A 501,507-nucleotide genomic window follows, 5' to 3' on the forward strand; every position below is an offset into this window, starting at 1 on the left:
CGCTCTAATGCACGTGGATCTTTCAGCCAACGGGTGGCCTGGTTTAAAAAAAAAAATAAAAAGATTCCCTTGCCCCGGAATGCTTTGCAGTTTATTGATCCAGAGAAATCATTCCAGTCTGTTTCGCTTGTAGGTTTCAAAATGCGAAGGGAGGGGAAGAGGGAGAAAACTGTCGCGGTCATTAGAGACAAAAGCACAAGAAGGTCAGAGACATGGTTGGCCCGGAAAGTGTCAAAAGCAAAACGTCCTCGTTTTCTGCTGGAGGTGTCCTTATGCCGACCGTTGCGTTCCACAAGAAAGAAGAGCCCCCCCCCCATTTTAAATAGGGTTGAATGGACTTGGAGAGCTCCTAGTGTCCCGCCCCCCCTCTTGCATGGCTTGGGGTCCCATAACAAATTGGACGTCAGTATGTTGCAAGGGCAGGTGACTGAGGAGTGGAATGCATACCGGCAGTCCTCGTTTAGCGACTGCCTCATGTAGTCGTCCATTTTCAGGCCCAGTGGTGATGGAAAAAAAAAAAAAAAGCTTTGCAAGCAGTTCTGGCATTTACAGCCTTCGCAGGATCTGTCAAGCCAAGGAAAGCTGAAGTCGGATCGCAAAATGGTGATGTTCTGTTTACAGAGTGCTTTGCTTAATGGCCAAGTTGCCGGTCCCAATTTTGGTTGCTCAATGAATACTACTGCTAGGTCTTCTATTGTCCATTTCAGCTGATTTTCTCTGAAATTATCTGAAGGGAGGGAGGGAGGAGGGAGGAAAAATGAAAGAGAGGAAAAAATGAAAGAGAGGGAGGGAAAGAGGGAGGAAGGAAGGAAGGAAGGAAGGAAGGAAGGAAGGAAGGGAGGGAGGAAGGAAGAAAGGGAGGAAGGAAAAATGAAAGGGAGGAAAAATGAAAGAGAGGGGGGAGGGAAGGAGGGAGGAAGGAAAAATGAAAGGGAAGAAGAGAGGGAGGAAAAATGAAAAGCAGGAAGGAAAAATGGAAGGGAGAAAAAATGAAAAGGAAGGAAGGAAAGGAAAGGAAGGAAGGAAGGAAGGAAAAATGAAGGAAAAATGAAAGGGAGGAAAGAAAAATGGAAGGGGGAAGAATAGAAGGGAGGGAGGGAGGTATTGTAATTAATGTTGCTATTTATAATTTTAAAACTGAGGTAATAGCAGTGAGAACAAGTGGTTTGCAATAAAATACCATTTACAATCAAGAGATGTCAAACAAATAAACTGAATATCACCATCTCCTCCATGTTTTATCTTGAAAGGCATCTAAACTGCTGAATAAACAGAAGCATAAAATGCCCGTGTTGACTTTCAGGCATGAGGGAATGTTTACAGGCATTAATTCTGGGTCTCTCAAACTGTAGAAATGTGTCAGAATGATCCTCCTCTCTGTTATCTGTAACGTCGGGCCAAAATCTCCACAGTACCGTCTTAGTCGAACTTAATTGTCATTATCTCTCCCAGAGGAAAAGGGTAGCATTGCCAGATGGAAACTAAGAACACAGAACAGGGTTTAAGCAGCCACAAACTATAATACCCAGAATTCTTGATAAAAAATTAAGCTTATACACAATGGGAATTAATAGCTTAGTTGGAAAAGCAAAGCCTCTTCTCTTATCACCCTACCCCACAAAATCTGGTCTCACGATGAGAAGCTCAGCCGCTTCTCACAAAAATCTCAGCAGCTCCGTCATTCCCCGAATTCCCACACCTTGGTTTTCCATCTGCAAGGCAGGTGAGAGACAACCCTAATTTTGCCCCAATTCTCCCTCTTCCCCGCCCCCATCCCTGAAGTGAGAGTCACATCTTCACAAAAACACACACTCCTTCACACGCCTAAGGTATGGGAATTATGAACTTCTAACACCCAGAGAGGCCCAACTTAGAGGCGTGGGAGGAGAGAGAGGAGTTGTAAATTATTCATATGCTAGCGTGTTGTTTTTTGCTCCCTTTCTCTCCTTTTCCGGCTGACTTGGAAAAAAACCACAATTTGCTGCTTTGTTATTTGCAAGCAATCTGAAAGAATGTTGGGCAACCTAAAATCTCCCTGATACGAGTGGGGTCTTTTGCCTGTGGACCAACCAGCATAGCATGGCCCCTTAAGTACCACGTAAATCTAGACTGGGTGAAACCAGGCTCAATAGCAGGAACTGTGAGAGGGATCTTGGAGTCTTAGTGGACAACCAGCTAAATAGGAGCCAGCAGTGTGCAGCAGCAGCCAAAAAAGCTAATGCAATTCTAAGTTGCATTAACAGAGGGATACAATCGAGATCAAGTGAGGTACTAATACCACTCTATAAAGCCTTAGTAAGACCACACCTACATTCAGTTTTGGTGACCACACTATAAAAAAAGATGTTGAGACTCTAGAAAAAGACAGCGACATAGATAGAGACTTTCTCTTGAGCAACATAATTTCATTCTTAATGTGGGCTGATGTGTTCGCAGTTAAAAAAAATGACAATCAAGTTATCTTATCTTCTTAGATTCAGGGCTAGATGACAAAGGAGAAATCAAGTGATTGAATGCCCTTCTCATGAAAGGGCATCATGAAAACAGAAGCATGCAACTAAAGGCGAACTCTTGTAACAAACAACATCAGTTCTTCTTAAGTTCATTCAAAACGTTTCAGATACTCTGATCAATGTGGATAATATTGCCTTAATGGAATAATTGGTGGGAAAAGGGCAGTATAAGCCAGCAGAAAATGAAATACACTCATTAGTTTGCACTCGATAAAGTGATTTTTCTGAACATTAACAGAGCACTGAATACTCTTCCCTTGCATAGACCACATTTGCTGGAGGCTTGCTGGGGAACGGAAGAATCTCACATTTTTCAGGCAAGTTGTTTAATTTTAACCCCAAACACAACGGTGCCGTGGGCCAAAGAAGCATATTTGCATTTTTTTTCAAAAAAAACCTGAGTTGTTTTGCTTCTATTTTTTTTTCTCTGCCCCCATAAAGGTCAGAAGTGAATAATTCAAAAGATGTGGTGATATTATTCACTGAAGGAGAAACAGCAATGAGTTACACACCAGCAAAAATAAGCGTAGCCATGTTGGTGCGTAGCCCTAGATGCATTGGCCTCTTTTGGAAAAGGGTTGATGGCAAAAGCTGTATGCAAACAGCTTCTTGCTTCTCAAACATTATTCCTGTAGAACTTGGCTTGCTTCAACAAATCTTACTTTATCAACCATTTGACGGGCTGGTATCGAACTGATGAGTTGCCAATCATCAAAAATGTAAGCAAACGATTCCGAAAGAGATCTTGGCCATGAAAAAGTGTGCAAATGTGACATGTTGTGGTTCAAACTCTTAACAACAGCTGATGTCTGCCTGTTAAAGACTACATTCAGACATGACTCTTCTCATAGAACTTTGCTCCAAATGGTGGAGCATCCTTGATCTGGGAGAGTATCTCTCTCGCGCTGCATTAAGGTAATCTTCTATTTGAGGAGAAAGAGTCAAAGTTAAGCAAATCAACAGACACATCAAGCCCTCTTTGGTTTGATTTATGCCCTACTTTTCCTCTGTGAGCTGTGTGATGGATGCAACATTCTATTTTCCAATTCAGGCACAACCTTGTGTGGTAGACTTGGCTGAGAATAGTGGTGGGATTCAAAAAATTTTACTACTGGTTCTGTGGTCGTGGCTTGGTGGGTGTGGCTTGGTGGGCATGGATATTGCAAAAATCTCCATTCCCTCCCCACTCCTGGGGGAAGGTTGCTGCAAAATCCCCATTCTATCCTCACCCCACTAACCTGCTTTCCAGCTCCGTTCTCCTGTGCAGGGCAACAAAAGAAGACCCAGCCGATCAACTGGGACTCAATGGGAGGTGGAGAATAGATGGGGTTGGCGGGGCCAGTCAGAGGTGGGATTTGCTGGTTCTCCAAACTATTCAAAATATCCGTTACCGGTTCTCCAGAACCAGTCAGAACCTGCTAAATACTACCTCTGGCTGAGAAGGAATTAGAGGCCGACTCTATTTTCATGGTTATAGGTAAACTTTGGCATTCTAAAAGCAACACCATAACCGCGATGAGGTGTTTGTCCATAAAGTAAGCAGTGTTGGGATACAACATCCCATAAGGATCCTTTCCATATAGGACTGGAAGTTGGTTCCATTGCATTAAGCCAAGGAAGAAAAGATTTCTGGCAGAAGGAAGGGAGAACAACGCTCAACCTTTAACGGACACTGTGTTAAAGAGACAGAAGAATCCAAGTTAGAAGGCCACTTTAGTAGGCTAATTTAATGGGCATTCCCACAGAAGCCTTTTAAAAAGGCACATTATTGTCGCTTTCCTTCAGAATAGATGTATCGTGTCTCCAATTATTGGAGGCAAGTTGTCCTTTTTTTTTTTTGAGGGAACACAAAAGAAATTATCTTAGATTTAAAATAACAGAGTTGGAAGGGACCTTGTTGGCCATCATTGAAACCCTTGCTCAAGTAAGAGACCCTATGCCATTTCTGACAAGTGGCTGTTGCTTCTTTTTCTTCTTCCTCTTCTTCCTCTTCTTCTTCTTCCTCCTCTTCTTTTCTTCTTCCTCTTCCTCTTATCTCTTCTTCCTCTTCTTCCTCTTCTTCTTCCTCTTCCTCTTCTTCCTCTTCTTATCTTCTTCCTCTTCCTCTTCCTCTTCTTCTTCCTCTTCTTCCTCTTCTTCCTCTTCTCCTCTTCTTCCTCTTCTTCTTCCTCTCCTCTTCTTCCTCTTCTTCTTCTTCTTCTTCCTCTTCTTCTCCCTCTTCTACTTCTTCCTCTTCTTCCTCTTTCTCCTCTTCTTTTCTCTTCTTCTTCCTCTTCCTCTTCTTCCTCTTCTTCTTATCTCCTTCCTCTTCCTCTTCCTCTCCTCCTCCTCTTCCTTTTCGTCTTCTTCCTCTTCTCCTCCTCCTCTTCCTCCTCCATTTCAGCTTCTGTTTGGCCTCGGTGGAAAGAGCACGGTGAACCTTTGGCTTGATGCAGCTTCTAGTTTTCTTTTTGCAAAATATTCTTTAAAAGGGAACCTCCGGAGACCACCTTCCTAGCTGCAGTGCCAGAAGCTGTGCCTTTCAGCCATGGCTGAAGGTGAGGGTAATTAAAAGTACTTTTATGCTGGGATGTTACAAGCGTAACAGAGAGGAGTCACGTGGTTATCACTTTACAACCTGTTCCTGGGGAGTCTTGTGAATTCTCACAGTAACACGTTGTCACGACCTGTTTAAAGATCACTAAAATATTTTAAACCAAAAGGGGAAGAAGGGAAACATTTAACTAAGCAGGGGTAGGGTATATTGGATCAAAGGGGGAAGGGAGGGAGGGAGGGAGGAAAGTTGGAAGGAAGGAAGGAAGGAAGGAAGGAAGGAAGGAAGGAAGGAAGGAAGGAAGGAAGGAAGGAAGGAAGGAAGGAAGGAAGGAAGGAAGGAAGGAAGGAAGGTTGCAAGGAAAGAAGGTTGTAAGGAAGGAAAGAAGGTTGCAATGAAGGAAGGAAGGGGAGAGGAAAGGAAGGAGGGAGGGAGGGAGAGAAGTAGGGAAAGAAGGAAGGGGAGAGGGAAGGAAGGAAGGAGGGGAGGAGGGAAAGAAGGAAGGAAGGGGAGAGGGAAGGGAAGAAGGAAGGAAGTTTGGAAGGAAGGAAGGGAAGAGGAAGGAAGGAGGGAGGATGGGAAGGAGGGAAGGATGGGAAGAAGGATGGGAGGAAAGGAAGATCACATTTGAAATCTACAGTTTCAAGTCCAAATGTGGAAAAGACTTGGGAATAAACATGGTTTGAGTATTGCTATTTCAGTACAGTTAAAATCTTTCTGCCCCCTCATTGGTTCTGAACATCAGGGTACCAATGGATCCTGCATTAGTAGCGTTTATATTTTATGCAAGCCAAAGGAAAGTACATTCCATGCCTTTAAATTATTCCTAGTCCCCAAGCATGCATTTAGGGGGGTCTCCTGCATAATAAATCGTCTCTACACTTCCCTAAAGAGAAAATACTGGTTTTCTCTTTTCATAACAGAAGAAGGTGTGTGATTATCTGATATAAATTCTCTAGATCCTTCCTGACTTTTCAGCAAGCTGATTTCATTAAGGGCATTCAAACTGAATAAATTTTATTAAAACTCAAAAATATATAGATGAACAAAAATGAACTGATTCAGAATGTTTCTTTTCAATACACTTTTTTTTTAAGAAGAAAGGAAATGAAACATTGAAGCTGTGAGACGTAATTTATTTTAAATACATTAATTTGCTCTGAGTAGATACAGTACATAAAACTCTGGGTTTCTCTCCAGGTACAATCCAAGACAGAACCACTGTGATATTCCACATACCCCAGCAATATTAATTCTAAAATAGAGACAACAGTTTGTTATTATTAATAATATTTCCTTGAAAACTAGCTCAAAACTAATTTCAGTCTACAATGCTTATAGGCGATGAACTCTCACTGACTCGAGTATTTATTCCAAGAATAAAATCCATGTAGTTCTCATTTAGCAACTGCAACTGGAACTTGTTCTGTCCTAGGCCTCCCCAAAAAGCACTAAGTCAATTCTGAGACCCAGCAAAAACTTCTTTTATTACATTAATGTGAATTTATTTCATTCACGGTCAGCCAACGGCTTGGCAAACAGTCTTGCAAAGGTATTCTAATTAGCTCAGACCTTTATCAATTCTGGAACACTGCCCGGTAAATAGTTCCACACTCAGTGCTGACAGGGAAGGGCTGGGTTATACAGACAAAACTCCATGAGGCTGGAATGAATGGACGACTGAATGAGCGAGTTGTTTCCTGCAAAAGCCCCCTCCCCTTTGGCTTCTCTTTTAATCCTGATGGGATGGGCCATTCATCATCCACCTATGGCCTTACTCCCACATCGACCCTGAGTTCTGAATTGTGCCTTTCTTTTGGCAGTTCTGCGCATGTGCAGGCTGGGAACCGGTTCCAGAAGCTCCTCTGCCTCACTGCTGTCTGAGCCCAAAGGCAGCTGATGACTGCCAGCCTGCCCTGGCCCCACCTCTGCCTCTGATGCAGAGCCCTCATCCGAGCCTTCCTCAGCTTCCATGACTGGCCCAGGTTCCTCCCCAACCTCCTCACTACTGTCCGAATCTGCTGCCAGCTCCGCCTGCCGCCGGTGGGCCACAACAGAACTGGCAACTTGGTTGTTAAGTGAAGCAGTAGCTAAGTGAAACAGCTACTGTGTTTACAATTTGACTTCAGTTTTCCTTTGCTTTACAGATCTCCAAGGGTCCTATATGCAAGAACTGTTGAAAAGATTACTTTTTTATTCCCATCGTAACTACAAACGGTCGATGTATGAGGTAGTCACTAAATAAGGACTACTTGTATTAGCATTTGATGGGTGAAAGTTTACATCTCCCAGGTCCAGCATAGTATTGTCCAAGAACAAAGAACCTTCTCCTTTAAAACATATGTGACTTCTCCTCCTAAGTAGATTTTTTTATTATTGTTTTCTTGGATGTAGGCAACACTTCAATCATTTGATGTAATGATAAGGAGGTGTAGAGGTTACTCTACAGTAAGAATATCATTTCCTACATGAGTAGCCGCTAAGCGAACACTGTCTCTAATGTTTTTTCCAATAAGACGTATTTGTAATGTCTCTTCTCCTACCGTGTGTCAAGCAATATAAAAGGTTATTAAATATTTGTTTTGAAAAGAGGAATTAAGTTTTGGGACCAGCTTAAGGGGTAACCTAATGAAAATATAACAAACCATAACTCTTTGTCTGACAGATTCAAAATAAAGCTTTCGTTGTCTATCACATCTGACTGACCTGCCGTTTTGGAATAATATGACTTGCTCAGTTGTGGCCATGTGGCTTGGCTTCCTTTTGAGTAGAAGACTTCGTGTCCCTGTCAACCGAAGTTTAGAGAAGCATTTAGAAAAGTTGAAGAAGTCTGACACTCGCCACTTGTACTCTGCTTGGGATGCAGAACCTCCCCAGTGTCTTCCATTTTTAATATCAAAGTCAACCTAGTGGAAGAGATCAGCTTCAAGTCAAGTCACTTGGAACTAGAACTCACAAAGGCTCTGTCTCTCCTGTAGGGCTAAAGCAAAAAACGATCCACGATCCAGTGGGTTTCCAAATTTTTTCCTACCGGTTCTATGAGCAGTTCTATGCGTGCATGCTTCACGCTCGTGCGCAGGGTTCAAAGACCGAATGTTGATGAGTGAGCTGAGCTGGTTTTTTTAGCTCAGCTGAGGCACAGCAATCCGTTCTGCCATGCAAATCAGCTGAACTAAAAACCAAGGGAATATAGGAAAGCCAGGGGTGGGATTCTACCAGTTCACACCTATTCGCTAGAACCGGTTGTTAACATTCTAAGCAGTTCGGAGAACTGGTTGTTAGAAGAAATTATTGGCCCAATCCTATAAGGAAGGCAGGAAGGAAACATTCTGGTGTTGCTTACAGAAACTGCCTCTCCATTAACCCTTATTACATTCTTGGCAGGACTAGACTTCCTGTCTCTGGAACGTCTCTGGAGTTTTTTTCCCTCCTTTGCTGGTACTTTGCTTGTGTGGAGTGACCATTCAAAGTTACAATGGCACTGAAAAAAGTGACTTATGACCGTTTTTCACACTTACGACTGTTGCAGCATCCCCACAGTCATGAGAGGCCAGGCGAGGAGATACGTGCCTCGATGTGAGTGATGTTGAGTTGGCCACGCCCAGCCAATAACATGACCACCAAGTCATGTCCACCCAGTCACATGACCACCAAGCCACGCCCACCACCTAAGCCACGCCCACAGAACCAGTTGTTAAAATTTTTGAATCCCACCCCTGAGGAGAGCTAATGGCAGGGGTGGGTGGGCAGGCCCAATCAGAGGTGATATTTGCCAGTTCTCCCAACTAGTCAAACTTTCCACTACCAGTACACCAGAATTAGTCCAAACCGGCTGAATACCACCTCTGCTTACAATAGACCAGTGGTGGCTAACCTTTTTGGGCTCCTGTGCCAAAAATTATTCACGTGCTTGCACGCTCATGCTCACGTGCAAGTACCCAGAAGGCAATGCACCCCTCACATGCCCACTACACTTGCGCACGCAATCCCTCCACCCGCCCATGCACCCCCTGCTGCCCCCTTTACCTGCACTGCACCTCACAGCTGATTTTCGGCCAGTTTGAGGCCTTTTTCAGCCTCCCAAAGGCTTGAGGAAGGCTTCTGCAGGCTTCTGCAAATTTTGCAGGCCAAAAACCAGTCCCGTTTCGTCACTTCCTGTTTTTCCGAAAAAAACGGAAGTGATGAAACGGGGGCTAGATTTTGGCCTGCTAAGCCTGCAGAAGCCTTCCTCAAGCCTTTGGGAGGCCAAAAAAGGCCTCAAACCAGCCAAAAATCAGCTGTGAGGCACACACATGCACAGTGAGGTAACTTTGCCTGCAGCTCGCGTGCCGGCACAAATGTCTCTGCATGCCACCTGTGACACACATGCCATAGGTTTGCCATCATGGCAATAGACAAATGGAGACACCGTTTGATTACACTGTGATGAAAGATGCATCTTACAGATTAACAGAGTTGGAAGGGACATTGTAGGTGAAGGAGTGAGGGCAATATTGGCAGGACCACCATAGCTGTGCAGTCCTGAAGTAGATTAGTACCTCTTTGTAAAGCCTTAGTAAGACCACGCCTGGATTATTGCATCCAGTTTTGGTCACCACATTCCCAAAAAGATGTTGAGACTTTGGAGGGGAAAGTGCAAAGAAGAGCAACTAAAATGATTAAAGGCCTGGAGGCTAAAACATATGAAGAACGGTTGCAGGATTTGGGTTTGGCTAGTCTAGAGAAAAAGAAGGACTGTGGGGGGGGGGACATGATAGCAGTATTCCAGTGTTTGAGGGGCTGGCACAAAGAAGGGAGGGCATCAAATTATTCTCCAAAGTACCAGAAGGAAGGACAAGAAACAATGGATGGAAACTAATCAAAGGGAGAAGCAATCTGGAATTAAGGAGAAACTTCCTAACAGTGAGGACAATTAACCAGTGGAACTGCTTGCCACCAGAAATCATGGGCGCTCCACCACTGGATGTTTTTAAGAAGAGATTGGACAGTCACTTCTCTGAAATGGTATAGGATCCCCTACTTCAGCAAGGGACTGGACTAGAAGACCTCCAAGGTCCCTTCCAGCTCTATTCTGATTCTAGATGACGAAAAGAAGGACAAGGTTCAGGGTAGCCACATCCCAGAGTAGAGCTCTTTAACTTTGGCCAATTAAAAGCCTGTGGACTTCAGCTCCCAGAATTCCCCAGCTAGCCATATTGTATTTAAAGTGGCCAAGGTTGGACAGCCCTACCTTAAGATCTTTCATGGTATATCTATTAGGTTAGAAGTTTATAGCTTTAATCTGGCAAGATTCTGTCTACTGGGGGAAAACAAATAAAGAACTGAATTTGATTGGATCTCACTGTGTCATCTTTGAGTTTAGGCCTGACATTCTGTTCCTAATATGCCAAATATTAATTTCAACTCATGTTGTCCAAGGTACTCATGTTTGGACCCTATGTATCAACTGCTAATATGAAGTCAAGATATATGTGGTACAACCAGCCACCATAGCCTCTTGCTTTGCAGAACATATCTTCAACAGCTCTTCATGTTCTTGACTTATCATATAATAATATTTGGCATATACCAGATAGGAAAACTAGAATAATAGCATACAATTCTATCCATGGAGTGTATGTAGCATTTGTCTATACTGAAGTCCATCTTGAATTGACCCAAAGTAAAGGTGGGGTTAAAATTTAATGAAATAATTATACATAAAATAAACTTGACGTAACAAACATGCAACCATTTATGCATTTATGTTTAATTTATTTTTTTCTTTGCCTTTCAGGGTTACACACAGATTTTTTTCTCCACACTCACATCTATCTATCTATCTATCTATCTATCTATCTATCTATCTATCTATCTATCTATCTACTTACCTACCTACCTACCTATATCTATATCTATCACTATCTATCAACTCTCTCTCTCTCTCTGTATATGTGTGTGTGTGTGTGTGTGTGTGTGTATGGTATTCAGCTTTGTTTGGGTATTTTCCCACATCATCACAGTTGTGCTTTTAAAGTTGTAGCAATGTTTTGGCAGAATCTGATCTGCCATCATCAGGCTTCTGTATTGTGTTCGTCTGTGAGTCAGACTTTCACAGCTGTTTCTGTGAAAGTCTGTGAAAGTCTGACTCACAGACGAACACAATACAGAAGCCTGATGATGGCAGATGAGATTCTGCCGAAACGTTGCTACAACTTTAAAAGCACAACTATAATAACGTGGGAAAATGCCGAACAAAGCTGAATACCATACATGTAGTACATGTATTGCGAAAACTTAAGAAAACATATATACGGTATATGTATATGTATATGTATATAGGTATTTGTTTTCTTAAGTTTATAGGTATGTATATAGGTATATAGGTATGGTATTCAGCTTTGTTCGGGTATTTTCATACATACACAGAGAGAGAGAAAGAAAGAGAGAGCACACATATTTCAAAGAAAATAAATGAGACTATATCACATTGCATGATCAGGGAAAGTAATCAGAATAAACAGAAACAAGATTTTCTGCAGGTCCTTCTTCTTTCCTGGTCTCAGCTAACTTTCAATATACAAAAGAGATGGCTGGGCTGAAAACCTCATTTCTCTCTTAAAACAGGAGATTTATTCAAAATATCAGGAAGGGAAAGTTTCCAAGCTGTAATGGAAAACTTGTAAGCCTCCGGCTGTTGCTGAATTACAACTGCCATCTGCTTCAGGCAGCCTGACTAATGTTGGATGGAGATGCTCAGCATTTTGAGGAAGGAACTCAATTTCACAAACCTTCAAAGTGCTTTCTTCTTTTTTTTCTTCTTCTTCTTGTTTGGCAGGTTGCAGCGTGAGTGATATAATTCAGAACACCTCATTAATGGAGAACCTTTGCATTTGGCTGCTGTCACAAGGCAGCACTTCAAATTAATCTGTCTTCCCACGGCAGCACTTACCTCTTTTGGAGAATAAAAGGCTATCTGTGTCATGGCCCTGAGCTAAAACTCAAGAGACGCTGCTTCTTTCCTACCTCGACTGCAAAATATTCTCACTTCTCAAACCCTTTCATTAAATTTCCTGGCCTGTTGCTAGAGCCATTATTCAGCCAAGATATCTTGTGCTTGAGCGTGGAAATAAATCCTTACCCCAACGCCGGATGAGCTGCTATCACTTTGGAAGACGGGGAATATAGTTCTGACTTCAGTGTTTGTGCTAAATAAAAAATAGAATAGAATAACAGAGTTGGAAGGGACTCTGAAGGTCTTCTAGTCCACCCCACTGCTCAGGCAGGAAACCCTATGCCATTTCAGACAAATGATTGTTCAATCTCTTCTTAAAAACTTCCAGTGTTAAAGCATTTACAACTTCTGGAGGCAAGGTGTTCCACTGATTAATTGTTCTAATTTTCAGGAAATTTCTCCTTAGATTGCTTCTCTCCTTGATAAGTTTCTACCCATTGCTTCTTGTTCTGTCTTCAGGTACTTTGGAGAATAGCTTGACTCCCTCTTCTTTGGGGCAGCTCCTGAGATATTGGAACGCTGCTGTCATGCCATCCCTAGTCCTTCTTGGAAATATGGAAATAAATGAAACATGGAAATAACCCTTACCGCAATGACGGATCAACTTCCATTACGTTGGAAGGCTGAGAATATATTTCCCGACTTCAACGTTTGTGCTCACTAAAGGATCCATTTTATACAAAATCTAACTTTTCCTGGGCAGCTTTGAATGCTTAATATGGACACTCATTAGACAATATTCTTATTGCTTTCCGCAACAGTGGGGTCTAACCTTGGAAACTTTAAAGACCTGTAGAACCTCAATTCCCAGATTTGTGGACTTCAACTCCCAAAATTTCCCAGCCAGCCACGCTGGGTGGAGAATTCTGGAAGTTGAAGTCCACAAATCTTAAAAAGTTACCAAGGTTTGGATATCTCTGCTCTACAACATATGGACAGTGGTTGCCTCTTGAAAATGAAGAGTCACTCCAACAAGATCTTCTTTACAAATCTTTTTTTTTTTCCAAGACAGTATTTTGGAAGGAGGTTTTTTCCCTGTAAATTGGAGGGAAGGGATGGTTTCACAATCAGCTAAGAATAGAAGATGCTGTTGAGAAGGAAGGAATTAACATGAGGTGTAAAGACTGCTTGTTGGTGTGAAACTCATCCAAGCTTCTTCTTTCATTTCCTTCTTTCTTAAAGTGAACAGGAAGCTTAAAAGGAAGCGGGGTGGGGAGAGAAACTCTTCAAAACACTACATTTTGCTTTTGTGGAAGCCATTGGCTGTCAGTACTTTAGTCAGGGTGCTGACAGTAGTCAGTACTGACAGCCAACGGCTTCCACAAAAGCAAAATCACCGGCTTGATCCACAAAAACACACTGAGACATAATGGAGACCCAGAAGATGAACAGACCTATGGAACAGCTGTCCTGCCCTACATAAGAGGTACTACAGACAAAATCAGTAAGATACTACATAGACATCACATCAAGACTGCCTTCAAAACAGACAGAAAAATAGCAGCCATCCTTAGAAACCCCAAAGATAAAATTGACCTGGAAAACCAAGGCATATACGAAGTCCCCTGTGCATCATGCCCGACCACATACATTGGACAGACCAATAGAAGAATAAGTACCCGCCTGGGTGAACACAAAAATGCAGTCAAAAAGCTGGAACACACTTCCTCACTAGTCCAACACATGGAAGCCACAGGTCATAGCATCAACTTCAATGGCACCAAAACCCTAGCCACTATAGAAAACTCCAGCCACAGAATCATCAGAGAAGCCATAGAGATTGAAAAAAGACCTGAAAGCATGAACAGAAGAGATGATTCCATCAGATTGTCAATCATTTGGAAGCCTGCACTCACAAACAAAAAAATCTCCACACCACTAGCCAAACAAGCACCTGGGCACAAACAGATCCCCCCTGATACCTCCAGCTCAAACACACCCCAACCAGGCACCCAGATGAAACCTAGCTTCCTAATAAATGATAGCTGTCCATTTACTCGGAGCCAAGCTGCACAAAAGGCCTCCAATAAAGGAACACAATGTTGCCAGCCAATCAAGATACAAAAAGAGCCACAAAACAGACAGAAGATATTAGAAACACCAATCTAGCAGAACACAGCAAACTCCAAGACCAATAAACACAGACCAAGATTCCCAACCAATCAGGATGAAGAAAAAACCATTCTGGCACAGCAATAGGCTGCCCCAAATTTAAAACTGAAACAACTGTGGGGGCCTGACTCACAGATGGACACAATACAGAAGCCTGATGATGGCAGATGAGATTCTGCCGAAACGTTGCTACAACTTTAAAAGCACAACTACAATGACGTGGGAAAATACCCGAACAAAGCTGAATACCATACATGTAAGTAACGTTTCGGCAGAATCTCATCTGCCATCATCAGGCTTCTGTATTGTGTCCGTCTGTGAGTTAGACTTATATATCTATATATATATCATCCATCCCGCCATATTCCTCACTTGAAGACTGCAGCATGGGACAGTGGCATATACGTGAGCAGAAACTTCACCAAGCAAAGCAAACCACCCAGGTTTTAACTTTCACACCACCTCATTCCCCATTAATTCTGTCGGTCTAAGCAGGCCTCAGGGGGAATAACCGCATTCTGAAACCTAATTTACTGAATCGAAACGTACAAAATTAACAAGACGCTAATTGCTCATTACTGCTAATAACAGCCGGTTCTGCTACTTCAAGAAGTTCTCCATGGCATTTTGCTCTCTGAATGTTGTCCTCTCCATCCTGGGAGGGTCTCCTCAAGTGACCTTCACAATTTGACCTCTTATCTGGCCCTGTTCACTGCTTGCATCTAACCCTGACACAGATGTGTTCTGTCACTGTCACTTTTTTTCTCTCTCCAGTATTCACTTACGGTTTATGCCCAGCAAAGAATGAGGCAGGCTCAAGACTCTCTTAGCAATACTAAGGGTGGGGGAATGGGACAATTCGCCACAGCCAACTCATTGCAACCAACTCATCATGGCCAACTCACTGCAGGAGAACTCGCCGCGGGACAATTTAATAATTCTATTTAATTATTTAAAATAAATAAAAAATTAATTTTTGCCATTCACATTGCATTCCTTTTGCACCCTTTCTTTAATGATTCTATCCCACCATTTCTTTGTCCAGCAGTGAATTGTCCTTTGGCAAGTTGGCCATGGGAAGTTGGCCATGGCCAGTTAGAAGTTGGCTGTGGCAAGTTGGCCATGGTGAGTTGGCTGTGGCAAGTTAGCCACGATGAGTTGGCTGTGGCAAGTTAGCTATGGTGAGTTGGCTGTGGCAAGTTGGCCATGGTAAGTTGGCTGTGGCAAGTTGGCCATGGTAAGTTGGCTGTGGCAAGTTAGCTATGGTAAGTTGGCTGTGGCAAGTAGGCAACGGTGAGTTGGCCATGGCAAGTTAGCTATGGTGATCTGGCTGAAGCAAATTGTCATAGAGCTGAGGGTGAAGTATGTTTTCCCCCTATTCAAACACCATACAAGGACAGCGAAGAAGTGTGTATGAATGTATTCCTTTTCTTTTACCTTGGAATTAGGCAAGGACAATGATTCAGAAGAAGAACAGAGGCAAGAGAGGACCGATGGGGACAACAAATTTCATGACAGGTAGTGCTCTACTTACCACAGTTCATCTAGCGACCGTTCAAAGTTACAACGGCACTGAGAAAAAATGATTTATGACTGTTTTTCACACTTACAACACACTTTGCAAGCTCCCTGTGTTCACACGATCAAAATTCAGGCATTGACTCATATTTATGATGGTTCCAATGCCCTGGGATTACACGATCCCCTTTTGTGACCTTCTGACAAATCCATGGGGAAGCCAAACTCACTCAACAACCCTGCAACTAACTTACGAACCGTGATGACTGACTTAACAACGGTGGCAAGAAAAATGGGATAAAATTCACCCAACAAATGTCTCACTGAGCAACAGGAATTTGGGGCTTAATTGTGTTCATGCATGGAGGACTCTCTGTACATGGTAGAGTTGAAACAGGTGTGGAGTTTCCCTACGGAGCACTGTAACTCAATCATGGGGAATAGGGACTCACAATCTCGTGCTCACATAGACTCCCCCACACTTAATTTATAGAAGGTCTTTCATGAACCGTAGCGCTTCTGCAGCTGCCAAGCCTTTATACATATTTCATCTTTAGCCCTGAAGTCCTTGGTGGATGCAGATATTTAAAGGAATTCCCCACCCACTCACCCCCATCTCTCTTCTTGGGGGTCCTTTGATGCTTCCAAAAGCTTCCCTTAGCTGAAAGCAAAGCACAACCTTTTAAAAGCACCAGATCTCCTCCATTTCATCAATCATTTGGCACAAGGGAAGGAATAAGGCTCCCAGTGTTAATTTCATCAAACCAGAAGCTCACTTCCTTTGGGGTTACTGCAATATATATGACAGGCTAACTGTAAATTGCCTACAACGGAGTTTTCTGGAAAAAAAGAAAAGGCGAGGGAAACAAGGGAAGCTGGTAGACAGCTGAAGCTGACATCTCTAGGTGTTTGATTATATGTTAATGCCTTTGGAAGAAAGAAGAAAGAGTCCAGAGATATGGGTAGATTTGGAACAGAAGGTTTATAACGCTGCTGAAGGAGATGCACCACAAGGCATTACTATTGTGGTCTGTTCGCAACCATGTGAAGTTCTGCAGCCAGGGTTAGCCTTCCTACATGTTGGGTTCTTCCCAAGAAACATGGATGATGTAATTTATTGCTTGAGTTTAGTGTTATGCCCCTGTTGGAGTCTCACTCCGAGGGAGAGGAGGAACAGCCAACAGGGAGTGGAAGTGTGGCTCTGGAGGTTGTGGAGGAAGTTGGGGAAGGACACAGGCAAGCTAGGTAGTCAGAGAAAGACCCAGGCCCATCCCCTCTCCATCCTAGGGCACACAGGGAGGAGAGGATAAGGGAGAAATATGAATGGTGTGGTCTACGTGGAGGAAAGGGCCTTGATCCTCTTCATGGGCTGCAGCTGTGAGGACTGTTTAAAAGGACGGACTGCGTATGGGCCAGTGCTGGAAACAAAGAGTGAGAATATTTCTAGTTTGTCCGTTTTTATTTGAGTTTGTCATCCTTCCCAGTGTGTATTCCGATATCTGTGGGTGTCTTCAAGCCCTTATCTGGTCTCCTTCATTGCTTCAGTGTGGTTTCTGTTGTTTTTTCTACTGATGATTTATAGGTATTTGTAGTTTAAATGGCATTTCCTCCTTTTTGCAACTGTTTGTGGGAGAGGGTTTTTTTTGTCTCCAGTCAAAGATATTTGGAGCTTTGAAGCCAAGCTGAAGGAATTAAAGGGGCTTCACCTGTTTTTGTGACTGTTGATTTTGTATCCCACCCTGGGTCATCGCAATTTAGTATATGTGAAGATCCAAGCAAGTGTGGCTTTTTTGCAGTTTGACAGATGGAAATTTTTGTCAATGTGCAGATTTGCAAAGGGTGGTGCCAGATTTCTTGGTGTGGAAAGCAGGATGCAGATAACTACAGTGACCAGTTGATGCCATAATCTTGCAATTTCAAATTTCACATCTTTTTTTATTTATTTGTTTATTTTCTCTTTACATACAATATGTGCTTAATGAATAGCGTACAGTCTGCGTCAATTCGTTTACATAATAATACTCCTTCTTAATTTCTCCCCCTTTTTCTCCAACTATTGATAAAGCAAGTCCCAAGTTCGAAAACATTCTGTTTCTTCTTTTTCTTTTATCTTCAGTGTTAATCTGTCCATTTCTGCACAGTCCAATCTTTTTTTAATTATAACTTCTTCCATACTTGTTTCCTCGCTTTCCCAATGTTGTGCAAATACAATTCTTGCTGCTGTTAAAACATGCAAAATCAAATACAACATTTCCTTTATCGTATTTTTCTGATATTATGCCTGACAAAAATATTTCTGGCTTAAAATCTAAATTTCACATCTTGATAGTTTGTGATGTTCTTCAACTCCTTGCCTACTATCTACTGCTATCTGCTATTCTACTATCTCCTGGTATCGCAACACCAATTCTCCGCCCTTCCTTTTTTTCCAACCACAGTTATACCTGGTGGGTTATATCTCAGTTATATCTCATGGTGTTGAGAGCCAAGACTTTACAGTAGAAGAAGAAGGAAATAGAATCTGGAAGGGACCTTTAAAGGTCTTCTAGTCCAGCTCCCTGCTCAAGCAGGAGAACCTCTACTATTTCAAATAAGTGACTGTCCAGTCTCTTCTTAAAAGCCTCCAGTGATGAAGCAACCACGATTTCTGGAGGCCAGCTGTTCCACTGGTTAATTGTCCTCACTGTTAGAAAGTTTCTCCTTAATTCCAGGTTCCTTCTCTCCAGCCATTGTTTCTTATCCTGCCCTCTGGTGCTTTGGAGAATAATTTGACCCCCTCTTCTTTGTGGAGTTGAGTTCCATTCCAAAACTTTTAATTTTTTGTCACTCTGAATAATGCAAGCAATGGGTTTATATGTTTGTCACTACTGTGCAAATACTGCACAAACATTTCAAGAGAAGACTATTGATGTAGTGGCCTTTGACCACAAAAAATTGAAAGGGTAGCTTTCTGATGCCATTGCCAGCAAGCCCACACAATCTACTAACTAGACCAAGACTAATCGATCAAGCAACGGGGCAATTAGCAAGAAGAAACTTTAGGGATGGATTCCTTCTGTAACTAATGGATGAGAAAATGTTGAGTAAAGACAAAATACATTCTTTGCAAGGACTTCTTTCCTTGTATCTCACGGAGGACATTATTTTCTACATAATGGGGAAAATTTGGGAAATCCCCCCCCCCCAAAGCCTTTTACTCACTTTCTTAAGCAATATTAGACCCACAATGAAACTCTTTGGATGTTGCAAGTCAGTTACAAGCACTCCCCCAAAAATTGCCTAGGGCAAAAGTTGAAAAGGAAATATGATACATGGATGCATTTGGTGTGGCTTGGCAGGATACATCTAGTTGGAACGCTTTTAGCCCTATTCATGCAAGGACTGAATCACAACATTCTTAATAAAAGAAAAATATAAAGGATATCTCAAAAGCAAACAGCCCAATGCCATTCAAAATTAACTGAATGAAACTTGCTGATGGAGACAGCACGTCATTTTCTCTTCAAATCCCAATTATTGCTAAATTTAGTCAGGGAGAGGTTTGTTAGGCACTTGCAAGGAAAGAGGAATCTCCACAATCATTTTGGTTTCTCTCTCTTTCTCTCATCGAGGAAGTGATGGGAAGAGACCCTTCTTGGTACATGCTCTGCATCAATTCCAATGACTCTTCCATAGAAATTACTTTTCCTTAAATGTGTGACTAGTTTCCCACCCCCCACCCCCAATTACTTGTATAAAGATTATTTTCTATACTATTCATGTTGTCTTGTATTTCTGTTATGGATTGCACCAGTAGAGGCTAAACCAATTTTGTTGTATATACCATGTACAATGACAATAAAGGCTAGTATTCATTCGTATTAGTATTATGGTTAGTCTTTGGTGAGATTCACAGCCTTTGGGGCTGGTTGGTAACTCAACAGCTCGAGTACTAACCAAGGACCTAGGAACTGTTCAGGTAGCGTTGGAGGATATAAGCTGCTATTATTATTATTATTATTATTATTATTATTATTATTATTATTATTATTATTATTATTATTATTATTATTATTATTATTATTATTATCTGCTTGTAGTCCTGCTTAAAACAGATTTAAAGGAAAGACAGAAGAAACCCCACCACTAACGCACATAGTCAACTCTTCTAAGCAATAACAAATGTTTTAATAGAATAGGAAAAAATATTTCCAAGGCCAGGGGGAAGAGAAGCCAAATGACTCAAAAAGATGCAAGGAATAAACCCAGCATTTAAATCTTGGGACTAACAGAGAGGTACACAAACACACAACATGGTTCTGCTTTGAATGCAGAACTTGAAATCTGAGCTATGAAAGAGTGTCATCTAGCAGAACCCAAGAAAAATACCCACCTGGTTGCTATGCCTGCCCTTTGCGACACCATCCTAACCCAAATTAGATTGGCCAGACTCTACCAGCTATTCACAAGACCTTTAAGCCCTATCCCTTCTCCCAGGTTTGGGGCTCAAGAGGTCAGTCAAGCTGCTAAAGTATTATGTCAGGATTCCAGCGATCGCCCCTAATTAAATCATGAGCCTCAAGCCAAACTTCAAAAAAAGGATTTATTAGGAGCAACATGCTGGCATGACCTGTATGAAGGCAACTCTGAGATACGTAATTTACAATCACCTATGACCCTGTTTCCCCCCCCCCCACCCCTCTGGGTGTATCATAATTCAGATTGTCCAATGAAACACGTTCATGGGCTGGGTGTCATCAATCATGCTCTCCAATAGAGGATTTTCACACCCAGAATGCCCGGTTGCCTCAGCTACAATCTTTGTGAGATAAGCTTGGAATGTGCTTCTGAGTTCATGTGCTGTATGCTCCTTCAGGGTCCACCCCTCTCTTTCTTATGCCAACTTGGAAACAGGTGTAGGAATGTTTTATAATTTGACATATTATTAATTCAGTGTGGATGGGTTAGCTTCATTTTTTTCCCTCTTCTCCTTTCAGCTTGTGTTATTTATTGTTATACTGATGTTTTAATTATCTCACCATCCAGAGTTGCTTTAGTGAGATGGATGGTAATATAAATAGCAATAGCACTTATATGTCTACGGAGATTCTTGGTCACCCAGGTCATGGTTGTCTCAAAGGTGCTTTTTCAAGAGGCGACTGGACTTTCTGCTTTTTCTCTGAAGACCTTTCCGCTGAAAAGGAAGCTTCTTGGATGAGAAAAGAAACGTCTTCAAAGAAAAACCAGAAAGTCCAGTTGCCTCTTGAAAAAGCACCTTTGAGACAATAGAGCTTATATACCATTTCACGGTGCTTTACAGCCCTATCTAAGCAGTTTACAGAGTCAGCATAAATATAAATAAAATGAATGATTTAATAAACTGCTTCCTATAATTCTTTCCGATACATTAATGTAGTCAACTTTCTTGGAAATAGTGATAGCACTGAGATTTATATACTGCCCCATAAGTGCTTTACAGCATCTCTGAACAGTTTACAATGTTTTGCATATTGTCCCTAACAATCTGGGTTCTCATTTGACCGACGTTGGAAGGATGGAAGGCTGAGTCAACCTTGAGCCACTCAGGATCAAACTGCTGGCGGTTGGCAGAATTAGTTTGCAATACTGCATTCTAGCCACTGTGCCTATATGGAAGGAAGGAAGGAAGGAAGGAAGGAAGGAAGGAAGGAAGGAAGGAAGGAAGGAAGGAAGGAAGGAAGGAAGGAAGCAGAGGGAGGGAGGGAGGACTAGCAACAGCATTTAGACTTATATACTGCTTCACAGTGCTTTTACAGCCCTCTCTAAGTGGTTTACAGAGTCAGCATATTGCCCCCAACAATCTGGGTCCTCATTTTACCCACTTCAGAAGGATGGAAAGCTGAGTCAACCTTGAGCCTGGTGAGATTCAAACTGCAGGCAGCTGGCAGGCAGCAGAAGTAGCCTGCAGTACTGTACTCTGACCACTGCGCCACCGCAACTCAGAAGGATGGAAGGCTGAGCTAACCTTGAGCCGGTCAGGATCAAACTCCAGGCTGAATGCAGAGCATTCCATGCCGGTTTCATAGCTTTGACTTCTAGCTACGTCCACTGAAAAGCAAGCTGCATTAAATTCAGCAAAGCTAAAGTCAGCCCAGGCCAATAAGCAGGGAGTTGATTCTCTGTCTTATATGAACCTCTTGGGATTTCAAGGGACACTGGAGGGAGCCGGCTTCCCTCGGCTCCTGACACATTGATTCTATTAAAGCCATGAAGCATTTGGGGAGCGTTTGATGACAGCGCTTGAGACTTCATCTGTCAAAGCCGTAATGCGGCACGACACACTTGGTGTTTCTAGAATCCGAGGAAGGGGGAGGAATGCAATGCATTTTTTGTTTCCTCCATGGATTTGTCGCATACCTGGAAAAATCCAGCCAGAGTCCTTTTTTGCACATTTGAACTGTTCAACGAAGCGAATGTAAAAGTTGGAAATTAAAGCAAAGCTCATTTGCTAAATCGGCATGCCAAGATGCCTTTTTTCTTTTCTTTTCTTTTCTTTTTAGCAAGAGTTAAGATTTCCTACTGGACTCTGCTGACTTTGGGTGGGTTCCTTTTTAATAAATGATTTAACCAAGATAGAGTTTTAGAATCATCCTTTTCTAGAACCTTCAAAAACATCTCGTATCAAAGAATTATGTAAGTCTAGTTTAATTAAAAGGACTGGTGTGATGGTATAGCAATGTTTCAATATTTGAGGGGCTGCCACAAAGAAGAGAGGGTTAAATTATTCTCCAAAGCACCTGAAGGCAGCACAAGAAGCAACAAATGGAAACTAATCAAGGAGAGAAGCAACCTAAAATAAGGAGAAATTTCCCGACAGTCAGAAAAATCAACCAGTGGAACAGCCTGCCTCCAGGAGTTGTGGGTGCTTCAATATTGGAAAATTTAAAGAAGAAATTGGACAGCCGTTTGTCTGAAATGGTATAGGGTTTCCTGTTTGAGCAGTGGGTTGGACTAGAAGACCTCCAAGGTCCCTTCCAGCTCCATTTTTCTGTTAATTCCAGTTCACATCTACTTATGCCAAAGGTAACGTTGAAGGAAATGCTGAGGTTTGACATTTGCTAAGGAAATACTTACCCTTAACTGACTGTGACCTGCTTAACGCTTACAGCTGAAACATTTAATATATTGGCTTCTGACTTTTTCTTTCTTTCATCCCAGTCCATTTTCTTTCTGCTTATCCAGAGATAATTAAAAGAAAGCTAAAACCACAGAAAAGGCTGGGTTAATCCAGGAAGGTATGAGCAACTTCCTGCCTTAAAATAAATATTTTTTTTTTAATAAGGTAACAAGACAGTTGAAAATTAGATTACAAATCTGGTGGATTAAGATTGCATTTTTTTTTTGTCCTCTCCTTCTATTTTCAGGGGTGCCAACTGATAGCCCGACAGCTCTGGAAATCAAAATTCTCTTTTCCAAAACAGGTAGGCTAGCAGAGAGAAAAAAGCATGCTTCTTTCTGCCTTGAAAGACCGCTTTGATTCACAGTCCAATGGGTTCATCTAATAAGAACCCATTCCTATTGATTTATTTATGGGGTGCCAACTCACCCTGCCCCCAACCTTAGAGGAACATAAAACACTTCATACGATCAAGCAAAATGAATTATCCTGCTAGGATTTTTCCCCAGATTTTTTTTTGGTCCTATACAAAAGGAATATCTTATAATCTTTTGGTTTTAGTTTGCATTTAGGAAAATAAAATAGATTATTGCCTTGTTAGGTGCTGGAGTTGCTCTGGGAAGTGGGTAACCATAGAAATGAATTGATTGGTTGATTGATCAACTGACTGATGGACAGCCAGACAGAATGACAGATGGATGGATAGATGGACTAATGAACAAACAGAAGGACGGACGAATGGATGGATGGATGGATGGATGATGGGGCAATACAGTACTATAAAGTGAATATAGCTGTGTGTCATATTATACACAGATTTTGGAAAGGGAAAAGGAATTTTGAAACATGTGAAGTTAAAGCAGACTTACTATCCCAAGTTTATTAACTCTAAAAATGCTAATATTTCCAAGATTAAAAAGCATCCGTTAATCAAACTTGAAAGAAGAAAAAAATGCACATTTTTCATCTTCTCTTGTAGAACATCCTTAATAAAATATTTTGACTTTTTTTTAAAAAAACAACCTCATCCTCTGCTCTCTGTAAAAACTGCGTTAGAGATCTGAAGTACAGTAGTTCTAGAAAGAAGGCAAAATCAGAGGAGCCCTTATGAAAACAGAATGAAATACGTGCACATGAGTTCAGTCCAGTGGTTCTGGTTCGCACCGGTTCTCATGAACCGGTTGCGCCGGTGAGCAGTTGGCCCCGCCCACCCGGTCTCATCCTTTCCTGTGTTTTATTTCCTTTTACTTCCACGCCTCAGCTGTTTTACTCACCAGCCCTGAATACATGGTCAGTTTTGAAGCTTAAAATCGATGGTTTGTGGACTCATACAACCGGTAGTTTAAAAAAAGGGTGAATCCCACCATTGGTTCAGTCCCCCCGTGTGATTAACATGCCCTGTTTTCCAACACAAGAACAAAGAAATAGGAATCAGATGATCTGTACTTTTCTTCCCTCAAAGAATTCTCATCTTCAGGTCTTTGTGTCAGGGCTCCGGCAGTTACCCCCATTTAAATGATGAGTCTTGAGCCAAACTTCCAAAACTTTAAAATGATTTATTGGGAGTTAACATGTCTGGCACTGCCTGGGTGTAGCCGACTCTGAGACACATTATTTATTGTCACCCTTGACCCTGGTTTCCCCCCACCCGCTAAGTGTACCATAATTCATATTCCCCAATAGGACACATCCATAGCCAAGAGTCATTAATCATGCTCTCCAGTTAGAATTTTGTATGGCAGAAACTTCAGTCACCTAGTTACTATCTTTGAAAACATTCATGGAATGCACTTTCGGTTTGCAAGCTGCTGCACTGCTCCCCCCTCACTTTCTGTTGACAACTCTAAAAAGACCAGAGAAATATTTTATGAGTTGACACTTTGTTCTTCTCATCGATTGAGTTTGGCAGTTCTTATCAACAAGCAGAAAATCCCACCAATAATAGGGGCAGAGAGGTTGGTTATCAATTCAAGATGAAGACTCAGCGTGACTGATTTTTGAAGGTCAGTCACAGACGGTGGCAGAGATTGGAATAGAAGGCATTGAGAATTAAACCCACTTGGGCTACCCTGCTGGGGGTGACCCTCGCAAAACCTCCCTGACTCCCTTGAATTAATGCCACCAGCTCCAGAAACCTTTTCAAGATTGCCATGTTGGAATGCATGGTAGGTAGTTCTCAACGTACGACCCACACAATTGAGCCAAAAAATTTCTGTTGTTAAGTGAAACAGTTGTTAAGTGAGTTTTGTCCCATTTTACAACCTTTCTTACCTCCGTTGTTAAGTGGATTAAGCTGCAGTTGTTAAGTTAGTAACTCAGCTGTTAAGTGAATCTGGCTTCGCCGTTGGCTTTGCTTGACAGGAAGTCGCAAAAGGAGATCACATCAGGAGTGGGCCGCTACCGGTTCACACCGGTTTGGGTGAACTGGGTGTTGATTTTACATCTGGTTTACTGAACCGGTAGTTGCAACAACTGACTGCCCCGCCCTTCCTCTCCCAGGAGTCTCCACACAGCCTGTTTCGGAACCCAGGTAAGTGCAGGGCCTGTGTAGAGGCTCAAGGAGGGTGAAAAAAGGGCCAGCTGGAGGCTTCAGAAGGCCAGAAGTGGGCCTGTTTCTGGCCCCCAGAGAGCCTCTGGAGCCCAGGGAGGCCATTTTCACCCTCCTGGAGGCTCAAGGCAAGCCTCAGGAGCCTGGGTAGGGCAAAGAATGCCCCCCCCTGCTGTGGTGCAGGAGGCCAACTAGGCCACGCCCACCCAGCAACCAGGCAGAGAACCGGTTGCCCTAATTTTTTTGAAGCCCATCCCTGGATCACTTGACCCCGGAACACAGCAATGGTTATAAATATGAACCAGTTGCCAAGCATCTGATTTTTAATCACATGATCGTGGGATGCTACAAAGGCCGTATCTGGGGAAAAACTGTCGTAAGTCATTTTTTTTTCAGTGGCGTAGCTTTGAATGGGCGCTAAATGAACTGTTGTAAGTCAAGGACTTACCTGCATTGTTAAAGGCTATAGCTGCAAGCCTACTTCAGAGTTATGATAGGAATTTAGAACCAGCCATCTGCCACTCTCCCAGCTTCTCTTTCCGTGCACGTCGAGCCGACTCGAAAAGAGCCTCTGGTTATATCCTTTATTGACAGAAAGAATAAACCTTTAATCCTGGGACGGAAACAATTTGATGAGCGAATATTGGCAGGAGGTGAAGTCTAGAACTGGAGATGACCTGATACAAAGAGAGCCAGCTCCATCCATGACAGACAGTCGGTGAATGCAACTGGCCTCCTTTAATTCAATGGTCACCAACTGGTGGTTCGTGGAACACTGGTGGACCACGAGAAAATTTTGGTGGTCCACAGAAAAAAAAATATTTGAATGATTTATATTGCTCTAAATCAGGGGTCCTCAAACTATGCCCCCCTGGGCTGGATATGTGCAATGAAATGTTGGGTTGCTGCAGAGTCTCCCCCTTCGGGGTCTTTTTGTGTGGGTTGGAGGGGGGCAGGAATTCCGACTTGGGGTCTGCTTCAGCCTCCTGGGGCAGGGCTTTGGGCGAAGGCTGGAGGGAAGGACCACTGGTGGCGAAGAGCCTGAGAGGGCCTCGTTCCAGTGGGACTGCATCGTGGCCTGGAACTGGCTGACCATCTCAGCCCGCTGACCCTCCAGGTGCTGATACCTGGCCTTGCACTCCCCAGGTCTTCCCTCTGCTTGGAAAGCCTATGCTCGTAGTCCTCAGTGAGGTGCTTCTGCCGAGCCTCCTTCTTGGTCAGATCCCATTTGAACTCAGCCAGCTGTTTTACCAACTCTTTCTTGGGGTGGCTGCTTAGCTCCAACAACTGCTTCCTGTTGGGCCCTAAGGAGCCGTGGTGGGATTCTACCAGTTTCCCTACTGGTTCAGTGATCACGTGAACGTAACACATGCACACACAGCTTTCCAATCACCAGCTGAGGTTCCGCAGCGCCATTCAGCCGAAAGGATAAAGAACAGAAAAGCTACGGGTGGGTGGGAGGGCCAATCCTGATCGTCGGAGCTTTTTAATTTTTTTACCACGGGTTCGGCTGAACCAGTAGCATTTTACCACTGCTATGGAGCTGGGCGGGCAGGCAAGGAGTGGCCGGGAGGGGAGGGGCGAGTAGAAGCCAACAAAGCGCCCCTTGATGTAAGTGACATCAAGTTGGCCGCGCCCATCCAGCCGGATCATTAGGCAGATCCTATTAGCGGTCCGCGGGATTTAAAATAATGAATCGAGGGGTCCCCGAGGTGACCTCTGCTTTAGTTCGTGACGTCAGTATTTTCGGCCCTGCTAGATGGCAGCACTGAGCAGTTTGGCTGATCTTTAAAACCTAAGGAGGTTGGGACTTGGTTCATGTGAGGATGGGAGACCACCAAGTGGTGGGCTATAATGGGGAAGCTTTAAAAAAAACAATATCGTAGGAGGAGGCAACCGTAAATCCTCTGTATTGCTACCAGGAAAACCACCTAGGGCATGCTCTGGTTCCTTCGCGTCCTTCCAAACGAAGGGAAACCACGCCTGCCCTTCATTTTTTGGCAACTGTGCCATCACAATTCAATCCGACTGCTCCAGGGGCTGCGTGGAAGAGCAGGCAGGGGAGGAGGGGGGGGTGTTGCAGGGAGGTTGAATTCGCTATCTCTTGTGAGTCATCTCTGCAGACAACACTTTTATCTTTGAAGGCCGTATTTCTCGCTTGGTTTTTTATTTTTTAAAGAAGAAGGGGGAAGCTTCGTTTCTTCTTTGCGGGCGAAATGAAGATGCTTCTCCATGTTTAATCTCTTTAACCGTTTTTGACAAAAGGAAAGCATATTTACTTCCCCCCACACACACACACACAACCAACCACCCAACCAGAAGGTTGGGCTGTCCAATGGCCAGAAGTAAGGAGCAGCTCGCTTGCATATGCCCAACCTTTCCCCCACAACCCCCCTTAATCCTGGTGGTTGGTAGGGAGGGACCTTTATTCCCACACACACACACACACACACACACACACATACACACACAGCCATGTGATAAAACTTGCAGGCTGAAATTTCTCTCTCTGCTTCTCACCCACTTCTCTCCTCTCCTCTCTTCTTTCCAGACATGCCAAATTACTCTGGCAGTCCTAGATGTGTCTCTCGGCTGTGCTGCTGCTGCTGCTGCCTCCGCCTCTGATTCTCCCCTTCCAGATGTTGACAGGCTCCAAACTGAATCGGTGGCTCCAGAGGCACAACAGCTCTTCTCCCCTCTGCGTGGAATCTGAAGGGGGAATGCACGGCAGAAGGGCAAAGTTGCATATTTTCCCGGCAGCGCACGGAAGCAATTACCCAGAGCGCATTCCAGAGGTTTGAATTGTGAGCAGGTCCTGGTTGTCATTTTTTTTTTTTTTACTGAGTGGGAAGAAGTGTGGAGGAAAGAAGAAGAAAAAAAGGGAGAGAAAAGGAAAGGAAGAAAGCTCTCTGTCTCACATACACACAGAGGCGGAATGTCTGTGCTTTCCATCCTCCTGCTAGGTAAGTTGGAGAATTTGGTTTTGTCCCTTAATTTTTAATTCGGGGAAGGCAGCCTAAAGTTGCAACCCTAAGATGCAAAGGGAGGGGGAAAAAAACTGTTGGCATTAAAGTTTTCAAGAAGCTCATCTGCTTTCAATTGCTTGTTCTTTTACAAGTTAATGCGAGCATTCAAAAGTTAAAGCTCAGTTTTCTTATCCAACCCATTCCAGACTTAAAACTCTATTCTCCAAAAAGGTTTTTTGGATAGGTTTTTCTTTTTTTTTTTGGGGGGTTACACCATCATCTGTTAACCAGGTGAACTATTTTGTAAGGGCTCTTTCTTTGCCTCTCTCAAAGGCATGTTTAACATGGAAAGGTGTTTTGGGGGGGGCTAAAAAAAAAAGAAACATATTGGACTCATTTGTCTTTTTTGCAAACCTGAACAAAGAAAACTTGTTTCAGGGCTCGGGGTCAATTTATTTAACTTTTTGGAGACGGGTGATTTTTGCGCAGGAGTTCATTTGTCCTGTTTTAAAGGAGTGCATTGTTTCCAACTGATACTGGTTGGTTTTTTTTTAAGTCTAAATTAGAAACAGATGTGTCAACCTACCACTTGGAAAGAGGTCCTGGGGAGGTGGGGGCAGAAAATGATTGAAGGAAAGGGGCTGAGAGGCAAAAGAGAGAAACTGAAGAATGAAAAAGTCAATACCAAAGAGAAAGAGAGGAAAGTACAGAGGAGAGATTATAGATAAAGAGAGTGATATTGTTTTAAAAAAGATCAATGGTTTCATGGAGGGGAAAACAAAGGTTGCTCTAGAATCCAAAGGGGGAAAAAATGGCTTCTTATTCTGTAAAATCCATTCAGTTATGAAAGTGTGGCTGCTGCATTCACATGTTCTATTTTAGGCACGGTAGGGTCATCTAGTCCACCCTTCATCCCCCTGAAGTACTGAACTTATTTTATGGAATGTTGCACATTTGCTTACATTAATGGGGTTTTGAAGGTGTTCCACTTTGGCTAGAAAGGGCCAGGATGGTTCATGAAGAAATAAAAGAGAGAATGGCCAGATATGAGCAACCAAAAAATGTGATTTATCAAAATTACGTGATAAACTATGTGAACCCAAATAAGAAACGGATGCATTGCAGAGAACACCTTCTGCCAAATAATGCAAGAGAGTTCATCATTTAACACAGCCAGCAATAAATAAAATAGTTTTTTCTGGTGCTCTTCTGATAAAACGAATTACATCCACCAGTTATCCATGGCTCTTGCCTTAAAGAAGATTATACAAAATGGAGGGGAGAGAGAGAAAAAGATGGAGACGATTATTAAGGAAAGTAGACTGGAGTAAAAGCCAACTGCTCCTCTCTTGTGTGAGACAATTAGATGCTGTCTCTTTCAGCCTCTTTTCTAGCATATTGTACTTTCTCCTGAGGTGGAGAATGAGCTTCTCCTTCCGTTCTTCTTACTACCTTGGGCTGACAAGCAGGCAGCTACACACACACAAACACACACACACAGAGACAAAATAAAAACCATGGATTAGGGCCACGCAAGGGTTGCCAAATCCTGCTGTCCTTACCTCAGACACATTAGAATTGACTCAAGGACAGCCTCGCCATCTCCCTTAGGAAAGCTAAGGAAAGAGCATGTACAATAAAAAGTCCTTGGAGCTTTTTGGGGGGGGGGGGGGATATGCACGAAAAAATGATTGCAGAGGTTTTGCATCACGTTGATGCTCTACAAAGGATGGAATAGATGGATACCAGATCGTTGTCAGAAAAGATAGCAAAAGAGAGAATTAAGCTGGAAGCTAAAACATGTAAACAACATTTGCCGAAATTCGGTGTATCTAGTTTAACGAAAAGGAGAACTAGGGTGACAAGATAGCCGTGTTCCAATATCTCAGGGGTTGCCCCAAAGAAGAGGGAGTCAAGCTATTCTCCAAAGCACCTGAGGGCAGGACAATGGGTGGGAACTGATCAAGGAGAGAAGCAACTTAGAACTAAGGAGAAATTTCCTAATAGTGAAAACAATTGATCAGTGTAACAACTTGCCTCCAGAAGTTGTGAATACTCCAACACTGGAAGTTTTGAAGAAGAGATTGGACTGCCATTTGTCTGACATGGAGTAGGGTTTCCTGCCTAAGCAGGGGGTTGGACTAGAAGACCTCCAAAGTTCCTTTCAACTCTGTTATTCTGTTAAGCATGCAGGACAGTCTAATTCATTAGCCTTTCCTAGTTCTTCCAATCATCTGGTGACATTGTCTTTCATCTCTGCCAGTTCCAAGTTTGGGATCTCATCTATAAGGAAAGAATCCTGAATGCAAAAAAAAACAACGATATCGGAACAAATCTAGGGTGGAAACGCAAATTTCCTTATGACAAAACTAAATATAGCACCACAAAGAAAGCAGCCATAACTTTTCTTGCAGAAAAGGTAAGGCAGGTGGATGAAGTAAACAGAATTAGGAAAAAAGAACCAAACATCTTTATGAGGTACCCAAAGGTCTTCAAGTTCTGTTCTTAGGATTTTGGGAAGTGTTTGGATGGCCACTGAAGGAAGGAAGATGCCAGGGGAACCAGAACTAGAATCTGATCTTTTGAAGTTTATCTTGCATTGACAGTTCTTCCAAAAATAGCTTTCTCATCTTGTGATAATTTCAATCATGAGATGATTTCTTCTTCTCCTTCTCCTTCTTTTTCTTCTCCTCCTCCTCCTTTCTCCTCCTCCTCCTCCTCCTCCTCCTCCTCCTCCTCCTCCTCCTCCTCCTCCTCCTCCTCCTCCTCCTCCTCCTCCTCCTCCTCCTCCTCCTCCTCCTCTTCTTCTTCTTCTTCTTCTTCTTCTTCTTCTTCTTCTTCTTCTTCTTCTTCTTCTTCTTCCTCCTCCTCCTCCTCCTCCTCCTCCTCCTCCTCCTCCTTCCTCCTTCCTCCTTCCTCCTTCCTCCTCCTTCTTCTCCTCAGACAAGACCAAGCAATTTGTTGTCATCTTGTTCCCCTAAACAAGAATGGAGAAATGAAGCAATGCCCAAAGAATCACATTCTTCTGACATAGCAGGAAGTCAGTCCATTAACATCTGGGTATACAAATCAGATATATTAATATAAAGATATATAATATGACAATTGACCATATTTTATCTCTTTCTCCTATCTCTTCTTTTAAATTGGTAGAATACTTCAATAGATACGTTCCATCATACGTATGTAAGTCTCAATACCAGAGACTAACATAGCCAGAATGGCATGGCACCATCTTAACCCAGACAAATGCCCTCTTCTTTGAGACTTAGAAAAAAACCTTACATTTGCAAAAGAACAAAAAGGGTTTTAAGGGGCAGAGGGAAATCCATAGCAGATTGAACATGCCCAGAGGCCAGAAAACATTGATAAACGTTGGAGGAGATAGAAAACTGGTTGAGAAGAACTTGATTCTTAATACTCCACATGCAATATTTTAGTACGTAATCATTTTAAGACTCTTTTAAAATCACCCCTGGCTATTGCCTAATGAAATGTTCCCAATTGATAAAAAAAGGGGAAAAAAATAAAATAAAACCCAGCTGTATAAGAAACTATGGCAGTCTAGATGTTTCCATTAGTCATGACATTTTGGAAGAAAATCCGTAATCTGCACTTTTAAAATAATAATCTTGGGGTGTCAAATCAAAAAGCCCAGTTGAGCCACCATACTTGGCAAGAGAAACCAAAAGGGTAAAAAAAAATTGTATAGCCTCCCAAAGATCTCATTCAGAAGTTACTTCAAAAGATTGTTTTACTGTTCTTATTTCTCAATTCTGTCAAGGGCCAGAAACTATGCATTCATAAGCAAGCGTTGTTTTGGAAACAATTATCTTATATTTTTTTATGAGAGCCATTCATAACAAAACTAAAACTAAACTAAATCCAGTGACATTAAAACACATATTTATAAAAGTGTCCCTCATTTCCATCTTTCCTTCAAAATTATACAAGCTAGTAATTTATCATATCCTAGACATGGCATATTGCAGTACTAATGGTCTGTGGAAAGGTATCACAACTGGATTTCAACTTGGCACGTAAACAAACTCCAACTTGAGAAAAAGTAAACAGAGAGATTTCTTTCCTTGGCTGTTTCTTCTTCGTAGGGATATACTCCATGGGTGGGGAGGCATTCTTTCACCCTAGCCAAAATGTATGAGACATATTCTGCTGCTGTAATATAACCCATCCTCCCAAGGACGTGGATTTTTTTTTTTTAAAGCTGTCTTGAAAGAATGTTAATAGCTATAGAAAAGTTTGAAGCAGAACAAAATTCTACATTAGAGCAAGGAAGCAGAGCACTGAAATGATATTTGTCCCACCAAAGAAAATACTGGCAGTGGAGTTGAAATGTTGAGTCAAATATTCCTTCTTTCTTCCCAACCCGTTTCTGGCCCAAAATCTTTTTTAAAAAGATATATTTTCAGCCTTGAAGGCAGATTGCTTTGTGATCTAGAGGGTGGGGAAATGGGGAAGGGATTGGGATGGGTTGGGGGAAATGTTAATTAAGCTGCACGCTAAAGCTGCAAAGGCCAGGGACTGTCATCCTGAATGACTTCCAGTGCCTTTCCAATTATTTCCTATCACTATTCCAGAGATGAGAAGGATCAAGAGGTTCGGAACTTCTCTAACACGAGGCTGTAGATGTCGGAATATTTTTTCTCCCTGGAGCAAAACGTAAAGGGAGATAATCAGAAGTAAATCTTGTCATTGAGTGTATCTAGGATGACTGATTCCGAGGAAGGTCAATCAAGGGAGAGTAAACTAGAAGGATATAATGATCCAAGTGCTGGGCCTGGACTCTGGTGTGTGAAGCCATCCCTCTTAGTCAAATCTTTAGCTGGCAGCCCTCAATTTTGCAATTCGGAATGGAATGGAATGGAATAGAATAGGGAATAGAATAGGAAACAGAACAGGAAACGGAATAGAATGGGAAACAGAACAGAAAATGGAATACAACGGGAAACAGAACAGAACAGGAAACGAACGGAACAGGAAATAGAATAGAACAGGCAATGGAATGGAATAAAATAGGGAATAGAATAAGAAACAGATCAGTAAACGGAATAGAATGGGAAACAGAACAGAAAATGGAATACAATGGGAAACAGAACAGAACAGGAAACGAACGGAACAGGAAATAGAATAGAACAGGCAATGGAATGGAATAAAATAGGGAATAGAATAGGAAACAGATCGGTAAACGGAATAGAATGGGAAACAGAACAGAAAATGGAATACAACGGGAAACAGAACAGAACAGGAAACGAACGGAACAGGAAATAGAATAGAACAGGCAATGGAATGGAATAAAATAGGGAATAGAATAGGAAACAGATCAGTAAACGGAATAGAATGGGAAACAGAACAGAAAATGGAATACAACGGGAAACAGAACAGAACAGGAAACGAACGGAACAGGAAATAGAATAGAACAGGCAATGGAATGGAATAAAATAGGGAATAGAATAGGAAACAGATCAGTAAACGGAATGGAACAGGAAGCAGAACAGAACAGGAAATGGAATAGAACGGAATGGAATGGAATGGAATAGAATTCTTTATTGGCCAAGTGTGATTGGACACACAAGGAATTTGTCTTCGGTGCATAAGCTCTCATTGTATATAAAAGTTATAAGTGATAAATCATTATCATAGGCATAAAAATACATTATAAATATATATTATAAATATATAAGTTCATTTATAAGTTTGTAAATCTTGCAATTCAGAGTATTAGAAATGGCAGCATCACCCTGTTCCTTTAATCATGGGTTCGTGATTTCAATATCTTACATTAATTAAAACTTCCATAACACAGGAAGATAATTAATATGCAGAAATGAAGTACGGTTTATACTTGGGAACAGGCCAAAGACAGCCCTCCCTTCCTCAGATGAGCCAAATTCTTATATATAAAACTCTAGAGAAAATGAGCCTAATGAGGTTTGAAAGATAAAAGTCTTTTTCAGATGTTCTTTCTTGCACAACTGCTGTTTCCCAAAACTTGCACGTAGCAATTTTGGGGTGATTTGTTGTCACTCTAAACCACATAACTCTTTCAGCAAAACTAGCTTGAGTAATAGATCACAGCTTCTGCTTACACAATTTCTTGAATCTGGTCAAATGTACAGAGAAGAGCGAGACTAGCTCGGCTCTTAAAACTCTGGGGTGCTATATCAGAGCTTTTCAAAACAAGCTAAACTCTGCCAGAATTGGGACAGATTAGAATGGGGAAATTCAGACTGAATGAAGAAGGCCAGAACTTAATTTTGACATCTCTTCAGAGAAAAGATGGGCTAGGGGTGACATGATAGCAGTCTTCCAATATTCGAGGGGCTGCCCCAAAGAAGAGGGATTCAAGCTATTCTCCAAAGCACCTGAAGGCAGGACAAGGAGCAACAGATGGAAACTCATCAAGGAGAGAAGCAACTAAGAACTAAGGATAAATTTCCTGATGGTGAGAACAATCAATCAATGGAATTGCTTCCCTCCAGAAGTTGTGGGTGCCTCCATCACTAGAGATTGGACAGCTACTTGTCTGAAATGGTACAGGGTCTCCTGCTTGAGCAGGGGTTGGACTAGAAGACCTCCAAGGTCCCTTCCGGCTCTATTCTGATTGGATTGGAAACCCTTTCTCCTTGTTTCTCTAAAACTAGATTCACAAGCTATTTGGGAGCATCCTGATTAGATACAGAATTCTTTATTGGCCAAGTGTGATTGGACACACAAGGAATTTGTCTTTGGTGCAAATGCTCTCAGTGTACATAAAAGAAAAGATACATTCGTCAAGAGTCAAGAATCATCAGGTACAACACTTAATAATAGCCATAGGGTACAATAAGCAATCAAATCATACTAGGAAACAGTCAATATAGATCGTAAGGATACAAGCGACAAAGTTACAGTCATACAGTCACAAGTGGGAGGGGAGGGGTGATAAGGAGTGGTGAGAAAATTAATAGCAATAGTAGTGCAGACTTTGTAAATAGTTGGACAGTGTTGAGGGAATTATCTTTTTAGCAGAGTGATGGCGTTCGGGAGAAAACCTGTCCTTGTGTCTAGTTATTCTGGTGTGCAGTGCTCTACAGCATCGTTTTGAGGGAAGGAGTTGAAACAATTATTATTATTAGCCACCTATCCCTGATATCCCCCATCAACCTGCTGGTAAGTTGGGTCCTAGAGAGAGCATGAAAATAGCCCTTGTGGAAATAAGGGAGCAAGCCTTTATCTCAAGGATCTTTCTCAAGTGTTTTTATTGCCAAATCAAAGCAGGAATCTCACATTTTGAAATTGGGTTATGAAGAAGACAGAAACAGTGTTGAGATTCCCAGAAGGAACAGTTTGCTGGGAAAAAAAAGGCAAGAGAGGTGTATTTGAATGGACACGTATTGGCATGTATAAAATTGCCCTTCTTGGGAATGAGTTTCATCATCGGTCTGTCCAGCACAGCTATGAAAGCTTGGGATACCAAAAACAGAAGATGGCGAAATGTTTCTCATCACACTCTTTCCAGAATTTTAAGTCTGAGTCTGCATCCTATGGGTTTGGGTTTTTTGTTTTTTTGTTTTTTTTGATAAAGATACAAAATAAATTCTTTTGTTTGGTGATATGATGTGCTAACAAGCCCATAAGGACTGCTGATTGGATGATGACTGATAGTCCCAAAGGTGCTTTTTCAAGAGGCAACTGGACTTTCTGTTTTTTCTTCTTCTTCTCTGAAGACATTTCCTTCTCATCCAAGAAGCTTCTTCAGTTCTGACTGGATGGTGGGGAATGGAAGGATTTATACTCCTTGCAGACAGCTGGTCATTTGCATCCTTTGAGAGGGTCACTGAGGCCACCTGGAGGTTTGTCTGTGTCCTCAGGGTCACCTGAGTGGTGCAAATGGGTGTAGAGCCTTCTTGAAACTGTTGAAAGGACTGTGTTGTGGACTGGAGATAGATGATGTCGTATCATTCAGTTTTATCTGTTCAGTTTTGACATAGATGGTCTCTTTGACCCCTCTTTCAAACCAGCAGTCCTCCCTGTCCAAAATGTGGACTTTTCTGTCTTCAAAAGAGTGGACTTTGTCTTTTAAATGCAGATGGACCACTGAATCTAGTCCTGATGGGTTTGTTCTCCTATGTTGTGCCAGGCATTTAGGAAGTGCTAATTTTGTTTCCCCAATCTACAAAACTGCACATGGCTTGTTGCATTGCACTGCAAATACCACATTGCTCAGTTTATGTCTGGGTGTTTTATCCTTGAGGTGGACAAGCTCCATAGACATGATGACTGACAGGTTAAGTAAAGTTCAATCTTGTTTTTTGCTCAGAAAAGTTTCTATTTACTTTCCCCCATTGTCTGCCATTGCTTCCTGCTTCATAAACCCCATAAGCCACAAATCCCATAAATGGAACTACCAAAGCTTAGCCGTTTTGTTCCCAAAGGGTCATTTGGAAACCACTTTCTCTACTTGTCCTCTTCTGTTGTGAGAAGTGACTGCTTCAGGAATTCTTCTGAAATTTAAAAGACCTCTCTTGACTATCATCCATCAAGGCTCCTAAATAAATAGATTTTTAAAAAAAGGATTTGTCAATCTCCCAAAGAAAGACCTAAGAACTTTGAAGAGGAAATGAACTACATAGAAAGAGAATCCAGTTCCAAATTCAACTTTTAATCAGTTACCTAGATTTTATTTACATATAAAGAAAAGTGTCCTTACTGTATAATAGCAATAGCACTTAGACTTATATACCACTTTACGGTGCTTTTACAGCCCTCTCAAAGTGGTTTACAGAGTCGGCCTCTTGCCCCCAACAATCTGGGTCCTCATTTTACCCACCTCAGAAGGACAGAAGGCTGAGTCAACCTTGAGCCTGGTGAGATTTGAACTGCCCAAATTGCAGGCAGCGGCAGGCAGCAGAAGTAGCCTGCAGTACTGCACTCTAACCACTGCACCATAAGATCTGTATAATAGCAGCACAGTCTACTCATGGAGAGACACAACCTAGAAGTAACGAGAAATTTCTTGACTGTGAGGACAATCAACCAGTGGAACAGCTTGCCACCAGAAGTTGTGGTTGACTCCGTCACTGGAGGTTTTTAAGAAGAGATTGGACAGCCATTTGTCCAGAGTGGTCTAGGGTTTCCTGCTTGAGCAAGGCATTGGACTAGAAGACCTCCTATTCTGGAGCAGGAGGTTCTGGAGATTTTTAAGAAGAAGCTGGAGAACCACATCTTGTCTACGGTTTAATGATGGCTGGGGAATTCTGGGAGTTGAAGTCCATACATCTTCAAGCTGCCAAGCTTTAGAAACAATGGACTGGGTGGTCCTTCTGGTCCCCTCTAATTTTACAGTCTTATGATTCTATTAACTGTCTAAAATAAGTAAGACAAAGTCCAGTTAAGGCTCTGATCTTGTGACTTTCCACCGTCTTTCCAGAGAGCCCAAGGCAAGGAATGCTCATCTAAATGCATAGAGGTCCTTTCAAAAGTGACAGAAAGAATACATTTTCACCTCTGATGTTGTTAATGAAATATGGAAAGCAATCAAAAACTTTTTCAAAAAAACAACAACATCTATTTCCATTACTGCAGTCTTAAATATCTGAGCAGTGCGGAGGATTAGTTTCATCAAACCATTATTTTGACTGGAATTGTTGAGTCAATTTGATGCATTCATCAAGTCAAGAGCTTTTCAGTGGATTCCAAAGGTCAGAATCCTTTCGATATGCACAGTTGGACCTTTGCAAACTAACTTTTTTTTTTCAAATTTAATCTTAATCAACATGGCACTATGATTTAGCTGCAGACCCACATTGGACTGATTGGATACTTGTGCTGAATCAATAATTAGGACTGCTTTTTTAAAAAAAATCAGATCAAAAATCCCCTTGAGTCCTTCAGTTGAAATGACTTTCAAAATCTTATTGGACGTTAATTTTAGAGCAGTTGGTAGAAATAGGTCAAGAACTCTACCCAACATCAACATCAACATCCTTCTTGCATTTAGCGTTGTAGTTGGCGTGCATAAGCGCACCAACGTGCCTACCGTCCCTGTCCTATTGTTTCTCTTATTCTTTTATTTTTCTTATATGTACCCATTTCATGTATTCATAACTATGTATACACTTATACTTATTATCTTGTAAACAATTGGCAAATCAAATAAATAAAATAAATAAATAAATAAAATTTAGCATAAGTATGGTTTCAGATAAAGGGAATAATTTCAGCCTGGCAAACCCACATACAAGGTATATACCCCTTATTCAGTCTAGGTTAGTGTAATTTGCATCTTATTAGGAGGAATTGATTCTTATATACCCTGTTTTCCCCCAAAATACGACCTACCCTGAAAATAAGTCCTAGCTTGATTTTTACATGTGCACCCAATATAAGCCCTACCCCCAAATAAGTGCTAATTAAGATCCCGCCCACTCCAGAGTGGATGGGTAAAAATTAAGCTAGGGTGAGGGTGGTGGAGCTGCCCTCCTACTTACCTTTGGACAGTTGTAGCCAGGCCTGGCATACCCCGAGACCTGCCTTGCCGGCCCATTTCTTCTGCAGCTGGCAAGGCTGGTAAGGCTTTCCTGAAGGCCTCTGTAGCTGAGAACAAAGCTCTGGATCGATCCTGAGCTCTGTTATCCTCTGCAGAGGCCTTCAGGAAAGCCTTGCCAGCCACAGAAGAAGTTCCTGAAGGCCTCTGACAGCAAAAAGGAGGCCGAGGGCGACGCACGCAAGTGAGGTTAGTCAGTGGATGACCTCCCCTGAAAATAAGACCTGGTGCCTTTTTTGGTGGCAAAAATATATAAGACAGGTTCTTATTTTGGGGGAAAACAGGGTATATACAATATTTCCATCTGCCCCACCCCTGGGATATTCTACATTGATGAGAAGGCTGGATCACGACCTTTGGTCCTTGGCTACATCTTTTCTTCTTCTCTTGTGGCCTTCAGCCTCAGCAGATCTTACGGGCAAAGTATTTTTAGATTCTGGTGGCATCCTGGCCCTAAGAGAAGAGACCTTCTCTATTTTGGGAACATGTCATTTCTCTGGAATATTACTGTACTGTCAGTGGGAGGTTGCAGAATTGCTATAGGGTGGCTTGAAAAATTAGCAAGTCTGTTTCCCAGATATTTGCATGTACAGCCAAAAAGTAAACTCGAAAATGCAAAAAGAGGCAGAGATCTAACAGACCTTCCCCCTTCTAGCCTCTGGACTCTTCCCCCAAATACTGGAATTGGGTAGGGTTACAGCCAGCGATGGTTGTTGTTTTGGAGTGTCTTTAGGACAGAGGGTGCTGTTTGTTTGGAAGTTGAGTTTTTTATACTGGTTTTTTTATGATTGTTGTTGCGGCTGTGAACAGTCCAGAGTTACGGCATAAAAGATGGGTAAAAGATGGATGGCTATGTAAGTTTCCTAACTAAATAGCCAAGTTATAAAAGACTGTTTTAAGTATTACAGCCCAGGACAAAGCTGTAAAAGGTTCATAGTTAGAAGGGACCTTGGAGGTCTTCTAGTCCAACCCCTTCTTCTTAAAGATCTCTTCTTAAAGAGATTGAACAAGCATTTGTCTGAAATGGTACAGGGTCTCCTGCCAGAGCAGGTGGCTGGACTAGACAACCTCCAAGGTCCCTTCCAACTCTGTTATTCTATTCTGTTCTATTCTATTCTATTCTATTCTATTCTATTCTATTCTATTCTATTCTATTCTATTCTATTTTCTATTCTTTTCTATTCTATTCTATTCTATTCTATTCTATCTTCTATTCTATTCTATTCTATTTTCTATTCTATTTTCTATTCTATTCTATTCTATCCTATCCTATCCTATCCTATCCCATCCTATCCTATCCTATTCTATTCTGTTTTCTATTCTGTTCTGTCCTGTTCTAATCTAATCTAATCTAATCTAATCCAATTAATATTCCTATCTATATTTGTAGAAGGGAAAAAAACAGTGCACTACCTAATTTCTTTTGCATAATATTCCATTTACAAGGTGTAGATGACTTATATTGCTCCATATTCGTTATAAAGCATATAAGGAACACATAACAAATTAACGCAATGTAACAAGGTTACACCTCCAAGGGCTCCTAAATTATCTCCTCATATTAACACATTTTATGCATATGAGCTTTGAAGGTAAAGAAATTAACAATTCCACCACACAACTCAACATTGTTATAGCAGTGTCACATAAAGAAATTCAGATGACACGATTATTTTTGAGAAGACATATTAAAAGTGTTTATAATAGAGATACATCTCTCATAAATGCTCTTGAGAGATACTGTTGAGGAGGTTGGGAGTTGCATTTTGTTCTTTCAATTCTTCCCATATTCCTATTTCTCCCATACTCCTATTCCTGATTTTCATTATTTGTAGAGCAATGCATTTTTTTTAATGTACCAAATTGCATGAAAAAATTGTCCTTGTTGCTTTAAATTGTCCTTTTTATTTTTCTGTGCTGTCATTGCCTGTAGAGATAAACATCAATCCAGAGAGGTCATATTGTCCTACAAGCTATAGGTACCTGTAACTGTTACATGAATATATATATATAATTTATATATAATATATATATTTTATATTTATTTATATTTATATTTATATTTATATTTATATTTATTTATTTATATTTATATTTATATTTATATTTATATTATATATATATATATATATATATATATATATATATATATATATATATATATATATATATATATAATATAATATAATATAATATAATATAATATAGTATATCATTCAGCTTTGTTAGGGTATTTTCCCACTTTGTAGTTGTGCTTTTAAAGTTGTAGGCGCAGAATCTCATCTGCCATCATCAGGCTTCTGTATTGTGTTCGGCGAACACAATTCACTACAACGAACACAGACGAACACAATACAGAAGCCTGATGATGGCAGATGAGATTCTGCCAAACGTTGCTACAACTTTAAAAGCACAACTACAATGCGTGGGAAAATACCCGAACAAAGCTGAATGCCATACATGTAAGTACCGCGAAAACTTAAGAAAACTAATATAATATAATATAATATAATATAATATAATATAATATAATATAATATAATATAATATAATATAATATAATATAATATAATATAATAATATAATATAATATAATAATATAATATAATATAATATAATATAATATAATATAATATAATATAATATAATATAATATAATATAATATAATATAATATAATATAATATTTTATTTATATATATATATATATATATATATATATATATATATATTATCATATTTACTCTGAGAAGCACAGAGCTAAAGACACAAGCCTGAAGATGATGAATGAGACTTCATCGACGTTGCCTCACGCATCATCACAAAATCTCCAGAACCATAAAGCCTACAAACTTGAAATTTGGCACATATCTTCCTCTGGCCTTCTAGGTGCTCACTAAGAAATGGTTTTTCAAAATGACCATCAGAGCATTAGTATTTTGTATATTGACCCTCCAGGACACAATAGGATTAACCCATCTAGCAGCAGAGCTCACTCCATCGCACAATCTCCTAGGACATTGCATCAGAGTCCAAGCTTCAACCAAACTAGCTCAGACAAATATGATCCCTACATGGCCCCATGGAAGTCAATAGAATACATGTTCTTGCACAGGAACAGGAAGATTGATCATTAAAACCATCTTTCCAACCAAGCCTCCATGTTTCCAGTCTTTATCCCAGTTTGGAACTGAACCAAATGGATATTTCTTCCAACAGTAGGATTATCATGAGGAGAAAATCGAGACAGAACATAAATGTAATAATAACAAGGAAGAGGAGATGATGGTTAATCCTTGGACCAGGATAGTAAATCTTGTATCCTGTCTGTTATTCTACCAAAGAAGACAATCTAATGATGTGATTTTAGTGAGTATAAACTCTTATTTAGGGAAAAGAAATATTTAAAAAGTAAAATGAAATCCTAACGCCACTTCTGTTTCCAAAATGTACCCAGGGAATAATAATTTCAATCCAGCCATGCATGTAACTGTTGTACATGAATAATACCCCTTGTCTATTAATAATGTTCATATTTGTTGCTCTGAAAAGCGAAAGGCCCGGTAATATGAAAAGCAATGTTATTTTTAATATATTATTAAAGATCTCTTGCCAATTATACAGATTAAGTATTTGTGCTCTACAATGCACCACTGCATTAAATTGTCTTTAGTGCAAATAAAATATAGAAAAAAAATCAATAACTCAATAACAAAAGATAAAACATTTTCAAAAGCCTCAATTTGAAGTAGCAAAATACTTTTCTGAAACTAAATTATCCCTCCATTCTTGCCCAAACAATATTTTTATTTGCTTCATTGGAGATTATTTATCCATCCCTTCCGTTTTGACAATCTGTTTTCAAATTCTCAAGAAACAGAATCCAGATGTTTCAGTCTGGGGTAAATATGTTGGTTTTATTATCCTGGCACTGAGTCAAGTCTATAGAGGCATGTAAAGGTGTGTGCCTTCAAAAACAACCACATCACACACAAGGCAAGATTCTTAACCATCAGGTCTTGTCTATCTACAGTAGAGGTCTCCAAACTTGTGGACTTAAGACTTGTGGACTTCAACTCCCAGAATTCTCCAACCAGCTATGATGGATCTTTGAGAATATTTTGAACTTTCATCAGGCAATGAGAGCTATAAAGCTCTTCCAAAAAGGGGAGAGGGCAACCCATGATCCTCTGGGCAATGACATTAACCCTCTGGAGTGCTTTCCTATCTGCCGCTGTGCAATTGGCAAACCATACAGAGGTGCAGTACGTTAAAATGCTCTCTATGGTACAGCAGTAGAAGATCACCAGCAGTTTTCCATTCAGTTGTTTCCTGAGAAGTCTCAGGTAGTATAATCTCTGCTGGGCCCTTTTGACCAGGGCTGCAATGTGGGCACCCCAGATCAGGTCCTCTTTGATAGCAACACCCAGAAACTTTATATTGACTGTTTCCTAGTATGATTTGATTGCTTATTGTACCTTATGACTATTATTAAGTGTTGTACCTTATGATTCTTGACTCTTGATGAATGTATCTTTTCTTTTATGTACACTGAGAGCATTTGCACCAAAGACAAATTCCTTGTGTGTCCAATCACACTTGCCCAATAAAGAATTCTAATTCTAATTAAAACTGGCCACTTGCTCCACTTGGTCTCCATTGATAAGCAAGGGCTGGATGTCTGATCTATTCCTTCCCCTATAAGCTCCTTGGCCTTTTTGGTGTTAAGGACCAATTTATTGTCTCCACTCCACGAAAGTAACCGGTCCACCTCATCTCGATAGGCAGACTCGTCCTCATTGGTAGCCATCTTCTGAGCATACTCTAAATGTCTTTTTTTTTAATTGTGATGCCCAAAACCAGACAGACTTTTTTTTTTCAAGTGGAGTCTCACCAGGGCAGATTAAAGTAGAATTATTTCCCATCAGCTAACTCTGTACTTCTATTAATGCACCCCAAGGCAGAATTTGCCATTTTTCACAGATGTGTCACATTGCTGTCTCATCTTGCTTTTGGGATCACTCAGATCCTTTCCTGCCCGTGGCTGCCCAAACCAGATTTCTTTTTTATCCTATATTCAAACTCATTAAATACATAAAAACTTTATGCTTATACCTAGTGCTCAGAACAGATTTCTTCCCCCCCTCAAACATTAAACAAGCTGCATGCACACATCATCACAGGGTAGATGGAATGTTTTTAAACATAATTGTTTTATTGCCCGCAGGGTAAATGGAATGCGAAGGACATGCAGGCCCTGGGCCTGTTTTCCTCTTCATCTGATCTCTAGATTGCACACCGATTCTGCTGAAATACGGTTGATTTAAGGGTGTTTTTCTGCCGGTGTCTCATAATAGAAAAATGCATAAACAAGCACAGTTTGGCAAGGGGTGATCAGCTGGGAAGGCTTCAGCTGGGATTGTGCACAGATCCCTCAGTTAAAATCCTGAGCTGGGTTTCTTTTTCGTGTTGTTGGAACAAACCCTGCTGTGAAGTTTAGTTTGGAGAGGTGGACGGTGTGATCATCCTGAGATATTTTTTTAACTAGGTTAAAACTACAACAGGTTATATCCGGGTTTGTTTCTTTCAGCGGTTGTGCATATTTTTATCCCTTTACCATTGACACCAGGTGTGTTTAAGCGTGAGTGACAATGTGTCTGAACTTGTGCAGTTGTGTTGGCAAGAACGGAGCTGGAGTTGGAAGTGGTTGGACCGGATTCTGACTCCACGGAGCATCAAACCAGCAAATGAAGCAGAAAAGGGGCCCCCTAATGCTCGCCATCTTGAATGAGCCCTAGAAATCTTGACATCTATGAAAAGGAGAGGCTTAGTGTGAGATGTGGCTTGCTCCCTTCCACAGGAAGCCAACAGCTGCATATGACTTGCCAACAGCAGAGAGACCCCATGTCAGCTTTGGAAGCCATTTTTTTACTTGGAAGCTTCGAGGCTGCCACATTCAGTGCCCGGGAATTTGGGAGGGGGAATTTCATAGTGAGGTAGAAGATTAGACACAACAACATCCTTTCTCAGAGAGTCAAGGACATGTTGCTCTGCACCTGGAGGAGAGCACCTGGGGGGGGGGATGTCTCCAGTTGGGATGAAGATTTGATTGGGCCATGTGATGGACTGATGGATGCAGGGGATGGATCTTTGATTTTTCTTTTGAGAAGGAAAAACCCGGAACTCTCAGATTCGGGTTTTCCCAGATGTGACAATATAGAATAGAATAGAATAGAATAGAATAGAATAGAATAGAATAGAATAGAATAGAATAGAATAGAATAGAATAGAATAGAATTCTTTATTGACCAAGTGTGATTGGACACACAAGGAATTTGTTTTGGTGCAAATGATCTCAGTCTACATAAAAAGAAAAGAAAAAAATACATTTGTCAAGAATCATAGGTATAACACTTAATAGTAGTCAAAGGGTACAAATGAGCAGTCAAATCATACTAGGAACCATAATAATAAGCGATCAAATCATACTAGGAAACAGTCAATAAAAATTGTAAGGATACAAGCAACAAAGTTACAGTCATACAGTCACAAGTGGGAGGGGATGGGTGATAATGAATGATGAGAAGATTAATAGTAATAGTAATAGTAATGCAGACTTAGTAAACAGTTTGACAGTGTTGAGGGAATTAGTTGTTTAACAGAGTGATGGCGTTCGGGAAAAAACTGTCCTTGTGTCCAGTTGTTCTGGTGTGCAGGGCTCTATAGCGTCGTTTTGAGGGTAGGAGTTGAAACAGTTTGTGTCCAGGATGTGACAATATGAGAAGTCTAATAAAATGGAATTTTGAGGAATTGATTGTCTCAGAGTTTAACGGTTTGGAGTTGGTTAGTTGGAATGCTGACACCCCAAAAGTTGCTTAAAGAAATGGACAGAAGTTGTTAAGGTTATCTGCAGCGCAAGATTGTCCCAGTGGACGTGTTCACCACTGCTCTACAAAGCAGAAGCAGAACCAGTGGGTTCAGATGTTAAGGAAGGAGATGCAGGCTAGACATTAGAACAGGAGAAGTTGGGAGCCAGTGGAACAGAACTGGCCCGTGAAGTGTGAATTCTCTTCTAGTGGAGGCTGGATGATTGTGGTGGCTCAGTGGCTAAGATGTGGAGATTGTTGATCAGAAAGGTTGGCAGTTCGAATCCCTAGCGCCGCATAATGGAGTGAGCTCCCGTTACTTGTCCCAGCTTCTGCCAACCTAGCAGTTCGAAAGCATGTAAAAATGCAAGTAGAAAAATAGGTACCCTTTGGTGGGAAGGTAACAGTGTTCCGTGTGCCTTCAAAGGCATTTAGTCCTGCCAGCCACACATGACCACAGAGACGTTTTCGGGCAGCGCTGGCTCTTCGGCTTTGTAACGGAGATGAGCACTGCCCCCTACAGCCGGAAAATGACTAGCAAATATGTGCCAGGGGAACCTTTACCTTTATAATATAATTTATAATAATATTTGGAATAAATAAGTTGTGGGATCCTCATCCCTGGAAGCTTTCAAGAAGAGACTGGGCTGTCATCTGTCAGAAATGATGTAGAGTCTCCTGCTTGGGCAGGGGAGGGGGTGGACTAGATGACCCGCCAGGTCCCTTCCAACTCGGTTAATCTGTACCTGTATCATGTATTCGAGAATCCTTTTACGTCTTCAGCTGAAGTCAGTTGGTTCTCTGATCCTGGCTTTAATTGCCAACATGTCTGGAAACTTAATTAAATGCTAGGCTCAAGAAACCATCAGAGAACATTATTAAACATAATTGACATCAAGATGACTTTGAGGTTTAAATGAGTATTTCTGAGACGAAACTAAAGGGCTCCAGATTCAAGAGCAGGGAGGAGCAGCTATGGCAATTTTATGATCCGAGGACTTCCAACTCCTAGAATTCCAAAGCCAGCATAGTTGGCTTAGGCATTCTGGGAGTTGAAATCCAAAAATCGTTAGCGCTAACGAGATTGGCCAAAATATATCCAAATACAAATTCAGAATGTTGGAACTGTAAACAAAAGACGGAACGTTTTTTCACATGTGGTGGCAATGCCCCAAAGCTAGAAAATATTGGATAAAGATACAAAGATGGTTACAGAGATTATGTAACACCAAATAGAATTTAAACCTAAAATATTCTTATTGGGAATAATTAAAGGGAAATATAGCAAACAAATCCAATACACCCTTTTACATATAATAACAGTGGCGAGGATAGTTTTTGCATAGGGCTGCAAAACAGAAAAGATACCATCTGAAGAGAAGTTGATACAAAAAATACTAGACTGTGCTGAGACGGATAAACTTAAAGCAGAATTAAAAGGCAAGGATGAATCGGAATATTATGTGGTTTGGGTTAGGTGGTATAAATGGGTAGAACACAGAAATAAGAATTAATGTATAGGAGTAAATGTAAATATCTGTATTATTGATGACACAATACTGTTAACAATGTAAATAGAGATGTGCAATTTTTTTAAAAAATAAATAATACAAAAAGTCAAGATACAAAAGAGGAAACTTGTAAAAAAAAAATCCAAAAGTCATAAAATTGCTATAGTTGCCCGTCCCTGTTGAAGAGTGAACACTTTCCTTACTTTTGCCCACAATACAAGTTGTTTTCCGTCTTGAGTCTCCCACTCACTGCAGGGTTGAATTGTGGACCAAGGGAATAGACGCTTGGAAGGGGATTGAGCCATTGTCAGGATGAAAAGTGGAGAAATTTAAGCGGATGTTGATGAAAACCAGGTTGAATTAAGCAAAGCAGAGATTTATTTTATTTATTTATTTATTTGATTTGTCAATTGTTTCCAAGATAATAAGTATAAGTGTATACATAGTTGTGAATACATGAAATGGGTATATATAAGAAAAATAAAAGAATAGAAAAACAATAGGACAGGGACGGTAGGCACGTTGGTGCGCTTATGCACGCCCCTACGGACCTCTTAGGAAAGGGGTGAGGTCAATGGTAGACAGTCTAAGGTTAAAGTTTTTGGGGTTTGGGGAAGAAACCACAGAGTCGGGTAGAGTATTCCAGACATTGACCACTCTGTGGCTGAAGTCGTATTTCCTGCAATCAAGTTTGGTGCGGTTTACTTTGAGTTTGTATCTGTTGTGTGCTCTTGTGTTGTTATGGTTGAAGCTGAAGTATTCATTGACAGGTAGGACATTGCAATGTATGATTTTATATACCATGCTTAAGTCAGACCGAAGACGGCGTAATTCAAGGTTTTCTAGTTCTAGAATTTCAAGTCTGGTGGCATAAGGTATTCTACAACGAGTAGAGAGTGGAGAACTCTTCTTGTGAAATATTTCTGGACTTTCTCAATTGTGCTAATTGAGATACCCCGTTCGACAAATATTTAGCCACTGTAAGTGCAAAACTGTGTATAGATGGTGGGTGAATATACCTGACTCAGCCAACTCTTTGTTTATTCTGGACTGTTTTGACTGTCTGAGGAATGTGTGGATTTGGTGAAGGGAAATGATGCATTTGATAAAAATGTAGAGCCACCTACACACTTCAGTCTGAAGTGGTTCGACTTTTGGGGTAGTTTGAATGCCACATTTAAAAAAAAAACAAACCCTCAAGGATTGTTTTCCTCCAAATATATTTTAAACCAGCAACTAATTTTATTTTGCGGTATTCTCTTTCATTCATTCTAGCCATGTCTTTGGAAGGAAGTCTGCCCAAAACTTCAGTTTGTTCTCATAATAAAAGGGAAATGTAATCAAAATATATTTACTTGTATACAGTAACCAAACCCAAGACGTTCCACACATGGAGTTTTCTAAACAGCTCATGGGACCATCAGTTTGTTGTAGCAGTGAGGGTACCAGGCAAAAATTGGGAGACTGAGTTATAGTCCTGCCTTAGGCATGAAAGCTGTCTGGGTGACTTTGGGTCAATCCCCAGGAGATGGTGAGTTCTAGTTCCGCCTTAGACTTGAAAGCTGTCTGGGTGACTTTGGGCCAATCACCAGGAGACTGTGAGTCTGCCACTAGAGTTCTGCCTTAGACATGAAAGCTGTCTGGGTGACTTTGGGCCAATCACCAGGAGACTGTGAGTCTGCCACTAGAGTTCTGCCTTAGACATGAAAGCTGTCTGGGTGACTTTGGGCCAATCACCAGGAGACTGTGAGTTCTAGTTCCGCCTTAGACTTGAAAGCTGTCTGGGTGACTTTGGGCCAATCACCAGGAGACTGTGAGTCTGCCACTAGAGTTCTGCCTTAGACATGAAAGCTGTCTGGGTGACTTTGGGCCAATCACCAGGAGATGGTGAGTTCTAGTTCCGCCTTAGACTTGAAAGCTGTCTGGGTGACTTTGGGCCAATCACCAGGAGACTGTGAGTCTGCCACTAGAGTTCTGCCTTAGACATGAAAGCTGTCTGGGTGACTTTGGGCCAATCACCAGGAGACTGTGAGTTCTAGTTCTGCCTTAGACATGAAAGCTGTCTGGATGACTTTGGGCCAATCACCAGAAGACTGTGAGTTCTAGTTCTGCCTTAGACATGAAAGCTGTCTGGGTGACTTTGGGCCAATCACCAGGAGATGGTGAGTTCTAGTTCCGCCTTAGACTTGAAAGCTGTCTGGGTGACTTTGGGCCAATCACCAGGAGACTGTGAGTCTGCCACTAGAGTTCTGCCTTAGACATGAAAGCTGTCTGGGTGACTTTGGGCCAATCACCAGGAGATGGTGAGTTCTAGTTCCGCCTTAGACTTGAAAGCTGTCTGGGTGACTTTGGGCCAATCACCAGGAGACTGTGAGTTCTAGTTCTGCCTTAGACATGAAAGCTGTCTGGGTGACTTTGGGCCAATCACCAGGAGGCGGTGAGTTCTAGTTCCACATTAGGCAGAAAAGGTGCTGTCTGGGTGACTTTGTGCACAAAGGCAGCTAGGTGATCTTGGCTCTCTCTCTCTCTCTCTCTCTCTCTCTCTCTCTCTCTCTCTCTCTCTCTCTCTCTGAAGATAAGCACTAATTACTTCTGAAAACTTTTCCAGGAAAACTGCAGGCCAAGCACTCACTGGAAGTCAAAACTGACTCAAAGGCGCACATAGGGGGAGAGAGAGAGAGTAAAAAAAAAAAGAAAGATAGTTTATCAGGAAAATCTGGTGGTGACAAAATTTGTTGAAAGTCATTAGTCAAAAGTAAGGGCTTTTTACAATGAACCAAGATAAACAATTCACAAAATTTGTCTTTTTAGCTCAAAGATTAGTCAACAGTGAGATTAAAATCATTCAAAAGAGGAGAAGACAAATGAACAACCTAGGGAAAATAACAACCAGAAAGGAGATAGAAATAGAGATGCAGGCAGTAAGAGGAAAAACATGCTCCCAAGAAAGAAAAGAGCGGAAATACATAACACACCCTTCTCAAGTGTTAATCTGGCACCAAATATGCTTTTCCAAAATTTCAAACAGCCCCTAAATTTATGTTAAGTCAACTGAACAGCACAATGAAAAACGTTCATATATAACTGCTATTGCAGACCATCAGTTTACAATATAGTAAGCCCATATGTTTAACAGACATTGGTATAAAGAACTTTGGACCCGAAAGAACAACTTATTCTTTTGGCCTCCACTCCCATTTAACAGATACTACTAAATTAAGAGGCCTTCCATTAAGCCATTAATTAAATCTAGGTTTTACTTCAAAGGCTATCTCAACTCTTTAATTTTGTCAAATGACATAAATTCAAATTGGACAGGCATGCCCCTTCTTCACTAGGAAAACATCCCAGTAAAAAAAAAAAAAAAGATTGACCATTTCAACATGAAACTGTTTGGTGTTGGTCAACCTGTCACAAAGGTTTTTGGATCAATCAAGCAGTCAAGAATGGCAAAAAACATCCAATGGAACCAATGGAACAGAAGTTGCCTTCAGAAGTTGTGGGAGCTTCATCACTGGAGGCTTTCAAGAAGAGACTGGACTGCCCTCTGTCAGAAATGGTGTCAGGTCTCCTGCTTTGGCAGGGGGTTGGACTAGATGACCTACAAGGTCCCTTCCAACTCTGTTGATCTGTTAACTAGATATACCCTGGTACAGCTGATATTGAATAAAGACATGTCTATTTCTAAACTAATCACTAGAATAAATAGAACACATCCTTTTCCAGTTGGAAGTTTCTCCCAGTATTTTACAAGTGATTTTGATCGTCTGTGGAGAACAGATTCAAAGGGAATATAGTGAAATCAGGGAAAGCAAAATATCTTTGGAAGCTATATGAATTTTTAGTCAAGAATGTAGGGGTGCCCTTGAGACTAAAGAGACAATAATCATCAGAGAATCATGCCAACATTCAAGAAAATAACCTAGTTTGCACTGTGTGAACTTTGAACTCTTTGGGGATTTGGCATGGCATTGCACAAATATCTCTGATTCTTGTGTAAGTACAAATTTACCAAGGCAAAACCATTTTTGATTTATTCATTCTTCCAATTTCCCAGAGCCGCTTCCCTCTCTCGGGTTCGCATCTGCAAAAAAAAAAAAAAAATGTTTTTTCTTTTCCTTCTGAATTATGATTATTATGTTAACTGAAGATGCCTTTTCGCTCTCTGGAAAAGCTTTTCAATGAAAAAACTCTGCTAGAAGACAAATAAAACCCTCTAGTGTAAAGGAAGTAAGACATGCCACAATTTTTCAAAATGATTCAACTTGTCTATGATATGGAGGGGGGGTTGGACTAGATGACCTACAAGGTCCCTTCCAACTCTTTTAATCTGTCTCTGATCCTTCCCTTTGCCTCTGTCAGTTTAACAAATGATACAGTCAAGATTTCAACCGATTTCTTTCTTGGGTAGTACTGGTATATCTTGGAAATAATTCAGAGCCAACTTGTCACGCTGAGTTATGTTGTTGTTATGCATACAGATTTCATCTGTTGGACCCCCACCCCCAAATAGATTCTTATCCAGACCCAAAACCATCAATAACAAAATTATGATAGCGATGACTTCTACTCCAAATGTTCAGTTTCCAAGACCCACAAGGAGCAATTCAGATAAAAAAAATTTAGGCGCAATATAAACTTCCTCTTAGGCTAACTCTCATGCACATTCCCTGCAGTCTTTATGGTCAGTGCCCCTTTATAAAATAGCTGGCCTTTTCACATCTAATTAGCAGTTGATGGTATTTATTAGGCCACATGCAATAACATTCATTTTGACTTAGCATGTTTGAAACGTTGCGTTCATTGACTAGATAGCTTCATAGATCTCAGCCAGTGCATCTTTTTGTTCAAGTTGTCTATTGATCTCAAGTCGTTTATTAATCTCAAGATGGCGTCAAAGATCTCTTCAACAGCAGGTAGACTTAAGCTATGGTAAATGGGAATTCAAGCACTCTCTGATGTGCAGGAAAAGATCCTTACAGTTTGCTACAACTACTTGACTTCCCACCATAGATATGGAACAGGAGAAGTTCTACTTCTTCACAGAGAAAAATTAGCAGAGGGATACAATAGAGATCAAGTGAGGTACTAATACCACTCTATAAAGCCTTACTAAGACCACACCTAGAGTATTGCATCAAGTTTTGGTCACCACACTATAAAAAAGATGTTGAGACTCTAGAAAAAGTGCAGAGAAGAGCAACCAGGATGATTAGGGGACTGGAGACTAAAACATATGAAGAATGGTTACAGGAACTGGGCATGGCTAGTCTAGGGAAGAGAAGGACCAGGGGAGACATGAAAGCTGTCTTCCAATATTTGAGGGGCTGCCCCAGAGAGGAGGAAGGGGTCAAGCTATTCTCCAAAGCACCTGAAGGCCAGGTAAGGAATAATGGATGGAAACTGATCAAGGAGAGACTCAACCTAGAAATAAGGAGAAATTTCCTGAATCAACTCATGGAACAGAAGTGGCCTTCGGAAGTTGTGAGAGCTTCATCACTGAAGGCTTTTAAGAAGAGTTTGGACTGCCATTTGTCAGAAATGGTGTAGGGTCTCCTGCTTGGCGGGGTTGGAGTAGATGACCTACAGTACAAGATCCCTTCCAACTCTGTTAATCTGTTACTTTCAAGGGAAGCAATAAGATTGTGCAATAATCAGTTGAGTAAAAGAAACACAAAATGACCTAGGACCTTGGCCATTTCCACATGTGGTTCTAGATCTCCTTGGAAAAAGATCTCCTGAGAGGTAGCTCAAGATCTCCTTAGGATCCCATAAGTTCCAGCTGAAGATGTTGCTGAGTGCTTTTTGGCTAGATCCTGCCTTCTTCCAACAGCATCTCCTTGCCCCAAAACCACACGCACACAAAACCCCACCCCAAAAGGTTGCTGACCGCATTGTCTGGGGGATGCAATTCACATCCCAATCAGATTTCAAGAAACATCCGGTCCTATCCCTTGTTTCAAAACATTCCTTTAAATTAAGAAATCAGTTTGCAGCATCTATCCCTAAAAGCAGTTGCTGATCATCCAGAAAATGAATAGTTCTCCAAAATGGGATAGAGGTATTTGATTCCTCTAGGTTGGGCCTTGCCGAGAGCAGATTCAATTAGCAGAATCCTAGAAACACTGACATTAACTCCAAAGGTGCTTTTTCAGGAGGTAACTGGACTTTCTTGTTTATTCTTTTGAAGACATTTCACTTCTCATCCAAGAAGCTTCTTCATTCTATCAGAATGGTGGGGAACGGAAGGATTTATACTCCTTGCAGACAGCTGGTCATTTGCATCCTTTTAGAGGGTCGTTGAGGCTCCTGGTTCCTATAGTAGAGGAAAAATTGCAGAGTAATAAAATTGGTTCCCAGGGGAAAGTATTTTATTTTGACTACACAACCCCAGCTATCTCTAGTCTTCCCCCTTCCTTATCCCTCGCTCCAGTGTGGCAACACTGAAGCTCCAAAATGGCTTCAGCCAGACCAGCTTCAGGGTTGACAGTCTTCTTGTTCTCTTCTACTCCCACCAAAAGCTTCCACTGGTCCATCCCTTTCTCTTCTATCTCTCCTGGAAGCTTCATCTGATCCCATAGTGAAATTTAGTGCATCTTACACTCTTTTTAGATGACATTCAGATACATAAATAATGTGGAAGATGAGCCAACCGTAACAACTGACATTCTTGGACAGCTCTTGTTGCACCAAAGTTCTCAAAATAGTAGAACTGTGATGACCCAAAGGGGTGTGGCACAAAAGCAACAGAGTCACAAAAGTAGGTAAAGTCCCTTTAATTCCTCCAACTTGGCCCCCCAATGTCCAGTTATCATCGGCTGGAGAAAAAACTCTCCCAAGAACAGTTTTTAAAGGGAAGAAATTCAGTCCGACCCCAAAGTACATATAAATTATAAATAAAAACCAACTCAAACCATGCTGCAGCAATTAATGAGACAAGGCAGGATAAGGAATTGCAGACTTCAAAAAATAACGAAACACACATGGTTGGGAGGATGCCAGAACCCAGATAGGACTTAACAAACAAAGATAATGCACACTTTGCTTCCAGCAAGGTGCTGTGTGCAAACACCCTTTATATCCTGTTTTCCCAGCTGCAGCTAATGAAGGGAATCAGGACCTTTTTCTCCCCCGTAACCCACGTTGCTCCGTTCTCGGTTCCTCCCTGCGTGCCCTAGGATGAAGAGGGGGTGGGCCTGGGTCTTCCTCTGAATGCCTAGCCGGACTATGCCCTTCCCCAGTTTTCTCCACAGCCACCGGAGCCACACTCCCACTCCCTCTCAGCTGTTCCACCTACTCCTTGGAATCAGATTCCAACAGGGGCATGACAAGAACTGAGTTTTGTTTCTTTGGTGGTGGTTGGGTTTTGGGTTGTTGTTGTTGTTTTTTAGTTTTTTTTTCCTGCAGTACCAAATTCCTTGTGCCGATTTGAAGAGCGGAGGCCTTAATTGCCAACTGAATTATTCAGCATGTTACAACAACACTGGAGAGATTTTCCTGCCAGGCGACAACAGGAAAGGAGGACATGACAACATTTGAAAGATGAACATTCAGTGAAGCGTTAAAAGGCGAAGGCAGAGTAGGCTGAGAAGTTATCGTCTAGCTTTTAGTCTCCGGATTCCTGCCATCTGCCATCTTTCACTAGCGATACACCCTGATGTAACTAATAAAGAGACACGGCACTCACTCCCACTTTGTGGTCATCGTCGCTGTAAGAAAAAAACCTTCAATTTTCCCTTCATCTAAACCTCATCGAATACTCTCCACCATTTCAGTCCAAAAACAGCTTGAATTATGACGCTCATTGACCACAACTGGAGACAGGGGTTCCTTCTCTAAGACACTACCTACACCAGGGGTGGCAAACTCAAGGCCCAGGGGCTGGATTCGGGCCACAAGCTGCCTAGATATGGCCCTCAGAGCTGTCCTGGAAATAGCAAAGGGCTGGCCCGGGGTCCCTCTGCCAGTGAAAATGGGCCTCGTGATGGCCTTCCTGGGCTCCGTTTCCACTGGCAGAGGGTTGCAGGCAGTGGTGGGATTCAATTTTTTTTACTACCGGTTCTGTGCGCGTGGCTTGGTGGGCGTGATGTGGCTTGGTGGGTGTGGCAGGGGAAAGGATACTGCAAAATATGTTACATACAACATCTTACCAGTTAATGAATATTTCAGCTTCAACCGCAACAACACAAGAGCACACAACAGATATAAATTAATTGTAAACCACTCCAAACTTGATTGTACAAAGTACGATTTCAGCAACAGAGTGGTCAATGCCTGAAACTCACTACCTGACTCTGTTGTCCCCTGCTCAAACCCCCACTCCTTTACCCTCAAACTAACATCCACCGACCTCGCCCCATTCCTAAGAGGTCTGTAAGGGGCGTGCATAAGCACACAATCATGCCTACCATCCCTGTCCAATTGTCCCCAGTTATTCATACCTATTTCATGTATTTATACTTACGTTTATTTTTATTTCTATGGTATTGTAAGCATTTGACTAAATAAATAAATAAATCAAATAAATAAAATCCCCATTCCCTCCCCACCCCACTAACCTGCTTTCCAGCTCCGTTCTCCTGCGCAGGGCAACAAAAGAAAACCCAGCCAATCAGCTGGGACTCAATGGGAGGCAAGAGAATAAATGGGGTTGGCAAGGCCAGTCAGAGGTGGTATTGGCCGGTTCTCTGAACTACTCAAAATTTCCGCTACCGATTCTCCAGAACTGGTCCGAACCGGCTGAATACCATCTCAGAATGTCTGGTTTTGCTGGCAGAGCGTTCGAGCTGCTACAGGCGCCCCCAACACAAGTGACTTTGAGCTGACCACACCCACCCTGGCCATGAGGTCAAACACAAACCTGTTGTGGCCCTCAGTGAAATCGAGTCTGACACCCCTGACCTACACAAAACATTACTTTCCATCTGGAGGAGGCAGGGTAGCATTGTGTGAATGCCTGCGAATCACAATTATCTCTTCAGCTCCCAGAAAATCATAGGAGGTGATGATCTTTTTCATCAGAAGGGACCGGCTTTCACTTTTCAAACTTTTGGAAGAGTTTGTAAGAAATTTCAGGGAAGAAAGCCATTTCTGTTCCTATTGTAAAAGGCCTTCAGAAATGATTAAAGACATACGTATGCGAAGCAGAACTTCCAGATTCCTAGTTTTGTTCCATATAGCATCAACCTTGTGAAGTCTCAAGTTTCCTTTTTCCGTTGTGTATTCAAAATGGACAGTGATTAATGTGTGTGTGTGTGTGTGTGTGTGTGTGTGTGTGTGTGTGTAGGCATATATTTATGTATGTATATAGCGTGTATATATGTGTGTTTGGGAAGATGTATACTTTCTCTTGAGTGCAGGCAACAGAATTTCATTTTTAATGTGGGCCTCACAGTAAAAAAAATGACAATAAAATTATTTCCTCTTATCCTGTCCTATCTCTTATCTTATCCCATCCCATCCTATCTTATCTTATGTAAAAAGCCCAACATTCTGCAGCCAATTTCTTCCTGTTAAAATGACTGCATTTTAGTAACACAGTTTCAGGCAACTTTTCAGACAGAGATAAGGGTAGCAGTTCATAGAATAGAATAGAATAGAATAGAATAGAATAGAATAGAATAGAATAGAATAGAATAGAATAGAATAGAATAGAATAGAATAGAATAGGAATGGAATGGAATGGAATGGAATGGAATGGAGCGGAGCGGAGCGGTGTGGAGTGGAGTGGAATGGAATGGAATGGAATGGAATGGAATGGAATGGAATGGAATAGAATAGAATAGAATAGAATAGAATAGAATAGAATAGAATAGAAAAGAATAATAGAATAGAATTCTTTATTGGCCAAGTGTGATTGGACACACAAGGAATTTTGTCTTGGTGCAAATGCTCTACGGTTTTGAGTGTGTTCAGTGCCAGATTGTTCCGGTTACACCACGAGGCAAGTTGTATAACTTCCTGTCTGTATGCAGGTTCGTCGTTGTCTAGAGACCAGTCACTGTTGTGTCATCTGCAAACTTCAGGATTTTAACAGATGGATCATTTGAGATGCAGTCATTGGTATATAGGGAGAAGTGGAGAAAGCACACAGCCTTGCGGGGGGGAGGAACGGACTGTGTTGATTGTACAGGTATCGGATGTGATTCTGCTTAGCTTCACCTGCTGCTTCCTGTCTGTTAGACAGCTTATGATCTACTTACAAGTGTGTTCAGGTGCTGCTAGCTGATTTAGTTTAGTTAGAAGAATGTCTGGAATGATGGTATTGAATGCTGAACTGAAGTCTACCTACCTTGCGTAGGTATTTGGAGATTCGAGATGCTGTAAGATGTAGTGCAGAGCCATATTAACAGCATGTACTTTATCTTCCAGAGCTCTTGTTTTAATTTTTTAAAAAATGGCAAATTTGCCACCAGATATCAAGATGCAATGATATCCTATGCATGGGACGATAATACCAGAGTAAAAAAAAAAAAAAAAATGAACGTCACACATTTTCTTGTATATTTTCTTGGCTTTCTACAGCAAATATCCAGGATATAATTCACAATTTTTTCCACCTACTCACCTTCTGACGATCATTTATATTTCCGGCACAGCTCAGCAATTATCAGATTCTTAAAGGGCTGGCACGGTGTTCTGATGATGTGGCATTTCTGTGTAAATCCTTCATTCAGCTTTATTTTATTTTTTTTGCCTTCTGCAGTTTGACTCGCCTTTTATTCATGCTTTCAACTTACAGATTCCAGCTGCTTCTTATCCTGTAAAAGAGCAAAACGGAGGGGGGGGAGGAAATCCACCCCCTTTTCCCCCAGGCACAGAGAGAGAGAGAGAGAGAAAGAGGGAGGGAGGGAGAGAGAGAGAGAGAGAGAAAGAGAGAGAGAGACTCCTAAAAGCTTTATTTCAATCACGAAAAAGAGTCAAATCAGGCTAGGCCTCCAAAACACTAGATTTCTACAGCTTGACTTGACCAACCTCTTTGCTATGAGCCCTGTTAGCTGGTCCCACCGGGATCTGACAGCCATGAACTATTTTTCAGGCCAGACACTTCTGCCTCTCCACCAAATTCCTGAAACGGAAGAGCGGCTAAGAGCAAATGGCTCCAGGCATCATGCTTGTGGGACCGAGCCTGCCTGGGGGAACCCTTGAGACAAGATGAACCTCTGGCCTCTCTTCTGCTCCGAGCCAAAGACAACACAAAGCAGATGTGTGCAGAATCGGGAACAGGACGGATAGATGAGATGACAGGGCAGTCTAGCCAATTCTTTCTGTGCGAATATGGCGCAAAATTCACCCCCGCGTCCTTACGGGCTCCATTGATGAAGCTGCGGTCACAGGGGTGGGCTTCAAAAATTTTAGCAAGGCGTTCTCTGCCCGGGTGCTGGGTGGGCGTGGCCATGGTGGGCATGGCCTAGTTGCCTTCCTTCCTGGGGGGGAACGGGGGCGTTTTCACCTCTCCGGGCTCCGGAGGCTTTTCTCAAGCCTCTGGGAGAGCAAAAACAGCCTCCTCAGACTCCGGAGGCTCTCTGGAAGTTGGAAACAGGCCCATTTCCGGCCTTCCTGGACTTCCGGGAGGCCCGATTTTTGCCTTCCCCGAGCCACCGTGCGTGCCCTGCACTTGCCTGCACCCAAAACAGGCCGCGTGGAGACTTCTGGGAGAGGGGAGGCAGGGCAGGGTTGTGGGTGCTACAACGTGGGAGGTTGGGCAACATGACCACCAAGCCACGCCCACCACCCAAACCACGCCCACAGAACCGGTAGTTAAAAAATTTGAATCCCACCCCTGGTTGGAAGGGACCCTCGTCCAGCTCCCTGCTTAGGCAGGAAACCCTATACCATTTCAGAAAAATGGTTGTCCAATGTCTTCTTTAAAATCTGCAGTGTTGGAACATCCACAACTTCTAGAGGTAAGCAGTTCCCCTGATTAATTCTTCTCCCTGTCAGGAAATTTCTCCTTAGTTCTAGGTTGCTTCTCCCCTTGATTAGTTTCCACCCATTGTTTTTTGTCCTGCCTTCAGGGGCTCTAGAATGTGTGAAACCTGGCTTGGTAGTAGAACTTGTGATAAGAAGAGAATAGAATAATAGAGTTGGAAAGAACCTTGGAGGTCTTCTATTCCAACTTCCAGCTCTGGCAGGAAACCTGATACCATTTCAGACCAATGGTTGCCCAACAGGGGTGGGATTCAAATTTTTAACAACTGGTTCTGTGGGCGTGGCTTAGGTGGTGGGCGTGGCTTGGTGGTCATGTGACTGGGTGGACACAGCTTGGTGGTCATGTTATTGGCTGGGCGTGGCCAACTCAATATCACTCACATCGAGGCACGCATCTCCTCGCCTGGCCTCTCATGACTGTGGAGATGCTGCAACAGTCGTAAGTGTGAAAAAGGGTCATAAGTCACTTTTTCCAGTGCCATTGTAACTTTGAATGGTCACTCCACACAAGCAAAGTACCAGCAAAGGAGTGGAAAAAAACTGCAGAGATGTTCCTGAGACAGGAAGTCTAGTCCTACCAAGAATGCAATAAGGGTTAACAGAGAGGCAGTTTCTGTAAGCAACACCAGAATGTTTCCTTCCTGTCTTCCTTACAGGATTAGCCCAGTAATTTCTTCTAACAACTGGTTCTCCAAACTGCTTAGAATGTTAACAACCGGTTCTAGCGAATAGGTGCGAACTGGTAGAATCCCACCCCTGCTTCCAACTCTATTATTCTAAATTTGAACCCCATAAGGGGAGAAAGGAAACAGAACTAGGCAAAGCACATTCTTTCGTGCATTTTATTCATTTTATTTATATTTCATATACTTCTTAACCGCCCTCCTCCCTCATTATTTTCTGATGTATAAGAGAGTTATCTATTGGTGATAAAGGTGATTCTTTTTACCAATTCATCTTCAGGTGAACCTAGGTCAGGAAGGGAAAACTTTGACTCAACTCCCATCTCTCCATAAAGCCTGAGGTGGACCAGAGCTCAAATCTTATACAGTCCCAAAATAACATTCTCCACTTTAATTGATAGCTGTCCCATTTCTCATGACTATTGAGAAAGCATTTGACCTGCACTGAATAAACCAAAAACCAATGGCATGGCAAGGCTCTCTTTACAACAACAAAAATTCTGAGATTTTTTTCCCCCAATATCTATGAAAGGATTATTCCATACACAGCGCAGACCATGAAACTCAATCTGCCAATACCATTAAAAGGATGAAGTAAATAGATACAATTAGTAGAATGTGGTAGGTTATAAATTTGAGGGAGAAAACCTAGTAACTCTAATGCACTTTCTAAAAATGGAAATGACAGTTTGAAGTTGCTGAGTGGATAAGTAGTGTATGCTTCTCAATTAATCTCAGTTTTTTTAATGGGATGTAGTAAAATGCTACAATCCGGGAAAGACCTGCTTCAAATATTAATTTAAGTCGTTCTCTTCTTCTTTGCTAATAACGACATGCAGCTCTGTAGCTACACCCACCAAATTTGAAGCTTTGTTCATTTTTGAGTTTTAATTATTATTTTTCATAGAGACATGGAAAAACGTTTTTTTTCCTTAAAAAAAATGTTTCTGCTTCTTAGATTTAAGAATTTCCAGCCAAGTACAACTAACTCTAAAATAAAAATAATCTTCAAAAGTTATCAGTTCAAACACTTGGCATGGCATTGTTCTTTGAGTCAATTCTGCCCTCTTGCGGTGCAACTCACCAATTGCGTTCGTCTCTTTTAAAAAAAAACAGGTTGCTGTTGATTTCCATTTTCATAGAGGGAGGTAACTATGTAAACAGTGCTTTGTTTTCAACGGCAAGCAATCCCAGTGGGAAAAGTAAGGCTCAAATCAGTGGAGAATATGGACAGCAATTGCTTAGCTACCAACACTTAGCCAATTAAAAAATGCTTTTTTTATGCATATATTTGCAATCCCAAATATAAACCAAAAAAAGTGCACACTGGGTAAGGACTACTTCTTTGATACTATGCATCTTAGAGAAGCTTCTCTTTTGGTGAATAGAGATTAAGAGCAGCCGTGTTTACTTCAAGTAATTTATTCTGAAGGTATCCCCAAGATCAAGGGAGGTACTAATACCATTCTATAAAGCCTTAGTAAGACCACACCTAGAATACTGCAGGGGTGGGCTTCATAAGTTTTAGCAGCCAGTTCTCTGCCCGGTTGCTGGGTGGGCGTGGCCATGGTGGGCGTGACCTAGTCGGCCTCCTGCACCATGATATGGGGGGTGTGTGTTTTCATCCTTCCTGGGCTCCGGAGGCTTTCCTCAAGCTCCCTGGAGGGCGAAAATGGCCTTCCTGGGCTCTGCAGGTCCTCTGGAGGCCAGAAATAGGCCTGTTTTTGGCCTTCCAAAGCCTCCATAAGGCCGATTTTTTGCCCTCCCCAAGCCTTCCCTTCCCTGGCATCCAAAATGGGCTGCGGGATGACTACTCGGAGGAGCAGGGTGTGGTGGGAGGGGCCAGCCAGGGGTGGGATTTGCTGGTTCGCTGAACCAGTCATTAAAAATGATAAAATTAGCTACCGGTTTGCCTGAACCGGGCCAAACCGGTAGCAGCCCATCATCCATCAATGTCTGACCTGTGTTCTATCTCCCTCTATTCCCCTACCGCCAATAGTTCGTTGACAAGATGAAATGCGATAATAGAAGCAACAGCAAGAAATGAGTAGATTGACATTTGAAATTAGAGAACAAGAAGATAAACAATTTTATGAAGTTTGCGATCTTTTTTATCAATGGTTAGATAATACAATATAATAATAAAATATTTAGAAACCTAGGAAATAATGAATATACTTTTTTTTTGGTTTTGATAATATTTTGATAATATTTTATTAAGATAGACTTGGTATGATTTTATGATTTGTTAGAAAATAAATTAAACTATAGTTATCTCGCTTAAGTATGAATTAGTAAAATTATAGTCAAATGATTGTTTAATAATGATATTAGGATATATAATTGTTGATTGATAATATGAGTTATTATGTAATATAATTATTATGATGACTATGAAATGGATGCACAAAAAGGAGTGGTAAACCAACTGATACACTGTCTGTATATTTATGAAGGATGATGATGTTTTTATGTTATGTTTTATGTTTTATGTGTTTTTGTTTGTTGTTAAAATCAATAAAACTTTTACTTAAAAAAAATAGAAGCAACAGCAAGAAGTTTGAGAGATGTACTCACACTTGAGAAGTTATTTAGCCCTTCTCCGGGAGTGGGTGTTGTACAGGAAAAAAAAAAGAGAGAGAGGGAGGGAGATAAATATTGCTGGGATCAAGACAGAAACATTCCAAAGTGACTCAACATTCAAAGGTAATTTCCAAGTACAGGTGTTTTTTTTCCTTTCTCATTCCTCCAGAATACTTGACTCTAAAGACTAAAATGCTGATCTTCCCCATTGATGTCATGTCTGTTTGCTTTTTTTCTTTTTTCTTTAAAAAAAAGCAATCCTTTTACGTCTTTGGAAATGCAAACAAACTTGAGACAGAGCTGCACCCTAAATGTTGTATATCTGAATACTAATCTACTAACACATAACTACATGAATGCATTCAAAAGACGTACTATTTATTTGTGTAAACAAAATACACATGCATTATTAATCATTCAGCACCAGGTAAAGAAGTTTATACATTGTTGTTTTTGTTAACGCTCCTCCCAAAGGAGAGATTTCCTTCTAAGCTAGGATTTACATCTGTTTCTCGCTTCACATTTTCAAAAGAAAAGAACCAAGAGTGAAACCATCCATTTAAAAAAAAAAAAAATACAAGTACAAACAATTAGATCCCAATCACACCTTTGGAAGAAAAATTCAGTCTGATTCCAAGCTGGGAGAAAGGCGCTGGAAATAAAATGGAGGTTGACTGCAAGGAAAGAAGATTTGTTCAATTTCTAGAAACTTCAGTGATAGTAGCAATGTTTCTGGGGTGGCTGACAAAATGGCTGAGTGAATGGATGGATCTTTATAGGTTTCTGGGGTGTGTGTGTGTGTGTGTTTGAGATGCTCCAGGGGGGTTGTGCAATGTAGTGAGCCTTGTGTCTTTTGTTATTCTAATGGTGGTGGGTAAATCCTATTATGTCCTAAAGGTCATGTCCTGTCCTTAGAATTTGGGTGGGGGGAATGTGGATTTTAATCCCATCAGCTCCAACCTCCTGTGAGTTTTGTTGATGAGTAGATTGGCCCATTCCCCTGAACGAATACAAAATCTCCATCTTTAAAGATGTGTGGCTTCTGCTTGAGGCTATTAAGAAAGACTGGGGTTGCTTTCTGCGTTTAAGAACACATTTCTCCATTTCTCCTTTGAGGAAATAATCTATACCACCTCACATAATATTAAAAATAAAGAAAATTTAAATCTGGGGAGGGGGCTTCCTATAACACTAACTAAACACAACAAAATGAAAGAGTACTGATTAATTTCTGGTTCTTTACAACTTTTCCACATTCCTGGCTATGACCAAATTAAGTCAATTAAAAACTAAAATAAGCCAACAATGAATAAACTATCATTCTTAAAAGTTATCTTGTTTTTAAAAAATGACTGCTTACCCCCACCCACCCACTGCCAAAGCAAGGTCCTTGATATATTATTGTCCCATATTGCAACCAGAAAGGAAACTAGAAAAACAATATCGATGAGATCAGAAATCAGTTAAATGGCTTAGTTCTTCTTTTTCAGCCTCCTGTTGTACTTGGATGTCACAAGCTCAGACCGAATTTAAAAGGGTGGCCGAAGCAAACGTAACTTTGCCCTGCCTTCATCGCCTGCACCTTCTGGAGCCAGCGAGTCTGGATATAGAGTGGCTGCTAAAGAATTCTGAAGCTGAACCGAAAGTGGTAGGTCTAAACCTAGTGTTCCAACTTTAAAACACGAGGACTTCAGCTCCCAGAATTCCACGTGCTGGCTGAGGAATTCTGGGAGTTGAAGTCCACACATTTTAAGGTTGCAAAGTTTAAGGAACATCAGTCTAACCGCTAAAATACATTAGCCCTAGTCTAGAACATTGTTGTATGGCCCATTTGCTAGGATTGTCAATATTTATAGAATGAATATTTATAGGTATGAGAATGTGGATTTATAGGACTATGGATCAGGCTTTCTTGCAAATGCACATTGCAAATAGCTTCTTTGTACACGCTGATGTATCCGGAGTAATTAACACAGGACCAAGCAGAAGGCAAAAAGGTGTTTAAACACTGTCTCTCTCTAATTCTTTAAAACAAGTAAGTCTTGTTATGCCCCTGTTTACTACAAATCTCCCTTTTGCACAGCCCTATATTATTGTGATTTGCCTTCATTGTGATTTTTAGCTCAAAAGGAAAGAATCTGCTTATAAAAATGTGGTTCATCCACTGGTTTCCCGACAAGGCTTACCAAAGATTTCACAGCAGTCATCCGAGCATTGAAAACATTTCTTTTTTCAACTGGACTCAAGAATGGCTGATAGACAGTCAAAATTATGAGTCATGACAAGTCATCAAATATACCATTTAGTGGTTACAGCAGGAATTCCAGTACCCAACAGCCATCTTAAAAATCATCTCTTTTCCGATCTTTGCAATTAAGAGGACTGAATTTCATTTTTTTTTTCACACAGTGCAAAGATAGCAGAAGATACATAGATGTCTGCTGAGCTTTTTGAAAGGATCAGAAAAGATCAGCCAAGTATTTTCTCTTTCACAATTGCTTTGCAAAAGCAGCAGTTAAACTTAACTTCCTCCAAATATTCAGCTCTTCTGATGAAATGAAGTATGAGATAATCCTTTAAGCAAGCAAACAAAAACCATTATCAGGTTATGATCAGCTCCAGATTACAGCTTGGAGGCTTAAAGTGCTATTCACTAAACACAGAGACATATATCAGGCACTAAGAATTGAGTTCCCTACTCTCCAAAAAAAAATCCTTTCCCTCTTCCTTAAATAGTGAAAGAAAGTGTTAGATTTTCAAAATAAACCCTTCTACCAATTCCAGTTATCAACAGTCATTTGGAGAGGATTAGTCTGGCTTGTAGAGATTGAAGAGAACTCCATATTTCATCACGTTAAACTCATTTGCAATATGCATGTTTTCCTTCTCTAAATTGGAAGTACCTTAAAATTTGGCTTTATAGTGAATCCCAGTTAGAGTGTGTGGCCAACAGATCCATTAAGAAATACAGTAATTATGAAACTGAACTGGTGCATGCTGTTATTAATAATTTTGAAAGCTTGCCTTGTTACTGGTTGTGTGAAGTGAGTAATCATAGCTGGGGAGGTTATCTGGTGAACAAATAAATGCTGCCATAAGTTTAACTAAGTTTGCAAAAGACCCTTAGCTGATGAGCAACTTTGTCTCCCAGGTGATCACTTATGCAGGAGGCAACATCTATCATGATATGATCGAAGAACAGAAGGGCCGTGTTTCATTTGCCTCCAATTTCCTGAGTGGAGATGCGTCTTTGGAGATTTCTCTCCTGCAGCCAAGCGACTCCGGGCAATATACATGCAAAGTTAAAAATGCTGGACAGTATGAATGGACACACATCACTCTGAAGGTTCTAGGTAAGATGGTCACCACATTTCCAAAACAAGTATTTAGCTTTTCAGTTGATTATCCTGGGTTTTTTTTTTTTTCTGACCCACAGGAAAAATCTCACTGATTGTCCCAACGATGCTTTTTCAGGATGTTCTTGTTTTTTTCATTTGAAGACGTTTTGCTTCTTACCCAAGAATCTTCTTGGATGGTCAGAGCTGAAGAAGCTCCTTGGACGAGAAGCAAAATATCTTCAAAAGGAAAAAAACAGGAATGTCCAGTTGCCTCCTGAAAAAGCACCTTTGGGACAACCATGACCTGGATGACGGAGAATCTCTACAGACTTTTTAGCTATGCGACTTGCATTTCATTTATGTTTATTTATAAATACAATATGCAATTTGGGATGAACACCCTTGGAATGGTGTGGGAGTAGGAATGCATTGCCCGAGGAAAAAAACTGCAGACTACAGGAACCGGGAGCAACACTCAGGTGACCCTGAGGACACAGATAAACCTCCAAGTGGCCTCAAAGACCTGCTAAAAGGATGCAAATGACCAGCTGTCTGCAAGAAATATAAATCCTTCCGTTCCTCTCCATCCAGTCAGAGCCGAAGAAGCTTCTTGGATGAGAAGCGAAATGTCTTAAAAAAAAAGGTCCAGTTGCCTCCTGAAAAAAGCACCTTTGGGACAACCATGACCTGGATGACGGAGAATCTCTACAGAATCTCACTGAGTGTTTCTTCTTCCTTTCCAGAAAAACCTTCGAAACCCAAATGCTGGAAGGAAGGGGTGGCATCTGAAGGAAAAGAAATCACTTTACAATGTAACTCCGTCTCTGGCACAGCCCCTATCATGTACACGTGGCAGCGTGTAGACGCAAAGGGGAAAGTCGCGTTTCTGCCGCCCTCCACACGTCACAGTGAGTTTGGCCGGTTCAAACCATCCCGCCACTTCCCCCGGGGAATTATCCTATTTCTTATTTAAAAGCATCACTGTTTACACCAGGCAAATTGTACAATGGAATGATACCATTATGCTCCACACGTCATTGAATCCCTTCATTTATTTTAGATCTGTCTAATCCTGCCCAAATTATTGTGAAGAATCTCACATGGACGTTCACAGGATCTTACCAGTGTATTGCCTCCAATGAAGCGGGAGAGGAGAGCTGTGTCATACAGGTGACAGTGCAGCGTAAGTACGGAAGACCCCTGGAAACATTTGAACTGAGTTTGGGAAAACTACGGATAACCAGGGCGGGAATCAGAGTATATGTATTCTGCTACAGACTTGTAAGATTCTGTTAATATAGTCCTCCATTTACAACCGTAATTGAGCCCAAATTTTCTGTTAAGTGAGACAGTTATTGAGTTTTGCCCCATTTTACGACTTTCTTTCCACAGTTGCTAAGTGAATCACTTCTTTGTCTTTTTAATGACCCCCGTAATCCCTTACGGTGGGGTGGAGTCTGGGCAACTGAATGGAGCTGACAGTGTGCTGGCCGGATGCCCTTCCTGTCGCCAATGCAGAGTTTGTAGCAGATATTTACGGTACTCATGGTGCAGAGAGATCTGCCGCTACCTAGGATCGAACTCACAGCCTCCTGATTGTGAGGTGAGAGCTCCACCTCTAGGCCACCTCACCCCTCATGCTAAGTGAATCACTGCAGTTGATAAGATTAGGAACATGGTTGTTAAGCGAATCTGGCTTCCCCATTGACTTTGCCTGTCAGGTCACAAAAGGGGATTGCGTATCTTGGGACACAGCAATGGTCGTAAATATGAACCAGTTGCCAAGCATCTGAATTTTGATCAGGTGATCACAGGGATCCTACAAAGGTCGTAAGTATGAAAAATGGCCGCAAGTCGCATTTTTCACTGCCGTTGTAATTTTGAACGGTCACTAAATGTTTTAAGTCAAGGACTACCTGTATAGTTCCAGTCCCAATAAAGGAGAATATCTGTAGCTCAGGGTTGAAATGAGGGCTCCTTGGTGGTTTTCTTGCAGGTGTTTCAATACCCAATTAGGGAACACCATCCATGCTAGTCACTAGCATGGATGATGTTACCTAGTTAGGGTAATGAAACGTCTGCAAGAAAACAAAAGCAAGCTCAGAGAACACCGAGGATCTCTCGTAGTTCTAGTCTTCCAAGGGAATTGGTTTCCTTTTCTACCTTGTGGGACTGACCCAGTTCTCAGTAGAACATGATTGAATAATCAAAACGGGTAGTGATGTAACATGAGTCATTGTCACCAGGGCTCCTTCTTCTAGAAAGGGCAGCAACTGGTGCACCAGTTTGAGCTGGGAAAAGGCACGCCCAACCCCAGCATTCATCAGAGCTGTGGGCTGAATAGAGCTCTTAAAATGAAGGAGATGTGGTTGTGAAGAGAAAGTGACCTCGTGGAAAGCAGTTACTACAAACAAATTGCAGCAAAACATTCCTGTGAAATCGATAAAAAACCACCTTTGCAAGGATTCCATTTGAGCTTCTTTCACCCCATCCAGGACTCAAAATGCTGGATTGAGACCTGTGGTGCATCTCTGGCTGTGCTCGAAGTAGGGATGTATACCTGAGCGTCCTCAGAATATTCATCAAAGTTCACCACCCCACCTTATTCAAAACTTCTCCGGAAAATTTCATGTAGATGTTAAATAACACAGAGGCGGTAGCTGGTCCTGTGGGACGTCAGAGCTTTTTTCCCACGAGTATCTGCTCATTTAAAAAAAGAGTGACACAATCTTAAAAACAGCCTCCTACTCTGAATCCCAATATGCAGTCCAGAAGGATGCCATGTTTGTCAGGCATCTAAAAGGACTGGGAAGGGTGTGCTTCCTTCATCCGGAACATTTTAACATTTTAAATCTAAGCTCAGGAGTCAGCTATGTGAAATATGCAACGCAAAAGCTGAGGCAACACTGAGTACATTTAGGGCAACTAATGGTGTTTATGCAACAAGGTGGATTACAACACTATTGAATATCTGAAGTGATAAACTACTAGCATTTGCATAATCTGAGATGCATTGGCTGAGGAAAAATTGAGAAGAAAACAACCAGCCCACTTACTCTAGGGCAGAGTTAATTCAGTTTAACCTGTGCTATAATTTTATTCACAGTTTAGACATGGAAAATGAAGTCTCCCTTGAATCGAGCTCGTTTCCTGGGGACAACGCAAACATGTCCATGTTGTTTTCTTGCTACTTGTACAAGAAGTGATTTGTCTTCAACTTCTTCCAGAGTAATTCTGCAACTTTCCAAAAATAGTGTAGAAACCCTGGGACTTCCTGTTGATCTCTGTCTCAATTACAAATCAGGTGCAATTTGTTTTATCTTTTTCAAGGTCATCCAAAGTTGCCCAGGGCTATACCCCCTGTGGCATAAAACAATGAGAATATTCTATCCATTCTGAGAAAGGAATTGAAAATGTCTATGCAACAGACGCCAGAATTACAAAAGCAGTATTTGGCTGTAAAATAAATAAAACTTAGCATTTGTTTCTAAACCAACAGGTCCCCCAAATGTCGGCATCATTGCCGGAGCAATCTGTGGAGTGATGGGAGTATCCTTGCTCATTGTCTTGGCTGTGTGGCGAACTATCAAAAGGAAAGAAAAAAATAAATATGAAGAAGAGACTCCAAATGAAATCAGGTAATTGCTTCTGTAATAACACTCTAACCCAGGGGTCTTCAACCTTGGCCCCTTTAAGACGTGTGGACTTCAACTCCCAGAATTCCTCAGCCAGCGAAGCTGATCAATGGCTCCAGCAAAGCTGGCTGAGGAATTCTGGGAGTTGAAGTCCACACGCCTTAAAGGGGCCAAGGTTGGAGACACCTGACCATCCAAGTTTCAAAGCCTCTTAATTTTATTACAGAACAGCCTCAGAACTGGAGGGAGAATGTAAATCAGTAATAAAGGGAATGTTTTATGTGCAATTCCAAAATCAATCAGCAAATTCAGTTTTAAAGACCACGTAGTAGGGTTCCAAAACATCTCTGAAACCACGTGAAGTGTATCCAAGTTGTGAGAAATCCTAGAGTGCTCTATGAACTTAAGAGTCTGTCAAAAATATGTTCTATTTTCAAAGATTTAACTCGTTTACTATACCATTTCTTTTCCTGGATTACAACTGCAATGTCCTCTGGAGAAAATAAGGCTAATTTCCTCCCTCTGATACAGGTCTTGATCTTCTATGTAAAACAAATTTACATTTTCAAAGATGGAACGAGGACTTCCTTTCGTGTTTTGAACTATTTAGTCATCAGCATACATGGGAGGGTGCACATATTTCATAACTTGTTTTCTGTTAAGATGACAATATTCTGTGTTGAATCTACTCTATCATAGCACATCACCTCTTACTAGATGTTTCTCGAACTTTCTTTGTGGGGCATTTATGGAAAATTTTCGAAAGTGACTCAACTGGCAACACCCTTATGACTCAAAGGAATCCTGCAGTTTAGTTCTATTTGAATTACATTCCTCCTTTATATTCCTTTAGGTGTTGCAATCTAATCATGCTGACCTCTGCAATTTTTAGAGCCATCATTAAAGATCCTCAATAAATCCTTGATTCGCCTAAACTGATTTTCCTAAAAACATCTCCAAAGGTTGTTTTTTTTAATTGCATGGAACTTCCCTGTCCCGCCTGCTCGCCTACTTTTTTTTTTTTTTTGCTCATCCTTTGCACAGCTTCAATATCTGGATTTTTGTTCATTTCACTGCCAATTCCTGAAAGCCACATAAAAGGGTTATAAATTAATTGGCATAGGAAGTAGAGAATGCCACAAAACAGCACAATTGGTTTTTTCATATTTAACACAGGAAAACACAAGGAAAAAAACCCTATCATACTTGAGGGAAGTCCAAGAATCAGGGGAAAAGCAATGAATTCTGAATTTGGATTAAAAACTGATTCAAACTGCACTCTGAAGTAGATGAATCTTGGACAAGCTTTTAAAAATTAGACAAATCCATGGAAGATTAAAGTATCTACGCACTTTTCGGTAGCATCCATCCTGATCACTTCTGCCGACACCAATTTTAGGTGAACTTGCAGCTCTTTATGGAAATAGAATTCTAAACAATATTTGAACCTTTAGTCTGATACAACAACCCATTATCTTGTAAAAGGTAGATGATGTTCTCTGTAGGTGTGAACTTCAGTTGAGCCAGAAACAGGGCAATTATGTAGGTCACATACAGCAGCCATCCATCTGAAATTCAATCCCAGAATTCAGACACAAGGACTTGGAAATAGAATCAATTTCTAAAGGCAGGGCTTAAAATCTGAGAGTCAAAGGTTCTATTTGTACATTGGCTCAGGACTGACTAAATTATGATTTGGTAAATTAACCCAACTGCCAGATTCACACAAACCAAAAAGTCATAAAGTAACTTCTGTGTCTAGGTTCCTAAAACTCAATGAACTATGAATTAGTCAAATGATTTTAGCCTAGCATGTTTGGGAAAATCAAGCTAAGCCAGTGATCAATCATAAGGAGAGAACTAGGACTACAGAAAAAGGAAGGCAAGACATTCCTGGAAACAATCAGGAAATTGAAATAAATGTCTTTTCAGACTCTTGGAGCTCTGACTAAAGGTGGAGCTCTGACTAAAGGTGGAGCTCTGACTAAAGCATTCCTATTCAAATGCAAGCAGCTTAATTTTTAGTATAATTTATTCACAAGATTTCTACATCTCAGTCTAATGTGCCTTTACCAGGTAATTAATCATGATTTTATATATAAAAGAATATTATGATTCAGTTGAGGGAGAGCTTTTTATATCGGGAAGGAGTGGTTAGGAAGAGATCTCTCCCAACTACTTAGAACAGGGTTTCTCAAACTGTGAGGTAGACTCCCTTGGGCAGATACAAAGTCCAGGAGAGGAATGAATAACTTTTCAGGTACATTGTTATAATTAACCCACCTTTCCAAAGTTTCATTGTACTGTTTTCATTGTTCATTTCCGTTCATTTTGGTGTTTCGTTTTTAAGGGAGGTATGCACACGTTAAGATCACAAAATTAACAATTTTAATTAACACTTGCCAGAGAATGCTTTATTTTCAGTCAATGCCTCTAGAGTATTCTTTTTTGTTCCTTGGTCATGAATTAAAAAAGAGGTTCAAATGCTTTGCCTCCCTGAAGCTTAAATAATGCTACCACTATTACAAGTTGCTTTTACCATACATCAAATAGTTCTGTTCAACAGTTTAACAATAACAATTAAAAAAACAATGCCAATCTGACTCCAAACATCTGGCTTGTGCAACCAACAAAAATAATGTAACAGCACTGCAGAGAAAATTATTTTTAAAAATGCTACTTCTTTTAACAATGATGGGTGAAAAGTATTTTGTCAACAGGAACAGCTGAGAAAATGTAATTTTCACCGGTCTTGGCTTTAAAAAGCTGCCTATAAATATGTCTAGACTCTTGGGCAGGTAACCCAGAAGATTTGCTAAATCTCGAACACACCAGGGAATCTGTGTTGTATGACTGTTACTGGTCTTTTATTACTTGGATTTTCAATCATTTTTGCTTTTGTTTAATCCCAGGGAAGATGCAGAGGCACCCAAGGCCCGATTAGTCAAGCCTGGCTCTTCCTCTTTGGGCTCCAGAAGTTCACATTCTGGTTCTTCTTCAACAAGATCCACAGAAAACAGTGCCTCCCGCAGCCAGCAAACCCTGTCAACAGAAGCTACTCCACACTTAACACCAACGCAGCACAGCCCCCTTGAAATGAATGGCAGGAAAATTGAGCCAAAGAGAAGTAACTACACCAGTTTGATCAAAACGGAAGTGACCTCTACAATGGTGCCTGCTCAAAGTCGAGCTTTCCAAACCGTTTGATTACTGTTCCATCCAGCTCTATCTATATCCATAAATTACATGCACTGCCAACATTATGCAATTATTTTATTTTCCAATGCAACATTGGTTTTCTATAGTCATGCACATACACACAAAGAACAAAAACCCTCAGTATTTTTTTATCCTTGTTTTTGAGGTACAAGCAGACTTGGGAAAGAGAACTCATGTTGACCTTGTAAAAACAATTATTTCTATTTTTTTAATATTTTAATTTTTGAGATTAAAGCTTGGAAGGAGAAAAGGGAATGCTAACACATCAGGAATAGCATTTTGCAGTTTTGGACCATTTTTTTTAAAAAAAGAATACTGTGGAATAGAGATGTTCCAGTAGAATTCTTAAGGGAAAATGAAATGCATATGTATACAATTGTCTTCTCAATTGTGACCTGTTTTTCACTGCTAATGTTAAGTCTGATCAGCTTCAAGAGAAAATTGACAGGACTTTGCATGTGCCCTTTTCTTGAATTATCAATATTTGGACACATCACCAACAAAGCAAAAAACAGTAACTTTGGGGAAAAGCGAAAAGCAATATTAGATTTTAATTGGTCTTCTTTACTGGAGGGACTTTCTGTGAACATGGAAGTGCATTAATTTAAAAAGGTACGTATGACTGAATACGGCTAAAGAATATAGACATTAGCCCACTGTGACCAAGCTAATGTATTTGTATGTATGTATATATTCATAAATAATAAGCAATTCCACTAAAGGGAATTTATATCCTAATGGATCATTAGAATGTGAGATCAGCATCAAATCCTGAATTCCATTTACAAGTTTTTAAAAATGTTTTTTTTTTAAATACTGTTCTCTATGCTGGACATAGTGACATTCATTTTTAGGATGAGTAGTGCCAAAGGGTTTTTTGGGGGGGAGAATTTTTGGTCAGAATACAATGTCATGATTAGTAAACATTTTGAGGTAATAATCTAGAAAATGTGATCATTTGGATGGATATAGCATACTCAAACTTATAAAACTAACAGCAAAATTTAAAGGAGATATAAAGAATGGAAATGAGCTGGAAATGTAGATTCCAGCACTGGTGTTAAAAATGCTTTCATCTCTCCAAAGTGGAAAGACTCATCTATGGACAGAACTAGTATCACCCAGCTTTAACGATAAGAAAATGCAAGTTGTTTGACTTCAAGTGCCAACTAGATTGCAAAGCTGATGAGTTTTAAACTGATATTATTCCGGGGGGATTATTTCCATCACATTCTTAAACACAGTCAGCAAGAAGGAAATAAAAGTACCACTAGACTCATATATTATAAGAGTAATTTATAAATGGTGACTTAGGATTCAAAAGTAGGATGTGCATGTGCTAATACAAGGCAGTCAGTATTACAGATCTTATAAGGCTGTGACAGAAAGCTATTTTCACAAGAAATAAGAAGCAGGTTTCCAGCTATACAACAGACACACTTAATTTAGAAGTCTCCATAACAAAATTTCTGGAGTATCTTGAAGCACATTCAACTATGATTAAAGTCAGCATTGCATGAATTCCTCAGCCGAGTCTTATATATGCTCACTCAGAAGTTAAGAACCAGACATGGCAGGCTTCCTGTCTGCTTGTTTAGAATGTTAGGATTATTTCATCCCTCTCAACCAAGCTAGTTTATCCCTTCACAGACCTTAAACTGAATATTAAAAAAGCAATTTGGCTTACAACCTATCATCAAGTCCCATAACACAGAACTCAACAGGAAGACAGTAAAATCCAAGGCAGACAAACTATTTCATCACTTTACTTATACCAAAGCCCAGCATAATGCAGGTTATCAAATAATGATGAATTATCCCAAGCTGTTTCCACCACCTTTTGAATTAAAAAGCTATTTAAATCTTATTTTAAAGTTGATGCTTAGTGAATGAGGTATAGAAATCAAATAGGATGATCTGCTACAAAATAGAGCGGACCTGTCTTAATTCTTGGGGGGCGGGGTATAGACTGTTATTTCTGAAAAAGTGGCTGACACCTTGACAAAATCCCCATTGGAAAGAATGGGGAATCACAAAATTTAGTATATGGAGACATGTTTCTTGAAAGATACATTGGCAATACACACACTATTAGCTTTCAACTTTAATAAACATCCACTGCACAGGAAGTGAAAAATGTTTCCCTAAATTACATGCAAATATATACCAAATCCAAACATGAATTATTCCCAATGCCACCTCAATCATTAGCACAAAAACTATGCTTAAATGTTAGTAAAATGCAACAAAACTCAGACACCCCATTCTATAAATTCATACACACAAAAATGTTTTTAAAAATCCTGAAAGTTCTGCCTTTTAAATCAGCAAAAAGTATGCATGCACCCCATCTGCCAATTAAGCACCTCTCTACCCCATCAGTGTTCTTTATGCTTATTTTTTTAACTCCCTGGTTTGTGTTCATTCTTCTAAAACCACCTACTCCAGCTATCTAAAACCAACTCCCTTAAATTATCCACATTTCATTTACTTTTCTAACCTACTCCCTTCCTCTTGTCACTCAGTTTTGAAAGTTTACCCTGCAGCAGCCTCTGTTTCCGTTTTCTTGATAAACCTGTGGCCATCTACCTATCCAATCTTTTCTTTCCTGAAGCTGTATTTTATCCATGGGGATACAGAAGTACGTTGAAAGAAAATGGAACAGTAGCAGCAAGGCCTACCAAATGCCCAAGTGTTGATTTTGTTGTTTTACAAGTCTTTGAACCATTTTCTACTTCAAAAAAAGCAATCCATGGGAAGCGTGAAGAGGGACCTGTCTTATAGGGGGCACAGTGGCAATCCCTCTAAAACTTGATAATCAAGTTACACATACAGATATTTTGAACCTGTTTATTTCCACCAACCAAACTCTGCAAACAATCTGAATTCTATCACTGAAGAGAATAAACGAGATTCTAAATTAAATCTAATGTAAGGGAATGAATTTATCAGATATTGAGGGAAGAAATTACTGTGCAAGAAAAAAACAGTTAAGTCACATCACTAGGATTTCACTGTAAAAGGGAATATTTAAAGCACAATGGCTTCAAATTCATGACCTTAAATAGTATCTCACAAAATCGAACAGCCAATTGTTGTTTGTAAAATATTCTTTAAACATTGTTATCTTGTATGCAATTTACTATGTAGTACTATGTATTACTGTTGTACAAATTCCTCCTTTTGTTTTTATTTTTTGAACTGGTAAACTGAGAACACCTTCTTCTTGTCTGCCGTCATCTATAATTTGTGCTCAGCACAAGCAAAGCAAAAGGGAGTAAATATTTATGTTAAACTATCCTGATTCCACCATTTTGTTTTTAAATAAAGGCTGCCAAACTGCAGTTTGGCTAAACCCAAAGATTAAACTCCTCCGACCATTTTTTTTTTTTTTAAATTTCACAGCAAGGTGAACACGTTCAACGATATTTAATGTTGATATTAAAATTTAAAGATCAGCATCTTGGATAAATCCAGACAGGGAGCTGTCTGAACAATATTTCTGAATGACCAACTATGGATCTCTGCTTTTTGGGTTGAAAGCCAGTCTTTCACTGCTCATTTGGAGGGGGGAAGCAGGGCCCCCTCCCAATTTGTCCATGTCTCTGCAAATCCTTGGCTCTAAAAAAAGAAAAAAAAATCTGCCTTTGCTTCTTGGAATAGGTTGGCCAATCACCTCCTATTCGGATTAAGGAGGAAGAAAATCCTTTCAGGGTCAGGAGAGGCCACGTGGCGCCTGTCAGTTCGGCAGATTTGACTGAAGGAAATCGATTGCGCAGCAGCTCTTTCCATGCAGTCAAGCTCTCGCGGCCTGCATTAAAACGCCTCTAGGGCAAGAGTGTCCCTGAGCATGAGCAGAGCGCCGCCCTCTCCTTGCTTCACAGCTGAGGGGGCTTTGAGAACGCAAGATGCTTTTTCAAGAGGCAACTGGACTTTCTGGGTTAACTCCCCCACATCTCTTCTCCTTTGCTGCCGGGGAATATGGGGAGGGGTGTAGTGCAATATCAGGCGAGCGGGGGTTGGGGGAGGGGAGTTCAAACGGCGTGAACCGGGAAAGAGGCGTCCGCGGCTTCGCTCCAAAAAGGGATTCTTTCGTCGAGCGCGTCCTCGTCTAACCCCGGTCGTGGCCCTTCGCCAACGCCCTGCAGCAACCCCACCTCGCTCGGGCGCCATTTTGTCCCAACGGTTTCTCCTCGGCTTTTTCCTTCAAGGAGACGACTCGGCTGGCCACGCCCACCGCCTTCCCGCGCACCGATTCAACCCGCGCCCTGATTGGCCAAGCGGCCTCTCGGTCGACCCACGCTGCGTTGGAATTGGCTCCTTTTGTCTCTTCGTCGTTTCCCAAGCACGGAACGTTCGGTTCCCTCTTACCACCCGCGCCTTTCCTTTCTCTAAAGGGGGCTCCCCCCCCCCCGCCCAACCGCCCTTCGGGCAAAGTATGCAAATCGTGGAACGCCACTCTGGGAAGCCATTGGCTCCCTCTCAGAACACCAAGGGAAGAGCAAGCCTTCTCTCGTTCCCTTTGTCTCGCCTGTTCATGCAAATAAAAGCGCGCCGTGAGGGAAAGCCATTGGCTCCCGGAGACGTCATCCAGTTCGAGACCCGCCTCGCGCTCTTGGGAGGGATGAACGTTCTAGAAAAAAAGGAAAGAGGAAGAAAGAAGGGAGGGGGAAAAAAGCCGGCCGGCACCCCTTGACTCATGCGCCTCCCTGACCCCGCCCTCTTCTTCCCCCGGCTTTATTACGTCACGGGCTGCTGCGGCAGCCATTGGCGGGAGGCCGGCCTGCGGGCCTATGGGATTGGCTCGCTGGCCGGAAAGAGGCGTAACTCTTCTGGAAGGTTCTCCAGAGGTATATAAGGTCCGCGGCCGGCCCGGGAAAGCCGCTTTCTACTCTTGGCCGGTCTCGTGGCGTCTTTTGTATAGATTGGTCCGCGCGGGCGAAACAGGTAATTATGATTTTTTTAAAAAAATTTCTTGGCTAGAAGGAAGCAGCAATGGCTGGAAAGCTGCTTTTGCATTCTTAAATAATTAAAAATATATATTTTTGCTGGGTTTTACTTTATTTTTTCCCCCCTTTTGTGTGCTAATAAGAAACGAATAGGGCTGCTGGCTTCTACGGAGTGCAAATGCAGATAGGGATGCATTCATGGGGGAGGGAGGCGACTTTTTTTCCTCTTCCTCCTGCTCTGTTTCTCAAGGTGACCTGCATTTGGTCCGGCCTGGATCCTCTCCCTCCCTTCCTTCCTGGCCGAGCCTTTGTCTGAAACCTCCACGCAGTAAAAAGAAGGAAGGTTGCTGCGAAAGGGAGGAGGCGTGCAAAAAAGGTGGGGGGGGGGGGGTTGCATTGCGTTATATTGCAGCAGGGCTGCTTTTCAAACCCCCCCCCCTTTTAAAAAAGGCTGGCTTACAAACCCCCCCCCTTTTGAAAAGCATTTGGCGTTGCAAATCTCTACTCCCACAAACCTGGGATCGAGGCTGATGGCGGTTAAGGCGATTAACCTCTCCTTTTCGCCTGGATGGGGGAGAGAAGGAACCTTCCTGTCTGAAAGCTTCTTGGGGGTTTCGTGACCCAATTACGGTAACATGAGAAGGGAAAAGGGAGGCATTTCGTAAGGATATTTCATAGGGAAATAGCCTTATGAAATCCTCCCCTTTTCCCTGTGTAATGCGGAGCAAGGCTGGTTCCTTTTAGCACTGATGAGGCTACGTAGTTGGGTCAGGAAACGCCTGCGAGAAAGACACACACACACTCACTCAGGAAGCACCCCATAATCCTCACTCCACAGTCCTTATTCTCTCTTCCACCCCCAATAATTTTTTCCCTAGAAATTCCACCCCCCTCTTTCTAGCCTTGATGAGGTCACCGAGTTGGGTAACGAACCGCTCGCGAGAAAACTCCCCAAGTTCAGTCGAGTACAAAGGACCCCCATCCTTCTTTCGCTGCCTCCTCTTTCTCTCCGCGAACTCCCACCTCCTTCAACTGATGAGGTCACCGAGTTGGGTCCTGAAACGTCTGCGAGGAAAAAAAAAACAACCCAAATTAAGAGACCACCCCCATAATCTCCCCCTTCCCAAATTCCCACGTGCCTTGATATCACCGAGCTGGGTCTTGAGACGTCTGGCAAGCAAACCCGCCAAACTGCTTTCTCTTTCCTCCCTTTCTTCCGCAGTTGGATCCCTGCTACAAATTCTCTGGGGGGGGGGACGCTTCTCCCCGGCTTAAGCCGAGCGAGGGACGCAGGAAAAAAAAAAGCCCTGCTTCTCTCTCCCCCCCCCTTTAATGCTTTCAATAAGGCGTTCAGCGAGGCAGCTGTAAGGGAGAAAAGCGGACGAAGTCGGGGGCGGCTATTCTCAACGAAACCCGGGTCCTTTTTGGCTTGCAAGACCGGGAAAAGGGAGGACGAGGAGAAGCAGCAGCTCCCGGGCCTCCTTTCCTCCGAGCGCGGGGGCGCAAAAAATACAACCCCCCCTTCCAAAAAAAAAAAACCGGGTCTGCCAGTTACTTGCTCTTGCTGGCACGTGCTCGCCTGCGCGCTCTTCCGGGCCCGAGCAGCGCAGCACGTGGTGCGGCCGAAGCCCCGCCCTTTCCCCCTCCGACGTTCCACACGGGGCTTCCCCCCAGGGGCGTCGCCACGTGGTCGCTCCAGTGAATGATGGAATTCTCCAAGGTTATGCAATTGCTCCCCGGTTTGGATATGGCAAAGGTGGTTTTAAGTTTTTTAAATTAATTTTTAAGTGTTTTCAACTCATCTATTTTTCTTCATAAACATTTTGAATACAGTGTATTGTCAGGGCGTATAGTTTACAGAAAAGCAAAGAAAACAAAAATTAAAACATACTAATATAAATATATGCTAATATTAAAGCATGTATATTAATAACAGTAATAGTGTAACCCAATATTTGTAACTAGATTTCTCTTTATATTAGCTTATTTACAGTTGCATTGGGTTACATTGGCACATTTTATAATTATAATAAATCATCTTTATATATTTAGTTCATACATAGCAATAATCATCTAATTTCTACCTCTTATCTCTCAGCTTCATTCAAAGAGTGACTAGTTGAGATGGTTTCAAGCCAAACTTTGCACCTTTTTTAGGGGTCTTGGACTGCAACACTGCAGAATTTCCCAATCAGCCCCAATGATGTTTATTAGAATTTGTCAAACAAGAATAAAAATAAAAATACAATGACAGGGACAATAGGCATGTTAGTGCACTTAAAGTCTAGACACCATAAAAGGTGCAAAATTTGGTTTAAGGGGTTAGACCTCTTCTACATGCCCAGGTTGAACAACAAACACTTGCTTTAGGTGAGAAGCAAGAGGGCCTGGTTCTCTCTAGGTGACAAAATATTTTGTTTTTTATCTTTGCAGTTCACCATGTCTAAGGGACCATCTGTCGGGATTGATCTGGGCACCACCTATTCCTGCGTTGGGGTCTTCCAACATGGAAAGGTGGAAATCATCGCCAATGACCAGGGGAACAGGACTACGCCAAGCTATGTGGCGTTCACAGATACGGAGAGGCTGATTGGCGATGCTGCAAAGAACCAAGTGGCAATGAATCCCACAAACACAGTTTTTGGTACGGAGACATGCCTCAAAAGGCTTAGTGTAGAAAAGCATAACATTTTGAGGTGGGGGTTAATACCTATAAATATGCTGCTTTAAAAGCCTTCAGCTTTTAATGTAGACCAGGGGTTCCCACTCTTCTATACCCCATACCCCTAGAAGCTTCTGATATATTCTTGCACCTCTTATAAAAATAATTATAGGTATATAATTATGCATATACACTAATTTAGAAACTTCTAAACCCACGTTTTCGCACCCCCTGGAACAGGGGTCTCCAGCCTTGGCTACTTTAAGACTTGTGGACTTCCAACTCCCAGAATTCCTCAGCCAGCATCATTCTTCTGCTCCTCATCTCGATTCCCCAGTTGGGAATCTCTGATATAGATAATTCCAGTGACCAACGTTCACAGCTCTGACACCATTCTAACACTCGATTGCCAAAAGTGGATTTCTGTTTACTGAAGCAGTGGGAACTTAATTTATAATTCTCCAGGGCCTCTGTGAACATAATAGGTTTTGAAAATGGAACCTTTCAAATTTTGTTTTGTTTGCAGCAGCCTTTGTTAATTATAAAACCGCAAAATTGCAACCTTGGCTTAATTTGAAGAGTTGGCGTTTTAAACTTGTACAACATGTGTTTTAATGTGCACCTTTTAAATAAGGAGTGGTTTAAATTAAGCAGCGTGTAACATCTAACACTTCTCTCTCTCCAAAAAAAAAAAATAGATGCCAAGCGTCTGATTGGCCGCAGGTTTGATGATGCTGTAGTCCAGTCGGACATGAAGCATTGGCCCTTCACAGTCGTGAACGATGCCGGCAGGCCCAAAGTCCAAGTGGAATACAAAGCAGAATCCAAAAGCTTTTATCCCGAAGAAATTTCTTCCATGGTGCTAACAAAAATGAAGGAGATTGCAGAGGCCTATCTAGGAAAGGTGAGCTGCTCCAACAGGGAAAAAAGTCAGTGTAATCTAAGCTCCTATAGCAGTGCTTCTCTTACCAACTTTTAAGGTGTGTGGACTTCAACTCCCAGAATTCCTTGGGGAGTTTCAAGTCTACACAACTTAAAAAATGTTGAGGTTGAGATCCACTATTCTAGGCACTTTCCATGCTTATAACTTTTTCTTTAAAAAAATATATCTCTTTTTCCCCCCTCTCTCCAGACTGTTACAAATGCCGTGGTCACAGTCCCTGCTTACTTCAACGATTCCCAGCGCCAGGCCACGAAAGATGCCGGAACCATTGCTGGCCTCAATGTGCTCCGAATTATCAATGAACCAACCGCAGCTGCTATTGCTTACGGCTTGGACAAAAAAGTGAGTGGTTGAATGTGAAGGTTGGGGAATCTTACATGCATAGGATATGGGGGGAATCCTAAATCTTTGGGGAGAGGGCAGGAGTCTGGCTTAGGTTTTTCCATTGGTAATGTTCCTGTCAGTGTTCCAAGTAATGCGCCCATTGAAAGCAGGTAGATTCCTCAAAGCAGAAGTCTCCAACCTTGGCAACTTTAAGGCTTGTGGACTTCAACTCCCAGAATTCTCCAGCCAGCAGAGCAGAGCTGGCTGGAGAATTCTGGGAGTTGAAGTCCACAAGTCTTAACGTTGCCAAGGTTGGAGACCTCTGCCTCAAAGAACAGGTTTATTGGATACGTATTGGGACAACTGGTGAAAACCAACTGAAAGTTCCTGTGGTATTCACCTAATTTAAATGAAAGTTCCCCCCCCCCCCTTCCCTCTGAGGTCATTGGTCACATTGTCCAATAGCTGTGCTGGCCGGTTGCTTGGTTATTCCACTCCTCCTTTCCCAGCCACCTGCTGGGATGACCTTGGTTCCCACAAGAAAACTTTTTGTTTCAACCGCCAAGCCAAACTATCGACTTCCCCCACTCCCATTTGGCAGCCATGAAGAAGCCGCCAAGAGGGCCTCAGCCTGGTTTGCTTCAGGGTTTGACTATTCCCCTTTTCCTCCCCTCCTCCCCCAGGTCGGTGCCGAGAGGAATGTGCTCATCTTCGATCTGGGTGGCGGCACGTTTGATGTCTCCATCCTGACCATCGAAGACGGCATCTTTGAAGTCAAATCGACGGCAGGAGACACCCACCTGGGAGGCGAAGACTTCGACAACCGCATGGTCAACCATTTCATCACCGAGTTCAAGCGCAAGCACAAGAAGGACATTAGCGAGAACAAGCGGGCTGTCCGGCGCCTGCGCACCGCCTGCGAGCGGGCCAAGCGCACCCTGTCCTCCAGCACTCAGGCCAGCATTGAGATCGACTCCCTCTATGAGGGCATTGACTTCTACACGTCCATCACCCGGGCGCGCTTCGAAGAGCTGAATGCCGACCTGTTCCGTGGCACGCTGGACCCCGTGGAGAAGGCACTGCGGGACGCCAAGCTGGATAAATCCCAGGTGCACGACATCGTGCTGGTTGGTGGCTCCACCCGGATTCCCAAGATCCAGAAACTCCTTCAGGATTTTTTCAACGGCAAAGAACTCAACAAGAGCATCAACCCCGATGAGGCCGTAGCCTATGGTGCAGGTAATGGGGGTGCAACTCCATCTTGCCAATTCAGAAACAAGTGTTTTATAGCAGAGGTCTCCAAACATTGGCAACTTTTAAGACTTGTGGACTTCAACTCCCAGAATTCCTCAGCCAGCCAGCTGGCTGAGGAATTCTGGGAGTTGAAGTCCACAAGTCCTAAAAGTTGCCAATGTTGGGTACCCCTGTTTTATAGAGTTGGTGGCTGCTGCATTAACACTTTACATAGGATTCTCTTAGATGCCATATTTTTCTGTGTATAAAGACACCTTTTCTTTAAAATACTTGAAAATTAAGGTGCATCTTGTACACAGGCAATGGAGAAGGCCACACATATGACAGTTGAGCCTCTATCTCAAGGGTCTTCAAACTTTTAAGACTTTGTGGAGTTCAACTCCCGGAATTCCTGAGCTAACATGACTGGAGGAGGAATTCTGGGAATTGAAGTTCACAGGTCTTAAAGCTGTCGAGTTTGGAGACCCCTGCTCTTATCTTATATGCAGCTCTGTCATTCCCCTCTATTGTGGTGGTTTCCTGTATCACATTGCCCCTCTAGGTTTCGTCTCTATTGTTCCTGTGATGCGTTTCCTGTTCTTGTATTACTCTTAACGAAGGGTTTCTGCACAATGATGGCTACAAGATACACAGAAAAATACAGTAAATCTTGTAACGATTATGAATGTAATTTCTATTATCCAAATGAATCCTTAAAATCCTCCATGACTTTAACCAGGATTTAATAACCAACAAAGCCTATGTGAGCAAGAAAAGTTGTCTCTGACATTTTGGATAGGATGCTGAATCTCTTGAATTTTTATTTCCTTAGCTGTTCAAGCTGCCATTCTCTCTGGGGACAAATCTGAAAACGTGCAGGACCTGTTGTTGCTGGATGTGACCCCCCTCTCCCTGGGTATCGAGACAGCTGGCGGTGTCATGACCGTCCTGATCAAGCGCAACACCACAATCCCTACCAAGCAAACTCAGACGTTCACCACGTATTCGGATAACCAGCCAGGGGTGCTGATTCAGGTAGGCGAAACCCACAGGAAGGAGGGGGGGTCTTTGTGGAGGAGGAGGATTGGTTGTCACAATTGCTGAAGTGTGCTTTAAGACAGGGGTCTCCAACCTTGGCCACTTTTTAAGACTTGTGGACTTCAACTCCCAGAATTCCTCAGCCCCCCATGGCAACTGTAAGACTTATGGACTAAAGCTTTGAAGTCCACAAGTCTTAAAAGTTGCCACGGTTGGAGACACCCCTGCTTTAAGAAGCTGGATCATTCATTCCCTCTTGGAGCTTCACCAAGCAAGGATGCACAGACCATGGTTTGGTTGCAATGATGAAGGTTCCAAAACCATTCGTAGTTTCCACCAGAGGTTGAAAAAAAACCAATGTTGGCTTAAATTACCTTCCTTGGATGTCTGAGCGACCAACTCCCTGGATCAAAAGGTCCCTGATTTGTCTTCAGGGCTGCATCTTTTAAGCACCTAAGAACTGGGAAATTGGAGTCACCTTATTAATAATTCTAGTAGCTGGACTTACAACTTCCATCTTCTTCCACCAGTCATCTAGACATCTGGGGACACAAAGACTTTTCTCATAAGTGGGGAAATTTTCCCACAGTTGGAATTCTGCTTAGCTTTAGCTCGGGCCTACCTAAACCTCATCTTTTTTCTGCTTGCCTTCTCAGGTGTATGAGGGGGAGAGAGCAATGACCAAGGACAACAACTTGCTGGGCAAGTTTGAACTCACCGGCATTCCTCCGGCTCCCCGGGGCGTCCCTCAGATTGAAGTCACCTTTGATATTGATGCCAATGGCATCCTCAACGTTTCCGCCGTTGATAAGAGCACAGGCAAGGAGAACAAGATCACCATCACCAATGACAAAGGTGAGCATTCCATTAAGAGACTACTGGGCATGGCCTCCAGAAATCGTGGGCCACTACTAGAGGTTTTTAAGAAGAGTTGCTAAAGGGGATGCGGTGATCAACAAGCTCAGTGGCTAAGACGCTGAGCTTGTTGATCAGAAAGGTCGGCCGTTCAAATCCCTAGCTCCGTGTAATGGAGTGAGCACCCATTACTTGTCCCAGCTTCTGCCAACTTAGCAGTTCAAAAGCATGTTTTTTTAAAAAATGCAAGTAGAAAAATAGGGACCCCTTTGGTGGGAAGTGTTCCGTGCGTCTTCAAAGGCATTTAGTCATGACCACATGACTACGGAGACGTCCACATGACCATGGAGACGTCTTCGGACCGCGCTGGCTCTTCGGCTTTGTAACAGATGAGCAGTATGTATGTGTGAGGGGGAACCTTTACCTTTTACACAAGTCACTTGTCTGAAATAGTATTTCCTTCCTCCAGATTCTCCTGCTTTTGAGCAGAGGGCTGTACTAGGAGACCTCCAAGGTCTCCAGCTCATTCACTCATTGCTTGGAGGTCATCAGCCATTTTTCAATCACCATTGAAAAATGGCCATAGGTCAATTTTCTGTGCCATTGTAACTTTGGTCGCTCAGCGAACTGTTGTGAGTCAAGAATGACTTGTATTTTATTTGCCTTTGACGTATTCGGTGGGCCTTAAAAATTTTATCCTTTAACATCACTCGGCCAAAATTGAGTATGAATAACTTGATTAACAAGTTGGCTCTTCTCTGCCATATCTTCAAATACTCTGGAACGGCTTTGCTTCAAACAGTAGTAACGCATTTTGGGACTTATAAGGAGTTTTGGTGTGGAAGGAAATAAATTTACCGAGGATCCCCCATCTTTCCATAGGTCGTCTCAGCAAGGAAGACATTGAGCGTATGGTCCAAGAGGCTGAGAGGTACAAGGCTGAAGATGAGAAGCAGAGAGACAAGGTGTCGTCCAAGAACTCCCTAGAATCCTACGCTTTCAACATGAAGGCAACTGTGGAGGATGAGAAGCTGCAGGGGAAGATCAACGATGACGACAAGCAGAAGATCTTGGACAAATGCAACGAAATCATCAACTGGCTGGATAAAAATCAGGTTTGTGGCAAAGTGTGGGGTATTCTTTGCAGAGGTTTAGCGCCATTGCCAATGACGCAGCTTTGGAGGAATCCCTTACAAGGGATAATTTTAGGGGGTCGCAAGGATGAAGGTTCCACAACCATTCGTAGTTTCCACCAGAAGGTTTGAAAGACCTATGTTGGCCAGAACACCTTCCTTGGATGTCTGAGCGACCCTATCACAGTTGCATCACATAATTTCCAATTCTGTTGAAAATGGCTTGACTTTTGGACCCGGCCCCTCCCTCTTCTCTCAAGAAAACTCTAACTTTTTTCTTTTTCTGAGCCATTTCTGAGACACCACAACAAGCGGGCATCTCTATAAGAGATCAATAGCATGCTGGTTGCTGTTACTTAAGAGAGACCTTCTTGGGTTTTTAAAATATTTTCCAGAATTTGCAAATTTGTCAGTGTTTGCAGCGTGACTATTATGAGACAAACCCAGGAGCAAAACAGGGACTGAGACGTTCACCAGTGGTTTATGTACCAGAGTTAAATATAAAAAATACATGTGGTAGGCAAAATACCTTACAAGCAAGCAAATCTTTTTAACCATAAGAACTCTGCAATGAATACTGAATACAAGGAGAGAGAACACTCCCTCTGATGGCTGCCTTATATAAACACCTCTTAAAGGGATAAACACCTCTTAAAGGGGTAAAACCCATCCCCAGTCTTAAAGGGAAAACCCATGCTATGCTGATTTATATTTCATCAGCCTATATTGCATCAGACTCACTGCTGCTGGTCACCTTAATACTTAATAGATCTTAATAAATAAATACTTAATCTTAATACCTCAACAAAATTCACACAAGGTTATTCTAGGCCTGCCAAGACTTCCTTGAAGGGTTTAACACATTTCTCCTTCCCTGTATTTTTTAGACGGCTGAGAAGGAAGAATTCGAGCACCAGCAGAAAGAACTGGAGAAGGTCTGCAATCCCATCATAACCAAGCTATACCAGAGTGCTGGAGGGATGCCTGGTGGGATGCCCGGCAGCTTCCCTGGGGGCGGCGCACCCCCCTCCGGAGGAGCATCTTCTGGACCAACCATTGAGGAGGTTGACTGAAGTGTCCCAGGACATTGCACTCTGTGGGCCACCTTCAGAACTTGAAGGACTGAAGACAAGGGCATTCTTGATACTTTGAATATGTGCACAGGGAAGGGGAGCAAACACTGCACTTTACCAGTATCAGTACTGTATAAGGAACAAGTGAACATGTAACTCCAATCCCAATAAAACTTATTTAATTGGCAATGTGGAACTTCTTGTGCTTTTTCTTAAAACCTTCCTTTGGGCACTTTTTAAGGAAAGTTGAACGAATGGTAGCCAACCCTTGAGTTGTGCAGCAATCTAGATGCATGCTTCTCAAAGGTTGCTTTTTCAACAGGCCACTGGACTTCCTGGTTCTTCTTTTGAAGATGTTTCGCTCCTCATCCAAGAAGTTTCTTCAGCTCTCTGGATGGTGGGGAATGGAAGGATTTATATTCCTTGCAGACAACTGGTCATTTGCATCCTTTTAGAGGGTCATTGAGGCCAACTGAAGGTTTATCTGTCTAGCTAAAATAATGCAAATGACCAGCTGTCTGCAAGGAGGATAAATCCTTCCATTCCCATCTCATCCAGTCAGAGCTGAAGAAGTTTCTTGGATGAGAAGCGAAACATCTTCAAAGAAATCCAGTTGCCTCTTGAAAAAGCACCTTTAGGACAACCAAATGACCTTGGGTGTGACTGAGAATTTCCATAAACCTAGATCTGCCTTTCTCAAAGCTTGACAGCTGTATGGATTTCACTCAGAATCCCCCAGCTGTGAATCCATACTGTCAGAAGAATTCTGGAAGTTAAAGTCTGCATGGGTTCAAACTCAATATTTAAGAAACCTAGATTTTCGTGTCAAATTGGAGGAGGTGTTTGGCTGTTAACCTATAATCAGAAGAGGCCAGAATACTAAGATGTCCAGTTGCAGATAAACCTCCATGATTTGGGTAGAATTGCCAAACAGATAAGGTGATAGTAAAAAGCATAAAAGTATGTGCCAATGCTGGGTTAGATTCACCTGAAATTGGGCAAAAGGGATCAGCCTGTCTGGTTTTTGAACAGGAAATAACTTGGTTTCACCTATGAGCAGTGGGAGAATAAATAAAAGTGCACATTTTGTTGAGAAAAGGAAGAAAGCTTTGCTAGTCTGAAATAAGCATTGACTAGGTGTATAATACACAGTGTAAAGCAGGTTAATCAACTGGATTTCCAGTGAAAGCTGCTGAAAAGCATTGAATGTGGGATTTACAAGAACTGGAATTGGAATACAGAATATCCAAAATGAGATGAACATGTGAATGAGAAATTCATGGCATGCCCCAAACTAGAGAATAAATACAGAGACGTAGATAGTTAACTGTCCAAGCCCCTAAGAAAACATTAATCCTGACAAAGGGAAAATAAATTTAATTCTACATGTATTAATGGCAGCAAGAATTGTGTTCACACGATAGAAAAATGAAGAGATCTCTACAGATGAAAATGTTACAAAAATATTAGAATGTGGTGAGATGGAGTTTTACGGATGGTTAACTAACAGAATCGGAGTAGAATCTATTGAAATTTTTGTAAGCTGTTTTGCAATTATTACTGATACATTTATTCTTATCATGATTAATATTGATTAATATTGCATTTCTACTTAAAGCTAATTGTGTCCAGACAACATGCTGTTCAGATAGATATGGAATTTTTATGTGATATATAAAAATTATTAATTTTTTATATATACATAGCGGTAAAAAAAGAAAAAAATCTTCTTGCTTTGATATTCAAATTTCACAGCAAGAGACATTCAGCATGTATGTCTGCTTTTGGTTTGAAATGGGATTTTTTTCACATTATGGGGTCCAAGGAAGTTCGAAGTGGGAACAAACAGAAAATGGTGTGCTAATGAAAGTCACTGCATCATCTCTTGTACTCTGAGCTGGGTCATTTCTACCCACATAGAATTTAATGTTAGATCAATACTTGAAATGCATGAATAAACAAGATGATTAAATAGAATCAAAGGTTTGGGGATTTTAGAAATTTGCTACTTAATTCCATATAGGGAACAACCTTGTGGAGCTTCAAAATGCTCCATAAAATACAGTAATTTAGGAAGGGTGGAGGGTGAAACAAAACGTTTGGTGGAATTGATTTATGTCTTAAAGAAGGACCAGGGGTGACATGATAGTGTTAAAATATCTCAGGGGCTGCCCCAAAGAAGAGACAGTCAAGCTATTCTCCAAAGCACCAGAAGGAAGGACAAGAAGCAACGGATGGAAACTAATCAAGAAGAGAAGCAACCTAGAACTAAGGAGGAATTTCCTGACAGTGAGGACAATTAATCAGGGGAACAACTTGCCTCCAGAAGTTGTAAATGCTCCAACACTGGAGGTTTTTAAGAAGAGTTTGGACAAACATTTGTCTGGAATATGGTATAGGTTGGACTAGAAGACCTCCCAAGATTCCTTCCAACTCTAGTTATTCTTTGTCTGGAATTTGTTTCCTTTTCGCAGTCTAGCTTCTAAGCCCAAACCAGGTGCTGTCCATGCTGGGACATATAGACCTCAACTTACAACCATTCATTTAGCAATGGCTTGAAGGTGCAGCCACACTGAAAAGAAGTGACTTCCAAGTGGTCCTCACCCTTGTGACCATCACAGCATCCCCCACGGTCCCATCATCAAAATTCAGGTGCTTGGCAACTGGTATGTATTTGTGGACAGTTGTAGCATCCTGAAATCACATCATCACATCTGCTCACCTTCCCAGCCGGCTTCCAACAAGCAAAATCGATGGGAAAACAACCATGGCAAAAAAAAAAAAAAAGTAGCAAAATCAGATGCGACTCAATTATTTTGCTTAACGACTGAAATTCTGTCCCTAATTGTGGGTGGTCCTAAGCTGAGGACTACCTATATTGTTACAGGCCCACTTAAGTTGCTCCACAATCGAAGGTGTCCAGCTGGTTTAATCTGGCTGCAACCGTTCAGGCCAAAATGTTGCTTTTGTCCACCAGAGGTCAGACGTCGTTAATTTATGGAAGTATTTATTTTTTGAAAGACAATCTGAGCTAAGCCTTTTTCCCTTTTTGTAGAGAAATAAAAAAAAAAAAAAGATCCGAGTCAATGAATCTGTGGGCATCATCTATGGAGGAGCTGAACGTCAGCAGGAGTGGAAGAGACATGAAGCATTTCTTTTTCACTTTTTTTAAACATAAAAGTTCTTTAACTCAGAAAATTAGGAGGCTGCAGAAAAGCCTAAACTACTGTAGATTTCACCCCATCTCCAGATACTGGCTGTTTCTACCCAGATTACACAGAAACCCGTTGGATCATAGGGTGTTGCGATTCGCCGGCAGCCGGTGCAGACACCGGTGGAGCTGGACAGTGAGGACGAAAGGGAGCCAGTCCAGGAGTCTGGAGAGGACTCGGACGAGGGTCCTGCGTCCGATGCAGAGATGGGGCCAGGACCATCTGGGAGTGGGGTGCTGACTCTGGAGCCTTTGGAGTCTGGCAGCAGCGAGGCAGAGAAACCAGGGGACCCTGTTCCCAGTGCACATATGTACAAAGCTGCTAGAAGGCGACAGCAGCTGAGACAAAAGGGGCGATTCGGGAGTAAGGCTGGGAGGTGATTGCCCCTCCCATAAGGGATAAAAGTCAGACCTCAATGACGAAGAGCTTTGCAGGAAGCAAAGCAGTTCAATAGATTCTGAGTCCTCCTCGAAGCTCTGTGTACTCTTGGTTGTTTTTTTCTGCTACTTGGGGTAGTTTGTGTTATAATTAATTTGGATACTTCTGTTTTTGGCAGCATTCCACAGGTGTGTGCTTATCTTGGGGAACTGTTTAAGATTGGTTCTGGCTGTGAATGAAAGCAATTCCCAGCGTGGCATGAAAACAGGTTTTGCTTTTAAAATAAGTTTTGGGTTTAATTACGTTTGACGAAGCCTGGGTCAGAACATAGGGACGTGCCATTCCATGTGTCTTCAGATCAAAATAATCAAACCCACACACCTAGTTCAGGGGTGTCAAACTCAAGGCCCCACAGGTTGCTTAGATCTGGCCCACAGGTACACACACACACACACACACACACCAGAAATAGCGAAGGACTAACTTGCAGAGCCTCTGCCAGGGAAAACAGAGCTCGGGAAAGTCACATGTGGGTTATAGGAGGCCCTCTCAAGCACTAGTGGGATTCAAAAAAAATTACTACAGGTTCTTTGGGCGTGGTGTGGCTTGGTAGGCGTGGCTTGGTGGGAGTGGCAGGAGAAGGTTACTGCAAAATCCCCATTCCCTCCCCCACCTCTCTAACCACCTCCTTTACCCTCAAACTAACCTCTATCGACCTCATCCCATTCCTAAGAGAGTCTGTAAGGGGCGTGCCTAAGTGCACCATCGTGCCTACCGCCCCTGTCCTATTGTCCCCAATTATAAGTTCCCATTTCTTGTATTTAAACTTACGTTTATTCTTGTTTCTGTTATATTGTAAGCTCTTGACAAATAAATAAAATAAATATAATCCCATTCCCTCCCCACTCCTGGGGGAAGAATACTGCAAAATCCCCATTCCCTCCCCACCCCAATGACCTGCTTTCCAGCTCCGTTCTCCTGTGCAGGGCAACCAAGGAAGAGTCCCAGCCAATCAGCTGGGACTCAATGGGAGGCAGAGAAGAGATGGGGTTGGCGGGGCCAGTCAGAGGTGGGATTTGCTGGTTCTCCAAACCACTCAAAATTTCCACTACTGGTTCTCCAGAACTGGTTAGAACCTGGCTGAATGCCACCTCTGCTCTGGAACCATTTCATCTCCTTTACTTGTACCCCAACTTTCAGCCACGGGATTTAAAAGAAGCGTTTTCTTTCTTGGCTCTTTTGTGATTCTACAACCGCCGAGGTTGAGCTGCCCCTCCACCCTGTTATTCAGCCTTCCCACCTAACCTAGCCACATTAGGACCAGAGCCATTCATTTTAGATTACAGGCAAAGCAGCCTCTCAAAGCAAAGCTCAGCTGGGGACAAAAGAAAGCTGCAAGAAAATTGCATCTTAAATTAGGAGTTGACTGGGAAGTAAATAATTCTCCCCAACATTAGATGCTATTAGCAAAATCCTTCTCATTATCAGACCCTAGCCTCTGCCTATCCTAGGTCCGTGGGAAGGATTCAATAGATGGACAAAAATACCAAATTGATCCTGAACATCTGGCTGACTGTGAAATGAAGTACATTCTTCTTCTTCTCCTCCTCCTCCTCCTTCTCCTCCTCCTCCTTCTCTCTTCTTCTTCTTCTTCTTTCTTCTTCTTCTTCTTCTTCTTCTTCTTCTTCTTCTTCTTCTTCTTCTTCTTCTTCTTCTTCTTTCTTCTTTCTCCTCTTCTCTTTCCTTCTTTCTTCTTCTTCTTCCTTCTTCCTCCTCCTCCTTCTTTCTTTCTTTCTTCTTCTTCTTCTTCTTCTTCTTCTTCTTCTTCTTCTTCTTCTTCTTCTTCCTTCTTCTCCTTCTTCCTTCTTCCTTCTTCCTTCTTCCTTCTTCTTCTTCTTCTTCTTCTTCTTCTTCTTCTTCTTCTTCTTCTTCTTCTCTTCTTCTTCTTCTTCTTCTTCTTCTTCTTCTTCTTCTTCTTCTTCTTCTTCTTCTTCTTCTTCTTCTTCTTCTTCTTCTTCTTCTCATCTTCATCATCATTCTTCTTCTTCTTCATCTAATAGTACTAATAGTAACAAGTGCCTTGGGTGCAATCCCAAAACAACCAGAGCATCACAAACACCATCGGCATTGACAAATTTCCTATTGGTCAATTGCAAAAGACAGCTTTACTCAGAATAGCTTACATCCTGCAACAATTTTGCATGCAAAAAAAGCCAAAAGGCGAGGGAAAATTCTACATCTTCCATTTCTTCTCAGTTTAACTATTAAGACTGTATTAATATTATTCTTCTCGTCTTTCCTATCTTCTTTCTACTCATGACTATAACTTTGTTGCTTGTATCTTTATGATTGATATTGTTTATTTAGTTTCCTAGTATTATTTATGTTGATTCTATCACTATGTGTTGTATCTTATTAATTGCTAGCTCGATACCCATGGTTTGCTACGAAACTATGTGGTTGATGACTATGGCATAGCTTTTGTGTACAATGAGAGCTTATGTACTGAAGACAAATTCATTGTGTGTCTAATCACACTTGGCCAATAAAAAATTCTATTCTATTCTACTCTACTCTACTCTACTCTACTCTACTCTACTCTACTCTACTCTACTCTACTCTATTCTATTCTACTCTATATTCTATTCTATTCTACTCTACTCTACTCTATTCTATTCTACTCTACTCTATAGTCTATTCTATTCTATTCTAATCACGGTAATTTCTAATTTCTGCTATTTACTTTGATTTATTAATAATCAGCCCTTTAATTAACCCATAAAAGGGGGCCTGCGAAGGTGATGGGGGAAAAATAATAATATTTTTTTAAAAACACTCCGTGCTTTTCTGGTGCCTCTACTTGCTTTGGATTGATTTCCCAACAATCGCTAATTCTATTATTCAGAGTGATTTCCCCACGGGTGGCCAGTTTATTTCTGTCATCAACCATCCGATGAAATCTTTAAACATGAAATATGAAGCTCGGGAGGGACAAATCGCAGCTCAGGCTAACAAGCCACCAAGCTTCCAGAGTTGGCTTGCGGAGTGTAATTTTGAAAGCGAGTGAAGTGAGCATGTCACGTGGCAGGCTTTTGTGAGCGTGCATTAATGTCACTTTGACTCGGGTTGCCCATTGACAGTAAATTGACTTGTGCTAATAAGTGTGCAAAAGGAGAGAAGGGAGCTGGGAGGAAGGAAAAGAGAGGGAGGGAAGGAGGGCGGCAGCCCGGGAAGGATTGATGGAGCCAATAAAGGAATATTGACTGGCAAACCGTGGTGTCTTGCTTGCCTTTAATTACACTGGCCCTCAATGGGAGTGTTTTAATGCAACTTTAGCATCAATTGCATTTCAAGGCCGAGGGCTGGGCTTTGCAGCCCGCGGTGCAAACGGCAAAGCCCAGGGTGCGTGGGCGGTTTGGAGCTCATGGCTATTGATTGCTTGGGACTCAGGCACCTGGCTTATAATTATTTCATTAAGGTGCTTAATGGTTATCAAATATGAGCCCTTGGATTGCTCTGTTGAGGACATATAATCAGTTGAAGTTGGGGGACTACTGCAGACTGGAGCTTTCACATAGACCAAGTTATCCCAACCTTAGTCGTATTTTTAAAAACTTGGGTGGACTACAGCTCCCAGAATACTCCAACCAGCAACTCTGGGGTGTTCTGGGAGTTGAAATCCACCTATCTTTAGATGAGCATCTGATCCAGTTCTATTATTGAGTCTGTCAGCTGCACCTCTATAACTGTCTGGTTTGGTTCTGCAACCCAACAGGACAGACACAGACTAAAAAAAAAAAAAAACACAAAAAAAACCCTCCCCCCCCCCCCCCCCCGCCAACCAGGGAAAAACCCCAAAAAAAAAAAACAGCGCAAACCCCCCCCCCCCCCCCCCCCCCCCCCCCCCCCCCCCCCCCCAGAACTAGACACAAGGAGAGTTTTTTCTCCAACACCATCACTCTGCTAAACAAATAATTCCCTCAACACTGTCCAACTATTTACAAAGTCTGCACTACTATTACTATTAATCTTCTCATCATTCCTAATCACCCATCCCCTCCCAGTTGTGACTGTATGACTGTAACCTTGTCACTTGTATCCTTACGATCTATATTGACTGTTTCCTAGTATGATTTGATTGCTTTTTGTACCCTATGACTATCATTAAGGGTCGAACCTTATGATTCTCGACTCTTGACAAATGTATCTTTTCCTTTATGCACACTGAGAGCATTTGCACCAAGACAAATTCCTTGTGTGTCCAATCACACTTGGCCAATAAAAGAATTCTATCTATCTATCTATCTGTCTGTCTGTCTGTCTGTCTGTCTATCTATCTATCATCTATCTATCTATCTATCTATCATCTATCTATCTATCTATCTATCTATCTATCTATCTATCTATCTATCTATCTATCTATCTCTATGGTTAAGGTTGGGAAAAACTGCAAAGAGACAACCAGATATTTGATATGAGGCCTTTATGGAGTCCTTCCTCCAAAGGTGTTCATTTGTTGTTGGTTTGGAAAAGTTATGTACAGGTAGTTCTCGACTTACATCATTTTTTGTCTGTTCAGAGTTACAATGGAACTAGAGGCGGTATTCAGCCGTTTCTGACCAGTTCTGGAGAACCAGTAGCAGTAACCAGTAATTTTGAGTAGTTCAGAGAACCGGCAAATCTCTTCTCTGCCTCCCAAGTCCCAGCTGATCAGCTGGATCTTCTTTTGTTGCCCTGCACAGGAGAATGGAGCTGGAAAGCAGGTTAGTGGGGTGGGGAGGGAAGGGGGATTTTTCAGTATCCTTCCCCTGCCACGCCCACCAAGCCACGCCCACAGAACCGGTAGTAAAAATGTTTGAATCCCACCATTGAATGACACTGAAAAAGGAGACTTATGACCATTTTTCACACTTATGACCATACCAGCACCCCCATGGTCACAGAGTCAAAATCCAGACACGTATTTAGTCATATTTATGACAGTTCCGGTAGTGTCCCCTTTTGCGACCTTCTAACAAGCACATTCAATGGGGAAGCAAGATTCCCTTAACAGCCCTGTTACTAATGTAACAGCTGCAGTTTTGTTTAACAACCATGGCAAGGAAAGTCATAAAGTGGGGGTGGGGGGAAAAGCTCATTTAACAACTGTCTGGCTTAGCAATAGAAATGTTGGGCTCAAGGAAGTTGGCTACCTGGGCAAACTTTGATTGCAGAAACAATCATGAGTACAGCTCCAAGATGTAAAGGGGAACATCAATCATAAGTGGCCCCAAGGGTATAAAACAGGGGTGGGGAACCGTGGCCCTTTAATGATTTGCTGGCTCAGGAATTCTGGGAGTTGAAGTCCACAAGTCATAAAAAGGTCCATCATTCCCCACCCTTGGAGTATGGTGTTCGGCTTGGTTCGGGTATTTTCCCACGTCATTGTAGTTCTTTTAAAGTTGTAGCAACGTTTCATCAGAATCTCATCTGCCATCATGATGGCAGATGAGATTCTGCTGAAACGTTGCTACAACTTTAAAAGAACTACAATGACGTGGGAAAATACCCGAACCAAGCCGAACACCATACATGTAAGTACCCGCGAAAACTTAAGAAAACATATATATATATATATATATATATATATATATATATATATATATATATATATATATATATATATATATATATATATATATAAAATCTATCTACCTATCGATTATTGATCAATGATAGATAAATAGATAGATAGACAGACAGACAGATACAAAGATAGATAGACAGACAGACAGACAGACAGATAGATAGACATATTCAAAGATAGATAGACAGACAGATAGACAGATAGATAGATGATTGATAGCTGATAGATAGATAGCTGATTGATAGTTGATAGAGGATAGATAGATAGATAGAATCCTTTATTGGCCAAGTGTGATTGGACACACAAGGAATTTGTCTTCAGTGCATAAGAGTGTACACGAAAGCTACAAGTGATAAATCATGATAATCCCTAATCATCATAAAAAGACATTCATCACAAATCATAAGAGGCAACATTTTCAAGCAATGAATGCCATTCCCCCGGCCTACCATCCCTGCAAACCCTTGTTCTAACTGTTGGGAAGTCTTCTTCCACCCAACCTCTTGTTCTTCAGATCTTTGAGGTGGCCCTCGCCTCAGCCAAACTGTTGTCCAGTTCTTGGCCTCACGAAGCAACTGGCCTACCTGTTTCCTCCACCCAGGCCCCCCTCCAAAAAGGGCATTTGTATTCAGGTTCTGCTCAAGAGCCAACGTCTTCATTTCCACCTTGATGATTTTAAAAACACTGGGCACTTGGGAAAGGCACCGCTTTAATTTGAACAAGCTGGTTTCTCTCTTTCGTTCTTCTTCTACGACGCCCGTCATGCAGCCGAATAGACTTTGTGATCAGTATTCTGGATCGCCTTCTGACAGACGCTCATTTTCTGTTGCCTCAACCTGCGCTGACCTCATTTTTCAGCCTTGAGCAGGCAAGGAGTTGGTCAAAATTAGCTGTATTAGCAGGTCCCAATACGCTCCATTTATTTGTGAGGCAACAAATATTTCAGCCATTAAGATCCATTCCCTCTCTTATCAGCTTAAATGCACTCACTTACATGCCAAATCACTTCCTAATTTAAAAGCCTGTTTCCTCGGAGTTTGTCGGAACGAAGGACGAGGAAAAAATAGAATAAATAAACAAAAAAACCAAACACTTTACTCGCTCTACTCGTACGGGCAAGGCCCTAATCATTTAGTCATAGCCGTGGCCCACAGTAGCTTTCCGTGCTGAATAATGCAACAAGGAAAGGAAGGCAATCTATGCCTCAGTTTCCCCTCTGAGTAATGCAACCGAAGGGCAAAGTTGCCTGTACTTTTAGTTCGATGCTTCAGCATTGATCCAGAAGAGAGGGAAATGTAAGTTTCGAAGGAGGATATGGTAACTCAGAATGTCTCCTGGGCTCAATCCCTTATAGATAAGTTTCCACTGAGAACCAGTTTGGCCTAGTGGTTAGAAAATGGGAAACTGAGTTCTAGTCTTGCCTTAGGCATGAAAGCTGGCTGGGTAACTTTGGGCCAATCTCACAAACCTGCAGACATTTCTGACTACAGCACCCATCGTTCTCAGCCATTGGTAGATCTGAATATTCGTGCATGTTTGCTTATCTACAGATAAGTCTCAATTCAAGGAGAGAACTGACTACAGCACCCATCGTTCTCAGCCATTGGTAGATCTGAATATTCGTGCATGTTTGCTTATCTACAGATAAGTCTCAATTCAAGGAGAGAACTGACTACAGCACCCATCATTCTCAGCCATTGGTAGATATGAATATTCGTGCATGTTTGCTTATCTACAGATAAGTCTCAATTCAAGGAGAGAACTGACTACAGCACCCATCGTTCTCAGCCATTGGTAGATATGAATATTCGTGCATGTTTGCTTATCTACAGATAAGTCTCAATTCAAGGAGAGAACTGACTACAGCACCCATCATTCTCAGCCATTGGTAGATATGAATATTCGTGCATGTTTGCTTATCTACAGATAAGTCTCAATTCAAGGAGAGAACTGACTACAGCACCCATCGTTCTCAGCCATTGGTAGATATGAATATTCACGTATGTTTGCCAATCTACAGATAAATCTCAATTCAAGAAAAGAACTTGGTTGGGAAGCTGAGCATAAGCTATAAGCTTGGAAGGGTATAATCAATTTGACCATGAATAGAAAAAACTTTGATTTCAAACATTGTACTATATTAAGCCAATTTGTTTTAAAAATGTGGTTAAAATAGCTGTGTAGCTGGGAAGCAGGATGAGATTGACCTATCCTGAAAAAGATAGATAGATAGATAGATAGATAGATAGATAGATAGATAGATAGATAGATAGATAGATAGATAGATAGATAGATAGATAGATAGATACTGTGTTTCTCATATAATAAGGCCGGGTCTTATTTTTTTTTGAGCCCCCAAAAATGGCTAGGCCGTCTTTTCGGGGTGACTTAATTCCCCCCCTGCATCTTTGGGCGGGCCGGTGGCGATGGCTTGGATGTTGACCTTGGCGTTGGTGGAGCACTTCGTATCAGGGTCAATGCAGGCAGCACCATATCCAGGTGTGCAACAAAAGTACTTCCTAACGGCAAGCCCCCGCCATTCCCCCATTTCGCATGTTTTAATATAGGCCTTAATTTGGGGGGAGGGGGTTAATTTCATTTCATGCCTATAAAACATGCTGGGACTTCCTATTGGGGGAGGCCATATTGTTGGAGAAACAGGGTAGATAGACAGACAGACCGACAGACAGACAAGATAGATGAGATAGACAGATGAGAGAGAGGGAGGAGATCAGCCAAGGTCAATCTATATATACAGATTATATCCATCTATCTATCAATATTTTATATATCTTTATCTCTATAAAGATACAGGGTGTGGCCTAGAAAAAAATATATACCCTTGAGATAGATGTAGAGATAGAGACAGAGACAGAAACAAAGATGGATATATATTAGAAAAGGACAAGGGAAAACCAGTTCTGCGTTTTGCTAAGAAATTTACATGGAGATGTCAGTCCCAACTTAAAGAAGATTGTATCTTCTTAAAATAAGTGGCCGATATGTAATGTTTCTCAACCCTTCGTTATTGCAAGCAACCAATTTAGATATAGCAAATACATTTCTTTTGCAATCATTCTTTAATCCAAGCCTTAAAAGGTGCTTTTTTCAATAGTATTTTGTATCTGGCAGCAACTATCCACTGCATACTTACATGTTCACATCTGTTGCATTAGGCTGAAAAATAAGTACGAGTAAAGCTGGAGTACCAATTAGAAAGGAGGAAAAAAAAAAACCTCTTTGTAGCAGGAATAAAAAACAACAACAATAGCTTCAGGAGTAAACGGATTGAACTGGAATCTTAGTACAGTTTTCTTTAGCACTTACTTATATATTTTCTCTTTATTCTTCCTTCTCTCCTTTTGAGACCGCTTAATGTCCATTTCTATAATCTACAGCTCTTGTGCTATTTATCTTTACTTTCTCATTCTATCACCAAAAGAGGGTAATTTAAAACACACACACACACACACCAAACTACATTGTATTTGTTAAGTTTCAGTATTTGGCTTACAAAAACACTAGGAGAGCAACCGTTGATGGAAATGTATTGATTTTTGTTCCCTTTCTGAATGCTTCAGAGAGAACAGAGAAAAAGAAAGATGCATCGCCTCTGGTTCCAATTAAAATCACCTGTTAACTTTAAAAAGTCCTTTTTAAAAAGGGTTTAAAAGATTTTCATTTAATTGATTCCCATGTAAAATGCTCTTTACAATTACCAATATAAACTAGGAGTTACCTGCTGGGTAAAATCCTATTTGTGATGTTGATCAAGACCTCTTACACTTGCCACTTTTCATACTGAGTTTTTAAATTTCTTATTGATAGCTTGCATCTGTCAGCAATGGATATTTTTTTTTTTTTTTTGAGGGCTGGTGGGGCAGGAAAGAAAGAAGGGAAAAAAGGAAAGCTTTTAAAAGATTTGAAGAGTCTCTTCTGATTATGATTGCAAGCCTCCACTAAACCATGAGTGCCCGGTAAACATGAGCAACTAGATAGAGATAGATAGATAGATAGATAGATAGATAGATAGATAGATAGATAGAGATAGAGATAGAGATAGAGATAGAGATAGAGATAGATAGAGATAGAGATAGAGATAGAGATAGATAGAGGGGGGGATATAGATATAGATATATCCCTGGACAATCTCTGAAAAAGAGTTTAATTCATTCTTACTCAGTTATCAAAAATCCCATATTGTATCATATATCAGCCTGTTTTTTTAAAAATAAATACTGGTACTATTAAATTATAGCGTATTTTATAAAAGAAGGAGCCAGTTTGGTCTAGTAGTTAAAGGCAAGAAGCTGGGAGATTGGAAGTTGTAATCCTGTCTTATGCATGAAAGCCAGCCAAGTGACTTTGGGCCACTCATCAGGAGTTGGTGAATTATAAATTTATCCCATTTTAGGCATGAAAGCTGTCTGGGTCATTCAGCAGGAGGCGGTGAGTTCTAGTCCTGCCTTAGGCATGAAAGTTAGCTGGGTGACTTTGGGTCCATCAGCAAGAGATTGGGAGTTCTAATTTCGCCTTAGGCACGAAGGCCAATTAGATGACTTTGGCATAGTTAAGTTACCTACAGAATGTAGTTAGATATTTTAAAATATTGTTATTCTTTCCTTCCTACTCATATTTAAGTTTAGTCATTAAGAAAAAATAATACCTTATGTCTCTACTTCTTCATGCACCACACTCAACAAGCTACAGACCTCCAAAGCTTGAAAATGGAAGCTTATCATAGCATAAACATATAAACAGAATTATAATATAACCTTGCAGAAATCAAAGGAGTGACTTTGGTTTTATGAGACTTCCAAACTTGATTACTCTAAGTCTCAGATATAATTTAGTGCCAAGTTTCTTATATCATTATCATCAAAGATAATAATGGTAAAATAGTCAAATCGAGGCTTCAGAATGCAAAAAACCCACAACGGTCTATTTTTAATTTACTAATTCATAACACATTCATAACTAAATTGATAGTATCATCCATAAACCAAAGAGATGGAGAGCTCATGTGTTTTGTGGGTTAGAGCAAAAATTAGAAAATCATCTAGCTTCTAACTGGGGAGAATTCAATGCCACACCAAGAGGAGATGAATTTGCTTTCCCCATACTTTCTGGCCTCTGACTTAAAAACTTTTGATTTATCTCCTAAGGCTAAAACCAATGAGATATCTATTTCTGGGGATTCTGGGAGTTGATGATCATACATTGAGGGAGGAAAGGACAGGAAAGGAAAGCAGAATGAAAGAAGGAAGAGAGGGAGAAAGGAAGGGAAGAAAGAAAGGAAGGATGGATGGAAGGAAGGAAGGAAAGGAAAGGAAAGGAAAGGAAAGGAAAGGAAAGGAAAGGAAAGGAAAGGAAAGGGAAAGGAAAGGAAAGGAGGGGAAAGGAAGAAGAAGGAAGAAGGAGAAAGAGAGGGGAGGAAGGAAGGAAAGGAAGGAAGGAAGGAAAGGAGGGAGAGAGGGAAGAAGGAAGGAAGAAAGGAGGAAAAGGAAGGGAAAGGAAGGAAGAACGGAAGAAAGGATGGATGGAAGGAAGGAAAGGAGGGAGAGAGGGAAGAAGGAAGGAAAAAAGGAGGGAAAGAAAGGAAGAAGGGAAGAAAGGAAGAACAAAAGGAAGAGGGGGAGGAAGAAAGGGAGGGAAGTGAGGGAGGAAGGAAGGATGGAGGGGAAGAAAGGAAGGAAAGGAAGGGAAAGGAAGGAAAGAAGGAAGGAAGGAAGAAAGGAAGGAAGGAATTCACATAGCCCATCTCAACAAGAGTTCCAATAATTTCTGAGGAGGCTACATCGTGCCCAAACCTTGAAGGACAGACAGTATCCAACCCAAGTCACCAAGTGTCACCGTGTTGCACAAAGATGGCCGCTGCCTTAGAACCTCCATTTTTTTCCTATTATTCAAAAGCCATCTGGTTCAGCAGGGTGGAAAAACAACCTATCCTAAAGTGCCCCCAAGTTGGATGTAAATAAATAAAATAAAATAAATATAAAAAGTGGAAGGCGGTGGGATGGAGGGAGAGAGGGCAGGTGAACCGAAGAAACATCTCGGGGAAAGATGCTGAAGGCCATGGTAAACGCCATAAAAGATGCACTTGAATCATGTGGTCCATTATGGGCAGGGAGTAAATATTGATGCTCGGTTTTCAATGACTCTGAAGCATTTGTACGTTTTGCCCAGAGTCGGTCCCCGGGAAGCGTGATTAGAAAGTTGTTAACCTAATTGGAAGAAATATTGAAATACAAAACAAATAAAAACAATCAAGGCTTAATGGATAGATTAGGTGGAAGAAAATAGCTCCTAAACCAGAGGTTTTTCTCTCTCTCTCTCTTTTTCCTCTCTCTCTGCCTTTTCTACAGCACTACCTACCACTCACCCACCCACCCACCCACTTCTCCATCCTGCTGGCTAAATTAGGCGAGGCGGGTTGTCTTAATTCCTCCAAACAATCATTTAATGAGAGCTATATTATCCAGCAAATAGGCGGATGGCGAAGGGAACCGTTTGATAGGCCACCGATAAATGAAAGCTTAGCTGCTTTTAAGATTAAGCCCCAAAGAAACCTCCTTTGCGAAGTAGAAATGGAAAGAGAGAGAGGAGGGGGGCACCGAAAGCGTGAGCCACGCGTGCGTTGAGTGGAAGACGGTTGTTTGTCCTTGCACCAAAAATCTGCGCTCGCCCACCGAAAGTGCAGGCAGTGAGAAGAATTTCAATTATTTCATCAGCAAGAAAAATGGAAGCACCTTTAAGTGATTGGGAGCCGCAGAAATCTAATGTGGGCTGCCATGCAATATGAAGGGACCGGGAAGGAAATTAAGCCCGCTCCTACTTAAATCATGTGGTTGCAAATGATAAATTAGTGTCTCGATTGCTTTCGTTCAAGTATTTAAGTGGAAAAGTTTTTATTCTGAACGTTGTGTGGTTTGCCCAAAACAAGGCCTGTCTCCGCCGAGGTGTTTTTCCTCCTCCTTTTTTCAGTTGTGTTTGGATTAGAAGTAAATTGTGTGTGTGTGGGGGGAATATATTGGCTAGCCTCTGTAGCATTTAATATTCTTTTATGAATGCCGTCCAGCAAAATGCTCTCCAAAAACAAAAATACTCATTATGGTGAGGAATAATGTTTGTTAATGTACGCGAAGCTAAACAAATGCGGTGTGTTATTGGCAAGGATAAACAATTATTTGAAAAGATAGGGGATAAAGACTGAATGCGTATTTGGTCCTTCTATTTGTTTGTAATCCAAACAGTAATTTGGGGAGGTGTTCAGACTGAGAAAAGATGATGTAATTTAACATCAAGGATGGTTTGATTTTGCCTGCAGCTCAAAGGCTGTGCCGGCCTAGCTTAGATTATGAAAAATTAAACAGCGTATTCAAAGTCTGCTCTAGTCCTGTTGTTTGGCAGAAAACTCGCTTTTTATACAAATTAAAACTGCTATCCTTCAAACTTGGCCACTATAAGATGAGTGGACTTCAATTCCCAGAAATCCCTAGCCAGCTATCGTGGTTTAAACCATCTTGACTTCTGTTGCTGCTTTAACCATCATTGTCAATCCAAGAGGCAGATTGGCTGGAAACCCTTTATGGACTTTTTGCCAAAAAAGGGGGAAAAAACAAATTTGTGATTTCTGGGATTAATTATTAAACAGAGTGTCTTGTATAATGTAGGGAACTATGATGTAATCTTAGAGAGAGCGTTACTAAATGAATTTATAACTGCAGTAAAGAAGTTTGGAAGCCAGTTCTTTAATCCTATTTTCATTTTTTTTTTCTCGGTTTCTGCTTTTTTCTTTTTTATTCACTCCTCTTCTTTTTATTTTTCTTTAAATACACATTGCTTTTATTCTGTTCAAGGAGTTTGAAACAGAAATCAGTTGACAAAGAACACCCAAACAAACAGCAGAATAAACCTAGAGTGGCAAACCGGGAGAAATTATGTGGGCTAACGTTTCCAGATTCTAATTTGCTGTTGGTGTCTCTGTTCCCAGAGCTTTTATTCCAGGTTTCTGGTATTTCCATTTATCTTGTCCATCACCTACAAACATCTCAGGAAAAGCCGAAGTTTCTACAGCGCCCCTATTACAAGGAAGGCTCTGAATAACACAGCAATCATATTATTTGTTGAGCGAGCAACATATCAATTTAACTTCTGGAGTATTTTGAAGCATTGTCAGTGAAGATCAGAGGCTGTTCCTTTTCAAATGTCAAGGAAAATAAGCCTCCATGTGTGAAGGCCCCCCTCTTTTTTTTTAGAAATGGACAAAAGTAGCATTTGCCAAATGTAATCTCCAGTTTAAAAGCAGTAGCTGGGTTTCCTTTGTCCTGATGTGGAAATCCTTCTTACTGACTCTAAAACATATCATCCACTTCTGGGTGATATGTTTTAGAGTGAGTGCCCACATATGAGAAAGCTGAAATGGTGAAGGAGCCATTCCCATTAAAAGGGAATGGCAACAAACTTTAAAAAAAATAAAGTAAAAAAAAAATGCAGTGTGTAAATGTGTGCTACTCGGATCTTTCTCAAACATGCCCCGTCCTTCTCACTGAATCTCCAAGGTACAGGAAAGTTGAGGTGATAAATAAAAAAACTCGTTTCCCTTTGATCCTGGAACAAAGCTTGATTTCATTTTGGGAAATGACATAAGACAAGTGATTAGTGTTGATGCCTAGGTGTAGCACTGCATGGATCAAACTGATAGCAAAGCAGTTTCATAGTAGGGCAGGCAGAAAGTGGATTGAGGTTATTGGGTGACTCTACGACTAATTTTGCAGAGTTAAATAAGCCATTAATCTAGAGTCGATATGTTCCCACAAATGGCCTAACTCTCTTGAATCCATTGACCCTTATCATGGTAGAAGTATAGGGTTTCTTGGAAATGGCATAGGGGCTTCTTGCCTGAGAACAGGTTTGGACTAGAAGACTTCCAACTTTGTTACTTATTCCGTTATCTGGTGCTAATTGAGTGTTGAACTTTAGTTGCCCATATTCTTGTGTCTAGGCAAGCACAATAAACGTTCTCAACTGTAACTTAGCATGGTCCTGATTCTTTGCATATTTGACTTCTAGGGAAATGGGTAGTTCATATCATGGGCTGAATGAAGAATTCTTGCTCTTTCCCCAGCCCTGAAAATCAGTTTCTAATCAAATGCATAAGAAAGAATAAGTTTGGTTTATTTTCTCTGCAGGTAATACTTCTTTATGCATCTGTCCAGCTTTCCTCCTGTAGATTGAGATGGCAAAGGCCAAATGAATTGTCAGCTGACATAGAGTAGTGTAGAGTAATAAAGAGTAGAGTAGGGTTGTATTGGGTTGGGTTGGGTTGGATAGAATAGAATAGAATAGAATAGGTAGGGTAGGGTAGAAACATAGAATAGAGTAGAATTGGAATGTAGAATAGAATAGAGTAGAGTAGAATAGGAATATAGAATAGAATGGAATGGAATGGAATGGAATGGAATAGAATAGAATAGAATAGAATAGAATAGAATAGAATAGAATAGAATAGAATAGAATAGAATAGAATAGAATAGAATAGAATAATGTGATTAGACAGCCAAGGAATTTGTCTCCACCCAAGGAATTTGTCTCCACTGCAGAAGCTCTCAGTGTACATTCAAAGCAACAAGGATACCAGGTTTCTTGTGTGTGTGTTACACCACATGTGAAGACTGGCCAGGATTCTGCAAAAACCAACCTTGAACATGCATTCCAAATCTGAATTCACCTGGGACCTATAAAGCTGGGTGTGTCTTTAAAAAAATATTGGGGTCTCTTTTGATACAGGAAATATTGGCCCATTTCTGAGTTCTAACCAGACACTAGAAACTTGAGCTGACCAACAAGCACTTGGTTCTCAGAGAAGTCAGTCAAACCACTTGAACTCTCGCTGTGCCTATATTTCCTTCATCATGCGAGAAAGGAGGATAATTCAATTTCTTCCTCTCGTTTAAAAAGCATTTGAAGATCTTGAGTGCATTGATTTATTACAGCTCCCTCTTTGCGGAGACCATTTGATGTTTCATATAGTTAAAGTGCAAATGGCTCGGAAGGAAAATGCAGAAATGAAGAAGCAACTGAATCACTAGGTATGCCCTAAAGGTAATACCAAAATCCTTCCCTTGACTTACAACCACTTGTTTAGTCAAGTGACTGTTGTGGTGGCTCAGTGGTTAGAATGCAGTATTGCAGGCTAATTCTGCTGATTGCCAGTAGTTCGATTCTCATAAGGTTGACTCAGCCTTCCATCCTTCCAGGATTGGTAAAATGAGGACCCCAAAATGTTGGGGGCAATATGCTGACTCTGTAAACTGCTTAGAGAGGGCTGTAAAGCACTGTAAAGCAGTATATAAGTGCTCTTGCTAAGTGGGAAGGGAGGGAGGGAGGGAGGGAGGGAGGGAGGGAGGAAGGAAGGAAGGAAGGAAGGAAGGAAGGAAGGAAGGAAGGAAGGAAGGAAGGAAGGAAGAGCCATGATGACACAGTGGTTAGAATGCAGTATTGCAGGCTAACTCTGTCCATAGACAGGAGTTCGATCCTGATTAGCTCAAGGTCGACTCAGCCTTCCATCCTTTCGAGGTTGGTAAAATGAGGACCCAGATTTTGGGGGCAAATATGCTGAGTCTGTAAACCACTTAGAGAGGACTGGAAAGCACTGTGAAGCGGTATATAAATCTAAGTGCTATTGCCAAGTGCTGAAAAAGGAAGGGAGAAAGAGAAGGAAGGAAGGAAGGAAGGAAGGAAGGAAGGAAGGAAGGAAGGAAGGAAGGAAGGAAGGAAGGAAGGAAGGAAGGAAGGAAGGAAGGAAGGAAGGAAGGAAGGAAGGAAGGAAGGAAGGAAGGGCCATGTTGACACAATGGTTAGAATGCAGTATTGTGGGTACAGAGTACTGTGGGTAACTCTGTCCACAGCCAGGAGTTCAATCCTGATCAGCTCAAAGTTGACTCAGCCTTCCATCCTTTCGAGGTTGGTAAAATGAGGACCCAGATGGTTGAGGGCAAATATGCTGAGTCTGTAAACTACTTAGAGAGGACTGGAAAGCACTATGAAGCAGTACATAAGTCTAAGTGCCATTGCTATTGCCTGAAGTTATAACAGCACTGGAAAAAGTGATTTATGACTGGTCCTCATACCTACGACCATTGCAGCATTCCCCACAGTCACACGATCAAAATGTAGGCACTTAGGAACTGGCATGCATTTAGGTAGCTAGATCTACTAGGAATCCACAAGAAAGGTTTATATGATGTCCTCCAGATAGGTCTAGAAACGAAGAGTGAGTGAACATGTCAGTGCACAGAAGGGGTTAGTATCCAACTTCATGGAATGAATTGTCGAGGATCCATGCCTTGCTGCATCCAAATAATCAATATGTGACTAAATGAAGACAGATTTTAATTGGACCATGGATCCTTCCAATAATCCTTTGGAGCTTCTGAAGTCTTTCTCAGGAACCTGTCATATCCTACGATGTCCAACCTTCAATGGCAGCCTCTCTTCATCTCCTTCTTCACCCTCGTCACTTTCCCACTACCCAATAAGCTAAAATGGATTAATTTAATGAACCTTGGCTTTGTTTATCATGAGCTGGTGTGTTGTGTGAACATGGCTATTAGGGGCGGCCACAGAAACGAACCGGGTTGGTAACAAACTGTCTACAGATAAGGTTGTGCGTTTACATCAACTCCTCTTGCTGTGTTCAGTTTATGGTGGCACAGTGGTTAGAATGCAGTACTGCAGGCTACTTCTGCTGCCAGCAGTTTGGCAGTTCAATCCTGACTGGCCCAAGGATGACTGAGCCTTTCATCCTTTCAAGGTCAGTAAAGTGAGGACCCAGATTGTTGGGGCAAGAGGCTGATTCTACTTAGATAAGGCTGTAAAGCATTGTGAAGCGATGTATAAGTGCTATCGCTATTGCCTTCAACACCAGACGTAGCTTTTTCCTTCCTCTCTTTCTGCCCTTCCCATTTTTGTGGTATTAAAGTGAGCTTTGTGCCTTTTTCCTTGTTTCTTTTAACATTAATACTTGTTTTGCTCTGTCTCTCTCTCTCTCTCTCTTTTCCTCTCTTCCTCTTCCTCTCCCTCTCTCCCTTCCTCCCTTTCTATTCCTCTTTCTCTCTTCCTCTCTCCTCTTTCTCTCTTCCTCTCTCTCTCTCCTCTTCCTCCTCCTCCTCTTCCTCCTCCTCCTCTTCCTCCTCCTTACTGTAGGGTTTCTAAAGTCCCCTTTCTTTAACCTTTCCATGTTCTTTGAAAAAGAAATCTCTCCTATGGCTAAAGAAAAGTCATGTCCTGCCAAAGGAAGCAATTGCATGAGATGACATGGTGAAGCGATCTGCTTATAGCTGCACTTACTCCCTAAACCGGCTGCATTAATAAGTTGCTTTTTTAAAGCCTGTTTGCTCACAATTAATTAATCCATTTGCTTTCCCCATTTGCTTTAAGGAGAAAACTTTTTAACCCCCTCGGCTTTTCGAAGCCTCAAATCCCAAGCCTAAAAGAAGACAAGGACACATTTTTCCAAGGAAGAGAAATTTTGCTTCATTGCAAGATGTACCTGTATATGGCTGCATGAATATGATAAATGGATCAATGAATCATCAATAAATAAGGGATTTCCCCCCCCCCCATAGACACCTATCTAAATCCTCTTTGCACATAAGGATCCAAAAGAACCTTTTGTAAAGAAGAAATCTATGCCCATATTTATTTATTTTAGCTTGTGGTTTGAAAAAAGCTAGTCTCCTCTTCAAATGCTTACGTATCATTTAGTGTAACTAACAACTATTAAACCAGAGGAAGAATGATAGAATAAAAGCAGGGGCAGATAAAGAGGCAGATAAAAGAGGGGTGAATGAGTCGTGATGCCTAGCCATTAGTGATAATGGTGTCCTGTTATAGCTACATTTTCTAAATTATATGTTTTAGGGCTCATATATATCACTAACCGTGACCTGCTAATTGCAGCCAAAAATTCCCCGCTGAGAAAGCTGCTGCATCTCAACAGGATGCTGTATATTCTCCTTCAGCATGCACTTTCTACAAAAAAAGCATGCCTTATGACCTAAACAAGGTTAGAGTTGGACAATTTGCTATTCATTGGCCAACAATGTCAGCTAGATACTCGGCACTGGAAAACTAAGGAACAAGCCAGAATGGTACAAGGAATTGAAATGTAAGCCAGATCGTGATGTCCTCAAAGTCCAACTGAAGCCAAAGACACCATCAAATCAATCCTGATTTTGTTCTGACTGTAGCCATAGAGTTTTTGGAAGTTGAACCACATTGTCTTCTTCTAGGATATTTGTTCAATTTCCCAGTCATCTACAGCCCTGGATTTTTTTAGGCTGGCAAGACAGTGAGCCGGATGCCTGCTGTATGTAGTCCAGAAATATGCCAGCTCAGGCAGAATTTTCACCATCAGGGTCCTTTTTAATCTATAGCTAATGGAGACTCGAACAGAGTCGTGGCTTGGCATGGGTCAAAGTCAGGAATCCAATAAGCAAATGGCAGAACCTGTTCTGACCTAGGCTTCCCCAATAGCACGAATAAACCTCTTTTATTTAGTTTACTGAATTCCTCTCCAGCAAAGTTCCAGCCAACAGTCTTTCAAGATATTTCACTATTACAGATCTTTATCAGGCTTGGAGAACTGCCAGGCCGATATCTTTCAAACACCGCTCTGTGGGAGACAATACTTGGCAAGAAGTCACAAAGAGATCTTCACCTTAATGAATTGAACTGATCTCTTGCAAACCCCGCTCCCCTTTCGCTCCACTTTTATTCCCTATGGGAGGGACCATTCACTGTCCACCGGTGGCTTTACTCCCAAGTCAATCCTTGTTCCTTAGCTGTTCCCTTCTTCTGGAAACTCTGTGCATGTGCACACTGGGAACAGGCTCCAGCTGTTCTTCTGCCCTCCGACTCCAAAGGCTGATAACTGTCAGACGGCCCTGGCCCCATCTCTGCCTCCAACACAGAGCCCTCATCAGTGCCTTCTCCAGACTCCAGGACTGGCCCATGTCCCCAACCTCCTCACTGTTCAAATCTGCTGCCAGTTCTGCTGGCCGCTAGTGGGCCACACAAAACCAAGGAAGAAGGGAAGAGGCTTGGTGAGGTTCAAAGAATGGTCAACTCAGCACAAGTCTGCAAGTTGTCTTCATCATTTTCTGTTCGATAGGGAAGCCAAGAAATAAGCCAGCTGAGCTTCCAGCCAAATGTACAACTGAGGCCTGTGACTCATGGGAGTCAACTTTCTTGCCAGCCTGCATCTATCTCCCTGGTGCAGGCAGGGAGTCTTGCGTGCTTGATGGCTCTTCCTCAGGCAGAGTGAAGAGACTGGGTTCAACACTGTTGGAACCAACTCTTCCAGGACTATCATCAACTTCTTGCTTTACTTCCTCCTCCTTAGAAGACAAATCTAGGCCATAATATTGAAGTTCTCCAAAGGTCTTCCATTCCAGCCCTAGCCAGACTTAACCCCACTTAGCTTCTAACCCCAGCCAAGGTCCACCAGCTGTTGCCCCCTGGTATGGATTCCATTTAGACCCAAGTTCCGCAGAAGGTCCTCTTCTCTTTGTCCTTCCCAACAGAAGTCCTGAATGAATAGAGTTGGTTCATTGAAAAGTTAGTGGCTGCACTCTAATGACAGCACAACTAATCCATCACATCAAACTTCCCTGATCTGGTTCCTTCTGTCTGAACTTCCAGTCATCCAAACTAACACCTTAGCTTAGAATATTGCAAGTTAACCCCAAAGGTGCCAGTTTGAGGAAAGCCGTCATAGCTTTGTTCCCTGTAACCTAACACTTGATTTGTTTCGCTGTTTTATCCGTGCATCAAACATCAGATTTACTCCAGTGCAAATGTCACCATTGTGGAAAGATGGCCTCACCAGCTCAGTGCCATCACTGGAGGTTGGGAGCCCAGGAGATCATTAAACCCACATCAATTCTGCAAAAGGAACCACAGGCTGCTACCACAAAGGACTCTCATTTGTAAGTTCGACCAAGCTCACGGTCTGCTTCTGTTTTGTTTTAAACAATAGTTTCATGACAATGAGCTGCTTTAATAATAATCCAATAAGACAGAGCAATGAAGCAATGTCTGGAACACTGCAGTGGGCAGGCTGCAGCCTTTTCCATTATCCTACAGACGAGCATGAGGGAGTTAGAGTAACATTAACTCATGCTCTCCAAGTTGCCTGTTCATTAAACTATCATGATTGCCGTTTCTATTATTTCCAGGGTTTTGCCATTTATTTACCATTTACCAGCTCATACATATGGAAGGCATGGTTTACAGTTCCTGGAGAACTGCACTTTTCATCCTAATTGATTCTGGTAATTAATTTGTTCTACCTGCTGGATTAGATGGAACTGCTGTCCATGTGCCCAAGGATTACCACTTGTCTTTCTAACATCTCTCCTAATTATCTAATAGCATGGGTTGCGAGAATTCTGGCTCTATTAAAACATTTTGACTATTAACAGCCCCTGACTGGAATTGTGATGACAACTCGATTTTGACAAATTAGAGCTTAAAATTGGGAGATGAAGGAGAAGTGCCTTCTTTTAATTTCCCTGAATTTAACATCAATAATTAGAGCAATTTTCCAAGATGCGAGCTGAAATTATCTCGGCTGTGATGTGGAGTATCACCCTAATTTTAGCAAATTGACTCTGGGGAAATGAGTATTACAGATTAGAAGGGGATAAAAAAAAAAACCCAGAGAAACAAGAGAAGGGGGGAGGGAGGGAGGGAGAGAGAAGAGAGAAAATAAGAAAGGGTGAATCATAAGATTTTAAAGGAGTGAATGTAAATAAAATGAAAAGCAAAATCATGGATTAGCCATGTTTAATGTTGACCCGGTGAAATCAATGGGCATCAGACGTCAGTGCCTGTCCTATAATTGACTATGCATTTCTCCAATTCAATATTAGGGTGTATTAAAATAAATTTGAAAGAAAGTAGCGCGTTATTTTTGGTGGATCATTTTCATAGCAAAAAGTTATGTGGGTTGGTTTGTTTGGCTTTTTAAAATCCCATTTTTGGGGCTAACTTGAAAGTGGTAGCTCACAAACCTTGTAAAAAAATCAGACTTTTAGGAATAATATTTTTTTAAAAAGTAGCTTTGAGGTTTTTAATGAGATTTGGGGTAACTTCTTGGGAATCTTTCCTAACTCAGTACCCTCCAAGTGTGCTGGATATGCAGCTCTGGAATTTCACCCATCGGGATGAAAGTCAGTCCTAAAATATCTTTGGGGTGCCAACTTGGAGAAAACTGGTGTAAAGCACAATCACTTTAGTATCAAAACCCCACTCCGGCATGGTATTCTCTGCAAAAGGATTCACGCCCAGTAATATTTGCAGTCTTCTTTCTTGTGTTTCAATATACCCTTCTTCTAATTGTTTGGAAACCATGATTTATTAGCTGAGCCAAATGATTACAGGCAAAGAGGTGTTGAATTGTCCCTGGGCAGGTTTTCAGGGTGAGTAGCCCATCTTCCTAAATGATAACTTAGTCCTAATTGCAACTTTTGTCCATTGTGGTCCTTCACACCTGCAAACAGGAACGGCGAACGTTTGCACCAGGGACAGGCTTAAGTTGGTTACCGGATGGATCCATTTGTGGGGCTCATGCAATCCAATGAACTAATAGCTAGCCAAGCTAACTGGCTTCCCCTCATCCAATGGACCACCCAAAAAGCTTACTTCACCTTGCTAAGCTCAGCACCTGCAGCCATCGTTGAGCTCTTGAACATAGGATTGTTTCTCTTCTGGTTTACAGGTACCCAAATAGCAAGGCGGTTTTGCCCCATTGAGTTGCAAGCGTCTTGTCTTTGCCAGTGAGCTTACCTGTAGAGAAGAGAAGAAGTGAGAGGGGAGGAAGGGACGTCGAACCTGCCCCATAGTCGCCCCCCAACCCACCCGCCCACTTCTCGGGGGTCCGCCGCTTCCAGCTCCCGCCGCTGACACTTACTTTCAGCACCACGGAGAGCAGCCCCGTCACTTGCCATTCAGGTGGGCGACTCGATGCCCAAGCCGTCCTTCCCTCCGCCCTGCTAATCCGCCATTGGCTGGTTGGAGATGCCCCTCTCGAAGCGGCCCTCAAAGGCACATGTCTCTCCCTCCCGCCCCCACGCCCCCCACTCGCCTCCAAAAGATCTTGAAGATCGCGGCGCGCTTCTCGCCCGGCTCCTCCACAGGGCGGCAGAGGAGAAGGTTGGATCGCCCCTTCCTCAAGCTCCGAGGACAGTTGGGCGCCCCGATCCGTTCCCACGAGCAGAGTCGGGTAAAAAGAGACGAGATGAACCTGAACTTCACCTCGCCGGCCGTGGCCCCCAGGCCGACCTCCTTCTTCATCGAGGACATCCTGCTCCATAAGCCCAAACCCATGCGAGATGGAGGGCCCGAGCCTTTCCACGGAGCCCTGGCCTCACGGGTGCCTCTGCTGGACTATGGATACTCGCTGATGCCGCCCCCGGCCATTTTGGCACCTCACCCGCATCATCCGCTCCACAAACCCGACCATCATCACCCCTATTTCTTGACCACTTCGGGTAAGCCTCTCTCTTTCCTTCCAGGGTTAATTGGGCAATGGGGAGAAGGGTCTTCATCTTAGGAGTTTGGGGGAAGAGACAGAAGCTGGGGTTCCCTGGCAGCCGGCCAAGGTCAGGGCAAGGCAACGGGGGGGGGATGAGTAAAACGGACCCTTTGGGGGAACAAGCAAGCAAAGAAAGGTGTAGGGCCTCGGAAAGGAAACCATGTTGATGTCTGAAATCGCCCAGCTTGCATGCCCGTGGCTGCTCGCACAGCAGGCTCTTGGGCAGAGGAGAGGTTACCAGCGGAGATCCGAGTCTGCAACCTGCCCAGGGTTGCGATCCAGGTAAGCGAGCTGCCCTCTCGCTCCATCCGCCACGGGTGGAAATTCAGTGTCCCGTTTTGAGGTCTCTCTTTCGAAAATAAACAGCAATTGTGTATCTTTAAGGGGGCAATTCCGTTGCTTCCTCCGCTCCTTGGTGGTATTTCCAGGGTATCCTTAAACGCAGTCATCCTTCCTGGACATTTTCGGGCACATTTAACTTTCAAAAGAATCCTTAATTCTGCTATTCTTAAATTAACAAGCAAGTTAGTTGCGTTTGCCTTATACTTAGTCCCTTTCCTGCCATCAGGGAGGGTATATTTTTTGTTCATTTCCAATTAAGCATCAGGAAGTTAGTTTTACAGAGTTCCGAAGGAAGGAAGGAAGGAAGGAAGGAAGGAAGGAAGGAAGGAAGGAAGGAAGGAAGGAAGGAAGGAAGGAAGGGACTTCTATGAAGTATTTAATCATTTTTAACCTTACATTATATCCCACAAAATACTGGATTTCCCCAATTTTCCCCATAATAGGTGATGAATACAGCTTCGGATCTCTTGAGAGGGAATCAGGAAAAGGCTGTTAATTCGGGAGGCGACAAAACCATTACTTTTTATTTGCTTTGACAAAATCCTGATCTTGGAAGAGCTGTGGGTTTATATGCTGCAACTGTATCAATCTGCCGCCTCGACTCTTTCCCCCAAAAAAAAGAAAAGAAGAAGAAAGGAAAGGGAGGAAAAAGATACTGTAAAAGAAACAGGGATAAGCACACATTTAGCAGCACAAACATCTGTTTTAGGGAGGTCAGCGGGGCTAATTCTCGAGAAGGTGCAAGATTTTCTAGCCCAAGACGGTCAGCATCTATAGTGTGCTTCTTTACTTGCGAGTAAAATTCATGTAACTCCATGGAATTATTTTACTAGCACTGATGCTTTTTTTCATCCCAAAGATGCTTTTTTTTTTTTTTCAAGAGGCAAAATTGGTCCAGTTGCCTGTTGAAAAAGCATCGTTGGGACAACCATGACCTGGATGACTGAGAATCTCCATAGGCATATCAGGAGGAGACCAGATGGCCTATAGGTCAGAGACTGGTTCTTAGACTGGTCTTGTGGTGTAAGAGTCATAACCTCACCCTGAACATCAAAAAGACCAAAGAATTGATTATAGACTTCAGAAGATGCAAAGCAGAGCCTCTCCCACTATATATCAATGGAGACTGTGTGGAAAGAGTTCATAGTTTTAAATTTCTAGGAACTCATATTTCCGACAACCTTACTTGGCCGGTCCACAATATGGCCACTGAAAAGAAGGCCCAACAGCGCCTGCACTTTCTGAGGTTGCTGAAAAAGTGTGGTTTGGGTGAGAAGTTGCTGGTTACTTTTTACCGGTCTACCACTGAGAGCGTTTTGGCATACTGTGTAACAGTGGGGTATGCTGGATGCTCTGCAGTGGATAAGAAGATGCTCCAGAGAGTTATAAACACAGCACAAAAATCATTGGTTGCTCTCTTTCTTCTTTGGAAGAGATTGCGAAGACCAGACTCCTCTCTAGAGCACTAAAAATCTCCACAGACCGTTCTCATCCCGGACATTCATATATTGAACTGTTACCATCAGGGAGGCGTTATAGGTGTCTTAAAATGAGGACTAATAGACTGAGAAACAGTTTCTTTTCCAAGGCAGTAATGGTCTTGAATCAAACAATGCATTTGTGATTTATTATTATTATTATTATTATTATTATTATTATTATTATTATTATTATTATTATTATTATTATTATTATTATTATTGTTGTTGTTGTTGTTGTTGTTGTTGTTGTTGTTGTAATTTTTAAATACTCTATAGTATGATTGTGATGTCGTGGTTGGGGCACTGTGCTGGAGTAGCTTTCAAATTCCATTGTATTCGTGGAATGCAGTGACAATAAAGGTATTCTATTCTATTCTATTAACACTGATGATGTTACCTGGTTTGGGTAATGAAACGTCTGTAAGAAAACAAGCAGGCTCAGAGAGGACCAAGGACCCCCTCGATTATTTCTGAATATCTTTGATTTTTTAAAAATATCACTTATCGATAATTCGGGGAGGGGAAAATAAACATAGAAAGAACACCCCCAAATTATTCTGGCACGCTGGGATTTAGAGTTTCACCACTTCAGAATGAACAATCGGTTGCCCTGGGTTTATTTCCCCCCGCTTTCCATTAGTTTTATTCCAAGATAGAGGAGTCACAAACCTAAGCAATGCAAAGGCATCCCACCCACCTCAAGCGGCGGGACTGAGCCCGTTTTCCTGGAACCAGCCCAAGAACCAGGGACTTGCTCCCGCGCCCCTTCCCCAAGACCCGTTCAAATCATCGGAAAGAATCGAGGAGCAAAAAAGTTAGAGCGTGGAGAGGGGATTTTCCCCTGGCAAGCCAGTAGTTGCGATCCTATATATAAAACTTACATAGGCGTAAAAACAAAATTGCCCTTTGAAGGTGCAAAAGGCAGGATTGCTCAGATAGGAATCAGTGGGTCAGAAGTCAAGCCGCGGGCAGTGGCGTCCCCACGTAGCCCGGGACACGCATGTAGATAAACGAGCAGTTCTTTTTTTTTTTTCTTTCAATAGTTGGGGAGGGGGTCTTTAACAAAGTCCCGGCCCTCTTTTTTGGACTGGGCGCCAAACCACGCTCTGTAGTTTCCAGGACGATCCTCTTCAATCTATCCCCGCCGGGAACCCGTCTCAAGACGGGATCGGCGAGCAAGAAGCAGAGCGAGGATCCACTTCTACAGGGCGCGGATCCACAAACACGCAACTTTACTAGAGCGCTGTCCTTCCGGAAAGGAAGAAAAATTCGGCCCGAGAAAAAAAGCTAAATGATGATGATGATGATAACAACAACAACAACAATAATAACAACAACAACAATAATAATAATAACAACAACAACAACAATAACAATAATGTTTCATGTTTTATGTTTCATGTTTCATGAATAAAAGTGAGAATAATAATAATAATAATACTAATAATAATAATAATAATAACTATATTCTATTAAATATAATAATAAATATATTATATTAGTAATAGGCTCCTTGGGAGCAGTCCCAAAACAACTGGAGCACCACTTGAACACCATCATTGGCATTGACACATTTGCCATCCGTCAATTGCAGAAGGCAGCTTTGCTTGGAACAGCTTCCATCCTGCAGCGATATCTTGTAACACCAACAAACATCCAGATTTGCCTATCCCAGGACTTGATAGGTAGACAAAAAATGCCAAACCCAACCTGACTGTGATAATAATAACAATAAGAATAACAACCACCACCATCAGGTCCCTCCGAAAAGTTTCTGGAGACTGGACTCCCCCAGTCTGTTTCGGGGGCTGCACTTCTCTCTGAATTCAGGCGGTCCGGGTAAGTGGGGGAGGCTTTGGATCCCGCAGCGCGCTGCCACAGCGTTAGGGCTGCCAGATGGAGGGGAAGGCCTCTGGGGCCGCCTCTGCAGGGTTGTTGTAAGGAAGGTAGTTGAAAAGGACACCAATCACCAATGGTCGGGTGACTACAACAGACTCGGCTCAGGGAGGGTCGGGGCCAGCCGGTAAATCACGGCTTCCGAGTAGGCGCACTTTCCTTGGTTTGTGCAAGTCCGCCGTGGGGTTAGTCCGTAGCTCAGGCTGCTGGAGGCAAAAACAGAAGCCACGGAGATGAGGAAAGGTTGCTCGGACTCTTCGGGAGAGAGAGTGGGGGGAAAAAGTAACTCGGCCCATTTCACAGAAATAATTATAAGAACCCGAACCAAGGAAGCAACTGCCCGCGTCTCCAGGCGAAAATAGAGAAACAAGAACCCAGGGCGTAAAATAGCTCTGATTCCACGTGGCACTCCCCAAATGTGGAAGGACTAGAGTGCCCATCATCCCCAGCAAATGGGAGGGGGAGTGCAAACAGCAGCCCTGGGGTAGGTCCAATGGGCCGAAAAGGCGCGTCCTCCTTCGAGTAGCATTTGAGAGAAAGGCGCTTCGCGTGGCCTCGCGAGGCAGGAATTCTCTGGCTGCGCCTAAATTTTTAACCTGTCCGGAAAAAAAAATTCTAAAAGAGTGTCGGAGGGTGGGAGGGATGGGGGAGCTACCCAAATGATTGCAGGGTCGTGGGTACGCAAAACTGCGCGTGTTTTATGCGTGTCGGCGAGCTGCTTGGGCAGGGAGGCAACGCCGATTTTCTACCTTAATTTTTCAACGCCTCTTTTGTGGCGCCTTGTCCATAAGTTGCCTCTGGCTTCCTTAAGTTAGCTCAACTTTCTCTTCCTTCGTCGACCCGCTGAATGAATTCAAAGAGAGCCCCGGGCTGCCTTGGCACAAGACACGAAGACAAAATGTCCTTTGTAGTTTCGTGGGTAGAGTGTGAACACACCTCTGGCCCTGCCGTCTTTTATCCGGGGCGGGGCGGAGGGGAGACCTCCCGCTTTCCACGGATCAACCTCTCTATTCTTTTTGTTTTTACGAGTTCCACACCAGCCCTCCGGAATGCAGAGATGGGGTTAGCTGGATGCAGGCTGGCCTGGTGGGCACTTGCCCGTGGACCCTACGAGCATAGGAGCGCCAAACGAATAACAATAACTTGGTCTTCAACACCAATGAGAGTTTATAGCGGACTATAGAAAGAATAAATCAGACATCCAGCCCTTGCTTATCAATGGAGACCTAGTGGAGAAAGTGGCCAGTTTTAAGTTTCTGGTTGTTACTCTAAAAGAGGACCTGACCTGGGGGTGCTAACATTGCAGCCCTGGTCAAAAGGGTCCAGAAGAGATTATACTACCTGAGGCTTCTCAGGAAACAACAATGGAATGAAAAACTGCTGGTGACCTTCTACCACTGCACCATAGAGAGTATCTTAACTTACTGCACCTCTGTATGGTTTGCCAATTGCACTGGGGCAGATAGGACAGCACTCCAGAGGGTGAACGTCATTGCCCAGAGGATCATTGGTTGCCCTCTCACCTCTCTGGAAGAGCTTTCTAGCTCTCGCTGCCTTAAGAAAGCTCAAAACATTCTCAAAGATCCATCTCATCCTGAACACCCTTATTATTATTATTATTATTATTATTATTATTATTATTATTATTATTATTATTATTATTATTATTATTATTATTATTATTATTATTATTATTAATTTATTTATTATTATTATTTTGAACTATTACCATCTGGCAGACAGTACAGGACAATAAAAACAAGGACAAATAGGCTGAAAAACAGCTTCTATCCCAGGGCAGTAGCCCTGTTGAATTCTACTGTATAATGCCATATTGATGCAATATCAGGGATTTTCAATTCAATCTGTGGAGCCTGAAGGATGTGTGTTTGTGTTTATTTTCATAGTCATAATGTACACTGAACATGGTGTTTGATTTCGTTGTATGAGGTGCAATGACAATAAAGTAAACTGACTAACTACTAACCTGTGTATGCTAACCCTTCAATGCACCTTGTGTCATATAAACACAGCGACAGAATTGTTCCATTGCACTTCATTTTTAAAAATTAATACTAATGCAAATATATGGTTCGTTTTATCGATCATGGACATTTTTATTCCTGTGAGTAATTATCGTGGGGGTCCCAGGACACTGCTTTGCCTGTGTGTGTGTGTGTGTGTGTGTGTGTGTGTGTGTGATAATGCTGTTAAAAGAGGAATGGGATGGGAATTCCCAACCTGAACCCGACCCAACTTGGGCCTTAAGAGAGCGCGGAGGGAAAAGGGCAGAGGCGCTTCTGATAGAGCTGCCAAAGCCAGAGGTAGTCTACCTCACTTGGGGGAAGGGGTAGCCCGTGGTTGGCCCGGGGGGAGCCGGTTCGGGACTCCAGAACTTGGATTCCCCTCTTTTAAAACAATCCTGGGTGTAGACCGGTTGGGGGAGGGATGGGGAGGGAATGACTCCAGCGTCTCCCTCCTCCTCCTCCGACCAGGTCCTTCTCTTGTTCCCTTAGGGATGCCCATGCCGGCTCTCTTCCAGCCTCACCCGCACGCGGAGCTGCCGGGCAAGCACTGCCGCCGCCGGAAGGCGCGCACCGTTTTCTCCGACTCGCAACTCTCGGGCTTGGAGAAGCGCTTCGAGATCCAGCGCTATCTGTCCACGCCGGAGCGCGTCGAGTTGGCCACGGCGCTCAGCCTCTCCGAGACGCAGGTAAGGGCCGAGAATTTCCTCCCCCGCATCCCCAGACACACACACACACACACACACACACACACACACCTTGCCAAGTCCGTGGGGGAGACGGGACGGGACAAAACAGTCTTTCTTGTTGACTGATTCATTTTATTTTTAATCAGAATAGTGCTGGAAGGGACCTTAAAAGGTCTTCTGGTCCAGCCCTCTGCTAAAGCAGGAGAGCCTATACCATTTCGAATAGCTGTCCAGTCTCTTCTTAAAAGCCTCCAGTGACGAAGCACCCACAAACCGTTCCACTGATTAATTGTTTCATTTATTAAAGTGTTTCATGCCGCCCCGTCCGAGCATTAAAGCGATTCCAGGCGGCTTGCAAACAACCATTGTTCGCAGGGAGGCGGCCTGAATCCCCGGCCCGGCTCTTTCTTAGCATCAGGCAGGGACCCCAAAGCAGACGTCACTCCGGGGCGAACCCCTGTATAATGCCAAGTTCCTACTGACTGGCTACGGATCCCTTCTCTGCAAAGGTGACTGGAACTGAGGTCCCAAACGGAAGGGCGAAGAACGTGAAGCAGCCATCTCAAAGCAAATATGGGAATGGACAATAAATAAGGATTCATTCAAGTTTTGGGCAAAATTCAGAAAAGACTCGATCTCCCTTCCAAGATATATATTTTTTTAATATAAAGGTCTGTTGTAATGAATCAGAATCAGAATAGAGTTGGAAGGGACCCTGGAGGTCTTCTAGTCGAGCCCCTGCTCAAGCAGGAGAGCCTATACTATTTCAGACAAGTGGCTGTCCAGTCTCTTCTGAGAAACCTGCAGTGACTGATCCACCCACAACCTCCAGTGACAAACTGTTCCACTGGTCAACCGTCCCCATTGCTGGGAAGTCTGAGAAAGAGAGAGAGAATGAGAGAGAGAGAGAGAGAAAATGAGAAAAAGAGAGGATGAGGATGGATCCTCCTGGGATCGGGCAAAGCAACGAATATGGAGATTCTCAGCCTTCCAGGTCCTGGTTGTCCCAAAGGTGTGTGTGTGTGTGTGTTTTCCCAAGAGGCAACTGGCCTTTCTTTGTTTTTCTTTGAGGACGTTTTGCTTCTCGTGCAAGAAGCTCCTTCGGTTCCCTTCAGCTTCCTGGAGGAGAAGAGAAACTTCTTCCAAGAAAAACCCAAAGAAAATCCAATTGCCTCTTGGGGCGGTGAGGGAAACACCTTGGGAGATATCGAAGTTTTAACGCGTTTGCTCAGAAGTAAATCGGTGAAATTTTCGGGCTGCACCCTCATCTCTTCCATCCACGGGGTGGTGGTGGAGGAGGAGGAAGAGGAAGAGGAAGAGGAGGAAGGCTGCAGAAGATATTTAAGGCCCACCAGCAAAACTCCTCCGGATTTACTTCCGAGAAAAACGGCATCAGATCTTAACTTCTTACTGAGTTAAGTCTGAGAGGAAGGAGAGCAGAGTCAACCTGGCGTGGAATTCAGCAAGCGAATCTCTCTCTCCCCCCCCCCCCCTGCTTCCTCCCTCTCCCTCCCCACCCTCTCTCTCCCTCAATTTCCCCGAGTGTAAAATTTCACAAGGCCTCTGCTGAGTTCAGGAGAGAACAAACTTCCCTTCTTCTCCAGTGACCCGAATGGAAGTCCTGTCCTTCCCAAGCTCCTGCCTCCCAAACCGAAGTTTGCAAACCTCTGGGAAGGCGCTTGCACGAACACGTGTAAACGTGGCCTCACGGTGTGTGTGTGTGTGTGTGTGTGTGTGTGTTAGGCCAACCAGCTGGTTTTGTTCGGCGGGGGGGGGGGCTCTCTGGCAGAGGAAGGCAGGGCTACACCCTCTTAGAGATTGCGGCCTCCAATACCAGGACCTGGGACAGGGGATGGGGGAGGGTGGTGGTGGTGGTTTGGCCGGCTGGGGATGATGGGAATTACAGTCCAATAACATCTGGATGGTCTCATTTTGTACTGACTGGAAAAAAATAAGACTATCTTAAATAAGATTCCCACCTCCGCTCCGGCCCAAGAAAGATTTTTTTTAAAAAAACAAACCCAAATTATTCTGCCCATTATTCTGGTGTCCTCAGGTGAGTTCACACAATGCTAATACATCAACTGGACCACAAACCCACAAAAGAATAGGATAGGATAGGATAGGACAGGATATTGGAATGTAGAGTAGAGTAGAATAGAATAAAGTAGAGTAGAGTAGAGTAGAGTAGAGTAAAGTACAATAGAATAGAACAGGACAGGACAGGACAGAACAGGATATTGGAATGTAGAGTAGAGTAGAGTAGAGTATAGTAGAGTAGGATAGGATAGGATAGGATAGGATGGGATGGGATGGGATGGGATGGGATGGGATGGGATAGGACAGGACAGGATAGGACAAGACAGGATAGGACAGGACAGGATAGGATAGGATATTGCAATGTAGAGTAGAGTAGAGTAGAGTAGAGTAGAGTAGAATAGAATAGAATAGAATAGAATAGAATAGAATAGAATAGAATAGAATAGAATAGAATAGAATAGAATTCTTTATTGGCCAAGTGTGGTTGGACACACAAGGAATTAGTCTAGGTGCAAATGCTCTCAGTGTACATCAAAGAAAAGATACATTCATCAAGAGTCAAGAATCATCAGGTACAACACTTAATGATAGTCGTAGGGTACAATAAGCAATCAAGTCATACTAGGAAGCAGTCAATAAAAATCGTTAGGATACAAGCGACAAAGTTACAGTCATACAGTCACAAGTGGGAGGGGAGGGGTGAGAAAGGTTAATAGACTTTGTAAATAGTTGGACAGTGTTGGGGGAATTAGTTGTTTAGCAGAGGGATGGCAAAATTGAGTTGGCAAAATAAAAATAAAAAAAAATCTTAGCTTCTAGCTGCAATGGGTTTCCCGACTCGCTTCTCCCCCGCCCCCCCGCAGGTGAAGACATGGTTCCAGAACCGGCGGATGAAACACAAAAAGCAGCTACGGAAGAGCCAGGACGACGCCAAAGCGGCCGGGCCCGAAGGGGCGGACCTGACGCCCGGAGATCCGGAGTTGGACCCACCGGGCCAAGCTAGCGTCGCTTCGATCTCCGAGGCCCGTCCAAGCGGCCCCGCACCGGCCTTCCTGCCGGAGGACCCCGAAGACGAGGTGGACATCATCGAGGGTGGGGACCTCTGCGGGCCTCAGCACCTCATTTAGGGCGCTGGGGGGCGGCGGGGGCGCGCGGAACGTCGGAACCGGAGCCGGTGGCCCAGGCCGAGAGGGAAGGCGAGCGAGCGGCCGCTCCGAAAGAGACTTGGGGGGGAGGGGTGTCCCAGCGGGATCGGGGCTCCCTCCTCTTCATCTTCCCTTCTCAGGGCGAGGGAGGTTGCTTTGCCAGCATGTCCCGCCCAATCCCTCCTCGAGGCCAGGAAAACGTGTCGTGTGAACGGGATTGGGGGGGCGGGGGAAATGCGGGCTGAGGTTCAGAAAGATCCGAGGTTTTAGCCCTGCCGTTCCTTCTATCTCCCCTCTTCCACCCCCCTCCCCCACCAACGTCCCAGTAAGAAAGTGCAAAGACTGGGAAAAAAAACAACCCGCATCGCCACTTTGGGTTTGGGCTGGGTTTTGTGAACGGGGCTGGGAAAGGTCACACGGTTATTTTTCTCCTAGGACGCGTGCAAAGCCAGGACAGGTGAGGAAACATACCGGGTGGTTTCCCCACACCTCCCCAACTCGCGCGAAAGTTGCGAGGTCGTTTCGAGTCAGAGGGTCGTCGGAACCAACGCGGGTGACCTGATTCTGCGCGTTTTTAATCCCCCAAATACAGATATACTCTTTCCCGAAAGCCTCCTTAAGATACGTGTTGAAAAAAAAAACACAAGAAGGGGAGAGCGGTCGAGGCTGGGTGATTCAGGCGCCCGCGGAACCCCGTTTCTTTTGAACAGGGGGGTTTAAAAGGGGTTTAAACGCGGGTCGAAATTTGTTCCTGGTTTGGGGGGTGGGTGGGTTTCTTTTTACAAATCAGGCGGGAGGGCTAATTCTCACGAACCGCGCTGGAGGAATCGAGCGTCCTTCGGTCGGTTCACAAATCACCTTTTGAAGCCGAAGGAAAGTTTTGTCATCGGGAGGAAGATCGTGAGAACGGGAGCGTATGTGTGTGGGTGGGGGGGGGGGGATTGGGTGGGGGGGGAAGAAACACCCCATCACCAAAACGGAGCTGAGGGAAAAAGCCGGTCTTGAATTTTACCCGAGGCGAAATAAAATAAAAACCCCCGTGGAAGAAGAATTCAAGAGGAGAACTGATCATTTGAAACCTCAATTTACCGGGCTGGGAAAAAGCGAGGGGGAAACGAAGATCAATCGGTGTTGGGTGTCTGTGTGTGTGTGTGTGTGTCTCCAACTCAAGTTTGTCAAACGCCTTTTTGAAAGGAACCCAAAGGGAATCGGTGCTAGGAAAGCGGCAAGAGCGAAATCTCCCGGCGCTTAAAAACTGGAAGCGGTTGCTGTTGGACGTCTATGCCCGTTTTTTGTTTTTTGGAGAGGAAGCCCCGTCGATTTAAAGCGGGACAGGTTGGACTGGAGTCCTTCCAGAAAAACCGGCCGCAGGTGGATCGTCTACTCGCTAAATCCGCCCCTCCACACACCCCCCTCAAAAATGAGGCACATTCATCTGGATTATCCTGATCTCGTCTTTCTTAAAAACGGGTCCTAAATTTGCAAGGGGTCAGTGGACTTGGCCTGGTGTGATTTTGTTTGGGAAGGGCGGGGTGGATGGGGCTGCGCTTTGGGTGCGTAAACCTCACTGCTGTGATTTGGGTTGAAGGGTGAGAGTGACCTTTTGAATCCAGCCAAGTATGGCTTGTCCCTATGGCGGAGCAGCTTCTGCCTTGGTACAACGTGAGGACTGGATCACTAGGTATGGATTGAAATGATCTCTCCCAATGATCTTACTCATGCTTCTAATTATATTTACAAATATTGATTCTAGAGAATATGGTGAACTCAGTGTTATAATTTTCTTTCTTTTTTCTCTTCTTTCTCCCCTTCTTTTCCTCCTCCTCCTCCTCCTCTTCTTCTTTTTCCACCTCCTCCTCCTCTTCTCCTCCTCCTCCCCTCCTCTTTTCTCCTTCCTCCACCTCCCTCTTTCTTCTTCTCCTTTTCTTCTTCCTCCACCTCCTCTTCCTCCTCCTCCTCCTCTTCTTCTGCCTCTTCTTCCTCCTCTTCCTTTTCTTCTTCCTTCCTCCTTTCTTCCCTTCTTTTCCCCCTCCTCCTCTTCTTCTTCCTTTTTTCTTCCCTCCTCCTCCACCTCCTTTCTTCTTCCTCCACCTCTTCTCTTCCCCTTCTTCTCCTCTTCTCCTTTTCTTCTTCTGCCTCTTCTTCTCTTCCCCTCCTCCTCTTCTTTCTTCTTCCTCCACCTCCTCTTCTCTTCCACTTCTTCCCCTCCTCCTCCTCCTCCTCTTCTTCTTTTTCTTCTTCCTCCTCTTTCTTCCCCTCCTCCTCCTTTTCTTCTTTCTTCTTCCTCCTCCCTCCTCTTCTCTCTTCCCCTCCTCCTCCTCCTCTTCTTCTCCTTTTCTTCTTCCTCTTCTTTCTCTTCCTCATCTTTTCTTCTTCCTCCTATTCCTTCCCCTCCTCCTCCTCCTCCTCCTCCTCCTCTTCTCCTTTTCTTCTTCCTTCTTCCTCCTCCTCTTCTTCTCTTCCCCTTCTTCCCCTCCTCCTCTCCTTCTCCCTCCTCCTCCTCCTCCCTCTTCCCCCCCCCCTTGTGGATGGAAGAGATGAGGATGCAGCCAGTTACAAATCTGATGACCTTGCCAACTGATTGGTTATGATTAGCTAACTTGCAGACTATTTCTAGGGAGGAAAAAACACTGAATTAAACTGTATTATGCCTTCAGTTCTAAAAATGTATTGGAAGAAGTGCTTTGGACTTTGGAGCAAGAATGTATATGGTGCTTTAAGGCATCGATTCCTGGAATGAACGTAAACCCGAGAGCCCGTCAGATGTAGTGATTGAGGCACCAGGCTACAAACCTCCAGGAGGCTGTGAAGTCTAGTTTCTCCACAGGTATGAAGTCTTCTGTTTGACCCTTTGGCTGATTTCTTTCTCTTAGCTCAAGGGGGAAGACTCCCCAAAACCTTACCAAATAAACTCCACGGACTTGTTCAGGAATCCATTTGACTTGAAGGTATGCATGCACAAAAACTACACACCCAGTATTCCTGGTCAGTCTTTGGCTTGGTGTGATGCTGGCCTCAACGCTGGTTCAATGGAAATAAACAGATATTGTCTGTATCGAGTTGCTGTGAAACACTTTGATCCCTTACCACACTGTTCATATTGTACCCGAACAACCTTTTTCTTACTACAGGGCAGTGTTTCTGATTGTCACCCACTTTCAAGATGTATGGACTTCAACTCCCAGAATTCCATGGCCAGCAGAAGTTACTAAATTACTAAGAGGGGATAGAGAAAGAAGCTACTTGCTTTTACACCCACTTTGTGTTCCCACGAACTCCTTCTTGATAGACCTCATCTCTTCCTGTCATACTTCCTTATTCTTCTGTCAAACTTTTTCAACATGGTGTCTTCCACATGTTTCGACAGTCTCCCATCAATTTTAGAAAGAGGAAAACTCTGGAGGCCTGCATGGTAGATGTAGCAATAGCACTTATATACCGCTTCACAGTGCTTTACGGCCCTCTCTAAGTGGTTTAACAGCCTCTTGCCCCCAACAATCTGGGCCCTCATTTTACTGACCTCAGAAGGATGGAAGGCTGAGTCAACCTTGAGCCTGGTGAGATTTGAACTGCTGCTGTGGGCAGAGTTAGTCTGCATTCTAACCACTGCGAAGGAAAGGAAAGGAAAGGAAAGGAAAGGAAAGGAAAGAAAGGGAAGGAAGGAAGGAAGGAAGGAAGAAAGGGAGGGAGGAAAGAAAGAAGGAGAAAGAAAGAAAGAAAGAAGAAAGAAAGAAAGAAAGAAAGAAAGAAAGAAAGAAAGAAAGAAAGAAAGAAAGAAAGAAAGAGGAAGGAAGGAAGGAAGGAAAATAGCAATAGCACTCAGGCTTATATATTACTTCACAGTGCTTTCAGCCCTTTCTAAGTGGTTTACAGAGTCAGCCTCTTGCCCCCAACCATCTGGCTCCTCATTTTACCCACCTTGGAAGGATGGAAGGCTGAGTCAACCTTGAGCCTGGTGAGATTTGAACTGCTGCTGTGGGCAGAGTTAGTCTGCATTCTAACCACTGCGAAGGAAAGGAAAGGAAAGGAAAGGAAAGAAAGGGAAGGAAGGAAGGAAGGAAGGAAGAAAGGGAGGGAGGAAAGAAAGAAGAAGAAGAAAGAAAGAAAGAAAGAAAGAAAGAAGAAAGAAAGAAAGAAAGAAAGAAAGAAAGAAAGAAAGAAAGAAAGAAAGAAAGAAAGAAAGAAAGAAAGAAAGAGGAAGGAAGGAAGGAAAATAGCAATAGCACTCAGGCTTATATATTACTTCACAGTGCTTTACAGCCCTTTCTAAGTGGTTTACAGAGTCAGCCTCTTGCCCCCAACCATCTGGCTCCTCATTTTACCCACCTTGGAAGGATGGAAGGCTGAGTCAACCTTGAGCCGGGCAGAATCAAACTGCTGCTGTGGGCAGAGTTAGTTTGCAATACTGCATTCTGACCACTGGGAAGGAAAGGAAGGAAAGGAAGGAAAGGAAGGAAGGAAGGAAGGAAGGAAGGAAGGAAGGAAGGAAGGAAGGAAGGAAGGAAGGAAGGAAGGAAGGAAGGAAAAAAAAGAAAGAAAGAAAGAAAGAAAGGAAGGAAGGAAGGAAGGAAGGAAGGAAGGAAGGAAGGAAGGAAGGAAAGGAAAATAGCAACAGCACTTAGACTTATATACTGCTTCACAGTACTTTCCAGCCTCTCCAAGAGGTTTAACAGATTGTTGCCCCCAACAATCTGGGTCCTCATTTTACTGACCTTGGAAAGATGGAAGGCTGAGTCAACCTTGAGCACCAGTCCTGGCTGTGGGCAGAGTTAGCCTGACATACTGTATTTTAACCACTGTGCCACCACATAGAACGTCATAATGTAAAGTCCTGTTTGCATTTTCCTAAGTTCTACAAATGATGGTCACATCAATCAATACTAAGTTCTGGTCTGAAGAGACATTCAAAAGAGGATTCAATTCCATCTGATTTGTCTGGAGAGAAAAATACAGATTAGGCTTAATTATGCAGCTGAGAGTGTCGTATTTTTAGATCAATCCACTGTTATCCATTTCATTCATATTTCTAATGTTTGTTCTGGCTGTGCTACATTGTGGAATTTGTCTCTCGGTCCATTACTCTCAAGTCAGGGTCACCCTCATCTAACCAAAATTCCACACCTTTATATTCCAATATTTTCAGATTATCCTTTTCCCCCAACCTATCCTGGCAGGAAAATCATAAAACGCATAGGATTTAAATCCTGATCCAATTTTTTTGGGGGGGAGTAATATATTTTACCCTCAAAAATTTAGCAGTTCTGGATCCGAAGGTTTCTAACACAAATTCCTCTTCAAGTAAAAAGCGTTATCCGTAACTTTTTAAAGATTGTCCTGCCCTCCAGATTGATACAGAAAGCATATCTGATCCTGGAGGTGAGCAATTAAGACATTAAGCATTGTCAAACACATGGCTATATTTGCATTTTATCCTAATAATAAGCCCATCAGCTCATTTTCAGGAGACTGAGGCTCCTTCAACTAAATCCTCTGATCAAAGCAAAAAAAAAAAAAAAAGCCACTTGCATATTTTTAAAAAAAATATCAGAGAAAGAAATGCTAATTTAGACCCTTTAATATATGATGGTAAGAGAGTCCTTCAATTACCTCAATTCTATGGCTCGGGAAATAATAATAATAATAGGTACAAAGAGTCAGATTAGAAAGGTAGGAATACTCATTAAATCCAAAAGGTCCAGCATTCATTATTTCCAGCATCTGGGGCTAAACAGGCCCACGGTTGCTCATCAAAGAGATATCCGTGCACGTAATGGGTTAAATGGAGAATATAATCTAATTAAAATATTAGGCAATGAATAAACAGTTCTTTGATGATATCCCTCGAAAGGGTAGTATTAAAAAAAAAGATAGGTTCGCGAGCTTTGCAGGAAAAGGAATGAAAAACAACAGAGCTCATCAGAAATACTTCAAAGTCGTGCCTTTTCGGTCGCTTCGTTGCTATTTCTCCGACAGAATCAGCACTGAAGAGCAGCAACCCACATGTACAGAATGTACACGCTTCATTTTGGAAGACTTTAAGCGAGAACCCTAAGAGAAACAGGAGTTGGACAATGGCTTTTAGTGTGCAATCTCGTTGGAGACGGTCTAAATCAAGGGTGTCCAATTTCATGGAGGGCCGCATCAGGGTTTTGTTTGATATTGGGGATGGGCGTGGCCAGGGTGGGCGTGGCCAGCTCGACATCACTTGTGTTGGGGGCACCTGTGGCGGCCTGAGTGCTCTGCCAGCGGAAATGGACTCCCAAGCTCCGTTTTTGGCTGCAAAAGCCTCCTGCAACCCTCTGCCAGCGGAAATGACTCCCGAGCTCCGTTTTTGGCAGTGATGGCCTCCTGCAACCCTCTGCCAGCGAAAACGGAGCTCAGGAGGGCCACCTGCAGCCCTCCTGAGCTCCGTTTTCGCTGGCAGAGGCACTGTGGGCCAGTCCTTCGCTGTTTCCAGGGTGGCCAGACCTAAGCACCCCTTGGACGAATCCAGCCTCCAGGCCTTGAGTATGACACCCCTGCTCTAAACTAATGGCCAAACCAAGCATGTGCCGAGGAATTTTATCAATGTCTACCTGGTTGTAAGCCGGGCAGGGCAATGTACTAAACTTCTCTTAATGCAACCCAGCTAATCCTCGATTTACAACAGTGACCAAAGTTACAATGGCACTGGGAAAAAGGGGCACATGACCCTTTTTCACACTTATGACCATTGCAACATCTCTACAGTTATATGACCAAAATTCAGACGCTTGGCAGACTCCTATTTATGAAGTTCGCAGTGTCCCAGAGTCACGTAATCTCCTTTTGCAACCTTCCGACAAGTCAGGTCAAGGGGGGAAACCAGATTCACTTAACAACGGGGTTGCTAACTTAACAGCTGCAGGGATTCACTTAACCTGTGCTGACCCAAAGGGGCGTGGCACAAAGGCAACACAGTCAGATAATCAGTAGGAGTCCCTTTATTAGCTCTAACTTTGCCCCCAAGGTCCTGGTTACCTTCTGGGCTGGAGAAAAACTCTCCCAGGAACAGCCTTTGGCTGCAGAGAATCAAGTCCAAAATGTGGTCAATACAAACTGTAACTATAAGTCCAATCAAGGCAAAAAGGAAGTAATTAGTTTGGCAGGTCAGCAGAAGGAATTCCAGACGTGAAGGAACGGCAGTAATTCAACATGGTTGGGAAGACACCAGGAACACAGATAACCAAAGTCAACACAAGATAAACTCACGTTTGTTCCCAGCAGACACTGCTCTCAGTTTGCATCTCTTTTAAACTCTCTCCCCAGGTGTGCCTAATGAAGGGAATCGGGGCCCTCTCCTCCCCCGTAAGCCACACAGCCCATGTTGCTCCCTTCTCTGTTCCACCCTGCATGCCCTAGGATAAAGAGAGGGTGGGCCTGGGTCTTCCTCTGAATGCCCTCTCCCTTGTTCTACCTCTCCCCTGCTCTGCCTAACTGGACTTTTCCCTTCCCCAGTTTCCTCCATAGCCAACGGAGCCACACTCCCACTCCCTGTCAGCTGTTCGTCTTGCTCCTCGGATTCAGACTCCGACAGGGACATGACACTGGTCCTTAAACCATCAAAAGGGTTTCTTTTGGAAAAGGATGCCCTGGAATGGAGGGAAAGGAAAGAGAAAAAGATCACTTCTAGATCATCGTACACCCAATGTTTTAATTTATCAACAATAAAATGAAACAAAAATAAGTAAGGCTGAATGCAATGCAAGGAGAAAACATCCCAGATCTTGCAGAAGTTCATGAAACTCATCGTTGGCGACGCTCATCCTTTCGGACCATGGGTGAACACGGCAAGAAGAAAACGGGGGAGCAGGAAGAGCGCGGCAGACCCGCGGAGGCCGATGATGGCAACGGCCCCATCAGACAATATGGAGCGTTTTGAATGCAGCCACCACCTGCTTCTCCTTCTCGTGCCTATTTTGCAGGGACTCCAGAGAGGAGATGGGAGGGAGGTTCTCTCCGTTTAAAGTCCGTGCCAGGTTTTTCTCCTCTTTGGTCTCTTGCTCCGACGATCTCGAGACAAAAAGCCGAGGCTTGGGAATTGTCTTGGCATATTCCAGGGCCTGCAGAAGCAAGGAAAGAAGGCCACAACGACTGGTCGTGAGAAACCTCTAAGCCCGGATTAGAAAGAGACCATGTCCAAGGAAGAAGCAGTAGGTTCCTTCACATCAGCACCCCCACCATTTCTTCCTGTCCAGGTTCCGACTAACCAACCCAAGCAAATCAGAACTCTGAGACTTGGCTCCTTCTCAAAGGTCATCTTTAATGAGTGCATCGGATCAGCACAGCGTCAACGGAAAACCAAATCTAAATCTTTCCCGCCAGTTTCAGTATAATTAAATTAGGAAATAACCCCCCCATCCTCAAGCGTCACAGGTCATGTTGGCCAATTGGGTTAATTGGCAGGCTCTTTAGGCACTCCTTCCTCAACCTTATCTGTTGCCAGTAGAGATGACCTTGATTCTCAAGAGAAAGCTCTCTGTTTTGTCTAGGTAGGCATTCCAACCTCCTTCCTCCCTTCCCCTCTCTGTGTGGCAACTGAGGAACAGAAAGATGGCTGCGGCCAGATTCAGTTCGAAGGTTCACTTCCCCTATCTACACAACAACCCTCAAATGATTTCCTTTCATCAAGATGAAATTCTTGATTTCAACTTTGAATAGGACCATGGGTAGAAAAAAAAGGAGCAGAAGGGAAATTTTTAAGAAGACATAAAACCAGGAAGTAAATAGAGACACAGCGCATATAAAGAAGGAATAACAAAATTATTTGATTCTCCATACTCCCAGCAAGGGAGAGTTGATCACTTCTCTTCCTTTTCCTACAGATGAGATCACTGTAGGGGATACAAACCTCCACTCATCCATTTGGTAGGACTTCTTCTTTGTGAATTGTTATCCAATTGGCAATCTTTTGGTAGTGGTAGACTTGTTATGCAATCATGTTTGAAGGCACATATATGCCCCTTCTGTCATAAATGAAAATCTGGCAAGATTTTTTGCAATCTTGCCCCCTTAGGATTTCAACTAAATAGGTTAAACAATCAAAGAACGGTTGCTGGAACTGGGTATGTCCAGTTTGATGAAAAGAGGGACTAGGGGTGACATGATAGCAGGGTTCCAATATTTGAGGGGCTGCCACAAAGGAGTCAAGCTATACTCCAACGCATTTCAGGGCAGGACAAGAAGCAATGGGTGGAAACGAATGAAGGAGAGAAGCAACTTAGAACTAAGGAGAAACTTCTTGACAGTTAGAACAACTAACCAGTGGAACAATTTGCCTCCATGAGTTTTAAATGCTCCAACACTGGAAATTTTTAAGAAGAGATTGGATAACCATTTGTCTGAAATAGTATAAGGTTTCCCGCCTAAGCAGGGGGTTGGACTAGAAGACCTCCAAGGTCCCTTCCAATTCTGCTATTCTGTTCGATTCTATCATGAGGGAGGAACTAATGTTTGGATCACCAACACTGATGATGAAGGCAACCAAAAACCCAGATGATTCATGTCAAGACGGAGAACCAGGCGCTTTCTGATTATCCAAGAGTAAGTTCAGTTTCGATCCTTGTTTCTCAACTGGCAACTTGAAGAAGGGTGGACTTTAACTCCCAGGATGCTGTTGGGGAATTCTGGGAGTCGGACGTCCACACATCTTTGAGGTTACCAAGGTTGAGAAACACTGTTCCAGACGGTCTCCTGCTGGCCACCTTGTTTTGCTAGTTCCTACCTTTTGCCTTGACACGACTGATTTGTTCTCCGTTTTCGACTGAGGTTTCCGTGCACTTGACATATTCTTCAGATTCTGTTCATTTACTTGCTTGGCATATACTTTTTGGTGTTTTATCTTTTCTGACTGTCAAAAGGACAAAGAGGAGGTGTTCAAGGGTAAGCTGGGAAACGAGCCATTTAATGTTATTTTATTTATTTAAAAGCTGTTCAGTTTGCATGGCCACCTATCTCAGACCCGTTGAAAAGTTCAAGTAGGACTTTTAGAAGGAAGCGTGGATGATGGAGGGGTGGACTCGAAACTCTCGCTAACAAAACCAGGCATGATTTTATGAGCTTATCTCATCTGAACTTCTTACAGGAAAAGGTAGCGTGTGAATATGATGATTCCTTAATTAGTCTGTTGTTTATTGTTAGCTTGATTGTCTGAATTGGTAGGTCTTTTGATTGGGGCAGTGTCTAAAAAGACCAAAGCATCTTCTTCACCAGCAATCAACACTCAGATCATTATCATTATCTTTTAATGACCCCATAATCCCTTGCGGGGTGCAGCCTGGGTAACTGAATGGAGCTGAGTGATTATTGGCCGGATGCCACTCCTGTTGCCAATGTGGAGTTATATTCAGCAGATATATTCTCAGTGTGCCCAGTGAGAGAAATAACTGCCTCTACCTAGGATCGAACTCACAGTCTCCTGATTGTGAGGCATGAGCTCCACCTCTAGGCCAATACACCACTCAATCACACACCCAGATCAGCAGAAATTAACACCAAAATTAACACAAGACCAACAATCAAGCAGGAAACACTTCCCCAACTGGGGAACAACCACCTCAGACAAACAATCAAGCAATAAACAATAGCAAGAAACAACAAACCACCACCAACAAACCCTACTCCCTTCTAGCACTGATGATATTACGCAGTTGGGTTCTGTAATGTCTGTAAGAAAAACAACCAAGCCCAGAGAGCACTAAGGACCCCACTGTTCAACCCTGAGCAACAAATAGTCTCTTCTATTGGTAAGTTGGAGATTTTACCTACCCTGTTTCTCTGAAAATATGACCTACCCTGAAAGTAAGCCCTAGCTTGATTTTTACATGCCCAATATAAGCCCTACCCCCCAAAAATAAGCCCTAATTAAGATCCCACCCACTCCAAAGTGCGCGGGTAAAAATTAAGCTTGGGTGGGACTGGGGAGTTGCCCTCCTACTTACCTTTGGACAGTTGTAGCCAGGCCTCGCACACCCTGACACCTGCCTCGCCGGCCCATTTCTTCTGCAGCTGGCAAGGCAGGCAAGGCTTTCCCGAACGCCTCTGTAGCTGATAACAAAGCTCTGGATCGATCCAGAGCTCTGTTATCGGCTGCAGAGGCCTTCAGGAAAGCCTTGCCAGCCACAGAAGAAGTTCCTGAAGGCCTCTGACAGCGAAAAGGAGGCCAGGGGCGATGCACACAAGTGAGGTTAGTCAGTGGATGACCTCCCCTGAAAATAAGACCTGGTGCCTTTTTTTGGTGGCCAAAAAAAATATAAGACAGGGTCTTATTTTCAGGGAAACATGGCAGTTTCTCCTAACCTGCTCTCCAGCAGGATTGGGTGCTACAAAATCACCACCATGATTTGCTAAAAACAATTGAGTGTAAGTTGAGCGACGTACAGTACTGACCCTGTTGTGCCAGTACCCTGGGAAACACTGTGCATGTTTCCATTCATTCAAAGTCAAAGGAATCAAAATAAAAATGGAAGATTTGGGGAAAAGGCTTTTCTCAATTCTTTCTCAGCTAATCAGTTTCATCTTCTCTTTTGCACCAAAGGAGAAACATCAGGCATCAGATTAATGCCCGATGTTTCCTAACAAGGCATGATGCACATTTAGCTCCTCACAACTAGATTTTCTCGGTTGGGTTGACTTCCTTTTTTTTAAAAAAAAATCCTTTTGTGATAAAGCCAGGACCATCTAAATTCCCCAGAACGGCTCAGCTGCATTAAAGCAATGCACCCTTGGACACACTAGAAGGGAATGGATTTGTGCATCCTGATCTGCAATTGGAATTCTCTGCAGGAGAACACAGACTAATGGATATGTTCTACCAAGGCTTTAAAAAAAAAAAAGCTACACCTTGGAAGCCTGATCTTCTCTGAATGCAGCCAGAAGTTTTCTGGACATTGATTTATTTATTTTGGTCGTGAAGGACAGAACCCAAGGGAGCTTGCCTTCAGAAGTTGTGAGAGCTTCATCCCTGGAAGCTTTCAAGAAGAGACTGGACTGCCCTCTGTCAGAAATGGTGTAGGGTCTCCTGCTTGGGCAGGAAGTTGGACTAGATGACCTACAAGTCCCCTTCCAACCCTGTTAATCTCTTAAGGTCTGTTAAGACAGACTTCTCCAGAAGCACTAAATAAACTCTCAACCTTCCCAGCAATGTTACCTCCATACTGGAAAGTTCTCCAAGAGCAAGTTCTGAAATAATAGGTCTCTTCTGCTGATGGTCTCCTTGGTCAGCTATGTTGTTGAGCAAGGTAACTCAACTAATCAACAAGAGTAGAAACTCTCTGTTGTGAATGGACCCAGGATGTCATGCCCTTCTTAGAGTCAGACTTTGAGGGACAAGACAGGGAGTGAAGGTGTGGCTCCAGAGGTTGTGGAGAAGGCTGGGGAAGGGTAGAGGCCGGCTGGGCAGTCAGAGGAAGAACCAGGCCCATCCCCTCTTCACCCTTGGGAGGGAGGAATGGAGAAGGCAACAACTTGTCTTACGAGAGAGGAAGCGGCCATGATCCCCCCTCATTGGTTGCAGCTGGGAATAAGAGAGAAGGTTAAAACACAGCATTGCCAGAAGCAAAGTGTGTTTTATTTTGGGCTGAAGTTATCTTGGTTGGCGTCCTTCCAACAGACTGTGTCTTGTTATCTCCTTGAAGTTGGTAATTACTTATCCTGATCCGTTGTGGAATCTCCTTCACTGTAGTTTGTTTTAGGTTTTTATTTTACCTCTATCTGCTCATTAAGTTTGGGCTGTATTGCTTTCGTTTGAAGACTGTTTTTGAATATGTTTTATCTCCAACTCAGAATTATTGAACAGTGGGGCCAAGTTGGAAGATTTAAGGACATTTATTTACATTTGGGATTTTATTACGTTAGTGTTACACTCTGGGGTATCACACAGGAATGGATCCATCTATCCAATCCTTCATCCAGGCACGTGCAACTTCCAGATGCTTTGGACTATATCTCTGACGATACCTTATCTTTGGCTGTGCTGAATAGGACTAATGAGATCTGAAGTCTAAAATATCTCAGGAATACCAAGTTGCCTTAGATCTACCTAAATTAGTAGTTGGGTGAACTCTGAAGGTGTCCTCTCTTTTTCATCATTTCATCATTTCTGGCCAATTAGCTACATTGATTGAACCAACACTGTACCATTCTCCACTAATAGTATTAGAGATTGTGGCGTCCTTGGTGCCTTTTGAGCTTGATGGTTTTCTAGCAGACATTTCATTGCCAAACCAAGTAGCATCATCAGTGCTATCAGTACTAGAGATTCTTTGTCCATTCCCTTCTTGCTGACTTTAATTTGGTAACTCACCCAAAACTCTCCATTTGTTACTGTCAACTTTGGAAGCCATATTTTACTTGGAAGTTTCGAAGCTGCCACATTTTAGTGCCTGGGAATTTGGGGGAGGGGATTACATAGAGTGGTAGAAGATTAGACTCAACAAGAAGGGTCCCCAAACTTGGCAACTTTAAGACGTGTGGACTTCAACTCCCAGAATTCCCCAGCCAGCATAGCTGGCTAGAGAATTCTGGGAGTTGAAGTCCACACATCTTAAAGGTGCCAAGTTTGGAGACCTCTGTTCAACAACATTCTTCTCATAAAGTCAAGGACAAGTTACCCTGCACCTGGGAAGGAGTGTCTGGAGGAAGGTTTCCAGTTGGGATGATAGTTGATTGGGCCACGTGATGGACTGATGGGTGCAGGGGATGGGTTTGTGACTTTCAATTGGGAGGGGAAAATCCGGAACTCTCCGATTAGGGTTTTCCCAGATATGCCAGTATGACTTCTTCAAGGAATTCTTACTTGGATGGACTTTGTTTCTGAGTGCTGAATGGAAATGGGAAGTTTCATTGGAACGCTGACAGTAACGTTCTACAGGACAAACGCCACTCAAGAAGAAGATATTCATAAATGCCATTCCTCTTACTTTTTCTTTGATGGTTTCATAGTCAGGTCCCAGGCCTCCAAGCCTCACATCCATCTTCGTGTAACCTTTTGCCCTAGAGCCCTGAACAAAGAGGTAACGTGAAGTTTTGAAAGAAACAATGGGAGGCTGAGAAAGAATCAAACTATAGGAAGAGCACCACACACACAAAAAAGAATTACTGGGAGAGGAACATCACAGGCAGCTGTTTATATGTCTGATACCACACAGGAAGATCAAGGACCACTCAGACATAATGGGAAACTAGTTTTTCTACCCTAACTGGAAACCCACACCCTTGCCCTCTCTTCTCTTGAGCTGCAAAAAGGAAATTATTACTATTAAAGAATTGGCTTTGTTTTTCCAGTAATCAAAAGTTCTCTGTGACTGAGGAAAACTTGGTGGTGCAGTGGTAAGAGTGCAGTACTGCAGGCTACTTCTGCTGCAGCCAGCTGCTTGCAATTTGGCAGTTCGAATCTCACCAGGCTCAAGGTTGACTCAGCCTTCCATCCTTCCGAGGTGGGTAAAATGAGGAGCCAGATTGTTGGGGGGCAAGAGGCTGACTCTGTAAACAGCTTAAGAGAGGGCTGTAAAGCACTGTGAAGCGGTATATAAGTCTACGTGCTATTGCTATTGCTATTGCTCTGATATCCTCTGTTTCTCACCTTTATTATTTTTTTACAAATAACTCCAGGAGATGAACATATCCCACATAATGTCTTCCACCTATTTTTCCTACAACCACAACCTTGTGAGATGGGTTCAGCTGAGCGGGAGGGACTGGCCCAAACTCACTCCGTTGGCTTTCACGTTATAAGGCTACATTCACGGATTCTTACAAGCCTGCAAGTACAAAGCTCCCGCCGTCTGCTTTGCAGCCTGAGAAACAGCAGAGGGCGCCTTCTGAGCCTCTTCCTCAACTTGTTACACAGTTGAGGGCTACCCCATCTCTTATCTGATCATTCCCTGGGCAGCATTCTTTGCCTTGTCTGCCAAGGTCTTTTCCACATGCCACTCTGCCTGGTCTATGAAGGGAGAGAAATATATTTATGTTCACTGTTAATTCTGCAAAACCACTGAGAATCTGAAGCTCTTCAAATATTTTTTACTATGGGTTCTGTGGGGGTGGCTTGGTGGGGGTGGCATGGCTTGGTGGGCGTAGCAGGGGAAGGTTACTGCAAAATCCCCATTCCCTCCCCATCCCACTAACCTGCTTTCCAGCTCTGTTCTCCTGTGCAGGGCAACCAAAGGAGACCCAGCCGATCAGCTGTGGGCATGGGTTGATAGGCATGGTGTTCTGTGGCTGTGGTTTGGTAGCTTGGTGGGGGTGGCATGGCTTGTGGGGTGTGGCTTGGTGGGCGTGGCAGGGGAAGGATACTGCAAAATCCCCCTTCCCTCCCCACCCCACTAACCTGCTTTCCAGCTCTGTTCTCCGGTGCAGGGCAACAAAAGAAGACCAGCCAATCAGCTGGGATTCAATGGGAGGCAGCAAATAGATGAAGACGGGGCCAGTCAGAGGTGGTATTTGCTGGTTCTCCGAACTACTCAAAATTTCCGCTACCAGTTCTCCAAAACCGGTCAGAACCTACTGAATACCACCTCTGTGTTATTGTCTTCTTGCCTGAGAGACACACACAGAGAGACTGGTCCAGGGTCATTTAAGCTGGTTTTGTGGCTAAAGAGCACTAGATCTCATGATTTCCCAATTTCTAGCCTTGATACCTTGACCGCTACATCAAACTGCCTCTCCCTTTGTACCATAAGTACAAGCGCTCTAGATTTGCACAGTAGCCAAAATCCAAGACCGTAAGCAAGAAGTTTTTGTAGCTGGACTTCAAAGGTTCCATGGTCAAACTGTTACCGTTGGAAGTTTACATTTTTCAGCTTATTGAAAGGTTGAGGAAATAATCAAAAGAATAAGTAAATGAGTTGAGCCCAGAATAAACTTTTTTTTTCCTTTTATGACCCTATAATCTTTCCATCTACCCCAGGGTGGAGTCAGGGTGATATGAGCATTTACTGGCCAGATTCCCTTCCTGACGCCTACATAGAGTTCACAGCAGATATTTTCTCTTTCCGACCTGATAAAGAAACATCCGGAAGATCGACACCCTTCCCCGCACCCCTGGGTCCCTCTCCTTGCTCACCTTCCGGTTCTCTTTCTTTCCTTTCCTTTCTTTTCGCTTTTCCATCTGAAGCAAGTAGCCCTCCGAATTGCTGCGGCTGAGAACGGGCTGGGCCTCTTCGCCACTCTCCAGGTGGAGCTGCGAGTCGCTCTCCCCTCTCTGGATTATGGGGGGAAACATGCTAGCCAAATGATTCCTAGCAAGATGGTCATTTGCCAGCTGAGAGATTTCTCGATGGTGCCGTTCTACCGCCTGGATGAGCTGTGCCGTTGGGGAGAGGCTTCTCTTCACCGGGTGAGGAGCGAGTGGCTGTGAGGACCTCAAGGAACAAGGGCAAGTAAAGAGGGGTGCCAGGAAAAGAGACACAAGAAGCAAGGAAAAGGCACCGACTTTGGTGAGCAGCTTATAATGAGGTTCCCTCCCCCCTGTTGTCATTAGACCATTTAGAGCAACACAACCCAAATAACCCGAACGGCTGTGATGTTCTCACCAGACAAGTCCTCTCCTGCCACCTCTTCTCTAGCTTCCAGTCTATCTTTGGATTCTTGGCCTTGCCTGGCAACTTTAAGACCTGTGGACTTTTTAACTCCCAGAATTCTCCAGCCAGCCATGTTGGTTGGGGAATTTGGGGACAGGGAAGTCCACAAGTCTTAAAGCTGCTCGGGTTGGAGACCCCTGTCCCAATGTCTTCCTGGGATCATTACTCAGGGAGCACCACTCCCATAGTCAACCTCCTGAAGCTACCTGAGATGTCTCCATCCATTTCCTCTTCCTGCCTTGACACCCACAACTGCTCCCCAAACACCTGCATGGCCACTTCCCATCCATTCCTCCTCTCAGATTCTACATTTTTTCCAGAAAGTCTTGGCTATATTGACCTTGTCCAGAAAACCTTGGCTAAATGGACTGTCAACCCTGAAGCTGGCCTGACTGAAGCCATTTTGGAGCTTCAGTGCTGCCACCCTGGAGCTGAGGGATAGGGAGGGGGGGATTAGAGATAGCTGGGGTTGTGCAGTCAAAACAAAATACTTTCTCTTGGGAACCAAGGACCTTCTCACTCCTGGCCGGAGGAAGGAGTAGTGATGTCACCAGACTATCAGACAGCACCTTGATTGGACCATGTTTAGAATAACAGAGTTAGAAGGGACCTTGGAGGTCTTCTAGTCCAACCCCTGCTTAGGCAGGAAACCCTATACCATTTCAGACAAATGGTTATCCAATCTCTTCTTAAAAACTTCCAGTGTTGGAGCATTCACAACTTCTGAAGGCAAAGTTGTTACACTGATTAATTGTTCTAAATGTCAAGAAGTTTATCCTTAGTTCTAAGTTGCTTCTCTCCTTGATTAGTTTCCATCTGTTACTTTTTGTCCTGCCCTCAGGTGCTTTGGAGAATAGCTTGACTCCCTCTTCTTTGGGGCAGCCCTTGAGATACTGGAAGACTGTTATCATGTCACACCTCACCCTTCTTTTCATTAAATTAGACATACCCAGTTCCAGCAACCATTCTTCCTACGTTTTAGCCTCCAGTCCCCTAATTATCTTTGTTGCTCTTCTCTGCACTCTTTCTAGAGTCTCAACCTCTTGTTTACATGTGACTGATTGTTTGGGGTTGGGGGGGGGAACTTTCACTTTTAGTTAGGGGAAAACCGTGGGAAAATTCAGAGTCGGTTTTCACCAGATACGTGCCAATATGATATATCCAATAAAGCTATTCTTTTGAGGAATCTACCTGCCTCCGAGTTTTGCTTAGTATGGCTCTATTACTTGGAACCCTAACCTTGGTTTAATGCAGGGGGTCTTCAAACTCGACAGCTTTAAGACTTGCGGACTTCAACTCCCAGAATTCCTCCTCCAGTCATGTTAGCCTCAGGAATTCTGGGCATTGAAGTCCACAAGCCTTAAACTTGCCAAGTTTGAAGACCCTTGGTTTAATGGGGTGGACCAATAAAACAAAGGAGGTGTCAACAGACCATTTGACCGAGTCCTTCTTAAAACAGTATTCATAAAACATGATCTTTACCCTGAGTAATCAAAAGCATAGTTGTTAGGGATCTCTTCTGTATAAACGTGCCAAGGTTTGCGAGATGCAACGGCTCCGTTTACCGGCTTTTTCTGGCCACCGTTGTGAGCGTACGAAAGGCACTTGTCCTCTAAGGGATTCCAGCATGGGCCATGAGCGGGGAAAGGCTCTGAAACAGTACACCTGTAGAAGTATGGGTGACGGAATCCAGAGACGTTTTCAAGGCCGGCTTGGCACTTTTCACCCGCACATGGTGAAGGAAACCCTGGGAAGTTGTGGTAGGAACTCCGCTGAAGAGGCTTCTCAGCAAAGGTTACATTTGCGGCGTGTTGCTTGGCATGGTGCTGAAGAAGGTACGGAGCTCGGGCAGAGAACGGGCTGCTTTCACTGGCGGGATCGGCAACGGAAACGCAGGCAGGTGGATATAACTCACAATGTAGAGCACCTCTGCTGTCCGGCTCCACCTCGGATGTTTCTCTGTAAGCACTGGAACCTGGGCAGACATTCTCAAGTTCTAAGAGATTGTTACCACCGCTTGGCTGGCTTCTTAGTTCCACCTGGGATCCTAAGGGATGTCGGGCGGAACCCTTGCTGGAGGGGGTCATTTTCAGCCAGGCAGCTTGGTTGGAGTCCACGCCACCCGCCGGACACCTCGCAGACTGGTGAGCCTAGAATGAGTTAAATTGTAGGGGAAACTTAAGATTGGGTTCTATGTTGGCGGGGTAAGAAGAACGTTGGGCAGCTTGGCGGCCCAGCAAGGGGGAAGAGGGCAGTGGTGGGTTTCCAAATGGTTTTCTTACCAGTTCTATGCGCGATTCTATGCGCTGCATGATTCACGCGCGTGCAGAGGGCTCAGAGACCGACCTCTGTCAACGCTGGTAAGCTGAGCTTGGTGTTTTAGCTCAGCTGAGGCGTGGCAATCCACGCTGCCATGCCAATCAGCTCAGCTAAAAAAACAAGGGAATAGAGCAGTGGTGATGGCAGGTGGGAGTGGGTGGGGCCAAACAGAGGTGATATTATTTGCTGGTTCTCCGAACTAGTCCAAATTTCCGCTACCAATTCTCCAGAACCGGTCCGAACCGGCTGAATGCCACCTCTGGAAGAGGGAAACCAGGGTTACACAAGAGGTGAGCAGCAGCTCACCACACACACAGCTCAACGTTTGGGAGTGGCAGGCTCAACTTGCGCAATGGGTCCTGGGTTTGCACCGGTTTGGTATCTAATTTTATGGCCAGTTCAGCGAACTGGAAAATCCCATCTCTGGCTGGCCCCTCCCCTCCCAGGAGTCCCCATGGGGCCTATTTTAGATCGCATGTAAGTGCAGGGCCTGTGTGGAGGCAAAAAACAGGCCTCCCTGAAGTTCTGGAGGGCTGGAAACGGGCCTGTTTCCACCTCTGGAGAGCCTCTGGAGCCCGAGGTGGTCATTTTCACCCTCCCAGAGTTCAAGGAAAGCCTCCAGAACCTGGGGAGGGCAAAACATGGGCCTCCTAGAAGTCCCAGAAGATTCCAGAAGGTCCCGGAAGGGCCCCCCTCAGGGCCTGTTTTCGCTCCCAGGCCAAGGTGGTGCAGGAGGCCAACTAGGCCATGCCCACCCTGTCCACGCCTACCCACCCACCAGGCAGAGAACCGGTTGCTAAATTTTTTTGAAGCCCACTCTTGTGTGAAAGTAGACTTTCTGCAAAGTAGCTGACATCATATACTTCGCTTAATTAGGAGGACTTAGGTTTAGGGGATTTTTGATACTAACCCTCAGAACATCTCTCCGACGCTAATAGGATTTTATTCTTGAAAGTGATTAAGAAATGCTTGCTTGATTTAGCTATTTAAGCTGAGAAGCTTGGTCCTCAAAGGAGAACATTCCTAGTGGAACAGCCTGTTTCTAACCAGGAATAAAATCAGGTGAATCTGAAACAGTGGAGACTCTCTAAACTAGCACCCCCCATCATCCTTTGGGGCACCAGGGCCCGGTTCCGAGGGGAGCTTTTTTTTTACGGACTGTAAAAGTTTTGCATACTGCCTGCCATACTACTGGACGGGGCTTCGCTTGTTTGTAGGGCCCAGTTTTTGGCATGCTATGGACCGGTACTGGTCCATGGACCAGGGATTGGGGACCCCTGCTCTAAACTGTGCTTGGAAAATCTGTTTGGGAAAGATAATTCTGTAACGTTGCCTTGCCTTTGCTCCATACTTTTGTAGAGTAAAACAGTGGAAAGAGCCATGGTGGCGCAGTGGTTAAAATGCAGTAAGCGAAAGGGTCCCCTCGGACAGGCGTGCTAGTCGTTTCCGGCTCTAGGGGGCAGTGCTCACCTCCGTTACAAAGCCAAAGAGCCAGCGCTGTCCGAAGACGTCTCCATGGTCATGTTGTCGACAGGACTAAACGCCGAAGGCGCATGGAACGCCTGGAACCTTCCCACCAAAATGGTCTCTATTTTTCTATTTGCATTTTTTTACATCCTTTCAAACTGCTAGATTGGCAGAAGCTGGGACAAGTAACGGGACCTCACTCCGTTATGCAGCGCTAGGGATTCAAACCGCCGAACTGCTGACTTTTCTGATTGACAAGCTCAGTATCTTAGCCACTGAGCCACGTTCCCCTAGAATGCAGTACTGCAGTACTGCAGGACTAAACTCACTGCCATCAGTTCAATCCTGACCGGCTCAAGGTTGATTCAGCCTTCCATTCTTCTGAGGTGGGTAAAATGAGGACCCAGATTGTTTGAGGGCAATAGGCTGACTCTGTAAACCACTTAGAGAAGGCTGTAAAGCACTGTGAAGCAGTATATAAGTTTAAGTGCTAATGCTATCTATCTTCCTTCCTTCCTTCCTTCCTTCCTTCCTTCCTTCCTTCCTTCCTTCCTTCCTTCCTTCCTTCCTTCCTTTCTTTCCCTTCCCTTCCCTTTCCTTCGCAGTGGTTAGAATGCAGTCTAACTCTGCCCACAGCAGCAGTTCGATCCTCACTGGCTCAAGATTGACTCAGCCTTCCATCCTTCTGAGGTTGGTAAAATGAGGACATGGATTGTCGGGGGCAAGAGGCTGACTCTGTAAACCACTTAAGAGAAGGCTGTAAAGCACTGTGAAGCGGTATATAAATCTAAGTGCTATTGCTTTCTTCCTTCCTTCCTCCCTCCCCCTCTCTCCCTTTCCTTTTTCAGATGGTTAGAATGCAGTACTGCAGGCTACTTCTGCCCAAAGCCAGCAATTCAATCCTGACTGGCTCAAGGTCGACTCAGCCTTCCATCCTTCCAAGATGGGTAAAATGAGGACCCAGATTGTTGGGGGCAAGAGGCTGCCTCTGTAAATCACTTAGGGAGGGCTTGAAAGCACTGTGAAGCGGTATATAAGCCTTAGTGCTATTGCTATTTTCCTCCTTCCCTCCCTCTCTTCCTTCCTGCTCTTCCTCCTTCCCTCTATTGGTTCCTTCCTTCTCTTCCTTCCTCCCTCTATTGGTTCCTTCCTTCCTTCCTTCCTTCCTTCCTTCCTTCCTTCCTTCCTTCCTTCCTTCCTTCAGCCTTCCTTCCTGTTCAGAAGCTCCTAGATACCAATTCCTCGTCCAGTTTACAATTCGGTACTGGCTAACTTTGCAATTCCCATGATCTTCAACATGTATGACCACAAGGAAGAGACTTTTTCTCACCATGGATGCTTAACTGGATACCTGTAGATTTCCCTTTCAGCTTTTTCATTCTCACTTTCGCTTGTCAATCTCCAACGTCCCTGACCATTGCTATTATACAATGATTTGACGTTGTAGTTTGATTCATCCAACCTACTAAGCTATCGTTTCTACTCGTTCGGTTTTTGCTCAGTGCGTGAAGTCAACACAAGTGGAAGCGTAGGTTGTAGTCTTCGGCTTACGAGTACAATTGAGCCCAACGTTTCTGTTGCTAAGCGAGAGAGAGTTGTGAAGTGAGGAGGTCGCAAAAGGGGAAATCACATGACCTTGGGACACGGCAACGGTCGTAAGTACAAACCAATTGCCAAGCATCTGAATTTTGATCACAGGACCGTGGGAACTGATACAAAGGTCGTAAGTGTGAAAAAAATGGTCCTAAGTCACTTTTTTTCCAGTGCCGTTGTAACCTTGGATGGTCGCTAAATGAACCATTGTAAGTCGAGGACTAGCTGTGGATGGAAACCAGGATGTAAATCCCAGCCAGCATGGTTTACTCAACGAGCCGTGGCTAAATCATCTCTTAGGAAAGAGGTACCAAAAATATCCGCCTGCCAATTATGAGTACCCTTCTCATAATCAGAATGAGGTCAGTTTTTTTCCAGCCGTTTAATTGCATTTTGGGGAGGTATCAAAAGACAAAATGTTTATCTTACGGCTTGCTGGGTTTGCAGGCTCCTTGTGATGAGCCGGGGCGTGGTACAAAGGCAACACAGTCAAATAAGCAAGAAGAGTCCCTTTATTGTCTCCAACTTTGCCCCCAATGTCCAGGTTACCTTCGGCTAGAGAAAAAAGCTCTCCCAGTAACAGTCTTTAAGTGGAGGAAATTCAGTCCGAAAACAAAGTACATACAAACTGTAACTAAAAATCCAAATAAACCACGCTGCAGTAATTAACTTGGCAGGGCAGGAGAAGGAATTGCAGACTTGAAAAGCCAGCAAAACACACACAGTTGGGAAGATGCCAGGAACCCAGATAAGCCTCCACCAGATAATTCACGATTTGCTTCCAACAGGTTGCTACGCGCAGCTTCCCTTTTTAAACACTGTGTTCCCAGCTGCAGCTAATGAAGGGAATCAGGGCCCTTTCCTCCCCCGTAAGCCACACAACCCATGTTGCTCCCTTATCCGCTCCTCCCTGCGTGCCCTAGGATGAAGAGGGGGTGGGCCTGGGTCTTCCTCTGAATCCCCTCTGCCTTGCTCTACCTCTCCCCTGCTCGGCCCAGCCAGACTTTGCCCTTCCCCAATTTCTTCCACAGCCAACGGAGCCACCCTCCCACTCCTTGTCAGCTGCTCAGCCTCCCCTTCCAAATCAGATTCCAACAGGGGCATGACACTCCTACTGCACTCCTCGACATGCCAAAATTGACCCTGCAAAAGTAGGGTTTGTTCCTACTTATTTTTGGAGCGAAGTCCTCAACCCACCATCCAACGTTTGGCACAGGCGTATTTGAACCAACCTAAGGCGAGAATTGTTTTCTGTGAAAAACAAAAGCGGCCCTTGAATTTTGAGGCACTTGTATCTTAGGAGCATATATGGAAGGTAGACAAAGTCATTTACTTGGGTCTTGATTATGGTAGCAACTTCTAGCCCCCTCTTCAACTTTGACCTCTGTCTAAGTTATAATTGGTGTCTCATATTTGGGCATCTCATGCTACGCTATATTTTCTGAAGAGCAACGTTTGTGAGATTACGGGCTCATCTTCCTTACGGACATCAGAAGCGGAAAACCTTTGCTTCATGGAGGAAAAAAAAAAAAAGCAAATTAGATTTTATTCGAACGGAACAAAATGAAGGGCAGGCTTGGTTAAGTGGTCCGTCTCTTTAAGCCAGAGGACCATTCACTGGCTGCTTTCCTCTCGGCACAATGCTTCAGAACAACAGTTAAAGGGGGGTGGGAAGAAACTCAGCCTCAGAAGGTCTTCCCTTAATTGCAACTTCTTGCATGAATAGAACCGTACCGGGACTTAACAAGAGAAGAAAAAGCATGTCGAACATGGTTGCTATGTTCCTTCTGATCCCTTGCCATAGGTCATCGCATGGTCGCGTGGGATGACCTGGGACGTGGCATGAAAGCAACACAGCCAGAGAACAGAGTACACAGTTTATTGCTCCAACTTTGGCCCCCCCCCCCAAATGTCCCCACGTTTACTACAAGTCCTGGAGCAAAGTTCTCACACGCACCTTCAACGGCCTCTGGCGGTGAGTAATCCAGTAAGCAAGGTTTGCAAACCCATAAACCGGGGCCAGCAGTCCAGTAATCGAAGTTTGCAAAGCGGTAACCAGGGAAAGAAGTCCAATTAGCAAGGTTAGCAAAAGTGTAACCAGGGCCAGAAGTCCAATAAGCAAGGTTTGCCAAAACAATAACCAGAAAGGTAGGGCTCGGATATAGCTCTAGAATGTATAGATCAAATCCTTCAGCCTGATCTTCCACCCCAGCGGCTGGTCTGCTGAATCAATTTCTATCCAAGGTGAACATATTAACAGATTTGGAAGGGACGTTGTAGGTCATCTAGTCCAACCCCCCCCGCCCTAGCAGGAGACCCCACACCAGGGATAGGCGAACCTTTTCGGCACCGAGTGCCCAAACTGGAACATGTGTGCATGCGTGTACATGTCCGTGTGCTGGAATGCCAGAAACCTGAAAACCAGCTGGCCGGTGCACGCATGCCTGTTTTGGGGCCGTTTTCAGGCATTTGGGGGCCATTTTCACACTATTTTCCAGGCCATTTTCAGGATGTTTTTAGGCCAAAAATGGCCCAGAAAACGGTCTGAAAATGGCCCAGAAAATGGCCCGAAAATGGCCCAGAAAAAGGCCCGAAAACAGCCCAGAAACAGCCCAGAAAATGGTCTGAAAACAGCCCAGAAAAGAGTCTGAAAATGGCCAAGAAAACAGCCTGAAAAAGGCCCAGAAAACAGCCCAGAAATGGTCCAGAAAAGGGTCTGAAAACAGCTCAGAAAACGGCCTAAAAACGGCCCAGAAAATGGCCTGAAAACAGCCTGTTTTTTCGCCATTTTTCAGACCATTTTCAGGCACTCCAGCACCCATGAAGACCAGCTGGCTGGCACCAGAAACCAGAAGACCAGCTGGTGACGCCACACGTGCCCACAGAGAGGGCTTTGCGTGCCACCTCTGGCACCTATGCCATAGGTTTGCCATCATGGCCCTACACCATTTCTGACCAATGGCAGTCCAGTCTCTTCTTGAAAGCCTCCAGGGATGAAGCTCCCACAACGTCCGAATGCAACTTCAGTTCCATGGGTTGATTGTTCTCACTGTCAGAAAGTTTCTCCTTATTTCCAGGTTGAATCTCTCCTTCTTCAGTTTCCATCCATTATTCCTTTCTTGTCGGGCCTTTGGGTGCCTTGGAAAACAGGTTGACCCCCTCCTCCTCTCTATGGCAGCCCCTCAAATATTGGAAGACCGCTATCATGTCTCCCCTGGTCCTTCTCGTCTTCCTGCAACCGGCCCTTGGAAAGCACCATCAAAACTGAAAGAGATGTTGAATTCTGGGTTTTTTTTAAAAAAAAAAATTTTTTGAAGTTAAAGCTTCATCGGCTTCCCGTTAAGGTCTCAGGTGCTCCTCCTCACAAGGTGAGATGGGGTAGACACAAAGCCGTCCACGGTCCATTTAATCTTTGCCCGCGCTGGCCTCCTCCATTTCATCCGGCTTTCTCCCCAGGCCTTCTTTGTTAACCACACCCGGCGTTCGGGTCGGAGAATATGCACTCAGAGTAACTGCTTAATGGTACTTATTAAAGTCATGTCCTGAGCAGAATGGTTCGGTGAAAGGCTTAACCCCGGGGTACCCTTGATTCCAGGTGGCAAGACGATAACTTGTTAGCCGGGCCTTTTATACTAGTGATTAATGTTTGTGTGTAGTGACTCTTATTCCGGACTCCTGAGTTTCCAGCAGCCGTGGGGAGTTAGGCCATTATTGCGCTGCTTGGATGGATCAAGTGATGGGTAAAATAACATTTTAAGGAGAAACTTCCTAATGGTGAGGACAATTAACCAGTGGAACAGCTTGCCTTCAGAAACCGTAGGCGCTCCATCACTGGAGGTTTTTAAGAAGAGACCGGAGAGTCGCTTGTCTGAAGTGGTAAAGGTTCTCCCAGGGTTGGGATTCAATTTTTTTAACAACCGGTTCTGTCAGCGTGGCTTAGTTGGTGGGTGTGGCTTGGTGGTCATATAACTGGCTGGGCGTGGTCAACTCAACATCACTCACATCGAGGCACACATCTCCTCGCCTGGCCTCTCGTGACTGTGGGGATGCTGCAATAGTCGTAAGTGTGAAAAATGGTCATAAGTCACTTTTTTCAGTGCCATTGTAACTTTGAATGGTCCCTCCACACAAGCAAAGTACCAGCAAAGTAGTGGAAAAAAACTCCAGAGATGTTCCTGAGACAGGAAGTCTAGTCCTGCCAAGAATGTAATAAGGATTAACGGAGAGGCAGTTTCTGTAAGCAACACCAGAATGTTTCCTTCCTGTCTTCCTTACAGGATTAGCCCAGTAATTTCTTCTAACAACCGGTTCTCCAAACTGCTTAGAATGTTAACCGGTTCTAGCGAACAGGCGTGAACCGGTAGAATCCCACCCCTGGGTTCTCCTGCTTGAGCAGGGGCCTGGACTGTTCATCTGCCTCGCTGATGTCAGATTCTGGAGGCTCGGGAGTCGGCACATAACTCCCAGATGGCCCTGGCCCCATCTCTGTGTTGGACGCAGATCCTTCGTCCAGGTCCTCCCCAGACTCCAGGACTGGCCCATGTTCCTCCCCACTGTCCGACTCTGCTGCCAGCTCTGCAGGCCGCCGGGGGACCACAACAGCTTGCAGTGTCCCGGGGTCATACGTATCCCCTTTTGTGACCTCCTGACCAGCAAAGTCAATGGGAAATCCAGGTTCACTTAAGAGCCGTGCCATTCACTTAACAAATGCGATGATTCGTTTAACAACGGCGGCAAAAAAAGGTCATAAAAAGGGGGCAAAAACTCCCTTGACCAACGGAAGCTCCCCTGAAACCGAGCAAAATTCAACGCTTGCAACTTTTAGTGGCTGTGTACAGGCCTGGAAACACACCCTCCACGCTGAGTTGCGTTGATCCAAATCTTAATTAGCGACCGAGCCGATCGGTTGCCACGCAGAGGGAAGCAAAACAACAACAACAAAAAACCATGAAGAAGATTTGAACTTTTCCAAGGAGAGGCTTTACCGTCAGGGGAGAAAAAGAAAGAAAGAGGGGGAAAAAAATTGGCTTGTGTTCACGCGCAACTCAGCTGTGGTCTCCGCCTGATAGGGGTAGAACATACTTCTGCATTAGCTCTTTGAAAAGAAAGGAACGGGGCCACAACTCCGACCTGCAATTTTGTTTCCCCCCCCTCCTTTTCCGAACTGTTCTATTAATGCCAATCAAATTGAGAAAATGATCAAATGAGATTGCATTTTGAGCATCGTAAGCTGTGTAATGTCTCTTCTATTAGGCCCGTAATTGCTTCCCTGCTGGGGGAAAAAAAAAAGAAGAAGGAGAAGAAGACGACAACAAAGGCCTACAATCATGAGATGTCATTATCCTCGGACCAGCAAACCGGCCTTTGCAAGGAGACTTCAAAGGCTCCGGGGTTCTTGAATTGCATTTGGCTGCTATTGTGGAAGCCCGGGCAATCTTGAGGTGGTGTTTACACGGAGGTAAGGCGCAGTGGCAGAGAAAGCCCTGAGTGCCTTAGTCTAGAGCCATTAAAAAATTGTACATTATGTTTCTGGCTTTGAAGTAAAGAGAGATGGAGGAGGTTTTTTTTTTTTTTTTTTAAGGGAAGCAACTGGGTAGGAGCGCAGCTGAGCGAGAGACGGGAGGCAGGCTCCTTTCTATCAAAGGAACTCATCATCCTCGGATTTCTCTCGGAGAATCAAGGCAATCCTGCTCGGGGGGAAAAAGAAACCGATGCTTGAGAAAATGCGCCGGGAATTAAGGGGGAAACATTCAACTTCCAACCAGGTTTAGGCTATCGAGCGCAGGTGTGTGCACCCATTTAAGGACCGGCCCTGCAGCCATCATAATGGAGAGCATTAATAGAAAGCTCGTCCCGCGCCCCCCACCCGAAGGCTGAAAGAGGCTTCGGCCGAATGCCGCTTTGTGCCGCCGAGAGGCGTCAGGTGGAAAGGTGCTTAGTAGGTTCTCCCTTCTCTGCTCCTCAGGTCCGAACCCTGGCTGGCTGCCCCCTCCCTGCCCCCCCAAAAATAAATAAATCCATGGAAAACCAGGAGGCTACACAAGACACCAGCTTCAATCAGAATCCCGATTTCCACCCAAAATGCCACTGGCTCCATAAAGAAGGTTCCCAAACCGTTCTTTTGAAATTAAAACTAGAAAGTGACTATGGTCCCCCTTTTTGGGTGGAAGGAGCATTTCTAGCCAAGGGCAACCGACTAAAATGTAAGAAAATATAAAATATAAGAAAGGGGGTGGGTGGTAGGGAAAGGGCAACCTCACTCACTAATTTATTTATATTTTATTTTATTTATTTATTACGTTTTTGTGCCGCACATCTCCCCTGTAAAGTGCCTCTGGGCAGCAATAACGTATTATATTTTTATCCTGCCTTTATTATTTTATAAGTAACTCAAGACTGACTTCCTTCCTCCTTCCTTCCTTCCTTCTTTCCAATTTTTCTTGCTCCCTTTTCCCTAATCATTTTAACCATTCAGCAATCCATTTTCTTTCTTGCTTTCCTTCCTTCCTTCATCTCCCTCTTTCTTTCCTTTTTTTCTCTCTATTTCTTTCTCTCCTTCCTTCCATTTTCTTCCTTCCTTCCTTCCTTCCTTCCTTCCTTCCTTCCTTCCTTCCTTCCTTTTTTTCTTTCTTTCTTTCTTTCTTTCTTTCTTTCTTTCTTTCTTTCTTTCTTTCTTTCTTTCTTTTTCTTTCTTTCTTTCTTTTTCTTTCTTTCTTTCTTTCTTTCTTTCTTTCTTTCTTCTCTTTCTCTCCTTCCTCCTTCCTTCCTTCCTTCCTTCCTTCCTTCCTTCCTTCCTTCCTTCCTTCTCTCTTTCTTTCTTTCTTTCTTTTTTTTCTGTCTCTTTCTTTTCTTCTTTCCTTTTTCTTCCTTCTTTCCTTCCTCTTTGTTCCTTTTCCTCTGTTTGAATTTTGTGATGGTCTATTTTGTTACTAAGAAAGGTCTCTCAAACTCAACTTTTAGGTGAGGATACCTATCGTGCACTCTCCACATAAATGAGATTTTTGGAATTTTAAGTTGGGGGAAGAAGTTGTCAGCTTCTCACGAGCCATACCTGCCAGCCTGCTCAGTGTTTACTGTGATTTCACTATTACTAGCATTAAGGAAAAACAAACCATCCACAGCTGTTTTAACAGCACAACCTCCCTGGCTTTATCTCAGGATGTAAGATTAAAAGGTTAGCTGATACCGTGAAGGAGACTGGTCACCCATTTTACCTGGAAAATAAGTGTGAATATTGGAAAGACTGCTATGAACACTCATAAACGGGTTGCCTGCAAAAAAACACCCATTTACAATAAAGCAAACCGATAAATAAATAAGGGAATACGGTGGCTCAGTGACTAAGACGCTGAGCTTGTTGATCAGAAAGGTCGGCAGCTTGGCAGTTCGAATCCCTAGCGCCGCATAATGGAGTGAGCTCCCGTTACTTGTCCCAGCTTCTGCCAACCTAGCAGTTCGAAAGGATGTAAAAAATGCAAGTAGAAAAATAGGGACCACTTTGGTGGGAACAGCGTTCCATGCGCCTTATCGGCATTTGGTCATGCCGGCCACATGACCACGGAGGCGTCTTCGGACAGCGCTGGCTCTTTGGGTTTGTAACAGAGATGAGCACCGCCCCCTAGAGCCCGAAACAACTAGCGCATATGTGCTAGGGCTGTGGCCCCCAACCTCTTTTGTGCCACGGCCCGGTACCGGCATCACAAAATGATCCGCGGCCCGGTACCGGCATCAGCACGCATGACAAGGCAAGGCGAGCCGAGCGACCGGCCAGCCAGCCATCCCCCACTTCTCCCCGCCACCTTCAACTCCTCCTTTGTACCTTTGTCGATGGGCTTCGCTTCAGGACGGCTTCAGGACGGTCGCTCGGCTCGCCTTGCCTTGGGTGCTGAAAGAATCCTTGCGCCTTAGTTTCGTTCGAAGCCCCCCCCCCTTCGATGAAACTAAGGCGTGAGGATTCCTTCAGGACCCAAACGCCGCTTTCCAACCGGAAAAGCTCACCCGGAAGCACTTTCTCGTCAAACAAGATGGCGGCGCCCAGCAATCTGGCGGCCCGGTAGGAAATGTTCCACAGACCGGTACCGGTCTGCGGCCCGGTGGTTGGGGACCCCTGTGCTAGGGGATCCTTGATGTTTAAACCGATAAAACCTTACTTTCCCAGTTCTGACTTCCGAGATCCTCCCTCTTCGCCCCGCCACCCCCGACTCCGGGAGCTAAATTTGATTTTTGACTTTGCACAAAATCTAAAACGCTCCTGGGCCATAGCCACCTCCCCCTGCCCCGCCATTTTTATTTTCGAGCCTACAGGACCCAGAAGTGTTCTGGTTAAATAAAAGGCAGCTAATGTTCCACTTTGCAGGATGCACGTTTCCCCTGTTCCCTTTTCTTAATGAAAACAGCCTTGCAACCATTACCTTCTCTTCAGAGCTTTCTCCTCTCTGCTTTTTGCCATGGAGCCGAAGGTAGGAATTGTTCGGCTGGGTTGCTAATCCCAGGGTGTATTTGTTTTTCTCGATGAAGTCTTTTTCGGGCCTCGGTTTTGGTTCCTTGAACCGGACTCTGCAGCTGGAGCTGGCCAAACTGTCATTGCTGTCATAGTGATGGACGACACCTGCTTTTCTTCCTTTCTTCTCCAGACTGGAAGTTCTGTCTCCACCATCTCCAGGTCCATCACTGGCAGGGCTCCAGAGTTCTCCAGCACCTGCTGATGAGACATTTTGAGGACTTTCCTGCAATGGGTAGCGTTTGGAGAGCATCCCGTCCTGGGAAGGACAGCAGGCCAGATCGAGGGAAGTCAAGCTGAAGTTTTCCAGTTCTTCCCGATGGGAATCCTCTAACTTGAGAAAGCTTCTTCCTCCTGGACTGTCTTTCCAGTTTGGATTATAGCGCAGCTCCGAGTACTTGTCCACGACGCCTTCCTGAGTGCTAAAAACAAAACCAAAAGGCTAAGAAAGAAATTTAAAAGTTGGCCAAGAGAGTCGCGGTTTATATAAAGACGTTCAAAATCTTATCTCCTTAGACATCCCAGAATAATTCATGTTGAAAGTCGCCCAGAGCTGCCTTGAGGTGAGATGGGTGGCAATCAAATGTGAATAGAATAGAATAGAGAATAGAATAAATATAGAATAGAGAATAGAATAGAGAATAGATTAGAATATAGAATAGAATATAGAATAGAATATAGATTAGAATATAGAATAAAATATAGAATAGAATAGAGAATAGAATATAGAATAGAATAGAATATAGAATAGAATATAGAATAGAATATAGAATAGAATATAAAATATAGAATAGAATATAGAATAAAATATAGAATAAATTAGAATAGAGAATAGAATAGATTAGAATAGAGAATAGAATATAGAATAGAATATAGAATAGAATATAGAATAGAATATAGAATAGAATATAGAATAGAATATAGATTAGAATATAGAATATAAAAATAGAATAGAATAGAGAATAGAATAGAGAATAGAATAAAATATAGAATAGAGAATAGAATATAGAATAGATTAGAATATAGAATAGAATATAGAATAGAATATAGAATAGAATATAGAATAGAATATAGAATAGAATATAGAATATAAAAATAGAATAGAATAGAGAATAGAATAGAGAATAGAATAGAGAATAGAATATAATATAGATTAGAATATAGAATAGAATATAGAATAGAATATAGATTAGAATATAGAATAGAATATAAAATATAGACTAGAATATAGAATATAGAAAAAATTAGAATAGAGAATAGAATAGAATATAGAATAGAATATATATTAGAATAAAATATAAAATATAGAATAGAATATAGAATAAATTAGAATATAGAATAGAATACAGAATAGAATATAGAATAGAATAAAATATAGAATATAGAATAGAATATAGAATATAGAATAGAATATAGAATAGGAAGGGACCTTGGAGGTCTTCTAGTCCAGCCCCCTGCTCAAGCAGGAGACCCATCTCAGACAAGTGACTGTCTAGTTTCTTTAAAAACTCCAGTGATGGAGCACCCGTGATTTCTGAAGGCAACTTCTGTTCCACTGGTTAATTGTCCTCACTATTGCTAAAATTTCTCCTTAATTCCAGGTTGCTTCTCTCTTGGATTAGTTTCCATCCGTTGCTTCTTCTGGTGCTTTGGAAAATAAGTTGACCCCCCCCTTCCCCTTTTCTTTGTGGCAGCCCCTCAAATACTGGAATGCTGGAAATTTAAAAAATAATAAAGAGTAATAATTCATGCGATTTAGGAGAGATTCAAGGATGCTTATTCAAGGGAGGCGAAACTGTGCTATTTGTTTGTCCTGATTAGAATCCACTTTATAGATTAGTCCGCCATGAACGACCTCAATTGGGATGCGGATTTCTCTTGCTAAGTAAGGCGGTTGTTAAAGGGAGTCACGCCTGATTTTACAACCTTTTTTTCAACCACGGTTGTTAAACGAGTCATTGCAGTTAGATAGATGGATGGATAGATGATAGAGATAGAGAGACAGATAGGTAGAGATGATAAATATAGATGATAGATAAGATAATAAGATAGAAGATAGATAGAGGTAGGTAGATAAAGAGACAGGGACGCAGTGGCTCAGTGGGTAAGACGCTGAGCTTGTCGATCAGACAGGTCAGCAGTTCGGCGGTTCAAATCCCTAGTGCCGTGTAACGGAATGAGCTGCGGTAAGACTGGGTAGCCAATAAATTTAATAAATAAATAAATTGTACCCAACAAGTTCTAAAGATTTGAGAAAGATGACTTAAACTCTTAAGGTTTGGCAGTCAAGCCACTAAACTTTTCATTTTTCAAGGCCAATAAGGTTAATAAACGCTTTTTTTTTCTTTTAAAAAATAAATCCCATACTCTAGATTAAAAAAGAGGCTCAGGGATATACCAGCGTTTCCTAGGGCCCCAAATGACTGTAAATATGGGTGATTGTTTTGTAAAGGGACACAGTGGCTCAGGGGCTAAGACGCTGAGCTTGTCGATCAGAGAGGTCGGTAGGTTGGCGGTTCGAACCCCTAGCACCTGAAAGTGTGTTGGAGTGAATTCCCGTTCCTTGTCCCCAGCATCTGCCAACCTAGCAGTTCGAAAGCACGTAAAAATGCAAGTAGAAAAATAAATAAATAGGGACCCCTTTGGTGGGAAGGGAACAGCGTTCCGTGCACCTTCGAAGGTGTTTAGTCATGCCAGCCACATGACTACGGAGACGTCTTCGGACAGCGCTGGCTCTTCTTTGGCTTTGTAACGGAAGTGAGCACCGTCCCCTAGAGCCAGAAACGCCTAGCACATATGGGCGAGGGGAACCTTTACCTTTACCTAGATAGATAAGACAGATAGAGATGATATAGATGATAGATAAGATAGAAGACATAGATAAATATAGATATACAGTAGATAAATGATATATGATATATAGAGATAGTAGATGGATAGATAGATAGATAGATAGATAGATAGATAGATAGATAGATAGATAGACAGACAGACAGATGATAGATCGACAGACAGATAGATGATAGATGATAGATAGATAGATAGATAGATAGATGATAGATGATAGATGATAGATAGATAGACAGATAGATGATAGATCGACAGACAGACAGATAGATGATAGATGATAGATAGATAGATAGATAGATAGATAGATAGATAGATAGATGATAGACAGACAGATAGATGATAGATAGATAGATAGATAGATAGATAGATAGATAGATAGATGATAGACAGACAGATAGATGATAGATAGATAGATAGATAGATAGATAGATAGATAGATAGATAAATAGATAGATGATAGACAGACAGATAGATGATAGATGATAGATGATAGATGATAGATAGATAGATAGATGATAGACAGACAGATAGATGATAGATGATAGATAGATAGATAGATAGATGATAGACAGACAGATAGATGATAGATAGATAGATAGATAGATAGATAGATAGATAGATAGATAGATAGATAGATAGATAGATAGATAGACAGACAGATAGATGATAGATGATAGATAGATAGATAGATAGATAGATAGATAGATAGATAGACAGATAGATATAATGCATTAGACTAGTTAGCCTTAATGGACTCCATCTGAATTAGCAGCATGCTAATTTGGAAATGCATCAAATTAAATTCTCCCTGAATGGCAAGCCCAGGATCCTTCCTGCCTGATCTCCCCAGTGCAGGCCTTGCTCTTCACCCAATTAACATCCTTTCCTGCTTGCGATAAAAAAACCATTCAAAAGCTCCCCACTTTGCTCGCCGGAGAAGCATATGGGAAGCGGGCTGTTCCTAATGAGTCCCCTTTTCTCTCTTTGCGATGTTTGTCTCCAAGCAGGGCATTAAATGGGACATGTTTATCATTTTTCAATTCGGGCTTAATTTAATCCTTTGAAAACCGCCATTATTTGGCATTTATGCGGCATTGACGCTCCAACGAGCATAACAAATCCAATTTTCTATCTGCACAGAAGAGGAAAGTTAATGCGGCTCTCGGAACAAGTGAGGAATGTTTTAATTTTGCACTTAGGCAGTTATTGAATAAAAAGAGACCTCTGCAAATCCTCCCCGCCCTGCAAATCCTTCAAAATAATAATGTTTTCCAGAGTGATACAGTCTAAGATCTCTTGAACATGGCAGACCCTCTGTATATTATTTGAAATCAATGAAATTTATAGCCATTAACTCGCCACTTATTCTGCTAACGGCTTCTAAAATGATTATACCTGCATTTTTTTCCCCCTCTCCTACCCGAGGATGAAGCAAACGCTCGCTGTGAGAGTGGCACATGATGAAAAACAAGAGAATAACATCAATACAAAAGCAGGATTAAATATAAGGTGGGTGTACGGATCATTGAATTAAAACACAACTCAGTAAAACCATATGCCTGGTGTTACAAAGGTTCAGAAGTAGCCAAATAGACAACCAATTAAATATGAGCCAATGCAATATTAAGGTGCATTCATAGAGGGGTTCAATCAAGATCACGTGATGTACTAATACCATTCTTGTAAAGCCTCAGTAAAACCACACCTAGAGTACTGCATCCAGTTTTGGTCACCACACTATAAAAAAAAACATTGAGACTCTAGAAAGAGTACAGAGAAGAGCAACCAGGATGATTAGGGGACTGGAGACTAAAACATATGAAGAACGGTTTCAGGAACTGGGCCTGGCTAGTCTAGGGAAGAGAAGGATCAGGGGAAACATGATAGCATCTTCCAGTATTTGAGGGGCTGCCCCAGAGAGGAGGAAGGGGTCAATCTATTTTCCAAAGCACCCCAAGGCCAGACAAGGAATAATGGATGGAAACTGATCAAGGAGAGATTCAACCTGGAAAATAAGAATTTTTCTAACAGAATAATCAACCCATGGAATAGAAGTTGCCTTCAGACGTTGTGGGAACTTCATCCCTGGAGGCTTTCAAGAAGACACTGGATTGCCACTTGTCAGAAATGATGTAGGGTCTTCCTGCTTGGGCAGGGGGGGGGTCAGACTAGATGACCTACAAGGTCCCTTCCAACTCTGTTTATCAATATCAGATGGTGGGTGGGGCTCGGAGTTTTATTCTATCGAGATGGAAAAGCCCAACTTCACCGGATGTTGGAAAGGACCTTGTTTACCTTTCATTTTCTCGATTTCCTCTTCCATCTCGGTCCTCGCTCAACCTCTGTGTTTCTTCTCCGTCGGACTCTTCTTCACTCAGGTGTGTGTCTTCCAGACTATCCTGCTCCACGCTGTCCTCTGCCTCTTCTCCGTAGGCCCGGCTGACGCTTTCTTGAGTTTGACGGATCCGTTCCTGCAATTCCCACTGGTACTGGGCCTCTTCGGCAAGGCTTTCCGAATCGGATTCGTTCTGAGCCAGTCCTTCAGAGGCAGTTTGTAAGAAGAAGTAACGGTGGTGTGTTTTGGTCAAGCCTTTTGGGGATGGGCTGTTGATGTCCATCTTGCAAAAAGAAAGGTCGAACTTGAAGGATGCCTGGCCCAGTTTTGCTGCCAAAGCAATCGTATTTTAAGAATAATTTCCCAACGCGTTCTCGCCTTTAATCCTCGGGATGTTGTCAGCGTATGCCCCCCTGAGAATAAATTATTATAAAAATATTAAGAGGCATGAAAAGTTCTTCTAAATGTCAAAATTCTGGCTTTTGAAGAATTGTGGGCTTGAAAACAAGTGGTTGCCAACCAGTGGGCTGGGGACCACGGATGGGCCGCGAGAAAATTTTGGTGGTCCGCAGAGAAATGTCACCCCCCAAAGCAATTAATCCAGGCTGCATGGGAACACAAGGCAGCATCGCCACATGGCCCGCGGGAACACAAGGCTGGCATTGCTTGTATCGCGAACAACATGGTAGTGAGGGGAGGGGGGGAAAGGGCAGGGGGGGAACTTGCCCCACTTGCCCCACGCACCTGGCCTGGCCACTGGGCTGCTTCTTTCCGCTTCTTTCTTCTTCTGCTTTTGGCTGCACACAAGGAAAGCAGCAAAAGTCTTTCTGTCTCTCCCCCAAACTCCGCCAGAAATGAGCCTTTGGGACCCTGCAAGGCCTCCTGCTCCAAGAGGCTGCGCCGGCAAAGACTCATTTCTGGTGGAGTTTGGGGGAGAGAAAGAAAGACTTCTGCTGCTTTCCTTGCATGAAGCCAAAAGTCTCTCTTTTCTCTCTCTCTCCCCCAAAGAATGGAGCTGGAGATGGTATGCTGTGATCCCAAATAAAGATTGATTGATCGGTGAGGAATGGGGTGGGGAATTTTCCTGCAGACTTCTGGGGGGATTTTCCCAGGTTCTCTGGTCCGCGGGATTTAAAATTATGAGCTTGGTAGTCCCTGAGGTCCAAAAGGTTGGCGACCCCTGCTTTAAAATGTGTTCTGCATTTCTTCTGAAAGTGTAAAAAATGATTATTGGTGGAAACAGATCCTGGACAAATCTAACAGGGTCTGGAAGATGAGGCAGCTATATAAACTGATTGACGGATTGACTGATGGAATGAACAAATGAATAAACGAATGAATAAATGAATGAATGAATGAATCCATCCATCCATCCACCTAATAATAAATAACTATTATGGGTCAATATTTAATCAATCAAATAATATCTAAATAACTGTAATGGATTGGTAAACTCAAATAATAATTAAACATCTGTTTTGTTTCAATACCTAATCAATTAATCAAATAATTAAACAGCTGTTGTAGGTCCATACCTAATCAATAATCAAATAATGATGAAATAACATATGGATTAATAACAAATCAATCAATCTTTCAATCAAAGAGTACTTAAATCAGTCGTATGAATCAACACCTATCTTTCCTGATAGTTTATCAACATGCCTTGCAGGGCACACCTGTGTGTTTGTGTGGGTGTAAAGGTGCATCCTTATGCACAATGTTCTTTCTCCATCCCAATACAAGTAGTCCTTGACTTACGACCATAACGGAGCCCAAAGTTTTTGTTATTAAGTGAAACATTTGTTCAGTGAGTTTTGCCCTGTTTTACAACTTTTTTTGCCAAGGTTGTTAAGTGAATCCCCACATTGGATAAGTTAGCAACCCCGTTAAGTGAATCTGGCTCCCCCCACCCTTGACTCATATTCACGGAAAGTCGCAAAAGGGAATCCAGACACAACAATGGTCATAAATACGAACCAATTGCCAAGGCTCTAAATTTCTATCTCACGTTCATGGGGCTGCAAGAAAAGATTGTAATGGTGAAACACAGTCCTAAGTCCCTTTTTTTCAGCGCTGTTCTCACTTTTTGAAACGGCCACTAAACGAACCATCGTAAGTCAAGGACTCTCTGTAACGTTCACCTTACAGACCCAGCAGGATATGAGTGGCTACTGCTTGCTTTGTGCTTATAAAATACATACATACATATGTATGTATGTATATGTATTTTATAAGCACAAAGCAAGCAGTACATGCATACATGCATACATACATACACATACATATATATACACATAGATATATATACACATGTGTGTATATATATATATATATATATATATATATATACACATATACATATATATATATATACACACATATACATATATACATATATACATACATACACATACATACATACATACACACACATATATACACATGTACATATACTCATACATACACATATACACAAATATATATACATATACACATATATACACATATATACACACACATATACATATACACTCATACTTACACACACACACACACATATATACACATATACACACAAACACACACATATATATTCTATATATACATATATATACATATATATATATTCTACACACACACACATATATACATACGTATATACATACATACATACATACATACATACATACATACATAAATTTATTTATTCTATATATACATATACAAAGAGAGGGAGAGAGAGAGAATTATATAGAACAGAGGTCCCCAAAGGTGGCAACTTAAGACTTGTGGACTTCAACTCCCAGAATTCTCCAGCAAGCTTTGCTTTGCTGGCTGGAGAATTCTGGGAGTTGAAGTCCATAAGTCTTAAAGTTGCCAAGTTTGGGGAGCCCTGGTATAAAATTATACCAGTTTTGGGCTCTTGAGTTGAACTTTTTGTATCTGCCCCCTTCCAGGATGGCATCGTTTCCCAACCTGGGGCATTCCTTGACATGCAAGAGCAGAAATCCAGCATGCATCTGGATGGAGGGGGAAAAATAAATCAGAATAAAAGTGCATTTTCCCCCCGCAGCCTTTGCAAGAAAAATCTCTCTCTGTGTGTCTCTCTGGGTGAATCCAGAGGCAGCTCCCACCCCAGAAATGCAAATATCCACCCCATAAAAGGTTGCAAGGAAAGGGCAGAGGAAAAAGGGTAGGTCTCTTGACCTGGGAATCCCACCCGAAGGCTTTCCTTTTTGGAAAAAGCTGCCCAGCCAGAGGGAAATCTGGGCTCCTGCAGGCAGAAATTCAATAGGGCAAGCCCAGGGCACCTGCAGCCCCGTGGAACCACGCCTTGCCTGGGCAGGGCGGGGGAAGAAGCAGCTTGCAGCCCTCTTTCCCAGCTCCCTGCACCCCCCCCCTCCCCCAAGACCAAGCCCTGGCCATCTCGTGGGGGGGGTCGCCCCTCCCCACCCCTCGCCCCCCTTGAGACCCGCTCAGTACCTTCCACCAGCCGCAGCGCTGCGGGCTATTCACAGAGCGCGTTTCCGCAGCCCCCGTTAAGCCACCAGCGTGGCTTCAGCCCTCCTAGCAACGGTATCCAGACGCACACACGCCGCGCCGCCCCTGGGCTCGGCGCGAACCAACTGTCCGGTAAGAGAGGGGGGAATGGAGGGGAAGCAGCGTTCTTGAGCTTCCGTCTCGGGCTCCGGGAAGATGGTATGGTCCAAAGTCTGTTTGTTTTGATTTGCTTTTGTTTTTGTTTTTGTTTTGTTTTAATCCAAAGGTTTAGGACAGGGGTGTCCAACCGTGGCAACTTTAAGACTTGTGGACTTCAACTCCCAGAATTCCTCAGCCAGCAAAGCTGGCTGAGGAATTCTGGGAGTTGAAGTCCACAAGTCTTAAAGTTGCCAAGGTTGGACACCCCTGGTTTAGGATGTAAACCAAGTTGGCAGTTTTGAAGTTTTTTGAGGGAGGGGAAACATAAGAAAGAAAAGGAGGGAAGGAGGGAGAAGGGAAGGGAGGGAGGGAGGGAGGACTGATGATATTATCTAGTTTGGTAATGAAACGTCTGCAAGAAAACAACCAAGCTCAGAGAGCACCAAGGTTCTCAACAGTTGAGTTGCAATATGGAAGCAAGAAAGGGAGGAAGAAGAAAAAGAGAGGGAGGGAAGCAAGGAAAGGAGAAAGGAAGAAAAAGAGATGGAAGAAAGGGAGAGAGGGAGGAAGGAAGGAAGGAAAGGAATAGGGAAGGAGAGAGGGAAGCAAGGAAAGGAGGAAGAAAAAGAGATGGAAAGAAAGGGAGGGAGGGAGGAAGGAAAGGAATAGGGAAGGAGAGAGGGAAGCAAGGAAAGGAGGAAGAAAAAAAGATGGAAGAGAGGGAGGGACGAAAGGAAGGAAAGAATGGGGAGGGAGAGTGGGAAGGAGGGAGGGAACCAAGGAAAGGAGGAAGAAAGAAAAAGATAGAATAAAGGGATGGAAGGAGGAAGGAAGGAAGGAAAAGGAGGGATTTTACAGGGCAATTTAGTCAACAGTGCTAATTTCTCTCTCTCTTTTTTTAAATCAAATCTGCAAATGGTCTGTCTTAGGACAGGCCCTCTTTCCTCTCTGTGGCACATTTGAAGTGTATGCTTTTTCCAAAAAGGAACTGTGTTTGATGAAAATTAAGCCCTAATTAATATAAGATAGGTTGCAAACCTCCACATGACTAGTAGGGGGCGGTCTTATCCCCAAACCTGCTGCCTTCTCCTGGTTATCTTGATTTCTGAAGCTTGGATGCGCTATACAGTATTTGTCAAATGGATACTGTACTCCACTGTGCTTGCCATGTAGGAGCTATTATTCTAACCTTCCTTTTAGGGAAGTTTAAAAGATTTATTGGAGTAATATAATAAAATCACTTTATTTATTCATTCATTCATTCATTCATCTATTTATTTATTTATTAGCTTGATACCCGTGCTTCGCTAATGAAACTATGTGGTCAGGCCTAGTTTTTGGGGAGGAAAATAATGGGGGTGGGGGAGAGAAATTCTGCCTCTGCCTATCAGCATCCACCAGTATTCACCTGGCTAGCGTCCTGTCAGAGTGTGAGAGAGTTGAGGGCTGTTTGGAAACCGAAACAATATTTGCTGTGTGAGCAAGAAGGAGACAGCAAGGAGCCTGGCTGTGGCTTAGCTCAACTGTTCTGCACTAAAAGCTGGTTGCTGCTGTGAAAGTGAAAGTGAAACTCCTCTGCTTGTGTTTTGCATTTGGAGCAGATTTCTCTTAAGGTGGGGAGGGGGAGTAGCGCTCATCAGAGCATGTTAATAATAATAATAATAATAATAATAATAATAATAATAATAATAATAATAATAATAATAATAATAATAATAATAATAAAATAAGAAATACTAATGCTCTGATGGTCATTTCGAAAAATCCTTTCTTAGTGAGCCCCTAGAAGCCAAGAGGAACCTACATGCCAAATTTCAAGTTTGTAGGCTTTACGGTTCTGGAGATTTTGTGATGATGCATGAGTGGTATTTCTCTTTTATATTTATTTATTTATTGATCAAACATGTACAAGATAACAAGTATAGATATGAACATAAACAAGAACAAAGGGCGTATATACAGATAATTGGGGACAGTAAGACAGGGACGGTAGGCACACCCCCTTTCAGGACCCCTTAGGAATGGGGTGAGGTCCACGGTAGACAGTTTGAGGTTGAAGCTGTGAGGGGTTGAGGCTGTAACCACACAGTCAGGTAGGGCTTTCAGGCGTTGACCACTCTGTGGCTGAGGTTGTATTTTCTGCAATCAAGTTCAGAACAGTTTACCTTGAGTTTGTATCGGTTGTTTGCCTGTGTATTGTGGTTGAGGCTGAAGAAGTAGTTGACTGACAGGATGTCACAGCAGACAATTTTGTGTACTATGCTTAGATCGGACCACAGGCGGCGCAGTTCCAGATTGTCCAAGCCCAAAATTTCAACCCTGGAGGCATAGGGAATACTATTGTGAATAGAGGAGTGGAGTACTTTTCTTGAAAAATACCTCTGAACCCGCTCAATTGTGTTAATGTCTGATATACAATGTGGGTTCCAGGCGGACGAGCTGTATTCGAGAATTGGTCTGGCAAAGGTTTTGTATAACCTTTGTATATCCCGAAATTGTTAAGTCCACACGAGGAATTTCAACTCCTAAATAACAACTGGCATAAGTTCCCAAGGGCTTTTATAGTATCATTATTACTTTATTTGCAATACTGTTCTGAGATGCATCTTAGTCTAGGAGGGTCTCATCTGAAATCCTCTCCAATCTGGATTTTTAAAGAGATAAATTTTGCAGAGAAGTGCAGCGCAGGAATTAAAATAGGAAGAGAAGACAGTTCCTGCTGTTAAACACAGCACAATATTGTCCTTAGTGTCACATATCCGTTTCTTTAAAGTGGGACAACTCTTTTTCGAAGACTGAAGAATCCTGACTTCCTTCTGAAGGTTTTGACGTCCTGGTATATGATTCTTGAATTACATACTTCTCGCTGTTCCTCCAGGGGATCACTGCATAAAATAAAGACACAGGTCATTGCTATTTCAAGCTCATTTCTTTTTACTTCTGATCCTAGCTCATATTTCAGTCCAAAAACAGCCAGTAAAAAACAGATACAGATTGACAGAGTTGGAAGGGACCTTGTAGGTCATCTAGTCCAACCCCCCCCAAGCAGACCCTACACCATTTCTGACCAGTGGCAGTCCAGTCTCTTCTTGAAAGTCTCAAGTGATGAAGCTGCCACAACTTCTGAAGGCAACTTCTGTTCCTTTGGTGGATTGTTCTCACTGTCAGAAAACTTCTACTTATTTCCAGGTTGAATCTCTCCTTGTTCAGTTTCCATCCATTGTTCCTTGTGTGGCCTTCAGCGGCTTTGGGAAATAGCCTCTCTGTGGCAGCCCCTCAAATATTGGAAGACTGCTATCCTGTCTCCCCTGGTCCTTCTCTTCACCAGACTAGCCATGCCCAGTTCCTGCAACCGTTCATCATATGTTTTAGTCTCTAGTCCCCTTAATCATCCTGGTTGCTCTTCTCTGCACCTTTTCTAGAGTCTCAACATCTTTTTTATAGTGTGGTGACCAAAAACTGGATGTAGTACTCTAGTTGTGGTCCTACTAAGGCTTTATAGAGTGGTATTAGTACCTCCCTTGATCTTGACTGTATCCCTCTGTTAATGCAACTTAGGATTGCATTAGCTTTTTTGGCTGCCACCACACACTGTTGGCTCATATTTAGCTAGTTGTCCACTAAAACTCCAAGCTCCCTCTCACAGTTACTGCTATTAAGAAATCTGGTTTCACCCAGTCTATCTGTGTATTCCATAGCAATGGAACTGCACATTTGTTCACACTTGCTTCTCTTAATTCCAACTTCTGCGCTGCCTGCAAATGTGAAGAAATCCCATTTATACATACCGCATGTATTCTTCTTGAGTCTGGCAAGAGCTTTATTTGCTTTAGGCCTGTAACTCTCAACGGGTTGTTCAGAAACATTATTATTTTCTATATTAGGGAGTGACAAGAATGAGGTGCAGAATATTAGGCCAGATATCTGTTGTGAAAAGGCAGATTTAGCTCACATACTTATTGATAGTCCTTGATTTATGACTGGTCATTTAAGCAATAGCAATAGCACTTAGACTTATATACCACTTCACAGTGCTTTTACAGTCCTCTCTAAGTGGTTTACAGAGTCAGCCTATCGCCCCCAACAATCTGGGTCCTCGTTTTACCCATTTATTCATACCTATTTCCTGTATTCTTACTCATGTTTATACTTATACCTATTTTCTTGTAAGCGGACAAATAAAATAAGCATGGGATGTGCTTCTGGGCTTCATCTGCTCCGTCAGGCCTTTCTCCCTGCTCCTTCTAATGTTAACTCGGGAACAGGCATAGGAACGATTGACGAGTTGACAACTGGCTCAAATCTGACTGACATTTGCAAACAACCACATTGGAATTTTTAAAATCTACTATACAAATTCAGGAAAGTGAAAATCAACTGCTGTGGCAGACAAAGTCTACTGTTCTCTGAAGAGGTTGAAGATCGTTTCCCTCTAAGAGTGATTTTCAAAACCTTGAAGCACCACAAGAAATTTGGTGGTGGTTGAACACAGGCTTTTTAGAAACTTTTGGGCACCTGGGTGGAAGAGGAAACTATTCCCAATATGTATTAAATTCTTCTTTTTTCCCCTCTTACCTTTTTTCCAGTCCCTGTGTGCTTTCCACAGTTTCACCACAAAGAGAAGGACCATGATGAAGAGAGCAAGAAGGAGAATAGATACAAGGCCTGGGAACAAAAGGTTGGCTTGTTCCCCCACAAAGCCTCTGTAAGTCATATTTGTTTCTGTTTTGGGGGGAGAAAAAGGAACAGAAAACATTTGAGTTTTGCCATCTTTAGCTTCTATTTCCTAGCAGAAAAATATTGGGGGTTATGAGAGCTGGAAGATCGTATTTGTCCACCAGCTGAGCTTCCATGGAGTAAGACGGCTGGCTCCACCACACCAGCATTCTCCAACTTGCTATTTCCCAGAAAGTTCTGGACTATACACAGAGTTGTATAGTCTTCAAGGGGTCTTGAAGGTCACCTAATCCAACCTCCTGCTCAGGGCAATTTCTATACTAGGAACATCATTCCAAATCAATTAATAAGAACAACATGAACCCATCTGGAATGTCATTAGTTTTGCTTTAGCTAAGTGTCTGAATCCAAATTGTGATTTATAGCTTAGTGTACTGAGCGTACCTACCTAGCCAAGAAAGACTATTTATAAACCTCAGTTTATACAGAATTCCATGCCCATATACACTTAGTCCACTTAATTCCAGAAAGTTGACTAGAGAAACACAAAAAGAGCATATCTTTTAAGCGAATAGTCTGAAATGAAAACTTTATCATCTTCCCTAACCTCTTCCGTGACACCAAGCCTCTGGCATCAGATCAGGAAGGAGACCAAAGAATGAAAAGCATACCAGTTGAACATTAGGAGTAATGTGGGAGCAACTTACTATTGTTTGCCCAAACGTCTATATCTGTACTTGGGAACAGTTTTTGCGTGGTTGGGTTTCCTTCTGTTACATTGAATATTGGATTGGATTCTGTGGAAGGGATGAAAAAGAGGGTTATGGAAAGGAGAAAGGATAAATGTAACCGATTTTGTTAAGGAGAAGAACTGGAAGCAAGTTGGGGGTGATGTCCAGAAATACCAGAGAGGATCAATGTTGTAGTCTTACCGTTGGTAGTATGAGAACTTTGAGTTTCTGCCTCCTTGGTTGGAGACAATGCTGGAATGCTAAAGGTTTCTTCTGTCTTCTGTTTTTGTTCTGAATATGTGGAAGAGAAAACAAGGAAGGCTATTAATGCTCAAGCATAACATATATAAAGGACAAAATGAGAGAGTCCTACTAGATTAGAAGATCCATTTAGATCAGTCTCTCTCTCTCTCTCTGTTTCTCTCTCTCTCTGTCTCTCTCTCTGTTTCTCTGTCTCTGTCTCTCTCTCTCCTACAACAGTCATAAGTGTGAAAAATGGTCATACGTCCCTTTTTTTCCAGTGTCGTCGTAACTTCGAACACTCACTAAATGAACTATTGTAACTGTTGTGCAAAAGTTATAAGAGCTGGCAAAGTTTCCCATAATCATGTTGCAGCACATCTAAATGGTTGTGTAATTCCTAAGAGGGTCTTATTTATGCTGTTTATTTTTTAAACACGTTCTCCATCCTGCTCTCAAACTCTCCACTTACTGGCATGGTCCAGGTGCAAAGTCACAGTTAAATTTCTCTTTCCTAAGGCTTTGTGGTGTATCACACAAGAAACGACAGAGCCCCGGGGGAAGGCGTAGATGGACAACTCGCTTATGGAATGGAACCTCTTTTCTTCCAATTGGTGTTGAGTGTTTCCTAAAATGCCTTGAAGAATGCAAAAAGAGATAATGATGATGATGATAACAAAATAATAATAGAACTCTTTATTGACCAAGTGTGATTGGACACACAAGGAATTTGTCTTCAGTGCATGAGCTAATCAGTGTACATAAAAGCTATAAGTGATAATCATGATCATAGGACTCATAAAAATATATTTATCATAAATTCATCATAAAAATACATTCATCAAGAATCATAAGATACATAAAGATATATTAAAAATACATTCATCAAGAATCATAAGACAAAACACTTAGTGATTGTCATAGGATACGAAACAAGCAATCAACATAAATCATATTAGGAAAGTAAACAAAACAATATAAATCGTAAAGATACAAGCAACAAAGTTACAGTCATAAGTAGAAAGAAGATAGGTAACAGGAAAGATTAGAAGAATCATTGTAATACAGCCTTACTAAATAGTTTGATAGTGTTGTGAGAATAAGTTATTTAGCAGAGTGATGGCATGGGAGGAGAAACTGTCGCTGTGTCTAGTTGTTCTGGTGTGCAATGCTGTAGTGTTGTTTGAGGGTAGAAGTTGAAACAATTTATGTCCAGGATGTGAGGGGTCTATAGATACTTTCACAGCCCTCTGTTTGACTCGTGCAGTATACAGGTCCTCAGTGGAAGGCAGGTTGGTAGCAATTGCTTTTTTCTGCAGTTCTAATTATCCTGTTATAATATCAAAATAGGATAATTAGAACTGCATAAGCAAGACTAAAATATCTGGAGAGTGGATGCGGTAATACCTGGAGGTATCAGGAGAGAAGAGAGAACTATTTAAACACAAAGACCAACAAATAGAAGTAGAATGACAATGGCAAAAGAAAGCAAAGATAATACTGCGAGCAATTTGGTGCAATCCAAAAGCATCTGGAATAGTTGTTTTTTTTTAGAATGCTTAATGTTATTTTTAAGGAATGCGGATTATAAACCAAGTTCACTGCTTAATACAATGGACCCAACTAGTAAATAAACAAACGAACAACTTGTTATTAAAGCAGGTAATTGCTTAGTGTTTTTTCAGCGTTATTGAAGAAGGGCTATTAAAAGGCAAAGGATAGTCCGGAAAGATACAGATACAGTTTAACAGAGTTGGAAGGGACCTTGTTTGTCATCTACTCCTTGTTTGTCATCTAGTCCAAGCATCATTTCTGACAGATGGCAGTCCAGTTTCTTCTTGAAAGCTTCTAGTGATGAAGCTCCCACAACTTCCAAAAGAAAAATAAAGTTATTTGAAACATACCAAAGATTTCCATTCCGTTCTGTAGCAGCCAGGTGATTTGAGGAGCAGGCCAGCTTCCCTCAGTGGAACACCTTAAGACAATATTTTCTTCTGTTTGGTTTACTGTGGCCCTCAAATCCTCCAACAAAGGTCTGGAAGGTGGAGCTGTACAAAGAAGAGAATTCATTAGGTTGTAGTCTTCCTGTTAGAATTTTATTTCTGTTGAAAGGAATGGGACAGGATCAAGGTGGATTTGATTTAAATCAAGTCAATTTAAATCATGATTTAACTCACTAGTAAAAAGGCTTGATATAAATCAACTCAATTTAAATCATAATTTTTAAAGAGCACCTGACATCTCTGACCCGCTGTTGACAGTCCCAATATTGCAGAATAAACCACCTCATGCTACATAACTAAGCTCCATTTCATGCTGTCAGAGTGTTTGCAGCATGACTATTATTACGAGACAACCCAGGAGCAAAACACAGCACACAGAGACTTAGACATTTAACAGTGGTTTATATACAAGACATATGCAGAAATATATGTGGTAGGCAGATACCTGCAATCAATCTTCTTAACTCTACAAGGAGAACTCTGAAATGGATACAGGACACAAGGAGAGAGAAATACACTCCCTCTAATGGCTGCCTTATATAAGCACCTCTTAAAGAAGTAAAGACTTCTGTGGACCCCATACATAGTCTTAAAAAGGCAATACCCATGCTATGCTGATTCATGCTTATTGCATCAGCCTTACAGCAACTGGTCAGCCCTTAAATCTCAACACCTTAACACATGCTGAATAAACTAAATTATTAATGTCTCTTAAATAGAAAGCTATCTTTAGATAGATTTTTACTCCAAACGCATTTTATTAAAAGAAATTTGATAAAAAAAATTAAAAATTCGTTTTTTAAAAAAATAGTCGATTTTTATCCATCCTGGACAGGATCACCTCACCCGCATATTTGGAGGGGAGATATAAAACAAATGAACTATAAGATTACAGTTTATGACTACAACGGAGCCCAACATTTCCGTTGCTAAGTGAGACAGTTAAATGACTCTTGCCACAATCGTTAAGCGAACCACTGCGGTTATTAAGTAAGTAATAGGGTTGTTAAGTGAACCCAGAATGGCCTTCAGTTCAGCTCAAAACCATCCTAGCCATCTCCACAAGCCGCCATTCATTGAAAGGTAGGAGTTTCAGATCTTACCCCAAACTGTAACGTTCACAAGTTTGGTTCCAATATTCCCGCTATAGTAGAGACAAGTGAACAGTCCCTCGTCATGTCTTGTTACATTGGAAAGACGAATGGACAGCGAATCGTTGGAGTAATGCAGAAGTTGGTACCTTCCCTTTCCTGTGACTGTTTCAAAGAGAGAGATAAGTATTGGTAAGGTAAGGCCACACTTGGATTCCCGCATCCAGTTTTGGTCGCCACGATGTAAATAAGATGTTGAAATTCTAGAAAGAGTGCAGAGAAGAGCCACAAAGAGGATTAGGGGACTGTAGGCTAAAACATATGAAGAACGGTTGCTGGAACTGGATATGTCCAGTTTGATGAAAAGAAGGACTAGGGGTGACATGATAGCGGTGTTCCAATATCTCAGGAGCTGCCACAAAGAAGAGGGAGTCCATCTATTCTCCAAAGCATCTGAAGGCAGGACAAGAAGCAATGGATGGAAACTAATCAAGGAGAGAAGCAACCTAGAACTAAGGAGAAATTTCCTGATAGTTAGAACAATTAATCAGTGGAACAACTTGCCTCCAGAAGTTGTGAACGCTCCAGTGCTGGATGTTTTTAAGAAGTTGGTTAACCATTTGTCTGAAGTGATGTAGGGTTTCCTGCCTAGGGGTTGGACTAGAAGACCTCCAAGGTCCTTTCCAACTCTTCTCTTCTCTTCTCTTCTCTTCTCTTCTATTCTATTCTATTCTATTCTATTCTATTCTATTCTATTCTATTCTATTCTATTCTATTCTATTCTATTCTATTCTATGCTACTTTATTCTACTCTACTCTACTCTACTCTCTCTACTCTACTCTACTCTACTCTACTCTACTCTACTCTATTCTATTCTATTCTATTCTATTCTATTCTATTCTATTCTATTCTATTCTATTCTATTCTACTCTATTCTTCTCTACTCTATTATTCTATTCAATGCTACTCTACTCTACTCTACACTACACTACACTACATTACACTACACTACACTACACTACACTACAGTACTCTAATCTAATCTATCAATATATGGATGGGATTTTTCTGCAAACTCTTTCTTCTAAGCACTGAACTGGTTCTGGCTCAGTATGAAGGGATGAACCTAAACATGGATGGGATTTGTTAAAGAGGCAAGGCAAGGGGCATACAAGGCACCTGTACTGAAAATGAGTATGGAAGTAGCCCTTGACTTGGGACCAAGATTGAGCCCAAAATTTCTGCTGCTAAGTTGTTAAGTAAGTTTGGCCCCATTTTCTGGCCACAGTGGTTAAGTGAATCACAGCAGTTGTCCCAAAGGTGCTTTTTTTTCCCCAAGAGGCAACTGGACTTTCTTGTTTTTCTTTGAAGATGTTTCGCTTCTCAGATTAACAGAGTTGGAAGGGATCTGGTAGGTCATCTAGTCCAACTCCCTGCCCAAGGAGGAGACCCTACACCATTTTTGTCCAGTCTCTTCTTGAAAGCCTCCAGGGATGAAGCTCCCACAGCTTCTGAAGGCAACTTCTGTTCCATTGGTTGATTGCTCTCACTGTCAGAAAATGTCTCCTTATTTCCAGGTTGAATCTCTCCTTGATCAGTTTCCATTCATTATTCCTTGTCTGGCCTTCAGATGCTTTAGAAAATAGCTTGACCCCCTCCTCCTCTCTGTGGCAGCCCCTCAAATATTGGAAGACTGCTATCCTGTCTCCCCTGATCCTTCTCTTCCCTAGACTAGCCAGGCCCAGTTCCTGTAACCGTTCTTTGTACGTTTTAGTCTCCAGTCCCCTAATCATCCTGGTTGCTCTTCTTGGCACTCTTTCTGAATATTGGAAGACTTCTATCATGATATATGTGGGTATATGCATATGATACCTTGATTATGCTGCCTAGTTTGGGTTGTGAAACAATTGAAAGAAAATCATCAAGCCCAGAGAGCACCAAGGACTCCACAATGAGCAAATACTTTCATCAAAATAAATCAATAAATCAATACATGCTTGCTCAGGACATAGCTGTACCTCAACACAACTGAATATCATGAGGAGAGCTTTCTTGTTGAAGAGAGTGAACACTTTTAAGTATTTCTTTTTAAAAAAAAGAAAAGGAAGGATTGTGGAGGCAGTGATCAAACTATCAGAATTGCCCTCATCACACATCCTAACCCCAGTGTGGTTTTAAACCAAGAGGGCAGGTCGTGAAAATGGATTTAGGTCAGCCTATTGCAAAATCCCCTCCTTGTCTCCATCCAGTGGAAAAACGTCGGCGCCCTCATCCCAACTTTGACCTACCGTGCCAATGGTTGAAAAATATCGTAAAGCCGCTGGGATCCTTCCATTCTAGAGCGGAGGTGTTGCCTTTATTGTTGACGCAGTGGAGATCCAGATTCTGGCCTTCCTCCAAGCAGAGACGTTCCATGAGGACCTGGGCAAAAATCCCTAGGGAAGAAAAGGATTTGTAAAGAGTCACTCCAGGGAGACCCCGAGTTTGAGTCCTTTCGAGTAAAATACAAGCGTGCCCTCCCATCAGCCTCTTACAGAATTGCTACATTCCTCCAATCTCTTGGGGAAAGGTGCCTTTGACTCAATATGTATTCTTCTCTCTCTTTCTGTCTCCCTCCTTCTCTCTTTCCCTCTCCTTCCCTCCCTCTTTCTCTCCCTCCCCTCTCTCCCTCTTTTTTCTCTCTCCCTTTCCCTCTTTCTTTCTCTCTCTCTCCCTCTCTCCCTTTCCCTCTCCCTCCCTCTCTCTCTTCCTCTCCCTCCCTCTCTCTCTTTCTCTCCCTCCCTCTCTTTCTCTCCCTTCCTTTCCCTCTCCCTCCCTCTCTTTCTCTTCCTCCTTCTCTCCCTCTCTCCCTCTATTTCTCTCCCTTCCTTTCCCTCTCCCTCCCTCCCTCTTTTTCTTCATTCCTCTTTCCCTCTCCTTCCCTCTCTTTGTCTCCCTTTTTCTTTCTCTCCCTCCCTCTTTCTCCCTCCCTCCCTCCCTTTCCCTGTCCCTGTCCATCCCTCTTCCCCCCCCTCCCCCCCCCCCCTCCCCCCCCCTCTCTCTCTCCCTCCCTCCCTTTTTCTTTCTCTCTCCCTCTCCCTCCCTTTCCCTCTCATAAATACATATACACACACAGTATTGCAGCTGAATTCTTATTTTCTCCTAACACATCCTACCCATTGGCTGGACCTAATGCCTTGTGTGAACCAGACAGATATGGACTTCCTTACAAAGGTATTTGCCCAAAGACACTTAAACACATGATGGTTAGGTCCCAAAATTGATGCCAAGGATTCATTTATTCATTTTCATTTATTCTAAATAAAAAGGTCCATCCTCCAGGCCGTGAGCTTCCAAGCTGTTCACAATAAAAGAAGGTTAAAAGCACCCCATTTATCCCTCAACCCCTCCCAATTAAACCCATATTGCCAATTAAGCTAAAATCCTCAGCCCCAATCCAAGATCGAATAAATCCAAAATGCAAGGGAGAACCAGCCCAATCCAGGGGCTGAATTCTACCCACCCAAGGGCTGCTTCCATTCTATCTTTCTGATTCATTTTGCCCACCTAAAATAATCTTGCACTTCTACAAACACTGGAGTTTCCCGAAGTTGGTTGACACCTCCACCTTATCTGTGAAAAGGTGTCACTGTGGCTGAAGTGTGTCTTTTCCATAGGATGGAATAAATAAAACGTTCCAAAATGCTCATATCAAAGGGAAACTTTGTCAAGTTTTCTCCTGGGGGCTCAAGAGGCAGCATTTGTGGTCTTCCGGCGGACTCATCTTTAGTTTCACTGTTTCCTGCTGCAGGTCTGCTCGCAAACTGTGAAATGAGGCCGAAAGGAAACACGCACACCAACAGAGATTGGGCTCCAGAATCAATTATGCATTTCCTTTCCATTTGAGGTCTTAGAAAAACCAAGAGTGAACAAAAGACAGAAGGTGTGGTTGAAATACACGTAAGTGTGTATTTTAAATGGAACCAAGTATGTAGAGCAGGGGTCTCAAACTCAATTTACCTGGGGGGCACTGGAGGCAGAGTCTGGGTGAGGCTGGACTGCATAAGGGATTCCACAAAAAACATTGTTAAAAAAATATCCTCAAATGTCATCAACAGTTAATGATTTCTCCAATACATGAACTGTCCTGAACACATGAATGGAACATTGAATGAAGATCATGAACAGTTCCTGAGAACATGGCTTCTCCAGCTTACTCCCTGCTGCCAGAAACTTGACAACGCTTCCTCTCACATATCTGAGCCACATTTGGCTTGAGAGAGGAGGCACTTGAGACCCTCAGTTATGGCTTGAAGATGATCATCAGTAAGTCTGGACCTGTACTTGGACTTGTTAAAGTTCAGGGTGGAGAAGAAGCCACGATGAGGAACGGTGGGCAGGACTTCCTTCAGAGGTCCATTCCCCCTGCGGGCCGCACTAATATTATACTTTCATATCATGGTGGGGGCCACAGGATATCATCCTGCGGGCCGCAATTGGCCCGCGGGCCGTGAGTTTGAGACCCCTGATGTAGAGAAAAGAAGAATTAGGGGTTGACGTGATAGCAGTATTCCATACTTGAGGGGCTGCCACAAAGAAGAGGGGGTCAACTGTTTGAACAGAGGACTGGATTAGAAGACCTCCAAGGTCCCTTCCAGCTCTATTCTATTCTAATAATACTAATAATAGTATTCTAAAAGTGTAGGAGTACTACACTCCTCTGCTTGCAACAGAATACCCTACACCCGCAAGCTTGAAATGTTGGGCTTGGACAACCTTGAACGATGTCGGCTAATATTGGACTTAAGCGTAGCACACAAAATTATCTGCTACAATGTCCTACCAGTCAATGACTACTTCAGCTTCAACCACAACAATACAAGAGCACACAATAGATACAAACTCAACGTAAATTGCTTCAAACTCGATTGCAGAAAGTACGACTTCAGTAATAGAGTGGTCAATGTCTGGAATGCACTACCTGACTCTGTTGTTACATCCTCTAACTCCCACTCCTTTAACCTCAAGCTAACCACTATTGACCTCACCCCATTCCTAAGAGTTCTGTAAGAGGGGTGCATAAGTGCACAATCATGCCTACAGTCCCTGTCCTATTGTCCCCAGTTATTCGTACCTATTTCCTTCTATTCTTACTCATGTTTATACTTACACCTATTATCTTGTAAGCAATTGACAAATCAAATAAATAAATAAATAAATAAATAAATAAATAAATAAATAAAATAAAAATAAATAAATTCTAAATTCTATCTTACTTTCCAAAGCCCCTGAAGGCAGGACAAGAAACAATGGATGGAAACTGATCAAGGAGAGAAGCAACCTGGAATTGAGGAGAAATTTGCTGAAAATGAGAACAATTAACCAGTGGAATGGCTTGTCTCTAGAAGTTATGGGTGCTCTAACATTGGAGGTTTTTAAGAAGAGACTGGACAGCCACTTGTCTGAAATCGTATAGGGTCTCCTGCTTGAGTAAGGGGCTGGACTAGAAGACCTCCAAGGTCCCTTCCAGCTCTATTCTGATTAGTTGATTGATGTTGGAGAACAGAAAATGTGGAATCAGTCATTTTTCCCCACATCTGGCTTAGCATCCTCCCATCTACCCAGCATTGGTTCCAGGAATTTCCCAGGTTGAGTGCAGACATTGCCCTAAGCCAGGGTTGTCCAAAATGGTCACTATCAACCCACCATGGTTGGTGGGACTATCCATTATGGTTGTTATGGTTATTATTATTCATAGTGTTACTAGCAAATGTACTTATTATTAAACGATTTTCATCTAAGAAATGAACATGGCAGTGCGAGAAAGACTTTGAAAAATGGAGTGAAGAGATGCTACCTAGGGAAGGATAGGATAAGAAATAGAATAGCAGAGTTGGAAGGGACCTTAGAGGTCTTCTAGTCCAACCCCCCTGCTTAGGCAGGAAACCCTACACCACTTCAGACAAATGGTTGTCCAAACTCTTCTTAAAAACTTCCAGTGTTGAAGCATTCACAACTTCTGAAGGTATTAATTGTTCTGACTGTCAGGAAATTTCTCCTTAGTTCTAAGTTGCTTCTCTCCTTGATTAGTTTCCATCTACTGCTTCTTGTCCTGCCTTCAGGTGCTTTGGAAAATAGCTTACTCCCTCTTCTATGGGGCAGCCCCTGAGATATTGGAAGACTGCTATCATGTCACCCGTTGTCCTTCTTTTCATCAGACTAGACATCCCCAATTCCAGCAACCATTCTTCATATGTTTTAGTCTCCAGTCCCCTAATCATCATTGTTGCTCTTCTCTGCACTCTTTCTAGAGTCTCAACATCTTTTTTACATGGTGGTGACCAAACCTGAATGCAGTATTCCAAGTGTGGCCTTAGGAAGGCATTATAAAGTGTAATTAACTTTATAGAGATGATACAGTCCGCAACTGTGTAATAGGCAGTGAAAGAAGCTGAACAGAAACCCGTCCTAACTTCTCAGGCTTCAGAGGAAGCACTACAAGATTTGCCCCTTCAGACTTGCAAGACTGTTAATGTAGAATCACAATAAAGTCAGAGTTGCTGCAATAAAGGATAATATTTGTAGGTTAGTACTGAAATGTAGGGTCCCTGGTGCTTGGTTATTTCTTGCAAGAAAACAACCAAGCTTAGAGAACACCGGGGGCCCCCTAAGAGTAGCTCATCTCATCATAAACATTATAATCCCAACAACTGTGGCAACTAATAGCAGTAACTGTGACAGGATCTTGGAATCTAAGTGGACAGCCAGTTAAATAGGAGCCAGTAGTGTGTGACAGCAGCCAAAAAAGCCAATGCAATCCTAAATTGCATTAACAGACGGATACAATCAAGATCAAGGGAGGTACTAATACCATTCTATAAAACCTTAGTAAGACCAACACTTAGAGTGCTGCATCCAGTTTTGGTCACCACACTATAAAAAAAAACATGAAGACTCTAGAAAGAGTGCAGAGAAGAGCAACCAGGATGATTAGGGGACTGGAGACTAAATCATATGAAGAACGGTTACAGGAACTGGGCCTGGCTAGTTTAAGGAAGAGAAGGACCAGGGAAGACATGAGAGTAGTCTTCCAATATTTGAGGGGCTGCCACAGAGAGGAGAAGGGGGTAAAGCTATTTTCTAAAGCACCCAAAGGCCAGAGAACAAATAATGGATGGAGACTGAACAAGGTGAGATTCAACCTGGAAATAAGGAGAAATTTTCTGACAGTAAGAGCAATCAACCAAAGGAACAGAAGTTGCCTTCAGAAGTTTTGGGAGCTTCATCCCTGGAGGCTTTCAAGAAGAGAATGGACTGCCATCTGTCAGAAATGGTGTAGGGTTTCCTACTTGGGCAGGTGTGTGTGTGAGTTGGATTAGATGACCTACCAGGTCCCTTCCAACTCCGTTAATCTGTATCTAACTCCCGGCAGAGAGAAACATGAGTAATCCAACCCAATGACCCCAAAGATCTCATTCATTGAAAGAATCTTCATCCTTGAGAAGAGTCCATGCAATGAAGCCACCACCAGCTGGCCCTACTCCCTGAAGACCAAGGAGGACATTAGCTTGGTCTCAACACCCATTTGAAGGTGGTGAAGCTGAGCCGAACCTGATCCTAAAGCAGCTGCAAGATCCTCTACCAAGCTGGTTATCTGAAAGCCACCAAGATATCCCTAGAACCAAACGCTTGGCATGGAATTCGAGCAGACGCTCTGGGGTTACGTACCTCGCAGTGACAGGAAGGCCAGCACCCCGACTTGAGGAAGGCCAGTCATCTTGAGGTGATGCTTGATTAGCTTCCTCTCTCCTCTAGATCTCAGGGGGTTGCCCACGACATCTCCTTTTCAACAGAGCTGCAAAAGTCATGTACCATGACTTCATCAGTGACAGGTCGGCCCCCTTCCTCTTGACTCCTTCCCCCTCCACCCGTATCTTCACAGTTCCCTTCACAACAAAGAGACAACAGATCTCCACGCTTGTGGGTGGGGAAATCTACACCTCTCTCTGCAGAGTGTTCCAGACTTCGCTTTGTGGTCAGTGCTGAAGTGCAGCTCAACCACGAACTCTTTGACTATGAAATGGATACACACAAAAATTTGTAAACCAACCGGCACACTGCTTGTATACTTATGGAAGGAAGGTTGATGTTTTTATGTTTTGTTTGTTTATGTTTGTCTTTAAAAATCAATAAAAAATTTACAAAACCCCCCCCCAAAACCACCATGAATTCTTGCAAGATGCATTGTGCATGTGTCTCATAGCTTCCTGGTGGGTGTGTCCCAAATTGCCTCTCGTACAAATGGGGCAAGGAAGCCACGTTACACTTCTGCAGGACAGGTCAACTGCTGGTTCCTTAAGGAACATGGATTTTTGTCTTCGGTGAACCACAATGCTCCGGTGACATCTGTCTTCCTGTCTATCATCTCTCTCTTTCTCTCTCTATCATCTTTCTCAACCCTGATGCTAATCATAACCATTACAAGCTATTCCTGGTTACTTCCACTTGCAAACGCATTGTCATGTTGAATTGCAGCAGGCAGAGAGCCCCAGGGCCTGTCTGTTTCAGCCTCTCCTCCCCCCCCCCCACCCCCGTACTTCCCCAAAAATCATGGACATTCTTCCAAGTAGCCATGTCAACCTTTGTTGTGGCCCGCCAGCAGGTAGCAGAGCTGGCAGCAGAGTCAAACAGTGAGGAGGTTGGGGAGGAACATGAAGCCATCCTGGAGGCTGAGGAAGGCTCGGACGAGGGCTCTGCATCAGAGGCAGAGATGGGGCCAGGGCAGTTTGACAGTCATCAGATGCCTTTAGAGTTGGACAGCAGTGAGGCGGGGGAGCGGCTGGAGCCGGTTCCCAGCCTGCGCATGCACAGAGCTGCCAAAAGAAAAGAAGAATTATGAACTAAGGATCGACGTGGGAGTAAGGCCACAGGTGAACAGTAAATAGCCCCTCTCATAGGGATTAAAAGAGGAGCAAAAGGGGAGGGGCTTTTGCAGGAAACCATTCATTCATTGCAGCGGTGTGAAGATCTGCCTGTGCATCTCAGAGACATCTCAGTGCCAAGCCCTTCCTTGTCAGCACTGCATTTGGAAATATTCACTCCAAGCTAGATAAGGTCTGTGCTCCTAATTTCACCCTTGAAGGACTGTTTGCCAGGCCTTTGGCTGAAGGTGAATGCAAGAAATTCACCTTCGTTTAATAAAAGGGGTTTTGCTGGGAAAGCCTAAGTCAGAACAACCTTGCCCTAACACTTTGGTTTGCACAGATGTGGTGTTGCACTTACCTGATTGATTCTGCTTCCGGCACAACCCCTTCTGAGTAGTGCTACCTAATTCCTCCTGTTATTCAAACCATGTTTATCCCACGTACTAGCCCAAGGATTGCGTTGCATTGGTTTTCTAGTGCTGTTGATGGACTTCAGAGGAAGTGAAAATGGGACTGTTCTTGCAAATTAGATGTATAAAAAAAGTCCTGCACCTTGCAATGAAGTGCAATCTTGCCAACCCCAAAAAAACTGGGCATGGCTAGTCTAGGGAAGAGAAGGACCAGGGGAGACATAAGAGCAGTCTTCCAATATTTGAGGGGCTGCCACAGAGAGGAGGGGGCCAACTTGTTTTCCAAAGCACCCGAAGGCCAGACAAGGAATAATGGATGGAAACTGATCAAGAAGAGATTCAACCTGAAAATAAGCAGTTTTCTGACAGTGAGAGCAATCAACCAATGGAACAGAAGTTGCCTTCAGAAGTTGTGGGAGCTTTCAAGAAGAGACTGGACTGCCATTTATCCTGTTTTGGTGGGGGTTGGACTAGATGAGCTACAAAGTCCCTTCCAACTCTGTTAAACTTGAACCGTCATCTTTTTAAATCCCTTTTTGGCCTGTGGGACTCCCTCTCTCATAAATTTTATTCAACTTGCAATGTCTGTTCCTTAGCTACGATGCGAAAGGGAGAATAATATCCATATTTTTTTGGTATTGTACCCTTTTAGAAAGGGTTTAGAAAAGGTCTACCGTATCCTGTTTTAGTTGTTCTTCTGGCCAAATTGGAAATCACCATATGCGAACTCAATTAGGGGACTAGAGACTAAAACGTATAAAGAACGGTAACTGGAATTGGGTATGTCTAGTTTGATGAAAAGAAGGCCCAGGGGTGACATGAAAGCGGTGTTCCAATATCTCAGGGGTTGCCACAAAGAAGAAGGGAGTCAGGCTATTCTCCAAAGCACTTGAGGGCAGGACAGGAAGCAATGGATGGAAATTAATCAAGGAGAGAAGCAACCTCGAACTAAGGAGGAATTTCCTGACAGTGGGAACAATTAATCAATACAACAATTTGCCTCCAGAAATTGTAAATGCTCCAGCACTGGAAGTTTTTAAGAAGAGATTGGATAATTGTTTGAAATGCTAGAGGGTTTCCTTCCTAAGCAAGGGGTTGGACTAGAAGACCTCCAAGGTCCCTTCCAACTCTGTTATTCTATTGCATTCTAATTGTTCCCAGACCTTGCACCAAATAATATGGTGGGGAGACAGTGAAAACCCTTTCGCAGAAGGAACACAAATAAAGAAATGTACACTTTGAATAGTGCGGTTGTGAGAAACTGAGACCGATTTCTTTTATTGAGATCAATTTCTTTTAAAATGACAACATGTGGAAATTGAGCAGTAACAGAAAAAAAATTAAGCAGCAATTCTCTCCTTTAAAACACACACACACACACACACACACACACACACACACACACAATTCACATCCAAATGAAAAATCTGCAAAAGGAGGCATAGGATTTCTCTTTCATACCAGATAACACTCTCAAAAACCTAAAGCAACTATAAACAGGACGTTGCTTATTTAGCACCAATCCCTTGAACACAAAATCTTAGTCCACTCCAAACTCCCTGCAAACTCTTTTAAAAAACAAAACAAAACAACAATAACAATAACCAAAAAAACACAACGAAAAACTAATATTTGGTTGCGGGAAGGAGATTAGGTAAACCTTTCCCAAAGATTCCCAAAATATATATTTTTGCATGTCATTCTTTTTTTTAAGATTCTTTGCTTCCCATTTCCCTGAATTCAGCAGTTTCCTTTCGAGAGAGATGTACTGGCTGGGAAAACAGCCCTATCACACCTGAGAAGTCTCCCTTCCCCAAATCAGTGCGCAAAATCGCTAACATGCTATAAAAGAGCTACTTGGTGTGGGGGGGAAATGGACATTTATCCAATCGCCCGTACAGAAGCGTCAATAGTAACAACTGAGTAAGACCCTGGAATGTGTACTTAGCGAACGAGGTTTGATACATGAAGGATTGACCAACTTTGGGGATGGATGCTATGCAAACATTTTTTTCTCTTTTGTACAGTACATCATTAAGTATGAACAACCTGCAAGCTGTCAGTGCAAAAAAAAAAAAACACCTACAATTCCCACCCCAATTAAATACATATCAGTCAACAATAGGTCGGTGTTGATTGTCAAACACGGTTTCAAAGATCACAAAGACTCTTCCAGAAAAACCAGCCTGAATAAGCTAAACTCTCATTTTTAGAATATCTGTACATAGCCAAAAATATTTTAAATTACATACATACACACATGTATGTATGTATGTGCAGGTGTGTGTGTATATACACATATGTATACATTCCCAAAAATACTAGCAGCAACCAACTGCATAATACAAGGCCTACAATTGCTCTTCCTGCTCTCGGCGGCAACTTCTCGACTGTACATCCCTGGTTAAAAAGAACGTTTTTCAGAAGGCCTTGCTCACTTTTACATGGGTAGAATGTACATAATTTAAGTAAATTTACATATTGCACACAAGGAGCTCTCAGGGATCGGTGCAGTGTCCTCTGCTACCCTTGGCAGAAGCTCCTTTTTTAAAAGCAAAGTTATTCTATATATATATATATATATATATATATATGTAAGATGCAAATGGCAATTATTATTTATTTGAACTGGCCAGCCACGTGGCAGCTATGTTCAGGGCTGGCCGGCCCTACCCTTTGGCAGAATTCAGGAAGGTGCCAACCAAGGTTTGGGAGGCATAAGCTCTGCGCCCAGAGAACCGACTTGGTGCTACCTAAACTAGTCTTTGAGCCTTTTGAGGTGCAGTCGGGAAGGAGGTGGCAACGGAACCACATCGCCACTGCGGTTGAAGAAAGATTCACCTCGGCAGTTGGGTTGACTTTGGTAGGCGGATTAAAAGAGAGCATCGTTTTGAGCCGTTACTTTAGGGGAGTACAATCTTTCCGGTGGAATTGAAGCGGATCGTTCCACCATTTAAGCCACTTGTAGAACTAAGGACATGATGGCGAACCTATGGCACGCGTGCCACAGGTGGCAAGTAGAGTCATTTGTGTGGGCAGGCGAGCCACAGCCAAATTTACCTGCACTGCTCACGCGCATGCCTCCCACCTGATTTTCGACCCGTTTGAGGCCATTTTCGCCCTCCTGGAGGCTTGAGGGAAGCCTCTCACCCTCAGGAGGCCGAAAAACGGGGCTTCTGGAAATACCGGAAGTGCCGAAACGGGCCCGTTTTCAGCCTCCCGGTGCATGTGCGGGGGGCGGGGCGGTGCTCATTGCATTGTGGGTGCTTTCGGCACACCACAACAAAAAGGTTCACCACCACTGCACTAAGGAATATAGGTCATCCTTGACTTAACAACCATTTGCTTAGCAACTGTAGGGAGGGCTGACAAAATGACTTACAACCGGTCACGCAATCAAAATTGGCAACCGATATATATTTATGACAGTTGCAGGCGTCCCATGCGATGGCCATTTGCGACCTTCCCAAGGGGTCTTCAATGGGGGATGTTGGTTTTGCTTAATGTCCGTGTGATTCAATTAATGACAGAAAAAGGACCGTGTGACTCATTTAACAACTGCATCACTTAGCAATAGAGGCTCTGCTCCCAATTGTGCTCGTACATGGAGGACTGTATGAACCATAGTTAACCAAGTTAGTGCTGGCGTAACTTACTTGTCAGAGGCTGTATCTGGCTAGGGTCAATTTCATGTCTGGTGAAACTATATTTATAGTCCCAACCAGACACACACACACACATAAATACTTCCTTGGAGTTTTTGTACTGGCCTTGAACGTAGTTGAAGGTAAAAGTTGTATCCTAAATGCATGAAAAGTATCGCGTTTTTCAAACAATTGGATAAACCAATTGTTTATCAATTCCACGTAGCATTTAAACGTACCTTAAAACGGCACCGAGAAACTGGCCTATTTGAATCTTAGGAACCCCCATTTCTGCGAATTCTGAACTCGCATCTTTTGGGTGCCCTTTTAACGATACAACCTCTCTTATATCAAGTTACGAAGTAGATTATTTTTTTTCCTTGTTCTGTTAGCAAAACCTCCCCTCTATAATTCCCGGTCCCCAAGTTCACAGCAGGAAACCACAACAGGCACCACAATTATTTTGAATACTCCAGATTACCATCCAGTTCAATCCCATTACTAGATATATCCAGGACCAGATCCTGCCTGTTTCATGGGTTTATCTAATGAGCTGATCCAGTAGCAACTATGCTTAGATCATCCTCCATCCTCTCTCATTATGTCTCAAGAGTCACAGACGGGAGCCCTTCCATCTAAGACGGTTGCTTTCCTCTGCCTCGGGATAGGACCGGCTCCGTGTACAAACCTCCACAAAGCGAGAACACTTTCATTTGTTGGTTTGCACAAGGAACTCTGAATTGCTCCTTGCCCCTCCAAAAATACCAGTTAGAACCGAAATATACAAAAACGAATGAAACGAGACCATTCAAACCTTTGCAAGATACTGATCATTGTAAGAGGCTTGTGAAGTTTGAAAAGTTGATATTCTGATGCGTAAGGGAGGGGGGAAAATGTGGGAGAGGAGAATAAACGTTTATAGAAAACAATCATTGTCCTGCAGGCAAAAGCCCAATCTGTCAACTAAAACATATTCCTTTGGTCTTTTTAGTTGCCAGCAGAAAGGGAGTGGGGGAAAGCAGTGCATTCCTTAAATGCCTCAGATAATCACCTTGGCAGCCCAAAGCTATCGGCGCGCAGGAATATTACTGGAGAGTATGACTGATGACTCTTGGCTATGGATGTATCCCATTGGAGAATATACATCCAGGGGGTGGGAGGAAGACCAGGGTCAAGGAGGAAATGAATGATGTATTTTAGAGTCGGCTGCACCCAGCTAACGCTGAGATGGTCACTCCTAATAAATCATTTTTTTTTACTCTGGGAGATGCGGCTAGAGATTTATGATTTGAATGGGGGTGGATTTGTTAGAGGCCCTGACACAATCAATGAAAGGAGGACTTAACAGTGACTTTTCTGAGAAATATTTACAAAAAAGAAAAGAAAAATGCGTGGAAGAGCTGACTCGTGAGGTTTAAGACGATGGCTTTAAGGACCACGAAACTGCACATTCAACGTGCCCACCCAACCTGCCCATCTTTACGTTGTAGGTTCAACACCGTTGACTCTTAATTACCAAGAGGTGCTGATCATGGCTGAAAGACATCCTTACCCATAAAGTAGAGAGTTTCTCCAGTCTCTAACTAGACAATTGTTTTCCCTTGAGGTTTCTCAGTATGGCGAGATAGCGCAGCCAGTTGTTATCAACCATTTGTTCAGTAGCCATTCCCAGTTTGCAATGGCGCTGGGAAAAAAAAAAGGTGACTAATGCCCATTTCCCACACTTACGACCATTGCAGCGTGATCAAAATTCAGACGCTTGGCAAATGGCTTCATATTTATGATGGTGGCCGTATCCTGGGGTCACATGATCCCCTTTTGCGACCTTCTGACAAGCAAAGACATTGGGGGAAGCCAGATTCACTTAACAACCGAGTTACTAACTTAACAATGGCAGCATTTCACTTAATTGTGGCAAGGAAGGTTGTAAAAAAGGGAGCAGAACACACTGAACAATTGTCTCGCTTAGTAACAAAATTTTGGGGCTCAGTTGTGGTTGTAAGTCAAAGATTACCTGGATTTTTTTAGTGTGCAAACAAGGTTTCCCTGTGCAAAAATCTCTCTCCTTTTTTTTTTTTTGCATTCTGATTCCTTTTGTTCATTTCAAATATCAGTTTGATAACCCTGTCCTGGCCAGGCTAGAAAAATTAAATATACTGTTATGTTACACAACCTTCTCTGTTTTGGCCTGAACTTTTCTTCCACAGAAAAATAATTTTCTTTCCAGAAACATCCCTACAAGGGATGAGATCTTGCTTGATATATTAGAGTGCCCTTGATCCAAAATGGCTCAGAACAAAATGCACTCCAACAAAAATAAAAAGACTAACATTAAATGAAACCCACAGTTTACGACTTTGTTGCTAACAATTACGCAGAAGGCAGTGAAAACAAGTTCTCCTTCCTAGACCTTAATTCCAAATTTTAAAAAATTCTGGAAATATATATATATATATATGTTTTCTGAGGTTCTCGCGGGTATTTGTATGTGGATCTTTGGTTATTCGGGTTTTCTCCCGCGTAAAATTGGAAGTATCTAGGCGACGTTTCGATGAAGTCTCATTCATCATCTTCAGGCTTGTGTCTTCAAAGCACAAAGCTGAAGACACAAGCCTGAAGATGATGAATGAGACTTCATCGAAACGTCGCCTAGATACTTCCAATTCGCGGAGAGAAAACCAATAATAAAAGATCCATATATATATATATATATATATATATATATATATATATATATATATATATATATACACATACATAAATACATACATAAAGATATACATTAAAAGTCAATGGCTTACATCAGAGAGACTTATCTGCTGGACAGAAGACTGAAGAGACAAAGAATGAAAATAAGTTGGAATACATTATATTTTTTCCACAATCCAAGCAGATGCTATATTTGCTATTTTTTTTCCTAGAAGTGCCATTTAGTGGCAGATATGCTTAAGTGTTATTTTTAAAGCCATTTCCAGGGTTAGGAATAATTTTCTCCACCATCAATATTTTTTGTTTTTTCTTTCTTTCTTTGTTTTTTAAAAAAAACTCTCGAGGAGGTGAGAGACGTGCTCCAGTTTTTCAGAAAGCTTTTTTTCCCTGTCCTTCTGACTCCCCCCCACTTTTTTTGGCTTTATTCTTGGAGCAGAGTTTCTCTCCAGTTAAATCCGCCAGTTGGTCCATGAGTGAGAGGCAGGATGGGTGGATCGCTGAGTTGCCAAAGTCCGGTATCTCCAAGCTCTTCACAACAGCAGAAGCCCAAGTAGGGAATCTGAATTGAAGGGGGGGAAAAAAACATCAGCAAAATATTTAACAGAATAACAAAGTTGGAAGGGACTTTGAAGGTCATCTAGTTCTTTGGTCACCCCCAAAGCAATTAATCCAGGCTGCGTGGGAACACAAGGCTGCGCTGCCCACAGGAACACAAGCCTTGTGTCACTTGCATTGCGAACAACACAAAGTAGTAAGGGGAGTGGGGGAAAGGGCAGAGCGGGGGACTTGCCCCACTCACCCCACGCACGTGGCCTGGCCACTGGGCTGCTTCTTTCCGCTTCTTTCTTCTTCTGCTTTCGGCTGGACGCAAGGAAAGCAGCAAAAGTCTTTCTTTCTCTCCCCCAAACTCCGCCAGAAATGAGTCTTTGGGACCCTGCAAGGCATCCTGCTCCAAGAGGCTGTGCCAGCATGACAAATCTCACAAAGACTCATTTCAGGCGGAGTTTGGGGGAAAGAAAGAAAGACTTTTGCTGCTTTCCTTGCATGGAGCCAAAAGTCTCTCTCTCTCTCTCTCCCCCTGAGAACGGAGCTGGAGACGGAATCCTACAATCCCAAATAAAGAATGATGGATCGGTAGGAAAACAGGGTGGGGAATTTTCCTGCAGACTTTTGGGGGATTTTCCCAGGGTCTCTGGTCCATGGGATTTAAAATTATGAGCTTGGTGGTCCCTGAGGTCCAAAAAGTTGGTGACTCCTGTTCTAGTCCAATCAAGCAGGAGAGTCTATGCCATTTCGGACAAGTGGTTGTCCAATCTCTTCTTAAAAACCTTGAACAGAATGGATGTAAATTGAGGATTACCTTTAATCATTAGACAATGGTCTCTAAACTTTCTATCATAACTTTTTATCCTCTTCTGAAACCTGGATTACTGCAGCCAGTTTTGGTCACCATGCTACAAAAAAAGATGTTGAGACTTGGGAAAAGGGAAGAGAAGAGCAACTAAGATGATCAAAGGCCTTGGGAGACTAAACCATATGAAGAACGGCTGCAGGAGTTGGGTTTGGCTAGTCAAAAGAAGAATTGGGGTGACACAATAGCAGTATTCCAGTATTTGAGGGGCTGCCCCAAAGAAGAGGGAGTCAAATTATTCCCCAAAGCACCAGAGGGCAGGGAAAGAAACAATGGTTGGAAACTAATCAAAGTGAGAAGCAACATGGAATTAAGGAGAAAGTTTCTAACAGTGAGGACAATTAACCAGTGGAACAGCTTGCCTCCAGAAATCGTGGGGGCTCTATCACTGGAGGTTTTTAAGAAGAGACTGGACAGTCACTTGTCTGACATAGTATAGGTTCTCTTTCTTGAGCAGGGGGCTGGACTAGAAGACCTCCAAGGTCCCTCTGAACTCTATTCTAAGTTATTCTATTGTAGCCAAGAAGTCGCAGGCCAGTAACTGGATTTCAGTATGATTGGTCAAATAATATTATTTAGATTGTGTTTGGAGAGGGGAGAGAATACCTTTTAGCCATGCACTTCCTCTACACAATCACAATTTTCTTTCAGGAGCGCAGAAGCAACACACATGTTGAAAATGCAAGTGCAAAAGAGAAGTGGATGCTGAAATAACCTTTTCGAAATGCTAAGTCTATCACGGGCAGTCAGGATTAATTGCTCTGCAAATGTGCATATATGTGCACAATTTCATGGGCCCCATCAACTGGTTGTCCAAATGAGGTATGAGACAATCCCTTTCCAGCAATCTTCCCTGCTCATGTGGTTCTTGTGCTCAGACAATAAGCTTAGGGATCATGCCTGACTGAATAAAGCATGTTTGGACTCGGTAAGAAGATTTTCATCTGGGGACAAACAAAACCACATCTAAAGAGCTTTATCTTGTCAGCCTGTCAATCACCTTTCGGACCATCTGGACAAAATCCTTCGAATTCTGTGGTGACAGTCCTTGTAGCTGGCAAGTGCAGGCCTCCAGGGAGGATGCGTGCGCAACAATCAAAATGTTATTCCCTGTAATTAAAACAACAACAAGAAGAAGAAATAAACACAGAATCATATAGATTTAAGTTTCCCAGGGATGAGCCCTCTGGGGCACAGAAGCAAAGCTTTGATGTGGGTTTGATGAGGCAGATGGGTTTTCTAGTTCAAAGTAGCTCCAAGATGCTGTCCTTTTAAGCTGAAGATAGTGAGAAGTTGAGAAAATAGAAAGCCACTACACACAGACAATGGTTTTGTGTCTACTTATAATCAATTTCTTCCTATCTTGATTTTCCACAATCTCTGGTGGAATTTCCGTTCTCTCCTTCCTTTATTCAACATAACCATTTTCATAAGGTGTCTTTCCAACCCAATGCATTGCAAGCCAAGCCAAGCCAACCCAACCCAATGCAACCCAACCCAACACAACACAATGCAACTCAACCTAACACAACCCAATGCAACTCAATCCAACACAACCCAATGCAACCCAACCCAACCCAATGCAACTCAACACAACCCAGCACAATGCAACTCAGTACAACCCAACACAATGCAACCCAACATAACCCAAAGCAACCTAACCCAACCCAACACAATGCAATCAAACCCAACAGAATGCAAGGCAACCTAACTCAACCCAACCCAACCAACCCAACTCACTGTAGAGATAAGGTTTGAGACATTTGAAATGGGGAAGACACCAGCTATCTAGTCGTGAATGGATTAATTATTTTGGCCAAAATTAAATGAGTTTAAATCAAGATCCACACAGTCATTGGGAGGAGATTAAGCAACAATAAATTCTTGTGCATCTTTCCCCAAGAGCGCCTCTTTACATGGGACGGCCCTTCTTATTTTTTTCTTAAATTTGTACATAACAGAATAGAGAGCTCTGCTGTTTTTTAAGAGAGAAAGTCTGTTTACAATGTTCATGAGTTTCCTATCGTGAAGCAGGATGATGGTTTTCTCTTCTGCCTTGTCTTTACAATCCCACCCTACCGTATCTTGAGTGGCAGTGTGACATACACAGGTAGTCCTCGACTTATGATGGTTGCTAAGCGAATCTGTTTTTCCCTGTTGACTTTGCTTGCCAGAACGTCGCAAAAAGGGATCACATGGCCTGGGGACACTGTGACCGTCATAAATATGAGTCAGTTGTCAAGCATCTTGAATTTTGATTGTGTGACTGTGGGGGATATGGCAACGGTCGTAAGTGTGAAAAACGGGTCGTAAGTTGCTTTTTTCAGTGCTGTTGTAAATGGTCACTAAATGAGCTGTTGTAAGTGAAGGACTATTTGACTCTCTTAATCTAATGTTACTGTTCTTCTCTTCGCCAGGATGGGATTATACTTGCCTTTAGCTTTGCATTCACTTAGAATTTCCTTGGTGACCTGAAAACTTCTGCTGATGTAGGTTTCATAGGATTCGGAAATTCCTAATTTGTTCACGGCTAAGTGAGGTCTGTGGAGGTTAAAAGAAAAAGAAGAAGAAGAAGAAGAAGAAGAAGAAGAAGAAGAAGAAGAAGAAGAAGAAGAAGAAGAAGAAGAAGAAGAAGAAGAAAGAAACAGAAAGTGAAAAATCCAAGTATCGTAAGAAGGAAAAACTCGGCTACCATTCTTGTCTTTCTGCTTTTGGGTTTTTTTTTTCCTTATTACTTTGCACTCCATTGACCTCCAAGAACTGGCTTTGTGAGATGGGCAGCCACAGGAATCCATCAAAATAAATAAATACAAACAAATAAGAGAATAAAGGGACCGTGGAGGTCTTCTAGTCCAACCCCTTGCTCAACCAGGAAGCCCTATACCACTTCAGAGAAATGTTTGTCCAATCTCTTCTTAAAAACTCCCAGTGTTGGAGCATTCACAACTCCTGGAGGCAAACGGTCCCACTGGTTAATTGTTCTAACTGTGGGTTGGTTCTCTCCTTGATTTGTCCTTCTTTTCATTAAACCAGACATACCCAACGCCTGCAACTGTTGCTCCTACCTGTACGTTGTATCGACACTCAGATTGACTGCAGCTAAATCTGGGGGTGGGATCCAGGCTGGAAGAGAATTCCCTGGTACCCATTTGGTCCATTCAAACAAGCCTGGCTCGACTCGAATCTTCAGGTTATTTTCTTGTTGCAAGCCTAATAATGAGAGAGAGAGAGAGAGAGAGAGAGAGAGAGAGAGAGAGAGAGAGGAGGGAGGGGAGAGGAGAGAAGAAAGAAAGAGACATTGAGGGAGGAGAGAGAAAGAAGAAGGGAGGGAGGGAGGGAGGGAGGAAGGAAGGAAGGAAGGAAGAAAAGAAAAAAAGTGATTGAGAAAGGAGGGAGGGAGGGAGGGAGAGAGGAGGAGGGAGGGAGGAAAGAGAAAGGAAGGAGAAAGAAAAGGAAGGAGGGAGGGAAGGAAAGAGAAAGAAAGAGGGATGGAGGAAAGAAAGGGAAAGAAGGATGGAAAGAAAGAAAGAGGGAAGGAAAGAAAGAAAGGGATGGAGGAAAGAAAGGAAGGGTGGAAAGAAAAAGGAAGGGGGAAGGAAAGAAAGGAAAAAAGAAGGAAGGAAAAAAAGGGAAGGAGGAAAGAAAGGATGGGAAAGAAAGAAAGAACGAAAGAAAGAAAGAGAAAGAAAGAAAGAAAGAGAAAGAAAGAAAGAAAGAAAGAAAGAAAGAAAGAAAGAAAGAAAGAAAGAAAGAAAGAAAAAGAAAGAGAAAGAAAGAAAGAAGCATAATATAAAAATTTAATTTGAGGCCAATGTTTCATGCCATTTGCAACTGTTTGTGTTTCCTTTCCGGTGAACAAATTTGGCCTCTTTGCTGTATGTTTTTATCAACTGCCTGTTACGTGTGCATAAAACACAATTCTGGCTGGGTTTAAACATCCAGGCAAGATAATTTTACAGACCTGCAGGAACAAGCCCTCAAACTCATCACTAGGATGGACTCGGCCATGGGTGTCCTTCAGGGAAGCCAACATCAACCCACCCAGTGACTTACCTTTCAGGATATGGTGTGCGGTCTGCACACACCGCAGCGATGGAGAGCAATAGATGTGGTGGATGACTGTGTTGCTTTCAAGGAGAGCCTCACCTGTATTGAGACACGGGTTCAAAATTAAGGACACGGCAGGGTCTGCAACACACCAAGGGCCAAATTTCCTGCCCTTTTTAAGGTAGGGAAATGGTGATCCTCCAACCCTAAAAAGACCTTGAAGATGGATAAAAGTAAAAAAGAGAAATCTTCACTGTGCCCATAGGAGCCATGATGTTCTGGGACAGGCTACGGATATCATCTTTGGAACAGGTCACAGGTTGTCCTCAACTAACAAATGGTCACTGAGTCACCATTAGAAGTTTCGATGGAACTGGGAGGTACTTACAACCTGGATTATTATTTATACTGTAATACATTCTAGTTGCTGTTCGTTTGACTTTATAGAGAAGACATTTGGAAATTAGCTCATGTTGAGTTTGGCCAGAGAGAACATTTTGGCTCCTTTGCCATTCCTGATTTCAAAGTTGGACTTTGATCACATAAGCTACGGTCGGTCTTTATAAATTTGGGCAGATCATTTCCCCATTTTTGCATTTTTTTGAGAACAAACCCAACAATAAAACTGTGCCCTGCAAAGCAAGTAACCGCATTTAGCCTCTAGATGGCAATTGTGCTGCAAAAAACAACGTTCCCATCCAACGGGTATTCCTTTTAAAAGCTTAGTTCGAGAGGTGATTTTGAGCGGTGTTATCACATTGTCACTCTGGAAAATGTGAGACTTGCGGTAGGACATTGCAGAAGTCATTTTCATGGGTTCCTAAGGGAGGGGGAAGAGATGGGATAGCATTCCGCCGGTGACGTTGTTTGACCTGAGTGACACAATTGGCATCATTGGCACAAATGTTTGTCAATTGGCAAAGCTGTAGCCAAACTGGGCCAGTGGCAAGCAAGGCAGCCCATGAGGAGGTGTGAAAAACGGGGGCTTTGCTGTCGTCGTGCTATAGAGATGCCAACAGCTACAGGAGCATTAGTGAACGGATCACAAGGCACTGCAAGGATGAATGTGCCAGGCCCTTTAGATCGGGGTGTCCAACAGCATGGCTGGCTCAGGAATTATGGGAGTCGAAGTGCACAGGTCTTAAAGTTGCTAAGGTTGGACACTCTTGCTTTAGACCAATAGCCCCCACTCTCTTTCTGGCTTTGCGGAGTGATGGGGAGAGGGGGAGGGGAAATAGTTCTGTGTGAGTGGCAGGTGGGGGTCATGCCCCTGGTGGAGACTGACTCTGAGGGAGAGGAGGAACAGCCGACAGGGAGTGGAAGTGTGGCTCCGGAGGTTGTGGAGGAGGCCGGGGAAGGGCAGAGGCCGTCTGGGCAGTCGGAGGAGGACCCAGGCCCAGCCCCTCTCCATCCTAGGGCATGCAAGGAGGAGAGGATAAGGGAGAGAATGGGTTCTTTGGGAGGAGAGGGCCTTGATCCTCTCCATGGGCTGCAGCTGTGACAACTGAATAAGTGGACGGACATGCGTACAGGCGGACTGCTGGAAACAAAGCATGGAAATATCTCTAGTTTATGGTTCCTCTCTGAGTTCAGCGTCCTTCCCAGTGTGTGTTCTGATATCTGTAGACGTCTTCAAGCCCTTATCTTGCCTGGTTTGTGTTGTTTTTTTACTCTTTATAATTTATAGGCATTTTTAGTTTAAACGGCATTTCCTCCTTCTTGTAACTGCTCGTGTGGGAGTTTTTTGTCTTCAGTCAAGGATATTTGGAGCTTGGAAGCAAAGTAAAGGAATAAAAGGGGCTTTACTTGTTTTTTGTGACTGTGTTTATTTTGTATCCCCCCCCCAGTGGGCATGCTTGCCCACGCAGCTCCATTGGCACGATCAGCAGGCACTCGGACAATTGCAGCTTCACGCATGTGCACAAGTGCCCACCACTCACGCAAATGGAGCTGCGTATGCATGCTTGCCTGCTGCTTGTGTGGCCCAGTTCCAAACAGGCCATGGCCCAGGGTTGGGGACCTCTGCTTTAGACCAGGGGTGTCCAACTTAATTTCATTGAGGGCCGCATCAGGGCTGTGGTTGATCTGGGGTGTGTGGCTGGGTGGGTGTGGCTCATTGGGTGGGCGTGGCTGACTGGGTGGGCATGGCCAGCTTGACGCCACTCCCCAAAATTGATGGCATGTTTCCTCTATGTACTGGGTACAATGGGCCAAAGCGATGCGGGTCAGCCTCTCACATTTTCTAGGGCGGCCCCGAGGGCTGGATCCAGTGGTGGGATTCAAAATTTTATACTACCGGTTCTGTGAGCGTGTCTTGGTGGGCGTGATGTGGCTTGGTGGGCATGTCCTTCTCCTTTCTCTCTGGTGGCTACAGCTGTTTTTTGTTTTGCTCCTCCCATAAACAGTGGTGGAATTCAAAAAAAAATTACTACTGGTTCAGTGGGTATGGCTTGGTGGGTGTGGCAGGGGAAGGATATACTGCAAAATTCCCACTCCCTCCCCACCCCATTTAACCTGCTTTCCAGCTCCATTCTCCTGTGCAGGGCAACCAAAGAAGACCCAGCCAATCAGCAGGGACTCAATGAGAGGCAGAAAATAGATGGGGGCGGGGCCAGTCAGAGGTGATATTGGCCGGTTCTCCCAACTACTCCAAATTTCCGCTACTGGTTCTCCAGAACTGGTCAGAACTGGCTGAATACCACCTCTGGCTGGATCTCACATTGTGGGCTGGATGTGGCTCGCAGGCCTTGTGTTTGACACCCCTGCTATAGACAAAGAGCTTGCAAAGACAACGTAACACCTTTTCAACGTGCCTCCTTCCTGCCCCAACCCCCAAGCAGGCAAACTCACCCACAAGCCGGGCTTGCGTGCATCCCAACACTGTGATGGGAGCATCCTTTTCGTACTCCCTAAAGCCACCGCTCCGTTGAGGCAAGTTGTGAGGCATATTCAGATTTGTGCGGATGTATCTTCCTGTTCAGAGAAAGAGAACAGTGTTGGATAAAGAGATTCCCCAAGGATGAAAGTCAAGATGAAAGTCAAGCTCAACTCCTGGTAGCATCTGTGAAGCTTTCTTGGGTCCGTTAGAGAAAGTGTTTGCCCCCAATTGAGTTCTGGGGGATGGAGTGGTGGCGGGATTGACCTTGAGTGTATACAGCTGGAGAGGCTGATGTCCTCTCCTTCTAAAATATAATTTGGTTTGTCCTTGGTGTTCTTTTGAGATCAGCCAAAGTTGGCCAAGTGTTGCCACCTCTTGTACATTAATGGGATGACCTGGCCATTTTGGGATTGGTACCATGGTTTTTCAAGGTGACACTATGCAATGTTCATGGGATTGATTTAGAAGTGAATTGGCTTTGTCTTCTTCTAGGCTGTTTTTTTAATTTCTCAGTTTGGCCTAGTGCCTTAGAATTTCCTGGTATTTTCTTACCCCAGTTCTAAACCACTTCCAGGCTCAGATAAGGTCTGTCTGTCTGTCTATCTGTCTGTCTATCTAATCTATCATCAATCTCTTCATCATCATCTCTATGATGTATGTATCATCCCTCCCTCCCTCCCTCCCTCCCCCGCTCCATCCATGAACAACAAATCAAGCAGTAAACAATAACACAATCAAGGAACTACCAACTACCAACTCAAACAAATAAGCTAACAAGTAAACAACAGCCCAATGAACCATCAAGAACATCTCACCAACACTGACAGTATAAGATAAGTATAAGATAAGATGGTAGCAGTCTTCCAATATTTGAGGGGCTGTCACAGAGAGGAAAGGGTCAAGCTATTTTCTAAAGCGCCTGTAGGCCAGACAAGGAATAATGGATGGAAACTGAACAAGGAGAGATTCAACCTGGAAATAAGGAGAAACTTATTGACAGTGAGAGCAATCAACCAATGGAACAGAAGTTGTGGGAGCACCATCACTTGAGACTTTCAAGAAGAGATTGGACTGCCATCTATCAGAAATGATGTAGGGTCGCCTGCTTGGGCACTAGATGACCTATAAGGTCCCATCCAACTCTGATTATCTGTTATCAGTTAAGACATGGTATGTAGACAGAAAGCAAACCCCACCCCCTTCCAGAACTGATGAAGTTACCCAATTAGGTAATGAAATGTCTGCAAGAGGCTCCCATGGCATCTGTCTGTCTGTCTAGGAAGTTCCAGAATCTCAGAAATCACCATACGTTCTTTCTTTTAGGTCTTTGGACCTACACACTCTCTTCCTTCTCATTTGCTTTTGTTCCCACCTACTTCCCATCATTTTCCAAATCAGGTGAATCCCCATTATTGAACTCCAAATTAGCTACTTGTAAACACAGAGGAATGAACAGGTTCGTCATGTAGTAGAATGGAGAGAAACTCACCTTTGGTATCAAAACATTGTGAGAGCCAGTATTTTCCAAACACGACATCCATTCTTTCTCCGTGACGACAAACAAAAAGGCATCTTTTCTGGGGTCCAGGTGTGTTGGCAATCCTTAAGGGCTGACCACGAGAAGAAAGTAGGACTTAAAAACTACCTTGGCTTGAGTTCTCTACTCAAGCCGGGAGGCAGGTAGAAGGAGACTCACAAAAGTGTGAACTTTCCTTACCTGCATACTCTGACAGAAAATTGTGAGAGGCCCTGTTTCTCCTGGTCCTTGATCTTCCTGGGCTCTTCGATCCATCACCCCATCAGTGAACATCACGAGAGACGAGGAAATAGTGGCATTCATAATAGAATATGACCTAGACCCAATGCAGAAAACAAAAAATATGGCTAACAAGAGCCTCGGTGGCACAGTGGTGAGAGTGCAGTCCTGCAGGCTATTTCTTCTGACTGCCGGCTGCCTGCAATTTGGCAGTTCAAATTTCATCAGGCTCAAGGTTGACTCAACCCCCCATCCTTCTGAGGTTAGTAAAATGGGAACCCAGATTGTTGGGGGCAAGAGGCTGACTCTGTAAAACCACTTAGGGTTGTAAATCACTGTAAAGCAGTACATAAGTCTAAGTGCTATTCCTTCCTTCCTTCCTTCCTTCCTTCCTTCCTTCCTTCCTTCCTTCCTTCCTTCCTTCCTTCCTTCCTTCCTTCCTTCCTTCCTCCCTCCCTCCCTCCCTCCCTCCCTCCCTCCCTTCCTCCCTTCCTCCATCCATTCCCTTCCCTTCCCTTCCCTTCCCAGCGGTTAGAATTCAGTATTACAGACTAACTCTACCCACAGCAGCAGTTCGATCCTGACTGGCTCAAGGTTGACTCAGCCTTCCATCCTCCCAAGGTCAGTAAAATGGGTACCCAGATTCTTGGGGGCAATAGGCTGACTCTGTAAAACTGCTTAGAGAGGGCTGTAAAAGCACTGTAAAGCGGTATATAAGTCTAAGTGCTGTTGCTGTTGTGGAGAATATAACTCTTTAAGTATAGAATGTTCCCCAAGGGTCCTGTACCTGGTACCAGCTGGCCTCCACCAATTCTTTTATGGTAAAAAGAAAGTTAAACTAATGTTTTCCAAAGATGCAGGAAGATACAGGGGTTGGTTTTATAACACAACTATATGAAGATCAGACTGCTTATGTCACCTCCCTAGGGCCAATGGCTGTCTACCACTGAGGATTATAACTGACCTGGTTTCCAAATGTCAGCTCTCTTATGGAAGATATTATTAAAATCTGGAGCAAATCACTTTTGCAACCTGTCTCACAAGGAAGAGATTCTACTGTTCCTTTCCAAAATGCTAGCCATTTGAGAGGAAGAACTAAGCACAAAGATGAGAGTTATTTTATTTGAGGAACTGCCACAGAGAGGAAGGGGTCAAGCTATTTTCCAAGGTACCTGAAGGCTAGACAGGGAATAATGGACGGAAACTGATTGAGATTCAACCTAGGAATTTTCTGACAGGGAGAGTAATCAACCCATGGAATAGAAGTTCCCTTCGGAAGTTGTGGGAGCTTCATCGCTGGAAGCTTTCAAGAAGAGGCTGGACTGCCATCTGTCAGAAATGGAGTAGGGTCTCCTGTTTGGGCTGGGGGTTGGACTAGATGACTTACAAGATCCCTTCCAACTCTGTTAATCTGTATCTGTACTTTCTCCTAGGCAGTCTGGACAATGTCCAAAAATTACTCCAAATTATAGCCATTAAATGAGATGTAGACTGAGAGGTTGATGTTTTAATATCCAAGAGAGGTCAGTTCTTCTCCATCAGTACTTCATCTTGACCTTTTACCAACATGTATCTACCCACAGGTTCATCTTGACCTTCTATCAGCATACTTCTAGCCACAAGTTCATCTTGAATTTCTCCCACGGTATGCCTACCAAACTGCTTCAAAGACCCATCCACAAGAAAAGTTCTTATTACCCCTTCTGCACAGGATTAGGGTTATTTCCCCCTGAAAATACTAGAAAACATGGAACTACTACTCACCCATGGTAAACCCAAGTGCCACATTCATCGGCTTTGGTGATATAATTCTCTGGCAACAATCCTGAGCACCCCGTGGCAAATGAAGTACCATAAATCCATCCTTCGCTAGTTGTGATTTGTTCCACGGGGGACATGAAGATGAAATCTCCCGGCACGAGTTCAAGCTCGTCATCATTCTGTGGGGCGTAGGGGTAGATGACTTGCAGGGTCTGGAAGAGAGAGAAGAAGAAGAAATTGAGCCCTGACTGGTCAATATTTTGCTTTAGGCTCCCTTTTCCGGTCCTTCAGAAGATGTGAACCATGGGTGGAAACTAAGGAACAATGGATGGAAACTAACCAAGGAGAGAAGCAACCTAAAGCCAAGGAGAAATTTCCTAATGGTGAGAACAATCAACCAACCTTGCCTTCAGAAATTGTGAGCGCTCTATCACTGGAAGCTTTCAAAGAGACTGGACAACCATTTGTCTGAAATGGGATAGTCTCCTGCTGGACCAGCAGACCTCCAAGGTCCCTTCCAATTCTATTATTCTATGTTCTATTCTACTTTTCCCCTAACCTTGGATTCTCAGGAGAAATTCTAAGACTAAAGCTTCTGGAATTCCCACCCCCAAATAAATAATATAATAATATTCCTACTTCACTTCTTCATCATCTTTTAACGACCCCATAATCCCTTACAGAGTGAAGTCTGGGCAATCGAATGGAGCTAGCAAAGCGTTTTACTGGCTGGATGCCCTTCCTGTTGCCAATGTGTAGTTTTGTTCAGCAGATATATTCTCAGTGTGCCCAGAGAGAAAAATATCTGCCTCTACCTAGGATCAAACTCACAGCCTCCTGATTGTGAGGCGAGAGCTCCACTTCTAGGCCACCGCACCACTCTTTTGTTCCTACTTCACTACTTTTGCAGTATTTGAATTCTGAGAATCCACCACGGAATTCTAAGACTGTTGACAAGATTGGGAAGCAAAGACTCTTGACCCAACCGAGAAGCCAAGAAGCCAACCCAGAATAAGTCACAAATCACTTCTATAATACCGCCAAGGAAGCACCACCGACCAGTCAACCCTGATCTCAGAACATCTTCCTGGTTTTTAGAAGAAGTTCCTTCAAGTCCAACTTACCTCATGATTGGCAAATCTAATGTCACGGGAGAAGATGGCAGCTACCCAGTCACAGCCCAGTTTGACATCAATGCTCTGAGCCAACTTCTCGAGGGTGGGCAAGTGGCTGGCTTGGAAGTGATAAGCCAGAGTCACATGAAGTTGCTTCTTGTGAGGTTCCACATGCACATCTACAAGAAGGAAAATGATGGTCAATGGCACATCATTGAGAACAGCAGGAAGTCCGATAGATCCAGCATTTCATTTTGCGTTATGGATGACCAGATGTTACCAGAAGTTACTAAGCCGAAAATGAATATAAAATACCTCTTTTTGGTAGCATTATTGAAAGGGGAACCACTCAATGCTATCATGGATTTCCCCCCATTTTCCTTCTCAATCTAATATAAAGGTAAAGGTTCCCCTCGCACATACATGCTAGTCGTTTCTGGCTTTAGGGGGCGGTGCTCATCTCCATTACAAAGCTGAAGAGCCAGCGCTGTCCGAAGACGTCTCCGTGGTCATGTGGCCAGCATGACTAAATGCCGAAGGCGCATGGAATGCTGTTACCTTCCCACCAAAGGGGTCCCTATTTTTCTACTTGCATTTTTTTAACGTGCTTTCGAACTGCTAGGTTGGGAGAAGCTGGGACAAGTAACGGGAGCTCACTCCATTACACGGCGCTAGGGATTCGAACCGCGGAACTGCTGACCTATCTGATCGACAAGCTCAGTGTCTTAGCCACTGAACCGCTGCATTCCCTCAATCTAATATACACTAAGACAAAATTGAACAGTTGGCTTACAACCAACTTACAACCGTTTTTAACGGCCCTTCAAAGTTACAAAGTTACTATGATGGGTGCTCGCATTTACGACTGCCACAGCATCCTCACAGTCACATGTTCAAAATTCAGGTACCCGGCAACTGACATTTATTTATGATGGTTGCAGTGCCCCCAAAGTCATGTGATCACTGTACAACCTTCCTAGCTGGTTTCCGAGAAGCAAACTCAGTGGGGAAAGCCAAATTCGCTTAATGACTGTGTGATTCACTTAACAACTACAGGGATTGACTGAACAGCCGTGGCTGGAAAGGTCGTAAAATCAGGTGCATCTCAACAACTGCCTTGTTTGACAATAGAAATTCTGTTCCTGAGTTTTGGCTGTGAGTTGAGAACTACCTGTAATTCAGCTGCCTGAGAAGCTATGTTTACTTTAATTCTCCCGCTTGGGTGGGGGGTTGGACTAGATGACCTATAAGATCCCTTCCAACTCTGATTATCTGTTATCTGAAAAGAAGGACTAGAAGTGACATGATAGCAGTGTTCCAATATCTCAGGGGCTGCCCCAAAGAAGAGGGAGTCAAGCTATTCTCCAAAACACCTGAAGGTAGGATGAGAAGCAATGGGTGGAAACTAATCAAGGAGAGAAGCAACCTAGAACAGTGGAACATCTTGCCTTCAGAAGTTGTGGAGATTTTAAAGAAGAGATTGGACAACCATTTCTCTGAAATAGCAATAGCACTTAGAGTTATATAATGCTTCACAATCCTCTCTAAGCGGTTTACAGAATCAGCCTCTTGCCCCCAACCATCTGGTTCCTCATTTTATCCACCTCGGGAGGATGAAAGGCTGAGTCAACCTTGAGCCAATTAGGATCGAACTGCTGCTGTGGGCAGAGTTAGTCTGCAATACTGCATTCTAACCACTGGGAAGGGAAGGGCAGGGAAGGAAAGGGAAGGAAAGGAAAGGAAAGGAAAGGAAAGGAAAGGAAAGGAAAGGAAAGGAAAGGAAAGGAAAGGAAAGGAAAGGAAAAAAATAGCAATAGCTCTTAGACTTATATACCACTTCACAGTGCTTTACAGCGCTCTCTTAAGCGGTTTACAGAGTCAGCCTCTTGCCCCCAACAATCTGGCTCCTCATTTTACCAACCTTGGAAGGAGGAAGGCTGAGTAAACCTTGAGCCAGTCAGGATCAAACTGCTGGCAGTTGGCAGAATTAGTCTGTAATACTGCATTCTAGCGACTGCATCAACAAGGAAGGAAGGAACGAAGGAAGGAAGGAAGGAAGGAAGGAAGGAAGGAAGGAAGGAAGGAAGGAAGGACTAGCAATAGCTCTTAGACTTAAAAAACACTTCACAGTACTTTACAGCCCTCTCTAAGCGGTTTACAGAGTCAGCCTATTTGCCCCCAACAATCTGGGTCCTCATTTTACCCACCTCGGAAGGATGGAAAGCTGAGTCAACCTTGAGCCTGGTGCGATTCGAACTGCCAAATTGCAGGCAGCTGGCAGTCAGCAGAAGTAGCCTGCAGTACTGCACTCTAACCACTGCGCTACCATGGCTCATGGTATGGGGATTCCTTCCTGAGTGGTGGCTTGGACTAAAGGACCTCCACGGTCCTTTCCAATTCTGTTATTCTGTTTCTGGGATCTTTCCAAGGCCAACCCTTCCTTGGGTTCCTCAAGATCCCTTGTCAAAAGCAAACTGGCTTTGAGGAGGCATCAAGGAAAGCATGTCTACCTGAGGTCATGGAAAGCCATTTCAAAGGCACCAGCGCATATCATTTAAGCAGGTTATCAGGGTTCCGGTGATTGCCCTAATTAAATCATGAGCCTCCAGCCAAGCTTCAGAAGAATTCAAAAGATTTATTAAGAGCCACATGCCAGCATTAACCGAAATGAAACCAACTCTGGCATATGTAATTTACAGTCACCTGTGACCCTGTTTCCCTCCCCCCCCCCGATGTATCATAAATCAGATTCTCTAATAAAGCACATCCACTGGCTGGATGTCATCAATCAAATTCTCCAATGAAGGATTTTCCCAGGCAGAAAATCCGGTAGCCTAGCTACAATCTTTTTAAGATAAGGGTGGAATGTACATCTGGTTTTAAACTGCCCTACTGCTCCTTCTGATTCCAGCCCCCCCTCCCCTCCCCATTGGTTATGGCCACTTGAAAACATGCATAGAAATGTTTTACGAGTTGACACGGGGTTTAAATGGGAAGAGTCGTTCTGTTATTCCGCTCCATGCTCACCAGTTTTAGCGGTGACTTCCGCCGCAAAGTCCGCCCCGAATTTCTTCAGGATCTCCGCACAATCCTCCTTAACGAAGAGACCGATGAAGTTTGATGAGGTATAGAGTTCCAGAGGCAAAGGAACTGGGAACTTGCACCTCCACCGCGTCACTGTAGCCAGCAGTGCTTCACAGAGGGCATCCACCTTGCTGTCTTCACACTGCAAGACATCCCGCGAGAAGGTGAGATGCAGACAGTGGTGGGATTCAATTTTTTTTTACTACCGGGTTCTGTGGGCGTGGCTTGGTGGGCGTGGCAGGGGAAGGATGCTGTAAAATCCCCATTCCCACCCCACTCCTGGGGGAAGTTACTGCAAAATCTCCATTCCCTCCCCACCCCGCTAACCTGCTTTCCAGCTCCGTGTGCAGGGCAAACAAAGGAGACCCAGCCGATCAGCTGGGACTCAATGGGAGGCAGAGAAGAGATGGGGGTCAGAGGTGGGATTTGCCGGTTCTCCGAACTACTCAAATTTTCCGCTACCAGGTCTCCAGAACTGGTCAGAACCGGCTGAATGCCACCTCTGGATGCACGACCTCAAAAGTTGTGTTTGCCAATTCAGGAGAAAATCTGGGTGCTCCGCTCCAGACTCACCATGAAGAACTGGCAGAGTGTGATATGGGGGAAGATGTTGTGGGCTTTGTTTTTTCCACACAACTGTTTCGACTGCTGCCAGAAGTCAGTCAGCTTCCGCGCTAAGGGGCCAGTGGGGCGTAAGTAGAGGACGTATTCCCGAGGAAGCGGATCATCAAGGAAGGGATCACAGACGTGGGAAAAGAGCCTGTAATGAAAAAACAGAGGGGACGGATGGTCCGTTCAGATCCATGGAACAAATCCAGATTAATACGGGCACCGCAAGAGAAGATTCTGTTTCTATTACCTTTTTTTTTTTTTTTACAATAATTTGGAATCTGGTCCCATCAAGGTTCAGGGTGTTGTGGGAAAATGCCAGCCAGACTGAAAGGAGGAGTCAGGGAAGACCCTTGGCAACTTTAAGATGGATGGACTTCAACTCCCAGAATTCTCCAGCTCACAATACTGGCTAGGGAATTCTGGGAATTAGCACCTCTTAAAATGTTAAAAGGACGTGGTGGTTCAGTGGCTAAGACGCTGAGCTTGTTTGATCAGAAAGGTCGGCAGTTCGAATCCCTAGCGTTGCGTCACGGAGTGAGCTCCCGTTACTTGTCCCAGCTTCTGCCAACCTAGCAGTTCGGAAGCACGTTAAAAAATGCAAGTAGAAAAATAGGGACCACTTTGGTGGGAAGGTAACAGCCTTCCGTGCGCCCTCGGTGTTTAGTCATGCCAGCCACAAGACCATGGAGACGTCTTTGGATAGCACTGGCTCTTCGGCTTTGTAACGGAGATGAGCACTGCCCCCTAGAGCCGGAAACGATTAGCACGGATGTGCCAGGGGAACCCTTTACTTTTACCTAAAATGTTTCACTTGGGCTCCTGCTGGTCAGGTTGCCAAATTTGAAAAACACTGCTCTGGTAGAACCCTTTTTCCTCATATTTATTTTATTTACATATTAGGATTTTTTTTTTAATATCCCTATCATCAAGAAAAGCTCTTGGATGGTCCTTTGAGTCTAAAGACCAGGCCAGGAGGTGCTGAGTTCTGAGCAGAATATATAATAGTATGTAATGCAAGTAGATTTGGATAGCAAATGGTGTTCCAGCCTAGGGGAAGTTATAAAACCTGCTCTTATTTTTTTATCTGTGAGATGCCAGAGAGATAATTGCTTCGGATGTAGCTACAGATCAATGCCAGAGGACCATGTCTGCCTACACCAGGGAAAATTTCCAGGGCCAAGGGAATTTTTTTTTTTTATTTCCCACAATACTGGCAATGTTCGAGATTTCATAATACATGAATTCATACGCACCAGTCACAAGCTGCTTGCACACTTCGACCTCCCGTCGATGCCAAAGCTTTCTGCCTGCAGAAAAGCAAAGCGGGAGAGACATGAGTTATAGATTCTGGTCAGAACACGCTAGATGGCAGTCAAGACACACATCCTTCTCTCAAGAGGGAAGGCAAATTCAGTATGTGTTTCATTTAGTTTAGTTTATTGTCATTGTACCTCGTACAATGAAATTAAATGCCATCTTCAGTGTGTATTGTAACTATAAAAATAAAAACACAAGCATGCATTCTTCGCATTCTATGCCATTAAATTGAAAACCCCTGATATCGCATTAATAGTGCACTATACAGTAGAATTCAAAAGAGCAACTGCCCTGGGATAGAAGCTGTTTTTCAGCCTATTTGTCCTTGTTTTTATTATTATCCGGTACCGTCTGCCAGATGGTAACAGTTCAAAAAAAAAGGGTGCCCAGGATGAGATGGATCTTTGAGAATGTTTTTGAACTTTCTTAAGGCAGCAGGAGTTATAAAGCTCTTCCAAAGAGGAGAGGGCAACCCATGATCCTCTGGGCAATGATGTTCACCCTCTGGAGCACTTTCCTATCTGCCCCTGTGCAATTGGCAAACTAAACACAGGTGCAGTAAGTTAAGATGCTCTTTATGATGCAGCGGTTCCTGGATAATGTCACTGGGACCAGAGATTTAGTCTTTAGACTAGTGCTGTAGCCCGTCCTCAGGGAACTTCTCTCTCTCATCAGAATGTGTGAAAGAGAAGTTCTAGTGAAAGGCAAGTTGTGTGAGGATCGGCTCCAGCATGAGTCCGAAAGTTCAGAAGGCTTTTGGACTTGTTGTCCCAGGGATTGACCCAGATTGCATCCAGTGGTGGGATTCAATTTTTTTTTTACTACTGGTTCTTTGGGCGTGGCTTGGTGGGTGTGGCAGGAGAAGGGTACTGTAACATCTCCATTCCCTCCCCACTTCTGGTGGAAGGTTACTGCAAAATCCCCATTCCCTCCCCACCCCACTAACCTGCTTTCCAGCTCCATTCTCCTGTGCAGGGCAACCAAAGAAGACCCAGCCAATCAGCTGGGACTCAGGAGGCAGAGAACAGATGGGGTTGGCAGGGCCAGTCAGAGGTAGCATTTGCCAGTTCTCCAAACTACTCAAAATTTCTCCAGAACTGGTCAGAACCTGCTGAATACCACCTCTGATTGGATCCTACAACGTTCTTCTTTTCATGAAAAGCCCTCCACTTTTCATGAATAAAAGCATCCACTTGGATTCAGATGGACAATCCAATATTTTTTTTTGCAAGGAAGAAGGGCAGTGCAGAAGAACCTCTGTAGCAGCAAAGTTTTCCCTAGACTTTTCCCTTTTCAAAGTCTAGGAAAACTTTGCTGCTACAGAGGTTCTTCTGCACTGCCCTTCTTCCTTGCAAAAAAATAAATATATTGGATTGTCCATCTGAATCCAAGTGGATGCTTTTATTCATGAAAAGTGGAGGGCTTTCTTTTGAACACTCTATCCATCTTTCCCTGGAATAATTCCTCTTTGCTAAGGGAGGAAGGAACACCAAAGAGAGATGAGGCATCAGAGTCTCCATGGAGATGGGGTATTTTTTTATTTTATTTTCAAAGAATGAAAAAATCAAACCACTGGGTCCTTAAATAAATAATGGAAGACCTTGTGTTTCACATTTCGCGTTTGTGAGTGTGCAAGGTGTGTTCAATAGATTTCCTACTGAGAGGAGGGCAAGTTTGTAGCTTAGGGTTGAACTGTGGGGTCCTTGGTGCTCTCTGAACTAGGTTACCTAATTGAATAACATTTGCAAAAAAAATAGTAACAATCAATCAATCAACAATCAAATTCAGAGAGCACCAAAGATTCCTCATTTTTAATACAAAATTATAACGCTTAATGTTATTGATTGAATGGCCGATTAAGAAGTATGGAATATAAAATAAATGTCTAACTCCCTCCCTACAATGTCAAGAAGGAGGAAGAAGATTGACAACCAATTCTTGTTTCCACCAAAACTTTCCAATCGTCCTGGTTTGTCTCCTCCTCTTTCCACATCTCCTGATTCATAATAAAGCACCCCTGACATATTCTAGCATGTGACTTTTCGTCTGTGGCTCTGAGCATCTTTTACATTAAAGATTCATGTCCGCTAAAGATCTTCCTGGCTTGGATTTAGCCGAGAAATGTCTGCACTTAAAGCAATGAAGATGGAGATGGAGTCAGAGGTGGGGGACGGGTTAACAGGATAACGGAAGGGGCCTTGGAGGTCTTTTAGTTCAAGCCCTTGTTTGAGCAGGAAACCCTCTACCAATTCAGATAAATATCCAGTCTCTTCTTTAAAAACCCCAGTGATGGAGCATCCACGATTTCGGGAGGCAAGTCCTTCCACTGGTTAATGGTTATCATGCTGATAATAGAATACAGAATACAGAATAACAGAATTGGAAGGGCCCTTGTAGGTCATCTAGTCCAACCTCCCACCCAAGCAGGAGACCCTACACCATTTCTGATAAATGGCAGTCCAGTCTCTTCCTGAAAGCCTCCAGTGGTGAAGCTCCCACATCTTCTAAAGGCAACTTCTGCTCCACCAGTTGATTGCTCTCCCTGTCAGAAAATTGAATCTCTCCTTGTTCACTTTCCATCCATTATTCCTTGTCTGGCCTTCGGGTGCTTTGGAGAAAAGCTTGACCCCCCTCCTCCTCTCTGTAGCAGCCCCTCAAATATTGGAGCACTGCTCTCATGTCTTCCCTGATCCTTCTCAGGATCTTCCCTCTTCCATTTCCCAGATGGGCAAACTGAGAACTATTTGGAGTGGGCACTTTATCCACTCCTCAAATTGTTGACACACTCCACCGAAAAATAGGGAGTGATAGGGCTAGGCAATCTGGCATATAGCCATACTCCTTACCGACACAGATTTCCCATATTTTTAGACATGAAATTTTCCAATACCCACATCATTTAGCCATCAGCCAGCTATGTTTGGGAAATCCAAGCCAGCCTCACTTGAACCAGGTTGACATTAAGGCCCTCGGCCATTTCCAGATAGGTGGACTTCAACTTCTTCGTGCTGTAGAAGTTTTTCAGTTGAAGGGGGGAAAAAACCCCATTACCTTCCCATGGGTTCCATCAAAGGATGCCCATTAAATGAAAGAAACATGTCAATATATCTGTGGCATAATGGTGGCCTTCCATTTACTTGAAACGAAGTGAACGTGATGGGATATGAAGCATTCCTTTACCAAAAGACTCCGTATCCTCTCTGAATATTTTTGGCACAACTGTTTTTACCAGAATGGTTCTTCATCTATTAAAACATCTCTTTTGGAAACATCTCTTTTCTCTGACATTCATAATACAGGTAGTATTTCTATAACTTAAGACCACCATTGAATCCAAAATGGCTGCTAAGTGAAACATTTACAATCCAGTTTATTACAGTCCGAGACCAGAGACCCGAACAAATAAAAACACTCAATGAATATCCAGTTAAAAATTCTAGGACAAAATAATAAACAACAGATAAAATCAACATTAAAATCATAATTTGGCATCCAGTCGGTCAGTTACACGTGGCCGGACTACACTATAACATCAGTCCATAAACTGAGGCCCAGTGGTGGGATTCAAAATTGAGTTACCACCAGTTCGATGGACGTGGCTTGGTGGACGTGCCTTGCCTAACGCCGGCGTGCAGCTTTCCACACACCACCTGAGACCTGCAACGCCAATCACCTGAGAGGGATAAAGAAGAGAAAAGCGCAGGGACAGCTGGGAGGGCCAATCCTGCACTTTTCCCTCCTTTTTCCTCTCAGATGATTGTTGGCCCCCTTTTTTTTTACCAGTTTGACCGAGCCAGTCCGAACCGGTAGCACACTACTGCTAGCGAGGCCCATAGTCATTAAATACTAAAATGCAAAACTAAAATAATAACATAAAAAGTGAAACATTTGTCAAGGGAATTTTGCCCTGTTTTACTACTTTTTTTTTTTTTTTTTGCCACAGTTGTTAAGTGAAACACGTGACCCCGGGACACTGCAACCATCCTAAATAGGAGTCAGTTGCTAAGCGTCTGAATTTTGATCGTGTGACTTTGCAGATGCTGCAACAGTCAGAAGTGTGAAAAAATGATTATAAAGTCAGAGGTGGTATTCAGCAGGTTCTGACCAGTTCTGGAGACCCGGTAGCGGAAATTTGGAGTAGTTCGGAGAACCGGCAAATACTACCTCTGACTGGCCCCGCCCCCATCTATTCTCTGCCTCCCGAGTCCCAGCTGATTGGCTGGGTCTTCTTTGGTTGCCCTGCACAGGAGAACGGAGCTGGAAAGCAGGTTAGTGGGGTGGGGAGCAAATGGGGATTTTGCAGGATCCTTCCCTTGCCATGCCCACCAAGCCACGTGCACAGAACCGGTAGTAAATTTATTTGAATCCCACCACTGTTATAAGTCCCTTTTTTTCTGTGCCATCATTTTGAACAGTCACTAAATCAACCGTTGTAAGTCAAGGGCTACCTGTGAGATGGTTCTGACTCAATATCTTCTCTGAATATTTTTACCAGGATGGTTCTTTGTCCATTAGAACATGTGTTTTTGGAAAGGTGCTTTCCAAAGCACCTTGGACTGCTGCAGAATGCATTGACATGCCCTTTCGTCGATGTTGGGTTGGTAGCCTTGCAATGGAGTCTACTCAACCCTTTGCTTGATGTCTGATACTAAAAAGACACGCCGGAAGCCAACAGCAGAAAGCCATGAGCTTAAGAATTCTCCTGAAGAAAGGTTACCTTCACAGCCCATTTTCCGCAAGTCCTTTTTGGTTTTCTCATAAAAACAGTCATTTCATGAGAAGGAGGTGCCCACTCGCAACACCACCTCCCCCACAGCATGCTGAATTTTAGCCTCTGCATAAGACAAAATTGCACACAGACAATTGGCACAACCACAGTTGGGGTGAGGAGTGATGTGCACATCGTGGATTGCACAAGCAGAAATCTCCAGAACTCTTGAAACTGAAGGGACATCACGAGGCCAAGGAGGAAGTGGAAGTGCAAATGAACGGAAAGCATTTTTTACACCAAGATTTGGGAAGACGTTTCCTCTTCCCATTGGCACGACTCGGCCTTTGGGTTTGTTCGAGAGGAAGGGTGGCAAAGAAACAAATCCATAACTTTTCAATGGTTTAAGGAAAAGGAAGCAAACAAGCAGAACAAAAGTAAATAAATAAAGCATAATATCCGCCAGGGAAATAACTACCAGCAGAGATAAGTTATGAGTTGAAAATGGTTGAGTAGGAGTTGTCCCAAAGGTGCTTTTTCAAACAACAACTGGAGTTTTTCTTTCTTTCTTTGAGAACGTTTCGCTTCTCATCCGAGAAGCTTCTTCAGTTCTGAAGATCTGAAGAACTTCAGGCCTTCAATTCTGAAGAATTTCACTTCTGAACATCTGAAGAAGCCTCCAGGATGAGAAGCAAAACATTCTCAAAGGAAAAACGATGTCCAGTTGCCTTTTGAAAAAAGCACCCTGGGGACAACCATGACCTGAAAGATTTGAGAATCTCCACAGATGTTGGGTTGAGTTGTGAGTTTGCAAGCTCTCCGACGTGTGGCTCACGATGCCTGAGCTGGACATGGAATAAGATGATAAAGAACGGAAGAGGAGGAGTAAAAGCAAGGTCAGAATCTAAGTCTGTCTGAGTAACATGACCTCTGATGGACTTGAAGGCCTGCCAGGAAAGAGCTGGGAATCTTCTGTCCATCTGCTCCCTGGCACTCTGTCTGAAATGAAACCAACGGATGAACAAAAAAAAAAGAGAGAGAGAGAGAGAGAGGGGTCTCAGAAGAACAAAAAGCAGCGTGGATTGGAGAAACATTGGCAGGGATCAGTGGAAAATGTCTGTGGTTCATTCTTGCTTTCAAAAGGCTTTTGCTGTGGCGAAAGTTTGCGGTCTAGAGAAGGAAAAGGGAGATGTTCTAAGGAGGAAAATCACCAGACGTTTGGCTCCGAGCAGAGCCCAGAGGCTGCTGCAGGATTCGAGGGGGCCTGGAAATGTGCAATCGATTAGCCCAGCCAGGGAGAACAAGTCCTGCCCTCTCCCCACTCCCCCACCCCCCAATTGCAAGATGCAAAGGGTTGCAAACCACATGGCTTCCATGTGCTCCTTTGCCGGGGATCGCTCCTTCAAAGGCGGCAGCAACACATCCCAAGGGAAGGAGGTGCAGAGCGAATGCCTCCATATATCACTGACCCCAGCTGGCATTCTTCCTGAGGACATGAAAGCAGATCCCACCTGTGGAATGTAGGGGGACCCTCCCTCCCCCCCCACATTTAAAAAAACCGGAAATATATGGCAACGGGGAGGGGAGGGGGAGAGGGGCAAACAAGAGGCAGACGAGTCTTAGAGGGAAACCATCTGGAAGTAGCAGCCCTCGGAAAGGAAATGCTTGTCATGTGGATTTGAGTGCCACCAATTTCTTGTGGTCTTCTGCACGATCAGAAGGAGGTAGGGCATCTTTCCACCCACTTTTGACATGAATGGGGACAGCCCCCACCACCAGATCGACGTAGTCCAGGACGCACGATTGTAATTGAGCCGAATATTTCCATTGCTCAGCCAGAGGGTTGCTCAGTGAATTGTGCCTCATTTTTCTTGCTACAGTTGCTAAGGGAATCACAGCAGTCATTAAGTGAATCTGGATTCGCTCCTCCCCATTGAAACTGCATGTGGGAAACCAGCTGGGAAAGTTACAAGGGGTGATTGCATGACCCCGGGAGGGTGCAACCGTCGTAAATATAATGCCAGTGGCCAAGGATCTAAATTTTGATCCTGTGACCATGGGGAGTGCTGAAGTGGTTGTAAGTGCGCAAACTGATCATAAACCCTTTTTTTTTCCAGTGCTGTTGTAAGTCTCTACAGAATGGTTGAAAGTCAAGGATTACCTGTAAAGAACTCTGGTGGTTAGAATGCAGTATTGCAGGCTAACTCTGCTGACTGTCACCAGTTCGATTCTGACTGGCTCAAGGTCAGCCTTCCAGCCTTCCAGATCAGTAAAATGAGGACCCAGATTATTGGGGGTGAGAGGCTGACTCTGTAAACTGCTTAGAGAGGGTCTGAAAGCACTGTGAAGCGGTATATAAATCTAAGTGCTATTGGTAAGTGGGAAGGGAGGGAGGGAGGGAGGGAGGGAGGGAGGGAGGGAGGAGGGAAGGAAGGAAGGAAGGAAGGAAGGAAGGAAGGAAGGAAGGAAGGAAGGAAGGAAGGAAGGAAGGAAGGAAGGAAGGAAGGAGAGAGAAGAGCTGTGGTGACACAGTGGTCAGAATGCATTATTGCAGGCTAACTCTGCCCACTCCCAGCAGTTCAATTCTTACTGGCTCAAGGTTAATTCAGTCTTCCATCCTTCTGTGGGTAAAATGAGGACCCAGATTGTTGGTGGCCAGAGGCTGACTCTGTAAACTGCTTAGAGAGGGCTGTAAAAGCGCTGTGAAGCTGTATATAAGTCTAAGGGCTATTGCTATTGCTACAATGGTGCTGAAAATGTGACTCGAGCATTTTTCACACCTATGACCACTGCAGCATCCCCTTGGTCATGTGATTGACATTAGGATGCTTGACAACTGGTTCCTATCTATGAGCTAACATGACTGGAGGAGGAATTGTGGGAGTTGAAGTCTACAAGCCTTAAACTCGCCAAGTTTGACGACTCCTGGGTTAGACAAATCAGAAGAACAAAACTGCCCTGGATGTTTGCAGAAATTTATTGCTTGGGCCAAAGGGGCGAAATTGCACCCAACAAGTTGGCTTCAAAAGCTGCCTATCAACCTGTTGCTGAGACTATTTTTAACCAGTTTAGCAAATGTTTATAGTGGTCTCCAGGGAATACTGATAAAAATATACCCAGACGTTGGCTGCTTCAGATCCACCAGGTCCCTCATCCATGTTAGTGATGAAGCTGGGTAAGAAGAGAGAGAAAAAAGGGAAGTGTTTGGCCTCTTGAGGAAGTATCCAGTTCTAAGAAACAAGGAAGGAAGACGATTGTACATCACAGTTCCAAATTAAGACAGGCCTTCTTCCCATTCATTCAGGAAGCTCTCGGCTATTTTGAGATTCTTGTGCTCATTTTCCTCCAAAGGGCTTGTTTAGTTTCTTTGGCTTGTTCTCCCAACAATTGTAACTGCGTGAGGGACCTTGGAGTCTTAGTGGATGATGACTTGAATATGAGCCACTGCTGGGTGCAGCAGCAGCCAAACAAGCTAATACGATCCTGGTGTGATGACCCAGGGTGGGATACAAAACAAACACAGTCACAGAAAAAAGGTGAAGCCCCTTTTATTCCTTCACTTTGCTTCCAAGCTCTGAATATTCTTGACGGAAGACAAAAAACTCCCATACAAACAGTTACAAGAAGAAGGAAAAAAGCAACACGAACCAGGTAAGATAAGGGCTGGAGGACGTCCACAGATAACACACACTGGGAAGGACGCCAAACTCAGAGAGGAACCATAAACTAGAGATATTTCTATGCTTGTTTCCAGCGCTCGCCTGTACGCATGTCCGTCCTCTTTTTCAGTTGTCACAGCTGCAGCCCATGAAGAAGATCAAGGCCCTCTCCTCCCGAGTAGACCATGTTTCTCCCTTATCCTCTCCTCCCTGCTTGCCCCAGGATAGATAGGGGATGGGCCTAGTAGTGCTTTATAAAGCCCTAGTAAGACCACACCTGGAATATTGCAACCAATTTTGGTCACCATGCTACAAAAAAAGATGTTGAGACTTTGGACCAAGTGCAGAGAAGAGCAACTAAGACGACCAAAGGCCTGGAGACCAATCCATATGAAGTACGGCTGCAGGATTTGGGTTTGGCTAGTCTAAAGAAAAGATGAATTAGGGGTGACATGATAGCAGTATTCCAGTATTTAAGGGGCTGCCCCAAAGAAGATGTAGGGGGTCAATTTATTCTCCAAAGCACCAGAGGGCAGGACAAGAAACAATGGTTGGAAACTAATCAAAGAGAGAAGCAATCTGGAATTAAGGACAATTAACAGTGAGGACAATTAACCAGTGGAACAGAAGTTGCCTTCAGAAGTTCTGGTGCTCCATCACTGGAGGTTTTTAAGAAGAATCTAGACCCGTGATGGCGAACCTATGGCACACGTGCCACAGGCAGCGCGCAGAACCATTTGTGCCGGCATGCGAGCTGCAGGCAAACTTACCTCACTCCCCACGCGCATTCCTCACAGCTGATTTTCTGCTTGTTTGAGGCCTTTTTCAGCCTCCCAGGGGCTTGAAAAAAGCCACTGCAGGCTTTGCAAGCCAAATAATAGGCCCGTTTCATCACTTCCGGTAATATGAGAATTGTACTCCAACTTTTCTGGGCTACTCCAGATCACGGAAGGCTAAAACGACACCATTCATTTGACCAAGCAGAGTTCCAGAAGTGCCAGTCTCATTGTGTTGAAGTCCACAAATCTTAAGGTTGCCAAGGTTGGGCCCCCCCTTCTTTATAACAAGGGTGGACCAAGATGTCATAAGACTGATATCAAGGCTGGATCTCTCACCCTGAGCGTCTTCTGAACCCAAAAGGTGGGTCAAGTTAGGAAGAGGCTGAGTAGAGAAATGTAGAACTTGTGCATAGTTCCATTTCTGGAAATTTCACAAAACCGCAACCATGTCTTCACAGCTTGTCTTCACGTTTCGATGAATTGTGTTTTTAAGGAATCTGTTGACTTGTGACAATGAGCCCAGGATCCTAGCCAGTTTCCTTCAGATGGGCATTTTATGGCTTTAAAAAAAAAGTATGTTTGTACTTTTCTTAAAAAGCAAAAGAAATAGAAACATCTAACAAGCCAGAAAAGAAGAAAAAAAAACCCGACCTGGCAGATTGACTAACGATTTGCAGAATGTAGATTAAATAGCTGTGACAGCACAGAATGCAGATTAACAGATTTCAGATTAAAAGGGCACAAACGACTCTGAAAAATAAAGGAAAGAAACATTTTGGATTGGGCAGCCTTGTTTGTCACTTATTTTTGATCGTGTAGGTCTTCTAAACTGCAGGGTTGAGTTAGTCGACCATGGAACTGAAGCAGGACAACCAACTATGAATTTGTAATTCATAGCAACAACAGAGACCGGTCAGTTGTCAGGCATGGATTTTTGCACAGACTCAATCCTCAGCTGCATAATATGTACCGTTTCATAAAAGGAAATGTAAGGAAGAGAGCGAGGATGTTAACTGGGCTGGTAATGAACCATCTGCAAGAAAGCAATCAAGTTCAGAGAACACCAAGAACGCAACGGAGGTGCTATAAATTTTGGATTCTATCTTAAATTTGGCAGTTGAAGCAGTTGAATGGAAGGAGGAAAAAGAAAGCTCATTCAGTAGACACTCCGCACTGTCTCTTTAACAAGATTAACAAGCATCTCGGCAACAACCACATCTATTCTTTAGACCATATTAAATCTGTTTAGGCCACACAGATGCTAAAGGGGAAGCATTTGAGATGTTAATCCCAGCTAATTGCTCTCGAAATGGTCTAACTGGCAATTGTAGCCTGGTGGACATCTATCTTAGTATGTTCCATTCAGCACTGCCATATTCTCAATGTAAGGCTGAACCTTAAAATATGACTTCCAGTAGAACCTGTGCTCATTTTTGGGAGAAATATAAGCTGTCCCCCCATTAAAGATACCTTCTCATGGGCTGGATTTCAGCATCACAGATTATCTCCTTGGATAGGCTGTTCATGAAAATGAAAGTAAGAACCTCAGAAGAGATCTAAAGATGGATCCAGTCAAGGGTCCACTTAATTCCAAATTGGCTGCCACCAAATGTGGTGGATACAAAATTTGGGCCATGGAACACATTTCCTTTGATACAGAACTGTAAACAGCACGCAACATGAGGTAGGTTGGGTTGAGAAAAAGCCATTAGTTTTAAGTTCCCATCTAATGGGATTCCATAGCTGAGGATGACTTCATCTTGGGGCTCAATAGATGCTATCTTACCCACTATTTGTGGATTTCCTTAGCTTAAAGTGATGAATGAGTCCAGCTTTTCCTTATATTTACAGGCCAAGTAAGACTACTATCAATAGACTATTTGTAATTCAGGATTGAACTGCTGTGTCCTTAGTGAACTGTGAGTTTTGTGGTTTTCTTGCAGATGTCTCATTACCCAAAGAGGTAACATCTTCAATGCATCAATAAGAATTCTATCTTCCAGTAAGGTAAAAGTAAAGGTTCCCCTCACACATATATGCTAGTCGTTTCCAGCTCTAGGGGGCGGTGTTCATCTCCATTGTAAAGCCGAAGAGCCATCGCTGTCCGAAGACGTCTCCGTGGTCATGTGGCCAGCATGACTAAATGCCTTTGAAGGCGCACGGAACACTGTGACCTTCCCACCAAAGGGGTCCCTATTTTTCTACTTGCATTTTTTACATGCTTTCGAACTGCTAGGTTGGCAGAAGCTTCCATTCTTTCCTAATCTCATTCTATTCCATTCCATTCCATTCTTTCCTAATCTCATCCTATTCTATTCTATTCTATTCTATTCTATTCTATTCTATTCTATTCTAATCTCATTCCATTCTTTCCTAATCTCATTCTATTCTATTCTATTCTATTCTATTCTATTCTATTCTATTCTATTCTATTCTATTCTATTCTATTCTATTCTAATTTCTATTCTATTCTATTCTATTCTATTCTATTCTATTCTATTCTATTCTATTCTATTCTTCTCTACTCTACTTTACTCTACATTTCAATATCTATTCTATTCTATTCTATTCTATTCTATTCTATTCTATTCTATTCTATTCTATTCTATTCTATTCTATAACATCAAAGATCCAATACCCGAAACAACCATATGCCTGCTCTTCTTCTAAATCATTTTAAGTGCCATCATTAAGAGAAAGTGGAATATGAAGGAACTAATTGCATCTCCATTGCTATTACCCTCCTCAAATAACTAGCAAGCAGGATTCCAGAGGAGAGACGCTGAAATTTCATGGCTATTAACTCAATTTCAAAAAAAAGAAAAATGCTCCCCACAAATGCGGATGAAGTTTGAAAACCCCACTGCAAGGGAAAGCAATAACATTCTCATTAGAGAGACTCCAGGAAGGAAATGGCTTAAGGAGCCAAGTCTCCAGAGAAAAACAAATGTTTTCCAGAACTCCCCCCTCCCTTTTTGGGGAGGGGGGAAGGGGAGAGGAGGGAAGAGAAATGATCCCTGGGCTGCAAGGAGTGAAGAGGCTCTTCAAGACATTTCTAACCTGCAAAAAAGACGCAATCCCATTCCCACCAGACGCAGTTATTTGTGCGTCGTTGTGCATCCTTCACAAGCCCCTTCTGGAGAGCTTCAAACTGTGTGGACGGGTATGGAAGAAGAGGCAAGGAGTAAAGAATCCCTTTGCAGCAGAGGTTTGAAGGAGAAACACTGAAGCAACAGTCTGGGCAGCAGTCCACCTCCCCCTCACAGCTGGAAATAGCTCAGTTTAAACAATTTAGCCTCTATTACAATAGGATAGGATAGGATATAGATTAGAGTAGAATAGGATAGGCTACAATAAATCAGGGGTCTTCAAACTTGACAGCTTTAAGACTTGTGGACTTCAACTCCCAGAATTCCTCCTCCAATCATGTTAGCTCAGGAATTCTGGGAGTTGAAATCTGCAAGTCTTAAACTTGCCAAGTTTGAAAACCCTTGGAATATAGGGTAGAGTATATAGGGTAGGGTAGAGTAGGGTAGGGTAGGGTAGGGCAGAGCACAGCAGAACATAATAGAATGTAGAGTGGAGTGGAGTGGAGAGTGGAGAGTGGAGTGGAGTGGAGTGGAGTGGAATGGAATGGAATGGAATGGAATAGAATAGAATAGAATAGAATAGAATAGAATAGAATAGAAATAGAATAGAGTGGGTGGTGGAGTGGAGTGGAATAGAATAGAATAGAATAGAATAGAATAGAATAGAATAGAAAGAATAGAATAGAATAGAATAGAAATGAAATAGGAGTGGAGTGGAGTGGAGTGGAGTGGAATGGAATGGAATGAATAGAATAGAATAGAATAGAATAGAATAGAATAGAATAGAATAGAATAGAATAGAATAGAATAGAATAGAATAGAATAAAATAGAATAGAATAGAATAGAATAGAATAGAATAGATATTGGAATGTAGAGTAGAGTAGAGTAGAGTAGAGTAGAGTAGAGAAAATTAGAATAGAATAGAATAGAATAGAATAGAATAGAATAGAATAGGATAGGATAGAAATGAAATGAAATGAAATGAAATGAAATAGGAGGGAGTGGAGTGGAGTGGAGTGGAGTGGAGTGGAATGGAATGGAATGGAATAGAATAGAATAGAATAGAATAGAATAGAATAGAATAGAATAGAATAGAATAGAATAGAATAGAATAGAATAGAATAGAATAACAGAGTTGGAAGATAGAATGTAATAGAATAGAATAGAATAGAATCTCTTTTTCATAAAATACAGAAAGTTTGGGAAGATGGAATTCTTATTTATGCACTGATAATATCTAGTTGGTAATGAAATGTCTGCAAGAAAACAAGCAAGCTCAGAGAGCATCAAGGATTCCTCGTCTCCACTCTGAGCTACAAATATGCTCTTCTGTTGATAGAATTCTTACTTGGCCATTAGCTGTAGGGAAAATTGGGACTCATTCCTCAGTTTAAACTGGTTTGTTGGAGTGGCATGGACCACAGTCTTTGCAATAAAGTCAGAACCATATTAATAAATCAACTTATTGTCTGTCTCAGATGTGAATCTCTTTTCTGTGAATGAGTATATATAATTTGATTTATACAAGAGGTCCTTCTGTGATGGGAGTTTGGTGCAGCTTATGTGTGTGTGTGTATTGTGTGAGTGTGCGTGTGTGTTTTAAAATTGATAATGGCTGCCCAACAATTGTGGCTCACAACAATAATAAAATCATAAATAATAAGAACAAAAATCAAGAAAAGCCTACTCCACCACTGCAACAAAAATCTACAAGGATCAAGTTCCTAATCCATCAACTGCATCCATTCACTTATATGCAATCCCGGACTTCAATCTTATTTCAGCACAATTCTTGGGAGAAACATCACTTCTTTACCACTTTTCAGAAAGCTAAGAGGACGGACACCCACCAGATTTCAAGGGAAGGATGTTCCACAAGAAAAACATAGCTTTATGCCTTGCGAACCATGTTTTATGGCTTAGCACAATGCCTAATTGCAAGCCATGGTTAACAACATCTTAGCACCATGCGCAAAGCCAACCCGTGGGCCATTAGAGAGCCTTAGCTACCTGCATATGCACACGTCTGTACAGTAACAAGAGAGGTGCAAAACCGCCTTGCAATTCTTGTTATGGTGCCTACCGAGGTCTTCTTTCGCCCCCCACACCAAATCACCAAGATCACGTGAAGTGTTAATACAACTTTATTAGGCCTTAGTAAGGCCATACTTGGAATACTTGCATCCAGTTTTGGTCACCATGATGTCAAAAAGATGTTGGGATTCTCGAACGGGTCTTCAAACGTGACAGGTTTAAGACATGTGGACTTCAACTCCCAGAATTCCTCCTCCAGTCATGTTAGCTCAGGAATTCTGGGAGTTAAACTCCACATGTCTTAAACTTGCCAAGTTGGAAGACCCTTGCTCTAGAAAGAGTGCAGAGAAGAGCCACAAGGAGGATTAGGGGATTGGAGGCTAAAACATACAAAGAACGGTTGCTGGAATTGGATATGTCTAGTTTGATGAAAAGAAGGACTAAGGGTGACATTCCGATATCTCAGGGGCTGCCACAAAGAAGAGGGAGTCAAGATATTCTCCAAAGCACCTGAAGGCAGGACAAGAAGCAAAAGGGTGGAAACTCATCAAGGAAAGAAGCAACTTAGAACTAAGGAGAGATTTCCTGACAGTGAAAACAATTAACCAGTGGAACAACTTGCTTCCAGAAGTTGTGAATGCTCCAACACTGGAGGTTTTTAAGAAGATGTTGTTATTATTATCATCATCATTATTATTATAAATGCAGGCCTTTTCTGCAGTGGGCCAAAGCCATCTGAGCCAATTGTCATCCCCATCTGTTAACAGGAATTGCATTCTCAGCCAAGGCAGTGGCAGCCCAATCTTTTAAAGACCATTTTCCCCTCGCTGATAAACAAACAGCACAGAAGGACTAATTATAGCCTCCTTTCCTTCAGGCTGGCAATTACCAATGACACAAAATAACCTCCACTCACAAGCAGCGGCTGTTGGAGCTCATTATCAAGAGGCTGAGAGGTGCTTTCTTTTTTTCTCTCCTTTTTTTTCATTACCGCATCAGCCAAAAATACATTAAAATATATCTAATCTATCCATCTCCAAACTGAGGCCGACGCTTTAACAATTGCCAGTCATCCCTTCCGCAAGATGACAGAAATGTGGATTTGCAGGGTCTGGGCGAAATTATGCTCTTTCCCAACATGCCATGCTAGATTCCATAACTGGGGGGAAGGGATGGAAACTGATCAAGTAGAGATTCCACCTAGAAATAAGGAGGAATTTTCCGATTGTGAGAACCATCAACCCTTCGGAACCAGAGGTGGTATTCAGCCGGTTCGAACCGGTTCTGGCGTACTGGTTAGCGGAAAATTTGACCAGTTCAGAGAACTGGCAAATACCATCTCTGATTGGCCCCACCCACCCACCTCTGCCCTTTCCCATCCTATATTCCACTGATTTTTAGCTCAGTTGATTTGCACGGCAGAAGTGCGCAGAACTGGTAGCATGCAATTTGGAATCGCACCACTGGATGGAACAGAAGTTGCCTTCAGAAGTTGTGGGAGCTTCATCCTTGAACGCTTTCAAGAAGAGACTGGACTGACATCTGTCAGAAATGGTGTAGGGCCTCCTGCTTGGGCGGGGGGGTGGTTAGACTAGATGGCCGACAAGGTCCCTTCCAACTCTGTTAATCTGTTACTTGGGATTTACTTTTTAGCACAAGAGTTTTAAAAAAATGAATTTTGAGGATTTGGTGGATATTCTGCAGAGCTCTCCTAAGGACCATGTTCTCTGATATCCTGTAATCGAGGTAGTCGCTTGACTGGGGAATTCTGGGAGTTGAAGTCCATAAGTCTTAAAAGTTGCCAAGGTTGGACACACCTGCCTCGATACATTCTGGCTGGGGAATTCTGGGAGTTGAAGTCCATAAGTCTTAAAAGTTGCCAAGGTTGGACATTCCTGACGAAGGCTGTTCCTTATGGTATAAGAACTGGCCCTCTCTACCCACTCCAAAGCAAACTGGAAGTTATTTAATTGCCGTTCACCATCTTGCCTTCCCCACAATCTGTCTATTTTCTTTTTTTCCTTCTTTCTCTTCCTCTTCGCCTCCCACGTTGTTCGCACAGCCCTTGGCTTATCTGCATAGTCAATTAACTGCTAGGCAAAGCCGGATATCAATGCCAAATCTCAATAATCTGCATCAGAAATGCTACTAATCTGGGCATGCCCCGAAAAATTACATCAATCAAATGAGTCTCAAACTCTAAACATGGCCCAAGGTATTAAGGCAAACTCTCAGGGGAAAATCTACTTCTTGCCATACACAACTCTGTCACAGCAAGAAACATTACAAGGATTTATCTGCAGCATTAAACATCATAAATGAGAATACAATGTAGATGTTCAACTAGATCTTGGTTAATCTCACAAAAGCTTAGTTGGGTTCTACTTAAACTGGGAAACCTCTAGGCTATAAACTTGAGAGTCAAATGTTGAAAAAAACATCTGAGACAAAGACAACTAACTTTTTGACTCTGATTATTCAAAATCCTCCAATGAAGTTGTCTGGAGTCAACCTTGATTTGAAAAAGCCTTTAACAAAGATGGAGATCACAGCCTAGACCTCACTCAACTTTCACTGTCATATATTTGCATCCGTAAGGTAAAGGTAAAGGTAAAGGTTCACCTGGCACATCTGTGCTAGTTGTTTCTGGCTCTAGGGGGTGGTGCTCATCTCTGTTACAAAGCCGAAGAGCCAGCATTGTCTGAAGACGTCTCCATGGTCATGTGGCCGGCATGACTAAATGCCTTTGAAGGCGCATGGAATGCTGTTTCCTTCCCACCAAAGTGGTCCCTATTTTTCTACTTGCATTTTTATATGCTTTTGAACTGCTCGGTTGGCAGAAGCTGGGACAAGTAACGGGAGCTCACTCCGTTACACAGTGCTAGGGATTCGAACCACCGAACTGCCGACCTTTCTGATCGAGAAGCTCAGCGTCCTCAGCCACTGAGCCACCCTTTCATCTGTAGCACCTACCTATTTATATTGCATCTGCTAACAATTACTCAAAACCACCAGGAGGAAATGCCCCTAGTCCTTCTCTTCATTTATGAGTGATATATGGAGGCATTCTTATCAATCTCTTCCCTTCCTTATCGGTGTAAGAGAAATCAAACCAGGAGCTCAAGACTCATTTTTGAAGAACAGCGCATTGGCTGCATATTTTCCTGAACTGCATTGGCTGAACTCAGCGAACTTCTGTGAAACCATGAGCAGAACTGCAGCAGTGAAAAGCAAAATTGCACCCAAAAATGAAAACAAAATAGAATTGCCTTTCTAAGCGTCAAAGTTGGCGTTGGCCCATTAAAATTCTTCTTTCCATTGATACATTGCACTAGAGAATGGTTGGTCGAACAAACCTACTTCCCTAAGGTGCACTAAGCCATCCCTTCGTTGCTTGAGTGTTGATTTAATATGGGGAATGCCTTCCATGTCAAATATTTACAATGGGGTTTGGCTGCCATGCAAATCCACCCATCTCCTCCTCCTCCTCCTCCTCCTCCTCCTCCTCCTCCTCCTCCTCCTCCTCCTCCTCCTCCTCCTTCCTTTTGCACTTGAGACAATTGTTAAGTGAATTTTGCTGTCTCCATTGATTTTGCTTGTTGGAAGCCAGCTAGGAAGGCTGCAGATGGTGCTCATGTGACCTGGGACACTGCAAATGTCATAAGTACATGCTGGATATCAAATGCCCAAATTCTGATCGCATGACTATGGGGATAGTCATTAAGTGCAAGGACAGGACACTGTTCTCCGCTGTCATAACTTCATATAGTTGTTAACTGAATGTTGGTAAGTTGGGAACTACCTGTAATTATCTGTATTTGCTCCAAAAAGTTATCTCTTCAAACAGTCTCCCTGGTCACTTTAGATTTCTTCCTTTATTTCTTCCTTTATTTTTTTCCTTTTCCAGTTCTAGTTTAGTTTGTATTCATTTGTACTTTGTTTTTAAAACTCTCCATAAAATATTATTAAAAGAAAAAGGACACCAGACAAGGGCACCTGGAGACTTCTGTATCTTCCAGATAGATATTAAGCTGAAATGAAACGTGAAAAAAAAGGTTATTCCCAGAAGTTTGATTTATTTTAGAAAATATATTCGCCAAGGATACTCCGAAATAGAAATATCCAAGACAAGGATTTGTTGGTAATAACTATAGGAGGAGAAATGAATGCTGAATCAACATTAAAAACAAAAAACAAAACACACTAGTCAGCAACAAGCTGCATTTTGCACAAATGACCTTTGTAGGATTTTTGCTATTTCATTATTGACAGAACAGCAGAATTACTATCACAGTTTCCACTTGCCAAGCAGCATCTACTGTACAAGAAGAAGCTAAATTTGGACCTGTGGAAATAAAAGATCCCTTAATTCATTTTCCTCTTTTGTGTTTGCAACGGAACAGATTGTGCCTGCAGCTCTTCTTATCCCCCCAAAAATATCCAGGTCTATAAGATCTGGAGACAATCCATGACAAATGTCTCATTGCCCCCCCCAAGGGCCACAGTTTTACCTTGTTGGCATATATGAATTATGGCTGGGTTTGCAATATGACGCAAGTTTGGAAATATACCGTTTCCCCAAAATATGACCTATCCTGAAAGTAAGTCCTAGCTTGAGTTTTACACGTGCGCACATATAAGTTATTGAAAGACTAAAAAAGCTACTGGAAGCATGCAAGAGAAACCGTCTTACTTTTTGCCCTATCCCCATCATTGCAGACATCGTTGGCTGGGTATTTAATTTGCTTAACAATATTCTGTTTCCCAGACAATATGAGCTACCCTGAAAATAAGTCCTAGCTTGATTTTTGACAAATGCACCCAATATAAGCCCTACCCCCCAAATAAGCCCTAATTAAGATCCTGCCCACTCCAAAGTGGATGGGTAAAATTTAAGCTAGGGTGGGGATGTGGGGGTGGTGGAGCTACCTTACAACTTACCTTTGGACAGTTGTAGCCAGGCCTCGCACACCCCGACACCTGCCTTGCCGGCCCATTTCTTCTGCAGCCAGCAAGGCTGGCAAGGCTTTCCCGAAGGTCTCTGGAGGTGATAACAAAGCTCTGGATCGATCCAGAGCTCTGTTACTGGCTGCAGAGGCCTTCAGGAAAGCAATGCCGGCCACAGGAGAAGTTCCTGAAGGCCTCTGATAGCAAAAAGGAGGCAGGGGGCAACGTGCACAAGTGAGGTTAGTCAGTGAATGACATCCCCCCCAAAATAAGACCTGGCATCTTTTTTGGTGGCAAAAAAATATAAGACCGGGTCTTATTTTCGGGGAAATATGGTATTTCAGATAGGAATAGAGGTCTGCAGATAATCAGGATATCTCATAGTTAATATAGAGCTCATCAAACTAAACTCCATGGTAAGATTTGGGAGGTTGCATGGAACATTATTTGAAGAAAGATCAAAGCATTTGTGGACCACCAGCTGTTGGTGACATATCCTTTCTGACTGCAAACTGCACTGTGCTGGAAGGACTGTTGATTTAGATTCTTACTGGAAGACTAAAAAAGCTACGGACAGTATTCCAGAGAAACCGCCTTACTTTTTGCAGGGAACAAACTGGCATACTACTAGTAAACCACACTCTTAATTTCAAAGGGGATAGAATATTTAGATCAGACTGAGATTAATTGTAGTGGGGGATGACTTACTACGAACATGTCCCACTGTTCTCTTTGTATCTCTTTGTATATTTGTATTAGTTTTATATTTTTGATATTGTTGAATGAATAAATCAATAAAGCTATTCCACTTCACTCCTTCTCTTTTCTTCTCTTCTCTCCTCTTCTCTCTTTTCTCCCCTCCCCTCCCTTCTCTTCCCTATATTCTTATTCTATTCTTTTATTCCTCTATTCCATTCCATTCATGTTAAACAGATGGCCAGATACTACAAAGTTTGCTGTTTGGCTCACAAAATCCTGCACTATAATAAGCACCAGATTTCTCAATGGGCCAATAGAAAGAACAGAAGCTGAGAATGTCTACTTGATTTTAAATATACTTAGGCTGGGTTCAAACCATAAGCTAAGCCTGAATGCATCTTGATGACTTCTACGGCATGAATGCAGCCACTCTAGTTCATCAAACACCGTTGAGGCTTAGCATAATTGCTTCCAATTGTGGCTGTTTAATCAAACAATTTTTTTTAAAGTAACTTCATGTGCTGTGAGCATCATCTGGCTTAAATCTGTGTTCAGGCAAATCTTCTCAGACTATTTTTTCCTCCCAGAATCAATTTCTGAGATTTTTTCCCCCTCTTTTCTGTTAACAGCTCCATTTTCTCAGAAGACGCTCTCCAATTTCTTTTCACAACTCACACTCATTTCCATGTGCAAACTTCTGCACATCCATGAACAATAAAGAAAAAAATGGTGAGCAGGTTGCTAAGACGTTAATGCCACTTGCAAAGGGAGGGAAATGAAATAAAACACTCCGAAAAAGAAGAAGGGGAAAAAATCTGTGATAATTATGAGCTGCACCTTGCCTTAAATGGCCGTTGTTCTTTGTGGAAATTAATGAAAATGCCCTCCTCTTTCTCTGCCTGCAAATTGCTAGAAAATTTGCAAGAAGACCTTTGCATCCAGCAATCCTTTTAATAGTTCTCTGCATCTTCTCCTGCTAATGGGAGGCTCCTAATTTAATCAACCAATTTTACAGGAGGAAAAGAACCAGGTAGGTCTTTCAAATCCTTTTATAGGCAACAAAGAGCATTAGAAATATAAAGTGCTATGGGAGAGCTTAATGTTCATTATCAGCTCCAAAAGCACCCATCATCCTTGGCTACATATTGTTTCCTTTCCTCCATCGTGTTTACTACATACAGACTTTAAATGAAAAGGGCTGGACATTTTTATTTCATATTGCACATCCCTCTCGCAAGCCATAATTCTAATGCAGGGCCGAGCCAAAAGCACCTACATACAAACTCACTTATCTCAATTATTTTGGTTACCTTGAAATGATAACCTGTAGCTCGCTAGGAAGCAACTTTGGGTTTCAAGAGATACCAGTCTAATCGCTGGAGAAATCATTTCAAAGCCCTGTGCTATCTCCAATCATGTATTTTACAAAATGGTGACTCAGAGGAAAATACTGGTTAAAAGATGGACAAATCTTTCCAGAGAAGCCTTGGGTACACCAGTGGGGCTGGGGAAGATATTAGCAAGTAGAATTTAGGGGGGGGAAAACACCACTGCACTTAAATTGGAGATTTGCCCTCTCTCGTCTGGCAGCCTCCAAGCTGAGATACCCAGAAATTCCATCAATTCCTAAACTTGGTGCGTGAACCTTGTAATTTGGTACACACCCAGTGTGGAATATTTTCATCAGGTTTGTTTCCTATTTTACCTCAGCCATCATGGTTTGTGAACCATAATTTACGGCTTGAAGTGTGAGGTTAGTAGCTAATTGTGGTTGAGGCAACCAGATACGGCTAAGCAGCAACTTGAGAGAAGTTAATTAGTTACTGTGCACGATGCTTAATTATGGTGAGTTTGGAATGCATTCTCTGCATCATAAAAGGGCTCTCTACTTGCAGTGGTGGGATTCAATTTTTTTTACTAACAGTTCTGTGAGCGTGGCTTGGTGGGCGTGGCTTGGTGGGCGTGGCAGGGGAAGGCTACTGCAAAATCCCTGTTCTGTTTTTAAATTGCTGGCTGAATATAAAAACAGTCAGATAAACTTTACAAACGCTTCCATACAAAGTTTTTTTATTAGGCATCCTCAAGGTATAACTCACAGTTATGTTGAGATTCATCTAATGTCCAAATCTTTGCATAGTTCACTTCATAGTGTGAAAATACAGTTATCTTCATCCCATAACGATGGAACAAAGAGATCCAGCATGCTGCTGTGTCCAGGCAAGGAAAAGCACAAAGGTTTCTCCCAACCCAACTAGAAGTCAATTCAGTGACCAATCAGGATTACAGATGTGATCACATGACATGGACTACATTTCCCATAAGCATTAACTACGTTTCCCATGAGGCATTCCCTTAAAGGGACAGCTCCCAATTCCCACTTAACTATATACTCTCTGGACAGCACAATCCTCATTCCCTTCCCACTCCTGGGAGAAGATTACTGCAAAATCCCATTCCCCCCCATTCCACTAACCTGCTTTCCAGCTCCGTTCTCCTGTGCAGGGCAACCAAAGAAGACCCAGCCAATCAGCTGGGACTCAGTGGGAGGCAGAGAATAGATGGGAGCGGGGCCAGTCAGAGGTGGTATTCTGAACTACTCATAATTTCCGCTACCAGTTCTCCAGAACTGGTCAGAACCTGCTGAATACCACCTCTGGTCTCTAGATCAGGGGTCTCCAACCTTGGCAACTTTAAGACTTGTGGACTTCAACTCCCAGAATTCCTTAGCTGGCTGAGTTGAAGTCCACAGGTCTTAAAGTTGCCAAGGTTGGAGACCCCTGGTCTAGACCACAGGAAGTTGAAGTTTTCCAGGATAAATGTTAAGGAGCGATGGTCATAGCAAAAGGCCTGGTCCACAAAGGTAGGTCACCCAACCTTCTAGCCAACCTTGGCTGACCTACAAAAGCTATATGGAATCAGATTTAATTGCTCTAAGGATGGGGGAATCTCTGGACATCTCAGGACTTTTAAGAGTATGCTAGGAAAATGAGAAACAGTCTTTAGAAAAGAAATGATGAACTACCTCCATATACTGTTGTCCTTGACTCACAATCCTTCATTTAATGACCATTCAAAGTTAGAGCAGCGCTGTTCTGACCAAGGCTTCCGAGACCGTAACTACGCACATGCTTATTTTAAAAACAAGTCTTATTTTATTGCAACACTGGGAATTGTTTTCATTCCCAGATGGTAATGAACCTCAAACAGTCCCTCGAGATAAGCACCCACCTTTCTTCCCTATGAAGTGCTGCCAATAACAGAAGTATCAAATGAACTAGGGAAAAAACCAACTGAAGTACAAAGAGCTTAAAGAAGACTCTGAACCGAATGAACGACTTTGCTTCCTGCAAAGGTTTCATCATCTTTGCCTGTCCTTTATATCTTATGGAAGGGGCAATCACCTCCCAGCCTTACTCCTGAGTCACCCCTTTTGTCTCAACTGCTCTCGCCTTCTAGCAGCTCTGTGCACACGCGCACTGGGAACAGACTCCCCTGGGTCCTCTGCCTCGCTGCTGCCAGACTCCAAAGACTCCGAAGGCAGCACCCCACTCCCAGATCTCTGCATCGGGTGCAGGACCCTTGTCTGAGTCCTCTCCAGACTCCCTGACTGGTCTCCGTTCTTCCCCACTGTCCAATTCCACTGCCGTCTGCACCAGCTGCCGGCGAACCACAACAAAAACTCACTTAAACCGCTGTCTTGCTTAGCCACAAAAATGTTGGTCTCCATTGTGTTCGTAAACTGAGGACTGCCTGTAGTCGCCATGAGGTCAACAGGAATTGAGCTTGATGGAAAAGAGATATTTTTAAACTTCACTTACAAAGCGCCGGCCACAAACACCTCCAAGATGCAAGAGAGTCTCGCACTAGCTCTTTCCTCTCGTTCTTGGCTCTGCCCTCGACGCTTCATGGGAAAGAAACCGAGCTCCCGGCCCCTCCAGGCTGTCATCTGATTGCCATCCTGGTTTGAAATGCCCTCTAATATGCCAGATATTCTTGGGTGTGCGCCTTTTCCCGCCCGTCATCTGTGGTTTGGAAGATGGAGAACAGATGACTCCAAGCTGACCAAACTTGTAAGACAGTTGAGGGTTGTAAAAACCCTCCGCCAGCCTTTCCCCCCCCCTTCTAATGGCAATTTATGCTAGAAATCACCACCGATTTGCACTACTACTCTCTCCTTTGTCTTGGTGCACAGACGGCGTGTCAGCCTCATTCTGCTCGGCCAACGTTTTGCCGAAACGGCCAACATGTCCTTTTTTTTTTTTTCTCTAAAACAAAATGTAAAAATTAAAATGAAAGGTTGAAGAATCAAAGCTGCCATGCTAGATGTGGTGCTTCTCTTCAAGCAAGACTCAATGGAAACTGAGCAGCCCTGCAGGAGAGGGAAGGTAGTCACTGAATTCTTTTGGAGCCATAAATAGTCCACATGTGTTCATTCACGAAACTGTGAACAAGGCACAGCTTAGCCTGGGGATTTCCCAGTTCCATCAGGCTGAGAGTCATGTCAGGCTTTATTCAAATGTTAAGAGAACCTCTTCCTCCTCCTCCTCCTCCTCCTCTTCTCTCTCTTCCTCCTCCTCCTCTTCTTCTTCTTCCCACCTCTTCATTCTCCTCCTCCTCCTCCTCTTCTTCTCTCTTCCTCCTCCTCCTCTTCTTCCCACTTCTTCCTCTTCCTCCTCCTCTTCTTCTTCCCACCTCTTCCTCTTCCTCCTCCTCCTCTTCTCTCTCTTCCTCCCTCCTCCTCCACCACTCCTCCTCCTCTTCTTCGCACTTCTTCATTCTCCTCCTCCTCTTCTTTTCTTCCTCCCTCCTCTTTCTCTCCTTCCTCCTCTTCTTCTCTCTTCCTCCCTCCTCTTTCCCCTCTTCCTTCTCCTCCTCCTCTTCTCTCTTCCTCCTTCCTCTTCCCCCTCTTTCTCCTCCTCCTCTTCTCTCTTCTTCCCTCTTCTCCCTCCTCCTCCTCCTTTTCTCTCTTCCTCCCTCCCCTCCCTCCTCCTTCTCCTTTTCTTTTTCTCTCCCCCTCCTCCCCCTCCCCTTCCTCCATTCCCCTGAAAAAAATCTGGGCTGCTCAATAAAATTATTTAGTATCTCCCTGCTTCCATCTACTGGTCATCTGGATTGTTGCAACGCAAATATTTTTTTTAACTAAAAAAATTCCCCAGTTGTGTCTACTAAGGTTTAATCTGAAATGCTGTGGGATTTGGAAAAGGGGACACTGGTAAGCCCCATGTGCTGTCCTGTGTGAACCCCAGGTTTAGCCCCAGCGGTGGCCACAAGCACAGCCATCCCCCGACTCTCTGTGTCACAGGTAAAGAATTGCAACGCGACGTCTTTGCTGGAAAGAATGAAGAGAAACCCTCAAAATAGACCCCAGAGACGATTCAGCCAAGCTTCTTGGAGATTAAATGGCACACTTGGGCGAAGGTCAATAAAAAGCAAACCACTAACCACTGTCACAGAGGAAATCAGCCTGCAACTGTCAGCAAACCAAACCCTGTGTGAAAAAGCAACTTGGGAAAGCCACAAAAAGAAGGCGTACTGTGCACATTCAAATTGCCTGTTTATCAGAACACGGCGTGCTCCTTTGCCAACCGAGAAAACACACACACACACACACACACACACACACGTACACACGTACACGTTTTTTCAGTTCAAGCTCCTTGGGCAATATTTTCTTTTTAGACTTTTTTTTATTGCAGTGAAGTCTCTCCTTTCATTCAGGAGCTTAAGGCAGGCCGGTAGCATTTCCTCCTGCATTTTTTTTTCTTTCTTTCTTCCTCCGCCCCAAACATCCTGTGAGATAAGCTGGCCTGGCAGAAAACTCACCCAGCTTGTTGAGTTTTGAGGATGAAGCTGACAAGGGACAGATCCCCACATTCAGAGTCCAGCACTTAATCATGACACTGCCCTGTTCCCCACAGCAAATAGAAGCAAAGAGGGTCAAAATGGATCCTTTTATCACAAAGAAGAGACTATGTTGAACTTTGCCCCTATTCTGAAATTGCTTCCAGGTTTTTGTGCTGTCAAATGAAAAATAAATAAATGAAACGTTTTTGTTAACTGGGGTAGGCTTCTTGTTCTAGAAATGGCTTAACTTAGAATAGCAGAGTTGGAAGGGATCTTGGAGGTCTTCTAGTCCAACCCCCTGCTTAGGCAGCTTGTACATACTGTTGTGTAAAAGCCAAAAGTTGTGGTTGTAATGTTGTTGTCTTCTACTGTAGTAAAGGGAATTGGATGTCGGTGCCTTTTTCTTTCCTTTTTTCCCCTCACACCATTTCTCGTTTTCCCCCTGCACCTTTCTTAGTTTTCCATGTCTTTTTTTTTTTCCTTTGTATTTTATACTTTGATAAACTAATAAAAATCTTCTTGAGGAATTAAAAAAAAAAACCCATTAGGCCGCCTTGGTTCTCTATCTTGCTAGATATTTGCAGCAAGCCAGAGACCTCATGCATTCATTTGTGCATTGCTGAGGCCTGGATTTTTCATAGGGTATTGAGAGAGAGAGAGAGAGAGAGAGAGAGAGAGAGAGAGAGAGAGAGAGAGAGAGAGTAGAGGCTAGGAACCAGGAGAGTGAGTTCTAGTCCTGCCTTAGAGAGAAAGCCAGAGGGAACTTTGGATCAATCACTAGGCGACAGTGAGTTCTACCGCTTTATGCAAAAGCTGGCTGTGTGACTTTGGACCAATCATCAGGAGATGGTGAGTTCTAGTCTTGGTATGCCTTTGGCATCAGAGATGAAAGCCTTGTATAAGTCTGGGGTGACTTTGGTTCAATCATCAGGAGATGGTGAGTTCTAGTCTTGCCTTAGGTATGAAGTCACGGGTGACTTTGGACCAATATCAGGAGATGGTGAGTTCTAGTCTTGCTTGGTATGAGTCACGGGTGACTTTGGTTCAATCATCAGGAGATGGTGAGTTCTAGTCTTGCCTTAGGTATGAAGTCAACGGGGTGACTTTGGACCAATCATCAGGAGATGGTGAGTTCTAGTCTTGCCTTAGGTATGAAGTCAACGGGGTGACTTTGGACCAATCATCAGGAGATGGTGAGTTCTAGTCTTGCCTTAGGTATGAAGTCAATGGGGTGACTTTGGTTCAATCATCAGGAGATGGTGAGTTCTAGTCCCTCCTTAGGCCTGAAAGCCAACTGGGAAACTTTGGGCCAATCACTAGAAGGCGGTGAATTCTAGTCCTGTTTTCTACAAAGAAGCAGTCTGGGTGACTTTGGACCAATTACCAGGAGATGGTGAGTTCTAGTCCTTCTTTAGGCATGAAAGCCAGCTGGGGAACTTTGGACCAATCACTAGGAAATGGGGAGTTCTAGTCCCGCTCTATGCATGAAAGTTGGCTGGGTGACTTTGGACCAGTCCTCAGGAGATGGTGAGTTCTAGCCCCTAACTTAGGCACGAAATTCAGCTGAGTAACTTTGAGTCAGTCCCTATGTCTCGTCCCAACCCACCTCACCAGGTTGTCATTATAGGGGAAAATAGGAAGAGGAAGGAATATCAGTTCCATTCGCCACCCTGAGTTATTGATAAAAAGAATAAAGACGGGGTCTAAATAAGAAATAAACAAAGCAAGCATAGGAAGAACCCCACAGAAGCTGCCTTAAAAGCTGATGCAGCCAAGGATGGTCTTCAAAAATTTTAGCAACCGGTTCTCTGCCCGGTTCTCTCCCAGTTCACCAAACCAGCCATAAAATTAGCTACTGGTTAGCTACTGGTTACCTCAAACCGGGGCCACTCCTGAATGCAGCCCAGATCTGTTTTCCACAATGGCTATGCAATATCCTCTTGTAAAGGTCATTTGTGGAACATGTTCAAGTCTCTTCTTGCTTCTAACGTGCAAAACAAGCTGGGCCACTTTTCAGGTGAGCAGCACTTCCTGGTAACTCCAGAGTCTAGAAGCCTCCATGGGAGCACAGCTAAATTGTAAAAGTATATAGGTAGATAGACAGATAGATAGATAGATAGACAGACAGACAGACAGACAGACAGACAGACAGATAGAGATAGAGATAGAGATATAGCCCGGCTGGTTTTCCTTGAGACTTCTGTGTCTACCCTTAAAGTCAACCCTGAAGCTGGCCTGGCTGAAGCCATCTTGGCAGGTTCATTGCTGCCACCCTGGAGCTGAGGGATAGGGAGTGGGGATTAGAGATAGCTGGGGTTGTGTAGCCAAAACAAAATACTTTCTGTTGGGAACCAAGGACGTTGTCACCCCAGGATGGAGTGTTGTGGTTCGCCGGCAGCCAATGCAGCCGGCAGCAGAATCGGGCAGTGGGGAAGAACGGGGACCAGTCAGGGAGTCAGGAGAGGACTCGGATGAAGGTCCTGCATCTGATGCAGAGGTGGGGCCAGGACCATCTGGGAGTGGAGTGCTGCCTCTGGAGCCTTTGGAGTCTGGCAGCAGTTAGGCAGAGGAACAAGAGGAGCCTGTTCCCAGTGCCAGTGTGCACAGAGCTGCTGGAAGGTGAGAACAACTGAAACAAAAGGGGCGACTAGGGAGTAAGGCTGGGAGATGATTGCCCCTCCCATAAGGTATAAAGGTCAGACAAAGATGACAAAACCTTTGCAGACAGCAAAATAGTTCGATGGGTTTAGAGTCATCCTTGAAGCTCTTTTGTACTTCGGTTTCTTTTCTAGTTCATTTGATACTTCTGGTTTTGGCAGCACTTCACAGAATTGAAAGGTGGGTGCTTATCTCGGGGGACGGTTTGAGATTAATTCCAGCTGGGAATGAAAACAATTCCCAGAGTTGCAATAAAACAAGTCTTGTTTTTAAAATAAGAGTGTGAGTAAGTATGGTTTAGGAAGCTTGTGTCAGAACACAGAGGAAGGAGGAGTGATGTCACCAGGCAACCAGACAGTGCCTTGATTGGACCATGTGACTGATTGTTTGGGGTTGAGGCAGAAACGTTTACTTTTAATTAGGTGAAAACCTCAGGAACCTTCAGAGTTGGTTTTCACCAGCTTGTGCCAATATGACATATCCAATAAAACTATTCGTTGAGGAATCTACCTGCCTCGGAGTTTTGTTTGCTGTGGGTCTGTTACTTGGAACCCTGACAGCACTTGTAAAATATGAGTCATTTTCTACCTGGCAAGCAGGATCAATTGCAACGCTCTAAAACCAGCCATCCATTGTATCTCCCCTTCTTTCTCCCCGCTATCCCACCAATCTTGAAAAGTCCTTATCTGACTTCATCAATGCTCCTCCTTCCCTTCAGGGATGATTCAATCCAGGACGAGCAGACTGTACAGTCATAATGGAAAGGCCTAGCTGCTACACGCACAGGAGCTGGATGTGTCAACCATTCCAGCTTGTTGTCAAAAGATTGTTTGATCTTTGGATCATACCAAAACTTTTAGCCCGAGGAGAAGGAAGCACCACTTCACAAGGTTTTGCCCATCAAAAGTTTAAAGAAAGGGAAAGAAAGCAGAGGAAAAAGAAACAAGACCGAAAAGAGAAGGAACATTAGTTGCCCAATGGCAACTAACAAAGAGGAATTCAAGATGGCAACATCAAACAGGCCCAATATGAACAGCGCTGCCATATTCCTCTAATGTAATGAGGTCAAATTGTCAGGCGCAAATAACCAACAGCATCGATCGATTTCAAAGTACAGAAGAGTTTATTACTGCTATCCATAGACACAAATTTAGTCAACTAATGGTCAAAGCTAAATTGGCGCTAGATAAGGCTCAATGAATTTAGAGGATGCTGGACTTAGGTCTCTTGTGGCAAGGGTCTCCAACCTTGGCAACTTTAAGCCTGGAGGACTTCAACTCCCAGAATTCCCCAGCCAGCTTTGTTGACAAGGTTGGAGACCCCATGTTGTGGCAACACAAGGACTCCAAACTGATAGCACTTTTAACTCCACCTCCCAACTCAGCCTGCTCTTCTCCCACACAAATGAAATAACAACCCAATAAATAATATATAAAATAGCAGACAATAAAATATGCACAGAGAAATAAAAAATGGCCACCTTTCATTTTAGGAACAAATGCTCAACACGGGTCAAGATGGTAAATGAAAAATGAATGACACAAAGTTGGAAGGAGTTGCTTTCTCTTTGGGGTAGGGTGGCATTGAGATATCCTTGTACTTCTACCCCCCACTCTGTAAAACATGTACATAAGACCAAGGCTGACTTAGCTAAAGGGAAAAAAAATACTTTCAAGCAGAAGTGATGGTCACGAATTATCAGCATTCAGTGACTTCTTCAGGTTCAATCACAATAATAAACGGGCAAACAACCGATACAAACTCAAGGTAAACCGCTCCAAATTTGATTGCAGAAAATACGACTTCAGCAACAGAATGGTCACTGCCTGTAACTCACTTCCCGACTCTGTTGTTACAGCCTCAAAACCCCAAAACCTTAACCTCAAACTGTCTACCGTGGACTTCACCCCATTCCTAAAAGATCCTGAAAGGAGGCGTGCCTACCTAGCGTGCCTACCATACCATCCCTGTCCTAATGTCCCCATTTATCTGTATTTACTCCCTTTGTTCTTGTTTATGTTCATACCTATACTTGTTATCTTGTGCATGTTTGATAAATAAATAAATAAAATAAATAAATTTGCACAAGGCTTAAAGCATGGTCAAAACCCGTATTGCCTCTTACTCTGCAAACTAGGTCAGCAATACTACCCCGAGCTTGCAGATGGGAAAATTAAAGTGATGTGATTAAGGGCCAAACTAGATTAACTTGCTACATCTGGGCCTTATTTTTTTCCCCCTCCAAGGGACTTAAGGTTGAGCAGCTGTCTGGTGCAGCTGTTCTGTCTGTGGGAGAAGATTGATGGTCAAGAGGGGTGAAGCCAAGTCTCCTCAAGATTATAGGTGAAACGGCCTAGTTTAAAGGTTGGGGCCCAGATAAATTATCATCCTAAATCAACGTTTTCCTCTCCTTGCTCCAGACCTTAAAGTCAAACCTGGGAATAAGCTCATGATATATTCTTGTTATTTGAAGAGTGAAACACAGCAGTTATGTTGAAATAGTTTGGAAGTGTGGATGAAGAGGTATAAACAAGATTCCGCAAGAGCATTACAGGAAGCCGTTGTTCAGCGATCACAATCAGAACTGCAACCCTTATCATTAAGCAAGACAGTAGCTAAAGGGAACGACAACTTTGATAATCTTACTTCAGTTTTTCCTTGCTTTTGCAGACCTCTGAAGTTGATAAATGCAAGAACTGGTTGTAAAATTGCTTTTTCATCACTGTCACCAAAGCTGTTAAATGAGTCCTACCTTGTCCATGTATTATTATTATTTTTCAAAGAATGCTGGGCTGTTGACAAGGTATAAGAACAAAAACAAACTTCTAAAGGCAAGAAAAAGAACAATAAGAGCTCGTAGGTAAAAACAAGTCGACTCCTCAATCAACACAGAGCAATACAAACTAACTACAACTAACGTCCTTTATTAGTTCCCTGTCAAGTCACGCTTTCCTTAAGGGTAGTTTCTGTGCACTAGGAAGAATTTCTACTTCACTGCAAACAGCTAACAGAAATAGAAAAGCAAAAAGTCTCTACTGTGAAATAACGAAAAAGAGAGCACTTGTCCCTTGAATATTTATTACAAACTACTCAGAAGACCCAAAATTTGAGCTATAGTTGTCTTATAGCATAACACAGAAGGCCAATATAAAAGCTTTCATTCTGCTGATAGTCTAAATCCAAGGCCCCTCTTTCTTTAAACACAGCATTCCAAATTCCGCCCGCGATTTGCATAAGCCTTGGGAAGTTTTTTTTCCTAAACAAAAGTTCTCTGTCTTTTGATCTGATCCTTGCAAAACCACCCCAGTCTCCTAGAAGAATACCTGATAAACATTATGTTTGCTCTTTCCTTAGTCACCCTGTTTGGCCCTTCTGTGCCCCGCAAACATTCCCGGCATTTTTTTTAATTGCAAAAGAAATAGCGTTCAGCTGGGGAACAGGTTTCCAGCAATGCAGAAGTTTTGTCAGCCGTGGAAAATTGTGATTCCAACGCCCGCCGCCCGCAGTGCTGAGTTCTGCCTGCCTGCCTCGATGTTTGGTGTGCCAGCAGTTTTATTCTCACAAATGTTTGCAAAAATTAAGAGGAGGCCAGTTTGCTATAGTAGTGAAGGTGCTGAGTGGGGGTGAAACGGGCGCTCGGAATAGCTGCGGCGACAGGAAAAGCCCCGCTTCTTTGAAGCAGTTTCTTCCTTGGATGGTGGAGCAGCGAGAGAGCGAAGCCTCTTCTCTTCTCTTCCCCCGGTCCTTGCAAAAATTTTCTGCTTGAAACCGGTCCCTGGTACAAAAAAGGTTGGGGACCACTGTCCTAGAAGAATACCTGATAAACATTATGTTTGCTCTTTCCTTAGTCACCCTGTTTGGCCCTTCTGTGCCAAACATTCCCGGCATTTTTTTTTTAATTGCAAAAGAAATAGCGTTCAGCTGGGGAACAGGTTTCCAGCAATGCAGAAGTTTTGTCAGCCGTGGAAAATTGTGATTCCAACAACTCGATGTTTGGTGTGCCAGCAGTTTTATTCTCACAAATGTTTGCAAAAATTAAGAGGGAGCCAGTTTGCTATAGTAGTGAAGGTGCTGGCCCAGAAACTGGGAGGCTGTGAGTTCTAGTCTCAAGCGTGAAAACCAGTTGGGTGATTTGTGGTCAAACACCAGGACACTGTGAATTCTAGTCCCGCCTTAGGCATGAAAGCCAGCTGGGTGACTTTGGACCAATCACCAGGAGACTGGGAGTTCTAGTCCCACCAGGAAAGCCAACTGGGTGTCCTTGAGCCAATTACTCTGTTTCAGCACAGCCCACCTCAAAGGGTTGTTGTTGTGGGGAAAACAGGAAGAGGTTGGAGTATTAGGTACGTTTGCTGCTTTGTATTATTTATCAAGTCATAAAGGTGGGATGAAACCCCAATCAATCAATACAATGTTTGGCACTGCAGAATGCCTCTTTGTATGTCTCCCATATGTGAATGAGGAAAATCAATCCTCAAAAACTCAACAGGGTCTAAAGTTCTCCGTGAGAATCTTAATGCACCCCTAAGTCCAAGCGAATTCATTCACTGGCTGAAACCACTCAGTTTCTCCAACTTTGAGCACACAATCAGTAACCAGTTCTTAGTTTTTTCTCTGGCTGTGACAACGAGGCATGACTCACAAGAACCATTGCAATTCACATTGATTTTTCTTTTTTTAGCCAAAGGGAACATGCGGAATATCACTAACATAACCTTTTTTTTTTTAAAAAAAGGAAGAAAACAAGAATCTTCAACCCTTCCCCAAAGATAAATCTCCACCATGCAACCTCCGGTTTGATGCGTCCACAACACTGACTCAAAAAAAAAATATCCCAAGAAAAAGGGGTTGGTGTTGACCGGCTAACCCCTGGTTGCCTAAGACTGCTGCAGCTGCAACTTACAACATCTGGAATAGTCATCAGATACAGACCAAGAACAGTAAACAAAGCAACCAAACAGGAGATAGCAACATCTGTAGCTCTATTCAGACTCTACAAATTAAGCACAACTCCGAAAAGCAGATGAGGAATTATAGAGAGCTTTGAAGCCCACCAAATAAAACCAGAATGAAGAGGAGGAAATCTCTCGACAAATTCAAGAAGATTTTGTGGCTAAAGAGGAGAAACCAGCCCGTTTTGAAACCCACAGCTATCTGGCCTTCAAGTATCCTGTGCTTCTTTTTAGCTGCTGTCATGAGCTTGTCGAAGAACTATGACATGCATCATGTGTCAGGGTTCCAAAGGATGCTCTTATTAATTCATGAGCCTTGAGCCAAGTTTCAAAAGAAATGGCACTTTTCTCAAGTACAGTCGGATCTGCTCTATGTAATTTACTGCCCATCTGTGACCCTGTTCCCCCCCACATCCCAGGATGTGTCCTAAATCACATTCTCCAACGAAGCACTTTTGTGGGCTCTCCCGGCTGAGCTCAGTAACCTGAAACACAATCTGGAGAAAGATATGCATGGAATGTCCTTCTGGTCATAACAATGAACTGCTCCATCCGATCTCCCCCCACCCCTTCCTTCTTATGGCAACTCGAGAGCAAGGCAGGAATGCTTTACGAGTTGACATCATGGCCAAAGACACCTATTGGTACTCGGTTCATTCTAGTCTAACCAAACTATCTGTAGGCTGCATCCAGAGGTATTCCCCATCCTGAAGGGCAGGGAGGTCCAACCAGACTTCAGTTCCCACAATTCCCAAGCCAGCATGAACACTGGATTTCCTCTCTTGTAGGGGGAATCTTAGTTTTGTGTTATCTGGGTTAATGAGACCCGCTTTCATTCATGTTCTCACTTAGTATAATTAATAGTCTGGTTGGAAATCTAGAAAATGGATGGCTTGTGTTTGGGCCAGCTCTGTCATTAGACAAGCTGAGATGGCTGCCTCTGGTTGTTAAGGCCCTCAGTTCTAAAGGCCACCTCACACCTCCTGACTCATATTTCCGACACGTGCTGTTGACCTTCAGATATATAAAGCGAGTAAGACCCATTGAAACAGCAATGGGGCACCACTAGAAGATCTGAAGGGTTACATTAGTTGAAATCATGCTAAAGTTATTTCCATCTACGTGGTTGACTTGATGACATATTAGCAGATGTTGTACTGTATCACTAGTTTTAAACTAACTACAAGTCAGGGCTGCTAGATGGAACTAGAGGCTCTCATTTTGTATGAGGATAATGACACGTCTATCTCAGTCCTCTGGGTCATGGTTTCCCCAAAGGTTATTTTTCAAGAGGCAACTGGATTTTCTGGTTTTTCTTTGAAGATGTTTTCCAAGAAGCTTCTTCAGCTCTGACTGGATGGAGCGGAAGGAACAAAGGAAGTGAGAAAGAGAAGGAAGGCAGGCAGAAGAAAGGAAGAGGAGGAAGGAGGGAAGGAAGGAAGGAAAGGAAGGAAGGAAGGAAGGAGGGAGGGAGGGAGGGGGAGGAGAGGGGGAGGAAAGAAGGAAGAAATTGAAGTCTATGGAGATTCTCAGTCAACCAGGTCATGGATGTCCCAAAGGTGCTTTTTCAAGAGGCAACTGGACTTTCTGGTTTTTCTTTGAAGATATTTCACTTCTCATCCAAGAAGCTTCTTCATCTCTGACCGAAGTTCTGACTGACTGATCCATTCCCCTCCATTCAGCCAGAACTGAAGAAGCTTCTTGGATGAGAAGCGAAACATCTTCAAAAAAACCACAACCAGAAAGTCCAGTTGCCTCTTGAAAAAAGCACCTTTGGCAGGACGATGACATGTTAGACCAAAGCTGGTTATAAACAAGGCCCAATTATTCCCTGGATCAAGTAGCTGTTTTGGAAAAAGAGCCTTAATCTAGTTAACATCTGAGCAGCTTCCAACTGTAAGCAATCCATCCTGAAGCTATTTTGCAAATCTGCTAGATTTCATTTCGGAGAGTGAGGTAGACAATACGCAGCCCAGTTCGTTGCTATTAATAAACGTCTTGCCTCATTAGCTTAACAGAACACCCTCAGTGTACTAATTATTCCTCAACATAACCTCATTCTATCTCATCTTACTTTAAAGGCATTTTATATTTTCGGATGTAGAACCAGACTGAAGTAATACCAGTCCCAAAGCTGAACTTAACATTCATGTGCTATAGCTTGGCCCTCGTCCTCTTCAATGTTGTCTCTTGCAACAGAATTACACCTGTATTGTTGTGATTTTGTTTGAAGTCCGTATTCAAAAAAAAAAAAAAGGTCCATTGTTGCAGTAGTTAAAATAAGACGTTGCAACCTGAACAATAACAAACTGATCCAACTTTTCCCATTGGAAGGGGTCCAAATAAGTTGGACCTCTGTGCTAGACAGACTTTGAAGTGTAATAAAACAGCCGTGGAAGGTAAATCTAGTTTGTAGAAGGTAAATCCCATCCAAGTCATTTGTAAACACAAATGGTCCTTGACTAACAACCCTTCGCTTAGCAACTTTTTGAAGTTATTATACTTGTGATGGCGAACCTATGGCAAGCATGCAGGGAGTGGCACACAGAGCCATTTCCGCCAGCATGAGAGAGGTCGCCCGAAAGAGCCTCACTGCGCATGCATGCGTGCACCCTGCCAGCCAGCTGATTGTCAGGTATCTGTCACACATGCGCAGGGGGAGACATGCATGCTGGAGATGTGCATGCAAGCACAGAGGGTGGGGGGCACACAGGAGGGGTGTGCATGCATGTTCAGAGGTGCTGTGCGGATGGCAGGAGGAAAGGGGTCATGGGTGCATTGCATCATGGGTGCAAGCACGCAAGCACATGCTTGTGCACTTTTGGCATGTGGCGTGGAAAAGGTTAGCCATCACTGTACTACACAGTCACACCTCGGCACTCAACGGCTTCAAAACGCATCAAATTCGGTATTCGACGTGTTTGGAAACAGAAATCTTGCCCCAACACTCGTCTTTCCTCCGGTACTCGACACACAAAGAAGAATGTGCTGCCATCAGCTGCTTTGTGACTCGCTACAGGTAGTCCTCGACGTACCACAGTTCACTTAGTGACCATTCAAAGTTACAATGGCACTTCAAAAAATGACTTGCAACCATAGTTACAATCTTTGCAGGATCGCCGTGATCAAAATTCAGATCCTTGGCAACTGGTTCATACTTATGACTGTTGCTGTGTCGCAAGGTGGTGTCAACTCAGAAAACATTCCTATGCCTGTTTTAGTACTTGCCATAGGGAAGGGCGGGGAGAGGAAGGAAATCTGGAAGAGCAGTTGAAAGCGGAAGTACATTCCAACTCTTATCTTTAAAAGATTGTAACTAAAATACCAGAGCTTTTGCCTGCGAATATATTTAATTGGAGAACGTGAATGATGACACCCAGCCTGTGAATGGGCTCAATTGGAGAATCTGATTTATGACACACCCAGGGGGAGGGAGGAAACAGGGTCACAGGGGACTGTAAATGACGTATGCCAGAGTTGGCTTCATACAGGGCAGGGCCAGTATGTCAACTCTAATAAATCCTTTGAAGCTTTTTAAAGTTTGGCTTGAGAATCATTATTTAATTGGAGCAATTTTTGGAATCCTGACAACCTTCTGCAACCTCTTTTGCAGCCTTCTGACAAGCATGCGGAAGCCAGATTCACTTAACAACCAGGTTACTAGCTTATCAATGGCAGTGATTCACTTAACTCCGGGGGGGCAAGAATGGTGGTAAAATGAGGCAAAACTCCCTTAACAAATGTCTCACTTAACAACATAAATGTTGGACTCAACGGTGGTCATAAGTCAAGGACTTCCTGTATTTCATCCAGTCAAAATAGCTGGTCATGTGGTAAGTTAAAAAGTTTTCTCATTACCTGTTTTAATATTTATCATATCTTCTGGAATGAATTATTGATGAGTAGCACCATACCACTTACAACCAGTTCTTCTACTTATACCATGTTTTCCCCCAAAATAAGACCTTGTCTTATATATATTTTTTTGCCACCAAAAAAGGCACCAAGTCGTATTTTGGGGGAATATCATCCATTGCCTAACCTCACTTGCACGCGTTGCCCCGGCCACCTTTTCACTGTCAGAGGCCTTCAGGAACTTCTTCTGCACCCAGCAAGGCTTTCCTGAAGGCCTCTGCAGCCGATAAGAGAGCTCTGGATCGATCCAGAGCTTTGTTATCAGTTACAGAGGCCTTCAGGAAAGCCTTGCTGGGTGCAGAAGAAATGGGCTGGCAAGGCAGGTGTCGGGTGTAAGAAGCCTGGCTACAACTGTCCAAAGGTAAGTAGTAGGGCAGCTCCAACCCCCTATCCCCACCCTAGCTTAATTTTTACCTGGGTTCTTAATTAGGGCTTATTTTGGGGGGTAGGTCTTATATTGGGTGCATGGGTAAAAATCAAGCTAGGACTTACTTTCAGGGTAGGTCGTATTTTGGGGAAAACAGGGTAACCATTGCAGCATTTCCAGTCACGTGATTAAAATTCAGGGGCTTGGCAATTAATATGTGTTTGCAATGGTTGCACTGTCCCCAGGATCGTGTGATTCCCCACATACAACTTTCCCAGGGGCTTCTGACAAGGGAAGCTTTGGTTTGCTTCACCATCACGTGTTTCGCTTAACGAATGCAGCGGTTCACTTAACCTTGGCAAAGAGGTTCTGTGAAATTGGACACAACTATGATGACCCGGGGTGTGGCACAAAGGCAACACAGTCACATAAGTAAGAAAAGTTCCTTTAATACCCCCAACTTTGCCCCCAATGTCCAGGCTACCTTCGGCTGGAGAAAACTCTCCCAAGAACACTTTTTAAAGGGAAGAAATTCAGTCCAAACCCAAAGTACATATAAATTATAAATAAAAACCAACACAAACCACGTTGCAGCAATTAACTGGACAGGACAGGATAAGGAATTGCAGACTTCAAAGGCCAATAAAACACACAGTTGGGAAGATGCCAGGAACCCAGATAAGCCTCAACAAACAAAGATAACTCACAGTTTGCTTCCAGCAACTTTGCTGTGTGTAGCTTGACTTTTTAAACACTGTTTTCCCAGCTGCAGCTAATGAAGGGAATCAGGGCCCTTTCCTCCCCATAAGACACGCAACCCACGTTGCTCCCTTCTCCATTCCTCCCTGCGTGCCCTAGGATGAAGAGGGGGGGTCTTCCTTTGAACTCCCTCTCCCTTGTTCTACTTCTCCCCTGCTCTGCCCAGCCAGACTTTGCCCTTCCCCAGTTTCTTCCACAGCCACCAGAGCCACACTCCCACTCTCTGTCAGCTGCTCGGATTCCAACAGGGGCATGACAACAACTCACTGAAGTGCCTCAGTGTGGAACTTCTAGCCCCACGTTGTGGCCGTCATTCAAGGACTATCTTTACTGCGTGATGATTGCTGATTGCTGGTATCTATAAGGCATCAAAATAGGTCAATGAAAAAAAGGAACATCAAAATATCACACCAGTGGGTGGAGGGAGAAAATATAGTGAGTTTCAAGCTATGGCTGCCAAATGCACAGACATGTCAACTATTTGATTGTGCTTTTTTTATGGGATTGGCTTCTAAACAATTGGGTGAGAATGGCAAAGAATCTGAAATATTTTCCAAGGCCTTGGCTAGCCTCTTCTTAAAATCTGGAGCATGTACAGCATTCATTGATGCAAGTTCTACTATGAAACCAAACAAACGAGTCGGTGGTTTAAAAATGACTCTGGGTATAATATCCCCAAGGTTAGTGAGAAGACAGGTAGTCTACTCACTTGATTTATGACCACAATGGAGCCCCAAATTTACGTTGCTAAGTGTTCTGACCCAAGCCTTGTTCAAACAAATACAAAATGTGTATAAAAGCAAACCTATTTTAATGTGGCACTGGGAATTCAGGGCATTCCCAGCCAAAAAGACATTTACACCTAATTGTCTGATATCAAAAGCAAGCCCTTTCAAGGTTGCAAAAGAATACCAACAACAGAAGACTAATTACTGATGAAATATCCACCGACAGAAGTTTCAAAAACAAACTGGAGTTAGCAGGGCTTCAACGAGGACTCTGAGTCTAAAGAACTTCTTTGCTTCCTGCAAAGAACACATCCCCAAGGGTTGGCTTTTATCCCTTATGGGAGGGGCCATCTCTTTCCAGCCTTACTCCCGAGTTGCCAATGCTGCTTTAGCTGCTCTTTTCTTTGAGCAGCCTTGCACGCATGCTCCCCGGGGTCATGATCACAGGCTCCCCGGGGTCCTCTGTGTCACTGACGCCAGACTCCGTGACCTCTGAAGGCAGCTCCCCCCCTCTCTGACAGTCCTGGCCCCATCCCTGCACCACACACAGGTCCCTCATCTGAGTCCTCACTCTCCAAGACCTCTGCTATCCGCACCTGCTGCCGGTGAACCACAACACTAAGCAAGACATTGCTAAGTGAGTTTCCCCCTGTTTTATGACCTTTCTCGTTGAGTTTGTTAAGTGAATCACTGCAATTGTTAAGTGAATCTAGCTTTCCCATGTACTTTTGCTTGTGACTCTGGGACGCTGCAACCGTCATAAAAATGAGTCAACTGCCAAGCATCTGAATTTTGACTATGTGTCTTTAGGGATGCTACAATGGCGGTAAGGGTGAAAAGGGGTCATTTAAAGTCCCTTTTTTCAGTGCTGTTGTAACTTCGAACAGTTGCTAAATGAACTGTTGTAAGTTGAGGCCTATCTGTAACTAGATCCCGGCAGACCAGCCACAGAAGATAAAAAAGCAAATTACAATTCATGTTTTCCCCAACTGTTTCCCAGTTTAATTTCATTGGAAACTGAAAAGCGAAGAGTACTTCCGTGCACCCAAATCAAATTTCCAATCGTCATCATCCAAAATCTGTATTACAGTAGGAAGGCTACCTTGGACAGTCAAGTAGGTACTAATATACTATTGAGGAACTAATACTGCTCCATAAAGCCTTAGTAAGACCACACCTAGAATACTGCATCTAATTTTGGTCACCACACTATAAAAAAGATGTTGATTAGCAACCCAAATACCAGCCCAAAATGTTGGAAATGCCAACAAGTTGACGGTACCTTTTACCACATGTGGTGGCTATGCCCCAAGGCCAGGATCTATTGGACCAAAATCAAAGACTGGATACAAGGAATCAAGGGACATTAAATTGAACTCAAACCAGAACTCTATTTATTGGGAATAATTAAAGACCAATACCCGAAAAAGATAAAATACACAATCTTACATATTCTAACAGCAGCCAGAATAGCTTATGCGCAAATGTGGAGGGCCTAATGTTCCAACAGAAGAATTAGTCTTACAAAAAAATAACAGACTGCGCAGAAATGGATATGCTTACACTAAAAATGAAGGAAAAAGAAGAATCCGATTATTACTCAATTTGGCATAGATGGTACGAGTGGTTAGAAAATAAAGATAAGGAATGAGAAGCGAAGATTACAGAGAAGAATCCTTAAGAGAATGATGCATAGATATGTAGATATGTAAAATAGATAAAGATAGATATTAATAACAAGCATAAGTAAGGACAATAATAATTGGTGATGTATATAAATATGATAGAAAATATAAGATAATATTGTATGTCAATGGAAAATGCTGTTGAAAATGTAAACCCGATTTGTACTGGTGGAAAAACAATAAAAATCATTTGGAAAAAAAAAGATGTTGAGACTCTAAGAAAAGTGCAGAGAAGAGCAACCAGGATGATGAGGGGACTGGAGGCTAAAACATACAATGAACGGTTGCAGGAACTGGGCCTGGCTAGTCTAGGGAAGAGAAGGACCAGGGGAGACAGGAGAGCAGTCTTCCAATATCTGAGGGGCTGCCACAGAGAGGAGGAGGGGGTCAAGCTATTTTCTAAAGCACCTGAAGGCCAAATAAGGAACAATGGATGGAAACTGAAGAAGGAGAGATTCATCCTGGAAATAAGGAGAAATTTTCTGACGGGGAGAGCAATCAACCAAAAGAACAGCTTTGTCTTCAGAAGTTGTGGGAGCTTCATCACCGGTAGCTTACAAGAGACTGGACTGCCATCTGTCAGAAATGGTATAGGGTCTCCTGGTAGGGGAGGGGGTTGGACTAGATGACCTACAACATCCCTTCCAACTCTGTTAATCTATTAACTCAAAAAACACCAAAATATTGGGGGGGGGGGACACTTTAAGATTTTGAAATTTCCAAATATTCATCATACAGCATGTAAATGGAAGGAGCTGATCACCAGCACTGGATAAAACACAGAAACAAACAACATACATTTACTTCTGTCTGTTTCTTTCTTTCTTCTTCTTTCTTTCTTTCTTTCTTTCTTTCTTTCTTTCTTTCTTTCTTTCTTTCTTTCTTCTTCTTTCTTCTTTCTTTCTTTCTTTCTTTCTTTCTTTCTTTCTTTCTTTCTTTCTTTCTTTCTTTCTTCTTTCTTTCTTTCTTTCTTTCTTCCTTTCTTTCTTTCTTCTTTCTTTCTTCTTTTTTCCTTTTTATGATTCCATTAGAGCTCTTGATTTTGAGATGATGACTCGGCAGACTTCGTGACCCAACACACATCTGCAGCTTCCTTTTTCTTTCGCCACTCCATCTGCCTTTTTCGCTTCGTTGCCTGAAGAAGCAATCTAGGCCGCTGGAAAGCTTGCTCAGTTCCATTAATCAGTGGAACGACTCACCTCCAGAAGTTGTGGATTTTCCAACAGTGGAGGCTTTTAAGAAGAGATTGGACAACCACTTGAAATGACAGATGAGAGTTTCCTGCCTAGACTGGAGGGTTGGACTAGAAGACCTCCGAAGTCCCTTCCAATTCTGTTATTCTGTTAAGGAGGAGGAGTAGGAGTGATATGATAGCGATGTTCCAATATTTAGGGGGCTGCCCCAAAGAAGAGGAAGTCAAGCTATTCTCCAAAGCACCAGAAGGGAAGGGAAGAAGCAACGAATGGAAACTAATCAAGGAGAGAAGCAACCTAGAACTAAGGATAAATTTCTTGACAGTTGGAACAATTAATCAGTGTAACAACTTGCCTTCAGAAGTTGTGAATGCTCCAACACTGGAAGTTTTTAAGAAGAGATTGGATAACCATTTGTCTGAAGTGGTGTAGGGTTTCCTGTCTAGGCAGGAGGTTTGACTAGAAGACCTCCAAGGTCCCTTCCAATTCTATTAAAGAGAAGAAGTAGGGGGTGATATGATAGCAGTGTGCCAATATCTCAGGGGCTGCCACAAAGAAGAGGGGGTCAAGTTATTCTCCCAAAGCACCTGAAGGCAGGACAAGAAGCAACGGATGGAAACTCATCAAGGAGAGAAGCAACTTAGAACTAAGGAGAACTAAGGAGAGATTTCCTGACACTTAGAACAATTAACCAGTGGAACAACTTGCCAACAATGGAGGTTTTAAAGAAAAGATTGGACAGCCATTTATCTGAAATGGTATAGGTGGGGTCTCCAGCCTGAGCAAGGGGTTGGACTAGAAGACCTCCAAGGTCCCTTCCAACTCTGTTATTCTGCTTCTTTGAGTTGGTGGGATCTAGCCATCACTTCCCTTGTCCAACAATCCTCACAGATTAGCATGGCGGCCAACAGAAATGTCTTCCTTGACCCCTGAATTAGCTGGAAAATAACCGTCCTTCTAACAGTACATTGTGAATTCAGTCCTAGCTACAGGCAGGCAATGCAGATGACTCTCTGCTGATTGCAGGAACACACTTGGAATCTTTAAACCTCTTGCTGTGGGCCCAGAACCACTAATGAGGTTTGCAGACAAGGTACACAAAACTCAATTAATCTCTTCATGGGAAGAAGTGGATTATGTCCATGATTTTACAAGGGGAGGAAATATTAATCTCAGAGGGAGAGAAGTGGTTAGGAAATACAAAACATAAATAAAATCTGCTTGAACTTGTTGCAAAGGCTGGGAATCATTTCTTTAATTTTTTTTTCTTATTTCTAGTTTTACTTTTTCTATTTCTTTCTTTCTCTCTCTCTCTTTTTTTTTTTTTTTTTGCAATCTGGATTTCTTTTCTCTCTCTGCTTTCTTTCTTTCTCTGCTTTGGATTTTGTTTCTTTCCGCTTTCTTTTTCATCTTGTTTTGTGCTATTTCAGATCATTGTTCAAACCCTTCACGAAAGGTGTTTTAAACAAAATCCTAAGGGAAACTCTTCCTAGGTCACTACATCCAACGTGAACTGAAATGGAGGGGATGGCCTTGTTTTGGATGCTACCCCTTTCAGCACTATCCCCTGCGTTGGTCAACCAAGACAACCAAGAAAGTATGCTCCCGTGCCTTGAATGGCACCTGGCCCAGGTAGGTTAATGGATGGTGTTTGCTGGATAAAAAAGTTAATGATGCCAAAGGTTAACATTTAAGCTCTTCTGACAGGTATTTTAAAACGGCATAACCGGTTTTTCCCCTTACAATCCAGACTTTTCCCCTGACAATTGACTGGCTAATACCATTCCTGGGCTGACCTACCTGCTAGAGAGAAGGAGAGGGAAAAACGGCCTGCAGGGAAAAACACAGGCTTGCCAAGCAAAAATCCCCATCAAGGCCAGCAAACGCCTGAAATGCTGGAAGCCACCTTTCCAATTTCCAGTTCCGCTGGCCTTCAGATGTGCCAGGACTACGTTTCCCAGCATCCCTCCGCAAGCCTCACCAACCACCCTGGCTGCTTTGGCAGGTTGGGAAGTCGAGTTCCAACACAGCTGGAGAGCAGCGGCTGGAAAAGCTGGCGTAGGAAGCGATGCCCGGCGAAGGGGAAGCGAGGAACCGACTCCCCGCCCCGGAGAAAACGCTTGGGCCTTCCTCTCCTCGCAGGGGAGGCGCTGCCAATTCCCCCCAAAAGTGGTGGCGATCGATCCTTGCAAAGGCTGCCAGACAAGCGCTTGGCTTGTCCAAGAGCCAAGGATGCGCTGGCGTCCTGGATCACAACCCCCATCACTCCCAGCCTAGGGGGGGAAGGGGAGGGAGAGAGGGGGTGGAAGCAACTCAGCTTCGATTCCAGCTGCGGACTCGGTCCTGCTTATTACGGGCCAGCGGTGGAGGGAGGAGGAGACAACGAACCGAAATGAAAAGCCAGGTGGAGAAATCGGCGAGGCGCTGTGATGCTGAGAGCGCGCCGGCCCTCCTCTCGCCGTCTTGCTCTCCGCTGCGCCTGGCTCCGACCACCCCGAAAGCAGCTTGGCTTGGCCGCTGCCCGGGGCTGGGTGAGGCGCCGCTTGGCCTCTGCGCTGCGGTGCAACAGAGCGCAAATCCAGCCTCAGCCCAGCCAGCGCGGCTCCCCCTGGAAAAGCGCCCCGGCTGGCCCAAAGGATGCTCAGCCCCCGCTCCTCTCCAGAGCTCCAGAGCCCCACTTTGGAGAGCAGCTTCCCCTGCCCCGCTGTCCGACAGACAAGGCAGGGGGGAGAGAAGCATCGCCCGGCCGGCTGGAGAAAGAGAAGCAAGAGCCGGGATGCGCGCTTTGCTTTTGGCACGCGGGCGAAGCGCGCCAGTCCAGCTGCGGGAGGGTCAACCCTGCGCCCCTCTCCGCTCCAGCCCCCCACCCCCAAAAGCAGATTCAATATCATTCAATATCAATCAGAATAGAGCTGGAAGGGACCTTAGAGATCTTCTAGTCCAACCCCTCTGCCTAGGCAGGAAACCCTATACCATTCCTCACCCCCCTTCCCACCCCCTCCCCCCCCCCCGCCTTCCCGGGCCTAACTCACGCTCGAGCCTTGGGGAAACCCATGGAGAGCAAGATCTCCAGCGAACAGCCGCGTTTGATGGTGCCCGCCCGGCTCTGCCGGCTCCTCCACGGCGCCACTTGGCTGTACAAGTCCTCCTTGGCAGCCATGGCGAGCGGGCGGTGGGGCGGTGGCAGGGGACGGCTGCCCGGCCGGCGCTCACCGGACCATCACGCCCCGTCCCCCAAGCAGCGGGCCAAAGCAACGGCCCCCCCGCTCGCTCGCAGCCTGGCTTGCGCGCTGCAAGGGACGGCGTTGGCCCGGCTGGCTTTCTTGCAAAACCGCGCGGGCGGGTGGGTTGGGTGGAAGAGGATGCGTGCCCAGCCAGGCCAGAGGATTGCGCAGCTACTGATGCAGCGGAAGCTTCCAGGGTAGATGGCGAAGGGAGCTGCCTTCCCCGGTCTTCCTCCTCTTCCTCCTCCTCCTCCTGGCTCAGCCTCCGCCAAGGTGGTGCCGGCAGCTGCTGACGCCCGGCGCCCTCGCCTCTTCCCCTCCCTCTCTTCCCTCGCCCCGCCCGGATGCTCAGGTCCCGAGCCGACCAATCCACATGCGCCCTCCACCTCCCCACCACCACCCTCGGGGGAGCTCCCTCGTCCTTTGTTCCCCGCCTCCCCCGTTTGGCCACCGGGAATTTCTGAATGGATCGAAGGCAAAGCGCGTCCAAGCCAGCGGGCTCCTCTCCGCTACTCCATTTCCGCCCTGCTTTTTTCCCCTTCTTTGGCTCCCCTCTGCACGCATTTCTCTCACACACACCCCGGCAATATTTCAAAAGAGGCAGAACTCAAGAGACGCGTGTTATGCAAGGACCTGGGGATCGCCTTTGAGGATCCTTTGATTCCCGCTGCCTGCGTTGGATTGCCCCGAGACTTAAACAGTCAACTTTTGGAGGATTTTTGTGCCAGGGGAAGAGAATATTTATAGCTCATGCTTGAACTGTGTGATCTTCGGAGGCTCTCTGAGCTTCGTGATTTTCCTGCAGAGGTTTCTTGATGTTACCAAGTTGGGTATTGAAACCTCTGCGAGAAAATAATCCAGCACCTTGGATTAACAGATTAACAGAGTTGGAAGGGACCTTGTGGGTCTTCTATCAGGGGTTGCCAACCTTTTGGACCTCAGGGACCACCAAACTCATAATTTTAAATCCCGTGGACCAGAGACCCTGGGAAAATCCCCAAAAAAGTCTGCAGGAAAATTCCCCACCCTGTTTTCCTACCGATCGATCGTTCTTTATTTGGGATCACAGGATATTGATCGTTCTTTATTTGGGATCACAGGATATTGATCGTTCTTTATTTGGGATCACAGGATACCGTCTCCAGCTCCGTTCTCATTCTCGGGGGAAGAGAGAGAGAGAGAGAGAGAGAGACTTTGGGCTTCATGTAAGGAAAGCAGCAGAAGCTGCAGAAGTCTTTCTCTCCCCCAAACTCTGCCAGAAATGAGTCTTTGCCGGCGCAGCCTCTTGGAGCAGGAGGCCTTGCAGGGTCCCAAAGACTTGTTTCTGGCGGAGTTTGGGGGAGAGAAAGAAAGACTTTTGCTGCTTTTCTTGCGTGCAGCCAAAAGCACAAGAAGAAAGAAGCGGAAAGAAGCAGCCCACATGTGTGGGGTCACACGTGTGGGGTGAGTGGGGCAAGTTCACCCCCTCTGCCCTTTCCCCCCTCCCCTCCCTACTTTGTGTTGTTCGCAATGCAAGTGACACAAGGCTTGTGTTCCCACGGGCCCTGTGGGCAGCGCAGCCTTGTGTTCCCACGGAGCCAGGATTAATTGCTTTGGGGGTAACATTTCTCTGCGGAGCACCAAAGTTTTCTCACGGACCACCAGTGGTCCCCGGCCCACTGGTTGGTGACCACTGTTCTATCTAGTCCAACCCCTCCCATCCACCCACCCATATCACCCCCACCTGTCCTATCCTGCTTTGCCCCACATGCTTGCCAAACAAGAGGGAAAGTATCAGACGTTGCCTTATTCACACAACACAGAAAAACCATGAATTTAAGAGAGACATTCTTGGAATGAAACTTGATCTGTGTTGACTGAAGCTGTGCCTTTTTCTTGGCCCTGCTATGCTATACAGCTGGTTTGTCCTTGCCTTTCCTTCCCCGCCCCCCTGGTTTGTGTCTGTACCCAGTTTAGTTTACATGGCTAGAATCCTCAGGTGTTCCCCATCCAAACACCCACTAAAATTGTGTCCTCTTCAATCTTGCTCGCCACTGAGGTGATCAAAAGTTAACCACTCATGTTATAACTGTAAAGGCATAAATTGAAGCTTAAATAAGATCTGAATGGACAAAAATTAAAAGATATAAAGGTGTCATACTCCAATCAGTAACTACAGGGGAAAACTTGTTTAATGAGAAAAGAAAATATGAAATTTATTTTATTTTTAATTGATTTTGATTTGATTTGATTTGATTTGTCAATCACTTACAAGATAATAGATATAAGTATATACATAGTTATGAATACATGGATACATATAAGAAAAATAAAAGAAACAATAGGACAGGGACGGTAGGCACGTTGGTGCGCTTATGCACGCCCCCTACAGGCCTCTTAGGAAAGGGGTGAGGTCAATAGTAGACAGTCTAAGGTTAAAGTTTTTGGGGTTTGGGGAAGAAACCACAGAGTCAGGTAGAGGATTCCAGACATTGACCACTCTGTGCCTCTATTGTTTTGCCCTGATTGAATTGTGTAGTCCATATGTTTTTGCAGTGTAAGAGTTGCAGATTACAGGATAGTTTTTTTCTGAAACCAAATTGTTTATTGGAGAGTAGGTTGTTTGTCTCTAAGTGGAGGATGATGGATTGGTTAATAATTGATTCCATGACTTTACAGGTGACGCAGCATAAGGAGATTGGCCTGTAATTTTCAACTAGGCTGGGGTCTCCCTTTTGGAAGATGGGGATGACCATGGCTTTTGACCAGAGGTTAGGCAAGGAGCTGGTCCTGAAAGATTTTTCAAAGATTATGCTTAGAGGTTCGGCTATGGCAGTAGATAGCTTTTTTAAGAAGTAGGCACATATTCCATCCGGTCCAATAGATAGAGATGGTTTTAGATTGCGTAGTGCTTTTTCAACATTGTCTTCTGTAAAATCGATATGTATTAGATCATTGTAGTTGTCTGTGGTTCGACTAGGAAATACTCGGCATGATCCATTGCTGTTTACAAATACTGAGCCGAAGAATGTGTTAAAGATGTTGGCTTTAATGGTGTCGTCGTTGCAGTCTTTACCATTAGGTCCTATCAGGGGTGGGATGGACCTTGAGTCTTTTAATTTGTTGTTTACAAAATTGTAAAAAGCGTGGGTGGAATTGGTGCGTAGAAGGTTTTCCTCTTTTTTGTTGTTGAAACAGGGCAGACAAAAGTATAAATATAATGATTAGAAAGATATTGAAACTTAGAAAAAGAGATGTAATTGAACTTAGAAAGGAATGAGATAATTAAAAAAAAGGTTGAGAAAACTAAGGGAAGGGAAAAAACACTGAGAAAATGCTAAAATAGTAATAAGATATGGAATAGAATACAAAGATGAATATGAAATTGAGTTTGTGTCTGTATGGAAAAGTGACAACCTGGGATCATGCTATTCTCAAAAAAAGATATTTTATTTGTATTATGTTTTGTGAAAACCCAAATAATTTTTTTTTATAAAAAACAAAAAGTTAACAAATGTCAGCTGAACCCAACGCACAATGGGTTGACTGCACCCTTCAAATCCAGGAGTTTGGGACTAACCATGGTCCAGTTAACTCTGCATAAGAGGGCCTTGCAAACACAGCTAAGCAAACTCCGATCACTCAACCTGTCAAGCCAGGCCAAAGATACTTTTTTCTCATGGAGGCCAAGTGCAAGATTTACAGATTAACAGAGTTGGAAGGGACCTTGTAGGCCATCTAGTCCAACCCGTCCCCCCCAAGCAGGAAGACCCTACACCATTTCTGACAGATGGCAGTCTGGTCTGTTCTTGAAAGATGGCATATCTCTCCTATTCTGCACCCAGACGATCACCTGAACGTTCCTTCAAAGTTGGAAAGGGATTAGAGAAGCCAAGAGCTGAAAAATTCAGGAGATAAGTTGCTGCTCAACATCCATCGTCCCACGCATTTAGCTTAAGTTTGAAGTTAGATTAGGTTTGAAGCCTTCAATCGAGGACCTGTATACTGCATGAGTCAAAAATAGGGCTGTGAAAATATCTATGGACCCTTCACATCCTGGACATAAATTGTTTCAACTTCTATCCTCAAAACGATGCTATAGGCCACTGCACACCAGAACAACTAGACATAAGTACAGTTTTTCCCGAATGCCATCACTCTGCTAAACAACTAACTCCCCCAACACTTGTCAAACTACTAAGACTGTGTTACTATTCTTCTTTTCATCCTTCCTATTACCCATTTCCTTTTCTACTTATGACTATAACTTTGTTGCTAGTATCCTTACAGTTTACTGTATATTGTTTTAGTTTCCTAGTATGATTTGTGTTGATTGCTTATTTAGTATCCTATGACTACCACTAAGTGGTGTATCTTATGATTTATGACGAATGTATTTTTATGATGACTAATGATTGACCACTTAGAGCTTTAATGTACACTGAGAGCATTTGCACCAAAGACAAATTCCTTCTGTGTCCAATCACACTTGGCCGATAAAGAATCTATTCTATTCTATTCTATTCTATTCTATTCTATTCCATTCCATTCCATTCCATTCTATTCATTCTTCTATTCTATTCTATTCTATTCTATTCTATTCTATTCTATTCTATTCTATTCTATTCTATTCTATTCTATTCTATATTCTATTCTACATTCTATTCTACAGTATTCTTCATTCCAATATCAATTCTATTCTATTCTGCTGCCCCATGCATTTGGCTAAGGACCAGAAATGGTCAAAGCAAGTCAGAGGCAAAGATGGATCCATCCTGAAGACATTCGACAACATCTCTGTAGCTTTGCAGGGTTCCATCACTGGAGGCTGGACAACCCTTCTAAGCATCAAGCTCTTCTTTCTTAGCTGGTTATTTTTCTGAGATGAAGATGGATAATAGAGGTTCAATGTCTCCTTTTTTCCCAAGGTCCTGGAGCTCCCTCTGGTGTCAGATGAAGCTCTTCCCGGGCCTTTTCCCTGAAAGTTGCGCCAATGTGCAAAGTCATAAAGCTGCTTTCCAGCACCCATCTGTACTTCCGTCCATTCATCCAACCATCCAATCTCCGGGTGTCTTGGCAATGTGGTAATGTTGGAATTAGCCAGATCAGTGGCCCTAAGAACGGGTGAGCAGGTGTGGGACTGTTTTATTTATTTTATTTTAATCATTGCCAGTTTAATCTGGGTTATTTTTGCATTTCTAAAGAAATACGCCAATGGAAACATGTGGTAATTAATATTAAAAATGCACTGAATTATCATTGCTCTCTCCCTCTCCCTCCCTTCCCCCCTGTGTGTGTCTGTGTGTGTGTGTGTGTGTGTGTCTGTGTGCCTGTTACATGTGCACATCTGTGTGTACACATTCGTAGGTACCTTTGAGTCAGTGTTGACTCTTGGCAATTTCCTAGGCTAGTCCCTGCAATTTTGGGGGGCAAGATTTTCAGAAGTGTTTTTTTTTTTTTGCCACTGCCTTCTTCCCAGGGCTGGGAGAAAGTGACTGGCCAAAGATCATCCAGTTAGCTTTGCACTTAAAATGCTAGTCATTGTTTTTTTTAAAGGATATGGAAATGCAAATCAAGACCAAAATATATCATCGTCCGCCATTCAGTCATGCCTGGCCCTGGGCCAGTCTATGAATCAGCCTTCTCCATGTCCGTCTTTCTCGCACTGCCTCCTTCAGAACTACCACGGTCCTCCTGGTATATATATATTTTGGGCAAAATATATATACCTTCATGAAAATAACATAGAAACTTCCAACAAAACAGATTTAACGAGGAAACAGTTCAAACGGAAATGGGTCTCTTTGTGAGGAAGAACTAAAGAACCAGGGTACAAGCTGACGCAAACCTATTGGCACAAATACCCAAACGAGAACTCAAAATTTGCACCTCGCAAACAGGTTGGGACAGAAGGACTTTGGAGAACCTCCACCTTCAGCTGGGCTGCTGAGGGTTCTCAGGGGTTTGGTGAGAGCCCCAGCTAAGATTCTGTGCAGTTTGGAGAACCCCCAAACCCCACCCATTGGCTGGCCCCGCCCCACCCACCCGCCCCTCCCAGGAGTCCCCACGTGGCCCGTTTTGGATGCAGGTAAATGCAGGGTGTGCACGGAGGCTCGTGGAGGGCAAAAAATGGGCCTCCCGGAAGTTTGGGAAGGCCGGAAATGGACTCATTTCCAGCTTCCAGAGAGCCTCTGTAGCCTGGGGAGGCCGTTTTCACCCTCCTGGAGGCTGGAGGAAAGCCTCAGGAGTCCAGGAAGGGCAAAATGACCCCTCTCGCTGTGGTGTAGGAGGCCGACTAGGCCACGCCCACCCAGCAACCGGGCAGATAACCCATTGCTAAAATTTTTGAAGCCCACCCCTGATCTTCATCCATCTTCCAAAGCAGATTATGCAACACATCTTTTATGCATCTCTGATATATCTGAAGGTTTGACCCATGTGCTAAATCAGCTCCATCTGAAACCGCCAGAAACGACAAAGAAAAACAAAACAAAACAAGGGATCCAGCTTTCCGGGCCTGCATTAATTACTGGTATCCATGGTGATGGAAGAATTCTTGGAGCCCGGCTGCCAGACCGTCAAACATGGAAAACATAAGGCCAGCCTGATAAAAGACCTATTGTGAGCATCAACTTCTTGTACCCCCAGTGAAAAAGAAACACCATGTTTCAGTCACCGCCCGGAGAGCCAACCTCTGAGGTAATGCGGGCCGTACAGTGGCTTCCCCAGGGGAGTTCATGAAAAGGCCTCGTGTTTGGACAATGACATAATTCTGGCGGGCTGGCTCTGAACTTGGTTTGCTTTTCAAAAGCTCCCTGCAGAGGATTCCTGCATTTCTTGCCTCCGTTGGTGGCAAGAGTTAGCATCGTCAGACAAGCAGGTGACATGGGCACTTTGCATCTCTTTAGTTTATTTCTTTCTTTTTTTAAAAACTCATTTTCTATTAAAGACATTTCTTAGTGCTTAATAGACATTGTGTTGGCTGGGTATTTAATTTGCTTATCAATATTCTGTTTCCCAGAAAATATGACCTACTCTGAAAATACCGGTAAGTCCTAGCTTGATTTTTGACAAATGTGCCCAATATAAGCCCTACCCCCCCCCCAAATAAGCCCTAATTAAGATCCCGCCCACTCCAGAGTGGATGAGTAAAAATTAAACTAAGATGGGGATGAGAGGGTGGAGCTGCCCTACTACTTACCTTTGGACAGTTGTAGCCAGCCCTCGCACATCCCGACACCTGCCTTGCTAGCTTATTTCTTCTGCAGCCGGCAAGGCTGGCAAAGCTTTCCGGAAGGCCACTGGAGCTGAGAACAAAGCTCTGGATCAATCCAGAGCTCAATTATTAGCTGCAGAGGCTTTCAGGAAAGCCTTGCCAGCTGCAGAAGAAGAAGTTCCTGAAGGCCTCTGACAGCAAAAAGAAGGCCGGGGGTGATGCACGCAAGTGAGGTTAGTCAGTGGATGACATCCCCCCAAAATAAGACCTGGTGCCTTTTTTGGTGGTCAAAAAAAATATAAGACAGGGTCTTATTTTCGGGGAAACCTTGTACAAATTTACATTCTTATTCTCCACCCCTTTCCCCAAACCATTGATAAAATGGATTCTATGTTTGATAATATTCTACATGCTCACTCTGTTTAATTTTCAATGTCAATCTGTCCATTTCTGCACAATCCAGTATCTTCCTATCTTTTCATCTCATTTTCCCCCCCAGTATTGTGCGAAGGTAATCCTCACTGCTGTTAAGACGTGTAATATTAAGTGCAAACTTTTCTTATCAATTTTTTTTCTTGATATTATCCCTAATAACAATATTAGGGATAACCATATATAACAATAAAAACAATTCAGGTTTAAAAATCTGCATGTTTCCCTATCATCTTTTCTAGCCACCTATGTATCTTTGCCCAACTTCTTTTTGTGTGTGTGTGTTTGATGCAAGTCCACCACATATGATAAAATGTGCTCGTTTTTTGCTTACATTTCCAACATTTGCTAGACATATTTTTAAACATTTTAACCTCTCTTTAGTTTTGAAGGTTTATTAACAGAAACTCATCTGGGATTTTTTTTTTTAATGAAAAGGAATATCGACATGGCAGGGTGCTTTTGCAAAATGTTTAGAGGGAGGTTGTCGTGGATGGGCAAAGCAACTTCCCAATCAAAAAGAAAATAAGCAGAAACAGAAATTTATACTGCTTTATTTAGTTTCTGAGTATGATTTGATTGCTTACTTAGTATCCTATGGCTATCAGTAAGTGTTGTATCATGATTCGTGATCAATGCATTTTTATGGACACTGGGAGCTTATGCACCGAAGACAAATTCCTTGTGTGTCCAATCACAGTTGGCCAATAAAGAATTCTATTCTATTCTATTCTATTCTATTCTATTCTATTCTATTCTATTCTATTCTATTCTATTCTATTCTCTATTCTATTCTATTCTATTCTCTATTCTATTCTACATTTCAAAATCTATACTATTCTATTCTTCATTCCAATATCTATTCTATTCTATTCTATTCTATTCTATTCTATTCTATTCTATTCTATTCTATATTCTATTCTACATTTCAAAATCTATACTATTCTATTCTTCATTCCAATATCTATTCTATTCTATTCTATTCTATTCTATTCTATTCTATTCTATTCTATTCTATTCTATATTCTATTCTACATTTCAAAATCTATACTATTCTATTCTTCATTCCAATATCTATTCTATTCTATTCTATTCTATTCTATTCTATTCTATTATATTCTATTCTATTATTCTATTCTATTCTATTCTATTCTACATTCTATTCTACATTTCAAAATATATACTATTCTATTCTTCATTCCAATATCTATTCTATTCTATTCTATTCTATTCTATTCTATTCTATTCTATTCTATTCTATTCTATTCTATTCTATTCTATTCCATTCCATTCCATTCCATTCCAGATTATCCATGGGGGAATCAAAGGAACCCATTTTATTCTTTGGGTTACTTTCCTAGACATCTGTCCACTAAGGGGCACCATTGCATTACATTTCTGTCCACTGATTTTTTCCCCCCATACACAACTTTTTTGAGCAAAAAAACAGTTGTGTAGGACACAAAGGACCTGGAAATCCCCCTTTCTTGATTCCCTCTTAAAGGGAAGCCAAACAGAACAAAAATTAGCCTATTTCCATCTTCTGGAAATTTTCTGTCCATAAGATCCAAACACATCAGAAAAATCCCAGATTACAATGGTCCCTGGTACTATATATATGCCATTGTCGACAATTCTCTAAGAGCCAACAAGATGTTGTCAAATTCAGGCTTTGCAAGGCAGTTAAGTGGACTTTACCCCATTTTATGACCTTTCTTGCCACTGTTGCTATGTGAATTACTGCATTCATGAATGAATCATGCGGTCACTAAACAAATTTTGCGTCCTCCATTGACTTGCTTGCTGGAAGCCAGCTGAGGTTACAAACGGTGAGCACATGATCCCAGGACATTGCAGTTGTCATAAATACACGCTAGTTACCAAGTGCCAAATTTTGATCACGTGACTCTGGAGATGTTGCAAGGGTCCTAAAGTGTGAAAAATGTTCATAGGTCACTTTTTTTCAGGGCCATTGTAGCTTCCAACGGTCAGTAAATGGATGGTGGTAATATAGCAATAGCCCTTAGACTTATATACTGCTTCACAGTGTTTACAGCCCTCTCTAAGCAATTTACAGAGTCAGCCTCTTGCCCCCAACAATCTGGGTCCTTGTTTGACCGACCTCAGAAGGATGAAAGGCTGAGTCAACCTTGAATCAGTCAGGATCGAACTGCTGAACTGATGGCAGATGGCAGAATTAGCTTGCAATACTGCATTCTAACCACTGCGCCACCACAGCTCCTGATAATAAAATCAATAGGAAGCCAGATTCACTTAAGAACCTGCTGAATACCACCTCTGACTGAAAAGCACTGTGAAGCGGTATATAAGTCTAAGTGCTATTGCTTAGTGCTAAGTAAGTAAGTAAGTAAGTAAGTAAGTAAGTTAGACAAAGAAGGAAGGAAGGGAGATAGACAAGGAAGGAAGGAAGGAAGGAAGGAAGGAAGGAAGGAAGGAAGGAAGGAAGGAAGGAAGGAAGGAAGGAAGGAAGGAAGGAAAGAAAGAAAGAAAGAAAGAAAGAAAGAAAGAAAGAAAGAAAGAAAGAAAGAAAGAAAGAAAGAAAGAAAGAAAGAAAGAAAGAAAGAAAGAAGAAGAAAGAAAGAAAGAAAAGAAAGAAAGAAAGAAAGAAAGAAAGAAAGAAAGAAAGAAAGAAAGAAAGAAAGAGGAAGGAAGGAAAGAAGGAAGGAAGGAAAGGGAGGGAAGGGAAGGGAAGGGAAGGGAAGGGAAGGGAAGGGAAAAGAAAGAAAGAAAGAAAGAAAGAAAGAAAGAAAGAAAGAAAGAAAGAAAGAAAGAAAGAAAGAAAGAAAGAAAGAAAGAAAGAAAGAAAGAAAAAGGAGATAGATAAGGAAGGAAGGAAGGGCCATGATAACACAGTGGTTAGAATGCAGAATTGCAGGCTAACTCTGCCTACAGCCATGAGGTCGATCCTGACCAGTTCAAGGTTGACTCAGCCTTCCATCGTTCCTAGGTTGGTAAAATGGGGACCAAGATTGTTGGGGGCAAGAGGATGACTCTGTAAACTGCTTAGAGAGGGCTGGAAAACACTATGAAGCAGCATATAAGTCTAAGGGCTATTGCTAATAAACAGGACTACCTGTATCTCTCACAGGCCTATTCAACCAACCTAAGGAACCGAACTTTAATTTATTTGTTTATGAGCGAAGCTAACCACCTTAATCTGCCTCCACCTGATCGCTAATCTTTTCTGATGGTGCGTTTGGATGAGCAAGTAAGAGAGCAGGCATTGAAAGTTTTATGTTGTTTTTTTTAAAAAACAAACCTGCAAAGAAGACACTTTAATGAGCAATTGCCATTCCTTCCTCTCTCCCCCGCCCCCCGGGTCGAACCATGTCATGTTTCAGGAAAGAGAAAAAAAGGGAGGACGAAGACTCTTTTGAGAGATGTCAGGCCGGAGGGTGATTAGACCCCGCGATATCCTTCCAACCGCCTTATTATATATATAATATAAGGCGCCCGAAATCTTGGCCAGCTTTCCAAAGAAGGGAGAAGGAGGAGTCGCCGCGCAGGTTTGCTCGGAACAAAGGGGAGAAAAAAATCATCTGTATTCAAACGCTCACCTCCAGCTTCGTCTTAAAAGGCGGGGGGGCTTTCAGACGTTGGAGGGGTGGGTGGGCTCCTAGGGTGGGGAGGGAGGGAAGGAGGGAGGGGATACGAGAGTCTGACTTCTGCATTTCCCCGAACGCTTCAAGGAAGCTTGCCGTGCGTAAAAGTAACCTTCACCGCAACCTTTTCAGAGAAGGGGAGGGGGCGATGAGGTCATCCCTTTCTTCTCTCCCCCAACCAAACATTTCAAACCGGGGCAGATGAAATGGGAAGCCAACCCCCTAGTGGTGTTGGGGGAGGGGAGCCTTTTCCCACGTGTGTCGACCCGGAGGAAAACTCATAATTGGATGAAAAGGCAGATCAGTCCAGTGCGTAAAAGCGCACTTGGGACCGATTGTCCCTTTTTCCCTTTTGTCTCATTGATCAAACTCCCTGGATTACATTGCGGCTGGGGGGTTTTTGGGGGGGAGGTGGGGGTTGTCGTTTTTGTGCCCCTCGGTTGGAGCTCATTAAGGGGCCCTCCTTGGGGGAAGAACAAGTCTAGGATTTAAACAAAAAACAACTTTGATCTGAAGAAGGCGGAGAAGAAAAGGTTGGAAATGGGCACAGACCGCAGGAGACGTTTGATTAGCTAGTGCGGATAGATAAAGTTTTCTGCTTGGGTTGGAAAGAATTTGGCCCCTTCGGAAGCACCCGGGACAAAAGAAAGAGAAAGGCAACCCCTGTCGTTGTGTTGGCAGGTTGCCGTTGTGTTTTTCTACACACAGCCTGGCTCGCACAGCCCAAACGAACCTTGAACCCTAAATGTGGCCGGTGTGTTTTGGTGCTTGGAGATGGAAAGGAAAGAGACGGGCACCAAGAAATGAAAAGGAGGAAACAGACGCAGCTGGAAATTCAACTTTTTTTATTTCATTTTAATACGACCCCCTTTTCAGTTGAGTTTTAACCTTGGGCCTCCACTTACTGACTGCAATTGAGCCTGAAATGTATGTCATCGCTAAATGAGAAATGTGTTTTGCCCTGCTTTGTGACTTTTCTTGCCACATTGGCTAAGTTGAATCACCACAATGGTTAAGTTAGGAAAAGGGTCCTTAAGTGAACCTGGCCACTTTGCTTGTCGGAAGGTCGCAAAAGGAGATCTTTGTGTGACTCCGGGACTGGCAACAGTCATAAATAGGAGTCAGTTGTTAAGCATCTGAATATAAATCACATGACCATAGGGAGGCTACAATGGCTTTAAGTGTGAAAAATGGTTGTAAGACACTTTTTTCCAGTCCTGTAGTAACTCCAAATGGTCATTGAAGGAACTGTTGTAAGTCAAGGACTACCTGTATTTATGGGCAGAGGTGGTATTCAGCCGGTTCTGACCAGTTCTGGAGAACCAGCAGCAGAAATTTTGAGTAGTTCGGAGAGCCGGCAAATCCCACCTCTGACTGGCCCCGCCCCCATCTCTTCTCTGCCTCCCGAGTCCCAGCTGATTGGCTGGGTCTTCTTTGGTTGCCCTGCAGAGGAGAACGGAGCTGGAAAGCAGGTCAGTGGGGTGGGGAGGGAATGGGGATTTTGCAGTATATTCTTCCCCTGCCACACCCACCAAATCATGCCACGCCCACCAAGCCACACCCACCAAACCAGTAGTAATTTTTTTTTTGAATCCCACCATTGTTTATGGGAGGAGCAAAAGAAGAAACAGCTGTAGCCACCAGGGAGATGAAGAAGAACAAAGCCTGCAAGCTCAGGACTCAAAATAAGATAAATGGTGCAGGATGGCAAAGAAAGATGCTAAAGTTTCTCATTCTTTTGGGCTGAGTCTCTTGTCAGGGATATGATGAACGTGCCTGATGAACTCGAACAGGGCTCTCCAAATTTGGCAAGTTTAAGACTTGTGGACTTCAACTCCCAGAATTCCCCAGCCAAGCGGAGGAATTCTGGGAGTTGAAGTTCACAAGTCTTAATCTTGCCAAGTCTGGAGACCTCTGATCTAGAAGAAGTGGTTAGAAAAGTTGGGTGGATGGATTCAAGGAGAAGACAGGAGTGCGTGCGTGAGTTCTCAGCAGAAGCCATAGGATGTCAAAAATGATGCATGGGACATCATCCCAGCTGCCACTGTCCCCCATGACCATTTCAAAGGAACGTCCTTGAAAGAGGTGGGAAGAGGTGGAAGAGTCCCACCTAAGGACCAGTGAAGTTGAGGAACTTTTATTCATGGACTCACACAAGTCGATGATGGTCTTCAGTTTTGGTATGCTGGGATGGTTCAATGTTCTGCCTTCTGCAGAGGTGAGGTGGGCCTACCTCTTCAGGCTTTGTTTTGGAGGTGGTTGGATGTCTTCTCACAAACTCGGGTAGCAACGGAGAGCTTCCCGTCACCTGAATGAACCCAAATGAGAAGGTCTATGGAGGTTCTCAGTCAACCAGGTCCTGATTGTTCCAAAGTGGCTTTTTCAAGAGGCAACTGGACTTGCTTGGTTTTTCTTTGAAGACGTTTCGCTTCTCATCCAAGAAGCTTCTTCAGCTCTTGAGAGTCCAGGTGCCTCCTGAAAATGCACCTTTGGGACTTTAAGTTGGATGGACTTTCCTCCCTCCCTCCCTCCCTCCCTCCCATCCATCCATTCATCCATCCTTTCCTTCCTTTGTCCCAGTTGCTGGGTGGGCGTGGCCATGGTGGGCGTAGCCTAGTTGGCCTCCTGCACTACATGGGGGTGTGTGTTTGCCCTCCCCAGGCCCTGAAGGCTTTCAACCAGCCTCCAGGAGGGTGAAACCAGCCTCCCCGGCCTCCAGAGGCTCTCTGGAAGCTGGAAACGGACTCACTTATGAACCTACGTTTTTGAAAAACTATGTTGTTTTTTAAGAGGCCTTAACACTTCTGTTGTCTTTCTTGGCACTCCCTGGCAGATGAGGTTGGCTGCCATTAGAGAGAGAGACAGTTGTGTCATCTCTGGTACCCTGAACTTTTTTGTGTTATAGCTCTCTCTGTGTGTGACTATCTATATTTCTGCACGTTAATTGCTAGGAGAACATTTGCAACAAGTTGGATGGAAACGTATGAAGAACGGTTGCAGGAACTGGGTATGTCTGGTTTGATGAAAAGAATGACCAAGGGGAGACATGATAGCAGTCTTCCAATATCTCAGGGGCTGCCCCAAAGAAGAGGGAGTCAAGCTATTCTCCAAAGCAATGGATGGAAACTAATCAAGGAGAGAAGCAACTTAGAACTAAGGAGGAATTTCCTGAAAATGAGAACAATTACACTTGCCTCCAGAAGTTGTGACTGCTCCAACACTGAAAGTTTAAAAAAAGATGTTGGATAACCATTTGTCTGAAGTGGTGTAGGGTTTCCTGCCTAAGCAGGGGGTTGGACTAGAAGACCTCCAAGGTCCCTTCCAACTCTGTTATTCTATTCTATTCACTTGTACATAAATAACATTCACCCATTTTTCCACAGGTCCTTCAGACTCGCCTTTTCCCAAGGGTGTGTGCCTGTGTGTGTTTGTGTGTCTACACACACTTACGATTCTGGTAAGAACTTTAGCGAGAGCATCCTGTCGCATTGTGGAGCGGGGGAAAAAAGCGATTTCCTGCGATAGGGAGGGATTTTGCAGTAGGAAGTGTGTGGCACAGGCCCAGATCAAAGGTGCTAATCAGTTTTGTGTATATTCATATTGCAGGAAGTTCCCTGGATTGTGTGTTTTGACAGATTAAACTGTAGGTGGGGGAGACCTTGCCAAGCACAGGTTGGGAGAGGGGGGGGAAGCTTTGAAAATGAGTGAACATGCAAATAGCACATTTCAGATTAGAGCGTTGCTCAGATTTGGGATTTATTTCCAAAAAGAGCAAGGGAAAGGGGCTATTTTGGCAGCTTGAATAGACTGAATATTTTGTGTGTGTTGTTTCTTTCATCATCTATACCACTTTCCCGGGTTAAGGTGGCTTGGTGGGGTGGAGTTCAGTTGGGATAAAAGAGGGGGAAAATTGTAAAATAGCATATTAAAGAACTGAAATTGGAAACATTCTCTCTCTCTCTCTCTCCCTCCCTCCCTCTCTTTGTCTCTTTCTTTCTCTCTCTCTCTCTCATCTCCCTCTCTCTCTCTGCCTTCCTGCCTGCCTGCCTACCTACCTACCTACCTATCTATCTTCCAAGGTTTGGTAGCCCTGTCCTATTTAAACCTTAGGACTTGCCTTTCCCCTGGCAATTATAGCATTTTTCTTCCAAATTTTATTTCCCTCACTTTTGCACGGTGTATATACATCATTTGCAAACGATGTTGGTGGCAACACATCGTTGTGTCTAAATTTTACGAATCCTGGCAAATTTTAGAAACATTTCTGATAGAGATGCTTGAATGCATTATCCCCAAATCATTTCTGTGCTCTGTTTGCAGCATTCCAGAAAGAGAGAGAGAGAAAGAGATGGAGGGAGGGAGCGGGGGAGAGAGAGAGAGAGAGAAAAAGAAAGAAAACTGGACCCAATAAAATTCTGAATATGAACCAGTGGGGGGCAGGAAATGCTAACCATTAGAATAAATAAATAAATAAAATACGATGTTATTTTGTCCTAGATCCACCAGGAGGATATCTAAGGTTGCTTTCTTTCAGAAGAGTGGGTGAAAAGGTTGGGTTTGAATTTTGTCTCGCCTCTGGGGGAAAAAAAAAGGTTAGGAAATATAGTCCTATGCATTTTTATATGAATTATTTTTTTTTTAATTTGAGGTCCAAGCCTTCACCTCAGTTTCTTCAGATTCATTGAAGCAAGATAGATACATTCAGACAGCTGAGAAGACCTTAGTTAGAAAGGAGAAAGAGATTTTTCAAAAAACAGAGGAAAACCAAAACATATTTCCATCCATTTCCCCCCCCTCCCATGCCATCACTCTGTTAAACATCTAATTTTCACAGCACTGTCTTATGCCCAAAGATATTTACCCATGTAGTAGGGCTGTATTGCTATTGTCCTTCTCATCTTTCCTACTACCTTCTCCTAGTTGGTATCTTACCATTTATCACTTTGTTGTTTGTATTTTATGATGGTATCTTTATGATTTATTGATACTTTGTTGTTTGTATGTACACTGAGAGCTTATGCACTGGAGACAAATTCCTTGTTTGTCCAATCACACTTGGCCAATAAAGAATATTCTGTTATTTTTTTCCATTCTGTCAGTTCTCTTCTCTCTCTTCTCTTCTCTTCTCTTCTCTTCTCTTCTCTTCTCTTCTCTCTTCTCCACCCTTCCCTTCCCTTCATTCTTCTCTTCCTTCCCTTCCTTCATTCTTCTCTTTCTTCCTTCATTCTTCTCTTCTTCCCTTCCTTCATTCTTCTCTTCCCTTCGCTTCCCTTCATTATTCTCTTCTCTTCTCTTCCCTTCCCTTCCCTTCATTCTTCTCTTCCTTCCCTTCATTCTTCTCTTCCCTTCCTTCCCTTCATTCTTCTCTTCCTTCCTTCATTCTTCTCTTCCTTTCTTCCCTTCATTATTCTCTTCTCTTCCCTTCCCTTCATTCTTCCCTTCCCTTCCCTTCATTCTTCTCTTCCCTTCCCTTCCCTTCATTCTTCTCTTTCTTCCCTTCATTCTTCTCTTCTCTTCCCTTCCCTTCATTCTTCTCTTCCCTTCGCTTCCCTTCATTATTCTCTTCTCTTCCTTCCCTTCCCTTCATTCTTCTCTTCCTTCCCTTCATTCTTCTCTTCCCTTTGCTTCCCTTCATTATTCTCTTCTCTTCCCTTCCCTTCATTCTTCTCTTCCCTTCGCTTCCCTTCATTATTCTCTTCTTCCCTTCCCTTCCCTTCATTCTTCCCTTCCCTTCCCTATCTTCCATTCCATTCCATTCCTGCTTCCGCTCACCCCTAAGTATTCACTTCCTATGTAGGACTCCTGAAATAATTCATCTCTAAACAGAGAAAGGTTATCCTTGGTTTTCATGCTTAATATAACTCATAGGTTAACCTACCATATAGGGATGATGTGAAAATAAAGGCCACTTCATTCAGAGAGCAGGATTTAACCCTGTCCCTTGACATTTCCCCCCGACTGATACAAAAAGCTTTTGTGCTTCTTTTCTTTCCTGAACAGATCAGGATTAGTCAGCCACCTGTCTGAAATAGTATAAGGTCTCCAGCTTGAGCAGGGGTTTGGATTTGAAGACCTCCAAAGTCCCAAGTGGTGTAAGATTTCCTGCCTAAACGGGGGTTGGACTAGACGACCTCCAAGGTCCCTTCCAACTCTGTTATTCTATTTCTCTATTCTACTCCTTCCAACTCTGTTATTCTATTCTGAATTTTTGCTGCTGAATTTGGTTAGTCTAAACCAGCATTTCTCAACCTTGGCTGCTTTAAGGCAAGTGGATTTCAAGTCCCAGAATTTCCAAGGCAGAATAGTTGGCTGGGAAATTCTTGGACTTGAAATCCACTTGCCTTAAAGTGGCCAAGGTTGAGTTTAGTTTAATTTATTGTCATTGCACCTCGTACAATGAAATCAAACACCATCTTCAGTGCACATCATGACCATGACCATGACCATGAAAATAAACACAAACACACATCCTTCACCCTTCGCACATTGAACCAAAAACCCCCGACACCACACCAACACTGCACTGTACAGCAGAATTCAATAGAGTTACTGCCCTGGGATAGAAGCTGTTTTCAGCCTGTTTGTTCTTGTTTTTATTATCCTGTACCTTCTGCCAGTTGGTAATAGTTCAAAAAAAGGTTCCCAGGATGAGATGGATCTTTGAGAATGTTTTGAAATTTCTTAAGGCAGCAGGAGCTATAAAGCTCTTCCAAAGAGGGGAGAAGGCAACCCATGATCCTCTGGGCAATGACATTAACCCTCTGAGTGCTTTCCTATCTGCCCCTGTGCAATTGGCAAACCATACAGAGGTGCAGTAAGTTAAGATACTCTCTATGGTGCAGCGGTAGAAGGTCACCAGCAGTTTTCCATTCCGTTGTTGATTTCTGAGAAGCCTCAGGTAGTATAATCTCTGCTGGGCCCTTTTGACCAGTCCTGCAATGTGGGCACCCCAGGTCAGGTCCTCTTTGATGGCAACACCCAGAAACTTAAAACTGCCTACTTGCTCCACTGGATCTCCATTGAGAGACGTTGTTAAGAATATAAGTCATCTAACACAGTGATCCCCAACCTTTTACGCCGCTGCCTGCACGGCATCAGCTGGGCTGCCAGTCTGGTACCGATATCAGCTGAAGGCCGCAGATGTGATTCTTTGATGAAAAGTGCTTCCGTGACTCACCGGAAGCACTTTTTCATCAAAAAGATGGCGGCGCTTGAGCGCCTGGTGAGCTTTTCCGGGTAGAAATGGCTTTCTACCCGGAAAAGCTCATCGAGGTTGGTATGTCCTAAGCGCCACTCTTTTGATGAAGCGGTGCAGCCCGTGAGCTTTCTACCCGGAAAAGCTCACCAGAAGCACTTTTTCATCAAAAAAGATGGCGGCGCCCAGCAAGCCAGCGCACCCGGGTAGGACTTGTTCCACGGACTGCACTGTCCACGGTCCGCGGACCGTGGTTGGGGACCCCTGATCTAACAGGTATTTGGGTTAGAAATATATAAACCAGGATAGACATTTTAATTCTGTCTCTTTAAGAGCATGCTAAAAACTGCAATTGGGTGTGGTTACTCAAATGGCCATAAGATGGAGCCAGAAACCTGGGCTGTTTTAGTCTTAGTCTTAGTCTCAGAAGAGAGTGTGTCTGAGTGAGTATCTCTGTTTCCTTCTGTTGTTGCCGTTGCTCCATTTTTCCTAATTGACTGATATTACTGGATTTGATGTAAGTCTGATACTGAACTGTTTTTGACACTGGAATTTGATATTTGGATTATCCCTGGATTGAAAAACTGACTGATTTACCTGTGAATGACTTTTGGACTGCTTATTTTGGACTTTGCTTAAACCTTTCTGGAAGTAAAAACCTACATTTACTGTACAGTGTATCTGTGTACTGTGTGTGCATTATTCAAACACTACTCTCAAATACGTCTCCCTGTATGCGCTCATTCTCCTAACGGGGAATTACCTCAACAGACGTTGATCTAAGTGTATCCAATGAAGCATCTTGAATCAGTCACTCTGCATACGTCAATCATCTGTTCGCACTCTTACCCCAATCAGCAATGCTGTGTGCATCCGCACTTGGTCCATTGTGCGTTCTTGTGATTTTAGTATTCCTAAACACCTCCCTTGTTCTCTCTTACGCTCAACCAAGTAATGCTGCTGCCGTTTTTCTGGTGTTTTTTTTTTTGCTCCATCAGCATTTTTCTTGAAGAGCTGAGCGGTTTGTTCATTATTCTGGCTGCCACCCTTTCCCAGGTTGTTCCCGTTGTGGGGGGTGGGGAACAGCTGACCGTGTCTGCTGGGAGCTGATTGGCTGAGGGGAGCCCTGTCTGGAAGATTAAGCTGGGTGGAGATGTGAAAGGCCGAGAAAAAGCCGAGAGCTTGAGCCAACCCATCTCTGCTCGGCACAAAACCGATCTGACCTTTCGGCTGCACCTAACAAAGGAAAGCAAAGTTGCCCTACAGGATGCCTTCCAGAATAACAGAGTAACAGAGTTGGAAGAGACCTGGGAGGTCATCTAGTCCAACCCCCTTCTCGAGCAGGAGACCCTATACCATTTCAGACAAATGGTTATCTAATCTTTTCTTTAAAAAACTTCCAGTGTTGGAGCATTTACAACTCCTGGAGGCAAATGGTTCCACTGATTAATTGTTCAAACTGTCAAGAAATTTCTCCTTAGTTCTAAGTTGCTTCTCTCCTTGATTAGCTTCCATCCGTTGCCTCTTGTCCTGCCTGCAGGTGCTTTGGAGAATAGCTTGACTCCCTCTTTTCTTTGGGGCAACCCCTTAGATATTCTTCCTCTTGTGCCCCATCTGTCATCAGACACTGGCAATCATGTTGGCAATCCTATTTTTATCAACAGCCGCACAAAAAGGGGGCTGCTGGGTTTTGTCCAAACCAACCCCTTAGATTTTGAAGCTGTTGATGTTCTTCTTTTGCCTGGACCTCGCTTGCCTTCAACCTTTCCCTGGAGGATTATGTGAAGGGAAGGGAAGGAAGAAAGGAAGAAAGGAAAAGAAGGAAGGAAGGAAGATGGGAATGAGAAGGAGGGAGGGAAGGAAGGAAGGGAAGGAAGGAAGGAAGGAAGGAAGGAAGGAAACATTAGTTGAGGCAATATCCTTGATGCTTCTCCTTTTCCTCTCCTGAATGCAAAATCAGTTTTCAAACAAATGGAGGACATGCCATTCTTTCTCGGTCTTTTCCCCCCCACCTTCAGCACAAAGAAAAAGCAGAGAGATTGCTCTAGAGTACAACGGGGGATCTTTCCTCCTCTCCCTAACCTAGGAGAGGGTTTCTTTGATGAGAGAAAATGGAGGGAGGGGAAATCTGAGTGATGGGAAGGAATGACATCTGTGACCTTGGACAACTATCTCCCTGGCACTGAAACAGACTCAAGTTCAGCTGTGGGGCTTCAGAGAAGGCTGGGATCCCTGCCTGGACTGAATCGTGGGATGAATAAACCAGGCTTAACTCTGGGATGAATAAACCAGGCTTAACTCTGGGCTGATGACACCTCTTCATTTTCTTGTTTGGGGTCTTCTCTCTCATTTTTTTTTTTTTTGCCATCACCCATCCAGTTCTCCCACATCAGTTGTCTCCTCCTCCTCCCTCCTCCTCTATTTTCTTTCTCATCCATTTTCCTTCTTATCCTCCTTCTCTTTCATCTTTTCCTCCTCCTCCTCCTCTTCCTCTATTTTCCCCATCCATTTTCCTTCTTATCCTCCTCTTTCCACCTTTCTCTCCTCCTCCTCCTCCTCCTCCTCCTCCTCCTCCTCCTCCTCCTCCTCCTCCTCCTCCTCCTCCTCCTCCTCCTCTATTTTCTTTCTCATCCATTTTCCTTCTTATCCCTTTTCTCTTTCATCTTTTCCTCCTCCTCTTCCTCTATTTTCCCCATCCATTTTCCTTCTTATCCTTCTTTCACCTTTTCCTCCTCCTCCTCTTCCTCCTCCTCCTCTCCTCCTCCTCCTCCTCTATTTTCCTTCTCATCCATTTTCCTTCTTATCCCTTCCTCTATTTTTCTCTTTTATTTCTTTCACCTTTTCCTCCTCTTCCTCCTCCTCCTCCTCCTCCTCCTCCTCCCTCCTCTCATCCTCCTCTCCTCCTTCTCTTCATCTTTTCCTCCTCCTCCTCCTCCTCCTCCTCCTCCTCCTCCTCCTCCTCCTCCTCCTCCTCCTCCACTAGGCCGTCTCTTTCACATACTTTAGCTTCTTTCTTTCATCTCGGGAATGACCTGAAATGACCTTTTGCTGAGCTTTCTACGTGACTCAACTGATAATAGTGAATACTGTGGGGCCCCTAAGTGTTGGAAAGTCTGAGCACGTAATGTGGGGGGTGGGGAAGCATGCGAGTGAGACAGAGGACAAGAGGCGAAGTCTTTGTGAGCATATTTATAGATATGTGGAGCTTTCTAAAGTTTGTAGATAGAGAGGGGGAGACAGAGAGAGGAAGAGGCCGCAAGGGATTATAAACAGTTGTCCAAGTAAGCACCATGTCATATTTTATCCTGTTTATATAAAAGGTTGTTCTTAGAAACCCCAGTTTTGGGGGAACAAAAAGAAACTTATGGCCAACAAAAGAGTGGTGGGTGATGGGTGGGAAGATGGACTAGATTATGTAAACATTTTTCATGGCATAATCAGCTGTATTTTTTTTTTTTAAAAAAGGAGTGAATTTAAAGAAATTTGCCCATCATCAAAATCTCAATAGATATGCCTATTATTATTATTATTATTATTATTATTATTATTATTATTATTATTATTATTATTATTATTATTATTATTATTATTATTATTATTAAACTGTGATCTCATTAGTTTATTTGTTTTATTTCTTATCTTTACATTCTGCCTTTTTTTTTCTGAGACGGGCAAAGTGATGCATGGACAGCGTCCCCATGATTATAGTCACGGGAACCTTGGGAAGTCAAGCAGGAAGAGAGGCCTGGCTACAGAAAGGAGAAGTTGTCCTGCATCTTTCTTTCTGCTTCTTTAATTTCCTGCTCTGGTGATTCCTTTGACCCCATGGGGGCTTTTAACGGACAGTCCCAACCATGCAAATTGCCCCTGTCCTTAAGGAAAAGGCACCAAAAAGGATCCATATGAGAATCAGGTACAGCAAGATGATGACATAAATATAAAATAACTGTTGTATAGGTTCTCCCCTTGAGCAGGGGTCTGGACTGGAAGGCCTCCAAAGTCCCTTTCAGATTCTATTCTATTCTATTCTATTCTATTCTATTCTATTCTATTCTATTCTATTCTATTCTATTCATTCTATTCCATTCTGTCTGTTCTGTTCTATTCTATTCTATTCTATTCTATTTTCTATTCCATTCCATCTATTCTATTCTATTCCTATTCTATTCTATTCTATTCTATTCTATTCTATTCTATTCTATTCTATTCTATTCTATTCTATTCTATTCTATTCCATTCCATTCCATTCCATTCCATTCCATTCCATTCCATTCTATCCTATTCCTTATTCCCTCTTCCCTATTCTATTCTATTCCTTTTTCTTTTCTATTCTATTCTATTCTCTATTCTATTCTATTCTATTCCCTATTCCCTATTCCCTATTCCCTATTCTATCCTATCCTATCCTATTCCCTATTCCCTATTCTATTCTATTCCTTTTTCTATTCTATTCTGTTCTATTCCCTATTCTATTCTGTTCCCTATTCTATTGCCTACTCTATTCCATTCCATTCCATCTTATTCTTCTATTCTACTCTACTCTAACTAACTATAACTAAGATGGGATAAATAATCTAGCTTTGTAATGGGATTAAATGTGGGATAATAAATATGGCTTGCCAAGGTTAAGTGAACTGGTTTGCTTTCAAGATACCTTGTAGAATCTCTTGGTGTCAAGTCCAATTCTTCATTCAGTCTATCAAAATATTCAAGGTGGTCCTAATATTACCAAACATCGACTAAGACCCTTTCCATATTGTCTTGCTCATCTCCTTAATTTTTTGGGGGGACTTATTTCAGATGTTCCACATTCTTTGATATTCGTTGTCCATAGTAAAGGACACCTTCAACCTGGAATTGACTTCAGGAATGGTTCAACAACGTGAAGACAGGAGCATGTCATCACAATGTTCATCTAGTCATGGATTGTTCCAATCAAAGAAGAGAAATGGACTCTCATTATTCACCTAAATAAGTCGTGCAAGTAATTGCCATGAACATTGCTTTTTGGAGCTTATCTTCACCCTGGCAAGTGCCCTGGTGTCTTGCCTCACCTCCTCTTTGGGCAAAAAAAACCCCCCAAAAAACCAAAAAACCAGGGCTAAGCACACCCCATTCCTTCAACTCTTGCAAAATAATATTTGTTGAGAAAAGAAAAACAGAGCTTCTCAATGGGTTGGCTTGCTTCCATGTGTTTCCATGTGCTTCCTCTTCCCCCTCCCCAGTCTGGAATGGCCTAGTCCTTATTTATATTTGACCGAAATGTCTTCATATTTTGGCCCATTTTCATTAAGCTGAGCAATCCTTACATCTGGTGGGAAAACAAGAGCCGCCAATAAGGACAAACTTGGCCAGGTAGGGAGACAAGGAGATGAGGCCATATATTATTATTTATTTATTTATTTATTTGATTTGCCAATTGTTTACAAGATAATAAGTATAAATGTATACATAGTTGTGAATACATGAAATGGGTACATATAAGAAAAATAAAAGAATAAGAGAAACAATAGGACAGGGACGGTAGGCACGTTGGTGCGCTTATGCACGCCCCCTACAGACCTCTTAGGAAAGGGGTGAGGTCAATAGTAGACAGTCTAAGGTTAAAGTTTTTGGGGTTTGGGGAAGAGACTACAGAGTCGGGTAGAGTATTCCAGACATTGACCACTCTATTGCTGAAGTCGTATTTCCTGCAATCAAGTTTGGTGCGGTTAACTTTGAGTTTGTATCTATTGTGTGCTCTTGTGTTGTTATGGTTAAAGCTGAAGTTATATTCATATATATGGGAGGTAGCCCACCCAAACATCCCTTTTTAATGAACTGATTTGCAGGTTGCCACTGACCTGCTTGCCTTAACCTATGAGAGCTGGTTTTGTGTTGGTGGTGGAGCCTGTCTCTTGGAGGTTGAAGTCTCTCCTGAATTCAGCTTCATTCTCAGCTCTGGAAGGAGCTGGAGAGCGGGAGGTTTTCCTCAGCATGACAACCGAGAAGGGAAATGCTATTCATCGAATGAGGCGGCTCTCGGCAGACTTCAGATCTCTGCTCGGCCCCAGAGCCAGCCTCCTTCCCCCTCTGCCTGTACAGGAGGATGTCCAAACTCGCTCCAGGACCCCGGATTGACTTTGCAAAGTTGGAAAGATCGTCTGAATCTGGCGTTTTGCTGTTCTGCGGGGGCCAGGAAGAAGTGGGAAGCTCCTTCGAAGCCTCTTTGGAGATGCAGATTTTCGGCTGATGGAGGAGCCACACAACCGAAAGTGGAGGGGAAGGGAACGGAGACTGCCCAGGTTAGTAGAAAAGCTCCTTCAGTGGGGACCGAAGAAAGTTTTAAATGGGATTATGGTCAGCATTCGATTTTTATTCATCGTTCTGAGGGGGAAAGGCTTTCCTCGCTTTGCTTTTCTTGATCAGTGAGGGCTTTGTGTTCTGGGCAATTGTTTTGCAATGCAGGTTTACCATACTGTACAGCTAGGGGAAGGACACGTGATAGAAAAATGTTTCACTGACTTTCTTTAAACAGCTGCAGATGAGAGAAGGAAAGAAAGAGAGAGAGAGAAGGGGAGAGAGAGAGAGAGAGAAGGAGAGAGAGAGGTGGGGAGCGGGTGTGTTAGAAGATTTATTTCAGTTGGCGGAGAAAAATTGTTAAGAAATGGACTATTGATTCCCCCCTGGCACCCTGCATTTAATGCTCCTCCTTTAACCTTGATTGATCTAGTAAACTTCAGGAAAGTTGCTGAAGAAACTTAATTTGAGTTGTACCTGATGTGAATGCAGATGTCGGAGAGCTCTTATTCCTTTCTCCTTGCGTATTGTCTTGCTAAGCAGAAAGAGCCAGTAAATTCTTTTTCCCTATTAAAACATTGGTCATATAGCACCAGAGTCATTTTAATCTGTATTCTAAGTCATGTCGTGAATTTCAAAGAGGCTGCAGTCGTGGTGAGGGGGTGTGGGAAAGATTGCCTGAAAGAGACCGGTTAGGAATGGAAGGATAAACTTGATTTGTGGTCAAAGACCAGCTGCCAGTTACACATCATACGTAATCAGGCAGACAATCAAAAAGAAGTGAAGAGAGAATAACATTCTCAAAGCGTTAAACCACACGAAATAATCTTAGGAAATAATCTTCAACACGAGAAAGAGAGAGGAGGCATAAAAACAACCAAAAGAGAACTTGGGCTATCCTGGAAATTTCTGAAGACCCAGTTTCTAAATGTCCGTAGAGATTCTCCATCATCCAGGTCCTGGTTGTCCCAAAGATGCCTTTTTTTTTTTTCAAGAGGCAACTGGACTTTCTGGTTTTTCTTGAAGACGTTTCACTTCTCATCCAAGAAGCTTCTTCAGCTCTGACTGGATGGTGGGGAAGGAACGAAGGAAGTTAGAAAGAGAAGGAAGGAAGAGGAGGAAGGAGGAGGGAGAGAAGAAGGAAGGAAGGAAGGAAGGAAGGAAGGAAGGAAGGAAGGAAGGAAGGAAGGAAGGAGAGAGGGAGGAAAGAAGGAAGAAATGGAAGTCTATAGAGATTCTCCATCATCCAGGTCCTGGTTGTCCCAAAGGTGCTTTTTTCAAGAGGCAACTGGACTTTCTGGTTTTTCTTGAAGACGTTTCACTTCTCATCCAAGAAGCTTCTTCAGCTCTGACTGGATGATGGGGAAGGAACGAAGGAAGTTAGAAAGAGAAGGAAGGAAGAGGAGGAAGGAGGAGGAGAGAAGAAGGAAGGAAGGAAGGAAGGAAGGAAGGAAGGAAGGAAGGAAGGAAGGAGAGGGAGAAAGAAGGAAGAAATGGAAGTCTATAGAGATTCTCCATCATCCAGGTCCTGGTTGTCCCAAGGTGCTTTTTCAAGAGGCAACTGGACTTTCTGGTTTTCTTGAAGACGTTTCACTTCTCATCCAGAAGCTTCTTCAGCTCGACTGGATGATGGGGAAAGAAGGAAGTTAGAAGAGAAGGAAGGAAGGTAGAAGGAAGGAAGAGGAGGGAGGGAAGGAGGAGGAAGAAGGAAGGAAGGAAGGAAGGAAGGAAGGAAGGAAGGAAGGAAGGAAGGAAGGAAGGAAGGAAGGAAGGAAGGAAGGAAGGAGGGAGGAAGAATGAAGAAATGGAAGTCTATGGAGATTCTCCATCATCCAGGTCCTGGTTGTCCCAAAGGTGCTTTTTTCAAGAGGCAACTGGACTTTCTGTTTTTTCTTTGAAGATGTTTCACTTCTCATCCAAGAAGCTTTTTCAGCTGAAGAAAAACAAGGAAGTTCCAGTTGCCTCTTGAAAAAGCACCTTGGGGCCCAGTTGGTAAGAAGACTGTGTTCTCCTTGTTTGGCCTAGCAAGGGAGTGGGGTGAAACAGGCACCCTTGAAGCTACGCAGAAAATGCAGTGATGCGTGTGTAACTGTCTCAAACTCAAATGGACTCAAAGGTTTTTGCATTGGAGTGTATTTGTATGTCCCTCAGAGGGCAGAGAACAAAAACTGTCCCCTCTCAAAATGGTCTCCAGTGAGACAAGCACAAGATCATAACTGAAAAACTGGTTGGTTGAAAGTTCTTCCAGGGAGGCCACCACCAAAACAGGTGGAGAAGTGGAGTCTATTGAGATATTTTTGTTAACCTGAATCCAATACTTGTTGCCTTGGCTTCATTTTAGTCCAACCAAAGCCAAGTGAGATCAAATATTGAAAGATGTGTGGTCTTCAGTTCTCAGAATCTCCTAGCCAGCAGTTTATCATCCTAAGTTCATAATGACGGCCAGTAAACCAAACGGCTTTAAAAGGGGATTGGCTAAATTCTTGGAGAACGTGTCTAACAAAAGTCTTAGTCTCTTGAGGTTGGAGGAAGCCCCCAAATATCGTTGTAGCAAAATAATAGAGGGATGATGTTCTCCTTCTGTTCTGACCCAAGTCTCATTCCAAGCAAACGAACACCAAACAGAGATAAAAGCAAAACCTTTTTAATGCTTCTCCATGAATTCCGTTCATTCACAGTAACAATGCTATTAAAAGCTAATTGTCCCAGATAAAAACAAGCCTTGCCAAGGTTGTGCAAGGCTGCCAAGAACACTAGATTAAATTGCAAGGAAATAATCAAAACCAAAAGTCTCCAAACACAAACCAAGATAGTCCAAACTCCCGCAAGACTTGAAGTGCAAGAACTTCTTTGCTTCCTGCAAAGAATCCCACCTCTGAAGGCTGGCTTTTATCCCTTAAGGGAGAGGCCATCATCTTGCAGCCTTACTCCCGAGTTGCCCATGCCTCTTTCCTTCGAGCAGCCCTGGGACAGGCTCACTGGGGTCCTCTTCCTCACTGCTGCCAGCCTCCACAATCTCCGAAGGCAGCACTCCACTCCCTGATGGTCTTGGCCCCATCTCTGTCTCACACACAGGCCCCTCACCTGAGTCCTCACTCTCCGAGACCTCAGCCATCTGCACCTGCTGCCAGCAAAACACAACACCTTCTCCTTTTCAAGTGGCCTTTCATTGGCCATCATGAGAAAATGCCTGGAGTTGTCCAATGGGATAAGGGTAATATTGTCAGCCTTTTCTTTGAGATGCTACTTATCTACTTGGAGAGCCTTGATTTTCTTTTGCTTTGGAGATGTCCACCATCATAGGAGTCTCACTTCCTCTTGTCTGAAGTCGGGAAGTCTACCAACATTTTTTGCTAGGCGAAATCACACCAACATGTATCTTTGTATCCAGCCATGAGAGCAAGATTCCTCCTGCTTCAGCTGTCTTTGGGCATCTTCCCATCCATTCGGGTCTAAAGGTTTACTTCCCTCCACGGTGTCACCTGAACCTCAGGCTAATTTATTTCTGTCATGGTGGTATGTCTTGGAGGCAAGGGTGGCAGTGAAAAAGGGGAGAAGAGGCAATTACTTCAAGATGTGTAGTAGGGAAGACCTACTAGACATTCCATCAACTAACTCCCTCCTCTCTCCCTCCTAAATATAGGTCTATATATAGTCAATGTTTTTCTTTGCAGCTGAAGCTACACAAATGTCAGTTCAAAATGAGCTGGAATTAAAAATGATTTTTTAAAAAAAAATATATAGCACCTGGGCTGCTCCAAAGTTTTCGTTCAGGGCAGATTGAACAAGACCTACAGCTGAACAATCTTGTACATAATGGATAGATTATATAGAGTACAGGTAGTTCTCAACTTAAAACAGTTTGTTTCGTGACTGTTCAAAATTACACCGGCACTGAAAAATGTCGATTATGAACATTTTTTTTTCATAGTTATGAATCAGATTAGGAATGAAACTTTCTGATTTATCTACAAAACATACAATTTGCAAGCCAGAACTAAGGAGAAATTTCCTGACAGTCAAAACAATTAATCAGGGGAACTCCTTGCCTTCAGAAGTTGTGAATGTGCCAACACTGGAAGTTTGAAGAAGAGATTGGATAACCATTTGTCTGGAATGATATAAGGTTTCCTGCCTGAGCAGGGGGTTGGACTAGAAGACCTCCAAGGTCCCTTCCTACTCTGTTATTCTGTTAATTATTCTCAGGAAATGGCCACATTTACAAGATTTAAAAATGGAATGCTTTATCAGATACAACTTCACTCCAACACTTAATAGATGTTCATCTACTAATCAAAAGTATAATATCCATTGCCCATCCTAGTGTCTAGATGTTTCCATCATTTTTTCACTGCAGAAAGTGGACGATTCTTCTTCGATCCTGAATCTTGGCAGGAAAACTCTCTTGTCTCTCTTACGCTTCCTCACTTTTTATACCTTGGGTTTCCCAGAAGGTTTTTCTTCTGCTCCTTTTCAGTTTTGAATTTTATCATCAATTCTTATGCTAAGAAGGGTCAGGAGATGAAGGGTTTCTCACATTAGACGTGAAGTTCCTCATGAATAATGGCCCATATCACCTCTATTGTCTGCTTCCAAGCAGAGGGCCAGAGGAGAAATTGCAAAGCAAGGCAAATGAGCAAGAAGGATTTGAGAGAAAAATGTTTTGAGGGATCCTAGAGCCAAGGAGACCAAATGCAAGGAGCAGCAGCTGGTAATTTGTCAGAGAAGAAAGGGGTGACGTTTTCTGCAGATGAGAAAAATATGATGCTTCATTCTACGTCTGCTCAACTGATGAGATTGTTGAGCAGCCATAGAACGAAGCGTAACATTTTGGGTTTTTTTCTGAAATCTTTGACAAAGGATTAGAAATGTCCCAAAGGAGAATCTTTGGAGTCAAAAGAGGCTACAGGTTGTTTACTCTCCTGTCATTTTTTCTGTTTCCCTTTTTTTATTGTTTTCTTTCAAAGGAAATTCACTGAGTATAGATCACTTTGAGGTTTTCCTGGAACTCTGATAACAACGAGCATCTCTACAAGAGGGACAATCAATGCCTTCTACTGTTTCCCTGTCCTGGTACAGAGCCTGTACAGCTGTAGTAAATTGAATTGCAAAGTGTTGAGTTTATTTTGGGTCAAACCGGCCTTTTTCACTCATGTTCCCTCTTTCCCTGTGTTAATGAATGCAAAAAACCCCTTATTGTCTTCTCTTTTATGCCTTTGAGTTGGCTTGCTGATATAAAGTCTTACTGGCAGTGGTGTCATGCAGTCCTTTTAAGCGATTTGCAACTGCTAGTTGGTCAATTTTTCCCATTTGCCCAGAAAAATAGTAATGCAGTAGATAAGGAAATATAGTCCAAATATAGATACTCCAATGCTGAATCTTTCTTTCTTTCTTTCTTTCTTTCTTTCTTTCTTTCTTTCTTTCTTTCTTTCTTTCTTTCTTTCTTTCTTTCTTTCTTTCTTTCTTTCTTCCTTCCTTCCTTCCTTCCTTCCTTCCTTCCTTCCTTCCTTCCTTCCTTCCTTCCTCCCTTCCTCCCTCTTTCTTTCTTTTTCTTTCTATCTATCTATCTATCTATCTATCTTTCTTTCTTTCTTTTTCTTTCTTTCTTTTTTCCTTCCTTCCTTCCTTCCTTCCTTCCTTCTTTCCCTCCCTTCCCTCCCTTCCTTCTGGGTAGTTGGGTATCTCATGGGAATTTGTACTTCAGTAGGTTTCTCTCATACTCATGCCTCTTCCAGGTAGGAAGTGGTCAACTGCTCAACTTGTTAAATGAGACTTTTTGACCTCAAAACTTGTTATATTAAGGATATCATGGATTTAAGATGCAACTTGTGCAAATGATAAGAATAAGAAATCATCCTATTCATTGATTCATTCACTGATGGGTTCAGTTTGTCAACTCTAGGAACTGATATTCCAATCCTAAGATTTCAGAGCTAAGTCAGGTGAAATGTCTTTAAAACAAAGATGATGATCCTTACTTGGATATTGATGTCCCTGAGCCTGAAGAACCCCAACTCACTCTCTCTCTCTCTCTCTCAGGATCCCTCTCTCTCTCTCTTCAGAATCTCTCTTTCTCTCTCTCCACCCCCCTCCCTACTACAAGAAGCAAATAGCCTCCCTCCCAGGATCTTTGACATTTGTATGAAAGATCTATGGACTAGGACTAACGTTTATGCAGGAAAGGAAAATAAGAGACATTTAACTTGAGAAAGGAGAAGTGTGAGAAAGAACAAAATAACCCTGCTTGAAATGTCGGTGTAAGAAGGGGAGGAAACTCTGGCAGATTTTCAGTCACCTTCTTGAGTGATGTCCCAAAGATGTGTACCTGGTTCCAGGATGGTTAAGAAGACACAATTAAGAACCTAAAGTCTATGGAGATTCTCAGTCCTCAGGATGGTTGTCCCAAAGATTTTTTTTCAAGAAGCAACTGGACTTGCTGGTTTTTCTTTGAACACGTTTCGCTTCACATCCAAGAAGCTTCTTCAGATCTGAAGAAGCTTATTCAGAACAGTTCAGCAATGGAATTGATCCCTGGAGGTGGATGATCTCTCCTTTCAAATAAGCCATTGAGAAGAGACTGCAAAGCTACTCTTTATCATTGCTGTGACTTTCCTACACCAAGGAAGGGTTTGGATTCAACCACCCTCCTCGGAGGTCAGGCTAGAGGGGAACTCCAGGAACTGCAACCAAAGACTGGATTACATGGTGCTACCTTACCCTTTCCAGATATATGATAAATGCCTCAGAGATGTCTCCCTGTCTGTGATCATTGTTGGTGTTTATTCTGCAGTTCTAGCATTTTTGGTGTCAGTCTGTCCATCCACCCACCCATCCACCCACCCATCCACCCACCCACCCATCCATCCATCCATCCATCCATCCATCCATCCATCCATCCATCCATCCATCCTCCCTCCCTCCCTCCTTCATCCATCCATCCTTCCATCATCCTCCCTCCCTCCCTCCTCCATCCTCCATCCATCTATCCTTCATCCATGCATCCATCCATCCATCCATCCTCTCCCCTCCATCCATCCTCCTCCATCCATCCTTCATCCATGCATCCATCCATCCTCCCTCCATCCATCCTCCATCCATCTATCTATGCTCCCTCCCTTCCCCTCCCTCCCTCCATCCATCCATCCTCCATCCATCCATATATCCATCCATCCATCCATCCATATATCCATCCATCCATCCATCCATCCATCCTCTATCCATCCTTTATCCATCCATCTCTATCAAAATGCAATTTGAAGACTCTTTTTCATTCGACCATGCTTCAAACTCCCAAATATTTTCTGGCCACCACTGCACGTAATGGCGGATAGCTGGCCCAATAGGGAGGACAAACGGATTACACCTGTTATATTTTGCTTATGCTCCAATCAGATATCAAGGGCACGTATGGTGGGGTAGCCGATTTGCGAAACTGGCCACCAGTGCACAACTGGCGACCTCATTGCGGTAAATTCTTTGAGGCATTCTTCATTCTGAGGACAGAACCATTCTTCTATTCTGTAGTACGCTGCAAACAGGGCAGCCTTGGCATACTTTATTTGGGTTTGTTTAGTGACCGTCGGAAGGGAGAAAGCTTGTGTATTCAAATTTGGTCTCTCGGTGGTTTCTGGCTTGGTTTTTATTTTATTTTTTAGTGGGCTTTTTGTGGTGATGTAACCTTCAGGAGAAGGGGCTTCCTTTGGGTTGAAGGCCGAAGTGCATTTGGCTCTGTTTCTAGAAAGCGTGTAAGAAGCAGTGGGTGTGATTGTCTGTTTTCTCTTCAAAGCACTCCCAAGTTGTGGACAGGGATGACATTACCGGGTGGGTGGGCAGGGCGGGAGCCACGAAAGCCCCTCCTCTTTCCCCCAAAATTATGGGACTGATATCTGTGCTTATCTCTTCTCTGGTCCCATTTCATCCACTGCGGCTCCTCAGCAAATTCACAGTTTCGGAATGCCAAAGCTCCTCTTCTTATTACACTCTTATCGATCTGATTGCAGGGCCTTTAATTGAAAGGCTCACGCATGAGAGGGGAGGGATTGTGCGAAGCTCAGCCTGGTGTTTTCGTCCTGGTGGGGGTTCCTGCAGGAGAAAAGCTGCAGGACCCTGATTGAAGCCCCCTCCCCACCGCCTCTTTTTTTTTCCCCTTTTCAACCATTGACAGGAATGGTTTGTTCTTTGTCAGATCTTGGAACAGGCCTTCCAACATTGGGAGGGTTATAATATGAAATCTTAGATAGCGATGGGTTCGAAATGCTCTCTGTGTGTGTGTTTAAATTAAGCTTTGGAATCATGAAAAGAGCTTTGATAAAGTCTTTTTCTAAATTTGTTTCTAAATATTAAAATAGTTTTTGATGTTAAAATACTGGTTTTCAAGACCTGTCCTCCTTTCCACCCTCCCTCTTCATCATTTCTTCCTTCCTTTCTTCTTTCTTCCCTCCTCTTCCCCTTCCCTTCCTTCTTCCCTTCCTTACACTCTATTCCTCCTTCCTTCCTTCTCCCCTTCCTTATATTTTATTCCTCCTTCCTTCTTTCCTACCTCCCTCCCTTCTTCCCTTCCTTACACTCTATTCCTCCTTCCTTCCTTCCTTCCTTCCTTCCTTCTTCCCTTCCTTATATTTTATTCCTCCTCCCTCCTTCCATCCCTCCTTCCCTTCCTTACACTCTATTCCTCCTTCCTTCCTTCTTCTCTTCCTTATATTTTATTCCTCCTTCCTTCTTTCCTCCCTCCTTCCTTCCCTCCCTTACACTCTATTCCTCCTTCCTTCCTTCCTTCCTTCCTTCCTTCCTTCCTTCTTTCCTTCTTCTCTTCCTTATATTTTATTCCTCCTTCCTTCTTTCCTCCCTCCTTCCTCCCTCCCTTACACTCTATTCCTCCTTCCTTCCTTCCTTCCTTCCTTCCTTCCTTCCTTCCTTCCTTCCTTCCTTCCTTCCTTCCTTCCTTCCTTCCTTCCTTCTTCTCCTTCCTTCCTTCCTCCTTCCTTTGATTCCTCCTTCCTTCTTTCCTCCCCCTCCCTCCCTTCTTCCCTCCTTCTTTCCTTCCTCATATTCTATTCCTTCCTCCCTCCCTCCCTTCTTCCCTTCCCTTCCCTTCCCTTCCCTACCCTTCCCTTTCCCTACCCTTCCCTTCTTTCTTCCCTTCCTTACACTCTATTCTTCCTCCCTCCCTCCCTTCCCTGCAGTTCTGTATTTTCCATTCAGATCAGGAGCTGAATGTAAGACAGGCTTTGTGAAACCAGTGGATTGATGCTTAGTCAAAACCTGTTTAGTTTTGGATCCCAGCCAACATCATATATTGAGCCTATTTTTTTTGTTTAAAAAAGAAAATGTTTTTCATTGCATACCTTTCTTGGAAATGGCACACAGTAAGACGAACCAATTTGGAAAGAGTGAGGATTCAAGATTTTTCTTTTATAGCAGAGATTTCTCTGTGGTGCAAGAACAATTGAAAGAGTTGTCAATCCATTTCTCCCCCCTGTTCTTCATCTAGCCAAGCCCCTATGCTGCTCCAAGGGGAGATTTTAATATGCCTTTGTTGGGTGAAAAGCTGCATGAATTTGTAGTGCTGTTATTGTGGCTGCTAGTTGAGTTGATAAAAAAAAAGGGGAGGGGGTTCGGAATCTGGCATTTCCACCAAGGTGGAAGACTGCAAAATAGAGCATTAACTGTTTTCTACCCCTCTTTCACAATCTGTTTTTTTTTTCCATTGGGAAAATACCATTATTATTATTTTTTTGGTCTATTTAACGAAATTGACTGTAGAAATCCATGTCATTGTGTTTGAGGTTTATTTGAGATTATTGTACATTTTATTGTTCATTGCTGTACAATGGAGTAGACATTCACACAACTGTCACATGACAAAGTCCACAGCATTTCAAGTAAACGTCAGCGATGGCATTTACCATTCAATACTATTCATGGCTCCATATTTACACACATCCTTTAAATATCTCGTTTTGAGCTCGTGGAAGACAAAGGAAAATATATAAAAAAAGATTCTCTTTGATTTCATTCTTCAGCTTTTCAGTAGCGTCTTGGTTTGTTCTGATCAGTATGTAAGCTTCTGTCACTATATGGAGCTCTTTGCTTGTGTTTTCGATCAGCAGAAAAGTTGTGGTGTGGTGGAAATCAAGTGATTTGCATTTGAGGGCTCCAAAACATCTGAACGAAATCAAAACCCAATTTCGTTTTATGTATGAATTTGGACGTAGTTTATTTTCAGTGCTGATTTTTCTCTTGGTCGAAAAATCTTACTGGAAACCAATGTCTTTGTGGGAAATTTTAAAAACAGGGTATTTGTTTTTAGGAATGCAGGAGTTGGACAGATGCTTTATTTTTCACTCTATTGCCCATGGCTGATCCTCTGTTAATTATTTAAGATATATTTAATCTCTTCTCTCGACCTTTACCCGCACCACAGAAAGAACTTAAGCCATACATTTGAAATAACAAGGGCTTATCTCCGTTGTCTGTCCGTCTGACGAATTCGCTCCTAACCCCCCCCCCCCCGCCCCCAATTCTTCCCACCCACCTTTCCATCGGTATCAGATTGAGGTTTAAAATAAAATAATAATCATTCTTTTTTTAAAAATGCTTAGCATCCCAAAGCTGGTGGGGAAATTGTTATCGCGAAGCACCTGTTTATAGACAAAAAAATATGAAATATAAAGGAAGAAAGGTGACCAAAGTGAAACAATAGGATGTCGGAAGCAAAGTTACTGGATGGATGTGATCCAGGTGTTAAGAGCTTATTTGCATATTTCCCACCTTTTATAACCCCCCCAACACAGATACACCTGCTATGGAAACTAATTTGATAGTTGTAAGCAACTGCTACAGGCTATCCTTCCCTTCCCAAGGTGTGCAGATGCGTTATCTCGAGCCAAACGTTTAAGGAACACGCTGGCTCCATTATTTACATGGTCAGAAAGCTTTTTTCCCTAAGAGGTGAGCAATGCAGATCACAGCACATAAAACAGAAGGCTCATGTTCTCACAGGCAAGCATAGACACACGGACACACAAACACACACACACACACACACTCACGGCATCATCCAGCATAAGGTCATCCTTCCTTCCCCCCAAACATTTCTAACGCCGCGTTTGTCAAAAGCCAAACTCTTCCAAAATGTCCAATGGTTTCCGGACGATTCTTTTCATCGTCTCCTCCACGTGGGACGCGTCTATCCAGAATGTCTGGATGAAAAAAAATATAAAATAAGAAAGGTGAGAACTCTGCCATCTTTGGCTCTGAATTCATCCATTTCCCTGTTTCCATCCTCAACAGCACCCCCCCCGTCTCCTCTACCATCACCCTCTCAGTCATCTGGTATTCCTCATGCCGTTCTCCATTCTTATGACGGTAGCAGCCTCCCTGGCTGTTGAATGAAACCGTCGCCGCGGGAGGGAAGGAAGGAGTTGGAGCATCATTGTCAATGCCATGACTGTCTATTGTTCCCCCTTCTTGGACGCTGTAGGTTCCCTGAACCTCATTCTTTATCGGTGACCCTGATCCAAGGGTAGTGGAGAAAATCAGCAAGAGTCTTCTTCTTCTTCTTCTTCTTCTTCTTCTTCTTCTTCTTCTTCTTCTTCTTCTTCTTCTTCTTCTTCTTCTTCTTCTTCTTCTTCTTCCTCTTCCTCTTCCTCTTCCTCCTCCTCCTCCTCCTCCTCCTCCTCCTCCTCCTCCTCCTCCTCCTCCTCCTCCTCCTCCTTGTCCTCATCCTCCCCCTTCCCCTTCCTTCCTTCCTTCCTTCCTTCCTTCCTTCCTTCCTTCCTTCTTTCTTTCTTTCTTTCTTTCTTTCTTTCTTTCCTTCCTTCCTTCCTTCCTTCCTTCCTTCCTTCCTTCCTTCCTTCCTTCTTTCTTTCTTTCTTTCTTTCTTTCTTTCTTTCTTTCTTTCTTTCTTTCCTTCCTTCCTTCCTTCCTTCCTTCCTTCCTTCCTTCCTTCCTTCCTTCCTTCCCTTCCCTTCCCTTCCCTTCCCTTCCCTTCCCTTCCTTCCTTCCTTCCTTCCTTCCTTCCTTCCTTCCTTCCTTCCTTCCTTTCTTCCTTCCTTCCTTCTTTCGCACTGTTACAATAAAGAGCTCCGTACATCCTGCAAAATTCGGAGCTGCAATGAGTGGGCGGTGGGGTGGATTCTTTGTTGCTTCCCTGTGTTTTGTGACTCACTGGCTATATTTCAAAATGCCAGGCTTTCTTCTGGAGATTTGTGTGTGTGTGGGGGGGCGCTGATTGGAAAGGCGAGGTAGATGGTTGGGATTCACTTTACCATCAAGCAATAAAAAATAAGTATTAAGTTGCAACCACCAAAGGCAACTTGGACGGATCCGGTGGGATGCTTACCCCGAAAAACCAAAAGGATGGGTGTGTTTGCTTGGAATTCAGTGTTTCCAAGACTTACATTTTGGAGAAATATATCACTTACAGTTTGGAAGCATGTCTATTGCCATCTACCTGTCTGTCCATCCCTCCCCCTTCTGCCTTTTCTGTCTAGGACTAGACACCAGTGGGTTTTTTTTTAAAGAGGCCGGAAACAGCATGGAATTCATGTTTAGCTTGGAAAGCAGCCAGATAGAAAGCTGAGTTTTGGTGTGTTTTGCAGCATGCGACTTTGCAACGGCAAATGAAAGGAATGTGTGTGTGCATGTCTCTCTTACATAAGATATTTGGATTGTTGGAAGACCGACAAGTAAAATCCATTTAATTAGGTTGCCTTTGAAAATAGTTAGGTTCTTTGTTGCCTTCTTATGCTTGAGTTTCAGATTTCCACATCTTATTCAAAAGCAAGAATGTTTAATGGACTATGCGCCCAGCAGTATCCGGATCGATCATATTTAAACTGCAATTGTTAGAAATCCCTGTGTAACAACCTCTCAGCTCTTTAAAAGACATGTTTTCAAAATAATAATAATAATAATAATAATAATAATAATAATAATAATAATAATAATAATAATAATAATAATAATAATAATAATAATTCCTCTATATTCTAGCTCTGGTGAGCTTCATTATTCAGATTTTAAAAATCCATATTGGTGGAAGCATAAGAAATAGAAAGAAAATAGTTTCAGTTGAGCTTCCAACAAAGCCAAAATGGCATTATTATAGATGCTTCTTTTCTCACGATAGAAAGGATTCAAACTATAGGCTTTCTGAGTTCCTATTTTTAGCCGGCTTGCTCATTACACTGCCATCAAGCAAAGTATTTTGATCTCAGTAATTATGTGGAGAAACATTTCAAATCACTTCAGCATGTTTACTCCTTACACCTTGAAATGTCTCGGTGATTATGAAGGTCTGGTATCACTTTCAACCTGTCTAATTTTAGTCGTTTAATGCTTTCCTTGCCACAAACATGCCTTAAACTTCCACCAAGTATTTTTTGTCTGTTCCTAGCCATTGACTCCCTTTAGGCCATGAAATGCTGGCATTTTATTTGATTGGGCTGGAAAGAAAATTGAGAACTTTGAAAATAATGCATACAGCAATAATAATGTATACTCTGCTAAACTATCTAAAAAGGAAGTATTGCCATCCTTATTCTCATCTTACCTATTACCTATCTCCTTATCTTCAGATGACTATAACTTGCTTATTTATTTATTTTATTAAGCGATTATAAGATAACAGGTATAAGTATAAACATAGTTATGAATACATGAAATGGATACATATAAGAAAAATAAAATATAAAAGAAACAATAGGACAGGGACGGTAGGCACATTGGTGCGCTTATGCACGCCCCCTACAGACCTCTTAGGAAAGGGCTGAGGTCAATAGTAGACAGTCTCAGGTTAAAGTTTTTGGGGTTTGGGGAAGAAACCACAGAGTCAGGTAGAGTATTCCAGACATTGACCACTCTGTTGCTGAAGTCGTATTTCCTGCCATCAAGTTTGGTGCGGGTTTACCTTGAGTTTGTATCTATTGTGTGCTCTTGTGTTGTTATGGTTGAAGCTGAAGTATTCATTGACAGGTAGGACATTGCAATGTATGATTTTATATACTATACTTAGATCGGACCAAAGGCGGTGTAGTTCTAGGTTTTCTAGGTCTAGAATTTCAAGTCTGGTGGCATAAGGTATTCTGCAACAAGTAGAGGAGTGGAGAACTCTTCTTGTGAAATATTTCTGGACTTTCTCAACTGTGTTAATATCAGATACGTAATGCGGGTTCCAGACTGATGAGCTGTATTCAAGTATTGGTTTTGTATGCCCTAGTTAGTAGTTAGTAGTGTGATATTACCAGAGAAAAAGCTACGTAAGATTACGTTAACAACTCTTAATGCCTTTTTGCCTATGTAGTTACAGTGGGCTCTAGCACTTAGATCATTTGAGATGAGTACTCCAAGGTCTTGACTATTCAGCTTGTATTTTATTTTCTGATTGTTTTTGCCAATATGTAAGACAGAGCATTATCACTATTGTTGTTTGTACATTGAGAGATTATGCACCGGAAACAAATTATTTGTGTGTCTAATCACATTTGGCCAATAAAGAATTCTATTCTATTCTATTCTATTCTATTCTATTCTATTCTATTCTATTCTATTCTATTCTATTCTATTCTATTCTATTCCATTCCACTCCACTCCACTCCACTCCACTCCACTCCACTCCACTCCACTCCACTCCATGAATGGAAAAACAATCATAGCAGAATAACAGTATAACAGAATTGGAAGGGACTTTGGAAGTCTTGTAATCCAACCTCCTGCTCAAGCTGGAGACTCTATATACCATTTCAGACAAATTGTTGTCTAGTCTCTTCTTAAAAGCCTCCAGTGTTGGAGCATCCACAACTTCTAGAAGCAAGTCATTCCACTGGTCTAATTGTTTTCATTGTTAGGAAATTTCTCCTTAGTTCTAAGTTGGTTTTTCTCTTTGTTTAGTTTCCATCCATTGCTTCTTTTTCTGCCTTCAGGATGGTGGGTCAGAGACTAAATTAAAATAACAGAGTTGGAAGGGACCTTGGAGGTCTTCGAGTTCAACCCCCTGCTCAAGCACACCATGTCAAGCATGTGGCTGTCCTTCTTAAAAGCCTCCAATATTTGGGCTCCCACAACTTCTGGAGGCAAGTTGTTCCTCTGGTCGATTGTTCTCCCTGTCGGGAAGTTTTCTCCTTAGTTCTAAGTTGCTTCTCTCCTTGATTCATTTCCGCCCGTTGCTTCTTGTCCTGCCTTCAAATGCTTTGGAGAGTATCTTGACCCCCTCTTTTTTTGTGAAAGCAATTCAAATATTGGAACATTGCTATCGTGTCGCCCTGGTCCTTCTTTTCATTAAAGGATCATTATTGCTATTCTGGAAAAAAAATGTTTGGGTGGTTTAGGACCACAGCTTACCTGAAATAATTTGGCCGATCTTGAGATTACAAAAGTTTGAAAAAGGGGATTGATTGTTCTACATTGTGTAGGATCAGATTGTGTTTTGGAATGCAACTTTTTTTTCCTGAAGCATGCCTGACCCAGGCTGGCCTTTTCTTGAAGCTAACTCTGAATGCAGTCAAACCCAACTAGCCGGTTCATGGGGCATCCTTCTTCCTCATTTATCTTACATTTATCATTTCAGCTGCCATTTCTGTTGACAATTGATAATGTTCCTTCCTTCCTTCCTTCCTTCCTTCCTTCCTTCCTTCCTTCCTTCCTTCCTTCCTTCCTTCCTTCCTTCCTTCCTTCCTTCCTTCCTTCCTTCCTTTCCTTCCCAGTGGTCAGAATGCAGTATTGCAAACTAACTCTGCCCACAGCAGCAGTTTGATTCTGCCCGGCTCAAGGTTGACTCAGCCTTCCCATCCTTCCAAGGTGGCTAAAATGAGGAGCCAGATGGTTGGGGGCAAGAGGCAGACTCTGTAAACCCCTTAGAGAGGGCTGGAAAGTACTGTGAAGCAGTATATAAGTCTGAGTGCTATTGCTATTTTCCTTCCTTCCTTCCTTCCTTCCTTCCTTCCTTCCTTCCTTCCTTCCTTCCTTCCTTCCTTCCTTCCTTCCTTCTTTCCCTGCAGGTAAGATAATGTTACAATTTCTTTTGTAGATGGGATGGGTTAGAGAGCTCCCTGGCAAATGCTTAAATCAGGAAAGATCTTCTGAAGATGGATGGGGGGAATCCATTTTTACATTTCAGATTCACTTCTGCTGATCTTTGCATAAAGAGTGAATTATTGCATAAGCTTCCATGACATTTGCAGAGGTGACGTGAGTCTTGAGTTACGCATTGGAGTAAAGCTCTTTTTAAATTGCCATTTCCAAGATTTACTGTGTGTATTTTTCCCTGCCTGGTTCATTTGTACTGGGACTCTCTATGCATCCAACTGTTGCACTGAGGTTATAAAAACCACCCTTTCTCTACAGTTATGCCCCTGGTCATGCTGTTGTAACAGGAAGTGTCAGGTGACTTTCATGTTTCCATGGGTAAGCAGTTTGAAAGGATGGGTGTGTTTTGTTTAGTCAATCATAGCTAGGGAAAAATTCTTTTTGGATATAAAAACATGGGTGAGGTTTTTATGGGTTCTTAATCTGGGTCTGATTTTGCTGTTCCTAAACCCCTATGGGACTTTTTCTATTGACTTGAGAGTCAGTCAACAACAAGATATGTTTGATTTCACCCCAAGAGTGGTGTTTACATAGGAACACAGCCAGAGTCTTGCCTTGGACCAAATATTTTTAGTATATATTTTCTTCTGTTATGTTGAGGAAGAAAAATGTAGGGGGACTGTAAACTGGCTTCATGTCAACGTTCCAGCAAACCTCCATTCCAACCAATAACTCCAAGACAGACATCGCTCAAAAGTTCCCTTTTATTTATTTGGATAGTAACTGGCACAACTGGGGGAATCCCAAACCTGAAAATTCCAGGGTTCCTTGCAATAATCAAAACTACAAATCCAACCCCCTACACCCATCATCACATCACATGCCCCAATCATCATCCGTGCCAACTGAAGACTTCCCCTCACATATGCGCACAATAGCATGACCTTGAACTACAAAAAGAATGTTGTTTTGTCTAACGACATATACCCCAAAAACTTCCACCCTCCCACTTTCCCAGTGTTTTGACCCAAACCCTTTTCCAGTAAGACAAACACAAACCAAAGGGAACATAAACCTTTTAATGAGTCTTACGAATCCCCGATTAAAAGGCTGCTGCAAACTAATTAACTTTGATAAGCACAAACATTGCCAAAACTGAACGAGACTGCCAAAAATCACAGATAAGAAATATTTCACAATACAAGAGTCTTCAAATACCAAATTAAGAAACTGTAATGTCCACGAGGCTGAGTTTCAAAACATCTTTGCTTCCTACAAAGAATGTTCACTTCAAAGATGGCTTTTATCTTCTTGAAGGAGGGGCCATTACCTTGCAGCCTTACTCCCGAGTCGCCTGTGCTGTTGTAACTGTTCTTTCCTCCAAGCAATCCTGCATGCACACGCACTTGGCACAGGCTCCTCGGGAACCTCCTCATCGTTGCTGCCAGCCCCCACAATCTCTGAAGGCATCAGTCCACTCCCTAATGGTCCTGGCCCCTCATCTGAGTCCTCGCTCTCCTCAGCCATCCGCACCTGCTGCCAGTAACCACAACACCCAGGCTCAAAATGTGGCAGTGTGGGAGCATCTGGTTTCAATATGGCTTCCAAAGCTGACACTTCGTAGATGAGACTGCCAATTTGAGTAAATACAAACAATCCTTGACTTCATTCATTTAGGGACCGTTTAAAGTTACAAGTGAAGGCAAGGAAAAAAGGGACTTATGACCTTTTTTCCACACTCATCCCCACGATCATGTGATTAAAATTCAGACGCCTGGCAACTGTCTCATATTTTATGGTGGTTGCAGTGTCCCAGGGTCATGCAATCACCTGAATTCTCTTCATAATTGTCTCGCTGAGCAACACAAATTTGGGCTCCATTGTGGTTGTAAGTTGAGGTCTCCCTTTAATAACAACCTATTTTTTATTTGACTTAAGGGATATTGGAGGTCAGGAGGAGGGAGACTTTGTATTAAGCTGGCTAAGTTAGTCCGGGTCAAGTTGGCCCTAAAATCAATCTGTTAGTCAGGTCCTTGTTACAGGGTGGCTGATCCAACAACAATTTCATTCCTTGGTCTACTTTAGCCTACAAAGGAGAGAGGAAGTGCCTTTAGGGCTACAGCAGCCACTGTCCATCCAGTTTCTCTCAAAATGATTTCCCATTATTTATGTATTTTTTTTAGCACGTAATGAGAACATGACAAAAGAGAAGTAAAAAAAAAAAGAGAAGTAAACATATACACACAATCCACCTAATTGTATACATAACTTCTATGGGATACTGCAGTCAGATGTCTGACTCAGCTATTCAGATAATTGTCTCTGGCATTGCTTTGTGCAGATCTTCTAGGGCAGTGATCCCCAACCTTTTTTATGCCGCGGCCCGGTACCGGCATCAGCTGGGCGCCGCGCCTGGTACCGGCATCAGCTGGGTGCCGCGGCCTGGTACCGGCATCAGCTGGGCGCGCGCCGACGATCGCGCCGCCATCTTTTTGATGAAAAAGTGCTTCCAGTGACCTCACCGGAAGCACTTTTTCATCAAAAGATGGCGGCGCAAGCGCTCGGTGAGCTTTTCGGGTAGAAATGGCTTTCTACCCAGAAAAGCTCACCGAGGATGCCGCCATCTTTTTGATGAAAAAGTGCTTCCGGTGAGCTTTCTACCCGGAAAAGCTCACCGGAAGCACTTTTTCATCAAAAGATGGCGGCGCCAGCAAACCAGCGCCCGGTAGGACTTGTTCCACGGACCGGTCCCGGTCCGCGGACTGGTGGTTGGGGACCCCTGTTCTAGGGAACCAGAGAATGCCCATCATGAGCAATCTTGCACAACGTGTTTAATAATTTGCACATGAGCACTGAAATCGCAACAAGGGGAATCTTTCCATCCCCACTGATACAGGACAAAGGCCCTTCTTCCAGGATCACATCTAATTCTGTTCAATTTTGACCAGACAAAGGGAGGCAGGTCAAAACCAGGTGGCTTGGTAGAGGGATCACTAATAGTCAGTCCATGAGAAGGTACCTTGGACCATTCTTCTCTCCAGGCGTTCTCAGGGTTAAACTGGTTCAATTAATAGTGGCTTCCCATAATAAAGGACTATAACAATCAGTACATGGATCCACCCCAGAAATCAGCCAGTAAACAGGTAAAAGGCCACAGAAGGTTCTTCATACTTTGAAGAACGTGCCTGTCTTGGAGTTTTGATTCTGTTGGGTGTGTTACTTGGGGGTCCCAAGTAACAAAGCTCCAAGACAGGCATGTTCTTCAAAGTATGAGGAACCTGACACTGATCCAACTCTCGATCGGCCGAGGGTGACAGCGGCCGTCGCCCGTCCCTTCAGAATGGCACTCGCTTATCTCTCAGAACCCACTGACCCATGTTCAACTGCTGTTCACATGGAACCCTTCTCCATTTTGGCCTTCAAAGTTCTCATTTAAATATTTGCCACTACAACCAAGATCTGCACCCGCAGTGGCCTTCCAACTCATCACAGCCTAGCCCCTGGGGTGCGCTTTGCCGGCGATGGCCGGATATGGGCCTGATGCTCCAGCGCCATCCATTCATGTAATATCTGAAAGAAATAGTAAAGCTAAATATCTAGGGGAAGTTGTAAAGTTCTGAGGACTACAGAAGGTCCTTTTCATGACTTGAGAGTGTCTGGAGAAGAAACTTTGAAGAGCATGTTCACAAGAGTAATGGTCTCCTTTCCCTTGCAAACTTACTAGATAAACATTTGGAAGAGTTGGATACCAAGAACACAGCAAATTCAGACCAAAGAAAGTTTTTTTGTGGAGTTTCTGTGGACAGAGATGACATTTCTGGAGGAGTTGCTTCCTTGTGTATTCATCTCACCTGACTTCAGAAATCAGCAAGAATGAAGCCTCTGTCCCATACCTGGTTTTTGGCATTCTTGGTCTGAAATTAAACTTTTTATAAGAAAGTTAGATATGAACTTTGAAAATTGGTTTGAGGAAGATTATGATTAAAAGGTTAATCAAAGAGTGGATAAGAATAGTTGAGTGAATAAATGCCGGGTCCCGCTCATCCATTCCACTTCATTCTCACCTCAAATCTGTTTGCACCGGGACAAAAACTGGAGTCCTTAACTCACCTGGCAGCAAAAGGCCAAGAAGGATGAGAGTGTACCAGGGAAAATGAGAGCCCATAACCCTCTTGAAGACAATTGGGGAGAAAAAACTTGTGTTTGCCATAGAACTCTGCCATAGGGGGGGAAAAAAAAGAGGCATCATAATTTTGGTTTCTTTTTCAATAGTTCCATTGTGGTTTGCAGGAAGAATGAGTGTTGAGTAAAATGAGAAATTGTGGTTGAAGAAAGTGAGTCATGAATTCTTCAGCGACACTATTTGACTCACTTTCTTTCCCCCAAAGGACCTAGAAATGATCCAATGAGTCAAACAGAGAAGTGGCTCAGGTTGAGACATTTAGATATCATTAGGCAACCTGTGACCCATTGGGTCATCATTTCAGAAAAACGTCCTTGCTTAAAGCCATAAACAGAATGACCATGGGTGGGCAAAAAAGCAGTAAGAACAGGACTGACTTCTGACTTCCTAGAAACTTCCCCATTGACTTTCCTCAAAACAAGCAGACAGAGAAAGCTGGAATTGACCATCATGTGACTGTGGCTGACCATGACTGTGCCACACCACAGAAAGGCCTACAACTTTGCCAGATTTCAATACTCATGAGTCCTGGCACATTTTCAAGCCGACTGGGCAATTCTGGAAGCCGAAGTCCACAGTTGAAGTTGCCAAGGTTGAAAAACACTGGTCTAGAGCAGAGCTGTCAAACTCATGTCATCATGATGGTGACACATGATGTATCGGGACTTTTTCCCCCTTCGCTAAACCGGGCGGGGCTGGGCCCAGTACATGACGCAGCTGGCCCGTGGGCCATGAGTTTGACACCCCTGATCTAGAGCAGGGGTGGGCAACTCTGGCCCTTTTATGAATTATGGACTTCAACTCCCAGAATTCCTGAGCAAGCCATGCTAGCTCAGGAATTTTGGGAGTTGAAGTCCACAAGTCATAAAGGGGCCATAGTTGCCCACCTCTGATCTAGAGCATCTCTTAGGAATGAATATGTCAGGTGTCTATGTCTATGGTTGTTTTAGAGTTGCCAACAGAAAGGGTACGGGAAAACCAGGGTCAAGGGTAACAATGAATTACGTGTCTCAGAGTCGGCTACACCCAGGCAGTGCTGGACATATTAACTCCCCATAAATCCTTTTGACGTTTTGGAAGTTTGGCTCGAGACTCATGATTTAATTGGGGCAACTTCCAGAATCCTGACATCAGGCACAAAAGATCAGGTTCGTAAGTGACAGTCCAATTAAACTAATTTATTAGTAATCATGCCTATGAACAGGAATCTTCTCAACTCATGGTTAGCACCTGCTTGGACTTAGATAATGGTCAATGGAATTTAAGGAGGGTTGGACTTAGTTCACTTGTGACTATGTAGGGATGCTAGGCTGATTGCTCTTTTCACCCTGCCTCCAGGTTCTGCCAGTTCTTCTCCTACAGGATGCTATCTAAACCATGAAAGCAAATCAGGATTGAAAATTAAACAGAGAATCTGACTTGATCTTATGCAGTCTCTTTTACTTTTCCACCCCTCCAAAATAAAGTCTCACGGAGTCCAACAAGATAACAACTCCCTGGACATTTTTCTTCATTCAGCATTTCATAGTTATCTCTGAAAAGGATTTCAAATCCTTTCAATAGGCTATTAAAAGAGGGAGAGGAAAAATGGAGACCGACGGACCTGGATTCATAATACGGAGGAAATTGGACTTATTAGAAATCTTATTCATTTGAGAGAAGTCCAGTGGCTCTTTACATATCTCACAGAGCTCCATTTTACAACAACGGAATCCTGGAAAATGTGGAAAATGCTTGTGTTTGTTAAAGCTGGGGCAGCATTTGCTTGACCTCCTTTGGGATTTATGGCTGCAGAACAAGGAAGAAGGCTTTTTAACTTCATTTGCACCGATTCACAGGGTTGTTTAACATTATTGATTCTTCTTGACTTATCTATCTCAGTTGGTGCTGTTGACCCTGGCATGGTGTTGGAACAGCCGTTCTCCCACAATGCCCATGCATTAAGTCCATTTACATTCTCCTCTGTCCTCCAGAGACATCTTTTGTCCTTCTAGAAATTGCTCATCCATTGCCTTGGAGAATTGAGTGGTTGCTCCTTCTTGGTCCTCTGGCCTTCATTATGAGCTCCTCTTAGGACACTGATTGGCTCCCCATTCCGCACAAGCTTGAAGTTGACAGAGTTGAGACCTTTGGCCCCCTTCCCTCCCTCTCTGTCCCTTTTGTTGTCTTGTGTTTTGCATCGCAGTGGTCAGAAAAAGGACAGGCTGGGGAACAGTAGAATATTCCCAGAGGGTGTCAAGGGACAGCCATCTTTTTACCTCCCTGGGTCAAGACATTCGGGATTGGGTGAGGAATCACATCACAGAAAGAAAAATGGCTTCTCCCACAAGGACAATAGGCCAAGAGCAATGTTTTTTTTTTTTTTTTTTAAAAAAAAAACCAATTAATCAAGCAAGGCCTTTTGTCTGTGACTGGAGAGTAAGAAAAAACTGGAGAGGTGCAAGAAATGACAATAAGGAAGCTTTCGCCTAATGAAGGACAATGACTTTTGCAGGAAATTGACGTTCCTCTGCGAAATGTGCATTTGCAAATCTTTTGTAATAGTTGAGACCTGAGATTCACATGAAAGTGAGTCCAATAAGAACATCAAGAACTCCTACCTTCCTTTTTCCTAACCAGCATTGCCATGTGGTGCAGTATTGCACTTACAGGCTATTTCTGCCAATTGCCAGCAGTTCGATTCTCACTCAAGGTTGACTCAGCCTTCCATCCTTCCGAGGTGGAAGGTAAAATGAGGACCCAAGATTGTTGGGGGGCAATATGCTCACTCTGTAAACCGCTTGGAGAGGGTTGTAAAGCACTGTGAAGTGGTACTGTATATATAAGTCTAAGTGCTTATTGCTATCACGTTTCATTTCTCGCCCCGTCTTTCTTCGTTTGGAAATTTAAGTCTTTGCCAACTGCTCCTCACTGTAAAAAAAAAAAAAAGCTGCTAGCATTTCCTGTTTCATACGATGTAGGTCAGTCTTATTTACGTAAATGAGATGAAAAGAAACGATGTGACTGAACATCAGCACCAACAGGGCAAAGCAAGAAAAGAGAGGAAAGTACAATCCAGCTTTGTGTCTAGTGGAGTCAGAGGAAACCGGAAATTCAAATCTGGGTATAATATCATGTGCCTACCCAGAGCAGTGCACCAAAATTAGTGAAAGATTGGTGTCTTAGGTATGCTACTGCCCTCTACCGGACAGAATGGATGTTTGGGGATGAAATGAGATTTTCATCGATGAACGAACATGTTTGGAAATCCTTGGAAAAGAAACACAGCTTTTTATTCTATTCAGTTTGGGACAAAAAAAGAAAAGACCAATGTCTCCAAGCTTTACATATTTTCAGCATTTAAAACATGCTTTTAAAAATCACCACTTGCCACAGAGAAAAAAAGCGTTGAGCATTTTGCATTGAGCAAATTGAACATGTGTGGGTTCGGCAATATTTGGGTGGCCTATTGAAAGTGGCTAAGTCTTATTTTCCAAGACTGATGCACACAAGTATAACTGGATCTTTTCCTAGTTTAGAAACAAAAGTCCTTCTTGACTTTTGACTGTTGCAGCTGAGTGGGAATTCTCCCCCATTTTTGGAAGGAGAAAAATATGAAAGGAAAGAAAGTTACTCCAATCGGCAAAAGACATTTTGGGCTAGACTAGGGAACTCCAAACTTGGTAACTTTAAGACTTGTGGACTTCAACTCCCACAATTCCCTGTGCTGGTTGGGGAATTCTGTGGCTTGAAGTCCACAAGTCTTAAAGTTGCCAAGCTTGGAGATCCTTGCAGATTCAGTCTAATTGGGACCACAGTTGTAATCCAGGTGAAATCAAGGAGAGAAAGTGGGTTTCTTGGAGGCCTGGATTTCCACCAATAAATCAATAAACAGACACCTTGACATCAATCCAATCTACCAACCATTTAGAATGAAAGAACAAACAACAACCACAATCCCAAAAGCAGCTGCCAGGGTTCCAAGAAATACACCCATAGCAAACGTAACTCCAAGGCAGGTAGATTCCTCAAAGAATAGTTTTGTTGGCTGTATCATATTGGCACAGTTCTGGTGAAACCCAACTCTGAAGTTTCCCGTGGTTTTCATCTAATTAAAAGTAAAAGTTTTTCACCTTTCCCAAACAATCAGTAACATGATCCAATCAAGGTGCTGTCCAGTTTCCTGGCAACTTCACTCCTCCTCTCTCTGACCACCTGTGAGAATGACCTTGGTTCCCAGGAGAAAGTATTTTGTTTTGGCTACAAACCCCCAGCTATCACTATTCTCCCCCCTTCCTATCCCTCAGCTCCAGTGTGGCAACACTTAAGCCTCAGGTCAGGTCACCTTCAAGGATGACAGCCACCTTTGAAGACCAATGAACAGCCAAACTGCAAACAAACTTATAACTCAACAAATCCCAAGAAATCAGACCGCATCACACACAGCTGATCAAATCAACCCGAAATCAGATCATGGCATCGTCAGAACAACAACACCAGCACTAATTTACATTCACACAGACGGCACTTAAAAACTGTTTAAGTTTTTAAGAACTTAAAAACTGAGGACTATGACTCAGCAACTACAGCCAGCCAATCGCACAACCTGAAATCAAACCAGGACTTAGTGAGGTATTTAAAGGGCCGGTGCTCCCCCCAGACAAGCACAATCCAAAACGCACTGAAGATGTCTCCTCAAATGGAGATGAAACATTTGCAACCAAATCGCCAAGCTTGGAGCTCAAACCAACAGCATAACCTGTCGTTCCCCAGTCGGAACCTGAATCTGCAGAGGAAGGCGAGCCGGAACTGGAGCAGATGGAGATCGACTTTGATGGCTTGGGTGTGGCTTTATTGGCTTGGGAGGAAAATGGGGAGGAGCAGACCCAGTCAGGCCAGGGCCTTTCAGGATTGGGATGGCTTATAGGCAGGGAGGAAGGGGGAACAGGATGACCACGAGAGGCTAAATGGTGAACATGAGAGAAAGAGTTCAGGCGATGCGCAAGGACCGCCCCCTCCTGATCCCTGAGGACGGAGAGTGGAAAGAAGGTGAGAACAGCGCAGGCTGATCCAACTAGTCGGGAGGAGAGCACCCCACCCCTCTTCACAAGGCACACTGGGGAATGAGACTTTTTTTGGAGGGGGCAGCTGTGGGGAGAGGCATTTGTGGGGAACAAAAGCTGAATTCCTAGAGTGTTGAGTGCCGAGGATTTCCTAGATTCCCTGCATTCCTTCTGGATTTCTTGCTTTGCAACCATGGTGCTAACAGTGTTGGGCTGGACTATTTGCAGCCAGAGGCTGGTTGAGGTGTGTGTGTGTGTGTGTGTGTGTTTGTCCCACTTTGCTCTGGCACCTGCCCGAAACATGGGAGCGTTTGGGGAAATTTGGAGCAATAAAAGGGCGGTTTGAACTGCCAGCTGCCTGTGCCATGCCCCATGTCATCACATAACCCTTGCCACTAGGCCAGTGTTTTTCAACCTGGAAAACTTTAAGATGTGTGGACTTCAACCTCCCAGAATTACTCTGCCCGCTTCTGTATTCTGGCCCATTCCAAGTCCTCCTAAGGAATGTGAACTTTGTCACCCACCATGAACAGTGTGACAGTGAATCAACACAAGCACCTTCCTCGTGAACCTTATCAAAGATTTGGCGTGGCAGAGAGTGCATTTTGAACACAAGTATGCTCCCTTTATTCCCATTATTCAATTATGACTTTTTCCTTGTCTTTCACTCAACAGTTTAATTAGCTCTCATTTACTAAGCAGTGCATTAAAAAAAAAAAAGATCGGGGAAACAAACACTCCAAGAGATAATTACACCACGCCGTTCTTATGCTGTCTCAACAACTTAACATTGCTGTGACTATGGGGGGGCATTTGCAGTAACTTTAAGTGGCACCATATAATCTGTTTTACCTTCTAATCTACTCTAACATGGGTAGGATAGGGTAGGGTAGGGTAGAATAGCATAGCATAGCATAGCATAGCATAGAATAGAATAGATATTGGAATGTAGAGTAGAGTAGAGTAGAGAAGAGTAGAGAAGAATAGAATAGAATAGAATAGAATAGAATAGAATAGAATAGAGCAGAATAGAACAGAATAGAATAGAATAACAGGGTTGGAAGGGATCTTGGAGGTCTTCTAGTCCAACTCCCTGCTCTCAGTGTACATAAAAGAAAAGATACATTCGTCAAGAGTCAAGAATCATCAGGTACAACACTTAATGATAGTTGTAGGGTACAATAAGCAATCAATTCATACCAGGAAACAGTCAATATAAATCGTAAGGATACAAGCGACAAAGTTACAGTCATACAGTCACAAGTGGGAGGGGAGGGGTGATAAGGAGTGATGAGAAGATTAACAGTAATAGTAATGCAGACTTTGTAAACAGTTGGACAGTGTTGAGGGAATTATTTGTTAGCAGAGTGATGGCGTTCAGGAAAAAACTGTCCTCTTGTCTAGTTGTTCTGCTGTGCGGTGCTTTATAGCTTCATTTTTTTTAAAACATATTTTATTCAGTTTTTCACATTAAAAACAAAAATCTCTTTTTAGTGGACAACATATTTCCGGGTCATCACCTTTACATACAAATATGACAGCAATTATACGTTCGTATATGCATACTTAATTATATTATTACCTTTTCCATTCCAAATTTTCAGTAAGGAGAGAAACAAACACATTAATTCTAGCCTCTTTCATTAATCTCAATCGAAACATATTTTTGTTTCATTTCAATTATTTCAAATATAATCCTTTAATATTTATTTTAAAAATAAAGATAAACAATATGTGTTTGCCTAATAATAATAATGATAATAATAAAAAAATTACCAATGTCTCTCCTTGCTTTTAATAGTCTATATTAACTTATTAATTTAGTTGGTTCTTTAGTCTGTCATATTCCCTTTCCATTAAACATTCTTTTTATAAATTCTATATTAATACAAATTTTAACACTAAAAAAAACCAAGTATAGGTTTCCCCCCTTTTACTGTTTTGAGTGTGACACCTCCATGATTAAAATATACCTTTATTCCCTCATCTTGATTCCCAATAAACCATTATTTTTAAGAAGTTACAATAATAATCATTACATCTTTTCATTTGGATTCCGCAGCATATTTTTCCCGCTTGATTTTTAATAAGAGTTATCAGTATCTATATTACCCTATTTTCTAAATGTTTCTAATTGCAGAAATATTCTTATTACCCCTTGTCACCCTGCAGAATCCCCTTTTTAATTCATCAACCATTATCTCTGAAAAAACAATTTTTCAACATTTTACTATTTCCATATTTCTTTATTTCATGCACCTGTTTCTTACTGCTTCTCCTCCCCCTCTTTTCCCCATATCTTGTCTCATTCCAGTTTATATCCCTCTCTTTCTTAATATCTTCCTTTCCCCTTTTCTGCTGGGTCTTTCTGCCTTTCCTGGCTTCACAGGTATTCCCCCTTTTGATTGCCTTCTTAAATTTCAACTTTTTAACCTTCCTTCTTTCCCCACTTCTTTGTAGTGTTCTTTGTGTTAATTGTCTATTTAAAATGCCTTCTCCTTGAATGGACTCCTCCTCCTCTGAAGCTCTTTCTTCTTGTTCTTCAATCGCCATTTCCATTTTTTCTAACACAGAGCAAAGTGATTCGCCTCTTTCCTGTAGTAATTCTCTCATATTTTTAAGTTCCATTTTTAATTCCCAAAGAGATATCATCATTACATACTCTTATATTTTATGATTGTTAAAGTCCACAAAAAAAAAGAAAAACACTTTTACTTTCCTTCTTTCTTCTTTCAATTTTCTAAAGTTCTCAGTTATTCCAGCCAAGGGTCTATACCAAAAACATCAATCAATCCCACAGTCAGTCGTTCCTTGCTTTTTTCTTTATTCTGGTTCTGCTTTCACTTTCTAAGATTCTTACTTTGTTTCAATATTTCTTTAATGTTATATCCACACAAGTTCATTCAGAAACAGGATGTTTTCCCTTTTGTTTGAGCTCAAGTTTTTGTCAAAAGGTGGCACTCTCCATTATACAAAGTCTTCACCTTTTCCCCCTATTTTTTTATTTAGGGTTTTTCGAACCTCAATATTCTAGTACAGTCCAGTCTCCAATTTGTAAACTTTATTATTATTATTTTTTGACAATCTTAAGTCCAGCTTTATTTTATGCCTGTTTATTCCCAAAATATTTTAGTCCAATTTAGTTAAATCTTTAGTTTCCTTTCCTGGTTTGAAGCCCCGCTTAGCTGTCAAAAATATCTTCTTTTTTTTCCCCTGTCCCTTTGCAATTTTGCCGCTCACTTTTCTTTTCTTAAAAATTCCATGTTACCTTAATCCCAGGGTACTTTTGTTTAGTTGTATTGCCCAATTGTCCCGGTTCAGATATTATCCACCTCTTTCTTCCCTCCTGCACAAATCTTAATCCAGCTGAGTCCTCCTCTTCGGGGTGGCCATTTTAAACCACCGCTGCAATTGTCTTCGGGGGGGGGAGACCAAGCCCAGGGGGGGAGATGCGGCTCCCCTCAACCTGGCTTAGGCAGCTTCAGCCCCTAATCATAATGATCGGGGCTCTCCAACGAAAGAGCACGGACCATAGCCACAGACAGTCGCGATCTACGGTCCGTCAGCGAGGAGGCTCCGCCTTCTTCCCATAGCTTCATTTTGAGGGTAGGAGTTGGTAGGATGAGTATAATCATGAGGATGGGCAAGACAACAATGACTGGGATCCCTGGTGATCTCTGTGCTTGATTGTTTTCTTGCAGACATTTCATTACCCAGCTAAGTAACATCATCAGTGCCGGAATGCTGGAATTTTTGTATTGTGTCTGGGCAGGACGATAAATTTCATGCTCCTGCATTCCAATGTGTGTTCTTTTCAGATCCAACCCAGGTCTTAAATGTGAGGCTTGTCTCCTTTCAGTTTCTCCAGCTTGTTCCTCCCACACCCCCATGCTCAAAGCAGCACCTCTCCCCCACCCTCAATTCTGTCCACTCAGCATTTCTGCAGAGTCGATTCTATCTTCTCGTCGCCCACAACATTCTGTCCTTCGGAGGAGCCCAGATAGAGCCCTGATTGTTTTAGCATGGCACTGCAGCTGGGTCCATGGCTTATTTTGGTTTGGGAGTTATAAAAAGTAAATGTTTTGTCAATCTATCATCCTGAAGGAACCAGTCTGGAGACTTGTTAGCTCGGCTTATTTTTGTTTGGTTTCATTTAAGAGCACACATTCATCAAGGCTCAGCCATCTCCGCCAGACTTATAAAGTCATTGTATCCCAGTTTATTTAGATATGTCTGGCCTGTTATTTGGAGAAGAGGAAGAAAAAAGCTGTCCAGCTTAGGAGAGGATGTTGATCTATGGAACAAGAGATGCAAGTTTGGGAGAGGAAAAAACTTGGGCAAGCAAATAGTGGACAGGAAGAAAAAAAAACCAGAGGGGCTGAGCAGGTAACTGTTGGCCTACTGTATGTAGAAGCGGCTTGGTTGACGTCTGTAAGAAGTCAGAGGGATATTGAGCTGACCAGATTTAAGATTAAGGTAAAGGTAAAGGTTCCCCTCACACATACATGTTAGTCGTTTCCGGCTCTAGGGGGCGGTGCTCATCTCTGTTACAAAGCCGAATAGCCAGAGCTGTCTGAAGACGTCTCCATGGTCATGTGGCCAGCATGACTAAACACCGAAGGTGCACAGAACGCTGTTCCCTTCCCACCAAAGTGGTCCCTATTTTTCCACTTGCATTTTTACGAGCTTTCGAACTGCTAGGTTGGCAGAAGCTGGGACAAGGAACGGGAGCTCACTCTGTTACATGGTGCTAGGGATTCGAACCGCCGAACTGCCGACCTTTCTGATCAACAAGCACAGCGTCTTAGCCACTGAACCACCTTTTAGATTTAAGATTAGACTAACGTTAATAATATTTGAATGCCAGTCATGTGTTTTAAGCACTTTGAAGGCATTTGTAAGAAGAACGGAGGAGGAGGAAGAGGAGGAGGAAGAGGAGGAAGAATAGAGGAGGAGGAAGAGAAGGAAAATTTCTAGAACTGGCTAAAGACCTATGCAATCCATCTTCTGCATTGCATGGAGTCCATTTAAACAAGTCCTAGTAGCTCCAAGTTATGTTCCCCAGCTGCTCCTTACAAGGTGTTTTCAGAGCTGGTTATGGTTATCAAGACCACTAGTCATTAACAGCTTTAATATACATTCATTAATTAACTAATTAATTCATCACATTTCTCTACTACCCATCTCACCTAAGTGATTCCATAAATTCTCTTGCATGAATTGGAGAATGGCATGTGTTGAAAAGTAAGTCACCATTTGGTTCCTCCAGTCATTCCATTTTTCAGCCTGGATGAGATGAAGCAGATTCCCCAAATTGGACAAGAAAAAAAAGGGTTGGTCCCCAGCTACGCTTGGAAGACCCAAGGGAGAAAATCCATGTTTTTATCCCTTTTGTAGTCATGGGTTGCATGTAGAACTCCTTATAACAATCTTGGTGAGTTCATTTAAGATGACTAAAGTCTAAAGCAGACTTGGCAACTTTAAGACTTGTGGACTTCAACTCCCAGAATTCTCCAGCCTGGGAGTTGAAGTTCACAAGTCTTAAAGTTGCCAAGTTTGGAGACCTCTGGTCTAAAGTCCATCCTGGTTTTATGATTAGATGGAGATCTGAACCGGAACTTTCTCTTCCCAACGAAACATTTAATCTCTATCTTTACACTAACTTTTTTTTGAAGCAGGAAGATAATTGTTGTTGTGTTTGTTTCATGAGGCCACCCCAATTCTCTAATGATTCTGAGCTAGAGATAAGGTCCCCATGTTTTTAAAAAAATGGTTTTCATTGAAGGTTGACTAAAGTCAAGAACTGCAATGGTGCAGTGGTTAGAATGCAGTATTGCAGGCTATTTCTGCTGATAGAACAGAATAGAATTCTTTATTGGCCAAGTGTGATTGGACACACAAGGAATTTGTCTTGGTGCAAATCTTTCAGTGTACATAAAAGAAAAGATACATTCATCAAGAATCAAGAATTACAATGCTTAATAATAGTCATAGGGTACAATAGGCAATCAAATCGTATTAGGAGACAATACAAATCATAAAGATACAAGCGACAAAGTTACAGTCATAAGTGGGAGGAGATGGGTGATACGAATGATGAGATTAATAATAATAGTAATGCAGACTTAGTAAACAGTTGGACAGTATTGAGGGAATTATTTGTTTAGCAGAGTGATGGCGTTCCAGAAAAACTGTCCCTGTGTCTAGTTGTTCTGGTGTGCAGTGCTCTATAGCGGCATTTTGAGCATAAGAGTTGAAACAGTTTATGTCCAGGATGTGAGAAGTCTGTAAATATTTTCACAGCCCTCTTTTTGACTCGTGATCACTGGCTGCTAGCAGTTTGGCACTTCTAATCTCACCAGGCTCAAGGTTGACTCAACCTTCCATCCTTCCGAGGTGGGTAAAATGAGGACAAAGATTGTTGGGAGCAATTTGCTGAGTCTGTAAACTGCTTAGAGAGGGGTTATAAAGCACTGTAAAGCAGTATATAAATCTAAGTGCTACTGCTATCCTTCCTTCCTTCCTTCCTCCCCTCCCTCCTTCCTTCCTTCCTTCCTTCCTTCCTTCCTTCCTTCCTTCCTTCCTGCCTGCCTGCCTGCCTGCCTGCCTGCCTGCCTGCCTGCCTTCCCTTCACAGTGGTTAGAATGCAGTATTGCAGGCTAATTCCGCCAATTGCCAGGAGTTCAATCCTGACCGGCTCAAGGTTGACTCCATCCTTCCATCCTTCTGGGGTCAGTAAACTGAGCACCCAGATTGTTGGGGGGCAAGAGGCTGACTCTGTAAAATCGCTTAGAGGGGGCTGTAAAAGCACTGTAAAGCAGTATATAAGTCTAAGTGATATTATTATTGCTCTAGTGAAGCTTCCAGCACCGGGGTCCAACATCTCCTTTCACTGCCATCTACATCAGGTGTAAGAGATAGATTTGGAGGTTCTTCTTAGGTTCAGACCTCAGGTAGCAACGAGGGACCTGGAAGATGGTCCTCCAAGACCAACTGTCCCAAATGGTTCCTTCCAAATGGCTCTGTAGGAAAAGATGCTCTTTGTGTCTCGGTGGCGTGCCTTCCTCCACAACCAGAATGGAATCAGCCAAGTGCTCCATCATGTCACAAGCTCCTTTGATTCTTATCTCAAAGGCAGACACCCAGACAGCCAGTGGTGTGATGCTAATGTAGCCTCTGGCAGCCTTTGCCAAGTATTGATTAAGCATCCGATTTGCTTCCCTCGATAATAGGCCATCAGACTAAGCCAATAAGTGAGAAGAACACAAGCCTGTCACATCATTCGATGCGACAGTGGAACCAATGGAGAGGAGAAGTGCCAGGATTGGATGATACAGAAGCGGAGGGGGCCATGAGAGCTGGGGAGGAAGGAAATCTGTCTTAGCAACAGCAGAAAACACTTCCTCCATGTCCCCCCACAAACACCCCATTATCCTTCCCTTCCAGTGTCCTCAGCTCGGTTACACTGGGAAATGCCTGAGTAGATTACTCAATATTTTGAGCTGGAATGTGCCGTTTCCACCCAGTTAGGAAATTAATAAGTGATGAAGATGAGCTTACGGGTTCCTTCCATCAGCCTTTAGAACAACGTTGAGGGTAAGAGGAGAAAGGATTTGCCATTTGATCTTCAGATGGAGGAAAATGGCTCTTGCCTTAATCATTCCTTTGGGGGCCACTCTGATTGCAAGAATTAGACAGGGGCACAGTAATGGTTAAGGGATCAGGCTAGAAAACGGGAGGCTGGGAGTTCTAGTCCTGCCTCAGGCATGAAGTCGGGTTGGGCCAATCACTCTTTCTCAGGTCTAGAAAGGAGGCAATAGCAAACAGATGGACAAACAGACAGGCTTTTCTCACCATTGTCTATAGGTAATCAGAATAGAGCTGGAAGGGACCTTGGAGGTCTTCTAGTCCAACCCCTTGCTCACCAGAATACCCTATATACCATTTCAGACAAGTGGCTGTCCAGTCTCTTTTTAAAAACCAGCCATTCCACTGGTTAATTGTTCTCATTTTCAGCAAATTTCTCCCCAATTCCAGGTTGCTTCTCTCCTTGATCAGTTTCCATCCATTGTTTCTTGTCCTGCCTTCAGGGGCTTTGGAAAATAAGTTGACTCCCTCTTCTTTGTGGCAGCCCCTCAAATATTGGAATACAGCTATTATGTACAAATGAAGATGTGTAGGTACAAATGAAGATTTAAGCAGACTTTAGTTAGTGGAGCTGGTATGTGACTATTTCTATAAAATCTGTAGATCATTATAGCCAACCAGTTTTCAAAAACATTGAAGACCTTAGGAAGTTGTGACAGGAATACTAGAGGAATTTTTTAGATCATTTATTGGTTTCACGATATCGTTTTCCCACGGCTTCTTCCAGGACTCGCTGTATAAATGGGGCAAAGTATCCTCCCCTCATTGTGACTGTGGGATCCCATGTCAAACTATAGATCACATTATAACCAGTGGTGGGATTTTTTTTAACTACCAGTTCTGTGGGTATGGCTTGGTAGGCGTGGTGTGGCTTGGTGGGTGTAGCTTGGTGGGAGTGGCAGGGGAAGGATATACTGCAAAATCTCCATTCCCTCCCCACTCCTGGGGGAAGGATATACTGCAAAATCCCCATTCCCTCCCCACTCCTGGGGGAAGGATATACTGCAAAATCCCCATTCCTCCCCACTCCTGGGGGAAGGATATACTGCAAAATCTCCATTCCCTCCCCACTCCTGGGGGAAGGATATACTGCAAAATCCCCATTTGCTCCCCACTCCACTGACCTGCTTTCCAGCTCCGTTCTCCTGTGTAGGGCAACCAAAGAAGACCCAGCCGATCAGCTGGGACTCAATGGGAGGCAGAGAATAGATGGGGGCGGGGACAGTCAGAGGTGGGACTTGTCGGTTCTCCGAACTACTCCAAATTTTTGCTACCGGTTCTCCAGAACTGGTCAGAACCTGCTGAATACCACCTCTGGTCATAACTGGTTGTAAGCTGAGGTCATATACCTGTTCAATATCAGATTTTTTTCCTATAAATATGCTGCACTTCAATGATTAGATGGCCTAAACATTGGTATCTGAATATCAATCCTTTTAACATTCATATTTTATTATGTTTTTAATCTTGGGGAAATGTTAATATATATTGTCTGAGATGTCATACGCTAAACAAATAATTTCAAGATCTATTAGAAAAAAGTAGACTGCATCTATCCAATTTCATCTTGGAAGATTTCAAATATTGGGCCCTTGGGAAAAAGTCAGGAAAAATACTTCTGAATTTTCGTTCCAGGTGATTTTTATCTCCTCTGTGACAAAGAGTATCATTGGATCTCGATCATGCTCAGTCCTGGGTCAGAATTAGGCCGAATCTTTATATGGTTTAATGAAAAATAGTTTAATGAAAAGAAGGACTAGGGGTGACATGATAGCAGCCTTCCAATATTTGAGGGGATGCCACAGAGAAGAGGGGGTCAAGCTATTTTCCAAAGCACCTGAAGGCAGGACAAGAAGCAATGGATGAAAACTCATCAAGGAGAGAAGCAACTTAGAACTAAGGAGGAATTTACTGACAGTTAGATCAGTTAACCAGTGGAACAACTTGCTTCCAGAGCAGAGGTGGTATTCAGCAGGTTCTGACCAGTTCTGGAGAACCAGTAGCGGAAATTTTGAGTAGTTTGGAGAAGGTGCAAATACCACCTCTGACTAGCAATTTTATAGTATCCTTCCCCTGCCACGCCCACCAAGCCATGCCCACAGAACCGGTAGTAAAAAAAAAATAGGAATCCCACCACTGGGTCAAATGCCTTTCCCACCCACAAGCATTCTCCGCTTTTCATAATGCATAAAGACTCAAGTTGTTCTGTGTTTTCATATAATCTCCAATCCAAACTCTGGACACATGGATATTCGCTTGGCAAACCCAAGGGACCTTTACACCCACATCTAACGCTTATCTAGGATCGCTCTTCTAACTCAGACTAGCCGAGGCCTACAGCATGCTTAATACATGGGGACCATGGGGAATATCTCGAAAAAGAGCATCATGGAACATTTGCTTTCATTTGTTGTAATTATTCTGAAGCTTTGATGATTACTTTTACATTCTCGGTCCCAGATGAGATGAGATTCCCAGACGGAATTCCCTTGGAGGATGGATTAAAGTTGGCGAAATGGTAACAAATGAGATGTGTTATTTTCCGTTCAGTCATGAGACCATTTTAATACCCAGCGTGGTTGATAGAAAATTCCTCTTTTAGAACGTATAAAACTATCAGGGTCTCCAATAAAGTTGGTCTCCAGTTACAGCTTTTGCTGTAAAGGAATGTTTACTGTTTTTAGGAAGGGAAAGAAACCATAAAGGATCTAGCAATACCTTAAAGGCTATACATGCATTCTTGCGCGAGCCCACAGTCCACTTTGTCAGAAAAACAGAATATAGGTTGGTACTTTCTGAGCTTGGTGGTTTCCTTGCAGACGTTTCATTACCAAACTTGGTAACATCATCAGTGCTACTGATGTTGATGAGAGGTGTCAAACCACCAAGCTCAGAGAGCACCAGAGGTCTCAGACTTCAATCCTGGGCTAAAAATATTCTCTTTTATCGGTGTAGAACATAGTCCTGGGAAAAGGGTATTATATAGGTAGTCCTTAACTTTCAACCAATTGATTAGTGTCTATTAAGAGTTACCACAGATTGCCCCAAATGCTGCTTACAACCAGCATTTTCTTCCTGCTTGGGGGCAAAAACTGCTCCACAGCAAATGATAGGTTTACATAGCGATCACGGCATTTGCTTAATGACGGCAGCATTCACTTGTTTTGCTTCATGAACGCTGTTGAAAAGATAGTAAAATCAGGTTTGGTTTACAACCATCCCAATGTCAACCCTGAAGTTTCATTTTGAGCTGAGCGATAGAGAGGGGGAGGAATAGAGATAGCTGAGTTTTTGTAGCCAAAACAAAATACTTTCTCCTAGGAACCAAGGACATTCCCACAGGTGGCTGAAGAGGGGAGGAGTGAAGTTACCAGGCAACCAGATGGCACCTTGATTGGACCATATGACTGATTGTTTGGGGAATGGAGAAAACTTTTAATTAGGTGAAAACTGCGGGAATATTCAGAGTCGGTTTTCACCAGCTTGTGCCAATATGATATATCCAATAAAACTATTCTTTGAGGAATCTACCTGCCTCAGAGTTCTGTATGACTTGAAACCCTGACGCCCAACTTACGACCATTATTGTGAGACTCAATTATGGTCATAACGAGGACTTTCCCCTGAGTAGATGAGCTAGTATGTATGACCAGAAGTGCATTTCCAGGGAACTATCTGTATTTAGCAACTCTGTGGTTCCTTGAAAGGCCTTTACACCATCAAGGCCATATCCTTCACCTCACTGAGGCTGAAGTGCAACACCTTACAACCTTTTGGCCTCTTCCAGCCTTTGCAGAAGTTGCAAGAAATTGTTCTCAGGAGGAAAGCAGGACAACGCTGAAGCAGAACAGTACCGTATCCCCTCTGTATTCAGAAGAGAGGGGGGCAATTGCTCTTGGAAGGGGTTGCTTCCTGGAGAAAACTTATTTATTATTTATTTACTTTATTACATTTATGGAGCTGCTCAACTCAGTCAGCTCTGGGCAGCTTACAATAAAAGCAATCTTCCTTTTAAAAAAAAAAGCAATAAGTATGGCCAAACTATTATTTTTTTAATGGAAACCAGAAAGAACATGCTCTGGTTTTGCAAAGCATCCATTAAAAACAACATCTCATCCCAACGCCTGGCGGGGGACGGAGAGAGCCAGTTCTTCAAGGGTCACTTAAAAGATGGTAGGAATTAGGGCAACATGAATATCTGGGAGATAGCATTCCACAGCGCAGGAAAGGTCCTTTGATTCTTCTTAGAAGTTTTGTGCTGCCTCTTAATTGTACTTAACTGTATATGTAGCTATTGCAGTGTTTGGGAGAGGAGGAGGAGGAGGAGGAGGAGGAGGAGGAGGAGGAGGAGGAGGAGGAGGAGGAGGAGGAGGAGGAGGAGGAGGAGGAGAGCAGAAATGAATGAAAAGTTGCAGTATGTACGCTCTATGTGAAGGCAGCTAGGTCTCAAACCTGGAGTTGAATCTTCTGGTGAAATCTAACTCACCCATATTGTGGAGAAATTGTTTTGGGTGGTTTCTTTTTTTTTCTTTCCTTTTTTTTTTTGCAGACAATAAACCTGTTAATCCTTAAGGCTGAAAGACTGTTTTGCTGGACATTATAACACACCTGTCCTTCTGTTCCATTGTTAGATGTTTCGCAACAGACCTGAGATGGAAAGATGCAAAAAGATGTCCTACTTTCCCTGGGCCCCAATCAAGACACTCATCGCCTCACAACCGGTTTCCAGCACATGTAAGTAATCTAGAGATATCTGTCAGGATTCTGGCAGTTACCTCCATTTAAATCATGAGTCTTGAGCCAAACTAAACAGTGGAACAACTTGCCTCCAGCAATTGAGGATGCTCTAACACTGGAAGTTTTTAAGAAGAGGTTGGACAACCATTTGTCTGAAGTGGTGTAGGGTTTCCTGCTTAGGCAGGGGGTTGGACTAGAAGACCTCCAAGGTGCCTTCCAACTCTGTTTCTATTCTATTCTATTCTATTCTATTCTATTCTATTCTATTCTATTCTATTCTATTCTATTCTATTCTATTCTATTCTATTCTATTCTATTCTCTATTCTATTCTATTCTATTCTATTCTATTCTATTCTATTCTCTATTCTCTATTCTCTATTCTATTTTATTTTATTCTATTCTAAATGAGGTGCCAAAACAGCATTCATCTTGACATGAATGAGGTCCAGTGAAGTACTCTCTCTGAAGGGTGCAATCCAGGCACTATACTTGGATCAGACTTGAAACAAGTCTTCCATCTCTTCACTGCACTGAACTTCTGAAATACATACTAGCTCATCTTTTCGGGCAAAGGATGTGGTTGCCCCCTTCTGTTCTGTAGCATTGCAATTTACGCACCATGCTTTGTGCATAAGTTGATTCAAAGTAGTACTTTGTAGACTTCTTTGTCAAGATTGGGCGCCTATGAAGCATTGCATAATTCCAGGGCCTCTTGTGCAGGTTTTCTTGGGTCAACAATGGCATATAAGAATAGATTGGAATATACAAAACCAGATGTTTTTCTTTTAAAGTATATTTTTGTAGGTTAAGGCATATAATATATACGTTTGTTGTCTGCAAGATGGAGCTAAAAGACTTCCTTAGGTCAGGAAAGTTGCAAATGAAATAAAAGTAGAGATATTGGCAGTCTTCAAATGTGTTGAATGACACGAAACCAATGGAATCATGATTAATATTTACATAGAAAGAATGTACCCTGATTTCTACATCCCTTGTCCCCTATGAGCCAATGAGTTACAATTCATAAACTAATTCCCTTTCCTTCCCAGCAGAAGGGAAAGTGGCTGTTGCTGGATGAGAGAGGGAGCAAGGGATTGTGAGAGTGACTGGGAAATTGTCACAGAATGTTGAAAATGAAAATCACATGACTGTAGAAGCAGCCCAGCTATATATCAGCAGCAGCCAGTAGCACTGAAGTAGCTATAACTTTCCCAAATATTCCCTTGAGGGTCTAAGATTTTGGATACATTCTGTAATTTAACCTATTTGAGGTACCTTGGTTCAAAAACCATTGCATTTTGAATCCAGGAGTCATTTATCGAAACATTTGGAAGACATTAAACTGATTGTATATACAACCTCCATCCAGTAGATGGCAATGCTCAATATCCTTATGGTTTAGCTCCTCTCTTCTCCTTTTTTTCTTGCAGAAATTCCTAAAAAGTGCTACCTATGAAACTTCTTGTAGGGTGGGAAGAACGCGACTTACATGAAAACAGTGCTTTCATAAAATAGATAAATTCCCAAATAGTACCTCCCCACACCCTATTTTCTGGGTGTGTGTGTGAGAGAGAGAATTGAAACTATTTTTTTTTTAATAAAATAGAAAATAGTGTTGAAAGAGTTGATGATGTATATTTGTCAATGTATAATCTTGGAGTGGAAATGGAATGTTGAATTGCAATGAACACCAAAGGAATCACCAAACCAGGAATAAGCAAGGACCGGAAGCAAAGGGATTAATGTTTAGATCAAGCTAGCTCAGCACTTCTCAAATTTGGCCACTTTACAATGAGTGGACTTCAGCTCCCCAAATTCCACGCTGGCTGAGGAATTCTGGGAGTTGAAGTCCACACATTTTAAAGTGGCCTAGGTCAGGGAGTCTCCAACCTTGGCAAGGAATTCTGAGAGTTGAAGTCCGCAAGTCTTAAAGTTGCCAAGGTTGGAGACCCTTGGTCTAGATCAATAGTGAAGTGCAACAGTCTTCCAATCTAAGAGAGTGAGACATAGATGCTTACTTTCTTCCAAGCTTGAAGTTGATGTTCTACCAGGCTTCCTCTGAATTTGAAATATTGGACCCGTCACGCTCCTGAAATATTTCTATCTGTATCTAATGCCTAAAATACCTGTTCTTTCACACAGGTATTTATTTATACACACAGAGAACGTACTAGCCCTCCTAAAAGTGCTTGTAGGGGTGTGTTTCAAGAGCCTCCACTTTGCAGCCGCTTCTGTCAGATCAAGGCAAAGGAACCTCCATTGTCCTTTTTTACATTTTGAAAATGAAACAAAAGAATAAATGGGATCCTTGTCTCCAACCCATGGCAGATTTCCCCTCCACCCTTCTTCTCCTTCCCTGTCCCCCTCTCTCCCTCTCTCGCTTTCACACGGAATGAGCTGCAGGTGTTTCACTACAAACACAAAAGTTAACAAGGCTAGAGGTGTTGGCCAACAGCCAGAAGAAGAAAATTGCCCAGAAGAGTAAGATGAGAAAACGACCAGAATTGTCCCATGCTGAGTTTTTGTACCTTTGTGACTCCCCGCAAACGAATGCATCGGTCAGTAATCAAAGGTTTGCAAAGTCCTTTGGCTTCTTGGCCTCTGAATCAAAGACCATCTGCCAGGATGTTGTTGTCCTTTGAAAGCTATCAACCATATCCTGATCTCAGTTACGCCACTGTAAGCCCGTAACTTTGTCCCGGAGAGAATCAAAAGGAGTTACTCTGTTGGGCCGTGCATCAGGGCAACCAACTGATGAAAATCTAAATTTGTACCCCCCGCCCATTTCCTGCAAGCATATGTTTCTCTCGCCAGAGTAATATTGGTGGCCCATTTTCCCCCTTTTCAGCCGTGGTGTCATGGTGATTTTCTTCCCTTCTCCGGAGCTGGTACGAAATCTCTGGATTATTGTCTCCACATTTATCTGCCCATCTCAATCAAAGTCGGAGTTCAATGAAAGTGCGAGACACAAAGACAAGGCGGTGTGGTTACTGATCTCGGCCTTCTGCTCTCATTCTCTTTGGACGCCAAAGTCTTCCTTGCCAAGCCCATCCTCAGATGTCCCAATAAAAACCATGCTTTGTCTAGCACTTGCAATGTTGATGACAAGGGAGTGGGGAAAAGGGTGGGCTGCCTCTCTTTATTGCTTTGAAAACAAGGCTGGCTGATGGGGGGGAATGTGTCTTATTGAACGATTAAAACAAGGGATTTTGCAAGAGCTTTTGAGGATGGCGAGCAAGGAAGGAAGTTTTCTTGAACAAACAAAGCGGAACCTCTGCACTCAGGTGACAGGTCCAACTGTCACACAGTGGGAACTAAAATTAGGAGAAGCCTGCTCATACAGGTCATGCTGGATTACAGAGATAGGCAGACGGGGAATCAAAGTAAAAGGGAGTCTGGGGAAGGAAGTCATGGCTATTCACTCTGGGTTGCTTTGAAGTATGGCAGTCTACTCAAGGGGAATCTGCTTCAGCACAAGTAAACCCTAGCCACCAAGTCCAGCTGGAGGCAAAATGTAATTTATTTGGTGATCCAAGAAGCACAGCACAAAGGAAAGAACTGTAGTAGGGTAGTAAGCACTTCCTTCCTCGGAGGAAGGTCTTTGGTTCAACCTGAAGCATAGTTTGTATGATTGATTGATTTTAAAACATTTCTATGGCCATCCATCTTTTAGACAACTGTGGGCAGCTCCTGGGTTGAACCAAGAAAGATTCCTGGTTGAAACTGTAAAGGTGCAGCTTTTGGCAATTATTGAAGTCCAATTTATGGAGGAGGCCAGGTTGAGTAAGGTAGGCAGCAGGAGTGGGATTCCAATTTTTAACAACCGGCTCTGTGGGCATGGCTTAGTTGGTGGGTGTGGCTTGGTGGTCATGCGACTGGGTGTACATGGCTTGGTGGTCATGTTATTGGCTGGGCGTGGCCAACTCAACATCACTCACATCGAGGCACGCATCTCCTCACCTGGCCTGTGGGGATGCTGCAACAGTCGTAAGTGTGAAAAATGGTCATAAGTCACTTTTTTCAGTGCCATTATAACTTTGAATGGTCACTCCACACAAGCAAAGTACCAGCAAAGGAGGGGAACACAACTCCAGAGACGTTCCTGAGACAGGAAGTCTAGTCCTGCCAAGAATGGAATAAGAGTTAACGGAGAGGCAGTTTCTGTAAGCAACACCAGAATGTTTCCTTCCTGCCTTCCTTACAGGATTAGGCCAATAATTTCTTCTAACAACCGGTTCTCCGAACTGCTTAGAATGTTAACAACCACTTCTAGCGAATAGGTGTGAACTGGTAGAATCCCACCCCTGGTAGGCAGTCCTAAGCGAAGCAGAATATTGATTTAACTCAATGTTAAGTACAGAGGAGGAGAAAAAAAGCATTTAGGCCAACAACTCTTCTGAGAAGTAATCCAGTTCATTCAGAAGATACATATTACTTGACTGGTATTAAAGCAAAAAATGCTTCATTGCCACTGAGCTGAAATCCGAATCTAGTTTTCCCAATTTGTAGTATTCAAAACTTTGAAAGTACCGTATTCATGTGTTATAGGTATCAAGGCATTTTCAAGCTGAAGCTGAAATATTTTGGTCACTAAATGAGAAGAGAGGATTCCTTGGAAAAGGCCCTGGTGTTGGGAAAGATGGAAGGCAAAAGGAGAAGGGGAAGGCAGAGGAGGAGATAGATAGATAGTATCATCAATGCAATGAACATAACAGAATAGCAGAGTTGGAAGGGACCTTGGAGGTCTTGGTATAGGAGCAGAGGATTGGAATTGATTAGTTTCCATCCGTTGCTTCTTGTCTTGCTTTCAGGTGCTTTGGAAAATAAATTGACCCCCCTCTTCTTTGTAGCAGCCCCTCAAATACTGGAAGACTGCTGTCATGTCATGCCTAGTCCTTTTTTCCTCTAGACTAGCCATGCCCGGTTCCTGCAACTGTTCTTCATATGTTTTAGCCTCTAGTAGCCCTTTAATCATCTTAGTTGCTCTAGTAGAGACGAGAGCCTTTAGCATCTGAAGGTTCAAGGTTGTGGAGGGGTGTTGTTTTTTTTTTTTGGAAGCGTGAGGGTGCGTTATGTCATAATATCGATAGCTTCTCAAAAGCCACTTTCTCTTCTGTATGTGTGCACCAGAGAAAGGGGCCTCACATTTCCTTCCAAACAAGAGAATGTAAGCCGATCTTGGCCACGGAATTCTTTGCTCAGCAATTTTGGGCTTGTTTTCATTGGCCAGCCCTGAAAGCCGTTTGGGATGCTGTACCTTTGCCAAGAGAAAGGCTCTGTGGAGGTTGATTCTGCAGGAGAGAGGAGGGGCTCGGGTGGAAGTGGGGACATTTAATTGGACCTGAGGAAAGCCAGGCTCCGAGATTGTTCAAACAGTTTACAGGCTGGGCAAAAGGGGAGCATTCAGGGATGGGCTGTTCATTTTCCCAAAGGGCCATATGAGAAACTGGGATGGCTGTGGAGGGCTGAACTGATAGGGTTGTGAAGGTGCAGAGAGACAGAGGCATGCAAGTTGAAAAAATAAAGCAGTTGCCTTCAAAATAAAAGCAATACAGTTGTATTGCGTGTATGGCATATACCGGGGTGTCAAACTCAAGGCCCAGGGGGGCAGATTTGGCCCGTGGGGTGCTTAGATCTGGCCTGCAGGGCTGCCCTGGAAACAGCAAAAGAGCCAGACGTGGTGATGGAGGGCCCCATAAAATGCCCAGATCTGGTTGACAAAAAACTGAGCAGTGCTACTACCTTGGTGGATTCTTTGATTTGCTGGAGAAGAAGGAAATATGAGGTGGTCCTATTGGCCATGCCATTAACAGAGTTGGAAGGGACCGTGTAGGTCATCTAGTCCCACCCCCTGCCCAAGCAGGAGACCCTACCCCATTTCTGACAAATGGCAATCCAACCTCTTTTTGAAAGCCTCCAGTATCTTCTGTATCTTCTCAAAACAGCTAGACTTCTCTTGAATGCAAATCATGGAGGCAACTCATGGGTGGCAGAAGTAGACGAGATGCCATCTTTCAACTAGGCAGAGCAAGCCCAGTTAAAATACCAGGTGGAGATTTGGACTTCTTTCTTTAACTTCTCCAGCCAGAGGAATTCTGGGAGTTGATGTCCAGACATCTAAACTTTGCTAAATTTGGGAAACACGTCACTAGAGGAATCCCACCCAAATTTGATAGACTTAAATAGCACTTATAACGGTGCTTTCCAGCCCTCTCTAAGCAGTTTACAGAGTCAGCTGAAGGATGGAAGGCTGAGTCAACCTTAAGCCAGTCAGGATCGAACTGGTGACAGTGGGCAGAATTAGCCTGCAATACTGCATTCTAACCACAGGGAGGGAGGGAGGGAAGAAAGAAAGGAAAGAAGGAAGATATATATATATATCTGTATATGTACACATTTCAATTATTTTGTTCCCCTTTTTGGTGAATCAAGCTACCCGCGTAAGTTATAAATGATTTATTTAAGATGTACAACAGCAAATCATTTAAAAAGAAAGCCATCACAGTAAGTAACAATATTATATAACAAATTCTGGATGAGAAATAAATTTCCACCCTTTTGAGCTAATGTTTCATTTTAAAAATGAAAATAAACCTTCTTTGTTGAATTGTAGCCCATCTTACATTGTTAATGAATCAGATTATCGGAGTAAACCTCAGTAAAGCCCTAACTGTAAAACGATTATTTATCATGAAATCCCAATAAGCTTTGGTGGGGTTGTGCCATCCTCACCCACATTAACAATATGAAGGCTGTGTATTTTTATAAATATATCTTCATATTTTCCTGGAGCATTTAAAATAAGATTTATGTATATTTCTTCCCCCCTCCCCACCTCAGGATCAACATAATGATCTCCATTATTCCTTCAAGGCAATTAAAATTGGAATTTTGACATTTAAGATATTATTCTCCCCCTTCATTAAACAATTATAAATAATAGCAATAATTAGCAAATTTGCGCTATTCATTCTCCTGCGAACTAAACCTTTCAGGTTCATAATCAGAGCTGTTAAGGCTCACCTTTTAATCAAAGGATTGACTGCTTTAAAGAAAACCCGAAGCTGTTGGTTTGCTCACAGATGATGGATAATTATGGAAGTCTGGGCCAATCTAAACACCGATGGACAGTTGAAAAGACTTAATGGTTGGGCTAAAGGAACATTTTCCCATAACTTGGTCTGTTTTCCTTCTGCCTATCTCAGGGGTCCCCAGGCTGAAGAATGCTAGGAGTTGAAGTCCACAAGCCTTAAAGTTGCCAAGTTTGGAGACCTCTGGCCTATCTAGAGGCAGAGGGTTTTCCAAATTCAATGTAATCTGTGATGGAGCGTATACATTTCTGAGCTCTACATTGGGCCATTTCCCCAAGAAATTTGATCATTCCAGAGGGCCGTTCAAACCTGTTATGACCCGGGGCGTGGCACAAAGGCAACACAGTCAAATAAGCAATAATCCCTTTATTAACTCCCAACTTTTCCCCCAATGTCCAGGTTACCTTTGGTTGGAGAAAAACTCTCCCAGGAACAGCTTTTAACTGTAGAAAATTCAGTCCAAAACAAGGTACATATACAGACTGTAACTAAAAATCCAAACAAACCAAGCTGAAGTAATTAGCTTGATAGGGCAGGAGAAGGAATTTCAGACTTGAAAGTATGGCAAAACTCACATAGTTGGGAAAACGCCAGGAACACAGATAAGCCACAACGATACAAGACAACTTCCCATTTGCTCCCAACATCTTGCTGTGCGCAGCTTCCTCTTTTATACACTGTGTTCCCAGCTGCAACTAATGAAGGGAATCAGGGCCCTTTCCTCCCCAGTAAGCCATGCAACTCACATTGCTCCCTTCTCCGTTCCTCCCTGCGTACCCAAGGATGAAGAAGGGGCGGGCCTGGGTCTTCCTCTGAACTTCCTCTCCCTTGTTCTACCTCTCCCCTGCTCTGCCCAGCTGGACTTTGCCCTTCCCCAGTTTCCTCCATAGCCAACAGAGCCACACTCCCACTCCCTGTCAGCTGTTCTGCTTCCCCCTCCGAGTCAGATTCCAACACGGGCACGACAAAACCAGTCCAATTTAAGTGACTCATAATTCATTTGATCTATGGATTTGGGCAGGATGAATTTTCTCCACGGGGCTAAATAATAACAATGACGTTGTCCTTGTGGTACTGAATGGCTTTTACCGCCCTGAAAAACCCAGCATGTTTTCTCAGCCATTGGGGTGAAAGCTAGGCTGTAGGTTTTTAACACAGGTAATCCTTGACTTACAACAGTTCTTTGGGGACCATTTGAAGTTACAGTGGCATTGGAAAAAAGGTTCTTATGACCATTTTTCACACTTAACGATCACTGCAGGATTCCCCATGATCATGTGATCAAAGTTCAAACACTTCACATTTATGACGGTTGCAGTAGCCATGTTACTAACTTAACAGCTGTGGTGATTCACTTAAGAGAAAGGTTGTAAAATGGGGCAAAACTCACTTAAGAAATGTCTCGCTTAGCAACAGAAATGCTGGACTCCATTGTGGTCATAAGCTGAGGACTACCTATAATACAAAGACTTCCCCATCTGGTACTGTATCTTGTTTAACGTCACTTGAAAAAAATAAGAACTAACTTAGCTACACTTGGCTTTTTTTTTTTTTTGCAGTTAATTTTGCAAACTGCTCTTTGACTTGGCTTCTTAAATACCAAGCATTTATTTTAGTCCCTCCTCCTCAAAATGTAGTAGTTCTAAAAAAAACCACGAACTTTTGGATGCTATCCCTGTTAGGTCCTTCACATGACCAGGCAGAAAGCAGCTTCTTTCAGAACATAATCTTCTTTTCAGCGGTGAAAAGGAACACCAAACAATTGTGTTTGGAAGTAACCTGAGATCGCTTCTCGTTGGACTCATTCCTGGATGCACGGCACCAGGAAAGAGTTGGAATTATTTTTGTTTCCCTCCTAGCTAGAAATTGGGTAAGGCTAGTCTAGTGAAAAGAAGGACTAGGGGTGACATGATAGCAGTATTGTAATTTTTGAGGGGCTGCCACAAAAGAAGAGGTGGTCAACTTATTCTCCAAAGCACCAGGTGGCAAGAGAAGAAACGATGGATGGATGCTAATCAAGGAGAGAAGCAACCTAGAACTAAGCAGACGTTTCCTGACAATTATAACAATGAATCAGTGGAATGACTTACCTTCAGAAATTGTTGGTGCTCCAACACTGGAGGTTTTTAAGAAGAGATCGGAGAACAATTTGTCTGAAATGGTGTAGGATTTCCTGCTTGAGCAGGAGTTAGACTAGAAGACCTTCAAGGTCCCTCCCAATTCTGTTATTCTGTTAGAGAAGGACTGGGGTGACATGATAGAAGTCTTCCAAGATCTGAGGGGCTGCCACAAAGAAGGGAGAATCAATCTATTCTCCAAAGCCCTGAAAACAGAACAAGAAGCAAAGGGTGGAAACTAATCAAGGAGAGAAGCAACCTAGAACAAAGGAAAAAATGTCCTGAAAATTAGAACAATTAATCAGTGGAACAACTTGGCACCAGAGGTTGTGGGTGCTCCATCACTGGAGGGTTTTAAGAAGAGATTGGACAACCATTTGTCTGGAATGATCTTAGGTTTCCTGCCTGAGCAGGAGGTTGGAATAGAAGACCTCCAACTCTATTATTCTACATTACGTTCTATCTCTATGATCCAACTGCCTCTTGCAAGCCAATTGTCAGCCCTGGAATCATTTTGGAAATGTTCACAGCAAAGCCAGTTGCTGCTGTTGAAACATAAGGGGGGAGATAGAGATAACTGGGGGGAATTAGCCAAAATAACATTCTTTCCCAAGGAAGTCCCTACCAGGTGTTTGAAAGGTGAGGGCCAAAGGCAGCTGAAGGAGGACTGTGACCTGATTGAACCATGTGATGGACATGTGACCTGGAGGCAAGACCTTGATTTGGGTGGGGGAAACCTCAGGTCCTTCAGGGTCAGGTTTTCACCAGCTGTGCCTACATGGCTGTGATGGCAAACCTATGACACATGTGCCCGGAAGTAGCACGCAGAGCCATCTCTCCGGGCACGCCAGCTGTTGCCCATTGATCTTCCAGGTTCCGGTGTGCACATGCTCACTGGCCAGCTAGTCTTCACGCATGCATGAATGCCAGAACCGGAAGGTCAGCTTCCCGGCATGCACATGTGCACTGGGGAGCTGCTCTTCAGGTTTTGTTCTGACCCACGCCCTTTTCTGACAAATCAAACACAATCCAAAAGGAACAAAAACCTTGTAATGCTTTTACAAAATAACTAACTGTGATAAGCACAAGCCTTGCCAAACTGTGTGAGACTTGTCAAAAGATAACAGACAAGAAATAATGTGCAATACAAGAATCTTCAAATACAAACTCAGGATACTGGAATGTCCACGAGGCTGGAGTTTCAAAACGTCTTTGCCTTCTGCAAAGAAGGTTAGTTTCACAGCTGGCTTTTATCTTCTTGAAGGAGGGGCCATTATCTTGCAGCCTTACTCCTGAGTCGCCCATGCTGTTGTAACTGCTCTTTCCTATGAGCAACCCTGCAAGCACGCGCACTTGGCACAGGCTCCTCGGGAACCTCCTCATCGCTGCTGTCAGCCCCCACAATCTCTGAAGGCAGCAGCCCACTCCCTAATGGTCCTGGCCCCTCATCTGAGTCCTCGCTCTCCTCAGCCATCCGCACCTGCTGCCGGCTAACCACAACAGATTTCCGACACAACCCCTGTGCACGTGTGGTCCCATTTCAGCACTCGGTGCCAAAAAGGTTCACCAACACTGCTAAATGCCATTCCTAATAGATTCTTACTTTGAGGAAACTCCGGGCCTCAGAGTTTTGATTTCATTGGGACTGTTATTTGGAACCCTGGCACCAATATCTACTAGATAAGAACCTCAGTATGTCTGGATGTCTGTGATGCAAGGACTTGTCAGGATAATATGAAATTTCCTGATGCCACTGAATGCTATTCTGCTTATTTGCAAAAACACAGTGGAGGAAGTAACTGGACAGGCATGGACCATTTCTGGATGATTGTTATCTTTTCAGTTTTAGTTGTTCATTGTCGCAAGGAGAGAGAAAAATGTGATGGACCCGACCCTCCCCACAAAGATCTCTCTTCTTTGATGGGAAAAGAGAGTACAGGAAACCATTCTGGAATTTCCTCACAAATCAATTTTGGAATTTCCAACTTTGGGGTTACAACCCCTTTGCTCAGGAACAGTTGACTCCAGAGATCAGGCCAGCTCTGGAGTCAACTGTTAGGAGGCTATGAAAATAGTGCTCAGATTTTCCAAAACTGTCGTGTGATCCAGAAGAAAGATTGCAAGTTGGACATGAATATTCTTTTGAGAGCTTTGCTGTCTAATTTGGCTTGAAGGAGAGGCTTAAATCTTGATGTATTCCTCACAATTCTACTGTTCAGCCTCTTGTTCTACTATTGAAATACTGTTACTTTTAAAAAGATTTATTGGGGGGAGTTAACATTCAGTCAGAATATGCCCTGCTGAAGCTTAAAATCATTTCCTCATGCCTAGTATTCCAGAATGAGTAAAAACAAACAAATAGGTTTGGGACATTCACTTGGTAATCTTTTAATTTCTTTTAAGAGGATTGCCTTATGAGTGGTGGTTCAATCTTTTCTCACAGCTAAACATTATTACATCTTTTAATCTCTCTTCCCAAAGTTTATCCCTGGTCTTTCTGGTGATTCTTTTTGGAACCTGCTCCAGAATTGAGATACTGCCGTTGGAGGAAATTCTTCCCAAACAGAGGAAAGTGAAAATTACTGCTTGCTGTGATTCATAAAATACATTTTTAAAAAATGTGTTCAGTTTGGATACAACCCAGCTCCAAAAAAAGGTCTGTTGATGTAGCCTAAAATTGCATTTGTCTTCTTATTAGCCAGATCATGCTGCTGATTTATATTTATATTTAGCTTTCAATCAACTTCTATTCCCAAGTCTTTTCTATTCTTGTGCATTTGATTGCTACCTTCTCGCAGAAGAGGGTTGCACTGCTAATTTTTAAAATTCATGCTGTTATTTTCAACTTGTTTTTTTTTAGCATAACAAGCATGGCCTCCACTGTTTCTTCAAAATAATAACAATAATAAAATATGTTGAGATTACTACGCCATTGATTCTCTCGGTAGCAATGACAATTCAACTGGTTTATACCAATATTGTGGAATTCAAGACTTCCTCTATAAAAATGAGTCCTCTGTCCATATCATTTTGACCTTTTGACCATCAGCAATCAGGGGAATGTTGGTGATTCAATAGATATTGCACTTGGACATGTAAAAGCTTTTGATCAAGTCCCTCCTCAAAGTTGTGAGTAAACTTGGCATGAGATAAAAGGGTAGATTCAGGTCTGGCTGTGCAATTAAAGAACAGGAGATGAAGAAACTTTTTCAACACAGGAATGCAAAAATCAGTGAGATTCTATATTAAGAAGCTGGCTGGTTTTGTTTTTTGTTTATGGTTTCATCATTAATAACCCAAAGTGAGAAAAAACAGCAACAAAATGGTCAAGTTTGCTTCGGACATCAAACAACTGAGGCTGGTTGGAATAGTGAACTCATCTAGTTAAAGGTCAGCGAAATTAAATTTGTGATTCCATGGAAGTGTGAAGTGATTCACTCACAAACAAACAAACAGATAAATGGAGGCTTTGGATATACACCAAACTCGCAATTGTTGATGATGAAAATGATCTTGTGGTCATGTTGGAGAGCAAAATGAAGAGGAACATAGCCAACGTGTGAGTCTTGTAGCACATACTATGGATCCTTAGAAAAAGGATTAAAATTAAAATTACCACTATGGTAATCTCTTTATGCAAATCTATAGTGTGACATTTTGGGAAGTGCTTCTTTACACGATTACACAATGCATGAACTACCGAATTCACTATCCTAAAATGAAGTGGTTTGCACTTCTTTCATGGAAGTTGGGGGGGGGGGGGAAATCTCAGATGATGAGGTACTCAATGGCCACCAACCAGGTTGGTTAGATACTTTCTCAAGAAAGAGCTGTTGGCCATGTGTCATCTTTATGGGCTTTGGAAAAGACACTGCCTCCATATTAATCATGTTGATACAATCACGTAATATTAATCACGTTGGTACAATGGATGAAAAATATTACGTGAACAAAAATACATCCTTGGTTAGAGAAAATGATAAAGCAACATATAGACTTAAAGCCAGAAATATTTTTGTTAAGTATATTATACCTGACAAATATGACAGATGTATATTTAATGTTATATGTGTTGACAGCTTAGTTCTAGGTTGCTTCTCTCATTGTTTAGTTTCCATCCGTTGCGTCAACAGCACAGAGAGATTTGTTCTGTGAGAGAAGTGGTCTCTAAATTTGATAAATAAATACAAAATTGACCCCAGGGCCAAAACTGTAGGGTAGGTCTACCCAATGAGCTATTCTAAATGGGATCAAGGAGAAAACTCTTTGGATTTTTGCAATCCAGAACAGGTATACCTGCTCGAATAACTGACAGCTTAATGGTCCAATCTTAAATGTTCCTCTTCTAGGTTTCAAGTGTCGTTTTCCATTTCCCCCCCTATTCCTGATGTTTCAGAATAGCTTTTTATCCATTAACGTCAATCCTTTTCCAGCATAAAAGTCTGTAGAGATTCTCCATCATCCAGGTCGTGGTTGTCCCAAAGGTGATTTTTTCAGGAGGCAACTGAACTTTCTTGTGTTTTCTTTTGAAGATGTTTCACTTCTCATCCAAGAATTTCCTTCAGCTCTGAACAGGGCAGTGGGGAATGGAAGGATTTATATTCCTTGTAGGCAGCTTCTTACTAACTTCTTACCTTCTTGAAAGTAGCAAGTAGGTTGAATCCTCCATCTTTTTTCCATTCTCTTTCATACTCCTACCACTAGGTGGCAATGAAATGGCACCAACCTGCATACTTTGTGGCCTTCGTGGTTTTGCCCCTGCAAAACCACACCTTTGTGCCCGAAAGTTGGGGGAGAAATGCAGACATAGTTGAGAACCTATTAGCTGCCTCCTGCCCACCCTGCTCTCCCCCAATGTCTAATCTGACCAGGGTTATTTCTGTACCTATTTCAGGTGATACACAGGGACCTGTTTTTTTAGGCACTGCAATTTGCATACGCCCCAATTCAAACAGAGAAAATTTCAATGATGTTAGTAAGCATGCATTGGGTGGTAAAGGTATGTTTAGAGTTCAGAAGATATGAAGAAGTCCGTAGCAAACGAGGATGATTCATAATATGAAACATTTGGTCAAAAATTCCAAAGCATCCAGGAAGTTATTAAAGAGATCAGAATGTCAGGGAAGGGGTTGTTTTAAAGAAAAGGGAAGGGAAGAACAATCCTTTCTCCCTGGAACTATTTTAAAAATCTCCAAAGAACTTGAAACACACAGGATAGTTTATTTGATATGCAAGCTACTTCTAACACTCATTTTGGTCTTCTCCCTTCCTTTGTTGCAAAGCGCTTAAGAAACTTGAATCCAAACAGGAAATCTGTAAAACAACAATAAAGCCCTAGTTGAGATAAGTTTTATATAGTTTACTTATATAGTTCTTTTCTGAGAGTTTGCTGCATTGTGGTAGAACCGTGAATATTCAGGTTTAACTTGGAGCTGTACAGGCTGCATATGCTACAATAGTAGAGATAGAATTGTTCTTATGGGAATAATGGCAGTCAAAACAAGTGTATGTTTGGAACCCTTAAAGATTTCAGCAAGCTTTCAGGCTCTTTGCAAATTTTTCTACATTAAAAACAAAAAGGTAGAATTTTTTTTAACTTGATTTTGATCCCAGGTGAGACAGATCTCTATAGATGGCTGAGCAACAATCCAGAAATAGTTTGCTCTTGTCTTCTTCTGAAATTTTCTTTCAACCATCCTAATTAAGCCTAAGCCTTAGGATTGTTTGGAGTTCACCCGTCCAAGTATAAACCCAACCTAACCATGCTTAGCTTTTGAGCCGAGACCAGTTCCGTTCCTTGCTGAATTAGAAGGATGCAAATCAAAAGATCCAATGTGATTTTGCATTTCTATTTGAATTATTAATTCAAACTGAATTTGTGATGCGATCCAGTAAAAGCACGCGTGCAAAACTCCCTCAAACCTTCAAAGAGAATCTGATTATTCAACTTGTAGGTTGAGATTCAAAGAGGAGCTTGGATTGTACCAAAGTTCAATCTTCAGGTTGAAATGTCATAGAGCCTGTGTGTGTGTGTGTGTGTGTGTGTGTGTGTGTGTGTGAGACACCATTCAGATTCAGTTAGATCTATTTCTTCTTTGTTGCCACTAACACAGTTTGAACTTGCAAAATTGGGGATCTAACTTTGCCTTAGGAATACCTGGAGTTGGAGGTGGGGATTCCTCTTTGCGAAAAATGTGAAATTTCACACAATGTGGCATTTCCCACAATCAAGACTGAATCCTGTGCTGACATTGTGGAGTAGGACACGTGCCTCTCTGCTTGGGTGGCCCTCAAGTCTTAGACTCAGGCAATAAAGTCTTAAGCCCTCCTGTCTAAGCCAAGTTTAATTTTTTTAAAGATTAAGTAAAAAAAGAAATGGGACACTGATGCCAGCTCATAAAACATTCCTATGCCTGCTTTAGTTGTTGCCATTTAAAAAAAAAGGGGGGGGGGAGGAAATCTGGAAGAGCAGTGAAGCAGTTTGAAATAGAAAGTACATTCCAACTCTTATCTTTAAAAGATGCCAGAGCTTTGGCAAATAATTGGAGAACGTGATTGATGACACCCAGCCCGTGAATCCAGTTGATGAGACACCCAGGGGGGAGGGGGGAAACAGGGTCACAGGTGACTGTAAATTACGTATGACAGAGTTGGCTTCATGAAGGCAGTGCCAGTATGTCGCCTCTAATAAATCCTTTGAAGTTTTTTGAAGTTTGGCTCAAGAATCACGTTTTAATTAGGGCGATTTCTGGAATCCTGACAGCTGACTTGCTCGAAAGCAAAATGTCTGCCCCTGGGACCGTATCTTTTTTTTTTTTTTTTTTTACGTGAAATATTATAATTTTTTTATAATTTTATTAAAATTTTTTTTACATAATTCTTCTGAGCCTTTTAGAAAATAAAAGAAGGGTAGATGATTGAAGCCCAGAACTTGACTTTTGTGTCCATCTAACCTAGATGTTAGACTGAGCGGTGGCTCAGTGGCTAAGACGCTGAGCTTGTTGATCAGAAAGGTTGGCAGGTCGGTGGTTCGAATCCCCAGTGCCCGCGTAACGGAGGGAGCTCCCGTTCCTTGCCCCAGCTTCTGCCAACCTAGCAGTTTGAAAGGATGTAAAAATGCAAGCAGAAAAATAGGGACCACTTTGGTGGGAAGGTAACAGCATTCCATGTGCCTTCGAAGGCATTTAGTCATGCTGGCCAAATGACGTCTTCGGACAGCGCTGGCTCTTTGGCTTTGTAGCGGGAGATGACCACCTCCCCGCTAGAGCCAGAAATGACTAGCATGTATGTGCGAGGGAAACCTTTACCTTTAACCTAGAAAAAAAAGGAGTCAAGAGACACTGAGATATACGGTATCCTGGAAGCCTCTAAAGGCTTAGAGAAAGATAAAGGAGTCTCGCCACTCGCTTACAAAGAATATCTGTTTTGAAATTAGACAGGGAGGGTAAGATCCCTTCCATGTTATCGACATTCAAAACAGGCCTCTTGGAATTCAAGGTTTCTTTATCTCAATTTGGCCCAGCTGAAGGGTTATCCAACTGCAGTTCTTTTTTTTTTTTTTTTTTTACAAAGTCAAAATGCAGGAACTGGCCTGCATCAAGAAATAAGGAGTTTCCTTGGAAAAGTCATAACAGGTGCAAAGGGAGGAAACCACACTGCAAAAACCTGTGATCGAGCATTCCGACTTAGTTATCCTTGCATCATATAACACTGGCCATACAGATGTATAAATTGGCATGCCTGCTTGAAGTTGTTACACCGGGGCGGTGTGCAAATGTTGATAGTAAATTATCACCATCCTTCTAGCCCAGGGGCCCTCAAGCTTGGCAATTTTAAGACTTGTGGACTTTAACTCCCAGAATTCCTCAGCCAGCAAAGCTTCCTGATCATTGATTCAGATACTTCCCTACACACTGTTTTTTTTTTTTCAACCAAAGGAGAATATTTGCAGCTCAGGGTTGACATGAGGGGTCCTTGGCGCTCTCTGAGCTTGGTGGTTTTCTTGCAGACATTTCATGACCCAAACTAGGTAACATCATCAGTGCTAGAAGGGTGGCATTGCAAAGAAGAGGAAGAGGAGGAGGAGGTGGAGGAAGAGGAGGAGGAGATAGATAAATCAATGGATGGATGGACAGAAGATAGATAGATAGATAGATAGATAGATAGATAGATAGATAGATAGATGATAGATAGATAGATAGATAGATAGATAGATAGATAGATAGATAGATAGATAGATAGAATAGATAGATCCTTAGTGCCCTCTGAGCTTGGTTGTTTTCTTGCAGACATTTCATGACCCAAACTAGGTAACATCATCAGTGCTAGAAGGGAGTGTGGTTTATCGAGAGGAAGAGGAGGAGGGGGGACTATGGAATCCTTGATGCTCTCTGAGCTTGGTTGTTTTCTTGTAGACGTTTCATGACCCAAACTAGGGAACATCATCAATGCTCCTGATGATGTTCCCTAATCTGGGTCATGAAATGTCTGCAAGAAAACGAGCAAACTCAGAGAGCATCAAGAACCCTTCACGCTGTTGCTGTTGTTGTTGTTTTGGCTGGGTTTGGCTATTCTTTCCCTGCATCTCAGAGGGGCTTTATCTGGCGCGTGATGCAGATCTCTGTCGAGGGGTCCTTGGGCTGGACCCGCAACACTTGAGCCGTTGTGTTGTTCAAGGGTGAAGTGGAGGATTTAGGTTGAGCCAACAGAGTTGCTGTTGACTCCCTCGTCTGAGCGGGCAGTTCCTAGCAACTTGAAAACACCCCCGTGTATTTGTGCAGATGATGGATTAGCCGCCATTATTTGCCGAGAAGATTATAAAGAGGAGAGGAAATGTCACGGGCACAGATAAATGGGCATGTCAATATTTGGGGCCAAGGCTAGAAGAAAGGAGGAAAGTGATTCCGAATGACCTTAGATCAAATGAAAGTTGTCCCCACCCGCTTTTGCAAGCTACCAATGCAGCTGTCGACAGTCTGAATGCTGGAGGGGTCAACTGTGGTTGCTAAGACATCCCAAGTTGGTAGATTCGGCTTCCCTTTTTTAATTCAATAAGGTTATCGGCACTTATAGCCCCCTTTAAGCTCTCGCCAGTAAAGGAATCCCTGGGTCAGTTACAAGGCTCAAAGAAGTAGACTGTTTGCAAATACTGAAGTGCACACAGCACAGAAGATTTCAATAGCAATGCATTTTCCCTCCTGAACCCACGGGGTTGACCTTATCCTAAGAGGCACTGCCTTTTAAGCGAGGCATTTCATTCGCCATTGTTTCTTCTTCTTTAAGCAGCTCAGAATATTTATTTATTTATTTTGGTAAAGCTGGGAACATTGAGCAATATGTCTTTGCCCTACAAAGGTGATTCTTAGCTCACAATTTGGCTCTAAAATCCAACCACACATCCAATTCAGTTTAGCTTACTTTATTGTCATTGCACCTCGTACAACGAAATTAAATACCATCTTGAGTGTACCTTATGACTATGAAAATAAACACAAACCGGCATCTTTCACATTCTGTGCAATTGAACTGAAAACCCCTGATATTGCAAAGTAATATTGCACTATACAGTAGAATTCAATAGATTTACTGTCCTGGGATAAAAGCTGTATTTCAGCCTATTTGTCCTTGTTTTTATTATCTTGTACTGTCTGCCAATATGGTAATAGTTCAAAAAAAAAAAAAAGGGTGGATCTTTGAGGATGTTTTGAATTTTCTTAAGGCAGCGGGAGCTATAAAGCTCTTCCAAAGAGGGGAGAGGGCAACCCATGATCCTCTGGACAATGATGTTCACCCTCTGGAGTGCTTTCCTATCTGCCCCTGTGCAATGGGCAAAACCATACAAAGGTGCAGTAAGGTTAAGATACTCTCTCTGGTGCAGCGGTAGAAGGTCACCAGCAGTTTTTCATTCAGTTGTTTCCTGAGAAGCCTCAGGTAGTATAATCTCTGCTGGACCCTTTTGACCAGGGCTGCAATGTGAGCCCCCCAGGTCAGGTCCTCTTTGATGGTAACACCCAGAAACTTAAAACTGGCCATTTGCTCCACTCGGTCTCCATTGATAAGCAAGGGCTGGATGTCTGATCTGTTCCTTCTATCGTCCACGATAAGCTCCTTGGTCTTATTGGTGTTGAGGACCAAGTTATTGTCTCCACACCACAAAAGCAATCAGTCCACCTAATCTCAGTAGGCAGACTCATCCCCCACCCCCCCACCCCCGGAGATGAGTCCCACCACTGTTGTATCATCTGCAAATTTAATAGTAGTATTACTAGCGTGAGTGGGAATACAGTCATGCACATAAAGATTATAGAGTAAGGGACTCAACATGCAACCCTGTGGTGTACCAGTGTTAAGAATAAGGGCTGAAGATGTATGATTACCTAATCTGAGCTTCTATGAGTGGCCAGACAGGAAATCCATAATTCAAAGGCAGATTGAATAAGAAAATCCAAGGTCCAGAAGTTTAGACACTAGTCTATTGAATCATATCCCAAAATTGAGTTATAGCATTGCTATTTTCTTGGCTCGGACTGCTCTTTCATGATGCTTTTATTATGACCTTTAAAGGCATGTTTCAGAATATGAGGCATAATTCTAAACACACTCCTGATCCTAAAGGTTGGGACAACTAAATCTGACTTACTCAATGGCATCTGGACTAAACTTTTTTGCAGTAGAATTTGGCTCAGGATTTCCCACCAATCAGTTTTCCATCAAGGCTGTGATAATCTAACATTGCACCTCCTTTTCTCTCCTTCCAGATGAAGGGGAACCCAGGGCAGCTCTCTTTCTGGTGAATATTATGAGTATGAAAATATAATATCACGGAGGAAAGCAAAGTGGACGGTCCTGTTTTCAACCCAGCCTCCTGTAAGGTGAGAAGAATCAGGTCTACACATGGAATCCAGGTAAGAAGGTTTAACGGCCATCCCTATAGACAACAATCTAGTCAACTAATGCACTAAATTGGTGCTAGATAAGAGTCAACAAAATTCAAGAGGGGTTGGACTTAGATTGTTTGCGGGAACGTAATGATTCTAGGCCGAATGCTCACCTGACTCCACCCCCAAGCTTTGCCTGGTCTTCTATGCTTCCCTTCTTTCAAGTGATCAAGTGAGTCATTGCTGAATCTCCTCCTTCTTCTCACCCAAGAAAATCCTAGCAATAGTGTGTACTAACAGCCCACAGGTACCCTACAGTGAGATTAGAATTCCAGGTCAAGTCTGTTGCTCCATCCCATGACATTCCATGCAGAAAAGTAAAGGACAGTACAGAATACGCAATAACAGAGTTGGAAGGGACCTTGGAGGTCATCTAGTCCAAACCCCTGCCCAAAGCAGGAGACCTACACCATTTCTGACAAGAGATATTGTTCAAATCATGCGATATTATCAAGTACATGGAGGATCATTGAATAATCTATCAGCTGTCTGAAATGACTCAGCTTGTCCTACGCATAACTACACTTCCTGAGAGAGAATTAGATCCCTGTAACAGGTCTCAAACAGAATGTGTTGGTGAGACTGCCAAATTCCCTTTAGCATAGAAAGCACCACAAATTACCTTGATTTTTTTCCCCTTTTCTTTTCTTAGACTTATCTCAAACCCGGCCATTCTTTGAGGTCATTAAACATGCAAGGTAAACGCAGATCATTTTATCGAAGCAAACAATAGCTTTGCTGTAGTCCATGCCAGGAATGGATGAGTTAGAACATCCTCGTGAAAGCTTGCTTTCAAACAGGTTGCTAGGCAGAGGTGGACCAGGAGTTGTAGCCCCAATTTGGGGACACACCTGTAGAAGGCTAAAGACCAGCCGTCTGCTTGGACGAAGGAGACTCTTGGCACAATTCCAGCATTGCCAAGCAAGTCATCTTGAAAACTGGCTTTAAGTTAGAACCGTTTGTTCCTGTCTCAGGAGATCGTGATCCTTTTTTTGCCTTCTGTTTTTGCACCCCGTGAAGTTGACTTGCTCTATTAAGAATTTCAACTTTTTATATCAGAACTGAAGTACAGCAACTTCATGCTCTGGGCCGTTGGCTTCAATGGGAAATAATAATAGTAACAAGTGACACTCATACATTGATACTATTCTTTCTGTGGGTTTATTGTGTTATATTTTATTGTTTTGTTATTTGTATTTTCTTGGTTTGCGTTCAATGCAATACAATGTGATGCAGTGGAAGTGGCATGGAAAGGGCTCTCAAATGAGTAATCGGTTGCCTAGGACTTTAATCTTTAAAAACTCTTCTTGATTCACTTATTTGGTTAATTAGAAATGTCTCTCAATGATTTTCTCATAGATACATGAGCCCAAACTCCTTCCCTCCCTCCATGGCCTAATACTACTTTCCATCTATGTGGGGTTCCAAGAAGAATTCTCTTAACATTGCTTGTCACAAGTTTTGTCTTGGGAGTTTTCTAATTCTCCTTGAATTGACCCTACCTTTTGTCATCTGTGGGGCCCCTGGCACTAGAAAGGAATGGGGTTTGTGAGGAGGAGGAGGAGGAAGAGGAGGAGGAAGAGGAGGAGGACCAAGGAGTCCTTGATGCTCTCTAAGCTGGGTTATTTTCTTGTAGACATTTCATTGTCAAACTAGCATCATCAGTGCTAGAATGGAATGGGGTTTGTGGAGAGAAGGAGGAGAACTATGGATGGTCCTTGGTGCTCTCTGAGCTTGGTTGCTTTTCTTGTAGATGTTTCATTGCCAAACTAGGTAATCTCATCAGTGCATTTTTCTTTGCATGCAAAAGAAGTAAAGGAACTTCTTCCCCTGGCTTTAAAGTCGAACCCATCCACCCATTTTTGGCAACAGGTTGCTTTCATAAACATCTACTAGCATGAGAGTTTATTATTTTCTCCCTTAAACAAAAACAAAAAAAAAATTGAATCATTTGTGACCTTCTTCCCATATGAGTCAAGCATGGCTCCTGGGTTAATCACCCGGTTTACTCTATATAACATTTTTCTTCTTCTTCTTCTTCAGGAAATGATTCAGGCCAGAGGGCTGGTTTTTTTTGTTTTTGTTTTTTCATCTCCCTCTCCATTCTCTGCCCTTTTACCCAGGAAGAAGGCGAGAAAAGGGTTTGGGTTTTCCCTTCTCCCTGTGGATTTCATTTTACAACCTTGTCTAGGAAGCCTGAGTCATCACTTGCACTTCACTTTGAAGCAACGTGACCACATTCCACAGTATGCAGCGAGTGTTGGGAGAGGCACAACTGAAGAGACAAATGTCTGTGCCCAGTTGGGGGACCAAGGAGGGAAACTGGGAGTGTTGCTACTCAACCTCAGCTGGGTGAGGGCCAACACTGTCATTTCCTGAGAAGGAAGAGGGGAAAGAGAAAGGATTACTATGGAGAGGTAATCAGAATGGAAGCTGGAAGGGACCTTGGAGGTCTTCTAACCCAACCTCTGCTCAAGTAGGAGACCCTAGACTATTTCAGACAAGTGTCTTCTTAAAAACCTCCAGTGATGGAGCATCCACGAGTTCCACTCCTTTGATTTATTGCTCTCACTATCGGGAGATTTCTCCTTATTTCTAGATAGGTTCTGTCTTTTATTAGTTTCCCTCCACTGTTTCTAGTCTTGCCTTCTGGTGCTTTGGAAAATGACCTCCTTTTCTTTGTGGCAGCCCCTCAAATACTGGAAGACTGCTATCACGTTACTCCTAGGTCCTCAGATATTCTCTTCTCATAGTTTTCTGAACTACGGATATCCTGGTTCGTGGGTGTGAAAAGCCATGAAGTTCACATTGAAAAAGAAAGCAACTGGGATTTGTGATGGGACCTATTTTTGGGGTCTGCCCCAGCCACTCAGAAGCACCCCAAAAGCAGTAGAACAAGGCTATCCAAACATGGCACCTTTAACACTTGTGGACTTCAACTCCCAGAATTCCTCAGCCAGCCATGGAGCACTGATTTTGTTAGAAAATGTTGGATACATCTTTAAATAATTTTCCCAGCTTTCCCAGCTTTTTTCCAATTGAACATGAAAGCTAGGTCGATTAAGACAGGGGTCTCCAACCTTGGCAACTTTAAGACTTGTGGACTTCACTCCCAGAGTTCCTCAGCCAGCAAAGCTGGCTGAGGAACTCTGGGAGTTGAAGTCCACAAGTCTTAAAGTTGCCAAGGTTGGAGACCCTGGATTAAGACACCAGAGTAGTAACTAGGAGACTTTGAGTTCTAGTCCTGCCTTAGCCATGAAAGCCAGCTGGATGACTTTGGGCCAATCATCAGGAAACTGAATTCTAGTCCTGCCCTAGGCACGAAAGCCAGCTTGATGAGTTTGGGCCAATCAATAGGAGACAGTGAATTCTAGTTCTTCCTTTGGAACAAAAGCCAGCTGGGTGACTTTCAACGAAGCACCAGGAGATGGGGAATTCTAGTTCCTCTGTAGGCATGAAAGGCAGCTGGGTGACTTTGGACCAATCCCTCTCTCTCAGCCCAGTCCATCTCACAGGATTGTTGTTGTGGGGAAAATAGAAGGAAGAAACTGTATTATAGATACGTTCACCGCCTTGGGTTATTTATAATGGATAATCCATATCATGGATACTTTCTGGATGCTTGACACCCAGGAATAAAAGTGAGATTAAAAAGACATAAACGCGAACGCATAAATGCACGAGCAGAGGCTCCCCTAGAGAAGAGCGACACCTTTCAATCACGTCTGTGAGCTGCAAGCTCCTTGATAAAGGGTTGTGTTGTAGCCCCTTTGCTTTGACAAGTCTTCTGAGAAAGCCCCACACCCACTTCATTCATGCTAACTAACTGTTTCACGCAGTCAGGTTCCGTGTTATGAATGAACAGGAACATGTTTTGGCTTGCCGATCAATTCGCAAATATGTCAGCTTGCTCATTGGGTGGGGGGAGTAGATCTTTCTCCCCCATCCCACCCCCAAACGGGGAGGAACACTGATGATGACAGATAGTGATTGCAACCATATTCTTGGAAAGTGAAAGCTGGGAGGGTTGGGGAAGGAGGCGGAACTGCGTGCACTGTGCCTTTAAAGTCCCAGCAAAGTTTTCTTCGGTTTTTGGATGCCGTCTGTGAGTCATGCCTGCCTTTCAGCAAATGTGGCAGGAAGTGAAACCACAGCTGGTTCTGGAACGAATTTTTGAGGCAGCTGAATTGAGGACTCCGTCGGTTTTCAAGCACGCCAGTTCTCTTAAAGCGCCGTTCACGTCTTGGAGAACGGGTTAATGAATTAATTAATCGGGTGAATGTCAGCACGCCAAGTAACAACTTCCACATTAAGAGCCTCCGAGACTGACATCTTCTCAAAGATCCATTTTATGAGAGGCGTGTCTGACAAAAAAAAAAATCCCTCGAATCTGAGATTTCTGGCTTTTAGCCCAAAGAGAACCCAAAATGCAACCCCTGCTCCCAATAGTTCATCCTGTCGTCCAATCATTACTTCGTTCCAACTGGAGACTATCGCCAGGCACTCCCCTCCAGGCAGAGGTTGGTATTCAGCCGGTTCTGACCGGTTCAGGAGAACCGGTAGTGGAAATTTGGAATAGTTCAGAGAACCGGCAAATCCCACCTCTGACTGGCCCCGCCCCAACTATTCTCCGCCTCCTGAGTCCCAGCTGATTGGCTGGGTCTTCTTGGGTTGCCCTGCACAGGAGAACGGAGGTTAGTGGGGTGGGAAGGGAAGGGGGATTTTACAGTAACCTTCCAGGCTCTCTGGAAGCTGGAAACAGGCCCATTTTTGGCCTTCCTGAACTTTCAGGAGGCCTGTTTTTCACCCACCCTGAGCCTCTGTGCATGCTCTGCGCTTCCCTGCATCCAAAACGAGCCACGTGGGGACTCCTGGGAGGAGAGAGGAGGGGCAGGGTGGGCAGGGCCAGCCAGGAGTGGGATTTGGGGTTTCTCCGAACTGCATAGAATCTTAGCTAGGGGCTCTCCTGAACTCCTACGAACCCCCAGCAGCCCACTCTTGGATCTATCCCAAAGGATAGAATAGGATAGGATAGGATAGAATAGAATAGAATAGAATAGAATAGAATAGAATAGAATAGAATAGAATAGAATAGAATAGATGAAATGGAATAGGATAGGATAGGATAGGATAGGATAGGATAGGATAGGATAGGATAGGATAGGATAGAAAATAGAATAGAATAGAATAGAATAGAATAGAATAGAATAGAATAGAATAGAACAGAATAGAAATGAACAGAACAGAAGAATAGAATAGAATAGAATAGAATAGAATAGAATAGAATAGAATAGAATAGAATAGAAAATAGAATAGATGCTTTTTCCAAAAAGCAACTGGACTTTCTTGGGATTTGTTTTTTGTTTTTTTTTGCTTTGAAAGCTTGTTGCTTCTCATCCAAGAAGCTTCTTCAGTTCTGCAGCGAGACTAATTCAGGTAGTCCTCGACTTACAACAGTTCATTTAGCGACCGTTCTAAAGGTACAATGGCACTGGAAAAAAGAGGCCGATGGCCATTTTTCACACGTACGATCATTGCCGCAACCTTGTGGTCCCGTGATTAAAATTCAGGGGCATGCCAATGGTCCCATACTTGTGATGGTTGCAATGTCCCGGGGTCATGTCATCATAGCTCTTGACAAGCAAAGTCAACGGGGAAACCCGAATTCCCTTAACCATTGGGTCTCTAATTGAACAACGGCGGTGATTCGCTGAACAACAGTGGCAAGAAAGATTGTCAAATGGGGGCAAGGCTCACTTAACGACTGTCTCACTTAGTGGCAGAAGTTTTGGGCTCCGTTGTGGTCATAAGACGAGGACTTCCTGCGTTTGCTGGAAAGGTGGAAAGATTGAACTTTACCTCCGATGGAGGAACGGATGGGGTGGATGATGGAACTTGCTGAGAGGGCCAAATTGACTGCTTAAATCAAAGAGAGGGGATTGTCTAAGTTTAGCAAAGATTGGAAACCTCTTATCTCGCTCAGATAAGAAGGTAGAGGTTGGATAAATGAATATTGGCTTTTTGTGGAAAACAGAAAAGAGAAGGGAGCCATTTGGTTTGGAGGGTTAGAATAAAAATAATAGCTTGTAGAAAAAAATGTAAATAGTATTGTGACCATAGAGCGAGAGTTTAGCTTATATTTTAGATTATAACTCCAGTGAAAGAAAATTGGAAGTAACTTTTTTCATTTGATTTCTCCACTTCTTTCTTTTTTTCTTCCTTCCTTCCTTCCTTGCTCCTCCCTCCCTCCCTCCCTTTCTTTCTTTCTCTCTGACTCTCTGTCTTTCTCTCTGACTCTGTTTTTCTCTTTCCTTCCTTGCTCCCTCCCTCCCTCCCTGCCTTTCTTTTCTTTCTTTCTTTCTTTCTTTCTTTCTTTCTTTCTTTCTTTCTTTCTTTCTTTCTCTTCTTTCTTTCTTTCTTCTTTCTTTCTCTTTCCTTCCCTTCTCTTTCTTTCTTCTCTCTTCCTTCCTTCCTTCCTTGCTCCTCCTCCCCTCCCCTCTCTCTTTATTTCTTTCTTTCTCTCTGACTCTGTCTTTCTCTTTCCTCCCTTCCTCCCTTCCTCTTTCTTTCTTTTTTCTTCCTTCCTTCCTTGCTCCCTTGCTTCCTTCCTTCCTTTCTTTCTTTCTTTCTTTCTTTCTTTCTTTCTTTCTTTCTTTCTTTCTTTCTTTCTTTCTTTCTTTCTTTCTTTCTTTCTTTCCTTCCCTTCTCTTTCTTTCTTTCTCTCTCTCTTCCTTCCTTCCTTGCTACTCCCTCCCTCCCTCCCTCCCTCCCTCCCTCCCTCCCTCTTTCTTTCTTTCTTTCTTTCTTTCTTTCTTTCTTTCTTTCTTTCTTTCTTTCTTTCTTTCTTTCTTTCTTTCTTTCTTTCTTTCTTTCTTTCTTTCTTTCTCTTTCCTTCCCTTCTCTTTCTTTCTTTCTCTCTTCCTTCCTTCCTTCCTTGCTCCTCCTCCCCTCCCCCTCTCTTTATTTCTTTCTTTCTCTCTGACTCTGTCTTTCTCTTTCCTTCCTTCCTCCTTCCTTCTTTCTTTTTTTTTCTTCCTTCCTTCCTTCCTTCCCTCCCTCCCTTTTTTTTTCTTTTCTTTCCTTCCCTTCTTCTCTTTCTTTCTTTCTCTTCCTTCCTTCCTTTACTCCCTCCCTCCCTCCCTCTCTTTCTGTCTTTCTTTCTTTCTATCTATCTTCTCTTTCCTTCCCTTTCTTTCTTTCTCTCTTCCTTCCTTCCTTGCTCCTCCTTCCCTCCCCTCTCTTTCTTTCTTTCTTTCTTTCTCTCTGACTCTTTCTCTCTTCCTTTCTTCCTCTTTCCTCTTTCTTTCTTTTTCTTCCTTCCTTCCTTCCTTGCTCCCTCCCTTTCTTTCTTTCTTTCTTTCTTTCTTTCTTTCTTTCTTTCTTTCTTTCTTTCTTTCTTTCTTTCTTTCTTTCTTTCCTTCCCTTCTCTTTCTTTCTTTCTCTCTTCCTTCCTTCCTTCCTTGCTCCTCCTTCCCTCCCCCTCTCTCTTTATTTCTTTCTTTCTCTCTGACTCTGTCTTTCTCTTTCCTTCCTTCCTCCTTCCTCTTTCTTTTTTTTTCCTTCCTTCCTTCCTTCCTTCCTTCCTTCCTTCCTTCCTTCCTTCCTTCCTTCCTTCCTTCCTTCCTTCTTTTTCTTTCTTTCTTTCTTTCTTTCTTTCTTTCTTTCTTTCTTTCTTTCTTTCTTTCTTTCTTTCTTTCTTTCTTTCTTTCTTTCTTTCTTTCTTTCTTTCTTCCTTCCTTCCTTCCTTCCTTCCTTTCTTTCTTTCTTTCTTTCCCTGTCTCTCTCTCTTTCCTTCCTTCCTTCCTCCCTCTTTCTTTCTCTCTCTCTTCTCTTTTTTTCAGTCCAAATATTGTTTCTCCTCAGTTTTTCTTCTCTCTTCAAAATTTTAATCAACTTTTAAAAGATGATTGAAATCAAAGGGACAGGATATCCAAGAACCTATTGTACCGTATAGCTTGTGATTCATCCACTCACCCTATATAACAAGGTCCACCGTCATTTCAGTGAGTTGCTTCTCCCCGGCCCCCTCCCCCTGGAATTCAGAGCCAGGAAGAAGGAGCAAACCACAAACCATCTTCACCTCATAAGACAATTCTGTTTTTTCAAATGATTTGATTTGATTTTATTTTTTTTTAATTCCAGCTCTGGTTTTCTCCACATGCATCTTCTTCCTGCCAGTCTCCTTTGTAGTTGCTTCCCCAGGAACCACAAGGTTGCCTTAAACTTGGACAGAGTTGTTTTCAATTGCTGGGAAAGTGAAAGTCATTCTCAAGAATGCCCAAACCCGCCTGCGAGATCACATCAAAAGGTCACTGCGGTCAAACTGATGGCTTTAGGAAGCCTATGAAAAGAGCAGGGAAGCCAGGGGCTTTTTTCTATGTTCCAACCTGGTTATAATCCTCAGCTCTTTCTCAATAGGCCATCCTTCAGTTGTGTTGGACAGCTCCCATCATCCTCAGCCAGTTGCTATCCAATTAGAATGAGAAATGTCTCTCAATGATTTTCTCATACATACATGAGCCCAAACTTCCTTCCTTCCTTCGTTCCTTCCTTCCTTCCTTCCTTCCATCCATCCATCCATCCATCCATCCATCCATCCATCCATCCATCCATGGCCTAATACTACTTCCACCTATGTAGGATTCCAAAGAAGAATTCTGTTAGAATTTGAATTCGAATTAGAAATCTCTCTCAGTGATTTTCTCATACATACATGAACCCAAATTTCCTTCCTTCCTTCCTTCCTTCCTTCCTTCCTTCCTTCCTTCCTTCCTTCCTTCCTTCCTTCCTTCCATCCATGGCCTAATACTACTTCCGCCTATGTGGGATTCCAAAGAAGAATTCTCTTAACATTGCTTATCTAAAACAATACATTTCATCCCTAATGTATTTAAGTGAATCCACAAATTTACTTTTCTTTTTTCCATTCCACAACTTTCTCAATAGGCCATCCTTCAGTTGTGTTGGGCAGCCCCCATCATCCTCAGCCAGTTACTATCCAATTAGAATTAGAAATGTCTCTCAATGATTTTCTCATACATACATGACCCCAAACTTCCTTCCTTCCATCCTTCCATCCATCCATCTATCCATCCATCCATGGCCTAATACTACTTCCACCTATGTAGGATTCCAAAGAAGAATTCTGTTAGAATTTGAATTCGAATTAGAAATGTTTCTCAATGATTTTCTCATACATACATGAACCCAAATTTCCTTCCTTCCTTCCTTCCTTCCTTCCTTCCTTCCTTCCTTCCTTCCTTCCTTCCTTTCTTCCATCCATCCATCCATCCATCCATCCATCCATGGCCTAATACTACTTCCACCTATATGGGATTCCAAGAATAATTCTCTTAACATTGCTTGTCTAAAACAATACATTTCATCCCTAATGTATTTAAGTGAATCCACAAATTTAGTTTTCTTTTTCCCATTCCACAACTTTCTCAATGGGCCATCTTTCAGTTGTGTTGGACAGCTCCCATCATCCTCAGCCACCCAAAGACAGTTAGCAGGATCTAGTTGGGAAAAGCAACACTCAACCAGTTGTTGACGTTTCCTGAGCTTCATGTTCCTGGACAAGATCATCTCTATGGCATGGATGAATCCTTTTGCCTGACAGTTAGAACAATTAATCAGTGGAACAACTTGACTCCAGATGTTGTAAATGCTCCAACACTGGAAGTTTTAAAGAAGAGATTGGACAACCATTTGTCTGAAGTGGTATAGGGCTTCCTGCCTGAGCAGGGGGTTGGACTAGAAGACCTCCAAGGTCCCTCCCAACTCTGTTATTCTTCTTCTTCTAACGTGTTCACCTATTGATTGACTCTCTTGTCTGAAATCATTTCATTGCGAATACATGGATTGTGTTTCTCTCTTTTTCTCCCCCAGAGCTAAGAGTCAAAACAGCAGACTTTGACACAATCGGAAAGTAAAATTTCTTTTTTCATCAGGGATTACTAATGGAAATAAATGCTGATTCTACCTGACCTATTTGATAATGGAGCAAGCAGTTCCTCTCAATTTACCCTCTTAGTAACTGGGGAGAATTTGAAAACCGACTGTTTGGACTTCCTTTGGAGTGCCAGGTCCAAAAAGGTTTTGGTAAGGGGGTCTTTCAAAACTAGAGGATGAGGCACTAAGCTAAGAGAACTAGGTATATTTAGCTTAATGAACAATACAGTACAGATTAACAGGAGTTAGAAGGGATCTTTGAGGTCATCTAGTCCAACCCACCCTGCTCAGGCAGGAAACCCTATATCATTTCAGACAAATCATTGTCCAGTCTCTTCTTAAAAACTTCCAGTGTTGGAGCATCCACAAGTTCTGGAAGCAAGTTGTTCCGTTAGTTAATCTTTCTCACTGTCAAGAAATTTCTCCTCACTTCTAGGTTGGGTCTCTCCTTGATTAGCTTTCATCCATTAGTTCTTGTCCGGCCTTCAGGTTCTTTGGAGAATAACACCTGAAGATGCTTTGAAGAATAGCACCCGAAGAGAAAGCTTAGGGGAGACAGGATAGCATCTTCCATTGCTTGAAGGGCTGTCACATGGAAGACGGCGTCAAATTAATTCTCTATAGCACCTGGGGTCAGGACAAGAAGCAATGGGTAGAAGAAGCTGGTCAGAAGATGATTCAACCTGGAAATTAGGAGGACAGTAAGAACAACGAATCAATGGAACAGTTTGCCTCCAAGTGCTATATGTCAGGATTCTGGCAGTGACCCCCAGTTAAATCATGAGTCTCGAGCCAAACTTCCAAAACTTCAAAAGGATTTATTGGGAGTTAACATGCCAGCACAACCTGGGTGTAGCCAACTCTGAGGCACATAATTCATTGTCTCCCTTGACCCTGGTTTTTCCCCCCACCCCCTGGGTGTGTCATAAATCATATTCTCCAATGGGACACATCCATAGCCCAGAGTCACCAATCATGTTCTCCAGTTAGAATTTTGCGTGGCAGAAACTTCAGTCACCTAGTGACTATCTTTGAAAACTATTTATGGAATGCACTTTCGATTTCCAAGCTGCCGCACTGTTCCCTCCTCCCTTTCTGTTGGCAACTCTAAAAAGACCATAGAAATATTTTATGAGTTGACACTAGAGGTGCTCCATTGTTGGAGGTGTTTTTTTTTTTAACTGGACAATCATTTGTATGGGATTTTTAAGGACTTCTGTCTTGGGACTAGGAAGGTCCCTTCCATTCAGGGGTGGGAAACTGCCGGTATAACAACCGGTTCCGTAATCGCGTACTTTGCGCGTGTGAACCCCAATGCAAAATTCCTTACCTGCCATGTGACTTCGGCAGAATAACACAGCTGAGGAATGGCAATCTGCTCCTCCGTGCTGATCAGCTGGGACGATAAAGGTCAGTACAGCACAGAGGCAGGCAGGTGGGCCCACATGAACCAGTTCACTCCCAGCTGATCTCCCAGTGGAGCTAGGGGTTTGCCCAAACTGGTCCGAACTGGCAGAATCCCACCCCTGCTTCCATCCCTAGGAGTCTATGAGCTCCTTCTTTCTTTTTATATCAACCTTTTATCCCTCCTCTTTCTTTCTTTCTTTCTTTTTTCTTTTTGGTCTTTTTTTCTTTGCACTTTTTAAACTTTCCTGGGGCAGCAGCTGTTTGACCCATAGTTGCACCATTCTTCCTTCCCACAGAATATTTGATACTTTGCTTTGGAAACTATGAATAAGAACTTAACATAAAAGGGAAACAGGAAACAGAGGATATTGCTTTACACCGGAATTCTTCCCCCTCCCTGCTTTCCTCCTCCTCCTCCAAATCATGCCTCGTCATTCATTCACGTAATTTCACTTTTCATTCCATACAAAAGTCGGATTTCACTTGAGCTGGGGCACCTCGGTGTAAGTTAAACATTAAGCATCCATCCCACTTCCTTGTAGTGCTTTGATGTTTCGTAAAGAATCTCATAAGCTAGACATGGTGGTGGGGAAAAGTCTTATTTGGTAAAAGCAAGAATGCCGACTAGGAGTCAGTTTCAATATTGGTAAGGTTTCAACCTCCTCAGCCAGATCCTGGCACATAACCTGAATTCCCATCCATATTATATCCATATTATGTAGCCCTAATCACTTTGTGGGGAGCTGTCAAAATTGGAGAGAAGGGTGAAGTCCCTGGACAATTATCTGTATGAGTTAGGGGGAAGGGGTACTAAGTCCTCCCAGCAACTTCCAAGGAATCTCTTCGCCAAGAATCTGGTGGTGGACTGGTTTCTCTCCCGAATCTGTTTCCCTCATCTTCAGAGACCAGTGTTTGCTCATACATCGCATTTCATATTCAATATTTATTACAATCTGTATGGAGAAGGTTTGTGCCCTGAACACTTTCAGACATTTTTGATGTGTCTCCATGACCATTTAGAAGGATGTTGTCTCCTTCCTCTTCCATGCTTCTTCCAGCTGGTCTCCCAGTTTTTCACCTGGAAAGGAATGGAGCATTTTTCTATGATACTTCACAGGCTGTTTTCTAAGGCTAAAGTCTATGAAGGTCTCTTATATAGCAGACTAGATAGATACCCATGCTTTGCTACGAAACTTTGTGATTGGGCTTAGTTTTTGGGGAGGAAAATAAGGGGGGGGAAATCTGCCTCTTCGTACCAGCATTGGTATTCATCTAGCTAGCGTCCTGTCAGTGTGTGAGAGAGTCAAGGGCTGTTTGGAACCTGAAACAGTGTCCGCAAGAAGGAGACAGCAAGGAGCCTGGGCGTGGCTTAGCTCAACTGTTCTGTACTAAAGCTGCTTGGTGCTCTGAAACAGAAACTGAAACTGAAACTCCACTCTCTGCTTCTGTTTTGCATCTGGAAGAGATTTCTTTTCAGGTGGGGAGGGGGAGTAGAACTCCTTAGCATCAGAGCATGTTAATAATAATAATATAGGAAATACTAATGCTCTGATGGTCATCTGGAAAAATCCTTTCTTAGTGAGAACCTGGAAGCCAAGAGGAACCTACGTGCCAAATTTCAAGTTTGTAGGCTTTATGGTTCTGGAGATTTTGTGATGATGCGTGAGGGGTATTTCGAATATGACACAGAAAGAGAAAGATTTAGCATCTAGGACAGAATTCTGGATTCTAGCAAAGAAGTTCTATGCTAAAATATCTGCCTAAGACATGTCAACTGAAGATAGAAATGGAACAGTAAGGAGAATAGCTCCCTTCCTGGAGAAGATCTTTTCCTGCTTATGTTGACGTACAGCTTCTCGAGAGTTGAGAAAATCCCTGGAGAGGAACCATGAATAACTGAGGACATCAAAAGGATCAGCTTTCTAGGAATTGGTAACTAAGGAACAGCCATGTTCCCAAGAGATGTGACTCCATCAGATTCTCGGCGGGGAAGGAAGAATTCTTCAGGAATTTTAAGAAACGTATCACCATTCTTCTCGGGGACATTTGACCACAACGATCTTCAATTCTGAGTCCAGACTCATTTCTGCTGGAAATTATCTAGCATTGGGTGGAAGAAACATTGAGATAACGTATCAGGGAATTCCTAGCAAGCCAGGTCATGCCGTGAAATGGCCGTCTAAAGCTACAGATTTTCAAAAAGAAGCAAACTCCCTTTGCATTTCTTTGGCCTTTCAAAGACATGACTTAGATTGAGGATAGTTGTGAGTATTTGGGCTGGCTTGGCAGTCTAATTTGAGTGGGATGCCCTTATCTTGCAGGCTCCTTGTCCTCTGACAAAACTGGTACGAGATTTTAACCGCAAAGACTTTGTGCAAAGCAAGGCCACACTTGGAACACTGCATCCAGTTTTGGTCATCATGATGTAAAAGAGATGTTGAGACTCTAGAAAGAGGGCAGAGAAGAGCAATCAAGATGATTAGGGGACTGGAAGCTAAACCATATGAAGAACGGTTGCAGGAACTGGGTGTGTCTAGTCTGATGAAAAGAAGGACTAGGGGAGAGATGATAGCAGTCTTCCAATATCTCAGGGGCTGCCCCAAAGAAGAGGGAGTCAAGCTATTCTCCAAAGCACCTGAAGGCAGAACAAGAAGCAATGGATGGAAACTAATCAAGGAAAGAAGCAACCTGGAATTAAGGAGAAATTTCCTGACAGTTAGAACAAAGAATCAGTGGAACAACTTGGCTCCAGAAGTTGTGAATGATCCAACACTGGACGTTTTTAAGAAGAGATTGGATAACCATTTGTCTGAAGTGGTGTAGGGTTTCCTGCCTATGCAGGGGGTTGGACTAGAAGACCTCCAAGGTCCCTTCCAACTCTGTTATTCTAAGTGGAAAGTTTGCTTGTCCCAGTCAATGGTGGGAAGCAAGACAGCCTCCGTGGAATCCTGCTAACTTGACTTTTGGGGTGGCGGCACGATTAAAAAGCTCCTGCTTAAAAGAAGTTGTGATCCAATGAGCTGTAACGTCGAACGCCTTTGGGAAGCTCAGCAGACTTTTCCGGAGGAAGACGGGGCCCGTTTTATTTCTCCAGCCAATTCTTTGCTGGGTGCACATATCCTGCAGCACATATATAGTGCCACCTTCTTCCTTGACTGCAAGGATAAATTAGGAATTCCTGACACACCGTATTGCTCGGAAGGAGAAAGAGGGGGGAGAAAAGCTGAAAGGAAGAAAAGGAACTTGGTGTGTGACTGAGCACTGAAAGAAAATGTAAATTTCAGTCCCAGACTTACTTATTAAAAGAAAGAAAGAAAAGAATGAAACTCGAAAACCCAACTGTTTATTCTTGTCTTAGCCCTGGCATGGCTATCTCTGGAGGGGACCAGACAAAGAGAGGAGAGATTTGTACCCAATGTCCATCGCTTGAGGTGGGGAGTGAATTCCCACCTCTTTTGATTTTTTTCCCCCTTTTTACAGTAAAAGCGCCCCTCCTCATCTCAAAGGCCAACGTGACGCCCGTACAAAAGAAAAGGAAAAACCAGTTGCTTTTTTTTTTTTTGTCTAACAGCAGCGCATTATGTCTCCAGCTGCTCTGGGTTGGGGCAAGAAAATTGGTTTTGCACTGGGGAAAAATGCTGCGGAGAGAGACGGGATGATTGAGCAGTGGGCTTGCAACCCCAGCCAGATAATGCAGATTCCCGTTAGAAGGTGACAGACAGAAAGCCAGAAGCTTAAGTATGCTTTTAAAAAAAAATCTATTCAAGAGATGCAAAACATGATTCCCTTATGAAGATTGCAATATAATTTAGATAAATATAAAGATAGATGATGGACAGATGGATGGACCAACGGACAGATGGACAGACAGACAGACAATAGAGATACAAACAGACAGGCACATAGGTATTACATAAATATATGTATCTATTCCTGTGTTTTGCATTCAAGAGATGCAAAACATGATTCCCTTATGAAGATTGCAATATAATTTAGATAAATATAAAGATAGATGATGGACAGATGGATGGACCAACGGACAGATGGACAGACAGACAGACAATAGAGATACAAACAGACAGGCACATAGGTATTACATAAATATATGTATCTATTCCTGTGTTTTGCATTCAAGAGATGCAAAACATGATTCCCTTATGAAGATTGCAATATAATTTGGAATAGATAGATGATAGATAACTAGCTAGCTAGCTAGATGGATGAATGGAAGACAGATAGGTAAACAGAGATAGAGATAGATAAATATAAAGATAGATGATGGATGGATGGATGGACCAACGGACAGATGGACAGACAGACAGACAATAGAGATACAAACAGACAGGCACATAGGTATTACATAAATATATGTATCTATTCCTGTGTTTTGCATTCAAGAGATGCAAAACATGATCCCTTATGAAGATTGCAATATAATTTGGAATAGATAGATGATAGATAACTAGCTAGCTAGCTAGATGGATGAATGGAAGACAGATAGGTAAACAGAGATAGAGATAGATAAATATAAAGATAGATGATGGATGGATGGATGGACCAACGGACAGATGGACAGACAGACAGACAATAGAGATACAAACAGACAGGCACATAGGTATTACATAAATATATGTATCTATTCCTGTGTTTTGCATTCAAGAGATGCAAAACATGATCCCTTATGAAGACTGCCACATACAAGTGAAACTCAAAAAATTAGAATATCGTGCAAAAGTTCATTTATTTCAGTAATGCAACTTATAAGGTGAAACTAATATATGAGATAGACTCATTACATGCAAAGCAAGATAGTTCAAGCCGTGATTTGTCATAATTGCAATGATTATGGTTTACAGCTCCACAAATCCACAACCTCAGAAAATTAGAATATTACATGCAATCAATAAAACAAGGATTGTACATAGAACAATATCGAACCTCTGAAAAGTATAAGCATGCATATGTACTCAGTACTTAGTTTGGGCCCCTTTTGCAGCAATTACTGCCTCAATGCGGCGTGGCATGGAAGCTATCAGCCTGTGGCACTGCTGAGGTGTTATGGAAGACCAGGATGCTTCAATAGCAGCCTTCAGCTCTTCAGCATTGTTTGGTCTCATGTCTCTCATCTTTCTCTTGGCAATGCCCCATAGATTCTCTATGGGGTTCAGGTCAGGCGAGTTTGCTGGCCAATCAAGCACAGTAATCCCACGGTCATTGAACCAGGTTTTGGTGCTTTTGGCAGTGTGGGCAGGTGCCAAGTCCTGCTGGAAAATGAAGTCAGCATCCCCATAAAGCTCATCTGCGGAAGGAAGCATGAAGTGCTCCAAAATCTCCTGGTAGACAGCTGCATTGACCCTGGACTTAATGAAGCACAGTGGACCAACACCAGCAGATGACATGGCTCCCCAGATCAACACAGACTGTGGAAACTTCACACTGGACTTTAAGTATCTTGCCGTGTGTGCCTCTCCATTCTTCCTCCAGACTCTGTGTCCTTGGTTTCCAAATGAGATGCAAAAGTTGCTCTCATCAGAAAAGAGGACTTTGGACCACTGAGCCACAGACCAGTTCTGTTTTTCTTTAGCCCAGGTAAGACGCTTCTGACGTTGTTTGTTGTTCAGGAGCGGCTTGACAAGAGGAATATAACATTTGAAGCCCATGTCCAGGATCCGTCTGTGTGTGGTGGCTCTTGATGCACTGACTCCAGCCTCAGTCCAGTCCTTGTGAAAGTCCCCAACACTTTTGAATGGCCTTTTCCTGACAATCCTCTCCAGGCTGCAGTCATCCCTGCTGCTTGTGCACCTTTTTCTTCCACACCTTTCCCTTCCACATGCCTTTCTATTAATGTGCTTTGATACAGCACTTTGGGAACATCCAACTTCTTTTGCAATTACCTTTTGAGGCTTTCCCTCCTTATGGAGGGTGTCAATGATGGTTTTCTGCACAACTGTCAGATCAGCAGTCTTTCCCATGATTATGATTCTTACTGAACCAGACTGAGAGACAATTTAAAGGTTTAGGAACCCTTTGCAGGTGTTATGGCTTAATTAGCTGATTAAAGTGGGACACTTTGAGCCTAGAATATTGCACCTTTTCACAATATTCTAATTTTCTGAGATTGTGGATTTGGGGTTTTCATGAGCTGTAAGCCATAATCATCTCAATTATGACACATCACGGCTTGAACTATCTTGCTTTGCATGTAATGAGCCTATCTCATATATTAGTTTCACCTTTTAGGTTGCATTACTGAAATAAATGAACTTTTGCACGATATTCTAATTTTTCAAGTTTCACCTGTAATTTGGAATAGATAGATGATAGATAACTAACTAGCTAGCTAGTTAGCTGGATGGATAAATGGAAGACAGATAGATTAAACAGAGATAGAGATAGATAAATATAAAGATAGATAGATGATAGATGGATAGATAGATAGACAGACAGATAAAGAAATAAACAGATGATAGATAGATAGATAGATAGATAGATAGATAGATAGATAGATAGATAGATAGATAGATAGATAGATAATAGAGATACAGACAAGCACATAGGTATAGGCACATAAATATATGTATCTATTCCTGTGTTTTGCATTCAAGAGATGCAAAACATGATCCCTTATGAAGATTGCCATATAATTTGAATCTATCTATCTATCTATCTATCTATCTATCTATCTATCTATCTATCTATCTATCATCAATCTATCATCTATCGAGAGACTGACAGAGAAAGAGAGACATATATATACCTATTCCAATTTTGCATTCAAGAGATGGAAAGCATAACATTGCCATATAATTTGGAAGCTCTCTCTATCTCTCCCCGTCTCCCTCTCCCTCCAGCCACACACATAAACACACATGTACACATTGCGCACATACATATGTCTATTCCAAATTAAAGCAACCTATTTCAACACATTTGGTTCCTTTTCCCTCCTGTTCCCTCTCTCTGGAAAAAACCAAAAAAATAAAAAAAACCCAACCCACTTCTCTGAACATCTCTTCCTCCCTCCCTCTCCCTCTCCCTCTCCCTCTCCCAACTTGCTAAGTTTGAAAGATGATACAGATAACAATTTGCTTTGCCCGTTGAGGCATTAAAAGCCAGGATTACTGCAAAGCATCGGTGTTCCTGTGCCGCAGCAGAGCGTGATCAGAATGCAAGATGGGATTTCTGTATCAGCAGTGAGCGAGAGAGGCGAAGGCACGGTGCTGGCATTCAGAGTTTTCTGCAAGTCTCCTTAGCAACTTGTCTGACATCTTTTTAAAAATGTTGGCAAGGGCAGAGGGGGTTGTGTCCGTGCGTGTGTGATTGTGTGTCTGTGTCTGTGGGTCTGTATGTGCGCGCACATCCCTAAGGCCGTCCCCCAAATTTCTCATGCAATAAAAACATGCCTTTCCATTTTTTTTAAAAAAAGAATAGTTTTATTTTCCACCGAATCCTTGTGTCCCGATGTGCAATGAGTGGGTTTAATTAGTTGGGGGGGGGGGGGGGGCAGAGGTGTTTCTCCCCCACATCCCTTTGGAAATGGGTGTGTGTGCTTTTCCTGCAGAGAAAGCCCCAGGCAACTGGGTTTTCCCCAGTTTCTTCCCAATTTGGCACAGATATTTCCCCACCTATTCCCACCCCCCCTTTTTTTTATTCACTTCCCCTCCTTGAGGTGCTGAAACATTAGCAAAAGCCTCTTGTTTGTTAAACAATTTGGAAGGCGTTTGGTTGGCAGGGTTTTGCTTCTTTTAATTATTATTTTTAGACCAGAACCAGTAAAACAAAAGAAAAAGGAAAAAAAGCTTCGGGTGCCCGAAATCTTTTTCTTTCTTCCTTTCTTTCTTCCCTCCCCCAAAACCCTCCTAGTTTTTTTTTTCCTCCCTCCTTTTCTATCCCTCCCACAGTTTTCTTTCTTTTTCTTTTTTTTTTTTAAACTTGACAACTGAAGAATAAACTCCTTTGGGGAGGAGTGGCGATGAAGGTACGTTGTATTTTGTGGGGTGGGGGGAGAGGGAGGAATAAGAGAGAGAAGAAAGGAAGTTAATATGGATGGGTGGGTGGGTAGGAGGGGGTGTCAACATCTGAATTTGGCATAGGAAATCCGAGACAGTAGTTGCCTCGGAATAACTCAAGGGAGAGAATTTCTGTTGGGTGCAGTAGCCTTAAAAAATTGTTGCTGGGTATTTGGGAAATGGTGAACTCCAAGGGGGCCGTGGGCCGCAGAGTGAATAGGAGGGAGAAATATATATATATATATATATACATATAGAGAGAAACTAAGCCTGGGTGTTTGGTTTTGTTTTATTTTTGTTTCTTTTTTTTTCTCCTTTTTTAAAAAAACTCTTGTTTTGCTTTTTCGGAAGGACTTGTGCAGTTGGCTGCCATTCAAACAGATGTTCCTTGTCTTTGCAGAGTTAAGCGGAGTTTTGTATTGGAGCAAAAAAATAAAAAATAATAATAAAAGAAAATAGATATAAGAAAACAGGGCAGGAGAGCAATGGAGTTTTGGAAAGGTGGGTGAGGGCTACTAATGTGTGTTGAGAGAGAGAGAGAAAGAGAGAGATACAGAAAGAGAGAGAAAGAAAGACAAAGAGAGAGAGAGAAAGAGAGAAGTGTGGTTTTTGTGTGTGTCTGTCTCTGTGTGCTTCTTTCCACATCAGAATCAATTTTTCTGTGAAAAGCTGATCATGGGGTTACTTTCGTGGCTCTTGACAAAGTGGAGAGGAAAAGGATCTTCCTTTTTAAGGTGGTGCTTTGTGTGTGTGTGTGTGTGTGTGTGTGTATGTATGTATTCATGTCTTTGTGTGCATGTATGTATAGGTGTCTATGTGTCTGTATGAATGTGTGCACACATATACTCACATGCAAACATACACACACACACACACACACACACACACACACACACACACACACACACATAGAAAGATTTTCTGTTCGAAATCCTCTTAGAGACTCCCGGTAAGTGAATGTTGGTTGTGGGCTACACGGCGGGATCTTTTACTTTTATTTCTTTTTATCACTTTGGATTTATTTATTTTTTTGGTCATATTGAAAAGCTCTTTCGGTGGGCTGTCCCATAAGATCCCACTCTTGCTACCGTGGCCGCAAAAGTCTGAAGGCCTTTTTTTGCCAGTTTCTTAGAGAAAATTTATTCTTTACACGGCAGAAATTCAATGAAATGTGAATGATCTCTATTTATATCTATTTAACTTCTATATATCTCTATCTATCATCTGGTCATCTGTCTATCCATCCATCCACCCATCCAGTCATCTGTCTGTCCTATCTATCTATATCTATCTATCTATCTATCTATCTATCTATCTATCTATCTATCTATCTATCTATCTATCCATCCATCCATCCATCCATCCATCCATCCATCCATTTGTCCAGCCAGCCAGCCAGCCAGCCCTCCAGCCATCTATCTGTTCATCTATCATCTATCTATCTATCATCTATCTATCTATCTATCTATCTATCTATCTATCTATCTATCTATCTATCTATCTATCTATCTATCCGTCTGTTTGTCTGTCCATATCTATCTATATCTGTGTGTCTGTCTATTTGTATCTCCATTCATCCATCCATATCCTATCCATGTCTATTTCACTCTGCCCACCCTCTGCATATAAGTAAGTTAAGTATCCGGAGTAGCATGATTTCAAATTAGATATTGACAAGTGTTACAATGGGGGATTCAGGGAGGGACCCCACAAACTGAAATAATATAACAACTGATCAATATTGCAACCACATTTTTTTCTCTTTAGATTTTGTATTTCATGCTTCCTGTCTACATAACCTAGTCAACTTCGTTTAAAACAAAGTGAACAAAAAAAACCACCCTCCCTTCATTTTTTTAAAAAAATATTAATTCCAGTTGGAACATCCATGCTATGGACTAAGTCATTTCTTTTCATCTTCCAGTTTTTTTTAAAAAAAGATTGACGGATTAATTAGTCTTCATCGAAATGTAAGATATATTGTTTTTGACAGGACAACATTACTTGCTTGGTAAACTCTGGTCTACAGTATAGAGTTCTAATTATTATGTGGATAAGCAAAATAGTGTGCTTAGAAATAAACAGTATTTACAATAGTATATTACTTATAATGAAAGGTATTAACTAGTTCAATATAGTTAAGCATTCTATATATTTTTCTATAGCTTACTATATATAAATGATCCAAACCATTTAGAAAAAGTAGAATTCTCATGAAGGTCACCCATTGTTAGATCATTCTTCCATGTCTCCTCGATGAATGTGGTTTTTTAAAAATCCCACATTATTTGCTAGGTAATTCTCGAAACCATCCTTATCAGTTAGGTTGTTGCATTAAAAAAAGCAATAGTAAAGCTCATAATTATTATGATGATGATGATTTTTAATGAGACTGGAGAAAAGCACAAGAACATGATTGCATTTGAACCAGTTTCCATTTCTATTCTGAATTTTAACACTGATTTGGCCATTAATTCTCCCCCCAGAAGCAAATACAGAGGTCAGAACATCAAAAGTGTTTGGAAAAAGAAAGGAAAGGAAGGAGAAAGAAAGAAAGAAAAGCAGGGAAAGAGGGAAGAAAGAAAGAAAGAGAAAGAAGGAAGGAAAGAAAGAAAGAAAAAAAAAAGAAGGAAGGAAGGAAGGAAAGAAGGAAGGAAGGAAGGAAAGAAAGAAAGAAAGAAAGAAAGAAAGAAAGAAAGAAAGAAAGAAAGAAAGAAAGAAAGAAAGAAAGAAAGAAAGAAAGAAAGAAAGAAAGAAAGAAAGAAAGAAAGAAAGAAACCATTCTTTTGGTTTCAAGCTTTCATGTCCTTGTTATGGGAAATGTGAACATGAAAATGAGGTTTTTCAAGTTACCTCCCACATAGAATCATTTACGTAACTATGGGGGTGAATAAATTCAGACATTTTAAGTCCTCCTGCTATTGGACTAGTGTCTTGGACTGGTCATTTCATAAGAAGAAGAAAAAAGTCAGGATTTTAAGCATGAGAAAAATACATAACTCCAACCCTTTTCTAGATATAATTTTATTTCTCTAAAGATGATTATCAAAGTCATATCTATCATCTATATTTATCTATTATCTGTCTGTCTGTCTGTCCATCTATCCACCCACCCATCTATATATTCATCCATCCGTCTGTCTGTCTCCTACTGTATCTACTCAGTAATCTATTTATCTCTCTCAGGGGTCCTTGGTGCTCTCTGAGCTTGGTTGTTTTCTTGTAGGCGTTTCATTACCAAACTAGGTAACATCACCAGTGCTAGTCATTATGGATGATGTTACCTAGTTTGGGTAATGAAATATGTGCAGGAAAATAACCAAGCTCAGAGAGCAGCAAGAACCCTACATTTCAACCCTGAACTTCAAATACACACCTTCATTTCGCTCTCTCTACTTTCCCTTCTCTCTCTCCCTCTCCCTCCCCCCCCCCCATCTATCTAGATTTTTATTTGCCACCCCCTGTTAGCAGCTGTGTGGTCTTAGTGGTTGCAAAAGAAACAATAAACCGAGAGGCAAAATCAGCAAACTTGGCAAGAGAGTAGCTTGGGCTGGCAGTTAAGCGTCCAGCTGGGGCATAGAGGGAATAGCTTTCTCTAAGGATCTCCGCTGTGGGTTTCTTTCTCCTCCCTCTTGTGTGTGTGTGATTTTTTTTTTTTTTTTAACAATCTCAGCAGCTGGAGCAGTTATTCCTCCATCCGTGTGAAGAGTCAAAAAGTTAGAATGGAGAATTCAGGCGCTAATATGGAGCAAGGTAACGTTTCTCTCTCTTATCACCTTTGCTGATATGAATCTGCAGCAAAATTCTCATCATAGCTAGTTGGGGTAATTGTTCTTGTTTTTAATAATCTGGCGTTAGATGCAAAGTAACCTCTTTGTTCCTGAGGCTTATTTGACGATATTCAAATTAGCAGAATTTTCTAGTGTCAAAAATTACATTTTATTATGAGTTATCTTCTTCTATAAGTGGATTTATGTTTAGCTACATAGCTAGAGGAAAGGAGGAAGAGATGGAAAGAGAAAATGCTGTGCTCCTTAGCACTGACATAACTCTTTCTGTGAGAATGTAAACGCACCTAAATAAACATTTTTTTCATAAATTTGGGCCTAATGAGATGATATCTTGCATTTAGCAAGGGTTTCTACAACATTCTGATGCTGTTCCTGCAAGTATCTCAACAATTATACATATTCTTTTTTCTACCCAACATATTAGCAGTTTCAGTGTTTTTGGAATGTCAGAAGGAGGTTGTAGAAGAATATATTTCTAATTCTTGAAAGTTTGGGAAAACAATGAGTAGCTTAATGAAGAAATCTAGACACAAATGACCAAAAGCCAACATAGTCACAAGGTACTTTTATTTCGACACAGTCTGTATTTCACATTGTTTGACAAGTCTCTTGAAAAGAATAATTCAGACTGCTTGAAAACCACATATGTAGCGGATGCAGAATTGTTGAATGTAACAGGCAGAGAGGGGGAAAAAATTTCTCTTTCAAAATGGCTTTCTAATCAAAGTTCCTTTTTCTAGTTTCTACTGAAACTTCTTGTCACAAAATGCTTAGAATCTTGACTTTGTAGTTTTGCACCAATGTCTATTCACATCGTTTTTAAAACTGTCTCCAGAAAATCCCAAAGCTTAAGAATCTCTATCGTTGCTTGATTAATGCTACGTCCACGGAACACAATAAACCAAGTTTACTAAAATGACTTATTTTCTGTTATAGTCTGGATTCATGGAACACACTTATGCACCCAAGTAATTGCTTATGCACCCAAGTAATTAATATTAACCCTAACCAAGCTTGGCATATTGTCGAGATACTTCTGCTAATTTGGGTGAACACATCTGCAAACTCATTCTTTTTCCCAATGATAGTTGTCTTTTTGATATGCTGAAGCCTTTTAGGATAGTACAGAAAGAATTGTACTTACGTATTTCTCTTTTTGACATGAGGTTTTTGAGACTGTGATACCCCAATCAAGTATCTTCCCATACTTAGTATAAAATATAGAAGCAAAATACAAGGAAATCTCTTTTTTCCCTATGTTTATCTGAGCATTTCTCTCAGGTTATTCTCTCTTCAATGATACCTTTGCAAAATAAGAGGGCAAAATTATTTTAATTCCTGCAGAATGTATTGCATTCTTACAAATGGGGAAAGGCATGCGTTTGTATTTTTTAAAAAATCGTAGGCAGTTCAGTTTAACTGTGAGACAAAGAGAATATTTGTTTAATGTATGATTTGCTGGAGAGGAGGCCATGAGATCTGTTTCCATCCATTCTTTCCTCCACTTATTACTTTATTACTTCACTAAATTCTGCCCCCAAAATCTTTTCGTAAAGCGTTTCCACTCTGGGTGTTCACACTAGTACTCCCATCATTCCCCAACCGTAATGAGTTGTACCCCAACACGCTTGGAGCTTCCATCTTAGGAAATGCTAATGAACCAGTGCTTAAAATGGGGTTTAGCTACTACACTGGCTATCGATGGCATGGAAGAGCGTTTTTTATTTAAGGTGGGCCCTGCTCATTGTCACTAATAAAACCCGTGTGTTCTGTGAAAACAGCCCTATTGTGTATTTGTGCTCATTTTGGAGATGAGGAGAAGTAAATGCCCTCTTGCAGGTCAGGTACAGGCAGAGGTAACGGTCAACTTATGACCACAATGGAGCCCCAATTTTATGTTGCTGAATGTCAATTGAGTTTTGCCCCCATTTTATGACTTTTCTTTCCACGTTGGTGAAGGGAATCACTGCAGTTGTTAAATTAGCTACATGGTGGTTAAGGGGAATCTGGTTTCCTCCTTGATTTGGCTTGTCAGAAGGTTGCAAAAGGGGATCATGTGATCCCAGGGCCAGAGGTGGGATTCAGCCAGTTCTGACCAGTTGTGGAGAACCAGTAGCGGAAATTTTGAGTAGTTGGGAGAACCAGCCAATCCCGCCTCTGACTGGTCCCGCCAACCCCATCTATTCTCTGCCTCCCATTGAGTCCCAGATGATCGGCTGGGTCTTCTTTGGTTGCCCTGCCCAGGAGAACAGAGCTGGAAAGCAGGTTAGTGGGGTGGGGAGCAGAGGTGGTATTCAGCCGGTTCTGACCGGTTCTGGAGAACCAGTAGCGGAAATTTTGAGTAGTTTGGAGAAGCAGCAAATACCGCTTCTGACTGGCTTCACCGCTCTCTATTCTCTGCCTCCCATTGAGTCCCAGCTGATTGGCTGGTCTTCTTTGGTTGTCCTGCACAGGAGAACGGAGCTGGAAAGCAGGTTAGTGGGGTGGGGAGGGGGATTTTACAGTATCCTTCCCCACCAAGCCACGCCCACAGAACCAATAGTAAATAAATTTGAATCCCACCACTGCCCGGGACACTGCAACAATCATAAATATGAGTCAGTTGTTGAGCGTCCAAATGTAAAACACATGACTATGAGAATGTTCCAATGGTTATAAGTGTGAAAAACGGCCATAAGTCACTTTTTTCAGTGCTGTTGTAACTTTGAACAGTCACTAAGACCGTTGTAAGTCAAGGACTACCTCTACTATAGTCTCCAAAATTACAACAAAAGAAAGATTTCTCTCTCTCTCTTTCTCTCCCCCTTCTCTCTGTCTCTCTGTCTCTGTCTCCCTCTGTCCCTCTCCCCCCCACCCCCGTGAAAATCCCTCTACTCAAAATACCTTTGTTTAAAGGGGTACTTGAATGGTCTATCCCAAAGGTGCTTTTTCAGGAGGCAACTCGACTCTCTTGTTTTTTCTTTTTGAAGACATTTCGCTTCTCATCCAAGAAGCTTCTTCAGCTCTGACAGGATGGTGGGGAATGGAAGGATTTATATTCCTTGCCAACAGCTGGTCATTTGCATCCTTTTAGAGGGTCGTTGAGGCCACGTGGAGAAAAAGAGAAAACAAGAAAGTCCAGTTGTCTCCTGAAAAAAAAGCACCTTTGGGAAAAACCATGACCTGGATGACTGAAAATCTCTACAGACTTTGAGTGGTCTACACTGTTGGGGCACCAAGAGGAAGTAACCAGCATTAAGCTGACTTTATCTGGGCAGAAAAGCTAAACTGGGTCATGCCATGCTAGCACCTGGATAGGAGATTCCCAGGTAGCCCCAAGACTGTAGGCTATCAAGAGTCTATCCATAGTAACACTATCTAACACTTCCTAGATAGTGCTAAATGTCTAGGAAGAATACAGAGGCAAACCATACAGTACTTGTGCTCTTGCCAAGAAAAATGGATGGATGAGTTCATGAACTATTACGAGTTAATTTCAACTTGAAAGAGAGTTGTTAGAATAGCTACGTACCAGTAGAGTAAAAGATTTCAATATTTTAACCACTATTATCTATAGTGATCAAGCTTGTAAGATGCTTTCAGGGATGGCTCTTTCACGTAGAGTTTCCCCATTGTGCAGAGAAGAATGAACTTCTGCTGAAGACTTAACTTTATGCCAATTCCATGGGTCTTCATGAAGGTTTTGCATTACAGATGAAAATGGAAGGTTCCTTTGAATTATATTTTCAGTTTCTTATCTTGACCATAGGAAGTTGATTTGGTCTACCTATAAAACTCATGTTGCTAACAGTATGTTGACTTTACATGAAGATGGGGTCCTATGAGACTTGGTTTGAATTTAGAGTTGGATACAAACTGATCTAAAAAAAAATCAAAGTAAGCAATAAACAATCCATGTGCATCTTTTCGGGAACCTGGTGAGATACTGTAGGGTGATCGATTGAAATGATGCTTTAATTGTTTCAATCTATAAAGGATGATGACCTGTTTCATACTTACTCTACAGTAATGTGGTTTGCTTGGTTGGGTTTAGTGAGTTGAGTGAATTCCATTGTACTTTGTAAGTCATTGCTAATGGCTTAGCATGTCACTTTTATTGTTCCATAACTCATGAATAGAAAAGTGTACAAGCAGTGTGTAGACCTATTGTAACCCACGCTACTCTTTCAACAGCAGGAGATGAGAATATTCCATGGGATCAAACAAAAAGTATTTCCAGTCCACCTTTCTTACTGGGCCATATCTCTTAGCAAATCCTAACATAATTTGCGTCGTGTTGACATAACATATTGTGTAAACTCAATCACTTTGATTTGTCAATAGGGTGGAATATAAGGCATGAATTTTCCAGTGCGTCTGCCAGCAGGCCACGACTGAGCAAACTATAGGTTAATATGCTCTATGGTTGCAGCTCCATAATTGGAAACTCAAACATTAGTCTATGAGCTTCTATCCTAATGTAATCAAGGGTAATCACCACTGATAGTTCAACCCACCCTGAATTTTACAGGATTGTATGAAAAGGAAAAGTATGATTCCCTAATACTGATGACCTCCTTCGAAGAGATGAATCAGAACCCCAGGAGAATACCTGGTTTCATTCATGAATTCCCATGTATCCAAAGTCCTGCCTAGAACATTGTTTCATTTGGGGGTATCAAACAAAAACATTTTAAAAATTCCTTAGGCATTATAACAGCTTATGGACTTCCAGTTGTTGATAGTCTGCAATTTAAGCAGTTCTCAACCAGCACAGCCAATAGTGAGGAATGCTGGGAGATGTAGTTCAGCAACATGCAGAATGTCTATGGTGCTCCATTGGGCTCAAGTTAGCTTACTCCTAGAATCATAGAGCTGGAAGGATTGGTGGCTTCAGATCTACTATCAGCGTTGATTTATCTGCTTGTTTATTTTATGATGTAGGAAGTTCTACTTGTTTGTCTTCTTGATATTTGATGGCATAATGTGCTCAAGCTAATATTGACATAGGGTGGTATTAAAGAAATATTTCTGAGAAGTAAAACAAGTCGTACCATGGAAGCCTCAAAATGTTACATATTGTAGTTATATAAAGTGACATACAGGGACGTGGTGGTGGCTCCGTGGCTAAGACGCTGAGCTTGTCGATCAGAAAGGTCAGCAGTTCGGCGGTTCAAATCCCTAGTGCCGTGTGACGGAATGAGCTGCGGTAAGACTGGGTAGCCAATAAATTTAATAAATAAATAAATTGTATCCAATAAGTTCTAAAGAATTGAGAAAGATGACTTAAGCTCTTAAGGTTTGGCAGTCAAACCACGAAATCTTTCATTTTTCAAGGCCAATCAGGTTAATAAACGCTTTTTTTTTCTTTTAAAAAATAAATCCCATACTCTAGATTAAAAAAGAGGCTCAGGGATATACCAGTGTTTCCTAGGGCCCCAAATGACTGTAAATATGGTGATTGTTTTTTAAAGGGACACAGTGGCTCAGGGGCTAAGACGCTGAGCTTGTCGATCAGAAAGGTCGGCAATTTGGCAGTTCGAATCCCTAGCTCCGTGTAATGGACTGAGCTCCCATTCCTTATCCCAGCTTCTGCCAACCTAGCAGTTCAAAAGCATGTAAAAATGCAAGTAGAAAAATAGGGGCCACCTTTGGTGGGAAGGGAACAGCATTCTGTGCACCTTCGGTGTTTAGTCATGCCAGCCACATGACCATGGAGACGTCTTCGGACAATGCTGGCTCTTCAGCTTTGTAACGGAGATGAGCACCGCCCTCTAGAGCCAGAAACGACTAGCACGTAGGTGTCAGGGGAACCTTTACCTTTACTAAAGTGACATAAATAGTAAGCACAGGCTGGAGTGAATGGGGGCTTTTAAACAAGCAATTATGGAAAGAAAGAAAAAATAGTAGACCAAGTTATCACACTGGGTGTGTCACTGAGGGTTCTCAACCAGCATAAGGGGAGAGAGTGGAAAATCTTCCCTTCTTGGCAGGTAAATGCTAGAGTGGACCAAGGAAGATCAGAGACATGTTGGTGTCCTAGCAAATATAGACACATTTTACCAATGCAGGACACAGTGGTCTAGTATCCTTGATCTCACAATAACAACGTTCTGTAGAAACTCCCCTCTTGGTTTCTCAGAAGTTTTCATCAGCTGTGAAAGAGGTTTCCGTGGTACGACTTGATACTTGGGTATTTGAGGCCATCTTCTGGGCTTCTCTTGGAGACATGTTGGAGCTTCCTTCACCGATGGAGGTGATATATTGAGTGTTGCTGTTTTCCATTACATGTTTTTTTTCCATCACTCCAAGGCCTTCCTGGCTGCCCACATCTGAAAACCTACCAAGGCCTTTCTTTAGGACCTCTGCTACCCAGATTGAACAGAACTGTTGGAAGCCAAGGAGGCTATAGGATATTGGAGAGATGGTTGCATGATGAAAGACAAAACACTCGCCGACGTCTCCTGGCCTCTAGGTAACAAAACAAGCATGCAAACACAACGTATCCCTGGAAATTTCTCCACATTCTTTTTCTCCTTGGAAAGTAATATTGAAGGCAATTCTCCTGCCTTAAACTGAAGAGAAACTACAAGAAAGAAAATGCACACACACACCCCCAAAAAAACATCCGAGAAGCAGAAGAAGACAGGGGGTGGTGGTGTTTCCCCCTCCCCTCTCTGTTTCTCCTTAGCAGCTGCTCCTTTGTTGCCTCCAAACAGGGGAGTGGTTTGGCCTTTTAATACCCAACTCAGGTGGTGCCAACAGGATTAAAGCTAAAGCAAGACCAGGGAGAAACAGTCGGTTGCTCGGGGAAATCTTTTGGGATTCAGAAGAACAAAACAGACCAATGTGGCCTGAGCCTGCTCAGTATTCACCAGAAGCCACAAACTGTTGAGTAGCAGTTGGAAAAAAAAAAAAGGAATAGAAGTGGAAAACTAGAGAGAACTGGAAAGGGGGTGAATCAGAAAGAGCTGGCCAGCTTAATAAGAACGCGGACCAGGAACAACAACAACAAAAAGGGCTAGGATCGGAGCAGAGAATGGACTTTTGGCCCATATTTTCTTCCATGGTTCAGCTGGTGTTTGTGAGTGATCCACGTTGAACTTCAGGCTCATCTTTGGAGATCTCCGTGGTAGAGAAATGATCTTTCATTCCCCACCACCAGAATTCAGAACAAAGGGAGGTTTCTTTGTTTGCTTTTATGGCGAGTCTTGCAAAGGCTCGGTCTGACTTTTGACCGTTCGTTACAGGTTTGTGTTTCATTTCCAGAAGTGGTTGATTAGGCTTACGGTTGGGAATGTTACCACTCCTACTGCCATTAACGAGAAGACCTTCCTGCCGGTTGCCACAAACCCGTAGATCCGAACTTGTGCTCCTATCCTACACAAGCTTGTATCTATAGGTATGTGTCTGCTTGGCCAATGCACAAATGATGGATGTACGGGCTGCAAATGTTCCCCGGTTTGCAAAATGGAAACCCTGCCCTCTGAAACCTGATCTGCCTGTGTTCCCTCTGTTTTTGTCTCCTCTATAAATATAGAGCAAAATTTAAAGTGGTCCCACTTGGCCTAAATGTAAGGAGATCAGTGTCAATTCAAGACAGGAACGGAGCAGAACTATTTTTTAATAGTTTTAATTAATATAGATGAGCTCGCTTATCTTAAACCAGGTGGGGTCAAATTGGTTTCATTGAGGGCCGCATCAGAGTTGTCTTTGACCTTGGGGGGTAGGGGGGCATGGCCAGGGTAGGTGTTGCCAGCTTGATGTCACTCATTGAGGCTCTGTTTTTGGCTGGAAGGGCCTCCTGCATCCCTCTGCCAGTGAAAATGGAGCCCGGGAGGGCCGCTCTGTTTTCACTGGCAAAGGGATGCAGGAGTCCGTTGCAGCCAAAAACAGAGCCTGGGAGGCCCATGCGTGGCCCTCTTGAGCTCCGTTTTCACTGGTGGAAGGAGGCAGGAGGCCATCGCGGCTGAAAACAGGGCTTGGGAGCTCCATGTGTGGCTCTCCGGAGCTCCGTTTTCGCTGGCAGAGGGATGCAGGAGGCCATCGTGGCTGAAAACGGAGCTTGGGAGGCCCATGCGTGGCCCTCCTGAGATCCACTTTCACTGGCAGAGGCACTGCAGGCCAGTCCTTCGCTGATTCCAGGGTGGATCTGCAGGCCAGATCTAAGTACCCTGTGGGCTGGATGCGGCCTGCAGGCCTTGAGTTTGACACCCGTGTCCTAAACAGTTCATAGGTTTATCTAACATAGAATGGCTGCAAGCCAGTGTAGTCCATCCTAAGTTAGATGAACCACACTGACTAGCAGCCATTCTGAGCAGTATCAAACCAGCCTCTTTTGCATCCTTACTTGGGACTGAACCAGATAATTTTGTACAAGTAGTTCTCAATTTAGAACTGTTCATTTAGCAACTGTCAAAGTTACAGTGGCAAGGAAAGAAAATGGTTTATGACTGGTCCTCTCATTTACAGCCGTCGCAGAATTCCCACGGTTACGGGATCAAAAGTTGGGTGCATTGCAATTGGCTTGTGTTTATGATGGTTGCCATGTCCCAAGGCTATCTGATCACCATTTTGTGACCTTTCCAGCCAGGGGTGGGATTCAAAAATTTTAACAACCGGTTCTGTGGGTGTGACTTAGGTCGTGGGCATGGTTGGTGGTCATGTTATTGGCTGGGTGTGGCCAACTCAATATCACTCACATTGAGGCACGCATCTCCTCGCCTAGCCTCTCATGACTGTGGGGATGCTGCAACAGTCGTATGTGTGAAAAACGGTCATAAGTCACTTTTTTCAGTGCCATTGTAACTTTGAATGGTCACTCCACACAAGCAAAGTACCAGCAAAGGAGGGGAAAAAAACTCCAGAGAGGTTCCTGAGACAGGATGTCTAGTGCTTCCAAGAATGTAATAAGGAATAACGGAGAGGCAGTTTCTGTAAGCAACACCAGAACGTTTCCTTCCTGCCCTCCTTACAGGATTAGCCCAGTAATTTCTTCTAACGACTGGTTCTCCGAACTGCTTAGAATGTTAACAACCGGTTCTAGCGAATAGGTGCGAACTGGTAGAATCCCACCCCTGTTCCCAGCCAACTTCCAACTAGCAAAGTCAATGGGAGGAGTCGGATACACTTCACCACTGCTGTGATCCGCTTAACAATTGTGGCCAAAAGGTTGTGAAAATAGGGTGAGGCTCAGTTTAACAACTACCTTGCTTAGGAATGGAAATTCTGGCTCCACTTGTGGTTGTAAGATGAGGACTACCAGTATGCCAACAGATGCACTATTGCTGAGCTTCTCTTGTCCAAGCGTTGGAAGCATCACCATGTTCTTCGAACAAATCAAGAGCGCTCTTCTATCTATTTCAGAGAACTCCTTCTTTTTGTCCAGGAATGTCTTTTCTAAATCCCATACTCTAGATTAAAAAAGAGGCTCAGGGATAGACTTATAGCTATTTGGGATCCCCATCTCCCTTTACCCTGGACCCGTGATGGCGAACCTGTGGCACGCGTGATGGAAGTGGCACGTAGAGCCACTTCTGCAGGCATGCGAAAAGTTGCCCAGAAGAGCCCTACTGCGCATGCATGCGTGCCGTCCACCCAACAGCTGATTGTCTGATATTCTGGCACACATGCTCAGGGGTGCATGGGAGATGCGTGTGCATGCAAAGAGATGCATTGCACATGGGGGGTTGCCCATGCATGCTCAGGGGGCGTGAGGCCCCCTGCGCACATTTCCTTCTGAGTGCTGGCACACGAGCACAAGCACACATGCAATTTTCAGCACGGGAGCCCGAAAAGGTTAGCCACCACTGCCCTAGACAGCAAGGCCAATGGCAAGGGATTTGGGGGGATGCAGTCCAGTCTCCAAAGGCTGTGGGTTCTTAGTCTGCCAAACTGAACTTCCAAGGTTTCCTTTCCTGTTTGTTACCTGTGCTGTCCAGCCAGTGTTTGGGAACTGGATAGTTAGATAGCAATTGTGAGCTGTCCCCTTGAGGGAATGCATCATGGTAAATGTAGTTAAGGTATCCTGGGAAATGTAGTCCATGTCACGTGACTACATCTGTAATCCTGATTGGTCACTAAATTGACCCTCGATGGGTTGGGGGAGGTTTCCTCACTCTTGGCTGAACTCACGGACTCGTGGTACTGTTCTACTTCTATCGCTACAAGATGGGAGAAAAAGGATAGGAGATAACCATCTTTTTACCTACAAGACAGATATGCAAAGGACTGGTCATTAAAGAAGAAATTCGTCACAAATGTGAGTTATGAGGATACCTGATGAACTGATAAAAATACTTTGTGATGGATGTTTTGTTGAGTTTATCTATCTGCATCTGTACAGAAGACAAATCTACCACTGTACAGAATACAGAACATTACTAGTCACCCTACTCAACCTAGTCCAATGGTGTCAAACTTGATTTCATTGAGGGCCGCATCAGGGTTGAGTTTGACCTCAGGGGGATGGGGTGGGCATGGCCAGGGTGGGTGTGGCTAGCTCAACATCACTTGTGTTGGAGGCGCCTGTGGTGGCCCAAGCCCTCTGCCAGCAGAAACGGGCTCCTGAGCTCTGTTTTCGGCTGCCATGGCCTCTTGCAACCCTCTGTCAATGAAAACGGAGCTTGCGAAGGCCGCACACAGCCCTCCCAAGCTCTGTTTTCACTGGCTAAAGCACTGCAGGCCAGCCTTTCACTGCTTCCAGAGCAGCCCTGCGGGCCAGATCTAAATACAGTGTGGGCTGGATCCAGCCCCCAGGCCTTGAGTTTGACATCCTTGGCCTACTCATATTATGATTTTGAAGATTTCACCAAACATTGATAATATCTTGCTCTGAATGGATACAACCACACAGCCCTTCCTTCCCTTCCCTTCCCTTCCCCTCCCTCCCTCTTTTGGTAGTCAATTCCAGATTGTGTAGCCTGCATTTAATGATGGAATATACAAGAGGTTTGATTACACTGTCTGCAGGAGGCCTCTCCCTGTTTCCCTTCTATATACAGGAAAACACCTAATATTGATTAGAGATCTAAGGCAGAACTGGGGAGCCTGCAGTGAGTCAGATGTTATCGGATTGCAACTACTATCATCCATGACATTTGGCTATCCTGGGTGCAGCTTCTAAGTTTATTTATTTATTTGATTTTTCAATTGCTTACAAGATACTAGGTAAAAGTATAAACATGAATAAGAATACAGGAAATAGGTACGAATAAATGGGGACAATAGGACAGGGACGGGAGGCACGATGGTGCACTTATGCACGCCCCTTACAGACCTCTTAGGAATGGGGTGAGGTCAATAGTGCTTAGTTTGAGGTTAAAGGAGTGGGGGTTAGAGGATGTAACGACAGTCAGGTAGTGCATTCCAGGCATTGACCATTCTGTTGCTGAAGTCGTACTTTCTGCAATCGAGTTTGAAGCAATTTACATTGAGTTTGCATCTGTTGTGGTTCCACAATAACTAAGACAGCTGAGGGGATTCCAAGGTTTGGTTTTTTTCCTGTCGGTCAGCAATCAGACAGGTCTGGATGGGTTGTTCCTGTGTTACATTTTAGGGTAGCATTGGTTAGTATGCCTTCTTGCATGTGTTAGGATTGGCGTTGCTCACGGATGCTTTCTGCTTCCCGAAGACAATGCTTTGCCACAATGCTTTGCTTTGTTTTGTTTTAGGGCAGGACTGTTGTCGCAAGCCAATTCCTGAATCAGAGTTCTGGAAGATGAAGAAACCTAATTGCCACATTGCTTGCTTGCTTTCTGGTTTGCTATTCCCAGAGTAGATAACTTATTATGTCTGCACCCTCCCGGTCCTTAAGTATTGGAAGTAGCAATCTAAAAATGGTAGACTTCGGTGAGGAAGAAGCTTCTTCTTTGTCTGGCATAGACCAAGAAAAGAAAAAGGCTGGATATGTAAAATAGACTTGCACACACACACAGACACACACAACTCACAAACCCTGGTGAAAGATAAATTGCTAACTAAAGTATATTAATTCTATCATGAAGACCAATAGCTCTATTTAAAAAAACCCACGGTACCCAAGAGAAACGGTCAGGGAAGGAGGAGGGGCAGAAAAGCTCAGGCACCAATTCTTAAAATGACAGTTCTTATCTCAGCCAGGTAGGATGAAGGGAAACTGGATGAAGTAGCTGTTGGGCAGGTAACAGTTAAGGAAGCTTGTTCCTCAGCATAAGTGATTAATAGCTCTGCGCTCTGAAACGTATGTGTGTATAACCAGCTAAATATACACATAAAAAAGATATAATAAGCTGCCTTGCATTGGCTCATTTCAACAACAGGTTCACCTCCAATGGCTCTGATTCTTTTAACAAGAGGTAGCTGGGTTAAAGCTGGGATCATCTGTCTACAAATATTTACCGTAGCATTAAGTTGAGGCCTTTTTTTCCCCCAGTGCATATATACCACCTCCATCATGAAGCATCTTTTAGCTTCTTGGTCTTTCCTGCTGAATCACCAACATCCTCCAGAATCTTCCTCATATGTTGGACTTCAACTCCTTATATTCCCGGCAAGTCAAATGCCTCATTGTGAGTAGGACATTACAGGTAGTCCTCAACATATGACCACAATTGAGCCCCTCCAAAATCGGTTGCTAAGTGAGGCAGTCCCATTTTACAACCTTTTTTGCCGAGAGTTGTTCAGTGAATCACTGCCGTGGTTAAGTTAGTAACATGATTGTTAAATGAACCTGGTTTCCCCTTTGATGTTGCTTGTCAGAAGATCACAATACTTCACATCATGTGACCCCGGGACACCCCAAATGTCATAACTATGAACCAGTGGCCAATCATCTGAATTTCGATCACATGACCTGCTCCAACAGTCGGAAGTGTGAAAAATGGTTGTGCTACTTGTTTTCGGTGCTATTGTAACTTCCAATGGTTATTAAACAGAAGGTTGTAAGTCAAAGACTACCTGTAATTCTAAAGACTGTTTCGAAACATAAGATATGAAAAGGAGGAGGGAAGAATTCACCCCAGGGTGCCCTACACCTCTTAAGGTAGAAGATTTGCAAATAATCTTCAATATGTTGAAAAATGTTTACGGTTTTCCCCACAGTATTGCATTCTTTGGTTCTGAGTTTTCTCCTTGTTCCAAGTTCAACACACATTGGAGGGCAATCCTGATGCCTCAAAGATGGCCGCAGCCAGGTTCGCTTCAGGGTTGACAGTCAGACCCTCTTAACTGACCAGAAGCTCCCGGAAAAGAATAGAAACGAAACCACATAGAGCAAGGCTGTCAAACTCCTGGCCCGTGGGCTGGATGCGTCATATGTAGGCCATGCCCTGTTTAGCAAAGGAGAAAAAAGTCCCAATATGTCACATGCCACAATGTGACGACGTGAGTTTGACACCCCTGACATAGAGGTTAATAAGTGCTTAAATTAACCATTTTCAACTGCCATTGGATATATCTGCCAATCCAACACAAACAGATCAACAATTGTTTCTATTTGTTAAAACATGGCTGGAAACGTAAAAAAAAAACAAGAGCTCAAGTTAATCAAAAGAAATTTTAAAAAGCCAAAGCATACAAATTTAAGAGAAGCTTTAGGGTCTGAGGCAGACATTACTTCCATTCTGGCTGCATTTAACTCACAAATGCCTTCATGACATCAGCACATGCTGTATTGTCACATTGTTATTAAGTGACTGCACATATTCACCCTAATTACATAATTATCTATAATTGCACTAATTGGGTAAAGACATAATTGGTGAAAATCACTTGAAAATCAACAAGGAGATCCTGCCAAATAGGGAAATGTAGGTTAGAGGCAATGGTTAACCTAAAAGAAACATGAAACTTCCTAAAGGAGAGGTAGGAAGGCAGGAGACTGGGAGTTCTAGTCCTGCCTTAGCGATGAAAGCCAGCTGGGTGACTTTGGGCCAACCATTTTCTCTCAGCCTAACCCATCTCGTAGGACTGTTGTGGGGAAAAGAGGAAGAGGAAGCTCTATGTTGGATATGTTTGTTGCCTTGAGTTATGTAAAAATAATAAAAGGCAGGATATAAATAAATAATAAATACATGAAATAGTGATGACCCCGGCCAGTGTGTCTCAGTAGTATGGAACCTGCTTGTAGGCAGATCCTTATCAATGTACGAAGGTGAAGGACAGTCTCTTCGAGTAGCCATCAAATTACACTATGATAAGGATTGGCCAATATCACCCATCTCTCCTTGTTGAGGTGACAGGTCTATTGTAAAACCAAACTTGCTTTCATCTCCTCCTAAACGAATGGATCATCTGCCAATTTTAGCCTGCTTTGTTCTGCTTTTTCTTGACTTTGAATTAATTTCGGCAGTTTTTACATCAGTTTGCAAAATTTGTTTCCAGAAGAAAAAAATACAACGAATTTTCCATGATTTGTTTCATATAATGCTGTTTTTGCATATTACTGCTAGGTTTGTATTTTTTGGAAGCTTTTAGAAAGTATTTTTGTGTGTACGCTTGGGTTTCCTTAATATCTGTACTTCTTTTTTCCAAAAAAAAAAAAAAGAGTTGAGAATAGAAACAAAAAATTCTGAAAAATACAGGTCAGTAATTAAGGGGAGATGACATAAAATGTTATTGGTGCATAAACGTTTTATGTGAATTCAGAACCAAATTAGAGCTGTATAATGCAGTTGGATGTTCACAACATTTGGGAATAGTAGCATGTCTTCTATCTAGAACTCATTAAAGTAGCGAAATCTGCCTCCAGAATCACACAGCTGTAGTAGAAGCCTTCTCACAGTAGTGACACAATCCTGGAAAAAGACATAGCTACTTTAATGAACCTCAAACTTGTGCTGCATTCCCACAGCAATTTGTTCTTCTTCCAAATCAAATCCAAAGTGTTTTCCGGCTGTACCCCACAGAAATTGTTTATGGGTCAACTCTTCAAACAACCCATTTGCAACTCATTGTAAAGATGGTCCCTTCATTTGAATTTTCAGGAGTACTTCAATAAAGTTTATCTTGACAGCTTTACATCTTGCTTCCTGAAAAATGTTTTTAAGGCCTATGCAGATGATAAATCTATTCGGAATTATTTTGGAGTAAGTTCCACCAAAATTAGCAGGTGGCATCTTTCATTTAGTAAAAATCAACCAAATAGTCTTACAAAATGTTGTTCCTCTTGAATGTAATCATTCCAGTAGAAGAGATGGCAACAATTATAGATTTGGTAGACTTGGTCAGCAGGTGATTTTTGTAATATTTTGCTACCGAGGCACAGTGACTAAAATATGAAGGTCTTTTAACGCCATCAAAGTAATCATGTTGGTAGAGTTCAATGTCATTTATTAATTCTGATTGGCTGAACCTCTTGATCGCATGTGCTATAATTTCATGACCTTTCCCCCTCAGTTCAGTTGGAATATGTCAACCTGCTCTTTGTAATGTGGGAAAATTTTCCTCTTTTTATTCCAGTTAAATTTCATTTGTGCTTGGATGTGGATTTTCCTTTCATTGCAGCCCAAGTTACATGGTTGTGGAAAACATCAACCTGGTATTCACTGTTCTTTGCCCTGTAAATTTTTTTGTCTGTTTTTTTTTTTAATCCCACTTTACGCTTTTCATTTTGGAAAAATGAGCAGTTTTGCTTATCTGCTGATCAGCCTAAAACAGTTACCTGAATCGTTCCCACTCAAAATTCCATTTATCAATCATCTTTGCTACTAAAAATATAATACCATAGCACAAAGGTTAGCCTCTTCTTTCACATTTGCAATATGGCATGATGTGGAACATTAGCTTTCCAGATCATGGCATTTTGATATAAGCTACATTTCAGATAAAACTAACAAGAAAACCAACTTGGAGCCCAGCTGAAGAGATATGTTAGACCAACGTTTCTCAACCTTGGCAATTTGAGGTTGGATGGACTTTCACTCCCAGAATTCCCCATCCAGCATAGCTGGCTGTAGAATTCTGGAAATTGAAGACTATCCATTTTCAAGCTGCCAAGGTCGAGAAATATTTTTTTCTTAGTAAGGACCTTCTCAAAGACACCGATGCTAAAGTACAATGCATCATATTGAACCTTGGCAGAATAATGTTGGATTGGCCAGCTGGATGACACATCTCTAAAGTTGTCCATTAATTAGCCTCTTGCCCAAACCAACTAAATTCCAGTTTGGAAGGGTTTTCAGCCAGTGAGTCTCCTTAATGTGCTTTGAGTTCCTTCTGTTTCCCCCGCAGATCACTTGTCTCCTTCCATGCTTGCTTGGTATTGTCTGCTCCTATTGATTTGATATTTAATGGTTCTTGAGCTGGCAATGAAAAGCATTCCCCATTTAATTAATTTGTAGGAGTCAGCTGTATTTCTGGCCAACCCAAAGACTTTTGTGAAAGACCGCTGGGCTCTGGAAGACAATGCTTCCCTCTACTTTTTCTGTCCCTCTACCCATATCATCATCATCATTCTTATTGTTTTGACTTCTTGCATGTATCCAAGCTGAGGTAGTAGGTTGTATGGTTTAGAATTACACCAAGGGAGATAACTATACAGCCTCCTAGCTTTCCTTGGGTCATGCACAAAGCAGCGAGTTTGATGGAAAGGCTGTAATCCTTTGGGACGCCAGTGGACAGGTAAGGATTCTCTTGCGAATCGCTAAAGGAGAAAAAAAATTAAAGGAATTCTCTTTAATAAAGACTCGGGTTTTCCGCAAAACCACAAAGTTATAAAGCCAAGCATTGTGGCAATGTAATCACCAGTAATCACCAGTGACTGGGGTCCATGCAAGCAGGAGCTCTTTGGTGTTTTGTTTTGTTTTTTTAAATATATTCTGGAACTTAATAACATTGAACAGTTCCTTATTTTTCACAATAGGGAGCTTGGGAATATTATATCAAAGATCACACAAAATAGTCTTCCGAGCTTGATTTTCCCCTGCCCAATTAAGTCTGTGAAATTCTGCCTGAGATAGTTCTATTTCTAATAGCAAAGAGCTAGTCCATATGACTAAGTTAATTTTTAAAATAGGTACTCCTTGAGAGTTGGGAGGAGAACTCCCATCGCTAAGGGATATGGTTGTGAAGTCAGTTGCATCCAATTTAACGACCCGCTTTTTGCCTTGGTTGTTAAGTGAATCATTCTGGTCATTGTGGGAATCGCATAGTAGTTATAAGTTCTGTACTCAGCACCGTCTATGGAGATACCCAATCATCCAAGTCATGATTGTCCCAAAGGTTATTTTCCAAAGGCAACTGGACTTGTTTTGTTTTTTCTTTGAAAATGTTTCACTTCTCGTCCAAGAAATATTGAAATATTTTCAAGGGAAATAAGAAAGTCCGGCTGCCTTTCGAAAAGCATCTTTGGTTTGTCTCCACACTGTTATAGTTCAGGAGTAATTGTGATTATGCTGGATGTGAAGTTTCATTTTGTTTCTCAGAGATTTGGAAGCTCTGCCAGATAACCTGAATTCTGGGAACTCAGCAGTAAAATTTCCACCCATCCTTTTGGATTTTTGGAGGTCTGAAGTCCTTCATTTCTTCTCCCAAATGCCCAAATCTTGACCCTCTATTTTGTTAGCCGAAATGACTTACACTCATGTCTAAACATGTTCATTTTTGAATGTAGCACTGTAAAAATCTGGCTCCTGTTGACTTCAAGGCTGCATTAATTTTGTTTTCTTGGCAGCCATACAAGAAGTGGTTTGCAGATTTCAACTTCCCAAAATAGCCTGGGGTCTCTTCTCAACATATTGAGATGACTTCTGAGTTTAGACTAGGTCAACCAGGTGTAAGGAAATAGTCCAGAGTGGAAAACAAAGAATATGATGATGATGATGATGAAGATGAAGACCAAAGGCAAAAATAATGTCCTGCCTTTACTTGCCCGTAGAGTTGACAAATGAGATGAGTGATTTGGAGGGTTTAAGTAATGGGTAATTAGACACACTGATTTAAGGTGTTTAGGACATCTTTCTACATCAAATACCATTTTGCAGAAGTTATTTTAAGCTTCTACTCTTTCCTTCCCTTTTTGGTGAATATACCTAAACTTCATGTCCTTGAATTGATAAAGGAAGTCATAAATTGATAAGGGAAATCATACATCTTTAACCTGGTGCCTTCCCATTTGGAAGTTTCATTTTTCCATTCTTTGTATTCCATTCATATGCTGCCTGTCTTGCCTGGAGGCACCTCTTAGGTGGCTTGTAGCCAAGTTAAGATAACCAGACAAAACATTGAGATATTAAAATAATACATATTAATGTTAAAATGGACTTAATTAAAAAAGATGGAAAGGAAAGGAGCAAGATGCATGCACACAAGTTGTATATGTTGAATTATTTCAACATCCATATTTTGGCCCTGTTGGAGATGATTGAATAGCAATAACAATAGCACTTAGACTGAAATACTGCTTCACAGTGCTTTACAGCCCTCTCTAAGTGATTTACAGAGTCAGCATATTAGCCCCCAACAATCTGGGTCTTCCTTTTAGTGATCTTGGAAGGATGGCAGGCTGAGTCAACCTTGAGTGAGTCAGGATCGAATTGATGGCAGTTGGCAGAATTAGCCTGCAGTAATGCATTCTAACCGCTGCGCCACCACAACTTAGATAGCAATAGCATTTAGACTTATATACTGCTTCTCAGTGCTTTACAGCCCTCTCTAAGAAGTTTACAGAGTCAGCCTCTTGCCCCCAACAATCTGGGTCCTCATTTTACCCACCTCGGAACGATGGAAGGCTGAGTCAACCTTGAGCTGGTCAAAATCAAACTCCTGGCTGTGGGTACAGTTAGCCTTCCATACTGCATTCTAACCACTGTGAAGGAAAGAGAGGGAGGGAATTAGAGAGAGAGGGAGTTAGGGAGGGAGGGAAGGAAGGAATCCTGCATTCTAATGACTGTGCAACCATAGCTCTTGATGTCTGGCATATGAGGAAGGCAGGAAGTTGAAAAAAAGGCTACATGAAAAGGTATTTATATATATTATATATATATAACCGACATTTATGACTCAAGGGAATATTAGTACTTGTAGCAAAAGAGCATTCTTCATCAGAACTTGGTACAATTAATACATTAATATGTCCTTAAATGCCCTTTGCTGACAGCTCCTCCATATGTCCTTTTGACATATGTTTTCCATATGTCTCGCTGGTAATTAGTATTCCTTCATATGTCTTCCAGCATATTAATTAGACTTCCAGAAAATGTGGCCGCGTTACAAGTGGGGACCTTTTGCAGTTGTCGTAGAAGAACCTTCTTGGACTTTTCAGCCCTCTGGCAAGAAATTAAAAAGGAAGGAGAGATCTACTCAGTAGCAATCCAAATGCACTCAGAAAACCCCTCCTGCTATTTATCTTCATGAGCCTGAAAGCTCTTCTGTGGAGTTTGACTTTTCGATAGATTTTTATTTTTAATGAATCGCCATTGCAGAATATGTTCGCCCTTGTTAATTTGCTGAGAATTTTAGCACTTGATGGAAGATGAGAAGAAGGGAAGAAAGCAGGGCGTTTTGATTCCCTCTGCTCTTCCCTCATGAACTGAAGTCAAACTAGATAGATGAGAGAGAGAGAGAGAAAGAAATAGAGATAGATGATAGATATAGTTAGATGAGAGAGAGAGAGAGAAAGAAATAGAGATAGATAGATAAATCAATAGATAGATAATAGAGAGAGACAAATAGGTGGATAGGTAGATGAGAGAGAGAAATAAATAAATAAAGATAGATCAATAGAGATAGATAGATAGATAGATAGATAGATAGATAGATGAGAGAGACTGAGAGATTTCAGCATCAATTCCTCTTTCATTATCTCTCCTGAAGCAATCACATTTTATTTATTTGAAATATTGATGTGGTTGCCTTGTTAGGATATAACTCTGGATGGCTCACAGCAACAGTAAAAATAAGAATCAATACAGACCATAAAAAACAAACCCCTGTTGCCTTAGCCATCCTCCTTGGACGCGTCCAACAAAACTGAGTTCCCATCCCATCCTGTCTCCGCATCCTGGGGACGAGCCAGCTCTTTGCAATCTTTTAGAAGTCTGAAAGGATAGGGACCTACTGGATCCCCAGGAGAGGCACAGGGCAGGAAAATGAATGCTCCCCCCACCATGTCCCTTCAGATGGAAGCACCTTAGAGGATTTGGGGCATGCCCACTCTATCTGACCCAGTTGGGTGGGAGAAACACATGTCTTTAGCATGCCCCAAAATATGATACATTCTCATCTTCTTTCCAAGAAGCTCAGTGTGGTATGCAAACTTGTAGAAAGGGATAGAAATTCATGGAATAGCTTTGCCATGAGATATAAAATACATGCAACCTGATCCTGAACCAGAGCATTGTTTCATGGCAAAACCCAAATTTTCCTGGATATGGCCTTAGAGACATGGGCATCGTAGCCCAGGAATACTTTATGTTCATAGGAATGCGATTTAGTGAAAGTTGCGCACAAAACAGAGTATTTTAAAGAAAGTAACTGGCTAGAAGAAACACATAAAGGGAAAACCGTGAGCACGTGTTGTCCTTAGACAAAAGTGTCTGGAGATAATGGGTGATGGAGGGATTTTCTGTTCTGAACATAATAAAAACTGATGCAGAATTGCAGTGATTTGGAACGGTGAGAAAATGAAATTGTCAGAACGGTTCATTTCTCTCCTGTTCATTGGTTCATTCCTTTCCAGTGTGCAGCAGCAGCCCCAAAAGCCAATGCAATGCTAAGCTGCATTAACAGAGGGATCAAGGAGAGATTCAACCTGGAAATAAGGGGGAAATTTTCTGACAGTGAGAAGAATCAACCCATGGAACAGAAGTTGCCTTCAGAAGTTGTGGGAGCTTCATCACTGGAAGCTTTCAAGAAGAGATTGGACTGCCATTTGTCAGAAATGGTGTAGGTCTCCTGTTTGGGTGGGGGGTTGGACTAGATGACCTACAAGATCCCTTCCAACTCTGTTATTCTGTATTCAACTTTTGACCTAAGGAAGAGGTGTGTAGCCTAAGGTCATTTTTTGACCGTTAAAGTAGATTTCTCTAGTCGTGATTGCCACTCACCTGGAAGCAAATTCTGAACTCTGACTAACAAAATGGTTGTTGTCATTTTTAGAGCACTGAACTCCTCTTTACCCTTTTGTAAATTACTCATCAGTGGCCCCAAAACTAAGCCATCATTTCCCAGCCATTCGCCAGCATCCCACATGGTCAAATGTGTGAAAACACAGGCCTGAAATAGAATGCAATGTAAAAATGAGGTATTATTTTAACACCTAACATCCTGTGGGATATATCATTTAGGCAATTTATAAATATCAGCATGAAATACATCAGGTTTATGAATCTGAGCGTAATTATGGTAGGTGTTTCCTAGGTGAACATTTCCAAAACAGCAATTTAGCTGGAAGATTGTGTAGACAACATGTCTAAGATTCTGTCCCTAACTCTAACCCATACCAGGCTTTTAACTGCTCTATTGTTTGGGATTGATCAAGTCCAATGTCTATCTTATAGGGGAGATAAGTGGCATAAAAAATAATACATAAATAATAATAAATTAATAAATGCAGTGGTTCCCTTCTTTCCACAAAGATGGCAACTGCCTTCACCTTAATGGACCAATTGTCATTCCTAAAACAAATGTTTTGTTGGCACGTCCAGCGGCTGAGATATTGACAGCGATCTTGGAGGATCAAGATCGCCTGTTGTACCGCCGTGACACCAGCTCCGCCTCCCCCCCCAGAATGTTAATCTTAAACATAATTATTTCTCTCCTTGGAAGAGAAGAGAATTTTGATTATGGTCACGAACCAAAAGGTGTTTCCCTCATTTGAAAGAGAAAAACCAAATATGTGGAGCAAATTAATCGGTCACCTCAAAAATACAATTTATTCTTTCTGTACACCCTACTCCACTGCCTCCCAAAAAATTACATTCAGCGTTGCTAGTGAGAATTGCTGTCTCATTTTCCTTTCCATCCACCAGTTAAGCATATTAATGCTGACAGTTTTACAAATTGTATATAAATGTGCTTTTCTATCTATTGTAGAAATCAGATTATTTTTCTCAGGGCAGAAAATTCATAGCAAATGTTATTGTGAGCCTTCCTCTCTTTCTCCTGTCCTCTCCTCTCTTCTCTTCTCTCCCCTCCTCCCCTCCTCTCTGCTCCCTCCCTTCTCCTTCCTTCCTTCCTTCCTTCCTTCCTTCCTTCCTTCCTTCCTTCCTTCCATCCATCCATCCATCCATCCATCCATCCATCCATTCTCTCTTCCTTCCTCTCTTTCTCTTCCTTTCGGACTTCTACTTCTGTTTCCTCATTATACATCAAAGCTGCAAACTTAAAAGAATTGGTTTCCTAGCATAGCGAAAACCCTATAAGTCCAGAATGGACCTTATTTTTGTCACAGATATAAAAAGCACTTAAGAGTGGATTTATTTTTGTCAATGATATAAAAGTCCATTTGGAGAGTTTCCATTGCAGCCTTGGCACTTTCCTTGTAAAGGCAGGGATGCCCATAAACAGAAAATGCTGAGCGTATACTTGCTCAATGGTGAGTTGAAGTTGTTATTCTGATGGCTGCGGAAGAATAGCCGGAAGAATAATATCAATTTGGACTTAGTATGAAGTTGGAAGATCTCAATTGTTTACTAGATCATCATCTGAAAATTAAGGAAGGTCTGAAAAGAGGGGTGGAAAAACCATGCTTGATGGTGAGCCAAAGGAATTGTTTTATGGGTAGTCCTCAATGTATATCCACCATTGAAGCTAACTGTCAGGCACTGCCCTGTATGAAGCCAACTCTGGCATATGTAATTTACAGTCCCCTGTGACTCTGTGTCATAAATCAGATTCTCCAATTGAGCCAGTTCATGGGCTTGGTGTCATCAATCACATTCTCCAATTACGGGCTGGGTGTCCTCATTCACGTTCTCCAATTAAATATATTCGTGGGCAAAAGCTCTGGTATTCTAGTTGCAATCTTTTAATGATAAGAGTTGGGATGTACTTCCGCTTTCAAACTGCTGCACTGCTCTTCCAGATTTCCTTCCTCCCTCCCCCTTTTTAATGGCAACTACTAAAACAGGCATAGGAATGTTTGATGAGTCAACACCAACGTTTCTGCTGTAAGGGAATCCCTGTAGTTGTTAAGTCGGTAACATGGTTTTTTATCTGGCTTCCTCATTGACTTGGCTGGTGTCGGAAGTTCACCAAAAGGGACCACATGACTCCGGAACGGTGCAACCATCCTAAATATGAGTCAGTTGCTAAGCGCCTGAATTTTGATCAATGGTTGCAAGGGTGAAAAATGGTCCCAAGTCAGCTCTTTTGGTGTCGTTGTAACTTTGAACGGTCATTAAAGAACTGTTGTAATTCAAGGATTACTTATGTTTTATTTACCACATTTATAATCCCTCAGGGAAGGATTATCCCATTTATGGTAGGCCTTCCAAACATTCCTTATCCCTGAGCTGCACAGTGAATCAGTCGCTCATCTTTAACCACATGGTATCTTAGAACAGGACTCCCCAACCTTTTGGACCTCAGGGACCACCAAACTCATAGTTTTAAATCCTGTGGACCACTGATATGAATTTTGACTGATGGTAGCTTGCTGACATTGGTGGGAAAGTCGGCCCCATATTCCAGAGCTTCAGTAGTCACAGGACTGGCCCTTTGGTCATCCCAGAGCAGCTAATCCTCCACCTGGGTGCACCGGCCTGCCATGGACTGGAGGAGCTGCTCCAGGATGACCAAAGGGCCAATTTTGTGACTACTGCAGCTCTGGAATATGGGACCAACTTTACCACCAACGTCAGCAAGCCACCCTGGGATGGATTTCCCTCCTCCGATGTTAGTCTTACCTTCCAGTTCCAGCTCGCGTGGCTCTACTCAAGGGAAGGTTTGCACTCGGCCGAAGGATGGGAGCCAGTGGGTGGGCGAGCCATATGGGCAGCGCAGCCTTGTGTTCCCATGCAGCCTGGATTAATTGCTTTGGGGGAGTGCTTTGGGGGGACATTTCTCTGTGGACCACCAAAATTTTCTTGTGGACCACCATTGGTCCCTGGCCCACCAGTTGGCAACCACTATCTTAGAAAGCACCATGCCGGTTACTGAGTCAAAACCTCAACTCAGTCATTACTTAACAAGAATAGGAGACAAACAAGTGGCCAAATCTGTTATCTTCCAATACTGTTCTGGATTTTGGAATACACTTATTCCCGAGTGTTGCAATACATGTGTCTAGAAAAAACATATCTGTGAAAATGTTTATGCTGGTGAAAATGTTGAGAGCTTGATTCATTTTGCGACAGGTACTGAGGCCAGCTGGTGGCCAGGGAGATTATTGATAGAAAAGAATATTTGTAGCTCAGGGTTGAACTGTGATTCCTTGGTGTACTTTGAGCTTGGCTGTTTTCTTGCAGACATTTCATGACCCAGTTAGGTAACATCATCAGTGTTAGAAGCAGAGGTGGTATTCAGCAGGTTCTGACTAGTTCTGGAGAACCGGCAGTGGAAATTTTGAATAGTTCGGAGAACTGGCAAATCCTGCCTCTGACTGGCCCCGCCCCCATCTATTCTCCGCCTCCCATTGAGTCCCAGCTGATTGGCTGGGTCTTCTTTTGCACAGGAGAACAGAGCTGGAAAGCAGGTTCGTGGGGTGGGGAGGGAATGGAGATTTCCGGTAGTAAAAATTTTTGAATCCCACCACTGGTTAGAAGGGAGCATGGTTTGCTCTCTTTATATACTTGCAGATCACTAGTGTATAAAACGAGAGCAAACCTCACACCCTTCTAGCACTGATGATGCTACCTAGTTAGGTAATGAGATGTTTTCCAAAAAAAAAACAACCAATTTGGGAGATTATTTAATGACATTTATTGGATTAGGGATTGGGAAGAATGCAAGAATCCCCCTCCCGCAGTCTGAAGACACTTGACTCAGTAGTGCAGCTGGCAGTGAGTCCAAAAAATAAAATAAAATTGAAACCCCTTGGAGAAAACCTGGGATGAAATTAAAGAGTTATTTCTGCCTCGCTTCCTTATTCAATGTCTCCTGGACAGAAGGCAACTGTTCATTTCAGAGCGTGACTCATTCGGCTCTGAAGCCTTGATGAATTTTCCAAGTTCAGTTTAGCCTCAGGTAAAGAACACAAAAGCTCAGAGGGTTTCATTATCACTATCATAATGTTTGGGCTGAAAGTCACCTGAGAGCAATTTATAATTCACTGCAGTTCTTTGGTATCAAGGCTGACAATCGATATCCTACTCAAACAAGACTGAACTGACCCAAATTTTCACGAACTGTTTTGGGGTGGTGTGGTGTGGTTCTTTTGAGAAATGGTACGGGCAAACTTTCCCGTGCTTCATAAGAATATTTTGTCTAAACGCTTTGTTGGTAGGTATGTTTTGTGATTTCATAGTGGTGCGTACCATCCTTCGTTTTAGCCAACTGGGGTTGTTGCTACGAGTTGCTTTTCTGAATTGTTGCTCAAGTGCTGTTTCTCAGTCTGTGTTGGGAAGGGTGTTGGGGGGGGGGGTGAGAGGTGTTTGACCAGCTCTTGGCTGGCTGTAGGTTCTCAAACGAAGCGGTAAGGCTGGATGGGAGGTGGAGAGAAACATGAATTCAGAGACCGGTTGTAAAGGCGAATGCTTCTAGAAATACCGTTAAGGAAGACCCACAAATGAATAAGGATTCCTATTGAAATGCATTCGGCGTGTATTTATTTGGCCAAGCAGTGCTGGTTTTGGCACGGTCCTGGAGCCAAAACATCATGAGGAATCCAACTTTTTTGGAAGTCGCTGCTTCTTTTCGGAAAATGTGACTCAAACGCAGGTCTGCCTTCCAGACTGGCTTGAACAGTGACCTCTGTCTTCTTAGGACCAAGAATGCTTTCAAAAGCCACCACAAGACGGTTTCTCCTTGGGTTTTTGAGCTTAGTCTGTCTTTCAAGTGGGGCTGTTGCATTGGGAATTCTTCCCTCTGTTTCATTCCTCAGCTATGCGCAGAATGCTCTACAGGTGCCGTTGGCTCCAGCGTTTCCCCTCTCTTCTGTCTGCTGGTTTTATCTCACTTTAAAGGCATGACCCCAGGAGGCCAAATGAGCCAGGTTCACCGCTACAAGGACAAAGACTTGATTCATGCTCGGTGGGCATGAATGTCATGGAATTGCAAGGGAAAAGAGCAATGGAGAGTGCCACAAAGATGGAGCAGCTAGCATGTTCTACCTCTCGCTGATCTTTGGAGTCCATCCTGTCTGTCTGTGTCACTTGGGGTGCATGTCTGCATTGATGTGACTGTAGTGTTCAGTGGTCATAGATGTAAATGAAGATTGCTTTTAGGCTACGTTGTCCTAAGCAGGGGAAGAGAGGGGAAATAAATATGAGCTGAAGGGAGCAGAGATGGTGTTGAACTGTGTAGTTATCCATCTGAAATTTGTTCATTCGTTCATTCATTCGTTCATTCATTCATACATTCATTCATTCTCTCAGGTGTAGCTCCATTCAAAATCCAAGAAAGAAAATCTTAAGACTCCATGATTACAGAGAAAAGGGCTTTTACTGAATCTGAAGTGATAGCATCAGAAGAAATACAAGATCTGAGGCAATAGGTGCGAAAATCACATATAGAAAGTTATCCCATGTCCCCACCCCCAACAGTTCAAACTGACCATCCAACCTGAGGTCAATATAATGTCATATGGGTGCATCGTCAGGTGGTTTTTCACACATCTGGTATGCCAAGACAGTTGACCTTGGCCTAGAGAGATAAGAGGCTACATCTGTACAGTAAGCAAGTAAGCATATTCAAGAAACACACGCCAACTTTTACATTTCACTAACTTAAACCTCCAGCACTCTTCCCCCCACAAAGCCTAATTATTCTTCCCTCCCCCCCATTTCTATGGCAGCCAGAAGGACAAGCAGAAGAAAGATTCTTGGAGGCTGACACATTCATATCATTCATTCATGCAAATTTATATGGCCTCCCAACTCTCAATGACTCTAGGCCAGTGATCCCCAACCTTTTTTACGCCGCGGCCCGGTATCCCCAACCTTTTTTATGGCGCGGCCCGGTACCGACATCAGCTGGGCGCCGCCATCTTCTTTTGATGAAAAAGTGCTTCCGGTGAGCTCACCGGAAGCACTTTTCATCAAAACAAGATGGTGGCACCCAGCGCTTCTGGTGAGCTTTTCCGGGTAGAAATGGCTTTCTACCCGGAAAAGCTCACGAGCGCTGGCGCCACCATCTTGTTTTGATGAAAAAGTGCTTCTGGTGAGCTTTCTACCGGAAAAGCTCACTGGAAGCACTTTTTCATCAAAAAGATGGCGGCGCCCAGCAAGCCAGCGCCCGGTAGGACTTGTTCCACGGACCAGTACCGGTCCGCGGACCGGTGGTTGGGGACCCTGCTCTAGGCAGCTTACAAAGATAAAAATCCAATATAAAACAATGAAAAAAAATCACAATACCCCCACATCCCCGATGTCAACAATCAAATGAGCCGTTTGATGGGCTACATCCTACTCAGGGGTCCCTAGGCCCATTGACAAAAATAGGCCTTCAGGGCCTTGTGAAAGAGTGTCAAAGTGAGAGCCAATTTATCTCCACAGGGATGATGTTCCACAGGAAGGGAGCCACCATGGAGAAGATCCTTCTTCCTGGTCTCACCAGATGGGTTTCCTTAAGAGAGGGGACCCATAATTTCGCCACTCTGGTGGGTTGGGTAGATGTGACCAGGAAAAGATGGTCCTCCAAATAACCTAGTCCCAAGCCATGTGGGGCTTTGAAAAGGAAAACCAGTATCTTAAATTGGACCTTCACACAAGCATACACACATATCGTCATCTGATGGGGGAAAACTTGCTTTAAATCAGGGGTGTCCAACCTTGGCAACTTTAAGACTTGTGGACTTCAACTCCCAGAATTCCTCAGCCAGTTTTGCTGGCTGAGGAATTCTGGGAGTTGAAGTCCACAAGTCTTAAAGTTGCCAAGGTTGGACACCCTGATTTAAATTGTCCTTAGATGTCTTTCCCACATTTGAATCCCACGGTTGGGATAGGATAAGTGCCCAGTTCAACTTTATCTTTAAGAAATGCAGATTGGCTTTTCTCCCCACAAAAATCCCACCGGAAGCTGTTGACGTCTTCCACACCAGCTTCATGAAGCATCTTGAAGCCACTTAAGACCACTTGGAGAAATACAGTTGGGTCCAAAATGATAAAACACAAAAGAACGTTGAGAGGCATTCAATATTTTAATGCCATAATTTCACACACACCCCTGCTTTAAAAAAAAAAAAAAAGCTGTCACTAAGATTTATGTCTACCTACTCATGAATCTGTACTGATCCGGTTTAAGCTAAAGTTATTTTACGTAACTTTGTTGGCTCGGATGGCATTGCCTTGGAACTGTTTTATAAATAAATTGTCTCTGTAGGCAGACACTCAAACATAAACAGATAAAAAGTCTTTGCTTATGACAAAGCTGGCTAAATTAAATATTACTGTCACCCTTACAGTGTGTTCAGGAATAACAGCTGTGGTGCTGAAGTTCACACTTTTTTTTAAACTATCAATGATTTGTGCAGGCAGTCAATGTGTTGGCACCCCAGAACTTCTTAGGAAAACAATTCCCTACCACTGAAAATAAGGACAGAAGGGGAGAGTTTTGGACTTGAAATTTTCCATCTCTAGAAATTTTTTGCTTTCCAAAGATCTGGAAAAGATTAAAAACGGTTCCTATTTTAGAGCACACATTTCTGCTACCAACAGATGGGTTATTTTCAAACTCGAGAAGCATTTCCTTAAGTGTCTTTTGTAAAATAACAATCCCAGCCTCCAACTTGCCCTCCTTTTCCAACTTTCTAAGAGTATTTTCCGTTCTCTACCCAGTAATTTTAGAGAAACTCTATAGTTGTTCTTTAGATCTTTTAGCATTCTTAAACAACTGCTTATTCTTCTTGCTAGATAAAACATCTGGAGCTTCATCTTCACAAAGCATATATTGTTATCCAATCCTCTTTAAACCAACGGTGGAGCTGCAGGCCAATATAAAAAGGGCCAACTATTTTCATAAATGCCTTCAATACCTTTCATGAAAACAGAAAGTGTAGGAAGGGGCTGGTGTCTTTAAATCTTCCCTACATGCTGAAGTTTGATGTGGAACTTGGTTATTCAGAGCAGGGGTCTCCAACCTTGGCAATTTATGACTTGTGGACTTCAACTCCCAGAATTCTTCAGCCAACCAACTCCTGGGAGTTGAAGTCCACAAGTCATGAAGTTGCCAGGGTTGGTGATCCCTCATTTAGTGGGTATGTCTCTGCTTTCCTCCAGCCCATTTCAAGACTCTTGTTCAATGTCCAAATAAAGATTTCCAGGCAGTTGAACTTCCATTGCATGTCTTCACTCCATGTACATGTTTCACTTTTACATGTGCAGATTGAACATCCATTGAAGGGCCTTCTCATCCAAACGAAAAACGAAACTCAAGACTGCTTTACTTCTCCAGCTCATCAAAGAAACCTAACTCTTGACTATATCTTGTTTTGTTCTCTTATTAATAGGAAACTTTGAAATCAGAGGTTGGTGGCTTCTTCCTTCCAAACGAGCAAGAAGATTTTTCTCAGTCCTGCTGAGATTTCCCTGCAGCATGCAAACATTTTTGTGAATTGTGATCTCACAACCCCTTCCCAATTTGGGGCTTTTGCTTTTTCTCCATTGCTTGAGGGTATGTCCACACTGTGTGTCTTTCTCATGTACCAGAGAAAGGACCCACCGCCAGCTTGTACGATTGTCTGTGCTAGTTGAGGTCACATTAAGAGCAGAAGGATTGAGTTCAAGTCCAAAACTCCTTGAGTTCAAATCTTGGGTGTTTCTTGATGAGCTGTAATCTTTCTATCAATCTCGGGAGCTGCAATCATATGAGTCTTCTGAAGCAAGAAATTAGATGTGGCGTCTTAGTTAATAGGTTGGGTGTCATCTAGTCCAGTGGTGGGATTCAAAATTGCTTACTGCCAGTTCTGTGGGCATGGCTTGGTGGGCGTAGTTTGGTGGGTGTGGCAGGGGAAGGATACTGTAAAATCCCCATTCCCTCCCCGCTCCAGGGGGAAGGTTGTTGCAAAATCCCATTCCCTCACCACCCCACCAGCCTGCTTTCCAGCTCCGTTCTCCTGTGGAGGGCAACAAAAGAAGACCCAGCTGATTAGCTGAGACTCGGGAGGCAGAGAATTCTACCTCCTTCTATTCTCTGCCTCCCGAGTCCCAGCTCATTGGCTGGGTCTTCTTTGGTTGCCCTGCACAGGAGAACAGAGCTGGAAAGCAGGTTAGTGGGGTGGGAAGGGAATGGAGATTTTGCAGTATCCTTCCCCTGCCACGCCCACCAAGCTATGCCCACCAAACCACACCCACAGAACCGGTAGTAAAAAAATTTGAATCCCACCACTGATCTGTACCAATTGTTTTTGCTATCTTCCTCCTGGGTTGCAAAAGGACCTTCCTAGGGTAGAATTCACGAAAGGGAAGATAGAACGTTAGGCTGAAATCTCCTTTGATTCTTTGAGCCAGTCTAGTGGTTCTTTGCATCTGCCTAATATAACAAGTGGCAAAATGGGGCCCCTTTTGTAAACTGTGAATTTTTTTCTGATCCTCCTTCATTTCTTAAAATAGGTTGGGTGAAGAGTTTCTTCGCCACTCCCCAAATTAAAACAGCAAAAACTGTAAAGTTTTTTTCTAGTAGCCTGCACTTAAAAACTTGGGATATATAACTCAATTTTTAAAGTAGACACAGTCAAGTTGTTATGACAGGGATCCTTTGAGAGGCCCTCCTGACATATTCTGTAAATACTCCATATTTTCCTGGAACTGACAAGTGACGCCTGCCAAATGGTCTTGGTATGTTTGCGACATGCTCGGCCAACTTTGATGCAATTGCAAAGCCTTTGGTGGGTTGATCCGATCTCTGTTTGCAACCTCATTCACACATAGAAAATGGCCTGGCTTTATTTAAATGATCTCGCCCACAGGGAGGAGTTAAGGACTGGCGTTTACCTTGCTTTTCAAGAATGGAAAGGTGGCTTAGAACGAAATGTCAGTCTGTTTAGTTTAGTTTACTTTATCCTCATTGCATCTCGTACAGCGAAATTAAGTGCCATCTTCAGTGTACGTTATAACTGTAAAAATAAAAACACAAACACATCCTTCGCATTCTATGCAATTGAATTGAAAACCCCTGATGTTGCATTAATATTGCACTATACAGTAGAATTAAATATAGTTACTACCCTGGGATTTGTCTTTGTTTATTATCCTGTACCATCTGCCAGATGATAATAGTTTTTTAAAAAGGGTGCTCAGGATGACATGCATCTTTGAGGATGTTTTGAACTTTCTTAAGGCAGCGGGAGCTATAAGGCTCTTCCAAAGAGGGGAGAGGGCAACCCATGATCTTCTGGGCAATGACATTAACCCTCTGGAGTGCTTTCCTATCTGCCGCTGTGCAATTGGCAAACCATACAGAGGTGCAGTAAGTTAAGGTGCTCTCTATGGTGCAGCGGTAGAAAGTCACCAGCAGTGTTTCATTCAGTTGTTTTCTGAGAAGCCTCAGGTAGTATAATCTCTGCTGGGTCCTTTTGACCAGGGCTGCAATGTGAGCACCCCAGGTCAGGTCCTTTTTGATGGTAACACCCAGAAACTTAAAACTGGCCACTTGCTCCACTCGGTCTCCATTGATAAGCAAGGGCTGGAGGTCTGATCTGTTCCTTCTAGATTCATTCCCCGCTTGTGCGAGCTTTAACAATCCTGTGCAAGTTTTCTCTTCCTTTTTCAACCCGATCCTCTCAAGTTAGGTTCAACCTCTCTGACAGCCGGGTTGAGAATTATGGGAGCTGAAAGTCGTCCCAGCTGGAGTCTACAGATAATCCTTGACTTATGACCACAACAGAGCCCTTCTGTTGCGAAACACAATATTTGCGAAGTGAATTTTGCCCCGTTTTACGACCCTTTGGGAGCGCAATTGTTAAGTGAATCCCTGTAGTTGTTAATTTAGTGACACAGTTGTTGAGTGAATCTGGCTTCCCCGTTGACTTTGCTTGTCAGCAGGTTGCAAAAATGTGACCCCGGGATGCTGCAACCGTCATCTATCTGAGTCAGTTGCCAAGCGTCTGAATTTTGATCATGAAACCATGAGGATGTTGCAACGGGAAAAATGGTCATAAGTCGCTCTTTCACCACCACTGTAACTTTGCATGCTTACTAAATGAACTGTTGTACACTGAGAACTAGGCTGTGGTAGCTGTCTTTACATATTTATGGCAGTCTTTGAGATTTTTCCAATGTGTGTTGTGGCCTGTCGGCAGCAAGCGGAGCTGGCAGCAGAGTCGGACAGTAGTGAGGAGGTTGGGGAGGAACATGAAGCCATCCTGGAGGCTGAGGAAGGCTCGGACGAGGGCTCTGCATCAGAGGCAGAGATGGGGCCAGGACAGTTTGACAGTCATCAGATGCCTTTGGAGTTGGACAGCAGTGAGGAGGGGGAGCAGCTGGAGCCGGTTCCCAGCCTGCGCATGCGCAGAGCTGCCAAGAGAAAAGAAGAATTATGAACTAAGGATCGACGTGGGAGTAAGGCCACAGGTGAACAGTAAATGGCCCCTCTCGTAGGGATTAAAAGAGGAGCAAAAGGGGAGGGGCTTTTGCAGGAAACCATTCATTCATTGCAGCGGTGTGAAGATCTGCCTGTGCATCTCAGAGACATCTCTGTGCCGAGCCCTTCCTTGTCAGCACTGCATTTGGAAATATTCACTCCAAGCTAGATAAGGTCTGTGCTCCTAATTAGACCCTTGAAAGACTGTTTGCCAGGCCTTTGGCTGAAGGTGAATGCAAGAAATTCACCTTCGTTTAATAAAAGGGGTTTTGCCGGGACGAAAAGTCTGTTTTGTGCTTTTGGGGGAAGCCTCTCGTCAGAACAATGTGTGTTGTCTGTATTGTATGTTTCTGTGATGGACATCAACTGCAACAGCACAACCTTATGGATGTTTGTCTGTCCCGTTGAGATACATAGGCCTCACTCCTCCAGCACCAGCATTTTGGTATTGCAGCTTCTAAGACATTTCCAATACTTTTGTGCCGGAAGGAAGATCATCAATATTCAAAACCAGAATGAGAACTCCTTGGATCTGATTGGACAGTAGCCTTGTCCTGTTGAATGTCCTCCTCGCTCAACCTGTGGGGCAGAACCAATTTCCTAATCAGCAGGTGCAGGAGGAATAAAATTGTCCCCTTGGAAGGTGCTAAGAGATTAAACAGGTTATAATTGAGGCTTTTCGGAGAGTCAAGTTTTAAGTGAGGTCACAAGCCCTTCTAGGTGTTTAATTAATATGTAGTCGATAAGGAGATGGAATATTTCAAAGTACGAAATACAGAAAGCTACTGTGAAATTGTCAGTTGTGAAAAAAAGGAGGGAGGGAGGGAAGGAATGATGATGGAAGGGAAGAAGGGAAGAAGAAAGGAAGGAGTGAGTGGAGGGATGGATGGACGGAAGGGAGGGAGGGAAGGGAGGAACTGGAGGAGGAAGGAAGGGAAGAAGGAGTGATGATGGAAGGGAAGGAGAGAAGAAGAAAGAAGGACTGAGTGATGGAATTGGATTGGAGGGAGGGAGGGAGGGGAGGAAGGAAGGAAGGAGGAAGGAGTGATGATAAAGAAGGGAAGGAGGGAAGAAGAAAGGAAGGAGGGAGGGAGGGAGGGAGGGGGAGGGAGGGAAGGGAGAGGGAGGAAGTAAGGAAGGATGGGAGGGAGGGAGGGAGGAGTGATGGAAGGGAAGGAGGTTGTACCAAAGAAAACACATTGGGTTTTATGTTATCCTTGAGGGTTTCATTTTGGTTTGCCTGAATTGATCAACCCTTGTTACAAGATTCATTTTCCCGAAAGTTGCAATTCACAGTTGTTTAACTTAAACATCTGGGTGTGATCCAGTCTGGATTATAATATCAGCATAACTCAGAATTATGGACAGGTACCCGGTGTTGACAGCCTCCCTCCTGCCTTGTTACTATGATGGCATCTCTGGGCCGGGGAAAAAAGAAATCCTTGGAGGTCATCTCCTCCTTCCTCCTTCCAGCATTTCATCCTCATGTCTTGGCTTTCTTTTGTACTTGTGCGTCCCTGCTTTGATTTCTCTGCTACCAAAGGAAAACAGAAAGAAAGAAAGGGTGCAGGAAGAGGAAGAGACTCAAATAATGATTCTTTCATACTGCTCTCACTGCAGTTAGATAATGAACAGTTGGAATGATAGCCAGTGGAGACATGAAGAGTCAAACGTTCATTGATCTCAGCCAGATAACAAAGGAAACCTCAGCATGATCAGGTGGCACTGATGAAGAAGCTTCTGGTTGAGAAGTAATTCAACAGCGGTTGCACCCAACGGGATAGTGTGAAGGGTTTGCAGTCTTCACTTTCTAGTTCAGGGGTGTCAAAACTCACCTTGTCACGTCATTGTCATGTGATGTAGTCTGACTTTCTCCCCCTTCATTGAGGGTGGGTGTGGCCAGTCCATGATTTAACCTTAGACTGTCTACTATTGACCTCACCCCTTTCCTAAGAGGTCTGTAGGGGGCGTGCATAAGCGCACCAACGTGCCTACCGTCCCTGTCCTATTGTTTCTCTTATTCTTTTATTTTTCTTATATGTAACCATTTCATGTACTCACAACTATGTATACATTTATACTTATTATCTTGTAAACAATTGGCAAATCAAATAAATAAATAAATAAATGATGCATTTGGCCTATGGGTCACGAGTTTGACGCCCCTGTTCTAGTTCGATCAGAGGGAACCCCTCCCTTATCTGCCCTGTTGTGGATCTATAGATTGGTTGATCTCTTCAATCTGTGCAGGGAGGGATTTGCTGCAATACAAGAAAGCTATTTGTCTATGGAGAGTCTCACTCATCTAGTTTAATGGGAAGAAGGACGAGGTGAGACATGATAGCAGTCTTCCAATATCTCAAAGGCTGCCCCAAAGAAGAGGGAGTCAAGTTATTTTCCAAAACACCAGAAGGCAGGGCAAGAAACAATGGATAAGATGGAACCTAATCAAGGAGTGAAGCAACTTAGAACTAAGAAGGAATTTCGTGATGGTGAGAGCAATTAAACAGTGGAACAACTTGCCTCCAGCAATTGTGGATGCTTTAAGACTGGAAGTTTTTAAGAAGAGATTGGACAACACATTTGTCTGAAGTTGGATAGGGTTTCCTGCCTGAGCAGGGGGTTGGACTAGACGACCTCCAAGGTCCCTTCCAATTCTGTTATTCTGTTGTTCAGGTCATGGTTGTCCCAAAGCTGCTTTTTCCAAAAGGCAACTTGGCTTTCTTGTTTTTTTTGTATCGTGAAGGCATTTCACTTCTCATCCAAGAAGTTTCTTCAGTTCTCTTCTTCAGAACTGAAGAAGTTTCTTGAATGAAAAGTGAACCATCTTGATTTTGCATGCAAAAAAGATCTGAGGGACAATATTAATGTGCTCTTTTTTCAAAAAAAAAATATGGTGCTTATTTTAATAGGAGCTTGGTCCTAAATGCGGGGGCTTTGGGCCCATGATTTTATGACTTACTCAGTTTCCTTTCCAAATTGCTTGCAAACTGCCCCAAGAATGCCTTTATGAGCTGGAAGGAAGATTAGACTTTTAAAATAAATCAATATTATATTTCCTGCTCTCTGAATCACTTCCTAGATTCAGACCGATCCTTGGCAAGGAGGCTGAACAAATAATCGTAGCCAATTTAGCAAAACAGTAAAACAACTGTCACATCTGAAAAATTCACCCAGGAAGGTCTACTCCTGTATGACTTGGAATGGGTTATGCGGTCACATTGATAGCATAAGCTTCGTTAAACCGCAGTCTCGGCTGGGATTATTATGCCATTTTTGCCACCACTTTTTTCTCCTTTCCACTGGTAGTAATATTACTAATGCACCAAGGAGGCATCAGCCTTACCAAAAGTATTAGAAAGGAAGCTTGACTCAGCAATGGTATTCATCCCAAGATATGAGGTGGTTATTCCCTTGTTTAACTTCCCTCGTTTAAATTTGATGGATTTTTTTAAAAAAAATATATGGCACAAGTGTTTTCTGAGTAGTCTTTTTTTCCAAAGAGAAAGGGCCCGTGGTAGTTTAGGGTAGCTATGGTAGAGAAGACATCCTTATGATTTAAAAATAATAATAATAATAATAATCTGGAAATATTGTTATCCCCCATAGCAGATTTTGTTGCAGCCAAGGAGGAAGAAATAATTTACACCATGGCTGTTCCTTGTTCACAACTGAAAATGTATGTGTAAAATCAGGGCGCATTCAAGAAATATGCATTAAATAAATAAATGCAAACTGAAGAAAGTTTGCAATAAAACTATAATGATGCTAAGTTAGGGGAAGTGATGTTCAAAATTGCAAAAGGGTTGGGGGAAATCTGTAGGAAACCAATAGTAGCCTTAGGGGCTGTTTTTAAAACTAATGATTCATTGAGGATCTAGTGCTACTTAATGGTATATGAATACTGGCAACTGTCAAAATTTCCAGGGATCTATTGCTCTCCAAACTTGAGTTGGTTTTTCTCCAGTTATAAAGGCTTGAAGTTTGGGTGATTTGAGAATTAGGTCAGCGTGACCGTATTCTCATAGCTCTGCAGCAAGGAAAAGCATTTGAAGATCACTTTTTTAAAAGTTTAAGATATGGGGATGTGATTGTGGCTAGGTTAATAAATGTGTATTCCTAGTTTTTTTTAAAAAAAGATGCTTGCTCCTGGGGATGAAAGCTATGGCAAATTTAGACAGCATACTAAAAAGCAGAGACATCACTCTGCCAACAAAAGTGTGTACAGTCAAGGCTATGGTTTTCCCAGTTACAACGTACGGCTGTGAGGAAGGCTGAGTGCCAAAGAATGGAGACTTTTGAACTCTGGTGCTGGAGAAGACTCCTGCAAGTCCCTTGGACTGCAAGGCGATCAAACAGGTCAGTCCTAGAGGAGATCCACCCTCTGACTGATCTTTAGAGGGCCAGATCCTGAAGGTGAAACTCCAAGACTTTGGCCACCTCATGAGAAAGAAGGAAGGACTTACTGGAGAAGAGCCTAATGCTGGGAACGATGGAGGGCAAAAGAAGAAGAAAGGGATGGCAGAGAAGGAGGGGGCTGGATGGAGTCACTGAAGCAGTAGGCATGAGCTTAAATGGACTCCAGAAGATGGTAGAGGACAGGAAGACCTGGAGAAACGTTGTTCATGGGGTTGCGGTGGGTTGGACACAACTTCGTAACTAACAACAACCATTTCTAGTTTGGAAAAGTGACTGTGTTTCAAGGAATAATTCATTAATTGCCTACACACAGACGTTTGGCTATAATGGGCACAGTGGACCACAATCTGCTGGGTTTGCAAGCAGACCTACGTCTCTATGTTGCTTTTTCCTCTTCAGTTTGCAATTTCTGGACTGGAAATTGCATTGGAGACCAAGAGTGGGGTCAAAAAAGGAAGGGTAGGAGATATTAATAGAAGAGAACATACGTTGAGAAGAGAATATTTATTGAACCACGAAGTCCTTGGTGCTCTCTGAGGTTGGTTATGTTCTCACAGACGTTTCATGATCCAGTGATGGAAGATCATCAGTGCTTGAAGGGAGTGGGATTTGTGGAGAGGAGAAGGATGACTGTGGGGTTTCATGGTGCTCTCTGAGCTTGGTCATTTTCTTGCAGATGTTTCATTACCCAACTAGAGAACAACATCAGTGCTTGAAGGGAGTGGGATTTGTGGAAAGGAGGAAGAGGAGGAAAAGATGAAAGAGAAGAAGGTTAAGAAGAAAAATGGATGAGAAAAAAAATGGTGGTGGTGGAGGAGGAGGAGGAGGAGGAGGAGGAGGAGGAGGAGGAGGAGGAGGAAAAGGACTGTGGGGTCTGAGCTTGGTGGCTTTCTTGCAGATGTTTCATTACTCAACTAGGTAACATCATCAGTGCTAGAAGAGTTGAGGAGGAGGAGGAGAGCTGTAGGGTCCTTGGTGCTTTCTGAATTTGGATATTTTCTTGCAGACGTTTCATCACCAAACTAGGGAACATCATCAGACGATGTTCCTTAATTTGGTGATGAAATGTCTGCAGGTAATAAATGCTCAGAGAGCACCGAGGATCTCCCTTGGGGAAGCTGTCCAGGCAGGCGCATATTCTTGCTCAGGCAAAAGCGCCTTGTTAGGGTTCAATCTCTCCTAACTCTTTGGGACTCTACAGACATCGCATCAGCCAGACTGTTTTCCCATAACTGCTTCTTTGAATAACATGCAAATTTCTGCCTGTGTCACCAGCACCTAGCCTTTTGAACAACTCCCCTTCTGCTGTTTTAAGTCTCAGTCTATGACGATGACTCTTCAGTTTGCATTATGTCTGCAGCATCGTTGCATGTTAGCTTAGCTGCTAACACTTTCAGCGGATTGATTTTTCCCCCCTCCATCTAGCACTGAAGGAGTTATTTCTCTTGAAGGCCAAGGTCTTCTCACCCTTTCTCCATCCTCTCTGTTTGAAAGGCATTGATTCTATTTCATTCAGCTTTTTCTGACAGTCCAGCTTTCTGCTACCACTGGGGGAAAAAAATGTGTCCTTGAGAGGACATAGCTTCGTTGTCAGTGTTGTGTCTTGCATTCTGAGTTGATAGGGACTGCTCAGCCTATTGGCAAAGAAATAGTATGTCTAAAAACCTACCAAGCTACTCATTCTTAAGGTTAGACAGTCTAGGTGTGCGATAGACTGTATTGTTGGTCCTAGTTTTTGTCCAGTCTTGGCATCGTTGATACTGTATAGTACAGGTGCAAAGTGGCTATCTTATAACACATAGCCTATGGAGGCTTTTGGTTTTTTTTTCCTTAAACAGAACAGGATAGGATAGGATAGGATAGGATAGGATAGGATAGGATAGAATAGAATAGAATAGAATAGAATAGAATAGAATAGAATAGAATAGAATAGAATAACAGAGTTGGAAGGGACCTTGGTGGTCTTCTAGTCCAACCCCCTACTCAGGCAGGAAACCCTAGACCCATGATGGCGAACCTATGGCATGTGTGCTACAGGTGGTACGCAGAGTCATTTGTGCCGGCATGCCAGCCACAGGGAAACTTACCTCACTGCGCATGCGTGCGCCTCACAGCTGACTTTTTGCTGGCTTGAAGCCTTTTTTGGCCTCCCAGAGGCTTGAAAAAAAAGCCTTTGCAGGCTTTGCAGGCCGAATAATAGGCCTATTTCATCACTTCCTGTCATACTAATGTAATACCAGAAGTGATTAAACAGGCCTATTATTCATCCTGCAAAGCCTGCAGAGGCTTTTTCAAGCCTCTGGGAGGCCGAAAAAGCCTCAAAGCGGCTGAAAATTAGCTGTGAGGTGCAGTGCAGGTAAGGGGGTGGCGGGTGGTGGTGGGGGCAGGGGGATTGCGCGTGCATGTGCAGGGGGTATGGGGGATCATGCATTGCCTTCTGGGAGCTGGCATGCAAGTGCGTGAGTGCCAGCGTGCGCACAGTTTTTGGCACAGGAGCTCAAAAAGGTTAGCCACCCCTGCCCTAGACCATTTCAGACAAATGGTTCAGACCAATGAATATGAGTCAGTTGTCAAATGTCTGGATTTTGATCATCTGACCATAACTGCAGCAGTTGTAAATGTGAAAAATGATCGCAAGTCCCTTTTTATAGTACCCTTGTAACTTCAAACAGTCACTAAATGAGCTGTTGTAAGTTGAGGACTGCCTGTATATATATACCTGAGGTAGAAAGGTTTAGAAGTGCCTTTCTGTACCACTAAGGGGTAAATAAATGGAACCATAATAACCATTAACTATTTTCTTCCGCCATGTGACGGCAAAACTCTGCTGGCTGAGTTGGCTTCCTGTATTTGCTTAATGGTAGAATTTAATGCCTGTGTGTACATTGAATAATTACTTAACCCAGTTAAGAATAGTAACTTTCTTAGGCTATCTCCTGTGATCTCCTAGCTAGCCCATTGAAGTTCTTATTTATTTTATTTATTTCATTTGTACTCTGCCTCACTTTCTCATGGCCCTGGGCCAGTGGTGGTATTCTATTGGTTCAGCCCGGTTCTACTGAGCTGGTAGCGCCAACGAGCAACAGAGACCAAACTGGTTCTCTCCACCACTATGCTGTTGAGCCCATCCGCCCAAACTTGGGCTCCCAAACTCACGTTTATTCCCTGCTTTTAAAGTGCAACTGCTTTGTGTGGCACAGTAGATTTGCCACACGGCAGCTGCTGAAGCCATCGGGAGAGTGCAGGCTTGCAGGAGGTGAGTCGGAATGCCTCTGTGCCCGCGCAAAGTGCACATTTGGTGCGTGTGCACACGCAAAGTCTGTGCACGCCTGCAAAGCACGCCCACCAAGCCATGCCCACCAAACTGGTGGTAGACAATTTTGAAACACACCATTGCCCTGGGCAGTTCCCAAATAAAAGCAAACAGAGCAATAACAACAAACTAACTCAATGATAACCTTAACCCTCCCATAAAGTGTAAAACAATAGAGTCTTTTATAATATGGAGAAAAGATAATGCTGTTATTTTATGCTTGGCTTTGTTCCTTGTTCTCATGTATATTCCTGGGAAGCCCCTTCTATTCCAGCTTTGCTGCACCCTTAAAATAACCATCCTGCAGAACAGAGAATACCTACCAGGTCTCGCCATCATCAATTGACAGAGAAGCAACCAGAGGATAGAATGAAACAACCATGTTGTGATAGACTAGGAAGTTTTCACTGTGTTTCGTGGGTGAAATCAGCCTCAGATAGTTGGATAGTCAAACCTTCCTTTTTTTGTGTGAAAACTCAAAAGCATTTTTCTGGTGCCTGTTGACCCACCAAAAGCCAACTGCCAGCAGCTGTAATCCATCTTCTTCTATAAGGAGATGCTCAGTTAGTTAGTTAGTTAGTTATATAGTTTACTTTATTGTCATTGCATCTCATACAATGAAATCAAACACTATCTTCAATGCACATCATGACCATGAAAATAAACACAAACACACATCCTTCACCCTTCACACATTGAACCGGAAACCCCGACACCACACCAACACTGCACTATACAGCAGAATTCAAAAGAGCTACTGCCCTGGGATAGAAGCTGTTTTTCAGCCTATTTTCCTTGTTTTTATTATCCTGTACCATCTGCCAGATGATAATAGTTTTTTTAAAAAAAGGGTGCCCAGGATGAGATGGATCTTTGAGAATGTTTTGAACTTTCTTAAGGCAGCGGGAGCTGTAAAGCTCTTCCAGAGAGGGGAGAGGGCAACCCATGATCCTCTGGGCAATGACGTTCACCCTCTGGAGCACCGTCCTATCTGCCCCTGTGCAATTGACAAACCAGACACGGGTGCAGTAAGTTAAGATACTCTCTATGGTGCAGCGATAGAAGGTCACCAGCAGTTTTTCATTCAGTTGTTGTTTTGTTCAGTTGAATACCGGAGGTGATATTCAGCTGGTTCGGACCAGTTCTGGTGTACCGGTAGTGGAAATTTCGGACAGTTTGGAGAGCCGGCAAATATCACCTCTGGCTGGCCCCTGCTTTTTCCTGTCCTGTATTCCATTGATTTTTAGCTCAGTTGATTTGCGTGGATTGTGCAGAACCGCTAGTGCACAATTTGGAAATCTCCACCACTGGAGACGCTTACAAGGTAAGTGCATTTAATTTCTAGTTGCTTTCCAGCCTTTCTTGGGTGTATCTTGGGCTACCAAAAAAACCCCCAAAGTTTCCTGGTTCCCTTCAACCCTTACAAGAAAGAACAACCGTGTTTCTAAAACACGGCCGGCACAAAAAAAATGGAATAATTAGAGATGTTCATTGCCAGCCACCAGCCACTTGTAATGGGCCCTTGGGTACTAAATAATTACCCACTTGGTGTGGGTATCAAGTTCACTAATTACCCACAGAAATTGGGATCAGGTGTTAACTGCCTGGGATGTATCCTCCAAAGAGCTGACAAAGCTGAATAGAGATGTGGTTTTAAGCCAAACTTAGGGAAATATGTCCAATATGTATCAATGTTTTATCTCTCTAGAGCAAGGTTCCCTCAACCTTGGCCACCTGAAGATGTAGGGACTTCAACTCTCAGAATTCCTCAACCACATCTTCATTCCGGGAGTTGAAGTCCATAAGTCTTAAAAGTTGCCAAGGTTGGACATCCCTGATATAAAAGCTCATTTAACTCGAGCTCGGCAAGTTTGTGGAGTTTTCTTGTCAGTGATACAGAAGCGTTCAGCCCTTGCTTTGTTCCCATATCTTTTCAACTCTGGGTTTCCTGGTGGTCTCACATGCGAAGACCAAACAAGGTCCTCCTTAGCTTTTGAAGACCAACCAAAGTCAGTGAGATGCTGCCACCTAGCTGGTCCATCTGAGCTAACGAGGCTCAAAGGAACCCGATGATGATGTCTAGATGGGGAAAGTCTTTCTGAGTAGATGACAATTTGTGGTGGGTTTGATAGCCAAGGAGTCTGGAGTAAGTGACCTAAGCATAACCCGATTGCATTAAAACAGAGAGACAAGAGACAACCAGCTACGTAAATGTGCTTAATTGTGGGCTATCACATCTCAACGTAGCCAGGGCAGTTTTTTTATACCCACTGGAGACCAAGAGATTCGAAGCTATAGCTTGTCATGGGTTTGAATAATCACCAATTCTTGAGTTCAAGGGACACGCTCTAATGACTCAAACTTCATATTTTCTCCAGAATCTCTGGCTTGACTCAGTCCTCCTTATCCTGACATCAACCCAGGGATGTTTAGTTGTGTGGATGGAGGTGTACAGGGGAAACTCACTATTATATCCCTCGCCAAAGCCTACCGCTCTTGGCAATGTTTGTCCTAATTTATCATTGTGCATCTCAAGCAATGCCCTGCTCTACAACCTCATCCTGTTGTAGGTCCATGGTTGATAAACTCTAGCCATCATCAAGAACCAGACTTTGATAGGTTGATGGGTTCTTTAGGTGGGCTTTCTCAGCCCTATCCTTCAGGGGTATCCTAAGGTCTACCGTAACTTCTCTCCACATCCTCTTGTTTCTCTATCAATAACTTACTAGGTTCTCTATGACTATTAACACCACCTGGAAAACGGGTCTGGAATAAGGCACTTTATACCCCCCCACCCAGTTCCACAAATGCTGGATATTCCTCTTGAGGTTTGCCAAGGGGAATGTTGTTGTTTAATTGCTGTGCCTGTACAAGGCACAACACACAAACACACAATATACATGGGTTATAGACAAATGTCAACTTCTCATCCTAACATCTTAACTGCTTTGATTGGATGATCAGGGAAGAATCAATGGGGCTGAACCAGATATGTGTGTGGGTACGGGGAATCTGCGTGCAAAATTAGCAATTTGATCTGCCTTTGAAGAGAGAAAGCAGTTCGTTTATTTATATATGTATTGATTGATACCACATACATTTTTGAACCGCCCATCTCCCTCAAAAGGCAGTGTTAAAATAAAACGTCAAAACATAAAACAGCCTATACAAATGGAAGTGCTTAAAGTTAAATTAAAAATGGGGGGAAATGATAAAAAAATGTTTAAGGCGTCCAGCATAATTTTGATAACCGATTCAAAATTCAGAATTCTTTGGATGGCTCAGAATTCCCCCACCCTTCACCTTCCCATTTGACTTACCAAGGTTCTTCGAAGTCAAGTCCTATTCTGGATGGATGAATTTACTCAATACTGCAAATCTAGTGGGTACCAGACACAAGGAAAAGGGATGGAGAGAATGTGAGGTGGCCAAGTGGTGTGTTTTGTGTATGTGTGTGTCTCAACATTGTTGCTCATTCTGTAGCTTCTAACCATGCAATCCGGGAGGGTGGGGGAGGGGGAAGAGATGGGTGAGGTCGGTGGAGCCGAAAGGGAAGGGAAGCGCAAGAGGAATGGATTCAATAAAAATTGGTCGCTTTCCAACTTTCGTCTGGCAACACTCCACATTCATTGACTGAATTCCCTCCCTTTTTATGATTCATTTTTTTGGAAAGGGAAGCAGAAGTTGGACTACTTGGTGTGTGCCAAAGCGGACAGGGGTTGTAGGTCCAGGATGATGATATTATTATTAATTATTATTAATTATTATTATTATTATTATTATTTATTATTATTATTATTATTATTATTATTATTATTATTATTATTATTATTATTATTATTATTATTATTATTATTATATCTTTAGTGAGATTCACAACCTTGTGGCTGGTTGGTAGCTCAAGAACTCGAGTCCTAACCAAGGACCTAGGAACTGTTCAGGTAGCGTTGGAGGATATAAGCTGTTTCAAGTAGAGTGGTTTTTTTGTAGAATCAGGGTATTCAAGTCTGATAAATTCAGGATTTTCAAATAGTGAGGCAGCCCTTTCAGTATTGCTCCAAGGGCTCCAATTCTAATTGGGATAACACAGGATTTCTTTTTCCAAAGTCACTCAACTTCAATTTGTAAGTCCCGATACTTTGTGATTTTTTTTCTTGCTGTGTCTCTACAATTCATGCATCACTAGGTATTGCAATGTCAATATTATTATTATTATTATTATTATTATTATTATTATTATTATTATTATTATTATTATTATTATTATTATTATTATTATGGGTGGTCACGCAGCCAAGCCAGATGTTCAAGCTGGATTTGGCATATTTTTATCCAGCCATGGAAGGACCTGGGCTAGGCAGATGTTGTATAATGCATTAGGGTTTGTTGTCGCCCAATCAGCCAGATGTTGAGGCTGCCTTTGGCATCTTTTCTCCACCTACCCAGGCCTTACAGGGCTCTAGGCAGGTGTTGCCTATTATACCTTAGGGTTTGTCACCCCCTCAGCCAGATGTTTAGCAAGGATTTGGCATTTCTGCCCGCCTCTCAAGCCCTTGCCAAGGATTTGGGGGGGGGGGCAGGCAGATGTGGTTTGACGGCGCGCGTTAAAGGCAGCTGTACCTCAGGATGCAACCAAGTCTATACAATAATAATTAGCATTATTAGCACCGGCGATCTGGGCAGTCTGCTCCTCGTTGTCGCGGCGTCACTCGCCGTCTTGGCTTCAACCCTCGCCGCCGGCTCCACTGAGTAGATCCGCCCCCCTCCTTCCGAAACCCGAGTAAAAAAACTCTTCCAAGTATCCGACAGGAAGATGTAGCTGCAACCTGCTCAGCGAGACAGCCAGAGGGAAGGGAAGGGAAGGGAAAGGCGCAGCCCAGCCTCGCCAGAGGAAGTCGGACGCGGCGGAGGCGGCGGCGGCGGGCGAAAGGTGCCGCGGCCATCCCCGGGAGCTGTGAGAACGCGGGGCGAGCTGGCCATGGGGATGGGGTAGGGGGTGCCTGTGAAGCGTCGCGGGGAAGCCAGAGGGCTGCACGGGAGGTGCGAGCGCGTGTTTTCCTGGGCTGCTTTTGCAGGAGGAGGGGGGGGTGTGCCGCGGGCGCGCGGGGCAGGGAGCGCGCAAGAGCCACTCTTAAGTGGGTGAAAGGGTGTGGGCACCAAAGTGCCCGCCTTGGTTGTCGGCAGACACGGACGGCTTGCGCGCGCTCCCGCCTGCCTGTTCATGTGGCAGGGGAGGTAGGTTGCCGGGGTGGGGGAGGGTGGGGGCGAGTGGTGGAAGGAGGAAGAGAGGGAGAGAGAGAGAGAGAGAGAGAAGGAGGAAATGGACGGGAGAGAAAGAAAGGGGGCGGTGTAAGTCTGTGGCATTTCCAAGCGCCGAGCCGAGTTCCTCGCGCGCTGCCTTCCTCCGGGTGGGTTGCATTTGCAGGGCACGGGCACTCTCTCTCTCTCTTACACACACACACACACACACACACGCACGCCGCGATGCATTAGAGACCCATTATATCCGATAGACGCGCCTCCGGAATGGGTGGGTGGCCCACTCCTACCCCGCAAACGGACAGCCCCGCTTCCATATTCTCCAGGCCTCAGCTCGGCTGAGTCCCTTCTTTGAGCCCCGCCGCCCTTCCCTCTTTTCTCAAAAAAAGAGAAAGGAAAAGAAAAAAGAAAAAAAAAAAAACCGAAAGCGCGGGGAGGTGTGGAAGGGAGGAACTGAACGAGCTGGGAGAGAGGAGAGCCGAGCCTTGTAAATTAACGGGGCCGTGTGTGTGTGTGTGTGTGTGTGTGTGTGTAGCTGATCCAGGAAGAAAGAAGGCGGCGGGGGTGGGAGAGGAGGAAACCGGCGAAGAAAAGAATGGGAAAGCTAAGCGGGGAGGAATAAGCCTCGCGGGGAGGGGGGAAGGAGGGAGGCAAGAGGGGGGGGGGCGTCTCGAGGGGGCGGGGGGGCGACCTGCGAAAGGTGAGCGAAAGGAGGCGTTTTCCCCACCCACCCAATTCTTCTTCTTCTTCTTCTCCTCCTTTATTTCTTCTTCCTCCCAGGCTTTCTTCCCACGCCTTTGATGTTTATTCAGAACATTGACAGGGAAAGTGAGAGTGTGGGGGGGGGAAGAAAGGGGGGCGAGACGACTGTAAAGTTTGGCCCGCCGAGAGAGCCTCGCGCCTGCTGCTAAACGAAACCGGGTTTGTGTGTGTGTGTGTGTCAGAGAGAGATGGAGGGAGGGAGGGAGGGAGAGAGAGAAGAGCAGTAGGCAGAGATTTCTGGGGTGGGGAAACCTCCGCAACTCTCCCCCTCCACCTTTTCCAGCTTCCAAGTTCACCGCCTTATGAATTTTCACCTCCTCCTCCGCGTATAAGAACGGGGGATGGCGTGGCTCCCCAGGTGCCCTAAATTATTTTTAATTTAATTTGATTTTGGGGGGGTCAGAGAGAAAAAAGGAGGGAAGAGGAGTGTAAATAGAAGGAAAGCCTCTTCTATTCGGATCCGGGTGTCGCGGGAAAAGGGGGTGAGCGGGGGTCGGCAGGGAGAAAGGACCGTGTTGCTCGGCGGCGGCGGCGGCGATGTCTGTGAGATCAAAGTGATGTGCGGGTCGGTTTTGGCGGAGCGAGAAATCTTTACTTTCTTTCCTGGGGAGGGAGAGTGGGGGGCGCGTTTTGCAGAATTGTCCAAAAGCGAGACATCAAAAGCGGCCGCTTTAAGGAATGGTCGCAGTTCTACATTTACACCAGTTAGATGTGACGGGGGATTTTGGATTGGTGGGGGGGGGGGGCGGAGGGGGGCGAAAGAAAGATAACCCTTCTCCCTTCTGTCCCTCCCCCTTCCCCCTCCCCTCCGCAGCAGCAGGAGCAGCAGCCTGTTGCCAGCTCGCCGCCTTGCAGACTTACAAGGTGGGCGTCCGTTTCGCTCTTTCTCTTCCTCTTCTATCCTCCCCCCACCCCACCCTCTCGAAATGGACGCGAGCTTTGGGAGGGGGGAGGAGAGAGAGAGAGAGAGAGAGATCTGGACGGGGGGCTGCACCAGCTCTCCCCCACCCTGCGACTCTGCAGTTCCCTCCCCCAATCCTCAGTCTATCGGAGTTGCTGCAAAAGTGGCCTTGATTTTCAACTACGGAGGGCCGAGGATGGGAAAGGAAAGGAAGTGGGGGGGAAAGGGGGGGCGGATTTTATATGTGTGTGCGTGTGCGCGCGTGGACAGGGTTAAGGGGTTCTTTTTTTTATTATTACTATTGCTGTTATTTTCTTAAATAGCCAAGGCGGCCCTTTGCAACTCCAGTTGGCAGGCGAGTTAAGCTTTTTTTTTTTCCTGCCCTCGAAATAGAAATGGGTAGGCAAGAGAGGGTCTTTTAAAAACCCGGGGCAGGGGTCTCGGGTCTCGCCCGAAGCAAGGAAAAGCCAACCGCTCTTCCTTCCTTACCAACACGCAGCCTGCCCTCCCGCGTCCCTCGCTTTCCAAAAAAAATGTGTTCTGCTTTGGGGGAAAGACTGGACTTTTCGCCACCGCTGGAAGAGGGTGAGTTCCAAACTCTTTTTTTTCTCAACCCCCCTTCCGACTATTTCGAGGTGCCAACCCCCCCTTCCGACTATTTCGAGGTGCCAACCCCCCCTTCCGACTATTTCGAGGTGCCTTTAATTCCTCCCCCCCACCCAGATATAACGTTCCAAAAAAAAAAGAGGGAATGAAGGGGTCTATATCCCTTTAACTAGACGGGGCTGCGTTCCGTTTAAGTTTCTCCCAGGTGTAAAAAAAAAAGAGAGAAAGAGAACGGTTGCAAATTGGTCCCTCCCTCTCGCTAAATTAAATATTGTATATGTCGAGGCATTGAATGGCATCGAAAGATCTTTCGTGGCGAGCAACAGAAATCTGGGTTCCCACCCACCTGCGCCAGAAGCTTTTTTGCCTTACCATTTTTCTAATCTTCTTTCCTGGGGATTTTTGTAAAATTTTCTTTCCTTCCTGTCTTCCCCTCCAGCCTTTGGGTGGATGGATGGATGGATGGATGGATGGATGGATGGCTTGGAGACAGAAGTATTAGGCACAGTAATAACAACAATGGCAATAACTCTGGATATATTGTAAGTCTTACTGACATAGGAGAGATTATGGACTTGCGCCCCTCTCTGTCCCTGAGACCCTAACTTGTGATGTTTTGGTTTCAAGTCCACGGGTTAGGCTCTTGGGAGCTGTGAGTTGTGCCCTTGCATCCTTTCTCCACTGCGTAGGGATTTGGGGAGGAAAAAGGGGTCTTTAAAGGGGGGGAAAAGGGGAAATGGTTTAATCAGAAGCCATTCTGAGCCTTTGTGTTCCTGAGGCTCTTCTACTTCCACCCACCCACCCACCCCTCCAAAGATCTACAAGTATGTTTTTAAATGATGCTCACAAAGGCTCAACTCAAAATTAAAAATAAATCCCACGTATTTAAAGAGTAATTTAGCATTTCAGTTCCAGGCGTTTGTTTGCTGCATGCATCCTTTTTGTTATGCATGCTCCAAAGCTCATGCCTGTAAGTTTTATTCATAAGAGGGCTGGGGGTCCATTTGGAGAAACCCCTGCAAAAGTAGAAACCGGAAAAACCTTGGAATGCAGCAAAAGTCTCCTGCGATCCTGATTTCAATGGAAGGTTTTAAACAGAGCCCTGGATGGCAAGATTCTGGCATATTTTTTAATCCCAACTCAGGCTGTCTAGCTGGGTCTTTTAATATTCTAGACCTTTTCCCCCTCTACCTCTTCACGCCCAACGTTCAGAAGCCCTCCTGCAAATTAATACTGCTAATAAATGGGGAGCTCAAACACTTGGCAATAACCTAGAGTTTGGGCCTGTGGATAAAAGTAAGTCCTTATTTCTCCTGTATATCACCAACCCCTCTTAATCCCCTGCCCCACAAATTCTTGAGAGCAACACACAGTACCTTCAGAGCGTAATAGCAACAGCTCAGTACCTTGGTGCTTGACCTCAATCTATCTTTCAGCTTAAAATCCCAGCATGCTTCCTACTTCCAGGTTTCAAAACGGAACTATATATCATAGGCAGATGTGTACGGCCGTACAGAGAAGAGGGTAGGTAGCTAGGCAGTTATGTGTGCAACTGTTTTTACCCAACCCCCTTTCCGGCTCTCACTGTGCCTGCCTTTAATTTTTCATATGTATATTTATATTCATATTTAGATTCATATTTATATTTATAATCCATATATATTATATGGAATATATATAGATATAGATATATTCCAGCATTCCAGTCAAGATAAACAGCTTATTAAAAACAGGCGTACGGGAACAGCTGAGGTTTTCTTCCCTGGGTTTGGTTCTCTTTAGTCTGGTATATATTTTTTTTTTTGGCTTTGTTTGTTTTTGGCAAAGGGTCCGTGAAACCTGTTGGAAATAACCTATCCATTGTGGGTGGGGAAAAGATGGGTGCAATTACAGTACTATGCTTCGGAGGTGTGATGTGTCTTCTGCTGTGGTGCCATTCCTTGAGCTCCTGCCTTTTTGCTCCATCCTTGATAATGAGGTTAGAATCTGCCCTATCAAAAAAAGGGATGCACTATTGTTTATGTGTGTGTGTGTGTGTGAGGGGTTTTGTTGCATTTGTCCAGAATATGCCATCAGTATGAAATCAGAAATGAAAGGGGGGGCCCTGGTTTCATTTTTTTTTAAAAAAAGATGAATTCTGGGAATGTGCCCCACTGAACTTAACAGGCAGTGCCTTGGGGATGTATACTTGTGGTCATTGGCCATAGGATGCCGTCTGATGCATGGTGACCTACACATTAATCCCACCGAAATTAGTCAGGCTCGTGTTTGGGTAAAGGCAGGCATAGGTTCCCATAAGGCATCAAGTTGGAGAAAACCACAGGAGTGGAGAAGCTGCTTGCAAAATGGGGGGGGGGGGGAAAACCTTTATGAATTTCACTGCGTTCGCACCGCCTCAAAAATTCAAACAGATCCATTAAATAGAAAATGGTAAAATTTGGATTGACGGTGAGGTAGATCAGCCATCTTTTGATTTACAATACAATATCTGGCATGATTTTTTTTTTTACAAAATTTAATACCAATCTGAGGTGAAGTCTCTCAACCCTGACTCTTTCCCTTAACATTATACCCTTAAACATAATCAGAGGAAAAGTTTAGGTTGTGCCCAAGCCTTTCTATAGATTTAAATTCCTTCGAAAACCAAGGCTGGTTTGGCATTCTTTCCTGATCCGATGATGATATTTACATTCATGAAATTATCATTCTAAGGCTCACGAAAACAATCTCAACCTGGGCATTAGCCGTGGGCGAAGAGAGGATTAAAAAAAATTAAAGTGAAAGAAGGAACCTTCTTTTTTTTTTAAAAAAAAATATATTTTAATCTGCAGCCATGCCACCCCTCGACAGATTCCCAAATCAAATGAGGCTGAATCATATAATAATTAGCCTGCCTTTTGGGAAAACAAACAAACAACCTTTGCAAAGGTCTCCATGTATCTAGAAAGGTGGCTGTGGGTACTAGATTCGGGGAGGGAAGAGCGTGGAGGTGTAGTAAAATAACAATGCCTTTAAAAAAAAAAATCCCACTCTTTTATGCCACGCTTTGTAACAATGCAGAACCATGCCTTTCTTGTCTCTTCCTATGGCAGACGGATTTGGCTGCCTCCTCCCCTCCCTCAGTTCCTGCTCTCAGGAGCACACCAGTGAAGTTCAGTGAGTGACATAATTGGGAGTTGGTTCAATCACTACCAGTCTCGTCTAGACTAGTTCAGACCCATCAATTAAGTAAGGAGGGGGGGTGTTGGTGGTGGGTTTCCTCCCCTTCTTTAAAGAGAAACCACACTCAACTCAAGTAGGCTGCTACCATTGATAGGGAACGCCTTTTCTCCAATGTGCAAAGTTTCTAGCCGGATCCCCCCCCAATAAAGGACAGGGGGGGAAGGAGGGAATGAGAGGAATTTGACAAGGAGGGAAAGAGGGGGAAGAAATAAGGACTTTTTTTTTTTTGGCAAGGAGAGATCATCTTGGCGATGCAGTATACACCCCAGAGAGATCCTCCTCTGCTTCTCTTCCATATTGTCTAGGTTGGCATTTATGTCATCTTTGAGGTGGGGCCGCAGTTTAATTGCACTATAAATGTCTCCAGTTGGAAGAAATTTTAGATAATCAAACAGGAATTTATTCATGTGAATAAATGAGAAGCATGTTTTCTTTTGCTGCTTAAAAAATTATTCTATCTCTCTGGAATCCTTTCCTTTCCTCCCTCTTTTCTTCCTTTCCTTTCCTTTCCTCCTCCTTTTCTTCCTTTCCTTTCCTCTCTTTTCTTCTTTTCCTTTCTTCCTTCCTTCCTTCCCTTTTTTCTTCCTTTCATTTCCTCTCTTTTCTTCCTTTCCTCTCTTTTCTTCCTCTCCTTTCCTCCCTCTTTTCTTCCTTTCCTTTCCTTTCCTCCTTCTTTTCTTCCTTTCCTTTCCCCTCTTTTCTTCTTTTCCTTTCTTCCTTCCTTTCTTCCCTTTTTTCTTCCTTCCCTTTCCTTTCCTCTCTTTTCTTCCTTCCCTTTCCTCCCTCTTTTCTTCCTTTCCTTTCCTTTCCTCCTTCTTTTCTTCCTTTCCTTTCCTCTCTTTTCTTTTCCTTTCTTCCTTCCTTTCTTCCCTTCCTTTCTTCCCTTTTTTTTCCTTTCCTTTCCTCTCTTTTCTTCCTTTTCTTTCCTCTCTTTTCCTTTCCTCACTCTTTTCTTCCTTTCCTTTCCTTTCCTTTCCTTCCCTCCCCATTTTAATAGAGCATTAACCTTATAAAATCAAGCCATGTTATTTAGAGTACTTTAAAATTGTTCGATGTTTGTCTAATTCTGATTGTGTAAAATGGGGGGAGGCAGTATTCACACACATAGCAGAAAAAATAGCTGGCCAATTCTGACTTCATTTTTTTTAATGAATCCTTTTTTTTATTTCCATTCTTGTTACAGTATATTGGATTGCTTGAACTTAAATGTACCTTTACAGTTTTTTTTTTTCCTTTTTTGCTTTCGTCTTTGGAAATGAGAATATTTTGAAATTTTCACCTGGTTCTGTTGGTGGATTTTGTGCATTTTAGTCTTGCAAGGCTACAATTTCTCTACCAGGATGAATTGTGCTAGTTTAAAGGTTAAAAAGGATAATGGGCTTTTGGTCTTGCGCTCTCTAGCTTTTTCCTTTTTCCTTTTTTAAAAAAATATTTTGAGATTTATTTTTTTTTGTCTGCGCTGGGCCAGGCCTGGTCTCAGCAACCGTCTTTGTTTCTCTTGATTTTCAAGAGCTTTTGAAACGCAGGTGGTATAACTTGAGAGCTAAAATGGAGTCCAATTTCTTTATCTTTCTTTTAGTAATTCTTTCCAGGGCCTTAAGTATTATTATTTTTTTCGTGAACCTGTAACCAATTAGACCACCGGCTTACAATTAAAGACTTGGTCCTGATGAGATGATTGATTTGTTTTTAATTGATTTCTAATTTTAAGCTCCTTCCCCCTTATGAAAAAACACACACACACACACACACAAAAACCCTCCAAAAAAAGAACCTCTCCAGCATACCAAAAAATTCAGTTCTGGGAGCAGATCCATCAAGTGTGATTTAGTTACTTGGAGGTTTTTGGTTTTGTTTTTTTCATCCCGGGCTGACTTTATTTTTTAAACCCTTTCCATGCTGCCTCTCAACGAGAAAAATATATTATCTGATGCACGTGCCTCTTTTGGGGGGGGGGTGTTTCCCCTCAAATGGTTACACCTCCTTAAATTCTCATGATTACCCCCATGAGGTCTTCCCAAACAAACCATCCTGGGGTCCATGTAAGGAAGCCCACCCACCCACCCAACCTCAGAATGAAAAGAAAAAAAAAGATACAACTCTTTTTCTTCCCTTCGATTTTATTGTCTTATCCCTTTGGGAAGTGAGGGCCACAGTCCATGACCCAAATATCCCCCTCCCTTCCCACTGTGGTTCAGGTATTTTTTAAGGTGCTATTTATCTATCTATCTATCTATCTATCTATTTATCTATCTATCTATCCATATCTATCTATCTATCTATCTATTCCATATCTATCTATCTATCTATCTATCTATCTATCTATCTATCCCATATCTATCTATCTATCTATCTATCTATCTATCTATCATATCTATCTAATATCTATCTATTTATCTATCTATTCTATAAGTATCTATATATCTATTTATCTATCTATCCCATATCTATCTATCTATCTATCTATCTATCTATCTATCTATCTATCTATCTATCTATCTTATTAACTGTCCATCTTTTTTCCCTCCCAGAGGGCTATATTGGCCATCCTTCCCTCTGGCACACACCCACCCCCAAAAAAGGGGTGTGTGGGGGAAAATCTTTGTGTGTGTGTGTGTGTGTGTGTGTTTAACTCCAGGAGAACACACACATTGTTTCAATAATCCGGTGCAATAAATGCTTAATTAGTAATGCTTCAGGACCCTATCAGTCAGAGTAATTATCATAATTTACCCCTTTCTTGTTAAAACGCATTCCTGGCTAATTTACATTGGGAGAAGAACAATTGGAGAGCGGTCTTCTCTTTTTCCTCCCCCCCCCCGCCCCCCATGGTGGGTTGGGTTTCTTTATGCCTCTTTGCCACTTCCTCCCCCCACCCCAAGCCAAGGTTGCATTTTGCAAATCCTTTGCTCCGGATCTCCAAAGGCTGGTCTGTAAGATGACGTTTGATTTTTGAGGGGGGTTTTTTGTGTGTTTTTCCCCCCAAAACCAAGAATTTTTCTCATTACCCCACCGGGCCTGGTGACTTCTTCTTCCCAAAGAAGATCTTTGGTGAGAGGAACAAAGGAAAACTGTCTTCATAGAGACACCGTTAAGGAGAGAAGCTAGAGCAACAGTATAGATAGAATGTGTGGGATATGGCAACCTATCTCAGGCCACCGAAACGGAAACAATGAAATAATGGGTTTGTAGTTGTAGCTAATTAGGGTCTTTTCTTTCTTTCTTTCTTTCTTTCTTTCTTTCTTTCTTTCTTTCTTTCTTTCTTTCTTTCTCTCCTTCCTTCCTTCCTTCCTTCCTTCCTTCCTTCCTTCCTTCCTTCCTTCCTCTTTCTTTCTTCTCTCTCCTTTCTTTTTTCATTCATTCATTCATTCATTCATTCATTCATTCATTCTTGCACTTCTTTGGAAACCAGGAGCAAAATAGACCTCCAAACTCTTCCCCGGGCTAAGCTGAGTCCCTCAGAGGGCCACGTTCTTTTATTTTACCCTTGCTCTTCCTCCCTTGTTCATTTCCAGCTGATAAAAATCAGCTGGAGGTTATTAGGATTTGTGCATTTATCAATTAGGCCTCTCTTGTGATGGCTCTTTCATTCTCCACAAGGTGATTATAGCGATTTGCAGCCGAGACACAGCGTATTTTCCGTCTCGGATACTCAAACTGAGAGCTGGCATTCTCTGCGTGAAGCGATGGTGGCCATCAACAAAACCCAGATTAAGAAAATTCAGCTCCTTTGGCCATTGATCTCATTCCCCTTGCTTTGTTACCAAAGGGACGAGAGATCAGTCTGGATTTATTAGCATGCAGATGATTGGAAAGCTAAATTGCTTTGATTTCTACGCACACCGGGCTGTTTTCTTTCTCATCTTTCTAGCCTGCTTCACTGAGAAACTACGACTAATCCCACTTCCTGGCCCCCTCCTCTTCTACGTTTAAAACCACATTGCCCACCCCTCCTTCCAGGAACAGCCTGGGTGACTTTGCAACTCTGTGGTGGACCCAGAGGTGCTTTTTTTCAAACTTGGCAACTGGACTTTTGTTTTTCCTTGAAGAGGTTTCACTTCTCATCGAAGGAGCTTCTTTAGTTCTGGGGGTCAGTTCTTCAGAACTGAAGAAGTTTCTTGGATAGGAAGCGAAACCTCTTCAAGGAAAAACAAAGTCCAGTTAGCTTTTGAAAAAACACTTTTGGGACAACCATGATTTGGATGACTGAGAATCCCCATAGACAACTTTCGATGGAACTCATGTCTAGCTACTAATTGCTATTTCTGATCACCGATATATTTTGGACTGTACCATGCCAGTCCTTAAACTCCTAGGTAATCACCCTCTGGGGAACTGTGTGAGATCTGGAGTCATGCTTGGGGGTACATGATTTCAAGGACATCTGTCTTAAACAAGCTCTACGGTTTGTGATTACAGACTAGAGCACAATAGGGCCCAGGCTGTTGGTTTGAGCTTCAAGCTTGGCCATTTGGTTGCAAATGTCATCTGTGCACTTTGAATTATCCTCGTCTGTCAGAACAAGCCTCAGTAACCCCAGCCAGTCAATCAAACAGTCCAAAATCAGACCATGACTCAGAAGTATCCGAACAAACAACATCCACACTAATTTGCATCACATAAAAAGGTATTTAAAGGCCAGTGTTCTGATAATGAGCACCATTCAAAGCACACTGAAGACGTCTCCTCAAATGGTGATGAAACGTTTGCAAACCAAATGGCCAAGCTCAGAGCTCAAACCAACAGCCCGACTACCCACCTGAGCTATTTATATTCAAACACATTTTCAACAATAGGGAACCTTCAACATGAGTCTCGATGGTGCAGTGGTTAGAGTGCAGTACTGCAGGCTACTTCTGCTGACTGCCAGCTGACTGCAATTTGGCAGTTCAAATCTCACCAGGCTCAAGGTTGACTCAGCTTTCCCTCCTTCCGCGGTCAGTAAAATGAGGGCCCAGATTATGGGGGGCAAGAGGCTGACTCGCTTAGAGAGGGCTGGAAAGCACTGTGAATCAGTATATAAGAGCTATTGCTATTCTGCTTTTGGTTCCTCCTGGAAGTGAAGTCAGAAGAAGTATCTCCAAAGCTTGGATGCTCTTCTTGGAAGCCATATCTTGAGATATAAGTTGTAGCAACGTTTCGGCAACTTTAAAAGTACAACTATAATGATGTGGGAAAATACCTGAACAAAGCTGAATACCATACATATAAATACCTGCGAAAACTTAAGAAAACAAATGTGTGTGTGTGTGTATGTGTATGTATATGTATATGTAATGTATGTGTATATATAGAGAGATCAAATAAATAAATACATAAAGTTACAGTGCTTCACACACACACACACACACACACACACAGAGAGAGGAGAGAGAGAGAGAGAGAAAGTTACAGTGCTTGATTCACTAATAGAAGTGTTACCATATGCTGACTCACCTCCATGATATTCCACTTGCACTGAAAGTGATTAAGTGTGACTCACCCCAACACAAAATTTAGCAAGGTCAGGAATAGCAATCTGCTTTCTCACCATTCAAGGGCTGGTCAGTCAAATCTGTCATGGTTTTGTTCCATTTTGTTTTTTAACCAAGATAGTCTTGATTTCTGCTCGTTCCAAAACATTGAACAAACTCCAAAGAAATTTGATAGCACTTCCTTTTTCAATAGTAATTTTATTAAACATTATAATTAAAAAAAATACTGATGAATACAAACTAAAAAAGAAAAGCTGCATGAAAGAAAAGAAAGAAAAGAAAGAAAGAAAAATATTGTAGGAAAAAAGAAAAACATATTGGAAAGAAATGAAAAAATATAAAGAAATGACTTCCCCCTTCATCACAAGTATAAGCAATTTCAACAATATCACTTCTTAAAATACAGCCAACAATCTCTTTGTCCCATATCTCACCTCAGGTCTACAAAACTCCCTTTTTCAAACCTGATCAGCAAGAAGTCCATTAACACCTCTATTTTAAACTTGGTCAAATAAACCAACTTTATATTCCTTCCTTTTAGAAATCTTGATCTTTAATCAAATAATTTCCTAAAATTGATGTCTTTTCTTTTTCAAAACTTTAACAAGTCTCTTTTGTGAATCTCATATAGGAAAGTGATCCAGGTCACCCTTTTAATGTGTTATTTGTCTATCCCTTTAAATTATTAAGGAATTAGTTGGTTTCATATGTATATCCAGTGTGGCATCTTTTTCCATTGCATTCTTATAGCGTGTCATTTTTAAATCCACTTTCAGATCAGTCTCAGTCTTATGTGATAAAACTTATTTCTCTTCTATTATTATTTAAAACACAGTCTATCTATAAGGCCAGACTTCCTTAGAATTAACTTCTGGGCCTATTATTCAAAAATTATTGTCTAATGCTGAAGTATTTTGCTCCATTCTGTATCAGTAAATCCTTTTTAAGTATTATTTTCCTTTAATTTTAATCTGTAGTTCCTTCTGGTTCCCTCTAGTGTTCAGGCTTTAAAGTCCCATATTATCACTTTAAAAAAAAATCAAAACAAAAGTATTTTCCCATGGGAAAGGTTCTTATAATTAACTTCAAAATCTTATTACAAATCCATCTGGGCCCTCAGCCTGTTTGTAACTTTCCAGAATCAACATTCTAATCACTCTCTTGCTGTTTTTTTTTTAAAGTCCTTGTATTTGAAACATCTTTCACTAAGGCTTGAAGGAAGCTCACCCAGTGCTTAAAATCTCTTGATCCAAAGTTTCCAAAGAGCAGAAAAGCAATTTTTATTTTAAAAAATTATTTTAAAAGATAGTATGTGAACCCAGGATCCTTCCAGGTGCCGACCATGGTCTGAGCAAAATAGCAATAGCAATAACACTTAGAATTATATACCACTTCACAGTGCTTTTACAGCCCTCTCTAAGTGGTTTACAAAGTCAGCCTCTTGCCCCCAACAGTATGGGTCCTCATTTTACTAATCTTGGAAGGATGGAAGGCTGAGTCAACTTTAAGCGGTCAAGATTGAACTCCTGGCAATTGGCAGAATTAGCCTGCAATACTACATTCTAACCACTGGGAGGGAGGGAGGGAGGGAGGGAGGGAAGGAAGGAAGGAAGGAAGGAAGGAAGGAAGGAAGGAAGGAAGGAAGGAAGGAAGGAAGGAAGGAAGGAAGGAAGATGGAAATGAAAAGGAGGGAAGGAAGGAAGGAAAATAGCAATAGCACTTAGACTCATATACAGCTTCACAGTGCTTTACAGCCCTCTCTAAGTGGTTTACAGAGTCAACTTATTGTCCCCAACAATCTAGGTCCTCATTTTACTCACCTTGGAAGGACAGAAGGCTGAGTCAACCTTGAGCCTGATGGGATTTGAACTGCCAAATTGCAGGCAGCCGGCAGTCAGCAGAAGTACCCTGCAGTACTGCAGTCTAACCACTGTGCCACCATGGCTCATATTGGTGATTCCCTCATCTCCCAGAGCTCATTGGAGACCATTACCTTGCAATTTTCTCATGAGGAACAATTGACTGGAGCACTTGTGGGTAATCTCAAGTCCTTTCCGGTCTGGAGGGGAATTATGAAAAGTCAGTCTACTAGCCAGCAATTCATTCCATCAAGGTCATCAGCTCCATTTTTAGCAGAGCCATCTTCCATTCGTCATGTCTTCCCCAGAAGTTTGAAATTGGATAGTGCTCCTGCAGACAGTAGATTCTGAAGGCTGTGTACTTCTATTTGCAGTTGTTGGTGTCTAAACACAAGCAAAAACTTGACTTTTCATGCTGCCTTTGTAGCACAGACCTATGGATTGTTTTATATATCATAATTTGGTTGCTGAACTCATGTATTTAGTGTTGCACTTCCTCAAAAGTTTTCTTCCTCTCTAAAAAAAAGTTGTGCCCCATTTTTCTTATACTTGCCCGGCCTGAGAAAAATACTTCCAATTTCTTTCTTGGTGATGGTTTTTGTGATTCTTCATCATTCAATGAGACAGGGGAAACAGTGGCTGACATTGTTGCTTACTATTTTGAAGTTATCCTGGCTACTTGGCTTTTCCAACCAAAAAGGGGAGGGGCTCCCTTGTAGGAGAATGTTGGTCAGGACACTGACCATCATAATTTAGGTGATGCATCAGAAGGCAAGGAGAGTGCCACTTGCTGGAGTGATAGTTGTCCAAGGCAAAACTGCACATTTGCACACATTCCTTGGACACTTGTCACTGAATAAATGCAAGGTCGTCACCCATCCATAAGATGTTTTCCCCCAAAACTGTTTTCTTCCCTTTGAGAGAAAAGTGGTAGAAAAATACTTGGGAAAAGAATGTTCTGCCTAGTTGTGCCATGAAGCAATATTCTACTCTTTTTTTTCCCCTGGAATTTGCATTTAACCCGAGAAAACTCCAGAAATCTATTTGTCTATAATTCAAGGGCCTTCAAACTTGGCAAGTTTAAGACTTGTGGACTTCAACTCCCAGAATTCCTGAGCTAACATGACTGGAGCAGGAATTCTGGGAGTTGAAGTCCACAAGTCTTAAAGCTGTCAAGTTTGAAGACCCTTGGTCTATATATACTAGTAGGTAGGTAGGTTAGTAGACAGTCCAGTGTTTCTCAACTTTGGCAACTAAGATGTGTGGACTTCAGCTCCCAGAATTCCCTTGTCATCCCCTACAACAGAGGTCCCCGAACCTTTTCGGCATCAAGGACTGGTTTCGTGGAGATTGGTTTTTCCATGGATCAGAGAGGGAAGAGTGGTTTCATCTACTGCATGCATCCGGAACATGCATAGAAGGGGCCTCACTCATTTGTATGGCTCAGTTTTTGGCAATGATGGTCCATGGCCCTGGGGGTTGGGCCCCCTGCCCTACAGTAGAAGTGAATGGGAAGGAAGGAAGGAAGGAAGGAAGGAAGGAAGGAAGGAAGGAAGGAAGGAAGGAAGGAAGGAAGGAAGGAAGGAAGGAAGGAAGGAAGGAAGGAAGGAAGGAAGGAAAGTCCAGGTAGTCAGAGTTCAACTACTAGTGGTTGAAAGGGTTGGGTCATTCATAAATTTAGAAAGAGACATACATTACAGGTAGAGAACCCCATAATTATACCCCATAATTATATATAAGGCATAAATAGAAACATAAATAGCCACATTTAAGATGTACTGCCAGAATATCCCATTAGCCTCTCTGAATTCAACCATTGTCAATGGTGTCCTTGTGTAGATGTCCCCAAAGACAGATAATATGCTTTTTTCCAGTCATGACGATGTCAGGTAACCAAAGGATGATTATGCTGTCCCTCCCCCCTTTTTAGCAAACCTGTCCCCTTCAAGTGCAAAAACCAAATTGAGTATGTATACCTATAGAGCCACTTTGGTGAAGTGGTTAAGATCCTGGTCTAGAAACCAGGAGATAGTGAGTTTTAAGCTTCTGTTAGTCATAGAAAGCTAGGCTGGTTGTTTTGGGGCCAATCACCAGAAGATGGTGAGTTCTAGTCCTGCCTTAGCTATGAAAATCAGCAGGGTGACTTTGGGCCAATCACCAAGAGACTATGAGTTCTAGTCCTGCCTCTAGGTATGAAAGCCAACTGAGTGACGTTGTAGGTCAACCAACAGGATTGTGACATCTAATTGCACCTTAGGCATAACTTTGAAGGTCTTCTAGTCTAACTCCCTTCTCAAACAGGAGACCTTAATATCATTTCAAATAACTGGCTGTCCAATCTCTTCTTGAAAACCTCCAGTGTTGGAGCACCCACAATTTTTGAAGGCAAGCTATTCCATGGGTTGGTTAATCTCACTGTCAGAAAATTATTTCTTAGTTCTAGATTGGTTCTCTCCTTGATTAGTTTCCATCCATTGTTCCATCCTTTCTGTGCTTTGGAGAATAGGTGGACCCCTTCTTCTTTGTGGCAGCCCCTCAAATATTGGAATATCATGTCTCCCCTAGTCATCGTCCTCCTCCTCCTCCTCATTATGATGTTCAGACTGGGTTTGGCATTTTTGTCTACCTATTGAGTCCTTATCAAGGACCTGGAATAGGCAGATCTGGATGTTTGATGGTTGCAGATATTGTTGCAGGATGGAAGCTGTTCCAAGTCAAACTGCCTTCTGCAACTGACTGATGGCAAATCTGTCAATGCCTATGTTGTTCAAGTGGTGCTCCAGTTGTTTTGGGATTGCTCCCAAGGTACCTATTGGTATAACCATTGATTCCTTCCTCCATAGTTGCTCAACTTCAATTTGCAAATCCCAATATTTATTTTTTTTGAGCTGTTTCTCTTCAATTCATGCCTCACCTGGTGAACCAGATTTTTCTCTTTTCCACAATTGTGATGTCAGGTGAGATGCCTGTCTGGATCCAAAAGACCCACAGGATTTTGACTTGCTCATTTTCAAGAACTTCTATCCATTTGGTGTTCCCAGTCATTTTTGCTTCATTCAAACCCAAACTTCTGGCAAAGCTTCCAGTGTATAATTTTGGCAACTCGATCGTGGCGGTTTCAGATAATCAGTCTGTGAGGTTTTACTGCAGCCACCAATAAGGTGATCCACTGTTTCATCTTTTCTTGTTGCGTAAGCGACATTTGCTGTTGTTGCTGACCTGTTGAATTTTTGCTTTCATGGAATTGATCCGCAAGGCTTGTTCTTGGACAGCCAAAATGAAGCCTTCACTTTCTTCAGCACTCCAGCCTGAGATCAGGAGTGTTGAAGAAAGAAGCTGAATGCTTCATGTTAGCTGCATGTTAGCTTCTTACTGTTGTTATTGTTATATGATATAATTGTTGATTGGATCAACAATGCTTTGTCCTACCGATAGTGAAAGTGGGAACCAACAAGTATGTTGAACGAGAGTGCTGCAAATGATGTACAACGTATCCTGAATTCCAATTGCTTTTTATTCCATGTCCATGTTGAAGATGGATTCCATAGCCAGCCTACTTGGTATTCATGTATGCAATGAAAGAAGGGGGCCACTTTGTCCCTTGCTTCAGGCAGCAAAATGCCTTGAGCCAGCCTTGAGCTGAAGCATCAATTTAAGCCAACGAGATCTTCTTTATATTCTCCCTGGAGCACAGAACTCCTGTGGTGGATTGTTTCAGGGGGATCAGTGGTGTTAGAGCTTCCCTTACAGATCCAGTAAAATTGGTCCAAGGGTCCAAAATTGGTCCCTACCCTTCTACTGTCCTAGAGCAGGAACCCGTTCTCAGGTGGTTTCAATAGAGAAGCCACTTTGCCAATTCCAATTGCTTATCAAAATCACCATAACAATGGAAGAGATTATTTGTATTTTAGGATTGAACTGTGGGTCCTTGGTGCTTTCTGAACTTGGCTGTTCTCTTGCAGATGTTTCATGACCCAAGGAGGTAATATCATTAGTGGTTGAAGGACTTCTAGTACTTGATTACCTTGTTGGGTCATGAAACAACCAAGTTCAGAAAGCATCAAGGACCCACAAATCACAATAAGGTTTTACATTCCAATGATGTTTCTTGATGAGCTGAAGGTCTTCTTAACCCCTTCACCTTTCTGGTTTTATCTTTACTCCTAGCTGCCCGCTCTGCCATCCACCCTCCTTTGCTCCTATGAGTTAATCTGTTGGCTCTACTCACATCTTTCTCTTCCTTTCTCTCCCTGTCTCTCTCTCTCCACCCCTTCTCCTGCCTTTAGCTTCTGGTTTCATTTTTAGATGACAAAATTCAAGGCACACAGCTTGGCTGTCTGGTTACCATGGCAACCTGAGCCCTATTATCGTACCTTGTCATTCATCAAGAGAGAATTGTGCTTGACAGACACAGACTACAGATGCCTGCAGTCTGGGTATGAGTGTGTTTGGTGTGTATATGTATACACACCAAACATACATGCATGCATGCAGGTACACACATACACACGAATAGACAAACGCGCACACACACAATTTTGCAAAAAAGTCCTTAGCATTTTGTGCAATTCATGCATTTGGTTGCCAGGGCATCCTCTTTTCAAGTTGAATATGAAGATTTTGGCCATTCCTGCAAGCTTTGCAGATATTGTGTCTGTCTTTCTCCCCCCCCACCCCCCAACTGTAAGGAAATTTATGATGCATAATCCAGAGGAAATGGTAAACCATTGATTTTTGTTCTTTTTGTTCGCGGTGGATTCATTAAGCCGCAGAACGCTGCGTGACCACGTTCCTGTATTATACTGCATTATATTATCCTTAACACCATCTCAGGCAATAATGCTACGCCGCTCATCAATAACGGTTTTTACTAATAAGAGGAATCATAAAGCAGCTTTTATATCCGTGTCTGTTTTGGCCAAGGATTCTCATCGTGTTCCGGATCGCCCTGGGAAAGAGGTTGGGGAGCAGAGCGAGCGGAATGCGAGATACAAAATGAACTGACATTTTTCAGCCAATCACTGGCAGGTTTTATTTTTTATTTTTTTTCCAGATGCTGGACCAGACCCAAATGTTTCTGAAATGAGAGAGAGAGAGAGAGAGAGAGAGAGAGAGAGAGAGAGAGAGAGAGATAATTGCTTGTCATAGCTCAGAAATCCAAATTAATTCCCAAAGTGCACAGGCGAAAAACATTTGCAAGGCTGCAGTTAAATCTCTCCTCTATCATTGCCATCACCTTTTTTTATTGGCTTTAGGAAATGAACTGTCTGCTTGGGTAGGTATTGGCTTTCTAGGCCCCTGGCCAAGGGATATCTCCCCCTCTAAAACATATAAATCGAGATCTTTGCAGGGGTGGGCTTCAAAAATTTTAGCAAAAGGTTCTCTGCCTGGTTGCTGGATGGGCGTGGCTGTGGTAGGCATGGCCTAGTCGGCCTCCTGCACCATGACTGGGGAGGGACATTTTTGCCCTCCTTGGGCTCTGGAGGCTCCGGGAGGGTGAAAACGGCCTCCCTGGACTCTGAGGCTCTCTGGAAACGGGCCCATTTCCGGCCTTTCCAAACTTGGGGGCCCGTTTTTCACCCTCCCTGGGCCTCTGTGCGCGCCCTGCACTTACCTGCACCCAAAACGGGGCTGTGTGGGGACTCCGGGAAGGGGTAGGGAGGGGTGGGCGGGGCCAGCCAGGAGTGGGATTTGAGGTTTCTCCGAACTGCATAGAATCTTAGCTAGGGGCTCTCCCGAACCCCCTGCGAACCCCCAGCAGCCCAGTCCTGGATCTTTGCAACTGAACGTACAGAAGAGGGGAACCTTTCTGGGCAGACGCAGGCAACCTTTGGAGGGGCCCAATGTACAGATACGAGATAGGTTGAGGTTATGCAAAATAGCTGCTGCAAAGGCTTGTGTGGTCACCAAAGAGCAGCCATGGAAGACATGACTGGGCAGAAATTTTGCCAGGAACCAGGGACATGTTTTGGTTACCATAATGCAGAAAAGATGTTGAGACTTTGGGGGAAAGTGCAGAGAAGAGCCACTAAGGTGATTAAAAGCCTGGAGAGTCAAATATATGAAGAACGGTTGCAAGAACTGAATATGGCTAGTCTAGGGAAAAGAAGGACAAGCGGGGGGACATGATAGCAACCTTCCAGTATTTGAGAAGCTGCCACAAAGAAGAGGGGGTCGAATTATTCTCCAAAGCACCGGAAGGCAGGACAAGAAGCAACGGATGGAAACGAATCAAGGAGAGAAGCAACCTAGAACTAAGGAGGAATTTCCTAACCTTTAGAACAATGAATCCATGGAATGACTTGCCATCAGAAGTTGTGGGCGCTTCATCACTGGAGGCTTTTAAGAAGAGACTGGACAGCTGTAGGGTCTCCTGCTTGAACAGAGGGTTGGACCTCCAAGGTCTCTTCCAGCTCTATTCTGATTAAATGAAGTTGACTTCATAGTTCTAGCCCTTAATACTTTCTTTTAACCAAGGAGCCAATACAGTCAAATCATTCTGAAGCGAAACCTCAACTGATGGTCTTTCCACCAGCATTTCCAGCAAGGGAAGCAGCCATCAAAGTCAAAGAAGCTACCCCTGGATCAACTTAGGTCACATCCCCGAAGCCAACTGATGCCGTTCATCTTGAATTATGAACCATACTTCCTATTGAGCCGGTTTACCGTCGCTGAACTGTTCTGACTAGCCAGGATGATCTCCAGGTGTCTTCTATGATTAGTGCAGTTCTCCATCTTCTTTAATTGAAGACATTTCTCCATGGTAAATGAGTGCCAAACAGCAGCTCCTTAGGTCCGCAGCTAAAATAAATGGGTTACGGTATGGTTTTTATTGAATTTACACGTCTCCCTCAGCATCCTTGGGAATTTACTCAAGACGGAAAGAGAGATTTATAAGAGCTTTGAAGGCTTCTGTAGCTGGGCCTACTTGAAACAAAGATTAGACTGGACATTTTTCTTCTTCAAGAATCCACACCACATAGTTGTGGTGCCAGTTTTGGTGCCTGGCATAAAGATAGATGCAAAATGACTCATGGTTGACCTATAAACTTTGCAGGTCTTTCTTGTTAGCTTCGTGGTGGAGCTAACCTTTCTTCAATGCAGAAGTCCCCGTTTCATTTCTGTTGGTTTGGAGAAGGTCTCCTGCAGAAATGGGAATTGCCAGAAAACAATGGATGGGCCTGGATGAGGTGACCCAAAGAACACAACAATGGATCACTGAAATTGACTTCTTTGCAGGCAGGAAATCTTCTCTGTAGGTGATGGCTTATCTTTATATTTAATATCATCTTGAACCCCTAACCAGGCCCTCCTGAAAGCGTACGTCCTTAAAATGCCAAATGAAATCCATCCTTTCTCTTGCCCATTCTTTCCTTGGCTCTCAATTTGCTCACTTCATGCAGACTTGGAATCCTGGGTGCCCTCTGAGGGCCAAGGCCTCCCTAGTTGGACCCTGAGCTACAAATATTCTCTTCTACGGTTAATCCAGACCAGGGGTCCTCAAACTTGGCAACTTTAAGACTTGTGAACTTCAACTCCCCAAATTCCTCAGATAGCGTAACTGGCTGAGGAATTCTGGGAGTTGAAGTCCACAAGTCTTAAAGTTGCCAAGTTTGGAGACCTCTGATCCAGACAGTAGAGTCCACAGAGCAGACACCAGTCCCCAAGTGTCCATTCCACCTTTCCAAATCATCACTCACAACAAGTGATGTTCACCTATGATGGTTTCAAGTCTGGAAGTGAAATGCTATGATGAACAGCTAAGGAGGGATCTAAGTATGTGTAGCCCAAGGAAGAGAGGAGAGCCCCGATAGCCATCTTTCAATCCTTGAAGGGCTGTCACAGAGAAAAGGAGGTTGATTTATTCCCCATAGCACCTGAGGGCAGGACAAAAGGCAACTGGGTGGAAGCTCATCAGAAGAAGATCCAACCTGGAAATCAGAAGGCATTTCTTGACAGGGAGAACAATCAATCAGTGGAACAGCTTGCCTCTAGGAGTTGTGGGGGCTCCATCAGTGAATGTTTTCAAGAAATGATATGACAGCCATCTGTTCTGGATGGACTCTTGCCAGGAGGTGGACTAGAAGACCTCCAAGGCCCCTTCCAGCCTGATGGTTCTATGATTCTATAATAAGCAACTGGCTTTGTGGATTTGTTGGGTGAATAGAACAGAATAACAGAGTTGGAAGGGACTTTGAAGGTCTTCTAGTCCAACCCCCTACTTAGGCAGGAAACCCTACACCACTTCAAACAAATGGTTGTCCAATCTCTTCTTAAAAACTTCCAGTATTGGAGCATTTACAACTCCTGGAGGCAAATTGTTCCACTGATTAATTGTTCTAACTGTCAAGAAATTTCTCCTTAGTTCTAGGTTGCTTCTCTCTTTGATTAATTTCCATCCATTGCTTCTTTTTCCTGCCTTCTGGTGCTTTGGAGAATAGCTTGACTCCCTCTTCTTTGGGGGAGCCCCTGAGATATTGGAAGACTGTTATCATGTCTCCCCTGGTCCTTCTTTTCATTAAACTAGACACACTCAGTTCCTGCAACCGTTCTTCATACGGTTTAGCCTCTAGTCCCCTAATCCTCTTGGTTGCTCTTCTCTGCACTCTTTCTACAGTCTCAACATCTTTTTTACATCGTGGTGTCCATGAGTGGCAATGAATAATTCCAGGCCAAGGGAGATGGCATATTTACAATCTCCATCCCAAACTTACTCAGCATTTACTCTTTCCGCCACGGCAGGGTTAATTTCCTGTATCAACTCCCAACCTACCTTTTCATCCCCTCCCTCCCTCCCTCCCTCCTTCCCTCCCACCCTCTCTCTAACATTTCCCCAGGCTAGCATTTGCAATAAAGAAATGAACAGGCAGAAAGAATTAAATGAAACCAATACCGCTACCCTCGCAGAGAGAAAATCTTGCAGCGCCAGAATGGATTCTGTCCTGCACTTTATCTATCAGCAGCTTTCTTTTTTTTAAAAAAAATTTTTTTTCCTTCCCTGATCACTCGTTCAGCCTCTCCTCTGTGGGCTGGAGGAATGTTGTCTTCCCGGAGGATCTCATAAATACAGGCATGCACTGAAAATATTTTCTCTGTGTATTAATATTACATGGCCAGCGTCTCAGGCCAAGAAGGCAGGCGCTTCCTCCTCCTTCCCTCCCTCCGCCGACTTCAGATCTCGATTGCAAAATGGCTTCTGAAAACACCCCCCCCTTTCCCCCCCCCTCTCTCTTTTTCTTTTCAGCGTTCACATCTGTCTAGAATAAAAATTGGAATTTTTGAGGGCAGCCCTGTCGGAGAGCAGATTGGAGCGAGAGAGGGAGGAAGTCGGCGATGGGCTTTCAATGGAAGGTGGGGTGGAATGGAAGGAAAAGAGAAAAAAAAAAGGAAGAAAAAAAAAAGGAAGGAACTAAAGCTTTTCCCTCCGCTGGCGTTATTTTCTCCAGTTAGCAAAGCAGTCGAATTTATGTTTGGTGTCTGAAGCTCCCTGCCCTTGAGATGGAGTGGCAGCCAAGCACGGTGGTTAGAAAGGCGCTTCCACAAGAGACAGCTCGGTTGAACATTGCAGAAATATTTAACTCCCTTGCAGCCTGCCTGATCGGGAGACCACTGTGGTTGGGAAGGCCTTCTGAATTTCAATGCATTTCCTAGAGATTTACCCACAAGTTTCTCCTAAGTGACATTTGTGGCTTTGTTGCAGTTACACGGGGCTAAACGTGATTCTTAGCCAGCATAATAATATATGTATCCAGATAGTTCTTAACTTACAGCCAATGGTTGAGGGACCTGTTGAAGTCACAATGTGATGAAAAGGGTGACTTCCAGCTGGCCTTTGCACCTGTCCATCACAGCGTTTCCCCCCTAATGCCATGGGGGTCAATATTTGGGGTGCTTCGCATGTATTTAGAAGATTTTTAAAAAAGGCAAGACTGTGGTTGGATGGAGTTTGTTGAGATCCTCAGAAGGATAAGGGTGACAAGTTGAAAGGGAAAACAAGGTGTAAAGCAGTAGATGGATAGGATAGGATAGGATAGAGTAGAACAGAATAGAACAGAACAGGAACAGGAATAGAATAGGAATAGAACAGATTACAGAATAGAATAGATGTTGGAATTTAGGATAGGATAGGATAGGATATTGGAATGTAAAATAGAATAGGAATAGAATAAAATAGAACAGAACGTAGAATAGATTCCTCCAGTGATCGAGCACACACAAAAATAGATGGAGAGGTAAATTGTGTTTTGCTCATGCTTTACATTTTTTTGGCTGACTCTTTCTTCATCTTTTCTGCACGCTGCACAATGTTGCTTAACCTGAGAAGGAACGGTGTGATGGATATGTCTGGGTTTTTTTCTTCTTCTTCTTCTTTAATTTTAAATCACCTCAGTTTTTCTAACAGAATCCAGGAGGAACACCATTAATTTCCCTATTGTGACAATAATGAAAAGCCAGAGAATCTATCTAGGTAAAGTCAGAGTAGGACATCATTAACATAACTTCAGCTTTAGTTATTCAAAGCATTTCCCCCACTCCTCTGTTTGCATTCATGAATAGGCCTATGATTTCACCTAATTATTGCAGGTTTCTCAAACATATTTCAGGTTTTATTTTATTTCCTCAAGCCCAGGACCCCTATACATTTGTGTGTGTGTGTGTGTGTGTGTGTGTGTGTGGCATTCCTTTTATTAACTGAAAAGCCTGAGACAATTGCAAGCATATTTACTTACAACCTCTTGCACACTGCAAACTGTTGACCATCATTACTATATCCGAGCTCCTATTTATGGTAGGGATAGGAGTAGGGTGCACAATGCTTGTTTCAAAAATTGCAAATGTTAGGGAAATCATCATGGACAGAGAGAAAGAGAAAGGGAGAGAGAGAGAAAAAAAAATCCAGTCCAGAAATGCTTTTAAACAGAAGCCTGGGAGATAATGAAAACCAGCCTCCTCCCGAGATAACCATATATTTATTGAGTTTGTAATGTATCAAATGTAACAAAAGTAGAGTGTCTGAAGTACTCCATGTGTGGCTCTTTCACACTCTTTGATCACACAATTCTTTTAATTCAGAGGCAGTAGAGCTTAAGTGGGTTCATTGATGTGTTAAGTGTGGAATGTTTTTTTTTTTTTTGTATTAAATTAAAAAAAAAAGGAGGGGGGGGAGTCTCTATTATGTGTCCAGAAAAAAAAACTTCCATGTACTTGTTTATTGAGACAGGAAGTGGGTTTCCCACACAGACAAATGTCCCTGAGCTGCCAAAGAATTGTGTGCGAGGGGGAATAGAAATGCAAAGGAAACTCAATTTTCTACCTGGCATCAAATCGGCCTCTTGAAGGAAGATGGAGACAATAAACTTGGGTTTAGGCTGAATAATAGCATCTGATTGATTTTTAAGGGGAGGGAGGGAGGGAAATCCCCCTGCTCTTTACCCCCTGCACAAAGAGGAGGGATGTGTGTGTGTGTGTGTTGTCAACTGCAAAGCTTTGCAATAAATCTCTTTGTAGTTTTGGCTTGGGGCTTTGGGGTTTCATCTATTGTTACAGACTCCAAAAAGAGCTGCTTCTTCTAAAGAAAACTGAAATATGGAACTATTGCAGTTCTCTTTCCTAGTGAGACCTAGATTTCCTTCTCTCCTCTCCTCTCCCTTCCTTTCTTCCTCCCTCCCTCCCTCCCTTCCTTCTCCTTCCTTCTATCAGTCACTCCCCTCCTTCCCCTGTCATTACTCTCATTCTTTCCTTCCTTCTATCCATCCATCCATCCATCCATCTATCCATCCTTCTCCTATCCTTCCTTCCCTCAACCCCTCATTTCCCTCCTTCCCTCAATCTCTCACTCCCTCATTTCCTTCCTCCCTCCTCCTTCCTTCTTTCAAGTCATTCCCCTCCTTCCCCTCTCATTACTCTCTTTCCTTCCTTCCTTCCTTCCATCCATCCTTCTCCTATCGTTCCTTCCCTCAATCCCTCATTTCCTTCCTTCCCTCATTTCCTTCCTTGCATCATCTCTCACTCCCACATTTTCTTATTTCCTTCCTCCCTCAATCTCTCACTCCATTTCCTTCCTTCCTTCCTTCCTTCCTTCCTTCCTTCCTTCCTTCCTTCCTTCCTTCCTTCCTTCCTTCCTTCCTTCCTTCCTTCCTTCCTTCCTTCCTCCCCACCTCTTCTTTCTCTCCTCTTGGCCTGAAATCCCTCTTCTCCTAACCATACAGTACAGCTTTTCCCTGAGCAAGTTGCAACGAAGATGCCCTTGGCTCTTCCAACTCATAAGCCCGTGATGAAAAAGCGGGTACCAATATCTTTTATCATCTTAGCCTTACATCTCATCTTTCCCAGACTGAAATAAGGTGAAATCGGATTAATGTCCTTCAATGAAGCAAGAAGAAGCGAATTCCTATCATATTTCCACCAGGTGAAGGTCAGTTCTACCAGGTATCAAGGTGACATCTTTCATGGAAAGAGGAGAGGGAGAGAGAGAAAGGGAGAGGGAGAAAAAAAAACTCTGGATGATTTGAGTATGTTAATCAGAGAAGAGCCCCAAAAATGTTTTTGTCTGTAGATGGAGATTTGAATGATACATTTGATTCAAGAAAGCTTAGTTGGTTCATCCCCTAATCAGGACCTGACAAGGTCTGATCCAGGCAAGTGAAAATCATCCCTGCTCTGCTCTGTATTCTGTCCCCAATGGCACTGTGATTCTGTAGTTTCCATCCACTCCGATAGCATCTCCAAGGCTGCTGTTGATATTTCAAAATGATTCTAATCTCATTTCAATAATAGCTTCTGTCTCTTTTATTGACATGTATGCCATAACATTCAGGGCTAAATTGACAGTGCTAATAACATCCTCTGTCTCTCCTTTTCCTCTCTCTCTCTCTCTGACTCTTTCTCTTCGGACAAATCTGCATTTTTATTTCCTTTTTTTTCTCTCCCTGGCGTTCCTATTGATTGCAAACGTGAAGGGCTTTCATCTTCTTTGAAAGCATGAGATAATTGGGTACTATAAGCAGTTACTGACATAACTAAGTCGGGCTAGAGTTAGCACTCTGTGTGTGTGTGTGTGTGTGTGTGTGTGTGTGTGTGTGTCTCCGTCTCCTCTCTCACACACACACTGTCTCTGTTTGTCTGTCTCTCTCTGTCTCTCTTTCTGTCTCTTTCTGTCTCTTTCTGTCTCTGTCTGTCTCTCTTTCTCTCTTTCTCTGTTTCTGTTTCTCTGTCTTTTTCTCCTTCTCTGTCTCTGTCTGTGTGTGTGTGTGTCCTTGCAATATAAACACATTCATAAGACACAAGTGCATTCCTCAAAGGAGGAAAATCAAGGCAGCTTGGCCTCAAGGAGAAGCCACAATGTTTTCACATGTGCCATGACGTCATTGTGCAAATGAAGGGGGTGATGCAATTTGGGCCAGATTGTCATGCATTACATTTATCAAATTTAGAGACTATCCATCTCTCTCTGAAAGCGACTCTGGGAGATGTAGGTTAAAAACCAACCAAACAGAATATTTGTAGCTCGGGGTTGAAACTATGGGTCCTCAGTGCTCTCTGAGTTTGGCGGTTTTGTTGCAGATGTTTCATGACCCGAACTTGGGAACATCAGTGATACTAGAACGGGTGATGTTACCTAGTTAGGGTATTGAAATGTCTGCAAGAAAAAAAGCAAGGTCAGGGAGCACCAAGGACCGCTTGTTAAAACCATACCAAAACGCTATATTTCCGTAATATAGTGAAGACAGGTCTAGAATCATTGAAGTTAGCAAGGCAGAGTGAGAGCAAACCCGCGCACAAGTTGGCAGTGCCAGGTTCTCAATCTGTTTGGAAAGGTGAAAGTGGAGCCTGCCTCACCTCTGTGGGGAGGATATTCCAAAGGGTGGGGTGGGGGCAAGACCGATGTCAGATGAAGCTTCTTCCTGGACCCCACCAGTCAAAACTCTTTCGCTGATGGGGGTCTATAACACCTCAACCCTGCCTGACTAAGAACAAGTGGATGTCATGCAGAGTTATGTAGGTAACCTGGCCCCCATGCCATGGAGGCCTTTGAAGGTTATAATCACCACCTTGAAATGGACCCAGAAGTAGACCAACACCCAATGCAACTCACGCTGTAGGTAACACCTGTGCCACCATTGGGCCGCGCAAAATTGCGCACACGGCCACATTCTGCATTAGCTGAAGCTTCCAGGTACTCTTCAAGGGCAGTTCCATGTAGAACCCATTGCAATAGTCCAAGCGGGAGATGACCAGGGTGTAAGTGACTTCTCACTCTAGGACCTCTCAATCTAGGAAGGGGTGTATCTGACACACAACACCAAGTTATCTTTGTCCTAGATGGTCTAAGAGGTCTTACCTTTGTCCTAGATGGTCTAAGAGATCTTACCTTTGTCCTAGATGGTCTAAGAGATCTTACGTTTGACCTAGATGGTCTAAGATGTCTTATCTTTGTCCTAGATGATCTAAGAGGTCTTATCTTTGTCCCTAGATGCTCTAAGAGATCTTACCTTTGTCCTAGATGGTCTAAGAGGTCTTACCTTTGTCCTAGATGGTCTAAGAGATCTTACCTTTGTCCTAGATGGTCTAAGAGATCTTACGTTTGACCTAGATGGTCTAAGATGTCTTATCTTTGTCCTAGATGATCTAAGAGGTCTTATCTTTGTCCTAGATGCTCTAAGAGATCTTACCTTTGTCCTAGATGGTCTAAGAGGTCTTACCTTTGTCCTAGATGGTCTAAGAGGTCTTACCTTTGTCCTAGATGGTCTAAGAGGTCTTATCTTTGGCAGGTAGTTGGACTAACAAACCTCCAAGTTTTCTTCCAGCCCTAGGACTCTATGATCTGAAGTCTGCTGGACATCCTTTGGTTTGGCATGGGGTATAAAACCACGAGTTCCATTGTTTGTGTAAACGAACGTCATTTGTATAATTGCATCATACAACTTTACCTCATTAATGCAATTGCGCAATAACAGAAAAGACAAAGTGGAAGGCCTACAATTTCATGAAAGACTCCACCCATAAGTGGTCTATAAAACCCAAGGGCTCCTGAAGATTGCTGTGGCTCCCCGGTGGTGGGATTCAAACATTTTTACATTTTTACCGGTTCTGTGGGCATAGCTTGGTGAATGTGGCATGGCCTGATGGGCATGGCTTGGTGGGTGTGTCAGGGGAAGATACTGCAAAATCCCATTCCCTCCCCACCCCACTAACCTGCTTTCCAGCTCCGTTCTCCTGTGCAGGGCAACCAAAGAAGACCCAGCCAATCAGCTGGGACTCAATGGGAGGCAGAGAAGAGATGGGGTTGGCAGGGCCAGTCAGATGTGGGATTGGCCGGTTCTCTGAACTACTCAAAATCTCCGCTACTGGTTCTCCAGAACTGGTCAGAATCTGCTGAATATACCACCTCTGATACTTACCCTCTTTAACAAATCTTTTGATATATATATTTTTTTGGAGAAATTTGCAACTAGAAATGTGCTCCTGCATCTCCTTCCTGAGTGTGGGAGCCGTTCCACCTGCCTCCCTCCCTCCTGGCAGCCTTGAGGATAAGAAGGAGCTGGTCTTCCACTGCTCAAAATGCAGCAGCAGATAGCACGGCCTTGACCCTTTGGGCATTTGGCTTAACGATGGGCGAGTTAGCCTTTTCCTGGTCTGGATTGGCAGGGCTGTGAAGACTTTAATTAGCATCCAGGAGGTCAGAAGGGTCTCCGACATCCTTATCTATGAAAACAAATCAGTCCCTTAAGGAGCAAAACCTGCCAACTGCGGAGGAGAGAGTGGTGGTGCAAGCCGTAAAAGAGCCCAGCTGGGATATGGAGCTCCACCAGAAGGAGAAGAATCTGTGAATGGAGGGGGTTCGTTACCACTCCTCTCTTTTTTTAAAAAAAGAAAAAGAAAAATGGAAGAAACACAACGGAGTCCTCTGAAGTAGGTATATCATTTGCAGGAAGTTGAGCCCTCTTCAAAATATTAAAAAAAATGTCTAGATCCTGTGTTTCTTGACCTTATCAACTCTAAAATGAGTGGACTTGAACTCCAGGAATGTGGAATTTGGGGAGTTGAAGTCCACACATCTTAAAGTTAAGGTTGAGAAAGACTAATCTGGATGAAAGAAATTAAAGGGTGTGGGACCCATAGGAGAAATATGGAAGCTTTTCACGCAAAGCTGAGGACTCCCCTCCAACTGGACAAAAGTGCTTGGCACCAGCATGATCTTATGAAGAAAGTGGTCAAATCTCTCTCCTCTCCCTCCCTCCCTCCCTCCCTCTCCCTCTCCCTTCCTCTCTCTCTCCCCCTCCCTCTCTCCCTCTCCTTCTCTCCCTCTCTCTCCCTCCCTCCCTCTCTCCCCCTCCTCTCTCTCTCCCTCCCTCTCTCCCTCCCTCCCTCTCTCCCCCCTCCCTCTCCCTCTATCCCTCCCTCCCTCTCTCTCCCTCCCTCCCTCTCCCTCCCTCTCTCCCCCTCCCTCTCCCTCTCCCTTCCTCTCCCACTCTCTCCCTCCCTCTCTCTCCCTCCCTCCCTCTCTCTCCCTCCCCCTCTCTCTTTCTCCCTCTCTCCGCACTGAACATTGGTGGCGTAGTTTCCTGCCATTTTGAGGCAGGAAAGAGATGGGAAGTCATGGAAACTCTAAAGCAGACTAAACATAGCTTTTAAAAACTAATAGAGTCTTTCTCGGAAAACAAGGAAATCCTTCTTTTGACCATAAGAGTCATACAGGCCCATTCTCCGTATGTCTACTGACTGCATCCCCTTGGTGTAGAAGAGTACGGAGACGGTAGTGAAGAAGGTATTCAACAGCTCTAAGCTTACTGGTCCCAATCTTGGTCATACCTGCCTTCTCTTACCTGCCTCCTTGTCTCCCAGGGAGCAAATGAAGGCTAATTGACCCAACTCCTAATTCCTAAGACGGAAGGGCTAATTAAATCCCCAGTTCCTGTTTTAGAAGAATGAGAATCCAAATCTACATTCTCGGGTCTGAAGGTTGCAGCTTGTTTACTGTCCGAATATGTTCTGTTGTCTCTGAGAAACCAATTACAAGGCACCAGAGCGAAGGTTTCAGCACTTGGAGGGGGAAAAAAATGTTTAATAATTCTTTTTTTTTTTTCCTGTGTTCAAGTCAGGTACCAGGTGTTCCAAGGCCAAACCATAATTGGGAGGATGTGTCGGGACCTTTTGCAAAACAGCAGAGAATGTACTGACTGGCGAAGAAAATTAGGTGCCTTGGAATTAGTACAAGAGTCCAGCAGTGGAAAATTGTTTCTGATGAGATCAATTCTTTTTCAGTTGTGTGAGACTCCCAAATGTTACATCACATGTGGTCACTCCAGTCTTCTGCAACTTAGTGAGAGCCAGTTTGGTCTAGTGGTTAAGGCACCAAACTAGATAAGCCATGAGTTCTAGTCCTGCCTTAGCCATGAAAGCCAGTTGGGTCACCAGAAATTGGTGAATTCTAGTCCCACCTTAGGCACAAAAACGGGCTGGGTGGTTGGTGAGTTCTAGTCCTGCCTTAGGCACAAAAATTGGCTGGGTGACTTTGAGCCAATCACCAGGAGACTGGGAATTCTAGACCCGCCTTAGCCATGTAAGCTGGCTGAATCATTTTGGACCAATCACCAGGTGACTGGGAATTCTAGACCCGCCTTAGCCATGTAAGCTGGCTGGGTGATTTTGGACCAATCACCAGGTGACTGGGAATTCTAGCCCTACCTTAGGCATAAAAGCAGGCTGGGTGACTTCAGGCCAACCACCAGGAGGTTGGGAATTCTAGTCCCGTCTTAGCCATGCAAGTGGACTTGGTGACTTGGTGGTCCAGTCCCGAGAAAAGTCATGGCAGGCTTGGTGAACAGTTCTGTATGAAATTCTGAGATTTCACACAGAACCAAATAAGAAAACCGTGGTTGAAATGAACCAATCGTACCACTTGCTATCAACACCTAGCCAATCAGCCCTGCCAATGAAATGATGTCAGAGAGGCTTTTAAATGAATATCCTCTTTCTTCCTCCTCCTCCTCCACACCATTTATTTCCTTGCACAGCATATATAATTATGAGAAAATCATTGCGTACTAGAAAAAACTTTTTTTATGAATCAGCTGGAAGGGACCTTGGAGGTCTTCTAGTCCAGCTCAAGCAGGAGAAACTATACCATTTCAGATAACCTCCAGTGATGGAGCGTCCATGACTTCTGGTGGCCAGCTTTTCCAATGGTTAAGCGTCCTCACTGTTAGAATGTTTCTACGTAATCCCAGGTTGCTTCTCTCCTTGATTAGTTTCCAACCATTGTTTCCTGTCCTGCCCCCTGGAGCTTTGGAGAATAATTTGATCCCCTCTTCTTTGTAGCAGCCCCTCAAGCACTAAAACACTATCATGTCTCCCCTCTAGTCCTCCTTTTCTCTAGACTAGCCAAACCCAAATTCTGCAGCCATTCTTCATACGATTTAGTCTCCAGGCCTTTGGTCATCTTAGTTGCTCTTCTCTGAACTTACTTTTTCATTCTGTTCCCCTTACTCCCCTACCCCCAAAATGGTATTTTAGGTTAGTAAAGGTAAAGGTTCCCCTCGCACATACATGCTAGTCATTTCCAGCTCTAGGGGGCAATGTTCCTCTCCATTACAAAGCCAAAGAGCCAGCGCTGCCCGAAGACGTCTCCGTGGTCATGTGGCCGGCATGACTAAATGCCGAAGGCGCATGGAATGCTGTTACCTTCCCACCAAAGGTGGTCCCTATTTTTCTACTTGCATTTTTTACATGCTTCCGAACTGCTAGGTTGGCAGAAGCTGGGACAAGTAACGGGAGGTCACTCCGAAACCCGGCGCTGGGGATTCGAACTGCCGAACTGCCAACCTTTCTGACTGACAAGCTCAGCATCTTAACCACTGAGCCGCCGCGTCTTAGGTTAGCATGTATCTTATTCGTTTCTCGCGCATCCGCAAGGAAAACTCAGACTGAAACCTGCTTTTGAGGGTTGAAATGCATTGTATTTATGAAGGGAGAAACACTGTTCAGCCAGAAAGGGGTTTAATCTCAGATATTTGAGAAGAATCAGAAAATAGAAAATCCTGCAGTAGAATTGCATGGGGTGAAAAGTTTAAAGGTGTGGTTCTCGTCTTCCAAAGAGCTCTTTGTCCATCAGTCCTGCACTGGCGTTTGGGAACCGGTGACCTTAATCAAGGCAGCGAGGTATGAGTTTATTGTACCGTGAAATTAAAATTTTAATCTGAATTGATGAACAAAAATGCCAAAGCGTCATTTTCTATTGGGTTTTTTGTTTTGTTTTTGGATCTCATTCCCTACATTCAGGAGTTTAATCATTATTTCAGTTCCAGAAAAACAGGAAACCCGCTGCCTGATTGGGTTGATTTATTCATTTATAATAGGCAAAAGGTCTCCAAGAAACAAATAGGATGTGTGTGTGTGTGTGTGTGTGTGTGTGTGTTTGTGCTTGCTGGGTGTCGATTTTACACAAATATAACTAGAACAGGGTGATTAAAAAAAATCACCTGTCCGGGTTGCCCAGATGTTGTCAGGAAAGGAGGCCGTTATAAAAGTCTTGCTATGGGCAGTTACTACGTCAATATTTAATTACCTGTCTTTTTCAATTTGGGAAGCTTGGAAGCTTACTTCCTTAATTGGTAGATACATCTCGTCCCATCTTTCTTTTTTAAAATCTATCTATCTATCTATCTATCTATCTATCTATGATAGCAGTGGAGAAATAATCTTATTTTTGGTCCTGGCACTTTCTCCCCCAATGCAGGCAATTTGGAAGGTGAGTTCAGAAAATGAGCTGGCTAATGCGGATCTAAGCCACGATGGGATGCACTTGCTTGGAGCCAATGGTGGGATTCAATATTTTTTTTACTACCGGTTCTGTGGGCGTGGCTTGGTGGGCGTGGCATGGCTTGGTGGGTGTGGCTTGGTGGGCATGGCAGGGAAAGGATACTGTAAAATCTCAATTCCCACCCACTCAAAGGGAAGGTTAGTGCAAAATCCCCATTCCCTCCCCACCCCACTAACCTGCTTTGCAGCTCCGTTTTCCTGTGCAGGGCAACCAAAGGAGACCCAGCCAATCAGCTGGGACTCAATGGGAGGCAGAGAATAGATTGGGTTGGGGCCAGTCAGAGGCAGGATTTGCCGGTTCTCCAAACTACTCAACATTTCCGCTACCGGTTCTCCAAAACCTGTCAGAACCTGTTGAATACCACCTCTGCTTGGAGCTTGACATACAGTGCGCGCCCAGACTTTGTGGCTGATTCCACAAATTGTGCTGAGCAAATCATGGTTGTGTTCCAAGTAATACACCCATAGCAAACAGAACTCCAAGGCAGGTAGGTTCCTCAAAAAATAGTTTTATTGAATATATCATATTGGCACAGTTCTGGTGAAAACCGACTATGAATATTCCCACGGTTTTCACCTAATTGAACGTAAATGTTTTTTTTCCCCTTTCCCCAAACAATCAGTCACATGGTCCAATCAGAATGCAACCCGGTTGCTTGGTAACATCGCTCCTCCTTCCTTCAATCACCTGTGGAAATGTCCTTGGTTCACGGGGGAAACTATTTTGTTTCGGCTACAAAACCCCAGCTATCACCCCTCTCTAGCCTTCATCTGGCAAATAGATGGGGAGGAAATGGAGGCAGTGACAGATTTTATTTTCTTGGGCTCCAAGATCAACCCAGATGGGGAGCATAGCCAAGAAATTAAAAGATACTTGCTCCTGGAGATGATAGCTATGGCAAATCTAGACAGCATACTAAAAAGCAGAGACATCACCCTGCCAACAAAAGTGTGTATAGTTGAGGCTATAGTTTTCCCATTTGCAATGGTTTCCTGCCTAAGCAGGGGGTTGGACTAGAAGACCTCCAAGGTCCCTTTCAACTGTTATTCTCTTCTCTTCTCTTCCCTTCCCTTCCCTTCCCTTCCCTTCCCTTCCATTCTATTCTATTCTATTCTAATCTTCTCTCCCCACCAATTTTTTAAAAAATAAATAAACATCTCTGGGGTGGAAAGGTAACCTCAATTCTTTTTAAGAAGTATGAAATTTAAATAAACAAATTCTGTTTAACCCTGTGAACTGAACATCCGTGCCCTGTCTTCCTACCTCAGAGTGGTACAGTCCTGCACTAAGAGTATCACACACCAGAGTTGCCAACCAGACCACCGAACCTGCTTCAAACTTGTGTACCTCTGTTCAAAAGAGTGAATAGAGAGCAAGACCTGACGGGCAGCCTTTTTTTTTTTTCTAAAAATACAAACAGCTTTCAAAAACGGTCTATTTATATCGCAGACACCGAGGTCTAAAAATAATGAAGCGCCTTAGTTCCTCGCTAAATATCTCTAGAGCTTCGCTGCTTTTTACAACCTCTTCCTTTGTTCTGCAAGCTTCTAGGCACCATCGTTCATTTATCTTTGTGAATATGACTCCAGGTGTCAATTAAAACAGGATTTAACTAGGGTAAAGAGGTAATTGGGAGAAAATGAAATTTTCCACTCTGGGGTAATAGCTTCCAAGAAAGAAGTCTTGGATATAGAGATTTTCCTGCCTGAGATGAGAGCTGGAAGGGACTTTGGTTAAAAGAAAGTATTATAGGCTAGAAGTAATTTAATCAGAATAGAGTTGGAAGGGACCCTGGAGGTCTTCTAGTCCAGCCCCCTGCTCAAACAGGAGAACCTATACCATTTCAAACAAGGGGCTGTCCATTCTCTTCTTAAAAACCTCCAGTGATGAAGCACCCATAACTTTTGGTGGCAAGCAGTTCTACTGGTTAATTGTTATGTTAGGAAGTTTCTCCTTAATTCTCCACTCTTTGGTTAGTTTCCATTCATTGTTTCTTGTCCTGCCCTTTGTTGAAATGTGAGGATCCATTTCACTGGCCCATTTAATCCAGCCATTTTAAATACTTTTTTAAAAAATCAACAGACAACTTGCTTTTTTTAAAAAAAAAATGTACATGGAAGGGATGAAAGAAATTTAAAAATCTGAGTTTATTTCTGTTTATTGGAGAGCCGTCACAATGTTTCGACAGCCCCATAAATTCAACTTCAGGAGATACTGCATTTGTTGCTAAAGTTGCTGGAATTAGCAGAGATAGCAACATTGATTACTTTGATTAAAGACCAAAAAAAAAAAATCACAATTACTTTCATTTCTACTTGGAAATCACGTCTGGACTTTGATTTTGGATTTTACTGATTAGATAGTTTTGTTTTGTTTTTTTTTTGTTATAAAAATGGCTGTTATACTATTGTGGAAAAGTAAAAAAGTTGAAGTTTGATGCTGTTATCTTATTCTACTGCACCAAAGTCAATGCCTTTTCTTTCTTTCCCCTTTCTTTCCCTACATTTTTCCCTTCCCTTCTTCCTCCCTTATTTTCATATTATTTAAACTAATTTAAAAAAAAACTTGAAAAAAGGATAATTGCATTTGTAAAGTGGGTGACTGGCAGGTTGGAATGAATCCCATCCGTTCATAGAATGTTGGTCTACTTCCATTCCTTAAAGGAATAGCCCGTTGCTAAGCTAATTTTCTTTCTCATGCTCTGATGTGCTGAGCATGAACCTCCCCCAAAATGCCCCGAAGGTCATTTCTGCATTGCTCATCCTAGGAGCCACTGGTTGATGTATTGACACTGCTGTGTGAAACCAATTAACATGGTCTTGAAATGCTTCCTGAGGCTTTGAGAGGAGCTTCTAATGAGGGATAATAGTAACAAGTATGGAAAGATCTCTCAGTTATCTTGGACAAATGATGCACCGAAGGGAAAAGTCAATAAGTATTTAGCCAATTCATTGATAGCCATTTCATTCCCATCAATTCTCTGCCTCTTCAGCTGGATGGGTCTGGAGGCCAAGATTCCTTGAGGCTTTCAGAAGTCATCAGCCGTCTCACTGTAGCTTCCTTCCCTGACTTTAGAGGAGAGGTGGGGAACCATGGATGGGCCTTTTATGACTGGTGGACTTCAAATCCCAGAATTCTTGAGCCAGGCAGGCTTCTGGGAGTTGAAGTCCACAAGTCATAAAAGGACCATGTTTCCCCACCTCTGCTTTGAGACCAGGGCAGCCGATGATGATATTTTCCAAGTAAGAATCATCAATTCGTGGTGAATACCCATCATGGGGTTGGGGAAACAATTCTATTGGTTTGTTTCCGAGTCCTCAACTTATGACTATGGGGACCAGAGTTTCTGCTGCTAAGCAAGGCAGTTCTTAAGCGAGCTGTGCCAGATTTCCACAGTTGATAGGCAAATCACTACTTTTATTAAATGAATCACACTATTTTTAAGCACATCCCGATTCCATCAATGTTCATTCCTTTGGAATGAAGACAATCTTTCAGTATTTTTATATTATATTGGAATTATATAAGAGAATAAATGTATAATAGTTTATACATTTATTCTATTATATGCAATGCAATAAATACAATGCAATGCAATAATATAATATATTGACCATTTCCTTTAGCTTCAGTTGTCTGTCTCTCTTAGTTTTCTTCCATTCAAAGAAAAACAAGCCAGTTCAGAATTTATATTTTAATGAACATCAATCCCTTTTCCAGCCCTTTTTTTTTGTGTGTGTGGCTCAGCAAGCTACCTTGTTCCTCTCATGTCATTGCCCCCCCAGCTCTCTGGGGTGCCCCCCAATGCTCATTTTCCTCACCACCTCTTTCTTAAGAAGACTTTCCCAGGTCTTTCTGGCTGCAGTTGAACAGTGTTGGCTCACAGCCATCTTGCAACAAAGAACTGGCATTCCAGCTGTCTGCTTCTAATCTTCAGTGTCAGCCCTTGTTAATGTTTCAGTGTGAAATCAGAGGGGGCAACACTGTATGGAATATTAAAAGAAAAAAGGGAAAAAACACACACAAAAAAAACACACAACACACACACACACACATATACAAAGTCATGATCAGAATTCCAGCAAAGTGTTGATAGACCTGCAAGGAAAGATATGTGAGCATCTTCTCTTCTCCCTCTGTCAAAGCCACCAAAAACTGCATTAAATAAGTGAGGGAAAGAGCTGCATTCTGACCTCCAAAGGCCTATAGGAAGTGCAGCAGCCGAGGAAATTAGCATGCTAATTTTCAGTTTGGAGATCAAAGTGAATTTCTGATCCTGCATGAATGGCGGGTGCTTTTCAATCTGTGTAACCCATCTAACTCTTGACTGAAACTTTTTGCAGATGAAATATCTTTCAGACCTGATAGTGTGATTTTGTTAAGTGAAAACTCAACCTCCTAAATGTTCCTCCTTTCCTTTCCTTTCCTTTCCTTTCCTTTCCTTTCCTTTCCTTTCCTTTCCTTTCCTTTCCTTTCCTTCCTTCCTTCCTTCCTTCCCCTTCCTTCCCTTCCCAATAGTCTTCCTTTCCTTTCCTTTCCTTTCCTTTCCTTTCCTTTCCTTTCCTTTCCTTTCCTTTCCTTTCCTTTCCTTTCTTTCCTTCCCTTCCCTTCAAAAATGAATAGTGACTGAAGGTTAAAACTTGTGTAAAATGGTTACAAAAATTGGGTATGTGTAGTTTAATGAAAAGAAGGACTAGGGGTGACATGATAACTGTCTTCCAATATCTCAAGGGCTGCCCCAAAGAAGAGGGAGTCAAGCTATTCTCCAAAGCACCAGAGGGCAGGAGAAGAAGCAATGGGTGGAAAGTAATCAAGGAGAGAAGCAACTTAGAACTAAGGAGGAATTTCCTGACAGTGAGAACAATCAACCAGTGGAATGGCTTCCATCCAGAAGTTGTGGTTATCCTGTCTCAAATCCAATAGAGAGAATATTTGTAGCTCAAGTTTGAAATGAGGGGTCCTTGGTGCTCTTTGAGCTTGGTTGTTTTCTTGCCGACATTTCATGACCCAGCTAAGTAACATAATCAGTGCTAGGATGGGGTGGGGTTTGCTCTCTGAGAGTTGATGATATTCCCCAGTTGGGTCATGAAACATCTGCAAGAACACAAGAAAGCTCAGAGAGCACTAAGGACCCCATAGTCATTCTCCCTCCTCCTCCTCCTCCTCCTCCTCCTCCTCCTCCTCCCCTCCTCCTCCTCTTCTTCCTCTTCTCCTCTTCTTCTTCTTCTTCTTCTTCTTCTTCTTCTTCTTCTTCTTCTTCTTCTTCTTCTTCTTCTTCTTCTTCTTCTTCTTCTTCTTCTTCTTCTTCTTCTTCTTCTTCTTCTTCTTCTTCTTCTTCTTCTTCTTCTTCTTCTTCTTCTTCTTCTTCTTCTTCTCCTCCTCCTCCTCCTCCTCCTCCTCCTCCTCCTCCTCTTCCTCTTCCTCTTCCTCTTCCTCCTCCTCCTCCTCCTCCTCCTCCTCCTCCTCCTCCTCCTCCCTCCTCCTTCTCCCTCCTCCTCTTTCCTCCTCCCATTCTTCTTATCCTCCTCTTCCTCCTCCTCCTCCTTCCCCCTTCTACCAATGATGATGTTACCTAGTTTGGGTAATGAACATCTGCAAGAAAATCGCCAAGCTCAGAGAGCGCTGCGGGCCCTTTATGACTAAAGGCCCTGGTCCCGTGTCCTCTCCATGATCTTATGTCCTTCCTGGATTTCACCCTCGAGATAAACTCCTTTCACCAGCCATGGTGGAATATGGAAAGTTAACCCTTCAAGAAGGAAGCTGTGCTAATCTCCTCTTTTACTAGACCGCCATGAGCAAAAAGAGGTGGTTTCCCTCCATCTCCCAACCCCTCCCCAGCCACTGGAAGTCTCTTCATATGCAAAATTTCCCCATCTGCAGTCTGAAGATGTCCAAGACTCCCGTGATAACTTGGATTTAAGCAGACTTCCTTCCTTCCTTCCTTTTTTTCTTGAAAGCAGCAGATATACAGTAATGCCAGGCTGCGGCTCTCCCACATTTTGCGTCAGCTTGAGTGGGGGGGAAAAAGCCTTGGACAATTTGACAATCTTTTTCCAACGACAAAGCAAGAACACCCAAGCGCCACATTGCTTGACTACCAAGTGGAGATAATATACATGTCCAATTAGTTGTCCACAAATTCCGGTCAGGTTCTCTCGGACTGCCTAACTATCTTTGTTTTGCTAAAAGAAAAAAGAAAAAAAAACCCGCTCATCCGTCATTAAATGAAATCTTTCAATTCTGCTAATCCTGGGCACAATGCTGCTTTTCTCCACCAAGCCCCCTTTCCCCCCCCCCACAAACTAAAACTACAGTTACACGCAGCTCGGTTCTGCCTTTAAGATTTTTTGGGGAGGATTGCTTCCTTTTCATTATGTACCTGATAGTAGCCCAGGGAAAGTTGGACACCAGCTGGATGTAACTCTCTCTCCACTTCCAGCTATTTGCTCCTGGCTATTTCACCAACAACCTCCCTCTGCTAAAAGAAAAATAATTTATTAACCTATTCAAAATATAGTCCAGAATATTGTCCATATTCTTTTCCTCCTCCTTCCTCCCTCCTTCTCCTCTTCTTCTTCCTCCCTCCTCCCTCCTCCTCTGTATTCTGGGTTTACTCCATGCAGTCCTTTTCAATGGAAATATTGGAAATTTAATGCAAGCATTTTGGGAATGCCAGATATGGTCTTAAACACTGCTTTATGGATTCTCCTTTGCATTCTCCTTTTTTTCAATGGCTCTCTTTCCAGGAATAATTATTTCTACCCTTTACCTAGTCGTTCTGATTTGTTTTAGGTTCCATTAGTCTTATTATCACATCAATCTAATTTTATTTCCTTGATCACAGCCAAGAACCGCCTCGTAAGTTTGTACAATACATGACAGTATTCACATCCAACCCCTTTTAGATCGTTTAAAACAACTGGACTTTTTTTTCCCTTTTGTCTTAATTAATCGTGACTTTTGTCTTTTATTTGCTGGTCTACGACCAAATAAAAAACTATTTTATTTGATTCCGATGGTCTTATGTGAGCTGGGTTACAAAACTTGGCCCTCTTATGAGTCCATCAAAAAATATCCATTTCATTTGTCCGGGGCAGCAGTAGAAGCAGAACAAGGGAAATGAGTATAAGATTTCTCCTGCCATTATTAGCATTTAGATTAATTCTTTTCCATTAAGAAATGTAACTTTATGTTACTTTTTTTAAAAAAAAAATTATATGCAGCCTCTTAATCTGCTAATCCTTTCTCCCGACAAACAAGTTCTTTTTTAAATCAACGGCTATTCTATCAAGCCAATGGAGCAGAGTTCCGGATTCAACGCAACAATGCATTCTTTTCACAAGAGGCTGCTTGGGCTAATATGATACCAGAACGATGCCAAGAAGCTACACACACACACACAAAACCTCCAGCTGGTTGAACTAAACATGTAATAATTGGAGGAAAGTAATTTTGTTCTGAAGGATTGGCATAGTTGTTTAGTGAAATCACTCCTGTTTGAACTTTTCCGAACAAGAAGAAAAATTTAGTCTTTCATTTTCTTTTCCCTCAAGAAGGCATATTAATATCACATTTCCAACTGGCCAGAAAGTCAGAAAAAGAAATATGTCCAGCGAAGCATCTGAGATATTTCCCTTGATCCTCTGGTGTGTAACTCCCACCCGCTGAGATAATGAGGGTGTTTTTTTGTTGTTTTTTTTGAGTTTCAATATCAACCAATCCTTCACCCTTGCCCCATCTTCTTATCCTCTCCTTGGTTTTTTTTTCATGCATGATAGCACATAGGGGAAGCTGCGTTTATTTCAGTGATGTGCAGATTTTCCCAATCAGAAATTGCTAGGAGCTTGGGGAATAAACCAACATCAGGTAAAGATAAAGGTTCCCTCGCACATACATGCTAGGCGTTTCCAGTTCTAGGGGGCGGTGCTCATCTTTGTTTCAAAGCCGAAGAGCCAGCACTGTCCGAAGACGTCTCCGTGGTCATGTGGCTGGCATGACTAAATGCCGAAGGTGCATGGAATGCTGTTCCCTTCCCACCAAAGGGGTCCCTAATTTTCTACTTGCATTTTTGGTGTGATTTTGAAACTGCTAGGTTGGCAGAAGCTGGGACAAGTAACGGGATCTCATTCCGTTACACGGCACTAGGAATTCAAACTGCCAAACTATCGACCTTTCTGATCGACAAGCTCAGCCACTGAGCCACCATGTCCCAAACCAACATTATGATCCAGTTAAAAGTTATTCACTAGTTTGAGACTACAAACGCCCTGTGAATATTTATGTGTACTTATCAAGGAGAATATGGGTAGCTCAGGGTTGACTTGAGGGATCCTTGGTGCTCTGTGAACTTACTTGTTTTCTTGCAGATGTTTCATTACCAAACTAGGTAACATTATCAGCAATAACATCAGTTGCCCAATTTGGGTAATGAAACGCCTGCAAGAAAACAAGCAAGCCCCAGAAAGCACCAAGAGCCACTTATACATATTTATCATAAAGTGCCTTTAATGCAATGAAATATCATTTTAATGTATGATGATTCGTGTATGTTCAAAGTGACAATAAAGTTATTCTAAGTTCTAAGAATGTTAAGCCTTTTTAATGTTCTTCATGCTGACACCAGACATCCAAGGCTAAACTTTCTCCTTCCCAAAGAAGGATTGGAAATAGATTATTTCCATTATTTTCTAAGCATCTTTTCTCCATATCTAGTGAAAAAGAGGATCTCCAGACTTGACCATTTTGATTGATCTTCTCTGAACATCTTAACTTCTTACAGTGCAGTACTAAAAGTAGCACTGATTCAAGAGTTCTTTCCCCATCTCTCATATATAAGAAAAAAAAAACCTTTCGCAAACCAGAAGTTGAGAAGTTATTGATGCATTGTTGCAAGGTAGTTTTTCTGCAAAAAATATATTGCTTTGTGTGCAAACTTAACGAATGAATTGATCGGTGAAACCTCTGAAGCCTTAATGAATGAAGTCAAGATAAATCCATCTGCTAAATCTCACTGGAGGAGTTGATGAATATTGCTTAAATCAGCTTTCAGTGATATTCTGCAGGTCAGCCCAAGATTTGCAAGGCAAATTTATAACTAACTTGAGGCAGTGTGGACATAACTTATATGTCCTACCTAATGTCTAATGTTCTAGTTTCACCACCCTGTGAGGAGCATTGGCCTGAGAAAGAAGGACTGGATTAAACTCACCTCGATGGCTTTCAGGACTAAGGTGGAACTAGAACTCACCATCTCCTGGTAATAGTCCCAAAGTGACCAACCAGCTTTCATGCCTAAAGTGGGACTAGAATTCACCTTCTCCCAGTGATTGCTCTGAAGTCACCCAGCTGATTTTGATACCGAGTAAAATAGGACTAGAACTCTCAGTCTCCAAGTCTGTAGATCCACACCTTAACCACTACACCAAGCTGTCTCTCCTTCCCAAAAGTGCCATGTCCAGGGACAAGGAGTGGTGCTAAGGGAATGTTTGCTTGCACAAACTTCCAAAGAAGCCGCAAAATGACCTAACAAATGTTGAGAAATGCTGAGACACTGGAAGAACACAATCCTTATTGTGTGTTGTAGCAAGTGGGTGCTGCTCCATGTGAGAATGCAACAATGCCGGGGTAGGTGCCAGAGTGTGGAGGACAGACGATGGAAGGAAGTTGCAGACACATTGCTGACATGGTTGGGAAAACACAGTCATAATATGAAAAGGCAGATGCTGGAATGAAAAGAAATTAAACGAGTGTTTTGCTCTGTTTCTGGGATCGGTGTCCTACTGTTTCCTTCTTTTGTCATCGTTTGATGTTAATAATCCCATACTTTAATGAGAAATACAGAATGTTTGCAAGCAGAAATCAGCAGTGGGATGCTGAGCCAGAATGTACTGTGTCCCAATCGCAACTCACTGGAGGTGGTACAAGCTCTGAATTCTTTCTCTTCCTCCCTACCCCACTTCTGTAGTTGGACTTCGTAAAGTTGGAAGGACCAATTTAGCAGATTAGCGGAGCTGGAAAGGGACCTTGTAGGTCATCTAGTTCAACCCCCCACCAAGCAGGAGACCCTACACTGTTTCTGACAGATGGAAGTCCAGTCTCTTCTTGAAAGCTTCCAGGGATGAAGCTCCCACAACTTCTGAAGGCAAGCAAGAACATTTTGGATCTCAGGGCCTACCCATTGCTCCAAATGAAAGTGGCTCCAACCAGGGTCATTCTTGCCCTTGTTTTATCACATACACCACAAAAGGAAGACCACAACTTTTCCTAGATAATTGGCCTCATGATCAAACTCTTCTTTAGTTTAACTATTTTTCCTTCAATGGACATCTTCTGATCTTCTGGCATCTTAACTCTGAAAAGAAAGACAACAGATTTTATCCATCTTCTGTTATAATAGACTTTCAGATCTATGAAGGTCCATCCAGCCCACCAGGAGAAGGGAGTCAGTGGGTATTGCAAGACCCATCTTTTAGGGATGTAGATCTGGTGGAAACTTGAAAAAGGACCTTCTCCATGGTGGCCTCTTCCCTATGGAATATCATTCAGTCTCCAGATACAATTGGCCCCTAACTTTGTTGCTTTTCCAAAAGGCCCTCAAGGTCTGGAGATGGACCACAGGTCTCCAGCAGGTCTGGAGATGGACCACAATGGAGATGCAGCCAATCAAGTGGCTGATTTGATTGTGTTGCTGCTGCCAAGGGAGTTGGGGTGGAGCTGTGGCTTAAGAGAAGATTATAACACTGAATCATCTACATACATTCATAATTTTGTGTGGTTTTTCTGTGGGGCAGAAACATATTGACTCCAACGCATGACCGGTTCTGTGGGCATGACTTGGTGGGCGTGGTGTGGCTTGGTGGGCGTGGCAGGGGAAGGATACTGCAAAATCCCATTCCCTCCCCACCCCACTAACCTGCTATCCAGCTCTGTTCTCCTGTGCAGGGCAACCAAAGAAGACCCAGCTGATCAGCTGGGACTCGGCAGGCAGAGAAGAGATGGGGTTGGTGGGGCCAGTCAGAGGTGGGATTGGCCGGTTCTTTGAACTATTCAAAATTTCCGCTACCTGTTCTCCAGAACTGGTCAGAACCTGCTGAGTACCACATCTGAGTACACTTGAGTTTGACCTGATTATGTTGTCCAGTAAAATCACATGATGATCTCTGTTTCTTCATTCTCTCCTCCTCCTCCTCCTCCTCCTCCTCCTCCTCCTCCTCCTCCTCCTCCTCCTCCTCCTCCTCCTCCTCCTCCTCCTCCTCCTCCTCCTCTTCCTCTTCTTCCTCCTCCTTTTCTCAATGCCCTTCACAACAAAACCCAAAGAAAGAGCAGGCTCTGACTGCTTGTTCTTTGTGTATGTAACAGAGATAGAGAGAGGAAAGGAGGAGGGAGAAGAAAAGAGTCGTTACAACTTCAAAATTCAAAACAGCTTTTTCGAAAAGATCAAGGATCAGCCTTGAGCCTATGAGGACTGGTTTCCATTTTCTTTCTGGAAAGTTTCACATTCTTTAGACGTGAAATCAGGTGATGCTTGGGTGTTCTAATACCGTGTTCTATTGCAAGATCTCCCCTCAAATCTGCCTTATGGTAGTGGAACAATTTTGTTGCACTTAAGATGGAGGTGTTGGGCATGGATGCAGCTGGTTCATATCACAAAGTCAAGTTGCTTAGAGGGTTGGATGGTAGAATCAGACTTGTTCCGTGGATAGATGAGCTGTAAAATGTGGCAACAGAACAATGTCAGGTTTTGGAAGAGTTGTGCATATCGTTTGCCCTTCTTGCATTATTAAAAGTTATTTTAAAAATGCACAGGAGCATTGACTGTAGTAATTTTAGTGCAATGGAGAACTTGAAACGGGCGATTCAAAATACCCCAATCAAGGAACTACCAACTCAGACAAATAAACATTAATCAATAGCCTAATCAAGGAAGCACCAAGACTATACCCACCAACACTGATAGGGTAAGCCATTACTATATAAAGAGACAGGAAACCCCACTCTCGTCTAGCACTGATGGTGTTACCTAGTTAGGTCATGAAACATCTGCAAGAAAACAACCAAGCTCACAGGGCATCAAGAATCCCACAGGATGCTTCATTCTATGGGAGATCTGAAAAAACGGTCCTTTGAAACAATGTTCTTCTGAGCAGCTCCACCTTGGAACCACACCACGGTGGTCATCTCCTGCACAAGAGCATGTGCAGAGAATAGTCAGACAAATGAAGATGGGTTTTTGAGGTCATTTCCAACATACGAAGAAGCACTTTTTTTTCTTTCTACAACAGACCTGGTCAATAAAATCAGTTGCTCTTTCTGCTGTAGTCCGTGAGATGCCACCAGGAAATCTGCAAGGACAATCTATAAAGCCTTAGTAAGACCACGCCTTGAATCCTGCATCCAGTTTTGGTCACCGTGTTATAAAAAAGATGTGGAGACTCTAGAAAAAGTGCAGAGAAGAGGAACCAGGATGATTAGGGGACTGGAGGCTAAAACATATGAAGAATGGTTACAGGAACTGGGCCTGGCTAGTCTAGGGAAGAGAAGGACCAGGGGAGACATGATAGTAGTCTTCCAATATTTGAGGGGCTGCCACAGAGAGGAAGGAGTCAAGCTATTTTCCAAGGCACCCGAAGGCCAGACAAGAAATCATGGATGGAAACTGAACAAGGGGAGATTCAAATAAGGAGGAATTTTCTGACAGTGAGAGCAATCAACCTATGGAACAGAAATTGCCTTCAGAAGTTGTGGCAGCTTCATCACTTGAGACTTTCAAGAAGAGCTTGTACTGCCATTTGTCAGAAATGGGTTAGGGTCTCCTTCTTTGGCAGGGGGTTGAACTGGATGACCTCCAAGGTCCCTTCCAACTCTGTTAATCTATAAATACGCAAACCTTCTGCCATTGTCCTCATCGGGGTGGGATTCTACCAGTTTGCACCAATTCGCTAGAACTGGTTGTTAACATTCTAAGCAGTTTGGAGAACCGGTTGTTAGAAGAAATTACTGGCCTAATCCTGTAAAGAAAGCAGGAAGGAAACATTCTGGTGTTGCTTACAGAAACTGCCCCTCCGTTAACCCTTATTACATTCTTGGCAGGACTAGACTTCCTGTCTCAGGAACCTCTCTGGAGTTTTGTTCCCCTCCTTTGCTGGTACTTTGCTTGTGTGGAGTGACCATTCAAAGTTACAATGGCACTAAAAAAAAGTGACTTATGACCGTTTTTCACACTTATGACTGTTGCAGCATCCCCACAGTCATGAGAGGCCAGGTAAGGAGATGCGTCCCTCGATGTGAGTGATATTGACTTGGCCACGCGCAGCCAATATAACATGACCACCAAGCCACACCCACCAACTAAGCCATGCCCACAGAACCAGTTGTTAAAAAATTTGAATCCCACCCTGGTCCTCATGTATTGTTGTGCTTTATTGAAGCATTTTGTAGCATCGCTGCACCCCAGACACGATGCCCGTTGTGGCATGTGTGAATTTGTCTTTTCTTCAGGTACCTGTACCACACTTGTTCTTCAGTCAGCAACGGCCGGCCTCCAAAATGTAGTCAGAGCCAAGATAAACATGTGAATGGACCAGGGGGGGCGGGAAAACCCATTAAATATATTTAATTGCGTTTACTAAGACGAAACTCAATGTTATCCTCTTTAAGCTCCCTCGAAGAATGGGGGTGGCCATCAGATTTGGGTGGCAACGTTGGAGGAATTATGGAGAATATCCCCCCCCCCTCCCATCCTGGGTGGCCAGAGGCAGCCTGGGGATAGTTTCAGCCCGGGCACAGATTAAGATAGTAAGATTAACGGAGGGCCCATTCAGTCTGATTCAATGAACTCACAAAGGTTCCTAAAGGCTGCCATGTTCTCCTAAAAAATAGGATGTGGAACACCATCTAATTATACATAACATATGGGAAAGAGAATAAGGGGGGAAAGATGGGAGCTGATACCACCCAGGCATGCTCTGAATAGGTTACTGCTGTCCGTTATAATTCCATTAAAAACAGAGTGCACGGTAACACTCTGCAGTTTCTAAATGCAGATAAATTTGGGGGAAAGTTAAGTGCAAACTATATGATTGCTCCTGACAAAACTCCTCATTCAGACTCGAAATGGAGGCAGCGTTGCAGAAACGGAGGGGCAGATTATAACCCTTCGGACTTGGCTAAAATTATAAATTGGGTGAGTAAATCATCCATTAAATGGCAATCTAATTTGAAAGGTATACATTGAATCAAATTAACAAGTGCACCTAATTAGGCACAGGAGTTAACATAATGAAGCTTCTCATGATTAGCGCATATTACGCATTTCCATTCGGTCTGATCAAGGCAATGTTCTTTATTAGTGGAGCTAGCCTGGCCCATGTAGGATAAGGTTGTCAGAGGTCATGGGAAACAGGTCCTACAGCTTGAGGGCATGAGGTAGACTGGGGAGCCATCAGCAACCAAACAAGTGTAGAATAAGCATCGGGAAACCTAACAACCAGTGGTGGGTTTCAAACTTGTTTACCACTGGTTCTGTGGGTGTGGCGTGGTGGGCACACTTTGCCCACGCACACATGTTTTGTGCACACATGTGCCAAATGCATGCTTTGTACGCGCACAGAGCAGGGGTAGGATTCTACCTGGTTGGACCAGTTCTATAGAACCGGTTGTTGTGATTCTGCCCAGTTTGGAGAACCAGCAAATCGTGCCACTGGCTGGTCTCGTCCCTCCCCTCCCCACCCACTCACTCTCTTACCTGGCATGCGTGCCATCAAACTTGCCTGCGTTTGGTAAGTTGCTATTTTTCCTTCCCCCCCCCCCCCCCCCAAGTATCAGCTGTTCTGCTGTGCTGGGAGATTTAGATTAGCTAGAAAGCAGGAAATTGTTGGGTTTCTTGCTTTCTGGCTAATCTAAAAGCAGAGCTGAGCCTTCCTTAGGACTGAAGCTTCTATTATTCAGTGCAGACTCAGGTAGCAGATTGCAGAATGATAGATCTCTGAGTGAATCTGAGATTCTGTGAGCAACTCAATCTGCCTGCCTGCTTTGCCTGACTTTGGGTAAAAGTTGCTCTTTTTTGTTTAAAAAAAACACAATATTTACATAAATATTTATAATATTTACATACAAGCCACGTCCAGCCAGTCACACGACCACCAAGCCATACCCACAAATTAGACCATGCCCATAGAACCGGTTGTTAAGAAATTTGAATCCCACCCCTGGCGCAGAGGGTTTCCTACTAACCTTCTCCTGTAATCCTGCACTCTTCCTGAGTCTTCAACAGCTGTTGTGTGGCAATCGGCTATGCTGTGCAATGCAGCTGAGGATGAAAAGCAGGATATAGAGCCAGGGCAAGTGGGAGGGCCCAGCAACTGATCGTTCACTCACAGATGATCATTGGAACAACTGGTTCAGCCAAACTGGGTTGAACCGGTAGAATACCACCACTGCTAACAACCATTCTAGGGTTTGTGTCATGAGGCTAAAGAACCATTGCTTTAAATTGAGAACCAAAGACATTACAGCAGTTGTGGGTCTTTCACCTTGGAACAAGAGACATGATAGAGTTTTATGGACTCATGCATGGTGGAGATCATGGATTACGTTATCTCTCTAGGTCATTCCCCCTGAAAAATAAAACAGGACATGGGGAAATTCAGGGAATTCCCATTAAAAGGGACTTTTTGGGTATGGAATTTCTACTCACCAATGATGGTTTTGGAGTAGGAATTTTATGAAGGGTCAAATATCTTGGCTGGTAGAGATGGCTGTGATGCTACTCCTGAATCACAGACAAGAAGCCTGAAACACTAACTGCAGTGTGGTGTCTATGGAGATTCACAATCTTCCAAGTCATGGATGTCCCAAAGGTATTTTTTCCAAAAGGCAACTGAACTTCCTTGTTTATGATTCTTCTTCCCAGAACTGAAGAAGCTTCTTGGTCGAGAAGCAAAATGTTTTTGAAGAAGAAAACTCAAGAAAGTCCAATTGTCTTTTGGAAAAAGTGCCTTCAGAACAACTGCAATGGGGCAACCATTGGAGATGATGATTCCCTTCCTGTTATATTGCTTGTGAACATCTCAAATACTCCTGGATGACCACTAGATAACACAGAAGACAGGTCTACATGAAGTACATGGACACATGACTTTCAACCTGGTTCTTACAACTCAATTCAACCTCAAGGGTTTTATGTTCTATATGAAGAACCAATCCATAAGCTCCGATTTGCCATTTCCATAATACCCAACCAGATGGCCATGGAAACTTCACAGGTTGGACAATTAAAGTTTTATTACCTTCCACTTGAGTTTGGTGCCACCTCATGAGACTGCTGGACATATTTAATCTGTGCAAACACACACACACACACACACACACACACACACACATTCAGCCTTAGGAAATCTAATGCTGGGAAGAAATTACTGTATTTATTTCCAGCTTCAAGGTCTGTAAACACTTCATCTTTGAAAATGAACTTTTGGACAGTGCATTTATTTAGTACTCTCTCCGTAATATTCTAGGTGAAAAGAATCAAACTGTAGATATCATACCCATTGGCGTAATCTGATTTTCATCTATTTCTCATGCCAAGATGAATCCCGATGAACACTTCCTAGATATATCAACTTAAATCATTGTCCTTTCTCATCCCTATGATTTAGTTAGTCCGGTCTTGAAATCTCAATATAGTTGGTTTCAACTTCAACTGTCCAGACTTTAATTCTTTTGAGTCTCAGGCACCATTATTTTCTCACTGATTATTATTTTTTGGTTTTTAACACAATGGGAGAATGGGCTGTTACTTAAAACACACACACACACAAACACAAATGCATTGTTAAAAATAAAATAATATTTGGATAACTCTTCTATACCTCTTGGGTGAAAAGCGACACGAGAAAAACAATAGCAATATCAACAATTCTATTCATAAGGTGGTATTGAGCAGATGCAGAAATGAACATTCAACACCTGTCTTGAGGTTTTCTGGGCAGGTGAAATGAACTGCTCCGAAACAAACTAACAAACATTAAAAGTGAGGGCCAGAATATGCAATCTCCTTTGTCCATGGCTACTTTTATGAGCTCGAAAAGTCCTCGGCAAGAGAAAGAAATGGAAAAAAACTCACTGACATTATTTTGGCACAGCAGGGGAAAGCGAGATGAAAGACTGACAAATGAATTCACTGTGACAACCTTTGTGAAGTGTCTGAACATTTGATCTTAAAAGATTTCATAATTCTTTTGATAGACTGAAGATTAACTGAGCAGGGAGGCCACCGAAGTTAACTTATCCTCTTCCCTGAATTCCACAAAACACAGTAAATAAAATTAAAGCAAGCACGAATTCTGACAAATGCACCCGACAGGGGCTTGGGAGCTAGCCCTGAGCCATCATTCAGACTGAAAACAATCTTAATTGATATTTGGAGCCCTTTGGGGAACAGTGGGAAATGATCTAGTGAAGTTTCCTTCCCAGACACCCATGCCTACACCCAAACAACTTCCAAAAACTTTTTATTTGCTTCTTAGCTGACAGCGAAGGCAATATATGTACCCCCACTGAAGCCATGTAAGCTATAAATAAGAATCCTGGTTTACAAACATGTACAGAGCCACTTTAGTGTAGTGGTGAAGGCACTAGGCTAGAAACCTGGTCTCCACGAGTTCTAGTCCCACCTTAGGCATGAAACCTATCACCTTTTCTTCCAGGGGGAAAACACAGCAGTGAAAAGTTCCAAAGAAGCTCTGCTTGCTACATAAGTCAATGAAGCTTTAACCTGCAGACATATGAATGACCGAATAACAGAGTTGGAAGGGACCTTGGGGGGCTTCTAGTCCCACACTATATTATTTCAGACAAATTATTTCAACACCACAGACAATACTGCTACCCTCCAAAAAGACCTCAACTATGTATCAGAATGGTCAAACAAATGGCAACTTCAAATCTCAACCAATAAATGTCTTACATATTGGCAAAAAAATCAGAAAATAAAATACAGGCTGAATAGTCAAGACCTTGTTGATGATCCAAACTCTGTCAAAGACCTTGGAGTACTCATCTCTAATGATCTAAGTGCTAGAGCCCACTGTAACTACATAGCCAAAAAGGCATTAAGAGTTGTTAACCTAATCCTACGTAGCTTTTTCTCTGGTAATATCACACTACTAACTAGAGCATACAAAACATTTGCTAGACCAATACTTGAATACAGCTCATCAGTCTGGAACCCACATTACATATCTGATATTAACACAGTTGAGAAAGTCCAGAAATATTTCACAAGAAGAGTTCTCCACTCCTCTACTCATTGCAGAATACCTTATGCCACCAGACTTGAAATTCTAGCCCTAGAAAGCTAGAACTACGCCGCCTTCAGTCCGATCTAAGTATAGTATATAAAATCATACATTGCAATGTCCTACCTGTCAATGAATACTTCAGCTTCAATCATAACAATACAAGACCAAACAATAGATACAAACTCAAGGTTAATCGCAACAAACTTGATTGCAGGAAATACGACTTCAGCAACAGAGTGGTCAATGTCTGGAATACTCTACCTGATTCTGTGGTTTCTTCCCCAAACCCCAAAAACTTTAACCTGAGACTGTCTACTATTGACCTCACCCCTTTCCTAAGAGGTCTGTAGGGGGCGTGCATAAACGCACCAACATGCCTACCGTCCCTGTCCTATTGTTTCTTTTAATTTTTCTTATATGTATCCATTTTATGTATTCATAACTATGTTTATATTTATACCTGTTATCTTATAATCGCTTGACAAAATAAAATAAATAAATAAATAGAATAAATATATAAAATGTCTGTCTAATCCCTTGGTAAAAACTATATGTTCTGAAGGCAAGCTGTTTGATTGATTGACTGTTCTGTTGGAAAATTTCTCCTTATTTCTAGGTTGAATCTCTCCCTGATTAGTGTTGTGGTTCACCGCAGCCAGTGCAGACGGCAGACAGTGGAATCGGACAGTGGGGAAGAACAGGGACCAGTCTGGGTGTCTGGAGAGGACTCGGATGAGGGTCCTGCATCCAATGCAGAGATGGGCCCAGGACCTCCTGGGAGTGGGGTACTGACTCCGGAGATTCCAGAGCCTCAGCAGCGAGGTAGATGAACAAGGGGAGCCTGTTCCCAGTGCATGTATGCACAGAGCTGCTAGAAGGCAAGAACAACTAAGACAAAAGGGGCAACTAGGCAGTAAGCCTGGGAGGTGATTGCCCCTCCCATAAGGTATAAAGGAAATGCAAAGGTAGAGAAACCTTTGCCGGAAGCAGCATCGTTCACTCTCTTCGGATTAAACCTTGAAGCTCTGTGTGGACTTTGTACTTTAGTGGACTTTGTGTGGACTTTGTACTTTAATCCTACGTAGCTTTTTCTCTGGTAATATCACACTACTAACCAGAGCATACAAAACATTTGCTAGACCAATACTCAAATACAGTTCATCAGTCTGGAACCCACATTACGTATCTAATATTAGCACAATTGAGAAAGTCCAGAAATATTTCACAAGAAGAGTTCTCCACTCTTCTACTCGTTGTAGAATACCTTATGCCACCAGACTTGAAATTCTAGAACTAGAAAACCTTGAATTACGCCGTCTTCGGTCTGACTTAAGCATGGTATATAAAATCATACATTGCAATGTCCTACCTGTCAGTGAATACTTCAGCTTCAACCATAACAACACAAGAGCACACAATAGATACAAACTCAAAGTAAACCGCACCAAACTTGATTGCAGGAAATACGACTTCAGCAATAGAGTGGTCAATGTCTGGAATACTCTACCCGACTCTGTAGTTTCTTCCCCAAACCCCAAAAACTTTAACCTTAGACTGTCTACTATTGACCTCACCCCTTTCCTAAGAGGTCTGTAGGGGGCGTGCATAAGCGCACCAACGTGCCTACCGTCCCTGTCCTATTGTTTCTCTTATTCTTTTATTTTTCTCATATGTACCCATTTCATGTATTCATAACTATGTATACACTTATACTTATTATCTTGTAAACAATTGGCAAATCAAATAAATAAATAAATAGTTGGTTTTTTTATATTTCATTTGGCACTCTAGTTGTTGGCAGCAATTCAAAGGAGAGAAAGGTGGGTGCTTATCTCGAGGGACTGGAGATGGATGGGGCCTTTTGGATTTGCAATTCCCAATTAATTGCTGGCCTTTCCCATATTGGCTGCAGCTGCTGAGATCCTTTCCTCTTGTTTGCATTCCAGCCACAGCACTTATCTGTGCCCCAAATCTAATTGCTCTGCTGTTTCCTCCCCTAACTCTAGCAAACAATAGGCAGAGCCAATGACAAGAATCACATCCCTCTGCCTCAAAGCAACACCAGGAAAGTCACCTGATCCAGCCAACCTGCTCAGTTGAAACCATAATTTTATTTCCAGAATTCTCCGTTTGGCTTGGATGAATCGGGCCTCCTGCAACTGAGCTGGAGCCAAAATATTTTGGGTTTTCCTTTCTACACAGCCAGTGTTTTGGTTTTAACTTTCTAGGAAACCATACGTCAAGCCTAAATGGTATCGAGCGAGGGTAACAGACATTGGCTGCCACCCAGCACCACCGAACATAATTAGTAATGATATTATCTTTCGTATGGCTCATTTACTAAAGCGGGAAGCAAAAGGATGTGATGCAGAAAAGCACATGGCTTCTCTCAGCTTCTAAAAGGGGAGACCAAGACAGATATTTATGGAGGCAGAAAAAGCCACACAGGCATAATGGCCATCCCAAAAAGGACTTGAGGGAATGTTAAACTTGCATAACGATGAAGCAGAATTATTTTTGATAAAGAGCAGGTGGGGGAACCCCAGTAAACAGTACTTTCGTGAGTGCAGAGCATTTTAACTTTTATCCTTTTCATTTTTTTTTTAAAAAAATTGGTTTTTATTTGGTTGCAAGCCCCCCAGAGCTGCTCGATAGTGAAATGGGAGACCTACGGTGATGCGATTCAGCCACTTCGCACCACTTCGGGAGAACCGGTTGTTAACTTTCTGAGCCATTTGGAGAACTGGTTGTTGGAAGAAATCATTAGAGCAGAGAACTGGTTGTTAAATTATTTAAATCCCATATATGGAGACGTATATATCCTTAGTGGACAGTCACTTAAATATGAGCCAGCGATGTCCAAAAAGCCAATGCAGTCCTAGGCTGCATTAATAGAGGAATAGAATCAAAATCACATGAAATGTTTAAGGTAAAGGTTCCCCTCGCACAGATGTGCTAGTCATTTCCGTCTCTAGGGGGCGGTGCTCAACTCCGTTATAAAGCCAAAGAGCCAGCACTGTCCGAAGACGTCTCCATGGTCATGTGGCTGACAGGACTAAACACCTTTGAAGGCGCACTGAACGCTGTTACCTTCCCACCAAATGGTCCCTGTTTTTCTACTTGCATTTTTACATGCTTTCGAACCGCTAGGCTGGCAGAAGCTAGGACAAGGAATGGGCGCTCACTGCATTATGCAGCGCTAGGGATTTGAACCGCCGACCTACCAACCTTTCTTAGTGACAAGCTGTTAGCCACTGAGCCACTGCGCCCCCTCGTGAAACATTAATACCACCTTATAATGCCTTGGTAAGGCCACGCTTGGAATACTGCATCCAGCTTTGATTGCCATAACATAAAGAAAGATGTTGAGACTCTGGAAACAGTGGAGAGAAAAGCAACAAAGATAACTAGGAGGCTAAGACATATAAAGAACAGTTACTGGAACTGGGTATGCCTGGTTTAATGGAAAGAAGGCCCAGGGGCGACATGATAGCCATGTTCCAATATCTCAGGGGCTGCCCCAAAGAAGAGGGAATCAAGCGATTCTCCGAAGCACCTGAAGGCAGGGCAAGAAGCAATGGATGGAGGAGAAGCAAAACATCTTCAAAGAAAAACCAGGAAGTTGCCACTTGAAAAAAAGCACCTTTGGAAGAATGGATGGAAACCTAGAAGCACCCTAGAACTAAGGAGACATTTTCCTGACCGTTAGAACAATTAACCAGTGGAACAGCTTGCCTCTAGAAGTTGTAAATGCTCCAACACTGGAAGTTTTTAAAGAAGAGATTGGACAACCATTTGTCTCCAATGGTATAGGTCAAGGGTGTCAAACTCGATTTCATTGAGGGCCACATCAGGGTTGTGTTTGACCTCTGGGGGCCGGGTTGGCCCAAGCACTCTGCCAGCAAAAACAAGTTCCTGAGCTCCAATTTCCAGTTGCAACGGCTTCTTTCAACCTTCTGCCAGCAAAAATAAAGTTTGGGAGAGCCGCACGCAGCTCTCCTGAGCTCTGTTTTCACTGGCAGAGGCACTGTGGGCCAGTCCCTTGCTGTTTCCAGAATGGCCCTATGGGCCAGATTTAAGCAGCCCATGGGCCAGATCCGGCCTCCGGGGCCTTGAGTTTGACACCCCTGGTACAGGGTACCCTGTCTGAGTAGGGGATTGTACTAGAAGGCCTCCAAGGTTCCTCCCAAACTCTGTTATTTTGTTATATCAATTTAACAGATTTAATAAATAAAGCAATAAGCAAAGAAACTGTGGCTGATTTGTCTCCGAAGTGATCTCTGCAACTTCAGAGATAAGGTGGCCTGTGAAACCAACCACGAGCAACTGAGCAGAAAACCAAGGTCCTTTTTTTAACAGCCAGGTGTTCTGATTATCGCAGGAGGAAAAAACCACCAGATCTCTCTTACCTATGGCTTTGCAGCATTTTTGATTTATTTTTAACTGCAAGCCAAGTTGAGACTTGAATTCTGTCTTTTTCTTTCTTTCTTTCTTTTCCCTTCCTCCCTCAGTTGGGTTTGGAAAAAAAATAAAAAATTTCTAAGAAATGAAATCACGAGGACCTAAGGACATTAACCTCTCAAGTGCAAAAGCACTCAAGGTCATATGTAGGTCCCGTAAAAAAATTAACAGAAACTGACACGCATTCACCTTCTTGAGTGCTTTTCTGGATCTTGGCCACCTCTAATAGGGAGAGGAGAAGAGATTTTATCTGCGACTCACCTGGGCAATGAATTTAGGTAAGAGAAGAGAAAGCGTTCCATTCAGCAAATCCATGTTTTCATTTCCCGGCTGAATTTTTACACATGGAAGTCTAAACCTTCTTCCTAAGACTTTGTGGAAACGCACCATGGAAGAGCTGGGTGTACAGAAAGTCCTTGACTTACAACAGTTCATTTAGTGACCGTTCAAAGTTACAATGGCACTGAACAAAGTGACTTATGAGCAGTGGTGGGATTCAACTGGTGTAACAACAGGTTTGGTGAGCGCGCAAGTCAGGGCTCTGGCAGCTACCCCCATTTAAATCATGAGTCTCGAGCCCAACTTCCAAAACTTAAAGAAGATTTATTAGGAGTAAACATGTCCGGTACTGCCTGGGTGTAGCTAACTCTGAGACACATCATTCATTGTCACCCTTGACCCCGATTTTCTCCCACCCCCTGGGTGTATCGTAATTCATATTCTCCAATGGGACACATCCATAGCCAAGAGTCATTAATCATACTCTCCAGTTAGAATTTTGCACGGCAGAAACTTCAGTCACCTAGTTACTATCTTTGAAAACTATTTATGGAATGCACTTTCGATTTCCAAGCTGCCGCACTGTTCCCCCTCCCTTTCTGTTGGCAACTCTAAAAAGACCATAGGAATATTTTATGAGTTGACTTTCGGCTCCCCTCACTTCATATAATTCATTGTCACCCTTGACCCTGGTTTTCCCCCCCACCCCTTGGGTATATTGTAATTCATATTCTCCAATGGGACACATCCATAGCCAAGACTCATCAATCATGTTCTCCAGTTAAATCTTTGCACAGCAGAAACTTCAGTCACCAAGAAACTATCTTTGAAAACATTTATGGAATGCAAGCTGCCCACTGCTCCCCCCTCCCTTTCTGTTGGCAACTCTAAAAAGACCATAGAAATATTTTATGAGTTGACAGGTCACTTCGACCAAACCGGTCTGAACCGGTCGAATCCCACCCCTTCTTATGACCCTTTTTTTCCACACTTACAATCTTTGTAGCATCCCCAGGATCATGCGATCAGGAATTGGCAACTGGTCCATATTAATGACCATCACCCAAGGTCACATGATCCCCTATTGCAACTTTTTGACCAGCAAAATCAATGGGGAAGACAGATTCCCCGAACCCCACTAGATGACTGACTTATCAATGGCAAAGATTCACTTAGCAATGGTGGCAAGTAAGGTTGTAAAATGGGGCAAACCCCACTTAACAAATGTCTCACCGAACCGCAGAAATGTTTGGGCTCGGTTGTGGTACGACGTTGAGAACTACTTGTGTTGTGTATTGTGGGTGTGTCGTGGGGAAGAGCAATTCCAATTTGAAGTGGGGACAAAAACAACAACAACTGAATGAAAAACTGCTGGTGACCTTCTACCGCTGCACCGTAGAGAGTATCTTAACTTACTGCACCTCTGAGAGGGCAGAGCTGGCGTCACGACGATACGGCATGCGATCTAGGAGGTCTGAGATCGCTGCCGATATCTTTGCTCCTGGACGGTCCTATCAGATCTAAACCGTCCCGAAGAGACGGTGAAAGTGAAGAGCGCATCCTGTTGATCCCAGGGATACCGCAAAGTCCCTGGTAGATCCAGGAGAAGCTCTTCTTGCCAGCGGCAAAGAGGCAGCCATTAAAGCTGCTGAAGTTGGGACAGTTCAAACGGAAGAGAGCAGAAAGAGAGAGTGTGCTGGTTTGGTGAGAACTTTTTTTCGTCTAAGGACACCCTAAGGAAAGAGAAAGAATCTGTAAAAGTTTTGACAGAAGTGATTAAGCGCAATTTTAAACAGGAATGTCAAAGTAATGTTTTGTTTTGTTTTTTCTCATTGTGGGATTTCTATATATGATCTTGTATTTTGAAACTGGACTGGTTTTTTGTTTATATCTATTTTTTTCTTCTCCTTTTTGATTTTGTAATATTTTAGGCTAGAGGCTCCCTTTTGTTATTTCATTTTTTTAAAATATCTTTTTCTTTTTTTCATTAATTCTTATTATATCCTGCTCGGAAAAGGAGGGGGAAAGTGAAAGAAAAGAAACTTTGTAACACTGCCAACTAGAGGCTTGAAAATATTCTATTTCCCTGGGACCAGACAAAGCTGAGAAAGAAAGATATGGATGTCAACAGAATTAATATCTAACATTCAAGAAATAAAATATTGAAACAAGTACTTGGGCAGATCACAATCCAATGACAATTAAATGGAAAGGACAAAAAAGAAGATCTAAATGTACGTTAAATAATACTATTTTAAAGGAAAAAGACTTTACACAGTGGATGGAGAAAGAATTGGCTTTTTTCTTTAGAGAAAACAAAAAAGAAGATACATCAATTCAGAATGTATGGGATACAATGAAGGCATATGTTAGAGGCTTGATAATAGACTATACAAGGAAAAGGAATACTATGAAAAGGCTAGCCTCTAAGGCCCTAGAGGATGAGCATAAAAGACTTGAAAAAAAGCTACAGAAAATGCCACAGAAAAAGGACATCAAGCTAAAAATGGATATAATTAAACACAAAATGGGTCAAATAGAAAAAGAAGAATTAGCACAGAAAATTAGAGGTTCTAAACAGAACTACTTTAAAGGCGCAAACAAACCAGGTAGATGGTTAGCATACAAATTGAGAAAGGAGAAAGAATCAAGGAAAATATTGCAATTAATAGATGACCAAGGCCAAGTTTGCCATGGTAGCAAAGAGAAGAAGGAAATCATTCAAGATTTCTATGGGAAATTATATATGCAAGAGAAGATTGATGAGGAAAGAGTTAAGCAGTACTTACAGAATGCTAATTTACCTCAGATACCTAAAGAGACTGAAAAAATGTTAGAAAGCAATATAATGATGGTGGAGTTAACTGAAGCACTCAAGAAGCAAAATAATGGAAAGGCACCAGGCCCAGATGGACTTCCGGCAGAATTTTATAAAACATTACAAGAATCATTGAATCTTCCATTGCTAGAAGTTATGAATGAAGTTATGTTAAAGAAGAAGATACCTAAATCATGGTCAGAAGCCTATATTACACTTATTCCAAAAGAGGAGGCCGACCCATTACAAATTAAGAACTATAGACCCATTTCTCTACTAAATGCAGATTATAAAATCTTTGCTTCAATATTGGCAGAAAGACTTTAAAAATATTTAAATAATTTTATCCATCCTAATCAAAATGGATTTTTGCCAAAGAGACAAATTAAAGACAATATGAGAGTAATCTTGAATACTTTGGAATACTACGAGGCACATCCTGAAAAACAAATGGCTCTGATATTTCTAGATGCACAGAAGGCATTTGATAATGTGAATTGGTGATTCATGTTATTACTGTTGGAACACATGGGTTTTGCTAGAAAATTTATTCAAGCAATAGAAGCTATGTACTATAAGCAAACGGCAAAGGCAATGATAGAGGGAGAACTGACAGACTCTATTAATATAAGAAAAGGAACAAGACAAGGGTGCCCACTATCACCTTTGTTGTTTGTGTTAACTTTGGAAGTGTTAGAAATATTAGAGATGAAAAGAATATAAATGGAATGAAAATCAAAAAGGAAGAATTTAAGCTGCAAGCATTTGCGGATGATCTGGTTTTCATCTTAGAAGACCCTTTAGAAACAGCATCAAAATTGATAGAAAAGATAGAGACATATGGAAAGGTGGCTGGTTTGAAAATAAATAAAGATAAGACAAAGATTTTGACAAAGAATATGCTATTAAGACAAAAGGAAGAACTGGCAGATCTATTGAAAATTCAGGTCACAAATAAGATCAAGTACTTGGGGATATATTTGACAGCAAGATTTGACATTAAAAGAAAATAATTATATTAAACTTAAACAGCAGATAGCGCTAGATTTGGCAAAATGGGAAAACTTACAACTGTCACTAATAGGGAGAATTTCAACAATCAAGATGAATATATTACCCAGAATTTTATGTTTGTTCCAAACAATTCCAATTAGGCTTGGAAAAGACTACTTTGAAGATTTAAATAAAATTGTGTTGAAATATATATGGCAAGGTAAGAAAGCGAGAATAAAGTTAAAACTTTTGCAAGATGCTAGAATTAGAGGAGGATTTGGTTTGCCTAATTGGGAGTTGTACTACCAAGCTACAAATCTGATGTGGGTTAAGGAATGGATAACACTAAGAAATACTAGATTGTTGACATTAGAAGGACATGATTTGTTGTTGGGGTGGCATGTTTTATGGTACAAAGGAACTAAACTTTAACCTTAGACTGTTACTATTGACCTCACCCCTTTCCTAAGAGGCCTGTAGGGGCGTGCATAGCACCAACGTGGTCCCTGTCCTATTGTTTCTCTTATTCTTTTATTTTTCTTATATGTACCCATTTCATGTATTCTCAACTATGTATACATTTATACTTATCTTGTAAACAATTGGCAAATCAAATAAATAAATAAAATAAATAAATAAATAAAACACAGGGGTATTTTAGAAGACATTATATACGGGAGTCTCTGTGGTTAAACTGGGAGAAGATTAAAAGACAATGTTATTTGAAAATTCCAGTCTGGTTATTGACTATTGAAGCATTTTCGTATCCTACAATATACAAAAAGGAACAAACAGTTTGATATGGTGAAATATTGAATGAAAAGGGTGAACTTAAATCTATGCAAAAACTAGAGGAACAAGGTGTAAAGATGAATTGGTTTTCATATGCGTAAATACATTCAAGGTATGATAAAGATTCTAAAACAGAAGGTTTCTATGATAAACTGACTGACTTAGATAAGATTTTGACAGGTACTGATGAAAAGGTGATTAAAAAATTGTATGGATATTTATTAGAAATTAAACTAGAGAAGAACAAGTTAAAGAAACTATGATTGCTTGGGGGAAGAATTTTGGATATGGGATTGATTTAGAGAAATGGCAAAAATTGTGGTCTCAAAATTATAAAATGACAATGTCAACAGCATATAAAGAAAATTTGTATAAGATGTTTAACAGGTGGCATTTTCCCCCGACAAGAATAGCAAGAATGTTCAAGAATAAATCCGAAAAATGTTGGAAATGTCATCAGACACCTGGCTCATATTACCATATGTGGTGGACTTGTGCAGATGCTAAAAAATACTGGACTAAAATGCACATGTGGTTGGAAAAAATGACAAAAAACATATAGACTTGAAACCAGAGATATTTTTATTGGGAATTTTATCTGAAATATATAGTAAAGACTTGAAATACCTGAACAGCGGCTAGGATTGTATTTGCTAAAAACTGGAAAAATGAGAAAATACCATCACAGGAGGAAATCATTAAGAAAATATTGGAATGTGCTGAAATGAGTAGATTGACATTTGAAATTAGAGAACAAGAGGATAAACAATTTTATAAAATTTGGGATCTTTTCTATCAATGGTTAGACAATAGGGTACAGTAATGAAATATGTAGACTTTTAGAAAATAATAAATATATAAAGATGTACTTCTTTCTTATTATATCTATGAAATGATTTTAGGATAGATTTGGGATGATAATATGAACTGTTATAAAATAAACGAAGTAAATTATGGTTATCTTGTAAAACATGAATGAATAAAAGTATAATCAAATGATTGATTAATAATGATACTAAGGTATTTAATTTTTGATTGACAATATGAGATTATATGTAATGTAATTGTAATTGAAGACTACGAAATGGAAACACAAAACAATTTGTAAACCAACCGGCACACTGTATGTACACCTATGGAAGATAGCTTGATGTTCTTATGTTTTGTTTGTTTATATATGTTTTTAAAAACCAATAAAATTTAAAAAAAACTTACTGCACCCATGTCTGGTTTGCCAATTGCACAGTGGCAGATAGGACAGCACTCCAGAGGGTGAACATCATTGCCCAGAGGATCATGGGTTGCCCTCTCCCCTCTTTGGAAGAGCTTTATAGCTCCCGCTGCCTTAAGAAAGTTCAAAACATTCTCAAAGATCCATCACATCCTGGGCACCCTTTTTTTTGAACTATTACCAACTGGCAGAAGGTACAGGATAATAAAAACAAGAACAAACCGGCTGAAAAACAGCTTCTATCCCAGGGCAGGAACTCTATTGAATTCTGCTGTATAGTGCAGTGTTGGTGTGGTGTCTTGGGGGTTTTCAGTTCAATGTGTGAAGGGTGAAGGATGTGTGTTTGTGTTTATTTTCATGGTCATGGTCATGATGTACACTGAAGATGGTGTTTGATTTCATTGTACGAGGTGCAATGACAATAAAGTAAACTAAAACTGAACTAAAGTGGGCTTATATCTTGGCCTGGGTGGGAGAAAAAAACTAGTTTTAAAAAGCAAAGTCCCTTTGTTGCTAAGACGTTCCCTTTTCTGTCCAGCTGTGGAGGTAACTTGAGGTGGGTGTGTGTGTGTGTGTGTGTGTGTGTGTGTGTGTGTTGAGGAAACAGTCTCTGGGAGTGGGATTAAGGGATCAAATCATGCCTTGGGTGAAGTAGTCCACAATGTAGGATGAAAAAAGTTATTTCTTCTACTTTATCCAGGCTGTGTGAAGGACACTGATTTTGGATTGCACCCTCCGGCATTTCTACATCTTAGGAGGGTTACACTAAACTTTGTGCTATTGATCTTTGTTTTCAAAAACCAGGCTACCAATAAAAAAGAACATTTTTTAAACAAGCTCTCAGAGAGAGGGGGGGAAAGAGAAAGAAAGAAAGAGAGAGAGAGAGAGACGGGAATTAAAGTGATATAATACTTTTATGGAGAGCTTCGAACCAGTTCCCTTGAGGTTCTACTTAAAACAATGTATTAACAGAGGCTCAATTGTGTTGTTTTATTAGCAAACAAAATGTTAAACATGCGTTAAGCTGGTTTTCCAGGATGTTCTGTACAAAGATGAAAGCACTGGGCCTCTGAGCACAAAGGACAAGTAAATTAATTTCCAGACTTAAACCCTTTCAGTGCTGTACCAAAGGAGGATGACTTTCCTAAATTCCTTTGCTTACTTTTGTCTGTTGTTGCACTAGTAAATTATTTTTGATTGGCTCCTGTTTTTGTCCTCTTTTATATTTTGTCCAGTGCATTTCCTGAGATTTCTGTGGGATTTAAAGTTTGTTGAAAGAGAAATGGCAATATTACAGACCCAGGATTTTGGACTGGCAAATTGAAAGAAAAAAAGGACAAGTACAAAAAATGGAAAGAAGGACATACAACTAAGGCAGAATATCAGCTGATAGCCAGAATCTGCAAAGACGAAGTCAGGAAAGCAAAGGCTCAGAACGAACAAAGACTTGCAACAAAAGTCAAAGATAATTTTTAAAAAGTTTCTTCCAATATATAAATAACAAGAAAAAAAAAATCAAGGAAGCAGTCGGTCCACTAAGGAGAGAAGATGGCAAGGAAGTAACAGGCAGCAGAGAGAAAGCAGAACTACTTAATTCATTCTTTTCATCGGTCTTCACGCAAAAAGAAACTATAGCTCAACCCACCAAAAACATAACTGTAAAAGACAGACCAGAAATAAAAGTTAAAATAAGCAACAAAAAAAAAAAAAGTTGTGGGAGTGTCATCACTTGAGACCTTCGAGAAGAGACTGGACTGCCATTTGTCAGAAATGGTGCAGGGTCTCCTGCTTAGGTGGGGGGCTGGACTAGATGACCTACAAGGTCCCTTCCAACTCTGATTATCTGTTATCTGACTCTCTAAGCTTTTCACTTTCATGAGTTATTTGGCCACTTCAATACTGCTAGGCATTTTGAAACCTTGGTAAAGGTGTCATCTGGAAGGTTTTAAAAGACAGAAATGGTTGGATTAATTTCATATTGAATATTCCCTATACTACAGCTCTTTAGGGGTCACCTAGTATACATGAAACTCATTTATTTATTATTAACTTCAGCATGGCTATACAGAAGCACAAATAATGCAACTAATACAACTGAACAAGGAAAAGGTCTCTCCTGTTAGAAAGAGATGGTAATTTCAGTCCCAAAACATATCCTAGTAGGTGGACAACTTAATTCACCAGCTCCATTAAAGGGAACTTCAACTAGTGATGAATTCATGGTGATGTTCTGATGAGGTTCTTTGCAAACTAGTTATCAGACTTGTTGACCAATTGGGGATCATTTTAATCTGTAATAAAACTTGCAGTTCATAAATGGCTTCAGCTGATTAAATTATATTATTTGAGTTGTCTCAGTGTCTCACAAAGTTATGAGGGGCATCTAGTTTTGGTCACCACAATTTAAAAATGATGTCGAGACTCTTGAAAGAGTGCAGAGAAGAGCAACAAAGATGATAGAGGACTGGAGGCTAAAACATACGAAGAACAGTTGCAGGAACTGGGTTTGGCTAGTCTAGTGAAAAGGACTAGAGGTGACATGATAGCAGTCTTCCAATATCTAAAGGGCTGTCATAAAGAAGAGGAGGTCAACCTATTCTCCAGAGCATCTGAAGGTAGGAGAAGAAGCAGTGGGTGGAAACTAATCAAAGAGAGAACCAACCTAGAACTAAGGAGAAATTTCCTGACTGTGAGAACAATCAACCAATGGAATGGCTTGCCATCAGAAATGGTGGGCGCTCCAACAATGGAGGTTTTTAAGAAGAGATTGAACAGACATTTTTCTGGAATTGTACAGGGTTCCTGCTTGGACTAGAAGACCTCCAAGGTCCCTTCCAACTCTGTCATTCTGTTACCTCCATTGATCATTGCATTCCATGTCCTGCCATCTTTTCTCCAGTTGCCTCCAGTAACCTCAGTATTTATTTTTTAAAAAATCTATGGAAATTCTCAGTCAGCCAGGTCTCCTGGTTGTCCCAAAGGTGCTTTTTTCAAGAGACAACTGGACTTTCTGGTTTTCCTTTGAAGAGGTTTTGCTTCTTGTCCAAGAAGCTTCTTCAGCTCTGACTGGATGGTGCGGAATGGAAGGATTTAGACTCCTTGCAGACAACTGGTCATTTGCATCCTTTTAGAGAACCGTTGAGGCCACCTAGTTAAGTGTCTATGGAGATTCTTAGCCATCCAGGTCATGGTTGTCCCAAAGGTGCTTTTTTCAAGAGTCAACTGGACTTTCTTTCTTTTTTTCTCTTTGAAGACGTCTTGCTTCTCATCCATTCTCATCCAACGTCTTCAAAGAAAAACCAGAAAGTACAGTTGCCTCTTGAAAAAAGCCACCTTTGGTTCTGAAAAAAAAAAGTTTCCTTGGATATCAGGATCCCTAGAGAACCTCATCCTCATTTCAAAACTCCTTCTCCTCAACTGGCTTTGATCTCTTGGAGTTCAGACCTGAAATGAAAAGTGTCCCCTTTTCAACTGACCCCAGAGATGATCTCCCTGCCTCCAAATCCCTTCAGCAATTGGCGGAGTTGAATCGGAGTCGGAGGTATTTCTGTCACCTCAACGAAGTGGCGCCATGTGTGATAAGAGAGAGAGAAAGAGAGAGAGAGAGAGAGAGGAGAGAGAGATGAAGATAGATCTATATATATATATATATATATATATATATATATATATATATATATATATATATATATATATATATATATATATATATATATATATATATATATACACACACACATACACACACACACACACACACACACACACACACACACACACACAAACAGCCATGAAATATTAGCAGGCTACATTTTGAGGGCTCCACTCATACTTTTAATTTCAGCGTTCAGCTCAGAGCCCTGGCAAGGTTTATATAAATAGATTTCTAAATTTAAAAACAAAATGTGCGAGCAGGAGGAGGGCTTTGGTCTTCGGGATGGGGGCGGGGGGGAAACGGGACGTGTGGAACAAGGATTTTCCTTCAGCGTCCTGCTAGTGATGGCCTTAGAATATATTATTCAGGGAAGGCTCATAAATCAAAAGAATGGCCCCGGAATATTCTGGAAGCTCGCCTGGACAAAGAGGTCATGGAGAGAAATCCCTTCCTTGTTCCTTAAAAGCAAGGAGGGTTTTTAAAAGAAGGGAGAAGGCGACTCGTCCAGTTTTCTGACCGATTTAGATTTAAGCTTCCTTTTGTCCCTTTTTAAAAAGCATTTGAAGAAGGTGATTGTACTGATGAAGACAGAAGCAAAACTGTACTTTCTCCTCAGAGAACAACCCTTTCCCGGGCCTCCTCCCCATCTGCACGCCAGATTTTGTTTCAATACCAGCCCCACAGCTGTCCACAGCTGTATGCCTTCCAGCTTCACACAAGAGCCTTCTTTCTCGGAGTCATGGCATATTCAGGAGCCTCTCTCTCTCTCTCTCTCTCTCTCTCTCTCTCTCTCTCTCTCTCTCTATATATATATATATATATATATATATATATATATATATATATATATATATATATATATATATATACTTACATGTATGGCATTCACTTTGTTGTTTTTCCACACACACACACACACACGTTTCACAGAATCTCATCTGATAGATAGTTTGTCTTAGTCAGATAGATAGTTTCACTAGATAGATACACACACAGACAGATAGACATATAGATACATACACATATATACATATACATATATGTACATATATACATATACATATACATATACATATACATACATATATATACATATATATATATAATATATATATATATATATATATATATACACATACACACACACATACATACATACATACATACATACATACATAGATAGATAGATATATAGATAGATATATATATATATAATAGATAGATAGATAGATAGATAGATAGATAGATAGATAGATAGATTTTCTGAGGTTTTCTGAGGTTTTGGGTATTTGTATGTGGATCTTTAGTTATTCGGGTTTTCTCCCACGTAAAATTGGAAGTATCTAGGCGACGTTTTGATGAAGTCTCATTCATCATCTTCAGGCTTGTGTCTTCGGCTTTGTGCTTCTCCGAGAAGATATATATATATAATTGCTGAATCATCCAGCAATGTGTAAAAACATGGTGCTTTCTGGAGGGTTTGCATTTGGTTCTTCGGAGAGGGACCATTTCCTTGCTCTAGGATCAGTTACCTTCCATCTCCCCCAAACACCCCCAAAAAACCCACCATCCACGAAATATTCACCTTAGTTGCTAGCAAATATTTTAGGAATTCCATCTCAGGAGCCTCCAAGAAGCACATGTACATGTGTGTATTTCTCTGGAAGGGGCCAGTGGGCCTTGGAGTGTTGTTTGTCATCACTCTAACCATTACTTATGGGGATTGCCCATAAGGTGGTATTCAGCAGGTTCTGACCAGTTCTGAAGAACCATTAGCGGAAATTTTGAGTAGTTTGGAGAACCGGCCAATCCCACCTCTGACTGGCCCCACCAATCCCGTCTCTTCTCTGCCTCCCAAGTCCCAGCTAATTGGCTGGGTTTGCTTTTGTTGCCCTGCACAGGAGAACGGAGTTGGAAAGCAGGTTAGTGGGATGGGGAGGGAATGGAGATTTTACAGTAACCTTCCCCCAGGAGTGGGGAGGGAATGGGGATTTTGCAGTGTCCTTCCTCTGCCATGACCACCAAGCCATGCCACACACACCAAGCCACACCTACAGAACCAGTAGTAAAAAAAAAATTGAATCCTATCACTGGGTGGAAAGCACTGTGAAGTGGTTTATAAGTCCAAGTGCTATTGCTATTCCTTCCTTCCTTCCTTCCTTCCTTCCTTCCTTCCTTCCTTGTGGTTAGAATGCAGTATTGCAGGTTAACTCTGCCCACACCTATGAGTTCAAACCTGATCGTCTCAAGGTTGACTCAGCCTTCCATCCTTCCGAGGTGGGTAAACGGAGGACCCAGATTGTTTGAGGGCAAGTTGCTGACTCTGTAAACCACTTAGAGAGGGCTGGAAAGCACTGTGAATCCGCATATAAGTCTAAGTGCTATTGCTATCATTGCCAGTATCTCAATTTTGATCACAGGCATGATCAAAATCCATTACAGGGATGGGCATCCATTTAATTCAATGCAGAGCTTCATCCCTGTTCTTCTTCATGCAGAAGATGGATCTATCTCTAGGAGAGTCCCACGTCTCTGGTCTTCAAGGTATTGTGTCCATTTCAGAGCTTCCTGGAATGTGGACCGTCACAAGAAGCATTACCCTAATTCCATTATTTCCAAGGGGAAGAGAAAGGAGGTGTTTTTATTTTGTTTACAAATAAGCACGGGGCAATCCACGCACATGATTGCAAATAATTAGCAAAGTCTTGCTTGTCTCTCTCCCCCAGGATCCCAATTCATTTCTGGAGGAACAAAAGAAGACCAGACTTTAAAACTTCTGAACGCCCCACCTGGTATTAATTAGGCTTATTCAATTAGGGCTGGCAACAGATTGCAATGGAGACAAGAATCGAGAGGGTAAGAAGGGAAAGCTTGTTCCTGAATTCTGAAAAGGGAATTTTGACTGAGCAGCTTTAGAACAGCAGTCTGCTCATCTGCTTACAGATTCTTTAAAAAAAAAAAAAGCAAAATTTCTAGGCACTCCAACAAGGTAGCTGTTCAGGATTATTTGAGGGGGAAAAAAAATATATGTTTGACTTGCAAGCCAACCCACCTCCTAAATCCACCAGGTTTTTTTTTTTCTACCACCAAAAATTAGTCATGATTGAAGCCTTGAGACAGAGAAATCAATTCCCCGTCCAAGTTATGGCCATAAATCCATCTCTAAATTAACCCGAACGTGTTGTTTTTAATACACGCAGAGCGCTTTCGAAAATATTTACGTTCGGTTAAGCTCCCTATTTAAATCTGTATTTTCTCTCTCACTCTCTGCAAAGTTGCTGAGACGTTTGGACAAACCAAGAAACCTTCCTCTGGCAGTGGTCTTTCAGAGGTGTTGACATGAAAAAAAATATCCCAGAATTCCAAGCCAGGATGGAGCCAATGGTCAGATTAAAGGAGTGGAATTGGTGATAGGTAGGGCGGTTTTGTTTTTGCATTTGAGTGCAACCACATGGAAATGGGTTTCCTTGAAAATGCATCCCTGTTTCTCCAGAAGCATCAGGGAAGAGATAGAGGTAGTCCTCAATTTACGACCACAATCAAGTCCAAAATTCCTGTTGCTAAACGAGGCAGTTGTGAAGGGAGTTTTGCCCCGTTTTTGTGAGCTTTCTCTCCACAACCATGGAGTGAGTTGACAAAATTACCATCACATGATCAACAGTCGTACGTGTGAAAAAGGTCATCAGTTGCTTTTTTCAGTGCTGTTGTAATTTGAAACAGTCACTAAGTGAACTGCTGTAAATTGAGGACTATCTGTACTCCAACAAATATTAAAAGGAATGGAAAGGCCTCCAATGCAACTGCCACACATAGAGAGAATAATTAAACTGAAAAGTCTGCTTCCCCGTACATAGGTGATCCCTGCTAACATAATCCATTGGAAAGATTTTGGAATCCGTTTTATTATCCAACCATTTCTTACCTTCTCAATCTTCAGTCATCATAAACTTCCTTTCCACAGTTAATTTATTTATCTTAGATTTGTTATCCCGTCTTTATTATTTTTATAAATAACACCAAGTGAGGAGCATATTTAATACACCGTCCTTCTCCAATTTTTCCCCACAATAACTCTGTGAGGTGGGTGTGGCTAAGAAAGTGGGAGTGGCTCAAAGTAATCCAATTGGCTTTCTTGCCTAAGATGGGACTAGAACTCACAGTCTCCTAGTGATTGGCCAAAAGTCATCCAGTTGGCTTTCACGCCTAAGGCAGGACTAGAAGTCATCATCTCCTGGTGATTGGCCCAAAGTCACCCAGTCAACTTTCTTGCCTAAGATAGGACTAGATGGGACTAGAACTCACCATCTCCTAGTGATTGGCCCAAAGTCACCCAGTCGGCTTTCCCGCCTAAGGTGAGACTACAACTCACCATCTTCTGGTGATTGGCCCAAAGTCACCCAGTCAACTTTCTTGCCTAAGACAGGACTAGAACTCACCATCTCCTGGTGATCGGCCGAAAGTCATCCAATTGGCTTTAATGCCTAAGGTGGGACTAGAACTCATCGTCTCCTAGTGATTGGCCCAAAGTCACCAAGCTGGCTTTCATGTATAAGACAGGACTAAAACTCACCGTCTCCCAGTTTCTAGCCTGGTGTCTTAACCACTAGAGCCAACTGGCTCTTACACAAAGCATGAAAACCCAACTAGCTTTTCATAATTCACTTTGTTTTTCTTAAAAAGTTATCCTCTGCAACCAAGAAGAGCACACACACGTTGCTCTAGCCTTCTCCACTTCCCAACAGAGAAAATATGTCATATTTCCTTTTTTATATTATTATTTATACAAGGTAGCAGCAGCCCGAGATATAAATCTTGCTCCTTTCCTATCCTTTTCGTCACTGCATGAGAGAAGCGAAAAGCAAAGATGAAACACTGTGCAAATAAACTGTAAATTCAAGGCGGGTGCCAGTCGGACAGAACGCTATGGGGCTTGAGGTGAGGGATAAACATGTAATGAGGAAAGCATCTGTCAGAGAAGCAAAGATTTGGTGAGTCAGGAATAATTCAAACAATACGTAGGAGCCACAGGAAGCTTTCCCGTCCTCCAGGAACAGATCCAGAGATTCAAGATAAAGTTAGCTGCTAAAGCAGGATACCACACACATGGCACAATGGTGTGCATGGTCTATAAGGGATGGCCAGTAAATTCAAGATGAAAGCTGCAACAGTGCCTTGGTCATCTTGACTACAGCAAGACTCAGTTCATGGGACTGCCGTAGGGGATGACGAGGCTGAGACTGATGGAGGAATCAAATGCGTCACCAGCCTCGAGTCCCTTCATGCCCGGAAGAGATCTAAGTCCAGGCCCACATTGAATTCCGTTGACTCTTATCTACCACCAAAATGCTTTGGCCGTTAGTAGGTCAGATTCCTGTAGAGAGCTTAAGCTTGCAATAAATCCTTATATATGTTTGAACTGCCTGGATTTCCTGATTTCCAAGCTTGATAACTACCCTTGAAAAGTATCCAGAAGTTTCCATTGGTTCAAATTGTGTGGCCCACATAGTTATGTGCAAGCCTAGATTTGTACCTGTGTCACCTCTCTTATGGGAGCTTCATTGGTTGCTGATTTAATTCTAGCTCCAATTCAAGGTTGTCAACTTCAAAACCCTCCATAGCCTGGAGCCAGGTGAATTGAAGGACCATCTTTTCCCAGGTACATCTACCTGAGACACCAGAGCAGGGGGGAAGGGGGAGGGGCGGAATTCTGGGAGTTGAAGTCCACATGTCTTAAAGTGGCCAAGATTGAACATCTCTGCTCTAACAGCATGTTTGTGACCTCATCATCCTTGTAGGCAAAGTCGCTATGAGAGGAATCTATGAATCAAGAATCAAAATAGGTTTAAATGGGCCATAACTCCTCCACAGAAGTTGCCATCTTGACTTTTCTGACCTCCCTGCCCCATTCTGTGGACATCCCTGCTACAGAGATCACACATGCAAAATGTCCTGAAGTAGAAGCATCCTGCAGAAGTGCTAAGCTTTATAATTACCCACCTCAACTCCAATTTTTCAGGATGCTTCAGTGGTTCCACAGCTTTTAAGAGAAGGAGAATTAAAAAAAAAAAAAAAACTTCTTCTGGAGTTAGAAGAAGATAAAATAGCTTCCCGTGAGCTAGCCTTGACACCATCCCATAATAAACATCAGCCTGTGGGCAAAGCCGCATTCCTTAGAGCTGAACTTTTTCCACCCTTCTCCTGTTATCTTGAGGTCCATTGTTTTCATTCCCTGCAATTTTGTCCATCATCAGCATTTTTTGCTTTCAACCTGGGTGCAAGCAATACATTTGCCACACTCCATTCTGTTGTGCCAGACAATCTCCCCACACCCCCACACCCCAGTTTCTAATGAGAAGTCCTTCAATTCTCCAGGACCTCATATGGAGAATCTTCTTGGTCTTTTCCTGATTCTCCATCTTGTACATCCCCGAAAGGCAATACCGATGGAGGACAAAGAACTGACGCTCAAACCTGGACATGCTTGGGATGAAATGAACGGATGGGTTTGTTTTTGCTACTTCCCCCCTCACAACCCTCCTCTGATCTATTTATTCACTGGCATTGGAAGCAACATTTATTATTGCATCCAGTATTTACCACTCCCACCAGCTGGGCTTTCTGTAAAAACGGTGGTGAGGGCCACCAATGAAATCAGATGATGAATGAATATTCAGCCCGGAGAAGGAGATGCACGGTGCTAAAACAACTTGCACAGTGACAAAGGAACAAAGGGAAGCTGTTTTATTTACAAGCAGTATCCAGGAGGCTGCTGAAATAGAAGAGCCTTAGATGTCAACTGGTGGCTGTGAGGATAGAAAACTCCTGTCTTGGGATAGTATTCTAAAAAGTCCAAATTCTTGCATTGCATGGAATAAAGGTATCTTTTATCCCACATTGTCTTTCCTTTTAACGAGGCTGTTTCATTTTATTGAGACAGTCAGTTTGGTGTAGAGGTGAAGGTATCAGACTAGAAACTGGGCGAATGTGAGTTCTAGTCCTGCTTTAGGCACAAAAGCCAGATAGGTGATCACCAGGAGAAAATGAGTTCTAGTCCCGCATTAGGTCTGAAAGCTGTCAGGGTGACTTTGGGCCAATCGCCAGGAGACTGTGAGTTCCAGCCTTACCTTGGACACAGAAGCAGCTAGGTGACCTTGAGCCAGTCACATTATCTCAGCCCAAGGAAGAAGACAATGGCAAACCATTTCTGGAAAACCTAGTCAAGAAAATTGCAGGGTCTTGTCCAAGCACACTCCAAGAATCAGATAGGATTGAACGGAATTTTAAAAACAACAAAATTGAAGTGTGTAGTTGAACTTCCACTGGCTAATAATTGAGGAGAATAGGTAGAGAATTGGAAGTGAAGCAAAGATGTCTTCCAAGTCAAATTATTGGAGACTATTGTATGCAATTTTCTTGTGGCTGTGCAGAAATATTTTGCCATAGCTGAAAAGAAGACCAATAAGGACAGTGGAAGACGGAGAGACTAAAACCTATTTTTTTAAATGTAGGTTTGACCTGAAGAAGAGAAGAAGAAGCATCATAGCAGTCTTCCAAGACTTGAAGGACTATTCCCAGGGAAGAGGAGGTGGATTGATTCACCAGAAAGTAGGGCAAGATCCAACTATGTGGAAGCATTAAAGAGAGAGAGATCCAATTCAAACCAGGAGGAGTTTCCTGATCAGAAAAGCTACGAAACATTAAAGAGCTTGCTTCCTGGATAATGGGGTATCTATGATTGGAGGCTTCCAATGAAGGTTGGACAACATTGGTGTGGGAAAGTTTGAAGATTCCTGCCCTGGACTGGGAGGCAAAGTAGAAAATCTCCAAGGCCCCTTCCAATTATATATATAATCTATATATATATAAGCGAAATACCACTCATGCATCATCACAAAATCTCCAGAACTGTAAAGGCTACAAAATTGAAATTGGGCACCTATGTTCCTCTTGGCTTCTAGGTGCTCACTAAGAAAAGATTTTTCAAAATGACCATCAGAGCATTAGTATTTCTTATATTATTATTAACACGCTCTGATGCTAAGGAGTTTTACTCCCCCTCCCCACCTGAAAAGAAATCTCTTCCAAATGCAAAACACAAGCAGAGGAGAGGAGTTTCAGTTTTAGTTTCACAGCACCAAGTAGCTTTAGTACAGAGCAGTTGAGCTAAGCCACACCCAGGTTCCTTGCTGTCTCCTTCTTCCTCACACAGCAAATACTGCTTCAGTTTCCAAACAGCCCTCAACTCTCTCACACGGAGACAGATGAATACCAATGGATGCTGGTAGGCACAGGGAGAATTTTTCTCCCCTTTCTCCTCTCTTGTGTCTAAGGCTTAGACACAAGAACAGTTTTCCCCCGAAAGCCATCCCTCTGCTAAACAAATAATTCCCTCAACACTGTTAAACAATTTACAAAGTGTGCGCTACTATTACTGTTAACCTTCTCATCACTCCTTATCACCCATCCCCTCCCATGTGTGACTGTATGACTGTAACTTTGTTGCTTGTATCCTTACGGTTTATATTGACTGTTTCCTAGTATGATTTGATTGCTTATTGAACCCTATGATTATCATTAAGTGTTGTACCTGATGATTCTTGACTCTTGACGAATGTATCTTTTCTTTTATGTACACTGAGAGCATTTGCACCAAGACAAATTCCTTGTGTGTCCAATCACACTTGGCCAATAAAGAATTCCATTCGATTCCATTTGATTCCATTTGATTCCATTTGATTCCATTCCATTCCATTCCATTCCATTCCATTCCATTCCATTCCATTCTATTCTATTCTATTCTATTCTATTCTATTCTATTCTGTTCTATTCTATTCTATTCTATTATTTTCCTTCTCAAAAATTAAGCCCAACCACATAGTTTCATAGTGAAGCACATGTATTGAGCTAGTTCTCTGAAAAGACCGCAATTTTGGAAATCCCTAAGGATTCCTCCTCAACTTTCAAGCAGCTTCCTACCTCTTCTGTCCAACCTGAGGTTTTGGAAGTACTTCCTCAGCAGTGGTTCAGAGCATTCATGTTGACGTGCAGGTCACTGGTTATGGAGGAATCGATTCTTGGGACTTCAGAGCCTTCTTTCAGCCTCGATTTGGTCAGGGCAACGAGCATGGATTTTCTGTGTTTCTTTAACCCCTAGCACAGGAGTTGTCCTACTCTGAAACCCTCCGACTTTCTAAAATGATAAATGATTTGTGTGCCTGCCATGAATCAAAGTAATGCTTTTGTGGAGGTTGGTCCAAAGGTAAACATAGAAGAAACTTTTTCATAATTACCTTTTAATCTATGTATCACCGGGGGTCTCCAGCTTTGCAGAATCACATCTGCAAACGGTGGGGCTCGTTCAGGAAATAAAAACAGTTTTGACAGCACCCACGTCCTGCCTATTCAGGGCCGATCAGGTTTAAAATAAATCAGTAGTCTCCAGGGTGCCAAGATGCAGTTTGAGAGCCTCTGCACTCCTTGAAGGTATATTGTAACTAGAGTTTCTCTGAATTTTCCAATCAGTATGGATGCTGCAGCTTAAGAAAAATATCTGGAGAAAAGGTTTAGCGAGCTGCTGCAGAAAGATTTGCAGAAGATTTCCCTACCCGCCACCCCACCCTGTGGTCTGGTGGGACTGTGGTACTTTGGTTTTATACCACGCTCCCCAACTGTGCAATGACTCAATCCTGAGTCAATGCAAGAGGAAGAAAGGTGCTACATAGATAGAGCAGTTTACATCATTTAAAACCTATCATTTCGTGGATGTCAAAAAAGGGAAGAATTAAGCAAGACAGTAAGATCAGTGTGGCAGTTAAGATCAAAACATTGGGGAGGAAAGTATCTGTCACATGCAAAGAATGACTGTCAAAGAATCACCTGATCTTTATGTGACTCAGGTATTCCATAATCTGATGTATCCATGAAGAAAGGCCTAGTCACTCCTTAAGGTACTTCTTTTTTCCCCTTCCCAATGATAAGCTGTTCCAACGATCAGCTGTGCCAGGATCCCCCTCGCTGTGGCCCAGGAGGAAAAAAATGGGGGGGGGTGCTGCCAAAGAAGAAGGAAGAAGGAAGAAGGAAGAAGGAAGAAGGAAGAAGGAAGAAGGAAGAAGAAGAAGAAGGAAGAAGAAGAAGAAGAAGAAGAAGAAGAAGAAGAAGAAGAAGAAGAAAGAAGAAGAAGAAGAAGAAGAAGAAGAAGAAGAAGAAGAAGAAGAAGAAGAAGAGAAGAAGAGAGAAGAGGAGGAGGAGGAGAGGAGGAGAAGAAGAAGAAGAAGAAGAAGAAGAAGAAGAAGAAGAAGAAGAAGAAGAAGAAGAAGAAGAAGAAGAAGAAGAAGAAGAAGAAGAAGAAGAAGAAGAAGAAGCCACGCCCACCCAGTCACATGGTTGTGCGCCCACCTAGCCACACCCACAGAGCTGGTTGTTAAAAAAATTGAATCCCACCCCTGGAAGAGAATATTTATAGCTTAGGGTTGAACTGTGAGATCGTACATGCTCTCTGAGTTGGGTTGTTTTCTTGCACAAATTTCATTACCAAACTACGTAACATTACCAATACTAGAAGGTTTTGCTCTCTTGATATATACAAGTGGTTTGTCTGTCAGTGTTGTTGGATGTTTTCTTGGTGATTCCTTGATTAGACTGTTGTTTGATGTTTGTTTGCTTGAGTTGATAGCTTCTTTATTGGGGTATCGTTTGACACTAGTGTTAATCTTGGTCTTAATCTCTGCTTATCTGGGTGTTGATTGCTGGCAAAAAGGTGTTTCAGTTTTTTTATTTCCTTTTGGCTTTTTGATTCTTTCTTTTGAATGGCATGTACATATCGTTTATCTCTATGTGCCTGTCAATGGCTGATGCCAGGTTTCTAGGAATTTTTTAGCATTTTTGGACTCGGTTTGATTTAGTGTGCTTCCAGTTTCCCAGTTGAAACTATGGTGAAGTCTGTCCATGTGTAAAGATGCCATTAGATCTTGCATGTCTGCTCTGGGCCTTTAGACAACATCCTTGTTAGCAATGTGTATGGGTCAACTTTAACCGAGATATGGCTTCTTCCATCTGTAATCAGCAATGGAGACAGTTAATCTTGGTGCATTCACGGCCTGGCTCTGATCTAGGGTGGTAATCTCAGCGTCTCCCCTTGTGGGGGAGAGGACAGGAGACCATTGCTTACCAATCTGGCAAATGTCATTAAATGCAGATAATACTTGTGAAGTTGTTAGGGGTGACATCTTAACGTTCTCAGTTCTGCTCTTGGGAGATAGGAAACACTGGGGAGAAAAGAAAACAGATTACTAATTCTACATATCTTTCTAGTTAGTAGTCCGGTAAAAGAAATATATCTCCCTATAAAAACTTATCCAATCTTCCTTTCACAAGGACATCTCCATATTTTCATTCCCCCCCCCTCATTTACAGATTAACAGAGTTGGAAGGGACCTTGGAGGTCATCTAGTCCAACCTCCTACTTCCATGTTGTTTTGATCCTAAGGAAAATGGTTGAGGATATATGAAAATATATATATATATATATATATATATATATATATATATATATATATATATATATATATATATATATATATATATTATTCAGCTTTGTTCGGTATTTTCCACGTCATTGTAGTGGTGCTTTTAAAGTTGTAGCAACGTTTCAGCAGAATCTCATCTGCCATCATCAGGCTTCTGTATTGTGTTCATCTGTGAGTCAGACTTTCACAGCCGTTTCTGTTTTAAATTTGGTGCTAGCCTACTGCTGTGCCAGAATGGTTTTTTCTTCATCCTGATTGGTTGGGAGTCTTGGTCTGTGTTTATTGGTCTTTGTTGAGGTAATTCCCCATTAAGAGAATGAGCGCATACAGGGAGACATATAGAGAGTAGTGTTGGAATAATACACACAGAGCACACAGATACACTGTACAGTAAATGTAGGTTTTTACTTCCAGAAAGGTTTAAGCAAAGTCCAAAATAAGCAATCCAAAGTCATTCACAAGTTAAATCAGTCAGTTTTCAATCCAGGGATAATCCAAATATCAAATTCCAGTGTCAAAAACAGTTCAGTATCAGACTTACATTAAATCCAGGAATATCAGTCAATTAGTAAAAATGGAGGAACGGCAATACTTTCCAACAGAAGGAAACAGAGATACACTCAGACACACTCTCTTCTGAGACTAAGACTAAACAAACCAGGTTTCTGGCTCCATCTTATGGCCGTTTGAAAAACCACACCCAATTGCAGTTTTTGCAATCTCTTAAAGACATAGTACTAAAATGATTATCCTGGTTTATATATTTCTAACCCAAATACCTGTTAGGTGACTTATATTCCTAACAGTCTTGGAGTTTGCTGTGTTCTGCTTGATTGGTGTTTCTAATATCTTCTGTCTGTTTTGTAGCTTTTTTTGTCTTGATTGGCTGACAACATTGTGTTTCCTGTATTGGAGGCTTTTAGTGCAGCTTGGCTCCGAGTAAATGGATGGCTATCATTTGTTAGGAAGTTAGGTTTCATCTGGGTGCCTGGTTGGGGTGTGTTTGAGCTGGAGGTATCAGGGGGAATCTGTTTGTGCCCAGGTTTTTGCCTGGTTTGTGGTGTGGAGATTTTTTTGTTTGTGAGTGCAGGCTTCCAGATAATTGACAGTCTGGTGGAGTCATCTCTTCTATTCATGCTTTCAGGTCTTTTTTCAATCTCTATGGCTTCTCTGATAATTCTGTAGCTGGGGTTTTCTATAGTGGCTAGGGTTTTGGTGCCATTGAAGTCAATGCTATGACCTGTGCGTTTCATGTGTTGGACTAGTGAGGAAGTGTGTTCCAGCTTTTTTACTGCATTTTTGTGTTCATCTAGGCGGGTACTTATTCTTCTATTGGTCTGTCCAATGTATGTGGCTGGGCATGATGCACAAGGGACTTCATATATGCCTTGGTTTTCCAGGTCAATTTTATCTTTGGGGTTTCTTAGGATGGCTGCTATTTTTCTGTCTGTTTTGAAGGCAGTCTTGATGTGATGCCTGTGTAGTATCTTACTGATTTTGTCTATAGTACCTCTTATGTAGGGCAGGACAGTTGTTCCATAGGTCTGTTCATCTTCTAGGTCTCCATTATGTCTCAGTGTGTTTTTGTGGATCAAGCCAGTGATTTTGCTTTTGTGGAAGCTGTTAGCTGTCAGTACTTTAATCAGGGTGCATAGTTCAGTCTTTATGTGTGTTTTGTCTGCCAGGCGTTTGGTTCTGGTGATTAGTGTTTTGGCCACGGAGTTTATCTGTGCTGGGTGGTGGTGGGATTGGGCGTTGAGGTAGCAGTTGGTGTGTGTTTTCTTCTGGTATATGGTGTGTCCTAGTGTGCCATCTGTTTTTTTGTAGATTAGTACATCTAGGAATGGTAGTTGTTTGTTTGTTTCCGTTTCCATGGTAAACTTGATTTTGGGGTGTGTGCTGTTTAAGTGTGTTAGGAAATTGTTTAGGTTTTCTTTTCCATGGGGCCAAATAACAAATGTGTCATCGATGTATCTTAACCATAGTTTGGGTTTGTGGGTGGCATTGGCTAGGGCTCTGGATTCGAATTCTTCCATGAACAGGTTTGCAATGACGGGTGACAGTGGTGATCCCATTGGGGCTCCTTCAATTTGCTTGTATCTTTGTCCTTTGTATATGAAATATGTGTTGGTTAAGCAGTGTTCTGTTAGTTCCATGAGGTTTTTGGGCGGTTGGTATTTATTTTTGATGATTTCGAGAGTTTCTTTTATCGGGACTTGAGTGAATAGTGAAACCACGTCGAAACTTATTTATAAAGATAATATATGTATATGTATATACATATACATATACATACATATATACACATACATACATATACATATGTTATCTTTATAAATAACTCAACAGTGAATATACATAACATGCATAAATGGAGGGACCGCACTAAAAACAAATTTGTTCATAAGCTGTGGGAGAATTCATTTAGTTCATGTTTAAATGCAGCAAGTGTTAATTCATATCTGAATTCAACAATTGTTGCTCAGTTTACACGTGACTTAAAATTCAGTTATTCCTTAATTTTACATGCATCTTTCATTGTCTTACAAAAAAATTCTACATATGCTAGATAAATGTCTACCAAACATGCATATGCAGTAATGAAAACCATGCACAGATTTAATGGCGTTGGAAGAAACGGATTGTGTTTCTTAGGCAAAAAAAATTTTTTTAAGTGATGGGAGAAATTGCCTCCAAACACATACAAAATTTTGTTTCATGTGTATTTGTTTGAAAAGAAAATTAGCAGAGGCGTAAGATAAATCAGTTTTAAAAAGAGAAGAAGAAAAGCAGAGGAACTGGAGTTGAGAGTCACAAAAACGAGGAGCTCAAAATAAGTTGATGGATTCAGTTGTGCCAAAACTGCAGAGTTTAGAAGAACCATGCTTTGGAACCATGTGGCCTCCAAGAACATTTAGCACAATAATGTTACCAATTATCCATCAGATAAAGAATATCTGATGGTTCAGATGGTGTCAGCCTTTAAGATTTCTTTCCTTTGCTTTGCATCTTTCGGCTGTCATAAGTAATGGGGGGGAGGGGTGAAATAGTTATGGGAAGCGAGCTGGAGGTTTCAGAGAATAAACTGTATAAATTGGGGGGGGGGGTGAGTTTCTTGTTTATGCTTCTTTCTTATGCTATGCGCAAGCGCACCTCTATCAAAATATGTCAAGGTCAACGGACAGATGCCACATCACCACCTGAAGATGCCCACATGACATTACATACAACCTTTAATTGGATGGACAGTTTGAATTATTGTGGGTGGGAATGTTGCCATCACTTTGTATATGTGATTTGCGCACTCATTTTCTCAGATTCAGAATTCCTTTGATGCTACCACTTGATTACCAGTAAAAGATATCTTTTCTCTAATTAATGGAGTCTTGAGTATTTCTTTCTTGGATTTTGAATGGAGCACCAGCTGACAGATGGACAGCAGCAAGGCTGGTTTCTAATATTTGAAGATTTATTTTCATTTCGGGGTGCTTATGAACATTCGGCAACACCACCACGGGCCAACTCTGAGGAGACCCGAAGTATTTTCAACCAGGGATAAGAACTGCCTTACAGAGTGGATTATTCAGAAGTTGTGAGAACTTCATCACTGGAAGCTTTCAAGAAGAGATGGGACTGCCATTTGTCAGAAATGGTGTAGGGTCTCCGGCTTGGGCAGGGGGGGGGTTGGACTAGATGACCTACAAGGTCCCTTCCAACTCTGTTATTCTGTATTCTGTATATGAGACTTATGAGAGCATAACTGGGTTACAGATAGGGACTTATGGACATATACATATCATTTTACAGACTCTCAAAAAGCCAGCCATGGCTGTGTTTCTCTGATCAAACCTTACTCTGCTTTCAATAATTGACAACACGTGTGGAATCTTGATGTTGAAGGCAATCCCTACTGTACAAAGAAAGAGAAATTGTTTTTAGTACCTCCTCACCAGAGATTTCTTTCCCACATTCCTGAAAAGGGAGGGGATGCCCAGCTTCTAACACTCCCAAGCTGTAAGTATCCCAAGGTCAACAGCGCAAGGCTATTGAGTCTGAAAAATGATAACGATGAAGAACGTATTGGATCACAGAAAGTTGCCTCAGTTCGTTGCCCACAGCTGCTAAACGTTTCTTACCATAAACAGGGATTTAAAGCATTTGGATTGAGCATACCTCCGAGATTGCTTAGTTCCTTTTAGTGGATTAGGGTCATTGTTGTGCAAAATTGCCATAACAATGCCATCCTACGAGAGGCCTAATATCTCCCAAATTAATGCATCTAATAACCAAGGTCAACCAAGTTCTACTACACAGAGACATTTAATCTCGCTGACATTAAAATGCAACACAATTAATTGTAATGATGCCCTCCCTCCCTTTTTAAAATCTTTTCATTGCAAAATAAAAGGATAGGAAATGATTAAAATAGGACCGAATCAGCCAGAAGTTCCCAAACTCAATAAGCTTCTTCTCATAAAGGCCAGTCAGATGCCTACAGAATAATAATCAATAGGACATGGAAATCAACCATTCAGTAACTTCTCTTTACATGCTAGCCGTTGGTTTGACCTGGTTTACACAGCCTACTAGCATGAATAAAGCATGCGTAAATTGCAATTTGTACAGCACATTAAACTAGAAACCCTAGTTGGGTTAAGGATGGGTCTCAAAAGTCCACTATTTCAGAAATGAGTAAAGCATTTTAGTGCTTGAGTAAAGAAAGTTTATCTCTTAGCAGGAGATAAAAAGTACCTAAAAAGTTCGTACTGCTATTCTTGTTAAGTAACCTGGTTTAATATCATCATCATATCTTTATTATCATCAATGTTTGTTAACAGTAGCATTTGTCTGGAGGGGGAAAAAATCACAACTACTCATCAGCAACCATTTTAAAAATGCAGAGTAACTAACCAAACCAATGACATCATAAACTAATAATAGAAATATAAACAAAAAACATATTAGAGTCATTGACATAAGAGTTATCTGAGATGCCCTAAATAAAATCTCAATTAAAAGCACAAGAAACAGAATTAAGAGGCTGGAGACTATTATTAGCAATTGAAGAGATTGCTCTTTTCTTTCTCTTTATTTGCCAATTGCTTTTTCCAAATCAGCCACAGTTAGTCTAGCGAAATAACCCAGGTTTGAATCCCAGAAGGGTATAGCTAGCTAACGAGAGCTAAATAGCTTGAAATAGATCTATACCAGTCAAAACCATACCACTCAAAATTTCTGTGACTGGTTGTCCAGAACTGGTCAGAACCTGCTGAGTACCACCTCTGCATGTATTATGTACATACTTATACCAGTTTATACTTGTATGTTGATATGTTCTGTTCCTACTTACACTCGTTTTTCACATACAGGCTTGACAAACTAAACTAACTAAATAAAAATAAATAAGAATAAACTTTTCCTTCTTTTAAATGCAAGCTACTTTTCCTTCTTTTATATGCAAGCTACTTTGCTGCTTGATTGGGCTGCCATCCCTAGTCACCTTTTGCTGTAATGAGAAGAAGAAGAAAGAGTTGTGGTGTGTGTGTGTGTGTGTGTTTTTTTAATGTCGCAAAGGCTTTTGAATTTCATTCCTCCGGAATCCGAGACAGATGGTTTTAATTTTCAGCCCAGGGTCTCCTGCCATGGCTAGGAGCACCAGCCTCCTTCTGCTTTGTTCCTTCCAGCCTCTGGCTCTGCAGGCGAAGCACTCCTGGCAGAGGTTTGTTGCTACAGCGGAACTGGCTGGGGGAATTGGGGTAAAAGGTGAATATCGGCAGCAGGAGGTCTGCAACGCTCAAAGCCAGACCCAATAGGTTGAGTTTCTCTCTCCTCCCTCGTTGGCATCCCGCAGGCATTAAAACCCTCACCTGGTCCCCTAGTCAGAAGCAGTGATGCAAAGTTGTTGAAGCATTTAATAACAGAATAACAGGGACCTTGGAGGTCTTCTAGTCCAGCCCCCTACTTGGGCAGGAGAATCATTTCAGATGAGAGGATCTCCAGTCTCTTCTTTAAAAACCTCCAGTGATGGAGCACCCATGACTTCTGGAGCAAAGTTGTTCCACTGATTAAATGTTCGAACAGTCAGGAAATTTCTCCTTAGTTCTCGGTTGCTTCTCTCCTTGATTAGTTTCCATCCTTTGCTTCTTTTTCCTGCCTCCTGGTGCTTTGATCCTCTTTTCTTTGTGGCAGCCCTCAAATATTGGAATATGCTCTCATGTCACCTGTAGTCCTTCTTTTCACTAAATCAGATATACCCAATCCCTACCACCATTGTTCATGTGTGTTCGCCTCCAGTCCCCTAATCCTCTTTGTTGCTCGTCTCTGCACTCTTTCCGAGAGTCTCAACATCTTTTTTTATAATATGGTGACCAAAATTGAATGCGGTATTCCAAGGGTGGTCTTATTAAGGCTTTATAAAGTGGCACTTTATAAAATGGTACGTTGGATTCCTTCCCGCTTTTGTTCATTTGCCTCCCTTCGCTTTGAGGTCTCATTTCCTTTTCAATCCCTGTCTTACAAAGGCCATTGGCACTAGGGCATGGCATAGGCCCATCCACCACTGCCATAAATCAAGGATAAAGTAAACTTTCTCTTACAGGATGCAAGTGTTCTGGATCATGGAAGGTTTCAAAATATGGCTCAGGGATGATCTGCTCCTGCAAAGCAATAGAACCCATGAGTCCCAATGGAACTTCACGAGGGTCTTTTCTGTACTTTGAAAGTCCTCCTCAGCTTCAATGGGCACAGAAGAGTAAAGAGTAAAAACATTGCCGTAGGAGGCAGCGATGGGGTGTTCGAATCAACATTTGGTCCAGCTCCCGCCCCAACGTGGTAAAGGTAAAGTTTAAATGTAAAGTTTAATTGTAAATGGAAAGGAAGGAAGGGGGGGGTGGAGGAAGGAAGATAGGAAGAAAGGATGGGAGGGAGAGAAGGAGGAAGGTAGGAAGGAAGGAAGGAAGGAAGGAAGAAAGAAGAAAGAAGGAAGAAGAAAGAAAGAAAGAAAGAAAGAAAGAAAGGAAGGAAGAAAAGGAAGGAAGAAGGAAGGAAGGAAGGAAGAAAGAAAGAAAGAAAGAAAGAAAGAAAGAAAGAAAGAAAGAAAGAAAGAAAGAAAGAAAGAAAGAAGAAAGAGAGAGAGAGAGGGAGGGAGGGAGGAGAGTTTGAAAGGGAGGGTGGGAGGAAGAAAGGGAGAGAGGGATGAAAGAGAATGATGAATGAATGGAGGGAGGGAGGAGAGTGATGAAAAGAAGGAAGGAAGGAAGGAAAAGAGGAAGGAAGAAAAGGAGGGAAGGAGGCAGAAAGAGGGAGGGAGGAGAGTTATGAAAGGAAAAAAGGGAGGGAGGAATTGGAATGATCGAAGGAAGGAAGGAAGGAAGGAAGGAAGGAAGGAAGGAAGGAGGGAGGGAAAGAAATGACAAAGCCACAATATCTGCATTGCAAAAATACTCTTTATCTCTCATACATGTGTATAACATCATCATCATCACACACACACACACACACACACACAAAAGGGGCAGAGTTTGTGTTGTGTTGCTACACCACTACTTCTGTCATTTTCCCCATCTCATGAGCTTCTAGCCCCACTCACCACTTGGTTCGATTCCACTCATTGTTGAGGCCCTCCACAAGCGACGGTGGGAAAATATGACCTTATGTGAAGTTTTCTCTTACGGGGAAAGATAGGAGAGTGTGCATGCACACCCAGAGAGACTTCCCTGCACACAGATCAGAAGAGCAGCAAATGACAACCCTGGCTTGCCTTGTGCCCCTGGCCAACTCCATCCTGAGGGCTATGCCTACCAACCAGGGTCGCTTGCAACACAGTGGAAGCTGTTCCCTCTGGTCCCTATCTTGGGGTCCAAGAACAGGATTCTAACGTGAACACATTAAAATTAGCATATCAAAGGAGCCCCATCACATGGGCCAGATGGAGAAAAATCATCCCTTCCTTTTCTATCGTCCTCTGAAATAAAGGCAAGTCTTTTAACAAGGGCTAAACTTTAAAAACCAACACACACATGTGAACATGTATGCACCTTCTTTTTTTGAAAAAAAAAAAGAAGAAGAAGAAGAAGAAGAAGAAAGGGGGAAAAAAAACCCAACTCACTTCCTTTCTCTCATTATGTCTGGTTTTGCATTTTAATGCGCCTTGCTTTAAAGCAGCCTTCATTGATATTCTGCTTCAGCATGTGTTTGCCTGTATCTCTTGGGGAATTTTGCTTCAGTTATTACTAATTCTGCAGCACAGCCTTCCCCTTGCGTCCTGGTAATTTCCTTCTCTGGTAGAAAACGGTGTCGATATTTCAGACATGGCGAGGGTAGGGAGTGGGAAGGGGCCCTCCGAGCTCGGGTGGAAGGACTGCACCAGAATGTTGTTTATTTGTTTATTTGTTTCTCTTATTAGGTTTAGAAGCTGCTTGAGTCCTAGACTTTGGGCAGCTGACATAATTAAGGGGAAGGGAGGAAACAATGAAAAAAGCACGTGATTCAAATGAGGAGGAGGAGGAAGAGGAGGGGAGGGGAGAGAGAGGAGGAGGAGGAGGAGGAGGAGGAGGAGGCGTGACAAGAAGGAAAAGGGGAAGGCAAGAAGGAAGAGAAAGAAGTAGAAGAAGGAAGAGGAGGAAGAGGAAGAAAGAGAAGGGGGAGAGGATAGAGGAGGGGAGGGGAGGAGAAAGAGGAAAAGGAGAAAGAGGAGGAGGAGGAGACCCGCACTCCTCCTCCTCCTCCTCCTCCTCCTCCTCCTCCTCCTCCTCCTCCTCCTCCTCCTCCTCCTCCTCCTCCTCTTCTTCTTCTTCTTCTTCTTCTTCTTCTTCTTCTTCTTCTTCTTCTTCTTCTTCTTCTTCTTCTTCTTCTTCTTCTTCTTCTTCTTCTTCTTCTTCTTCTTCTTCTTCTTCTTCTTCTTCTTCCTCCTCCTCCTCCTCCTCCTCCTCCTCCTCCTCCTCCTCCTCCTCCTCCTACTCCTCTACTCTTATTCTCCCTCCTCTTATATAACCCATTTGCCTTCTAGCCCATATTACTTTTCAGGTAATCACCAATCTCTTAAGGAAACCATTTTTATTATATTTCGGAACAAATGGGCAGATTTTTAGGCCTTCTTCTGCCCTTTTGTAAATTCTATTATTAGAGACACAATGTTTATGTTTTTATTTTAATATGATTGGGACTCTGAGGATGAGAAACATAACTGGCAAGCAATCTTAAAAACAACAACAAACTTTTCTTGTTCATGTATACCACCTTGAGATTCTTAAGCAAACTTCAAGTCCCTCTGATTACCTGGCTTAAGGAAATGTAAATACATGCTTTACATGTTTGGACGTGTTTTAAGAAACTTAAAATTAGAACCACGTTGAAGCTTTGGGCTTTCAGGTCTATTATTGGTAGATGGTCCCTGCAATTTTTGTAATGCCACACACATTTTGAGGTCTTTGTGGAATCCCTTCATTTGATTCTTCTCATTTAACAAGGGGGGGCACTGCAGAATCAGGCCCAGAAGTAGGAATATTTGAGGGGGTGGGCAAATCACTGCACACCTGACATGACATCATCCCACATATGACACAGGTTATGTAATGGGCATCTGTTATTGAATTCAGCCAGGTGATAGCATGATTCATATGAGGTTATCATGACCTGTACAGAATGTTTAGGTCTTACAGTCAATTCACCCAACTGTTTGTTTTTCAGAAACTGGAATTCTGTAACCGGTTGGATTCACAGGCATCAGATTTCCGTGAGAGAGGTGAAGAGAATCTCTTCCAAGTCTTTGTGATCCAGTGGACACAATTCCACCAGAATTGTCTTTCCATAACAGTCTTTCCACTTCCACTTTGAGCACAAGACTTGCAAAATTGTTAGTACTTTCATCACCTTGTCTTCTGCTCTTCTCTTTTTCAATTGCTTTTGACTCTTCTCGGCATTAAAGGCCTTCTCCGTTGACTTTGAGGTTCACTCAATGTCTCCAAACACGCTTCAGCTTCATTTCTGGAGGGATCTCAGGGAACCTTCTGGTTTGATGTCCTCCAGTTTTGAACAAATTGTTCTTCTTGCAGTCTCCAGTCCCAATTGCCCCACGGCATTCAAAGGTAGACTGGAACCAAAGAAATTATTCTTCACCTGTGTTTTTCTGAAGGCAGAATAAGTAGAATCTATATTGTCTCAAGTCTAAAATGGGTAGCAGTGCCCTGAAGTGATATGAAATGCTGAGGAAATATCTGTCCATCCTTTGTGCTTTTCAATGAGAGGGTAAGATGGAGCATGTCTTGGAAACAATGTCCCTAAGTTCTCATCACTGATGGCTGGAGGTGCTGAAGGTATACCCTGGCAGATATTTGTTTCAGAACAAGGCTAGCCATATGACAAACCACCAAAGGCACTCAGTCAAAGTTCTGGCCAATTTGTAATCTAACACAACTATTTAAGTTGTGTTGGATAACAAATATTAAATAGTTAACATAACTATTTAAGCCTTAGTAAGACTACACCTAGAATACTGCATCCAGTTTTGATCACCACACTATAAAAATGATGTTGAGACTCTAGAAAAAGTGCAGAGAAGAGCAACCAGGATGATGAAGGTACTGGAGGCTAAAACATATGAAGAACAGCTGCAGGAACTAGGCATGGCTGGTCTAGTGAAGAGAAGGACCAGGAGAGACAGGGTAGCAGTCTTCCAATATTTGAGGGGCTGCCATAGAGAGGAAGGGGGTCAAGCTATTTCCCAAATCACCTGAAGGCCAGACAAGGAATAATGGATGGAGACTGAACAAGGAGAGATTCAACCTGGAAATAAGGAGAAGTTTTCTGACAGTGAGAGCAATCAACCAATGGAACAGAAGTTGCCTTCGGAGGTTGTGGGAGCTTCGTCACTGGAGGCTTTCAAGATGAGACTCGACTGCCATTTGTCAGAAATAGTGTAGTAGGGTCTCCTGTTTGGGCGGGGGTGGGGTGGGGGTTGGACTAGATGACCTACAAGGTCCCTTCCAATTCTGTTAATCTGTAAAACTGTAAACTATTTGCCTCTTTAGGGGTGCAAGAAAGGGATGTTGCAACACCCCTCCACTCTTCCTTTCTCTTTAAGCCTATCTTAAGGGGACAAACTCTAGTCTCGATGCAGCCTCTGTGTGGGATTAATTTTGTTTTCAAACCTGCAAATAGAAACCCATTGCTCTATAGCCTTGTGTTCTTGGGAGGACCCTGGTGGCACCTGATAAATGCAGATTTTATGAACCAGTCCTGCATGTTATCTACACAGGAGTGTGTATGCCTAGATATATGTTTCTCTCTCCCCCTGTGTGCTGTGTACTTACGTAATTGTTCATGAATAGTTAACAACTGATGGGAGAACAACTGTGCAAGCTTTGGCAAACCAAAATCAGGCCAAGCTTTTATCTTTCTGTGAGAAAAGCTCTGCTTGTCTTCTTCCCCTCCTCTCTCCTTGCCAGTCTCCACCTACTGTAGACTCCCACACACAGGGAGTTCCACCAATTCTTAACCCTTACTTAATTTACAGCGTTCCTGGACCAATAAATTCTGACCAAAGAAGTGGGGGTTGGAACGGTCATTTAAACTGATGCCCAGAGGTGGTATGCAGCCGGTTCTGACCAGTTCTGGAGAACCGGTAGTGGAAATGTTGAGTAGTTTAGAGAACCGGCAAATCCCACCTCTGACTGGCCCTGCCCCCACCTATTCTCTGCCTCCCATTGAGTCCCAACTGATCGTCTGGGTCTTCTTTGGTTGCCCTGGACAGGAGAACAGAGCTGGAAAGCAGGTTAGTGGGGTGGGGGAGAGAATGGGGATTTTGCAGTATCCTTCCCCTGTTACTCCCCCCAAGGCACGCCCAACAAGCCATGTCCACAGAACGAGTGGTTTAAAAAAATTTGAATCCCACCACTGCCGATCCCCCTTTTTGGAAGCTGAGGGCAGAGGCCCTTGACCATGTGGGACCATCACTACTCAATGTGGAGTGATGAACATGAAGCATCGAGGTGACCATGTCTGTCAGGTGCAACACTGATGTGTCTTGTAGAAGGTATTTTTCCATCTGATGGGAAGGGATTTGAGCCTTGATTCTGTTCTGCATTGATGACAGCAATATAAGTAACCTGGAGCAAAACTGGTGAGATGTTAACCATGACTCAACCACTAGTCTATAAAAGTAAACAAACCTCACATCCTTCCAGCACTGATAAATGAACACTGATGTTACCTACTTTGATAATGAAACATCTGTAAGAAAACAACCAACCTTAGAGAGCACCAAGGACCCCACAGTTCAATCCTGAACTATAAATATTCTCTTCTATCAATACTTAACCCTAAGCAACTTGGATCCTCAACTATCAGATTGTGCTAAGAAGAGATTTACTATGGACTTACTGGTGGTTAACTTGATCGTGGTTTACTTAACTTGGCTTTCTGGATTTACACCACATTCAGAACCACAAGCTAATTGTGTGGAATGATTTTCAAGAAGCTCGTTCTCTATGGTGTTTAATGTGTCACAAGAAGATATGTTTAAAGGGAAGGAATAAAGAGCACAGTTCAAGGTGAACAAGCAAAGAAGGATAGAAACCAGGAAGACCACAGATAAGGAAGTGTCATCCAGTCATTTAAGGAACTCCAGTTGAATAAAATTCATACGGAATGTTGGCCATACAGTCTGCTAGAAAGTGAGAGTTTTCTAAGTCAAAGCCCTTTCTTTTTAGCAAATTCTTACTCCTAAGTAAACCTGGTTTTCTCAAAGATACTTTGAGAAGTTTCAAGAATTTGAACCTTATCTACCTGCACTTTCTAGGGCTAGGTGGTGCTGTCTGTGATTCAGTGGTGGGATTCAAATTTTTTTACTACCAGTTCTGTGGGCATGGCTCAGTGGGCGTGGCAGGGGAAGGTTACTGCAAAATCCCATTCCTTCTCCATCTCACTAACCTGCTTTCCAGCTCCATTCTCCTGTGCAGGGCAACTTATTGTACCCTATAACTATCATTAAGTGTCATACCTTATGATTCTTGACTCTTGATGAATGTATCTTTTATGTATACTGAGAGTATTTTCACCAAGACAAATTCCTTGTGTGTCCAATGACACTTGGCCAATAAAGAATTCTATTCTATTCTATTCTATTCTATTCTATTCTATTCTATTCTATTCTATTCTATTCTATTCTATTCTAAAGAAAACCCAGTAGATCAGCTGGGACTCAGAAGGCAGAGAATAGATGGGGTTGGCAGGACCAGTCAGAGGTGGTATTTGCTGGTTCTCCCAACTGCTCAACATTTCTGCTACCGGTTCTCCAGAACCGGTCAGAACCTGTGGAATACCACCTCTTGTGTGATCCCATCAATCAGGTAGGTGATCTTTCTTCACATGGGACCTTGACTCTAGACTGGAACTTTCCTATGCTCCAGACCTTTAGCTCCAAGTTGGAGCTTCTGGATGTCAAGTGATCGGATGGACCTTTCAGTAAAAAAGTCTTCAGTTGAAGACTTATTTCTTTCTTCCAGCCCTTCCAGTTCTTATCAGCTAAATCTTTTCGTTCAAAAGCAGAGCGTTATACGAAGGAACCCGCTAATGCTCCTGTGTCACCACCATTAAATTCTCGTGGTGATAGCGGGAGCATTTTCTGTGCTTGTCCAAACAAAATATCATATCTCAGTGGTAGGCCAAGTGCTTTGCAAGCAGAAGATTCCTGAAATCCTGCAGAGAGCTGCTGCTTTGTCTGTATAAATAATCCTGAGCATGGTAGATAAATAATCTGACACAGAATATAACAAATTCTCTTTTCCTTGCAGTGGCAGAGAAGAAAGGATCCATTTATTCCACTTGCTGATTCTGCAGCTATGCTATCCAAGTTGTACAGATCTCTCTGTAGGAAAGAGCAAGAAATAAGGCTCAACAATGTCAGCCGAGAAGACTTGTTTGCATCTTAGATCCAAGAAATGAAGTTTTGGAAATCAAGAAAGGAGATAAGACTGGTCCCCTAGTTTTATTCTGCCCAGGAACAAAGTCTTTAAGATTAGTCTTGAAGGACACAGAGTCCTTCATTCACCATCGTTAATTTAACGATGGTTCAAAGTTATGATGGCCTCACAAAAAGGGACTGATGGCTTGTCTTCAAAGTTATGTGTCAGTTGTGGCCTGCCAGCGGCCAACAGAGCTGGTGGCAGATTTGGACAGTGAGGATATTGGGGAGGAACATGGGCCAGTCCTGGAGTCTGGGGAGGGTGTGACGAGTTTGCCCGCAATAGCACTTAGACTTATATACCACTTCACATTGCTTTACACTTCTCTCTAAGTGGTTTACAGCATCAGCCTCTTTCCCTCAACAATCTGGGTCCTCGTTTTACCCACCTCAGAAGGATGGAAGGCTGAGTCAACTGTGAGCCTGGTGAGACTCAAACTGCCGAATTGCAGGCAGCTGTCAGGCTGCAGAAGTAGCCTGCACTACTGCACTCTAACCAGAGGTGGTATTCAGCAGGTTCTGACCAGTTCTGGAGAACCAGTGGCAGAAATTTTGAGTAGTTTGGAATACCACCTCCGACTGGTCCTGCCCCCATCTATTCTCTGCCTCCCAAGTTCCAGCTGATCAGCTGGGTCTCCTTTTGTTGCCCTGTACAGGAGAACAGAGCTGGAAAGCAGGTTAGTGGGATGGGGAGAGAATGGAGATTTTACAGTATTCTTCCCCTGCTATGCGCATCAAGCCACACCCACCAAGCCATGCCCACAGAACTGGTAGTAATTTGAATCCCACCACTGACTCTAACCACTGCACCCAGGGGTGGGATTCAAATTTTTTAACAACCGGTTTTGTGGGTGTGGCTTAGTTGGTGGGCGTGGCCAACTCAACATCACTCACATCGAGGCGCGCATCTCCTCGCCCGGCCTTTCAAGACCGTGGGGATGCTGCAACAGTTGTTAAGTGTGAAAAATGGTCATAAGTCACTTTTTTCAGTGCCATTGTAACTTTGAATGGTCCCTCCACGCAAGCAAAGTACCAGCAAAGGAGGGGGAAAAAACTCCAGAGACGTTCCTGAGACAGGAAGTCTAGTCCTGCCAAGACTGTAATAAGGGTTAACGGAGAGGCAGTTTCTGTCAGCAACACCAGAATGTTTCCTTCCTGCCTTCCTTACAGGATTAGCCCAGTAATTTCTTCTAACAACCGGTTCTCCAAGCTGCTTAGAATGTTAACAACCGGTTCTAGCGAATAGGTGAATCCCACCCCTGACTGCACCACCATGGCTCAGTTTTTCATTTTGTTTTATTTTTACAATGGGAAAACTACCGACCAAGCCAGTGCCTTCAACCACCTGGTTGGCTTGATGTCCTGAAGGTGACACACATTTTGGTCCAGACCTACCTTGGTGACGTTATTTTTATCATTGGCCACACACACCCTGCAGCTCAGAGACACAAGATGAGTAAACCTGCTTTCTTTCCCCCAAGAAAAGTTGCGCACCAACCCAGATGCATGGTTCCAATCCATCACAACAGATCCTCCTTTAAAAATAGGCCCTCTCCTGGCTACCAATTGCAAAACTCCAGTTGCCCAACGCTACAGGAAATAATTTCCTGTTTGTAATCTGACTCACCCTCTCTCCTTTTTTTTTTCAGTGTCAGTCTTCTGTCAAACAAATAAATGCAGCATCACATCTTTTATTAAAGAATTAACCCCCCCAAAAAAAGCTTTTATGGAAACCAGATGGTTGAAGACAACAGCCCTCGTTTATTGCCACATCCACTTGCAGAGAATTGGTCTGGGGTAATGTAATCTGTCTAGGCCCTTGATCCCAGATCCATTTCAATACCCGCTCCCTTTCTCAGTGGAGACTCCTTAGATTCCAACATGTTAAATTAGCAGATGCAAAATATGTTTAGTCTACAGGCAAGCAAAATCTGCTGCTTTCACAACATATGGATTGTGTGTGTGTGTTTGTGTGTGTGTTACGGACAGAATGTATAGGAATTCCATATTGTTGAGTTTCCTTGGATGAAGTCGAGGCATACCAAAATAAATCAATATATTTGACAGGTGTTTTTTTTTTGAAGGCATAACAAGTTTATTCCCCCAAGGACGCCTCTTAGGGGGGGTGGAAATAGATTACTACTCCCTCACATACAGCTAATCTTCCAAAACAGTGTATTTCTGGCCAATCTTGATTTGCATAATTATTTTTACTTTTTATTTTCGTTAGCTACCTAGAGAATTGCTACAGTCAAGGTGAGATAAAGGCAGTTAACGATCCCAAATCTTCCCTATTGAATGTTGTTGTCCAAGCAATGAAATGACCCTCTAACAGTCTGATGCCCAAGAGCCACGGTGGCGCAGTGGTCAGAGTGCAGTACTGCAAGCTACTTCTGCTGACTGCTGGCTGCCTGCAGTTTGCCAGTTCGAATTTCACCAGGCTCAAGGTTGACTCAGCCTTCCATCCTTCTGGGATTGGTAAAACGAGGACCCAGACTGTTGGGGGGGACAATATGCTGACTCTGTAAACTGCTCAGAGAGGGCTGAAAAGCACTGTGAAGTGGTATATAAGTCTAAGTGCTATTGCTATTGTATTCTCGTTGACAGAAAGAGGATTATTTAACTCTATGGACCTGGTGGGAAATTTTCCAAAGGCCAAACTGCCAGAAGAAGAGAGCAGAGAAGATTGGAGGCTAAAACATACGAAGAACGGTTGCAGGAATGGGGTATGTCTAGTTTAGTGGAAAGAAGGATAGGAATGACATGATAGCAGAAGAGGGGGTCAATCTATTCTCCAACACACGTCAAGGCACAACAAGAAGCAACAGATGGAAACTAATCAAGGAGAGAAGCAACCTACAAATAAGAAGAAATTTCCTGACCATTAGAACAATCAACCAATGGAACAACTTGCGTCTAGAAGCTGTGGGTGCTCCATCACTGGAGGCTTTTAAGAAGAGATTGGACAGCCATTTGTCTGAAATAAGGTCTTCTGCCTCAGCTGGGGGTTGGACTAGACAACCTCCAAGGTCCCTTCCAACTCTGTTATTCTGTTATTCAGAATTAGTGTATGAAAGACAAAGGGCCATAAAGTATAATTCTCACTCCCTTCTACCATTGTAGCCTTCCCGAACACTTTTTTAAATTCTCTAGGTCTCTGTTCTTGGCTCATAAAAAAAGGTTGTAAATAATAATAACACAACCACAGCAATAATTCTAGCAGGGAGTTACTGCTTTTTTTTTTTTTTTTGCCGGTTTTATTTATAGCCTGTGATTTGTAACAAGTTCTTTCAAATCTTTACTCCCTATTTCCCACAGTAATCTTTACCCTAATCCTCAATTAAATCTTGGGCCTGCTAGCTAATTATCCAATATCTCCATTAGGTCGATACTTTTTTTTCCCGAGGCATAAAGTGCATTTGTGATTTATCACTATCAATACACGATATACATCTTAGCAGATCTTCTCTTTTGGTCCAGTCTGTATCTAGGTGAGAAGGCTAATCCAACATTCCTGCAGGTTTATTTCTCTATCCTGAATAAGTCCTAGGAGAGACATATGGAATTCCTTTTCTTTAAGCTTGTTCCTTTGGGATTTTTGAGTTCCTTGTGGATTTTTTGCTCTCTTTCTAAAGCCAGTGTTAACTCGCAAGCCTCTGAGGTGAGCTGCAGAATAATCCTTCAGCAGGTTCTGACCAGTTCTGGAGAACCGGTAGCAGAAATTTTGAGTAGTTCGGAGAACCGGCCAATACCACCTCTGACTGGCCCCGCCCCTTCTATGCTCCACCTCCTGAGTCCCCAGCTGATTGGCTGGGTCTTCTTTGGTAGCCCTGCACAGGAGAACGGAGCTGGAAAGCAGGTTAGTTGGGTGGGAAGGGAATGGGGATTTTGCAGTAACCTTCCCCCAGGAGTGGGGAGGGAATGGGGATTTCGCGGTATCCTTCCCCTGCCACGCCACCAAGCCACGCCCACAGAACCAGTAGTAAAAAAAATTTGAATCCCACCACTGGGTCGGTTTGTTTCATCCTATGGACTGGTTTGAAACATCTGGGAAAACGGATTGTTTTCTTCTGCTTCATCAACCCATTTCGCCCCCTAAGGTTTATTAAGACATTTCCATAGCGGTTAAAGCTCTCCTTCAAAAGGTTTCTTCTTTCTTGTTTAACAAGACGCCTTCCCTCCAATGCAACACATTTGTTACCCTTACAATAAAATCTTTAATGATCATAATTCCTTCCTGCCTTCAAACCTTACACCACCTCCAAGTTCAGAGGAGGAGAGGGGAAAGGGGGGAAGAAGGAGAGAGAGAGAGGGTGAGGAGAAGAGGAAAAAGAGGGAGGAAGAGGAGAAAGAGGAGGAGGCAAAGAAGGAAGGTGAAGGAGTGGGAAAGGGAGAGGCAGAGGCAGAGGGAGAAGAGGAAAAGGAGGAAAGAGGAGGAGGAAGAGGAGGAGGGGAAGGAAGGAGAAGGAGAGGGAGAGAAAGAAGAGGAAGAGGAGGAGGGGAAGGAAGGAGAAGGAGAGGGAGAGAAAGAAGAGGAAGAGGTGGAAAAGGAGGAGGAGGAAGAAGAGGAGGAGGAGGAGGAGGAGGAGGAGGAGGAGGAGGAGGAGGAGGAGGAGGAGGAGGAGGAGGAGGAGGAGGAGGAGGAGGAGGAGGAGGAGGAGGAGGAGAGGAGGAGGAAAGAGGAAGAGGAACAGGAAGAAGGAGAAGGAAGAAGAAGAAGAAGAAGAAGAAGAAGAAGAAGAAGAAGAAGAAGAAGAAGAAGAAGAAGAAGAAGAAGAAGAAGAAGAAGAAGAAGAAGAAGAAGAAGAAGAAGAAGAAGAAGAAAGGAAATAAACAAACAAACAAATAAATAACTCACTACATTCTGCATGCCTGCTGGCAATTCTGCCTTCATTAATTAAAAATGATGCCTGTTAAGGGACGAGAAAGAGTTTGATCTCGGCATTGAAGAAAACAGTGTGCAGTGCATGTTGAAACCACCCAATGTCGGATTTAAGGCCACTGTGCATACTGTGCAACCTTTAATGATCAAGGCCTTCTCGAATGATGGATTACACCAGTGGGGGCAGGGGAGGAATTACAAGGAAAAAGAGGGACACAAAGTCTATTTTTCCCTTTTATTTTAAAAGTGCTCTGAGTATAACGGCAAGGTTTTGTTTTTCTCCTCTGAGTTTTTTTTTTTTTTAAGCATGGTTGGCATGTTGGGATTCACCTTTTGCCTTCCCAAATTCTTTTGTCTCTCTTTCTCTTTCATCAGCCCTGCCGACACGTGTGTGTGTGTGTGTGTGTGTGTGTGTGTGCGTGTGTGTGTGTGTGTGTGTGTTTTAAATCCAGGAATCTCTGCAGAACAACCTGAAACGCAGAAGCGTGAACTGAAGACTCAGCCACTGAGGAAGCGACAAAGATCAGCAAACCATTTCCCTGCCATGTCGCTTTAAGAATCGAGACGGAAACACCTTAAATGAACTCAGCAGCAGACAGATTCCCCCCCTTTTCTTCCTCCTTTAAATGTCTTGGCCCTCCTTGCTTTGCTGCTCTTTGTGATGTAATTTTTCAGGTGTCCGTTTGCTAGATGAGGATTGGAACAAGGCTTGTTGCTAAGGACATCGGTGGCAAAGTAAGACTTTATTGGCTCTTTGCAAGCCAATGCCCAGGCAGAAGTTGGAACCCAAATGAGCTGAAGAAAGGCTGTCTGGTTCTCAGACTTCAGGCAATTGAAGAGTCAACCCGAACATAAGAAAAGAATAGATGAGAGAGAGAGAGAGAGAAAGAGAGAGAGAGAGAAATGATACATAAATGATACATAGAGATAGATGATGAAGAAGATTGATAATAGAATGATAATGAGAGAGAGGAGAGAGAGAGAGAAATGATACATAGAGATAGTTGATGAAGAAGATTGATGATAGATAGATAGATAGATAGATAGATAGATAGATAGATAGATAGAGATAGAGATAGAGATAGAGATAGAGATAGAGATAGAGATAGAGATAGAGATAGAGATAGAGATAGAGATAGAGATAGGTGGGTAGATAGATGAGAGCGAGAGATGAGACGAAGAGAGAAATGATACACATGATACATAGAGATAGATGATGAAGAAGATTGATAATGATAAATTGATAATGATAGATCGACGAGAGATTATAGAGAAGAGATATGATATACAGAAATGAGACATAGATATAGATGATGAAAATAGATTTATGATAAATGATAGATGATAGATGATGATGCATAGATAGATGATAGACGATAGACATAGACAGATGATAGGCAGATAGAGAGATGATAGAAGATAGTGATATATAGATATATAGGTGATTATAGAGAGATAAAAATGATTCATGAAAGAGATAATAAAGAGAGAGAGAGAGAGAGAGAAAAAGAGAGAGACAGAAGACAGACATTTTAAAAAATCTCACCCAATGCCAAAGAATGATAACAAAAGTCACCAGAAAACTTTCAATATAATCTGTCGAAGTATTGAAGAAAAAAAGCAAAGAAAGACTACACAGCGTAGAGCTTTGTATATAAAATATTTTTTTTAAAAAAATATTACTTCCTTTAGCTCGGCATTGTAAATTACTTCTCTGCTGTCTGTCCTGTATTTTTCATTCCTTTATCCTCTTTTAACTCTCTTGTTGGGCAAATCATCGAAAGCACCAACAAGTCGCCATGACAGCTGAAATCTCTCAGCTCGCATTTGGAAGGCTTCCCTTTTCTATTTGTGCCTGCAAATCCTTAGCCAGAGGAGAGAGAAGGAATTCGAGGGAGGAGAGGCTGGCCCAACGTTGCCATCAATTATGATTTTTTTTAACAATAGAAAGGGAAGTTATTAAATACTTGGAGAGTTATCATGTTAATTACATTAAAATAGGTCTATATTAAATTAAGTTCCGGGTTTTTTTTTGGCCTTCCCCAGTGCTAGGAGTGACTATCCTTGGAATGCCACACCAATGCCAGAAAATAGCCTTTGATCTAAAAAAAAATTGGCATATTCTTTGCTTAAACCACAGCTTTGATGGAGCTATCTGACACATTCCTTTTCTCTCAGTTCTGGAACCAGCCCATGCTTTTATTTATCTTGTTTGTTTATTTGTGTGTTCAATTTCAACCCGAGGGATTCTGGGCGGCTTGCGGTTCTAAAACGGTAAAGACACATAAAGCAATATCAAGAATGCATCCCAAAATAAATTTATTCCGTAGCCAAGATAGTTAACCCATGAACACAAATAATGTGTTACAATGCCCAGATGAATTTTTTAAAGCTTAACAAGGGTAGGATCATTTTAGCGGTGGGATTCAAAAATTTTTACTACGGTTCTGTGGGTGTGGCTTGGTGGACGTGGCTTGGTGGGCATGGTAAGAGAAGGTTATTGCAAAATCTCCATTCCCTCCCCACCCCACTAACCTGCTTTCCAGATCCATTCTCCTGTGTAGGGCAACCAAAGAAGACCCAGCCGATCAGCTGGGACTCAGCGGGAGGCAGAGAAGAGATGGAGTTGGCAAGGCCAGTCAGAGGTGGGATTGGCTGGTTCTCCAAACGACTCAAAATTTCCGCTACTGGTTCTCCAGAACTTGTCAGAACCGGCTGAGTACCACCTCTGCGCTATTCTAATCTCTGAGGAGAGACTATTCCAAAGAGCAGGGGCCACAGTGGAGAAGGCCCCCTGTCTTCTTGTGTCTGTCAGATGAACATTGTTTGGCTGGTGGGATATGAATCTTCTTTTATTTGATTTTTTTGTCTGCTAAATACGACAAATAATCCCTTCTTTTCTTCCATTCAAAATAGCATACCTAGCACCCTCCTTTCATAAGCCCCCCCCACACACACACAAAGACCCTTTGATGGCTTGATCCAAAGAGAACTCAGTGGATTTCCAGGTTGAACCTCACCTGGGACTCAGTAATCCAAGTCCAACCTCATATCCACTGCACTTTGGGCCTGGCTAGTCTAGGGAAGAGAAGGGTCAGGGGAGACAGGATAGCAGTCTTCCAATATTTGAGAGGAGGAAGGGGTCAAGCTGTTTTCCAAGGCACCCGAAGGCCAGACGAGGAACAATGGATGGAAACTGAACAAGGTGAGATTCAACCTAGAAATAAGGAGGAATGTTCTGACAGGGAGAGCAATCAACTGATGGAACAGAAGTTGCCTTCAGAAGCTGTGGGAGCTTCATCACTTGAGACTTTCAAGAAGAGACTGGACTGCCAACTGTCAGAAATGGTGTCGGACAGGGGTGTCAAACTGGATTTCATTGAGGGCCACATCAGGGTTGTGTTTGACCTCAGGGGGCTAATGTGGGCATGGCAAGAGTGGACATGGCCTGCTCAACATCACACGTGTAGAGGATGCCTGTGGTAGCCTGAGCTCTCTGCCAGAGAAAACGGGCTCCCGAGCTCAGTTTTCAGCTGCGACGGCCTCCTGCAATCATCCACCAGTGTAAACAGAGCTCAGGGGTCCCGCATGCATCTGGCCCACTGGCCTTGAGTTTGACACCCCTGGTGTAGGGTCAACACCTGCTTGGGCAGGGGGGGGTGGATTAGATGACTTACAAGGTCCCTTCCAACTGTTATTCCGTTATACCTTGTGATTCCTTTAAGAACCGCAGTGGTCCGTTCAAGAACTGTCACAAAAAAAGTCGTAAAATGGGGCACCCCTCACTTGACACCTGCCTTACTTAGCAACACAGATTTTGGGCTCACTTGTGGTCATATTTCAAGGACTACCTGTATTCTGGTGGGTTGCTGTCGCGCTCAACTCTTTGGCCGAAAGGGGACTGAAAGCCTTTTGTTTCTCAAAGCCCATTCAAGCTGCAATGTAATAGATCTGACTTCCCTTTGTTTTATTTTTTTATTTTTTTCAGAAACTGACATACAAAAGTTCCTTTTTGTTGTCTTGCTTTCACAGCAATGAAAGGGGAAATTTTTAGCATCACTTGGCCTACTTAAAAACCAGCCTTGATAGTGACACTGGGATTCATACAAATCCGAGAGTCGGATTACTTGGGTGGATTTTAGCCAAAGGAGTGTGTTCCTTCGTGTAACTGGAGCACAGCCTGAAGCCACAAGCAGTTGAACTATTTTATGACCCCATTCCCTTCTACTAACAGAAGATCCAATGCTCTAGTAGGACATTTATCAGGCTTGGTCCAAGATGGGCCTCAAGACTAAGGAAAGTCTTCCTTTCTCAGGGGCTGGAAGAATAATTAAACCTCTTTATATGAACAATGGTTGTGTTGGTCAACTGCCAGCCAGAGAAATCATCACAATGCATCCCTGCAATCATACAATTAACAGAGAATTTGTTTGATGGAGACATAAATGGTTGTTGTATGAGACTAAAGACTCAGAAGACTGGCCTTAACTCCATTGTGTGCGGCGAACATATACACCTTCCAGGG

General features: G+C 42.8%; 6 protein-coding genes, 3 long non-coding RNA genes and 2 other non-coding genes across 16 annotated transcripts; 7 read left to right on the forward strand and 4 right to left on the reverse strand.

The window, feature by feature from the left end:
• The first annotated feature begins 27,633 nt into the window (after positions 1 to 27,633).
• CLMP (CXADR like cell adhesion molecule) lies at positions 27,634 to 75,855 on the forward strand. 2 transcript variants are annotated; one of them, XM_087970139.1, is made up of 8 exons: positions 27,634 to 27,698; positions 27,905 to 28,316; positions 63,929 to 64,086; positions 65,590 to 65,791; positions 66,520 to 66,684; positions 66,837 to 66,959; positions 69,276 to 69,414; positions 72,324 to 75,855. In XM_087970139.1, exons 2-8 carry the CDS (start codon positions 28,289 to 28,291, stop codon positions 72,616 to 72,618), a joined length of 1,110 nt encoding a protein of 369 aa, XP_087826265.1. In that variant the 5' UTR covers positions 27,634 to 27,698; positions 27,905 to 28,288; the 3' UTR covers positions 72,619 to 75,855. The 2 variants fall into 2 exon arrangements, with proteins under 2 accessions (XP_087826265.1, XP_087826264.1); XM_087970138.1 differs by lacking the exon at positions 27,634 to 27,698 and having other exon boundaries at positions 27,819 to 28,316.
• HSPA8 (heat shock protein family A (Hsp70) member 8) lies at positions 72,903 to 87,029 on the forward strand. The gene is made up of 9 exons (XM_026688714.2): positions 72,903 to 77,577; positions 80,013 to 80,223; positions 80,940 to 81,145; positions 81,374 to 81,526; positions 82,192 to 82,747; positions 83,574 to 83,776; positions 84,436 to 84,634; positions 85,517 to 85,749; positions 86,655 to 87,029. The coding sequence occupies exons 2-9, from the start codon at positions 80,019 to 80,021 to the stop codon at positions 86,838 to 86,840; spliced, it is 1,941 nt and encodes a 646-aa protein (XP_026544499.1). The 5' UTR covers positions 72,903 to 77,577; positions 80,013 to 80,018; the 3' UTR covers positions 86,841 to 87,029.
• On the forward strand, positions 84,077 to 84,174 carry LOC113426360 (small nucleolar RNA SNORD14). Its single transcript, XR_003372697.1, has one exon. It is a non-coding gene; the product is annotated as a small nucleolar RNA SNORD14 (small nucleolar RNA).
• Positions 85,848 to 85,943, forward strand: LOC113426362 (small nucleolar RNA SNORD14). The gene has a single exon (XR_003372698.1). It is a non-coding gene; the product is annotated as a small nucleolar RNA SNORD14 (small nucleolar RNA).
• Positions 87,030 to 113,361: 26,332 nt separating the features above from the next.
• BSX (brain specific homeobox) lies at positions 113,362 to 123,257 on the forward strand. Its single transcript, XM_026681919.2, has 3 exons — positions 113,362 to 113,614; positions 119,894 to 120,090; positions 122,994 to 123,257. The coding sequence occupies exons 1-3, from the start codon at positions 113,362 to 113,364 to the stop codon at positions 123,255 to 123,257; spliced, it is 714 nt and encodes a 237-aa protein (XP_026537704.1).
• A 7,670-nt stretch (positions 123,258 to 130,927) lies between these two features.
• JHY (junctional cadherin complex regulator) lies at positions 130,928 to 162,499 on the reverse strand. Its single transcript, XM_087970118.1, has 8 exons — positions 162,424 to 162,499; positions 158,898 to 159,542; positions 153,664 to 154,174; positions 141,356 to 142,023; positions 139,357 to 139,654; positions 137,213 to 137,293; positions 133,018 to 133,143; positions 130,928 to 131,356 (listed from the first exon to the last, which is right to left on the reverse strand). The coding sequence occupies exons 2-8, from the start codon at positions 159,218 to 159,220 to the stop codon at positions 131,153 to 131,155; spliced, it is 2,211 nt and encodes a 736-aa protein (XP_087826244.1). The 5' UTR covers positions 159,221 to 159,542; positions 162,424 to 162,499; the 3' UTR covers positions 130,928 to 131,152.
• A 90-nt stretch (positions 162,500 to 162,589) lies between these two features.
• On the forward strand, positions 162,590 to 173,639 carry LOC148130057 (uncharacterized). Its single transcript, XR_015750377.1, has 3 exons — positions 162,590 to 162,639; positions 167,166 to 167,284; positions 173,572 to 173,639. It is a non-coding gene; the product is annotated as an uncharacterized LOC148130057 (long non-coding RNA).
• Positions 164,443 to 185,920, reverse strand: CRTAM (cytotoxic and regulatory T cell molecule). Of its 3 annotated transcripts, none has more exons than XM_087970135.1 (11): positions 185,832 to 185,920; positions 179,030 to 180,174; positions 173,611 to 173,757; positions 171,334 to 171,486; positions 170,132 to 170,275; positions 168,700 to 168,864; positions 168,189 to 168,278; positions 167,964 to 168,053; positions 167,155 to 167,301; positions 166,368 to 166,454; positions 164,443 to 165,464 (listed from the first exon to the last, which is right to left on the reverse strand). In XM_087970135.1, exons 2-11 carry the CDS (start codon positions 179,076 to 179,078, stop codon positions 165,331 to 165,333), a joined length of 1,206 nt encoding a protein of 401 aa, XP_087826261.1. In that variant the 5' UTR covers positions 179,079 to 180,174; positions 185,832 to 185,920; the 3' UTR covers positions 164,443 to 165,330. The 3 variants fall into 3 exon arrangements, with proteins under 3 accessions (XP_087826261.1, XP_087826260.1, XP_087826262.1); XM_087970134.1 differs by having other exon boundaries at positions 168,162 to 168,278; XM_087970136.1 differs by lacking the exons at positions 179,030 to 180,174; positions 185,832 to 185,920 and adding an exon at positions 174,869 to 175,265.
• Positions 181,887 to 250,536, reverse strand: UBASH3B (ubiquitin associated and SH3 domain containing B). Its single transcript, XM_026681922.2, has 15 exons — positions 250,019 to 250,536; positions 204,906 to 204,959; positions 203,614 to 203,800; positions 202,984 to 203,182; positions 199,966 to 200,135; positions 198,845 to 199,053; positions 197,042 to 197,177; positions 196,814 to 196,934; positions 195,297 to 195,419; positions 192,453 to 192,545; positions 191,465 to 191,609; positions 190,834 to 190,940; positions 189,400 to 189,509; positions 187,081 to 187,547; positions 181,887 to 185,963 (listed from the first exon to the last, which is right to left on the reverse strand). Exons 1-14 carry the CDS (start codon positions 250,144 to 250,146, stop codon positions 187,410 to 187,412), a joined length of 1,920 nt encoding a protein of 639 aa, XP_026537707.1. The 5' UTR covers positions 250,147 to 250,536; the 3' UTR covers positions 181,887 to 185,963; positions 187,081 to 187,409.
• A 23,965-nt stretch (positions 250,537 to 274,501) lies between these two features.
• On the forward strand, positions 274,502 to 465,234 carry LOC148130058 (uncharacterized). 3 transcript variants are annotated; one of them, XR_015750375.1, is made up of 5 exons: positions 274,502 to 274,939; positions 312,464 to 312,566; positions 332,536 to 332,682; positions 355,759 to 355,838; positions 464,196 to 465,234. It is a non-coding gene; the product is annotated as an uncharacterized LOC148130058 (long non-coding RNA). The 3 variants fall into 3 exon arrangements; XR_015750374.1 differs by lacking the exon at positions 464,196 to 465,234 and adding an exon at positions 368,268 to 370,842; XR_015750376.1 differs by lacking the exon at positions 464,196 to 465,234 and adding an exon at positions 358,846 to 360,899.
• Positions 420,612 to 423,347, reverse strand: LOC148130059 (uncharacterized). The gene is made up of 3 exons (XR_015750373.1): positions 423,165 to 423,347; positions 421,308 to 421,408; positions 420,612 to 421,066 (listed from the first exon to the last, which is right to left on the reverse strand). It is a non-coding gene; the product is annotated as an uncharacterized LOC148130059 (long non-coding RNA).
• Positions 465,235 to 501,507: the final 36,273 nt, after the last annotated feature.

Source organism: Notechis scutatus, chromosome 7, assembly GCF_049901735.1.
Source record: "Notechis scutatus isolate UNSWTSFEM ecotype Mainland chromosome 7, rNotScu1.2, whole genome shotgun sequence".
NCBI lineage: Eukaryota > Metazoa > Chordata > Lepidosauria > Squamata > Elapidae > Notechis > Notechis scutatus.

What these genes read in the sequence shown, in the direction of transcription:
- CLMP (XM_087970139.1), top strand. Translation starts at nt 28,289, where the DNA reads ATGTCTGTGCTTTCCATCCTCCTGCTAG. An exon ending in CTGAAGCTGAACCGAAAGTG is followed by an intron (nt 64,087 to 65,589) that starts GTAGGTCTAAAC and finishes TTTGTCTCCCAG; the next exon opens with GTGATCACTTATGCAGGAGG. An exon ending in CATACAGGTGACAGTGCAGC is followed by an intron (nt 66,960 to 69,275) that starts GTAAGTACGGAA and finishes CTAAACCAACAG; the next exon opens with GTCCCCCAAATGTCGGCATC.
- HSPA8 (XM_026688714.2), top strand. Translation starts at nt 80,019, where the DNA reads ATGTCTAAGGGACCATCTGTCGGGATTGATCTGGGCACCACCTATTCC. An exon ending in TCCCACAAACACAGTTTTTG is followed by an intron (nt 80,224 to 80,939) that starts GTACGGAGACAT and finishes AAAAAAAAATAG; the next exon opens with ATGCCAAGCGTCTGATTGGC. An exon ending in CACCATCACCAATGACAAAG is followed by an intron (nt 84,635 to 85,516) that starts GTGAGCATTCCA and finishes ATCTTTCCATAG; the next exon opens with GTCGTCTCAGCAAGGAAGAC.
- BSX (XM_026681919.2), top strand. Translation starts at nt 113,362, where the DNA reads ATGAACCTGAACTTCACCTCGCCGGCCGTGGCCCCCAGGCCGACCTCC. An exon ending in CTATTTCTTGACCACTTCGG is followed by an intron (nt 113,615 to 119,893) that starts GTAAGCCTCTCT and finishes TTGTTCCCTTAG; the next exon opens with GGATGCCCATGCCGGCTCTC. An exon ending in TCAGCCTCTCCGAGACGCAG is followed by an intron (nt 120,091 to 122,993) that starts GTAAGGGCCGAG and finishes GCCCCCCCGCAG; the next exon opens with GTGAAGACATGGTTCCAGAA.
- JHY (XM_087970118.1), bottom strand. Translation starts at nt 159,220, where the DNA reads ATGGACATCAACAGCCCATCCCCAAAAGGCTTGACCAAAACACACCAC. An exon ending in GAGAAAGCTCTGAAGAGAAG is followed by an intron (nt 142,024 to 153,663) that starts GTAATGGTTGCA and finishes AACTCATTCTAG; the next exon opens with GCTCACCAGTCTGCGAGGTG. An exon ending in ATGAAACCATCAAAGAAAAA is followed by an intron (nt 133,144 to 137,212) that starts GTAAGAGGAATG and finishes TCCTTTTGACAG; the next exon opens with TCAGAAAAGATAAAACACCA.
- CRTAM (XM_087970134.1), bottom strand. Translation starts at nt 179,078, where the DNA reads ATGACTGGCCTTCCTCAAGTCGGGGTGCTGGCCTTCCTGTCACTGCGA. An exon ending in GGCCTTCCTGTCACTGCGAG is followed by an intron (nt 173,758 to 179,029) that starts GTACGTAACCCC and finishes TTTCTTCCCTAG; the next exon opens with GGATTTTTGCCCAGGTCCTC. An exon ending in GAACGGAATGGAAATCTTTG is followed by an intron (nt 168,865 to 170,131) that starts GTATGTTTCAAA and finishes GCATTCTTCAAG; the next exon opens with GCATTTTAGGAAACACTCAA.
- UBASH3B (XM_026681922.2), bottom strand. Translation starts at nt 250,146, where the DNA reads ATGGCTGCCAAGGAGGACTTGTACAGCCAAGTGGCGCCGTGGAGGAGC. An exon ending in CGCACACCATATCCTGAAAG is followed by an intron (nt 191,610 to 192,452) that starts GTAAGTCACTGG and finishes TCTCATTATTAG; the next exon opens with GCTTGCAACAAGAAAATAAC. An exon ending in AGTGTCGATACAACGTACAG is followed by an intron (nt 190,941 to 191,464) that starts GTAGGAGCAACA and finishes TAACCTCCACAG; the next exon opens with ACCTCACTTAGCCGTGAACA.